Source organism: Heloderma suspectum, chromosome 11 (assembly GCF_057233095.1).
Source record: "Heloderma suspectum isolate Gila_16-S chromosome 11, 16-S_ref, whole genome shotgun sequence".
Classification (NCBI taxonomy): domain Eukaryota; kingdom Metazoa; phylum Chordata; class Lepidosauria; order Squamata; family Helodermatidae; genus Heloderma; species Heloderma suspectum.
The window spans coordinates 33,528,239-34,104,954 of record NC_139468.1 but is presented as its reverse complement, the minus strand read 5'-3'; the positions used below and the strand labels follow the sequence as shown (position 1 = coordinate 34,104,954).

General features: G+C 44.7%; 5 protein-coding genes and 1 pseudogene across 24 annotated transcripts; 2 read left to right on the top strand and 4 right to left on the bottom strand.

Moving 5' to 3' along the window:
• Nucleotides 1-45,218: 45,218 nt before the first annotated feature.
• On the bottom strand, nucleotides 45,219-45,337 carry LOC146337240 (5S ribosomal RNA; annotated as a pseudogene).
• A 123,051-nt stretch (nucleotides 45,338-168,388) lies between these two features.
• Nucleotides 168,389-237,707, bottom strand: LOC146337239 (protein FAM169B-like). 4 transcript variants are annotated; one of them, XM_084817402.1, is made up of 9 exons: nucleotides 237,635-237,707; nucleotides 225,158-229,541; nucleotides 222,252-222,402; nucleotides 221,953-222,086; nucleotides 216,744-216,843; nucleotides 189,049-189,231; nucleotides 185,320-185,448; nucleotides 180,220-180,278; nucleotides 168,389-178,447 (listed from the first exon to the last, which is right to left on the bottom strand). In XM_084817402.1, the coding sequence occupies exons 3-9, from the start codon at nucleotides 222,355-222,357 to the stop codon at nucleotides 178,232-178,234; spliced, it is 927 nt and encodes a 308-aa protein (XP_084673528.1). In that variant the 5' UTR covers nucleotides 222,358-222,402; nucleotides 225,158-229,541; nucleotides 237,635-237,707; the 3' UTR covers nucleotides 168,389-178,231. The 4 variants fall into 4 exon arrangements, with proteins under 4 accessions (XP_084673528.1, XP_084673529.1, XP_084673527.1 ...); XM_084817403.1 differs by having other exon boundaries at nucleotides 225,158-225,362; XM_084817401.1 differs by lacking the exons at nucleotides 222,252-222,402; nucleotides 225,158-229,541 and adding exons at nucleotides 203,360-203,534; nucleotides 206,477-206,562.
• On the top strand, nucleotides 237,229-265,367 carry PGPEP1L (pyroglutamyl-peptidase I like). Of its 13 annotated transcripts, none has more exons than XR_014785407.1 (8): nucleotides 237,229-237,833; nucleotides 242,869-243,033; nucleotides 248,917-249,136; nucleotides 250,184-250,236; nucleotides 252,677-252,793; nucleotides 253,773-254,002; nucleotides 261,291-261,538; nucleotides 264,790-265,367. XR_014785407.1 is itself a non-coding variant. In XM_084817408.1 (8 exons), the coding sequence occupies exons 3-8, from the start codon at nucleotides 249,097-249,099 to the stop codon at nucleotides 261,322-261,324; spliced, it is 558 nt and encodes a 185-aa protein (XP_084673534.1). In that variant the 5' UTR covers nucleotides 237,229-237,833; nucleotides 242,869-243,033; nucleotides 248,917-249,096; the 3' UTR covers nucleotides 261,325-261,644. The 13 variants fall into 13 exon arrangements, 11 of the variants coding, with proteins under 11 accessions (XP_084673534.1, XP_084673536.1, XP_084673542.1 ...); XM_084817408.1 differs by lacking the exon at nucleotides 264,790-265,367 and adding an exon at nucleotides 258,051-258,134 and having other exon boundaries at nucleotides 261,291-261,644; XR_014785408.1 differs by lacking the exon at nucleotides 248,917-249,136 and having other exon boundaries at nucleotides 261,294-261,538.
• On the bottom strand, nucleotides 263,025-514,831 carry IGF1R (insulin like growth factor 1 receptor). Its single transcript, XM_084817400.1, has 21 exons — nucleotides 513,918-514,831; nucleotides 481,794-482,339; nucleotides 319,251-319,563; nucleotides 313,316-313,461; nucleotides 309,049-309,193; nucleotides 305,410-305,624; nucleotides 302,437-302,563; nucleotides 298,552-298,790; nucleotides 295,288-295,455; nucleotides 292,686-292,890; nucleotides 289,393-289,679; nucleotides 287,695-287,831; nucleotides 286,685-286,844; nucleotides 286,001-286,106; nucleotides 283,165-283,235; nucleotides 281,598-281,827; nucleotides 277,421-277,531; nucleotides 275,634-275,793; nucleotides 274,907-275,036; nucleotides 271,647-271,781; nucleotides 263,025-268,248 (listed from the first exon to the last, which is right to left on the bottom strand). The coding sequence occupies exons 1-21, from the start codon at nucleotides 514,009-514,011 to the stop codon at nucleotides 267,882-267,884; spliced, it is 4,092 nt and encodes a 1,363-aa protein (XP_084673526.1). The 5' UTR covers nucleotides 514,012-514,831; the 3' UTR covers nucleotides 263,025-267,881.
• LOC146337237 (uncharacterized) lies at nucleotides 350,036-369,378 on the top strand. Of its 5 annotated transcripts, XM_084817420.1 has the most exons (7): nucleotides 350,884-350,900; nucleotides 351,525-351,544; nucleotides 353,270-355,250; nucleotides 357,181-357,344; nucleotides 358,705-358,804; nucleotides 360,063-360,125; nucleotides 363,687-369,378. In XM_084817420.1, exons 3-7 carry the CDS (start codon nucleotides 355,203-355,205, stop codon nucleotides 363,792-363,794), a joined length of 483 nt encoding a protein of 160 aa, XP_084673546.1. In that variant the 5' UTR covers nucleotides 350,884-350,900; nucleotides 351,525-351,544; nucleotides 353,270-355,202; the 3' UTR covers nucleotides 363,795-369,378. The 5 variants fall into 5 exon arrangements, 4 of the variants coding, with proteins under 4 accessions (XP_084673545.1, XP_084673544.1, XP_084673547.1 ...); XM_084817419.1 differs by having other exon boundaries at nucleotides 350,036-353,621; nucleotides 355,034-355,250; XM_084817418.1 differs by having other exon boundaries at nucleotides 350,036-355,250.
• Nucleotides 488,461-489,688, bottom strand: LOC146337236 (uncharacterized). Its single transcript, XM_084817502.1, has one exon. The coding sequence runs from the start codon at nucleotides 489,686-489,688 to the stop codon at nucleotides 488,669-488,671; it is 1,020 nt and encodes a 339-aa protein (XP_084673628.1). The 3' UTR covers nucleotides 488,461-488,668.
• Nucleotides 514,832-576,716: the final 61,885 nt, after the last annotated feature.

The following is a 576,716-nucleotide window of genomic DNA, read 5'->3' as shown; positions in this document are numbered from 1 at the left end:
CATCATCATCACAGCTACCTCTTGCTTGTCTGACAGGCAGAGAGCCAGGGAGCAAGCAGGCCGTGGCGTCTTCTGCTCCTCCTTCTCACCACCACTGTTGCCTGGGCCAGAGCAAGAGGCAGGTGAACAAGCAGGTTGCAATGGTGAAGAGGAGGAGCAAAGTCCAGGGGACTCTTGTCAGAGGGCCCCTGCTGGGATGCGGGCCCTCAGCAGGTGCCAGACCATGCCTACTTTTGACACCAGCTCTGTCTCCAAAGTTTCAGAGGGATCCTTCCCAACCCTGCTCTTTGAGATCCCTTTAACAAAAGATGCTGGGTGTTAAACCCAAGACTGTCTCCATCCAAAGCATATGCCACTAAGGCTTACCTATGTATGCTTCTTTTACATATGCATACATTTTATCTTTTATTCTCTCTCTCTCTCTCTCTCTCTCTGTCTCTGTGTGTATGTGTGTGTGTGTGTGTGTGTGTGCCAATACAAAACTTGGCACATGGATTAAGTTCAGGCACTCATCACATGCCTGGGGATGGATATTTTTCTCAATTTTGGTTTCTCTCAGTTTCTCATTTTCCCAATCTTAAATTCAGTTCATTCTGAACTTTGAGAATTTTTTTTAAGGTTGCATGAAAATGTGTATGCATTTTGTGCACATTTCTCCAAATGTGCACATTTCCATGCACCATTTTGCCTAATCTACATAAAGCAATCTTGCAGAAAAAAAATGTATTTTAATGCTTTTTTCACACATATATGGATTTTTGTGTATGCTTTCCCCTAATAGACACATGTTGTATACATTTTTAAAATTCAATTTTAATTAATTAAATTAACATTTAATTTTAATTTTGAAGCCATGCAAATTTTGAAGAATGACTGAGTTTTGGTTCTCGTGTTGGTTCGAAAGTGCAAAATTAGGCAAGTTTGCAATTAAAATGAGAAACAAACAGATTTCTCCCCCATCCCTACCCCTTCCCCACCTCATCCAGTCAGTGATAGCAAGTGCTGATCAAGTGTAGAGTGTACTTTAAACATGCAAGACCTGAGTACAACCTGAAATGACAATGAACATGTAAAAACCTTGGTTCCTAAGGGTTTTTTTATTGTTTGCTATGTTTTTATTCATTATAGTTTTCATTTTTTGAGCATTTGTAAACCACCTTGGTTGGCTTCAGAAAGGCAGTAGAGAAATATAATAAATAACCTGGTGATGAGCTACCATCTTTAAAAGACTGGAGTTGTTGTTTTTTTAAGCTGCACCGTTCATTTTTTGAAGGGCACAAGAGGGACAAGACAAAGGTTAAAAAGGAACCTGTGACCAGGGCAGCCAAAAGTTTACAGGACTGGAAATCTGGATGCTGCTCAGGCACAGAGAGCTGGACAGAAGGGACGGTAGACCCAGGGGCCAAGTAAAGATTCATTCATTCATTCATTCATTCACATCATTTCTATACTGCCCAATAGCCAAGGTCTCTAATATAGACATGGCACTCCAAGCCATGATAAACTGATTTGGGTTCAGTTGCTTTTACCGTATAAACAGTGAGAGACAAATTGCTTTGACTCAGAGAAAATCTACAGTTGACATAAAATGTTTTCTTAAAATGAAGTTTCTGCTCAGGAGAAACATCTGATAAATGTTCTGGGAAGCAAACAAACAAAATCATTCAAGGAGACCACTGACATTTCTCAGATGGGTTCCACGTATCCTTTTTTATCAAAGGTGGCCTCAAAACCTCCATCCCCCCCCAACACAGACACCTTTTTTCTTTCTATTTTTGCCTCTCTATCTATGTATTTATATCTGCTCACATATCCCTTGCCTCCTAGGAAGATCATGGCAAGGGGCGACCAAGCAAGACCGTCCGTTGGCTAGGGTGGGAGCAGCTGCTCCAGTGATTGCCTTTTCCTTCGCCTTGCTTCTTCTTCCTTTTGTAACATGACTATTAGATTGTGAGTTGTGACCCTGTAGGCAGGAGGTGTCTCATCTTTTAATATCTATATAGTGCTTAGAAAACATCAGGTGCTTTATAAGACGATAGAGATAGATGATGATAGATGATAGATGATAGATAGATAGATAGATAGATAGATAGATAGATAGATAGATAGATAGATAGATGATAGATAGACAGACCCACTGAGGATAAAATTTTGTGCATTTGATGAAATGGACTCCAGTCTTTGCAAGTTTATGCCACAATAAGGCTGCAATCCTAAACACACTTATTTGGGAGTAAGCCCCAGCCAAAATAATAGGACTTGGTTCTGAGTAGACATGGATAGGATTGCTCTGTAAATCTGTAGGCCTTTAAGATGCCACGAGACAAGATGTTGTTTTTGCTGCAACAGGCTAACATGGCTACCCCTGTAGAACTCCCATCTGTTATCTATTGATTGATCAATCTTTATTCATAACAGTTTAGTAGCTGACAAATAGATAGATAGACAGACAGACAGACAGACACACAAAGACTATATATTATATATATAAACAAAGACTTTTAAAGCAAGGAATGCAGGTCTACTCAGATGTAAGCCCCATTGAATTTAGTGGGGATTACTCCTAAATATGTGAGTACAAAATTACAGCCTAACTGTACAATCTTAGGCATGTCTACTCAGAAGTCAGCCTCACTGAGTTAAATGGGACTTAATCCCAGGTTAAGTGACAATGGGATTGTAGCCTAAAAGATCTAAAAGGCCTAAGCAAACAAAAGGCTGGCACAAAAATGACATTGGACTGGGTGCCAGTCAAGCCACTTGGGGGAGAACAGTCAAGAGCCAGAGTGCCAAAACAGAAAACCACTCATCAGCCACGTCACTTTCATTGGCCATGCTGGCTGAGGATATGGGGGCTTGCAGTCCAACATACCTGGAGAGCACCAGCTTGGGGAAAGCTGTTCAGACAGATTGATGCAAGAGATGGAAACTTCAGGGGACAGGAAGGGATTGTTGAAGCTATGGGACATAGGCTAGTGCTGTGCTGAAAAGTTTTTTTCAATCATTCCCATTCAATTTGATAGAAATGAAATTGCTTTCAGAAAAACTTTCACAGAAGAAGAAGATTTTGAAGGAATTCTCATGGGAGAGGGTTCTGGTTCTTGTGCTTACCTTACTCACAAGGAGTCTGAGGAGTGTGTGCGAGTATCCTATCTTTCATTGTACAATCCTCTCTCCAGCAGCCTGCAGCCTCTCTGGCTTCCCCCATTTTAATTAAAGTCAAGGGACAGGCATCATAAAGTAACTCCTCCGACATGGAGCTTTTTCAGATCAGGAAATCTGGACAGCCAAGCAGGCTTCAGAGTGATGGAGAGATGTGTAACAGAAAGAAACAACAACACACAGCACCATTGGCCACCTCACAATGATAAGGTAAGCTTAAAAACACCACCAAAATGGTGGCAGTGCAAAAATTTCTCTGCCCACAAAAAGGGTAGAGAATTTTGAGTGGCCATTTGTGCACACCTATGGGATAGTCACCTCTCTGTTCACAACACCAGTACAGTATAATTCTATGAAACCATTTTGTGTGCAAGCTAGTCAGTTACTTTTCAATGCCTTTGGCCTCTTCCATTCTCCCCACCACTACCCCTTTTCACATTCTCTGAATATATCTGCACTTTAATCAGTTTTGTCATGCAGCCTACAGTGCTACATTCAATGTGTTGCAAAGTTTCTCCATGCCCTTTACCAGGTGATCCTTCTGCATCAGTCGTGGATAGGTGGTCAGAACTGAGAGGTTGGCAGTGCTGGCCTTAATCAAGCCCAAATGGCTCTTCCAGCACTACCCCTGGTTTGGGTCAACTCTTTAAAAAGACTTGCTGCACTATTCAAGTACAAAATCCTACCTTCATCTATCCCCACCTTCCCCCCTGTGGTGCTAGCTGAAGTAGGTCACTTCACCCAGCTGCATGGTAGGACTGGCTCTCCTGGTTGGCCATGACAAGAAGAGCTGAGCTGAAATTTCTTCGAAGATTTTTCTGAGATGTTTTTTCTTGTTGTTGTTGTTGTTGTTATTTACCCCACTAGAAAAAGAACCCACTTTGAAGAAGTCCACTTTGCAGAATTTCCTCCAAATATTCGACATCACTTTTTTTTTATGCTGCTGGCCAACATTTCTCCCACAATGCCCCAGAATGACAGTAGGTCTGGGACACTGTAGAAGATGCAAAATGGTGGTCAGACTGCCCCCCACACACAGAGATACACGCTAATGTGAATGGTGAGCCCCAGCCCTGAGAAACCGTTAGAGAATTTCTCTCCCCCTGGAGAAATCCAGTAAAAATGGTTCTCCCAACTTCTCTGCACATAAGTGGGGTGGAGAATTTGGAGAGCCGTTTCAAGCAGGTTGAAGATCTCCTTGCACACTGACTGTACTGTAAATTGATCATGAAGGAAAGCCCAAAGGCTGAATAAAGACACCACTACTCACAGGCACAACCCAAACCTGTTAAACCAAGTGTGCCTTTTCTATAATTAATGCAATTGTTTAGCATTTATCTGGCATTTCTGAGCATCACGTTCTTCACATACATTATCTCAATAGTCCTTACCAGCACCATGTCAAGGAGGTCCATGTTATTATTCCCCCGTGCTGCAGAGGAGGGGTCTGAGGCTGAGAGAGAAGGGGTTGCCTCAAGCCACCTGTTGCATTCATGCTAGTGGTAAGTTCTGGTCGGCTGGTTGTAATAGAAAATGAACCTTTTCCCCAAGAACTGGGCTTGGTTTGTGAAACATCTTCCTGAAACTGTATGCTTGAGGTGGTGGGTCCGCACATGCATGTTTCATCACTTGATGTGCTTGTTGCAGCCGAATGTGAGAACGGATTCCTTGGAAAGCAACAGGTATTGAGGAGATGTGAGGTGAGATGGACAGCCTTATCTCTGGCATTTGGTTCATGGAGCCACACAAATGACTACCTGATGTTGGAGTTACTGAGAGAATAACACGCACGTGTGCAAACCAGCTCAGTATGTGTACAGTTTTGTGTACCATTTTCCCAGACTGGATGCACAGTTGCTTCTTACATGCACTGTTTGCAAACCGTACTGAGGAAAGTGAAAAAGAATGGACCACTGAGAAGTGGGGGAAAGAGACTTTGCCGTCACTGTATTACATATTGTATTGCATTGTTTACTGTTCATTTTGTAAGCTGTCTTGGGAGGAAAAGCAAGAGCAAGAGGAAGAAAAAGAAGCTATATAGTATGTGAATAATCAGATAAATGGGAGGCAATTGATATGAAGCTACCAGTAGGAGAGACACCGAATTTAAAGGGTTGAAACATTTAATAGAATCAAGCATTCTTGTGTAAATAATTAACTGATTCATCCAGTGTAAGCTGATGAAGGGCCGTGACAGCAGAATCTTTGCATATCCATCCCCTCTGTTTTATTTTCCTATTCTCATTTCAAGAAGCAAAAGACCTTAACATTTCACCACAACCTTTAAGAATGCAGCAGCTACAGCCATTCCATATGGCTCTACCACCATCTACTGATAAAGCAAAGCTATTTCTCTGAGGATTAGCAGGCTTGGTAGACTAAGCAATATTTCAAGCCAATGAGGGTTAGCAAATGAGCATTAACTGCAGCTTTAAGCACCCTCAACCTCTGCGCTCTTTGAGTCAATGTGTCTGCCTGTATTCAGAGTTATCATGAGTCTTCCAGACCACTGGATGATAGTAAATTATTGTTTTCTTTCTTTCAAGCCAACAGAACAAAGTAAAAGGTAACAATGTCTTTAAGCAAATTGGGAATGTTTGTTGTTGTTTTTTTAAATGACATTGTCAAGATAATGGTGCAGCAACATTCCATTTCATGCCCCATCCACTCGGAAAGGGGACATTTCATGCTCCTTGTTTTGAGGGAGAGGTGTGTAGATGTTCGGCTTTTAGATGTTTCTAGTGGTCAAGGTCTCTTCAACTATTAGCATGTGTGTACGAACTTTTGGTTTTCTAGGATATGCAAAAACACATTAACTTTTTCAATACAGTTGTGAAACACTCCATCAACCTCAAAGGTCTTTACTTTAGTAAATCGGCTAATGAATAGAAAAAGTGTAGGAACTTCAGAAGTGCTGTGCTGGATCAGACCAAAGGCCTATCTAAATCAGCATCCTGTTTCCCGCAGTGACCAAATGGATACCTCTGGGAAGACCACCAGCAGGACGTGAGTACAATAGCCCTCTCCTGCTGCTGTTCCTCTGCTATTTAAAAGTAGCCTATAGCCATCATGGCTACTAGCCACTAATGTGGCTACATGTCCTATTTTACAGAGTTCATTGTACAGTCTATTTGAAGGGCTGCCAGAGGACAGTCCTCTATTTAGACGGCATCCTCTGAAGAGCTGTCCAGTCCAGGTCCAGCTTAAAGAGCCATAAGAAGGAAGACATGAAGTTGCCCAGTTAGTAGGAAGCAGGCAGACATGTCACCTGATCACAGACTTCCCCACTATGTTGAGATGTATTGTGTTTCTATTCAAATCAGAGTCATTACTTCTAAATCTGCATCTCTATACATCTAAATTGGCACATGTAAATTGTATGCAAATCTGTGTCCTCTTTTAGGTTGATATGCAAGGGGCTATCCTTGTAGCCACTGATAGCTTTACCCTCCATGAATTTGTCTCATCCCCTTTTAAAGCTATCTAAGGTGGTGGCCACCACCACATCTTAACAGCTGCAACGTCCATAGTTTAACTATGGACTGAGTGAAGCAATACTTCCTTCTGTCTGTTCCAAACCTCCTGCCAATCAGCTTCATTGGATGGCATGCCTCTGGCTTCTAGTGTAAGAAAGGAGGGAGGAAAAGGTCTGTCTACTTTCTCCACACCATACATAGCTTTATAAACCCTACTATATAGGGGCAGTCCAGAGACAATATAGTCACATTGTCAGGTGGTCATCACAGAACTGATCCTTTTGGCTCAGATAACCCCGATTATGCCCTTAGACCATGCTCTTGCACCCACCATACCATTATGGCACAAGCTGCATTCTGCAAATTGAATAATTGCACATGGGAATGATCGCAAAGTAATGTCGGGCTCAGCCAGGGCTTGAGCCGGGAAATTCCTGATCTGCACAATAGCTCCCCTTGCAGTAAGCTATTGCCACTGCAGGCTGCAGAGTTTTGGGGAAAATGGCAGTACTTTTCAGATTCCAGAATGGCTCTGCCCCCAGATAGTTCTTCTTGGACTGACCTTTCTATTCATGCATTCATCTTAGGCCTTGCTTGTCTATTTGTGGAATGCGTTCACAGAGAGGCCTGCCTGGCACCTACTTTAATATCTTTTTGGTGTCAGGCATAGACTCCCACGGCCCCCGAGCCTTTTAAATAATGTGAGGGTTCTTATTGTTTTAACTCTGTGGTGTGTGTTTTTCTTTTGCTCCCTGCCTTTAATTGGTCCCCTTTGCTCTTAACTGGTATGTTGTATTTGCTGCATGTTGTTGCATTACATTATAATGCAGATTTGTTTGTTTGTTTGTTTGTTTGTTTTTTAAAAAATGATTTACTCTGTAAGCTGCCCAGAAAACTTCCTGTTATGGGGTGGCCTGTAAACAAGCAAATAAATAAATTCACATGACCCACCAGTGCCAGGATGAGCCAACCGGCCTCCACCACTCTACCTTCTTTCATGATCCACACCATCCAGCAACTCAGCCAACTCATGCATTGCTAAAATATCATTTGTAGGAGCAGGGCAGGTAGCGAATCAGACAAAACCTTTCTGGGTAGCTGGGACAACACACCTGGGCTGGACCAGCCAATCACAGAATCTCAAGCATCCCGTTCTCCATATTTAATTGACCCAAATGCACATTGACTTGTTGCTGCTGCTGTTGTTGTTGCCATCCTTAAGATGGAAGTTGGCTTGAATTGAGAGCAGGGTGGGGGATTTCCCTTAAGATGGCCATTCAGTTTCTGGTGCATACTATGAAAGAAGTTGGTAGGGATAAGAATTTAACACATGGGTTTAAACAGACACTTAGCATTAACTACTGCCAAACTGAGGCTCGCAATGCCCAGCCTGGTGATATACTCAAGTCCAAAACTCAAAGAAGAAAGAAATAAAAAAACTGCCCAAGTATGTACCATCAGGCAGTGTGAAGTCAGTCCTATAAAAACACTTAAGTATAGTGTGATATTCCTGTCTCCAGGTTATTCTCCCTCCCATTTCCCCACCCTCGAAACTGAAAAATAACCCCAGGACATCTGCCTCCACTTTGGCTAGTTATCCTCACTGAATCACTTGTGTCAAGGAGACACCCATTAGATTAACTGGTTTCCTTTAAGCGATATATTAACTGGTTTCCTTTAAGCGAGTCGTGACAGGAAAATAGATTTTTCTAATGTGGTAGCATTACCAAATCAAGCTGACATGGGGAATTATATAAATAAAACAAATAATGTTTTATTATTTACAAGAATGTTTATAAAGGTTATTATTTAATCATCTTATACCTATTATTTAATCATCCTTACCTACCTACCCCCCTAAACCTATCACCCAATCCAATCTCACGAGATGTACATTAACTGGATCCCCAAACTCTATTTGACTGTTAAACTGTCAAGTCTCTCTTTTTGGAAACCCCTTACAATTCCCCTCACACACAATCCCCTCCCTCCTTTCATTCACACTCCAACATTCCCTTAACTCTAACTTACCTGGATAACATCCTACAAAGACACAAACATTTACATTCCCATGCATATGTTACATCATGTAGCAACATCTAAGCCAAGGGTGGGCAACTTGTGACCCTCCAGATGTTTTGGCCTACAACTTCCATGATCCTTCACCATTGGCTATGCTGGTGAGGGATGATGGGAGTTGTAGCCCAAAATATCTGGAGGGCCACAAGTGATTTGTGGAAGAGCTGATTTAAAGGGATCTGGGGAAATACCTCGCTAGGAATTTTCCATGGTTTTGATGTGCTGCGGACAGGGAGCCTTGGCGTTTGTGTTTCAGCCTTGATCTGTAAGTTTTATTCCTCTTTTGTTACATTCGCTTTAACTTACTCTGACATTTTTTTCCCTTTCCTCTCCTCACCTTTTGTCTGGTGCCTTTTCAGGAAGCTTCCCCAACTGCAACATTTCGGGTTCTGGAAGAACTATTTATGACAGAGAGGGACAAGGCAGAGGACCAGGCTTTTTTACAGCTGCAAGGATTGGATCTGTACGGCTGCAACTCTGAAGCTCTCATCAGGTCACTTCAACTGCATTTACTTCATTTGGCACAAATCAGAGGCAAGAAGGGAGCTACAGAAGCTGCTTTAAGGGATGGTTCACACATGGGCATGCTTGCAATACTTGGGGCTGCCCCATGTGTAAAACAATGCTGGACTCCGCAGACTGGATTCTGCAACAAAGGACTGTGGGAAGCTGCTTATATTGAGTCAGAGCAGTGGTGTCCACCTAGCCCAGTATTGCTGATGGCAGCAGTTTTCCAGGGTTTTGGTCAAAAGCCTTTTTCAGCCCTACCTGGAGACTGAACCTGGGACCTTTTGCATGCAAAACACATCTCTGGCCCTTCCTCAAAGGAGTTATATTTAGGGCCAAAGAGAGCAGCAACTTATACATCACCCCAAGAAAGAGGAAATGTGTCACCAAAAAAGCGGACAAAAGAGGATAAAGGTTTGCATAAAATCTTCATATGGTAATGTATAGGTATATTATAATAATTTAAATAGAAATATAATGCAACTCACAATAGTGAGGTCACCAAGTGCGAACTGTGGAAGAGCAACTTCAATATCCCTGAACTCCCTTCTTAGAGTTTAAACTGGACTTGGACAAGACTTCCCTTTGAACAGAGAACTCCTTAAAACAGAGGACTGTCCTCAGACAGCACTTCAAATAGAGGGCTGTCCTCTATAAAGTGGGACACATGGCCGCGCTACGGCCAAATAGCACATTATAATGAAAGCATCATCTAGGTTTTAATACTAGGAGGGGGGACTGCAGGGAGGGGAGCAGGGGAGTATGGTGGATCCAACTGCAATGGGGTGGCGATTCCATCCTGGGTTTTATTTACAACCAGCCAGGAGTCTAAAGGAGCTATCCAAGGTGCTGGACCCTTTGGGGGGGATAAGGACCAGCACCTTGGATAGCTTCTTTAGACTCCTGGCTGGTTGTAAGTAAAACCCAGGATGGCATCTCTGCCCCACTGAAATTGGATCCACCAGCCTCCCCTGGAGCCTTTCCTCTCCAGCTGTGGTCCAGATGACCCCCTTTGCACTGCAATCAGCCCTATCAAATGAAAGCTCCAGCTCGCAAAGTCTTACTGCACGCAAAGCCACCAGCTGATGGCTCCTGCAAAACTATACGAACGAGTTCGAGCATTGCTCGATTTCACCCAGTAATGTTCACTTTGAAGGGCAGCAGCTCCCCATGCCTCAAAGAAAGAGGTCTTCCTTTGCCAGCCTTGCTGCCTGGAATTCATTTAACAGTAATGGGGGACAGAACCTCTTTCAGCCTGAGGGCCAAATTCCATTTCATAGAAGCTCTCGGTCGCATTCTAGGGATGCCCGCTGCCAGGAAATCCAGCCCCTTTTGGGTTCACTGGATTCCCGCAACGCCCCTGACTCAGCTTGCATTTCTGAGACAAGCTGTGGGTTTTTCCCCAAATCTGGGAATTTTTCTCGTTTCTTTAATATATTTGAGTAAATAAAAATGTGCACAATTTGTGGCCATGATTTGCGCAAATTACGCAAATTGCACCTGCGATTTGTGCAAATTTCTATTCACACATTTCTTTATTTATTAAGAGAAATCCGCAAACAGCCCAACTCAATGTAGAACGAGTTGGGCAGCTCAAGGGGAATGAGCCAAAGTCTGGGGGGGCCAAGCTAATGCAAGCTCAGCAACTTCCACCTGCCCCCCCCGAAGGATTCCTCCGACATCCCTACCGCATTCCAGTGGTGAACGAGGCTGAAGGCGAAAGGAATGAGGGGCCCAAACCCCAAATACCAGCATTTTTTAAGCTTAAATTTCTTACTGCCAGTAACAAACCCTTAGGAGAAGCATTTCAATCTTTTAAATTTGGGGGGAAATTCACAAAAGCCAAGAAACTTACAAGTGATTGGAGGTCATGGGAAAGGGGATGGGACCAGGGGAAGGGGGCATAACTTTGGGGGAACCCCAGAAGGCCAGATTTGAACTGCTGGAAGGCTGGTTTTGGCCCTGGGACCTAAGGTTCTGCACCCCTGTTTTAACCGGGACCTTCTGCATGCAAGAACAGCACTACCATTTGAGCCAAAGCTGATTTGAAACTCAACATTACAAAAACTAAGATCATGGCATCTGGCCCCATCACTTCCTGGCATATAGAAGGGGAAGAAATGGAAGCAGTGACAGATTTTACTTTCTTGGGCTCCAAGATCACAGCAGACGGTGACTGTAGCCATGAAATTAAAAGATGCTTGCTCCTTGGGAGGAAAGCTATGGCACACCTAGACAGCATAGTAAGAAGCAGAGACATCACCTTGAACTTCACAGTTCGAAAGCATCAATTCGCCAAAGAATTGATGCTTTCGAACTGTGGTGCTGGAGAAGACCCTTACGAGTCCCCTGGACTGCAAGGAGGTCAAATCAGTCCATCCTAAAGGAAATCAACCCTGAGTGCTCATTGGAAGGACAGATACTGAAGCTGAAGCTCAAATATTTTGGCCACCTAATGCGAAGAGAAAAGTCACTGGAAAAGACCCTGATGCTGGGAAAGATTGAAGGCAAAAGGAGAAGGGGACAGCAGAGGATGAGATGGCTGGATAGCATCACCAATGCAATGGATATGGACTTGAGCACACTCCGGGAGAGAGCGGAGGACAGGAAGGCCTGGTGTGCTATGGTCCATGGGCTCACGAAGAGTTGGACACGACTGAACAACAACAACGTCTCCAAAGTTACAGCTATCCTATCTACCTCAGCTTGGCTTGCCTGTTTTTAAATTATTTATTTATTTATTACATTTCTATACCGCCCCATAGCCGACACTCTCTGGGCAGTTTACAGAAGTTAAAACATTAAATGCAATATAAAAAGTTTAAAAGCCATTTACATAAAAGCACACAGACAATATACCCAAACAACATATAACTAAAAACAACTTTGAACTGTCAGTCATAACTAAAGACACATCCAGGACCGATTAAAACTCATCACATGCTGCCAAATGCCTGGGGAAAGAGATAGGTCTTAACCTGGCACAGAAAGGATAATGTTGGCGCCAGGCAGACCTCATCGGGGAGTTCGTTCCACAGATGGGGAGCCACCACTGAGAAGACCTCTCCCTCGTTGCCGCCTTCCGAGCTTCCCTTGAAGGAGGCACTCGGAGGAGGACCTTAGATGCTGAACATAGCCTACAGGCAGGTTCATTTCAGGAGAGGCGTGCCATCAGGTATTGTGGTCCCAAGCCATCCAAAATTAGGCTATTATTACAGTATGTTTTACCAACCTACATATAACTGCACAAACCATCTTTGCCCCCCCCAAAAAAACACATGCATGCACTCTCCCACCAAAATACAACGTTCATAAAAATAAAAACAATGTGTAATAAACACTTTTACAAGGCAAGGGGGGTGTTTTAGCTCGTGAGCTGTCGGTCAGGTAAATAACCAAGCTCTGGCTGTTGGGGAGAGTGGAAGGCAGCAGACTCAGAGTTAAGCCACAATTTCTTATCATGACTGACCCGAACTTGCCCAGTTAAATTGCAACAGCAGGGGGTGGGATGCAACGGTTCCATAACGACCTAATTGTTAGTGTTGTGCTTCTTCTTCTCCTTTTTTTAATTTAACTGAAGCTTGACCTCTGGTTTGGAATGAAGTGTGGAGCTGCTGACATCCCAGCTCAAATTAGTAGGTAAGTAAGCACCCAATTAACGATTATGCTAGTGAGCTTTCATTTCACTCTGACCACACTGCAATGCTAAGCAGTTTCCCAGAGCCTTTCGCCTTCCCCATGACTAATAAGCCTTTCCCATCCTTCTTATGCCTCCAACCACCTTGTTATCCTCCTAAAGGACTGCAGCCTCCAATGATTCTTGCAGGAAGATGGAATTTCTCTGCCAGATTTTGTTGTTGATGATGATGTTAGCCCAGTCAGCAAAAAGATTAAAGATTGGGAGGATGGACTTGCCCACATTCAAAGCACACAAAGGAAGCTGTGTCAGACCATTGGTCCATCTAGCCCAATATTGTCGACTCTGACTGGCAGTGGCTGTCCAGAGTTTCAGGCCAAATTCTTTCCCAGCCCTACCTGGAGATGCCGGGGATTGAACCTGGGACCTACTGCATGCAAAGCGGGTGCTCTACCACTGAGCCACGCCCCCTTCCCATCTTTCAATATTATAATTATATTATAATCTTTTAAATTATATAAATTATATAAACAGGGCTTTGATAACACAAAACAAGCATAGAACATGGCACTGGACATATAATTAAGCTTCCTGAGAATCTCAGGGTTTCTTTTTTTTAAGCATGTTTCTAGTCCTTATGAGTGCAGATAGGCTCAAAAAAGTGTAAATGATGCCAGCTGAAATCTCAAAAGCCAAAGGAAAATAAGAAATGTCTTACTTTTCTTTGTTTTTAATTGGTCAGGAAATTATTTCTCCTGTTTGACTTCAGGTGTAAAAGCCAGCATTTAAATTTCTCGATCTAGGGCAGGGTAGCCGCTTATGAATCGCCAAAAAAAACAGAAGGGAAATGCATTACCCAAAAGAAGGACAAAAGAAGACAGCAATTTGCATAAAATATGCATTTGCTATTTGAGGGAGAGGTGCAAATGTAGACATTATTATTATGATAGAAATAGATGTGCATAGAAATACACCGCACGATAGTGCAGGTGCCTGTGACCAGGTGAGCTGTGTACCTGCCTGTTCAGTCTGCTGTTCAGGTGCTAACACTTGATGGGCAACAGGTATCGTGGCTCTTTATCTTTAATCTGGTCTTGGACCAGACATCCCTTCAAATAGATGATGCATTCAAATGGGGATGGGTTTCTGGCAGCGCTTCAAACAGAAGAGTGTCCTCGATAAAAGAGGACACAGGACAACCTTGCCAAGGTATTGTGGTGAATTAAAAAGACCTTGCCAGTCACAGTGCTTGGAGCACTGAGCCAGGAAACGGAATAAAGGCGGGACAGGGCAGATGTTGGCAAGAAGGACCTGTTGGGGCCCCAAATGCTGCCTGCAGATGCCAGATCCTAATGCCAGCTGTGATAGCAAGTAGGGTGGGGAGGGGAGGGTGGAGACGAAATAGCAGTCTGTGGGAGAGGACGTCCCAAGGAGAGCATCTAGAACAGAGTTCTTGATGCTCCTAGACACCTTTCCTGGTGCCCACCAAGGTGCCCTACCCCTCCTATTTAAAAAAACAAACACATTTTCTTACTGGCTGCTGGGATTGCTGTGAAATTGGTTTCTGCTGGTGCTGAAAACCTGTGGGTTCAAAGGAGTTGTTTAGTGTGTTGGGGCTCTGCCTTGTACTCAGTCTCTTGGGCAAGGTTACTTGTCCTCTGCCACACCTCCCATGGCAGCCATTTTGTGGTGGTGCCCAGGACGGTTTCTCAAATTGCCAAATGTTCCCCCATGGTCCAAACAGGTTGCCTACCCCTGATCTAGAAAGACAAGGGAAAGCCCAAAGGAGATTTTTAAATGGAATTAGCATAGACCTCCTCAGCCAGCCAGTCAGGAGACTGCAACGCCACCAGCACTCCCCACACCACTGACAACACCACCACCACCACGACGAAGGAACAAAACCTGTGAACTTTACACCGGCATGCTGAACCTGACCACACCCAGGTCTGTGTGTTCTTTCCATGTTAATAACAATTAAAGTTACGTACTGAAAAAAGCTAACGTCTACAGCCTATATAGATTAGCCAGTGTGGTGGGGTGGTGAGAGTGTTGGACTGGGAGCTGGGAGATCCGGGTTCTAGTCCCCACTCGGCCATGGAAGCTCACTGGGTGACTTTGGGCCCATCACAGACTCTCAGCCCAACCTACCTTACAGGGTTGTTGTTGTGAGGATAAAATGGAGAGGAGGAGGATAATGTAAGCCGCCTTGGGTTCCTTAAAGAGGAAAAAAGGTGGGATATAAATGTAATAAATAAATAAATAAATAAATATTAGGCAAATTGGGGGCAATCTGCATAATGTGTTCTGCATTTTTCCTATTAGAGTCATTGGTTCTCATTTTGCCAGACACTGGGGTTTGGCGTGGAACAGGGGCATCTCAATCCATTCGAAGCCTTCTTCAGCCACTTCTTGGGTTTCTAAGGTTTCAAGAGATGTTCCCTATGCACATGCAAGCATATCTTCACAGTCAAAGGAGCTGGGGAATTGTGTTTTTGTTGTGGAAGATGGACTTTCCAGCTGCCACCATATGTTGTGCTTTTCCTGTGCACCTGTGGATTTTGCACACACAGCTGTGACCACAACCCGCCTAGGCTCATTAGTGGGACGATCCGAGACATTTTGGACACTACACAGATCCAAGAACCTCAAAATCTGTACAAAAGACAATAAGCTACTGATTAAACATACTGTATGTGTCACATAATGCGATGTTTCCCTTGATCTGGAAGAGTCTTCTTACCTTTTCTTCTGCATCAACAAAAGTTTTGTGTCACCGACAATATACCTCCCCAATTCATTGTGGGGATTTCTTGTTTTGTTTTTTCACAGAGAGATATGTGAGGGTTTAAAGTCTAAGTTTCCGTAATCAACCTTGCTCTTGAGTGAATCAACAGGGAGGCGCAGCACCAGACTAATTGGGAATCATTGTGCCTTCTGCTTTCACTCTGAGCTCGCCAGGGGAGACTTGGGTAGGTTTTAAATAATTGATGAAGAAAGGAAACCCATCTCTAAGATCGCCGTTGGCAAGTTTTTAATATGCCAGAGTTCAGCTCTGCAAAAGAAAAAGGGAGGGAAATCATGCACACATACACACACCCTGATTTTCTCTCCCTCGCGCTGGCATAAAGATTGAATTTCTGAACGTATATCTATTTTATTTATTTATTAATTACATCTCTATGCCACCCAGTAATCAAAGCTTGTGTGTGTGTGTGTGTGTGTGTGTGTGTGTGTAGAGAGAGAGAGAGAGAGAGAATCTGTCCAGTTCAGAAGGGTGAGAATTTTGCTTTAGTTGTGTGAATTGGCAAAACTTTATCTTGCTGAAGTTTTCCAGATTCCATCTTGAAACTCATTCTGACTCGAGTCTGTATCAGATTTCAAACTTTATTTTTCTTGTCGCGTGAAAATCCGTACATAATTTCCTGTGCATTCTTCCAAATGTACACATCAGTTGTGCGCACCTTTGAAATGTACGCATTCTTCTCCCATTGAGTAAAGTGTATTTGTGCACATTTTTTAAAAAATGTACGCAGGCTGTCAAATGCATTCGTTTGGTCTGTAAATCTAGAGATGTACGAAAGTCACTTACCTTTCGCGGATTATGTTGATGGTGGGGGGGGGAGGTGCTCCATTCCTCCCCCCGGAATCCTCCACGGCCGGCTGTGCTCCGCGGCAGCTCCACGGAGCAGCCGGCCAGGCCCAGCCAGGCCAGAGCCATCCGCAGCCGGATTTCCAGCTGCGGAGGGCTCTGGGTAAAAAACAAAACAAAACACTGCATATGGAAATGGTGGCGGCTATGGCCGCCGCCATTTGCGTTCCTTATTTTTGCCCTCTTAATCTAAGTAAATATTTATGTAGACTATGACAGCGAAAATCAAGGGGAACGCAAATAGCGTAGCGGGCGCTATTTGCGTCCCTTTTTGATTCGCTGTTTTAGCCTACGTAAATATTTATGTAGGCTAAAACGGTGAATCAAAAAGGGATGCAAATAGCGCCCGCTATGCTATTTGTGTTCTCCTTGATTTTTGCCGTCATAGTCTACGTAAATATTTACGTAGATTAAGACGGCAAAAATAAGGAATGCAAATGGCGGCGGCCATAGCCACCGCCATTTGCGTACGCGGTTTTTTGTTTTTTTAAAACCCACCCAACCATGATAGGCTACATAAAGATTTACGTAGCCTATCACGTCGTGTTTTTTTTTTTTTAAACCTAGCCATGATAGGCTACGTAAATCTCTATGTAGCCTATCACATCTTTTTTTTTTTTTTACAAGCCTGGAAAAGGCAGCGGCGGCAGCCAGTCGGAAGACCAGCCGCCACTGCCGAAGCCACCGCTGGAGCCGCTGCCACCCGGAAGATCTGCCACAGGTAAGTCTCGTCCCAGGGGGGATCCGCGGGGGGGCAGGGGGGGACAGGCCATTCTGCCACAGAGTTCAGGGGGGCAAATGCACTGGCATTCGGCCTCACCAAGATCCATGGCAGAATTCTCTGACATCCCTATGTAAATCACATTGCAAGCCCAGAAATGTATGGACATCGACTGCAGATTGCATTAAGTCCATGTTTAGTCTGGAAGGTGTGAACTAGGTAAATCTGGATCAAAAATGAACTGAAACGAATTTCTCATACACCTTAGTTTCACTCTGTTTTTAGTAAGAATTTACCAAAATTTTGTCATAAATTTTGTAATAAATACCAAAAATAAAGTTTTGCTAGAGCCTTGTGTGGCGCAGAGTGGTAGGCGGTAGTATTACAGCTGAAACTCTCCCCACGACCTGAGTTTGATCCCAGCGGAAGCCGGGTCCCAGGTAGCTGGCTCAGGTTGACCCAGCCTTCCATCTTTCCAAGGTCGGTAAAATGAGTACCTAGCTTGCTGGGGGAAAGGTAGTCATGACTGGGGATGGCAATGGCAAACCACCCCGCTATAGTCTGCCATGAAAACGCCAGCATAAGCAGGCGTCCCTCTAGGGGTCAGTTATGACCCGGTGCTTGCACAGGAGGAACCTTTCCTCTTTTTTTTCCTACGAAAATTCAGATACTTGGGAGAGAAAGAAATTGAGATTTTAAAAACCCTCAAATGTGGAGAAAGCAAAACTGACAGATTCACCCGGTATATTGATTAGGCTTGGGGTGGGGGGGAATGTGGCACGGTGCCCCAAACAAAAGGGAACTGAGGGCACTTGAAGAATTTATCATTTTTGGATTCTGATAAGAACTGCCCTGTTCCACACCTCCCAGGCTAATGTGTGAATCAGAATGTAGCTACCCATCAGATTTTGCACTTCTCCAAATGTTGTGATGCCGGTCAGCTAAAAAAAAAAAAAAGTGTCAAAATGTGTTTTAAAATGTATATTTTGAAATAAAATACATTTGGGGTGCAATCCCGTGCCTTTTGAAAGTGCACTCTGATGTCTGAGTGCTCCGAAAATCCAATGCTCTGCTGTCAGATGCCCAGCAGCACAGAAGGAATGACGGAGGCGATTTTCACCTCTCTGTCCTCCTCATTCTTGTTGTTGCTTTCCACTAGACGGGCTTCTTCTGAGTTGCACTGCTGGGGCAAGGCTGGATTGGCCACAGGATATTGCATAGCCTGGTCTCTCCTCTCCCCTCCCACCCAACCGAAACACCCCCTTGTTCTCCTCCCTGAAGTCACTTATATGACCTTTGGGAACAAACATCATGGTCCTTTCTGCGCAGCTGCACAGGGGCAGAGGAGGGGGTAGGCGTAGGGATTGGAACTCAGAGTCCCCCTCCCAACGTCAAAGAAGCATCTATGGTAGGGATGGGTAAACTCACCTCATCCCGCCTTGCACACCACTCAACAGAACCCCACTAGCCAGCCGACCCTGCTCGCCATGTGCAGCAAGCCACTGGGCGGTCCACAGGCGCCCGTTGAGCAGCACTCAGCCTTCCACTCCCTCAATGAGCCACCATTTTACGTAAAAATGATGACTCGGACTTTTATGGAAAGGCCAATTTTGCACAATTTTGGTGGCTGTAAAGAGGCCCATTTATGCAAAACTACAGGTATAAAAGGTCTAAATATACCATTTAGATCTGTAATTTTGTGTAAATGGGCTCTTTATGGCCACCATCTGCACAAAATTGACCTTTCCTAAAAGGCTGAACTGCCATTTTTATGTAAAGTGTGGGGATGTGGGGCAAGCACAGGGATGTCCAGGGGACCAAACTGGTGAGCCATCACTGAGCTTCAAGCCCCAACCAGACACCTGTGACATCCCTAGTCTACAACCTCAAAAGGGGTACTCTCCCAGGGACCATAGGTTTGCTCCCTTAGAAATACATATTTGGAGATAAATATATTTAGAATGGTGTCTTTTAAGAGAAAATACATTCAAAAATACTTATTTAGATAGCTTTTTAAATGTAAATTTCCCTACGGATTTTTTTTAAAAAATGCAAATTAAAACAGAAACAGGATGGAAGGGACTTATGAGTGAACACATGTGAAAGTGACATGGACTGGAACTTGAGATATCCATCCCTAATGCGGACTAGGAAAAAAGTCACATATAATCCAGAGATGAGAATACTTGCCCCGTCCCCACAAACAAGACAAGAAGCTTAGGAAGCTAGGACATGAGCAGAGGCAGAAGTTGACACACTCATTTGAAATAAGTGGTCCAATCTTTGGTCTCTAGTAAAAAAAAATCCAGTTCCCTAATGACAGATGCCTCCCCTGCTTGAGGGGTAAGGGAGCAATCTTTTCTCCAACTGGTTTTACAAGAGCTGACTGCCAAACAAAGCATGTTTCTTCAGCTGCGTGGAGCGTGGGGTATTCATTAATCCACTACCCCCCATTAGTGAATATTAAACTAAAAAGATGGATTTGGGGCAAAGAACCCATCCTTCTTGCCTTCTCTAATTTTCCATTCTTGAAAGAATTTAATATTCCATGATCTAAAGGGGATAAAGTTACTGCAAGAAGATGTGTACACAGTCAGATCTAGCTGTGGTGAAGTGTGTGTGTGTGTTTAAATATTATTCCTTTGCCACTGGCGGGGTTATTATTAGACCTGGCAGAATAATTCATAATGAATAATTGGATACCTCTCTTTCTCTTTCACATATCATCCAAGAGTCGATAACAATTTTCTCTCAGATTTATCTGCTTCGTTATCTGTCAGTAACTCCAAAAAAGACGCGACTGGTTTGATTTTAACATACGCTTAAGATGGTCTCAATGTAGTTTCCACCAAAATTTTGTGTATACTGAAATTTGAAGTGAATTTGGAGGTTGCTTTTCAGTCAAAACATTTATTTTATTACATGTATAGCTCACCATTCTACATTCATGGAACTCAAGGTAGCATACATGGTCTACTATCCAGTCACTAACTTAGCCTGAGCAAGGTGGCTACATGACCAGCCCTACCATTAGGCAGAGTGAGGTGATTGCCACAGGTAGCAGATGCTGGGAAGCAGCAGTAAGTGTTGGAGGAAGAAGCTGTGTGCTTTGAGGCCTGCCCGGTGCTCCCGAAGGTAGCCAGATGCCTTCAAATGTGGCCGAGGATGCACCAGTGTTGAAGAAACTTCTTCAGCATTGCCAGTTCAATTGCCAGTTGAGTCAGTTTCGTATATAGAATTGGAGCGGGCGCCATATTGTTCTTTGCCTCAGGTAGCAAAATGCCTTGGGCTGGCCCTGGCTGGCTGCATCATGTAATTTTGTACCTTGCCCTAGGACCATCTATTTTATTTTTCTTTTTTTATTTAAAACATTTATATCCCGTCCTATATCATTAAAATCTCAGGGTGGCATACAGTTAAAATCAATTTAAACAGTATAAAACAATAAATAATGTAAACAGCTAAAAACATATTAAGCCATTAGGCAAGCTAATACCAATTTAAAAATCTAAAACAATACAACCGTTAAAACAGCGTGCAACTTTAGGGAATTCAATTAGCCCTCAAAGGCTTTGGTAAACAGCCATGTTTTTACTGGCTGTTTACCAGCATTTTTACAAATGTTAGTTGTGGGCTTCACAACTGAAGTAACAAACTTGGCCATCCAGAGGAAGCAGTGGTGGGAGGCATAAAATCAGCCTCCCCTCCTAACTGCTTTGGAATGTTTGTCGCATCTGTACTTGTGTCAAAAATAGGCCTCATCTATTTATGGCAGATATATACTGAGCTGCGCCTGGGGAATCCTTTGGGATATCCATAAACAATATGCTTTAACACACACAACCACTGTAGCTCCCCCCACCCCGGCTTTCCATTCCCATCAGCTCTGCTTTCAGCAAGAGAGAGAGAGAAGGAAAAAACCTTCTGTACAGATGAGCCCTCAAATTAGTAGTAAGAAGCGAGACTACTTCACCAGCGCTGGCTGATAAAAAGACAGGCTGGTGCACAGAGCCTGGCCAGTCGTCCTGCCAGGGCATTCATCAAATTAAGTACCCAGAGAAACAACACCTCTGATACCTCTTCATTTGGGGCTGCAGTGAATGAGGCACTAGATTAGGCCTGACAGTGGTCTAATGCAGGCTGAGCTTTCCTAGGCGTAATTAATTGGAACCTCGCCAGCTTGACAAATTGGAATGATGAATCTATCTTGTATGAATAGTAGGAGGGAAGGGGAGAGAAGAGGGGGGAAATGCATAATCAGTCAAAGATTTAGTTAAGACAGGTTCTGCCTGAGTTCTGGTCATAGCCAAATCCATTAAGGGAAGGAAACATCACTTTAAGAAGAGACACTGCTCTCCATATGTTCAATTTATAACTTCTTTTTTTGTTCCCTGAATTTAATAGACACTTGACTTTGGAAGGGTGAACAGAGAAGAGAAAGGTTGTTGCATTTTATCTTTACAGAACGGCAACAACAAACCCTTCTAGTTTTTCCCCTGCCCACTCAAATGCAGACCTTCTCATCCACATCTGAATATTAAAGTCGGTTTATGTGGATTTTTCTTTTGTTATGTTAAATGGAGAGAGAGATCTAATAGACTTGACCCACATACTTTGCGGCTGGCGAGACAAGTCGGTGATGAAATTCGCTTGTCAACTTTTCCCCCCACTAACTTGTTTAATTGCTGGTAACATTTAGGCCCTGTAAGGTGTGATGGATTGACTGTGTGGCAAAGGATGCTTTTTGCTCTCCCCCCGCCCCCATCCTCTGTAATTACCACCCTGTTCTAAAGGCCTTTGCCTGACACATTTAATGGAGCAGAAGAGTGAAATAGTGTTGCTTACTATTAAGAGATGTTTGGATCTTAGTTATTTTCCTTTTGAATGTTTGTTTTTCATATATATACGTCTGTCGACTGGGACTGCAAGCTTCATTCAATTTATTAATTAGATTAATCAGTTAAAATCATTTGTGCAATCAGAATGCCACCCAGGCAGCACATTTTTAGATGTCTATCAAAGATTTTTAACCTTCATGTAGAACTCATAAAAAATATACACAAATACTATCCCAAGCCATTTTCCTATGTATCCTGAGGTGGTAAATGTGCCACCATGTGTCTGTGGAGTCAGAAGAAGGATGTTTTAAACTCAAAATATTAGAAAAATATCAGAAACTGTCAAGGTAACATGTTAGGTAGAACTTTATTATTACTAAGAATTAAGGCTTTTGGTCTTGTGAGGTGTTTTTCTAGCTACATAACAAATCCATCTCCAGTGAGGTAAATGTTCCCCAATGAAATCCTATGGTTTGTGCCAATCTACTGGTACCAAATCCTAAAGGAAATCAACCCTGAGTGCTCATTGGAAGGACAGATACTGAAGCTGAAGCTCAAATATTTTGGCCACCTAATGCAAAGAGAAAACTCCCTGGAAAAGACCCTGATGCTGGGAAAGATTGAAGGCAAAAGGAGAAGGGGACGGCAGAGGATGAGATGGCTAGATAGCATCACTGATGCCATGAATATGGACTTGAGCATGCTCCGGGAGAGAGCGCAGGACAGGAAGGCCTGGCGTGCTGTGGTCCATGGGGTCACGAAGAGTTGGACACAACTGAACAACTGAACAACAACTGGTGCCCAAAGTACCTAAGCCCTGCATCCTTAGCCCAGTTTTGTTTCTGAAAAACCCACGGGGACATTTTATACCCCAAAATGTTGCTTGGTCTGTGGGACATAAAGACACCCCAGTGGCAAAAATCAATAGATTCTAGGGCTATTGTATGCTCCAGATGTGTTTTTCCCCCATAAAGAAAACAGTAAGTGGCAAAAGGCTCAAATTTCGTAACATTATGCAGGTAGCAGTAGGCAAGAATGGGTAGTTTCCAATGTTAGTCCTATGCAGAGTAGACCCATTAAAATGAATGAGACTTAAGTTAGTCATGCCTCACCTATGTCTCATTCATTTCAATAGGTCTACTCTAAGTAGGACTAACATATGACACTACCCAAAGTCATGGGAGGACTGTGTTGTAGGTCTACTTCTGTGCAAATTCTGAAACTTAAAGTTCATTTGGGGTACCTCTGTAACCTTCACCTTATTGGAACAAGTGAATACAAGAACATGCCAAACCCAAGGATGTCTAGTGCCAGCTTAAAAGAGACATCCAACCCTTTTCTCACACACAGGGCAGAATGCCTCTTCTAGATTGGTCACCGGTGTCTGCTACAGCACAGGTGTACATCATCTGAAAAGAAAAGAAAAAAAGTTGCTTACTTCCATAGAATAGAATAGAATAGAATAGAATAGAATAGAATAGTTCTTTAGAATTAATGCTGCACTTGTATGTATTTATAGTATGCAAATGTATGATGTTTCAATCAAGTAATTGATGTAAGTGCCTGTGATTAACTAACTATGATTATTTTTAATACCTTTAAAATACAAGCAACAAAAAAGAATACACATGCAACAATATGAGATCACTAAAAAGATTAAGAAACTCACTGATTATAATCCTTTGTATTTCATCGATATGATTAGTTTATCAGCAATTATAATCCTAGAGTAAAACAGCCTAAAGAAAAGCTTATTATCTAATAAAAGATTGATTATATATGTTCTATAGCATATATGGGAGGATGAGATGGCTAGATAGCATCACCGATGCAATGAATATGAACTTGAGCACACTCCGGGAGAGAACGCAGGACAGGAAGGCCTGGCATGCTATGGTCCATGGGGTCACGAAGAGTCGGACACGACTTAACGACTGAACAACAACAACAACAATAGCATGCATGGGGGGGGGGGTCATACTTGTTTATCATAACCAGAAAAAGGTATCTCTACTTGATTGGAATTTCACCAGAACAGCTTCCACACAGGAAATAAATGGAAACCATGGTGCCACAATACTATTAATTAAAAAAAAAAAAAACAGCTGAATTGAATCCCGACTTAGTCATACGATTTTTCAAGTACAGCCCTGGCAGATTTTGTTCCATTTCCCCCTGCTAGTGAGTCAATCCCATACATGGATTCCATTTTTTTTACATGGCAGCATTTTGTGCAAACTGGATCTTTTGGGGGATGGGAATCTTGAAATTTGTGCAAATGGAGTTATACATGGAGTTATATAAAAATATAGAAAAAATGTTTCTATATTTATTAAAAATTGGCAATCTTGTGCAAGTGTGCATGATTGCAAATCTGCCTGTCTGCTATGTAGCCCTGCAAAGGCATATTCTCCTTGTGTAAATATCCTTGTCAGTTTCATCCTCTCCACACATTACTTCATTTCAGTAAAGCCATATCCCATACTTCTCGAAGAACTTGTCAATTCTGCCCCCCACCCTCAACTTCACTTGGGAAGCACCTAAGTGGAGGATGAAATTCACAAGTTCTTTGACAAGTACATATGGCTCTGCTAGAGAGAAGGAGCAATCCTATGTCCCCTAGACAGCATCTGGGGGACATAGGATATTTCATTTTCCTGGTTTCATGCTCAAAGACAGAGCTCAGGGCCAGGAAACTGCACTCCCTGCCCCTCCCCCTCATAGCCGGCACGGAGAACATGCCCCGGCTGCCAGTAAACAGAGTGCAGAGTTGGGGGAAAGGGGCATTCTTGTGGGAGGGGAGGAGAGGAGGCTGCGATGGCTGGCTTACACCTTTTCTGATCATCACCCCAGCCTCCTTCCTTCCCCCTCCCCAAAGCCTCCACTAGACAGGCAAAATCACCCTTCTAACTAAAATGCAGAGAGGGAGATGTGAGGTGCCTCCCTCTCTGCATAGGGTAGTTGTAAGCTTCTGAGTTCAGAGACTTATGAGTACCCATGAGAGCCAGTGTAGTGTAGTGGTGAGAGTGACGGACTGGGAGCCGGGAGATCCGGGTTCTAGTCCCCACTTGGCCATGGAAGCTCACTGGGTGACTTTGGGCCAGTCACAGACTCTCAGCCCAACCTACCTCACAGGGTTGTTGTTGTGAGGATACAACGGTGAAGAGGAGGATAATGTAAGCCGCCTTGAGTTCCTTGCGAGAGGGAGAAAGGCGGGGTATAAATGCAATAAATAAATAAAATAAATACCCTGGGATTGCACCCTAAATAAAGTAGTTTGTGGACAGGCGGACTTGCGATCATGCGCACTTGCACAATATCACCAATTTTTAAAATATTTTTTTAAAAATCACAACCCCATTTGTGCAAGTTTCAAGATCCCCCCACCCCCAAAGATCCAAATCGCAGAAAAAATCCACTATAATCCGCCACCGCTTATTGGAACAGAAGGACTGAGAAATCCTATTAAGCTTAAATGGAACGGAATTCCCGGCATCACACATCCCTACATCATGACCAGTTCTATGCTTTCCAATAGAGTCAAGTTACGCATTTAAGGCACAATCCTATGGGGACAGGTGGCCGCCTCTGAACTCGGAGGTGACCTCCTATCCAATGCAGGGCAGGAGAAGCACGGAGGGAATCTGTCTAGCTGCGAGAAGGTGGAGCGGGGGAGGAGGCTGCCAGACGACACATAGGATGTGTCGTACCATCCTTTCCGCCTTCCCTGCCCTGGAACGCCTGCCGGAAAGCCCCATTTTGACCGCTCTGCACTCCTCTTCCAAGCGGGGGCTGTTCCATGCTGCCTGCGAGGCAGCACAGGAGTGGAGAAAGGTTGGTTCTCCGGGAACCGACCTCGGAGCTCGGGCTCCAAGGTCAGTTTCCAGAAAACCACATATCCTATGGCCATCTAGCCACTGACTAGCGGCCATAGGATTGCTTCCTTAGTCACCAGTCATCAAATATGCAGAGATCACGTGATACACGTAGATGCATATCCCATTGATAAACCCACTTATACAATCAAATGTCAGCACATTCAATGCCAGGGCATTCCCTTGCTCATCAGAACATTTTGAAATCAAATTTGATTTCAAATGCAAGATGGGGGTGTTTGGTTTTGGAATTTTATTTCAACTTTCCACAGAAGAGCAGATGCCATGATTTAGCATGCAAAGCCAAGTTCACCATCACATTTGGCCTCCACGTACAAATTTCAAAGTTGGGGACATAGATCTATAACCTAACCTATCTGCCTCTGAATCAACATATACAATGCCTGTCCCTCTGGAATGGATGAGGGATTTGGTTTTTAATCACCCTTTCTAATGCAAAAAAAAATGATCAATTACATAGTCTCTCCACAGTCATGTTCCTATTAGAGAAGACCTTACCTTTGCAAATGATTAGTATGTGGGGAATGCATTAAAATGAATTATACTAGCAATCCAATCCTCGATCCCTTGGCAGAACCTTTCCATCACAAGAGACAGGCTGACTCCCCTGGGCTTAGAGGAGAGAGAAAGAGATCAAAAACCATTCCAATAACTTTGCCAGAGCCTGATAGAATATTCAGAGTGTTCAGCCCTCAAATTGGCCTTGATTTAAAAGAAATATACATGAACAGTAGTTTAACACACATTTGTCTGTGTGTCTTTTCTGCCAAGCCTACGTAAGGAGACAAAAATGTAATTCACATGGCAAAGTGGTGGTGGGAAATGCCCCCCATGTCACAAAATTGCAAGTGATCACTGGCCAGGAAGGAAAAAAAAGAAATACAAAAATGTTTTTCAGGAGAATGTTGCTTGCAGGGGCCCTTTCATAAAACTATTTTACTATGAGAATACCAAGGAAGAAAATTATAAGAGCATCACACATGCCTTCAACGTGGTACTTTGAGTTGGCCCTTAGATAAATCTTTCCATTATATCATGTGATTAGTTGCATGTAGAGCTGAAGTGAATTTGCCCGGAGTTCTCAAAATTTTCCTCATCAAGTAATATAAGAGTGTTCTCTGTACAAACGTATTCCCTGTAAATTTATAGAATATTTCCTTTATAGCATTAGCATTTGACATCCAAAGAATTTGCAGTAACAACGAGCATTTAACAAATATTTAACAGGTGACATGCAATTTCAGTCAGTATTTTGACAATATCTGACATGCAGCAGTCAACATTTGACAGTATCTGACAACAGACAGACATACAGTAGCAATCAGCACTTGTCAATATTTGACTGCTGATATGAAAAGTCATTCCACCCTTAAAAGCAGCCTAGAAATCATTTTTGTTAAAGTAGAGATTGTTATAGAATCTGCATTCTTTCTTGGTTTTTGCAGTTCTATATTTCCTGCATGGTTTCCGGGTCAGAACATGGCAGGATGGAATCAGGGTCAGATTCTGAATGAGTAGTTTTGGTATCTTTCCAGGGGAAAAGTAATCTGTGATGATTGATTGATTGATTGATTGATTGATTTACAGTATTTCTATACTCCTTCACATCCAAAGACCTCGGAACAGTGAACAGCAGACAGGATAAAAAATAAAAACAACATGTTAAAATAAGGTTGTTTTTTTTTAAGGGACAGAGTTCTGATATATTTATTTACAGTGTTTGAATTTAGAAGAAGTGTTTGCTTTCTTTTAAAAAAATGTGAAATGATGAAATGGTGCAATAGCATAAATGAAATCAAGACCGAAAGTGAAAGAAGCTACAGACGTAAAAATATGTTTTGGGCAATCAAAGACAACATCTTGTCATGGCATATTCAATGGTGCATTTGTATTTTTATTTTATTTTTGTTCATCACAAGGTATTATCAGGCTGCAGCTGCTTTCAATTTCCCAACTGATTTCCAGTTGGATCCAGAGTTAGCAATACTTAGAGCTGACCCATTCAGATGAATGGGACTTAAGTTAGCTGGCTAGGGAGGGTAGTCTGAAACATCTGGAGTCCAAACATCTGGGGGGCACCAGGTCAGGGAAGGCTGCTCCAGCCACCACATCACAGTGGCTCCCACTTTTTTTCATTTAAAATTAACTTTCTTCCTTGATCCAATCAAAGCAGGCTAATTCTGACTCAGAAATTCACACACCAAATGTTAAGGTCAACTTTCAACATCAGAATTAGACTTTCCAAATCTGAAAACATATGAAGTTACAGAGATTTTGCAAAAAAAAAAAGAAAAGAAAAGTCAGTACTACTTTGGAACTTCCATGTAACCACAGCTGTATATTTTATGGCTTGGCCACTGGAAATAAAATTAGTGGGTGACCTCGAAAGCTTATACATAAAATCCTTTTTAGTCATCAAGATGGCTTTCAATTATGCCATGTAAACTTATTAACCTTCTTACTGCTGAGAGCTGATTTATGAAACTTCTCCAGTAGTATTAACTTTGCCAGAGCCAGGCGCATACTCAAAAATGCAGCTGTCATCAGAGGTTTAAATGGGATACTGACCTACTGTAAATTGTTTGCCACTCCTTGCCTCCTCACCCAGAGCTATTGAAATACCTGGGTCCATAAAAAATCAGGGGATGCTGTTTCCTATTCTGGCTCTTTCCCCCCTCTGGCCCTTGATTTTAAGACACAGGGCCCGTTTTCATGATCAAGCAGCCATCACGGCTTATTTAAGCCACAGTGGGCTGCGGCATGGGTGGGTGGCCATTCTGAATATTCAAGCCGTGACTGAGGCTTGTCGTGTCATCTGAACCTGGCGAGGGGTGGGTTGTTGGCATGGTTAACACATCACCCGCAACCCTAAAACATCCCACGGGTTCTGGGTGGTTTGTTAACAATGCCAACAACCCACCTTTGCTGGATTCAGACAACATGAGAAGTCACAGTAGCGGCTTAAATATTCAAAAGCCACTGGGCACATACCAGGGCGCACTGCAACCCACCATGGCTTAAAGCCATGGGGGGGCTGCAGTGATCATGTGAACCTGGTCACTGACTTGGAAAAAGGAGCTATGTGAGTAAGCAGCAGCACCTACAGGACCACCAGATCTGGGCCCTGATCACATCCAGCAACCAGGGACCATCAAAACATGAGAGCCCTGAGACAGGACCACCACCCCCAGTGGGTGAGGCATAAAACTATTCCATGTTTTATACCTCATATGTTGCAAATTGTATCTCCCAAGAATTCCCATGCCAGCTTTCTTCAGTGTGCTAATACGAACAGGGGTGACATGAATGAGTGGCGTGCTTTCAGAAGCGTGCAATCTGAAGCCATGAGAAATCCAATCAGTGGTCCTACCTAATTGAGCCAGTGCCCATCTTGCTCACAAATATCCACTTCTCCTCCAGGGGGGAAATACAAACTTAATAGAAATAATACTGAAAAGGCATAATGTTAATGTCAGGTCCTGACTTCCCGGAGACAAGGCCCAATTCACAGTGAAGCCTTTTATTGCCATAATTCCAGTCAATAGGTTTAAGCCTTTTCAGCCTCAATAAAGATCCACAGATTACAGCTCACAACAAAAGACTTAGACCGGGTTCAGGTCACGAGCACCAAAACAAACCCCGACGCAGCCCTGGATCAAGCTGGCAGAATAAATCTCAATAGGTTCAGAGAGTCCAAGACAAAGTAGGGAAGCTTTGCAGGTATTCCACCCATTGTTTCTAGCAAAGTCTAAAGGCTCTGACTTCAGTAGAGGGGAACGGCCACTAAAGATCTGTATTGGACATTTGATCCTGGCAGGTAAACCTGCCTCTTAGCCAATTGCTGTGTCTCACAGGATGCCTCTGCCCCACCCTCTTTAATTGACAGTGCAGTAAAGGAGACACCGCTGAACCACCTTCTTCCAGAGAGACCTCTTCCTTTTGCCCTGTTCTCATGGAAGGCTCTACCGGATGAAACGCAGGGGCCTCCACCAACTGTGAAGGTACATAGGCCTTATCAGCATCCTGTGTCTCCCTCCTCCCAGCTGACAAGCCAGTGAGAGTCCTGGTAGAACGGAGTTCTCGGGCTCCTGGCTCCCCATGGCTGGGCCTGATTCTGCAGCATCCCCTTCTGACTCACAATCCATGTCAGAGGCTATAGCTCCCCACAAACTGGGTCAAGGCCTCACAGCCAATGACAAAGACTTTGCAGCATGAGTTTGCTATACATCCATGCTGTTGAAAGCCCCGTGTCCCCATTGCATTTCTGTGAAATGCTCTTCCCAGGAAAGCTTGCCTGGCCCCCACATTGCTATCATTTTGATTCCAGCCCACGAGGTTTCTGTTCCCCCAGGCATGTAAAGCATTTTAGCATTGCTTCTTATTTAAGATCTACTAGTTTAGTCCCTGTGCCCTGATTTTAGCTCTTACGCTTGATAATGGTTTTCATTTTTGTTTCTGTGTCATATTTTATCACGCTGTGCTAGATTTTATTGTTTTATTGCGGTTTTGTTGTATTTTTTATTATATCATTTTCGTGCAATGATTATTATGTTTTAAAAATTGCTTGCCCAACGGCTAGAGGTATCTCTTTTACAAGGCACTTAATAAAAGCTATAAATAATGGTAAGAATTTCACATTGGAAATGTGAATGGGCAACATTTTTTTATGCTCAGCTCATACAACATTAATTTGAAGGACATATTGCAAGACTGATAAAAGAAACAACCTCCATCTCAAAGGAACATCTCACTGTGGTTCCAGTTACTATGAATCTTATGCCTGCTTCTGTAGTACCATCTAGCCTATGGGGTGGTTCGCCTAACCCTGTTGAACCTCTGGCTTCATCACATATGGTACTGTCCACATAAGGGAAGAGGAACAAAGCATTCAACACAACCAGGCAACTTTGAGACCTGGCCATGCCAGTGCATGGCAAGGTCAGTTTGTTCCTAGAGCCTTTCATTGTTTGAAGAGCCTTACAGTTTCTCTCTGTTTGTCATTTTTCCAATCTAGTTCAGTTCATCCTGAACTTCTGAGGATTTTTCCTAATCTTAAATTCAGATAATTCCGAACTTTGAGAGTTATTTAAAAAAAAAAAAAAGCTTTGCATAAAAATTCATATGCATTTTTATGTGAATTTTTCCTAATACATGTATTGTTATATGTAATTTTGCCTAAAATACACATTTTCGCAAGAAAAAAAATTGCAATTTTCCTAATATAATGCATTTTAACGCATTAATTTAATGCATTATATTCACTAATATATGCATTTTGTGCACAGTTTCCCCTGCAATACAAATACTTGTATTCATTGTTTGATCAGAGAACCCCATTGTAAAATTCAGAGACATGCCGATTTTGAAGGATAACTTCGGTTCACGTACTGTTTCAAAAGTACAAAATTAGGTAAGTTCATATTAAAATTAGTTAAATTTCATTTCATTTGTTTTATTTCTACATTGCCCAATAGCCAAAGCTCTCTGTGCAATTCACAAAAATGATAACCCCCAAATAAAAATATATAATAAAAACAACCCCCCCAAAAAAAATTGTTGACATAACATTTTTTAAAACAATTAAAAACAGCTAAAAAAAACCCAGTTACAATAAGATAACGGGACCTGATAAAACTACTAACATTAAAAGCCACATCATATGCCATCAAATTCATGGGAATAGAGGAAAGTCTTAACCTGGCTCTGAAAAGATGAGAATGTTGGCAGCAGGTGGGCCTTAGTGGGGAGAGCATTCCACAGAATTGGGGGCTACCACAGAGAAAGCCCTCTCCCATCTTGCCATTCTCTGAGCCTCCATCTAAGGAGGATCTTAGATGCTGATTGTAGGTTCATATTGGGAGAGGCCCTCTGTCAGGTATTGTGGTCCCCAGCCACATAAGGTGTTACAACTTACAGGTTAAAACCCGCACCTTGAATTGGGCTAGGAACAGGGATGTTGGAAAAAACCACTGTGGACTCAAATGAGGACGGATTCCAAAGAATGCAACCTCCAGACTCCACAACAGACTCACTGCACTCATCTCCACATCCTCAAGAGTTCCTGTGGGGCAGCTCTCCAGTTTTCTAAAAAATGTGATATGCTAATGGTGGCTGCCATTAGCTTATCACAGGAAATTACAGCCATAAATGGTGTATTGTACACCATTTGTGGCCTTAAAGCACTTACTTTTACATAAATACAGCCATAAACAGCTGCAATATATGTAAAAGTAAGTGCTTTACTGGTGCAAATGGCATAAAAATGCCATTTGCGGCTCTAATTTTCCCACGATAAGCTAATGGCAGCCGCCATTAGCCTATCACACCTTTTAGAAAGCTGGAGAGCTGCTCTGCCAACTCCAGTGGATGCAGCAGGGCTCCAGAGAAATCCGCAGGGCCCCAAGCAGCCTGAATTGCTCCATGGCGGACACCCCCCCCCCCGGACCGGACGTTAGGGGATTCGCCCATCCCTAGCTCAGAAACATACAGGCAGCCAGTGCAAGCAGGCCAGAAATGGCATTTTAATCTCAGACCTTTTGGGCCCTCCTATAAATCTGGCTGCTGCATTTTGCACAAGTTGTACCTCCTGGTCTTCAAGAGCAGCCTCATGTAGTAGTGCATGTTGCAGTAACCTAACTTGGAGGTTACCAGAGCATAGACTACTGAAGCCAGGTTATCCCTGTCCAGATAGGGACACAGCTGTGCCACAGGTGAAGCTTGTAGAAGGCTCTCCATGCCACTGAGGGCACCTGAGTACCATCTCAATCTTGTTTTGATTGAGCTTCAGTGTATTAGCCCTCATCCAGGCCCTTATCGCAGCCAAGCACTGATTTAGCACATCCACATCCTCACCTGTTGGAGATGAAAAGGAGAAGCAGAGCTGTGTGTCATCAGCATACTGGTGGCAACACAGTCCCAACTCCTGGTTACCCTACTCAACAGTTTCATGTAGTTGTTAAACAGAACGCAGGACAAAACCAACCCCCATACTGGAGAATCCATGGGGCCAAGCAATATCCTCCAAGCACCGCCTTGATGCTGAAACCACTGCAATGCAGTACGCCCTACTCCCAGCTCAGGCAGTCACCCCAGAAGGATACCACAGTCGATGGTACTGAAAGCTGCTGAGAGATCAAGGGCCACGCTCACCCTGTATCTCTCCGGTCATAGGACATCATACAGGGCAACTAAGGCTGCTTCTGTGCTAAAAACTAGCCTGAACCCCAAGTGAAATGGATCCAGATAACTGGTCTCATCCAAGAGTGTCTGGAGCTGTTTGGTCACCATGCACTCAAAGACCTTACCCAGGAAAGGAACATTTGCCACCAACCTAAAGTTGTTAAGATCTTCCAGGTCCAAGGAGGATTTATTTCAAAGTGGTCTCACCATTGCTTCTTTGAGGTGGCCCAGGACCACTTCCTCTCACAAGGAGGCACTAATCACCTCCCTGGCCCAGTCAGCTGTTCCCTCCCTGCCAGATTTAACAAGCTGTGAGGGGGAAGGATCCAATATGGAAGTGGTCGCACAAAGCTGTCCAAGTATTTTATCAATGTCCTCAAGCTCTACCAACTAATACTCATCCAACAAAACTGGACAAGACTGCACTATGGGTACTTCTCTTGATTCATCTGCTATAGCAATGGAGTATATGGCCAAGAGATTTTATTCTGAAAGTGCCTTGCAAAGCTGTCAAAACAGGCATCAGATGGTTCCATGACCTCCTTAGGGCCAGCATATAATAATCCCCAGCCAACCTTATCAAGCTCCGCTGGATGACATACAGAGGATGCAATAGAGGCGGAGATGTAATGTTTCTTTGCCATCTTCAAAATAAACTTGGACATGGGCAAACACCAGTGTTTGATTGCATCTGTTGCGTGTTCTCTTCCAAGTATTCTCAAGCCATCTTGGAGGCCATGAAATCCTGATCTGACCCAGACAAGGTTCCCTTGGCATAAATGTTGATGTCCCCCAAAACCAGAATTCTGAGGGACCTCAGCATTACATCCAAGACCACCTCTGGAAGTCTAGGTAGGGAGACTATTGGGCAGTGGTGGTACACCAGGAGAATCCCCAATCTATCCCACTGGCTCAGCACAAGATGCAAATGCTCCCAACTAGTAGTCAGAAGAAGAAGAAGAAGAAGAAGAAGAAGAAGAAGAAGAAAGAGAGAGAGAGAGAGAGAGAGAGAGAGAATGAATTCCCATAGACCACTCCTATAGGGTGTCACTAGACTTCCCTTGTCCAGGGGCCACAAAAATCAGGACCTCAACCAGAAGAGGGGGCTGGTTTAAATGATTCTCTGACATGCCCATAAACCTCAGATGGATGCCATAATTTAAATTGAATCAAAGTCTTCCACCAGTTCATAGCAGCTTGTGCAAATGGCGCGCGCACACACACACACACACACACATTTTGCTGAACCTTTTGGATCAGAACCACACTATCGAGAGCATGGTTTCAACCTCTGTGTGCCTCACTTTCTCAGCCTCTCAAAGTGCAAGAACATTATCCATTTCTGCAAAGGCACCAGATGTCAAAGGACCAGAGGTGCTCAGTGAGTACCAAGTATATTAATATCAGGTCAGACATTTCAGTATGACTCTTCAAGAGGAAGCTCGTCAAGAAAAAAATGGATGCAGCTCAAAAGCAAGCTACATCCTAATTGGATAGTGAAAATAAAAGAGTGAAGCTAACATCTCTCTCTATATCCATCTTGCTGAAATAAACTGAGGTGGGGTGGAGTTGGGGGGGGAATTCATTATCTGAAGGACACATTATCCTTTCCTCTTCCTATGATTCAGCATGGTAAGTAGTCATTCCTAATTGGCTTAGAGCTTAGTATGATATATTAGAATGCTGAAGGATGTGATGACACAGCCAAATTCCTGTGGGAGGCCCATAAGACTGATCTGAGAGCAAAGAAAATTCAGGTTGGTGGAAGAATCATGGAACTTCAGAACTAATGGTTGATTTTGCAGCAGCACCCCTCTCTTCACAGATGGGAAGATTTGAAGTTCCACTATCTTTGTAATGAAAACAGAAGGATTCTTTTGAATGATTCCTGAGTGGATGAGATCATCTGCCCTAGAGCTTTGGGTCTGGGGCAGTATAGAAATACTACAATAAATGACATGAATGACATGAAAATGAAAATGGAGCAGCAAAGAATACAGTGATGCCAAATAGGATTTTTAAAAAGAAGAATTGATTCTCATAATCAGGTATGTTGCGCGAGAAGATGTCGGCCTTAATCAAATTTGCTAAGTGCTACCCCAAACCTGAAACTGCAATAGATGCCAAAGGGGTGACATCGTATTATATGACCAGGGGGGTGTCTTCACCAATGATTTACTCTGAGATGGCTGCATGTTGAGGTCGTTAGGGATACATGACATCGTGGCCATCCAGCAGCCACCGCGGAGCTTATCAGGGGAAAAACGGATTTCCTGAGACTGCTTAAAGTCTGGTTCTTTTCCTGAAGTCAGGTCCTCCCTGGTATTGTTGTGTGCATTGACCTCAGATATGCTAGCTCTGCCCAGGGGTCTGCCTTTCACCGTGACCCTGGTCAAGGGGTGTTTCCTGTGTGTTTCCCATCCCTGCACAAACCAGTTAGTGTCTACTCAGAAGTAACTCCTATTGTGCTCAGTGAGGCTTGTCCCCTGAATGTCCACATCAACATTTACAGAGATCCCCCTCAATTGAAATGGTACAGTTTAAAGCACATTCCCTAAAAGCTCTGAAGCGCGATCTCGAGGCTCTGATTCTCCATGGCTTGGTTTATTGCCTTAGGAAGTAACTACTTCACACCTTCCTTATAGAGATCCTGCACTGAGAAAAGGGGCTGGTTTCCCATCCCTGTTTGTCCCCCCCCCTTTCCCAGAACAAGCATATGTGTGTCTACTCGGAAGTAACTCCCACTGTGGTCAATGAGGCTTGCTCCTGAAATGCAGGTACATCTGGACCTTCAGGGGAAAGAAAAAAGGGGGAGGGGGAGCAGCCCCTGCCAGTCAGATGACATTCACTCCAACACCCACCCCCACCAGGAAGTCTGTGAAGTGATTTTTACTGATGTGGAGCACTCCCTCGTGGAGCTCTGCATGAACCAAATCACAGCAAAGCTGATTCCTTTTTTAAAAAATCCAGTACTTGTCCATTTGCTTCTCTTTCCGTTACTGTGGAGACACGGGCTGAATCTAGACATAGCATTTATACCATTATCATACAATTATCATAACTATTGGTACACATGGTACCAATGGGCACCAATAGTTATGAAAACGGTATGATAACGGTCTAACTGCTATGTGTAGATTCAGCCACGGTCCAGGAATACTCAAATATCTTTCTTCCTGGTTCAGGATGGGAAGGCAGTTGAGAGGGTTGTGTGAATGGTCTTACAATTGTGTTGACTGCAGCTTGCTACCTCCTGGGGAAAGTCAGGCAATGGTAAGCTGTGAGCCGGTCATGAATTGCTATCTGACCACTTGCCAGTGGCATGTTAAGATTATTGCCAGAAAGAATTATCAGGGTGTTGTTGTTGTTTTTTTTAAAAAAAACAAAACATAGAGGCCTCAGGGTATGGGTGTCACATGTTTGCATTCTGTACCATAACAGCAACAAAAACCCTGCACATAGAACACTAGGATGTCAGGGATACTCTTCTCCCTGACTATCTAGTGTTCTATACAAGTTCCTTTTAATATGAAGAAGCATATCATCCCATGCTTTTGTAGTAGGACAGGTCCAGGAACAGTTCTATCCCATGGTCTGCTATGGTTGTAGACTAGGGCCCGATTTCTTGAATTCCCCAAGCTGGGGCCCACCAATTGGCCAGGCTGGCTGGAGATGATGGGATTTGTAATCCAGTGCATCTTGAGAGCACCAGCTTGTGGAAGGCTTTTCAAGATGATACCTTTTGTCCTGTCCAGGTCCAGTAGTGTCTCTGCAGTTGCAGTGTATTGAAAGGGTAGAGTGAAGAGCTGTATCTACGTCTGCTCCAGGCATAGTGGATCCAAAGGTGTGTAAGTTCATTATCTCTTCCTTGTTCCTTTTCACAAAGGTATGACTGTGTGTGTGTGTGTGTGTGTGTGTACATACATGTGTGTTTAATGCCTTCGGCTAGATCTACACTACTACTTTATAGCTGTATTGAAGTGCACTGATAACTGTTGGGGCACGTTACAGATTTGATATACTGCTTTTGTAGTGTTATTTCCTGCTTTTTATTCCACATTATCCAATATACCGCAACAAATGTCATTGTGTGTCCGGTGAGGTATAAATGCGAAAGAGGGCTATAGCGTTACCAGGATGGGATCATAATAATATGACACAAGGTGTAGATCTGGCCTTTGTATCCCAAGGACACATGAGAACTGGGGAGATTGCTTTTGGTCTTCCAGCCATGTTGCGTGCCTTCTCCAGGAGGTTCCACATCCTTTAGCCACCCAAAGAAAAGCATGCCCTTTTCAAAGATTTAGAAATAACAAAATAATATTTTAGATCTATATGTCCACAGGCTACAACTTCATGACTGGCATTCAACTGCGTAATACTTCTTAACCTCTCTGTGTCGGGATCCTAAGGTTCTCCTGCTGGGAAGTCACATAGAAAGATGGCTTTACGCTGCTCTGTGGTACAAGACCGATACTGAGGTTTTCATGGGGACTTCTGTAGGTTCGCCTTTAAGGGGTCACTACACATGAAGTTTCATCTGTAATCACAAAGGGGTCTATGAGTTTATAGCCGCAGAGAGCAGGGTGCAATTAATTTTGATTGAAAGGACTTTGCCAGCTAGATAAAACATCCTAACTGTGCCCATTATAATCATTTAAATGAGAGGCACTAAATGCCACGATGTTGGCATGTCAGACTTGTAGCACCTGGAAGGTGGACACATTTACCCCAGCCATGTGTTATCATCATGTGAGGTGCTCAGTAGGTTAAGAGCTTGGGAGAGAGAGAGGGTTCCCAAGAGCCGATGGGGCTGGAAGATGGAAAACAGGAGAGGCAGAGGAGGAGGATGGAGCTAGTAGCCCAGAAAGGAGGATAAAGCCAGTATTATGGCTTGAGAGGTTTTATGGTTTTGGAGTGCTGGACTGATGCTGAGCTGGGACATCCAACACTCTCCAGGTTTTACTGCATGCCTTTGTGCTTGCCCAGTCTGTAAATATAAATTACACAGATTGTTGGGAAAGGCTCCAACTATCAGAAATCCCAAATCAGCCTAAAGAGGCATAAATTGGCTTGTCCTGTATCCACCACCATCATAAAGGCTGAGCAAAAAGTACTCACTGTATTTTATAAAATAGGTAGCATCAAAAAGCATCCCCTCTTTTCATTACCTGCAAAAAGGTTCACCTATTCATTTGCATTGCCCTATCTTGTCAACTGGCTTCACTTGTCCTCACTGACATCACCATGTAGCCAAATCTGATTGGCTACAAAGCATCATGAAGTCATTCTGTTCATGATGTTATTCCCACTTGGCTGAGGCCACCCCCATGACTAATCGAAGAAGCATTGTCGTCACTCTTGCTTGACTTTGTCTGCACTTACTTACATCATCACACAGCTAAAGTTGATTGGCTACAAGCATCATGATGTCATCCAATTCACTACATGATCCTTGATTGGCTAGAATCCCCCATGTCACTAAGTCATGAAGAAAGAAGCAATAACTAGAAGAAGAAAAATTGTGCTGCAGGAGAAACAAGTGAACAGCATTAGGAAAAGGTAAATATTCTCACAGTTATGGGTTTGAGGGGAAATATTTCTTCCCACCCAAATGCTGGCATAAACATCAGAACAAGTGAATATTTGGTGCAGCAGTTACCTAACCCTCAAGAAAGAAAGAAGAAAGAAAGAAAGAAAGAAAGAAAGAAAGGCGGACGGGATACAAAATGTATGGATCCCGTCACAGAAAGGGATACTAATATAGACGAAGAGCTTTAACCCCCATGATTTGGGGGCCACAGATCTTTTTTCTCCATATGATCCCACCTTAAGATCATCTTCAGAGGATGTCTTGTGGGTGCCCCCACCCACCCACAGGTATGGCAGGTGGTGACTAGGGGAATTTTCTGTGATGGCACCCCAATGATGGAATAATTGTTCCTGGGATGGTTCTCCTGACACCTGCCTTGATATCATTTGAGCAGCAGGCAAATACCTTTTTAATTTTCCTAGCCATTTCAATCATGTGCCTTAATATGGTCTCATATGGCCTCAATATGGATGTCTTTGCAAGTGGTTTATTTATACCTTAAAAACAGGGGGTTAAATTCAGATTTAGTCATTTAGTCATACCCATTGAGTATGGACACATTGAAATCAATTGGTCTTAAGACAGTCATGACCAACATATATCCCATTGATTTCAATGGGTCTACTCTACGTATGACTAAATCTGAACCCAACCCAGTCTCCGAAGAAGGTAGTCTGAAGAAGGTAGCCTGAATCACTAGTGAATATATACTTTCAGCTGCAACCAGCGTGACCATCACAGCTTAGCAAAATCTCCAGTGTACCATTGAAACTACATTCTGAATAACCACTAGCCCAGCAGGATGATCTGATCAAATGTACCCCTCCATGAATGAAAGAAAGGTTAAGCGTGCAATCAATGTAACCATTTTTCAGTGGAAGAACAAATCCACATTTGCCACTTTGCCTGTGACATTCCTCTAATTGCTGTTTCCCTCTGTGTTCAAAATCCACAATTTAATTTTTATCGCCTGAACGTCACATGGAATCAGATCAGTGGAGGGTCGGGGAGGGGGGAGGGAGGGAATTGTTTGAATCTCTTTTTTTTTTTCTTTTTTTTCCTGGCCCAGCCCTTTAATCACCTGGCTTCATCCTCAGGGTAGTGATGGGGAGGGGAAAGCTAGAATTCTCTAGTACTGTTTTGTTTACTTATTTGTGTTAAACAAATCCCAGAAGCATGGAGAAGTGTTTTTATTCTATTTTATTTCATTTTATTTGTAAAAAAAAAAAATGTGGCAGGTAGATAGGATAGCTCAAAAGACTGACCATTTCATAAATTAATCAGCATCTCCAACTGCATTGCTTGACCCTTTAGACTCTGTAAAATTAATATAAGTAGACATGGCAAGTGCACAGACCCCCTCCCAAAGAGCCTCAGAAGTTCACTTAAGCAATCCAAGTTTCCTTAAAGTTTTATAAGCCAGCTTTTAGAGCAAGTCCTTTGTACTTATTACTGGTGACAGTGAGCATTACAGCAGCCATTGAACCTTGCCTGACTTCTAACCCCAATAAGGTAGAGCGTGGTTATCAAGGGAAATATCAGAATCAGAGCTTGTATATTACAGTGAGGTCCTGCCTCCTGAAAGAGCCCCCTGTAGACCCTTCAAAAGGACGTCAGCAAAATAAACAGCTAATATCATAAGACGTCCACTTACGAGGCCATGGTATTATTATTTGCTTAACTGCTTTCGGCAGGGTAACCCTCAGGTGTTTGTTTGTTTGTTTAGAAGGAAGGAAGGAAGGAAGGAAGGAAGGAAGGATGAAAGAAAGAAAGAAAGAAAGAAAGAAAGAAAGAAAGAAAGAAAGAAAGAAAGAAAGGAGTTGCTTACGGTGGAAGACCTAAGTGGCTCTGGATCTTCTGCAGCTACCCATTCTCCAGACTCTTTATTTAGGCAGGGTTGGAAAAGCACACATACATTCACCCATTGATACAGCAGTAGCAAGTCAAGCGGCACTGTCTTCCCCTTAGAGCGATTAATGGCTTTCAATTATTCATAGGAAGCCAAGGGTGCGTGCAGCAGAATAAAAAGGGCTTCTCCAAGATGGCAGTCCTCAATGCACTTCCTCTGGAACATCTTGGTGATCTTGAAAAACAGGACTGCTTTGGGAGAGGCGGTTTGAGGACTGACGGCCAAGTAATCTACTACAGGGCAACTGAGATTGCATCTCGCAATGAGGACCCATCCACACTCCCCTCCTTTTGCCATTAATCATGCAACACTTGTAACACTTGAGCTAAAGTCTTAGGGAAAAAGGAAAAAAAAGAAATCAGATTTCTCACCCTTTACTAGTTGATTATAATTTCCATAACGTAAAAGGTTCCTACTGAATTATTAAAGTTTTTTTTTTTTTCACTCACCGCTGTTGCTGCTGCTTCTTTTTAAGGCTTTTCACAGAGAGGCCAGGAAGAGCAAAGCTAACATTCAATACAGCCCAGCATTATTAATTAACAAGAGTGATAATTCATGTTGCAAATCTAGGAGGTGGCATATATACACTAAAGCTTCAATCCTACGTGCACTTTCCTGGGCGTAAGCCCCATGGAACACAGTGGGGCTCACTTCTGTGTCAACATGCCTAGGACCGCACTGTTACCTTGAAGAGCAAAATTAGGAGAGCTGGTGAAGGACACCTATTTGGTGCCCACCAAGCTCACTCTCCCTTTTATTTTTTATCCTTTAATGAAAAAGGTTAACTGGGTGGCTGGCATGCTACGGTGAAGCGTCAGCCTCCAGCATCAGCCTTATATCCAAGACTGCCTCGGAGCCTCAAGTTTCAGAGCCTCAGCTGTTTGTTTTCTGTGCTAGGGATGTCAGAGAAATCCTCCACGGACCCCAATGAGGCCAGATTCTATTGGACCCGGCCCCCCGAAGTCCGTGGAGGATCGGATCTCCTATCTCACGAAGTCCTCGCCGGCCGGATCCTGCCTGCTGCTGGCTCCGAAGCCCCAGCAATACAGCTGGCTTTGCCGTATCACTGGCTGGACTGACGGACTGCGGACGCAAATGGCGTCCACTATGCCATTTGCGTCCCTGCTCTTTGACATGATAGGCTACGTAAATCTTTATGTAGCGTATTTGAGTCCCTGTTCCTTCGCGCGATAGGCTATGTAAAGATTTACGTAGCCTATCACGTCAAAGAGCAGGGACGCAAATGGCATAGCAGATGCCATTTGCGTCCACAGTCCATCAGTCCAGCCAGCGATACGGCAGTGGTGGCCATATCGCTGGGGCTCCGGAGCCGGCTGGCGGCTCTGCGGAGTCAACACAGAGTGGAGCTGGCCGGCGAGGATTCCGGGGTGGGGGAACAGATCGCCTCCCCACCCCTGGCAGAACCCCTGCGGACAGCAAGGTAAGGGATTCGTACATCCCTAGAAATGACTGCGAGAGCAGTGGTTTTGGAGCTCAGACCCTACCTCTGCCTTGTACTTGGGCATGTTTGGGGGCAAGTTCCTTTTCTTTTAGTCTCACCAGTTTTGCTTCTGAGAAAAGAGTGTTTGTAACAAGCCACGCCCACCATGGCAGCCATTTTATGCATGGGCAAGCCCCATGGCAGCCATTTCATGAGAGTGCCCATGCCGCTCAACCTTCCAGGTGTGCCCACTGACCTAAAAAGGTTGGAGATCCACGTGCTAGCATGTTTCACAGAGGCACTCTGGGTAGGAAAGGGAGTTGTGGCAGGACCCAGGGCCCCGCCACTAATGTCACCAACAAAACTGGTAGCTCTAAAAAGTATGAAAGAAAGAAAGAAAGAAAGAAAGAAAGAAAGAAAGCTAAGAAGCCGCCACCACCCCCGGTCAGCATTGTAAGCCCCTTCCCCGCCATCCAAAATGACACAGATTATGAAAGAAAGAAAGAAAGAAAGAAAGAAAGAAAGAAAGAAAGAAAGAAAGAAAGAAAGAAAGAAAGCTAAGAAGCCGCCACCACCCCCGGTCAGCATTGTAAGCCCCTTCCCCGCCATCCAAAATGACACAGATTATTTTCTGCTGCACCTTGGCACTGCCTCTTTCATTTGGTTGTGGGTTTCCACACACACACACACAAACACACACACCTGAGCAAAATACGAAAAGACAATGACATCATAATATGTTCCCCTTTACCCTAGGAAGGTGACTAGGAAGGGGAGATCAGCAAAAAACGATCACAAAGGTGTTAGTTTCCTTTAGGAATGTAGGAAGCTGCCTTATACTGACTGAGTAGACCATCTATCCATCCAGCCCAGTATTCCCTACACTAACTAGCAGCAATGGCTGTCCAGGGTTTCAGGCAGGAATCCTTCCTTAGCCCTAGCTGGAGATGCTGGGGATTGAACCTGGGATCTCCTGCATGCAAAGCAGGTTTTCTACCACTGAGCTACAGCCCTTCCCTTACTTTGTTAATATAAAATTGCATATTATCTCAGTAAGCCTTGCAACAACCCTGTAAGGTAGGCAATTATCACCCCCAAATTGCAGATGGGGGCTGTGGCTGAGAGAAAGGATTGTCTAAAGCCCAAATCTAGTGAAGTATAATCCAGTGGTCTTTATTTCCTGCACAGCCACCACTTTCTTTCCCTCATCTCAGTTTTCCCCCTTTTTAAATAATTTTCTTCTCTGTTCCTCAAGTGTGAAGAGAGTGCTCTGTTCTCTAATATGTTTTTTTCTTTTTCTTTTATTCTCCAAGTGCTTTGGTCCCCCTCCATAACACTCCCTAATATGCTCCTCCATTTGATTTTATGTGCACTGCTGGAAAATGCTCTCCATCTAATTACCTTCCCCGGTTTCTTCCTCTTGCCTCCCTCGAGACGTCTCAATTAGTATACCTTTTTCCCTGCTGCCTGTCACCTTTGGCGCAGCAAGGTGGGTCTACTCTACCTCCAACTTAAGCCATGCAGAAAATAAATGAGGAACCCATTCCTGGCTCTTCAGAACACAAGGCAATGTTCCTTTACAAACCAGCACACCTTTAATAGATGATAAATCGACGGAAAAGAGTGGCCTTGTTAATGTCACAGCCCTTGAGTTAGTTGGCACGCGGCGTCCTTTCATTACTCAAAGATAACAGCAGAGACCAGTTATCCTAAATCCGGGGTGACGTATTTCCATACAGAGAGAGCAAACGGTGGCTGATTAACATAGCACTGGACAATGACTGAAATTAACTCTTGTCTTGGAAGATTGGAACAAAAACTGCCATTTGTCTTTCTCATTACATTTATAGGCAATTAGGAGAGTAACAGCATACAGAATGAATCTTGGCGAGAATTTTTTTCTCCATGTAACTCTTCTGGCTCTATGGCAGACTGAGGTAGGTGGAGGAGAGCAAAGGGACAGAGCCAGTACAGTTCTTTGATTAAAACTAAATTGCAGTTCACAAAGAATGCCCCCCCCCCCCAGCTTAGTAGCATATTTTTCTTCTGTGCAGTCGTACAATGGAAAAATAGAGTTTTTCACCACATGGGCCTGACCTTGAAAATACTTAAGGATGCTTTTAGGGTTTGGAAGCCAGTCCACTGACCAATCAATTATTATCAGTTGAATGGAGCATTATTATTTGACACTGACAATATGTTAAAAACAACAACAACAACAACAACAACACCTGACTCCTACCAAGGGATGTCAGAGAAATCTACAATGGAATCAAATGAGTTCAAATTTCTATGAATCCAACCCATGGATTCCACAGCGGACCACCTTTTCCTGAGTCTCACTGATTCTGCAGACTTGCAAACCAGTTTTTGTTTTTGTTTTACTTTCTGGAATTTTATGCAAATTTAGCCATAGAAAAATATGTAAAAAAAAAAATTAAAACCCACTGGCTGAAAATCCATATTTCCCTCATAGGCTAACATATGAAAATGTGCATTTGGGGAAGATTTGTAGAGGGGGGGGGGATTTGCACATTTTCCAAAATGCACATTTGCGCAAATTTGGGAAACTGGAAAAAATCCACTTCTCTTGATGAGTGGACAATTGAACAAAAGGCACCTGATGATCCATGAACACACAGATGGAATGGATTTTTCAAAATCCATACATCCCTACTCTTCCCTATAAATAGCCCAAGAGTGCCACAGTGCTACCATTGTTGTCTCAGCTGCAGTGGGATGTTCACAAACATTCTAACCACCAGAACCAGCATCAAAGGTTGGCATCGTTAGGTACCCAACAAGGTTCACACCCTAATGGGGGCCCACTGCCAGTCCCTGGAGCTTCCTTTCTCTGCTGATCCTCCTCCTGCTGCTGTTTGTTCATCTGCCCTCTCCAAGCAAGCAAGCAGTGACAGGAGCAAGGAGAAGGAACATAGGAAATTGTCTTATACTGAGTAGACCATTGGCCCATCTAGCCCTGTATTGTCTATACTGACTGGCAGTGGCTCTCCAGGGTTTCAGGGAGAAGCTTTTCCTGTTCTACCTGGAGATGTCATGGATCGAGCCTGGGACATTCTGCATGCAAGGGAGGTGCTTTATCACCGAGCTTCAAATCCCTCCAGCTCAGCCTACAGCACCCAGTATTCCCAGGCAGTCTCCCATCCAAGTATTAACCAGGCCTGATCCTGCTTAGCTTCCAAGATAAGATGGGATCGAGCGTGCACAGGGTAGCATGGCCGTAGACGAAAGAAGAAACAATAAACTCGGCATGCCGTATCCTCTCATTCACTTGGAGGTGGTGCCGACTAGGCCCAGAAGGAGAGGCAAGCAAATGGGCAGCAGCAACAGAAGCAAGGAAGAGGAGGTGGGCCCACTTGGGGAGACAGGGCCACTGAGAGCATCTTACCCAGTGCCCCCAAATCCTGGAACCAGCTTGGCTAACCACTCAGGATACGGTAAGGTTGCCAGGTCCTCAGCCATGAAAGCCATTGCAGGTTGTGTAGGAAAATGGCTGTAGGGTCCAGTGGAAGAATGAAGCGACAGAAATTTAACCAGTGAAACATTTCCCAATAAGAGGACCCAGTGATGGGCCGGAGTCAAGGGTAGGAATGGTCGGGCCCCTGCCAAGGGCCAATGCCCCAGAAGGAGCCCTCTGACAAGATCCCCTGAACTTGCTCCTCCTCCTCACCATTGCTTGTTTTACCCCAGAGAATGGAGGTGGAAAGAAGGAGGGGAGGTAGATGCCACAGCCTACTTGCTCCCTGGCTCTCTGTCTGTCAAACAAGCAAGTGGCAGCAATGAGGAGAAAGTGGAGGAGGAAGAGAAGCTGGCAACAACGGCGGTGAGAAGGGAGACTCGCTGAGGGAGGGGGCCACTGAGGGTGTCTTGCCCAAGGGCCCTCAAAACCTGGGAGCCAGCACGGCTGATGGAGAAAGCTTTACCTGTTAAATTTCTGCCTGTCACATTCCTGTTGGACACGGAGGCCTGATTTGGAGGGGGGGCATTGGCAACCCTATTTATGTATTTCCACATGCACAGATCCAATTGTGGGTGGGGGGGTTGCATATGACACAGCAAAACCCAGATTGGCCACCAACTGTAGTGTATACTCAACAGGGAGCTGGAGCCAATGTTGTTTCCCTCTACCTGAGTCCACCCAAGAGACGTAGAGCGTGAAGAATCCCACAAAAGGTCACCTTGTTTTGATGTGTAAAAATGCTTGTGGGGGGGGCACCTGCTCTTTGCATCAGCCATTGCTTCCCTACCATTTTGGGCGGGTGTTGGCTAGGCATGTACGTAACTCACTTACCTTTGCTCCGTCCCTCCACGCAGAATACTCGACGGGGGGGGAGGCGATCTGGCCCTCTCCCCCGGAATCCTCGATGGCCAGGGCTGTCGCAGCCAGATTTCCAGCCGCGGATGGCCTGGTGCGGACGCAATTTCGGCCGCCATAGCAGCCGCTATTGCCGTCCTTGCAGCCAGCCATGATAGGCTACGTAAGAATTTACATAGCCTACCACGGCTAACGGGGGGAAAAAAACACGCAGCGTTAGGGATCGACAGAACACTTACCTTCCGTTCCATTCTGCTTCTTCTGCGGGGGGGGAGGCGCTCCATCCCTCCCCCCGGAATCTTCGACGGAGGGGAGGCAATCTGGTCCTCCTCCCCAGAATCCTGCCTGGCCGGCTCTGCTCCACGGCCAAGCCGCGGAGCCACCAGCCAGCTCCAGCCGCCTGCAGCCGGACATCCGGCTGCTGGACAGCCCTGCAGGGACGCAAATGGTGGCTGTCATAGCCACTGCCATTTGCGTCCCTGTATTTAGCTGTGATAGGCTATGTAAATATTTATGTAGCCTATCACGGCGGGGGGGGGAAACCAGCGTATGCAAATGGCGGTAGCCACCGCCATTTGCGTACGCTGGGTTTTTTTCCCCCTGCCGTGATAGGCTACGTATTTACGTGATAGGCTACGTAAGCTTCCTCTTCATAGCCATGATAGGCTACGTAAATACTTATGTAGCCTATCATGGCTAACACAGGGACGCCATTTGCGGCCCTGCGGAGGCCATGATAGGCTATGTAAGTATTTATGTAGCCTATCATGGCTATGAAGAGGAAGCGAATGGTGGCTGCAGGACGGCCACCATTCACAAAGCAGCGCGGACGGGAGCAGGTAAGTGCTGAGTTTCACGCGCCTTTTGTGGGTTGGGGGTGGTGGGGACTTTGCCCCACATGCCTTTTGTGGGTTGGGGGGGGCGGAGGGCTTCGTTCCACGATGAATTTCGGAGGGCTGAATGCATTGACATTCGGCCTCACCGAAATCCGTTGTGGAATTCTCTGACATCCATACACAGCGTACGCAAATGGCAGCGGCTACGGCGGCCACCATTTGCGTGGCCTATTTTTCGTAGGGATGGACGAAAGTCACTTACCTGGTCCCGCAGCTTGCTTTGCGGTGGGGGGGAGGCGCTCTGTCCCTCCCCCCGAAATTCTGGGTGGGGGGGGAGGCACCCTGTCCCTCCCTGCCAAAATTCTGGCCGGGGGGGAGGCGCCCCATCCCTCCCTGCCAAAATTCTGGCCGGGGGGGAGCGCCCCGTCTCTCCGGCCGCAAACGTTCTTCTCCTGCCGGGATGCAAATGGCCGCCGCCGTTTGCGTCCCTGGCCTGCAGTCAGCCGTGATAGGCTACGTAAATCTTTACGTAGCCTATCAGGGCTGACTTTGGGGGGGAAAAAAAAAGCACATACGCAAATGGCGGCGCCCATGGGCGCCGCCATTTGCATTCCTTATTTTGGCCTGGGTAGTCTACGTAAATATTTACGTAGACTACTCGGGCCAAAATAAGGAACGCAAATGGCGGCGCCCATGGCTGCCACCATTTGCGTACGCACTTTTTTTTCCCCCAAAGTCAGCCATGATAGGCTATGTAAAGATTTACGTAGCCTATCACGGTGTTTTTTGAAAATCTAGCCATGATAGGCTACATAAATCTTTACACTTTGTGGAACTCCCTCCCTAGGGAACTCCGTCATGCCCCCTCTTTAATGAGCTTCCGTCGTGCATTAAAAACGTGGTTGTTCAGGCAGGCATTTGGGGTGGGCTAGGGTATTTTAAAAAAAAAAATTATGGTAAAATTTTATTGTTTTATATTGTTTTATGGTGGGTTGTACATCGCCCAGAGTGGCTGGGTGACCAGTCAGATGGGCGATCAATAAATTTAATAAATAAATAAATACATTTAATAAAAAATAAAATACATAGCCTATCACATTTGTTGTTGTTGTTGTTTTACTTGGAAATGGTGGCGGTGGCGGCCGGTTGGAAGACCGGCCGCCGCCGCCGCCACTGCTGAACTGCCGCTGAACCGCCGCTGGGAGCCGCCACCGCCAGGGACATTCGCCAAAGGTAAGTCCCATCCCAGAGGGGGGGGACCAATGCATTCGGCCCCCCGAAATTGGTGGGGAAATTCTCCGCCACCCCCCCGCCACGCCCCGGGATGGGACTTACCTCTGTCAAATGTCCCTCTCGGCGGCGGGTCCCAGCGGCATTTCGGTGGCGTTTCGGCGGGGGCGGGGGCGGCGGCCAGTCTTCCGACCGGCTGCCACCGCCGCCATTTCCCCATAAAGTAAAAAAAAAAACGTGATAGGCTACGTAACGATTTACGTAGCCTATCACAGCTAGATTTTCAAAGTCAGCCGAGATAGGCTATGTAAATCTTTACGTAGCCTATCACGGCTGACTTTGGGGGGGGGGAAAGCGCGTACGCAAATGGCGGCGCCCATGGGCACTGCCATTTGCGTACACGCTTTTTTTTTTTCAAAGTCAGCCGTGATGGGCTACGTAAAGATTTACGTAGCCTATCACGGCTGACTTTGAAAATCTAGCTGTGATAGGCTACGTAAATCATTACATAGCCTATCACAATTTTTTTTCAATTTACTTTTTTATTTCGCGGCCAGGGAGACGGGGCGCTCCCCCCCGGCCTGAATTTCAGCTGGGAGGTGCGGGGCGCCTCCCCCCCACCAAGAATTTCGGGGGGAGAAACAGAGCGCCTCCCCCCCCACCGAAAACAGCTGTGGGACCAGGTAAGGGACTTTCGTCCATCCTTACCACCACCGCCGAATCCGCCGCTGCCGCCGCTGAATCCACCCAGGTAAGTGCCGTCCTGGGGGTAGGGGTGAACGAAAGTCACTTACCTTTTCTCGCAGCTTTTTCACGGTGGGGGGGAGCGCTTCGCTGCTCCCCCCGCAAAGTTCAGGCCGGGGGGGAGGCTTCCCGCCTCGCCCGGCCGAAATTCAGGCCGGGGAGGAGGCTTCCCGCCTCGCCCGGCCGCGAACACGAAAGTAAAAAAAAAAAAAAAAACGTCCCCTGATAGGCTACGTGACGATTCACGTAGCCTATCACGGCTAGATCTGGAAAGTCAGCCGTGATAGGCTACGTGAATCGTCACGTAGCCTATCACGGGTGACTTTAAAAAAAAAAAAAAAGCGCGTACGCGAATGGCGGCCCCCATAGGGAGCCGCCATTCGCGTTCCTTATTTAGTTGCTGTAGTCTACGTCAATGTTTACGTAGACTACGGCGAAAATAAGGGCAACGCAAATAGCGTTGCCCTTATTTTCGCCGTAGTCTATGTAAACATTGACGTAGACTACAGCGACCAAATAAGGAAGGGGAATGGCGGCTCCCTATGGGGGCCGCCATTATCCGTACACACTTTTTTTTTTTTTTTAAGTCACCCGTGATAGGCTACGTGACGATTCACGTAGCCTGTCACGGCTGACTTTGCAAATCTTGCCATGATAGGCTACGTGAATCGTCACGTAGCCTATCAGGGGACGTTTTTTTTTTTTCTTTCATTGCAATGGCGGGGGCGGCAGCCGGTCGAAAGACCGGCTGCCGCTCCCGCCCCGCTCGAACACCGGACGAACCGCCAGCCGGACCCGCCGCCGGGAGGGACATTCAGGGAAGGTAAGTCCCGTCCCGGGGGGGGGGCGGGGGGCGGAGGATTTCTCCCCGAAACTTGTTCGGGGGGCCGAACACGTTGGCGCTCGGCCCCCCGAAGTTTCGGGGAGAAATTCTCCGCCATCCCTACCTGGGGGGATTCTGGGGGGGGGCGGGGGGGGCGGGAGGCTGTTCCGCCACAGATTCCAGGGGATTCTTTAGAATCCAGCCTCACTGGAATCCATGGCAGAATTCTCCACCATTCCTAGTGGTGGCAAGCCGTGGCAGCAAGCCGCAGCCTCCACTAGCCCTCTGTCCGGAGCGGATAAGAACTACCCACTGCAGCAGCGGCAGTGAACCAGGAAGGCAGCGAGGGCTACTGGATGGCATCTCAAGTGGGTCGCTGCCATGTTTTCTTTTTCTGCGGCACCATTTCAGCTGGGTTCTTCTTCTAACCAGCTGCCACCATGTTTCCGGTGTTTGCAACCTCTAAAGTAGCCTTTTCCAACCTGGTGCTTTCCAGATGTTTTGGACCACAACTCCCAGGATTCTTCTTGACCACTGGCCATGCTGGTGGGGCTGATGGGAACTTGAAATCCAACATCAACTGGAAGGCACCAGGCTGGTCACGAAACACTCGTTACTACAGAATCCGACAGGAGTTATGTAAAAGTGAGAAGTAAGAATTGATGCCAGGGTTTGCTTGTTCTCCTTTTCCCTCTACATCCTTTTTTTCCTTGTGTGTCAGGTCTTTTTACGTTGTAACCCTAATGGAAGGGACTCTCTGCCTTAGGAGCCTTTCCAGCTGAAGAGTAGGGCAGAAATTATTTAAATGAATAAATAAATGCAAACAAGTGCTTTAAATAAATAAGAAATAAAAAATGTGTGCTTTCATCTCATTATCTGTGGCCCTCCTGCTCTGTCTCTATGCTGTTGCCCGAAGTCACTTCCTGGTAGCTGTTCCCTCACTCTTTGCCTTCCCCCTGTGTCACTGAGTTACTCTTCCTGTGTGCTGCCCCAACTCTCCTACCTAGTTCCACGTACATTGATACAGATGGCATCTTGCCTGGCCCCCTGCCCCAAACTTCAAACTGGCTGTGAAGGGTGGCAAAGAGAAGATCTAGTTACCAAGCAAAGGAGGGACAGGCAACTAAATATAAACGGATACTGCCAGAGCTTCAAGAAGCATCACAGCATGCAGTGCACAATGTTGCCACCAGCTAGAGTCCATGTCTAAATACCCTGAAGCCTAAAACAAAACAAACACACACACACACACCCTGCAAGACGGACATCTTGAGCACAAAAGGGGGCACTGTTAATAACTGCCCTCTCCTGTGTTTCTCATGAAATGAAAAGAGAATGAAATGGATCCTGTGAACAGCCGATTAATTTTGTCATCTACACATGACCTGCAGTTTATGAGGAGGGGCCCAGCCCACTGGAATGCTAATCGATGTGATTGATCTCTTTTTTATTAAATAAAACCCTGCTTTCTTAATAGAGCTTCTCCTAAAGGCCATCCCTTACTCTGCGCCATATATGTGCGCATACACAGAGCTCTGCGCGTGTGCACACGTGCACACTTTCTCTGTCCTATGAAGTGTGGGGAGGGAAGGGTGGATTGTGGAAAGCAGAACACCATTCTGATCTTTTAATTTTCAACCCAAACTCAAGGAGATCCACTCGGTGACTAAAAGACCGAGGAAAGCATTTCGCTCACAAGAACCATGGGTAGATTTAAGCCCATCCCTGGTCAGGCAGCAAGGTATCCGACTGGCTCCTATTTTAAGAGCTTTTTCAGCCAGTGTTAGCAACAGTCAGCTCATTTCTCTGAGCAAGAGGGAGTCATGGCCAGGTCAGCTCAGGCTATCGGGAAACGAGCTGTTGATCATTCAAATTACGGGGTGTGCTTGATTCAAATTCAACAAGGCTGTTAACTGATCTGCCTCAGATCAACGCACCATTAAGCGAGGAACTGGAAGTCAGCGGCTTGGGGGCTGCTGGAGATATGTGGCCATAGCGGGCTTTAAAAAATTATTTCTTTGATTCCGCCCCACCCTATTGTCTCCCTTGCAAGAACTGGAAAGCTTTTCAGTGTGAGTGTGCATGTGTGTGTGGAGATGATAGATAGATAGATAGACAGACAGACAGACAGACAGACAGACGGACAGATGCCACTATTATATAGATCCATTAATATACATGGGTTGCAAACTGAACTTTGATAATGGGGGAGATAACGAAAAGAGGGAAGAGTATGCAAAGGCTACACTGCAATGCACAGGTGCTATGCACAGGGGTGGGGGGATTATGCCCCTCTGAACACAGTAGGGCTTACTTCTGTGCATAGAATTGCACTGTAAGTGTGTAAGTGTAAGAAGTATCTCCCCTCAGCAGAACCCATTCCTATTCTTCAAATTTGAAGGGGCCATTGACAAATTGCCTTCTGCTGGGACCCCTCCTATTTTGATGGGCGACTTCCTGCTTCCATGCCCTAGAGCGATGTTGCATTCGAGGCACTGTGGCCAATTTACAAGGTGACTCCCAGACTCAGCCACTTTTTCGAAGAGGGGGCCAGGATAGGCATCCGCAGTGAGCCTAGCCAGAACACGAGGACCCTAGAAGTTGCCCAAGGATGTCATGTGCCTGATGCTGGGCCTGCGTGCGCTTCTGATGAGTCAAGCCGCCTGAGCAGAAGAGAACACACCCAGAGCAGTCACTCAGGCAGAGGTGAAATGGGCATTCTTCCCTCAAGGCAGATAGCAAATCTTCTGCACCTCCGCAATGGGAGCGATTGAGTGCTCTGATCATACACCCAATGAAGAGGAATGACCCAGGAGGCTGATTGGAAGGAGGTAAGGCCAGACCAGAGCAGTGACTCATACAGAGAGAGAACAGGCAGGCTCCTCTGTGTGGATAGACGGTACTTGGGATTCACTGGAGCCTTTAATTATGGCACATTGAGCATTTCTCTCACAGCACTGGATTCATCTAAGCATGAACCATTTGATTATCATGGCTCCACCCCACAGACACCCTCCAAAGAATTCTAGGAACAGTTCTTTGCTAAGGATTTGCTATCGCTAAGCCTCTCTCACAGGACTACAGTTCCCATATTTATGTCAGGGGTATAGATTCGCCTGAAATGACCCAATGTCCGTAAGAGTCTGGTTTCCAACTTTGGGGAGGAGGAGCCGGTGGGGGGAGAGCATCTTGGCAGGCTGAGCCAAGACAGAACTGGGGCCAAGGAGATGGAGCCTAAATACATCTGGTGAGTCAGGATCAAAGGCAGGACAGAACAAGGTGGGTCAGAGGGAAGTTCAGAACAGTCGGCAGGCGCTCTCGGGCAACTGCTGGAGTCCAAGCAATCAGGCCAGGAGCAGTGGCCCTGGCATCACTGCCTGTTGATCCCTCCCAACCACTTATCTAAGTAGCTGGGTCTGAGAAGTCCAGAGCAGGGCACTGTGGGAAGTTAAATATGGTGGGTGGCTTCCCAGTCCAAGCCATTGGCACAAGGTACGCTCACGACCAAGGAGGCCTGACAACAGAAGGGACACTGACAATCACCTTACCAGGAGAGCCCTCAAACGTGAAATCAGGTGGGTCAGCACCAGTCCCTGGCAGCATCTGGCCTTGACTTTTCAGACCTCAAAGACCAGGCCAGATGTGATTTTGCTGATTAGGTCAGTAAAAGACACAGGGTTGTATCCAGGATCTGCCTTCCGCAAGAGGAAAGAATCCACTGGCAGAAGGATCATCCTTTCCTCCCACCCCCAGGTCACCCCATTCACCAGGTCCTCCTGACTCTTTGTGTAGCATTTACAGAGGGCTGGAGGGGCTGTCATGGGAAGGAGGGGCCAGAGAAGTTCACCTTTGCTAATACCATTGATCCAGCTTAATCCTGGATCCAACCTCAGCTGTTTGGCTACTCTTATTAGTGCCCAAGGTTTCATCATCTGAAATTGCTTCCTTTGGGGCTCCTAACTCCTGCATGTGCCCTCTTGTATACTCCAAAAAAGACCAGAGGTCTTGCCCCATCTCACTCCACACACACATACATACACACACACACCATTTCATTCATTCATTCATTTATTACATTTCTATACTGCCAATAGCCAAAGCTCTCTGGACAACAAATGTGATGTCATACCACATTCGAGGTACAACAGAGAGGTACAAGAAAGACGGGGACTTTTTGGTCATGGCACCATAGTCTCAGAAAACACCCTCCATAGGAAGCCCCACCTGTTCCTACCATAGCCAGCGTTAATTGTCATCACTTTGATTTGGGGTTAGTAGCATAGGGCGTGGTTGCCATGTTGTGGAACGCTGAGAAGTGTGGGGAGTGTGGGGTGTAAATTTGCTACCTCAAGACAAAAGTAGGTTACAGGCTTCTTTCTGCACCAGAAAGCAGCTATCCAAAAAGAAAGAGAGTGTGCCTGAAATTCTACAATCTGTAGCACTGACGTGCAGAAAATTTCTTCCACATTTTTTGTTTTTATATTCCCATTCAATTTGATGGAAAAGAAATTGCTTTCGAAAAGAAATTCAAAGGAGAAGAAAATTTTGGTGAAATTCTCCTACACTGGTTTCGGGGTTCTTGGGTGCACTTTACAAGGTGGCCAAGGAATGTGCACGAGAGTCCTGTCTTTCATTGTACAATCATCTCTCAGGGTTCAGGGAAAGAATCATAAGGTAATTCCTCCCATAGCATTTTTTGAGATAATGAAGTGCAGGCAGCTTGGGAGGCTGCAGAGCAATGGAAAGATGTGTGATAGAAAGGGGGGGATACAGCACCATCGGCCAATTTGCAGTCGTTACATAAACTCAAAAGCACCACCGAAATAAATTATAAAATGCTGTGAGAATGAGGCAGAAAAATGGAAGCCTTTTTCGTGGGGGAAGAAAACCTTCTGGAATTAGAATCACCTCTTGCCAACCCTCACACCTGCTACAGGGCTTTCAGATAAGTAATGGTGTTGTAAGCATCTGCATTAGAGATAAAATATATCCACAGTCACCCCTCAGAAATTTAATGTTTGGAAGACCCTGGGGAAGATGCTGAATCCTGAAGTATGACCATTACAGCTGAACCAAAATTTCTCAGAAGACATTTTTCTCAGAAAAGTTCTGAGATTTTTCTTTTCTTACTACCACCCCACCACCCAGAAACAAAAGGCCACTTTGCAGAATTTTCTCTCAATTTCCTTTACCATTTTTATTTTTGGGGTGGTCGCTTCCCTCTTCCCCTCACCCCATCCCACAATGCCCTGAAATGGTGCCAGGCATGGGGTATTGTGGAGGGTGCAAAATGCGGCTTAGGGCTACCAACATAGTTGCTACTGTTGCTACTTGCAGGGGCAGCACAGAAAACAAAAACCCCTTAGGAAAAAAGGAAGACGTTACAGCCACTGTCAACAGTGAGCCCTACCTGTGGGAAACTGCGGGAGAATTTCTCCTTCCCCTGGAGAAATTTGGTGAAATGGTCCTCCTAATTTCTCTGCTCACCAGTAGGGTGGAGAATTTCAAGAGGCCATTTGCACACAGTTCTAGTCTGAAGTGTCAGAAAGAAAGAGGGATTACGGAGTGGAGGAAGCGGGGAGGAAACGCTCTCTCCATAGCTGGCGATTACAGCCCATCGCTGCAGTCTCCTGGCTGTGCTAAATCCACTTTCACCTAGGTTTTGTCAAATAGTAAGCACTGTATTAAATCCTCAACAGGGATAGATACCAGACAGGTGCCAGCCTGTGAGACAGACAGAAGGCCCAGTCCCTTCCGGTGGAAATAGGCTTGTGCCAGCACAGTGAGACACAGTGAGGTCAAGGCCGTAGATTGTCAGGAGCTCCCTTGCTGCCTTCTGAAATCCTCAAGTAGCCAGAATCAACACAGAGATGATAGGGCTCTTTTCCACAGCTTTATTTCCATTCAACCTAATGATGTTTACAGATGCTAATTGCCTGAGCCTAGTGAGGGAAATTTAAGAGAGCTGCCTATCCGGGGTTTCTAGCCTTAGGAAATCAGTTGGTCTCCGTTTGGAGGGAAAAGCGGGAAGCCTCTGAAGTTAAGGGCTACGAGGTGAAAGTCCACCCCTTTCCCATGGGGCATCGGGGCGCAGCTGTTGACGTCACGCCAAGCGGGCTGAGCACCACCTCTCAGCGGCCTCCATCTCCCGCTTGTCCCTGCACTGGCGCCTAGCATCTCAAAGCTCCAGTTGTCCCTCCCCCTGCCTGCCAGCATCGCTACCACTGTCACGAATGTGATCAGGGAGCAGCAGCACCTCTGTTGTGCACGGGTTCCTCTCCCACGGTTTCTGTCTCTTCCTCAGAATCAGAACTGCTTTGGGGCTCTATGGGCCTGACATAGATATAACCGGCTTATGTCAAATGCTGCATGAATAGTGATAAAGATAAAGAATCCCATGCCATCTTAAATATTAAAGCAATGCACATGATACTATGCAGCATAAGGAAAGGGAAAAGAGAGGTAGGTCTCTGCTTCCCAGGAGCTTCCAATCTGAGCAGCCAGGGAAAGCAAAGACATAGGAGAAGCATGGGGCGGATGTTCCGGGTGGCAGAGGCTTCGGCGGCTGGTCTTCCAACTGGCTGCCGCCGCCACCGCCATTTGCAGTCTGGAGGTTTGGGTTTGTTTGTTTTTTACAGAGACATGATAGGCTACGTAAAGACTTACGTAGCCTATCACATCCTGGTTAAAAAAAAATGCGTACGCAAATGGCGGCGGCTACAGCCGCCGCCATTTGCGTTCCTTATTTTTCACCATCTTAGTCTACGTAAATATTTACATAGACTAAGACGAAGACAAGAAAGGGGAATGCAAATAGTGTAGTGGGCACTATTTGCGTCCCTTTTTGATTTGCCGTTTTAGCCTACGTAAATATTTACGTAGGCTAAAACGGCAAATCAAAAAGGGATGCAAATAGCGCACACTACGCTATTTGTGTTCCCCTTTATTTTTGCCATAATAGTCTACGTAAATATTTACGTAGACTAAGACAGCGAAAAATAAGGAATGCAAATGGCGGTGGCCGCAGCCGCCGTCATTTGTGTACGTGTTTGTTTTTGTTTTTGTTTTTTTACCCAGAGCCCTCCGCGGCCGGAAATCCAGCTGCAGACAGCCCTGGCCTGGGCCTGGTCGGCTGCTCCGCGGAGCAGCCACGGAGCACAGCCAGCCGTCGAGGATTCCGGGAGGGAGGACCGGATCGCCTCCCCCCCCGTCGAGGATTCCAGGGGGAAGGACGGAACGCCTCCCCCCCCACCATGAACAGAATCCGCGGAAAGGTAAGTGACTTTCGTACATCCCTACTATAATTTAACCTGGTCCCAAGCCAGGCTCCATAAAGTTCCTTATGGCTTGGGGATAAAGACTGGGAGAGAGGGTTACCTGCAGACTTCATAGAGAAGGGAAGGGAAGGAGGACAGAAGGGACATCCTTCAGGTGTCCTGCAAGTAAAATCCAGGTGGGCAGCAAGGGCAAATGAGAAGAGTTGCTTAAGAAAGTAATTGTATTTATTTTTATTTTATTTAAAACATTTGTATCCCATCCTATATCATTAAGATCTCAGTAATGTGGTGCAAGCCTTCATAGGCAAGAGCCTACATCGTAGCGGTAGATGATGGCGGCCAGATACTCATACAGCAGAGGTGTTGAACCTCTTTCAGCCTGAGGGCTGGATCCCATTTCAGAGAATCTCTCAGGGGCCGCATTCTAGTGGGGGGGGGGATTCCAGAAATGCCAGCATATTTTAGTTTTTACTGCCAGTAACGAAGCCTCTGGAGAGGCATTTCAACCTTTTAGAATGGGGGGAAATGTGCAAAACCTGGGAAAGGACCAAATGGTCCACGATCAAAGGGGAAGGGGGTAGGACCAAGACAACAGGCGTGGCCTTCTGCAAACCACAGAAGGCCAGATTGGTACCCCAGGTTGGGACTTGGCCTGCAGGCTTGAGATTCAACTCCCCTGTTATACAAGAAGGCCAGCCCCACCCTGCTTCCTTTTGTGTGCACGCGCTCAATTCCATCACCTTCTCAGTTCATAGGAAGCTGCCTTAGAACTGGCCACTGTGAGCCATCAGTCCATGAAATGGTGCTCATCCTCTAAAATCTGGAGCACAATAAACCAGTGAGGGTTGCATCCCGCTTTACCAATTTTTCAGAGCAGGGGTGGGCAACTTGTGGCCAGTGGAGGCTGGTGGCTCTGATATCAGTGGGCTGTAAATCCATTCTGGGTTTCATTCAGAACCAGCCAGAACTCAGAGGGAGCAATCCTATGGCCGCTAGTCAGCAGCTAGATGGCCATAGGATATGTGGGCTTCCGGGAACTGAACTCGGAGCCCGTGCTCCGAGAAAGAGTTGGTTCTCTGGGTTCTTCCCAGAGAACCAACCTTCCCCTCCTTCTGTGCTGCCTCGCAGGCAGCACGGAACAGCCCCACGCTTCACACTCAGAAGAGGAGCATGGAGCAGCCAAAGGAGCGTTCCAGGAAGCATTTGGGGGCGGGAAGGCGGAAATGCCAGTATGACACATCCTATGTGTCGTCAGGTAGCCTCCTCCCCAACTCTGCCTTCCTGCAACTAGACAGCCGAAATTGCCTGTCTAGCCACAAATGCAGGGCAGGAGAAGCACGGAGGGAACGATCCCCTCCGTGCTTCTCCTGGCCTGCATTGGATAGGCAGTCGCCTCCGAGTCCCATAGGATTGCACCCTAAATGAGTTATCCAAGATGCTGAACTCTATCCCCAAAGTAGGTTCTGCAGCTTGGATAGCTCCTTTAGAGTCCTGGCTGGTTCTGACTGAAACCCAGAGTGAATTCACAGCCCCACCGAAATCTGAGCCATCAGCCTCCACTGCTTGTGGCCTGCCCGATGTTTTGGCTTGCAACTCCATCAGCCCTAGCCAGCATTGCCCAGGGTGAGGAGCGTTGTCGGCCAAATCGTCTGGAGGCCCACAAGTTGCTCACCGTGTTTCAAAAGCCCACCTTGGATGTTTAAAGCACATGCCTAGCAATGAAACAATTGAATGTGACAAATGTGTATTTCCAAACCCTGGATCATACAAGTATACTCATCGGGGAGTCACAGTTGAATGCAGCTTGATGGCAAACTCAGATCTCCTTCTCTACAATGTGTGAAGTGGCCCTTTAGAGTACAGAACTCTGCCTCTTTTCGGAAACACTGAAGCAGCCGCTCTTCTGCAATTTGTCTTTGTGTCTGGTATTCGTTTTGCTCGCCCAGGGGGAATTGTTTGGAAACAAAGTTTTGACTGGCACAAAACACATCAAAGTACCATTGTGAAGTACAAACTTTCTGCTCGCTTGTGGATTAACTGCTGCTGACCTCCTAGGAACCCAGTGGTGGCAACCTCTAATGTGTGATCATACAGTGACCTCTGGTGTTATAAAAGGGCTAGAATTGGTGTGCTTTGCAATCCATTGCAGTGTCCCAGAAAAGGGGGGGGGGAGAGAGAGAGAGAGAGAGAGAGAGAGAAAGCAAGCAAGCAAGCAAGCACTGAATCCACTCTGATCCCTTGTAATGCTGCAGGCTAGGATCTTATGCAAATGTGACAGCTATTGTCGGCATTTTTTCGATGTGAAATTTTTCCCAGCGTAGAGATCCTGATCAAAGCTCTCAAACTGATGAAAGAGATGGGGAGCTGCAGGGACTGAGAGGTAAGGAGAGCATTTGGGAGGTTAGAGCCTGCAGAAGCAATTCTCACACAGACAACAGTTGTGATTTTGGCCTTCTGGCCCCAAAGCCAGAAAATGAACACGGGGCTGTTCACATAACAAGCTAACTCACACTCAGTGGTTGAGTGTGAGTTGTTCTGAACCGTGCGTTTTGTTGAACCCTGGGTTAGCCTGTTGTCTGAACACAGCCAAGGTGGCTTGTTAACCATGCAGTGCAGCTTATTTTTTCTCAAAGAAGCCACCTTGGGAACCCAGAATTTGTTGTTCGGTTGTTCAGGATGGGATAACAAGCCGCACTGCATGGTTAACAAGCCATGGCTGCATTCAGACAACACGATAACCCACCCTGTGAAAAACGTGCTGCGTTCAGACAACACGATAACCCACGGTCCCACAAACAACCCACAGTCCAAAACAACCCACACTCAACCAGTGGGTGTGGGTGAGTGTGTTGTGTGAACAGCCCCTGTGACTTCGTGTGGGCCGAGATGCTGTCCTCCAGTCCATGTTTTCTTTACCATCATGCTCCATTCTAGGTTTGGCTGCCTGCCATGCCATGCAGTACGGGTAGCAGAGGTGGCCCTATATGTGGGGCGAATGGGGCAGTGACCCTCTGCCTCTTCCCCACCCACTTGTGCCAAAGGAATCCCTCCACATGCAGATACATTTTCTCCAATGCATGACATGCAGCTGCCATTGCCCTTCTCCGAGCCAGTCCTCTGCCCCACCAGCCTTGATGGGCGCCAGCCGCCACTGACTGGTCACAGAGCCAGACCTTGCTGGGATGGAGCCCTGGCACGTTTCGATGAGCAGGGATGCTGATGTCAATTGCATCCCCCTCAGAATGCCCTGTCCCCTCTGAGCGTAGCTGCCATCCTCACAGTAGCTGGAGGGAAATGTATTTTCCCTGCAACAATATGTTGCTCCCTGTTGCAATGCCAAACGTTTTGGGATGGCCTGGTCTTGAAGGGGCAATCAAGACCCAACAGCTTTTTAAAGAAGACAAAAGGACCTGCTCCTGGTGGAGATAAAGACTGATGGACAGTGGAGGCTGGTAGCTCTGATGTCAGTGAATCTGCTCTGGGTTTCAGTCAGAATGAGTCAGAGCTCTAAAGGAGCTCTCCACAGTGCTGAACCTATTTTGGGGTTAGGGCTCTGCACCTTGTATAGCTCCTTTAGAGTTCTGGCTGGTCCTGACTGAAGCCCAGAGCGGATTCAATGGCCCACTGACATGGGAGCCACCAGCCTCCTCTGCTGATAGAACTGGCTTGTTGATATGGGTCACACAGTTGCCTGCATTGTTGGCCTCTCCATGGGGGCGTGGCCATGGGGACTGTGGTGATCAGCGCCTGCACTTCAGATCTCACCACCACACCACTGGTACTGGAGGCCCACGTTCATCCTTGAACCCTGTGCCTCCAGGCTGTAGCTCAGTGGTGGAGGGCACAGCTTCTATGCTTTATATGCAGATGGTCCCAAGTTCAGTCTTCAGCATCTCCAAGTAGGGTGGATAAGAGCCCTGTTTGAAACCCTAGAGAGCCGCTGCCAGTCAGTGCAGGCCATACTAAGCTAGATGGACCAATGGACTGACTAAATAGAACACAGCTTCCTCACCAAGTCTCTGAGCCATTACACTCACTCTCAAGCCTGACACTGTTGGTTTCATGTTGGGGTCATGACTGCAGCTGCAGCTGGTGCAGAACACGGCAGCACGCCTGATTCAAAGCAGCCACCGGCGTGATCACATCACTCCAGCGTAGGAATGTATGAAAGTTTATACATTCACTTACCTGTTCGCAGATTATGTTGATGGTGGGGGGGGCATTCCGTCTGTCCCCCCGGAATCCTCGCTGGGGGGGAGGCGCTCCGTTCCTCCCCCCCAGAATCCTCTCTGGCTGGCTGTGCTCCGCGGCAGCTCCGCAGAGCAGCCGGCCAGGCCCGGCCAGGCCAGAGCTGTCCGCAGCCGGATTTCCGGCCGCTGAGGGCTCTGGGTAAAAAAAACCACCGTGTACACAAATGGCGGCGGCTACAGCCACCGCCATTTGCGTTCCTTATTTTTGCCCTCTTAATCTACGTAAATATTTACATAGACCATAACGGCAAAAATCAAGGGGAACGCAAATAGCGTAGCGGGCGCTATTTGCGTCCCTTTTTGATTCCCTGTTTTAGCTTACGTAAATATTTATTTAGGCTAAAATGGGGAATCAAAAAGGGACGCAAATAGCGCCCGCTACGCTATTTGCATTCCCCTTGATTTTCGCCATCATAGTCTACATAAATATTTACATAGATAGAGGGCAAAAATAAGGAACACAAATGGCGGTGGCTGTAGCCGCCGCCATTTGCGTACGCAGTTTTGTTTTGTTTTTTAACCCACCCAGCCATGATGGGCTACGTAAAGATTTACATAGCCTATCACATCTTTTTTTAAAAAAACCTAGTCACGATAGGCTATGTAAATCTTTACGTAGCCTATCACGTCTTTCTTTTTCTTTCTTTCTCTCTTTCTTTTTTTACCAGGAGTGAAAATGGCGGCGGCGGCAGCCAGTCAGAAGACCGGCCGCCGCAGCCGCCATCGGAGGTGCCGTCGCCCGGAGGATCCACCCCAGGTAAGTCTCGTCCCGGGGGGGATCAGCGGGGGGGCAGGGGGGGCAGGCCGTTCCACCACGGAGTTCAGGGGGCCGAATGCACTGGCATTCGGCCTCACCGAGATCCGTGGCAGAATTCTCTGACATCCCTACTCCAGTGCTGAAGGAGTTGCACTGATTACCAGTTGTTTTCCAAGCCAAATTCAAGGTGTTGGCTTTGACCTTTAAAACCCTATGAGGTTCCAGCCCAGCCTATCTCAAGCAGCCCCTCCAGCAACACCAGACAGGCCACTTAACAAGATCAGCCTCGGATGGCCTTCTCTCTGTCCCATCAGCCAGGACAGCTAGGCTGGTGAGGACGAGGGAGAGGGACGTCCTTGTGGTGGCCCCCACTCTGTGGAACTCCCTCCCTAGTGAACTCCGCCATGCCCCCTCTTTAATGAGCTTCTGCCACGCACTGAAAACTTGGTTATTCAGGCAGGCATTTGGGGTGGGTTAAGGTATTTTTAAATAATGTTTTAATGTATAATTTTACTGTTTTAAATTGTAGCATTGTGCATCGCCCAGAGTGGCCGGGTGGCCGGCCAGATGGGCAAGTAAGAAATTTAAATAAATAAATAAATAAATAAATGGTGTTTTTTTCTGATTGTGGCTCTTCCTTGCACAGCGGTGCCCCAGAAACTGACCCCTGAAGTGGCAAAGACAGGATGGGCTGGCTTGTATCTGTGGCTCAACACAGCAGGCTATGTGATTGGTGCATAAACGTGTATCAGTGTGTTCTGCAACAAAATGTTGTAGCATATCATCCCTCCAAAAAGGAGTGCTCCTTTTCAAGATTTCAGGCAGCCTTTCCCTCCAAGCAAGGCATTCCACTCCTCTGCTCCCCACCCCCATTCCATGTTTTTCTGTCTTTCCTTACTGCCGTCTTGTGGCTACTGGGGATACACCATCCTCATTGGCCTGTTTTGGGAGGGGTCCCCTTTAGGGATTGGGTTTTTTTATTGTACTATTGCAAAAATCTCAGTGTTCCTCCCTCTTTTTTCTCTGTGGCCCCATTTTGGCTACGATCCTGTTCGCACTCACCACTTGAGTTGAGTATTAGAGGGAGTGATATAGTTGCTTTATAAAAAATATTGGCTAGGGCTGAGTAGTACTCAGCTAATAGTCTACAACATGGGGCTATCTATATTGACTGTCTCGGTCTCAGGACCATTCTGCTTCTGCTACTCAAGGAGATCCTGTAAGTGGAGATTGATAGAACTGGATCTGGACTTTTAAGCTAGCAAATCCTGCATTCTTCCACTGAGCTCTGACCCCAGCCATCTGCCTTGGGGCCATTGTACCCTATCCCAAATACATCCTTGCTGACACAGCAGGGTCACCGCTTCAATTAACATTGACAAAACTACTTTGAAAACAGAGTTCAGGGGAGTGGAGGCCAACAGACCAAATCCACACGCCAGTAGAAGTTATGGCTGCCAATCCCCTCTTTAAAACACCTAGCAATTGAGCCAACAAAGAGGGTTACAAAAGGGCAGTCAAAAACCTCGCCCAGATGGTGATGTTTTGCAAAATACATACCACAGATTGCAGCGTGCTTCACTTATTCGTGATTACATGAGCCAAAGAGGGGCAATATAATTAAAATGTACACACTGGGCCATACTCATCACATTCTCTCTCACACACACACGCTCACACAGAGACAGGTAAGTGTCTCCGATTGGAGTCAATCAAGTTAAACTATCTTATGAAAGCCCTCCATTTGGCGTTCTCTCTGCGAACATCTTCACTGGCAGTCATGCCAACAGCACTAGAAATGGGTGTATGGAAGGAAGGAAGGAAGGAAGGAAGGAAGGAAGGAAGGAAGGAAGGAAGGAATGGGTGTATGGAAGGAAGGAAGGAAGGAAGGAAGGAAGGAAGGAAGGAAGGAAGGAAGGAAGGAAGGAAAGAAGGCTCAGAAAATTTATTTTTTCAAGTTAGGTACAAATGAGAGAGTTTATTATTTGTTGCGACTAAGATGTCCACCAAATGGTATCCATCAGGATGAGCGACAGTTCATGTGTATAGTGAGCAAGCTCCCCTCTTTGGCTGAATGTGCCCCATCTGTCTTCTTGCCCTTAACCCCTGCTCCCCTTAGAACGCTTGACACTGCCTGTCTATGCCGTTGGAGGTAGGGAAAGAAGAGTGTCTCAAATTGGAACTTCCAGCAGTCAGCCTGCCAGCATTCTGGTTCCACTGGAAGCTTAGGAATGGCTGTCGCTGTGAAATCCAGTTCTTTCTTGGCTCAACAGAGTTCTGCGGCATGTACAACTTACTTTATGTCTGTAAGCCAAGCTGCAGGCTGGTCCCCGAACTCTGGGAACTGTTTTGCACATTTATTTTATTTTTTTGAAGTAGAATTTCAGAAGGAAAGTGGGCGAGGAAGAAGGTTTTGAAAGAACCTCCCAGAGAGCCACAATCCCATCTGAATCTGGGCTGCATGCACTTGGACTGGAGTACTGAAACCTATCACACATAGGTTTACCATGTTTGATTAGAAGAATGCTTAATTTGGCTCCAGAGTTCGAGGAACTTGTCTCTAGTGTGAAGCCTCTGCCTAAGCATTGGCTACATTTCTCCTGATACCTTGTACAAGCTGAAACTTAGGCTTTCTTCACATGGAACTTTTATCCTGAGATTGAGAGTGCTCCTTCATGGAAGTTTGCAGGCTCTTTACATGACGCCATGACCCTCCAGGGTGTCTCCTGCACTAAATGCCCTTTGTTCTGTTTTTAAATAGATCACAGACAATGAGCTATCAAATTACCCCCTTGTGTTCCGCTTGAGTTCCCTCTGTGAAAAGAGGAAAAGCAGCAAGAAGAGGAGTGAGATCAATGGGAGATAATGGGAGACTCAGATACGGGGAGAAGGAGGGGGAGGGAGGAGGGGGGAAAGGAAGCACGCGAAAAAGGGAGTCGTTGTGATCCTGCATTTAAAATGGAAGCAGAAAGTCCCATTTTAAATGCAGGATTTTAGGCTGGTGTAGAGATGCCCTTAATCCAGACAAGATGGAGGTACTGTGGGCTGGGAAACCAGCTACTTCGGATGGAGGTTTACAACTAGTCTTAGATGGGGCTGCACTCCCCCTGGAAGACCAAGTGTGCAATCTGGGAGTTCTCCTGGACTCTGAGCTAACTGGGGAAGCCCAGATGGCTGTGGTGTCCAGGAGTGCTTTTTATCAGCATAGGCTGGTACTCCAGCGGCGGCCCTATCTGGAGAGGAGGGACTTTGCCTCAGTTATCCATGCACTAGTGACATCCGGGCTGGACTACTGTAATGTGCTATACATGGAGCTGACTTTGAAGACAGTTCAGAAACTCCAGCTTGTGCAGAATGTGGCCACCCAGGTGTTGGTGCTGGCAAGGCAATTTGATCACATAATGCCTACACTGCACCAGCTGCACTGGTTACTGGTGTGTTTCCGAGCCCAATCCAAAGTGCTGTTTTTGACCTTTAAAGCCTTAAATGGTTTGAGACCAAGTTACTTGAAGGACCGCCTTCACCCATATCAGCCTGCCCTCTCTTTAAGATCAGAAAGAGAGGCCCTACTCATTTGCCTACCCATTCTTTACAGCAGGGTGGGCAACCTTTTTTCTGTCAAGGTGGCATTCCCCCATGGGTTGTTGGGGGCCACGTGTCAGTGGTGGGCAGGAGTGAATTCAGCAATGGATTGGGACAATGCCAAAAGTGACCTCTTTTTTCTGCCACCCCCTTTTCTCGCTTACTGCCATCCCCTTTTCGCTCTCTCTGCCACCCCCTTTTCTCTCTGCTGCCTTTTTTTTCTCACTGTTTCTCTTCCTTCCCACACAGCAGGCTGTCAAGAAAGGAACAGATTGCTCTTGCCAGCAGTCTGAACTGATGGCATGTAGAGGGCTTTTGAAATTAGGTTGAGGGCCACAAGTTGCCCATCTCTGCATTATAGGGCCAAATTAGACAAGCATGTATTTATTAAACACATCCCCAGTGGCTCTGTATAAAGCTGGACTTAAAATTTAAATCTAAAAGTAGCACACACAAAATGGGAACCAAACCTGCTTCCTTCCTGAACCTTACCACCCTGTGCTCTGCTGCTGTAAGACGTCATCATCACCACCTCCAGAGGGGGGTCAGGGATGTCTTAAAGCAGGAGAGAGTGCAGGGAGATGAGGCAGGGGAAAGGAGCAGAGTTCACTCCCATCTTCCATATGCATTTTTTAATGTTAAACGTTAATCCCCCACAGACACACTACGAAGCCGAAAGGGTGAGCGGCTGTTTAATAAACACACACACAACCTAGATTTGGGTCACTGAGGATCCAAGCACCTTTCCCCAATTCTAATATTTCTAGGGAAGCAAAATCACCCAGGCAAAGAGAGAATCCTCTTCCTTAAGCCCAGGTAGGGACTGCCCCAGGTAGGGATGCAGAACCTCTTCCAGCCTGAGACCTGAACACCATTTCAGAGGCGGTGGTGTGTCAGGACATGTGTGAACCCACCCCATCCAGGTTCTCTGGGCACCTGTCCAGCCCTTGCCCCTGCTCCCCAGTCCCCAGACCGCGGTCGAGCCCTTCCCGCACCTGGCGAGCAGCCCACACTCACCCCAGTGGCCTCGTCGAGCTCCGCAGTTGCCATTTGTTGAAAAACAAAATGCCGAGGGCATAAATGCACCTATTTACGTATGTGCGAAATGCTCACTTTTGCAAAAATGCACATTTCGGAAATATGCACATTCGCAAAATGTGCATTTTCGCCCATACGCAAATATGCATATTTTTGCTATTGTCATTTTATTTTTCAAAAAATTGAGACTGCGGAGCTTGACGCCTGGGTGAGTGTAGGCCGCTCATCAAGTGCAGGCAGGGGGCAAGTGGGGGCAGGGGCATGGCGAGCTGGGCTCGGGGGTGTGGGCGGGTGGGTGGGGTTCTGCTGGATTTTCGGACAGAATCAGGCACCCACACCATCCCTAGTGTTGGGCCGAAAGCAGAGGGGGTGGGGCTGAAAGCCAAAAGAGTGGGCCCAAAAAACCAAAAACACCAGCCCATTTTAGCTTAAAGCTCTTACTATCAGGAACTAAGCCTTAGGAGAGGCATTTCAACTTTTGAGAATTGCGGGGGTGGGGAGGAAAAGTGTGCAAAAGCCAGGAGACCATAAAATGATTGGTGGCTGGGGGGTAATGGGAGGGGCCAGGAGAAGGGGGCGTGGTCATCAGGGGGACCAGGGAGGTCTGGATTTGTCCTCCAGGCCTGAGGTTCTACAACCCTGCTCACCAAGCAATGTTAAAATGAAGCAATTCTAAAAATAACATCTCTGACATTTTCCTGATGTTCTTTGCAACAAAACATTGCATTATTTAACACCAACATGAACAAGCGAGTCTCTGGTTTAAAATGTGGGAGAGGTGTTGCAATTTTAATAATAATAAGAGGAGGAGGAGGAGGAATAATAATAACAATAATAGTGATCATGATGACGAAAGCACCACCAATACCTGTATCTGAGCAAATCAGAATTTCATGTTCAACTGCTCACAAAAAAAAAGTTTATGCCCCTGGTTTGACCTTACCCAGAGCTGCAATCTCTATTCCCCCCTCATCTTGCAGGGTGACAAGACTATGTTGAAACATACATCTGAATTCCCTGACAGCAGTTTGACCCTTGCTTTAGCTAAACTAACTGTGATATCCAAAGACAACAATAGTTTCTTATGTGGTAATGCAGGGGGACAACTGCGAGAGGGATGTCACAACACAGGGTGCTGTGGACTGGAAAAAAGAGGCTCCTTGATAGGGTGCTCTGGTATGCCCCTGGTAAAATGATCTAAGTGGTTCTTGCCCCATGCCACAATCCCCTTTATTGCAGCTGTAATGCACAAGGAAATGTATAACAGCATTATGAACATGTCACTGGCATTGTTAACAGGCACAAGCCAAAACCTCATTCATGTGCTACTCACTGGGTAGGAAGAAGGGAAGATAATCCCTTTAATTATTGAGCATAAGTGAGCTCTCCTTGGTCCCCAAAAAGCCAGTAGGAACTGGACTGTAGCCTTCAGGTTGCTCGTGCATCATCTGACTCATTTGTACAGTTGCATTTCTTCCATCTCTTTCATTTTTCTTCAATGTATTTACACCAGAATTGTCCACCTTGTGAACCAGGGACAGTGAACACGTAAGTTGAGATGTCTGTGGAGCTGACAGCCTCCCAAATTGCTTACTCTTCAGTCAAAACTGAGAGGTGGCCGTGGTAAGAGCAAAGGACTCACCTGGACAACACAGTTCAGCTTTTCCAATACCCATGGAGTGGTCATGCAGGCTATTTCAGTCTTCCCCAGTTCTCCATCCTGCTGCTCAAACCTAGAACAAGAAGGATCACCACTAGGCCAAGACAGATCACTGCTGATAGTACAGGAACAATCAGCGACCATCGTGGGACACCCTGCCCCCTCCCTGATGCCTGGAATGACGACTTCCAGTTTAGCAGGTAGTGAAAGCAACCCATCGCATACAGCCACAGCCTCTACAGCTGTCAGGATGCATCATGGGATATGTACAAAATGGTACCTGGTAGTGGTGTTACCTCACATGGAGATGCTGTTTAGGTGGGCAACCAGTGGGGGCCCTTGGCCCCATTTCAAAAGCCCTCCACATACAGGGCAGGAAGGAAGAGGGGGAGAGAGAAAAGGGGTGACCCACCCAGTTTTGACTCTGGTCCTGCCTACCTGCTTCAGCCCCACCCACCACTGACATGAGGCCCCCAACATATTATTCGTGAGGGAATGCAGCCCTTGAAAGGAAAAAAAGGTTGCCCACTCCTGATTTGGGTGAAGTCGTACTCTATGAGCAACCACCCCAATTCCCACAGTGACAATGTTCCACCCCTAATGGTCATGTCACAAGCGTGCAAACCTCAAAGCAGTAACGACTAAGCTACTTTTGCTTCCTCATAGTGCTGTGCTGAATCCTGCCCCTATTTTGGGGAACTTTTTCTCTCCTTATGAAAAAGGCATTGTTTTTTCTGCCTCTTTCATAAGGAAGGAGAGAATTTCCACAAACTTTCTCCTTGGGGAGAGGGACAGGGTTTCCATGTACTTTTTTTTTTAAGTGTAGGAGATTCCTGAGGGGTCTTCTTTCTATCTTTTTTATATAAAAACAAAACACTCCCTGCACTTGCAGGAGCTGAGGACTCTTTTCCAGCCTGGCAGTTCTTCCTAAATGCTATTAGAGAGGGAGAGGTCACATGGTCTCCTGGGAGTTCAGAAAGAACTGCTGGGCCGGAGAAGAGTCCTGGGCTCCTGCAAGTGCAGGGGGTGTTTTTAAAAAAATAAAAGAAGAAAGAAGACCACACACACACAAGAACTGCCTACACTTAAAAAGGGTATGTGGAAACCCTGTCCCCTCCCAAAGGAGAAAATTTGAGGAAATTCCCCGTCTCTCAGTCTCTTTTGCCAGAGTTTTTGTTTTGTTCCCAACCCCCATGAAACGGTGAAAATAGAAGAATCAAAATTTTTGGCACAGCACTACTTCCACATCAACCTGCCCCTGCACTGGGATCACCTTTAGAGGCCCTTCTCCAGGCACTGTCACCATCTAAGGTGAGGCAGATGGCAACTGGAAAGAAGGCCTTCTTGGACAATAGCCATGCAGGCTGAGGAATGCTGGGAGTTGTAGTCTTAACACATGTGGAGGGCACCAGGTGGGGGAAGACTGCTCTAGCCACAAGTCTTGAAGGACAACAGATGGCTTTTAAAGCAGAGGTGTTGAACCTCAGGCCCAGGGGCCAAATCTGGCCTACCTGCGAGTCCCAGTCCAGCCTTTGCATATTCCCCAGACGGCCACACCCCCTTCCCTTAGTCCCACCACATTACCCCCAACCCCCAATCATTTGGAGGTGTATTGACTTTTGCACAGTTTTCTCCCCAATCTAAAAGGCTGAAATGCCTCTCCTAAGGCTTAGTTACTGGTGCAAGAGCTTTAAGCTGAAATATGCTGGGATTTTTGGCCCTGCCCCTTTTGCCTTTAGCCCCACCTACCCCTGGAATGCAGCCCCTGAAATGGAATTTGGCCCTTGGGCTGAAAGAGATACTACACCACTATACTAACAGTACCATTCGCACACAACAGGAAGGTATCAGGAGGCTTGGGGGTAAAGCCAGCATCAAGGGTAGGCATGGTCGGGCACATGCCAAGGGTCCACACCCCAGCAGGGGCCCACTGACAAGAGCCCCCCGCAGTTGCTCCTCCTCTTCACCATTGCAGCCTACTTGTTTCTTTGCCTCCTGCTCTGACCCAGACAACGGTGGTGGTGAGAAGGAGGAGCAGGAGATGCTGCAGCCTACTTGTTCACCAGCTCTCTGCCTGTCAAGCAAGCAAGTGGTAGAGGGAGGAGGAGACTCATTGCCCAAGAGCCCTCAAAAAAATGGAGCTGGCACAGCTTCGGGAAATCCCAAAGGTTTGCAGAAGTACAAAGAACCTGAGGAAAGGGGGGGGGGGCAAACAGGTTAATTTGGCATGCTCCATGGGCATGAAATGATGATTGACTGTTGTGTGGAGGGACAGAAAAGGTGGAGCTGGACAGAAAGTAATGTCTGCAGAGAAGCATTCAACACTGCAACAGTTTGTTGCAGAGTCCACTTGTGATTCTGCTGTTACTGTAAACCACCGTAGTGACCTTTGCATAAAAGTAGAAATCTAAATGATACAGAAATCTAAATAATACTGATGATCTCATCATCTTATGTCTTTTTAAAAAAGTTTTTAAATGAGGAAGAGTTATGCCATTCCCAAACGTCATGCCATGAGGAATCAATTAAATAATTCAAGGCTCCTGTCGCTCCAGAGAGCGGGCTACCAGCTGTGTTTCTGCACTACACATTGCTCTGGGCTCCCCATCAGCCTCTGCTGAGGGTGGGCCATTCTGCCACAGCCCTGCCTCAGGGCTGATTGGGACATTCAGGTGCTCCCTCATGAGCCTTTTATTGCGAAGTCATCCTGCCTTATCCACAGAACGTTATGCCTTACTCAGCAGGCTCGGATGTTGTCATTGGCTTTTGTAGCCCTCCCACGTTTTCCCACCACTCTTTCCATTTTTTTTCTTCCCAGAGAACATACACTAAAGGAGGCCAAGATGGAACAGATGCACGGTGTCTTTGTTCTAGGATGCTCCCTCTGTCCAGACGCACCCTTTGTCACTCCTGATAGGGACACAGCAGCAGGGCTGGCTTCAGAGATCGGCATGGTTGGGCACATTCCAAGGGCCCACACTCCAGCAGGGGCCCACTGACAAGAGCCCCCTGGAGTTGTTCTTCCTCGTCATCACTGCAACCTGCTTAGTCACCTGCCTCTCACTTGGTACTGGCATCTACTGCTCCTCCTCACCACCTCCATTGTCTGGGTGATGGTGAGGAGGATGAGGAGGAGATGCCATGACCTCCTTGCTCCCTGGCTCTCTGCCTGTCAAGCAAGCAAGCAGCAGCAATGATGAGAAAGAGGATGAGGGGGCAAGAGCCGCTGGTGATGACGGTGGTGAGAAGGTAGGTTCACAGGGGGAGGGGCCCCACTGAGGCTGTCTTGCCCAAGAGCCCTCAAAAACCTGGAGCTGGCACTGCACAGCAGAACATTTAACCACTCTCAGAGGAGGCTGTCTGTTGCATCCATGCATGAGTCACTGTTCTGGCTGTGCCTTCTTCCAGGCAGGAGGCACAGCCATGACTTTGACTCACTCAGGCTGCAATCATAGTATGCACACTTCCCTGGGAGTTAGTCCCATTAAACTCAGGAAGTCCCATTAAACTTCTTAGACAGGATTGCACTGTCAAAAGACCAAGAGCTGGATTCCTATTGTCAGGGTTGGATCTGAGGCCATAGAGTCCCAAAGCAGCTCTGATTCTGAGGAAGAGATACAATCCGTGGGACAGGAACCAACTCACTTTTCAGAGGCACAGCTGGAGGGAGAGCCTCCCCCCCGCCGCTCACATTCCTGGGAGCGATAGTGACCCTGGCATGGAGAGGGAGAGACAACTTGAGCTTCTAGACACGAGGCGCAGGCGCAGAGACAAGCGGGAGGGTGCGGGCGCCGAGAGGAGGCACTCAGCCTGACTGGCACAATGACAACAGCTGTGCCCCAAGGCCCCACGGGATGGGGGGGACTCTCCCCTCCTACTCCTTAAGTTCAGAGACTTGCTGCACTTTTCTCCAAATGGAGACCAACTGATGTTCCTAATGCTTAGAATCCCCTGGTAGGCTGCTCCTTTGAGTTTTCCACTTAGTCTCAGGCAATTAGCATCTGTAAGCATCATTAGGTTGAATGGAAATAAAGCCTTGGAAAAGAGCCCTTTTGTCTGTGTGTGTTGATTCTGGCTACTTGAGGATTTCAGAAGGCAACAGGGGCATTCCTGACACCTATACACTTGCGCGCTCTAAAAGTAAACCATTATGGTGATCAGAGTAACATGTGCCTTCAGTTTTAAATGAGATAGGGGGCCGGGGGGGGGGGGATATGTCCCTCAGCTATCATCTTGTAAGGGAACAATTAAAAACAGTTTTAAATCCCTTTCTATTGCCTTTGGATCTAAAACAGAACCTAGCCTGGGACCAAGTAGAATGCTGAATCTCGCCCAGTGCTGGAACTTCAGAGAATGTACAATTAAAGGTGACATTTTTCATGTAGAAAAAAATTAAGCCAGGGCAGGATCTGTATCTCCCATGCTTCTCCAAGGAGACATTCCAGATGTACCGAGCGTTTAAAAAAAAAAATTAAGGGGACAACCTCCTTTTGCAACATTCTCCCACACACTAAAACTACTTTGGATGCACCCAGGTTTCAAGCATACTGCAGCATGTAAAACAGTTGGCTGTTGTCAACCTCGAAAACATTTTTAGGCCACGCTGTGGGGCACAGTCTGATTTTCTTATTAGCCGTGACTCTGAGAAGCCACACCAGAAGTTACTTCTTGACACAACTTTTTGCAAATTCACATCTTGAGATCTGGGCCAGTGTCATATTTGAATGATGGTATTTATTTAAAACAGTTTTATCTCACTTTTCCAAAAGGCTCAAGGACTTTTTTAACAATCCAAGTCTAAAAGCAGATGCCTAGAGAAAATAAACAGATTTAGAAAATGAGATGTGCCAATTTTAATAAACTGAATAATAATAAACTGAAGGCCAATAAAGTGAAGCTAAATCCTGATAAGACAGAGACCCTATGGGTTGGCAGTTCCCCAGGTCCAGGAATTGGCATGTTAGCCTGTTCTGGATGGGGTTGCACTCCCTCTAAAGGAGCACGTCCGTAGCCTGCAGATGCTCCTGGATCCATCTTTGTCACTGGAGGCCCAGGTGGCCTCAGTGGCTCGGGGTGCCCACTACCATCTTCAGTTGGTACGCCAACTATGGCCGTTTCTGGATAGGGATAGCCTAGCTACAGTGACCCATGCGCTGGTAACCTCACGATTAGACTACTGCAATGCTCTCAATTTTGTGCTTTTAATGTTGTGCTTTTAATGTTGTGCTTTTAATAGTGTATGTGCACATATTTTAATATTTATGGTGAACCTCTCAGGGATTTTATTATATTCAGTGGTATACAAATGTCACAAACAAACAAATAAATAAAGTTTATGTGCTTCCCCCTCCCAAGATGCCAGGGAATGATTTATTTCATTTACATATATGCCCAGTACCAGGGCACAGTCTGATGGAAGAAGTGAGGCATATAAATGTATTAAATAAATAGATCCATATCCTGCCCTTCCACTGAAGATCTCCAGACAGCACTGTGTTAATCTGGAGGCCTGGTCCTGCCAGGTCCCAGTCAGAATAGATTCTTTGGATTACCAAAATGAAACTAGACCACTTATGCAGAAAGATGACAGTTTATTGATAGAAAACGGAGGCAGAATAAAAATACAAAAAAGCTTACACATCTCTTCAGCCCACAGAGCTGGCAACTCCCACACAGCTGACCTGTCCCGGGGCCCCAAGCAACAGCATACTAGAGATCATTCCTCTAGCCCACAGTTCTCCAGGTAGGTGTGCACATTCACCCTGAAGCAAAGCCACATTGCTTAGGCCTCAGCTCCATCATGTCTACCCTTTTCTGACATTTTAGGATGTGCCCCAAAGCATCTCAGGCAGGTAATCGGTTACCTTTCCCTATGCCTCAGAAGTTCCAACATTCCAACACAGGGGGAAGAAATCCTCCTCATTTCCTTAGATGGTAAAGCAAAGCCAACAGCTAAAGAAATTAGTAGGGGTGTACAAAACCCCGCTTACCTGGCTCTGCCAGTTTCCACAGGTGGGGGGAGGCACCCCGTCCCTCCCCCCGGAAACCTCGCCGGGGGGAGAGGCGCTCCGTGCCTCCCCCCAGAATCCTGGCCGGCTGGCTCCGCTCCGCGGCCAAGCCGCGGAGCCGCTAGCCAGCTCCGGCCGCCCACAGCTGGACATCCGGCCGCTGGGCAGCCCTGCAGGGACGCAAATGGCAGCTGTCGTAGCCGCCGTCATTTGCGTCCTTGTAGTGAGCCGTGATCACGGCAGGGGGAAAACCCCAGCATATGCAAATGGTGGTAGCCGCCGCCATTTGCTTACGCTGGGGTTTCCCCCTCCCTGCTGTGAAAGGCTACGTAAATATTTACATAGCCTATCACAGCAGGGGGGAAAAAACCCCAGCGTACGCAAATGGCAGTGGCTACCGCCATTTGCATACACTGGGGTTTCCCCCCCACCGCCGTGATAGGCTATGTAAATACTTACGTAGCCTATCACAGCCTCCACAGGGACGCAAATGGCATCCCTGCATTAGCCATGATAGGCTACGTAAGTATTTACGTAGCCTATCACGGCTGAAGAAGGAGGAAGCAAATGGCGGCTGCAGGATGGCCGCCATTCGCACAGCAGCGTGGACGGGAGCAGGTAAGTGCTCCGTTTCGCGCACCTTTCGTGGGGTGGGGGCGGCGGGCACTTCGTCCCGCGCGCCTTTCCTGGGGTGGGGGGGGTGGGGGCTTCGTTCCGTGATGGTTTTCGGGGGGCCGAATGCACTGGCATTCGGCCTCACCGAGATCCGTTGTGGAATTCTCTGACATCCCCAGAAATTAGGCAGCTGCGTAACTGTTGACCTGAGGATTACATCTTTTCCAGCATCAGACAGCTAGCAACTGTTAGCATGTTGACTGGTGTCTGTTTGCTTGGTACCAATCTCTATAAGAAGCCTACAGAAGATGGCCTACTCTAAGAAACAGGAAAACTGCCCTAAACAGGCCTATATATATTTAGTAAACAGCATATAAACAGCATTTGGGACGCTTGTGTAAGTTCAATGCTTGACGTGACTCCTCACCATTTCAAACTCAATAGAAGCATCCATGGTTCTTTCCCCCACCTCTTTATATGACCCTTACAGCTGTCATTCTAATGAAAGCTATGTTAACCATCACATGTGACTTAGGGTTTAAGCTCAGACATCTTTGGTTCAAGTCTCACCTTGGTCATGAGCTTGCTAGGTGGCCTTTCTGGCAAGCCACTCGCCACCTCAGTAGCTCCATCTGCACTATGGGGGTAATAACAACCCTGATTTACCTTATGTCTGGATTCCTTTTGCCCCCACTTAACTTCAAACGCCAAAGCAAACACAGACAAGAGGCTTCAATCTACAGCTTTTAATCCATTACTTCATAGGGTCATACAGATGCAAATTCTCAGTGACTCTCAGCCTGCAAGGAAATGACTTCAGGGGGTTCAAAAGGTAGTTACGAAAGTTGCCCGTCATTTGAAGAGGAAGGTAGTCTCACTAGCCTAACTTAAGTGTGGGGGAGCTCTCTCTCTCTCTCTCTCTCTCATGAGGCTTCTAAGCACAGCTGTTCACACAAGGCCAATCGGGTAGACCATCTAAGTTCCACCCCAGCCTTCTCTCTTTTTGCTCTGCATCTGCGCCTGGCATCTATTAAATTAGACTCCCCAAACCCCGCCTCCTCCTATTCACTGTCTCTCATGGGAGGGGGGGTGAAGAGGGACCCTGATCCTCCACCAGCTGGACCTCTGAAATCTGAGGAGACTGCCTAGTCATGTCTGGACTAGCCTGGGAAAATACCTCCCCCAGGTCTGGTGGTTCTTCTTCAGAATCTGAACTACTAGCCCACTCCCTGCACTCAGAAACACCCCTGATACCTTCTCAGTCCTCCAACTATTGTATAAAGCTACCCAGTGGCTTTTTTGTTCTGTTTTACCTAGTACGCCATCTGAAATGATATCCACCTGTATCTCTCTATTTCTGTTTTTTACCTACCAAGGCAACTGTGTGTTGTGCCTAAGGATGGAAACAGCTCTGACTAACTGCTGGATTTTATGTTTTCAAAAATGAGAAAGCCACCCATTGTTTTTTTCTTCATCCCATCCTATGGGCAGTCTGAGGTGCAACCGTCACATCACCTGGTATTACTTGTTTGATTTGTACCCCACCTTTCTACCAAGACAAATGGCCATAGAGACTTAATTTGAATATCTGCTACTTCCTCACACCTTTTATCTAAAGAATCTGACCATGCAGATGTCATGATTCACCATTGTAGGAAAGGGTTCAAATGTTGTTTTTGCATTAAATAAGTCGCAAATGCTTTTGAGCAGTGACTGAGCTGAGACAGGATGTGGAAACAAATGTCTAAGGTACTTTGTGGTAAGAAACTTAAAATGAAGTTAGAAGTGTGGTTAGCTAAGCAAAGTAGAAACCACATTAGAAAATTAGATTAAAAAAACAGAGTTAGGACACGTGGTTATTATAGAACTGTGCGTGCTTAAAGAGCTCATGAATATTATGTTACACACCCTGTATAGCTAATAAGGTCATTATAATGTACATGCGATGTATGTAAAGGGAGGGGGAACATGTCAAGGAGATAATGTGAATAGGCGGATCGGAAAGTTGTGAACCTTGGAGTACCTAGCCAATGGGGAAACAAGGAAGGGACTCAGCGGCAGGGGAAAGGGAATAAAAACTGTGTGCTTTGATTGTCAGGTGTGCCTACTCAGCTAGGACACCCACCTTTGCAAACGTGCGTAATAAACATAGAGTGCTGCTTGAACGTGTGTCACGAAGTTATTTTACAAGTCATGGTTGGACAAACGAGTTTCTAACAAATTTAGGGGCTCGTCCGGGATCCAGGCTCATTGCTCAGGGGCCACTGATGCCGAACACTGGGGAGACGCGTCCCGTTGAATTTAACAGCTCTGGAGTTCGTCATCAGGGGCTTCCCTGATGTGCAGTCAGAAGGGTCCCGAAGCGTGACACAGTGAAGCAGACAGGGTGATCGTAGGCACTGGCTAACCGTGGCAACCAGGCAACTCCGTGCACGGACCAAGGTAGGAAAATTGGACTGTTAAGTACTGCCTTGGTGGTTGGGTATCAAGACTGATTGTGGAGTGTGTGAGACGTGTCAAGGGACACGAAGTGAGTGTGGAGTCCTAATCTGCAGTTCCGTTACATCCACGAGGAGTACGGCTAGAGCCGGATGAAGCGATAAAGGGGAAGGTTGAAAGGTCTCGATGGGGAACAATGGTTCCAAGGGTGGGTCAGGAAAGACCCGGGAAGAAAAAGTGCCTAGGGAAAAGGACAACATTCCGCCAAATAGTCCCTTAGGGCGGATGTTAAAATTTTGGAAGGACATTCCATGTACCAGAACAAAGGACAAGAAAAAGATTATTAAATTTTGTTGTTTTGTTTGGACTCGGGAAAGTATCAAACCACCTGCTATTTTCTGGCCCAAATTTGGAGCAGAAGAAGCATGGTTGTGTCAGACTTTAAATCTCTATGTGCATGATAAAAGACCATTTTCACAAAGAGGAGTCCAATTATGCTAGATGTTGGATGGGGAATGAAGTATTTATTTATTTATTTATTTATTTATTTATTGCATTTATACCCCGCCTTTCTCCCTCTCGCAAGGAACTCAAGGCGGCTTACATTATCCTCCTCCTCACCGTTGTATCCTCACAACAACAACCCTGTGAGGTAGGTTGGGCTGAGAGTCTGTGACTGGCCCAAAGTCACCCAGTGAGCTTCCATGGCCAAGTGGGGACTAGAACCCGGATCTCCCGGCTCCCAGTCGTGACACTGTGTCCCCAGAAGACAGGGGAAAGTAGGAAGGAAGGAAATCCCCCTGAGAAACCCAGAGTCATGGGTTTCTCAGTCACGAGAAACCCAGAGTCATGGGATCCCCTGTCCCACCTCTCACCCCCTTATGTTCCTATGGCACAAGAGCCAAATATTCCTCTTTTGGTGGAGGAAGAAGAAGACAGGGAAAGGGGAAAGGGGACTCAGACAACGACATCATCAAGGCCCAGTGAAATGTATGGGGGATTGGGAAGAGAATTAGACCAACTAAAGAGAGATGTAGTGAATTTCCCTATCCCTCAGGGTGCCCGAAGAAAGGTCAGTAGTACACCAAAAGGAACTGACAGTGATTCTGAGGTAAACCAAGAATATCCTTCACCAAATGTGACACTTGAAGGAGCAAAGATGTACCCCTTACAAGAAGTCCCAATAAGGCAGGGACAAGTGGGATTTGTAAATGCCCCACTCAATAGTTCAGAAATACAAAACTTTAAGAAGGAGATGAAGTCTTTAATGGGAGACCTTGTAGGATTGGGGGAGCAATTTGATCAATTTCTGGGACCTAATATATATACATGGGGAGAATTAATGTCTATTCTAGCCATCCTGTTCTCGAGAGAAGAAAGGGCCATGGTTAGGAGGACAGCAATGGCTGAATGGGAAAAAGAACATCCCCATGGGCAGGGAGTGGTCCCGGCTGATCAAAAATATCCTACCCGAGATCCGGGCTGAAACCACCAAGAAGACCAACACCAGATTAATATGCAAGACCTCAGGGTGTTGATAATCAAAGGAATCAAACTTGCAGTACCCAGGTCCCAGAACTTGACCAAAGCCTTTGAAATTCAGCAAGGCAAGGAGGAACCACCATCTGATTTCCTCCAATGACTAAAGGATCGGATGAGAAAATATTCTGGCATTAATATTAAAGATCCAGTAAGTCAGTCACTATTGAAGGTTAATTTTGTAACAAAATCATGGCCAGATATTAAAAAGAAGCTAGAAAAGTTAGAAAACTGGAGTGATAAAACCATAGAAGAATTGTTGAGAGAGGCACAGAAGGTTTATGTTAAGAGAGAGGATGAGAAGCAAAAACAAACTGTCAAGATGATGGTCAATACAGTAGACCAGGTTGTGGAGAAAAAGATGGGATCTACTGATTCAAAAGGATGGCATCACCACAGAGAGAGTAGAGTCAGGAAGGCTACCTAATAATTGGTCAGCCCAGATGTGTGAACTATATGCTTTAAATCAGGCCCTCCAGCTGCTAAAGAAACAGGACAGAACAATGTGTATGGGGGTGGTTCACACATTTGGGAAAATATGGCATAAAAGAGGGTTAATAAACAGTAGAGGAAAGGAATTAGTACATAGCGAACTCGTACAACAGGTGTTGAAAAGCTTACTCTTACCTAGAGAAATAGCTGTAGTCCACGTGGATGGACACCAGAACAGTACATCACTTGAAGCATGGGGAAGCATGCCCTGGCAGATAAGGCAGCACGAGAAGCTGCAATAGGAGAAGAAATCATGAGGATGTGCACCATAACCCCCAGGTTGCCACAAATACCAGAGAAACCGGTATAGACAGAGAAGGAAATGTTAAAACTACAAGAATTAGGAGCAGTGGAGGTAGAAGAAGGGAAGTGGATACTTCCAGATGGCAAAGAGATGGTCAACAAACCAATTATGAGGGAAATTATGGCTATTTTACATCAGAGAAGTCATTGGGGGGGTTCAAGCAATGTGTGATCTAGTGCTTAGAAAATATGGGTGTGTAGGAATGTACACAGCGGCCAAACAAATGTGTGAAAGATGTCTAATTTGTAAAAAAAATAATAAGAAGGTATTGAGAAAACAGCCCCAAGGAGGGCGTAGGCCAAGCTTGCATCCCTTCCAAAGTATTCAGGTTGACTTTACAGAACTCCCTCTGGTGGGTCAATTAAAGTATATTTTGGTTTTAGTAAACCATTTGACACACTGGATAGAGGCATACCCAATGTCAACCGCCATGGCTGTAGGAGTAAGTAGAGTAATCCTGGAACACATTGTGCCCAGATATAGAATTGTAGAGTACATAGATTCCGATCAGGGAAGTATTTCACTTCCAAGGTGTTACAGGGAATAATGAGAGGACTTGGTATTGCGTGGGAATACCATACTCCATGGCATCCTCCGTCTTCAGGAAGAGTTGAGAGAATGAATCAAACCTTGAAAAGTACATTAAGTAAATTAATTCTAGAAACCAGGCTGCCATGGACTAGGTGTTTACCCACAGAATTGTTGAGAATACAGACGGCCCCACGGAAAGATGTAGGAATATATACTTGGGCTGTCGTCTTCTCTATCTCTCCTCAGGGAAAAAGGATTGTTGGCACAAATACCACCCCTGGAGTTCATGGTCCATAATATCCAGCCAGGAGAGTGGGTGTTGATAAAATCGTGGAAAGAAACCAAACTTCAACCAAGTTAGGAAGGACCCTTCCAAGTGCTGTTGACAACAGAAACTGCTGTCCGAACTGCTGAGAAGGGTTGGACCCACCACACCCATGTGAAAGGACCTGTCAAACAACCCCAGAAGGATGATTCCTGGGCAGTAACCAAAACAGACTCTCCCACTAGATTGGTTTTGAAAAGAACTTAAGTTAAATGGACATTGCTGCATCCATTCCGGGGTGGGATGCTGGGCCGGAGGACAATCCTTCCTGGACCCCAGAGGAGCGATTTTGCAGGTTAGTCCACCCTCTGGTGGACAGCTGGACTACAGGTCCAGGCTCATCTGTGGTCTGGGAGGGACCCCTGTACTCCTATTGGGATTTGAGGGTAGAAAAAGGAGATATAGCACTCCCAAAGTTAGGGGGGACAGGAGAATTGGTATGGTTCTGAGTCTTACAGGGCCGTCGAGTGGGGAGACAGGAGTGGCATTCCTGGTATTTCCTGGGGGGAAAAAAAATGGGAATAGAGTAACCAAGGGGTACAAATTGCAAGAAAAACAGGCGGAGAATGATTAAACTCCAGAAAAGCCCACTGTGATGCCTGAAGTGAAACCCTTCAAACCACATAATGATCCAAAGGTAGTAGAGATTATAGATGTTCAGGACCTTAGGCAGACTTTCGAAATAGAAACAGGATATGGAGACACAAATGCCTGGCTGGAATGGATGAAATATACTGTTAAAAGTTTAAATAAAAGCAATTGCTATGTGTGTGCCTCTGGGCGACCAGTAGCCCAGATTGTCCCTTTTCCTGTTGGATGGGAGAAAGATGCCTCTGGAATGCAATGCATGTTCGCATTATACCAAGATACCACAGCATGGGGTAACAAGACCTGCAAGTCCCTGTCTCTTCTGTTCCCACCATTAAAGAACGAAGATATACAGGTACCTCCAGTGTTCTCCGTTGCTATAGGAAACCATACTGCTTGTCTCTCACGAAAGGGAGGAAATGGTGCCAAAGAGCTGGGAGAATTGAAAACCTGTACAATGGTGTTAAATGTAACTGATGAGATGGGAGACAATTATACCTCGCTGAACATCCCTAGAGCGGATTTATGGTGGTATTGCGGAGGTAAGATCCTAAGACCCACTCTACCTAGAAATTGGGGAGGCAACTACCCCAAAGAAGCAGAGTCGACGAAACAGGTCACTTGGGGTCTCCTTTGATGAAAGAATTTATATAGATTCAATAAGAGTCCCTAGAGGAGTTCCAGATGAATTTAAAGCAAGGAACCAGGTAGCAGCAGGGTTTGAGTCATTTCTCTTTTAGTGGGCCACAATAAATAAGAATGTTGTTGTTGTTGTTGTTCAGTCATTCAGTCGTGTCCGACTCTTCGTGACCCCATGGACCATAGCACGCCAGGCCTTCCTGTCCTGCGCTCTCTCCCGGAGCATGCTCAAGTTAATATTCATTGCATCTGTGATGCTATCTAGCCATCTCATCGTCTGCCGTCCCCTTCTCCTTTTACCTTCAGTCTTTCCCAGCATCAGGGTCTTTTCCAGGGAGTTTTCTCTTCGCATTAGGTGGCCAAAATATTGGAGCTTCAGCTTCATTATCTGTCCTTCCAATGAGCACTCAGGGTTGATTTCCTTTAGGATGGACTGATTTGACCTCCTTGCAGTCCAGGGCACTCGTAAGAGTCTTCTCCAGCACCACAGTTCGAAAGCATCAATTCTTCGGCGCTCAGCCTTCCTTATAGTCCAGCTCTCACAGCCATACATTACTACTGGGAAAACCATAGCTTTGATAAGACGGACCTTTGTCGGCAAGGTGATGTCTCTGCTTCTTACTATGCTGTCTAGGTTGGCCATAGCTTTCCTCCCCAGGAGCAAGCGTCTTTTAATTTCATGGCTACAATCACCGTCTGCGGTGATCTTGGAGCCCAAGAAAGTAAAATCTGTCACTGCTTCCATTTCTTCCCCTTCTATATGCCAGGAAGTGATGGGGCCAGATGCCATGATCTTCGTTTTTTTAATGTTGAGTTTCAAACCAGCTTTTGCACTCTCCTCTTTCACCCTCAACAAGAGGCTCTTTAGATCCTCTTCGCTTTCTGCCATTAGGGTGGTATCGTCTGCATATCGGAGGTTGTTGATAATTCTCCCAGCAATCTTAATTCCGACCTGTGATTCATCCAACCCGGCATTTCTCATGATGTACTCTGCATATAAGTTAAATAAGCAGGGTGACAATATGCAGCCTTGTCGTACTCCTTTCCCAATTTTGAACCAATCGGTTGTTCCATGTCTGGTTCTTACTGTTGCTTCTTGACCCTCGTACAGGTTTCTCAGGAGACAGGTAAGGTGGTCTGGTACTCCCATCACTTTAAGAATTTGCCACAGTTTGTTGTGATCCACACAATCAAAGGCTTTAGCGTAGTCAATGAAGCAGAAATAGACGTTTTTCTGGAATTCTCTTGCTTTCTCCATGATGCAGCGAATGTTGGCGATTTGATCTCTAGTTCCTCTGCCTCTTCGAAACCCAGCTTGTACTTCCGGTAGTTCTCGGTTCGCATACTGCTGAAGCCTAGCTTGTAGGATTTTGAGCATCACCTTGCTGGCATGTGAAATGAGCGCAATTGTGCGGTAGTTTGAACACTCTTTGGCGTTGCCCTTCTTTGGAATTGGAATGTAAACTGACCTTTTCCAGTCTTGTGGCCACTGTTGAGTGTTCCAGATTTGTTGACATATTGAATGCAGCACTTTAACAGCATCACCTTTTAGGATTTTAAATAGCTCGGCTGGAATACTGTCATCTCCGCTAGCTTTGTTGTTACTAATGCTTCCTAAGGCCCACTTGACTTCACTCTCTAGGATGTCCGGCTCAAGTTCAGTGACCACACTATCATGGCTATCAGGGACATTCAGATCTTTCCTGTATAGTTCTTTTGTGTATTCTTGCCACCTCTTCTTAATCTCATCTGCTTCTGTTAGGTCCCTGCCTTCTTTGTCCTTTATCATGCCCATCTTTGCACAAAACGTTCCCTTGAGATCTCCAATTTTCTTGAAGAGATCTCTAGTCTTTCCCATTCTGTTGTTTTCCTCAATTTCTTTGCATTGTTCATTTAAGAAGGCCTTCTTGTCTCTCCTTGCTATTCTCTGGAACTCTGCGTTCAGTTGGGTACATCTTCCCCTTTCTCCCTTGCTTTTCGCTTCCCTTCTTTCGTGAGCTACTTGTAAAGCCTCATCAGACAGCCACTTTGCTTTCTTGCATTTCTTTTTCTTTGGGATGGATTTCGTTGCTGCCTCCTGAACAATGTTACGGACCTCCGTCCATAGTTCCTCAGGCACTGTGTGTATCAGGTCTAATCCCTGAAATCTATTCCTCACCTCCACTGTATATTCATCAGGGATATGATTTAGGTCATACCTGAATGGTTTAGTGGTTTTCCCGACATTCTTCAATTTAAGCCGAAATTTTGCAAGAAGCAGCTCATGATCTGAGCCACAGTCAGCTCCAGGTCTTGTTTTTACTGACTGTATGGAGCTTCTCCATCTTTCGCTGCAAAGGACATAATCAATCTGATTTCGATATTGACCATCTGGTGACGTCCATGTGTAGAGTCGCCTCTTGTGCTGTTGGAAAAGAGTGTTTGCTATGATCAGCATGTTCTCTTGGCAAAACTCTATTAGCTTTTGTCCTGCTTCATTTTGTACACCAAGGCCATGCCTGCCTGTTATCCCGGTGATTTCTTGATTTCCTACTTTAGCATTCCAATCCCCTATGATGAAGAGGACATCTTTTTTTGATGTTAGTTCTAGAAGGTGTTGTAGGTCTTCATAGAACCGATCAACCTCAGCTTCTTCGGCCTCAGTGGTTGGGGCATAGACTTGAATTACTGTGATGTTGAATGGTTTGCCTTGGATTTGTACTGAGATCATTCTATCATTTTTAAGATTGTACCCCAGTACTGCTTTTCCCACCCTTTTGTTGACTATGAGTGCTACTCCATTTCTTCTAAGGGATTCTTGCCCACAATAGTAGATATGATGGTCACCTGAATTAAATTCGCCCATGCCTGTCCATTTTAGTTCGCTGATTCCCAAGATGTTGATGTTCAATCTTGCCATCTCATGTTTGACCACCTCCAGCTTACCTTGATTCATTGATCTGACATTCCAGGTTCCTAAACAATATTGTTCTTTACAGCATCGGATGTTCTTTTCACCACCAGACACATCCACAGCTGAGTGTCCTTTCGGCTTTGGCCCAGCCGCTTCACTCTTTCTGGCGCTACTTGGAAATACCCTCTGCTCTTCCCCAGTAGCATATTGGACACCTTCCGACCTGAGGGGCTCATCTTCCGGTGTCATATCTTTTAGCCTTGTGATATGTTCCATCGGGTTTTCTTGGCAAGAATACTGGAGTGGGTTGCCATTTCCTTCTCCAGTGGACCACATTTTGTCAGAACTCTCTGCCATGACCTGTCCATCTTGGGTGGCCCTGCACGGCATAGCTTATGGCTTCACTGAGTTACGCAAGCCCCTTCGCCACAACAAGGCAGTGATCCATGAAGGGAAAATAAGAATGTACATTGGATTAATTATATATATTATAACCAACAGAGATTTATAAACTATACCAGAGATGCACTCAAAGGAATTGCCGAACAGTTAGAAGCCACTAGCAGAATGGCTTGGGAAAATCGGATGGTCCTAGATATATGACATTAGCAGAGAAAGGTGGTGTGTGTGTAATCTTAGGAGGTAAATGCTGCACCTTCATCCCTAATAACACTGCCCCAGATGGTACAATCTCCAAGGCTCTTCAAGGACTCACAACCCTAACTGAAGAGATGGCAGAAAATCCGGGGTAGTCATAGTGGCAAGAGTACTCACTGCTCTGGGGTGTTGCATCATTCCCTGCATAAGAAGCTTAGCACAGAGATTAATAGAGATGGCGATTTCAAAGTAGATGCCCTTAGAACCTCCACCATACAGGGACAATATGATGCTAATGAATGAAGTTAATTCTGAAGACAAACAACACCAGGGAGGGGGGGTGAAAGCTAGGGATGTCAGAGAATTCTGCCACGGATCTCAGGGAGGCCGAATGCCGGCGCATTCGGGCCCCTGAAATCGGTGGCGGAACGGTCTGCCCCCCCGGGACAAGACTTACCTGGGGCGGATCTTCCTGGTGGCGGCGGCTCTGAAGGCGGTTCAGCGGCGGCGGCGGCCGGTCTTCCGACTGGCTGCCGCTGCAGCCATTTCCAGTTAAAAAAAAAAAATGTGATAGGCTACGTAAAGATTTACATAGCCTATCATGGCTAGGTTTAAAAAAAAAAACGTGATAGGCTACATAAATGTTTACATAGCCTATCACAGCTGACTTAAAAAAAAAAAAAACAACGCGCGTATGCAAATGGCGATGGCCACGGCCGCCGCCATTTGTGTTCCTTATTTTGGCACGTCTTAGTCTGCGTCAAGATGGCTGCCGCCATTTGCATGGCCGCCGCCATTTGTGTACGCTTGTTGTTGTTGTTGTTTTTAAATCAGCCGTGATAGGCTACATAAACATTTATGTAGCCTATCACGGCTGACTGCAGGGACGCAAACGGCAGTGGCTATGGATGCCGCCATTTGCGTCCCTGCTAGCCAGTGGCCGGATGTCCGGCTGCTGGCGGAGCCGGCCGGCGGCTCCGCAGAATCCCTGTGGTGCGGAGCCGGCCAGCCAGGCTTCCGGGGGGGGGGGGAACGGAGCACCTCCCCCCTATCCAGGATTCCGGGGGGAGGGACGGAGCACCTCCCCCCCCACCATCAACATAATCCGCGAAAGGTAAGTGACTTTCGTACATCCCTAGTGAAAGCGTGATAGCAAGATTTGAAGCTTCATTGAGTTAGATGTGCAAAAAGCAACAAAATGGTGTAGAAGAAAAAGGGGGGGTGTAGGAAAGGGTTCAAATGTTGCTTTTGCATTAAATAAGTCGCAAATGCTTTTGAGCAAAGACTGAGCTGAGACAGGATGTGAAAACAAGTGTCTAAGGTACTTTGTGGTAAGAAACTTAAAATGAGGTTAGAAGTGTGGTTAGCTAAGCAAAGTAGAAACCACATTAGAAAATTAGATTAAAAAAACCAGAGTTAGGACATGCGGTTATTATAGAACTGTGCGTGCTTAAAGAGCTCATGGATATTATGTTACACACCCTGTATAGCTAATAAGGTCATTATAATGTACATGCAATGTATGTAAAGGGAGGGGGAACATGTCAAGGAGATATCGTGAGTAGGCGGTTCGGAAAGTTGTGAACCTTGGAGGACCTAGCCAATGGGGAAACAAGGGAGGGACTCAGCTGCCGGGGAAAGGGAATAAAAACTGTGTGCTTTGATTGTCAGGTGTGCCTACTCAGCTAGGACACCCACCTTTGCAAACGTGCTTAATAAACATAGAGTGTTGCTTGAACGAGTGTCACGAAGTTATTTTACAGGTCATGGTTGGATAAACGAGTTTCTAACACCATCAAGTCAGATTTTTCTCTCTCCCTTATTCTGCCCCCCCACACCTGCTTTTTGTAACATCTTTCCTGACGAAGAGATCTGGAGTTCTCAAAGGCTTGAACATTGATGGTAACCTTTGAATTTGCGTAATAAAAGTATTACCCTGATACAAATTTTGAGATAATATGTGATGCATTTTGAACACTCAAAAGCATTCAATAAATATTTATTATATTACCCCACAACATAACCTCAATGCAACCCTTTGATGTCAGTTGGGAAGAGAGAAAGAGCAAGCAACTGTCTCAAGTGACCTTCATGACAGAATAGGAATTTGAACCCAGATCTCCCTGATCCAAGTTCAACACTATCCACTTTAATAAAAAAAAAATAACCTCATCTCCTGGTTTTTCTGAAATGATATCTGGAAAAGAATGTTGTGAAAGGCATGCATTCTTGTTGTCCTTGTATCTTGCAAAGGACCTCAGGGCAGCATACACAGGATTATTCCTTTTTTATCCTGGCAACAACCCTGTGAGGTAGGTCAGACTGATAGACAGTGGCTGACTATTCAAAAGTTACACTGAGTCATGCTGACATTATTCTTAAGATCCACATTGACATGATGTATAAAGTAATAACTATAACAGTGCAATCCCATGTACGTCTACTGGGAAGTAAGTCCCATGGAATTCAGTGGGATTTATTCCTGGCTATGTGTGTGTAGGTTTGCAGCCTAAGCCAATTATCATTTATTATTTATTTACAGCATTTTGACCCCGTTCTCCAGCTAAAAAATGCACTCACAGTGGCTTACACAAATCTTATATATATAATTCAAAGTCGGGAGTTAGCTGGTCATCCCTTTTTGACTGCTCTCCCGTTGACTGATTCTCAGGAAATACTTCACTGGCAAGCTCTTGACATGCAGATTCCATGAATAACAATGGTTTTCCACTATAATTCAAAGTCAGGAGAGCCAGTGTAGTGTAGTGGTGAGAGTGACGGACTGGGAGCCGGGAGATCCGGGTTCTAGTCCCCACTTGGCCATGGAAGCTCACTGGGTGACTTTGGGCCAGTCACAGACTCTCAGCCCAACCTACCTCACAGGGTTGTTGTTGTGAGGATACAACGCTGAGGAGGAGGATAATGTAAGCCGCCTTGAGTTCCTTGCGAGAGGGAGAAAGGCAGGGTATAAATGCAATAAATAAATAAATAAATAAATTATGTCCATAAAGCTTTTAGTGAGGCAGCTGTACATGCTAATGCAGGCATTAAAATCCTGTGTCCCAAGAATGAGCATTGTGACATCAACCAGATGGTATTGGACAGAATGGAAGGCGAAGAAAGAACTTACTTGAGTGCAGATGAAGTCACTGCCGATGATGCCAGGCATGATGTGCAATACCCTTTGGAGTTCTTAAACACTCTCAACCCAAGTGGTTTGCAGCCAAGCAAGTTGACTCTTAAGAAGGGTGCTGTGGTCATCCTCCAAAGGGACCTGGACATGACTCAGGGTCTCATCAATGGCACAAGATTCATTGTGCTTTCCATGCACAACAACTGTCTGCACCAGGAAGCCCTCATTGGACAGGCTAAGGGCAAGCAGATCTTCCTGCCTTGCATCTTCCGGCTCATCTCTCCCCTTCCAATTCAAGCATCGCCAGTTCCCCATTCATCTGGCCTTTGCCATTAGCATAAACAGCCTGGGACAGACTGTGGACCAAGTTGGTATCTATGTGCCTACACCTGTCTTCTGCCAAGGACAACTCTACGTTGCCATGTGTGCTCATTGGCAAAACTCAAGATTCAAGTCATCAATGGATCAGAACAATGACGCTGGCCACCCTGGAGTTTACACCGAGAACATTGTATTTAAGGAAGTGTTGTAAAAATTTAAAATGTAACACTCTGAAAGTTTCAATAAATGCAGTTAGTTAAATTAAACCTTTCGTCTGATTTGACCTTTCTCCCTGAACTGTGTTTGTAACTGATAGGTTAATAATAAGACAGTCCCTGCTCTTAGTCTTACAATTTAAAAGACACAACACAGTGGTTCCGGTCCTACCTACGGGGCTGATTTCAGAGAGTAACATTGGGTGACTATTCCTCAGCTCCTTGGCAATTGAGCTATGGGGTCCCGCAGGGTACCAGCTTGTCCCCAATGTTGTTAAACATCTATATGGAGCCACTGGGAGCGGTCATTAGGGGATTTGGAGCTAAATGCCATCGGTATGCTGATGACACGCATCTCTATGTCCCTGTGACATCTGAATCAGGAGAGGCTGTGCAAGTCCTGAAGCAGTGCCTAGACTCAGTAATGGGCTGGATGAGGGCCAATAAACTGAAGCTGAATCCTGGCAAGACGGAAGCCCTGTGGGTGAGTGGTTCCCGATTCCAGGAGGTAGGCACATCGCCTGTTCTGGATGGGCTTGTGCTCCCTCTGAAAGATCAGGTTCGTAGTCTGGTGGTACTCCTAGATCCATCATTGTCGTTGGAGGCCCAAGTGGCAGCTGAGGCTCAGAGTGCCTTTTACCAGCTTCGGCTGGTTTGCCAGCTATGGCCTCTCCTGGACAGGGATAGCTTGGCCACAGCGGTACAGGCATTAGTAACCTCAAGACTGGATTATTGCAATGCGCTCTATGTGGGGCTGCCCGGAAGCTGGAGCTAGTGCAGAACGCAGCAGCTCAGCTGTTGTCGGGAGCTGCCCCTTTTCAGCATGAAACCCCTTTGCTGAGGGAACTGCACTGGCTGCCTATTCACTACCAGGCCAGGTTTAAGGTATTAGTACTAGTGTACAAAGCTCTAAACAACTTGGGACCAGGATACCTGAAAGAGCTCCTTCTCCCATGCCAACCTGCCCAGTCACTGAGGTCATCAGAGGGCATGGTCCTGGTGGTTCCACATGGACCTATGGCCCGGTTGGAGTCCACCAGGAAGAGAGTCTTCAGCGTAGTGGCCCCCTTCCTGTGGAATTCCCTGCCTTTGGAGGTCAGGCAGGTGCCAACGTTGGGTTGCTTTCAGCGCCTCCTGAAGACGTTGCTATTTTGAGAGGCTTTCCCTGAGGGGCCAGCTGCAGTTTATTATGTTCAGGATCTGTTCTTTTAAAATGTTTTAATTGTTTTAATTATGGGGTTTTATTCTTTTATCTTGCTGTTCACCACACCAAAATCTTTGATGTGGAGCGGTATATAAATATGGTAAATAAATACAATAATAAAAGGAAAGGAAAAGGGATTGGAAGGGGGGGAGTGAAACTCAGGCACCAGTTCTTAGTTTCAAAGTTCTTATTGGTGTTCTTTCTGGCAGGGAGGGGGTGAAAACGAGCTCCCTGCTGCTATTCCTTCTCTGACTGATATATGGGACCAAGCTGGTCTCCCCTTTGCTGTAATGTTCCTCCTAAGAGGCAGAGGGTGTGGCCTCCCAGTGGCCCTTGGCTCTCTGGCCAATGGATGACAGATTACTGTATGAACACAGAAAACACAAGGCCAAAGCAAGAAGAAGTGAAGAAATATGACTGCCTCCAAATTGCCACTGAAACTCACTGACCACAAGAAGACAGTTGAAATGCTCTTTCTTCTTAATATTGTTTCTCCCCTGCCCTACCCAAAGAAAATGCATAGCAGAAAGGAAGGGGGGGGGTTGTTTTGCTTGTACTGTTTTATTGTTAGTCTGTAGGAGACAGTTTGTTTTTGTGACATCTAGCACATACACAAAAGAAGGAAGGAAGGAAGGAAGGAAGGAAGGAAGGAAGGAAGGAAAGGAGGGAGGGAGGGAGGAAGGAAGGAAGGAAGGAAGGAAGGAAGGAAGGAAGGAAGGAAGGAACCATGTTTACAGCCGGTTAATTTTAAAATAACAACCCTAAGACATGAATGTCTTTCTGATGCATATCACTGAAGCCTATGAATTATATATCTGGGGTGAAAAATCCTAAATTGAAAAGGACATGAGGGAAGAAGGAAGGAAGGGAGAGAGAAAACATGACCAATAGAAGGTGAGTGAACACAAAAGATCAGAGAAGCTATGAGGGGCATGAGGCAAATAGCTGTTTTTCAAACCCAATGAGTTGAATATTCTGTATCAACAAGTTGGTGATTGGAGACTCGTGGATGGGGGGGCTGCGTTTTTCCTTTCCCCAAAGGAATAATTGTGGGGAGGAAAGTAATGGTGAGAGGACAAGGCAGGCAGCCCCCTATCTGAATGGTACAGCATTTCCTCCCCCCACCCCCACCCTAACAATAAAAATCGGGAGTTAGGTTCAGAAAGAAACCAGGAGCCAGGAGCAGTTATGTCACAGACAGCAGTCAGAAGGGATCCAGGAGTAAGGGGCAAAGAATAAAGACAGGAGTCAGGGACAAAAACCACACCGAAACACTCCAGACCAGGAAGACTTGGCTTAGCTTGGGAAAAAGGTGGGTAAAGGGAGACATGATAGAGGTCTACAAAATTATGCATGGTGTGGAGAATGTGGATAGGGAGACATTTTTCTCCCTCTCTCAAAATACTAAAACCCAGTGGGGTCATCCCATGAAACTGATTGGTGGGAGATTCAGGACAGAGAAAAGGAAGGACTTCTCCACACAGTGCGTAGTTAAACTATGGAATTTTCTACCATAGAATGTAGTAATGGCCACCAATTTGGATGGCTTTAAAAGGGGGTTGGACAAATTCCTGGAGGAAAAGGCTATCAATGGCTACTAGTCCTGGTGGCTATGTGCTGCCTCCAGTACCAGAGGCAGTGAGCCTATGTACACCAGTTGCTGGGGAACATGGGTGGGAGGGTGCTGTTGCGCTCATGTCTTGCTTGTGGGTTGGCCGCTGGTTAGCCACTGTGTGAACAGTATGCTGGACTAGATAGACCCTTGGTCTGATCCAGCATGGCTCTTCTTATGTTTGTATGTTCTTATGACTGTTGTTGCTCAAACAATATCCCACCCAATAGGAAGTCCTTAGGATCATAGGAAACTCACTTACACTGAGTCAAACCCTTGGTCCATGTAGCCCAGTATTGTCGGCACTCCCTCTCCAGTGTTTCAGGCAGCAGTTTTTCCCACCCTACCTGGAGATGCCAGAAACTGAACCTGTGACCTTCTGCATGCAAATCATGTGCTCTGCCACTGAGCTACGGCCAGCCCCCCATGTCCTGGATAGCCCTTCCTGTCTAGGAGAACCCAATGGGCAACCTGGATGGGCAAGGCTAATCCACAGCCTGAAAATATTTTGCTGTCCAGGACGTCGGCCAAATCTGCAGTTCTGGTGGTTCCCCACATGGGGCAGCTGCAACTAGAGCAGAGAGTTCCCAGTCTAGGGATGGGTGAGAAATGTGTTTGGTTCACATTTCAATGCAAGCCTACCACAACCCCGAAGGCAGTTAGATGTCGAAACCCACACTTTTCTGAAGTTTGCAGTGGAGTTCACAAATGAAGTGCACACCCAGAAATGCATGTGTTTGAAAAAGTGCATACAAAAAAAAAATGGGTATATTTTGGGAAATGTGCATGGAAATACATACAGATGTTTGTGCAGACTTTGAAAACGCCATTCTCAATCCAATGCAGAAATGAGGTGGAATGGAAAAATGAGGACCTGAGCAAAATTGAGCTTGACAGAGTCATCCATCCTTACTTCACACCCGTAGAGCCCCCTCCTCCACTTCTTGGGCTGCTGCTCATAGGGACACGGAAACTCAACGCACGATGATGTCACCTTATCACATTGTATGCTTTCATTTACTGGACATCACAGGGAAGGAGAGAGAAAGATGTGGCTCTGCTGATTTCAATGGCAGCCACACGCGTCTCTAATACGGTCCAGTTCCAGCCTCAGCACCCAAAACGAGTTAATGGAGGAGGGACACCACGCACGATGCTGTCACCGACCCGTGTTCTGGACACCTTCACTCAAGCTGGAGGAATCCTTGTAGTTTCTGGATATGGGGTAGATAATAGCAAGTGCAGGTTCCCTGTAGAGAAGAGAAGGGCCTAGCGTGGCCACTGACCTATTGGCTAAAAAGAGGAAATGCATCACCAAAAAAGAGGGCAAAAGCAGGCCCTGATTTGCATGGACTTAGCATACGCTCATATACACCTATAGGTGCAAGTTCAGAAGTACTTGCTATAATTTAAGTAGAAATACAGTCCATCCCACCCTAGTGAGGAAGACTGTGACCAGGAGACCTGTGTCCCTGCTCAGTCTGCTGTCCAGGTGCTGTTGATGGGCAACACCAAAGCTTTCCTTTCTTAGAGTTCTTTATCTTTAAACCGGACTTGGATTGGTCAGTCCTCCAAACTGAGGACTGTCCTCTATAAAGTAGGACACATGACTACCTTAGAAGGACCTCACACTTCCCAGGGCGTTTTCTTCCCCTGTTTCTGCCTCAGCTTTGTAAGGGAAGTCCTTGCTTGGCTCCAAAGTGTTTGCCTTCTCTCTGTTCTGTGCTTCGGAGTCGGAGCATTCGCTGAGATAACAAGCCAGGCCTGAAGGGAAAGGCCTTAAACCGCTCCCTAGTAGCTGGACTTCATTTTATCTTCACAGGTTGACAGCTGCGCACAGGCGCATGAAAAAGGTTAGCTAACTTGCTTTCTTGTTTGTTTGTTTGTTTCTTTTCTTTGTGAGGAATATTTAGGTTCAGTCATGGTACATTAGATGAAAGGAGAGGATGAGGGCAGACGCTGTCCTGCCCCTGCACAAGTCACAATTAGTGTCAGCTTTCCCCACGCTAACAACCTTTCAACACAAAGCCTGGGGATTCACCCTGCACTTTGTTGTTGCTGTTTTACTCAGGGCCATTTCAGAAAACATTGGACTCGTCCCTGAGCCACAGAGGGAGCTGTGTCCTTCAAAGGCAGCATGCCAGGTGTGAAATGCGCCTTTGGTGTTTAAAGGCCTACTTCCCAGCCGAGAGGGACTCTTAATGGTTCAAAGGTTGCGTTTGCATGAGCTCTAAATGTTCGACATTCTCAGCTCAAGCCAGCCCGTATAAAGTGTCACACCATCAACCATCTAGACTTGTTTCAGAGAAGTAGCAGTGTTAGTGTGTTGTGGCAATAATAACAACAACAACAACAATAACAATGCAGAGTCTTGTGGCAACTTAAAAACTAACAAATTTATAGTAGTATAAGCTGTTTTTATCAGTAATTGAATTAAAGTTTTTTCCCTACCACCACCCCCTCCAAAAAACCCTATCTGTTTCTCTGATTTAAACGGAAAGAAATCCCCTTCCAAAATATACAAAGGGCTTCAAAACTGCACAACGGCCTTCCCTTTTCTACTACAAAGTAGTATACAGCAATGTCAGTTAATGTAATTTGAAGGCGCAATCCTATGCATGTTTAGACAGAAAAAAGGCCTACAACTCCCAGCATGTCCAGACGGTCAAGCTGGTTGGGGGATGCTGGGAGTTGTAGGCCTTTTTTCTGTCTAAACATGCATAGGATTGCGCCTTAAGTATACTAACATTCTTCCAGTCATATTTGCTATAATAAGTGACTGCATCATTCAAGCTGAGGTGTTAATGAAACCAAGGAATTCTTTTTCTTTTGTGTTTGAACGTTTCTATCCTTTAACCTCCCCTTCATGGATCACTGCCTTGTTGTGGCAAAGGGGCTTTCATAACTCAGTGAAGCCATAAGCTATGCCATTCAGGGCCACCCAAGATGGACAGGTCATGGCGGAGAGTTCTGACAAAATGTGGTCCACTGGAGAAGGAAATGGCAACCCACTCCAGTATTCTTGCCAAGAAAACCCCATGGAATGTATCACAAGGCTAAAAGATATGACACCAGAAGATGAACCCCTCAGGTCGGAAGGTGTCCAATATACTACTGGGGAAGAGCAGAGGGAATTTCCAAGTAGCGCCAGAAAGAGTGAAGTGGCTGGGCCAAAGCCGAAAGGACACTCAGCTGTGGATGTGTCTGGTGGTGAAAAGAAAGTTCGATGCTGTAAAGAACAATATTGTTTAGGAACCTGGAATGTCAGATCAATGAATCAAGGTAAGCTGGAGGTGGTCTAACATGAGATGGCAAGATTGAACATCGACATCTTGGGAATCAGCAAACTAAAATGAACAGGCATGGGCGAATTTAATTCAGGTGACCATTATATCTACTACTTTGGGCAAGAATCCCTTAGAAGAAATGGAGTAGCACTCATAGTCAATAAAAGGGTGGGAAAAGCAGTACTGGGGTACAATCTCAAAAATGATAGAATGATCTCAGTACGAATCCAAGGCAAACCATTCAACATCACAGTAATTCCAGTCTACGCCCCAACCACGGAGGCCGAAGAAGCTGAGGTTGATTGGTTCAACCTACAACACCTTCTAGAACTAACACCAAAAAAAGATGTCCTTTTCATCATAGGGGATTGGAATGCTAAAGTAGGAAGTCAAGAAATCACTGGGATAACAGGCAGGCATGGCCTTGGTGTACAAAATGAAGCAGGACAAAGGCTAATAGAGTTTTGCCAAGAGAACACACTGATCATAGCAAACACTCTTTTCCAACAGCACAAGAGGCGACTCTACACATGGACATCACCAGATGGTCAGTATCAAAATCAGATTGATTATGTCCTTTGCAGCCAAAGATGGAGAAGCTCTATACAGTCAGTAAAAACAAGACCTGGAGCTGACTGTGGCTCAGATCATGAGCTTCTTGTTGCAAAATTTCAGCTTAAATTGAAGAACGTAGGGAAAACTACTAAATCATGACCTATGACCTAAATCATATCCCTTATGAATATACAGTGGAGATAAGGAATAGATTTAAGGGATTAGACCTGATAGACAGAGTGCCTGAGGAACTATGGACGGAGGTCCGTGACATTGTTCAGGAGGCAGCAACTCAATCCATCCCAAAGAAAAAGAAATGCAAGAAAGCCAAGTGGCTGTCTGATGAGGCTTTACAAGTAGCTGAGGAAAGAAGGGAAATGAAAAGCAAGGGAGAAAGGGGACAATATATCCAACTGAATGCAGAGTTCCAGAGAATAGCAAGGAGAGACAAGAAGGCCTTCTTAAATGAACAATGCAAAGAAACTGAGGGAAACAATAGAATGGGAAAGACTAGAGATCTTTTCAAGAAAATTGGAGATCTCAAAGGAACGTTTTGTGCAAAGACGGGCATGATAAAGGACAAAGAAGGCAGGGACCTAACAGAAGCAGATGAGATTAAGAAGAGGTGGCAAGAATACACGGAAGAACTATACAGGAAAGATCCTAATGTCCCTGATAGCCATGATACTGAACTTGAGCCAGATGTCCTAGAGAGTGAAGTCAAGTTGGCCTTAGGAAGCATTATTAAAAACAAAGCTAGTGGAGATGACAGTATTCCAGCTGACCTATTTAAAATCCTAAAAGATGATGCTGTTAAAGTGCTGCGCTCAATATGCCAACAAATTTGGAACACTCAACAGTGGCCACAAGACTGGAAAAGGTCAGTTTACATTCCAATTCCAAAGAAGGACAGTGCCAAAGAGTGTTCAAACTACCACACAATTGCGCTCATTTCACATGCCAGCAAGGTGATGCTCAAAATCCTACCAGCTAGGCTTCAGCAGTATGTGAACAAAGAACTACTGGAAGTACAAGCTGGGTTTCAAAGAGACAGACAAATCGCCAACATTCGCTGGATCATGGAGAAAGCAAGAGAATTCCAGAAAAATGTCTATTTCTGCTTCATTGACTATGCTAAAGCCTTTGATTGTGTGGATCACAACAAACTGTGGCAAATTCTGAAAGAGATGGGAGTACCAGACCACCTTACCTGTCTCCTGAGAAACCTGTACGAGGGTCAAGAAGCAACAGTAAGAACCAGACATGGAACAACCGATTGGTTCAAAATTGGGAAAGGAGTACGACAAGGCTGTATATTGTTGCCCTGCTTATTTAACTTATATGCAGAGTACATCATGAGAAACGCCGGGTTGGATGAATGACAGGTCGGAATTAAGATTGCCGGGAGAATTATCAACAACCTCAGATATGCAGATGATACCACCCTAATGGCAGAAAACGAAGAGGATCTAAAGCGCCTCTTGTTGAGGGTGAAAGTGGAGAGTGCAAAAGCTGGTTTGAAACTCAACATTAAAAAAAACTAAGATCACGGCATCTGGACCCATCACTTCCTGGCATATAGAAGAGGAAGAAATGGCAGCAGTGACAGGAAGGTTGAGTGCCGAAGAATTGATGCTTTCAAACTGTGGTGCTGGAGAAGACTCTTACGAGTCCCCTGGACTACAAGGAGGTCAGATCAGTCAATCCTAAAGGAAATCAACCCTGAGTGCTCATTGGAAGGACAGATACTGAAGCTGAAGCTCAAATATTTTGGCCACCTAATGCAAAGAGAAAACTCCCTGGAAAAGACCCTGATGCTGGGAAAGACTGAAGGCAAAAGGAGAAGGGGACAGGAGAGGATGAGATGGCTAGATAGCATCACAGATGCAATGAATATGAACTTGAACACACTCCGGGAGAGAGCGGAGGACAGGAAGGCCTGGCGTGCTATGGTCCATGGGGTCACGAAGAGCCGGACACGACTTAACGACTGAACAACAACAATCCTTTTACCTGGTTTCTCCTTACATCTCACACCAGCCTACTCCAGCATGATGCTTGCCAGATGATTTGGACTACAATTCCCACCAGAACCACCCAACATGGGCAATGGTTGAGGTGATGGGACATGTAGTCCATAACCTCTGGAGAGCACCAAGTTGGGAACAGCTGTCTCACATGATGGATAAATCCAGACAATCATTTTCCAGGCAGCAACATATCACAGCAGACACCTAATCATCCAGGAAAGTTGGGTGCCACGGGGCCAACCCTACTATTAGGCAGAGTGAGGTGGCAGCCTTAGGCAGCAGAAGATGGGAGGGCAGGATGATTATGGTTACACATACACACCCCACAGCCATTCTCATCTTCCTGAGCTGGTGCCTTGGCTTGCTTGTTGCTGACCTGGGCTGGATGGCTTCTCACCTAGTCACCTTCTCCTAACTTGGCACAGACAGCACAACTGGGAAAGGCCCATGAACAAGCAAGCAGGCAGACAGGGAGGCAAGCCTTACCAAGACCTCCAGCAGGCATTGTACAAGTGGATGGCAGCACCATTGGGGCCACCACTGAGCAGATGCCGGAGAGCAGGTGCCAGGCAGAATGGGACACATGACAAGCTGTTAGAAGGCAGAGGTCTCTATACTACAGGGCGTGATCTACACCACCTAAGCTCACCAGGTGCTCTCAGGTGCAGTGAGGATGCTGTCCCAACCACTGTTGAAGTAAGGTTCAGCTGTCATTCTGGTTGTCTTTGATACCTGGAATTGGGAGGAGGGAGCATCCACAGCAAATATTATGGGCTGACCCAGCTAGTTGGTGGACACAGATGGCCTGCATCTGATGTGTGGCAAAATCCTCCTTTCCACATGGCAGAATGAGACACCCTGAGCTATTTGATTCACTTGTACGAACACAGTCCATTGTCCTGCCAAGTGGTCAGGATGATTTTACCACCCTACCACAATGAATTAGGAGTGAAGACAGATGAATGATTTGGATTACCAAGAGCTATCTTTCCACAGTGTAACCACTAAGTAAGCCAGTCACCTGTATTACCTCACCAAGGACAAGGAGAATTTGGCTAGTGCCTTGGATGTCTGATTTCACCCAAAGAGCAGGCTAATGGCTTGTCTGGGGGCAGGCAGAGCTCACAGATGGCTAGGAGGCAGGGGGTTCAGTTGGCAATGTAGGAGAAACGGGATCAAGGCTTCAGACAGACAGACACAGACACAGGATACTGACTGACATATGTCCAGAGCAAGATGATGCTCTCCTGATGTGCTGGACTACAAGTGGAATCATTGCCAGCCAGATATGTTGGAAACAAGGCTTGCAGGACCACAGATAGATCACTGGGATTGAGAAACGTGTCCCAACACAATCCCAGCTCCAGCTTAGCCCTTATAACTCTCCTGGTCCTGAATAATACCCGCAAACTCCATCCCTTGCCAAGAGTTAAGATCCTGAAAGGGGCAGTCTCCAGGACTGGAGTCAAGCACCCTATTACCTCTCCATCACAGCCTTCCTGGTGCACTTTCTGTGCTGGTAAGCACTAGCAACAGACAGTAGGAGATACCTGGCAGTGGGGGGCTCAGCCCCTCAGGGGAGAAAGGCTGAGGAGAAATGGACCTCAGTGTCGAGACCTGGTTCATAGAATCATAGAATAGTAGGGTTGGAAGGGGCCTACAAGACCATCGTGTCCAACCCCCTGCTCAATGCAGAAATCCAAGTCAGAGCATCCCTGACAGATGTCCAGCCTCATCTTGAATGCCTCCAGTGTGGGAGAGCCCACCACCTCCCTAGGTCATAGATTCCATTGTCTTATTGCTCTAACAGTCAGGACGTTTTTCCTGATGTTCAGATGGAATCTGGCTTCGAACTTGAGCCCATTATTCTGTGTCCTGCATTCTGGGATGATCTGGCCTTCCTCTCTGTGACAACCTTTCAAGGACTTGAAGAGTGCTATCCTATCTCCCCTCAGTCTTCTCTTCTCAAGGCTAAACATGCCCAATTCTTTCAGTCTCTCCTCATAGGGCCTTGTTTCCAGTCCCCTGATCATCTTTGTTGCCCTCCTCTGAACCCTCTCCAGCTTATCTGCATCCTTCTTAAAGTGCGGTGCCCAGAACTGGACACAGTACTCCAGATGAGGCCTAACCAGTGCTGAGTAGAGGGGAACTAGTACTTCCCGGGATTTGGAAGCTATGCTTCTATTAATGCAGCCCAAAAGAGCATTGGCCTTTTTTGCAGCCACATCACATGGTTGGCTCATATTCAGCTTGTGGTCTACAAAAATTCCAAGATCCTTCTCGCTTGTAGTGTTGTTGAGCCAAGTATCCCCCATCTTGTAACAGTGCAGTTGGTTTCTTTTTCCTAGGTGCAGAACTTGCCATTTATCCCTGTTAAATGTCATTCTGTTGTTTTCTGCCCAGTCTATCAAGATCACTTCGAGTTTTGTTTCTGTCTTCCAAGGTATTAGCTATCCCACCCAATTTTGTGTCATCTGCAAATTTGATCAGCATTCCCTGCACCTCCTCCTCCTCCAAGTCATTAATACAAATGTTGAAGAGCACTGGGCCCAGAACTGAGCCCTGCGGTAACCCGCTCATTACCTCTCCCCAGTTTGAGAAGGTCCCATTGATAAGCACTCTTTGAGTCCGATTCTGTAGCCAGCTGTGGATCCACCTGAACATTGTTTCATCTAGGCCACTTTGAGCTAGTTTGCTCATCATGGGGCACTTTGTCAAAAGCTTTGCTGAAGTCGAGGTATATTATGTCCACAGCATTCCCACAGTCCACAAGGGAGGTTGCCTGATCAAAAAAATGAGATCAGATTTGTCTGGCAGGATTTGTTCTTGACAAATCCATGTTGGCTTTGAGTAATCACTGCATTGTTTTCAAGGTGCTTACAGATGGATTGCTTTATCATCTGCTCCAGAATTTTCCCAGGGATTGATGTCAGACTGACTGGTCTAAAGACCTGGATCTGACCAGCAATTCCCCTTAGCTATTTAGTAGGCAGAGTCTTCCAAGATATGCCTTTTTCTCACAGCAGGAACAACCAGGGTATCCAGTTATAAACACTACGGATGTCAAGAAATCCACAACAGATTCAAATGAGTTCAAATTTCTATGAATCCAACATGCAAATTCCGCTGCAGACCAGCTTTTTCTGAGTCCTATGGATTCTGCAGGTTTGCAGACCAATTTTTTTACTTTCCAGAACTATATGCAAATTCTGCTGTATAAAAATACCCCCCCACACACCAAATTTAAAACAAAAACCACTGACCAAAAACACGAATTTTCCCACATAGGATAAAGCATAAAAATGCAGGGGGGGGGATTCGCACATTTGCACAAATGCGTGTTTTTGGAAGTGCACATTTGCGCAAGTGTGCACTTTCCAACATGAAAACAAGTTTGGGAAATTGAGAAAAATCCAGTTCCATCAATGAGAGGACAATGGATCAAAAGACACCTGAAAATCCACAAAACACAAGATGGAACACATTTAACAAAAATTCCTACATCACTAGTAAACACACATAACCTAAGATAGCCTTCCTCAACCTGGTGGCCTCTATATGTTTGGGACTGCAACTCCTATCATCCCTGTCTATTGGCCATGCTGGCTTGAGCTGATGGGAGCTGTAGTCCAAAATATCTGGACGGCACCTGGTTGGGGACATTGTCCAAAGAGCATATATTCTGCATATTCTCATGGCAGAGTGGATATCTTGTTCATGATTAAAATCACAAGGCATGCTACTGTATATCACTACTGGAGTCATGTTAGGTTCCCTGAGACTTAGTGCAATTCACTAAATAATAGAGACTGTGCTGAACTTGGGGCAAAAGGATCTTGTGGTCATGGAAGGATAACTTGTAGATGATCATGATAATTTAGTGAACTTACACGGGGAGATGACATTAGACACAGAGATGTGCTAAATAACAAGATTTCTAATATTCCAAATGTTTACATTTTAGTAGGTTCTTAGAAGAACAGTTTGTTGGGGTGGGGGGGAGATAGTAATAACAAGAGTAATGAGCTTATAGTTCAGATGGCTCTTATTAATCACAGGAGCAAGGAGGCAGCCTTTGTGTTCTTTGTGCCCCTCTGAGTCGAACACACTCTACTGCACAATCTATCCTGGGAATGTGGACAGGTTTTCTCATACAGCACCACAGTTGACCGCAAAGTCATTTCAGTGGATCTAAAAAACTGTATTATTTAAGGTGGCAAGAGTGCTGGGTGACATACAGAAAGGGTGTGGGAGCCAGAACACAAAATTGAGCATTTGGGTTCTATGCTCGGGCAGGGGGTGGCGTACAATTTTTGGATCTTGGCTCTGGTAGGCAACAATGCCTGATGTTTCAGAACAAAGCCAACAAAAATGAAAATCTGTAACAGAGCGAGCCAACTGTTCACTGCTGTTGTTTGACGCAGTTTAGGAGCAGATCTTAGAAGCAAGGTCTCCATGGAGAACCACAGATCAGATGTCTTCACAGTTCAGGGATCTTTGAATGTGTGACTATGTGTGCAGTATAGATAGACCAGCTGAGAAATGTGGGTCTCTAATTCTCCAGAAGCTGGGAGGAAAAGACCAATTTGTGTCACAGGGCCAATTTCTAGTATCTTGGCTCTTTGAGTCATTGACATTTTGATACTTTCAAACTGCTGAAAAAGTACAAGGTGACGCTGACAACAACACTATATTTAATCTGATAGGACCATGGTCACTGTTTCCGATTGGTTCAAACAAGATTTACAGTACATCTCCTACTAGGTCCTGTGCAACACCACTTAGGATAAAAGCCAGGGTCACCTCCCCTTTGGTCAGTTCCATGACCAACTGTTCTAGGACATAGTCATTTAGGGCATTGAGACATTTAACCTCTTTGTCATGAGTGGAACAGGCATTTAGCCAGTCAACGTGGAGGTAATTGAAGTCACCCATTATTACAATGCTTTCTCGTTTGGATGTGTCCTTGATTTCATTTTCTGTCTCAAGATCACTCTGAGCATTCTGATCTGGGGGATGATAGCATGTTCCTAATACACAATTACTTTTGGAGCCCGGTATTGTCATCCACAGTGCTTCTGTGGAACAGCCTACCCCTTTTAGGTGTTCTAGTCCACTCGACATTATGCCCTCTTTGATGTACAGAGCAACACCTCCTCCAGTGCGCCCTTCCCTGTCCTTCCTATGGAGTTTATATTTAGAGATGACCGTATCCCACTAGTTCTCTCCGTTCCACCAGGTTTCTCCTATGCCCACTGTATCTAGGTTCTCCTTTAGAACCAGGCACTCCAACGCCCCCTTTTTTGCTCAGAGGCTATCTGGCATTAGCATAGGAACACCTATACACAGTGTGTCCCTCTCCAGGTGTCTCTGGCATGAGCATCTTCCGCTATGGTATTTAGGCCTCTTCAGCTCGGTATCATGTTTCACCATATGCTCATGGCCTGTTTCCTTCCCATCTCCATTTGGGAAATCAGAAACATTTTCATCTTCTAGTCCCCACTCGGCCATGGAAGCTCACTGAGGGGCTTTGGGCCAGTCACAGACTCTCAACCCAACCTACCTCACAGGGTTGTTGTGAGGATAGAATGGAGAGGAGGAGGAGGATTATCTACGCTGCTTTGGGTTCCTTGCAAGAGGAAAAAAGGTGGGATATAAATGCAATAAATAAATAAATAACTAGATGGCCCTGAGCATGGAACAGGTAGCATTTCAGAGAAAAGCCACCTTGGTGCTCCTGGATTTCAACTTCCTGCCTACCAACCAAAACTTGGCTTCCAGGACCTCACAGCTACATTTCCCTCCTGTCATTGGTACCAACAGGACCATGACCACTGACTCCACCCCAGCACTATCTGCAAAGCTATCTAGGTGGCAGGTGATACCTGTAACCTCGGCACCAGGCAGGCAATTTTCAATACAGTCTACACGCCCATCACAAACCCAACTATCTATGTGTCTAATGATCGAATCTGCCACTACCACAAACACCCCCAGAGAAACATCATTGGCACAAGAGAATATTTGCTTGTCTTCCAAGGAATTGGCCCCTTCTAAGGGATCATTTCCCTCTTCTTCAACCCTATAAATAGAGAAGACCTGGACACCCCACTTAGAACCCTGCTAAGAATCTTGCACCGAACACACATGCATGCCTACACTTGAACATTTGGAAAGGCAGCCCTGCCAAGGACACACTGGCACATTTTTTAAAAAGAAAATGAAGTATGCTCATTCACTGTGACCACGTGTTGAGTCCAATGCACCACAGATGGCTACATACACATACTTGGATAGGGATGTCAGAGAAATCCGCCGCAGACTCAAATGAGGCCAGATGCTTTGGAATCCAGAATCCGCAGTGGAACAGCTCCACTTACCTCCACTCCAGGAGGATTCTGGCCAGAAGAGCACTCCCACTCCAGAGCGCTGGTGATACAGTAATGGCAGCTGCCATTACCATATCGCTGGGAAGAATATGGCTGCAAATGGTGTAGTGGATGCCACTTGTGGCTGTCAAGCGCTGAGTTTAACCTAAATGCAGCCGTAAATGTCTGCAATTAGGTTAACCTGAGGGTCCAATACACCATTTGCATCTGTGTTTTTTCCCGCGATATGGTAATGGCGGCTGCCATTTGCCAGCGCTCTGGAGCCGGAATGCCATTCTGGCCTGAATCCTCCTGGAGCGGAGGTAAGTGGAGCGGTACAGAGCCGGGGTGCAGCTCCACGGAATCCTCAAGGAGCAGAGCCTCTCCACAGGATTCCAGGGGGGAGGAATGGATCGCCTCTCCCCCAGGCGGATTACCCAACAGAATGGAAGTTGGGGAATCCATACATCCCTAGCTATGAGTAGGGATGTATGAAAGTTACTTTCCTGTTCGCGGATTCTGTTCACGGGGCGGGGTGCTCCGTCCCTCCCCCAGACTCCTCAGCGTAGGCTAGAACGGCGAAAAATAGAGAACACAAATGGCAGCCGCTGTAGCTGCCACCATTTGCGTACGCTGGGTTTTTTTTGAGGGGGTAGCTGTGATAGGCTACGTAAATTCTTAGGTAGCCTATCACAGCTTGAAGAACGGCAATGGTGGCCACAGCAGCCCAGCCGCGGCTGGCCAGGAGACCAGCCGCTGCTGCTGCTGGAGCTGCCGCCGGAACCGCTGCCGCCGCCGCCGCCGAATCCACTGCATCCACTCCAGGTAAGTTTCATCCTGGGGGATTCTGCAGGGGGGCGGGGGGACAGGAGGCCGTTCCGCCACAGATTCCGGGGGGGTGGATTCTTTAGAATCCGGCCTCACTGGAATCCGTGGCGGAATTCTCTGCCATCCCTAGCTATGAGGCACGTTGTTTCTTGTGGCTCAGGTGGCAGATTGCAGTTAGAGGCAGAGCAAGGTTCGATATAGCCATCCTGGACTGAGGACTTAATAACGCTTTCAACATTTGAATGGGTGGTATATCGGCCCCACTCGCAAATGGATACATATATGGATATTTGGTCTGCCATTGTTGAAGTTTATGTATAATTTCTTTTTTTAGGAAGCTGTATTTCCTAAATACATGTGGAAGCTGTATTTCCTAAATACACATCTGGGTGTGTGGGCGTATATACACATATACATTTCACGTATATTAACTGAAATTGAGCATTCAATCATTTCGACATACCTTTTTTCCTTTCCTTTTATTGTTTTGTTTTGCTTTGTTCTGTTAAGATTTACAATAAAAAATTAATAATAATAATAATTACAAAAACATGGACGAAAGCCATTGGCAGACCTCTTAACCCCCATCAATTTGTCTAATTGTCTTTTAAAACTATCTAAGGGCGAGTAGATATGACATCAGGAGATCTGTGACTGGATATCCTATGAGGGTTTTAAAGTTTAATAATATATGGACTGTAGCCCTTTGCCCCCCCTACTGTTTTCCAGTTGAAAATTGCCCCCCAAAATTGTCATGGGGGGGAGCTTAACCCTTCCTACAGTGCTGGGATCCTGATCAGATCACACACATATACACCGTAGTTATTAAACTTTTAATGAAGAGCAGGATATCCAAGCATGGGTCTCTGCTATCACGCCTAGCTGTAGTTGACCCAAAGCTAGAAGCCATCTTCACATCTTGTGGTAGTGAATTCCTTACTTGAATTACACATTGTCTGAGGGACAGTCAGAAAGGGAAAGAATGCAAGTGGGGAGACGGAGAGGATTTGATCCTCTGGAATGCGTTACTTCCCCCACAGTGGCTAAACACTTCTTCAGGTTAACTGCTACCTGACGTAAAGTTAAAAGAGGTGCTGCGATTTCCCAGTCACTCATTACTGAAGGTAGCCAAGGTGTTCTCCTCTCTCTCTCTCTCTCTCTCTCTCTCTCTCTCAGTCTCTCTCTCCCCACTTGCAGTTTGCCTGCCTGCAGAGCTGGCCCAAGACATTTTACTGCCTGAGGCTAAAAACAAGATGGCACCCCCTTCCTATTCCATGTACAAAAGCTGACTGGACTGGCAGATGAATCTTTCTTCAACACTGGTGATGGGACAGCATCCTCCACTGCACCTGAAGGCAGCAGACCAGCTTAGGGGGCAGAGGAGAGGCTACATGATGCACCACTCTCTCCTCCAACATCTCGCTGCCACCTCCCGACATCAGCCTCCTGAGATGACTGCTTCGCTTTGCCTAACCATGGGGCTGGCCCTGCCTGCCTGCCTGCCTGCCATTTACCACCTCTGTTCCATGTGCTTCCTGCCTCTGAAGCATACCGGTGGGTGATGCCCCTTTCCAGCCCTTGGTCCTAGGACCTGACAGCATCCAGCGGAAGAAGTCTGTTCCTCTGTGCCTCTTGCTAGCATGCGGCTTTGTGTTTACACTGCACCATTCCCACTCGGCCATGGAAGCTCACTGGGTGACTTTGGGCCAGTCACACACTCTCAGCCCAACCTACCTCACAGGGTTGTTGTTGTGAGGATAAAATGGAGAGGAGGATGATAATGTAAGCCGCCTTGGGTTCCTTGCAAGAGGAAAAAAGGCGGGATATAAATGCAATAAATAAATACATAAATAAATCTCAGCCTTGCAAACAAACGCCTCTGCAGAAAGATGGCTGTTGAATGGCATTTTTAAAAAGCGAGAACCTAGGTGATTAAATTGGTGGATTTATTCATTTATTTATTACATTTCTATACCACCCAATAGCCAAAGCTCTCTGAGTGGTTCACGACAATGAAATCTATAAAACACAGCGCAATAAAACATTCTTTTAAAGTTTAAGAACTAAAATGCCTGGGGAAAGGTGCTGAAAAAAATACAACATAGGTGCCAGGCGAGCCTCTCTGGATTACTCCTCCAGATGGACATCCAAAGTGCATTTAAGTTAAGCCAGACAATAAAAGCCCTGCTCAGGCATCCTTGTTACCAGTTTCACTGAACGTGTGAGGAGAGGACTGCTCCAGAGCCTCCTCCTTCTGTTGTCGCATCCGTCACCCTGTATGCATGGAGGGAGGGTGACGATCTGAACAGGAGATCCTCCTGTACCTGTGGAGGCTCCCCATGCAATCCAGGATCCCAGTTTTCCAGGGTTCTTAACCATGTGGAGTGCCTCCACAGATACAGGAGGCACTCATCTTTAGACTCACCCTCCACATGTACAAGGCGAAGGAAACCCTAAGATCAACTTCAGCAGTCCTTCTCTGGGAGCCCCTGCCAAAGGAAGTGAAGTGGGAAGCTACTAAGAAGAGGCCTTTTCTGCTGTAGCACCCCGGTTGTGTCAGGAGCTTCCCAGAGAGGTTCGCCTGGCACCTACATTGTACTTGTTTCAGTGCTGGGTGAAGACCTTTTCATTCTCCCAGGCATTTTAGTTTTCTAGTTTCTTTTATACCTGGTGTTGTATTTTCAATTTTGCATTGCTGCTAGTTTCTCTTTGGTCATTTTTTTGTTTGTTTTTTTATTGTAGTTTTAAACTTTCAAACATTTGTATTGTATTTTATCATCTGTATTTTCTTGTCTTGCATTTTATGGTTTTAATTGTTGTGAACTGCCTAGAGAGCTTCGGCTATTGGGTGGTATAAAAATGTAATAAGTGAGTAAATGAGTAAATGAGTAAATGTGTGGGGGGAGGGAGTGAGGCTGGAGTGCTCTTCTCCTTGTGGGTTCAGTGAAAGCGGTAACAAGTATGCCTGAACAGGGCTATTATCTACAAAGCAAGATACTATTGCCAACCACTGTCTTCATATATTGTGGCTGGCTTCTTCTTTTTTTAACTTATTGCTTGAAGAGACAGCACACATCAAATTTGACTTAATCTGTTTTTTTCCTCATATGCACAAAAGTAATTCCTAGAAAACGCAGCCTAAGAAACAGATACACGAAATGTACTCGCTCCTACATTCGCAAACAGCAGCAGTTTAGTCTGACTTCAGTAGTAAAGTACAGAAAGTACTTCACTTCTATAATGTTTCCATAGTCATCCCAGAGGGATTTGGCTATGGATGCTCCTTTTTGCCCTTCTGCTTAGAAAACAAATAGTCTCTTTGCAATCAGAACCGAAACAAATGACACGCAAGAGACCCTTGATCCACTCTCCTAAAATATCTGTTTTAGTTAGAAGCAACCACTGAAGGGTCTTCTTTGAGTAGACTTGACACCCTCCAGATGTGTTGGATGACCATTGTTCATGATTGCTTAGAACGATGGGAGTTGTAGTCCAACACATCTGAAGGGCACCAGGTTAGGGAAGCCTGTTTTAGACCTTCAAAAACCTATACAACGAGTTTGACCAAATGCTATAATACCACTAGGGATGTGCACATCAGCAAAACCGAAACAAATGACATGCAAGAGACCCTTGATCCACTCTCCTAAAATATCTGTTTTAGTTAGAAGCAGCGACTGAAGGGAGCAGACTTGACTGGGGCAGAGGTGCTGGGGAACTGGGGTTTTGTCCAGATTTAATTCCCTCTTCCAGCTGCTATTAGTCCCATGTGGGGAATTATGGATCTCTTATGTCTCATGTGTTTTGGCCCTGAGCAGAGGAGGATAACAGGTACTTCCATAGTTCTATACTTTTAACGCCTGTATGCTTTTGTTGCTGCTGTCTTTAGCAACATCAGAATAAAGACAGGCTTTGAGAACAGCAGGTGTGATCCAAAAGCAGCCTCATTGTGTTCGGTGCAAATGAGCGTTTCCTATCTTGGAGCCTGTTCTGAAGACAACTGTGATGGGTGCCTACTGGACAGTGCCCATGTCATCATCAAACACACCTTCACTTCCTACCCCTGAAACAGTTTTACAACTGTTTTGTTATTTTGTTGATAATGTAAAGGATGAAAGTCTTGGAACGTAAGGGTTGTTGTTGTTTTTAAAAGAGCCTGCAGCATAAGGGATGAGGCAAAACTGATGGCTGAACCACTACCCAATTTGCTGATATTTAACTGGTTATAGCAAACTGCAAAAGCTGGATCACACTGCCTGTGAAGGATCCAGTATAACCACTCGTAAAATATTAGATTCGCCCTAAACTTAGCTAAAGTGAAATGGAGAAGCGACATCTTTGATTCCCTCCAACCATTCCTCCCCTGTCCTCTGATTATTCTGTCCAGCATGTTCAAAAATAATCTCATTGTCTGGCCAAAAGCATCAGCCTGTGTCATTATTTGTCAAATTGTCTCCCTCCCCAGACACAATGCAATGCCAACCACAAGTATTATGTAGCCTTCAGTGATGTGAAACATACAGAAGCTCTGAGGAATTCGGTTTGGCTGAAGACTCCAGATGGTCATTTTACCGTAGTGTGGAAAACATTAAAGACCTCAGATGCCCTGCTGAGCACAGAATTCGAGAGACAGCTTTCCTTGAACTTATCTGGCAACCCTAAATCAACTGGCAAAATACCCTTTGCACTTCTATGTTGTAAAAGTATTTTTCCCCCTCTCTGCACAATAATATCAGATGAGATTGGCTGGGGGGAGGAGGTGAATTTTATTTTGCTCTTGTTCAGAACACACAAACAACACCACACACACACACACACACACATACACACTATCAACTTTCAGTTGAAGGTGGCTGTAGCATACCATTAATGTCAGTATAGCTGGAAGAGAGGATCTTTTTTTGTGAATTGAATGTGGTATGATAAAAGGCATGATTGCCCCTATGTTCATTCCACCGCCATATGTCGTTCGTGGCTTTTTCAGGGTCTTTTTTGAGTAGACTTGACACCCTCCAGATGTGTTGGATGAGCATTGTTCATGATTGCTTAGAATGATGGGAGTTGTAGTCCAACACATCTGAAGGGCACCAGGTTAGGGAAGCCTGTTTTAGACCTTCAAAAACCTATACAACAACTTTGACCAAATGCTATAATACCACTAGGGATGTGCAAATCAGCAAAACACGAGCTCGACGAAGTTCTCCGAATTCCATCTCAAAGCTTGTTCTGACTTGAGTCCATAGCAGATTGCAAGCTTTGGGGTTTTTTTTCTTTTCACATGAAAATCTGTGCATATTTTTCCAAATATATGTATCAGTTGTGTGATACAGATATGTATCATCTTTGAAATGTACATATGCTTCTCCCAAGCGTATTTGTGCACATTTTTCAAATGTATGCATTTTTTCATGTGCATTTTTCAAATGTACATATTCCGTTGAACACATTTTTTTGGTCTGTGAATCACATTGCAAAGGAAGGGGGTCACTTTCTTCACCTTCTCAGGATTATCCCCATTTATCCTGACAGCAACCCTGTGAAATAGGCTAGGGTGGCTGATGGTGATTTGCCCAAAGTCACCCAGAGAGTATCAGGACTGAGTGGAGATCTCAGTCCACGTCTTCCTGGCCCAAGCCCAGTGTTCTATATATTTATTTTGCCACGTGTATATATCTTTTCCCCCATGAAGAGAAAAGCAGCCAAGGGGGCTATGATGAGCAAACAACTGGCAGGAAGGGAAAGCATTCAGGAGTTGCCATCATTCCCTCCCCCATTTCTCTGCTCAAACTCACAGCCAAACACTGCTGCTTAGGGCGGGGGGGACACAATGAGGGAAAGAGACATGCTGTTCCAATTTTGACTGCTGTTCCAACAAACTGCCACTGTAATATTGGGGTTTTATCATTATTGTTGTTGTTAGGAATGGTGAGTGTGACATATGAACTTAAATGCTTATGATGTTTTCCGTTTTGTCGAGTTCCTTTTTGGACATAGAGCACCAAGTATCATTTTTAAAATAAAAAATAAGCTGCACATCACATTTAGTTTGGCCTGTAGGTTCTTGGCCAGTGGGAATATTGTGTTACTGAGGCAGATAACTAGAGTGCTGGTCTCTGGCTCAGGGGATCAGAGTTCAGATCCTCCAGCCATGAAGCTCACTAGACTGCTTTGTCCAGTGACTCTCTCTTAGCCTGGTTTTAATCTTTTGTGAACCGCCCAGAGAGCTTTGCCTATCGGGTGGTATAGAAATGTAGCAAATAAATAATGATACTTCACAGTCTAGGGGGAGAACCATGTATGTCACCTTGAACTCCTTGGCAATAATACTATTTTATACTTATATAGCACTTTAGAGTGTTCAAAATGCCTCACATGATTACCTCAGGAATCCTTACAACACTGGGGCACTAAGTCATAGGGATGTGTGAACTCAGCCCCGTTCAGCTTCTCTGGATGCCTGCCCAGCCCCTGCCCCTGCTCACCACTACCTGGAATGTACTGAAGCCCCTCCCATGCTCGGCGACCAGCCCAGACTCACCCTAGTGACCTCATCGAGCTCTGCAGTCACAATTTTTTTGAAAAATAAAATGGCAATCGCAAAAATGTGCATGTTTTTGTATGTGCGAAAATGCACGTTTTGTGAATGTGCATATTCTCATGTGTGAAATGCACATATTTTGCGAAGGCACACATTTGTGTGTGTGAAAAAATTCACATTTTTGAAAAATGCACATTTTCACACATACACAAATACGCACGTTCGCAAAAATGTGCATTTTCACATACACTAATATGCACATTCGCAAAAATGTGCATTTTCACATGTGCGCAAATATACGCATTTTTGCGATGACCATTTGATTTCTCAAACAATGGCAACCACGGAGCTCGACAAGGCCTCTGGGGTGAGTGCAGGCCATTTGCTGAGCACAGGCAGGGGGCGAGCAGGGGCTCAATGAGCAGGGCTCGGGGGTCCGGGCAGGGGCAATTCCGCTGGATTCCCGGATTGAATCGGGCGCCCGCACTATCCCTACTAAGTCAGCATTATTCTGCAGATGGTGGGGTGGGGCACTGAGGTCGAAAGAGAGTGGCTGGCTGGCTTAATACAATCTAGTAAACCTGCAGGGAAGGAGAAGCTGTCCATCCCACCACCACTATGAACAGGGCCGGCCTAAGACATTTTGCTGCCTGAGTTGAAGAACAAGATGGTGCCCCCTCCCATTCCACATAGACAAGTCGACTGGACTGGCAGTTGGATCTTTTTTCAGCAACAGCGATGGGACAGCATCCTCCACCGCACCTCAAGGCAACAGGCTAGCTTAGGAGGCGCAGGGCAGGCTGTGTGGCACAGAACTCTCTCCTCCAACACCTTGCTGCCACCTCCCAGCATCTGCCGCCTGAGGCAACCACTTCACTCTGTCTAATGGCAGGGCTGGCCCTGACCACAGCCAACATCCAAAGGAGCTGGCAAGGAAAAGGAGACCAAAAGAAGGGCTGACTCACAACTACCTTCTCCCTTCCCTGTAAAGCCAAAAGCCGGAGGAGAAGAAGCAGCAGAGGTGTGAGGATTGTGGAGGAGGAGGAGGAGGAGGAGGAGGAGGAGGAGAAGAAGAAGAAGAAGAAGAAGAAGAAGAAGAAGAAGAAGAAGAAGAAGATATCCTAACCATCCTCCAAGGAGTCACCCCAGCTCCTCTCTCTTGACCAGCCAGATTCTTCCAGGCGACAACCCCACTAGTTCTTAGATGGGACTGGCCTGCCCATCCATCCAGTATTTGCTGGCAACCCTTAGGGAGGCTGGCTCATGAACGAGGTGGATGGCACAGAGGAGCACAAAACCAGAGCTGGAGTGCTGAGGGCCCACACCCCAGCAGGGGCCCACCAGCAAGATCCCCCTGGACTTGCTCCTCCTCTTCACCATTGCCCCCTGCTTAATCGCCTGCCTCTCACTCAGGACTGGCATCGACTACCACTCTTCTTGCTCTGGTCCAGACAATGTCTGGTCCAGACAATGGTGGTGGTGAGAAGGAGGAGGAGCAGATGCCGCGGCCTCCTTGCTCCCTGGCTCTCTCCGCCAGTCAAGCAAGCAAGTGGGAGCGATGATGAGAAAGAGGGTGAGGAGCAATAGCAGCTGGTCACGACGATGGTGAGAAGGGAGACTCCCTGAGGGTGTCTTGCCCAAGGGCCTTCAAAAACCTGGAGCCGGCCCTGCGAAGAAGTCTGATCTTCTCCAAGAGCCCAGATTTCTCAAAAAAAAAATAAATGGGTAGTTGGGGTGGAGGGAATGGCTGAGCAAAGACTGGATCTCACACACACAGCAGAACACCCCGTCTGTTAGCAGCACCCTGGCTCCTGCTGGGAGAGGGAGAGTGACTCTCAAGCAATACGCGCGTGCGCGCACGCACATGCACACACACACACCACATTACAAAAAGTAGGTTTTGTGCCAGCCTCATCAGTGTGGCAGGGTAATAAGGTCAATGTGAAAACAACTGGAAGGCACATTCCCCAGTAAACATGCGCTGAGTGAAAACAGCCCGACCTTATGTTGTAGAATCCAAACCCATCGAGTCAATTGCCAGAAAACATGACATGACCTTTCAGATTCAGTGAGCATCAGCTCCGGGAGCAGGCTGCCGTGCTCTTTTCCATTTCATTGCTGCCCCCGAGGGCCTCCAGTCACCGGAAATAATAGCTCAGGCCTCTAAATCTGCACTCCTTTAATGAAAAAAAATATATATACACATGGCATCCAGTTTGACCCTGGTGGCAGATACTTTTTCCTGTGTGCTTAGCTCAATTTCTTTAAACTTAACAACCTTCTTGCTTTATTTATTTATTTAATGCGCGCGCGCGCATGCGCGCACACACACACACACACACACTTGCTTTTCCTGGTATATTTTCTATATGTTTCAGGAGGTCTTTATTCCCCCGCCCCTATGATTCTTATACACAGAGAGAGCTTTAAACAAAATTAAGTTCAAATGTGACAAAGACGTAAGGCAGTTTCTTATGGTGAATGAAGAGCATGGGTAAGGTCAGGGGTGAAATGCAGGTGCAGGGCCAGCGTCAAGGGTAGGACTGGTCAGGCACCTGCCACGGGCTCCCACGCCAGGAGGGGCCCGCTGACAGGGGCCCACCTGCCAAGCACCCTTGAGTTCCTTCTCCTCCTCCCCTGCCTTGTTCCCCTGCCTCTTGTTCTGGCCCAGACAACAGTGGTGGCGGTGAGGAGGAGGAGCGGGAGGTGCCACGGCCTCCTCGCTCCCTGGCTCTCTGCCTGTCAAGCAAGCGAGTGGCAGCAATGATGAGAAAGGGGAGGAGAGCAAGAGCAGCTGGCGACCCTGGCGGCGAGAAGGGAGACTCCCTGCGGGAGCGGGGCCATGGAGGGTGTCTTGCCCAAGGGCCCCCAAAGACCTGGAGCCAACACTGGCGGCATATTAATGTACGAAGCTGCCTAATACGCTGTTAGATCCTTGGTCCACCTGGATCAGTGTTGCCTGTTCTGACTGACAGCCTCTCTCCGAGATCTTGGGCAGAGAGGGGTCCTTCCAAGAACTGCTCTTTGAGATCTTTTTCATCAGAGATGCCAGCTAGGGCATGGGGAAACCTCCTTCTGTTGAGGGCCACATTCCCTCAGGGGGAACTTGCTGGGGGCTGATGATGGGGGGGCAAAAACAGTGGTGGATGAGAACTGAGCCAAAATTGTGTGGTGCACTCCTTCTCTCTCTTTCTGCCACCCCTTCTCACCCACCCTCTTCCTTCCTTCCTTCCTTCCCTCCCTCCCTCCCTCCCTCCTTCCTTCCTTCCTTCTCTTTCTTTCTTTCTTTCTTTCTTTCTGCCACCTGCTTTTCTCTCTCTCTTTCTGCCACCCCTTCTCACCCACCCTCTTCTTTGCTTCCCTCCTTCCTTCCTTCCTTCCTTCCTTCCTTCCTTCCTTCTCTTTCTTTCTTTCTTTCTTTCTTTCTGCCACCTGCTTTTCTCTCTTTCTGCCACCCCTTCTCACCCACCCTCTTCCTTCCTTCCTTCCTTCCTTCCTTCCTTCCTTCCTTCCTTCCTTCTCTTTCTTTCTTTCTTTCTTTCTTTCTTTCTGCCACCTGCTTTTCTCTCTCTCTTTCTGCCACCCCTTCTCACCCACCCTCTTCCTTCCCTCCCTCCTTCCTTCCTTCCTTCCTTTTCTTTCTTTCTTTCTTTCTTTCTTTCTTTCTTTCTGCCACCTGCTTTTCTCTCTCTCTTTCTGACATCCCTTCTCACCCACCCTCTCTTTCTCTTTGCCATCCCCTTTTCTCTCCCTCTCTCTCTTTCTGCCACCTCCTTTTCTATCTCTTTCTGCCACTCCTTCTCACCCTTCCTCTCTCTGTCTGCCACCCCTTTTGTCTCTCTTTCTGCCACCCCTTCTCACCCACTCTCTCTCACACACTTTGTTTCTTTCTGCCACCCTTTTCTCTCTCTCTTTCTGCCACCCCTTCTCACCCACCCTCTTTCTTTCTTTCTTTCTTTCTTTCTTTCTGCCACCCCCTTTTCTTTTTCTCTTTCTGCCACCCCTTCTCACCTACCCTTCCTTCCTTCCTTCCTTCCTTCCTCCCTTTCTTTCTTTCTTTCTGCCACCCCCTTTTCTCTGTCTCTTTCTGCCACCCTTTCTCATCCTTTCTTTCTTTCTTTCTTTCACTCCTTCTCACCCTCTTTCTTTCTTTCTTTCTTTCTTTCTTTCTTTCTGCTACCCCCTTTTCGATCTCTCTTTTTCTGCCACCCCTTCTCACCCACCCTCCCCTTCTTTCTGCAACCTGTCTCCCTCTTTCTGCCCCTCCCCACCCAGCGGGCTCATGGAAGTGGAACAGATCATTCTTGCCAGATGTCCGAACTGTTCCTTTGCAAGGGGCTTTTGACATTAGGCTAAGCGCTGCATGTGGCTCTAGGGCTGCAGGTTGCCCACCCCTGTGCTCGGGATGAAACCTGGGGTCATGGGCATGCAGAACTTAGGGCAGGGCTAGGTTATAGTTTCCTTTTAAGCCACCTTTCATCCAAAAAGGTGTTGGCCAGATCTTACCTAGAGAGTGACCTGAATGGTAGATGACACATTATTTTTTTCTACTAGCACAAAGGGAAAGGGCTACCCTGGTTCCAGTTCCCTGCTGGAACTGGGGGTGATCCCAGACAGAATTCCTAGTGCTGTCTACTGGGCAGCTATTCCATCTTTTTCTCCTTAACGCAATTTCTTCCTCATTCTAAACGGTTAAAACGCGTCTCCGAAGGCCTCATTTCTGGCAATAAGAGCTTTAACCTAAAATACGCTGGTCTTTTCGGTATTTTGGCCCTGCCCCTTTTGCCTTTGCCCCCCCTACCACTAGAATTTGACCCTTCCCTTCCCCCCACCTCACCCTTCTCTAAAACTGAATTCAGCCCTTGGGCCAGTGGAGGCTGGTGGCTCCGATTTCGGTGGGGTCATGAATCCATTCTGGGTTTCACTCAGGACCAGCCAGAACTCTGAAGGAGCTATCCAAGGTGCCCTTCCCTATCCTCAAAGTAGGCTCATCAACTTGTACTGCTTCTTTAGAGTTCCTGCTGGTTCTGACTGAAACCCAGAATGGATTCACAGCCCCGCCGAAATCGGAGCCACCAGCCTCCACTGCCTTAGGCTGAAAGATGTTCAGCTCCCCTGCTTTAAAGAAGGGGTGTGGCAAGGTGTGGTGCTAAAGGAGTGTGGCCGAATGAGGGCTACAAGACTCAGAGTAGCTATGGAGAACTGCAGACACCACGGATGAAGAGGAGTAAAATCTGGCTGATCAGGTTCGGAAATGCATGAAGTTATGCGATTGGAGGGGGGGCTTCAACTAGCAACAGCAGGCATGGTGATGGGGACCTGCACAGGGAGGGAATAAAGCTCCCTTATTCCCAGGCTGCAATCCCAACGAAAAGTGCCTCTCCAAAGTCGCTAGTAGACTTTGGTGTCAACAGCAGCTTCTTGGCCAAGTGAAAAGGCAGTTTCAGGGAGGCGATTCTCGCCAAAGGGTGCTTCCAGATGGAGGGCTCCAAGTGCTAACAATCAGAAGGCATCGTACAGCTATTCAGTCTTTTTCTTTTCTTAATGGCTTTACCACTGATAGAAAAATGGTCCATTTCCTTAATGGATTTTTCCACCGACGGAGGGCTGGATCCATTACAGCTAGATCAATTGCAATGACAGAACTGAAATCCCCTGCCTTCTCCTTCCCATGGTAGCCTCTTGGACCCCCTGAAAATTCTACATTAAAAGTCAGGAGACCCTGCTGAATAGGGATGTATGAATCCCTTATCTTCCCATCTGCGGGGGGTCCACTGGGGGGGAGGCGATCCGTTCCTCCCCTCCCGGAATCCTCACCGGCCAGCTCCGCTCTACAGCGATTCTGCAGAGCCGCCGGCCAGCTCCGAAGCCCCACCGATACGACCGCCATTGCCATATCGCTGGCTGGACTGACTAACTGCGGACGCAAATGGCATCCACAATAGCCAAATACACCATTTGCGTCCCTGCTCTTTGACGTGACAGGCTACATAAATCTTTATGTAGCGTATTTCCGTCCCTGTTCCTTCACGTGATAGGCTACATAAAGATTTACATAGCCTATCACAGCAAAGAGCAGGGACGCAAATGGCGTATTTGGCTACGCTGGCCACCATTTGCATCCACAGTTAGTCAGTCCAGCAATGGCGGCCATATCGCTGGGGCTTTGGAGCCTGAGGCAGGCAGGATCCGCCAGTGAAGACTTCGCAATAGAGGAGGAGGTAGGAGATCTGATCCGCCACAGACTTCGGGGGGGGGGGATTCAATAGATTCTGGCCTCATTGGGGTCCATGGAGGATTTTTCCAACATCCCTATGGACTGAGCTGTGGTGTAGGGGAGAGGGGATCCCCCAAAATTAGGCAACCAGACCTTCCATGAGTGCAGCCCTTTCTCTTGAGGAAGTTCCCTTTCTCTTGTGGAAGGCAGATCCTGGATCCAGCTTGGAAAAAGCAGTGCAAGAAAGGCATGGTAAACATGAGGGAGAGACAATGTTTTCATGTAGCTGTCTATGCCCACTTCTGTCATAGGAACATAGGAAGCTGCGTTATACTGAGTGAGACCATTGGTCCACCTAACCCAGTATTGTCTGCACTACGGATTAGGGATGGCGGAGAATTCCACCACGGATTCCAGTGAGGCTGGATTCTGTAGAATCCAGCCTCCTGGAATCCGTGGCGGAATGGCCTCCTGCCCCCCCCCGCGGAATCCCCCAGGACGGCACTTACCTGGGGTGGATGTGGCAGATTCTGCGGCGGCTCCAGCAGCTGCGGTGGCAGGGGCGGCGGGGGCGGCAGCGGCGGCAGCGGGGGCGGCGGCAGGTACAGCGGCGGTGGCTAGTCTCCTGGCCGGCCATGGCTGGTCACAGCGTAAAAAGCCCCGTAAATATTTACATAGGCTAGAACGGCGAAAAATAGCGAACGCAAATGGCGGCCGCCGTAGCCGCCGCCATTTGCGTACACTTTTTTTTTTACTTTGCCGTGATAAGCTACGTAAATATTTACGTACCCTATCACGGTAAAGTACAGGGACACAAATTTGCGTCCCTGCTGCCCAGCAGCTGGATGTCCGGCTGCGGGCAGAGTCGGCCGGCGGCTCCGCAGAATCCCCGCAAAGCAGACCCGGCCGGGCAGGACTCTGGGGGGAGGGATGGAGCGCCTCCCCCCCATTGAGGATTCTGGGGGGAGGGACGGAGCACCTCCCTCCCCCACCATGAAGCAGATCCACAAAACGGTAAGTGACTTTCGTACATCCCTAGTAGGGATGTTAGAGACACTAACAATAGAATCAAATGAGTTCAGATTTCTATGAGTCTGACACACAGATTTCACAGCAGTCTGGCTTTTCTCAAGTTACATGGATTCCACAGACTTGCAGACTGTTTTTTTACTTTCCAGAATTTTATGCACATTTATTCATAGAAAAATACATATAATTTTAAAAAACACCAGCTGAAAATGCACATTTCCCCCCATAGGCTAAAGCTTGAAGTGCGTATTTGGGGGGGGATTTGCGCATTTGGGGGGGATTTGTGCATTTTTGCAAGTGCAAATTTGTGCAAATGCTAATTTGCACAAATTCAGGAACCTGGGGGGGGGGGAATCTGATTCTGCCAATGAGCGGACGATGGAACTAAAGGTGCCTGACAATCTGCAAAAAGGAGACAGAATTGATTTTAGAAAATCTGAACATCCCTAGTCCTCACTGAGTGGCAGCATCTCTTCAGGGTTTTGGGCAGGAGTTTTTTCCTGCATTACCTGGAGATGCCGGGGATTGAACCAGGGACCCTCTGCATGCAAAACAGGGGCTCTGCCACTGAGCCACAGCCGCTCCCTTATTGCCACCAGATGAGAAATGGTAGCTTAGGACCCCAGAAGAGGGTACTCCAGAATACAGCTCAGCAGAGATACGTTTTGTCGTTTAACCCACAGCTAGGGATGGACGAAAGTCACTTACCTGATCCTGAAGCTTGCTTCGCGGTGGGGGGGAGGCGATCTGTTTCTCCCCCCGAAATTCTGGCTGGGGGGGAGGTGCCCCATCCCTCCCTGCCGAAATTCTGGCCGGGGGGGAGAGCCCCGTCTCTCTGGCCTCGAATCGCCCCATAGCCGTCTCTCCGGCCGGGGGGGAGCGCCCCGTAGCCACCGCCGTTTGCGTCCCTGGCCTGCAGTCAGCTGTGATAGGCTACGTAAATCCTTAGGTAGCCTATCACGGCTGACTTTGGGCGGGGGGAAGTGCATATGCAAATGGCGGCGCCCATGGGTGCTGCCATTTGCATACGCGCTTTCCCCCCCCCAAGTCAGCCGTGATAGGCTACGTAAGGATTTATGTAGCCTGTCACAGTGTTTTTTGAAAATCTAGCCGTGATAGGCTATGTAAATCTTTACGTAGCCTATAACGTTTGTTTGTTTGTTTGTTTTACACTTGGAAATGGCGGTGGCAGCAGCCGGTCAGAAGACCAGCCACCGCCGCCGCCGCCGCCGCCACCCCCGCACCGCCGCCTGGAGCCGCCACTGGGAGGGACATTCGCCAAAGGTAAGTCCCATCCCGGGGGGGGGGCAGACCGTTTCTCCACCAATTTCGGGGGGCCGAATGCACTGGCATTCGGCCTCCCAGAGGTTTGTGGAGAAATTCTCTGACATCCCTACCCACAGCTAACATGTTGTGTCGGCTGGTAATATACAAGTCAGCATTTGGAGGGGGGGTGTTGAGTTTGCGGAACATGGGAGGTTGTTAGGTATTTTTTATTCCATGTGAAAATTATGTTTACTTTGCTTTCAGCCTTGCCAGTGTGCTGGATACAAATGCATTGTCAAAAACCACCTGCCGTCTGTGTGTACTATAGAGAATCGTCAGCATCCGATGGCCAGTTAAACGCATGTTAATTGCCGGGACGTATCACATTCCTCAGATAACTAAATGCACTGCAGGGAGTTTCCTTCTTGGAATCCATTCTGGTTATTTGTGCGTGCGTGCGTGCGTGCGTATGGGGGGGGGATCAGATTCTTTAAATCACACGCACACATAACCTAGCCACTCTCTCTTTTTGTAGAAGAGCCAGATGTGTCTATGCAAAGCGAGGGAAGTTGCAGGAGAATAATAGAGATTTAATTTTTAAGAATTGAAGTGGAAGAGAAAGAGAAAACCTGCCATATACAGTAATCCAGCATTGAAAGATTGATCAGGGAACCCTTGTTTCTCTTCCAAAACTTTCGAGGACGATCTGTTATATTTGAGATGGATAGGGCTTTGTGGCCTTAAAATAGCCTTGGATAGAGGCTGCAATATTTATGGTACAATCTTAGGCATGTTTAGATGGAAAAAAGTCCTACAACTCCCAGCATTCCCCAGCCAGCTATGCTGGGATCAGTCACTGGATTAACATTTATTTATTTGTTTGTTTGTTTGTTTTATTAAATTCATTAAATGCCTCATAAAATAAATTCCTCTAAGCATTTTGCAATAATTATTTAAAAAAATACAAATTAAATCACAATAAAATCAACAATAGAAAACTAATAAACAGGGCAACGCAGCATAAAATACAGTAACATATTGCAGGGACTAGGATAATAAACCACATTCCTGGGACTAAGATAATAGAACACAAAATACTAAAATATTTAAGAATACTTTGAAAGGCTGGGAGAACAGAAAGTCTTAGCTCAGCACTAGGAAGATAGCAATATAGGTGCCAAGTGAGCTTCCCTTGGGAGAGTATTCCAGAGCTGAGGGGCCACCACCAAAAATGCCCTCTCTCTTGTTGCCACTCTCCGAGTCTCAGAACAAGGGGGCATTTGAAGAAGGGCTTGTGTGGGTGATGTGAAAGTACAGGCAGATTTATATGAGAGGAGGTGTTCCATCAGGTACTGAATTCCCAAGCAGTGTAGAGTTTTACCAGCCAAAACCAGCACTTTGAATTGGCCCAGAAATGAACTGAGAGCCGGGGCAGGTGACAGAGGACCAGTGTAATATGATCGGAGTGCCTGGTCTCAGTTAGAATTGTGGATCTCCCTCTCCACCTGCAGAAAGCAAAGTCTGGAGATTGAAAAGGAGGTCTGCTTCTGGAAGCGGAAAGCTCCACCACCCTTTCTCCTACACTGTAGCTGCTCTAATGGTGGTAGGGGGTGAAAAGGAGCATGTTGGGGCAACCCAGGGGACATAAGAAAGATTGGATCTCCCCCTCCCAGGAGGAAGACAGAGTTTTGGCCTTGGATCCCCCTGCGGAAAGATTGGAGCCCCTCACCCTTCCGACATTGGAGCTCCCATGGCAGGAGTGGGGCACCTCAGGCCTGGGGGCCAAATCTGGCCCTTAAGGGTTCCCCAGATGGCCTTGCCCCCTTCCCTGGCCTCCCCCCTCTCCCCCCCCAAAAAGCCAGAGTTCTTTTTTCCTGGCTTTTGTGCAGTTTTTCCCCTAAAAGGCTGAAATGCCTCTCCTAAGGTTTCGTTACAGGGAGCTTTAAGCTTCAATATTCTGCTCGTTTAGCCACACCCCTTTTGCCTTTGGCTCCGCCCATCACTGGAATGCCGCCCCCAAGAGAGTCTCTGAAACGGAATTTAGGCTGAAAAACATTCCACACCCCTACCCCATGGAGAGGGGGGAAAGGGGGAATATTGCGATCATGCTGTGGGTGGGGCAGATAGATATGTGGGGAATATTTAGGGCCAAAACAGACTTTACTTTAAATCTGTATCTGGCAGCTATGTCTTGTTTTTGTTTTGTTTTTTACTCTAGAGTAGGCCCAATCCAAATTGGGACCCTAGCATGGAGGATCGGGATGCTTTAAAAGCCCATATCAGACTGCCCTCTAGATGGGACAGACTGCAACTGCCATCATCCCCATTCCCATGCTGGCTGGGAATGATGGGAGTTGCAGTCCAACACATCTGTAGGGCACCTGGTTGGAGAAGCCTGGCACAGACTGTGCAAACGTATGAAATCAGGGTGAAAATTGAGCATCTCAAGAAGTAACAAGAAAGCTAAATAACAAAGAGCGTAATGCAACTGACTTGGCGTGCTCCAGGGGTTTCTAAACCAACGAAGAAGCCTGACCTGGAAACTCTGAATCAGAGAGGCAATTTCCTTACTCCTGATTTTTCCAGCTCCAAAAACAAGGGCTCGGCGGAAGGCCCATGCTACGGCGCTGTTCGAATTGCTGCACCAGTGAGCCAAAGGTTTTGCCCCAAGGCTGACACCAGCTGGTGTGTTGTACGGTATTCCAGTTAACTGGAGGAATTAAAAGTAGACAGTGCCGTGTTTCCTATTATGCAATACTTCCCATGGAAATCTGGGGGCAGGCATTTGTGGTTGCCCCTCATTAAGACCTTGTCCAGAGCATCCAAGTTCCATAAAAGTACAGTGCTGGGAATTTAAAAAAGAAGAAAAGAACTCTCGCCGGGGATTAAACTGCATTGTGCAAGAGATGGTTTGGCAAATTCACCTAGGATGAATGAAAGAGGGCTGGGGGAGGGGGTTGCTCAGCATGGGGAGAACTAAAAACTGGATCAAAACAGATGTCAGCCTTGCATATTTTTCTACCACCAGCCGACTTCAGTGTTCTGCGAGTAGAAGTCAGCCAAAATTAAGTTTACACAGATGAGCTTTCGCAGTCCGCCGAACAACACTTAACTAGGAGACAAGCTTGTTAAAATTGCAATGCCATTTAGCAGTAGCCAAAACACATGGTATAGCTCTTTGTGGAGGCTCCATTACTGTCCTCAAACTCTGAGAACTCAGGCCATGAAGAGATTAGTATACCACAACCGCTCCCACGTTGCCACAACCTGAGGATGCTAAAATAGCCCAGGCCCCTTTAAGGGCTAAAGCCTCAGTAAAGGTATAGGCAGAGCTAACCAGCCTAAAGGCAGATAACCTCCTGTTTAAGCCTCAGGCTTGCTCTCATCTTTGTTGGAGCAACATACAATCCTTCCCAGCCTCCAATCCCGGTACCTTTTGGAGCTTTCTGTGTTACTGATCTCTTTCCACCTTGATTCCTAAGAAACCTGACCCAAATTGATCCCTGCTTCAGATTTGATCCCTAGCAGAACCCTGCAACCCAAACTACATCACAGAGCATCATCGGAACTCACGACCTGAAATGGTACACAGTGAAACCATCAAATCAGTGCGAAAAAGACAAATAGTATGCTGGGGATTATTAGGAAAGGGGTTGAAAATAACACAGCCAGTACCATTATGGTTTTATATAAATTCACAGTGCAGCCTCATTTGGAAGACGATGCATAGTTCTGGTTGCTCAAAAACATACACAGTGATACATATGAATTTCTGCATGGAGGTGGGGTGGAGAGAGAGAGAGAATTTCTCTGGGGAAGGAGAAATTCTCCAACAGTTTTTTTTTTGGGGGGGCTTCCCATTAGCAGTAGAAGTAGCACAGATTGGGTCCTTTGTCCTAAGGTTTTTGTGGTTGTGGTTGTTCACTGCCTCCTCTCATGTGGCAGCAGCAGCAACTGTGTCGGCATCCTGGCAGCCATTTTGGATCCTCCACAATGACTGGTCTTTCTGGGGCGTTGTGTGGGGGGGTGGGGGGGATGATGCCTGCAATTAAAAAAAATGGAATATTTGGAGAAAATTATGGAGAGTGGCTTTATTGGGGGGGGAGTAAAAATCTACACAACTAATCAATACAAATAATAATAAATCAGGGTGTCCTCTCATCCTTCACCTCAGGCAGCAAAATGTCTCGGGCTGGCCCTACATGTGGTCTGCCATTGAATTACAGCGCTTCCCTTTGCTTTGGGAAATGGCCTGACTGGTACCTCGAATCCTGATTTGGATACTGCTGGAGTCTCTGCACAGAGCCACAGACAGTCGTGTCTCAGGGACGCGGTGCAGGCACTTTGTTATGAGCAGGGACACTGAGGCCATCTGCCACCCCCCTCAGAATTCCCTGTTACCTCTGAGCTTAGCTGCGATCATCACAGTAGCTGGGGCAGGCAGCGCGGGTGGTTTTTCCCAAAAACAATATCATGTCCGCTGTTGTAAGGTAAAGTATTCTGGGGTGGCTTGTCTCAAATGGGCAATTAAGACCCATTTGTTTTATAAAAGGCCTGCTCCTACCAGATGAAAACTCCTAGGACTGGTTTGTTGATATGGATCAACACCACTGCGTGAACGATTGGACGCTCCTTGGGAGCATGACTATTGGAAGCATTTCATGAGAAGTGCCTGCACTTTTAAATTTACCATCATACCACTGCCCACAGGTTGTGATTCCTTGTGGCTCACCTTCTCCTTCTGCCAGTGTGCAGCTGCTCCAGTCTCTTCCTTTCCAGGATCTCACAGTTCAGGTGAGGTGAGACACAGCGTTTTTGACCGTGGCTCCTCTTAATGTCCCCTGCTGCACATGCTTTGCTACTTCGTGTGGCCTATCCCTTAAGAGACAGAGGATGGGCTTGATATCCAGCTCTTCCTTTGAAGAAAAACCTCTCCTCTCTGAAGCAAAGAGTTCAAGTGAGGATAATGTGCCTTTGTTTTAGTAAATAATATCGTAGGTGCGCTCGCTCCAGTGTGCGCTTCTCGCACTTCTTCTTCGAGATCTCAAACATGGCTGAGTTGTTTAGTATTCCAATTAGGATGTCAAGGCATACAGAGCACTGAGGAGGCCTTCGCGGAGGGAACCAAAGATACAACTGCCGTATCAAAGGCAGTGCAAAGGAAGGAATATGAGTTATCTGACCTTCCTATGCGTTCGTTTAAACGTGAAAGGCATTTCCATAAATTGGGGTTTCTATGGACCACTGTTAAAGGAGAGGGAGGTTAAGTCTGATTGATAAGCATTAACCCAACTCCACTTCATACACAGCTAATGTTTGTGAGTTTCGACATAATTGCTGATTTCCGCTGCAGATTTCAAACCTAGCGCTGTCTTTGCATTAATCCAATTTCACGCCCAGAAACTGAGCAGAGCACAACAGAACATCTTCCTTAACCTTGCGATATCATTAATTATTGCCTCACATTGGGACTTTCAGCATGGAACAAACAGGTTTTTAAATAGAAATCATTTGTCTCTCAGCAGGGGAACTCGATGGTTTTATTCCCTACAAATCTCCCCCAAAGCCGTAGTCAAGTAATCTGTTTTCGTGGCCATCTTTCCCCATGACCCCAAGATTCAATGGGGAAATTCTTAGCTATGTTGTCTTGTCTCTTCACTAGTCCTGCCTGCCACCTGTGGCAGGAGGTGGCTATTCCCTCCCTTAATTGCAAAAGAAAGGTTCCACATACTTTCACACCATTTATTCATCCCCAAGCTTTGGGCATTGGTCCGGTTTCCTGGTGGTTTTCTGCAAAAGGAAATCCCTTAACTCATTAAAAAAATAGATTAATTGACCAGTTCGGTAACAAGGTGCCCCAGGACCCAATAAACTTTACAAAGGGTACATTCCAATTACCACTGGGCTCAGCAGGAACTTGATAAGTAAGCCAGCATAATCTTTTCCTAGCATTAAGGAACTTTTGTATTTCAACAAAATATTCCAGAGAGAGAGAGAGCCCTTCCTGACATCACACTAACACTTAGTTAACTCTTTCCCAGCACATTTCAGTGTTAAATACTTAGCATTTCCGGCAAGTTCTGTGACTGGGTACAAGGTAAACGTTATGGTCCTCAAGACTGAAAACAATCAGGGCTCTATGCTGTCGGATCTGAGAGAAGGTTTGATTCTTCTAGATCAGGAATAGGCAACCTGTGGCCCACCAGATGTTTTGGCCTACATTTTGGTTGGCTGTGCTGGCTAGGTCTGATGGGAGTTGTAGGCCAAAACAGCTGAAGGGCCACAAGTTGCCCACACCTGTTCTAGATCAAGGCTTAATTTGAGCCAACTGGATACCTGAGACAGCACCTTCTTCTTTGCCAAGCTGCCTGGTCACTGAGGTCATCAGAGGGTATGTCCCTGGTGGTTCCACATGGACCTATGGCCCGACTGGAGTCCACCAGGAAAAGAGCCTTCAGGGTGGTGGCCCCCTTCCTGTGGAATTCCCTGCCCTTGGAGGTCAGGCAGGTGCCAACACTGTGTTGCTTTCGGCACCTCCTGAAGACATTGTTATTTCAAGAGGCCTTCCTTGAGTGACCAGCTGCGGTTTATTAAATTCAGAATTTGTTTCAAGATGTTTTAATTGTTTTAATATGGTGTTTTCTTCCTTTAACTTTGTTGTTCACCGCTCTGAAATCTTTTGATGTGGAGAAGTACATAAATATTGTAAATAAATGAATAAAATTTAGCTATTGTGTCATGTGGCTGTATGCAACCAGTGGCCACAGCAGCAGCCAGGAAGAGAACACCCCCACACAGCTGTCTCTGGAGCACAGCACCACCTGCATGGAGTTCATGGCTCTTTCTTTTCCCAGGCACCCCCTGCATTCATCCGTGGCATGGCATTGGCCATTCCACCACCTTCCACCCTTTCAGGCTGCCACCAGTGCCATGCGTTGCTTAGTGCTGGAAGTATTTCATTTTCCCCCCATTTTATTAGGAAATTAGTCTTGTGGCACAGGGCTGAGAACTTGAGAACTGCCAGTATGGTTACAATTTTCATTCGTAGCGGTGCAACGGCAGGCATGCCTGTAACCAAAGTCATCCATGTTGATTTGATTAACAGTTGGTTGCAACTGTAAACTAATACTGGTAAATATTCCAAATTTGCCCAAGTTTCCAGTTTCATCATTCGAATGTTCAATGCCAAATTTCATATTTGAAACTCAGCATTTGGATTTTTACCTTAAAATGTGACATTTAGGTGCTTCAGACTTGTTGTTGGCATTCTTTATTTTAATCTGGCAGACATCAAATTTCATAAGCTGCCGACTGTCAGACATGAAATAACATCTTTGGTAGCTCCATTTCAGCTATTAAATATTGTCAAATATCAAATGCTATTGACAACTTTCAAATGCTGTCAAATATCAAAGATGGATTTCAGTATTTGACTCAGATCTGTTCTTTGATTTAAAATAACAGGTGTCAAATAAAGTTATCAAATATTCAATGAATGTTCAGCAAATATTAAAATATTCAGAGATATCCAATGAATATTTGATGTGCATTTTAAAAACAAAACAAAACACCAAAGTCTTGTGGTACCTTAAAACCTAACAGAGCAATCCTAAGCCCCAGATTTGCTGGCTGGATAGCGTGTCATGTGCCCTAATTTCCAGTGCTCTACTAGGGAACACTGGCAGAGGAAATTTTAAATTTTAATTTTAAATTTTAATTTTAAAAAAGAAAATTCTCAAGGCACAATTACAAACAATTCCAACAAGAAAAAAAGGTAGAAGACATCAGAAGAAGCCAATGTGGCTTCACAAAAAGCTTAGAGATGACCTGAAAACACAAAAGGACACATATAGGAAGTGGGAGGAAGGACAAGCTACAAAGGAAGAGTGCAGGCAGGTAGCACAGAACTGCAGGGATGGTGTCAGGAAGGCTAAAGCTGAGAACGAGCTGAGGTTAGTGAGGGATGCTAAAAGCAACAAAAAGGCTTTCTTCAGCTATGTGCATAGTAAAAGACAGAGGAAAGAAATGGTGGTTCAGCTATTAAACTGTTGTTGTTTATTTGGTCAGTTGCTTCCAACCCTTCGTGACTTCATGGACAAGCCCACGCCAGAGCTTCCTGTCAGCCGTCACCACCCCCAGCTCCCCCAAGGTCGAGTCTGCCACCTCCAGAATATCATCCATCCATCTTGCCCTTGGTCGGCCCCTCTTCCTTTTGCCTTCCACTTTCCCTAGCATCAGCATCTTCTCCAGGGTATCCTGTCTTCTCATTATGTGGCCAAAGTACTTCAGTTTTGCCTTTAATCAGCTAATAAATAAGGATGGCAAAACGATAACAGAGGACAAAGAAAAGGCAGAGGTGTTCAATTCCTACTTTGGCTCAGTCTTCTCCCAAAAGAGGGTCTATGACCCCCCTGGCAAAGGCAAAGTACAGGGTGAAGGGGCAGGATTGCAGCTTGAGATCGATAGGCATATGGTCAAGGAACACCTAATTACTTTGAATGAGTTTAAATCTCCAGGGCCAGATGAACTGCACCCTAGAGTAATAAAGGAACTGGCAGAAGAACTCTCAGAACCGCTGTCTATTCTCTTTGAGAAATCATGAAGGACGGGTGAAGTGCCAGATGACTGGAGGAGGGCTAACGTTGTCCCTATCTTCAAAAAGGGTAAAAAGGAGGAACCTGGGAACTACAGACCAGTCAGTCTGACATCAATCCCTGGGAAAATTCTGGAGCAGATGATAACCTCCCTTGTGGACCATGGGAATGCTGTGGACATAATATACCTTGACTTCAGCAAAGCTTTTGACAAAGTGCCCCGTGATCTCCTGATGAGCAAACTAGCTCAAAGTGGGCTAGATGAAACAACGATCTGGTGGAACCACAGTTGGCTACAGAATCGGACTCAAAGAGTGCTTATCAATGGGACCTTCTCAAACTGGGGAGAGGTAACGAGTGGGGTACCGCAGGGCTCAGTCCTGGGCCCAGTGCTCTTCAACATTTGTATTAATGACTTGGAGGAGGAGGTGCAGGGAATGCTGATCAAATTTGCAGATGACACAAAATGGGGCGGGATAGCTAATACTTTGGAAGACAGAAACAAAATTCAAAGTGATCTTGATAGGCTGGAGTGCTGGGCAGAAAACAATAGAATGACATTTCATAGGGATAAATGCCAAGTTCTTCACCTAGGAAAAAGAAACCAACTGCACTGTTACAAGATGGGGGATATGTGGCTCAACAACACTACAAGCGAGAAGGATTTTGGAATTGTTGTGGATCACAAGCTGAATATGAGCCAACCATGTGATGTGGCTTCAAAAAAGGCCAATGCTCTTTTGGGCTGCATTAATAGAAGCATAGCTTCCAAATCCCGGGAAGTACTAGTTCCCCTCTACTCAGCACTGGTTAGGCCTCATCTGGAGTACTGTGTCCAGTTCTGGGCACCGCACTTTAAGAAGGATGCAGACAAACTGGAGAGGGTTCAGAGGAGGGCAACAAAGATGATCAGGGGACTGGAAACAAAGCCCTATGTAGAGAGACTGAAAGAACTGGGGATGTTTAGCCTTGAGAAGAGAAGACTGAAGGGAGATAGGATAGCGCTTTTCAAGTCCTTGAAAGGTTGTCACAGAGAGGAAGGCCAGGATCTCTTCTCGATCATCCCAGAGCGCAGGACACAGAATAATGGGCTCAAGTGACAGGAAGCCAGATTCCGGCTGAACATCAGGAAAAACATCCTGACTGTTAGAGCAATGCGACAATGGAACCAATGACCCAGGGAGGTGGTGGGCTCTCCCACACTGGAGGCATTCAAGACGGGGCTGGACAGCCATCTGTCAGGGATGCTCTGACTTGGATTCCTGCACTGAGCAGGGGGTTGGACTCGATGGCCTTGTAGGCCCCTTCCAACCCTACTATTCTATGATTCTAGGATTCTAGGATTCTAGGATTCTAGGACAGCCCTCTATTTGAAGGCATCCTCTGTTGAAAACGCTGTCCAGTACAAGTCCAGTTTAAAGATAAAGAACAATGAGAAGTCAAAGGAAGGTCTGGCTAGGAATGTGCCTATTAACAGTTAGTACCCAGACATAAGATGGTGCAGGCACAGGGGTCACCTGGTTGCAGTCTTCCGCACTATAGCAAGATGTATTTTATGTCTACTTAAAATTATAGTCATTATTTCTAAATTTGCAGCTCTACAATAAATTAGCATGTGAAAAAATTGTGCAAATCTGTGTTGCAGATATTTGTTCCTCTTGTTCCACCATCCACACATCAATGTAATCAGATTTTTCCAAATGCACATTTGCGCAAATTTGCACATGCAAAAATGCACAATTTTGCCCCAAATGCACATTTTCACACTTTAGCCTATGGGGGAAATGTGTATTTTTGGCCAGGTTTTTTATTTTGCATATTTTTCTACGACTAAATTTGCACAAAATTCAGGAAAGTTAGAAAAACTGGTCCGCAAGTCCACGGAATCCGCCCAACAGAGAGAAGTTGGTCTACTGCAGAATCCCCGAGTTGGATTCATGAAAATCCAAACTCATTTGGTTCCATTGCGGATTTCTCCGACACCTCTAGGCTGGAATATTCTCCCATAAGGAGCTGTTGTCCCAGCAAAGGGCTGCGATCAACTAAGGCCTTGAGAAGGCTGGCAAGGCCTGGTCTTTCAGTGGCTGGATGCTGCCGTAGTTCTTAAAAGGCCAGCGTCTGTTTCTGCAGTCTTACGCTCCTGCATGGCTGAGGGACAGGAGAAGCTGTAACGGATTCATCGTCAAGAGACAGATGAGGGAGAGCAACGTCATCTGACCAGGAATGTATAGAAGGGGGGTACTGAGGGTTTCCTGTGAAGTGGGATGACCAGTGAATGAGAACCCTCCTTGGCACAATGTAGAGGGTAGTGAACCAGGGGATATGACACCTGGCTGACCTTGAGTACTACGGCTATACATCTTGACTTTGGGGTAGGGATACTAGAGAAATTTGAGACAGACTAAAATGATCTTGGATTTCTAAGAATCTAACCTGCAGAATCCGCTGCAGAGTGACGCCCTCAGGCCGCATGGATTCCGTGGACTTCCAGGTGTTTTTTGTTTTTGTTTCTTACTTTCCTGAAATTAACACATAATTATTCATAGGAAAATATAAACGTTTCTGCTGAGGAAAAGTGGAATGGAATGGGGGACACAATGCTAAATCTTACGTACTGAGGTAAATTATGTAAGTTGTTACGAAAGCTCTTATGTAATTATTTGAGTATTTTTCTGCATGATGAAAAAAATTCACATCCATTTGTGTCCAGTTCTGGGCACCACACTTTAAGAAGAATGCAGACAAACTGGAGAGGGTTCAGAGGAGGGCAATGAATATGATCAGGGGACTGGAAACAAAGCCCGCTGAGGAGAGATTGAAAGAACTGGGCATGTTTAGCCTTGAGAAGAGAAGACTGAGGGGACATTTGATAGCACTCTTCCAGTACTTAAAAGGTTGTCACAGAGAAGAAGGCCAGGATCTCTTCCTGATCATCCCAGAGTGCAGGACATGGAATAATGGGTTCAAATTATAGGAAGCCAGATTCCAGCTTAACTTCAGGGAAAACTTCCTGTCTGTTAAAGCAATATGAAAATGGAAACAGTTATGTAGAGAGGTGGTGGGCTCTCCCACACTGGAGGCATTCAAGAGGAAGCTGAACAGCCATTTGTCGGGGATGCTCTGACTTGGATTCCTGCATTGAGCAGGGGGTTGGACTTGATAGTCTTGTAGGCCCCTTCCAACCCTACTATTCTATGATTCTATAATCTAGCATGGCTCTTTTTTATGTTCACAGCCCAGCCCAGCCCTCTCCCCCCATGACCACATCAGGGAAGCAGAAGTGGACTCCATTTTATTCCTGTAAGTCATGATAGCACTATGATTTAAGAAAGGGCATGGCACAGACTTGCTTTAAAACATAAGAACATCTGCTGGACCAGATCAAGGGTCCATACGGTCCATCAAGGGTCCCTATGAGGAGAGACTGAAAGAACTGGGCATGTTTAGCCTTGATAAGAGAAGACTGAGGGGAGATAGGATAGCGTTCTTCCAGTACTTGAAAGGTTGTCACAGAGAGAAAGGCCAGGATCTCTTCTCGATCATCCCAGAGTGCAGGACACGGAATACTGTGCTCCAGTTACAGGAAGCCAGATTCTGGATGAACATCAGGAAGAACGTCCTGACTGTTAGAGTAATATGACAATGGAACCAGTTACGTAGGGAGGTGGTGGACTCTCCCACACTGGAGACATTCAAGATGAGCCACCTGTCAGGGATGTTCTGACTTGGATTCCTGCCCTGAGCAGGGGGTTGGACTCAATGGTCTTATAGGCCCCTTCCAACCCTACTCTTCTATGATTCTATGATTCTGTTCTGTGAGCAGGCGATGGAACAAAGGGAGCCGCACAAGCTGTGAAACACAGATGGAGTGGATTTTTCACAGTCTGTACGTCCCTACTTCGGGGGGAGGGGGCCATTTGCCATTCTCCCTCAGGTAGCAAAATGTCTTGGACCAGCTCTGATTTAATACCAAGAACGATACCTCATATTTGCGCAAATTCAGGTCCAACATAGGGCACGATCCACCAGGAACCTCCATAGTGCTTGTCCGACCTATACCCTCTGGAACTGCATGGGAACATAGTTGATTGCTCACTTCAGCTAGCAGGGCCTGATGCCTGCCATGGGAGGGGGGCTTAAAAAACACCTCTGGTCTGGCACTCTGGGCAATGCTAGGCAGCTGGGCCTACTTGCCCTTTTAATTTCCTGCAATATGCCCAACATAGTGTGGTTCCGGGGTATTGTGGGAAATTTAAAGGCTTGAAGCCCTCCAATGACAGCCAGGTAAGGCCACCAAGACCTACTGGCAGAAGAGGGGGCTGTTGTATATGTGAGAGCAAGGGTGTGCACCAGGCTTCTTTCAAAAACTCAACTATTATTACAATTGACTAGGAAAACCCAGGGAAGAAAAATGTGGAATGAAAGAAGAAGAGGGGGGTGAGAAAATAAACTGAAAATTGTCCTATGTTACTGGTCCATCTATGATTGTTCTGGCCTCTGACATTATGCAGGCCCGACCACTCATACAGGCGTCTTGCTGCAAAAGTGAAACTGTTTCTTCCAGATCACTCACACAGGCTACTCATGCTGAGCCCACTGGCTTGTCCTTTAGAAAGACAGAACACACCAGCAGATACTTTGCCCAGAGCCCCCTCAAAGCTAGAGCTGGCCCTCTGAACTAACTTTGGGCAAAAAAAAAGTCTGCCAACAACAACAACAACAACAACAACAACAATAATGGCTATATATCTTCAATAGCTGCAGTATTGGCAGAAATTAAACAGGCGCATGAAGACTGAGTGATGGGGAAAATTAAATTAAACTTTGGGCAAAAAAAAAGTCTGCCACCAATAATAACAATAACAATAACAATAACAATAACAATAACAATAACAATAACAATAACAATAACAATAATAATGGCTATATATCTTCAATAGCTGCAGTACTGGCAGAAATCAAACAGGCGCATGAAGACTGAGTGATGGGGAAATCAACAGCTTCTGGATTTATGTCTCTCGGGCAGTTGTTAAAAGTAGAGGATTTCTGTCTGGAAGGCAGACCATCCTTTGCGCAAGAGGCATTCTTATGCAAGAGATTTCCATGGGCAGCGCATGAGGTTCTGGTGTTTGGGCCAAACATAGGATGGTGACTTAGGAATCACCCCCCCAAAAAAAGAGGAGAGCAATGTGCATAACATTTGCATATGGTAATTTATACATATAGATGGAAATGTAGAAATAATTCTAAAAGAAATATAGCACATGTCGCCATCGTGCAGAAGATGGTGTCCACATGACCTGGTCACTGGGCTGGCTTGTTCAGTCTGTTCTGCATGTGCTCATTGTTGGTGGGCAGCAGTTCTTCTGGTTCTTTATCTCTAAACTGGAATTGGGCCAGACAGCCCTTCAAACAGAGGGTGCCTTCACACACTAGACAGTCCTCTTGCAGCCCTTCGAATAGAGAAGTGTCCTGTGTAAAAGAGGACATGTGGCCAACTTAGTTGAAAGAGACAGAGCAGTGGAAGCCATGTTTATTGCTCATGTGCCTGCCTCGTTCGCATATGAAGTGGGAAATTTTCATAGATCCCGTGCCCTTGAGCGATGACAGGAGAATCCTCCCGCACCTTACAGGTGAGGTGAATAAGGTGGGAGAACTCTAACATAGGAACATAAAAATCTCTCCAGGGATTCAGACAGTTTTTCCTCACCCTACCTGGAGATTGAACCTGGGACCGCCTTCTGCATGCGAAGCATGTGCTCTACCATGCAGGTAGAGAACTGCATGAGGTACAGTTATACCTGTCGCTGTTCAGTGTGGAAAGGATGGGGCAAGAAAGCTCTTTGCCTTGAGCTGCATGGTGGGAAGCAGTTACAGTGTATAATAAAGTCATGCATAATCAGGTGCATAATAGGTATCACATTTGGGGTTATGCTGATGGCCAGTTGCAAAAGAAGTCCCTGAGGGCCAGATCGCCAATGGTCATGGCAGCTGGGGATGATAGGATTTATAGTCCAACACCTCTGAAAGGCACCAGGTTGGGGAAGGCTGTCCTACCGTAACACAAACATATGAACATACGATGTGTATCTTATGGATTCTTTGGCATGAAGTCACGCTTTCTTCCTCAGAATAACCATGGCCCTCTGTTAGTAAATGAATCAGATTTATAGATACCTGTCAGTTTCCCCATTGCTTTCTTAATCAGATGTCACCCAAAGGCGCCAATCTAATTAGGGATGAGATATGGCATTTGGGGGGCGGGGGAGAAGAAAATGTCACAACCCCTCACTCATCATCATAATGCCTTGCTCTGTGATCACCGGTAAAGGAAGCCATTCTTCTTGTAGCATGACATTTGCTAAAAACAAAACCGTCTTCATAACTCTCTGCAGTCCCATATAGAGCACCGCCATGATAGTACGACAAAAGGCCATATTTATCCCCAGGGATGCCAAGCTGTATTAATATGACATTTTGTCACCAATTAATCTTAAGGAGGGGTAATATCTTTGACTCAGAAGATGAAGATGGTACAGAAAGGTGGCTCAGGTGGTTAAACTGCCAACAATCTCTCTGCTAGATGGAGCCAATGTGCATGTCCAGACCTACCACCTTGGTGAGGAGGGGCTACAGTCTGCTGTCTGCTAGAAGGAGTTCACCACTAACAGTGGATGGACCTGTCAATTTCGATTTCACTCAGTTTCTCCTTTTTAGATCTGTCAATTTCAATTTCATTCAATTTCTCCTTTTCAGTTCTGTCAATTTCAGTTTTGCTCAATTTCTCATTTTCCCAGCCTTAAGTTCATTTCATATTGTTTCCACGTCAGTTTGTTAATTTCCCCCCAGTCTGCATGAAAATGCATATGCAGTCTCTTGTGCATTTCCTAAGATAATGCATTTTTATGTGTATTTTTGCCAAATATAAACATTTTTGCAAGCCATTTTTCCTAATATAATGTGTTATTTCCACAAATGTATGCGTTCTTATATGCGTCTTTTGACTGGAGAACTGCATTGCAGCATTCAGAAATGGACAAATATTGAAGTATAACTGTGTGTTGGTTCATGTGTTAGTCCAGGAACTGCAAATTAGGTAAATTGGCATCAAAATGCAAACTGAACACATTTCTCCTATATCCATATTCACTACGTGGGAGCTGCTTCCCTGCTGGAACTCCCACCCACCTTCCCATCCCAGGGCTCATGCAAGGTCTTGTGTGTGTAAAATAGGGTTGGATGAACCTGTCAATTTTGGTTGCGCCATTTCTCACTTTTCCAGTTTTAAGTCTGATTCATCTCAAAATCTGAGAATTTGTTTCCAGTTTTAAAAGTTTGCATGAAAATTTAGAAGCATTTTTGTGCACATTTCTCCTAATACAGGCATTTGGGGATGTATTTTTGCCTAATATAAATATTGTTTGCAAGCCATGTTTCCTAATATAATGCATAGTTTAACGTTATTTTCTCTAATATACGCACTTTTTTCCATGCACTTGTTGATTGGAGAACTCCATTGCAAACTTTGGAAAAGTGTGAATATCAAAGGATAACTGGGCATTGGCATTCAAATGTGAAGTGAATGAGTCTCTCCCCCATCCCTAGTGATGATGCCTTTTGCATCATCACAGAAGGTTCTGGATCACATCCTCTGTTCACATGGCCATGCCAGAAGCCCAGACGTTTAGATTGCACCCTTAGAGTTGTTATTGTATTAAGCCAGGGGTGAGCAACTTATGGCTTTCCAGATGTTATTGGACCACAACTCCCATCAGCCCTAGCCAGCATAGCCAATGGTGAAGGATGATAGGAGTTGTAGTCCAACAACACCTGGAGGGCCGTACATTGCCCCTGCCCCATATTAAGCAGTAAATACATATTATTAATAAGTAAACAATGATAATAATAAGCAACAAGCAGCAATAAACTGCCACCACAAACAGACCGTTCATTGTGAGAAAAGATGACTGAACGTGATGGCTCCTCTGCACCACATTGCCCCTGCCATGCCTACTTTTCTTTTAAAAACTGGGGAGAAGATGGAAAAAATTATTATAGAACTATGGACTTCACTGCCACAGGATGTAGTGATGGCCACCAACTTGGGTAGCTTTAAAAGAGGGTTAGACAAATTCCTGGAGGAAAAGGCTATCAATGGCTACTAGGCTTGATGGCTATGTGGTACCTCCAGTACCAGAGGCAATGAGCCTGTGTATACCAGTTGCTGGGGAACATGGGCAGGAGAGTGCTGGTGCGTTCATGTCCTGCTTGTGGGTTCCCGTTCGACAGCTGGTTGGCCACTGTGTGAACAGAATGCTGGACTAGATGGGCCCTTGGTCTGATCCAGCAGGGCTCTTCTGATGTTCTTATGTTCTTATGATTTGCCACCAACATTTGATGGCAAACTGCTACAGAGGCTTAGAGCGGACATATTTAGGTTGTTTTCAAGCTAAATTTGTCCATTCTAAGCCTCTGTAGCAACTATGGATGCTTAAAATGGGGGGGTAGCTTGTGGTATGTGGGTTTTTTTAACTCTCCCCTCTTTCCCCCCCAATATTTGGCAGTGCAGCAGGAGTGTGGCCCATAGAAGGTCCAATGAGGGGGGAAACTGGCACACAGACAGCCCAAAGTTGCCCACAGCTGGGCTAGATGGGCCAGAGGTCTCTCCCCAGTAGAAGGCAACTCCATGGGTAGTACAGCATATGCAGCAGAGATGGCTGGGAGATTCTGGGAGTTGTAGTCCAACACATCTGGGCAACACCAGGTTAGGGAAGGCTGAAGTAGGGAAATTTTAGTCTGGATATCAGGAAGAAATATATATTTCTGAACTGCAATAGCAGATATGATGAGCATCTTTTTGGTGATGGTTAAAGAGACATTGCCATTGTACAAGGTTTGGCTAGACACTTCTTTCTAATTCTGTGACTCCAAACAGCACAGGTGTGAAAGAATGACATAATGTCATGTGTTCTGAGCTAATACGCTGCTTTTAGAAATGATGTCAAATTTCGGTCCTGACCCCTGTTAAATTTTTCACAGCATCTCTTCTTTTTTTGCTAGAGGAGTGGGTATTATGAATTTCAGGAGCCTGGCTCCATTCCACTTGGGGTAATTGCTTTCTGCCTCACTAAAATGCCCCCTGTAGTTTCAACCAGAGAACTTACATACTTCACTTCCTCTCCCAACAACTAAAGCGTGTTACCACGGCCAAACTACCAACACGTTTCACCTGAGAGGTGGCTGTGTTTCAGGGGCAAGTTAACTGACCCTGAAGAATATACATTTATTTCATAATCGGTGCTTTGGGATCCATTAAACAAGGGAATACAACATGCCATTAAAAAAAAAAAAGAAAAACTCCGAGGCCGCAGCTGCATTGTAACGCACCGTGCACTACTGATTACTGGCAAGATCTTATGGACTGTGGGAGCAATCGAAAATAAATGCCCATTAATCTGTTAAATAGAACTATTGCAGTTTGTGTGAATGTTTTACCACCTGCTCACCTCTGAGTCCGAATGCCATAGAGAGCAGCAGGATTTATTTATTTATTTATTTATTTATTTATTGCATTTATACCCCGCCTTTCTCCCTCTCGCAAGGAACTCAAGGCGGCTTACATTATCCTCCTCCTCACCGTTGTATCCTCACAACAACAACCCTGTGAGGTAGGTTGGGCTGAGAGTCTGTGACTGGCCCAAAGTCACCCAGTGAGCTTCCATGGCCAAGTGGGGACTAGAACCCGGATCTCCCAGCTCCCAGTCCGTCACTCTCACCACCACACTACACTGGCTCTCCATGCAGAGAGGATGCAGAAGACACTGAAATGTGGTCTGCAGCATTTCAAGATAGCCAGGTTGGTTTCAAGTTTCTAGTCCAGATGGCCTTAGGGGTGTGCACAAGCACATTCGCATTGGACCCCTACATGCAGATGCATGTGTAAGCTATGCCCCACCCACACTCAGTCAACACATGATCACGTCTAGGGTTCCATCCACAAGGACAAGAACCCTGGTGCATCATCTGTTCATCCCGCAAAGCAGCGAAGAGAGGTTTCCCCAGCATTGGGTTTGCTCACAATTCACGAAGGAAGGAACGCAGGTCTCGGGCATAGGGAATTGCTAGTTTTTATGTTGGTAGGTGCATGCATAAAACTGGCAATGAAGTGGAAGGCTGAGCAAGAACCATCCTTACGCAGCTGGAGTTTGAAACTAGGGCATGGACCCCCCGATCCGACTCGGAGGCTGCTTCAGGGCTTCCGAGGCAGGCCCAATTCAGCTCGGGCTGATTCGTGGGAGGCCCAACTTGCTTTGGCCTATGAAGCCGAAGCAGGATTAGGACATCTGAATCCCACTTCAGACCCCCCACAACACACCACCCAGCCCCCAACTCCTTACCTGGGCCCTTGTTCCGGGGGGGGGGAGCCGCTGCTGCCGCCAGTGCTGTTGGGGGACCGCCACCACTGCCGCCACCAGGGGAGCCTTTACCAGCACTGCTGCGAGAGACAATGCTGGTGCCAGGGGAGCTGCCATTGCCGGTGCTACTGAGGGCACCGCTGCTGCTGCCCACTCCTAGGCCCTCTGGACGCATGCCGGCAGCTGTCTTGCTCCAGGGGATGGAGGGAGCCATTCTTAAAATGGTGATGCCTTGAATTTCCAGAAATACAGGGAGTTGCCATTTTAAAAATCCCCCCCCCCAACAATAAAACAGCTGCCAGCATGCATCCACAAGACCCAGGTAAGGAGCTGGGGGCTGGGCAGTGGCCGTGGCGGCGGCGTGGCGGCTGGGCTTCTGGATAGCGCCAAAGTGCACCGATGCACTTCAGAGAGACCCACTTTGCTTCGGGATGCTTCAGGCCCCCACTGCCTCACCTTGGAGGTGGCCCGAAGCAGCCCGCTTCGACTCAGAGCTCAGGCTTCAGGCCAAAGTGGTGCCAGCCCTATTTGAAACTCTGGGACGTTGCTTTAATGGAAAAGTTTACGAAGGACATTTGGGCCCAACGTACAGCACAGACAACGTTTAGACTGTCTGGTTTCCATTGAATATGCAGCACAAAACAAACTGGGTCTAATTCCTCCAACCACTCATGGTGGTTTGCGAAAAGATCTATTGGGGTAAACTGTTCTATAATCTGCCTTTTCTTCGACAACAATGTACCTTTTATATATCCAGAAATCACGCTTTACTGACAGTTTTGTTGTTAGGTATGGGAGGGGGATTTAAATAATCTGTACACATGCATGTCCCCCTTCAGAACGATGCTGCATGCATGTTGACCATGAAGGGTGGCTCATATCTAGGGGGCAGCGCTAGCTGATGCATTCTGGGAAGCCTCTTCACATGTTCACTACCCAAGGGTACCGAATTCCTGAAGGTGTTAGTGCTCACAAGTCCAACACAGACTATGAGTCACCTAAGTCCATGGTTGCCAGCGCATTAAGTCCAGTTCTCTCATGGCTGGTGGCTATAAAGAACCATGTTTTTCATGTAAATCCCCTTAATCTAAGTATACATACACACACACAGTTGATATTTAATTTCATTTAATTGAATACCCTGTGTGACCGACACTCGTATCTGTACAGAATGTACAAGGGGTGTGTGTGTGTGTGTGTGTATATGTATGTATGTATGTGTATATGTATATGTATATATATATATATATCTCAACCAAAATACCATCCCAATGAGAAATTAATTGCTAAGAATGGTTAATATGACAGGAGAGTACATAAAATCCTATTATATTTCTTCACAATTCTATTCTGTAGTGTATACTACTGCTATACTCAAAGGCCAGGGCAATCTCCCAGGGTAAATTGCTACATTAGTTTGACATTTCTGGCTCCAATTAACCTTACATTTGAGCTATTTTCTGAGGGGGGGGGGGTTGCCTGAATTTGTGAGAAGGTTATTTTTTCTCTCTCTCTCCCTCTATTGGAGTTTCCATTGCTGATATACGCAGCTAGTTCAGGCTATAGATATCTTCCTGTACTTGCCTCAGGTAATGGTGTTCAATCTTGTATCTTGTGTGAATGAGGCTGCGTGGATCTATTATACTATTTGCAGGGTTGCTGCTGAAAACGGCAGCCATGTGTTTTGTCCCACCCACTTTAAATTTCTTTGAGATTGAGCACAATTTTTTTTGAAAATGGGTCGCATACAGTGATGTCACAATGCTAGCACTAATGACGTTAGTATAAAGCAAAGGGAAATTGCTGTTTTTTTCCTTTGCCTAGCAAGTGCTAATGACATTGATTTATGCTAGTGCTGTGTCAGCACTGGGTACTGCCCAACAATTTAACATAAAGTTAATTTCATTCTTTAACATTTATTTCCTGCCTTTCACCACAGAAACAAAAGAGGCAAACAAAACAGGAATATGTAAGTTAAAACAGCAACACACAGCAAAGCAGTCAGCAGGAAGTGGTATCACGGCATCAGGGCCGCAGAAAGAATAATCAAAAGGCAACAGTCAGTAACCAGCAGTCAGCTTCCCCCAAAAGGTCTCCTGAAAGCTCCATGTTCTGGCCCGCAGCAAGAAACACACAAGAATAGGGCCACAGGGGCTTCAGGGAAGGGGAGATTCCAGTTCGTTGGTGCCACAATTGAGAAGGCCCTGTCTCTTGGGGACACACCCCACACTTATTCCGCCAGTTCATTCAACCAGCACCCCTTCTTTATCCCTTCTGGGGGGTCATTAGTCCATGCAGGGCCCAAGCATCATTTAGGAGCCCAGTGCAAACTTGTATCATGCCTCGCCCAACAAACATAATACAATCCCATCCCCATACATGTCATCTCATGAAGCATGAAAGAAAAGTTCCTTTCTTAATTCTGAAATTACATTTTCTGCATTTCTGGAATTACACTGATGGGCCACACTGAGGCTTTCCTACCATACCCCATCACACACATCCATTTTTTGATATTTTTGTTTAACATAACGTCCAGCCTGAAGAAGAGTCCTATAAAGCTTGCTGTCTATTTTGCAAAGTTTTATTGGTTTTATTAAAGGTATTATCCTGTTGATGTTTTTATTGCTCCGTTGGAATAAGACAGTGCAGTTGCAAACATTTTATCAATAGAATGATTCAACTTAAAGCTCTATTTCTCTGGCTGTTTTCATTACAAAATCAGAAATTATCTCCCCAAAGTCAATTTCTCCTGCAAGTTCACATTCAACAGACAAATTAGCTAGATGGCATAACCATCCTTGGCCCATAGCAGAATGCCTGTAGTTTTTGATGAGTGCTGAAATGTCTTTCAGCTTCTGCCATAGTCACTGACAGTGTGCAAAAAAATCTGTAGTGCTATGCACACTACACTGAAAATTTGTTGCAGCTGGGTTCCCCCCGCCTCACCCTTAAATCTCATTTAATAAGATAAGTGGGAGGCAGTTCATATTATTTTCAAAAAGCAAACTTGAAGATTTTTTTTCAGATGCAATATTTCACATGGAAAATCTCAGAAAGTTCCATAAAATATTTGTGCACTAGATATCAACTTACATCTATTTTGAGCCTGTAAATCTTACCAGCAGCATTCCCACTGTCTCTGGGATCAACATCCCCAATTATGATGGTGTGATGTTCCTCCCACCAGCCATCCCTCCCTTCTGCCTATGCACAAAGAACTCTGGGAATGGTTGTTCTTGGGAGAGCATTTCACATAGGGAAATACTTCCTCTGAAACTACAAGGACTAGTTTAACTGCACAAGTACAGTTCAGGAGATGGGCCTGGGCCAGCTACTGACTGTTCAGAATGTTGCTGGTTTGCTCTAACACTGCTTCTAATGAGTCCACTGCAGACATTCGTTGTGCTCATGTGAGAGGACTAAAAAGGTAGTGAGCATGATGGCATGCATGCAAGCTCCACCCCCAACACTGCCATCTCTTCCCACTCAGTCTCCAACCTTCCAGCCTTGACAGGAAAGGTCTGGAGGTGTTTCCCCTCACATTTACTTGAATCCAAGTAGAAGTCTCTGTGCGATCAAGAATCCAGGGTTCCTGGTCACACGAAGGCTTCTACATGTACCGTTGAACACCTGCATAGGGGTTATTGGCTTCAGCAAATCTCACAACGTCTGGACAACGGATACAGGGAAATACGTTTTCATAGATATCCTCAAGCGTGATCTGCAACAGGGGTGGGGAACCTCTTCCAGCCCGAGGGCGAGATTCCATTGTGGAAAATCTCTTGGGGGCCATGGTCCAGTGGTGGGTGGGGCCTGAAGGCAAAAGGGGCAGATCCAAGTCAAAAGGGGAGGGCCAAAAATACAACAACAAAAATACTAGCATATTTTAGCTTAAAGTTCTTACTGTCAGTAACTCAGCCTTACGAGAGGCATTTCAACCTTTGAGAATGGGGAAAGAACTGCAAGAAAGCCGACAAACCGACAAACGATCAGTGCTTGGGAGAAAGGGGGCTGGGCCAGGGAAAGGGGGCAGAGACATTTGGGGAACTCCAGAGGGCAGATTGGGACCCCAGGATGGCCAGATTTGGACCCTGGACCTGAAGTTCCCCACCCCAATCTACAATGTTGCCTCAATTTTTTTTCTTCATGGTAATGGCATTGCAGCCTCTCTCTGCCCCACATTCGAGTGCTAAGCCCGTGGGGCTAGCTTAAATCCCCTGTACACTCTGAGGCACCCTTTAGCACACCAAACCAAACTAAACCAAAACAGTTTATTGTATCTTAACAATTTGCCATTATACACAGTTATGGGGGGGAGGGGAGATAATTATACAATTTCAAACTCTACTAATAAACCCTCAAAAATTGAGTAATTTTTCTCACAGCCTTTGTTGTAACATGTATCTGTAAAACATAGACAAGAAATTTAGATGTTCTGAAGGATACATATTTGTCAGCACCATTTAACACACCATATCATAGCCATTGAACCGTGGATGAGTTTGTTTGTAAGATTAAGGTTCGGAGTCAATCCATCCCTTGTATTTCTCTTTCCCAGTCCAATATACCTACAATGAGCACTTATGTAACCTTCCTGCACAGCAGACTTGGCTTGTGGTTCCCCACATTCTCTCCATGTATCCGGCGTTCACCACCCTATGATTTGTTTATTGGGCTGCCTAAAAATTACCTTTAGAACTAAAAATGCAAATCTGACTGTAAAAAACAAAAAAGAAAGGAAGGAAAAGAAGGAAAAGAAGCTGTGATTTACAAGAACAGGGGCCAAGGCTCAGAGAAAAGGGCTCTACACTCATGTATACAAAATAAAGTGTTCTATTTTTCAGCAGCTGAAGATCAAGGATGTCTTTTTACATAATTAAGGGTGCAATCCTATCCAGATAGGCGGCCGCCTCCAAACTCAGAGGCAACCGCCTATCCAAAGCAGGGCAGGAGAAGCATGGAGGGGATCATTCCCTCCGTGCTTCTCCTGCCCTGCCTTTTGGGCTAGACAGCCGATTGCGGCTGTCTAGCCGTGGGAGGACGGAGCGAGGAAGGAGGCTGCTGTACGATGCATAAGATGTGTTGTACAGACATTTCCACCCTCCCTGCCCCGGAACACCCCCAGCTGTGCCCCTTTTTGGCCACTCCATGCTCCTTTTGCGAGCACAGAGGACAGGACTGTGAGGGGAGGTTGGTTCTCCAGGAACCAACCTCGGAGCGCGGGCTCCAAGGTCGGTTCCCAGATAACATGATATCCTATTGCCACATAGCCGCTGTCTAGCAGCCATAGGTTTGCTCCCTAAAACTCTGAAATTTTAATCGTATCTTCCCAGCACAAGACTGTAGGGGAAAAGAAAAGGAGGAGGGGGAAAAACAGGAGGCAACACATACTGTATCTATGAACATTAATTGCCTGCAATAATCCAGTGCTTGTTACATACAAGCTATCAAAACTTTGATGTCTAAAACTGATTGCTGTGTTGTTCTTCAGAGCCATTTTGCAGAGCTGATATTTGCCTCTCCTTTCCGCCTAGGTTCATTCACAGGGCAAAATGTCTAAGCATCCAAGCTTTTGACCCTACTAGCAAATATTTAATGTATGAATTAAACTGGACAGGGCTTTGCCAGAAGCTCTTCGTGTTTTATTTCTGAAGCTATTTTTACCAACATTTAATTGCTTAAATGTAAGGGTATAAAGACATCTCCGACAAACAACGTTTATGGAGCTAAATGCCATCAAGGGGAAGCCCATGAATTTAATAACAAGTTCCATTGCACTTTAAGTAGATGCTGAGAAGTGGAACAAAACATTGGTAGAAGCCAAGACGATAGTAATGGGTTAGCACTGAGTAAATGCCCATGCTAAAAGACACAGAAGGGAAATGGATACAAGGAAAGGGGTGTATGCTATGGGGGAGAATTTTGTTCAGTTCACATTTTGATAAGAACTTCCCAAGTTCTCATTTCCTGAATCAATATGTGAACCAGAACATAATTACCTTTCAGTATTCGCACTTCTCAGAATTTTGCCATGCAGTTTGGTGAACAAAAGATACAAACAAAAATGTGTATATCAGGGAAATGTGCATAGAAAAATGTGTATTAGTGTGTGGGGGGGAATACACAAAATATCATTAAGGAAAAACACATTATACAAAATAGCATATGAAATCTGTATATTAGAGAAAATGCACAGGAAAATGCATACGATGTATTTATTTTTAAATTGCAAACTGATGCAGAAACAGAATGGAACAAATGGAGCACTGGAAAAATAAGAAACTGAAGCCTTCTTCAGGCCTTCTACTTACCATCTTGAAAGAACACAGGAAGAGAGGAATGCTCCAGTCTCGGCGCTTTCCGTTGTCACATATGTCACCCTATATGCATGAAGGGCCACTTTCTGGACAGGAGAGCCTTGCGTATTCGTGGGGGCACTCCATGCAATTCAGATACAGGAGGCCCTCCTCTTTAGACCATCACCTGACAGGCACACCAGGGAGCAGATGCAACGAAGGAAGGGGGGCAGGATGGGGTCGCTCATCTCTTCATGCATCCTTTCAACATGGTAGGTAGAATGCCTGAAGAGGGCTTGAGAGAAACCGAGAATGACACATTTGTCCATCCCTGCTATACGCAAATGGGAATGAGCTCATTCTAATAGGATGATGAGAAAATCGTGATACGCATTGGCGTGGTTTCTTGTTCTTTTCCTCACAACTAGTTCCAAAATGAACACATTTCACCCGTACAAGAATCTATGTTCTTTCTCCCAGGAGAATGACAAGGCTAACCTGTGTCACAGAAATAACAAGTCTGTGGCCAGGTAACTCCACTGTCAGTAGGGCAGCACATCTGCTCTGGGTTTCACTCAGAACCAGTAAGTCCGCTAAGGGAGCTCTCCAAGGTGCTGGACCTATTGGGAGGGATTCAGCATCTTGGAGAGCTCCTTTAGAGTTCTGACTGGTTCTGACTGAAACCCGGAGCAGATTCTCCACCCCCTTGATATCAGAGCCACCAGCATCTACTGAGAGCAACCCTTGATCAGAGCATATAACCAAGCACCATATTTCTTCTTCTTTGCCTTCACTGCCCTCAGCCTCATTTGCCCTCACTGCCATTAAATCTGATTTGGCTGAGGGAACCCATTTGATTTTGTTTACAGCATGTCCATGGCAGATGCAGAATCAACATAAATCACATGGGTTGCCAGAGTGCAATCTGATTAAAGCCAATAGTTTGGCAAATGAGGAAAAGAAGTGAAATAATACCAAAAATAAATGGGAGCTCCCCTCAGCCACTGTGGAAAGCCCCATGGCCACCCCCTTCCCCAAGGTCAAATATCCAACCATGGGGAAGACGGGAAGAGGAAGAGACAGGGGCATGCCAGTGGGTGAGTAAGAAAGAGACAGGCCATGGATCTGCTAGGTCCAGTGGCCTCTCAGCCCCTGTCCCCACCTCCAGCAGCGTGAGTCAGTAAAATACTGCAGAGGAGGACTGTCATAATACTAGAACCCGGAGGGGTTATCCCATGAAGCGGATTGATGGGAGATTCAAGAGAGATAAAAGGAAAGACTTCTTCACACAGTGCATAGTTAAACTATGGAACTCACTACCACAAGACATAGTGATGGCCACCAACTTGAATGGCTTTAAATGCGGGTTAGACAAATTCATGGAGGAGAAGGCTATCAATGGCTACTAGTCCTGATGGGTCTATGCTACCTCCAGTATGAGAGGCACTATGCCTATGTCCACTAGTTGCTGGGGAACATGGGCAAGAGGGTGCTGTTGCACTCAACCAAAACTCTCCCCACGACCTGAGTTCGATCCCAGCAGAAGCTGGGTCCTGGGTAGGTCGACTCAGGTCGACTCAGCCTTCCATCCTTCCGAGGTCGGTAAAATGAGTACCCAGCTTGCTGGGGGGAAAGGTAGTCATGACTGGGGAAGGCAATGGCAAACCACCCCGCTATAATCTGCCATGAAAATGCCAGCGGAAGTGGCGTCCCTCTAGGAATTCAGCAATGACTTGGTGCTTGCACAGGAGGAACCTTTCCTTTTTCCCATGGGCATCTGGTTGGCCACTGTGCAAACAGCATGCTGGACTAGATGGACCCTTGCTCTGATCCAGCAGGGCTCTTCTGATGTTCTTATATTAGAGGTTTAAAAAGCTTCCATCACTTCTCTTGTTCTGCCAGCAGGGCATAGGATAATTGGAAGCCTCTGATCTCAGAAGCTTCTATTGTTTGGGTGTCAATCCCATAGATTTGCACCCTAAAAACTTAAACATACTTCAAAAGCCTGAGAGAACAGAAACGTCTTATTTTGTAGCCCAAAGGATAACCATGAGGGTGCCAGGTGAGCTTCCCTTGAGAGAGCATTCCAAACCCAGAGGGGGGGGGGACCAAAAATCCCTTTCTCTTATAGTCACCCCCTCAGCCTCAGAATGAGGGAGCATTTGAAGGATTTATTGTTTTATTTATTTGTTATGTTTATATCCCGCCTTTCCTCCAAGGAGCTCAAGGTGGTGAACATGTTCCACCTCCTCTCCACTTTTCTTCACAACAACCCAGTGAGGTAGGTTAGGCTGAGAGTCACTGACTGGCCTAAAGTCATCCAGTGGGCTTCATGGTCAAGTGGGGTCTCAAATCCAGGTCCCTTGAGTCCCAGTCCAACACTCTAACCACAACACCAAACTGACCCCAGGCATGACCTTAAGGTAGGTACGTACTGTACAGGAAGAGGTGTTCCATCAGCTATCATAATCCCAAGCCATGTAGAGTTTTAGATGTCATAACCAGCACTTTGAAACATCAAGGGCAATTAGCCATTATACACCCACCCCTTCATGCAGGCTTTCCCTGAAGGGTCACCCAGCCAGTATGCTTATAAGCCAACATGGGTGCCATTTTTCTTGGTAGAAAAGTGGGATACAAATCAAATAGATAAATAATCAACCAGCAGTCATTTCATTATACCTTTATTGTTATATTTTATGCTTTTATCATTTCTGTTAACCACTTGGCTCATTTTCTGGAAAGGGGCATATACATTTATGTAATTAATAAATGCATAAATAAATACATTTTAAAAAATGAAAACTCCATGTTCAGTGTGTCTCTGAACACCATGTTGTTGGGGGGTAAAGATCAGAGGAGGATTGTAGGCTTCATGCCCTACTTATTTATTTATTTATTATTTATTTATTAAATTTATTAATCGCCCATCTGGCTGATCACCCAGCCACTCTGGGCGATGTATAACATATAATAAAACAGTCTGAAACAATAAAATTCTACAATAAAAACATTTTCTAAAATACCCTAACCCACCCCAAATGCCTGCCTAAACAACCACGTTTTTAATGCATGGCAGAAGCTCATTAAAGAGGGGGCATGATGGAGTTCCTTAGGGAGAGAGTTCCACAGAGTGGGGGCCACCACAGAAAAGGCCCTCTCCCTCGTCCCCACCAGTCTAGCTGTCCTGGCTGATGGGACAGAGAGAAGGCCATCTAAGGCTGACCTTGTTAAGTGGCCTGTCTGGTGTTGCTGGAGGCGCTCCTTAAGATAGGCTGGGCCAGAACCATATAGGGTTTTAAAGGTCAAAACCAACACCTTGAATTTGGCATGGAAAACAACTGGTAACCAGTGCAACTCCTTCAGCACTGGAGTGATGTGATCTCGCTGGCGGCTGCCTTTAATCAGGCGAGCCGCCGCGTTCTGTACCAGCTGCAGCTTCCGAACCGTCTTCAAGGGTAACCCCATGTTAGCAGGCTCCTACTTATAGGCATAAGTAGGTTATAAGCATCTTATTATCCACTGTAGAGAACAGGATGGAAAGCCAGGTAGCCTTTGCTCTGGCCCAACAGGGCTCTTCTTACGATCTTACAATTATGTTCACGGGTGTCAAAAATAGCTGAAGGCAGAAAACAATTTTCAGCATTCACGAAACTAGGTAAGTAAATATACAGGGCTGAGTACTGTCATGCCTTTGAAAAACAGATTCCTAGTGTGACCCCTGGCTCAATTGAGACTTGCTATCCAAGTCTCACACACACGCACGTGCACACACACACACACACACACACACTTCCTGAAACCAGCTCCCTTTCATATACCATGCCAAAAGGCAAGTTATGTGCTCAAATCAGAAAAAGCAAGACCAAAGGCTGGCATTAAGCACATTTTCAAGGATGAGTTGGAGTTAATTGAGTTTAACTGTACCACAGCTGTACAAATTAGTCACTCCTAAGTCTGGTCATCCTTAGAATTGTGTTTTCAAAAGGGGGCATTTCCTAACCTGCGTGGATTAAGCGAGAACAAGCTGCATCCACAGGTCTGGGGAGGAAGGAGGTTTGCAGGAGGAGAGGCAGGACGGCGCGCATAGCACACTGGCTAAATGCACTAACTGCTTTAGTGCAGTGACCTCTCCCTGTTCGCAGGAGAGCAATGAGCAAAGAGAGCAATAGCTGGGGAACTTCTCCCACAGAGTAAATGCAGCAGCAAGTTTCCGGCTGGCAGTCCTGCAGACACCATGGCATGTCTCGTGGACATGAGACAGGCGGACGGTTGGTGCCTCAGGGGAAAAGAAAACTGCTGCGATCTTCCACATCAGTGAAGACAGGTTTGCTACGCTGACTCCAAAATGGGCAAGGCCAAGCCAGAGAAGGGGGTGAGGGGCGTGGGGGTGGCAAGTCTTGACATAATGCACCCACATATTTGTGCAAGACATAGAAATGCTGTCGACCTGGTTGGCACATTTAAGTCTCCCCCGTGGAAGGTGATGTCTCTGATTTCGGCGGGGCTATGAATCCATTCCGGGTTTCAGTCAGAACCAGCCACAACTCTAAAGAATTAGAGTTCTGTCCAAGGTGCTGAACCCAATCCCCAAAAGTAGGTTGTGCAGCTTGGATAGCTCCATTAGCGTTCTGGAAGGTTATGACTGCAACCTGGAATGAATTCATGGCACCACCAAAATCAGAACCACCAGCCTCCACTGTGTCTCACCCTTCTTCCAATGGACTCAGGACAGAGTATGGGGGGCTACCTCCACTTTATCCTCACAACAACCCTGAGCAGTAGGTTAAGCTGAGAAAGAGAGTGGCCTGGCTCAAGGCCTTAGGCCACTTAGCAAGCTTAATGGCTGAGCAGACATTTAAAATCCAGGTATCTCCGGTCCAAGACCAGAGCTCTTGTCACTATGCTGTGCAGTTTCTCTCAGAGTCAGAAGGAACTGTCATGAGAACAGCCTTTTCTAACTCATTAGGTATCCCTTCCCCACCCAGCACTCTCCAAATGTGCTGGACTACAACCCCCATCATCCCCAGCCAACCTGGGGTGTCATCTCAAGTAACATTCCACAACTGAAAGTAAAGAGCCCCAAGAAAGAACATGCAGGACTATATTAGGAAGTATACTGATGTATGATATTTTCAGCAGTGAACCTGCGTTTCGGCACCCATACCACCTTTTTCCCTGGAATGGACTCAGAGAAAGCTTTGATCTGCTTTGAGCATAATGTTTTTGTGGGAAATGGGGTATACAAATAAACTGACTATGGCAGCCTTCTTGAACCTGTGCTCTCCACGTGTTGGACTGCAATATCCAACATTTCCAGGTAGCATGAGCAGCACAACTGGAAGGTGGCAAGTTGGGGAATGATGGACTACAGCCATGATGATAAGGGTGACCAATGGGCCACCCATGGGCAGACTGGAGTCCTCAAAGCCATTTTTATCTGGCCTATGCTGGCTCTATCGAATTTGAATCAAGGTGTATGGTTACACAGTTTGCTCACAGTTTCACTCATAAGAAGAAGGGGGGGAAATGGAAGTAATACATAAGTTTACACCTTATGCCTAAGAAAAATGATATGCATACTATGTAGAAGACAGTCAGAACTTAAAGAGGAGAGCAATTTTATCAAACCCTGTTCATGAAGATCCCATCCTACAACAAACCCTGTTTTTGATGATCCCATCCTACAACAATCCCTGCTCTTGAAGGTCCCATCCTGATCCTATCCTACAACATGGACAGGATCAGGATGCACAAGCAATTCCTCATGGGTAAATGGAGAAAAGGGGTGGGGGCAAAGCATGCATATACCTTTAGGTTGTACTGTACCTTATAACAAATATTTCTCTCTGACTCTTCCTCCGTTCTCTGGGGTTGGGGAAAGGGATATCTTCTGCCCTGTGGGAAGAAGAGGCAAGCGGAACAGAAGGGAGGATTAGGTTTGTTCGATCTACTGATCTGAAACGCAGCATTGCTTTAAAGCCAATTCTGTGCACATTCAGGGGTACGATCCGCCTTGACTGGGGGAAGGTGCCAGTTGCTGCTGTACTTCAGGCCGCAAAATGAATTTGGTATTGCCTGCACTGGCCTGCAGTGGCTCTGTGGGAATATTGGGGATAGTTTGATAAATTTGCAGACAGCAGTCACAATAAATGGTCTGTTAAGACTTACAGTCATGGTGAAAAAGAAGAAGGATTTTTTTAAAAAAAATCCTTATTCAAAGTAAAAAGGAAACATAAGGGCTGGATGAAGTGATCTTGCAAGCGAAGCAGGGTCAGCCCCGGTTAGTACTTGGATGGGAGACCGCCTGGGAATCAGGCTTCCTGCATTGAGCAGCGGGTTGGACTCGATGGTCTTGCAGGCCCCTTCCAACCCTTTGATTCTATGACGTCGAGCAAAGGGCTGGATGTGCCTGATCTCGTCTGATCTCGGAAGCTAAGCAGGGTCAGCCCCAGTTAGTACTTGGATGGGAGACCGCCTGGAAATCAGGCTTCCTGCATTGAGCAGCGGGTTGGACTCGATGGTCTTGCAGGCCCCTTCCAACCCTGTGATACTATGATCTATGATCTCAGCTGCCAGAAAATAAAATGGCACCTCATTGCAGAGGGAGGAGAAAAAAAGGAGGAGGAGACAAGACAAGACAAGACAAGACAAGACAAGAAGAAAAGCGGTCAAGAGACAGGAGCAGAAAAGGGGCAATTAAAGAAAGGTTAAGCAAGTTAACCCAGAGAGCTGGTGAACCTCCCAGAGAGCTTCGGGTATTGGGCCGTATAGAAATAAATAAATAAATAAATAACCCCTTATTTACCAGAGAGGATTAGTCAGCAAGGATAGAAAGATTATCACAACTATCACCTCCCACTGGCCTAAACAATTAACTAACAAGCATTGTTGCCCATTTCTAACAGGCTCTTCAGGGTTTCAGGCCTGAGTCTTTCCCAGCCATACCCGGAGGTGCCGGGGATCGAATCTGGGACGTTGGCATGCAAAGCAGGTCCTCTACCACTGAGCTACTGAGAGACATCCCTGCCAGTGGAGGCTGGTGGCTCTGATTTCAGGCTGTGAATCCCTATCCATTTGGGAGATAGGGTTCAGCACTTCGGATGGCTCCTTTGGAGTTCTGACGGCTTCTGTCTGAAACACAGAGCAGATTCACAACCCACCGGAATCGGAGCCACCAGCCTTTGCTGATCCCTGCACATAGAATATTTAGGTACATAAGATGCTGCCCTATAGCTGGTGAGATCATTGTCTAGTTCAGTACTGTCTACATCAGGAATAGATAACATGGTGTCCATGGAGACCAATATGCCCCCGGACACCTTTCTTGGCTCCTACCAAGGTGCCCTACCCCTCCCACTTAAATATATTTAACCCATTTTCTTACTGGCAGCTGGGATCACTAAGGGTGCAATCCTAGGCATGTTTAGACAGAGAAAAGGCCTACAACTCCCAGTTGTAGGCCTTTTCTCTGTCTAAACATGCCTAGGATTGCACCTTAAGTGAGATAAGTGAGGGCTTCCAGTTAAGTGAGGGCTTCCATCTTAAGTGGGCTTAAGTGGGCTTCCATCTTAAGTGGGCTTAAATGGGCTTAAGTGGGCATCCATTTGAGGGAGGGCTTCCATCTTCCAGTTAAGTGAGGGCTGCCATCCAGCTGGGACTTTGCTCTCCTCACAAAGAGATCCTTGCTCTTGAGCCGACCCATCCTCCAAGAGGCAGTGTGGTGTAGTGGTTAGAGAGTTGGACTGGGACTAGTCCCCACCTGGCCATAAAGCTCCCTGGGTGACTTCGGGCCAGTCACTGACTCTCAGCCTGACCTACAGGGTTGTTGTGAAGATAAAATGGGGAGGAGGAGCCACCTTGGGTTCCATGCAATTGGTTCTCAACTCCCATTGAGCGTCCTTGCTCAGGACACAGAGATGCTGCAGCTGCGTCCTGCTTTGCAGAGCCTGCATTGACCAGGGGATTGGACTACATGATCTCTCAAGTCCCTTCCAACTTTGCGATTCGATGCCTGGGATTGAACTTGAAGCCTTCTGTGTATGCAATGCAAATGCTCTCCCACCAGTGGAGGCTGGATTTCGGTGGGGCTGTGAGTCCATTCTGGGTTTTGGTCAGAACCAGCCATAGGTTCAGCACTTTGGACAGCTCCTTTAGAGTTCTGGCTGGTTCCGACTGAAACCCAGAATGAATTCACACTCCCAAGCCACCAGCCTCCACTGTCTCCCACTGAGCTCCAATCCTGTTCCCAATCTCCCAGTCACATCTAGCTGGTCCCCAAGTGTTCAGTGTGAATGTAAAACTTGCCCTGGCTCCATGCGTGAGATTTCTCTTCGGCATTGATGTGGCACAAGTAGCAAGAGGCTCCAAAGGTGCGCTGAAGCTTCACATGTGAGAATAATGACTTGAGTGCTAAGGGACATCTTTTCCCCAGCATTAAAAACTTGGGGGGCATTTATAGCATCATCATCCCATCTGTACACTTAAACACATGCACGCACACACACACACTAACCCATTATTTAATGGTATTATTTATTTATTTATTATTTATTCAATGGTATATGTACAGCTATAGCCGTAACAACTTTAATGACAATGCTTCTAAAACCAGCAACAACATGAAAAGAATGCGCATGAATAATTAAAAGTTTGCCTTGTTCCTGAAAGGGAGCAGAGCAGTCATGTGCTTTCTTTGCTTTGCTTTTTTGCTTTCTTTTGCTGTAGTTCTCCTCCCAGGAAAAAGGGTGAACCGCCAGTAGCTGAATGACAGCCAAGTGAGAAGAGACTTATAAATCACTGTCATCATAAACAGAGCTGCAGCAGCATTTGCATAAATTTCAAAGAACATCGCAAGTAGGAGGCAGGGGGGAAAACTGCCCGCAGTTTCACAGAAGTGAGGGACACAGAAACAACTATGAACGGATTAGGACTCGGGGATATTGCCTTGCCGGGTCAAATTTGCAAGGGATACAAAGCTAAAGCACACTGGAAAGACAAGATTTAGATCAGGGGTGCTGAACCTCTTTTAGCCCAAGGGAAGCTCTCGGGGCCCATGTTACAGTGGTGGGTGGAGTCAAAGTCAAAAGGGGCAGGGTCAAAATGCCAGCATATTTTAGCTTAAAGTGCCTACTGTCAGCAACTAAGGTGTAGGAAAGGCATTTCAGCCCTTTGGGATGGGGAGTGGGTGAAAGGGTGCAAAAGCTGGGAAAATGCCAAAAGATCAGTGGTAGGGGAAAGGGGGCAGGGGCGGGGGTGGAGAAAGGGGGCATGGCCATCTGGGGAAATCTAGCAGGGCAGATTTGGCCCACAGGTGTGAGTTCCACACCCTGATTTAGATAGAGATTCAAAATGCTCTTTGACTGTTTGGAACACTGGACTGAAAGAAAAAGAAGGAAGTTGCATTTTTACCGAATGTACCAAATGCAAAATGAAGAATACCTGGTTAATTGTTAGGATTCTTGAGAGGGAACATAGGAGTTACGCTGATCAGAATCTTCAGAAGTATCCATTACCTTCCATTAGAATACGCTTATCCTTTCTATTTCTTCACCTGCATTTCTTTCTTCATTATTTCTTTCTATTTTAACCTTGGTTGTGCTTTGAAGTTGCCTTACTGGGCTAATGACAGAAATGGGCTAGTGATAGAAATATCAAGGCATTTTTTCATTAAAAAAAAAAACTTGGTTCATGCGCATGTTCATCTCTGGTTGCTTCAAAACGCTCAAAATTCTAAAAAAAAAAGACAGTGAAAGATGTGGTTCTTCAGATGGTTTAGCAAATCCTGCCTATTTTTCTACCGGTTAGTGTTATTGATCACTGACACCAACGGGCCTGACACATAATCAATAGGCCTTTGTGACCTGCACCATTTGTGCCATGATCTGTAGGAGCTCTAGAAACAAGAACCGAAAGAAAAAAGAAAATAATAAATGGAGCTCTCCTTGAAGTTTTCCATACTGTTTCCACTGAGACGACTATTTTGAATGACACAGGCTGATACCAACAGTTTGGGTTATGTCCGTTCCTTACCACCAGGGCTGGTGCCAAGGGTAGGCATGGTTGGGCACCTGCCAAGGGCCCACACCCAAGCAGGGGCCCACTGGCAACAGGCAAGGGTGGAAGTGAGAAGGAGGAGTAGGAGATGCCACGGCCTGCTTGCTCGCTGGCTCTCTGACGGCCAAGCAAGTGAGTGGTAGCAATGATGAGAAAGCGGAGAAGGAGCAAGAGCCGCTGGTGAGATGTTAGAGTCGATGAGGGTGTCTTGCCCAAGACCCCTCAAAGACCTGGAGTCAGCACTGACTACCACCCATGCAAGCAGAGATCCAACACGCTGAAAAGCTTGGGGAGGTTTTCATTATAATCTGGCTGTACTAGGAATCGTAATGAAAGGTGGTGAAGTTAGATATAACAGTAGCTGCATAGTGTGTTTGAACACAGATCTGCCTTTTTCACAAAGAGAGAGGAAGAGGATGGTTTCAATTATTATTACTACTACCACTACTACTATTTTAACAGAAAGGAGGGATCACAGATGAGGAGTGCAGAATTCTCTGTCCTGTCCATACATGATGCCATGCAGGCAGAAACAAGGCACAAGGGCCTTCTCAGTGGTGGTGCCACACGTGCGGAATTCTCCCCTGCTAGAGATTCACCAGGCTCCCCTCTCTTCTTGGTTTTTCTCCAGCAGGTGAAACATCTCCTTAAACATGGGCTTTAAGAAGCATTCTGTGCTTTTATTTTGTTCTGCTGTCTATTCTGCTGTGTAAGCTTCTTTGATCATTTTTTAATGGAAAAGAAGACAGAAATTTTAACTAAACTTAAACTAAACCTTCCATGCAGCCCACCCAGCGGCTTTTGGACTTCCCATGGGCACCCGCTTGGCCACTGTGTGAACAGAATGCAAGTCCAGATAGTCCTTCAGCCTGATCCGGCTTGGCTTTTCTTATTTTATGTGTGTATTTATTTGATTTGTACCCCACCTTTCTACCCTGAAAATGGCAGCTTGCGATCATAGAAACGAAAACATGGTGGGGGTTTTAAAAAAAAAAACTTAGTTAAAACAATAATAAAACATGTACATTAAAAATACAACTAAAAACACAACAATGATGGAATTAAAACAGCACCCAACCCAACAGGCCAGCTTAAATGGCAAAGGCCTGCTTAAATAAGAACATCTTTGTCTCCCAGCACAGCAAAGAGGGAGTCAAACTTGGCAGGGAGTTCCGCAGCCTTGGGGCAGCCCTCAAGAAGGCCCTGTCTTGCGTCACCACCAAATGCTCCTTTTCTTATGTTCAGCCTTTTCCTCTGGAGGCTGTTCTTCTTCACCATGTTCTGATACTAGATGTGAATCCAGTGGGAGAAGCATGCTTGGAGAGACGGGTGGCAAGTGAATTGGGGGGGGGGTGCTTCTCCTTCACAAGTCTCCTTTGCTGGTAAAAGTGGACTCATGTATCTAACTATCTATTTTTCAGATTAATGAAAAAGTTCACTTTTCTACCAAGGAACTGGTGCTCAAGGCAGCTCACAATAATAAGAACTAACATTTAAAATAAACATAAAAATAAGGATGTAGTTAAAACAATGATAAAACAAACACATTACAAACACGATTTTAAAAACCCAACAGTGAACAACTAAAAACAGCACTCAACCCAATAGACCATCTTACAAGCCAAAGGCCTGCTTGAATAAAAATATATTTGCCAGCCAGCAAAAGCATAGCAGAGCTGGATCCCATTTAGCCTCCTTTGTCTGGGAGTTCCAAACCCTGGGAGTGGCCCCCGAGAAGGCCCTTCCTGCACAGCTGGGGACAGATCATATTGCTTCAACACATGGATCTACACGTCCTGCCTAGTTTGACCCTTTGATGCTCAAAGGGCATCAAAAGAAAATGAGTCTGGAGTAGGGATGTCCATCGTTTGAAAATCCGGCCCTTTGGGGGCCCAGTGGATTCCCCCTGCCTGCCCAGCTTGGCTTGCATTCATGAGATGAGCCATGGGTTTTCCCCCAAATCCGGGAACTTTTCCAGGTTTTTTTCTTGTAAATAGAAAGTTACACAAATTCCATCTGTCATTTGCACACATTGACGCAAACCACGGCCAGAATTTGCATAAATTACGCAAACTGCAGCTGCAATTTGCACTTCTTATTTACAAGAAGGAAAAATACCCATTAAATCCATGAGGTGGCCCAACTGGATACAGACCAAGTCAGGCCAGCTTGCGGGGAAACGAGCCAAAGTCTGGTTGGTGATGATGAAAAGCTCAGCAAACTCTACCCCCCAGATTGATTCCTCCAACATCCCTAGTCTGGAGAGAGCAACTTCTTCCATGAGACCACAGCCACATAATGTGGGACCTAATGGGCCAAATGCAATCCACTAACTGGCAGCCTGCTGGGTTGCTCAGTAAAATGCCTAGGGCTGCAAAAACAGAAAGGTGGGAAGCTGCCAAGCACGAGTGAGCTCACAATACATGGCGGTCAGGCTGTGTTGGGAACAGCAGCTCAGAAGTGACGATGGTGAAGAGACTGAAAGCCTTTTGCCTGGGGCCACCTACTGATGGTCCATGGCTATTACCCATGGTGGCTGTTTGGACCTCCAAATTGAGAGCTACACAGGAACATCGGAAGCGGCATTAAACTGAGCCAGACCCTTGGTCCATCTAGCCCAGTGTTGTCGTCATTGATTGGCAGCAATGGCTCTCCAGGGTTTCAAGAAGGAATCCTTCCTTAGCCCTACCTGGAGATGCTGGGGATTGAACCTGGGATCTCCTGCGTGCAAAGCAGGTGCTGTACCACTGAGCTACGGTCCTCTCCTCTTCTCTGGCTCCGTATCTGATCCAAAGAACCCTGGGTCCCAGGTGGGCACATTCTTGATCTCCAGCCCAGGAATGAGCAGGAGAAGGTTGGGGAAGACATCCAACTCATATGGCCATCAGGAACTCCACAGGAAAGGGCTGGATTCTCTCTCACTGGGCTGGAGGCCCTGCTGCAGTGCTCAAACCACAGGGGGCTCGGGCAGGGTTTTTTCTGAGCCCCCTTAGCTGGAGATGCCAGGGATCGAACCGGGGACCTTCCGCATACCAAGCAGGTGCTCCACCACCGAGCTGAAATGCAGGAAGCCGCAGTTTACCGAGTGAGGCCGTTGGTCTATCCAGCTCAGTACTGTCTGCTACACTGACTGGCGGTGACTCTCCAGGGTTTCAGACCTGAGTCTTTCCCAGCTCCGCCTGCAGACAGCAGGGATCAAACCTGGGTCCCTCCGCATGCAAAGCAGGTGCTCTACGACTGAGCTACAGCTCCTCCCCACGTTGGAAGCTGTGCCATTAAATATCACTCTCTGGGGAGCCACAGCAGAAGAAGAGTTCTTGTCCTGCTTAGGGACTTCCTGGAGGCATCTGGGGTGATGCCCATGAGAAAGAGGAAACCAGAGTAGTTGAACTTTTTGACTGATACAGCAGGGCTTTTATGAGAACAATGGCATAAATGTTTTACCATCTTTATGGGATGCGTCCTCACCACAGCCTTGTGAGGTAAGGCCTTGTTACTCCCATTTCACAGAGAGGGAATTGATGCTGAGGAGGGATGATCCATGCAAAGCCCTGTTATGGCAGTAGCAGGATTTGAACTCGCATCACGCAGCCCCGAGTCTCGCTTCCTTTCCGAGGATCCATCTCTACAGAGAAAGCATCCGTCTCCACAGATGGCCAGTTAGACACTGCAATCCACAAGGCAATGAGGGGCACTGTGGGCTCGCACCAAAGAGCGGCCGCTTCCTCTTTTTAATTTCCCCATGAAAAACAGATGTCATTTTCGTCTTGCCATCTTTGTCCACCTGCTTGGCCCTAAAGCACACGAGATCAAGGCTCATTCCCCACACATAAATTACCGTGCAACACACACACACACTACCTTTCACGATGGTAAAGCATCGTTTATGTAGACGTTTCCCCAGTCCTGTGCTAACTGTGGCAATGAAAAAGGATGAGCTAACAGAGTCCTTCAGGCTCACTTTATGAAATGATGCTGGTGAGAGCAGATGTGGCCCGCTTACATGCTTTGAAGGAAAACAGGATGTGGAAAATACAAAATACATAACCCGAATGTGTGCTTCCTGCTTCGGGGAATGGGCTTGCTTGGTTCCGTTAAACCTGGTTCCAGTGGAGGCTGATGGCTCCGATGTCAGTGAGAAGGTGAATCCGCTCCGGATTTCAGTCAGAACTCTAAAGGAGCTGTCCAAGGTGCTTCTGCTTCTGCACCTTGGACAGCTCCTTTAGAGCTCTGACTGGTTCTGACTGAAGCCCGGAGTGGATTCACCATCCCACTGATATCGGACCCAACAGCCTCTTCTGCCTGGTTCTGTTGCACCGGGGGCCAAGGTGGAGGAGGAAAGCCAAAGCAGGACAAAGGCAAAGGCAAGGCTTTGGGAGGGCTCCTGCCCTGAAAGGCGGCCAACAAATATTTTAAATAAATATAATAAAAATAAATATGAACACATTGGGGTGGATCCAGGATCTGCCTTGTGTGAAAGGAAGAGCTTCACTCACCAAAGGTCCCTTCAGCCAATTTGGGGGGATCCCCCTTCCCCTCAACCACAGCTCACATTTTCTTACTGGCATCTGTTTGTGCTGAAAACTGTGGATTCAAAGGAGCCATTCAGTACGTTGGGGCTCAGACCCTACCTCTGCCTTGTACTCTGTCTTGGGGGCAATTTACTTGTCCTTTGCCACACCTCCCATGACAGCCATTTTGTGGTGGTGCCCGGGAGAGTATCTCAAATTGGCAGGTGTGCCCACAGCCCAAAGAGGCTGCCTTCCCCTGGCAGAGATGATGAAAACAGCAATCACATTCCTTAGGTGGCAGTAGATCCGCTGTCCCACCTCAGATCCTCAGAGAGTGACACCCAGTCCGACAAGATGCTTTCAGTCCTTAGCTAACTCGCTGACCTGGTTCTGATGTAAGGAGAAGCCACCATGGGTGAATTTCCTCACAGGTGAATTTCCTCTTGTCACACAGCCACCATTTTGAAAATTCAGGGTGCGGCGGGGGCACGCTGTAGCTTCTCGTTATGTGTGAACCTGGCAAGAGTGGGTTCTTGGGGTGCCTGACAAGGGCTGTTTTAAGGTTGTGGGTGGCTTGTCAACCACCCCAACAACCCACCCTATGTACAGTGCACCCCCACCGCACCCTGAATTTTCAAAATGGCAGCTGGTGCCAAAATGAGAAGCCCTCCAGGGAGATTCACCCACAGTGACTTCTTGTTACATGAGAACCAGGCCTCTGTCTCTCTCTGTTCCAAACTCCTTCTGTTGTTCACACACACAAAAACACACACACCTATCCTGTCTGTTTAGCTCTGGGTGAAAAACCCATGCCCCCCTCCCATATGATGTTAGACTCCAACTCCCATCAGCCCAATCCAGCATAGCCAATGGGCAGCAATGATGGGAGTCATAGCCAAGCAACATCTCAAAGGGGGACACGGGTTCCCCACTCCTGCTTTAGCTGGAAGGCATTTCTCCTTCCCCAGACTGACAGCTTTTCCCATTCAGGACATTTCAGAGACAACTCAGCTATTTCCTAACCATTCTCTCCCATTAAGGAAACATCTACCAGCCATCCTGAGCCATTAGCCAGATGTCTGCTTAACAGAATGTATGGTGAGGCCACATTCATAACAATACATAGCTGATCCATGCCAAGCCAAAACTGGAGAGGGTTCAGAGGAGGGCAACAAAGATGATCAGGGGACTGGAAACAAAGCCCTATGAGGAGAGACTGAAAGAACTGGGCATGTTTAGCCTTGAGAAGAGAAGACTGAGGGGAGATAGGATAGAGCTCTTCAAGTACTTGAAGGGCTGTCAGAGAGAGGAAGGACAGGATCTCTTCTCGATCATCCCAGAATGCACATCACGGAATCATGGGCTCAAGTGACAGGAAGCCAGATTCCGGCTGAACATCAGGAAAAACTTCCTGACTGTTAGAGGAATAGGGCAATGGAACGAATGACCTAGGAGGTAGTGGGCTCTCCCACACTGGAGGCATTCAAGATGAGGCTGGACAGCCATCTGTCAGGGATGCTCTGAATTGGATACCTGCATTGAGCAGGGGGTTGGACGCGATGGTCTTGTAGGCCCCTTCCAACCCTCCTCTTCCATCCATCAAGCCTAGTGCTGGCAGTGGCAGTCCAAGGTTTCAGGTGTGTCTCAGCCATGCTGCCCTAGACAGTGTTGTAGGGGCAAATTTGGCAGTGCAGCTGTTCATCATGAGAGTCCTGCAACCATGTCTGCAAGGAGAGTCCAAACATTCAGACAGTTGTGTTGATCCATATCAATAAACCAGTTCTAGCAATGTTCATCTCTCCCAGGAGCGGATCTTTTGTAAAGCCAATGGCTCTTAATTGCCTATTCAAGTCTAAGCCAGCCCTAAATATTTTGCAATAAAACGGGGAACAATGTAGTATAGCTTGGGAAATTCATTTCCCCCCAGCTACTGTGAGCATCTCTACACCAGCCTAAGATCCCGCTTTTAAAAGGGGGCTTTCTGCTTCCCTTTTAGATGCAGTATAACAATGGACTCCCTTTACACACACGTCCTTTTCCCTCCTTCTCCCCCTTATCTGAGTTTTCCATATGTTTCATTGGTCAAGTTCCTCTTCTTGTGGCTTTTCCTTCTTCATGGAGGGAACTCAAGTGGAACACAAGCAGGGTAATTTAATAGCTCATTATTTCCCATCTATTTAAAAATGGGAAAAGGTCATTTAGTGCAGGAGACACCCTGGAGGTTCACGACATCATCTAAAGGGCTTGCAAACTTCCCTGAGTGAGCAATCTCAATAGTAGGATAAAAGCTCCATGTGAAGAAGCCCTGTGAGGGTTGCAGCTAAGCTCAGAGGAACAAGCAAGTCGGTGGGGCGGGGAGGATGGCAGGTGACATCCGCGTCCCCACTAATAAAACATTGCCTGTGCTGCATTTCTATGAACTCTGGCGTCACAACTCATGCCACCGCTGCCTCTAGAACCACTAAACTGGAGATGCTGGGGGTTGAACCTGCAACTTTCTGTGTGCACGTGTTCTGCTACTGGTGTGGAGGAAGTGGATGGGGAGAGGGATTTCTCCCTCTCTCATAATACTAGAACCCAAATGGGTCATCCCATGAAGCTGATTAGTGGGAGATTCAGGAGAGATGAAAGGAAGGATTTCACACAGCGCATAGGTAAACTGTGGAATTTGCTACCACAAGATGTAGTGATGGCCACCAACTTGGATGGCTTTAAAAGGGGTTGGACAAATTCCTGGAGGAGAAGGCTATCAATGGCTACTAGTCCTGATGGCTATATGCTACCTCCAGTATCAGAGGCTGTTGTGTAGATAGATGATAGATAGATAGATAGATAGATAGATAGATAGATAGATAGATAGATGACAGATGGATGGATGGACAGAATCAGTTGCTGGGAACATGGGCGGGAGGGTGCTGTTGCACTCATGTCCTGCTTGTGGGTTTCCCCTGGGCAGCTGGTTGGCCACTGTGTGAACAGAATGCTGGACGAGATGCACCCTTGCTGTGATCCAGCAGGGCTTTTCTTATGTTCTTATGTACTGAGCCCTTCCCCAAATAAAGATATATGTACATCTTAATTCTACAATGACTTGCATACATTTGATTTGCTTTATGTTTGTCATACCTTTGGCCTTTCTAGTATTACATAGACTCAAGAGTCACAAGAATAAAACATGCTTATTTTCTTTCTTTCTTTCTTTCTTTCTTTCTTTCTTTCTTTCAACACCCAGTTGTGGGCAACATAATTCCAAAAGTTCCCATAACTTATATTTCATTTCTTTACTGAACTGCGTATATGCTGTCTTTTTGGACCAGTTCCACCCAACAGAGTAAACAAATGAAAACATCATGAAAGATACAGTATTTTCAAATGGTGCCACACATAGTGGTAGGAAGCTGCCTCATACTGAATTAGACCATTGGTCCTTCCAGCTTGGTATCATCTCCACTGACTGCGGCAGCAACTCCAGCAGGCTGTAGTGAGGGAGATAAGGGGGGAAACTGGGCCATTCCACCAGCCCTGCTGAAAGACTTAAACTCCCCCCCTCCCCGTTCCGTTTTCCTTGTGTCTTTTTAAAGTGTACGCCTGTGGAGAGGGATTATCTTCTTTTACGGAATATATCTTAGCCACCACAGGAGACATTTGGGCTGAGAAGCAGGATAAAAAAAATACTTTCAATAAATAACATTAAATAAACTCTCCATGGCTTCAGGCAATGGTTTTACCCAGTGGAGGCTGGTGGCTCCGATTTCAATCTATTCTGGGTTTCAGTCAGAACCAGCCAGAACTCTAAAGGAGCTATCCAACGTGCTGAACCTATTTGGGGAATACAGTTCAGTGCCTTGGATAGCTCCTTGGAGAATTTCAGCTGGTTCTGACTGAAACCCAAAAAGGATACATAGCCCCACCAAAATCGGAGCCAGCCGCCTTCACCCAGCCCTACCTGGCGATGCCAAGGATCGAACCAAGAACCGTTTGCATGCAATGTGAGTGCTCTACCACGGAGGTACGGCCCTTCCCATCTAGGCTACCGAGTTATGGGCTCACCCATAAAGATCCATAGCAAGAACGTCTGAACAACAGCCGCTACCATCGTAACAGTTTCTCCTTATTGCTCAGATCAGAGCATAAACCTGACCTGGGAGCTTTTATAGGCTGTTAGGTTTTACCAAGAGCCTCATGTGGCGCAGAGTGGTAGGCGGCAGTATTGCAACCGAAACTCTCCCCACGACCTGCGTTCAATCCCAGCAGAAGCTGGGTCTCGGGTAGCCGGCTCAGGTCAACTCAGCCCTCCATCCTTCCGTGGTCGGTAAAATGAGTACCCAGCTTGCTGGGGGAAAGGTAGTCACGACTGGGGAGGGCAATGGCAAACCACCCCGCTATAGTCTGCCATGAAAACGCCAGCGAAAGCAGCATCCCTCTAGGGGTCAGTAATGACTCGGTGCTTGCACAGGAGGAACCTTTCCTTTCCTTTCCTTTCCTTTCCTTTCCTTTCCTTTCCTTTCCTTTCCTAGGTTTAACCACATGATCTGCTCCACCCTATTACTCCCCAAGATACTTCTTTTTTCATCTGGCTGGCTCCTAGGTGGTATAGAAATGTAATACAATAAGTCAGTCAGTCAGTCAGTCAGTAAATCCTGCAATCGTCTGCTTTGGTCAGGGTTTGTTGGTGGCTCCCCGTCCAAATCCCCCACCTTGCTACCTTCACGCTCTGTGCGGCCTCAGGCCCTGCCACATCCTACCACATAGGCAAAATTGGTAAAATCCAAACACCACTCTGATGTTTTCAGAGTCTTCAGCACAAGACAAGGCCTCCTCCTGGTTGTGGTGGCCGCATCTGAACATCAGGCCCCGTTGCACCAGCTTTCATGGAGAATGATGTTTCCATTTATTACACTTAAGAAATGTTTGATACACGGTGTGCGCGGGGGGCGGGGGGGGACTCTTGGTAGTGAAGGGGAGACGTTCACAGCCTCCGTTTAAGGTGAATTTTTGAAAAACAGTGGCTGGCGTGGCTTTGGTGTCCAAGGGAAAAGCAACACCACCACCTTGTGTTCAAACAAAGAATTGTTTCCTCCTCATCCAACACATTTCAGGACATGGGAGATCAATGTCTCGGGACAAGGAATCTTTTCCAGATAATGAATGCGTGATCCTGGCTAATCCAAGGTCACATTAAATTCATGCAGTCTTCAAAGCTTTTTGCAGTGATACCATTAATGATTTGCCAGCATACCATTCAAAGATCTAATGACCAAAAAATCTTAAGGCCTTTGACCTATTTAGTTATGTTTTTCAAAATAGTCTCAAAGCAAATCTGTCCTTTTTTCCCCCTGTCCCAGTTCTGCCCTCTTAATTTATGCAATCCCCAGTTCAGAATTCTTAGATGGGCTTTTGTACCCCCGAATTTTCCTATTTTAATCAACATTTAGAAGTTTGTGTTGAGTCTATCACTCCTTTGCCAATTAACAGGCCCTGCCTCTTAATCGGCAAAGGCAGAGTAGATCTGACTTATCCATTAGCAAAGAGAAAATAAGATCCTTAATTAGGAAGGGCCTACTACATCGGGCTTCAGACACACTTGCATTCTTTTTTGAGATTCACAGAAGGTTATGGGAGCGTAAAACTTACTAATCCACTCCCCTCTGTCCCCCAAATCTGGGATGCTTATTCTTTTCTTCACCTACAAGCTATTCAAAGGTCAACTGGATCTTTGCTAACAATCAGGAAGGCTTAAAAGGCTAATAAAGTCTTTGGTGAGTCCAAGACTTGCTTCTGTCTACGATTATCAAATTCTTTCAGCGCAAGTGACCCATCCGTTGATCCTAAATTACATTTGTTAATTGGGGAGAGCCAGGCAGGAGAGGAGAAAGTTGATGTTACAGATTGGGTACAACAGCCTTTCAAAGCCCACTGATTTCGGACAATCTCTCCTGTTTAAAAATTAGGCCAAATATTTGGGGGCTTGATCTCCGGAGCCTGTTGTCCACCTAAGATCAAGGCAGTACAGCTTCAATTAAGATGTTCAATTAAGAACAATAGGATGTTCAAGGAACATCCAAACCACTCGGATATCAACAGGTGTGCTACACACAAAAGGACTGTGAGCAGAACTATGCAGAGTTCTGGTACTAAGCTCATTGATAGAACAAAGTCTACATAACAGATAATTTTGCTGCTCCCATAAGAACCTGTTGGGTCACTGAGATCTTTGTCAAAGGTCCTTCTCCTGGTGCCTCCTAAATCTCCAGGCCAGCAATTCTGGCTTCAAAGAACGAACTTGTTCCCTGAAAGCCATGATCGCATTACACCGACCATACACCAACAACTTCTGTCAGCTGATAGTCATACATGTGCAATAAATTGGATAGCCCCAACACCCCTCTTGGCTTTCTACATTCATAGCCATTTCTTTTGTTATTATTACTGGGTTTGTTTACCTGGAAACCTAATTCATTTACTAGAAGGCAGGGAACGGTCAACTGCCCTGGCTTCCTCGCCCTGCTATTCACATGGGTGCTTAACCCACATGTGTGCTTAACTTCTTTTTACCCTGAGACTTTCTCCCTCTCTCATAATACTAGAACCCAAGGTCATCCCATGAAGCTGATTGGTGAAAGGTTCAAGACAGATGAAAGGAGATATTTTTTCACACAGTGCATCGTTAAATGATGGAATTCTCTGCCCCAAGATGTAGTGATGGCCATCAATCTGGATAGCTTTCAAAGAGGATTAGACAAATTCATGGGGGAGAAGGCTATCAATGGCTGTTAGTCATTATGGCCATATGCTTCCTCCAGTATCAGAGGCGGTACGGCTCTGTATACCAGGTGCTGGGAAACAGAACCGGGAGAATGTTATTACATGCATGCCCTGCTTGTGGCTTTCCCACAGGCATCTGGTTGTCCACTGTGTGAGTAGAATGCCGGACTAGATGGACCCTTGGTCTGATCCAGCAGGGCTGAGTCCCCTTCTCTGTGCCTCTCTCAGCTTGGAGGAAGGATGTTAGTGGCTGTGGCCATATCCACTGGCATCATCCAGCAATGGAAGGCCTGGTGGGGTAATCCATGCCATTCTGGTTCAATGGCCTTGGTCTACACTGACTGGCTGTCTTTCCTAGCCCTATCTGAAGATACCAGGATTTGGTATCAGCGGACCCCCACATGTGGTTTATAGCATACAATGGAATGAAGGATTAAATGAGGAGTCAATGTAGGAAAAAAGAACCTGGAGCATCTCTACACCAGCCTAAAATCCCGCATTTAAACTGGGCTTTCTGCTCCTATTTTAAATGCAAGATCACGATGGACCCCCTTTACACGTGCTTCCTTCCCCCCTCCTTTCCACCCTTATCTGAGTCTTAAATATGTTTCATTATACAGCAGCTAGATGGCACTGTGGTCTAGCTCTTCTTATTGCAGGTTTTCCTTTTTCACGAGGGAACTCAAGCAGAACTCAAATGCTGTAATTTGACAGCTCATTGTCACCAATCTTTTAAAAAATGGAGTAAAGGTCATTTAGTGTGGGAGATGCCCTGGAGGTTGACGACATCATCTAAACGACCTGCAAACTTCCGTGAGTCACCAATCTCAATAGCAGAATAAAGGCTCCATGTGAAGAAGCCCTTTCTCTCCCCCACCCATGCCAGCTAACACATCATATACGTCAGCGATGAGGCATGTGGCATTGCAAACCATAGGGGTAAGGATGATCATCTACATACTCTCAAGAAACAATATTAATATAACACAGATGAATTCATCAACATCTAGTAATGTGGTATTAGCAAAAATGGCGACAGGCCATAGCTCAGTGGTAGAGCATATGTGGTTTCCCCCACCCCATTCTAGTTGCTAGCAGTGAGAGCTTTAAGTCAAAATATGCTGGTATTTCTGCTTTTTTGGCCCCACCTATCCATGGAATGTGTCCCCTGAGAGAAACAGAATCCAGCCCTCAGAGTTGAAAGAGATTCGACAGCACTGTTGTAAGGTAAATCAGTCGAGAGCCAGCATAAGAAGAGCCCTGCTGGATCAGACCAAGGGTCCACCTAGTCCAGCATTCTGTTCACACAGTGGCCAACCAGCTGCCCACAGGAAACCCACAAGCAGGACACGAGTGCAACAGCACCCTTCTATCTGTGTTCCCCAGCAACTGGTGTACATAGGTGACATGATGTGGTGGCCAGAGTAACCAATTAGGACCAGGGACACCCAGGTTCAAATCTTCTCTTGGCCAAGAAGCTCCCTAGCTGACCTTCAGCCAGTCACCATCTCAGCTTAATTGACCTACCTCACAGGTTTGTTACGGGGATAAAAATGGTGGAAACACACACGCACACACACCATAATCGCTTCCCTGAGATCTTTGGAGAAAGAACGGGGGGGAGGGAATGAAGTAAATTAATAGCCCCATATTGCATGTGACTGAGGCCGTGTGTGGTTTGCCCAAGACAGTGGAAGGGAACCTTGGTCCTCCAGAGGTTGGACTACAGCTCTCATCATCCCTGCCCATAGGCCATGCTGGCTAGGGGTGATGGGAGTTGTATCCAATGATGTCTAGAGCAGTCTTTCCCAGCCTGGTGCCCTCCAGATGAATGGGACGACAACTCCCAGCCTACCTGATCATTGACTATGCTGGCTAGGGCTGGTGGAAGTTGATGTCCAAAACATCTAGAGGGCATCAGGTTGGAGAAGGGTGGTCTAGAGGGTCAAGGCCACCTAGTAAATTCCTGGAAATAGGCATGATTCCAAATAGAAACATCTTGATATATAGTAGCACAACCTCTTTGGTGAAGAGGCTGCACTGCTTGGCAAAGGCTTGTCCAGTGTGTGTGGGGGGGGGGCCTACAGTTCATGGTCAACACTGGGGCGCTTATCATGGTGGGGGCGATGGCTCCCCTTGCAAAGTCTCAGACATTGAGTCAACTTCCATGCTTCCGTGTTTTTGTGGCAGCACCCATTTTTCTCCCAGAATGCCCTGGAAATTAGCTCACCTTCTAAGGTGGTGGTAGTGGTGACCGTTGCTTGGAAATGACCGTTGCTTGGAGCTGGTAGGAACATGTGTATTTTTTTAACGAGAAGTCATCAGTAGTGAGCCAAGCCAGGGTAGTGAGGTCCCAGCAGCTGCTTGAGGATGAGGCCTGCTGGGCTTACTGGCATATGCTTTGCACACAAAAGGTCCCCGGTTCAGTACTGGGCTAAATGGGCCATGGTCTGACTCCATATAAGGCAGGTTTCTATGTTCATAATGTATGCCAGTTCACGATAACTGATGGCTGTCTTCTTACACGTTTGCCGTGCAGTTGCTGAATATGTATGTATCACAGCCGGAGTTCCAGGAAGGTCCTTTATTGCCATCAATCACAGCACCATTGAAAAAGTTATTTCCGTGTTCTATTGGATGCTCGGAAGACATCAAGATAGTAACATAACAAGAGAAAAATGGCTGGGAGAAAAATGCTTCCTAACTTGTGTAGTTGTGCATCATCACCATTACTATTATTAATAATAATTTTGTATTATTTTGCCTGAAGCTCAACTGCAGCAAAATACACGATGACACATTTGGTAAATCAATGGCTCCTTCTTGTCGGATGTTAAAGGTTTCTGACCTGCTCGAAACAAGAGGCTGGCTGGCATCCTTGCCCTCTGTTTAGATAGACTGACCTGATGTTAACAGCATTAGTTCCACGCTGCCTTTGGAAAATACAGATGCATGACATGTCCATAAACCTCCCTGTATGGAGACTATAATCCCCTCCCAAGCTTTAAACTACCTCTGCAAAAAGTAGGGGGCAGCTAACCCCCCTCCCCTTAAAAGATAAAGCCTCCTCCTAACAGGATTATTTAGACTGGCTAATTTACCATTTAGAAATTCTGCATGGCGTATCCTTTTTTGCTTTTGAAACTTTTTGGTTGAATTGCTTAACCAAGATTGAATCTGAAGCTATCGACCCCTGTCCCAAATTGCACAATATGGAGAGAGGGTTCTCTGGAATCTCAAACCATCTCCAGATTCCAGGGCTGGCTCAATCTCCTTTTTTCCTCCAAGCTCTTTATTTTCTTGTGCTGCCTTCCAAGCCCATCTGCTGCAAGCCCATTTGAAATGCTTCTTTTATTCTAACTATGCCAATATCACGGGTTGGGGGGATCTGTGGGACTGCAAGCCATGCATTGTCCTGGCGGGACCGGTGTCAGAAGCACAAATATCTTTATTTTAATGCTTTGCTTGGAGGGGAGCCAAAGCCCTTTGCCACAAGGTGCATCTGTGAGTTCAACCTCCTGCAGGGCCATGAAATGATGGGGAGGGGAGTATCAGAAAAATGCCGAACAAAATACAGCCAAGCAGCAAGAGAAAAGGTCAGGAAGGAATCCCTCTCCCTGTAGACATCAGAAGGGTATTTAAGATGGTATTTAGCATGGCCTGGCCTTCGTGGTTGAGGCATCAAAGACAATCGCAGCAGCTAGAGGAAAGCAAGGTTTTCCTGGTCAGTCAAATGCAACATTTTGAAGGCTGACTGAGAAGCCTTATGGGCTGTCGGAGGATTTGTTGCTGTTTACAGAAGGGTGAGAGGTGTAGCCAGTGAGGTTTGCAACCTTCTGGCAAAAAAAAAAGGGGGGGGGTAATGCATCTGATATATGGTCAACATTAAATTCATACTGTAATTATTTCAATTCTGGGTCAGTGGAGACAATTCAGGTGATTAGGCAGATGCCTTATAACAAGTTAAGACCATTGATCCATGTAGCTCAGTATTGTCTACAACAGGGATGGAGAACATCTTGCCCGTGGGCCTAATGTGGCCCATGGAGGTTCTGCATGTGGCCTGCGGAGCCTCCTTGGTTTCCTCCTGGGGGTGGGGCTTGGCTCCCATGGGAATGGCCCACACTGCACAAAGCCAGGGACTTGGCCAGCACTGGGAGGAAGTTCAAGGCTATTGTAAGGATTACAACAAAATCATGCTTGTGAAGTGTTCTGAACATTCCACAGCACTATATAAAGAAACATCATCATCATACAATGGGTAAACAAGCAGATGAACATTCAGCCTCCCAAAAGATGCACAAGGAAAATCAGTTGAACTGGTCCTCCCTCTGAAGAAATACATGATGGGATCTTTCAGCAGAATGAGATGTCTGCTGCCAAGGTCAGCAAACCAGCCTTCCCATAAGACAAATGGGACATTTATTCCAGTTATCTTTATAGAGCCACTGTGGTGTAGTGGTTAAAGAGTTGGGCTGGGACTCCGGAGACCTGGGTTCTAGTCCCTACTCAGCCGTGAAGCTCACTGGGTGACCTTGGGCCCATCACTGACTCTCAGCCTAATCTACCTCACAGGGCTGTTGTGAGGATAAAATGGAGAGGAGGAGGAACATGTATACCACCTTGGGCTCCTTGGAAGAAAGGTGGTATGTAAATGTAATAAAGAAATAAAAAAGGAAACAGTCTTATTCTAAGTCAGCCCATTGGTCCATTTATTTCAGTATTGCTTACAACGGAGTGGGAGCAGCTCTCCAGAGTTTCAGACAGGGATTGAACCTGGGACACGTGAAGCATGTGCTGTGCAACTGAGCTATGGTCCTTTCCAAGGCTAGTTTCTCTTCTACGTAGAAGAGAGTTTTCTCCATTGATGCCTTAGAACCACAGAACAATCTCCCTTGGAAGGCCACCCATTGCTTGCGCTCGTTTCTGACTTTGGTTGAAGGCCTTTCCATTCCAATCGGTCGTTTGAGAATAGATTTCAGTTAAATGCTCCCTTTTGTTTTATTTTGCTGCTATCACATTTGATTTCTTTTACTCTTTCATATTTAGTTTAATTTTGCAACTTAATCCATATTGTTTTTGTAAACTGATCTGAATATTTCATATTGAAAGAACACATTATATTATTGCCATAAATGAATGAATGAATGAATGAATGAAGGCTGCATATCTAGTTACTAACCCTCTACACCTTCTATTTTTACTCTTTTAGGCTTCAGTCCCATGCTAGAGTCGGACATGACTGGTTGGGGACACCTTTTACCCATGCATGTTTAGACAGAAAAAAGGCCTACAACTCCCTGCATGTCCCAGCCAGCCATGGCTGGCTGGGACGTGCTGGGAGTTGAAGGCCTTGTTCTCATCTAAACATGCATAGGATTGTGTCTTTAGTCCCCAAGTATAAAAATGAAGCTAATTTCTTCTTTCTCTGCTATTGAATGTGATTCTCTCAGACATACAGGAGTACGTGTTATGCTAAGGATCCATGTTAGGGATATCCCGTTAAAATATGAGCACTAGCATCTGGAAAAGCCATGGCAGAAGATGAAAACTTGTCTAAAGTTCTGTTAAAGGACTTCCATTTAAAGGAAGGACTTTAAAGGACTTTTAGAGAACTCTTGGAAATCTCTCATAGTTTTCTTTTCATTCCCAAGAGTTCATAATTGAATCATGGTCTTGGTTGCACTGTATTAGTTTGGCGTAAAATTTCATTTTTTTCTGCAACTCTTGGATGCTAAAAATTTAGCTCAAGCAAGCTAAGCAAACAGCCCCAAGGAGATTGTTAAGGTCCCGGAGGGACCTGTGCATTTGAGGTGAGTGTTAGAATTCTGGACCAGGAAATGCAAAACTTGGTGACATCTCTATTGCTAATGCACACATGTCCCCATTTTGCGGGTTGTGGCACTGAAAGCCAGGGGTTTTTTTTGGGGGGGGGGTCCTCAAATTAATACCCTGCAAGGAAACCTAAAGTAAATAATAAAAATGTAAAAACTGAACACCTGTGGTTGGGAGATCTCAGAAATCTGTGTAGATAGCTGGCATGAAAGCCCTTTAGCCTGTTTTCTGTCTGTACATCACTTCCACGCATTTTGAATGCAGGACACATCTGCAATTTCACCTTAAGTTCCCAAAGTACAAGCCCTTTGGTAGTCAAAGCCTCGTGGAAGTTAACTGAATGTGATTAGTAAATATCAGAGACAAGCTTTCCTTATATTTTTCTTAATTTTTTTGGAGAGATAATAAAGTGCATGCTTGAACCTTTTGCACTCCAATCTCTAAGGCACTGCTGCCGTTGTTAAGCTGTGTGGTGGCACCATCTTGTGGTGGCAGGAAAACATAACCACATACACATACACACACAAATGAACATCATGCAAGACGGACCAAAGTAGCATATAGAAATCACCTGCAAACAGATCAGTGTAACACCAAATGACTCCTCCTTTTCCTAAAAAAGACATTTCAAAGCATAACATTAATGCAAACATACACAAAATGAAACTCATGCAACATGAACAAGCGTAGCATAGAGATCTCAACTGCAGACAGATCAGTGGAAACATTTCAAAATTTAGAAGAGGCATAACTCTCCTTGAGGCAAGAAAAGGAATGCCATACTTATTTCTTTATTTACAGTATTTACATTCTGCTTGCATACTGAAGTTCTCAAAATAGCTTACATAATGAAATAGCAACTGAAACTGAAAACCAGCTTCAACACACACTCACACACACACAAAAACGAACATACAGATACCACCACTTGCAAAACACAGAAATAAATAAATAAATATGCAGCTCCTGAAACTGTGGTCGAATGATTTCACTTGCTTTCAAAAAAAAAAAAAAAAAGCAAGAGGAGATGATAAATGGGCCTCCCAAGGGAAAGTACTCCATAATCCTGGGACCACTACAGAGAAGGCCCTGCTCCTGATAGCTGAATCACCCCAAAAAGGACAAGCAGGCACTGACAATGCAGGACCAAGACATAGAAACCCACCCAGCTCGCAATAATATTAATAATCCTGGCACTGGAATGACAACCGCAAATTCAGTTCAGATGTTTCAAAGGGGGGACAAAGCAGTCTGTCCCATTCTAAATAATGCCACATGCTTTTTCTTTCAGAACATAGAATGCTTACAAAAATCTTTATATACCAGTGTGATTCCCCACTTCCAGTTACAACTTTATGTTTAGCACAGAATCCATTACAACTGTGTATGAAGAAAGGAATAAACTAGGTTCATCTACTACTAAATGCCCTGAACATTATCAGGTATATAGAAGGGCAAGCTTTCCTGAAAAAGAATCAACATGGCCTCTACAAATGCAAGTCCCATCTCAGTAACTTTGTAGAGTTTTTTGAGAACGTCAACAAGCATGTAGATAGGCGTGATATAGTAGACATAATTATGTCTATATAAGTACACATAATGTACTTGGACTTTGACAACGTTCCTCACCAAAGACTTCTGAGCAAACATAGCAGCCATGGGATAAGAGGAGAGGTTCTCTTATGGATCAGTAAATGGTTAAAGAATAAAAAGCAGAGAGTAGGAACACATGGTCAGTTCTTACAATGGAGGGATCTCCAAGAATCTGTATTGAGACGAGGGATGTCAGAGAAATCCACAACGGATTAAAATGAGTTTGAATTTCTATGAATACAACCTGCAGATTCCACAGCAAACTGGCTTCTTCCGAGTCATGCAGGTTCCACAAACTTGCAGACCAGTTCTCACTTTAGGAAGGAGACGATTTGCACTAATGCCCATTAGCACTAAGGCACACTTGCACAAATGCCCTCATCTACATCAGACAATGTGCAGTAGCGCTAATTCGCATTAGTGCTAATGCGTATTCACTCAAGTGGAATGAAATTCTGCTTTAAAAAAAAACTGATTCCATCAATGAACGGATGATGGAACAAAAGACACCTGACAATCTGTGAAATACAAACAGAACAGATTTAACAAAATCCATACATCTCTAACTGGGACTCTAATTGCTTTTTAACTTTTTCATGAATGATCTGAAGTGAGGTGGCCATGTTTCCTGACAACACCCAATTATTAAGTGTTTAAAGAAAAACGAACAGTGAAGAGCTCCAAAGGGCTCTCTCCAAACTGGGGCGATGGGCATCAAAATGGCAAGTTGAGTTCAGTGAAAGTGACTGTAAAGTGATGTGCATTGGGGCAAAAAGTCCCAACTTCACATATATGCTGATGGAATCTGAGCAGGCAGTGACTGACTAGGAAAGGGATTCTGGAGTTGTGGTAGATAGATCGATGAAAACCTTGATGCAGTTTGCACTGGCTGTGAAACAGGCAAAGTCCATGCTGGGATCATTAGGAAAGGAATAAAAAATAAAAACTGCCTAATGGTGCAACCACACTTGAAATACTGTGTACAGTTCTAGTCACTGCACCTCAAAGAGGATATTGTAGAGCTGTAAAGGTTTAGAAAAGGGCAACCGAAATGATCAAGAGGATGGAGCAACTCCCCTAAGGTTACAGTTGGGGATGTTTAGCTTAGAAAAAACAGCGAATAAAAGGGGACAATATGGAGGTGTACAAACAAAGTTATGCATGGTGTGGAGAAAATGGATAGGGAGAATGTTTTCTCCCTCGCTCATAATACTAGAAACTGGGGAGAGAGGGCCATCTATTATAAAATACTGAGAAGGAATTCATTGCCATAAGATGCAGTGACGGCCACCAATTTGGATGGCTTTAAAAGGGGGTTAGACAACTTCATAGATGATAAGGCTATCCATGGCTTCTAATCATGCTGGCTATATATTACCAGCAGTATGCCTCTCAATACCACTTGCTGGGGAACACAGGTAGCAAGGTACTATTTGCACTCATGTCCGACTTGTGGGCTTTCCATAGCCATCTAATTGGCCGCTGTGTGAACAGCATGCTGAACTAGACAGGCCTTTGGTCTAATCCAGCATGACTCTTCTTATGTTCTTACTGAATGCTTTTGGAAGTTAAAAGGATAATTAGCAAAAGAAGATATTCCAGGTCACAGGAAGCAATAATTCCACTCTATTCTGCATTAGTCAGGCCACAGCAGAATACTATGTCCGGTTCTGGGTACCACATTTTAAGATGGGCATTGACAAACTGGAACATGTCCAGAGAAGTGTGACCAAGATGGTGAGGGGCCTGGAAACCAAGTCCTGTGAGGAATGGTTGACAGAGCTAGGTATGTTTAGCCTGGAGAAGACTGCAGGGAGACAAGATAGCAGCGTTCAAATATCTGAAGGGTTGTCATGCACAAGTTGTTCTCTGTTGCTCCATGGGGCAGCAACCACTGGTTGCAAATTTCAGGGAAGGAAGATTTCAGCTAAACATTAGGAGAAACCTGCTAACAGTGAGGGTGTTCCACAGAGGTGGTGGGTTCTCCTTTGCCAGAGGTATTTCAGCTGATACTGGATGGCCATCTCTCAAGGATGCTGCAGCTGCATCCTGCATTGCACAGCCTCCATTGAGCAACGGGTTGGGCAGTGATCTCCAAGAGTCCTTCCAACTCTATGATTCTATGATTTAAAATATCCAGAAAGACAAATAATCTGTCCTCTAGAATTTCACAGGAACAGAGGAAGAGAACTTCATTTACAAGCATGTTTGACAGTAACAGTTTATTTTATGAATCATCGTGACCATCATTCTCAGAAGAAGCAGGGGGCATATCTATAGCAAAGTGCTATAGTGTACATCATATGAAGTGTCCAAAGTGCTCAGTATTTTTTACTAGTGATGTAAAATGTCCAGAAATGTGTAAGCCATGGGGGAAAAAAAACCCTTTTTTCCTGTTTTTTGGGGGGGGAAATGGAAAATTGGGGGGAAATTGAAAAATAAGCAATACTTATTTTTAAGCACTCTTTGCAGATCTAAAGTCACTCTGTTGCTTTAGGATAGCCTTGCCCAACCTGGTGCCCTCCAGATATTTTGGACTTCAGCTCCCATCAGCCCCAGGCAGGATGGCCAATGGTCAGGAATGCTGGCAGTCATAGTCTAAAACATCTGTAGGGCGCCAGGTTGAGCAAGGCTGCTTTAGAAACATAAAGCAGTCTGTATGTTCCTAAAATTACATTATGTATAACTTGGTTTGCTCATAAAATTATCATTATATTTGAACACTTTAAAAAGTGAACTCAGTAAATTTGTAATCATTGTCTGAATAAACTATACTTTTAAAATGTAATATTTGTTGTTGTTGTTCAGTCGTGTCCGACTCTTCGTGACCCCATGGACCATAGCACGCCAGGCCTTCCTGTCCTCCGCTCTTTCCCGGAGCGTGCTCAAGTCCATATTCATTGCATCAGTGATGCTATCTAGCCATCTCATCCTCTGCCGTCCCCTCCTCCTTTTGCCTTCAGTCTTTCCCAGCATCAGGGTCTTTTCCAGGGAGTTTTCTCTTCGCATTAGGTGGCCAAAATATTTGAGCTTCAGCTTCAGTATCTGTCCTTCCAATGAGCACTCAGGGTTGATTTCCTTTAGGACTGACTGATTTGTCCTCCTTGCAGTCCAGGGGACTCAAACATGATTAATTGTATGAGCAAACCAAGTTATACTTAACATATTTTAGGTTCCTAGTTTATGTCTGACCAGAGGGAACTTCTGCAAGTAATCCCTGAAACATCTGAATCATCCTAGAAGCCAGAAGCAAGAAGAACTGGAGGCAGGGGAAGACAAGTCCAGAAACACAGGACCTGTAGAACAAAACCCAAACTGTCAAGAATGTACATTTTCTTCCATATTATGATATGGTGACTTTATTCACATGTTGGGAAATTGAGCATGACTTGGAGCATCCCAAAATGTCTATCAGTAAAAGATACATTGGATCAATAATTTTAATAAGAAATGGAAGAAATAACTATGCTGAGAGTCTTATAAAAAATTTTTTTTCCCCATGGCTTCATTTTTTCCAGACATTTTACATCTCTAGTGTTTCTATAAGTCTTCTTTTTACATCATTTTTAGAAATCACTGGGGGGTGGCTTGGTAATACGTTGTGCTAAATTCTAAAAGAAAATGTTTCATAATCCAAAGCTGTTCAATTTTTCCAATTTTGGGGGAAAAAACAAAAACAGTCCTCGGATAAAAACAGAAAAAAAACCTGTTTTTTCCTAATTTTTCCCGTTTTTTTCCCCAGGCCTTCACATTTCTCATTCTTACACCAGGCTTGTAAAGCACACCATTGTTATGATGCCCACACTACAGACGCAAGGCTGAGAGAAGAGAAGAGACCATCTCAGTGAGACAATGGCTGTGGGAAGATTTGAACCAGGGACATTCTAGCTTGCTGTTCAATAGTCAAAGCTCTTATGCCATATCAGTTCACATCTGGGTCTTGTTTTGCTACTCTTATGCCCTAGAGTTAGGACATTGCTCTAACATGCTTAGGAACTCTGCCTTCAGCTGGTTCCTCTCTGCTGGCTCTTTTCTTTGATTCCCTATGTTGCTGTTCTTCAGCTTTATGTTGAACACCATGTTCTTCGCCATGAGGCCATAGGTCAAAAGCCTCAGCTGGGTCATCATGTAATACCTCTGATTCATCTGGTGATGCCTTAGTATCAGGAACGTGGCCAACTCTCTGAAATAAAACAGACGCAAATCCCTACATTACAGATAGTGCATAGTCCTGATGAAGAATTTCCGGTTTGTGGCCAGTTTACACACTTTGAACAACCCAGTCCATGGTCTGAGGGCACAGGACAAAGCCACCATGCTAAAGCTAAGCAGGTTTGGATCTGGTCTGTGCCTTTATGGGAGACCACTTGGGAATTCCATGTATGCCACCTTGAGTTCAGTCATGGAGAAAAGGTGGGATACCATTCCTCTAGACACATAAATAATAAACACAGCAGAGAATGAGAGGTTGCCAGGACATCTGAAGCCTGAATGCACACGCAGCCCAAGATTTTGCTAGCTGTAGGTCAGGCAGTCGAAGCTGGTGGGTCCAATGTCAGGTGGGTGGTGAAGCCACTCCAAGTTTCAGCCAGAACCAGTCAGAAGACAGCTAGAGTTCTGGCTGAAACCCAGAGTGGACTCACCACCCCACTGACATCGGAGCCACCAGCCTCAACTGCCTGACCTATGGCTAGCAAAAGGGAGCTATGTTGGGCTGTGTGTGCATTCAGATGTGGGGAACCTCCAGCCTGCAGGGCTTCCTTGGGTTCCTGCAGGGGTGGGGCTTTGCCTCTAAGCCCCGCCCCCGGAAGAATCCCCACTGTTATCTCCATTCAACAGGGATGCAGGTGGGCTGCAGGGGAGCGGCTTCCCACAGCGTGCAGCACCCCCATGGATGCAACCAGCTCTGGGAGGAGCAGCCTGATAGGGACAGCAAGAGATGTGTGGAGGTGCCCAACTCAGATGTCTCTGGGAGGAGCAGCCCTTCCCAGCACTGGCTGAGTATCCTTCACATGTCTCTCACCACCCCAGGCATGCGAAGGAGGCACCCAACTCAGCCAGCGCTGGAAGAAATCACTTCTTCCAATGCCAGCTGAGCTACTTTCTCTGTGCCTGTTCTCTGAGAAACTCCCTTCCTCTCCCAGCATGGAAAGGCCCAGGAGTGTGGATGCTGATGTCAGCAGGCATGGCCATGCACACTAAAAGCATCTGCAGAGGGCACAGTGGGGCACAAATGGGCCCTCCACTTTTATACAGTTCTTCACCCTGCTATAGGTACATGGCTCAAACCATAGGTACCCCCCACACTCAGGTAACAAAGTTATCATACCTATGTCAAGGCGTACTGAGTCTATTACATGAAAACTGTATCTCACGCTGTATCTTTTAGATTTTATCCTACACAGGTAAAACAATAGGAGCTCACTTTGAAATGACTGCTATTATATGCCCTTAGAGAATGGGATGGTAAAATAGAAAGGGATGCAAGTGACAGCTGCAGTTTAGAGATCTAATAATCATTTGCTAGAGACTCCTGGCTTCTGCAGAGAATTACAGCTCCCAAGGTTCCTTGATAGAGAACTTCCTTTGCCATCAAGCAAAGCACTGCAGGAATACAGACAGTCTCTTCCTTTGCTCTGAAAGTGCTATGCAAACCACAAACAGAGTCCTAGCATTTAATTAATAGTGGAGGAAAATCAGCATCATGGTACTTCACAGAACCATGATCAATATTCACCTATTGTTCATGTGTCTCAATAAAAAAAAAACACAGGTTTTTAATTATAATAGTCCAATTATAACTGTCCTTAATCACCCAAGTTTTTACTAATTAGTCATACAAATCCGCTCTGATGGTTGGCAACAACTTTCTCTGTTCAGACCTCCTGCTCAAATAATCAGGACCACCGTGGTTAGGGAAAATGAGATTATAAAGCGACTAATGCATCTGTGTACCTTATTCATCTCCTCTTCATCACCTTGAATATTCTCCACTTGGCAGCTCAAATTCACCTCTAGAGTAGTATAATACATTTCCCAAGAGAAAAATCATAAATGAAAGAATGTCAGTAGCTCTTCCATGGCAATGGGTATTTTATTTTTTTAAAAGACACACTGCATGCTGCTCACATGCAATGACAATCCTATCCCATCACCCAGTTCTGATGATCCAGCCATTTTGTTACATGTAGGACTGCCAATAAGTTAAACATTCTCAGTTAAGCACCTTTCAAGCAATTTATTGCAGCTTTAAAGCAAATGTATTGAGTGGGAAAAGGACACCATTCACGGAGCTAGCTTTGACCTTTAAAGCCCCAAATGGCTTGGAGCTGGGTGACGCAGATGACTACCTTCGCCCATAGGAACCTTCCTGATCTTTAAGATCTGCCTCAAAAGTCTTTCTCTGCTTGCCTATGTCTTCAGGCAAGGTGGGTGATGACTGGCGGGAGAGGGAGCAATACCCTCCCCAGAGAGATTCATTTAAGATCAACATGGTTGTCTTAAGATGTTAGGTTGGGGAAGGGCTGGAGCTCAGTGGAAGGGCACATGGCTTGCATGCAAAAGATCCCAGGTTCAATCCCTGGCATCTCCAGGTAGGGCTGGGAAAGACCCTTGTCCAAAGCCCCTTGCCTAAAGCCCTGTCAGTCAATTTAGACAATATTGAGCTAGGTAGGCCAATGGTCTGACTCGGTATAAGGCAGCTTCCTGTGTTCCTAAGTTATGTCTTTTTTTATTTTCTAAGATAATACCCGAACTGTGCTTCTGCTGTTTTTACGCCATTTTCTGGTTGTTTTTATTGACTGCTACTTATGTTTATCACTTCCTCTGTTAGCAATATTCGGGGGCGGGGAGGCTGAGTGGCGATCCTTATGTAGCCAAAACTGCAACAGCCATGCACAGCGGGCTCAGGGGGACCCCAAGGTTTGCAGAAAAGCCTAAGGCAAGAAAGAAGGGAGAAAACAGCCCAAAGACTGAGCAATCTCAGTGACTACAGAATGCTGACTGTCTGTTGGGGGGGGGGGGGGGAGGTACAGAAAACCGGAAGAAGGGGAATGGAGCAGAAGACTGTGGAAGTGGTCATGGCTGGCTGGCTAGGACCGTGAACAGGTTTGGAAGCACTTACTGAGGCTGGTCGGGCAAAGTGACCCACGATCCATGTCTATAAATACTTGTTATTGGTGAATAAATATGATATACAGGGTTTTAAGCAGGAATGGAATAGGGAATTCGATTGTCCCATTTTGTCTAATCACTGGACTGCCGCTTTTGCATCTACCTGTCACATCTGTGTATCTTAGGCTGCATCTTGTTCAGCAAAAACTTTTGTTTCGGGACTACTGGACCCTACAATGTCTCTTTAATAAAGGATTGATTAATTCGGCTAAATGCAATACAGCTAATGCTTCTTTTAAATATATGTTTTGGCAATCTCCAGTAATTGCATCTTTGGGGGAGGAGGTTATTATATGGATAAACTTTGTACTGGAACAGTCTTTAATATTTGCTGATGTACGCACTCTTTTAAATTATTTACCTGCTTCATGAAAATTAATGAATGGTCAGTGTAAATGGGTTCTCCACACCCTTCTGATAGCTAAAAGACTGATATTACAGCATTGGAAGGATAAACACTCATCTCCTATAATGCAATGGATTGAGGACCTTACAATGCTTTCAGTATTTAAGTGAATGGCATTTGGACACCACCTTCAAATGGATACTTATTTGGATATCTGATCCATTTTTGTTGAAGCTTATATATAATTGCAATTATGTATAATTGCTTGTATTTTCATATATATGCATTTCATGTGGATAAATTGCTATTGATTTGTACAAATCCATGCACATATATTTATTTTAAAAACACTGAAAAAAAGAACACGAAAGAAAGAACCATGAACAAGAGTACTACAGGAGCCAGTCCCACTTCTTTGTTTCATATCTTTATTACTTTTAATTGGATTGATATTGTAGCTGGTTGATGTTTTTACTGTAGCTCACTTTGGATATTTGTTTTTGAAGTAGAAAAGCAGCAAATACCTGCTTAAAATAAGTCAAAATAAATGAACCCCTTAAAATAAACATTACATTTATCTCAAAAGGCCATTATATTCACAAACTGATCCTATCTACACTTGCTTGGCAACAGCTAAAGTGCTCTCTGCTGTAAATTAAGAGGGTCAGGTTAATCTCCAGGTGCTTTTCAAAATAAATGCATTCAGAGATTCATTTCATATTTATACTGCCCAGTAGCGAAAGCTCTCTCGGCATTCACAAAGATTACAACACAATATAGAACATAATAAGAATATAATATACAATCTTTAACATCTTTAAAGAACCTATTCTGCTGTTCCAAGTAGCAGCTAAAGTTTAATTTGGAAAACTAATTGCTAGTGCCCCTGAGAACAACTCTACGTGGTGATGTAGGGCCATCTCCTGAGACATTCCTGGAGGGAAAAAAGATGCTGGGAAACACAGCTCCAGTGCTGACTGGGCTGAGCGGTGGGGAGGGAAGGGAACAGTGACTGGCCCTACTTCACACCATTTACCAATATATCTATAAATCCGCCACCAGGATAAGCTGCTGCATTTTAAAAATACGATAGCACAAACTGGACTTTGAAGAAAATGTCACTGTATATCCTCACTTCCTAACAGGAATGCTCCTGTTCAGGGTTCCAGCTAGCCTGCCTCCAGGATACTATTTTAGCATGTGTGCTTGCCAGGGATAGTCATCTGAAAAAAGGTAGTTACTACTTTGATTTTAGTTCTGAATGGTTTTTTATCCATTCCAGTCGTTCAATTTCACTTGTCTTGATTTATTCATTATGTGACTAATTACTTTTATAAAACTGCTTTTCTAAAAAGCAGATCTTCCGCAGAAAAAACACAGCTGTGGAAAATGTTCCTCCACCCCACATCACTGAATAGTAGTAACCCTTTTTCACTGGGATTGCATGAAAAGGAATAATAATTCTATTTTCTGCAAGCAGAAAGAAATTTAAAGTAGAGGTAATATTAACTGTGTATTATTGTATTGTATAACCATTGTATAACATTGTATAGCTGTGCATTATGGAATAAGCAGTCGATCATAACCCCAGGCTAGCCCATTCTTGTGCATAAGGCTGCAATCCTATGCACATTTACCAGGGAGCAATCCTTATTCCGTACAGAGGGCCTTATTCTAAGTAAACTTGATTAGGATTGCACTGTAAGACTAACACTCTCCATATTATTTCTAGCATGTAATTCTAGAAGTTTGACACTAGGTGCAGCTAGAGCTGCAACATGCAAAACTACATTTAAGTTTGCAGAGATGGGGGAGGGTTTGGGGGGCATAACATTTACACTGGAGTCCCTATAACGTGACATAAAGAATATAACTTGGTCCTCAATCAAGTTGTGAGTTTTTGATCACAGTAGTTGTAGCACTGGTCTCATCAGAGTCCCATCCCACAAGGAGAATGTAATGTTTTCACTGCACTACACAACTTCGGAGAGATGTCCAGGTAAGATCCAGCCCTGCTCAACATTATTTTTAGTCCCTTTGGAGTGGCTGGGTGCAAATACTGCCTTGCCTCCAGCAAGACACGAGAATTTTGGATTGTTTTATTGTTTTAACTACAACCAATTCTGTTAGCCGCCTGAAGACAAATGAAATAAGCGAGCAGGATCTAGATCCCCCCAAAAAATAACATATTAAGCACAAGGCATCCCACACTTGTCTTTTTGACACTGTGCGGTGTCTGCATACAGGTCTGAAATTGCTTCAAAAATCGCAGGAAACATAGTGTGGAGGGAGATGATCCATTAACTGCCCACTTCAGAAATACAAGCCTAATGGGCTGAAATATATTACCTGAACTGTCTCCCTCATGCTGAAAACAGGAAAGAAAAAGAAAAATTCTGCCTTGATACAGCCTCTGCATTTATTTATTTAATGATGGTGATGATAGTGATGATGATGCAGAAGCTGCAACTGATGAGGCTGATGATAATGATATAGGGACTACATCCAGATAGAGGTTTTCCAGAGTGCTGGCTGTGCCATTTACCACTACAGTGGAAATACTGGAAGTAATGGTGACAAGGAAGAAGTACACGTCTGCATAAGATTCGAGGCCAAAGCCCTCCCTGACGCATTATTTGTGCCAGCTGTGCTGACTACGCTACTCCCCTAGTTTGTAGTTTGAGACGAGAAAGATCATAAAAAAGACTGGCACATTCTATGCTTGATTATGGGTGGTCCCTTAATAAAATCCACAACCCTGTCCCTGACTCGCCCAGTTTTAACTATATTACCTCTCCCGCCCCTGGGCAGCCTTCTAAAAACAGAAACTACTAAGGCTGCAATCCTATGCACGCCTACCTGGGAGTAAACTCCACTAGATTCAATGGGACATGCTTCTGAGTAGCGATACATAGGATTGTGCTGTAAGGGAGCCTGCAGGTCTGAAGAGCTCCTGTTGGTCTCCCTGTAATTCAAGGACTGGGCACAGTCCCTCTGTTAGGGCCAAATGACACGCAATACCATTCGTGCAACGAGCAACTTTGCTTTTGGTTTGTTTTTCTTTTAGAGTAAACAGCAGGCATGGGAAGCCCAATTCAGATCAGGCTCTCCATCCCTGCTCTTTACTTAAACAAATGATGATGATGATGATGATATTGCTAATTGCAGAGGTAGTATTATGTCTAGTGTCGCCCTTACCCATATAACTACAGGGCTCTGGACCCAATGGCATCAGGAAAAGTCTCACAGGAACAAGGAGTGAAGGGGTGAAACTGGACATCAGGATCCCAAGTTAGATGAGGCAGTGATTCCAGGCCAGGGTCAATTTATTATCTGTGCTCTGGACAAGATCAGTGCCCTGAACAGGGGACAGCATAATATTGAGGTCTTATGGTACAGAAAACAGCTTCTAATTTCCAGAAGCTGGCACACCTCTTAAACACCACCCAGAAGACCCTCCTCCATTTCACGTTCGACTGCTAAGCTTACAGTGAATGGATACAACAGTGCGTAGTCATCACTGCTGTTCAACTCACTTTTTGGAAGATTTCGTTCCAGCTGAATCTTTAGCCAGATACTAGCACGCTGGCTCCAGTCCCCTGGTGCCTCTGCTTCCCACAGTCGAGACTGCTCCTCAGGATGGGTCTCCAAGAATCTTTGACAAACTAAATACAAAAGGCAAGCAGTGCAAGATGAAACCATGTAGAGATGCAATCAGACTTTGCTATCAAGAATGCCTACTCTCTCAAGATTCCCTCCAGTAACTATAGGCACCGTACAAGTTAAAAACAACAGCATATATTAAAGGCTATTGCGTTAAACCCACTGTGTCCACAATACATTTTGCAAAATGCATGAGGTTGGTTGTGAGACTTGAACACTTTAAATAAGGAATGGATAACCCACTCGTTACTACAGTCCTCCAAACTGCTACTGAATCCAAGCTAGTGGTGCAGATCGGTCATTTTAGATTCTGGACTCATTGGTTTATGGGAGGTGAGGTAGTTCTTTAAATGGTCACGTGAATGACTTCACTTCCTTCAAAATATAGTAAGCCAGTCTTGCTGCATTTATGGCGCCTCTCAAGAGTCTTAAACTTCTCTCCCAAAGTCTTGCCCTAATGGTGCTGATCTTAGCATGGGGCAGTTGCTAGGAGAAGATCCTAAAGACATTTCAAAACTGCACTTACGATTGTACATCAAGTAAATTAAGGAAATTCTGCCTTCTCTTGAGAAGCGCAAAATACCAAGGCAGGGTCAAGAGATAACCAAATCAGGCAGGTCCTGGGCATGGATTTACAGGGCAGGGGTGGGGAATCTTCCACTTTATTTATGTAATGGGTTCCTTACACAACAACGTGAGCATTTTATTTTATATGTATTAATGTATTTGTAGCAGCCTGGAAGAATATCGTGTGATGAAGATTTGTCTGGGACTTCTAAAGTTGCTTGCATAACAATTTGTTCTATAACAACATTTGGAAAGCGGTGAAGAACCCTGTAAAAAGAAAAAAAAAAAGCTGATTTATGTCTTCCGTTCAACACTGAGGGGTTTTTTTACAACAGTGTCTGGGGCCTTAAAAAAAATTAACGGTTTGCCTAAGTAGACACTGCACAGCTGTTTATAATGAGAAGTCACTCAATAGGCTTGGCCTCACATCACACCGATTTCAACAAGGACAAGTTAAGAAAGATTGTAATGGTTTGATTAAAGATAACACCATAGAGATTAAAGCCCGGGAACAACCAACACCACCTTATTTATGTATTTATTTCACACTTAAACATACACTAAGAGCCTCCAGTCATCCAAGTTTCATTGCAAGATTCCTCTCTTTCAGTTTGTGCCAAGTGGCACATTTCTGAAGCTTGGTCCACCGGCCACAGTCAGCTGAAGTACTTTAAAGACAGCTCTTTAGACTCTTTTGCACCAGAAAATTAATGTTTTGGATAGGACATAAATACATGCGGCCTGATGCACAATCTACTTTGTTGTGGCAGCCTTGAAAGGAACATAATTTAAGCACAAATGTTAAGTAAGGGTCAAGGTACTAGATAAGGAAACACAGAACCTCTGTGTTTTTATCGCTCAGCCTTAAAGAAATTATGGAATGTTCCTCCAAAGGAAGGTAGATTCCATTTGCGCTTGGAAAAACGGAACAACGCCTGAAGTGTTGTGCTAAGAATACACCAGACATAACACTGGCCCCACCTCTCTAAGCCACTAAAGGCCTTTCGCAGGAACAAACCCAGCTCCTAAATTGCATAAATTCCATCCACCTTTCCGAAGAACCTCTTGCTTTTTTTCCTCTTCTCTCCCCATCCCATTCCATCCTCCTTTTGTGTTGTGTCTTGTTACACTGTAAGCTTGCGAGCAGGAACTGTCTTGTTTTTATTGATTATATATAAGCCACCCAGGAGCCTTTCTGGCTGAAGAGCAGGATAAAAATACTTCATATAAATAAATAACAAATATAAGTGACTGGGCAATGAAGCTTAACAAAGAAGCCACCCCTCACCCACTGCCACTGTCTTTTAAGCCATACATAAGTTACATAAATATGGGTGGGCAGTCCAGTTAGTAAACATGTTCCTGGGTTAGCAACTTTTGTGGATTTATTGAATTATCTTTATTGCTAAAAGCGATAAGCCATTGCAATTTGATATATTTAAAACAAAATAAAACCCAAATAGAAAAATAAGCTAAGATGGAATACCATAAAAATAGTAAGATAAAATGCAGTAAAACTGGTAAACAGAAATACAAGCATAAAGAGAGTATAAAAATGCGGGATCACCTTGACAAGGCTCAAAAGCTCCCCGACGGGATACTAGGCTGACACAAGTAAAGGAGAACGAATTTTATACAGGCCCCACACTGGGATGCTGGTTATATTAATTAAATTATTTAATTAATTTTATTAAATTTATTAATCACCCATCCGGCCGGTCACCCAGCCACTCTGGGCGATGTACAACAATAAAAACAGTTTATACAATAAAATTCAACATTAAAAACATCACATTTCTAAAATTACCCTAGCCTACCCCAAATGCCTGCCTGAACAACCATGTTTTTAATGCATGGCGGAAGCTCATTAAAGCTACCTCTTAACTTACTTGCAGCCATAGCAAAGTCAGCCAACAAAATACAAATTTCATCAAGGGGAGTTCAATTAGACAAAGAGCGGATAATGTATTCAAGGAATTTTTGTCTAGAGTTGTTTGTGGATTTCTTGACAAGGCTGCATCAAATGTATTCTCAACAGGGAGCCATGGCCCACTCAGTTCTCCAACAATTGTCACATTCACCTGTTTACATTTTTATGTATACACTTAAAGCAGCCTTCCCCAACCTGGAGCCGTCTAGATGCCATGCTGGCTGGGAATTATGGGAGTTGCAGTCTAATGCCTTTGGAGGGCCCAAGGTTGGGGAAGGCTGACCAAAAGAACGTCATTTGTGAGGACATTCATTATCCCACATCTGAACCTAACTGCTAATTCTATTTCATCATGCTCATTCCCAGCACATCTGCTCACTATGCTTGTCCCACCATATCTGCTCAGTTGAAGGTTTTGAGCAACAGAACTGATTCCCCCTTCCTTCTACACATTTCGAAACTGCAGGAGTGAAGCATAGCTACCTGTGGCAGTCAACAGCAGTGAGGGTACACAGCCTCTGGTATGCAGCATTCCCTGAAATGCTGGTGACCTAAGAAAAACGCTGCATTTGTACTTGGCAGCCCTGACCAGATTCGTCCAGCCAAAGAAGCCTGTGCCAATACCTTTAAGAGCCTAGGGAGCTGCCTTATACTGAGTCAGACCGCTGGCCTATCCAGCTCAGTATTGCCGACACTGACTGGCAGTGGCTCTCCAGGGTTTCAGGCAGGATTCTTTCCTAGCCCTACCGGAAGATGCCAGGAATTGAACCTGAGACCTTCCACATGTGATGCATACTCTCCGCCACTGAGCTATGGCCATTACTTGTAAGCATTCATGATCTTTTAAACAAGGGGATCAAACCTCTTTCAGCCAGAGGGCCTAAATTCAATTTTGGAGGCACTCTTGGGGGCCACATTCCAGTAGATGGTGGGGTCAAAGGAAAAACTGGTGGAGGCAAAATACCAGCCTATTTTAGTTTAAAACTAAACGGTTTATGGGGCAGAAGCATTTGGGGAACCCTGAGGGGTGGGCTGAATTTGGCCTGTGGGCCTGATGTTCAACATCCCTGTTTTAAACTTAGTATTTCTAAAACAACTCCTTTACCTTGGTACATGTCAGCAGAAACAGGACAGCTGAGTCCCAAGGCATCTTCAGTGGCAAAGGTCTGACAAAAATCATGAAGCATTTTCATTCCAAGTCCACGTCTTCTGAATTTTTTCCGGACAAACATTGTATCCAAAACTGGGAGCAAGTAGCTTTGGCTGGTGTGTCCATCACACAAGCTTCCTGGAAGCAGAACACAAAATTGCCTGTAATTATACTGAATTCTAAACAGAGCTCATGAATGAGTTTATTAAAATCAGTATGGAGCTCTAGACAGGAGGCTGGATTTGGAAGCTAGCAGCCTGGGTTTAAATAGCCCACTCAACTATGGAGCCCTTTGGATGGTCAAGAAGTTATCTTACCCCTATGCGAGTTTGGAGGGTTATTGTGGGAATAAGTGGGGTACTACTTCGTACATTGAAACGTGCTGTAGAAATAATTCAGCCAATGCAAACCACTCCAGAAATAGTCATGAGAGCCAGTGCTGGCTCCAGTTTTTGGAGGGCCCTTGGCCAAGACACTCATAGTTGGGCCCCCTCCCTCAGTGAGTCTACCTTCCTACCAGCATTGTCACCAGCTCCTCCTCCTCTTCCCCATCAATGCTGCTTGCCAGCCAGAGAGCCAATGAGCAAATCGGCAGTGGCATCTACTGCTCTCCTTCACTGCACCACTGTAGCCTGGGCTAGAGTGAGAGGCGGGTGAACAGACACATTGAAATAGTGAAGAGGAGAAGCAGGTCCCAGGGGGGCCCTGCAGGTGCCCAACCATGCCTATCCTTGATGCCATCCCTGAACAGAGTAGATCTACCCTTTCACAAATCCGGAAGACTGGCATCTGAATACTGAGGACTCCAAGGCAAGTAACCACCAGCAAAAGGTGGAGGGTGAGCAAACGAGGAGCACACCCAAGAGTCCTCTGCCAGATGACTGATGCAAGCAAGCCAAGACACATGGTGAATTCTTCTTTTAAAAAGTCTCCTTCCAAATTGCAGTGATGTAATAAATAGCACCCTTTCCATACTCCGTAGTTACACAGGCCTAGTTAAGGCTTAGGGAAAGTAAAGACCATGCGATCCGTGTTGTGATGAAGCCAGGGCTTGCCGGAACGCAGCGCCAGATTAGCAGATTAGCCTCCAGGTCCGAGCAACTGCCCCGATGTGCCACCCGCTGGAGCCAGCCCTAAGTAGGCCATTCTTATTCCCACATTTAAACAGGAGGAACTACAGCTGAGAGGCATAAGAAAGAAAGAGTCCCTGGCTTATCTGGAACTTGAGACCAAAACCCATGCATATAAAACTATGGTTCTCAAGTTATTAATTGATTCTTTCAAATCTATCAGCCTCTTCTGGGGAACCAAGGGTCTAAAAAAAACCCAATACAATTCTTCAGTTGTACAATACACCCAGACAAGAACTGGCGAGGGACAGCACAGGTGTGCCAGCTTTCTCTGCCTCTGTGCCCGCCAGGCAATTGGAACTCCACCTATCCGGCAGGTGCAGAAGCAGAGAAAGCACCTTCAGCAGACACTTCCCTTCCTCATTCCCTAAATCCTGAGGAAAGCGGGGGGTGGGGGGAGAGACATGTGCGTTCTTGGCCACATTCTCATGCACCTTCCCAAATGAGCACAGAGAGCCTTCAGGCAATAGCACCCATGCTCCTGCCCCACCCAGTTCCTCCTGAGAGAAAGTCCAGGTAGGGCAGTGGGGGAGCATGCGCTGCTGCCCAAAGGTGCACCATGCACCTTTGGGAGGCAGCATTCAACACTCCCCACCCTCCGCGTTTTCTGCTACAAAACAGGAAAAGCCAGCAGGGGGAGAGGGGATCCACTTGCCATGCTCGCCAGAGGACAGCGCACACTCGCCATGGCGAGCGTATGTGTTGAGGCCTAGCTCCAACTAACGAGAAGAGATCAATATTGCTATATTAAGTACATTATTATTGTTGTTGTTATTGTTATTGTTACTGTTATTATTATTATATTTATATCCCGCCTTTTTCCCAATACTAGATCTCAAGGCAGCTTTACAACATTAAAAACTTGTACAGTTTAAACATATAAATAGAAATATACAAAAGTTAAAAATATAATTAAATCATTAATAATATTAAAATTGTATAAAATCATTTTTTTAAAAAACAACAACAATATAAACCATAGTATCAACCCATCATATTCTCACAGATCCTGACTATCTATCCCCAAAGGCCTGTCGGAACACAAAGGTTTTTGCCTCCCTGTGGAAACATACCAAGGAGGATGCCACTCTTGCCTCCCTGGGAAGGGAGTTCCAGAGCCTTGGGGCAGCCACCAAGAAGGCCCTCTCCCATATTCCCACCAGGCGTGCCTGTGATGGTGGTGGGACCACGAGAAAGCCCTCCCCTGAAGACCTCAGTGTCACAAATCCCTTCGGCCCCTCTTTCCTTAAGCACTCACACACAAAATGAGAGGCTTCAGCCTCACGCCTTTAATTCATTATAACAGGTTCATTACAGATGCAAATCCTTGAAGACTTTCTGGCTACAAAGGAATGCCTCCAGTGGATTCAAATGGGGTCACCTAAAGTTGTCCACAGTTTGAAAGGAAGGCTATCTGGCTAGGCTACCTTAGGGAGGGAGGTCCCACCCCTCGTGTGATGCTTCTCTGCGTAGCCTCTCACGCCTTGCTAACCGGTTCGACCGTCTGAGTTCCGCCCCTGACGTTGCCCTCTGATCTCTGCGCCGCTGCCTGGCGTCTCTTAGGTCACAGTGCTCAAGCCCCTCCTCCTGCTGCTCGGTGCTTCTCACAGACGGGGGTAAGGAGGATGCTTCAGGCGCTGCCATCTGGGAGTTGGTAACCTGAGAAGCACACCTACCCATATCTGAACTGGCTTGTGAAAATGCCTCCCCCAGTTCTGGCTGCTCCTCTTCTGAATCTGAGCTGCTAACTATCTCCCTGCACGCAGAATCAATCCTGACACTCAGGGCACGAGCAGGCTCATAAGGGAGTATATGGTCTTTCAGATAACCTGGACTCGAGCCGTACAGGGCTTTATAGGTCATGGCCAGCACTTTCAATTGTGCCCAGAAACAGACTGGAAGCCAGTGAAAATGTTTTAGCAGGGGAGTTCTATGCTCCCTGTAGCCAGCCCCAGTCAACAGTCTGGCAGCAGCTCTTTAAACCAGCTGAAGTTTCTGAGCACTCTTCAGAGGCAGCCCCACATAGAGCTTACAGTAATCCAAATGGGATGTAACTAAGGCATGTGTCACTGTGGCCAAGTCAGACATCTCAAGGACCGTGCGCAGCTGGCGCACAAGCTTTAACTGTGCAAATGCACTTCTGGCCACCGCTGAAACTTGGGCATCTAGGCTCAGGGCTGAATCCAGAAGTACACCCAAGCTGCAAACCTGTGTCTTCAGGGGGAGCATAACCCCAACCAGCACAAGCTGAATCCCTATTCCCTGATCTACCTTTCGACTGACCAGGAGCACCTCTGTCTTGTCTGGATTAAGCTTTAATTTGTTTGCCCTCATCCAGTCCACTACTGCTGACAGACACCGGTTTAACACCACAACAGCTTCCTTGGAATTAGATTCCAAGTACTGGTAACACAGAACCCCAAAACTTCAGACAACCTCTCCTAATGGTTTCATATATACGTTAAATAGCACAGGGGACAAAACAGTACATCATAGCAACATTTTTCCTGTGATGTACTTAATATAGCAATATCGGATTTTTTTTAAGGTGTTCTTGTAGTATATGATATGCATTCTTCTGCAAGAAAATAGACTGATTCTTCTCCCTCCTGCCACTTTTGGGAAGATGTTTCACCCTCACATACACAGAATTGACCCTTTCAATCCTATTAAAAGACCTACACAACTGATGACCCTCCAAGCCCACTCACAGCCTACTAGCCAAATATTATGGCCAATTGTGGGCTCAATAACCCTCCTGTTTTTGCTGCCCCCTGCAAAAACAAGGGGGTAATAAAACACCTGGCAGATCACAAAACATGGCTTGTGAACTCTGTTGAGCTTGGTGGGTCTCATTTGAGCTCTCATTTCACAGATAGGTCCCTGTGGCCTCAAAGAAGCAAGTTCTTGTTTCTTTCCCTGATCTCACAGGCAAGTTAACTGGTAACTGGCAACCGTGTTGTCACTCAGTGCCCAGCTGTGAATAACGTCTCCTCTTCTCTGTTTCATTTACAAGGGCAGTCCAGTTATCCAAATGTCCAAGATTTCTACAGTGTAAAGGCACCCTTTGGGTAGGACTTACTGCCCTCCGATTACTCACATACGGACACAGCTAAGAAAAGCATTAGGCCCCCATGTGAGCCAAGAAACCCAGCACATCCCGGACTGGCTGGCAGCCCAACTGAGATGTCAGATTCTGGCAGCAGGACACCATTCATTTTGGGAAGCTAACAGAGTTTTTGCTACAATGTCCGCAATAGCCTTAAAAGGGGATTGTACAATTATTTATTTTATTTATATCCCACATTTCTACCAGGAAATGGTGCTCTAGGCAGCTAGCAACAATAAAAGGCAACATTTAAAATAAAAACATTAGTAAAGCAATCCTAAACAATTACATTTGTTTAAATGTAAACAATTAAAACACACACACACAACAATAAAAGAATAAAAACAGCACCCAGCCCAACAAACCAGCTTTCATGCCAAAGGCCTGCTTGGATAAAAATGTCTTTGCCTGTCGGTGGAAAGATAGCAAAGAGAGCCAGCCTAGCATCTCTCAGCAGGGAGTTCCAAAGGCAGGAAGCAGCCACTGAGAAGGCCCCTCTCATCCCCTACCAAATGAACCTCTACTGGTGGCAATACTGTAAGAAGGGTTTCCCCTGATGATCTTAAAACCCAGCAGGCTCATAAAGGAGAAGGCAGTCTTTCACAACAGCCATCACACTCCCTCACTGTATCATCGTTATTGCATGGAGCCTCTTCCCATTTTGCCTGTTCATGTGATACAGCCTTGCAAAAACCTGACATAAGGTTGGAAAGTTAAAGGGCCAATACCGACAGCTAAACATAGCTGTTTATGACAGCTGTCATAGAACAATGGGCACAATTAAACACCTGATAATCTCGCTTTAGAAAGACAGAGGTGTGCATAGTCTAATGAACTCATAAACAGGACACACTTTTCTACATCTGTAAGCAAATTACTATGCAAATCTCTAACAACCAAGTTTCTTCGATTAAATATAGCAATCCAAATTCAAGCCATATCAACCAGAAGAAACCATCTGGAAACATAGCAAAAGCAGGCAGACAATCCCTTTGTGAAAAAACAACAACACCCCACCAAAATGGCGAGACAACTGAACATTTGACTGATAGATGGTTACGCTTTGCATATGAGAGCCAGTGCGGTGTAGTGGTTAGAATGTTGGACTACGACTCAGGTTGTAATCCCCACTCAGCCATGAAGTTTGTTGGATGACTTTGGGCCAGTCACTGACTCTCAGCCTAACCTACCTCATAGGGGTGTTGTGAGGATAAAATGGAGAGGAGGAAGACCATGAAAGCTGCCTTGGGTTCCTTGCAAGAGGGAAAAAGGGTGAAAATGTAATAAAAAATAAAAATAGGATTTAAAGGGATAAACTGTCACTTAACACAATGCACTTTGAGAGTAAATCAAGATTGTTGTTTGTTGTTGTTTATTCGGTCAGTCGCTTCCGACTCTTCGTGACTTCATGGACCAGCCGATGCCAGAGCTTCCTGTCGGCCATCGCCACCCCCAGCTCCCCCAAGTTTGAGTCCGTCACCTCCAGAATATCATAACATAATCAAGATTATGTTCACCATATTTAACTGGCTTGAAGTTTACATCACCATGTGTTATTTTATCAAAGTATTAATTATTAAGGGCGCAATCCTATGGGATCCACCCTAGATACTCATAAGCCTCTTCCCCTCCCACCCCCATGAACACCCCCTTTCCCCCATCTCCGCACTCTGTTTTCTGAGCACAGAGAGGCAGCCGGCACAGTTCTCTCTGTGCCAGCTACGAGGGGGAGGGAGCACGGTTTTCTGGCTCCAAAGTCGGTGCCCTGTTTCTGACCTCGGAGCCAGGAAACAAAAATATCCTATGTCCCCCAGATGCTGTCTAGGGGACATAGGATTGCTCTGTAGAGCAATGAATAATAGTATAGAGCGGGGATGTTGAACATCAGGCCCATGGGCCCAATCCAACCCACCTGGAGTCCCAATCCAACACTCCAGGGTTCATCAGCTGACCACGCCTCTTCCCCCAGCTCATTTCCCCCAATCATTTCATGGTTTGTGGGACGCCCCTACCTCATGCTAAACATTGAAGTGTCTCTCCTAAGGCTTAGTTACTGGCAATAAGAGTAGGAGTGGGAGAACAAGCCATGTTAGAGATCGCTAGGATCTTCAGAACATCTCATGCCCAATTTCCTTCGCAATCGCTGCTTGCTTTGCGCGAATGGGAGATGCGTGCAAATCTCCTGAAATTTGTGCAAATGTCTTCCATGGACTTACGTGGGGCTAATTCAGTCGACTGAGGGAATTCGTGCAAATTAGGAAATTTGATCAAAGCCAACTAGGAATCAGGAATGAGATGAATGCGAGCACATGTTCAACCATTTGCAAAAATTTTCAGCAGACACGTGCTCCCGCCCACACTCACATTCGGGGCTTCAAATGGGGCATGCTTGCATATTTGGCAAGCAAAAAAGAAATTCTCATACATCCCCAAATAAGAGCTTTAAGCTAAAATATGCTGGCATTTTTGGAATTATGGCCCTTCCCCTTTGGCCCCGCCCACCACTGGAATACAGCCCCCAAGAGCTTCTCTGAAACTGAATTCGACCCTTGGGTTGAAAGAAGTTCAACACCCCTGATAAAGATCACAGAAAAATACTTAGTTATTGATCCAACTTGCTCTTTATTGACTGGCAGCATCTTCCAGGGTTTCAGGCAAGGGTTATTCCCCACCCTACAAAGAAATGCTGGGGATTGAACCTAGGGCTACCTGTATGCAAGGCATGTGCTCTAGCAATGAGCTATGGCCCTTCCTAGTAACCAGAGCTTGAAAAAAAATCTTAGGTACCACATCTGAGCACCTAGAAGTTTGCTACAGGCACCTAGACATTTTTTTAAAAGAATGGTCAGCCAGTTATAAGAAAGATCATCTTCAGTAATCTCCTATACTCCTGACTGGTTGATTTCCTGTTTTTGCACGCTTACCCTATTGGGATTGGTAGAAAGAGCTTTTTAGCCAATAAGGGATAGGACTGAAAAAGCTCACCAATCACAGAAGAGCAGGCAAATAAGGTTTTTCCAATACAGAGGAAAGGTGACGGCATCTTGAATATATACTGTGGGGCCCTTGTGAGAGACAGCTTTCTACATAAGAAGCTTCCCATATGATCAAACTGTCTTTGAGACTTGGGGGGTGCTCATAAATATAGATCTGGTCAAGTTAGGTGGAAAAAAACCTTAAAAATCCAGCCATTGTAGGACATTTCTGCCCCTTCACTTGGGAGAGAGTGACTAATAAGCAGCACACTTATTCCACAAGCATTCTTATCGTGTGGGGTCATTTCACTAGTAATAATAATGCCTTATTCCATTAGGGTGTTCACTCACCCTCCCCATGCAGTCAGTGAATGCATGAGGGGGAAGCAGGATCATGCCCACTGGCCACCCACACCCAGCAGTCACATGCTCAGCATTAGTGACAAAGGGCTATATGTGCATAAGGTTCTTCCTTGAGATCAGGAACCCAGATTGACCCAGGAAGAACCGTATGTATGTACGGCCCTCTCTCACTAATGCAGAAGATGCAGCCACCAGGGGCACACCCGCATCAGGAGTTGTGGACACGGGGCACAAGGCAATCCTGCTCTACCCTCTCATGCATTCATTGAACGGGTGGAGGGAGTTGTTGTTTGAAGACCCCTATTGTTCCTTTGGTATAAACACTGAGCGTTATGGGTGAAGGAAAAGACAAGGGAAGTAAACGGATGTCATTGGAGAAGGAAGCCTTTATGCAGTCTACTCTCTCAGAGCCTTTAATCTGTTTGGTTAGGTCACACATGCTAAATGACTAACCTGTGAGCCAGCAGAATGGTAAACAGCAATTACAAGGGTAGAGAAAGGAGACAGCCATTAATGCTCTCAAACATCCAAAAACCCAGGAAAAGCCCAACCCCATCCCGCCCCACATCTAAAAGACCCAAACCAAACAAAATTGCACATTCCAGCTCGTTCCCTGATTAACAAGCTGGCTTGGCAGACGTTTGTCCAGAGAGACCTTCTGCAGACAGAGCCCTTGTGTAACAGCAGAAAATGTTTCTGCTGAATGGTGCCCAAAGTCAACCCATTGTGTGATTTGTGTATATACACACAAACACGCCTACACAAAATCCAAGAAACAAGCAAAATCTCTAGCTTCAAATAAAATTCAACGAAGGCATGGCCCATAGTATGTGTTCAGTTAATTCTATTATATTCCAAGTTTTCTAGCTAGTGCAAAAAAAAAAAAATGTGTGCTTTAGAAGAAGGAAGAGATTCTGACAGAAATACAAGGCTACATTTGGAATATGATGGGACCCCAGGAGTCACCTAGGCCAAGCCCCCTACCCTAAGACAGGGCATTTTATACATCCCTGATAAAATATCCCCAACCTTGTCTTTTTCTTACAAATTACAAACAGTGATTCCTCCGGCTCCTTGAAGGTCATCATCCTATATATGAACAGCAAATGCATTTTCTGAGTGCCTATTCTTAGGTAGCCAAAACAGTTAGCCAAACCAGTGGGCTATGGCAGGAGTCATAGCTTAGCGTGATAGAGCACATGCTTTGCATGCAGAAGGCCCCAGGTTTGATCCCTGGCTTCTCCAGGTAGCATGAGGAAAGAATCCTGCCTGAAACCCTTGGGAGCCACTGCCAGTCAGTGTCAACAATACTGGGCTAGATGGGCCAATGGTCTGATTCAGTATAAGGCAGATTCCTACGTCCCTAAGTACAAGAAGGAAGTATCAGGAGGCTCATGGGAACTCTAAGGTTTGCAGAAATGCAAAAACCTTTTAGGGGACGGGGGAAATGAGGAGGGATGGGGGCTGGAAAAAAACAGTCTAAGGCAGGTGTCAGCAAACCTTTTGGGCCATGGGCATATTTGACAATTCAGAAACTATCCTGGGCACCACCACAAAATGGCTGCCATGAGTGCCTTGGAAAAGGACAAGTAACCGACCCAGAAGACCGAGTACAAGGCAGAGGTTGGGTCTGAGCCCCAACATGCTAAACAACTCCTTTGAACCCACAGTTTTCAGCGCCAACAGAAACCTATTTCACAGTAATCCTAGCTGCTGGTAAGAAAACGTGTTAACTTTTAAAAAGTAGGAGGGGTCAGGCACCTTGATGGGCACAAAGAAAGATGTCTGGGGGCACATTGGTGCCTGCTGACACCACGTTGCCAACCCTATACTGGGCATGTTCATGCTCAATGGTCACAGAATGCTGTATGCTGGGGCAAAGGGAGACGGAAAAATGTGGGAGTGGAGGAGAACAGACGAGATTATCCTGGAAAAGGACATGGTTGATTGCCTGGAACCCTGAACTGGAGCACTCCACACTGTAGCATTTTGTTCCAGCCCCCCCCCCCCTTGCTTTGATGTATTCCTGAAGGGCTTTTAGGGTCAAGCAGCTTCTCCTAATTCATCCCACTGAAACTTCACTGGAAACATCTCAGAATCTGAAGGATTCCTGATTAACTGTATAATTGACTGCATCCAATTTAGCAAATATTGTAAAATGCTTGCCTCAATTGTGAAAAACTTGAGCAAGTCCTTGAAAAAAAGGTATTTGTATTTAAGCAAACTTAAATTGTTATGGTAACAGTGCAGTTTAGGGATACTTTGTGCCACCACCACCACCACCCACCACCCCATGATTTAGAACACATGATATTTTCTATATTTCTGGGCAACTAGTTCAACATCTCTAAGTGGTTATTGTTACAAACAATGAAACATACCTTTGTACTAGATATTCATGCCAAAAACACAAATTCCTTTGCCTAAAATGGGAAGTGACTACATGACCAGTGTGGATAATTTATTCAGATTTAGATTTAGATTTAGTTCATTAGTTATAAGCAATTTTTCCAGGCAAGCCCTTTCAAGGCAATGTACAGTAAACATTAAAGAATAAAAGTGCAGATCTTGAGTGTTTGTACTTTGTGTTGGGTACCCGGGACAGATTAGGGATTCTGTTGGTGTACCGCCCACCCCGCTGCCCATCAGACTCCCTGCCTGAGCTGACGGAGGTGGTCTCGGACTTGGTGTTGAGGACCCCTAGGATGATGGTCCTGGGGGATCTCAACTTCCATGCCGAGGCCGCTGTATCCAGGGCGGCTCAGGACTTCATGGCCGCCATGACAACCATGGGGCTGTCCCAACATGTTATTGGCCCAACGCATATAAAAGGACACATGCTTGATCTGGTTTTCTCGACTGGGCAGGAGGATGGTGATCTGAAAGTGGAGGAATTAACATCTGTCCCTTTGTCATGGTCAGATCACTTCCTGCTGAGGTTTAGACTTCTGGCGGCCTTTCCCCTCTGCAAGGGTGGGGGACCTATTAAAATGGTCTGCCCCTGGAGATTAATGGATTCCGATGGATTCCAGAGGGCTCTGGGGGATTTTCCTGCTGGTATGGCTGGTGCTCCTGTCGAAGCCCAGTTCGCTCTGTGGAATGCAGAGATGACTCGGGCGGTTGACACGATCGTGCCCAAGCACCCTCTCCCTCTGAGCGGAGCCCGGCCAGCTCCTTGGTATACACCTGAGCTGAGGGCAATGAAGCAAGAAGGGAGACGGCTAGAATGCAGGTGGAGGAAAACTCGTGCTGAGTCTGACCGAACACAGGTAAGAGCCCACTATCGAGCCTAATCTGTGGCGGTGAGGGTGGCAAAGAGACAGTTCTTTTCCACCAGCATTGCATCTTCTCAGTGTCGTCCAGTGGCGCTTTTCCGAGTGGTTCGCGGCCTGTTACATTCTGGGCCAGGGAGAGAGATGGTGGAACCCTCGGTAGCACGCTGTGACAAGTCTGCACAGCACTTTGAGGATAAAGTCGCTCAGATTCGTCATGAATTGGACACCACCATTAATGCAGTTCCATTGGTAGAGGCGTTCAGAGCACCGTCTGGTCCAGTTTTACTGGATGAGTTTCAGTTACTGAGGCCTGAGGATGTGGACAAGGTGCTTGGTCAAGTCCGATCGACCACTTGTGTGCTTGACCCTTGACCTTCATGGCTTATTAAATCAAACAAGGAGGGGTTGTCCGGCTGGGTCCAGGAGGTTGTAAATTCCTCCTTGAGAGAGGGAGTGGTGCCTGCCGCTTTAAAAGAGGCAGTAATTAGACCACTCCTGAAAAAGCCTAACCTGGACCCAGAGGATATTAACAATTATAGGCCAGTGGCCAACATCCCCTTCCTGGGCAAGGTGCTTGAGCGGGTGGTTGCAGGACAGCTCCAGGCACTCTTGAATGAAACGGATTATCTAGATCCATTTCAATCGGGCTTCAGGCCTGGTTTTGGAATGGAAACTGCCTTGGTTGCCCTGTGGGATGACCTCTGCCGGGAGAGGGACAGGGGGAGTGCGACCCTGTTGATTCTCCTGGACCTCTCAGCGGCTTTCGATACCATCGACCATGGTATCCTTCTGGATAGGTTGTCTGGGTTAGGAGTTGGAGGCACTGCACTACAGTGGTTCCGCTCCTACTTGGATGGATGATTCCAGAAGGTGGTGCTGGGGGATTATTGCTCTGAGCCATGGCAATTGTGCCATGGCGTTCCACAGGGCTCTATTTTATCCCCCATGCTGTTTAACATCTACATGAAACCGCTGGGGGAGGTTATCCGGAGGTGTGGGCTGAGGTGCCATCAATATGCAGATGACACCCAGCTCTACCTCTCTTTTTCATCAAAACCAGGTGAGGCAGTGGCTGTTCCGAATCAGTGCCTGGGCACGGTAATGGACTGGATGAGGGCCAGTAAACTGAAACTCAATCCAAACAAGACGGAGGTACTGTTAGTGGGTGGTTCGTCTGCCCGGCTAGGTGATATTCAACCTGTTCTGGAGGGGGTTGCACTCCCCCTAAAGGATCAGGTTCGTAGTTTGGGGGTGCTCTTGGATCCAGAACTGTCACTTGAGGCACAGGTGAACTCAGTGGCACGGAGCACTTTTTATCAGCTTAGGCTGGTATACCAACTACGCCCTTATCTGGACAGAGATAGCCTAGCTACAGTGATCCATGCTCTGATAACCTCTCATCTGGATTACTGCAATGCGTTATACGTGGGGCTGTCTTTGAAAATGGTCCGGAAACTTCAGCTGGTCCAAAATAGGGCAGCAAGATCGTTAACAGGGACTGGCCTGCGAGCTCATATTACGCCAGTACTTTTCCAGCTGCACTGGCTGCCAGTCCATTTCCGGGCCCGATTCAAAGTGCTGGTATTAACATTTAAAGCCCTTAACGGCTTGGGGCCAGGTTACCTGAAGGATCGCCTCCTCCCATATGTGCCTGCCCGGACCTTAAGATCATCATCAGCAGCCCTTCTCCGTGAGCCTCTGCCAAAGGAAGTGAGGCGGGTGGCTACTAGGAGGAAGGCTTTTTCTGCTGTGGCACCCCAGCTCTGGAATGAGCTCCCTAGTGAGGTTCGCCTGGCGCCTACATTGTATTCCTTTCGGCGCCAGGTGAAGACCTTTTTATTTTCCCAGGCATTTTAGCTTTCTAAATTTTTATCTTTGCTGTTTTAAATCTGTATTTTAAACTCCTGCAGTGCTGCTAGATTTTATTGTGGTTGTATTGTTATATTGTGGTTTTAATGTTCTATATATTTTAAATTGTTTTATTGTGTGTTTGGTTTTAATTTTTGTGAACCGCCCAGAGAGCTTCGGCTATTGGGCGGTATAGAAATGAAATAAATAAATAAATAAATAAATAAAATACAACGAAATCACACTATAGTATTGCTATGGCTATGTTGATCACTTCACACTTCCCCAAGCAGCAGAGAAATTCCAGGGGAGAAGAACTACCCAGGTTTGATTTGCTTTGGAGGAGAAAGCTCTTGAGAGTTAAGGCATTTTTTGCTTCACTTACAAATATACCAGCGGATCATAAGTGGAGGCAAACAGCAGGCATTCCTACAAGGCAGTCTATCAGCTACCCTGTATCAGATTCTCAGATAGAGATACCTGTATCCACATGATGCTCTCAGCTCACTGCACTCTCTGTCTCTGTCTCTTTCTCCCATGACAAAACTGCTGTTTCTTTGATGACACACACACCTTATATCAACTCCTTCTATTAGCTGGGGGAGGTGGGAGCCATCTTCCCCAAGCTCTGATTCCTATCATAGAACCTTAGAATTTTAGACATGGAAAGGACCTTGGAGTTCATATAGTGCAACTCCTGTTCAATGCAGGATGCAACTACAGCACCCTTGACAGATGGCCATCCAGCTTCTGCTTAAATACCTCCAGCAAAGGTATTTAAAGCACATAATTTATTCTTACTTATTGATTTGCTATATTCCTATCCTTCCTTTCCTCCAAGGAGAAAAGGCAGCATACTTGATTCTCCTCATTTTATCCTCCTAACAACCCTGTGAGGTAGGTTAGGCTGAGAGTCAGTGCCTGGCACAAAGTCACCCAGTGTGCTTCATAGCCAAGTGAGGACTAGATCCTGGGTTTCCCAATTCCCAGTCCAACACTCTAATCATTACACCACATTTCTGTATCAAGAATCCATCTTCTAACAATTAGCGCACATAGAGACAGCCCAGCCAGTAGCAACAATATCACCTATTAAAAAAAACAACAGGGAAAACATCACAATAAATGTTCTTAAAATACAGACGGCAGGGGGATATTGAATTTTAATCATGAATATATCAAAGACCAAACCTTTACAGTTGCAGAGACTAGCTGTGTTTGGACAATCATATCTCACCTTATTAAACTGCTCCCTTCACAGCATGCAGCAATCAAACCCAGAAATCTCTAGTTAACCATAGTTTCCTATCTCATCCAAACTGGGAAACCGTGGTTACAGAGTTCAAAAGAAGCCAGGATTTTAAACCATAGTTTGATTGCTGTGTGCTCTGAGAGGAGGACAAAAAGGGTTGCATGCACAGGCAAAAGATTCATGCATATCTCAGCTTGTTAAATTGAGATATGATCATCGATACAGGGCCACTGCCTTCTGTCCCTTCTGAAATGGTGCCTCTGGTTTTGGTAAACATGCTTACTGATAGGAAAGTGTGCTCAAAACAACTGCACCTTTCGCTTTGACTGTGTAGAAAGCAGCAGCATCTCCACTCCTCCAGAATATTTTGGCACACTCCTTCTTGGAATGAGGCACAAAGAGCGCATCGTGAGTCAAATTCCTCTCTAGCATTCCAAAAATGATGCAGTTAAGCATAAAGAGGACAATTCTTTCTGCAAATGTCTGGACCTTACAAGACAAATTGCCGGGGTGGGGGAGAGAGAAAATAAGAGAGATGTAACATTCTGACATCCAATAAAGAATTTTGTGGGTTTTTAAGTAATATATATTGGATACAAATACCTGAGTTCACTGATGATAAAATGAATATACATATGCCCAAACATGTGTGATTTGCACAGAAGATATTTCCAGCAGATCATACTTTGTTTAATTAATATGATTGCAAAACAAGTACAATTATTATAGGAAAAACAGGAAGCATTCAACTGCTAGAGAAGGTAAAAGGAAGAACCAACACACAATGCAAACTAATCTGCCCTATAGTTATGTGATTCCTACATAGTTTACAGTGTCTGATCAGTTGGGGAATTTGTAAAATAAAGAGATAGGCACACACCCTTATCAAACGTCTAACAGCATCAAAATTAAGATAGCACGGGACAAATTTTAAATCAGAGAAATCCCTTAAAGCCTGAAGAACTCAATAAAACAAATGCAATATATGTTTAAATGATCCAAGACAGAAGGCATTTTTAAAGGGATGTGTAAGTAAGACACTGTGCCAAAGGGTAATAAGACTGGCTCTTCCCAACAGATGGCCAAACAGCTCTAACAGTGTGAGACTATTATTGCTAATGGAATAACTCCGTTATCTGATTGCTTCTTCTACTACCTGACAAAGGGGGCAAAGTGGACAGAAATGGAAAAGGAGAAATGAAACAGGGCTGAGGAACATTACTGGCTTTTATAACCTTTGGAAAGTGGAGGTGTAGATAGTAGGGAACAAAGTGGGAGCACCCCTGGAGAAACATTGAGCAACGTGCACCCTAACAGAGTATGATGTCAAGAGAACTGTACCTATGTTGTTGCTTTTAATTATATATTATATTTAAACCCCAATCTTCCTCCTTGGTCAGACCAAGCTACATGTGATGTGGGACATTCATGGTCAGACCTCCTGACATCTTTTTTGTAGCCTTAAAAACAGCTGCAGGGATCCCCAGTTTGGATTAGGTCCATGGAACTGAAGGAAAGGGAGAGTAATCCTTTCCTCAACTTAAATCCTCCCCCACCAAAACTGCTATTAGCTGTGGAGGGGGGAAAGGCAAGTACAATAGGGGTCCTTTTCCCCCTCTGTGGTTTATGGCAACTTCCAGGAGGACAATTTAAAATGGGGAAATGGTGCAGCTGAAAGAGTCAAACTCCCCGCTCTTTCAGTGCCCCAGATGCGAACTACATCATACACAATTCTTTTAAGGCTAAAAATTATGTCAGGGGATCTAGGATCTGCTGTATCACCTACCCTTTCACACTCGCATCTGTTTCCCATTCAGGCGCAGCCCATGGCCAGTTCTGTTTAGCTTTAAGAGTTACAGCATCATTCAGACCATTTTTTGAACCATGAGTTGAATGCGATACTGTCGTATCATGAGATACTGTATGGAGTCAGAGATCATTTTAAAATAAAAGTTTGCTTGTCCTCACACTAAAGAGCAAAATAATGAAAATTATATCTGCAAGTTTTAATCAGTAGTAGTAGATTAATCAACTTTACTCAATAGGGCTGTGAGTTAAGGGCATACTATTTATTTTTCTGAAGTCATTTTCTCTCTGGCATGTTACTATACTAGAAAAGAAAATGAAAATATTAAAGGTGGCCTTTCCTTCAATAAAATGTTGGTAGCTTCTGTTTCTTCAACTCTAATTTACCTTATCTAATTTACCTTCAGTATCTCAAAAAGGCGTCTATTATGGATCCAGCTCACTACTGACAAGCACATTTGAGTGCTCAGCACGGTCTCAAGAAGAGTCCCTCCTGACCTTCCCCCCAAGCCTAGAAAAAGGCAGGGATTCTCCCTAAACCCACTCAGGACCAAAAAGACATGATCAGGGAGATCCATAAACAGCCACAGAGGGATCCAATTTTGAGCAGAGCGATAACTCTGGGAGAGGGTTTGTTTGCTCTTTCCCTCCACCCACATCATTTTCCCAGTCTAAATCCTCCCCTCTTTGCTGGAGGAGGGGGAGTCACAAAACTCATGCCTGTGCTTTTTCTCCAGCATGACTAATAGCCCGTGCTGGTAGAGAAGGTTAAACACATGCTACCCCAGGCACTACATGCTCTGATAAAACCAGTCACATGACGCTCCAAAGTTAAAAGCAAATGTTCCACATACCAGTAGGGGTGTTGCTAAGCATGGACCCATGGAGCCCTATCCCTAAATCTGTTCCCCAGGCCCGCACATCTATTCCAGAAAGCTCTGAGTATCCACTGTGCCAACAGATGGTGATTTCTCAGCCTAATTGCCATACCGGGGGTAAATTTCAAGGGAGATTGCAACTGGGAATGGAAAAGTAAACTCTTCTCTTCCCACATGCTGCAACACTGCCCCCACCCCCAAATTTCTCCTACATGACAATTAAGCTGAGAGAACAACTGTGTCCATTGTTTTGGGATGGTCTAGGTCAGAGTATAAATTATTTGAATAATTGTTTTATTGGAGGTTATGTGGATGAGAAATTAATTGGCTGGCTTTGACACCTGTGAAATTTAAAGACATCCTATATATGGATATATATTAGCATAGGCAGATTTGTGGCCCTGAATGTTTTAAGACCCTAGCAACACCAGTGTATACTGAAAACTCACAACAGTGATCCTTCAGTTAAGATTTCAGAGCTGAGAGCTTTTTCTTGTGCCTGCCACTACCCCTCCCTACTCTGTAATATTCCAAATTCTCTGAAAACCTAAATATTTTAAGTAAAAGCATTATGTAAATCAAGTAAAATATATGTTTATATTTTATATAATCCATTCCATGCATATATTTGCCGGGGCCTTTGTTTTCTTGGCACTAAGCATTACCAGTTCTATTTTTTTAAGACAGCATACAATAACTGAAGCGTAATTGCTGACAGAGATAAATAGCTTAAAGTAACATCTTCACCTGTATCAGACCCTCTCGGGAAGGATCAGCTGTTTTCACTGCATCTTCAACAAGCCACCAAGAGCTGTGCAAATAAATGGCTAAAACTAAAAAAGAATGAGATAAAGAACTTCTGTTTAAAACAGTGTGCCACAATGACATCAAGAGCTCATACAGATTCTCAGAGACATGTCTCTGCTATTGCCTTCTTGTCGTACGTTTTATACACACACACACACACATTTTGCATTTCTGTCACTAGCGAACTATTTTTTCCCCAGACTTTTCATGGGACAGTGGAGTTAACGAATCTCAAAGAGGCAGCCAAACTATCAACACACATGATCATGTTGGAACATCTCCTGATCTGCACACAGATGTACTCTTCGGCAAATCTAGTTCATTGAAACTGAGCTGCCAGGAAAATACAAAGGTTATGTGGAATTGTGTCCATGGTCCAGAAATATTACCCAATCTTTCTTTCTCTCTCTCTCTCTCTCTCTCTCTCTCTCTCTCTCTCTGTCTCTCACACACGCACGCGCACACAAATACAGAAATTGTATTTGTTTGTTTGTTTATTACATTTCTATACCGCCTAATAGACAAAGGTCTCTGGGGAGCTAAACTTACATGATAACAGCTAATTATTTTACCCTACACCTTCCTATTCCTGGCAACCACAAACACCAGTTTGAACAAAAACGTCTTAACACCATGTTTCTGGAAGACATATAGGCTTCAGTTTTAGCAAACATCCTGGGGAAGAGAATGTGAAGTTGAGCAGGGACCACTGAGAACACCTCTGGGTCATCTTGTGGACCTGATTTCATGCTAGACCAGCCTTCCCCAACCTAGGTGAATTGGATTACAACTCCCATAATCACTGTGCTGTGCTGGTTGGGGGTGATGGGGGTTGTAGACCAACATGTCTGTAGGGCATCAGGTTGGGAAGGCTGTGTTAGATTGTACAATTAAAATTCTGCTCCCAGGATCACAGCAGAACATAGGGATGGAGATGCTATACTGAGCTCAGAACATTTAGGGCAGGGGTGCTGAACCTCTTTCAGCCCGAGGGCTGAATTCCATTGCAAAGAAGCTCTCGGGCTGCTGCACTTCAGTGGGCAGGACCAAAGGCAACAGGGGCAGGAACAACAATACCGATATATTTTAGCTTAATGCTCATACTGCCAGTCATTAAGTCTTATGAGAGGCATTTCAACCTTTTAAAATGCGGGGAAAACTGCACAAATGCTGGGAAACCACCAACCAGTCAGGGGCTGGGGGAAAGGAGATGGGGCCAGGGAAAGGGGCATGACCATTTGGGAACCCCAGAAGGCTAGATGGGGGTCCAAGTAGGCCAGATTTGGCCTCCAGCCCTGAGATTGTACACCCCTGCTTTAGGGCTGATAGTGCATCACCAACACCTTGACATGAGCTCAGAAGGCAATAGGGAGACAATGCAGACGTCTCTGTGTGTGTGTGTGTGTGTGTGTGTGTGTGTGTTCTTTAGTGTCACTTCAAATCCAGTAATATTTCCACAAAGAAAACACAATTGCGTGCATCGAAAAAAGATCTATGCTACCACGAAAAATAATAGCTACACAACATTTAATGTGTGTGTGTTTGCAGAGGTGTGGTGGGAGAGGATTTATGTACCAGCAAGTGAAATGGAAGAGGTGGTGCATTACAAGCCACAGAAGTTTTAACGGGATTGTCATCAATTACCTAGCTTTAGCTCCAGGGTTCTACAAATGTTTCTATTGTGCACAGACAAGTTTCGTCTTTCTTCACTAGCTCCCACATGAGCTTGAAGGGTAATAGCTATTGCTTAGTTAACTTATATTTTAAATAAATTAAGGCATGTTCCAAAATGTGCTATATGCGCATTGTGAAAGAAAGCAGTAAGGGGAAGTTGCAGGTGCATGATTACAGCTATGCCTAATTCATTACATATTCCACACACCCTTGCATAGGGATTTCATGTTTTTTTATGATGCATGAGCTGCCTACAAAAACTCAATCTCCCCATGCTACTTTCAAGTGCAATTAGGCACTACTTCACTACACAGCCAAGAAATATACAATAAGCAAATGAGAACATGAACTAAACGTATGGGACAAAAGAAGCCCAACATCGATGGGAGAGGCTTCCATTTAATAGCAAGCTGGGTTTGGCAGTAAGTACACATGCGTTTTATACATACACACACACACGTGCATGAAAAGTCTGAAGAAACTCTGTGCAAAATACAGAGAATGACTTGACTTCTTTATGGCATCATTCTGTGCCATTCAATAATTTTAAGGCGCAGAGAGAAAGTAATTTAGTAAAGTTGACATAGCAACTATCACATCATATTACTTGGATTATCTTGCCTATACACATCCCTCCCTTAAAGAGGGGAGAAAGTCTTCTCCATATCCTGTATGAAGGTAATTCATTATTTAAATAATAGTTTCTACTGGCTTTTAAAGAGAACATGTTGAAAATATTCACCTGCATATTCATCCTTAGCTTATAACTAACTTTGTGGAAATCATTTTGAATGCAAAGACATCTTATGACTCAAGTGTGATGCTCAGTAGACTTATAACAGCAGCGTGGCCTTCATAAACCTCTGTATTACACAACTCCCAGACAAAGGGTTATGTGTAAGCTGTTATATATGTACATCTAATGATGTAAAACATGAATGAAGCAATCATCATACAGGTATACACAACAGCCAAGACTAGCAACAGACATACGAAGCAGCCATATATCAAATCAGACCATTGGCCCATCAGTTTAGGCTACATGCAGCTCTTGGAGGCCTTGGGTTTGGCTTGCCCAAGCCCCTGAATTTCCTCCACCACAAAGCTGTTTGGTGGGCTGGGGTGGGAACAGGATTATTATGGTAAAGAGGTGCACAGGAATGACCCCTCAAATGCACATTCCTCCCCATGTAAATCACGCTCTTGCCAGCCCACCAAACAGCTGATTGGTGGGTGGGGAGAGAGCAATTGCTATGGGGAGACAACAGGGAAGGGTGACCCTCCCCACACACCCCCTTCTTCATCACAATTGCACTCACTCAGCTGCCCCGTGGGAGAAGACAGTGTGGAGAGTCATCCCCACATGCCATCATTCCCATTTACATGGCGCACTTCCCCAGCCCGACTGGTTGGCATTGGGGGAAATGCCAATCAGCTGGGCAGTAGGGAGGTTGGGAGCTCAGCTTGCAGGCAGAAGAGCTTTAAACCTCCTCATCCCTGCACACTGAGATGGCGGGGGGGATATGTGTACTTGTGAGGGGGGTGAAGGGTCTCTGGTGTGTGTGTGAGACAGAAAATGCAGGGGGGCTGCCCTGGCCATGTCCACCAACACCTTTGGCCACACCCATTCCTAGCATGCGGCCCCTGACTCATGCAGCCCTCATGGGTAGAAAGGTTGCCCCCAGTTTGCGCTAACTCAGAGTGGTTCTTCAGGAGTTCAGATGGGTGTCTTTCCCAGGCCTAAGATCGAATCCAGGACATTTTGTACGAAAAGCATGTGCTCTACCACTGAGCTGAAGCCCTTCCACCGGTTAACTTCTGCTCAATGGCAAACCTAGGTTTGTTCGTACACATATTGGGCGGGTTTGCACAATCATTATTTAAGCCACCGTGGTCTGCAGCATGTGCCAGGTTCCATACCTCTGCTCACAGGTTGTTGTGTCAATCAAACCTGGCGAGGGTGGGTTGTTGGCATGGTTAACAACCCGCCCAGAACCCATGGGCTGTTTTAGGGTTGTGGGTGGTTTGTTAACAATGCCAACAAGCCACTCTTGCCAGGTTCGGATGACATGACAACCTACAAGCAGGGGTTGGGTTACGCAACAGGCACCCAGCATGTGCCGCAAATCATGGTAGCTTATTTAAGTGACCGTGGCTGAAAATGATTGTGCGAACCACATCATTGTGTGAAACTGGGGTCAGGATGTTAACCTCATTTTTTGTAATCCTTACGTACTACGAAGGACTAACCTCAAACCACCAAATTAACAAACAAATGTCAGCAACGATGAGGGCTCTTCACCTTCACCATGCTCCACAGTTTAGGTCAGTGGGTTTTCAGAACTGTTTCTTCTAGAAAGCTCCTATCCTGGGAACTGTCTGACACCATACTTTCCCAAGTTCCAGCCCTACAACAAATTCCTAACCTCATTAATTCTTTCTGATCTACACTGTAAGGCCCTGAAGGTACATTTGTCACCAAAACAGTTAGCTCAGTAGCACTGTGCAGACGTTTGACCTGTGTACAGATGTACATTTGCAGGGGTGGGACTGGGATCAAGCCTTCTGGACCTGCCTCCCAACCTCCACATGTCTGAGGTCCTGTTTGAGGTCCTCCAAATGCAGGGCCGACAGCAAGGGTCAGCATGGTCACGCTCCTCCCAAGGCCCTACATTTCAGCAGAGGGGCACTGATCAGAGCCCCCTGGAGTTGCTCCTCCTCCTCACCATTGCAACCTGCTTGTTCCCCTGCCTCTTGCTCTGGCCCAGACAACAGTGGTGGTGGTGAGGAGGAGCAGTAGATGCCATTGCCTACTTGCTCACTGCTCTCTGCCTGTCAAGCAAGCAAATAGTAGCATGATGAGAAAGAAGATGAGGAGCAATTGCAGCTGGTGGCCACAGCAATGAAAAGGTAGACTCACTGAGGGAGAGGGACCATTGAGGGTGTCTTGCCCAAGGGCCCTCAGAATCCAGGAGCTGGAACTGTCCACATGTTTGGGAACTATCATGTATATCCCAACACATGTAGACTCTGATTATGCAACATGTACCCCAAGTTTTTGCATGGTAGAGATCACATCACTGGAACCTATATGAATAGGGCCCTGTACAAACAGGACTTCCAAAGCATAGTGGCTAGGAGTGAGGGCAGTGGGTATGATTCTGACACCCAATTCCACACATACATCTGTATGCACTTTGACTGTCCCCAAAGATCTAGCATAAGGCAGCTTCATACGATCTTACAATACACCACGGGATGTTTCCTGGTGCAGAGAATGTGCCATTTCTGCTCCTGAAGTCTTGGTTACAGAAGATGGAGTTACGACCCACATTTGTAACCATGGTTTAGAACACGGGAGGCCAAATCACCACGAATAGCAGGGCTCTTTTTGTATAGCAGAGGCTTTCAAAGGCAGGTAGGCCCTTTCTTGGGGGGCGGAGGGGGATGAAATAGAAACAATTGTCCCAACCCTCACACATGGATGGATGGGGGGGGGGGGACAACACATCAACACTGACAAACAATACACTGACTGAGGGGGGCGGGGCTCAAATATACATTCTTATTGTTAAAAGGGTTCTAGAAGCAGGATGTGGTGTGGTGGAATAGGAGTGAGGTGAACTTTGTGTGGGCATGTGGGGGCATGTCTATGGAACACACTTGGACAGAAAATATTTGAGGGCTTAGAATGCATCTCAGGATATTGCTGCTGTATCTTATCTGGTCACCAACCCATGTCCAGTAGGTGAAGCATGGAAAGAGAAGGTGCAGTGGGAGAAAACACACACACACAGCAGGGATTTACGTAGTTTCTCACAGATCTTAGGACAGGCAGATCTTGCCTTTATTTCCCTACTGCAACCTTAGCCACAATGGCTTCAAAAGTAGCAAAAAAGACAAACTTCTCTTACCTATTAAATGGATTGCAAACTTTTACTCCTACTTTTATCATTCAGTGGAAAGCCATTATGACACATGGTGTTCCAGGGAACTACAAGAGAAGCTTTTTGTGACCAATGCTCATTAAAAAGTTGACTCTTCTTCATTACTACAGGTAGATGTCAGGTAACAGTGTGTTCTTTTGTTCCCCTCTACATCTTATCATGAACCATTACCATACTGCAATCATATTAAAGGAGGCTTACAGGAGATGTCAATCTTAAGGTTTCTAGACATGGTGATTATAAAATAAATGGAGGCTGTAACTTTGGCTCTCCATGTTCCTAGATTAACAAAGCTCACAAAATGGCAAACCACTAGATGGTTGAGAGAACGGTTAAGGAGTTCAGCAATGAAGAAGGCATTAAAATGGGCAGCAGTAGATTAACATTCAAAAGCACGTATAAAATAGAAAGATAAAACATGGGGAACATAATGTTCTCTTGGTTTTTACACTACATACACAAGAAGTTCTTATAAAATAAAATGTAAGTTATCTGGAGAAGCATTTGTGTGGGAAGGAAGTTTAATTTTTTTTTTTAATTGGTACAGAAATTTCACAAGGTTCATGAATATGTATTAGAATGCATTCATTATAACCCCACTACCGCCCAAGTTTTGGTGTAAATAGGAAACACATTTTTAAAGTATGTTGAGATGTATTGCCACATCTCCATATAATGAAAACTAGTGAGAGAAATTAAACCAAATTTTAATTCACTTTATTAACTTTTCATTTAAATATGGTAAGAGTCAGATAAAACAACTTATCAGAACAATCCACAAGGGCACTGGGTCTACCACCAAGTATTTGGGGGACATCAGGCAAGGGAACTTCACCTAACTTCTCCCAGAATCTTTTTTGCATCTCTTTGGTCAATCCCAGCGTGGCTGGGAAAGATTCATGTTTGAAGCCCTAGAAAGGTGCTATCAGGCCTGTGTCACTTTCACATGTTTTTACCCATAATTTTGTTCTGTTTCTACATTAATCAGTGATTTTTTTAAAAGAGAAAAGAATGCCTTTCATAATATACATTTAAATATTTTCTCTCAAAATTAATGTTTAAACATGTATTTTCTCTCAAAATACATGTTTAAACTTATAAAAACATGCATTTAAACTTCCAAGAACTGTGTTGCAACATTCAGAGAAGTGAAAAATCCAGTGGGTGCCTACGTTCCAATCTACACATCAGTCAGAGAGGAGTGGATCAAGTTGTTCTGTACAGGCACTTGTGAATACTGAATTCCTGAAGCACCCCTAGATGCCACCAATCAGGGTAGATGATACTGACCTAGATGGACCTATGGTCTGACTCAGTATACGGCACCTTCCTATGTTCCTATCCTCATTCAATTTCTGAGCCGAGTTATCAAACTTTTAGCACCACCCCAACCAATGCAAGAGCACGCAAATAGGGGTGCAGTCCTATACATGTTGGGACAGAAAAAAGTCCTACAACTCCCAACATTCCTCCAGCCAGCCATGCTGGCTAGGGCCAGCTGGGAATTGTAGCACTTTTTTTGGTCTAAATATGCATAATATTGCACCCTTAGCATCCTAAGAACAACAGGATATAGGAGCCAGCTGGGTGGGGAAGAAGCTATGCAGGGGTTGTAGGAGCTTAGCAGATAAACTCAATGAGGTTTATAGGTCAGCACCATGGTGTGTCCCCCCCCCCCCCAACAGTTTGGCAGGGCATACTAATATGCCATGAGTGGGGATGAAATGTGCCTTGGAAATAAAGGGCTCCTTCACACCAGGCTTTTATCCTGCGACTGAGATTGCTCTTTCACAGAAGTTTGCGGGCTCTTTACATGATGCCAAGACCCTGCCGTGACCGTCCTGCACTAAATGCCCTTTGTTCCATTTTTAAATAGATCGCAGATAATGAGCTATCAAATTACCCCGTTGTGTTCTGCTTCAGTTTCCTCCATGAAAAGAGTTTAAGCAGCAAGAAGAGGAGTGAGATCAATGAAAGATAATGGAAGACTCAGATACAGGGAGAAGGGGAGGGGGGAAAGGAAGCGCATGTAAAGGGAGTCAGTTGTGATCCTGCATTTAAAACGGAAGCAGAAAGCCCCGTTTTAAATGCAAGATTTTAGACTGGTGTAGAAATGCCCAAAGCCATCATGCTGGACAGATCCACCAAAGAGTAGGGAGGCATCAATTCTCGCTTCTTTCTGCTAATACAGACATGGGGAACCTCTTTCAGCCTGAGGGCTGAATTTGGTTTCAGAGAGGCTCTTAGAGGCTGCATCCCCAACATTTGGCAGGGCCAAAAGTAAAAGGGGTGGAAGCAAAAAAAACCCTAACACAGTTTATGATAAAGGTCTTGCTGCCAGTAACTAAGCATTAGGAGAGGCATTTCAGCCTTTTAGAATGGGGCGAAAAAACTGCACAAAAGCTAGGAAACCACACACAGATTGGTGACCAGGTGAAAGGCACATGGCCGTCTGGGAAACCCCAGAGGGCTGGAGGAGGACCTCAGGAAGGCCAGATTGGGTCCCTGGACCTGGGATTCCCCACCCCTGTGCTAATATATGCAGTAATATCATCCTTAGAGAGAGAGTAAAGATGCACCTAATGTAGCACATGCTATAATTTCCAGATGCAGGGGGAGCCGAGAAGAATCACCATTGCCCCAAGCCTACTAATACCTCCCTCTTGGCTGTGTGTGGTGCCATTTTGGCTACATAATGAGCAGCACTTGGTGAATTGAATTCGCTATTAGTATATATGACTGTGGTCCTGACTGCATCCTAAGTTTCAGCAGGAGCCATATGTTGAAGTTCGCTGCTCCTCTCTTCAGAATACCAAAAGGTGACCATATAAACCAAGGTTTCCCCAACTGGTGACCTCCAGATGTATTAGACTACAGCTCCCATGACCCCCAGCCAGCATGGCCAATGACCACTGCCAGCTTGCAATGAAGGCAGTTGTAGTCCAATATATCTGTAGGGCAGCAGATTGTGGAAGGCTGATTTAAACCCTTATATCATTCACCACATTCATCAGAACAATGGGTATTTTAAAGTTGGTTTTGAAGGAGGCTAAAGTGGCGGATTTGTGTCTATTGATATGAATTATCTGGCAAACACTATTGGAATGCCTGGGGGAAAAACTTACTAGTGTCCACTGCATGGGTATGGAAGTCATTATGGGAACATGTTGGAAACTACGGATATGTGAGGCGAGAGGGCAGGAAGAGTTTTCAGAATGAGGATCTGTACAAGGGTCTGATTGAAATGTGGCAAGGAAAAGAAACGAGGGAAACAACAGCCAGGGAAGTATATCTTAATCAAAGCAAGAAGTCAAAGAAAATGAGCTGAGCTATAAACCTGCTCTGAATTTCCTTCCAAAATATTTTTTGTTCAACTACTAGGGAAGTGCTCCACATTTAAAGTGCCACAGCAAGCCAATTCAGATATTAGGTTACACTCAAGAAACAAGACAATGCACTTCTGTTTACAGAAACATTATCTCTGCTTTTGCTCCACGTGTGGGTTTATTATCCAAAACGTTCTTAGGGCACAATCCTGTGGGGATAGGTGACTGCCTCTGAACTCGGAGGCGACTGCCTATCCAATGCAGGGCAGGAGAAGCAAGGAGGGGATCGTTCCCTCCGCACTTCTCCTGCCCTAAGTTTGCAGCTAGACAGCTAATTGTGGCTGTCTAGCCACAGGAAGGCAGAGCAGGGGAGGAGGCTGCCGGACGACACCCTCCCGCCCATGTTCCCCAGCAACTGGCATACATAGGCCGCTGAGACTGGAGGAAGCATATCGTTCATTGAGTCTCTGTTCTAAGTTATAATGGAAGCATCCTATACTAATAGTGAACTCATTCTCTGAGTGTAGATCCTTATGGAGTGAAAATAGTGCCTTCTGCACACAAGATGGAGGTACTAGCAGACTTAGGGGAACCCTAAAGTTTAGCAAAACTGCAAAAAAATGTCTAGGAAAAAATCCCTAAGGTGGGAAAAAGCCAAAACAGCCCAATGGGACACAGAATACTGACTGTTGTGCGGAACATAAAACCAGGGGGATGGAATGGAATATCCTGGAGCAGGTATTGTTGGCTGGCTGGAACCCATTTTGCTGCAGGTCCCATGTGTCTACTTTGTAATATACAGCTATGGTCCACTGAAAATATTATTCTAGGGAAAGAATAGGCAAGTTTTATGGAAGGTTATTCATTTCAGGGCATGGTCTGAAGGTACGTGAGGCAGCCACCTAGCTAATGTTAAGCAGGTCTCACTCTGGACAGTGCTTGGAGGGGTGACCGCCTGGGAATCCCATGTAGCCACCTTGAGTTCTACGATGGAAGAAAGGTGGGATATAAATGTAATAACAGCATGAATAATAAAATTCTATTTGTAAGTAGTAGCAGTAATTATATTAATATTCCACTCTTCTTCCAAGAAGATCAGAAGAGGTTACATGTAATTTCCATGTAGGCTCCCATCCAGGCACTTCCCACGGCCAGATTTCTTTCGCTTCAGGAACTGAATCGTATCATATGCCTGCAGACCCTTCTCTGAGCCATACTGAGAAGTGAAGGAGAACAGAAAGAGAAAACACACACACTAACCTGTATTCTCATCTTGTGGATCAATTAAAACCAGAAGCCTACGTTTACTGTCTTCTCTATACAGAGGAAGGAAGCTCATCAACGAAGCTTCAAGTTTAACCTATAATCAAAGACATTATTTACATTCATAATATACAGCACAGAGTGTGCTAGTGACAAGAAGGAGAGCAAGAAAATTATAATTAACAGCAATACTATTTTTAAAAATTTATTAACTACATTTTTATACCAACCATTAACAATCAGTTATCTGGGTGGTGTACTACAGCTTACAGTTTAAGGGAATGAGCCACTGAATTTGGGATTAGCCTATGGAAATTGATGCTAAGGGCATCTTTACACCAGCCTAAAATCCTACGTTTAAAACGGGGCTTTCCGCTTCCGTTTTAAATGCAGGATCACAACTGACTCCCTTTACATGTGCTTCCTCCCCCTCACCCCCCATAGCTGAGTCTTCCATTATCTTTCATTGAACTTGCTCCTCTTCTTGCTGCTTTAACTCTTTTGACACAATGGGGTAATTTTGATAGCTCATTATCTGAGATCTATTTAAAAACGGAACAAAGGGCATTTAGTGCAGGAGACGCCTTGGATTATCACTGTGTCATGTAAAGAGCCCTCAAACTTCCATGAAGGAGTGATCTCAATTGCAGGATAAAAGCTCCGTGTGAAGGAGCCCTAAGGTTCCAAGCTCTTGTGAAAGTGCATAATTGTTATAACAAACTAGGATCAAACTGCAATTTCAGATCCTGGTTTGTTAACTATGCTTTGAACAAACCAGATTCTTGTATACATACATAATGATAAATTATGATTTATTCCAATCTGCAACCTTTAAACTTCTGCCCCTCACACATGAAGGAAGGAAGGAAAAGTGAACAAATCCAAAGCTAACCACGAGTTCTCATAAAGAAAACCATGATTTCCTATTAGGTCTGAACTGGACCAATATGTGTGAAACACTTTGAATACCCTAAAATGCTATATAAATGCTCTGTATTATTATTACCACTATGGTACCTAAAGCAATCAATAGGACTAGCCTGTCAAAATATATCCCATGTGACATTTTTGGCGAGGGGGCTGGTATTAATTCCTAATACGGTATGGAAGCACTGCTCTGTGATTGTCAAGATGGCCAGCTATAACATACTGTATTATACATTGCTGTGTATTCTGGGTAACGGAGTTGACAAAAAAAAACTTTGGGGAAATAATTATATTGTCAACTTAGTGCCATTACTTGAATAGTTCTATTCCCTCTTCTTGAGAAAAAGACCACTGCTAATTTGTCTATTTCACTTCTTTTTAAGAATGCATGCAAGACTAAAAATGGTTCAAACACTGAGACTGTGTTTAAAAATAAACAACACCCCCATGAAACAGCCAGGGTAACACCCAGGCCAAGCCTGTTGAGGCGGCAGACTTGTATCTGAGACAGAATTTAAGCTTAAGGGGGAAAGTGACAGGGTTTTCAGTTACAGCACTTCATCTCAAGTCTAGGGTCTCAGTGTAATCTTCTGCTGTAGCATTAGACCCTTTTTTCTGCCCTTCAGATGAACTCCTATTTAATTTTTCAGGGCAGAACCTGGTTTGCATTCCGTCAAAATTCAAGTGCCTGTTATAAGCAGGAGGGGAAGGGGAAACAGCCAAAGGAACATGGTCCTTAATGCTGTATTGGTCTGGTGTCAATGTAGATTCACTCTCTTACCTCACTGACACCCACCCCAAATGCAGCAGAATAGTAAAACAATATTTACATCCTGACTGTAAACCACAGAAATACTTCAGAATCAAGGCCAAGGGTGCATCCTTGGCTCACCCTGTTGTGTCTCGCTATTGTAAGGATGCAGCGTCACTTAGCGTGCTAAGCTCCTCAGTCCCCCCTCCCCCCTCCACAACTGAGCACCAGATGGGATGCTAACACTGCATCCAGGCACGACAGGTTGAGCTAAGGACAGGACAACAGCCGTAACCCTCTTGTGTCCCCAGTCCCCCAGCCACCCACCAGGCACAGTTGTTTTATTTCGCCTTGGAAGCAGTTATGTTCTTGAGACACTAGAGGGCATTGAAAGAGTGTTTTAAGCCAGGCATTCTTGCATCTTCTCAGGCTCATCTACACTGGCTTTTTCCCTTCCCTTGGAAATGACTACAAACCATGTTCCAAAGTTGCATGAAGCAATTATTTCAGTTAGTGTTTCTATTGCTCCAGCTCAAGAAAGTAATGCAGTTACAGAGGCTTTTTCTTGTCTTGTGCAATTAAAAGAATTCTGCAAAGCAGTAACGCAGTGAATGCCAAAAGTAGTGAGGGATGGGAGAAAGATTTACCCATCCAGTCTACCTCCAGCTGGGAACAGCCTGCACTGCAGACTTAATCTGTAAGCATTTTTATCTAGTCTGCATCAACCCTTTTTTGTTCAAATTTTCCATGACAACCCAATGCATGTTAGGAAACGCAACTGTTAGAATCACAAACACCCTCTGGTACTGAAAGGAGATCAACTGTATCCAAGCAGTCACAGATTATGCAATAACAACTTTCAATCTACAATGTTAATGTCCTCCAAACTCAGACTATGGGGAAGAAACGTCCACAGCCAGGATCCAAAGAGGTACTTCAGGGGTTTGAGATATACTGACATTTTTCACTGAAGAGCAGATGAGTTCAAACTGCTTTGGAAAGCCCCTGCAGTTTCAAAAGAGGATTACCATATGGCGTGAGCAGCTCCTGTCTGAGCAACGTAAGTCAAAAGTCCCCTTGGGCACATCAAATAAATCACAGGCATCAGGGACTTGGGCATGAACCAGGCTGGCTCCAAATATGAAGAGGCTCTCAGTAAAGAGTCTTGTGGCAGACCTCACCCTATGTCAGTAGGCCCCTGGCAGTGGCCATTTTAATGTCCCACAATGCACCAGGGTGAGGCTATGTTGGAGGCATTGTAGGAAACTAAATGCTGCTGACACTGAGTAAACTCATAGCTAGGGTGCAGTATCTAGCAGCTGGTATCAGGCCCCCAGCTGACCCAAACCAAGGGGAGACCTCTCTGGAGGAAGATTGGGATTCCACAGCAAACCCCCACTCCCACAGCTGATGTGGGGCAACATGGGGAGCTCTATCACAGGGGTTCCTTATTTGATTTGTACCCCACCTTTCTACCAAAAAATGACACTCAAGGTAGCTTACTGGCACAATGAATATTGATTAAAAATATATTAAAATACAATAAAATCATAACAAGTACAGAATTAGAAAATAATTAAAAACAGCACCCAACCCAACAGACTCCCTTACAGACCAAAGGCCTTCTTGAATAAAGTGGTTCTTGCCCAACGGTAGAAGGACAACAAAGAAGGAGTGAACCTAGCTTCCCTCAGGAGGAAGTTCCACAGCCCAGGAGTGGCCACGGAAAAGGCCCTCTTGGGTCACCACCAAATGCACCTCTGAAGGCAGCGGTCTCAAAAGAAGGGCCTCTCCAGAAGATCTCAAGAACAGGGCAGGCTCATATGGGAGAAGGCGGTCATTCAGGAAGCCTGTTCCCAAGCCGTATAAGACTTCACAGGTCGTAACCAGCACTCTGAATTCTGCCTGTAAACAGACAGGTAGCCAGTGAAGCTGCTGTAACAAGGGAGTCATATGCCCCTGTAACCAGCCCCAGTCAACAGTCTGGCTGCAGTATTCTGGACCAGCTGAAGGGATGCCTCCCCTGAGGTCCTGAAGACCCCTTTGACCCCATTCTGAGCTCTGCCTTGGACCCTAACTTTCCTCCCTCATCCTGTGGCTCTCCAGAGCACCAACAGAGGATCAGGTGGGGGAGACAGAGTCATCATTAGAATGCCCACCTGGCTGCCAGAAGACCATTTACCCAGTCTAATAAGGAGCAAGGGTCTACTCAGGAGGAGGAGAAAGTCCCAGCTGCAGACAATGAGAAAGCAGTCCCAGCTGCAACTGCTGAACCTGGAAAAGAGGTAGGTAACAGCAGCCCTGTTCACACTAACGCAAAGCCATGATGGTTAGCGAATTTGTGCTAACCATGGTGGCTTAGCATGTTGTGTTTAGGGAGAAAAACTCACTAACCATGGTTCCAGAACCACTCTGGGTAACCACCCCCCTGCAGCAGGGTTAAGCAGCCCCAGAGTGGCTTATCATTACGTGTGGCAGACTCTTCAGTGGTTGGAATGGGTTCCTGGTAGGTTCTGGCCATGACCATAGAGACAGCGGCCTAGAGTGTCCCACACTTCCAGCAATGCTCTAGCCGACATAGATTTTCTTTATGGTCACTATCGCATAGTGACAGATGGAGCAGCCAGCACACGCATTTTTGTGGCATGAGGGCCGCTGGGATCACTGGTGGCAGGAGGATGGTTACGCTAACTATGGAGGGGGGTGGTTACAGGAACCACACTGTGCTGCATGGTTCCTGATCATGTGACAGGCGCACACATTGTGGTTTCGCTACCCACCCACCCCGTAGTTACCCTAACCACCCTCACCCCTTGCGTGTCTGAACAGGGCCAGTATCTATATAAGGCTTCCGTCTCCTCTCAGACCTTTGCCCTTTGAGCCTTTGCTCTACCTCCTTGCTCATGGACAGCTACTCAAGAGTTCCAACTGCTGATGTTTGGCCTGGGTTTAAGGCTAGGACTTAGTTAAGAGAGCGACAGTAGACCCTTGTGGGCTCTAGCCTCAGAACCCTTCTTAGAAACAGGAGAGAACAGCCATGGGCAACAATAGCCTCTGCAACTAGCAGACAAATTTGCAGCCTCTGGTCATGGCTGGTATAAATGATAGGAGCCTGGGCTTCTGCCTTTGCCAGGTCAACAGGATCAAGATCTTCCTACTACATTTCAAACTCCAGCTTCCAGCCACTGAATTCACGGACCTTCAATGGGAGAATATACTCTATAGCTCGTGATGGGTATGGCTGATCATGGTCTTTGCCTGGAGCACACTGTAGTTTTTCGTGGAGAGGAGGTGTTTTAATTCTGACACATATGTTTTAAGTTATCAAGCTGTGTTTCATTCACTTCTACTTTTGACACTCTCTCACTCTCATTTTCTTAAAAAGACTAAAAGGAAAATTATTTGGCTTTAACATGTAGCAATTTTTAACCCAGTGTGGTATTAGTTAAGCCAACTTTATGAAAAAATTCTGGTGAGTGGGGACTTCATTTTGCTAATATCTGGAAAGAAGTAACAAAACATACTCACATTCTCTCTTCCTGGAATAGGGAAAAGCTCAGCAGCAGATGAAGGTTCCTCTAAAAGTTTTGCATGGTACACCTGAGCTGCTGTTTCTATGGCTTCAAGTGTTACATCTTTAATGTCCACTGGGTAAAGATGACCTAAGAGAAAGGAAAATATTAACTATTGGCCTGTTAATTTGGATTGTTCAAGTTAGTACCACTGAGCGATAAAATGCAACATGAGCGTCTGATTCTGCTGTCGAGTATCATCATTGCCTTGTTGAGAAGAGGGAATTAATCCTTTTATCACAGAGGAGCACATACCTCTAAGACAGGGGTGGAGTGGCCCTCCAGATGTTGGAATACAAATCCCATCATCCCTGACCATTGGCCATGCTGGTTGGTGCTGATAGGAGTTAGAGGCAAACATAAGCTGGAAGGATACAGGTTCTCCACTCCAGCTCTAAAATTATGCCTGTTAAGACACACACATGCATCATAAAACTAAAACAGGAATGTGTTTTTTTGCTTCTGAACTATTGTTTTACTCATACTGAAGTTTAATTGAAACCAATCTATTAAAATCCATATTATTAATCATCCAAAATTTGTTTAACTGGGTGTGCGGCAGCCCCTACACCTCTCCACACTCAATCCCTGACCACAGCAGGGAGACCAAAAGTGGTGTACAACTTTTTGTACTTGAAATCATTCTGTGGCTCCCTTGGGAGGGCCAAGAAATGGAAATGAATGTATACAAAATGATAGCAAAAGCATGGAAATAATTTTTGCCCTTCCACAGTAGCCTGAACCACAAAATAGCTATAAAGTTTAAAAGCAACGCTAGAAAAATGTATGTACCTAGTTTCTAATGTTATAACAGAACCACAGGAATAACAACTAGCTCAAAATGGTCTCTTCTTGGATTTCTGCACAAGCAAAGACCTGAGAATTTCCAGTGCTTAAAGTGGCTAAACAAACCTGAGAGCAATTTCCTTCAAATACACTTACTATAAAATTTCTCCGTTGGTTTTCAAAGATTTCAGCCTTGCAACAAAGATGAAGAGCCACATAATGTATCCAGCACTGCAAATACCAACTGGAGACTGTCAACTTGGAATTAGTTGCCTTATTCTTTAGCTGTCAGTCACCACATTTTGCAGATCCGAATGGTCAGAGCCTGCATTGTGGAGTCCTCCTTTTGATTCCAGACAATTTCTAAAGAGAACGCCTGTTTATGCCCAAAATGCAGACTATACATAGCTCATATATTAAGCTTTGATTGCTTTTTGCCACTGTTCTTCACATTAATGCAGATAAAGAAAATCTCTCTGGTGCTGTGACATGCTGTTAGCTCAGGCTGGGGAACCTCTTTCAGCCCTGGGCAGTAGTGATGCTTTTGAGCTCCCCCTGCATCTGCAGACTATAGCATGGGCTACGCTAGGTGCATCTTTACTCCCTCTGTTGGGATGATGATACTGCACATATTAGCACAGGGGTGGGGAATCTCTTTCAGCCCAAGGGCTAAATTCAATTGCAGAGAAGCTCTTGTGAGCTGCAGTCCCCGCATTAGCAGAGCCAAAGGCAAAAGGGGTAAAGCCAAAAATACAAAAAATACCAGCATATAGTTGCTCAAAGCACTCACTGACAGTAACTAAGCTGTAGGAGAAGTGTTTCAGCCTTCTACAATGGGGAAAAAGTGCTCAAAAGTAAGGAAACCATGAAACTATTGGTAGTTGGGGAAAGGGGGATGGGCCCAGCAGAACCCCAGAGGGTCTGGTCGGGTTCCCCACCCTTCTAAACTCCATAGCTCTAGAGGCAAAACTACTTTAAGGCACAGTGGACTGTATATAAACTGTAGTAACACATACTAAAATGACACTGTCCTATACTTCGGATTTTACATCTGGCATATTTGACAAAAAGCTGTTCACTGCTAGGCTACCATTATACCCATTTACACAATGCCATGCAGAAGGATGGACTTCAAAATTAATTCCTGGCCTTCTTAAGCAGTGTTCCTAAGGCCTAAAACTTTCTAGCAATGTTGTGTAGCCAGAATGCTGGGCACTAAACCTGGAAATGAAGCTGTATCATAGAAACATGGGATAATGAGTCAGACTTATACTGAATCAGACTATCAGATGGTCCATCTAGCCCAGTACTGTCGACACTGATGGGCATCGGCTCTCCAGGGTTTCAGGCAGAAATTTCCCTAGCCCCCATATCAGTGGTTTCCATTACATTTGTGTTTGAAGGCCAAAACTGACATTAATTTACATTCATTTCTAGTAGCTACGTCTTTTTTTCATTTTTACTCTGGAATAGGTGCAGGGGCCCCAATCCAAAACTTAAAAGCCCCACCTCACCCACCTATGCTAGAGTACTGATCTAGACTGGGGGCCATGTACCTACTCTAGAGTAAAAAAAAAATTCAAAGATGTAGCTGCTAGATATGGATTTAAAGTATTGTCTCTTTTGGCTCTGAGAAGGAGAACAAACAGAACAACACAACATTATCTCGTTAGTTTCCACTACAGTGCACAAATCAGCACACTGCAGCAAAGAACTCTTGCTTAAAAAGATAGGGAGAGAATTGTACATGGGCCTTCCTAGAGGTATGTTGAACAACCATATAAGGTAAAGGGAATCTACTCTACATTAGGAACAAAATAAGACATCATTATTATTAAATGCGCTAATAAGATATTTTGGAATAGAGGAATGCCCTGCAGGATTAATAGCAATCTTATTTTTAAAGTCTTTATGCACATATTTCACTGGGTGTGTGCTTCCATAAACAGCAAGATATGTGGCGTTCCATATACGTAGCTGAAGAATATAGCACATAGCAACCTTGTATTCTATCCCAGTTATGCCTGAATTATAGATATGGCATTTTTTTCGTTCTCACTATTAAAGTGCTGCCACGTGAAAAGTGACCTTAAGATTGCAAAATCTTTTAGCAAGCGGGTATTCTTCCTAGTGGTTCATTCGAACTAGTGTGATGATAATCAATTTTAAAAATCCAGAAAATATTACATAACAAACTATTAAACAATCTCCCCCCACCCCTGCTAGCCAATATATTCAAAGTACAACTCCATGTATGAGTCAATTCCCCACCCCCCGCCACTCCCAAATGAACAAGAATTTCATTCATGTTCGGTTGAACCCAGCATTCTGTTACAAGGAAATATATTAGAATTAGTGGCAAAAGTTGAATTTACTTTCAAATCTGAGTATTCAGCTTTTCAGTGGAAGAACTGGTGCTGCATTTTCATTTCAATTTCGTGCGTCTCAGTTTCCCTAAATGTAAGAGGAGATGCTTCTAAAATATTTTCAGGTGCAAAAACAAAAAAAAATGTGCTTCCAGACAGAGGGCCCCTAGGGCATTGTGCAGCTATTCCGTCTTTTCCTCCTCAACAGATTTTTCTGTGGAAAGAAAAAAGGGGGAAACACAGGAGAGTTGACAGGAAAAGACAATGTCTGCTCCTCCAGAACATCTGCAAATGAGGCAGAGTGATTGCACAATAAAAGCCTCATCTGGAAGCATCCTAGATAATATGCTTGACATAAGCTGATGTATTCATAGCAAAACAACACGTGCTATTGCCTAACACAACGATAGGAGTTAAGGGTGGAAATCCTAGTGGTTTAAAAATTCTTTGTTAAAATTAGCTTATTTTCCTTTTCTATTTAGATACTGTTTTCTACAAATGCCTGGTTAGTGTTTAACGAATACTACACGGATTCTTTCAGCAGCTCAGTAACTGGAGATCCTAAAATTCCAAGGAGAACATTTTAGCCAATTTAAGTTGCTGGATTACATTTGAAACAGCTATTTCTCCACAGCTACATGTAAAAAGGATATTGTGCCAGAAACGTTGCAATAAACCAGTCCGAATTTATTTTAAAAGAACAAGCATATATGAAGGTTATCAACAAAGTGGGGGTGGGGGAGGACTAGAATTGTAAAATATGAGGGGTTCTCTGCAACCGCAGAAAAGGTACCGTGTAACCATCCAGAGAGTATATTTAGAACAAGAGGCCTCCTGCGTTTGAGAGATTCCAGACATTCTAGCCGTTGCATTTCTGCAGAGCTGAAAAGGACTGCCATCTTAAATAACCCAGGCTGGTAAACAAGGTCAGGACATCACATATGCTGATTCTACAGCAAAATGTCAAGGAAGGTCTTAACCAGTAGGTAGCAGCCTTGGGCCTTTTACATGTGGCAATTAGTTTCATTCACACCAGAGAGGAAAATATTTGTTAAATCAAAAGGAAATAGCATACATAGTTTGTCACTTTCTAGGATTTTTTTCTATTAATCTGGTAAACACCATTTAAGAAAGGGGATAGGAGGGCTACTTAAAACCAAAAAAGTGTGCTCACTCCCTTCAATTACAATTTACACAGAGAACCTAAATGCATTCAGACTCCTTTCTCAGATGTGTTACTTCTGGAGTTGTTCCGCCGACTGTAATTATCGCAAATTATTTTAACACCACTTAATACAGCAGTGGTTTTGAAGGCAAGCAGGACAGGGACAGCCCAGGACAATTTTGCTTCCTGAGGCGGAACAGAAATGCTCCCCCCAACCCACCCACGTCCCCAAGTTAAAATGCACAGTACCCAAGGACAGTTATTTTGACATTTGAGACATAAAATCCCTCAACACTTCTCCCGTCCCTGGCAGTAAAGATACAACAACAAGAAATTAAATAATTAAGAGATGACCAATGGGTACCTTTTCATATCTTTGAGTCTACCTGGTTTTCAGGGCTTTTACTTTCGAGGAACACATTTTGTCCCAGTTTTCTGCTTAGACACCCCTTAACGTCTGCCATATAACTCCTGAGCATTTTTCCTGGAAATTTTGAATTGGAAAATTTTCTTCTGCCCTAAATTGATTGATAACTGATACATCATGTTTATTTGATGTATTATTAAACAAAACTTTTTTAAATGCCATATTTAATTTTCTCTAAGGTTTTTCTAATACCCAAAAGTAGTTGAAGTGAAATATTTGATTAGGGGCAAAAATCTGTAAGGTGCACTTACTGTGTTTTAAATGTTGTATTCAAACAAATTCAGTGCTTTATTTGGAAATAACTGATTGGGATAGTTGTAAATATTTTAAGGCCTGACAGCTCAATAGCACATACTTTCCCTACATTAGTTTTTTTTTTTAATAAAAAGAATGGTACTGAAAATTATTAACATAGTATGCCTATGTACAGCAGTTGCTGGGGAACATGGGTGGGAGGGTGCTATTGCACTTGTCTCCTTCTTGTGGGTTCCTAGTTGACAGCTGGTTGGCCACTGTGTGAACAGAAAGCTGGACTAGATGGACCCTTGGTCTGATCCAGCAGGGCTCTTCTAATGTTCTTAAAATAGTAATTTTAGCATGCCTGAAAAGCTGTGCACATACATATCTCTGCTTTCTAGCAATAGTCACCTGAAAAAAAAAGTTAATTACAACTTTGATTTCAGATATGACAGGTAGTATGTCCACTCCAATCTCCCAATTTGACTTGTGTTCATTCGTTAGGTTAATGTTACGACGCAGTTAATTTCTAAACGTGGAGCTTTTTCCACAGGGAAAAAACATAGCAGTGGGGTATTGGCAAGACTTATTAGACCATATTACCACCTGAACACACTTCTTCAGTAGTGCTGGGCAAGTTAGCCGAGGGTCCACACTGCAGCAGGGCCCACACTGTCAAGAGCCCCCTGACGTTGCTCCTCCTCTTCATCACTGCAACCTGCTTTCCCCCTGCCTCTTGATCTGGCCCAGACGACAGTGGTGGTGAGGAGGAGGATGTCACTGCCTATTTGCTCACAGGTTCTCTCTGCCTGTCTAGCAAGTAAGCAAGTGGCAGAAATCATGAGAAAGACGATGAGGAGCAATAGCAGCTGTTTACAGTGGTGGTGAGAAGACAGACTGGTTGAGGGTGAGGGTGCACTGAGGGTGTCTTGCCCTCAAAAACCTGGGGCCACTTGCTTACTTGCTAGACTGATCAATCCCTAAGATACTTAGGACACGGACTGAAAACAACTGTGTTGCCAATCGTTATATTTCCCAGCATTCTCGTATTAACAGTCAACAAGAGTAACAAACTATCTAGGGACACAACCTATCAAATTGCAAGGGATTTTGTGAAATGGATATGACATGCCCCGAGTTAAACATGATGGCCACCAAACTCACTTCGCTTGGGATCCAAGACGGATGAGAATGCCAAAGGTTGACATGCTTGCTTAATCGGTGCGTGATGTAAATCCCACTGCAAAGCCACAGCTCTGGTCAACTGGAGAATGGTTATTTACTGTCTTGAACTAAAATTATGATCGTTTATACCCGCGGGCCCAGATCACCTCATTACTGATTCAGCATGGGCTGAAGCAAGCCAGAAATATTATTCCACAGCCAAAAGAATTTATCCTCCTCAGTACCAGAGTAAAACACATGCTGCATTGCTTTCATGTGAAATCCCACAAGGGAAATCAAAAAGGCCATGAAGCTGCCATATATATTTTAGGCAATTCAACCCTAGTCTGTCCCCATCCTCTCTGAGCAGGACAATTTCTTTGAAAAACTTACGATAGGTTATTGCACAAACTAAAGTTTATTTGTTTAAAATTGTCTTTGGTGGCATTTCAAGTTGCAGAAGCTACTAACTATACAAATTAAAGTGCTATTAAGCAACCCTTGAAAGTTCCTCCAGCCCCTTGTGGCTGATGTGGGAGACTGGGAAGGGCTACTCTTTCTTACAACAGGCAATCTCCCCCCTTGTGATTTGCATGGCACTTCCAAGGATTTATTTGTAATAGGAATTTCAAATCAGTTGTGCTGTAATCACAGAGAAATGTGGTTCCAGTCATTCTTTACACCCTCCTGACCTATGCAACCTTCAGTTGTTATATCAACATACAGCTAGCATCACTGCTGTTAAAATGATAAATAATCAAATTATTTCCACTCTGAGTATGTCCCATATAAACTAATAGCAAACTCACTCCCAAAGCGTGGATCCGTATGCAGTCAAAACATCACTGTCTTCCATGCACAGGAGAGAAATATCAGAAGGCTCAGGAAAATACCAAGTTTTGCAGAAATACAAAAAATCTTGAGAACATGAAACCAAAAGGGGGGGCAAAAACATTAAGGTCTGAGCATGGGCAAGAAATGCTGACTGCCTATTGTGTGTGTGGGTTGGGGGGTGGGGGGGATGGAATATCATGGAAGAAGGCATGGCCGGCTAGAACAATGAACAGGAACACTGCAACATTTTGTTGCAGGTCCCACTTTTTAATGATATAATTACCATCTTTTAAATAGTGATCATGTCTGTTCCCCAATAAAACCTGTATTTGTGCAACCAAACATTTTTAGGGAGGTTTAGCAAGTTATTAGTTAAACAACAATACTGCAAAGCAATATTCTGACATACTCGAATATACAGAATTCTAAGCTGTGGGAACTCTCAGCAAGGGATAAAAGAGGAAACCCACTTCTCATACATGATTCTGCTCTGTATAGACATGGGTCACAGGAATCCACTCCACAGTCTCACAGGCATAGTCAGTGTGAGCCAAGGCACAAAATTCCTGCATGGGAAAATAATCTTATTAAGGTTATAATCCAACTGCTTCAAGGAACAAGCAATATCCCATAACACTAAGCATGATCAAAGTGACTCCTACAACCAAGAGCTGGAGATGGGAGGCCTTCTGAAATATAGGGCCACTTCACACAATCAAGCAGCCCCCCGTGGCTTATTTAAACTATGGTTCAGGCAGCCATTTTGAATATTCCAGCCGCAACTGCAGCTTGTCGTGTCATCCAAACCCAGTGAAGATGGGTTGTTGGCATGGTAAGCAAACCACCCACAACTCTAAAACAGCCCATGGATTCTGGATGGTTTGTTAACCACACCAACAACCCACTATCACCAGGTTCAGACGGCAGACAAGCCGCAGTTGTGGCTTGAATATTCCAAAGCTGCTGCAACCAACCATGGCTTAAGTTTAAACCGAGTTTGCACGATCACCACAGCCCACTGTGGCTTAAATAAGTATCTAGCAATCAAATGGCCCATGAGAAGTTTTTGTTGTTGTTCTTTTATACTTGGCTGCTGAGAAACACGGTGTTTCATGCAAATCATGAATCACCAACTCCAAGAATAACAGTATGTAATAAAAGAAGCCGCAGACAAAGGTTTCTGGGGATTTAAAGTTTAACTGGAATTCACCCAGCATTGTAGATTTTACTAGAAGAATTCCAGAAGATTACAATCCCTTGCTTTCTATTCAAACTGGGGGGGGGTGTGTGTGTGTGTGTTAATACTACATTTCAAAACTAAATGCCACACACCCAGCCCATCTCGTGTAATGAAATAATTCCATTTTGGGAGAAGTATGCTGTATCACACAGAATGGAGCATCTGGATTGACAAGCTGTAAAAAGAATTACAAATCTGATGCAACTGAAAATGCTGAGTTTTGAAAAAAATGGAATGAAAAATAAAAACATTGACACACCATTAACTACAGAAAGGATGCCAGGTGCAGCTGTATCATACAAAGATTAGTCTCAACATTCGTTGCTTTCAAAGTAGAGACAGGATTAGGAGACAGTGCCATCAACAATTTCATTAGAAAAAGGGAAAGGACTGGAAAGGTGTTAATTTCATCTGCTAGAGTCCCACTCACACTTGAGTTATCCCAGGTATGGCCAAGTGGTAACCCACAGGACAGATCTGATCCAACGCAATTTTACCTGGCCACCTCTGATTTAGACAGCTATACCCAACATAGATAGAAAATGTAATTCCTTCAGGGTATATGAAGGGCCAGCTGACCGTATATGCATCTGCCTCATATGTTCACTGCAGGACCTTACATGAGTAGCAAACTTTTTGGTGGTCACTCCCTGGTTACGGAATGCTCTCCAGAGGAATACTCAGTCGGCACCTTCTCTCTTAGCTTTAAGGTACCAGGCAAATGTTCTCCTATTCTCCAGAGCTCTTAATTATATTTATTTTGCTGCCTTGACTGTTCTGTTTTACCTATGCTTTTGTGTTTGGATTGTTGATGTTTCCACTTTTTTCCTTTTTATTCCTTTTTACTGCTGTTTTGTTTTGATCGGACAAATTTTGTTGTTAATTTTTTGTTCTTGGCAGCTTTGGAAGCCTTTATACTGACAGGCAGGATATAAATTTCTTAAGTAAGATAACATTCTTGTCAAGCCTGGAGATGCAATGCTAGGTATTGTATGAGTCATGATATTACGATCAGAATTGCAAAGGTGCCAAGCTAAAAAAGAAAAGTTATATTTAAAATTTTACTTGTCTGTGTCAGGAAGAATCTGGGAAGTTGTACTGCTCTTTTTACAATGTCTAGTCTTATGGCCAAACTAGACATAACATGGGCAACTCTTTTTGTTGTTTACACGCCTCCTATGTTCACATATAAAGTGGGAATAGATACTCTATATTTTACATGCAAAGGGACACATGGGTTAGGGAAAACAATCCTTTCTCTCCTCCCTCACTTTTCCTTCCTATGTTTCATCACTTCAGGCATTTTTCTCTCAGACCACACCCATCCGGCCCTCTGGGGTTCCCAAGAGGGCCACCTACCCTTCCCCTTCGACCACCGATTGTTTGATGCTTTTGTGGCTTTTGTGCATTTTTTCCTAATTCTAAAAGGTTGAAATGCCTCTCCTAAGGCTTAGGTATTAGCAGTAAGAGCTTTAGGGAGCAATCCTATGGCCACTAGACACTGTCTAGAGGGCCATAAAATTTTTTGGTTTCTTGGAACTGAGGTCATAGCCAGGGCTCCCGTTCCCAGAAACCACATTCCCTGCCCCTTCTTCCTTGTCTGTGGGGCAGTTCTCTCTGCACCAGCTATGGTTCTGTGCTCAGAACTGGAGCACAGAGACAGGGAAAAGGGGGTGGTCCTGGGGGCGGGGAGGGGAGGAGACCACGTAAGCCACATTATGCAGCTTCCTATGCACCGTGCGGCCTCCTTCCCTCCCCCTCCCCAAAGCTAGACAGGCAAAATTGCCTGTATAGCTGCTGACTATCTCAGTAGGATTACACCCTAAATGCTGGTGTTGTTACCCAGCACTTTTGCCTTTGGCCCCATACACCAGTGGAATGCGGTCCCTGAGAGCTCTCCAAAATGGAATTTGGCCCACGAGCTGAAATAATTTCAATGTCCCTGCAATACAGGAAACAAGCCAGGCTGAGGGAAAAGTGCTTGCAGCAAGGTCTATGACAAAGAAAAGCAGGAGAGGGCACAGTTCAGCTCTCTTCATATGAACACCCCTCTTGGTATAAAAACTAGGCCTCACTGCCTGCTTTACATATGAATGGGGTACACATGAACAAACAAAACTGGGCTGCCCCCATCACATCTAGTTTGGCCTTTAATTAACATGCAGCTGACCTCTTGCAGTGTTTACCTTACTGATCTTCATTACCCTACAGAAGAGTTTTGGGCTGGTCTAGTGCACAGAACTTACGAAGTATGTGTATCCACTCTTGCAAGAAACTCTGGTCTGAGTTAACAACTTAGATCATGAAAAGTTTATGCACTCCTACAGATTTCTACTCAGAAGTAAATCCCACTGAGTTCAATGGAGCTTACTCCCAGGTCTTTTCATTCATCCAAATAATACTGACAGGCAGGTGTCTTTATTATTCTGATTTTACAGATAGGAAACTGAGGCTGAAAGATAGTATTTGATCATGGCCACTTCAGGAGCCCATCGCTAAAATCAGGTCTTAAACCATTTTGAATGCCATTCGGCAGAAAGGTGGCACACAACTGAACGAAAGAAAGAAAATAAAAATAGCAACAATATTATCAAGTAAAGCAAGCTGGAGTGTATACTAGCTTAATTCTATGCACCTAGCTTTAATTGTGAGGCTGTTGAAAATCTATTTTCTAATAATCTATCAAAGACTCATAAATTAACCATAATGGTTAAGGAGAAAGAAAGAAAGAAAGAGAAGGGGGCTTTTATTATAGGGGTTTGACATATCTCCAAAATATGACAAGTAGGAAATGGAGGTGGGGGGATTTATTAACAGTATGGATAAAAGAAGGGGGAATTAACAGCTTGATTTCAGAGCAGAAAATTGACTTAGGCTTTGCATCAACAATGCCATACCTTTAAGCCTTCTGACTGACATCCTGGCTTGGGAAATAGCATTCAGTCTGAAAGCAGAGCCTATTAAAAAGCATAATGTTTCTAAACAGCATCTGTTATGTACTAATAAGCATTACTTAAAGGACACAAACCTTTAATTGCTACCAAACGTGCACTTATTCAAAAAAGCCGCAAGGCAATCTTTACCAAAAACATCACATGACCCCATAGGAATCCCAACAATACAAGATGTTTTTAGTTTAATTTGGTTTGAAGTCACACAGTCGAACAACAGTATGGAGGCGCTTTCTGCAAATTCTATGGAAATGTTTGTGAAGCTTCAACAGAATGAATTACAAATAAGAATTACATCAGAGCTATTTGCCATCTGTTGTCAGCAATACCACAGTGCTAAGACTGGTCACCAGACTATAGTTTCATAACTTACAAATGCAACATTTTTAATGTGCAACTAAGCAGAACGTTTTGTACCTGCAGAGAGAGAGACAGAAGCCAGTGTGTCTGTGTGAGAGAGGAAGACACACACCTAAAAACCTGGAACCCATTTGGCAAGTTCATCACAAAGAATGATACGCACCCAGAAAAGAGTACCAGAACATCCTGGGAGTTTTCACAAGTAGCACTTTTTGAAGAAATTAGAATGCAGAAATTTATTTGTGTACTATAGAATGAAAATATTGATCTTAAAAATGGATGTCGTCCATGTACTTTTTCATTTCTATTAACAAAACCAAAAAATGCCGTTTTAATTAAAAAAAAAAAACACCCACCAATTTAAGCATTATATCTGAAAATATATGTTCTTATGTTCTTTGTAACACTTAAAGAATGTTGAAAATGCATAGGATCAAAGTCACGCCAGTAGCTCTCAAGCTATAGAATAAACCTCCTACAGAAGAGATGTTTTTGGTCAAAGTGAATCACATTTTCCTGAAGTACATTTCACATTTTCCTGAAACACAATTAACAACTAATGAATGTACCCATATGAATTGGTTGTGGGTCCCATGACTACTCTGTGGAACGAAGAGAAGCCAAATGAGGAAAGATGAGACAAGACAAGATGAAAAAGCCAGAACAGAAGGAGAGCAAGTCAGATAGAATGATTTAGCTAAAGACAGATATAGCAAAAGTAAAAATAATATAAAAGAAAAATTCAGAATGGTACACATGTTAAAGTTTGGAGTTAATCAATGGATTCTGGGTCTGGCCATACTGTAGGGAAGCCTTCAGGCTGTGAGCTCCCTCCCCACCCCCCATCGTACACAAATTCTGTTTAAATGTTAAAGCCCCTATTTGCCTATGAACTATATTACTGTAGGCTCTGTATGTGCGAGCACAGGGTCTTGACCAAGTAGGTCTACGATTATGAAGACTGTACATACACTGGCTCTTTTATACATTCCTCCAAATGCCCTATCCAAATCCCCCTTCTACGTCCATTCACACAAATGCCTGTACCCCATGTTTGATTGGCATATATATATGTGGGGGGGGGAGACGGGGAGAGTTGCCAAGTATCCTACTTTACAAAGACGAGTCTTCTATTTGAAAGGCTCTCAGAGGACAGTCTTCCATCTGATGGTGTCCTCTATTTGAAGGGATGAACAATTTAACAATAAAAGAACCATAAGAAGGGAAAGCAGGGACATTGTCTATCAACAGAGCTGGACAGCAAGCAGAGGAGGTACACACAACAGCTGGTCACAGTCTTCCACACTCTGATAAGATGCATTGTATTTCTATTTGGGTTATTTGAGCACATGCACATTTTATGTAAATCTGTGCCCTCTTTTGTCTTCTTATTTTGGTGATGTGTTTTCTCTCTTTTAGTAATGTACAAGGGGCCAACACTCGGGAGCAGGACCCATAGTTCTGCGAAGATAGCTTTCCTACTGATAGGTCAAAACTTATTGGGGGAGCACCCATTGAATGTATACTTATGGGGTCAAAACACTGGGGAAGGAACCCACCACAGTTCCTGCCGGGAGCAGTTGTATAGTTTGAAATACGAGAGGGACCCCACTGCCCCACACAACACACAAGCCTGGATCCATTGCTCTCACTGAAGATCCAGGTGACCTCTGTGGCTAGGAGTGCACGTTTAGGCTGGTATACCAACTGCTTTTGTTCCTGGGCAGGGATAGCCTGGCCACTGTGATCCACACATAGGTAACTCCGAGACTGGATTACTGTTACGTACTCTATGTGAGGCTGCCTTTGGGGCTGGTTCAGGAGTTGCAGCTAGTGCAGAATGCAGCAGCTGAATTACTAACTGGGGTGCCTTACCATGCAGAGATTATGCCAGTGCTAAAGGATCTGCACTGGCTGCCAATGTGCTACCGAGCTAAGTTTAAGGTGTTGGTATCAGTATACAAAGTGCCACACAACTCGGGACCAGGTTATCTCAAGGAACATCTCCCCTTATACTAACCTCCATGGCCTCTACAGTCTTCAGGGAAGGCCTCGTTGCCCATACCGCAACGCTATTCTGTGTTTCTGTGTTCTGTGTTTCGCAGAAATACAGAGACCAGGCTTCTGTGGAATAATCTCCCCTCTGAGGAACATCAGGCCTCAAAACTGGCATGTTTAGGTGTTTACTGAAAATGCATCTATCTTTAAACCAACCTCTAATGCAATACTCTGGTGGTGGTGGGGTGTCGGTATTCCTTTGTAAACTGCTTCGGGGTTTGTTCAATGAGAAATGATACATACGTATCGGTGATGATAGTAATATATTATAATAATATACTAATGATGGGTTTTTGTTTGTGTTTGTAAGTCACTTCAAAGCTAGTTTTTGCAGTGGGAAGAGATGCATAAATTTTAATAATAATAAAATAATAATAATAATAATAATACAGAAAGGGAGGGATGCATTCTGATGTCATAAAATCCTGCTCATGACATCGCGAAGCCACCGAAGAAGGGAGCAGGGGTGCCCCTAGATAATTGCAGACCCCGGACTTAATGATCTTATGAAGGGGCCCTTTAGACGGACACGTGCATTACTTCTGTTGTGAAGCACCCAACTAGCCTTCCTCCTCCCTCACCCAAACACCATTCCGTGTTTTACAACTGTTTCGGCGCCCCCCGTATGCTAAAAACATTTGCCGACCCCAGTTCGTCGTCCGTGTGCACGCGGCCTATGTTTTCGCGCGAACAGCTCCGCATTTAGCATAATGTATTTTGAACGGTTGTTCATCTTCGCAAGCCACCCAGAGAGCTTCGACTATGGGGCGGTATAGGGTACGAACGCAACCATTTAAAAAATAAAAAATAACTTTATTTTAAAAAAAAATTATTTTTTTTTTACAAAAACGCCGAGATTGCGCAATTTTGCGTTTTAAGCTTCACTGAAGGATCGCCTCCTCCCATATGTGCCTGCCCGGACCTTAAGATCACCATCAGCGGCCCTTCTCCGTGAGCCCCTGCCAAAGGAAGTGAGGCGGGTGGCTACTAGGAGGGCTTTTTCTGCTGTGGCACCCCGGCTCTGGAATGAGCTCCCTAGCGAGGTTCGCCTGGCGCCTACATTGTACTCCTTTCGGCGCCAGGTGAAGACCTTTTTATTTTCCCAGGCGTTTTAGCTTTCTAAATTTTTATCCTTGCTGTTTTAAATCTGTATTTTAAACTCCTGCAGTGCTGCTAGGTTTTATTGTGGTTGTATTGTTATATCGCGGTTTTAACGTTCCGTATATTTTAAATTGTTTTATTGTGTGTTGTTTGGTTTTAGTTTTTGTGAACCGCCCAGAGAGCTTCGGCTATTGGGCGGTATAGAAATGAAATGAAATGAAATAAATAAATAAATAAATAGCGCCATCGCGATCGCGGGGATAAAATGGGGGCTTGCTTCCCCTGCCCTGAGGCCCTCAAGCGGCACCTGCCCTCAGCGACCCACTCACGGGGTGGTCGCTGCAGAGGGGAGCCTGTGGGGGGGCGGGGCCTGGCCTTTGGCCCAAGGTCCAGCCCAGACGCATAGGGGGCGGAGCTCTTAGGCCCCTATGCGAGCTGAGGAGAAAACGCGGGGGAGGGGAGGGGCGTGCCTGGCGCGTGGCGGGAAACCGCGTTTCTGAGGGAATCGCGCGGGTGGCGTGAGGCGGGGCGGGGCGGGGCGGGGCGGGGCGGGGCGCGGCCTTCTCCGCGTTTAGGCAGAAGAAGTCCTACGACTCCCAGCATTCCCCAGCCAGCCGTGGCTGGCTGGGGAATGCTGGGAGTCGTAGGACTTCTTCTGCCTAAACGCGGAGAAGGCCGCGCCCCGCAAGGCCGGGGCGCGGCCTTGATTTGTGCGTGTGGGGAGAAAGAGCCGGGGAGGGGAGATGCCCTCCCCGAGGGCCGCCCCGCTCGCACCGCGACGCCGTCTGCGCCGTGCTTTAGTAAAGGCGACAGAAGCGCGTCCCTCCCCCCGGAACCGACGTCCCCGCCAGAGGAAAAAGGGGGCCCTGAGAGGAGCGAATCCCCGGCGGGGTCGCCGAGGGAGCGGCGGCGGCGGCGGCCCTTCTTCCCGTCGCCCCTCTCCTCTTACCCGCAGCTGAGGCCGCGCTTCCCGCTGGCTCCTGAGGCGCCGCCGCCGCCATTATCCCTTCCTCCGAGGCGGCTCCGAAGGCGTCTCTCCTCCTCCTCTTCCTTCCCTCTGGGCCGCCCCCGTCCCCCGCCTCGCCGCTGCGGCTGTCGCCTCCCTCAGGGCTGCTACACCCGCCGTGATCCCATCCACCGGAGCCTCGGTCAGCGTACTGAAAGAGGCGCTGACCCACCACTGGGCCCGGTTCCCACGATCGAAGCAAGCTTGTTGGAAGGGGGGCGGGGGCGATGGCCGGCCCAGGCGCAGCTTGCGGTGTTGCCCGAGCCCTGGGTGCCGCGGCTTGTTTGAGGGGGGAAACAACCCTGGTTGTTGTTGCTCAGTCGTTCAGTCGTGCCCGACTCTTCGTGACCCCGTGGACCATAGCACGCCAGGCCTTCCTGTCCTGCGCTCTCTCCCGGAGTGTGCTCAAGTCCATATCCATTGCATCCGTGATGCTGTCTAGCCATCTCATCCCCTGCCGTCCCCTTCTCCTTTTGCCTTCAGTCTTTCCCAGCATCAGGGTCCTTTCCAGGGAGTTTTCTCTTCGCATTAGGTGGCCAAAATATTTGAGCTTCAGCTTCAGTATCTGTCCTTCCAATGAGCACTCAGGGTTGATTTCCTTTAGGATGGACTGATTTGACCTCCTTGCAGTCCAGGGGACTCGTAAGAGTCTTCTCCAGCACCACAGTTCGAAAGCGTCAATTCTTCAGTGCTCAGCCTTCCTTATAGTCCAGCTCTCACAGCCATATGTTGCTACTGGGAAAACCATAGCTTTGATTAGACGGACCTTTGTCGGCAAGGTGATGTCTCTGCTTCTTACTATGCTGTCTAGGTTTGCCATAGCTTTCCTCCCAAGGAGCAAGCGTCTTTTAATTTCATGGCTACAGTCACTGTCTGCGGTGATCTTGGAGCCCAAGAAAGTAAAATCTGTCACTGCTTCCATTTCTTCCCCTTCTACATGCCAGGAAGTGATGGGGCCAGACGCCATGATCTTAGTTTTTTTAATGTTGAGTTTCAAACCAGCTTTTGCACTCTCCACTTTCACCCTCAACAAGAGGCTCTTTAGATCCTCTTCGCTTTCTGCCATTAGGGCGGTATCGTCTGCATATCAGAGGTTGTTGATAATTCTCCCGGCAATCTTAATTCCGACCTGTGATTCATCCAACCCGGTGTTTCTCATGATGTACTCTGCATATAAGTTAAATAAGCAGGGTGACAATATGCAGCCTTGTCGTACTCCTTTCCCAATTTTGAACCACTCAGTTGTTCCATGTCTGGTTCTTACTGTTGCTTCTTGACCCTCGTACAGGTTTCTCAGGAGACAGGTAAGGTGGTCTGGTACTCCCATCACTTTAAGAATTTGCCCATTTGTTGTGATCCACACAATCAAAGGCTTTAGCATAGTCAATGAAGCAGAAATAGACGTTTTTCTGGAATTCTCTTGCTTTCTCCATGATGCAGCGAATGTTGGCGATTTGATCTCTAGTTCCTCTGCCTCTTCTAAACCCAGCTTGTACTTCCGGTAGTTCTCGGTTCGCATACTGCTGAAGCCTAGCTTGTAGGATTTTGAGCATCACCTTGCTGGCATGTGAAATGAGCGCAATTGTGCGGTAGTTTGAACACTCTTTGGCGTTGCCCTTCTTTGGAATTGGAATGTAAACTGACCTTTTCCAGTCTTGCGGCCACTGTTGAGTGTTCCAAATTTGTTGGCATATTGAGTGCAGCACTTTAACAGCATCTTTTAGGATTTTAAATAGCTCAGCTGGAAGACTGTCATCTCTGCTAGCTTTGTTGTTACTAATGTTTCCTAAGGCCCACTTGACTTCAGTCTCTAGGATGTCCAGCTCAAGTTCAGTGACTGCACTATCATGGCTATCAGGGACATTCAGATCTTTCCTGTGTAGTTCTTTTGTGTATTCTTGTCACCTCTTCTTAATCTCATCTGCTTCTGTTAGGTCCCTGCCTTCACTGTCCTTTATCATGCCCGTCTTTGCACAAAACGTTCCCTTGAGATCTCCAATTTTCTTGAAGAGATCTCTAGTCTTTCCCATTCTGTTGTTTTCCTCGATTTCTTTGCACTGTTCATTTAAGAAGGCCTTCTTGTTTCTCCTTGCTATTCTCTGGAACTCTGCATTCAGTTGGCTACATCTTCCCCTTTCTCCCTTGCTTTTCGCTTCCCTTCTTTCCTCAGCTACTTGTAAAGCCTCATCAGACAGCCACTTGGCTTTCTTGCATTTCTTTTTCTTTGGGACGGATTTCGTTGCTGCCTCCTGAACAGTGTTACGGGCCTCCGTCCATAGTTCCTCAGGCACTGTGTCTATCAGGTCTAATCCCTGAAATCTATTCCTCACCTCCACTGTATATTCATCAGGGATATGATTTAGGTCATACCTGAATGGTTTAGTGGTTTTCCCTATGTTCTTCAATTTAAGCTGAAATTTTGCAACAAGCAGCTCATGATCTGAGCCACAGTCAGCTCCAGGTCTTGTTTTTACTGACTGTATAGAACTTCTCCATCTTTGGCTGCAAAGGACATAATCAATCTGATTTCTATATTGACCATTTCTATATTGACTTCGATAACCCTGGTTATCGAAGGGTTGTTTTCCCCTCAGACAAGCTGTGCCGCCCAGGTTTCCGGCGACACCACAAGCTGCGCCCGGACCAGGACCCTGGTTAATGGCGCCCTGCACGCAGCACCTGTTTAAACAAGGCGCGGTGGCTTATTTAGGCGGATTTAAACAAGCCAGGGTGGCTTGTTCAAAGTGGCAGCTTACGCCAGGCGGCATTTGCCTAATTACCTGCCTGGCTGGAGCTTACTGTGTTGTCCAACCCCTGTTTGATTGTGTGAACCATCCCATTGTCGAAGGGCACGGGCCTCGAAGGAGACAAAAGTCCTATTTGGCTTTTTACGCCTCCCCCCCACCCCCTAAAAGTGCTCTATAATGTAAATATCTGGTCTTTCCTAGGATAGTGAGTTTTATGGCATGCGGTTTTATTCTAGTTATCCCACAGCTAACATATCCATAATATACTAAGGGCGCAATCCTATGCTTGTTTAGACAGGAAAAGGCCTACATCTCTCTGGCTGGGGCATGCTGGGAGTTGTGGGCCTTTTCTGTGTCTAATCATGCATAGGATTTGCACCCTAAATGTTATTAGCAGTGAGTTTACTTCTAAGAATTGCTCTACTGATCCATGAGGGGGGTGGGGGGAGAATCCATAGTTGGGTACTATCTTTATTAGTACCAACCAAAATTCCACAGAAGCATGCAAGCTTTGGGGTTCTATAGAACTCTGCATCAGGCTAGGTGGTCCAAAAAGTAGGGGATGTGGGAAGAAACCATAAAGCCCAAAGATTTTGGCCAGATGTTGCAGACAGCCATGAGGTCTGCAGTTTTGGACCCAGTCTCAAAAGGGAGATTTGCAAACTGAATGAATTAGAGGTGTAGTGGAGCGCCACTCTCTTCTTCCAATCCATGCGATTAAAATCATAGGATAATGCCAGAATACAGCTACTGCATTGTTCTTGTCTGCAGATGCCAGGGAAACTTTTATCAGTGGGTTTCCTGGAAGGCGCAGCCCAATACATTTTGCTGCCTGAGGCAGAGCACCAAATCCATCCCCCGCTAAGTCAAGATACATACTATCTAAGGCCAGTCAAGTTATTTTGGCACCTGAAGCAGAAAATCCCACAGGTGCCTATCAGCCTCCCTGGCAGCAAAAATACAGTAATACATTAAATAACCAACAATTTGCTGCCTTTTCATGACACCCCAAACCATCTGGCTAACAGTAGGGCCGGTGCTGTTTCTTGGTAGTTTGCTAACTTAGCTCAGGCCTATGACTAATCAGACTGACTGGCCTAAATAGTGAACCCACCGAAAGGAGAGTAGCAGTTCTCTCTCAGTTAGTGACCTGAACACCTCTGCCTTCCATAGATCCAGGGCTGTGTGTGTATGTGTTACAGCTGTGCACAAATGGCTTCTCAAAATTCACCCAATTTGTGGGCAGAGAAATAGAGAGGAGAATTTTACCGAATTTCTTCAGGGGGAAGAGACATTCTCAATCGTTACTCACTAGTGAGGCTCACTATTGACAGATTCTTTTTTCGCAAGTGTTTTTTTTTTGTGCTGCCTTTGCAAGCGGAAACAGCAGCAACTGTGTTGGCAGGCTGGCCCCCATTTTTCACCCACACACTGCAGATATGAGGGCAGCAGCGTTGTGTCTAGCTCCAGGAAAGAGGCAGAGCTCGTGCTGAGCCAACATCTCTGTCCTCCAATTTCCTGAAAGTTTTCTTCCCATATGAAAGAAAACATGGTTGTTCTGCCTCGATCTCTGGGTGTTCTATAATTTATTTTTGTGATGTTTTGAGTTTACCTATTCCCTGTGTGGCGACTGAGGGTGCTGTTGTGTTTTTTCTTTCCATTACACATCTCTTAATTGCTCTGCAGCCTCCCAGGCTGCCTGCACTTTCCAATATGAAAAAGCCCTATGGGAGAAATTAACTGAGTTTTAATTGAAGTGTGGGAAGCTGAACAGGCTACAGGCTGCTGGAGAGAAGACTGTTCACAGGAAAGTGATTTGAGGCTAGCAGCATGTAGCAATGGCCAATGCAATGTAAATATGCTTGGACCCCTGTGCAACAGCTGACCTTTGCCACTCACTTCTACATCCACTTGAGCTCCTTGCCAGGGATCACTGGCAAGTAAATAATAATAATAATAATAGTTGTTGTTGTTGTTTTTGTAGTTGTAGTTGATTATGTAGGTGAAGGGAGGATTTTTTTTCACTCCTTCAAGTATGGAGGGATTTACCTCCTTGCAGAACCAGCTGGTCAGTCCCTCCCTACTTGATGTTATGAGCCAATAAATATTCTATGGGACCAAGTGGTAATTATAAATCCTAAATATAAAATAAATACATCGGTAAACTTACTTGGTAATTTAGTACTGCTGTGCAACAGAGACATACAAAAATAAAAAGGTTGGATTATTTCTAATCAGGTTTCAAAGTAAGTCTTGAAATCAACAGCTAAGATTATGTAGTTAAGTCATTCTGCTTAGTTGAGAGGTGGGAAAGCAAAAGGAGCTGTGTAACCGTCAATATTCCAGGGGCTTGTGTAATTAAAATTATCTCACATCATGTGAAACCAGAACAGTCCCTGTTTGGTGAAGTATTTCTCCACTGACCAATAGGAAGATGGACATTTTGGAACAGATGGTAAAAGAATATAATACCAGCAGCTGTGATGAAATGTGTTACCAATGAAGAGAGAGTTGATTATTGGTGTCGGACAATAAAAGATTACCTTCAGAATCCAAGTTAAATGGACGTTGGTTCCAACACCGTGGTTGTTACGGGTAAGACTATTACATACAAAAACATCCTCTTTTAACCATGGAATGCACATATGCTGGCTTGCTCTTTGTCAAACTCCTCTCGCCTTGGAGAGGGGAGTGGGTGGGAACACAGCAATTCGCAAATGGATATACCATTTCCAAATGGAAAATAACTCACTACTGCAATTTGCTGAAAAAATCAGATGATATGTCAATGGGGTAAAAAAAAAAGCGCTATTCTTTATTCAACAGAGTTTGCAGTTTATTCCTGGCACTTCTGAAAATATCTATTGACATCCTTTCCTTTCCAGACCATGTAGCCTCTAGGTAAAACTAGTTAAGCATTACCTAAAAAGAACCACAGAGTAAGACTGCTTCCCGATTCCAGATCAGGATCCAAAATTAGAGCAATCACATGAAAAAAAAATCAGTTTTTCTGTTTCAAAGCAAGGAAAGGAAACATCACAGTTTTATCACACCAAAACGTGTGTGTGTGTTAGTATATAAAATACGGTGTCAAAGGAGTGTGCCTGAATATACAAGTCCCTGGAGTCAGATATGGAGATTTTCTTGCCAGTTACACTTAATGCTGAATCATTGCAGACGTAACCAGCTAGAGAGAGATTGAGCTTTAAAAGGTTAAAACTCTTCTGGAATGCCTCCGCACACTGTTTGCTCTCTGTTATGCTACTGGCCGCTCTAAAGGCAATAATTACGTATAGGCTTGACATGTGAGTTACTGGATAGTTTTCCACTATAAGCCAGCTGAGGACACAGGACTAAAATTGAAGTGACATCAAAGAGAACCTGAATCTTGCCATTTTCAATTAACATGCAATTTTAGATTATATTAGCGTTTGTTAAAATATCCAAGACAGCCATGACTAGTTCAGATGTCTCCAAACATAACTTTGGCTGGGATGGGGAAGTGGAAGAGAGGCAGAGAAGTCACTTGGCCTTCTATAAGGCTAACAACCTGATCTTTACAATAATCGGTGACAGATTAATCACAGAACAACCTCTCATCTTCACCCCCACCCCACTTAACAGACATTTTAGGAAGTTAACAGGATCCCCGCCCCCCCTGAACTCAATGCAGATGATATACATTTATGTTTCCAGGTTCTAGAATCTAGATCTATCTTTCTTAGGGAGAGGTGAGGTGGTACCATATTTATACAGGCCTTTTAATTAGTTCGGCAAACTCTATTAATGTCTGTTTGCCAAACTAATTTGCCAAAGGTAGAACATGTAGGCCAGAATCCAGAGCGCTACACAATTAGTTCCACCCATCCCAAGGGCTTGCAGGTTGTGTTTCTCAGTCAGACCCCAACTCCATACAACATACCAAACCGCTTTTGAAACTGACAGAACTTGCAAAAGCAATTTATTACATTGTGTGGGGATCTGGGGTTCAAAGCAAATAGAAGAATTGCATTGTGCATATCCAACCCTGGATGCTGTGGGGGAAACAAAGCTGAGATAAAGGAACTGCCTAAGGCTGTGCAAATAGGACTTGGATCTAGGACCCCTAATCCAAGTCTAGCACTCCTTCACAGGACGATATCCACTCTCCCCACCATACCCCATGGCTATGAAATCTCTTTTTAAACTGTGGGTTTTTTCAGCCTTCACCAATCCAGTGCCTTCCAGACTTTTTGGACTACAGCTCCGATCAGCCTGAAATACCAATTGTCAGGGATAATACTTGTCAAAAAAAACCTCTGGAGGCACCAAGCTGGGGAAAGGTGGATCACATTATTACCACACACCCTTTTAAGTTGTATACTGGATTATCACATGTCTGCTCACTTGGACTAACATTGTGCATTGTGTTAAACGTGATTCAGTGGGGCATCTGCAAAAGCAAATACAGGAATGCAGGCTTGACACACGGATATTGGAACAAGTGTTTAGTGCTGGAAAATATCTGCATCTTAAAATTACTGACTAACTGACAACACTTTGTACTGCAATTGTTTCTAATTTTATCTACATAGGGTTTAATGCAGAAAAATGCTTATTTTATATTCTGATATTTCTTTCTATGAAACGGGTGTCTAAACAAGATTCCCTATTACTGCATAGGGCTTTTTGGATGCAGCTTTAAATGTGTTTAAAATAGTTCTCATGCAATAGTCTATATACCAACCTTCCCCAGATGTGTTGGGCTACAACTCCCATAATTTCTAGAGCATGCTGGCTGGGCCTGATGGGAACTATATTCCAACACATCTGGAGAGTGCTGGGTTGGGGAAGGCTGATATACACTAATAGTTGGGGAAGGTTCTTGTATACTGTATAGCCCAGAGTATGGATAAGTAGCCCATCTTATGGCCGGAGTGTGGATAAGTAGCCAAACCAGCATCATCCTGCACGAGAGGGAGGTATTAGTCATCAGGGAGCCTCAAGGTTTACAAAAGCACAAAAGTTTATGTAGAGAAAGCCCAACAGAGAGAAACAAAACATGAAACAGCCTAATGAGGACTGAGCATGCTCAGTAGGCATTGGGGGTAGGGGATTAAAACTGGTGGTGATGGTGGTGGAATGGAAAAGGACATGGCTGGTTGGCTGAACAGAAGCACTGCACTGCAACATTTTGCTACAGGACCCATTGTGTCTACTAGAGGTGCAAGTACAGTTTGCAGGGATTGCAGAGAGCCATTACTGAATGCCTCTGACAAATTTTCACCTGCTTGTAACAAAATAATTGGCATTCTTCCTGGTTGCAGTACCTAATATTATTGAATGAATTTAATTTCTGTTCTGGTTTGGATACTCCAGTACATAAAAACTTTCTCATGATGAAGTCACAGTTAACAGAACATAGCCCTCAGTGCAGTTTTTTTTTTTTAATGACTGCACTTGCAGCCTACACATTTCAGTGAGCCAGTTTGGGACTTGATGTTTACTTTGGGTTTTAAACTGTCCACCCTTGCAGGGGTAATTCCTACTCACTACCTTTCTTTCACTAAAACAGCAGTAAAGCAGATGTGAAATCATCTGGATTTCTCTCACATGTATTTGTTCTGTGGTAGAGTTCATAAATGGCCTCCAGTTGTTTTGGACTTCCACTCCCATCAGCCCCAGCCAGCAGGGGCAATTGTCGGGAATACTGGGAATTGTAGTTCAAAACATCTGGAGGACACCAGGTTGGGGACAGCCACAACAGAGTGTTGGACATGGATTGGGGAGACCTGGCTTCAAACACTTGCTCAACCATGGAACTCACTGAGTGGGCTTTAGTCTGTTTCTCACTCTCAGCTGTTACCTGATGGAACTGTTGACTAGCTAGAATGCAATAGCCCCACGCACACCACCCCAAGGAAAGGATGGAACACATTAAAAATTACTCTGTTTAACAAGATACATTGATGACCCTCTCTCCTGCAAGTGGTAAAGGTTGATTTAGCACTGGGCTCCCCACGAGCATGTGGAGCACTACAGGCAAGAGGTGGCCCCCTTCCAGTTGTGCTCCACTCCTGAGACAGATGGCTCTCCACACTGGGCTGGGCAGCTGATTATCTGAGTTACCACTCTATACCGTTTAGGTCAAACCTCACCTGGAGTACTGTGTCCAGTTCTGGTCAACACAGTTTGAGGAGGAGGAATCGACAAACTGGAATGTAGGTGAAGGAGCTGGGTATGTTTAGCTTGGAGACGAGACCATTAAGAGGTGATATGCTAGCCATCTTCAAATATCCGAAGGGCTGTCACATAAATGGAGCAAATTTGTTTTCTGCTGCTCCAGAGAGTAGGACCCAAACCAACAGGTTCAAATTACAAGAAAAAGGATTTAGACTAAACATTAAGAACTTCCTGAAGGAGCTGTTCAATAGTGGAGGCTGCTTTGGAAGGTGGTGGCCCTCCCCTTCAGTAGAGTTTTTGAAGCACATAGCCGACCAGCCTCAATAAAGGATGCTGTACGAGTCAATTTCCTGCATTGGCAGGAGGTTGAACTAGATGATCTTTGAGATATCTTCCAACTCTATGATTCTCTCTCACTGATAAAGGAATCTGGAAGGGTGCATAATGTAGGAAGGCAGAATAAACTGTTAGTGATTTTGTCAGGGCTATCACCTCATTAACAAGATTTTAAATTGGTTAGACTAAGTTCATGTATGAGTAAAAGTTACAGTTCTGAAGCAAGTAGCATATGCTGTCCTTAGGTGACATGCATGTGTCCTACCAGAAAAGTCATTCTTAGAAAAGGCTTTTCTTCTAGACTAGGGATGGGGAAACTGTAGCCTTCCAGATGGTGATCTCCACCTCCCATCAGTCCCAGCCAGCATGGCCAATGGTCAGGGATGACAGAGGTTGTGGTCAAACAACATCTGGAGGGCCACAGATTTCCTATCCCGTCCTAGAGAAAGATAAGTGGCAATGCCTCTTAAGATGGTGCTTGCCATATGCAGTTTTTATAAGTACTTGTATTAAGAAATCGTATTTTAAAAAACCTGCTGCCTAATTATTTGAGGGGACCTTTTTGTTGATTTAAAGTATTTAAAATCAATCTAACAATTTAGTCAATTAGAATCGTAGAATCAGAGAATAGTATTTATTTATTTCATTTCTACACCGCCCAATAGCCGAAGCTGTCTGGACAGTTCACAAAAATTGGAAGGGGCCTATAAGACCATTGAGTCCAACCCCCTGCTCAATGCAGGAATCCAAGTCAGAGCATCCCTGACAGATGTCCAGCCTCATCTTGAATGCCTCCAGGGTGCGAGAGTCCACCACCTCCCTAGGTCATTGGTTCCATTGTCGTATTGCTTTAACAGTCAGGAAGTTTCTCCTGATGTTCAGCTGGAATCTGGCTTCCTGTGACTTGAGCCCATTATTCTGTGTCCTGCACTCTGGGATGATCGGGAAGAGTTCCTGGCCTTCCTCTTCGTGACAACCTTTCAAGTACTCAAAGAGTACTATTGTATCTACCCTCAGTCTTCTCTTCTCAAAGCTAAACATGCCCAATTCTTTCAGTCTCTCCTTGTAGGGCTTTGTTTCCAGTCCCCTGATCATCTTCATTGCCCTCCTCTGAACCCTCTCGTTTGTCTGCATCCTTCTTAAATTGAGTTGCCCCGAACTGGATACAGTACTCAAGATGAGGCCTAACCAGTGCTGAGTAGAGGGGAACTAGTACTTCCTGGGATTTGGAAGCTATGCTTCTATTAATGCAGCCCAAATTAGCATTTGTCTTTTTTGCAGCCACATCACATTGTTGGCTCATATTCAGCTTGTGATCGACAACAATTCCAAGATCCTTCTCGCTTGTAGTATTGTTGAGCCAAGTATCTCCCATCTTGTAATTGTTCATTTGGTTTCTTTTTCCTAGGTGCAGAACTTGACATTTATTCCTATTAAATTTCATTCTGTTGTTTTCTGCCCAGCGCTCCAGTCTATCAAGATCATTTCGAATTTTGTTTCTGTCTTCCAGGGTATTAGCTATCCTGCCCAATTTGTGAAATCTGCTAATTTTATAAGCATTCCCTGCACATCCTCCTCCAGGTCATTAATAAAAATGTTGAAGAGCACTGGGCCCAGGACTGAGCCCTGCGGTACCCCACTCATTACCTCTCCCCAGTATGAGAAGATCCCATTGATAAGCACTTTTTGAGTCCGATTCTGTAGCCAACTGTGGATCCACCCGATAGTTGTTTCATCTAGCCACCTTTTAGTTAGTTTGCTAATCAGGATATCATGGGGCACTTTGTCGAAAGCTTTGCTGAAGTCGAGGTATATATGTCCACAGCATTCCAACAGTCCACAAGGAAGGTTACCTGATCAAAAAATTGAGATCAGATTAGTCTGGCAGGATTTGTTGTTGACAAATTCATGTTGGCTTCGAGTAATCACTGCATTGTTTTCAAGGTGCTTACATACTGATCGCTTTATAATCTGCTCCAGAATTTTCCCAGAGGTTGTCAGACTGACTGGTCTGCAGTTCCCCGGTTCCTCCTTTTTGAAGATAGGGACAACATTGGCCCTCCTCCAGTCATCTGGCACTTCACCTGTCCTCCATGATTTCTCAAAGAGTATAGACAGCGGTTCTGAGAGTTCTTCTGCCAGTTCCTTTATTACTCTAGGATGCAGTTCATCTGGCCCTGGAGATTTGAACTCATTCAAAGTAGGTGTTCCTTAACAATATGCCTATCAATCTCATGCTGCAATCCTGCCCCTTCAGTCTGTACTTCCCCATTGCCAGGAGGCTCATAGATCCTCTTTCGGGAGAAGACTGAGCTGAAGTAGGAACTGAGCATCTCTGCCTTCTCTTTGTCATCTGTTATCATTTTGCCATCCTTATTTAATGGTTGAACCACCATTTCTTTCCTCTGTCTTTTACTATGCACGTAGCTGAAGAAAGCCTTTTTGTTGCTTTTAGCATCCCTCCCTAACCTCAGCTCGTTCTCAGCTTTAGCCTTCGTGATGTTGTCCCTGCAATTCTGTGCTACCTGCCTGCACTCTTCCTTTGTAGCTTGTCCTTCCTCCCACTTCCTATATGTGTCCTTTTTTGTTTTCAGGTCATCTCTAAGCTTTTTGTGAAGCCACATTGGCTTCTTCTGTTGTCTTCTGCCTTTTTTTTCTTGTTGGAATTGTTTGTAATTGCGCCTTTAGAATTTCCTTTTTAAAAAATTCCTACCCATCTTGGACTTTTCTCATTAGAGTCACTTGCCATGGGACCTTACTTATTGTTCTGAGTTTGTTAAAACTGGCTTTCCTAAAATCCAGGGTACGTGTTTGGCTACACTTGGCTTTTGCTTCCTTTAGAACCATGTATAACATGGTCACTTTCTCCCAGAGTTCCCCGTAACTTTTATCCACTAAGTCATCCCTGTTAGGATCAAGTCAAGGATAGCTGATCCTCAAGTTCCTTCCTCCACTTTCTGTTAGAGGAAGTTATTCACAACACAAGTCAGGAATTTCTTGGAGGGGCCATGTTTTGCAGAATTTGTCTCCCAACAAATATTGGGGAAAGTGAAGTCCCTCATTACTACATCTTGCTTCCTTGAAATTAAATATTGCAACTTTAATTCTAATGCAATTTTGGGGAGTAGAGGAGGGAAAACTTTCAATAAAAAAATAGCCCCTTGAGCAAATTCCAAGGCAATATGAATCAAGAACTCAAGAGTTTTAAGAGGCTGTCAATGTAATCATACATTTTATTTGGATCCAGGCTTTGGTCCCTTCCGGCAGCATCTTGTTAACTCCAGCTGGGAAGCAACAAAGGTAAGGAAGCTCTTTATACTGACATCTAAAAGAGGACTGCTTGGGTGGGAAGGTTAAAATTTAATCAAGTATTAAACAAGCAGTTCAGAGTTCTATAATTATACATACGGATAATTACTAGGAGATGATAGGTACGTTGCAGAGGTGCATGCATAGTTATTCAAGACTTAAATGTATTTTAAGATGTAGTACAAAATCGTGATGGATAACATTCCCCACCCTTGAGAACCCAACTTGCCAGTAAACCTTCTCATTGTACAGTTGTTAGTCTCACAAAATTGCCTACTAACTCCTGTGTTTCAGAGAGCTACCTTAGGGGTTCTGTTTTGTAGAGTTGTTGGTTTGAGTTGATGTTATATTTTGTTTCGTAAATATGTTTCCAAGTGCTTTTAATTCTGGTCTATTGACTGCAATAAATTATTTAACTTACTAGTTAAGTAATGGGAGAAATAAATACTCCTAAGAAGTTGGTGTTCAGGACAGGAAAGGGAAGGATACTGAGAACAGAAAAGAAATTTGAAACAAGATAGATTCCTTTTTGCTCTCTCCTTTCTTTACAAACTAGATACATTCTTAATGCTTGTACAGGATTCTCCCTAACACAAAATTATACAAAACATGGATCTTATTAGGCACAGATGCTATACTGCTTGTACGAAGTGTCACTGTGTATAATTGACAAACCGGTTGCCCGGGCGAAATTTGAACATCACCACTGTCAAAAAAGGGAGGAGGGTAAAATTGTATTCTTGAGAGATTTGACCCTACTGAATTGGTTCTTCTAGCCAGAATAAACCACTGGTTAACTCTCCATCCCCTTGCAACAAGGATTCTCATCTTCAGTTATAGGCGAAGTATTTTAGTTTTGCAACTATGGTAGGAAAACAAAAAGGAAAGGGGTTTTAGTGTACTGCAGGACTTTGGTATGTTTACTTGTTGACTCTTTTAGCTCATGTTACATAATTTTCTGACACTGCAGGAGCCTGACAAAATTCTAGGAAAAAAACAGAACAAAACACCTTTTATTGCATTAGTTTTTGCTTTAGGCTGCTCTAACTTCCAATAAACTAAGCACTTTATTTCATCCAGGATAATATAACTTATATAGGAGCAACAGAAATTACAAGATAAGTGAAGCTATTGTTAATCAATTAACCTAGCACACCTATAAAGCTGGGATAAGTTGTTTTAGTAATGTGGGTTACCTACTGCCTCATGATTTCAGTAAGTGTAGAATACATTCTCTTCTGGTCAGATATTATCCACTCTTGTTCTCACTATAAGATGAATTCAGCTCAGCATGGACAGCCGAACAGTGGTTATTTTGCTATCCATTATTCTTGGCTCTGGTCTCCTGAATGGAAGGGTGTGGGGAGGTTATAGTTGGTCATCTGACCATTGCCTGACCAGTCACAGAAGAGTGTCTCACTAAACACAGAAAATAAAATGTGTGTGAGAAAATAAAATGCTAATTGTAAACTGGCATGGATTGTCCTTTTGAAAAAAAATGGACACACAACACTGCATTCTTATGCTAGATGATGCAATAGCCTTTCCAAGACCATTCATGCCACAGGAAAAACACAGCTGGCTGTATTCTCCTAATGTGTTTACTTCACTTGCAAGAGTTGTTTGCTTGTTTGTGTCAAACAGTTTATTGAGCACAGCTAATCAATGTTTCCGCTGACAAGGAAATTGTAACAGTTTACTCAGGAAGCCAACCTTCAAGCATAAGTTTGTCCCATTCACACACCAGTATCAGGGAAATCTTAGTCTGTGCACTAAGCACCTGTTCTGTGAAAGTTTGGGAACTTCCAGCTTGCAAAATCACCAGATCCTTCTAAACAAGGACCAATCTTGGGGAGCACATTCTGAGATGCATATTTAATCATCCAAACAGTGAGTACTCTAGGCAAGAGTTGTTCAGAGCTTGACACTAGTTTCAGTAGCTGAAAAAAAGAGGAAAGGCAGATGCTGGAGAAGAGGAAGGCAAAATAGTTGTAGCTTAATCATACACAAAGGCCATGTCCCTGTTTTATCTAGCTCAATAAAGTGGCTTTGGTGGTAAGTGTACTGGGTAAGGCTGGTGGTATAGGTTTCTCTCAAAATACAGGTTTGCAAAGTTTTGAACTCTCATCTCATTGGAAATAATGTACGTACTCAAGCTGCTTTGAATGCATTTTTTCGTAGAAAGGTGGGGTACAAATACAATTAATAAAAATAAATTATACAAACATGGTTTAGTCAACAGTCATCACTAGTCCTTAATGGTCACATGAACCAACTCCTTCCTCTGCAATCTGGTCCAGCAGTTCTAAGAACTAGGGTTTATGAAAAGTTGGGATACAAAGTCATTTGCTATATTACCATCTGTGCCAAATTCTGCAAGCTTCCTCTGAAACAAGTCCAATATTTTAATTCTCCCTGCTGCCCACCACAGGAGCTCTCCAAACTTGGCCTTGGTAATGATATAGACCTACACATCATCGAATTGCCAGTGGCTTACCAAAAAGCAAAAGAGATTATCTGTAAAGCATGGTCAAGCTTTCAGCCCCAAGTAAGTGACAAAACAAACTATAGGGTTTTATTTGGAATTAAGCTACACTGAACCAGAGGAAAAAGTTTAAAGGTGTACACTATACTTATGTTCAAGAATAAAAGCTGGTGAAATTCTTGGATAACTATAAGGCCTGGGCAGTTTACCTACTTGGAATCTGCTATAAGGGTATATTGTTTTCCTTCTATGTCCCCATTGCTGGAATTCATAAGAGGAAGAATTCTAAGTTATCAAATGGAATTGATGGGTTAACATTAAGAGTGCGGATATCTTTGCATTAGAAAATATCTTGTTCATTCTAAAGCATACATCCCCCCCACCCGCCGCCCCTAGGTTTCCCGGTGTACGTAAGAACTTAATGGGACTGCAAACAAGAAATGGACTCCCATTCCTTTCCAGCCCATACCTCTCTATCTCCCACAACTGAGGAAACCTAGAATAACCTCATATCATATAAGCATAGCATTTCAAAATGTGTGCATTTAAAATCAACACATTTAATTGAAATAAATTATTCTGAATTAGAGGGAGGAGCAGGAAGATTTTTATAAAACTTGAAAAAACAACAGTGGTGGAAATATCAACTCTTGTTCTTATGCACCCATGGCAAGAGGATCTTGGAAAGGGAGTCTTAAAAGTATGTGTTGAATATTTGCAAATTTGCGTTTTGCTTAGTTTTAACGTGAGCAATTGTATGCTGAGATTAACAAATCAGAGTATTCACTGTGGGTGATTAGCAATGTGCAAAGAGGTCTTGGAAGCTGTACTTGCTTAAAAGATCTTGTACACAGAGCTTCAGAAAGTTCACTGATGTGTCTAGATACACAAAAGCCCTCACAGTGGAACTTTTTTTTAGATTAGGTTCCTTACTGGGAAGCTCCTGTTTCACATGACAGTGGGGCACAGACACATTAGACAAAAAAATTTAAGCCAGATAGTCACTTATTTTTTGATACCTCTCTTATGGGTTATCCTACAGCTTATGATTCATGTTGGGCTGGCTTCTGCCTCAAAAGCAACCATAATTCTGGAGCAGTGTGGGAAGAACAAAGGCTATAAAGAAATGGATGTTTGTGGGTTTTGTCCAGAAGGTGGCTGTTGTCTCTTAGAGGGCCCGGAAAGAATCGAATCTACAATCAGTATGAAGAAAGTCTGGAAAAACATTCAGGTGGAAGGGATGGATGTCATTTTTTCCAGGGATGCAGGAAGGTATTTTTTTTTTTTTAATGAGAAGCCATGTCAATTGTGAGAGATGTAATACAAGTCAGGAAATTTTCTCTGAAGGAAGACACAACAAAATGTTCTCAAAAGTTGGAAAGGTCTGAGAAAGCTTTATTTTCTGATTAGATGGGCTGAAAGACTTAATATTATCTACGTTATCTAAACTGTAAGTTGAAGGACAGTTTGCTTACCTGTAACTGTGGTTCTATGGGTTATGTGCTTGTGCAGAAGTCATTTGGAACATTCTAGAGCTAAACAGAGTTTTAGGTGGGAGACTCGTCCACTTCCTCTGCACGTGCTCCAGGGGTGGTTCTTGCCTGCCTCTCAGTTCCAAGTCTGCCACAGCAGAGGAATAAAGGTGAGGCATCGAAGCAGGGAGGAACATGGGTTGCGAGTTCGTAGATGACCACTCAAAGCACAGTTAGAGCAACCTATCCTGCTTCTTTGTGGTCTCTATGACTCTGATATATGGGTGACTGAAAAGCAAGAGATTTCCTGGAGGAGGGAGATGTCATGACAGAAAAGAGCACTCTGCAGAAAGCCACACTGGTGTGAGCTCTGGTATCTAGGCGGTTATGTTTGATAAAGGTAGAGGGCTGAGCCCAGATTGCTGCACTACACAGCTGTGGAAGCAAAATACGTCTGAGGAAAGTGGCAGAGGATGTTATGGCTCTAGTTGTGTGGCCCCGTATTTGTAGAGGGGCCGGTAAGTATGCCAGTTGATAGGCAAGATGTATGGCTGAAACCACCCACTTGGCAAAGCATTAAGATGACACCAGGTCATAAGAACATAAGAACCATGCTGGATCAAACCAAGGATCCATCTAGTCCAGCATTCTGTTCACATAGTGGCCAACCAGCTGCTGACCAGGAAACCAGAAGCAGGACATGAGTGCAACAGCATCTTTGCGCCCATATTCCCCAGCAACTGGAGTACATAGGCATATTGCCTCTGGTACTGGAGGTAGCACACACCAATCAAGGCTAGTAGCTATTGATAGACTTCTCCAGGAACTTGTCTAACCACCTTTTAAAGCCACCCAAGTTGGTGTCCATCACTACATGTCACCCTTCTTGGGTCCCAAGCGGCAGATGAATAAATGGGTAGATTTCCTAAAAGATGGTGTTCTATGGACATAGAATGAAAGTGCCCTTCTGACACCTAGGGAATGAAGTTTGACCTCCATCAGGGAGGGTAGATTGAGGAAGGAAAGTTGGTAGTATGATATCCTGAGTTAGATGGAATTGTGAGACAACCTTTGGAAGGAAGGAAGGAAGGAAGGAAGGAAGGAAGGGAGGGAGGGAGGGAGGGAGCAGTCTGGGTGTAGTCATGATTAGCTGATATGGCTGCTAAGTAAACTTTGAAAGAAGACAGAGCTAAACCTCTAGATTTCAAAGAAAGAAGAAAGTCCAATATACTTGGTAGACTACAGGGGGAGACTTTAATCTCTAGTCCAAGGGATTCTGCCATTTTGTGGATTTGTTCTGATATGTCACGATGTCATTCAATAGAGAGAGAGGATTTTGATCCCCTATGGTGGCGTCCGCCTGGACAGAAATTGATGTGTGCAAGCAATAGTTATCCTGTGCCGAAGAGTTGTTGTTAGTGTTTATGTGTTAGAGGCCAGCATTGGTTCTGTAAGTTGTACTGCTGGCAGTGACTGAGTAGCGGCCAGTGGCTCCATGGTTTTTTCAGGACTATGTCCTGAATAAAGGTGCCCAGAAGAGCAGGATGGAGAGCAAGCTGCAAACTCATAAAGCTTGGTACCACAGTAGGTTCTGTAATTGAGTGTCAGTTGGTTTACACACCACGTGAGGTGTTGCACAGTTACAGGTTGCCTTATATCACCCTAGACAGTGAGGGGTATGAGAATGTTGGTGATGGGGATGATAACGCAGGTAATCTCTAATCCTCTATTCATAATTATGCTGTTTTGGTGGTGAATGATCCTCAAATAATGAGAAGACCTGTAGAAGCGGGGGCATCTATGGCTCTCCCACAGTGTATCGTATTGATGAAGAAAACCTCCCAAAGAGGCCAAGGACGCCAGTGAGGTTTGTTGGTACTGAGGGGATCTGTACTTCCTTCGAGAACAGTCTTGGCATAGGTGATAGTACAGTTCTGACAAGAAGTGTTCCCTGGATTCACCTTCTGATACAGAACCGGTGCACTGGATATTGTCTGGGGAGTTGTGGTCCCATGGGAGTTGTCGTTTCCCTAAGATTTAGTTTGAGGTGCTGTCTGCGCTGAGGTGGCTGATTTGGAGCCGGTATAGGTTCGGGTTCGATGTTGGACTCTATCCTGTGAGCCATCTTCTTTGTTTTTCAGTCCAGAAGCCCGGGGATTAGTGAAGCGTTTGTTTCAGGACTTGGTCTGCTTGACCTGTTTGGTCTCAACCATTGGTACCGAAGGGCTAGTTTCGAGCTGCTGGTCCAAGGGGACAGCTGAAACTGCCAGTACTGCAAGGCCCGGTACTCCCGATACTGGTGATGGTTGCCCTGAAGTGCTTTCCCTTACGTTATGTGCTTGAAGAAGCTAAGAACCAGAGGCGGTTTCTTGCAAATGGAAGCTGAGGGAGTATGCAGAGGCCAGTTCAGTGCAGTGGAATCTACTGCCTTGACAGCTTGTTCCCACAAAAGGCCATGGAGGTGTGCAATTGTTTCTCCTGAACTGCTTTACAAAGGCCCGGCAGGTGGTACAGGAGTACCCAAGGCAGAGAAGGCAGTTAGAGTGTCCATCAGCCAATGGTATCCTTCCACCACAGTGGGTACAATTTTTGAGGAAAGGCTTGGAGGCCGTGCACCCCAAAGGGGCAATGGAGAAAAAGAACCCTCAGAGAAGTTTGGAAAGTAAGAAAAAGGGGGAGAGAAAAGAACTATGTTTAGCACCTGAGGAGGGAATAGTATGATTTTTATGTGTGTGGGGGGGTTGTTTTGCTGTTAAGGTGAGAGAACCTTCCAATTGCTGTTAGTTGGACACAAGAAACTGAGAGGCAGGCAGGACCCATGCCCCAAGTGTGCGCAGAGGAGGTGGGCAGGGCTCCTGCTTGAAACTCTATTTAGCTCTAGAATGTGCCGAATGACTATTCTGCACAGGTTCACAATCCATATGAGTCACAGAGACTACAAAGAACTTCCATTCTTTGACCTTCAGATTAGCTGAACGTGTTTGATGCCTCAAAGACAACTGAGGTTGTACTGTAATATTTAGTTAAGATCAATGACATCTCTAAAGTTATACAAAAGCAAACAATACTGTGGCGAGATGTTTTCCCAGTCCCCCTCTGGTGTGGTGCAACACGTTCTGAAAGTTTTACTGTGAACATTTCTGACCTCCTCATGCCCATGCGGGAAGGAGGAAGCATGTGAGCCAGGGGCTCACTGTGGTTCATTCTTGTGACACAACCATGGTTAAGTGTTACATGTGACTTGGGCCATTCTGTGCACCCAAGACTTTGGAATTCTATCTCCGTGGAAGCAGAACGCCCCCAACAGAAGCTGCAATACAAACCACTCCTGAAATTGAGGCATAGACAATTTCTTCAGGGCATGCAAGTTCTTGGGCATCATTAAGATAGTTCTTGGGATCCCAACCATTATCTACAAATTTTATTTGATGTATCTGGCAGATCTCAAGGTAGTGCTTTGATCCAGACATGCACTGATGCTCACCAAGTTCCTGCTTCTACAGGCTGCTCCAGCAATGTCAGTGGTGGGAGCAGATTTGCATGCACAATGCATGTTTAGCTTTGCATCCTCCCATTAAAATGAAGGAGAAGCAGAGTTCCCATGAATTACGACATAATTGAATTGGGACTAGGATTATGAAACTATTTTGCCTACATAATTTCCCTGTGTAAAATAATCACAAGAATGTAAATATTCTGAAGTTATCCGATGTACTGAGATGCTTTTAAGCTTTTGGCAACCTTATTACTTTTGACACAATGTATTCAAGCAAATCATTAATATCAAGATGGAGCTAGCAGGTAGTTATATAATTATGCCTTAAATATACCTTTTTCCCACATTGTAGGTACATCTGCGATTATACCTATTACATTTCACTTTACTATGGTAATGGAAGAGCAGTGTTTATCCACGTGCCTCCGCTATCCAAGTGGGTGACAGCAGAATTTCTAGGAACAGCACTGCAAACAGTTATCTTAGAGATGTTAAAGCAATGCAAATAGAAAAATCTGTAAAAAAATAAAAGTGTTACATGTTCATTTTTGTCCAAACTCCATGGAAACATTACTACTTCTGCATCAAACCTTAGGTTTACATCTGCAGCAAACCTAAAAAACACTGCAACCCATTGTAGTTTGCTGCACAAAATGTGTCTGATGTACTGTGTAGTTCTGCATGCACTGAGGGACGGAATGGAAAAACACACTAGAGCAAAGGAGCTTGATGTGTACATTGGGGCCTTGTAACCACAATGGATACTAGAGGTAGTTTTGGCAGGTGGGGAACAAGCATTTAAATATACCTCTGTGTGTGATAGATAGAGTGTGCATGTGTATATACACGCAACTGCATATGGAAACAAAAACTTTTTATAAAGCAAGCGTTTCTGCAACACTAGTTTTGATGGGAAAATTTTAACACATTGCCTTAACAAAAGGATCTGCGATAAACAAAGAATGGTCCAAAAACAAGACAAGAACCCCCCTGGAAAAATATAGGAACTTGTTAATATTCTGACCCCAGTGTAACTTAGAAGTACTATACTGAATAAACAGCAACACACTAGGCACAAATGCATACAGAATCCTTTTTATTTAACTTAATCATGTAGTACTGTAACTACTAGAAAAAAGCAGAGTAAGAGAAACTAAAGGAGCCTTAGCTTCAGCCATTCAAAATAGACAAAGGTTCTTTTTTCATAATGTAAAGAATCCAGAGTATATCGCAACAGGAATAAATTCTTACAACAGAATATACAAAAACATTTTGAATTTTTTTTCATCATCTACTGATTCATTTTAATATAAACACAGGAATTTCTTTAGGAATAATTTATACACAGCAAGTCTTTATGTAATAAATTGGCCATGGTATTACTATTTTTTATTTTTTAAAAAAACTTTATATTTTAAACAAGGTAACTTGGAAAATGTTGTGTTTGCAAATGCATTCAGTTCCATAGCACTTTCTAGTTTTTGTGGTTTTTTTGTTTTAACTTTTTTTGTCCCAGAGGTAGAAGATCTCTGGCCAGTCCTTTCTTCTCAAACCTCACTGGTTTAGAAAACAGAAAAATGATTCTCAAAAAGGCAACAAAACCACCCAGAATCCTTCCAGTAAAGAGCAGAAAAATCATTTTTAATTTGGAGAAAGAAATAGGATCTTCGGTATTCTTATTTAAATAATTATAATAAATAGGGACCTTTGTTGGTCATTTAAAACAAAGCTTTAATGTTGCTAAATATCTACATAAATTGTATAGGCTGCATTCTAAACCACCTTTTAATAGACGCAACAAGGAATCCGTAAACATAGTTGTCTTTCATTCAGTGATAAGCATTGAAAATGGCCTTTCACCATGCCACCTATTATGCAGTCAAATCCTTCAATCAACCTAGGCAACAATAAAGCAGGTACTTAAATAATTCAAACATAATTACAGTCTCAGACACATTTTCTTAAAGTAAGCTCCATTGATTTCAGTGTCATTTACTTCCAAGGAAATGTGCTTAGGACTGTTGCTAAAGACTGCTTAGCAGCAATACTTGTTCTGTTTCCTTAACCAATGAGGTTTTCCCAACTTGCACCCACACAGTAAAACTGAAAAGACCAGTTGAAAATGATCCCACCCATCCAGAGGGCTCTGGAAGACCAGGTTACTGAAGATACAGAACATATTCTGGGTTTACTGTGTACTTGGGGCAACAAATGAGCCATGATTTAAGAGTTGGTACAGCATCCTTTTTTGGCATATTGTAAAGCTAACTTGTAAAACCACTACCCTAGAAAGAAAGAAAAAAGCCTTCGACACACATCCACACACACTAAAAAGTGCCCTTAAATTATCTTTAGGCATTTATAAGCTACAAACATTTTTATAAAAATTATTCTATGTACTTACAAAATGCAATGAAACATGTAATTAGTTTTGGTAAACCAGATCTTTGTCAACTGACTACCCGTAATCTACTGGACTTAAGAGCCCTATTGAAAATGCTAATAGATTGCTAGTCAACAAAAAAGGATACAAAATTAAATGATGACAACCATAAACAAGTACACACGCATTCCACATGCACAACATCTAATGACAGCCATCTGGAACTTGTGCAACACTTAATTATGGTCAGGTGACCCAGTCCAGCAATCCCTTCCAAATGCTCCAATACATACATAGAGCTCAGACTCCCCACCAAGGACTTCCCTGTTTACTCCAATGGAGCTGTTTTCCATTAAGGTGAATAGAGAAGGCTGTGTGTGCAGGGGTTCCATGTACATATGGGGCTCTGGATAAGGGGAAACATGTTATAAATGAGCCTATATGAAGTTCTACTTAGTGTACTTGACTCCACAGTAAAGACGCTGCGAGACTAGAGTTTAATTCTGCAAGTTGCAAATAATTAGTTGTGAATTCTGGGCATTAATGTTGCCATGCTTGTAAACTACCCTGAACTTCGGTCAAACCGTGTCTTCGTAGATCAGTACTCCTGCCCCACAACTGTTTTTGCACAGCATTGCATATTTCTTCCTTCAGTTTGGATGGACCTCTCTGTGGTTCTTAAAACCTATTAAATGAAATGTTAAGTGCCTCAACTCAGAACCAACTGGACTTCCAAACTGAGATGCCAACTAACAGCTTGTTGAGTATACCCCATGCGTTCTGTATCTTCAGCACCTCCAGCAAAAAGTGTTCAACCTATATGAACATGCTCTCTTGTTATTTTAGTTTGTGCCAACTATTTATTTATTCATTAAAAAAAAAAAGAATGGAGTCGCAGTATCTAGAGTTCATCACTGGGATACACAACCATGGGAGGAGTTGCAATTGATCCACTCCTTGTTAACCAGTGATGGAATACACAGTTGACAAAATTAAAAGAGAGTAACAAGAAAGTGTTACTGACTACTGGAATGGAAAGATTTTTTTTAAAAAATATAACTATATAGAACATTATACCAACAATAGGAGTGTCATTCATATAGCCATGGATTGTTCTAAACAATCCTCAGCAGTTCCCAGAGAACTAAACAGCAGTTCCATCTTGTGACCAGTCCTGGGATAACTGGTTTTTTGTTTTTGTATCAACAGGAGCATCAGTGCTAACAGACTTCAACCGTTTTAACTTTACTTGGAACCATGAGCAGAAGTGTTGAGCAGAGGAAGCAACTTGGCTGGAAACCAGCTTGGTCTCCTACTCTGCTTTTGTGTCTAGCTATTGTCAGAACAAGCCTGGTTACTAAATCCGATGTTCAGCGTGTAACACTTCTGCACTAATACAAGATCCCTCCCTCTGAAACCAAACCACCTTCTGCACACCACTGAAAGAACTCTGACAGGTACCTGTGCCTAAACCACTTTATTGGGGGAGGGGGGAAGAGCATCTGAAAAATCAAAGAGAAGAGATGTGACAAAGTTTTACGGCTGAATGATAAATTAGAAGTTAACAAATCACTGTATTCAGTCATCATATATATAAGGGTTCTTTAAAAGCTAAAAATGTGAAATTGCTCATCTTAATGAAAATATGCAAGTTATCACTAAAAATTAGCTTCCTTACTGAAGGGTTAGAAGGTAGCCAACCTACCAACAATTTTTAAAAAGGGAGCCAGGGGTATCTGGGAATTTACAGGCCCTGTAGACTAACATTTACCCGAGTAAAATTAGTGAAATGCATTAAAGAATGATTAAACAGAAGCAGCATAGAATGGCTTCTGCAATGAGATATCCAGCCTCACCAACATTTTAGAATTCTTTGAGAGTTTTAGCAACATGTAGTTGTGGATAACCTAGTAGATATTATATACTTAGAATTCCAAAAAGCTTTTGACAAAGTCCTTCAGAGGCTCCTGAGTAATCTTGGCAGTCGTGGAATAAGAGAACAGATGCTCTTACAGACTGGTAACACATTAAAGAACAGGAAGCAGAGGACAAGAATAAAGGGCAATTTTCTCAATGGAGGGATACAAGGAGTGAAGTCCCACCCATCCACCCTGGGTCTGTATAGGCGCTATTTAATGTATTCATCAATGATCTAGAGTTGGGATAAGTAGTGGGGGGGCAGGTTTGTTGAATGACATCAAGTTATTCAGGATGGTGAATACCCAAGCTGACTACAAAGAGCTCCCCCCACCCCATTTCTCCAAACCCAGAAGCAGATAACAAAATGGCAACTGCGATTCAACTGATGCACACTGTGGCAAAACCCCAAAATACAGATAAAAACTGATGGGATCTGAAGTGTCTGTGGTTTTCAAAATCAGATCTTGGGGGTTGCGGTGACTGGCCATGTGCAGTAGCTATGTAAGAGGCAAATTCAATACTTAGGATTATTAGGAAAGGGACTGTATATAAAATGGCAAATATACTGCTTTGTTATAAATCTATGGGGCAAATGCACTTGAAATATTGCATACAATTTTGGTCACCCCATCTCAACATGTATGCCACAGCCACTGAAAACGTGTAGAAAAAGGCAATCCAGATGATCAAGGAGTATCTTCCTTGCAAGGAAAAGCTAAAACATTCCGAGCCTTTTAGTTTAGAATAAAAACATGGAACAGGAGGGATGATAATAGAGGTTTTAAAAACATGCATGGCATGGAGAACATAGATTGAGCAAGTTCTCCATCTTCTAATCGTAGAACTCTGGGTCACCCTATGAAATTGACTGGTAGTAGATTCAGGACATGCACACACGCAAATACAGAATTCACCGACAAGAGGTGATGAAAGCCACGGGCTTACATGTCTTTGAAAGGGGATTAGACACATTTATGGCGGATAGTTACATCAATGGCTGTGGCCATGATACTTAAATGGAACCTCTTGCTTCAGATGCAGTGAATAACAGTTGCTCAGGGAGAATTAGGGATGGCTATTGTCTTTGTGGCAGACTTGTGGACTGACTGGCTAGAAGCATCTGCCTGGTTCCTGCTGGAAATAGGCAGCTTGGCTAGATAGATCTCTGATGTGTTCCAGCAGGGCTGTTCTTATGTTTCAACTAAACACACCAAGGAATTCAACTTTCTGCTCCCCTCAGTGAAGTCAATATATTTCTATGTTGGATAATTACATCTGGTGACTGATGGAGCCAAGCTCATCTGAGTTCACTATTAAGACCATGAGTAGGTATTTTTTATGACTTTAATTCAAACCCATCAAGATCTAAAAGAAATTGTCCATCCCATGCAAGACAGCAGCCTTGGAGAAAAAGGCAGCCTTGTGTCCAATATCAAGCCAACATTAATTCTTTGTTTGACATGCATGAACAATAAGGTTTACTATCATCACAAGGTCTGTATAAGAAAAGCCAGGTAGATAAAATCTGGGACATTCACACACAAAATTCCAATGCAAAAACGAGCTGTGGAAACCATAACGGATTTTTAGAAAAATGTTGTGAGTGCAGAACACAATGGTAGAATCAAGGTGGTTTGATTCAGATGGGCTGACTTATTTTATGTGCCCACTTTAGTCACATGACTGCCTTACACTTGAATGCTTCTGAAATGTGTGTTTAGATGGGCACTATAATGTTAGTGTTCTCTCCTAATATTTTTAAACCACCTACATACTATTAAAAAATAATAACTTGGACAGTTTTAAAACAAAACGCTCTTAGCCAGCTGAAAGATCTGAGGATCCCCACAGTTGTGGAGATTAATATGTGCAAGAGAGGAGAGGCCACCACCGCCACAACAAAAAGACCACCAAGAAGAAAGTCAAAATCACGGATATTAAGAATGGGGGAGCACTGCAAATAAGCAATCCCCTCTTCGTCCACCCACCCCCTGCCCCAAATCAAACACGGGAACTAGACAGTCATGCTCTCTCAAACTAGCCAAGTCACACTTTATTCAGATACCACAAGCGATACCTGCAGGAACAGCTGCCCAAATCAGGGAAGCAGAATGTACAATCCTAGTGGTGGATTAGTTCTGTTAGTACTTGAACTTGTAAAATAGTTACAGTTTTAACAACTGGCTCTACACCTTTCCAAAAAGCTTTTGACAAAGTCCTTTAAAGGCTCCAGTTCAAAACCTGGTTTGGAGGTGTGGGGAAAGGACTTCCAGACTATCGGCACATTAAATTATCAGTGCAGAATGAAACATGTATAGGTGTTCATACTAAACTGAAGCACCCCTCCCGGAGCCAATCCTGAAGTGCAAATTGAGTGGGTTCTTGCTTTGAGGATATCACATTTCATTATTTGATCTGGCCAAAGAACCAAAGCTACTACACTTCATCATTAAGCAGGTACCAGTTTATTCCAATATCCCTTTTAGTGTTGGGGGCATTTGAAGGACCCACATCTGCCTTGGCCCCTTCTCTATATTTAGCAGAGTGATCACCCAGATTTAGTATATGACTAGCGCATGACGAATGTGTTAACACTTGTCATTTTTTTAAAACCGAGAGAGCAGCTAGTTCACACCCCAGATGACCTGAGTCTGTCATACTTTTACTACCCCGTTTGTATAGAGATCACAGGCGTATTTCATTGAGATTTTCCCGTGCCCATTCATTTTAACAGGACATAGAGCAGCTTTTGATTTTAATTCAAATGACCACTGACAATTATTTTCAGTCCTCAGGACACCATCAAGAGAAAGCATACGTGTGGTATTTTAAAGCAGCAGCTACCGACTTTTTCAAGTGACCTTTTTGATTCAGCAGTGACCTCCCTTCTCCAAAACCTGTGGGATGTGGTTTGTACAATGAATGAGGTTACCAGTATTCAACAGTATATTGTCGGCTGCTGACAAATGTGAGATGTATATTTTTATATATACACACAAAATAAGAGTGAGGTAGATAAATGTTTGAAAAAAAATAATAATAAAAACTGTCCCCCTGTCATAACTCAAAAACCCTTATCTCAGCATTTAAAATTTATTATGGAGCATCTCTACAGTGATTTAAACTGATAGCACAAAAATAAATAAAAAATCCTACATAGAATACCTTTTTTTTTTCCTTTTTCTTTTTTTAAAAAGGGAAAAAATAACTAACTATGGGAGAGGTGAAAAGAAGTTGGTGGGACTGAAGCTACACAAGTGAGAGAAAAAAAAAGCACTACAAACATATCTTTATCTCCAGTCACATCTAGCAGTTATATTTTAATTCTTTGTTCTTACTCAAACACGCCCCCCCCCCGCCCCAACAACAACAACAACAAAATGAATAAATTCAACATTCCATCTCAGAACAACCGTTCTCTATTGCCAGGCTTTAGTTGGATCAGTGCTAATATAGAACTTCAGTGAAGTTAACTACAGGTGAATTAACAACAGTTAAGGCACCTTGATTTTGGAAACTGGGGGCTCTCTCTTTCGCAGCAAGACGCATGCAACTCAGCGAACAAGTTCCTAACAAGTTTTGTTTTGGGAAACTGGTCTGAACTGCTGGCATGAACTTATATGGAGTTGCCACAAGAGAACAGCCGGTTCACGCATGCGGTGGCCCCAAATGCTCAATGCCTTTTGCAGCCTGCTTCCATTTTGAACCGTCCACTTTTTTTTTTTTACAAAATCAACTATCAACTATCTTCTTTTCTAATTGGGTTACGGCCAGAGCGCATTAAAAATCAGTGAAGGGTTCATGACTTTGTAAAAGTTACCACTGGCTGAGAACTAAAGACACGTGTTGCTCGTAGGATGGAAGGGTTACAATGTTCAATTTCTTTTTTTAAAAAAATGACCCCAAGGCTTGGTATTTGCAGCTCAACAGCGTTGCACCCAATAGTTTAATACACATGTATGTATTTTATGTGTGCGGTGCTTTGCGAGACACAACCAGAACAAGAAGGCAATAGGAAAGCAGGGTGAGGCTATCACGCACCAATATGAACATGAACACTGAATAAGAATGTACTAAATAGTTAACTTTTTTCCCTGACCTGAGTTTCCATCATACCTTGCACTGTAACAGACATGGGTGCTGTATGGGCAAACGGTGAGGAAAAGGAGGGTATGGTTGATAAAGACAATGATACATACCCAGGCATCACATGAGTACACTGTCAGAAATGTATCTCCCTCCAGCCCCACAAAGAACGCTTTAACCCAAACAGCCTAGATACTGTTTAAAAAACTAGCGAGGGGGGGGAGGAAGGGGGGGAGGGAGGGGGGGAGGGAAGGGGGGAGGGAAGGAAGGAAAGAAGGAAGGCAGGCAGGCAGGCAGGCAGGCAGGCAGGAAGGAAGGAAGGAAGGAAGGAAGGAAGGAAGGAAGGAAGAAATGTATTTATAAAAGGCATTAAACAGCTGATGGCAAATCATGTTTCAGGTATCGCATCTTGGGAAAGTGGTGGTAGGTGAAGAATAGAAGTTACACATTATAGTACAAAGCATAAGAAATGTGTTGGGAATGGGGGGGGGGTGGCAAGGGGAAAAAAGGGTAGACCTGAAGATTTCTCATAGATTAAATCCACAAAGATAAAGAACAAAAAAATAGCAGCTTTTTTTCTGTACAGACATATAGATGAGTATCTGAACTGTAAAAAAGTTATAAAAGTGACACAAAAAGACAATGTGTATGCAAATGATCCATGGTCTAACATAGAACTGCAAGACCCTTTGAAGTCTTAATAACAGAGAGAAAAAAGGTCAACAAAGTGTTGGATGCTTGAATCCGTTTAATTGGCTATTCTTCTCCAATTTTTGTGTTTCTCTAAGTTTTTTCCCGTAAGCCTGCCAAGGACAGCAGGAGCAACTCATGGAAATCCCTTCTGGTTTTGTCTGTCTTTATTTCCTTTTTGGAGTGCTGTTGAAATTCTGCACAAGATATATCTTTTTCCCCCTCTGATTTGGCTCATCAGTGCCAGTTTTGTCCAGAATGTAAGGGCGGGGCCACTTATTCAACCTCTACGCCTTATGTTCTCAACCGCATAAAAAAAAAAAGCGTAACAGGTTTTTGTCCAGTCCAAAAAAATCCAAAATCTAGACAATTTGATCTTTTTTTGAATGCCAGTGTATGATTGGAGTGTATTGGTCTGTATTTCATTTAAATGGAGCATATGATTATTTTGCTCCTTCCATGCCTACAAATAATCCTAAAAGCAAGTTCTTTTTTGGCAAAATTTGGCAGCGTTGAAAACGGTTACAACCTTGGACAAATAATGGCCCTTCAATCTTTTATATGATCCTAAAAAGGTTAAGGAATAATATTAAAAATCCAGTCTTTTTTCTTTAAATCCTGTTTTGTTTTTTATAACAACCTACAGTGTTAGGCAGGTGCTTGCAAGGGGAACAGAGAGCCGCTTGGCCTGAAATTTTCTTTGATGTGATTTTAAAAAGTGCCATACAGTTGAACTTCGTACAGATATGTTTCCCATTATGAAGCAGAGAGAAAGGAGAGAAAGGGGAGACACACATCAGATTCTCAAGTTTTCTGTTGCTATTAAGTGTTAATGTTAACGTTTTAGAAGGCTGACCGTGTGCCCCGCATACAGAGTTATTTTGCTTGAAACAATCTTCTGCTTGCATATTGAAAAAAGAAAACGTTATTTCAACTTCTAACTGAAGAGAGGATTCTCCTGTGTGCAGCTATGACAGTTCTGAAGATCCACTGAGGTACAGTAGGCTTTTGAATAGATTGTTATTTTTTTCCTTGCTTGCTCTCTTTCCCCCACCCCACCCGCCCAATGCACGCACATGTGTTTGCAAAACCTGGTTCTAAAGGTCAGCAGGCCGAAGACTGGGGCAAAGGCAAGGCTCGTTCGTTCTTGCGTCCCCCGTTCATGTGCGCGTACGGCTGCCTCTCCTCAAAGCTGGCCCGTAGGACCACCATGCCGGGACCATTCTCAGCTTTGTGTCCTGAGTGTTTGTCGGAAGGTTGGAGGGTAGAGGAAGGATCTAAAGGAATGCTCTCCATGTTCTCGGTCTCCAAATCAAGCTCTTCGGTGTCGGGGGGCTTGTTCTCATCGCTGTAGAAGAAGGAGACCTCTTTAAAGGCTGGATCTAGCTCATCCTTAATGCTCCCTATGATTTCAAGGAAGGAGGGTCTCATCTTGGGGTTGTACTGCCAACACACGCGCATCAGTTCAAAACTGGGAAGAGAAGAGAGGAGGACAGATATTATCTAATTTGACTACAGTCCTGGTTTTCCAGCACTAAGACAATTTACTGGAGTTTCCAATACATAAGCTGGGGAAAATATTTCACTGGATGGGAAAAACCAGTTACAGAAATGCACCCTTTAAGTCAAAAGTATCATGACCCTTTAGTCAAAAGGTGATCGTTAAGTCAATCCCCGGAGGCAAAGTAGCCCTAGCCACAATACCAGCCCTTCACTGGATCAGAACGATGCAATATAGATGGCAGTTTTCCAGAATCAGGACAGCCACATCACCAGAAGTGCAGAGCCAACTGCTGTAAATGAACAGGCAAACCACAAAGCAGGCTGTCACAAAACCTTCCCGTGCATCCAGTTTGGTGGGCCAGAGATAAGGCCACCAGTGTGGGAACTGGAAAAAGCAGCCTGCTCTCTTCCTACTCATGACACCACAAATCTCTCTGGGAAGACTGTACAGCTAGCAGCGAGCACGTAACCCTCTTCATCTACAACAGGGCTGGGAAACTTGTGACCCTGCAAATGTTTTGGCCTACAACTCCCATGATCCCTCACCACGGGTTGTGCTAGCTAAAGCTGATGGATGTTGTAGGCCAAAACTTCTGCAGAAGGCCCACCCTAATTTACGGTATAGGCTGCGAGAAGGGTCCGAAAAGATAGACTACAGTGACTGGATGCTCTGAATATATCCATCTTAATCATCAAATATAAAGGATTTGACCATGTGCCTACAAGCCACACAGTGTGCTACACAGGAATGACCATTTTTCAGCTGAAAGGATCTTAACAATAACGTTAAAAAAATGCAGGCTTCAGTTGCAACAAACACGATAGCTGCAACTCAAATGTTGACTTTTACAACCAAAAATGCTGGCAGCAAGAACCCTGTGCCTGAAAAAGCATAGCAAGGGTGCAAATGTGGGGAATACTTTTATGAAAAGTCAGCCTAAAATCTAGCACCAAATCCACATCAAAATAAGAAGGTGAAATACTATCTGCCCATCACCTTCAAAAAAGAAAAGGAAAAAAACCCGATAAACCACGGTTTTTTAAACTTCCCTTATTTTGAAAGCAGCTAGCTGGTAGCAACTGTCGTTACTACCCTGCCTTCCCTCATGGCCTCACAATCAGGGAGAAAGCCTGTGACATAAATATCCAAGATCCATTTCTGTTACTTCATTGCCGTTCCTCCCCAGCTGACTATTCTGTCTCTGAATAAAAGCGCCAGCTGGGCCAAGAACAGGGGGTATCAGCTGGCTCTTTGCCCCGAAGCCCTGAGGGGCACTGCTGAGGAGATACCACAACGAGCAGAACGGCACACATGTGACATCAAGTGCCAGCAAACACGTGACATTTCCTTTAAGCCATTCCACCGCTTCCCATAAAAGGAAGTTTTCCTTACCCAGTGGATTGGAGGCCTTGTTTACTCCGTCTTGGAAACAGAATGCTCTTCCTGAGATGGAAGGAGAATCTGCAAGCTGATGGAGCCATGCTCTTACTCGCCATCATAAGGGAGCAAATAAAACAAAGTGCTAACAGCACCCTCTTTTCTATGGGGGATTCTGGACAGAGCTAATGGCTAAGCGGTCATCATATGGCTGCTGTCAAAAGCCTATGATGATGATGATGATTAAAATGTATGTACCACTTTCCACAGAGGTATCAAAGCGGTGAGCATAAACTACCATGGCATCAAAACAAAACAACAAAAACAACACAATACAAATTAATCAGCAATAAAACCTCTCACTCTACTGTGTGCTACAAACCATAGCTGTGGCACAGGCAGGAGTTCCACATTTATGCGGATGATGTATGGATTGTTTACCATGCCTCTTGGTTGCTAATTCATGGGCCTCAATGTCAGCAGCACCTAGGTGAGTGTGATGGTAGTTGTGGCAACATTCCACATGCAAGGCAATGGGTGTGGGCTCATCCTTGGAAATTTTAGAGAAAAAGTCAAATGCATCTTTTATTTTAGTCCTCTTTTCATTCACTGCTGAGATCTCTTCAGTTTGTGTATTGTGGTTTCAATGGGATGTTTGTATTTTTCTTATTCTGGTTTTTAATGACATTTTGTGCCCCACCTTGTACAAAATTTATAAATTGGTGGTATACAAAAAGGTGATATACAACATTTGTACACCACCTTGTACAATTATTTATAAACTGCCTTTCATAGTAGTTATGCCATGAAAGGCAGTTTATAAATAATTGAACAAATATAAGAAAAAATAAAAATAAGGGTAGAACAACATGGTTAAGTCACCCATATGTTTTAGCAGCAGCACAGAACTCCTGCTATACCAAGGTGGTTTTCAGTGGCAACTATGCCAATGTAATGTACATGTGGATCAAGCCTTAGTAACTACCGGGGGGGAGGGCGGGGGGGGACTGACGGTGGTGATGGAACTGAAACACCTGCTGTAATCAGTTCCTTTAAAAAATGGAGTTATTTATTCTATGAACAATTCCAAACAGTGATTACGTAAAGCTTGGCCAACCGTTGAAGGTAATTTGATAAGCCTATGAAATAAGTAATTCCTTCATCCAAGAAATTATGTCAACTTATACCTATTAGTAGCTCCATGTTAAACTGCAGTCGACATTCCCACCCAAGTTCCCAACTTTAAACAATTGCTAACTTCCTCAGAAATGCCCGAGTATCTTAAAAACATGATTTCACCCTCGACTCTGTGGGGAAAACTTCAGACTAGACGCAGAAAATTAGAAGGGGAAACTATTTCTGCCTCACAGTTTTCCAGCCCATCACACTCCTTCCCCTTGCCCGCCTTGTCAAATTATTCCCACAATGTCAGGCATAATTTCAAAGCCATCTGAGCCTGCTGGAGATTCCCATCCTAGAGGGGAAAGAATGTAAGGTGGGGAATCCAGTTCCATGGCAACCTCCAACAGTCTCTTCCTCTCGCCCAACCCCAGCCAGCCAGCAAGCAGCAAAACAGCACTGAATTGTCACCTGACACCAGCCCCAGCCTTCTGGCCAAATAAGCTCTTTTCCCAAGAATCCCAAGCAGCTGAGGCCCGTTAAGCTTTTGCATCCCTCATGCGGGCCTCCAACAAAAAACAGCAAGACGCGGCATTTCCTTCCAGAAAGCTACTTCGTGGAGAACTGAATCAAACCTGAGCCTAGTTAACATGAAAGCCCTGTTCAGGCATTTGGGAAGTGTGTAGGCTCTATACACATGAGAAAGGAGAGGGGGGATGAACATGCTAGCTCCATTCCCCCTCCGGTGCAGTTCCTCTCCACATGTAGAGGGCAGTGGTCTGAAGCAGAAAGCCTCCGCAATCCATGGTGGGATCTCTGGGATTTAGAACCCTGATGAAGATGGACGGGAAATGTCTGGAAATACATACAGCATATCAGGACAGTTGTCTGGCTTTTCCAGGAGTCCACCCTCCATCACAAAGCGAAGAACTTGCTCATTGGACATGCCTTGGTAAGGCTGCTCTGCTAATGTAGCTATCTCCCACAAGACGACACCAAAAGACCTACAACGAAAGTCTAAAAGTTAGGAAGCATTCAGGTCAAACCCAGTGAATTTCATTTAAACAGAATGGACTACTGTGTGCATTTTGCCAAGAGCAGTGCCCACTTGGGGCAATTACTGGACTGTTTTGTTGAGCGCTTCTGTGCCTAGACCGTGCATGAATCAGGGCGCAATTACTGAAAATGCAACGCCAGAGCATTGTTGCTAGTGCATGTGAAATTTGCACAAGCAACTCTTCCACTAAAATAATACCGTATCTATCTGTACGTATTGGATTTGATGAACAGCACTGCTACAGGAGTATAAATCATATTTATGTTCACTCCCCCTTTACATAAATTTTGTTTGATACGAAGTGCCACGCAGGAGTTATACAACAGAACGTAAGAAAATGAAACAGGAAATGGAGCTGTTAACAAACCATTCTGGAAGCTTTGTGTCTCCTCCCCACAAATGCAGAGGGAGAGAGAAGGGAAGGGGTGCACACAAGCCTGAGCCTTGTGCATTCTTTTAATGCTCAGTCATTGTTTAGCATTAAGTATGAATGTGGCGATTGCATGGGAAGTCCATCCTACTGAGTTTTAAATATTTCAAGATATGACAAGCATCTAATAGAAGTAATTTCCAAGTAAAGCTTTGAATGTAACACTCAAACCACATTAAGTCTGCTTTACTGACCCCCCTCCCCATCAAATATTTCAGTTCAAACTACTTTTGACTATTGAAAAAAGAAGGCCTATTTGAAATATTTATACAGCATGTAAAATTAACTTGGTGTTTTGTTTACTGAACGTAAGTCAAACACGCTAAATCAGATCCCAATTGATTTAGGGCACCTGATAATTTTCCAGAATTTTTTCCCGTTCAAAATTTTCCAAAAAACCTGTATCACTGCTATTTTCAACCCTTTTCCTATTGAGACCCAGCATGGAATTAGCTTTTTCCACTGCTGCCACTGAGTTGAGGTTTTCACTGAGCTATCCACCGAAGCGGTCTTCTTTTGCCCAGGGGAAAAAATGATGACACAAACATAGCCCAACATAGAAGGCCTGCAACAGGTTGCAGGCATTTGAGAGGGAACCAGCTATTTTACTCATATCATCATAATCAAATATAGAGTCTCTTCCTAACCCTGGACTCTCAACAGTAGGATAATAGCTCACCTCAAAAGGAGGGACAACAAGACAAAAGGGCAGAAAATCCAGAGGCATGTTAAATCAGGCATGACCAAAGGGAAATGGAGCAGTTCTCAAAGAAGAGATTTCATTATGAGGGATGTCCCTCATAATGAAAGGGATATATATATATATATATATATATATATATGCAGATAAAAAGTTCAAAGCATTCCAATTTGAAATTGCGTGGGATGCATTGTTGATCGTGGGCCATAAAGCAAGCCATGTGTGTTCACAGACATCCAACAACACATTGCCATCCCTTCTGTGAAATACTGAAGGTACAAGACTAATTTTTCTGCCTTGGAATATATGCACCAGAAACCTATGCATGTGGTGACATTCTGATGAGTGCGCCCAGACCTAATACACCACTCAGGAAGCCATTCACATATTATGGGGCATATGCCTTTTCTGATCTGCAAATAAATCTCCTGCATTGCAAAAAGCAACGAGTGGAGGAACTCTGAGGGAAGTGGCTGTTTGTTTTTAGCTGCTATGAATCTTTTGTGAAAGGGTGGTCCAGTTTCAATTTTTACGCATACACCTCCATGAAGGAGAAAAAATTATTACTCCATGATAAAATCCACTGCTGATTTGTAGAAAAAAGATCTACAAAGAAGAGACTAGGTTCCTGCCCTATTTTGTTCATGCAAAATTGACATGGTTTTTTCATTGCAAGTAATACTTTACAGTCTGTGTAATACGCCACAACACTGGAATCCCTCTGGATGCAACATCAATGGCATGAATGGCTCCCTTGTAGGTATTCAGATGTTGGAATCAACCCTAACAGAAATTCCCTTGTTAGTAACTAGGATCTCATTACCCTGGGGTCTGGATTCAAGTCATCCCACCCCCAAACATTATTTCTGCCTTGGATAGTAGTTTATTTTTACACTGTCAGTGGAATTTGAAATAAAAGCGACGTAGCTGAGCTCCAAAGTTAGCCTTTCCAGAAGAAAGGATTACAAGGGAGCAATGGGTTCTCCCTTCCCAAGAATTCTGCAATGAGAAGCCAAGTGGTTTCCAAAATACACTAGTCTATGTAAGGAGCATGACTGCCAAGCCTGGAGTTTCAAAATGCTTCTCTGGGGCTGTGGGAAAATAGTACAGAAACAAAATGACACAATTTTTAATTTTATAGCTTTAAGTCTGTTATGTCAAAGAATTTAATCCAAAGATGATTTTTTTAAGAGCTGCTGTTTTCCAGCTAGATCTTTGGTTCTTTCCTTTCTCTCTTTTGCAGCTGCTGCTGGTAAAAAGCCTTCCATAGATTTTACAGAATTGAGCCAGCCCTAAAAACTATACAGGTCATAGAATCATAGAATAGTAGGGTTGGAAGAGGCCTACAAGACCATCAAGTCCAACCCCCTGCTCAGTGCAGGAATCCAAGTCAGAGCATCCCCGACAGATGGCTGTCCAGCTTCATCTTGAATGCCTCCAATGTGGGAGAGCCCACCACCTTCCTAAATAACTGGTTCCATTGTCATAAAAGTCAGGACGATTTCCCTGAAGTTAAGCTGGAATCTGGCTTCCTGTCACTTGAGCCCATGATTCCGTGTCCTGCACTCTGGGATGATCGAGAAGAGATGCTGGCCGTCCTCTCTGTGACAACCTTTCAAGTACTTGAAGAGCGCTATCATCTCTCCCCTCCATCTTCTCTTCTCAAGGCTAAACATGCCCAGTTCTTTCAGTCTCTCCTCGTAGGTATTTGTTTAAACGCGCTTTTGGGGCTTTAGCATGACAGAAGTTCCAAGGAGGAGGATGTAACACCCTGAGAGCACATTACACTGAGCTTGCAGAAAGGATTCCGCAAACAGAATGGGAAACAGGAAAAACCAGAGTTGTCGAAAACGTGACATAAATGTTTTCTTTGAGCCATAATTAAGTCGCAGGGGCCCAGGGAAGAGGACTTCAATACTGTTAAGAACACTTTCATTATTACCAAACGTCCGAATGTGTTGTGAATACGCCGTCCTTCAGTGATTCTGGGGACATCCAGCGGACAGGCAGCAGTCCCTTCCCGCCTTTTCGGTAGTAATCGGTCTCGTAGATATCTCTTGTCATGCCAAAATCTACACAGTACAGAAGGGACATGTGCGCTCAACAAACCACAGTAAAAAATGAGTAAGAACACGAACTGGCTGAGGGACCCAACAACCTCCCTCTAAACAATTCAGGTTGAAAGCATCTCTCATTTGTCACTGTTGCTCCTCAATTGTGAGCTTGTATTTTGAGTTTCCCTGCATGCATGGGATACTGCATGCCATGACCCTCTTTTTCATCTCCAGTCACAGGGAGCGACAAGGAGACAGGCAAGGAATCAAAATTCTACCCCATGAAAAGAACGGGACATGTTGCCCCACCCACCTTTAGCTTCTGGAGATTTTGCAAAGCCCTACTCACAGGTTTACAAGCTTTTTCTATACAACCACAATAAATGGCCGTAAATTTGCTTCTGTTTGGTTTTTAGAAAGTTAAAACTGAGATCCTCAGGATACCGAGTTGTGCACTAGGCACCAACTTGCATGGTGTTGATCGCGGCATAAGAGACAGGCACAGCCCTAACACTAGTCCTAGGAAACCCTATGGTTGACACATTTCCATTTAGAGTTAAGCTCGTGCTTCCTTTGCACTTTACATGTGGGCAAAAAGAGAGAGGAAAAACTCACCGCCAATTTTGACAGTAAAGTCCTCGGCCACCATGCAGTTCCTTGCAGCAAGATCTCTATGGACAAACTTGTTGGCGTTGAGATAGGCCATGCCATCGGCAATTTCACCAGCCATCTGAATCATCTTCTTCAGGGCTGGAGGAGTCTGGGCCGGGTTATTCTAAACAAGGAGGAATGGGAGACAGCCACAACATGAGCTGAGAAAGCGGCTTCATTCTTCCTTGCCAAAATCCTCAAATTTGGCTCATCTGAATTTCCCTTGGGGGCAATTTGTCTCACTGGCAGGCCGCTGTTAATAAGGGATGCGGAATAGCGGACTAGGAGCCATTCTCCCTCAAGTCCACCCTCTGCTCTCCCCATCGTAAACAAAGTAGCAAGGGAGGGAAAAAGAATGGAGCAGGAGAGGGAGAGAAAGGAGGACAGCAATTCCAGGTATCCTGTCTCAGCTGTGTGATGCCTTCTTTCCCCAAGTCCACTTCTAAGGTTGTGTTTGAGTAGAGAGGATATTCCTCACGCCCACCCCTTTCAAGGAAGGAACATCATTTCCTTTATAATCAAATTTTAATCTCCTCCTCTCACAAAAGCCAGATGCTTCCACTGTGTCACTATCAATTATTTACATCTGAAACGGTCCACAGCGAAGCCAGGGAGAACCGAACACATACTGGCCCTAATTCCAGTTGTATTTAGTTCTTGGGGGTTTACTGCTTTTGCCGACCCTATGCGGACCTTACAAAACGCATGTGTCCGGTTCCAAAACCTTCTGTTGCCAGCATGAACATTAAATGTCGGGAGTGTGACTAAACACTAGTTTTCGCTGCAATACTCATTCATAATTCAGAGCAAACAGAAAGGGGAGCAGCATGTAGCATTTAAATCAAGAGCAATTTACATATCTGCGTCATACCAAATGACCATAATGGTTGAAGATATGATCTAGAGTCAGAGCAGGCACAGAAAGTTTAATTCAGACCTGAAAAACAGCCGATTTAGTAGTACAGGGATAGGAGAAAGGAAGCACAGAACTCCAAAGTTCAGCCAACTTGTGGGGGAAGAGACACTTTGGGTCCAAAGATGAGCAAAAAGGCCAAACAGCTGTAGTTTTAATTAATTAATTAAATCTGTACCCCACCTTTCTACCAAAAGTGGCACTCAAGGTGGCTTACAGAATCAATTTAAATAGACTAAAACAATACATTAAAATGAAATCAAAACATAACCATTACAGAAAAAATATATTATTAAAAACAGCACCAGGTCCACATACAAATTAAACGCCTACTTAAATAAAGCGGAGAGGGAGCAAAGCTAGCTTCCCTTCGGAGGGAGTTCCACAGCCTGAGAGCAGCCACCGAAAAGGCCCTCTCCAGTTGCCACCAAATGCAATTTACAAGTTCAAAGAGAAAAAACAGGGAGTTGACAGAAATTAAGAGAGCGCTTCTTGCTGGTCCAGTACAACCCAATTACATCTCTTCTTTATATCCCCTTACTTGCTCTCTAAAAACTGAACAGGGGATCCCTGTGATTCAAGACTGCAGCTTGACAAGATGTTATCTATGCATTACTGAAAGGCATCCACATAGGACGTTCTGTACGCTTGCTAATCAGTAAAGAGATGGCTACAGCTTACCGAAAGCAAAACATGGCATAGCTAGCTTATACAACGGCAACAACACAAGCAGCTCTCTTGACACCACAGCTGAGTGCCCTGAATTGGCAAAATTCAAGATGTTTTCAAGGACCGTCTTCTTTTGCAACAGAGGAATGCAAAAACCCACTGCACTCACCTCCGTGTCTGGCCGGAGGGACCGCAAATAGCTCTTCAGATCTCCGCGGGTCATGAGTTCCATGATGACCAGAGTGGGCTGGCCTTGAGAAACAACCCCCAGCAGTCGCACCTGACAGAGAAATGCTTGGATTATACACCCGAAGAGTCAGCATTTTAGTAAAGCGTGCGCACCACCATGTATTTTGCTTCACCATGTACACACCATTATACGCTGACCAATGGAGGCTGGTGGCTCTGAGGTCAGTGGGGCAATGAATCCGCTCTGGGTTTCAGTATTATTTTCTTTATTTAGAACATTTATATCCCACCCTATATCATTAGGATCTCAGGGTAGTGTACAGATAAAATCAATTTATTCAGTATAAAACCATAACTAATTTAAACAGCTAAAAACATATTACGCAAGCTAATACCAATTTAAAATCTAAAACAATTAAACAAAACAGGGTGCAAACTCAGGGAATCCAATTAGCCCTCAAAGGCTTTGATAAAAAGCCATATTTTAACTTGGCGCCGAAATGAAACCAGTGTCTGCGCCAGTTGGGGCTCCAAGGGGAGGGCAATCCACAACTGGGGTGCCACCGCAGAGAAGGCCCTCTCCCACGTCCCACCATAGTGTATGTCTCGCACTGGTGGGACACAGGGGAGGGCTCCTCCACAGATTGAGAGCTCCTCAATCCTCAGGCAGGCATATATAGGGGGAGGTGGTTCAGCAGAACCAGTCAGAACTCTAAAGGAGCTTCGCACCTTGGATAGCCCCTGTAGAGCTCTGACTGTTTCTACTGAAACCCAGCGCCTTCACCGCCCTGCTGACATCACAGCCACCAGCCTCCACTGACCCTCACTGTATGTTTACTAGAAACCAAGTCCTATTGGGTTCAACAGCACTTACTTCCATGTATCTGTGCATAGGATCATGAATTTCACCAGCCTTGTGCTGTCTCTAGGAGGACACAGGAGCATGCCATACCCCACTCCCGCATCCAAGAAACCTCAGCTGTTGTGGCTATATTCACAAAGTCCTTTCCCCAGAAACAGCACCTCTCAAAGTAATGGCTCCTACAGCAAATGACAAACGGCTTCTTTGCCAGGACAGCCATGATTGAGGACTGGACAGACTGATGGGGCGGGGGGAGCATATGCTGGCAGCCTCTGCTCCTTTTCCCAGCCAGAGAGAACACAAAGGAAGGGTGTCACAGCTCCCGATTTCTCCCAGTCTGCACTGCAAGGCAGCAAAGATAAATTTCGGCTACACTCCTAGTCACAGTTACCTTGGAGTAAACCTCACTGGGATATACTTCCAAGTAAATATGCACATAATCTGGTTGTTTAGGTGTGTTCTGCAAGCATTTGTTTACTCAGAAACACCCCCAAGACCCCGTAATATTTATTTATTTATTTATTTATTGCATTTATACCCCGCCTTTCTCCCTCTCGCAACGAACTCAAGGCGGCTTACATTATCCTCCTCCTCACCGTTGTATCCTCACAACAACAACCCTGTGAGGTAGGTTGGGCTGAGAGTCTGTGACTGGCCCAAAGTCACCCAGTGAGCTTCCATGGCCAAGTGGGGACTAGAACCCGGATCTCCCAGCTCCCAGTCCGTCACTCTCACCACTACACTACACTGGCTCTCATGGTAATACCCATGAAACTCTTTGGAAGACATCCTTCAGGTGTCACAGTGGAGGCTGGTGGCTTCGGGGTCAGGGGGCGGTGAATCCCCTCTGAGTTTCAGTGAGAACTGGTCAGAACTCTAAAGCAGGTATCCAGCACCTTGGATAGCTCCTTTAGAGTTCTGAATGAAACCTAGAGCGGATTCACCGCCCCACTGACCTTGGAGCCACCAGCCTCCACTGGGTGTCAAGCACAACTAGGGATGCTGGAGAAATTCGAGACGGGCTAAAATGAGTTCAGATTTCTAAGAATCTGACCTCCAGAATCTGCTGCAGACCGACCCCCTCAGGCCGCGCAGAGTTCGTGGACTTTCAGATTTTTTTTTACGTTCCTGAAATTTACGCAAATTTATTTGTAGGAAAATATGCAAGTTTCTGCTGAGACCATACGCTATCCTGGAAAATATACACCGGCCAAAGTTAAATGGAATGGGAGACAATACGCTCGATGTTACGTACTAACGTAAATTACGTAAATTGTTGTGAACCCTCTTACAGAATTATTTTCTGCGTAATGAAAAAACGTTTTGAATCCGGCCAGAAGAAACACCACACAATCCGCAAAACACACATGGGACGGATTTCACAAAATCCAGACATCCCTAAACACAACCAACACTATCACAGGTAAGAAAAAGGCCAGTGCCATAGCCACCAGGAAGCAGGACTGCAGAGACCTCCGCCAATGAGGAAAAGCCTGAAGTACCTTGCAAGGAGCGAATACCAATCAGAAAATGAATGGGATTTATTTCTCCCCCTCTGGAATGTGTCCATGGCACCATTACAGTTACCAGTCTTAACACCTCTGGATTCAAGCAAAGTTTATTTTTCTAACAAAAATGCTCTTTCTTTTTAGCAGAGAAAAGCTGGTATCTTAATGGGAGCACCAACATCTCATCTGTGTACACTTATTCTGACTGGGAGTGTCAGAAGTAACCATGTCAGTCCATTCGCTCTGCAAATGTTACTCGAGTGGTATGGAACGATGCCACAGCACTACAAGCTCACACTCCGCTTCAGCAACTGAAGTTTTTCTTTGCTCCACCAGGGAACACACAAAACCGCCTGTTTGGATTACGTATTGGTATGTGGGAAGTTGTAACATACGCATGTTATGTTAATGTACGTGTTTTCATTGTTAAACGGGGCCAAGGTAAGATAGGGTTAACTATCTGGTACTGAGTGAGTGAAAGGGGCTTGTACGTGTGTGAAGAATCTGAGGTTATAAAAGGAATGCACTTACAATTAATTAGTCAGATAAGGTCTTAGGGATCGTGGAAGCAACATCTAGTTAGTGGGGTTTGTGTATAGGATTTTAGAAGGGGTAGAGTAGGTAGGGAAGTTAGGACCAAGCATGAATGAATAATAATATTCAGAGAGCTTCGGCTATTGGGCGGTATAGAAATGAAATAAATAAATAAATAATATCACATAACCCTTTGTGTTACAAATACATCTTTTGTTTGTTTTTGTTTTTAAATACAGACTCCCGTGTTGTCAGGAGCGCCCTAGCTGCCTCTTGCAGTCCCCTCCAATAGCCAACTCAGGACACAGACGACAAGGATTCTTTCCAAGGCTTTATTCCTTTATGACTCTTAGATAGCAGAGTAGCCTAAGCTCCAGGTAAGGCAGTTGGTCCCCATTTGAAGGGGAACCACGGGAAGACCCTGAACTTATGGGCTAGGGAGAGATCCTCCCTCTTTCCCTTGTGTCCTCGGGACGCGACCGCTGTTTGAGTGCCAAACGAGCAGAGCACCTTCTTTCGGCGCCCTCCATTTGTCGCCACTCCCTGTGTCTGCACCGAGCGTCCAGCAAGCCCCCCTCCCGCGCTCTCTCACTGCCAGGGTCACTATCTATCCCAGGAATGCTGGCAGGAGGAATCTCTGCCGGCTGCTGTGCTTGTGAGAGATGAGCGAGCTCCTCTCCCACGGATTGCTGTTCCTCCTCAGAATCAGAAGTGCTTTGGGGCTCTATGGGCTCAGTTTCCACCCTGACAAGTGTGTTGATTGAACTGTTACTCTACCATTATTAAATCTATTTCCTGGTTACTTCTCCTCCAGTGGGTTGAGAGAACCAATTGAGCCTACTGAGTTTCTCTGAAACCCAGAGAGAGTAAAAGGCTAAAGCTTGGGTGTCAGTGGGAACAACTGATCCAGGTGAAAGCAGGCATTTCCTGAGGGCTTTGTTTCTCAGTTTCAGAGGTGGAGGCTGGGGAAAAGGTGGAACTGAGGCAGGAATGGCAGTGCATCTCAATTTTAGCAGCTTAATCTATCATTTATCAATAGATTTCTATTTCTAGAGAATCTCTCATTATCGTAGTCTATATCTATTCAGGTCCTATACCAAGACACAATGAAGGAAAAGAAGTGCTCTGGTTTTCCTGTGCAAAACAGTATTTTTCAGTGTTCTAATAAGAGGTGTGGGGGGGAGGAGAGGGGGGAAAGAGGACAGCAGTGCCCACACTGGCAATTTAGAGCTCTGCATGGTTTAGCAACTTACGACATGATGGCAGTTGAACTCCTTCATCACTGAAGCCTCGTTCAAAAACTCGATCCGTTCCCGCATGCTTGCTGACTCATTGACCGTCTTGATGGCCACCCTGGTTTCTGGCTCATCCTTAACCACACCTTTTGCTATCCCCTCGTACACCATTCCAAAAGAGCCCTGCCCCAATTCTCGGCACATGGTAATCTTTTCCCGGGGCACTTCCCATTCATCTGGCACGTACACTGCAAAAACACAAACAACCGTTTCACAAGCTGTTTTGAACTGCAGCCTCAGTAAAAGTGAATGGAATGAAAATAACTTCCTCTTCAATGCTAACATACTACAAAGCTCTGGATGTCATGCTCTGAAAATTATTTTGATCATTACATTAATGTTTTAATGATGGGTAATCTTTATGTTCCTCGGCCCTGCTGTATGTTGCTCGGCCCTGATGTTGCCCCAATTTTGCAAGATTGGGTACAGGGCCTGACACAAAACATCATGCCCAAGGATACATGAGTTCTAGGGTTGAAGTAGGCCATGAACCCATTGGGGGCGGGGGGAGGCAGACACAAAGTAATGTGGAGAATTAGCTGAATGCCCCGGGGAAAAGGGCACAAGGCCAATATTTTCAGCACTTGGCGTGGCAGGCAAAGTAGCATGGTATGATGCAGCCTTTCCCAGCCTGATACCCTCCAGCTTTTTTGGACTACAACTCCGATCACTCTCAACCATTGGTCAAGTTGGCTGGGGATAATGGGAGTTGAGGTCCAAAATATTTGCAAGGCAACAGGCTGGGAAGGTTGGTACAACGTAAAGGAAGCCTTAGGAAAGGAAAAGAACACTCCACTTAGTATCCGATATGCATGTTTTAAGTAGGGAATAATGTGGTTAAAAGCCACGTCTATTTTTCAGTCGTGATGTATGGGTGCTTTCAACAGCCAGAACTTAATTCACCATGAACCATATTCATTTACAGTCACCTGATCAGCACATTTCAGCTAGTCATCTGTCCTGCAGACACATTTTTTTAAAAGCAAGCGACACCACCACCACCACCCTGCGCGCACACACACACATTCCTGACTTCAAGAACACGATCAAGATTTCAACTCCAAAATGCACACGTTTTTATGTTCTTGGATACCAGTTGAACCGCTTGCCCCAAAATGAAATCCAAGTGTGTAACTTATAAATGCCCAGCTTACAGTTTGGAGGGTGCAACCTACATTACAGGTCAACAACAACCAAAAAGCCTGATATAAGTGCAAGAGAGGGAAACAGATGACAAAGAATAGAGGGAAATGGTTGTTGGCTGAAGACACAGGTGACCTTGCCTGAATTATAGCAAGGAAAAATGAGAAAGTGGGGCTTACCTCCGTTTGCTTTTCTCTACCACCTCTGGATAAAAGATCGCCTGAACCCCTAACAGAAGCAAGAGGCCTGGCTGCCACAGGGCAGCTCTATCATTTATTAGTTGAAAGCATTGTGCTTTGAAGAAAAAACTTGAATAGTTCAAGTATTATCTAACACACCTAGCCATTAAAAGAGATCATCAGAAGGTGAAGGACTGACTTACCATCTGAAGCGCTGAAATATTCGGGATTCACAGAAGCATAAAGTACTCCATTTCCAAGCCTGTCACTGTTCCTGTTAAAATACAAGAGGGTATTTCCTCACTTCAACACCCATCTCCAAAAACAGCAACATTTCGCTCTATTTTGGTTCTCTCACTTTGAGCTCTGTTCCGGGACTTGCTTTTAACACACGCACACGCACCCTAACAGCAGCATTTGGCAGGTTCTCTTGAAGGTGTTAGGTATCAGCTGAGTTACTTCCCACACGTACCTATGCTCAATGACAGATCCCTTAAACATTCACTGCGTATTCACTGAATGAATCCCAAAACGAAAAGGAAGACAAGAGAATAGCTGGGTCAGGTGGCAGCAGCAAAATGAACACAAAGGGGATTTGCCCTCCGCCACTTACTCAAGTGACTGACAGGAAAGTGCCAAATGAGTACAAGAAAAAAGACAGAATCATAGAATGGTAAGGTTGGAAGGGGCCTGTAAGACCATCGAGTCCAACCCCCTGCTCAATGCAGGAATCCAAGTTGGAGCATCCCTGACAGATGGCTGTCCAGCCTCGTCGTGAATGCCTCCAGTGTGGGAGAGCCCATCACCTCCCTAGGTCATTGGTTCCATTGTTGCATTGTTCTATCTGTCAGGAAGTTTTTCCTGATGTTCAGCTGGAATCTGGCTTCCTGTCACTTGAGCCCATTATTCTGTGACCTGCACTCTGGGATGATGGAGAAGAGATCCTGGAACTTCCTCTCTCTGACAACCTCTCAAGTACTTGAAGAGCACTATCCTATCTCCCCTCCGTCTTCTCTTCTCAAGGCTAAACATGCCCCGTTCTTTCAGCCTCTCCTCATAGGGCTTTGTTTCCAGTCCAGTTTCCAGTTCCAAAGACGATCACAATACACGTCAGAAAGCAATAATCAATTGGGAGGGGGCACTTTAATTCCTCATATGTATTGCAGCTAAGCTGTTCACAATTTTTTCAGCGCTGCTTATTATCTAAGACATTATCCAGGCACAAGATCTGAAACAACCCCCACCCATTTCTACTCAGGGAGTTCCACATTTTCCATATGTCCGAATATTAGAGTATTAATGACAGTACTATAAATATTAGAAAAAACATATGGGACAGGCAACAAAATGCTGCGGGGTGGAGAGCTCCTGTTCAGGGTGCCAGCTAGCCATACCTTCTTCTAGGATACTCCACCGCATGTAATCTCCTTCCCCTAGTTTCTGTCCACTCCCCCGCCAACAACTGTCAGTCAATATTCCATGAACTTGCTCCATCTTCATGCTAGGTTCTCCCCACCTTACAGTTTTCCCCCCACTAAAGAGTAGGGCTGAGTGGAGGATTTGAACTCGGTTCTCCACAGTACTACTCCGAAACTCAGCACTACACTGGTCTATCACAGCCAGGAAACTGTGCAAGACTTACTTAACAAATAATAGAAAAAACAGACGTTGATGGTGCCTAAAGATATTTTTTATCACCTGTAAGGCGTAATCCTATAGAGATCGTCAGTAGCCTCCAAAGTCAGAGGATGCAGAGTGCCCAATGCAGGGCGGCCAGAGAATCGCCTCTGTGTTCCAGCTGCCCTGCATTGCGGCACTACTGAGCAGGAGGGAAGGAGGCCAGGACGAGCATAGGAAGCTGCGTAACACAGCTTCCCTGGTCCCCTCCCCACCCCCGGGACCACCCCCTTTCCCCCATCTCTGTACTCTGCTTCTGAGCATGGAGGCGTAGCCAGAACCGAACTGGCTACGTGAGGGGGAGCGCAGTTTCTGGCCCCTGAGGTTGGAGCCCTGTTTTCGACCTCAGATCCCAGAAACCAAACAATCCTATGTCCCCCCACGTCAGGATTCCTTTAGCCCCCACTTTACTTCTAAGCCCAAACATACACAGACGAGAGGCTTCATTACTCCACAGGGTCATACAGATGCAAATTCTCAGTGACTCTCAGTCTACAAAGGAATGCCTTCAGGGGATTCAAAAGGAAGTTATGAGAGTTGCCCTCTGTTTGAAGAGGGAGGCGGTCTGACTAGCCTAACTTAAGGAGGGGAGATCCCTCTCTTCTCTGAGGCCTCTACACACAGCTTTTCACGCAAGGCCAATCGGGTAGACCGTCTAAGTTCCGCCCCAGCCTTCTCTCTCTTTGTTCTGCATCTGGCGTCTATTAGTTCATACTCCCCAGACCCCACCTCCTCCTGCTCATTGCCTCTCATGGTGTGCTGTCTAGGGGGCACAGGACTGCTCTTGTAGTGATGTTCTAAGAAAGCCATGACTTTGGGGTAACTGCATTCAATGCAAGTGAAAAAATGATAACTGTAAAAGATACCAGGAGACCCGAATCTGATGATTTAATTATGTGGAAGTAAGTGATGCCAGCAAGTTAACAAGAGAAATTCTATGTCACAGCAACAGCAAGGCTAATTTTTGCAACAGTGGAAAGCAGTAATGGCCCCAATTAAAAAGAATGGATGAGAAAAATCAGGGAGATCATTAGAAATGGTAAAATAGATAATATATAAAAGAAAAAAAGGGGCAGAAGGGACATACCACTTCTGTAATAACCTCTCTCTCTTTCTCTGTCTCTCTCTCTCTCTCACACACACACACACACACTTACTTAAATATCAGTGGTCATCTATATATGCATCTGCTTTTCTTTTTTGGGTCAGCAGTGTAATTTTGTTAAAACATCAAGTATTTTTTTAAATGCTCCGCCTTGTGATCCTGTCTATCAAAATCAACTTCAAATTGAGTTGAACCAGTAAGTCTGCACTGAATTCACCTCTGTTCCTAAGCAACAGCCCCCACGTATTAGGCCTCACCTCTTCTTGTTGCAGACATACAACATGATGAGAAGTCCTCCGACAATCAGCAGGACCGCGATGGGGAGAACAATGATTAAATGCAAGAAATTCCCGTAGTCTGGTGCTGCAGCAATCAAAAGAAGTAAATAAATTAAAAAGTGATTATTCATGTCCCTGTATCATTTGTACTGCCCAGTCAGACATCTCTCCAAAACAAATTGACATGCCAGATCAGACTTTTTAAAATAGTGGTAGGCAGCCTGGTGCAACTCCAGAGGTGTGGGACTACAACTCCCATAAACCTCAACCAGCCTGGCAGTGATAAGGGATTATGGAATCTGTAGTCCAAAACATCTGGAGGGTATCAGGTTGCCTACTGCTGTTTTCGAAGATCCACGTAACACAGCATTCTTCTTCTGATGGTGGTTACTCAGACACCCCCACCCCTGCAAAAAGCTCAAAAGCAGCAAAAGACAGACACAGCACTCTGCATCTGGCAATCAGAAACACACTGCTTCTAAACACAAAACGTTCTATTCCAAGCAATTCTGGCTAAATATCTAAGAAGAGACCCATCCTCCACGGTTGTACAGAACCCCAGTAAAAACCTTAAATCTAAGGAATACATCAAATGGGGGGGGGGGGGGAGATAACCAACTACGTTCCACTGCAACCACCTCCCCCCATGTAGAAAATTCTTACGTTTGGGTTGGACATAGAATGAGATTGGCTCAGTCCAGGATCCGTTCCCAGCCAGAGAAGTAGCTTGCACTCTAACAGAATAATTTCCAGGGTTCAGATGTGTCAGTTTCGCTCCTCCAAGTTTCTTGTATTCTTGCCTGGAAACACATTCCCGCTTTTCCTACAAAAGGGGGGGGGGAGGAGGGGTTAAACTAATAGTTATTCCTCCATCTTGTGTGTTCAGAGAATTCAAACCAGTGGCTCTGGTTTCTACTGAACCCTCTCCAGCTACCATGGCAAACATTTTTCTCTTAAACCTCTTATTATTGACATTTGTTTTCAAAAATACAAAGAACTGAGCAATCTTGCAAAGTATTGGCCATTATAGAAAAGAAAAAACAAACACATACTCACTTGTAATACAGAACGCTCACTTAAAAGCAAATCCAATACTCCATTAGACTATCCAGTTTAAAGTATACATCAGCAGTATGAGAGAGACAATGTTATCCAAATGTTCCTAAGCTTTGCTCCTTGGCCATGAGAAATCGAAACTTGTTTTTTCCCCACAAAGGTGTGTTTTCTTGCAGACTTCACAGGAATCTTAGGAAGCCGCTTTATACTGACTCAGACCATTGGTCCATCTAACTCAGTATTGTCTTCACCAGCCTTTCCATACCTGGATGCTTCCAGACATTTTGGACTACATCTCCCATAATCCCTGACCATCGGCTATGCTGGCTGGAGCTGATCAGAGTTGTAGGCGAAAAAAGCTGGAGGGATCCAGGTTGTGGAAGGCTGACAGGTTGCAGAAGGTTGGCAGTTGTTCAGCAGGGTTTCACACAGGAGTCTTACCCAGCCCTACTTGGAGATGCCAGGAATTAAATGTGGGATGTACTGCAAGCAAAGCTCTACCACTGAACTATGGTCTTTCTCCTAATTTTGTTTGCAGAAGAATTATAGCCATGAGCACACACAAGCACATGACGTCTGCAAAAGAGTCAAATGAAAAGGCTTGCAGTCCTCCTTACCTCTCCATTTTGCCCATATTTGATTTCATACATCAAAACCAACCCATTGGGGTTAACAGGTTCCGGCCACTTCAGGTATATCGTGTTTTCTTCCTTCCCTTCCCATGCTACTGCTCCTGGAATGTTATCAGCTCCTTCTGTGGAAAGATGTGCAAGAGCTCATGTAATTCAAGACAAGTGTGGAAGACCTCACTAAGCTTGCATACCTCCAAGCAGAGTTGGATCAAGTGTCACACCTTTACCCGCGCCCCCACCCCGGAAGGAAGGAAGGAAGGGAGAGACATGCTCTTGAATGGGTGTTGTAGTCTATGCAGCATGGCAGGGAACAACAGTACATCTTTTCCTAGGCACATTCCGCCCCCTCCCCCCTGGTGCTCACCACAAATAGCTAGCCACACACCCAGTGGTGAACTTTGAACTACAGGCACTCATCATGAGAATCCCCATATCTCTGCCCCAAGGATAGTCCAAAAACGCAGACAGTTGTATGATCCATAAGGAACTCCACCAGGAGCAGGTCTTTTGTCAAGCTAATGGGTCTTAATTGCCCCTTCAAGACCAGGCCACTCCAAAATACTCTTCATTACAGCAGGGGACAATATATTGTTGTTTGGTAAATTCATTTCTCCCCCAGCTACTGTGAGAATTGCAGCTAAGCTCAGAGAGAAAAGGGAATTCTGAGGGGGATGTAAATGACATCAGCATCCCTGCTAATAAAAAAGTGCCGATGCTGCATTCCTGTGAGCCCTGGCTCTGCTAGACTGCTGCCTGCACCAATACTACAATCAGGTACACTGCAGGAGCACGCGCAAAAGGAGTGCAACACACATGCATCCTTAGCAGAAAGCTCTTTATCCTGAAAATTGCTAGGGAGAGCCTGTTCAAGGTCCCTTTGCTTGGGGAAGTTAGGTCTACAGCACCGTTCCCCAAACCTGGTGCCCTCCAGATGTTTTGGGACTTCAACTCCCATCAAACCCTGCCAGCATGACCAGTGGTTGTGAATTCTGGGAATTATTATTCAAATCATCTGGAGGGCACCAGGTTTGGAAAGGTTGGCCTACGGGATGCTGGGAGCTGGGCCTTCTTGGTGGTGGCCTCCACATTGTGGAATAAAGTTCCTAACGAAACCTGAGAGTCAGAGATCCAGAGGTTTTGCCTAGCCTTGGTCACCAGCTGAAGTCTGTGTGACTCTGGCTGTCCTACGATTTGCAGGGGCGTCAGGTGCCACTCTTGAGTGCCTCTGCAGTTCAGCACACAGTCAAAGATAATTCCTCACTCCAGGTCCAGGCTCAGGAATGGGACAAAGGTTTGGTGCGATGCACTTTGGAGGCACTCAGAGATCCTCTGAAATACAGTGCGATTGTCGGGAAGGCACACGCACTCTCCAAGCCAACCGCAAGCTCTTGCAAGAGTGGAGAGGAACACCTGCCGTAGCAAGCGATTTTGTGGACCCCGTTACCAATGCTCAGCCATTCTACTGAAGCCCTTTCTAGTCTTTTGGATGTCCCCCATATCAAACTGGTGCCTTTCCCTGCCTGAACTACTTGTAAATTTATCACCTGATGATTATGATGCTGCATCAAGTTTTATGCGTAAGGTGCTTTCAGTGCAAAGAAAGGAAAAAATCCCACCCCCCTAAAAACATACCATTCATTTAAGGAAATGGGGCAGGATGCAAGTAAGGTTTGGAGACTGTACCTGCTGGCATGGTTCTGGCGAAGACGAAGTTAGAAGCGCTGCAGCCCAGCAGTGCTGCTTCATGATTACAGCTGTGGATGTCGATACGGTAAAGTGTGAAAGGCAGTAGGTGGGAGATGAGTGTCCGCTCCCTGCCTTCCACTCTGGCTTCTGAGAAGAGGAACTCAAAGTCGCTTTCCTCTGTGTCCGATGTGTTGGTGAACTCTTCTGGGCCTGTCATGGTCCTGTTCTTACTGGAAAAGGTTGTGTTTGCTATTCGGTACAAGTCCCTCCGCTTCCGGTCAGGCCTAAATAGGAAAACAAGAAAAGCCCATAGAAGTGGGATGTGTACAGGTTTAAGCACAGGGGTGGGAGTGGGAGTGGGGGTGTTTCAAAGTGCCAGAAGCTCAAGTTTGCAGCCAAAAGCCTCGATTTTTTCAGGGCAAGAGTAATAATAAAATATATTAATATGCTAAAGACAGATGTCCCAACCTCGTATATAACCCCCATGTCAAAATAACCCTGTGTTATAGGTAGTGTCACTCCTGAGTCAAATTACATATTGGTGACACATCCAGGCCTCATTAAGACATTTCATTGGAAAGAGAAACAGAAAGGAGACAGCTAGGTCAAACGGCAATGCAAATGTAACTGTGAGAAAGCAAAGTTACTTCAAACTTCAGGTGAAGTTCAGCAGCAGGACAAGCCATACAATAAGAGCTGGATCCCTTTCCATGAAAGAGACGGATGGTCAGAGATGTCCTAGCAATGCCTTAGGCAGAGGATAACCTATCTTCGATAGCTGGGACTAGATCACTAATCCTGTGATGTCTATCTTTCTCTCCCCCTTCCTCCGCGCCTCCTCCCTCTCTCTCTCTCTCTCTCTCTCACACACACACACGCACGCACGCAAAAGCTTTTATTTAGGAGTCTTTGCTGCTTTCACAATGCAGACTTTAGCAAAAGCCAGAAACACAAAACACCATCTAATGGGGGTTGTGTTGACACAAGAATTGTTCTATCCCTTGGGGGTGGAGGGGAAGCAATGGGGGGCGGGGGGGAGACAGACGTGTGCAAAAAGTTGCTAAAATGGATCCCATGGAGAAATCTCAACCAGGTCATAATCTCACATTTCTCTGACATTTGGGGTTCTTAACAGTCACTTTAACTGTTCAGCTTGTTACAAGCCATGAAGCTTAGCCACTACAGCTCTTACAGCACTGAAAAGAAAAATACACCAATTATGAACGCAAGCTGAGCAAAGAGGAGGAAATAAGCAGAGGCAGTCAAGACTCACATTAGCAAATCGTTCCCACTTATGCTTTCCCCTCTACAGAATGTCAAGATTGCTAATAACTTGCTACCGCTCCCCCTAGGGTCAAGCTGCTTACTGTGTTTGCTTACTCTCTCCTCCCCAATACATACTGGAGAAAGTAGCCTCACCCCATATACATACAGCTTCATAATTAAAAGATTTGCTGAACTATGAAATCTATATCGCAATGAGCAAAGGTATTCCATGGTGCATGAAAGCTTCTAACAACGATTGGCAGAACTGCCCTGATGTCAGTGATGAGCCAAGGCTGACTTTGTTCCTAAAATGCACAGCAGGGATAGGAAAGGGAGCAAACTGAGTGGCCCAGAACAATGAAAAGTAGAGGAGGAGACCAGAAAGGGAAGGAAAAGTGGGGGGAACCAGGAGAATGCACTTACGACCAAATCTACAAGGTGGTTTTCTCTGGGCCTGGGTTAAGGTAAGGCAAGGCGAATAGGCTTTTAAAAACATGGTTTTAGTTATCACGTTTTGCTACCCAACTCAGAAGCCTTAAAAACAAATATTTTCTGTAGCAATGTTAATTACTGTAGTGCTTTTCAAATCTCCCTAAAGCCAGGCAAAGTATTTGCTGAGTCATTTAGGCATCGGTTAAACTGTTCTGAAGAAAACAATGAGGAAATCCACAGGCTGCTAATCTGTGAAACTCGTAGGGATGAAAAATTGCTTAGGTTGTCATGGACTCTGCCAAGGGGCAATGGTCAGAAAGGTCCTAGAAGGTGCCTGGCAAAGGAGTGCGGGCTGGCAGGGGATCTTTCGCGCAAGAAGAAACAAAACTGCAAAACTTTTAACACCCCCTCTTTGGGGGCGGGGAGCATCAGAAACAGGCTTGGCTTGCAGAATTTTCATTCAGATTTTAGCCAGGTTCGACTCTTTGAAAGTGTACAGGCTCTACACATGAGGAGGGGGAGGGCGGACGAGCGCACCAACTCTGCCCCTCTTCAGTCCTTGTTCTCACCCCTGCCACCTAGGCTGACTGTCTGTCTAAAGCAGACTCTACCCACGGAGGCTCCAGAAAACGAAGGATTCGAACTTACAGGGAGCGTCCTATAGTTAGCGGCCCTCTGCACATGGAGAACGGTGACAGAAATGCTGGAAGGAAGGCAGAGCTAGCGTGTAGAGCTGATGCACTTTACAAATGGCTGAACTGCTCCTATTCTGCCAGTTTTAGCTGTGGTTAACTGGGTGCCTTTTCATTTCCAAGCCTAATTCAAAGTACTTGGTCCTTACCTTTAAAGACTTGGGACCCAAAGGCCAGATGGAGCACCTCCTCCTGAAGCAACCTGCCCATGCTGTAAGGCAATGCTTACATCCTTCTCTGAGTGACTCTTCCATCTGAGGTCATGAGACTGATGTCAACTATTGTTGTTCGTGTTCAGTCGTTCAGTCGTGTCCGACTCTTTGTGACCCTATGGACCATAGCACGCCAGGCCTTCCTGTCCTCCACTCTCTCCCAGAGTGTGCTCAGGTTCATATTCATGATGTCAACTATAGAGGGGGGGCCTTTTTGGTGGTGGCACCCCAATTGTGGAAAGACCTCCCACAACAGGCTGACCTGGCACCACCAATATCTTTTAAGCACCAGGCTAAAACATTAGTTTGCTCAGGCATTTGAAGTATTGTTTGATTTACACGTCATCTGCTGCTTGTTAATGACGTCATCACATATTAATTTATTGCCCATTTATTATCACCATTATCGTCATCACTATATTATTACCATTATTATTATTACTATTATTATTTAGATTTCTTAGATGCCTTTGTTAAAAAAAAAAGGCAACTTACATTTTTAAGTCTTTTTTTTAAATAAAAGATAGATAAATGTGTAAACGGCTCTGGAATCAGCTGCAATGAAGGCGGCGTATCAATTTTTAAAATACAAACAAAACAAAAAATGATTTCTGCACCTGGCAAAATAGCCACCACAGCCTTGGACCCCACTGGTTGCACAAGGGGTGCCGGAAAGCAACCACCTCACCTGGGCAAAAAGATGGCATTATGGAGAAAATTCTCAAAGACCTTCCGGTATTCTGCCTCCTCCTTCTCAGCTTGCTTCTCTGCCTCTGTTTTCGGGCAGCCACAGCAAGGTCCCTTCTCTCCCCCAGCACCCTCGGGCTTGGTGGGTTCAGTCGCTTCCTCAGTATCAATAGTCCCATCAGCATATCTCCTAATCGGGACTTTATCTTTAAAAGAAAAAAAGAGAGGTGTGCAAAATATTAGTGGTTGCAGAAGAATCTCCCTTATGACGCCCGTATCAAAGAGGCTCTGAATGTACGGCAAGCTGCTTCTCTACCACACAATGTGGTAGAAGCCATGCGTGGAAGGGAGTTTAAAGGAAGTAGGGGCAGAGAACAGGAAACCATGGGGTGTGTGGGCAGGCGGGAACGCATCCCACTCTGCCTTTTACAGCCAGGAAAGAAGAAACACTTTGGAACCAAGGAAGCTTCTGAGTAGGTGGAACGTCACTCCTCCAAGGCTTCACCCAACACATGCAAATTATAGTCAATATTGTTGGAAGGGGTGTGGTTATATTGGTTCACATTTTCATCTTTGGTGGGAAAGTTCTACAGTGCGGGAGTTTTGGAACATGGTTGCTGATTACTGTCAGGAATTTCTTCATGTTAGACCATTGGTAGCTCCTAAAGCAAGGCTGCGTCATCTTTTTGAACCTAAGGATCCTGGATTCCTGCATAAAGACCTTCTTGAGCAATTGTAGACAGCTGCAAAGTCATGTATAGCCTGTAACTGGAAGTCTCCAAAGCAACCAACTACAGAGCAATGGATTGATAAAATTTGGGAGATTATCAGTATGAATGAACCTACTCAGCAAGTGCTGCGAGCAAGGAATCCTACCTTGAAGAATGTATTATGGCACCATGGCTTCCATTCATTTCCTGTGTTGAAGCTCTTTAAATTTATGAAAAAATTCCAACCAAGTACAGTTGCTTATATTTTTTTGGATTAATACACATATACACAGAATGACATCCACTCGCACATGCTCTTTTAATATGTGCATAACTTGCATTTTTACTGTAGCTAGGTATTGTGCTCCTAATTAGGACGTTTTACTGTAGATGTTCCTCAAGCATATCAGTTATAGACTAAGATTTATAATTACTGAATTCCCTTGTTTCTTTGGTCATTTTGATTTCTTATTATGTATGTCCTTTTGTTCTTTTTGTTGCCTTTATTTTGTTAACTTTATTTCAAAATAACATTAAATTGGGGTGGGGGGGGGAGCTGCTTTATATGTGTCCATCTTGCTCAGTATTGTCTACACAGACTGGCAGCTCCTCCCCAGGGGTCTTTCCCAGCCCTACCTGGAGATGCAGGGGAGGTTGAGCCTAAGTCCTGTTGCCTGCAAAGTATATGCTCCAGTACCAAGTTACACCCCTGCGCTGCCGCTTCTCTGGCTACAAAGAGCAGCACGGGATTATCCAAATTGCGCCCAAATGTCCTGGCTTTAAAAGGCTGGACATCAATGTAGCTAGGACAGAGGTGGGATGGTGCAACAACTGCAACACCAACAGCCAAGGAGGGTGAAAAGAATCGCGCTCCAGGTCAACCTAGGAGAGCTCAGTCATAACCTTGTTAACCACCATGTGTTTTTTTCGCCTTCAGTGGCACCCATTTTATCACAATAAGCACATTACATGCACATTGCTTGTTATGACATGGCCACTGAAGACTGAGGCCTGGTCTTCAAACACAATGGAATGGGATAGTCAAGCCAAAGTAGTAGAACTGACTATACCACTTCGGCCTTCGGGTGGAAGAAATCACACTTCTGAATGCTCCCCTATGTAAAGAACTTCCTGCCAGCCCAAACTAGAATCTCTCCTTCTCTCATGGGCTAGGGCTTTTTTCTTTTCTTTTCTTTTTTTAACGTACACAGTGGTTTCTGTTTTGTTTTTTAAAATGGGGGAGTATTCAAATGCAGCATCCACCACCTGCAGAAAGGAGGGGTCCAGTCTACCACCTCATTGGGCTCCAGGTGTAAACCAAGCCTCAGTGACGTGGTTCGCATGACACAACAGCCCATCATGGGTTAATTTACCCTTGAGGAGCTGCGTCATGTGCCAGCTGCCGTTATGAATACTGTGTGCTTTTTGGTTTTAATTTTTGTGAACCGCCCAGAGAGCTTCAACTATTGGGCAGTATAGAAATGAAATGAAATGAAATAAATAAATAATATGCAACCTCCAATCGGGGGTTGTCATGTTGTCTGAATCTGGACAGTGTGGGTTATTGGAGGGTTAAACCCTACATAACCCTACAACAGACCATGGGCTATGTGAGGGTTGTTTAACCCTCAAATAACCCCTGCCGGCTGGGCTCGTAGCACACGACAACCCCTGATCGAAGGCTGCAGATTCATAATGGTGGCCAGGATGCGGCGTAGCTCCTCAAGGGTAAATTAACCCTCTGTGAGCTGTCATGTTGTGCAAACCGGCTCAGTAACTTGCAGTTGGAATTGTGAAAAGCTCCATCTTCTATGCAAATTTAGGAATTTGCAAGTGCTAAGGTGAGAAGGAGCCCTGTAAAAACACGCAAGTGCGTGTCAACGTCGGCCTCACCTTTGGAGCAGTAGTTGTGCCTATAAAGGTAACTGTCCTGAGGCTGCTGTTGCCATCTCACAATGTAGTAGGACAGGTTGCCGTTTGGGTGGGTGGGGGGATTCCATTTCACAATCAGCTGAGAGGAGGAGTTGGATGCTGAGATGACGTCCAGAGGAATGGAGGGTACTGAGAGGAAAGCATAAATAAAGAGAACTGTAAGCATTTCTCCAAATCACCCATAACCTGCCCAGAAACTAATTAAATCACATTTAGAGTTAAGAAAGCTACTGGTTCCATTGACGATAACCTTGCTCATACATCAGACTTAAGTTGCACCAAAAATTCAGCATCCTATAAAGCAGGGGTGGCGAATCTGTGGACCTCCAGATATTGGACTCCAGATCCCATCAGCCCTAGCCAGTTTGGCCAATGGTCAGGGGTGATGGATGCTGTAGTCCAACAAATCTGGATGGGCAAAGGTAACCCACCCCTGCCTTAAAGCAACATGGGATTGTATGCCTAGAAAGAACTTGAAGTCTTCCATTCTAATACACTGCTTTAAAGGCAGCGGACTGCAAACTGTGTTTTCAAGAACCCAAGGTTCTTTGGAAACTTAACAGGTATTCCTTAACACGACAACCAGTTGAGTTTCTATGGAAGTCAGTTTGCCCATTACAACTGTCTCCCCAGCAACATGTAACCACAGGGGAGTCTTTGTTGCTTTCTAGGATGATCTGCCTTCTCTTCACACTGAAGAATGGTCAGACCCAGAGACTTAGTCAGCATCCACATGAAGAAAGCATGCAACTTAGAAGACCCCCAGGAACCACAGAGATTCTTCGCAAACCAACGGACATGTTTGCTCCTGGCAGTTCCACATGGACCTATGTCTACCAGGAGAAGAGCCTTCAGTGTGGCGGCCCCTTTTCTTTGGAATTCCCTGCCCCTGGAGGTCAGGCAGGCAACAACACAGCATTGTTTCTGCTGCCTCCTGAAAACAGCACTGCTCCAGGAGTCCAGCATTCCTTAATTGGCCAGTTACGGTTTTTATCAGCGTTGTGTTTTTTAAACAAGCATAATTCTAATGTGGTGGTTTAATCTTTTCATTCTTTTACTGTTTTATCGTTTGTGTTCACTGCGCCAAAATCTGTTCTAGACATGGAGCAGTATATAAATATTGTAAGTAAGTAAGTAAATAAATAAATAGGCGAAGAGTTCCTTGAAGGAAGGAAGTTTCAGAACCATGGCGCCAAGGCATAACCAGCTAAGCAGGTTAGCCTAGTAAATTGTCTAGCATCCAGCGCTATAGAATTAGTGAGGCTCAGCAGCTGGACGGGAGACCACTGGGAGCACCATGTAACCACTCTCAGCTTTCCATGGAAGACTGGGATTCAAGAGATACTGAAGGATAATAAACAAGCAACTCGTGCTATCTTAATTATGGTCAGGGATATGCATAATCTGTGCTCAGTACACAACATTCTGTGCTAAAAGCAGCCCTGCTCTGCACCTTGGTTGTGCAAATCTGCATAATTTATTTAAGTCCCACTAGCCTAGATAGGATGGGATGGGGCAGGCTGGGGGGGGGGGGAATTAGTAGAAGAAATACTCAGACCCCCGAAGTATCACACCCTCTTATTTCAAGATTCCAGTAAAAATGTGACTTGTTATTTATCTGCATGCAGACTTTACACAGCCCTGTCTGCAGCACATCAGGGACTAATCCACCCTCCCTGGCTCAATACAGATGGAGGACTATCCATAAGCCCGCTACCGAATCAGATACTATTTCCACTCTCAATTAGAGAGACTTTGTTCAAGAAGATTAAATGCTGTTGGGTATTTCTCTGTGTTTGATGGGACAATTATCACCTCTCCACACAGCCCTTGCATTGGATGCAATTAGGTGGAGTGGCGCTGGACAGTTAAAGCAGGCTTTCCTAACCAGGTGTGAACTACAACTCCCATAATCGCCAGCCACCAGCCAAGTTGGGCAAGGCAGAGTTGAAGCCATCAGCAGTGTGTGGGAGCCTTCCGATACGCTAACAAGCAGATCCCAAAAAACAAAACAAGGAAGGGAAGCAATGCAGACTCGACATGCAGCCATACCATGCAGGTAGGCTTCAGTGGCAAGGGGTTTCAGTGGCCATACAGTTGCCGTCCCTTGCCACTGAAAACCTACCTGCATGGTGTGGCTGCATCCTGAGTCCTCATTCCTCTCCTTCAGCACCAAACCCTCCCCAAGTTCAGGGTAGCTAGCCCCACGGATCCAGGTTTTTCTATCACCTTGTCAATACAGGCCCTATTGTTTTGAATGGTCCCGCAAAGTGCTATTGAATCATCACCTGCCAATCATTCGGGAACCACGGGGGGCCACAGACATCTAAGAACCCAGTTCGTATGTCACTGATTGACAGCAGCACCAAGTGATGACCTAAATTCAGGAATCATTTCAATAGAAACAATTTAAATGTTCAAGAGAAGGACACCAAGTGATGAATGTGCAGGACTGGGGAGACGTGGGTTCTAGTCCCCACTTGGCCATGAAGTTCACTGGGTGACTCTGGGCCAGTCACTGGCTCGCAATCTAACCTACCTCACAGGGTTGTTGTAAGGATAAAATGGAAAGGGGGAGGATCATGTACAAGATGAAGCTGGACAGCCATCTGTCAGGGATGCTTTGACTTAAGATTCCTGCATTGAGCAGGGGGCTGGACTCGATGGTCTTATAGGCCCCTTCCAACCCTACTATTCTATGATTCTACATCGCCTTGTGCTCCTTGGAGGAAAGGGGGGATATAAATGTAACAAACAAATAAATAAATACTTTATTAACATGGTCCGTTTTAAAACCCAACACCATCTATTTTTGTTCCTCACTTTTGCATGTATATTATGTTTTCCCACTTAAAACCCTGGATCCGCAAGTTAAACAAAGCTTGGATGAGACTGCAAACTGCATGTTCTGGCTGTCTGCTGAAAAACCTGAGCAGAGGTCCCTATTCCAAAACAAATGGCCAAACTACAGGCTAACGGCACATTTACTCAGAAGGAAGTCCCATTGGGACTTGCTAGGAAAAAAACAGACTTGCATCCCAGTATCTATGTCTGTAGCCAAAACCCAACGAAGCCAAAACACTTAGATTTATTGCTAGCTTAAATTACACCGCAGACATCATGAATATCTTCCGAGCACATGGGCCTCTTTGCCAAATCAGTGCCAATCTAACGAAGACACAAAACCATTTCCCTTGACTGGGCGCCGCCATGACGTTTTCTTACCTGCAGCTTTAGTTCGGATGTAGACGATTTCACTCTTTGCTCCATGGGCATGGTAATTCTCCATCATGGTGAGCATAACAGCCTTGACATAAATAGCATACTGAGTCCACGGCTTAAGCGCCTGCAGTAAAATCCCTGGGTTGTCCTCTTTATTGGGAGGCAGATCCACATCCACCATGTTCCAGCTGTTAGACCCGCATGCATCTTGCCCATCATATTCCGTCACATTCTTGAAGGGTCTGAAACGGGCCACCCAAGAGGCTGTGAATTTTACTTCTAAGAAAACCGCTCTTAAAACTTTCAAGGGGGATCTCTCATGCTGGCCCAATGAAACTCATAATAATAAAACTTTGGCTTTTATAGATGGATAAAGACAGAGAATCCCAGCACTTAAAAGAGTTCTCGCTTCTCAAGTTCTATTGTATTTTCAGTGAGATTTAGGAGACGGAGCCTCTGCAGTTACTGAAATGACAAGGGAGCTCCAAAAGGGGCAGTCCATACTAGTTTTTCCTTCCTACGAACTGGAGATGTTTTTTTTAAACAAAAGCACAAGCAAACAGTTTGCTATTCCGCCACTCCCTGGCCAAAGCAGACGTAAAGCAAAGAAGGAGTTCCTTCCACTCTGTCTTCATCAATAAGATGTATACTAGCAGCCTGCACTCAAGGAATTGGATAATTAGTTCAAATCAATATATGGAATTCCGTTCTCGCTCTTACACACCACTTCTTGGGTCTGTGCTGCTCCCTTCAGATTGCCAGATCACAATGTGGAAATGACAGTAACCAACCAGAACTGGCGGGATTCCTTCTCTAGAGCAGCTCTGCCAAGGTCTACAGACCCTAAATCTAGCCCGATCTGATGCATTTTACTTGTGCTTTTATGTTTTAATTGTGTATCTGTTTTTTATTGGTATTTTATTATTGTTAGCTACCTTGAGTGCCATTTTTAGCAGGAACATGTGATATACATTCATTAAATTCTACAGCAGGGGTAGGCAACTTGGGCCCTCCAAATGTTTTGGACTACAATTCCCATAAGCTCCAGGCAGCATGGCCCAGGGTAGCAAATTATGGGAGTTATATAATTTATTCATTTACTTGTGATACTTCTATAACACTTAATATAATAAAATCCCTAAGTGGTTCACATATAAATATTAAAGCCACATTTAAAATACATTATTAAAAACAATTCCAATTACAATAATAGTACAAAGTAGGGATGTGTGAACTCAGCCCCGTCTGGGTTTTCCGGCTGCCCATCCAGCCCCTGCTCACCGGTCCCCAGACCACACTCAAGCCCCACCCATGCTCGGTGAGCAGCCCGCACTCACCCCAGCAGCCTCGTTGAGCTCCGCAGTTGCCATTATTTTAAAAAAACCCAACGGCGATTGAAAAAAGGCGCATTTTTGTGAACATGCATATTATCGAGTGCAAAATGCACATTTTTGCAAAGGTGCACATTAGTGTGTGTGTGAAAATGTGCATTTTTTGGAAAAGTGCACATTTTCGCAAGTGCACAAATATGCACATTGTTGTGACTGCCATTTGATTTCTCAAAAAATGATGACCGAGAAGCTCGATGAGGCCGCCAGGGTGAATGCAGACCATTCGCTGAGCAGAGACAGGGAGCAGGCAGGGGCAGGGGCTCAGCGGGTGGGGCTCGGGCAGGAGTGGGTCCACTGGATTCCCAGACTGAATTGGGCACCCGCCCCATCCCTAGTACAGAGCAATACTAGGAACAGTAAGATCAAGCAGCACGATTCATTACAAGGCGGTGAACAAGTGCATTTTCAGGAGGAGGTTGAAACATGCTACTTTTTCTGCCTCCCGAACTGCTTGGGGGAGGGTTTTCCAGAAGTTGGGTGCCACTACAGAGAAGGCCTGCGGTTGATGTATTACGTGGCGACATTCTGTTTGTTTTGGAATGACCAGCAAGGCCTCCTCTGACAATCTTAAAGGTCGGCTAGGTGTATAAAAAGGAAGGTGATCTGCTAGATATCCTAGCAATTGTTTAGGGCTTTGTATGACAACCATATGACTTTGTATGTGGCTCAGTAGCGAATAGGCAGCCAGTGCAGTTCTTTTAACATAGGTCTTATGTGAGCACAGCCGGGGTCTCCCAGTGAGCATCCCAGCTGCTTCATTCTGCAGTAGCTGTCTCTTCTGAACCAGGCAAGACGGCCCTCACACAGAGCGCACTGCAGAGTTTTTTAAATACAAGAAGTGACAAGGCCACCTAAAACATCAGTAAAGAGAATACTCCCCGCCTCCCAAGAACCAAGTGAAAAGATGATCAGCAGATGAATAACTCTTATGTTTATGAAGAGCAAACATTAAAGCAGACATGGGAGCACGAAAATAACAACAAATGATAAACAGGAGCCCAGAGAGTATGAATATATATAAGGATCGAAAATTAATGTCAAGGAAAAGAAAGCTAAGGGTGGAAAAAGAAGAGTAAAAGTGAGAAGCAAAAAAAACACACAACCCCGAGCAGCAGAGTAAAGGACAGGAAAAAAAAGATGGAAGATGGGAAACAGGAAGACCGCAAATAAGGGCATTACAGCAGCCAACACGGAAAAACTAAAGTGTGAACCACAGTTTTCATAGCAAAACATGGAAGAACACAATTTGAGAGAATAAAAGCTAAATCCGACAAGATTATGTACTTGAGTAGGTACGTTATATCAGAACCTAATGGAGGATGGAGGCATTCCAGAAGATGGAGGACAACACAAGAAGCTCAGTTTTGGAAACTGTTTAACTGTTTAAGTTTAACAGTTTAAGAAAGCAAGACAAGGAAACATCACCAAAAAGTTGAAATTTTGGAGCTGAAAAAAGATGGAAAGTTGTCCGTATAAAAAATAAAAGACCTTAAAATAGCCTTCCATGAACCTGGTGCCCTCCAGATGTGTCGGACTACAATTCCCACCATCCCCCACCACCACGTGGCCAGTGCTGGCAGGCAATAATGGGAGCTGTAGTCCAACACATCTGGACAGCACCAGGTTGAGGAAGGCTGTTTCAAAAGCTAAAGGAGGAAGACAAAAGAATTAAGAACTGAACCTTAGGGTACCCTTACATCAAAAGAGGAGCAGAAACCAGACACTGAGAAGGAGAAACCTGAGGGAAATTGAGAGCACACATTACAAAAAAGTGGATGAAAAAAGAAAAGAATGATCTACGGTAGCAATGCTGAGGATAATCTAAAAGAACAAAAAAAAAGAGACACAGATTTAGCAAGTAACAAAATCATTAGAAATACTATTATTTAGGGCAGATTTAGTAGTGATAGGTACAATAAACAGAATGAAACACATCAGAAAAGTGTATTGGCGGGGGATGGTGGGGACAGACTGAGAAAGTACCACATGCACCCAAGATTTTGGAAAGTGAAGCAAGTAAAGGAATAGGATGTGTGTTTATTTATTTGATTCCCACCCACCTTCCCCACACCTTTCTACCAAAAAATGGCACTCAAGTTAGAAAGATAGAAGAGTCTAGAGAAAGCTTCCTAAGGGTGCAATCCTATGCACGTTTAGACAGAAAATCCCTAAAATCCCCAGCATTTACACAACACAACGACCAACAATTCAACAACAACCCAACCATGGGTTGTTAAAACAGCCCACGAAGAGAACCCATGGTTTGCTGTTGGGTTGTGAATTGTGGGTTGTTTGGGGTTAACAACCCATGGTTTGTTAGCACAGCTGGGTTCACACAACAAGCCACAATCCAACAACAACCCATGGTTCAACCCATACTCAGGGCTGTCATGTTGTGTGAACTAGGCGAATGTCTGCCTTCCCCCACCCCACCCCACACACACACACACAGCCCCACCCTTCACATCAGTGGTTTCAGCTAAATGTGCATACTCACGCCTCTTTGTAATAAACAGTGAAGCTAATCAGATCTCTGTAGTCTTTAGGGCGATACTGCTCCCATGTTAGCTTGATCCGATTCTTCACTGTAGTGTTGGAAACGAATTTCAGAATGTGGCTTTCACCTACAAAACAGGACAGCAAGTTAGCTGGAAGAGCCACAAACACACAAATGCAAGGGTGCAACATTATGATTTCATTATAGGGCAGCTTACTGTTCTGCTTTTGGAACTGCACATGACTGGGAGACCTAAACCTAGGTTCTGCTCACAGTCAGGGGTGTAATGGATCGCCATATTTTGGGACTGAAATAAGTTCTTCCCCCAGTAAAACTGGCTAATGGCATGGGGTATGATATTTGCCTTCTCCTACAGAGTGGGGCTTGAGCCAGACCAACCAGGATCACGTAGCCACCTGAGGTGTGGCAAATAAACACTTATGTAACCTGACAAGACATACATACTTTTTTCCAACACCCACGTTCTACAGAGAAGAGGACCTTCTCTTTGGTGGTGCCCTGAATGCCCTTCGAAAGGAGATATGATTGGCACCAACTCTGGGTTTTTTTCAGCACCAAGTTAAAGTGTGTTGTTGTTTCTGTCCAGGCATTTTAACATTTGAATATTTTAGAATTCTAATATAAGTTTTAAATTTTAAAAATTCAATTCAATTACTGAATTGATTGTCTGGTTTGCAGGTTGAAGAGTTATTGTTGTATTATTTGCTTCTGAATGTGTGATTGCATGGTTTTTACATTGGATTTGCTGTTTGTTTTTGAAGTTGTGTACACCACCCTGGGATCTCATGGACAAAGGGCGGTTTATAAATGTGATAGATGATAGATAGATAGATAGATAGATAGATAGATAGATAGATAGATAGACAGACAGACAGACAGACAGACAGACAGACACCAGGAATGTGTGAATCAAATCCATGCAAAAACTAGTCAGCCAATCTGTGTCAAGCCTTCACAGCTTGCTTGGATCGATCCCAAGAAACAGCCCAGGGGAGAATGGCTCTCGCATTTCCCAAATTTCAAAAGCTACCCAATTTTTAACAAAACAAGGGAAAGGGGGTTGTCTTTAAAGAACCTTAATTCTTGGACTGAGAATCCAACATGCAAAATATGTCAGCCAAGGAAGGGGTTTGGGGGTGGCTTTTTTGTTTGGGGAGCGGGAGCTTGCAAATCCCCACAGAACAACAAGCGTTTCACACCCTCTGGTGTCCCAACAGACACAACACCAGCATTTCAAAGCCCATTTGGCTTATTTAAGAAGTCTCTGTTTTTTGCAGGGAAGGCAAGCAAGTCAGAAAGCTTCTTCTTTGTTTTGCTTTTTGATGCAGAGTTGTAAAGAAACAAGTGAATCCTGGAACGGGACTCAGTGGCAGTGGCAAAAAAAGGCACTCAATGGAAGCTCATGTTTTTCTTTATGCAGGCCCAGCAACATCTGTGTTTGCGCACCAGGCTAAGAGCACTACCCTCTGTAAATATAAATTCAAATGAAACAGAGGAAAACGTCTTCCTCTTTTTAAAGTAATGCTCTAGATGTGCATGTTTCTGCCGCCAAAGGTTGTTATGTGCTCAGGGCAAAGGGGAGGAAATCTGCTGACTCAGACTCTGCTCACACGAGTACTACAGTCACATCAGTGTGGCCCTGGGGCTCTGAATTTGAGTGTCTGCTTCCAAACTCAACGTAAGCCATGAATTCATTAGGCACCCATAGGCAAGCTACTCCTCTCAGCCTGAGCTTTCCCATCTAACTTACAAATAATATGTGTCTGCCTTACAAAGCTGTTGTAAAGAAGATTGAGAGTATTATTTATTTATTGGACATGCCAACTTTATGCCAAAAAACAGCACTCAATGTGGCTAACCATAACATACAAAAATAAAATAAAAAATAAAATCTTATTTAAAAAAGGAAAGGTTCCTCCTGTGCAAGCATCGAGTCATTGCTGACTCCTAGAGGGATGCCACTTTCGCTGGAGTTTTCATGGCAGACTGTAGCGGGGTGGTTTGCCATTGCCTTCCCCAGTCGTGACTACCTTTCCCCCAGCAAGCTGGGTACTCATTTTACCAACCTCAGAGGGATGGAAGGCTGAGTCGACCTGAGCCGGCTACCCGGGACCCAGCTTCCGCTGGGATCGAACTCAGGTCGTGGGGAGAGCTTCGGTTGCAATACTGCCGCCTACCACTCTGCGCCACACAAGGCTCTTATTTAAAACATACCATATAAATTAAAACACAACACTAAAAGAAAGAAATAGCACCCAGCCAATTAAAAACCCCTCCAGAAAAAGACCAGCTGATAAGCCAAAGGCCTGCCTGAATAAAAACGTATTTGTTTGTCAGTGGAAAGAAAACGGGGGCCTATTCGTATGTGGCGCTAGGCCACTGTGGATTAATTTCCCTGTGGGGCTTAGTGGAGCATGCCGGCCGTCATTTTGAATAAGTGAGCAGCGGTGACAGTACGCTCGTAGCTTGCCATGTCGTGTGAACCTGCTGTCATGGGTTGTTTGAGGGTAGATATAATCCATAGCTTGTTTTAGGGTAATTTGATGGCTGCCTACCCACTCAAACAACCCACAATGCTGGGTTCACATGACATGGCAAGCTACGGCAAGCAGAGGAGCCCATGAGTGCCCGGCACCACATGACAGATGCCACAGCTGAATTAAGCCATGGCGGGCTGTAGTGAGAACTGGGTCAGAGAGGCGGCCCACCTGGCCTCCCTTGGCAGGGCGTTTCAGAGTCTGGGAGCAGCCACTGAGAAGGCCCTCTCTCGCATCCCTTACCGAACGTGCCTCTGATGGTGAACACCTTTAAATCTTTATATTCATAAAAGGGGATTTCAACACTAAAAAGAAAAATCCATATATAAATGCATTTATTACTCTGCATTATTCTCCATTTGCTCTTATTACCAAGATTTATTCTACTAAACAAGCATCTAAATTTCTTACGTACAAGAGGCTCTCTCCCCGTTGTTCCTCGGGTTTACATCGCCTTTACTTTGTCGACCTTTGGTTCCGGTAACATCTTCCATATGGTAAATCTCAGAAACACATAGCCTGGGATTAAAAGCAAAGTACATTTTCCCCTCTTTGATGGTCAGGTTATGATGACTCCAGTCCCATAGTTGCTGCAGGTTTTGGTTGTCCAGAACATAAAATGAGTAATTCCTAAAAAGGGGATGTTTTGAAGCAAATCAGTCTATGAAAATAAATTCATACATTTTCTGTTTTGTTTGCACTCTCCATACAAATAATCAGAATTCATATTATGACAGTGAGCTCACAGAGCTGGAAAACTGCACAGAAAAAGGGGTGGAGGGAAGAGCTCAGTCTTTGTTCCTATGGAGAATCTCCCCCCCCCCCCCCCCAAGCTACAACAGCAGGTTAATGAACTTAATCCACTTGCCTGGGCACTGTACAATGCAGGCTTCCATGTTTTTTAATGCCACAGTGGTTCCTAACTGTGGGTCACCAGAGGCTTTTGGACTATAACTCTCATTATTCTTAGCCAACATGGCCAATGATCAGGAATGGTGGGAGTTATAGCCCAGTATCTGGGCACACAAGATTGAGAAGCAGTGGATTAAGAAACAGCCCACTAATTAACGTTGTGGCTCTTGCTTGCTTCTCTTGAACCAACAGAGGCATGATAGTGGCCAAACAGACCACTAGTTTGATCCAGTAATAACATTTTAATATGCTTGTTATACACTTGTAAACAAACACTCATCTAGTCACCTATGGAGAGTCAAGAATTGCCCCCAAGAGATCAGGCAGAAAAGTTGGTCTCCCCCCACCCTCCCACCCCCGGATCTCTTTTAGCTTACATAGGAACGCATGAGTGAATAAACCCATGTGGACAAGTAACTTTTGTGGGCCTGCTTACAAGGCTGACTTACAATTATGTTTTTTACATGGCCATATTATTAAATGTTGCCACACGCTGGTTCAAGGAAGGGGTGCCTTCTACAGTACTTATATTGCAGGGAATGAGAGCCTGTGGCCCTAACTTCATGAGGCCCTCTGCCTAATTTCGAAAGCTCGCTGCATGCAATCAGTTCAGACCTCTGACAAGAGCAATCTGTTCCTTCTGTGGCAGCTCGCTGTGTGGGAAGGAAGAGTAAGAGTGAGAAAAAAAGGCAGCAGAGAGAAAAGGCGGTGGCAGAGAGAGAACGAAAAGGGGGTGGCAGAGAGAGAAAGAAGAGAGGTGACCACCCGCTGTTGGGTCTGGCCCTATCCATTGCTGGTTTCACCCCCACCTACCACCGACAAGTGGCCCTCAACAGCTAACCCATGGGGGAATGCAGCCCTTGAAAGAAAAAAGATGGTACCAAAAAAACAATGCTGGTGACAACCGTATCCTGGGTATTGTTAACATTTGGTTGACAACCTCCTCTCTTTCCTACTGACATCTAACCTGGGAAGTCCTCAGCACAGCAACTGTAGACTGGGGCCTGGCTTAGTCAAGGCAGAAAGGCAGGTCCAGGAATTTGTAATTACCCTGGGGGGGACGGGGGACACACAACCTTGTTGGTGCCCTCAGTGCCACGGCAATGTAGTTCTTGAAAGAGACAGTGGGATTTTTCAAGTATGGAAGCAAGAGCTTCCCTTTAGAGCTTGTTCCATCACACTGTGGAATTTTAAGAATTTAAAGCTGACCAAAGCACAGCCTGAGAAAAAAGGGAGGTTTGCAAAGAAACCCTCATGCTGTAACATAATCCTTTCAGGCCAGATAAATCAGACACACACAGTGCCTTTCCCATGACCTTGCTACCACCTTGTTCAAACAATTTTCCCAAATTCTGGTTTATTAACTGCTGCCACAGCTTATATCTGAAAGGAATTGTTACACTTGGGGGTGGGGAGAAATGGGAGCGGGGGGGACGACAACAATTTCCCAAATCCCAAGGCCAAAAAGAGGTCCCACCTCAACAGGATTTCTCTTTCCTTCACTAAATCTTGCTTCATGATCATGGTACAAAGGTGGGTGTTATTCCTTGATTTGAGCCCACAAGGAACTGAATATGTGGCATCCGGATTTAAAGGAGCGTCTCAAACAGCCCACGTGGCTATCAACAAAACATTACCAAGTATCCTGCTCTGAACACCTCATATGCATGGCCATTATTCAAAGTAATATAAATACCACAATTATACACAAGCCCAGAAGAAGAAGAAAATACAGGATGCCATGGCAGTTGCAGAATTCAGTATCCTGAGAATGTCACCATGTTAAAACATCACGTTTCTAGCCCTCATGACTGTGGAGAAGTACTTGGAAATACCTGGCAAGATTTCAGAAGCCAAGGTGGCTGAATAAGATTTTTAGTAGTTTGTAGAAGGGACTCTGTGGTCCACAGAGCTCCTTGTTCTTCTAGTGGGAGGGCCATAGCTAACTGGCAGAATGCACTCTTTGCATGCTAAAGGGCACCAATCCAATTCCAGACGATCTCCAGTTTAAAAAGGTTTAGGTTCTCAGAAAGACCATTGTAAGGATTGCCTTGCAGGACCAAATCGAAATCCATTTACTCCAACATTCTGTTTTCCACATATGGGGCAGGGGGCAGAGAGAGAGAGATAGCGCGCACACCAGCAAACTACATGGAACAACAATTTTATTAGCATTTACCTGGCCAAAGACCACCACTTGAAGAGTAAGTCACTACAATAAAAATGTCTTTTGCAGACACGCTGAACTACTTCATATTAAATACCCTTACCACAAGGTTTAGAGATGCATTCATGGCTCTTTTTCAGTCTTCAACACTTTTTTCCTCTTTGTGTTTGTTAGTACAGAGCCTTTTCACACTGTACATGTGTAGATATACACTACAAAAGTACAATTCACAGACTGAGAAGTTTTAAGTGCATACCTAAAAATGTGAAGTGTGAATGCAATGAACATACACATGACACAGCTGGACGTGGCAGGAAACCTAGAGTACCTACAACTGCCCCTGGAGCGTACATGCTGTGTCAAATCTGGGTTCATCCTTCACACGTAACAGCAGCAAATCGTGGGTCAGTTAATCCAGGATTTGCCACAGGGCATGCAAGGCACACCCTGCCACCATTTTGCATATGCAAACTCCATCTGATCCACTGGGCTAAATAACCCAGTTACCCTACAACTAGTTGTTAGGATAACTATGGGTTATTTAACCCACGATTAACCAGTTCAGGTTCGGACATCCCGTAGCAATCTCTGATCAGCCTGATTTGATGCTGAATATGCAAAATGACAGTGGAATGTTAATTAACCCAGGATTTGCTGCTGTTATGTGCAAACAGGCTCAGTGCCTGAAAAGGTCCCACGTGCACCCAGATACCCAGTCATGCCCGTTGGCCATAAGCTTCCACAGGTAGCTTTCAGTCCCAGTTGGGAGACTTGTTGAACCATTTCTAAGACAAGAGCAAAAGGAAGTTCCTGGATCAAGCAAATCAGCACTTTTAATTTTTTTTTTTTTTAAACAGTGTAGTTCATCCTAAAAAACACCCCAAGAATATTTGCCAGAGGACCTCTCTCCAGTTTCACCATGTTCAGGGTAGACAGCGGAAAGACAATTTCATTACATAGCAATTAAACGTTTACCCTTCCAGTTGCTCCTCTCCATTAATATATCGCAGATTCTTCAAGAAAGAGAGGGACACCAGCGCATGTGAATGACGGATCTTCACATAGCCAGTCACTGTTTCTATCAAGCCCATAAAGTTCTCCAGTTCTGAGGCAATGTTGTCTGAAAGAAGAATTAAAGAGAAATACTAGCATAAAGGTTTTCCTTTACACACTATTAGCCTTCTCCGTTCAATACCGATTCCATGCTCAGCAACCCAACCTGTATGATCTACCTATTGAAATGCAAGGCAGACGGAATGCAAAACTAGATACCGCTACATTTTACACTGTTAACTTTTCGGTCAGTACGATAGCCTTCTCCCATGAATGCTCGCTACTAATGCCAGCGTTGAATTCTGAGCTTTCAACAGCCAGTGTTTTGGCAAGAGTCTCTTATGCAGTTGTAAATCTCAGCATACAGGAAGCTGCAAGTCCAGTTATGCTCTGTGACAGATGTAAAGTTTACCATATTAATGCTGATAGAAAATGCCCCACTGAGAACCATGGCCTCAAGTTATGCTGACCATGCTAGACAAATTAAGCATGCCTTTCTCTTCAAAATGGAAGGGTCATTAAGAACCGGCTCAAAACAAAGAACCATCTAGCGCAGTCAGATGCCTCTGATAGCTCAGAAGTACGGACATGGCAGTTAATATCCTTCTTGCTGTTTAGCCAATGACTTAATTATTCAGAGGTACCCTGTTCCTGAACATAGGGGACAATACCGAACGCTGCTGCTCTCCTGCTGTTTGTGGTACGCTAGTGGGACCCACAATTTGTGCAGGAACTAGTGGCTCCGACAGCAATTCCAGAAACGACTGAAAAGGGGCAGGTCAGCAGAGCTCCCTTCCGCAAGCTCCAATGTCCAGTTTCATAAACGAGTGTTTTGCTCGTTACCAATTGCCACAGGATATACTAGCTTCCTGTGGTGCTAGCAGTAAGCAGTGCTTCTTTTGATAGCAGGACCAGGACTGCCAAGTCTACTTAGCTTCATCGGGATACTAGAATTTCCACTGTCTCAATCCTTTTGATGAGGCATTGACAGACTCACAATCCTTCTAGTGTGAATAAAGTTTCACCTAGTCAACCATTCGCAGGGGCCGCCTTTAGGGTTGCAATCAAATTGGGATAACCAGAATAGTCCATGTGGGAATGTTTACAACAGAAAATTGGACGATGGAAATTCTCTACGGCTCTTAAGAAGATCACTCTCAGTTCCTCGAGGAAAATATTTCCTGCACATTTTGTTACAGCCCAACATAAAGAAAAATAAGTTGTTATTTCTAGGGCTGTCGAATGAGTCAAGCCAAAAGGAACATCTCTTTCCCCAATGTATCACAGCTTTTACCGAGGACCTTATCTCTGACATTTTGTCCTAGCAACTCCAGTTAAGACAAATTATGAGCAAACTTAGATGATTGAAGGCACAATGTAAAACTCTCCTTAAAAATTGTGAAACAAGTGATTGGAGTAAAATGAAGCCACAAACACACACAGAAAGGTGCCAACTTGGGTTCACTTCAGTGAAGTTGGCCTCTCCACTCAATGCAACAGACAAGCTTACACCGTTACCACTCTGGATCCTTCCCCCACCTCTATTTAAATAGAGGTGAAGCACGCATTTCAAGAAAGAAAAAGAGAGTAATGCTTTTTAAAGATTAGCGTCAGTTGGAATCTTCCCAGAGGATGAATCACCGCTCTGACAAATCGTTAACTAAACACTCATTTTCTGTTAAGACACGTACTAGACAAGGCCAAGACAGCACGGAGGAGTGCAGAGATGGGAGCTATGGCGCCAGTATTTAAAGAGGGCACCATGTACACTGCAGGAAAAACTTTGCCAGTGGCAAATACCTTAATCCACAGACGTGCCACCCAACGTCTGTGTGATAAGAGGTGCCAACTTCAAAATGCAGCCTTATAAAAAACCCTAAAATGGGAGCGGCGGCAGCAGCATCTCTGCCCTCTCCTTTCAAGGTTTGCATTTGAAGTCCTTATCTTAGGATCCACCTCCAAGGTTATATTGGGAATTTTATTTCCCTTATCTGAGAAGAGCCTCTAATTGTCACATGGAACAAAAGGTATTTTCCACACTAAAAAGGAGAACAGCCCTCCCAGGGAAACAGAGGCTTCATTTTTAGATTTTTATGGCAGTTCTTTAATCTTTATGTTTATCTATTCCTGTGCTGTTTGTTGTTTTGTAGTGTACTGTATTCTTTTAACTATTTGTAAGCCACCCAGAGAATGGTAGTTGTTAGGCAGACTAAAAGTTACAACAAATAAATAAATAAATAAATGTTGTGTACATTCTAATTCTACACTGACAAAATGAATCCAAAAATTCAACCACAGGAATGGTGTAGATTAAGTATATTTGTATACACCTGCTTCCCCTACCCCGTTTACATATTTCATTCTGTCTGAACTCTTCAGCTTCCAAATATACATTTGGGAGCGTGTATGGATGTGCGGGTGGAAGGGTGAATGTGGGGATAATAAATAAAAAAGTGGATAAAGTGAACCAGACTGATGTGTTTCCCAACTGTGCCACTCATTCATTTCCATATTTATATCCCACTTTCCCAGGCCAAGAACCTCCACAAAGCAGCTTACAGTATAACCAAAGTAGCAGAAACACATTTTAACACAGTATCATAAACAATCATAAAAGCAATTTCAAATATAAAACACATGTGAAATGCATTGAGCTTTAGCTCATTATCAGTAATTAAAAGGAGATTGGAATAAACAAGTATTTAAGGCCTGTTAAAAACCAACTAAAGCATGGGGAGAGGGGCAAGCACACTTCCCATGGGAGGGAGTTACACAAAGACAGGGCAACCACTGAAAAGGATCCGTCTCTTGTGCCCAACAATCTAATTGACCTTGATGTCAAGCCTGCAAGCAGAGCCTCTGCAGCTGATCTTAGGGCCCAGGCAATTCCATACAGGTGAGGTGGTCTTTTAAATAAAAATATAAGAGGAGTCATGCAGGATCAGACCAAAGGCCTATGAGTCCCTCATTCTGTTTACGCAATGGCCAGCCAGCAGCCTGTGGGAAACCCACCAGGAGGACATGACTGCAACAGCACCCTCCCACCCAAGTTCCCCAACAACGGGTATACAGAGGTATACTGCCTCTGAAACTGTAGGTAATATGCCAACCATGAGTAGTAGCTGTTGATGGCCTTATCCTTCATGAAACTGCATGGTCCAAACTGTTTAGGGCTGTAATGGTGATCACCAGTGCTTTAAACTGGGCCAGGAAAAGCATCTGCATTCAGTGTAGCTGTTACCAAGTGAGTATTATACACTCCAAGTCCTTGGCTTCCACAAGGGAGTTGCATTTTGCACTAGCTGTTGCTTTCAAAACTTCTTCAAAAGCAGTCCCCAAAAGCACACGTGACCGTAATCTAATCTGATCAGGATGTAGGCAAGGCACAAATGACGGAGGACTAGAATCTTGATTACAAGCAGAAGAGCTATCCCCTTAAGACAGCCAATAAACTTTGGATTCCCGCAACAATCCACATGGAAGTGTGTAACTCACACATCCCTGATCATGAACCGAGGCAATCCAGGTAAAGCAGAAGCTTCTCGTTTTCCTCCCTGACATAAAGAAAGAAGACGGGACATCCCTGTATATATATTTTTTAAAAACCCTCTGCTGGAGAGGCAGGAGATGATGCAGTTTGGACAAAAAGATGTTTTGGGCTGCAACTCCCATAATTCCCACCCAGCACAGCCATTGGCCAGGTCAGGGAATGCTGATCTACCTACTGTGAATAAAGGCCAAATGTTTCGTCTGCTTCCTGCCAATGTCTGGTTAAGCAAGTGTCATTCCCTCAAAGTGCCCCATATTCTCCCATAAATGTTCACAGAATCTGCAAGGTACCCAAAATGGAGATGGCGTTTCCCAAGCAACAAGAGCAGTGTAGACTGAACACAAAAATGCAACCAACCAGCCAACCAAAAATAAGAACTGGTTCTTCTAACTGGGGACTGAAAGGTGACCCTGACAGAGCTAGCAAACTCTTCCACTCCTCCATGGTCCCAGGGCATCGTCCGAAGGCACACGTGGCAGCCGCCTTGCTGAAGCTAAGCAGGTTTGGGTCTGGTGAGTGCTTGGCGGGGAGACTACCTGGGAACCACATGTAGCCACCCTGAGTTCTATGATGGAAGAAAGGTGGGATATAAATGTAATAAATATATAAAAATAAATAAATGGTGGAACATCTACTTACTGCCACGGCGGATATTGATAAGCAGGTTCCCTTTGATTTCTGTGCATCCTTCTAACAACTGTGCTGATGTGACGGAGTCGATGGTCATTGTCTTATCGTGCACACACACTTTGGGGCAGGGTCCTTCACAAGGGCTGCAGAATATGCTGGGTAAAAGAGAAGGGAGACCAAAATATCAGCAAAAACTTGCCATATCCGACAGAGCACTGTGCTTAAAAATGGAGGTGTGTTCCTAGCCTAAACTAAGCAGAGATCAAAAGATGGAAACAGAATTTAGTACACAACCCCCACCTTCCTTCCTTCCTTCCTTCCTTCCTTCCTTCCTTCCTTCCCTTCCTTTCTCTCTCTCTCTCTCTATATATATATATGAAGCAGTTTGTGGATGCGTTTGTGAATAAATATATATATTCATTCATTCATTCTGGGCGTGGGGGGGGGAGAGACAGAACCACACTCAAGCATGATGAGATGAACCTCCATATAAAACTCTCTTGCCTCTATCGAGAACTTCTGAGGGGAGTGCATGACTGTTGGTGGCACTCAAGATCACGTGATCTACCTCCCCAAATCCCTATGCCAGCTTCCCTCCTTTTCCGCATCCACAAACGGCTTCTCTTTACCTTTAAAACTCTCTATGGCCTCATCCCACTCTACCTTTCTGCCCTTATTTCTTGGCATAACCTTGCCCATGACCTCTCACACCCAAAGTTGCTCTTCTAAACAACTCTACCTCACTGTCTCTTATGTTCTTTGTCACCTTTTCTTCCCTTCCTTTGTAGACTAAGAGCACAATCTTATGCATAATTAATCAGCTGGGAATGCTGGGAGTTTTAGTTGCATAGGATTGCGCCCTAATACTGTCAAAACTTAGATTGGAAGTCCTTTGGGCAAGAACCCGCCTCTTTTTTTTTGCTTAGATTGGAAGTCCTTTGGGCAAGAACCCGCCTCTTTTTTTTTGCTTAGATTGGAAGTCCTTTGGGCAAGAACCCGCCTCTTTTTTTTTGCTTAGATTGGAAGTCCTTTGGGCAAGAACCCGCCTCTTTTTTTTTGCTTAGATTGGAAGTCCTTTGGGCAAGAACCCGCCTCTTTTTTTTTGCTTAGATTGGAAGTCCTTTGGGCAAGAACCCGCCTCTTTTTTTTTGCTTAGATTGGAAGTCCTTTGGGCAAGAACCCGCCTCTTTTTTTTTGCTTAGATTGGAAGTCCTTTGGGCAAGAACCCGCCTCTTTTTTTTTGCTTAGATTGGAAGTCCTTTGGGCAAGAACCCGCCTCTTTTTTTTTGCTTAGATTGGAAGTCCTTTGGGCAAGAACCCGCCTCTTTTTTTTTGCTTAGATTGGAAGTCCTTTGGGCAAGAACCCGCCTCTTTTTTTTTGCTTAGATTGGAAGTCCTTTGGGCAAGAACCCGCCTCTTTTTTTTTGCTTAGATTGGAAGTCCTTTGGGCAAGAACCCGCCTCTTTTTTTTTGCTTAGATTGGAAGTCCTTTGGGCAAGAACCCGCCTCTTTTTTTTTGCTTAGATTGGAAGTCCTTTGGGCAAGAACCCGCCTCTTTTTTTTTGCTTAGATTGGAAGTCCTTTGGGCAAGAACCCGCCTCTTTTTTTTTGCTTAGATTGGAAGTCCTTTGGGCAAGAACCCGCCTCTTTTTTTTTGCTTAGATTGGAAGTCCTTTGGGCAAGAACCCGCCTCTTTTTTTTTGCTTAGATTGGAAGTCCTTTGGGCAAGAACCCGCCTCTTTTTTTTTTCCTTTTGTCAGCTGACTCCACGGCTGAGTCACATGGCGATTCTGCAAGCCAGCTGCCCGCATGTGCCTTTACATGAATTAACAAGCTCGTATTTCAAACACTGCAGCACAAGGCACTGCTGATACATGCCAGAAACCATTCAAGAAAGCAAACCAAGAATTTTTAGTCCTTCACTTGTTCCATCACAGGACAGGAGAAGGAAAAACACAGCACACCTTTCACGGGCTTCTGATTTGCCACTCGCTGCCCATCTTTCCTATTAATGCACTGAAACTTGGATAAGATAAGCTATACTTCGCTTTTTATGAGTGTTTTTAATCGCTTGAAAACACAAGTGGTCAGATAGTGGTGAGGAAAAACATTTCCCAGTAAACATTTGGTTTCTAGCTAGGGGCAGAGATCACTGCTTTGCACCTGTATGTAAACTAGAAAATCTTAGGGGAAAGGGGAGGTTTGTTTGGACAGCTTTGCACGAAAGCAAGAAAAGCCAGGTGTCATCAGGAACGCAACTCATGGCCCACATAGAAGGCAAACAGTCCAAGGCTGTTTTTAAAAAATAAAATATAAACAAAATCACAGCTCTGTAGGGAGAATTTTGTGTGTTGTTTTTTTTTACATCAACTACTAATGAGAACACCAAAGTTTTCAGAGAGAACAATCTCATGGCCCCTAGACAGTATCTGGGGAGTGACAAGATGCTGCAGATCCCATCCACCGCACCCGTAGGTAGAGCTACGATCATGGTGGAGGAGAAGATCCAATCATGGAACTTCTTTCCCAGCTGTTGCAGAAAGCTTCTAAGGTCACAACCGCAACCTCGTAAGAGAAGTTGAAGAGGGAAGGGTGCTGGTAGTGGGAAGGATAGAGGGGAAGAGAGGCTGGGTTACGCAATATCCTATTACCTCTCCAATCCTCTCCCCGCCCACCAAAAGGTAAGTCGGCTAGACTGGCTCAGAGGCCCTTTTTGTATTTTAAATGGAGGAGTGGAGGTAAAATTGTCTCCATCCTGCTCTTACCTTGCCAGGCTCTGAACCTGGTTCCCTGTGACTATTGGGAATGCAACACATAAGATTGCGCCCTTAGCTGTGCATCTAACAAAGAGGATTCTGATGCACGAAAACTCCTGCCACTACCATAAGTTTGTGTCTCTGTTTTTGTTGCAACTGACTAACAGGGTCATCTCTCTGGAATTTGTCACCAAAGTCCTTCGGCCAAGGGTTTAAATGGAACACTTCAGAAAGCACAGAAAATGCTCTGATGCCAAAAAGAACTTAGGGGCAAGTTCGTTCACAAGCAACACTTTCATTCGTCATGTGCAACACCCAAGAACACAGAAACAAAAAACCCCAGCGGGTCAGCTCAAGAGAGAGAAAAAAACCTGTTCCTGGATTGTCCAACATAGTCTGTAAAAGCCGATTATCGCATGATTTAATACTCCTTATATCCTAAAAGTCTCTGCACATAAACATCAGCATAGCCTGTTCCTGGACATGTTAGTTTTCTATGTGGAGGAATTTTAATCATGAGAGTATTCAAACAGTATTTATTTAAAACCTCTTTGCCCTGCCCTTTAACCGAAAACGGTCCCAGAGCAGTTTACAAATGTCAGTACTAACACAGTCCCTGCTCTACGCTTTACTATCTAAAAGGGATGACATGAGGAAAAAGTGATGGGGAGGGAGAAGGGGGGGGGAACTATGGTACCAGTTACGGTACCAGTTATAACATGCAGCCCCCATCCCACCAATATGAAATCATATAATCCAGGAACCATAATCCAGGAACAACATAATCCAGGAACCACATGGTCTGCAAGAGGGACAACTGCAACAGACCAAATACCGGTGTGGGGGGGTGTCCCCTGAAATATACATTCTTTGTTTAATTTCAGTTGTTTTATAGCCATCCCACAACCAAAGGTTCAAGGCATATAAACATATCTTAAGTGACAAACCTGTCGCAAGGACTGAACTCAAGATTGAACTCAAAAAGAATCTTACTCAAATTTAAAATAAGACTCACATGTTCACCACTCATGTGTTGAAGCTGCAAATCACTGAACGACAACACCTCCAGTGAGCCAGCCTCAACAGGACCCAGTTTATACAATCAGCAAAACGAGACGGTAATTTGAAGGAGAGAAGGAGGCGAAGACGACCTCAAGGCCTGCTCCATCTGGACTTTCCTTCCCTCCTCCCCAACTTACCCCACAGGGCCGTCTACCATCAGCTGCCCTGCGGGAAGGCTCCCAGGAGAATGAGGGAGGCGAATGAGAGTAACACCAGACACCTGTGCCTGTTTCAGCTGGACTCTCTGTGACCCCCAGGACCCCCTTTGCCCTTTTATCCCCCCAAGAATTGTTAATACTGTTCATTGCAATTTTATTATTTTATGTTACTTGCTATGTTATGTTACTTGTAAGCCACCTTGGTAGGATTTGTATCTTGAAAGAATGCGTATCAATAATTTTAATAAATACTCCCCTCCCAAACACACACAGTACCATTTACTGTTCCAAGCGTGTGTGTGGGGGTAGGGCATCGTATGATTGAATGATGCTTCCCCAAATTAAAATATAAAAACACCCTTCCTGCATATTTATTTATGTATTACATTTCTATACCACCCAATAGCCAAAGGTCTCTGGGCAGTTCACATATAAAAAACTAGCAGAGTGAGGATTAAGGGTAGAAACCTGAAGTAACAAAGTCTGGGGGAAAGCCCTATCAACTCATTTTGCCGGCTCAAATTTATCATGCTATGACTTTAGAACGTAATAGCGGGAATAGATCGCGTAGAGATGCCTGCTGTATGCCTGGAGCTGCTGTGATCTGTGCCATATGGCACATCCTTTTCAAATTCCTACAGGTGATCAAATGGGGCCACCAAATGTCTGAACTGGGCTTCTACTTTCCATGCTAGCCCCATACCTTGGATCTTATGTAAAGCCAGACTTCAGAGCAGGGCCAGCGTCAAGAGCAGGCATGGTAAGGCACCCCAGGGGCCCGCTGACAAGTGCCCCTTGGATTTGCTTCACCGTTGCAACCTGCTTGTTCACCTGCCTCTCACTCTAGCCCCAATGGTGCTGGCTAGAGCTAGAGATGTAAAATTTCTGGAAATATTGAGGCCATGGGTTTTTCCGGGGGGGGGGGGGATTGAAAAATAAGCAATCATTTTTTTAGCACTCTTTACAGATCTAAAGTCACTTTGTTGCTTTAAGACAGCCTACTCCAACCTGGTGCCCTCCAGATGTTGTGGACTTCAGCTCCCATCAGCCTCAGGCAGCATGGCCAATGGTCAAGAATGCTGGGCACCGTAGTCCAAAACTTCCGGAGGACATCCAGGTCTGGGAGGGCAGCTTTAGAAACATAAAGCAGCCTTTCTGTTCCTAAAGTTATTTTAGTTTGCTCATAAAATTATCATTATATTTTAAAACTGTTAAAAGTAACCTCAGTTAGTAAATTTGTAATTCTTGTCTGAACAGATTGGAACTACATTACATGACTGCCACAGCACCAGAAACACAGGACACTATAGAACAAAACCCAAACTGTCAAGAATGCATATTTAGTGTCAAGAATGCACAACAGTGACTCTACTCACATGTACGGAAACTGAGCATAAATGTCTATCGGTAAAATATACTTTAGATCAATGATTTTAATAAGGAATGAAAGAAATAACTATGCTGGGAATCTTTCAGAGAGGATTTAAAAAATATTTTCCCCATGGCTTCATTATTTCCAGACATTTTACATCACTAATCTTTCTATAAAAGTGTTCTTATTACATAGTTTTTAGAAATCATGCTGGGGGGAGTAAAGGGTGGGTAACAATATATAAATATTTTGTCTTAAATTCTAAAAGAAAATATTTCATAAACATAATTTTTCCAACTGGGGGGGGAGGGGGCAAAAACGTTCCTCAGAAAGGAACCCCCCCCACAAAAAAAAAAAATTCTGAGTTTTTTCCGGGCCTTTACATCTCTAGCTAAGGCTGATGCAAATTGCAGTCCAACATTCCCTACCACTGGTATAACGCTTTTTTAAAGCAACAGCATAATATTTAAAAGCACGCACATATGGTTATGCTCAGAATTTAAAATTGTTCTCCCCCCCCACCCCCACCCCTCTTCTCAAACAACCCAGCAACCTGAATTCTTGTGTGTGTTTGTGTGTGCGTGCACGCGGGCTACCTTTGGGTATCGTTGCGCACAAATCCGGGAGGACAGTCCGCTACGCACTCGTCGTCGTGAATCACAAAGCTCTCGTACTCAATGACATCTGAGGACAGTGTCCTGGAGCAGTTCTCCTTTGTGATGCAGCGCCAGCCCTCAAACTTGTAGGTGTTGGGTGGGCAGGTGGGGACACAGTTTCCATCATGGTAGTAGTTGCGGCAAGCCACACACGCAGAGCTGTTGTTTGGTGCGGTGCAGCTTCCCAAGCACTCCGGGTGGCAACATTCGTTCTGGTCCGTGCAAGCGTATTTGCCACAAGAGCTGGGACACACTGGAAAGAGACCAGAGCAGCATAAGTGAAGTGTCACACTGCAAATGGTAAAGGCCACAGAAACACCATAGGTCCCTATTCATCTGTTTATATCTTGCATTATTAATTTATTTAATTACACTCTGCTCCTCTATTCCTACAGCATTCAGAGTGATTTCATAATATAAAATACTGTTTTCCCCCTTGCTTTTGTGGTTCCCTTTCCTGCTTCTTTTTTTGGCAAGAAATAAAATGAGTGCTTTAAAATGAAGAACAGCATTTTCAGGCACAATCCTATGTCCCCTAGACAGCGTCTAGGATCATTCAGTTTCTGGGATCTGAGGTCGGAACCAGGGCTTTGACCTCGGAGCCCAGAAACCGTACTCCCCGCCCCCATCCCTCCCCCTTGCTCTCTCTGTGCGGGCTACGTCTAGGGAAAATGCAGGCGAGGGTCGCCTCCACGCTCCAGCCACCCTGTATTGGATACTCAGCAGCCTCAAGATAGGATTACGTCTTTAAAGATTCAAAAACAAACCAGCCAGCAGTGAAATTAAACATTAAATGCCCATTGACAAAGAGAGTGTTTTCCAACTTCTGATGGAAGGAAATCTAAGAAGGAGCCGGATATATCACTGTCAAAGGAGTATTCCAGAGCTATGCTGCTACCACCGAGAAGGCCCATCTCTCATGAGCCCAATAGCCCAAGACAGTGGCAAAGAGAACACAGCTTCTGAAACTCATCCTAAAGCACAGAAAGGCCTGTGTGAGGAGGGACAGCTCCTAAGGTAACCAGGTCCTAGAGCACATGGGGCTTTAAAGGCCAGAAGTTGCAGTTTAAACTGAACCCAGAAACAAACAAACAATCAATGAAGTTGATACAAGACTGCCATTACAGGCTTCAATTGACAGGTGTCAGGCAATAGCCTGGCCGCTGCATTTTGTACCCATTAATGTTTCCAAACGGTTTTAAAAGGCAGCCCCACATATGAGAATTGTAGATGTCTAGCCTGTACACAACACATAGGTAAGCGATATTCAGGGGATACATTGCCTCTGCATACTGAAGTGCCATTATCTGCCATGCTTCGGTGTGGTTGATAGAGGTCACCATCATCCAGTTCTTAAGTGACATGGGAGAACTTGTGAACGTACAAGCTTGGATTCAGATTTAAGCTGGTTCAACTGTACTGGCAAAAGCGGACTTCCATGCCCCCTCCTTCCCATGGCAGCCCCTTGAAAATCATTACAGAGAGAGTCAGGAGACCCTGCCGAATGGGAGGAGGGGGATTCCCAAAAATCAAGCAGAGGGACCTTCCAGAAGCGGAGGCATTCCTCTCATGAAAAGTCCCTTCCTCTTGTGGCAGACAGATCCTGGATCCAATACAGTCTCTTACAGCCCACACTAAATCCCAGCTTCAAATCCCACCTCAGACATGCCCTCACAAGGTGCCTCAGCCTTTTGCACTTAGGCCTCCAAAGAGCAGGAGCTACTACAGCAATATTCTCTGTCCCTAGTATCCAAGGGAGGAGTTTCCCTAGCCAATCTGCCACAGGAAATTGCCTTATCCCAAGCGGAGGTGTCTCCCATCACCTGCTACCTCATTCTTTTTGTCAGGGATTGAACCTAGCAGTCTTGTGCATGCAAAGTTTTAGCCTTAGAGTTTTAGCCGGTTCTGACTGAAACCCAGAGCGGATTCACTACCCCACTACCTCCACTGGTCCCGACCCTTTCACTTAGCTCACAGGAGCTGCACAGTATACTGACATCCCTTTGCTGATACTTTACCCCCTCAAGAAGTTCGAATATTTGCAAACATTGCCATGGAAGGCAGCTAGTTTTCATTTTTTTATATCGAGCTAAAGATAACTAATGGCCATTCCCAGTATTGCTTTAAACAAGTGGCTGGAATAGTGAACTGGTGTTAACTCAACATTACAAGTGCTCGCTGCTCAGATGCCAAACTTGTTAGCCCACACTGAGCTGTGCCTGATCTCAATGTACGTAAATATTAGAAGTCTCCAAGGCTATTAAGGGATTTCTTTAGCAACTCCAGACAGCGCGTCTTGCAAGCAGATGGACTGCTGCTCTCCACAAGTGCCAAAACCTAAGATTTAGTATGGTAACAAGATTTCCCATTTACACAAGGATATCAAGTGAACACACACACATACACCGTGCCGCTAAAGAGCTCAGCTCAAGATACCGGAGAGCACTGTTCACCATGATGTGCGCTTATTAGGATAATCACTTTGCACACACACACAAAAGGACACTGCAGAAACACCATAGATCAATTGACTCCATCAATCCCAAACTAATCTGGCACCAATGACTTGCACAGCACAACACCTCGCAACTCAAAACACATTCTGTGTCTCTCATGTTTCAGAAAGCATTAAGGATACAACTGAATGGGAACTGGATGTTTCCAACACAAGTGACATTTATCACTGTTCTTGAAAATAATAAATTAATAAAAGCAAAGGGGCGGTTTAAGTCATAGGCAACCTTTCTTGTATTTCAAAGACAAAATTACGTCAACGGGAAGTCCTCTTAGTAAATTACAAACTTTAAAGAGGACATAGCAGCGGCATCTGTTGAAGAACAAACTTTTCCGGAATGTTTTTTTTTTTTTTTTTAAGGTTTCTCTGCACCTTTTTGAGGTCTGTCACACTTTGCTGGGTTTGCCTTACAGTTTGGACAGGCTAATTGTTCTTACCGCTTCCAAAACACCATGGCTTCAGCAAGGCTGAAACAGAACAATCAGGTGAATAAACAGTCAGTTGGAGGGAACGAAAAATGTAGCCAGCAGGGTAAGACTTCTGGCAAGCAAAGGCCACAGCCTCCGCCAAGGTGGGCACCTTGCCATTTGCACGCGGGCAGACACCATGTTGCCAAGTGTGGGATTTTTTCCCAATTTTTTTTTTAAAGATCCTTCCCTTTCTCGTAAAACGATATTCATGTCTTCCTCTCCCTACCCCTCCCCTCCCCAGAAAAAACATCCTCATCTAACCAAGGATTTCAACAAAAAATTTAGAGAATTCAGAAGGCAACAGCCAAGCTGTGTACATAAACTTTGTCTGATTTCAGTTATGAAAAGTAAAAGGGATTTGGGAATAGCAACTTGTGTAGCTCTTGGAAGACTCTTAAAAAAGAGAAGGAAAAAAAAAGAACAAGGTTTCTGTAACTGTTTGCACAACATCATACAGGAATTGACTTTGAAGCATGTTACTGTATTTATTCAGTGCATTTTAAAATGTTCTAAGTGCTTCATGTCTTAGTAATGCATTCAGACGCGCTGTTAGGTATGATTTCATGTATTACATTTTTATACCATCCAACAACCAACGTTCTCTGGGCGGTTTACAAAGATCCATAGTTCCAATATTACAGACTAGTGAACGGACCTGGCTTCGTACAGGTGGAATAGCCCGTAGCTTGATACAGAAAGGCCTTCAAGCAAACTTACACAGCTATCAGACTTGGACACACTGAGCCTGCCCATCTGAGTGAAGCCGTGCCCACTGGCACCCCTAGGCATGGCCCATGCCATGGTGCACTCCTTTAGCCACTTGAGGGAGGGGTCTGCCCACTCCATTCCCTGGAGCGGGCAGGTGCATATCTCTGTCCCTTGCCCTCTTAATCTCCCCGGCATCGAACTCCGCAAAGCTATGTGCTTGTGAGGGAAGTCTGCCCCTAATGGCTGAAGATGCTACTGCACACTTCAACCACATAGCACATTTATAATTAATTAAAATTATTTAATGCATTTCAAAAACAAAGTTACCCTGAGCAGCACAGCCCTAAGTATCTTCTTAATATACATGCCAGGTCTCACTGTCATGGAGTTATGGCACTGACAGACAGAAATACACATTCTCTTTTATTATTAACGGTGGCTGAGGGACTGTGACTTGTCTGAGGGGCCAAGTTAAGTTCCTGATAGACACAGAATTCGAACCAGGAACTTCTTGCATTCTCTTCTTCAACATGCTCCATTTAATTGCCCTTGCTGCCCTTTGAAAGGATTGGAACCCACAACTGTACACATGCAAAGTGGAGGAAAAAGCATCACAATGTGCAAGTCCTTTGCTGATGGAACTTTTCAGCATGCAACCCTTTTGCTGAGAAAACTGCACTGGCTGCCTATTCACTACCAGGCCAGCTTTAAGGTATTAGTATTAGTGTACGAAGTCCTAAACAACTTGGGACCAGGATACCGGAGAGAGCGCCTTCTCCCTTATCAACCTGCCTGGTCACTGAGGTCATTGGAGGGCTTGCTTCTGGTGGGTCAACATGGACCTACCGCCTGACTGGAGTCCATCTGGAGAAGAGCCTTCAGTGTGGCGGCCCCCTTTCTACAGAACTCCCTCCTTCTGGAGGTCAGGCAGGCGCCAACACTCTGTTGTTTCCCGCACCTCCTGAAAACTTCTTTATTTCAAGAAACTTTCCTTGATTGACCAGCCACAGTTTTAATTGGTACTCTGTTTTAGAAATAAAAATATCAATGTGGTGCTTCATTCTTTTTATCTTTTATTGTTCACTGCTTCAGAATCTGTCTAGATATGGAGCAGTATATAAATGTTGCATATAAATAAATACAAATAAATAGGTAGACTAGACCACTACAGCTCACAAGCAGAAGGATAACCATTTGCAGATAAACTTTGAAAAACACTGAAGACCTGCAGTGTTTTAAGCTTTTGTTCACATGCCAAAAAGGAGAGGGGAGGGCAACAATAAAGAGTAGAAACAGTTCCACCACCTCTCCAAAATAACCCATCTTTGAGCTTCCAGTAAGGTAGGCCAGTTGGAAATTGAATGCAGCCATGTGCAGGGCATTCAGACGCCAGGCAAATACAGTAGGGCACCACAGAGACACAGACAGGGTAGAGAAGTTCTATTCATGCTGTGCTCTTTTATCACCTTTGAGAACAAGCTACATCCTCTAACACACGGTAGGTAACTTGGTGCCTGCAGGCACCAATTCACCGCCAGACACCTTTCTTGGTGCCTACCAAGGCGCCCTACCCCTCCCACTTTTTAAAAACATATTTTTCTTCCAGGCAGCTGGGATTGCTGCAAAATAGGTTTCTGTTGGTGCTGAAAACTGTGGGAGGGACTCAGACCCCACCTCTGCCTTATTCTCAGCCTTTGGGGCAAGTTACTTGTCTTTTGCCACGACTCCCATGGCAGCTATTTTGTGGCAATGCCCAGGACAGTTTCTCAAATGGCCAAATGTGCCATGGCCCAAAAAGGGTGCCCACCCCTGCTCTAAGAAGAGCCAGTGTGGCGTAGTGGTTAGACTGTTGGACTAGGACAGGGGAAAGCCAGGTCCAAAATCCCCATCCAGCCATAAAGCTAATTGGGTCACCACGAGCCACTCTCCCTCTAAACCTTACCAACCTCGTAGGTTTATTGTGAGGAGAAAAGGAGGAGAAGACCTTGGAGGAAAGCTAGAATATAAATGTAATAAATAATAAGGTAAACAGGAAGCCAATCTTATGCCAGTTGCTTCCAAGGAACAGTAAAGCATGGTCAAGAAGGGTTTGCTTGGAATTATGGGAAGAAAGACATAGCAGAAGGAAATACTCAAGTGATGCTGCTGGCTACCCTCCGTGAACTGTGTATATATCCACGCCTCGTTGTACATAAAAGCTGTGGAGGCTGGTGACTCCGATGCCAGTGGGACAGTGAATCCACTCTGGCTTCCAGTCAGAACCAGTCAGAACTCTAAAAGAGCTATCCCAGGTGCAGCCACCAGCCTCCACTGCATAAAAGGGTGGAAGGCATGTGAAGAGATTACCTGTTCATAATTATCCTCATGCAAGTACCTGGGGCTATGCACCCTTTGCTGGCATGTTTGGAAACACACCCAAGACCATCCTGAAGCATCCTGCCCTTATGACACATTTAGATCTGAGCCGTCTTCCAAGAAGGGCAGGGCAGAGTGCACAGATTTAGCCCACCAGCACTTCCCAACAATCCTGCAAGGTTGATGTTGAGCAAGCCAGGTCTAAATTATTCAAGTCCAATTAGAGATCTGGTACAGGGCAGAGTGAGTGCAAGAACAACAGTGGAGCAACTGAGGAGAGAAGAAAGCAACCTGGGACCTCTCTCTAGCTCACACACACCCTTTTCTGATTATTCACAGCCAGAGTTGAAATGCAAATTAAGCTTGTGAAATTCTACATATTCATTTAAGTGCAAGTAGTAAGGTGTCCTTATACAAGAGCATTTCAAATACCCTTTCGTTCTTAAGTAGCTCTCTGAGAGCATCTTCCAGTGGCTCCCAGCAAGTAACTTCTCCTATTTCCCACCACTATCCAGCCTCATGGTAAATGCTCCACTTCTTCACCAAAACTACTTTTTAAAAAATATATTTTTATTTATTTTATCTTTATAAATGAAATAAACAATACCAAAATTACCAACAACCTGATCAATACTACAGTTTCCCAACAATACAATAATCTGATGAGGACACCACAATAACAAAAAGAGAAGGAAAAAGAAAAAAGGGAAAGGGAAAGGGAGGAGGAGGAGGAGGAAAGGAAGTGAAGAAAAACCAAAACAACTTAATAAAAAAATAGAGGCGGGGGGAGGAAGGCAGCCACTTATGTGGGGAGGAACCCAAGGGAAGGAAAAAGTGTCTACAGCGGGCATCAAAATACTGATGGCTTCCTTTTCTTCCTGATAATTCTTTTAAACTGTTGTGCTATTTATATCTTAACATTTTAATATGTGCCTGGGAGGACTATTGGGCAACTCAGGGGGTCGGGGAGGTGCCACTATAACTGTGGTCACGGGCAGGGGGAGGTATGGCGTTGGGGGATTAACAGGCCAGCTGAGGAGAAGAGGGGCTAGACACCTCACAGCTGTCCCCTCTTCTGGTTCTTCCCCCAACCTGATGGTTCCTGGCAGCCTTACCAGTCTGCCCTCGGGTCTGGTGGTGCTGCTGCTGAATGCCAGGTCGGCCCAAAATAAAATCTCCCTCATCCATGACTTGATTGTGGATGAGGGGGCTGACCTGGCATGTATTACTGAGACCTGGGTGGGGGAACTGGGAGGGGTCACTCTCTCCCAGCTGTATCCTCCTGGGTACTCGGTGCAGCACCAACACCGACTTGAGGGTCGGGGAGGGGGGGGTTCCGTGGTCTATAGGAATTCAATCTCCCTCTCCAGGCTTCCTGCTCATTCGAGTGCAGATCTTGAGTGCTGTACCTTGTGTTGGGTACCCGGGACAGATTGGGGATTCTGTTGGTGTACCGCCCACCCCGCTGCCCATCAGACTCCCTGCCTGAGCTGACGGAGGTGGTCTCGGACTTGGTGTTGAGGACCCCTAGGATGATGGTCCTGGAAGATCTCAACTTCCATGCCGAGGCCGCTGTATCCGGGGCGGCTCAGGACTTCATGGCCGCCATGACAACCATGGGGCTGTCCCAACATGTCATCGGCCCAATGCAGACAAAAGGACACACGCTTGATCTGGTTTTCTCGACTGGGCAGGAGGATGGTGATCTGAAAGTGGAGGAATTAACATCTGTCCTTTTGTCATGGTCAGATCACTTCCTGCTGAGGTTTAGACTCCTGGCGGCCTTTCCCCTCTGCAAGGGTGGGGGACCTATTAAAATGGTCCGCCCCTGGAGATTAATGGATTCCGATGGATGCCAGAGGGCTCTGGGGGATTTTCCTGCTGGTATGGCTGGTGCTCCTGTCGAAGCCCAGGTCACTCTGTGGAATGCAGAGATGACTCGGGCGGTTGACACGATCGCGCCCAAGCGCCCTCTCCCTCTGAGCAGAGCCCGGCCAGCTCCTTGGTATACACCTGAGCTGAGGGCAATGAAGCAAGAGGGGAGGCGGCTAGAACGCAGGTGGAGGAAAACTTGTGCTGAGTCTGAACGAACACAGGTAAGAGTCCACTATCGAGCCTACTCCATGGCGGTGAGGGTGGCAAAGAGATGGTTCTTTTCCACCAGCATTGCATCTTCTCAGTGTCGTCCAGTGGAGCTTTTCCGAGTGGTTCGCGGCCTGTTACATTCTGGGCCAGGGAGAGAGACGGTGGAACCCTCGGTAGCACGCTGTGACACGTCTGCACGGCACTTTGAGGATAAAGTCACTCAGATTCGTCATGAATTGGACACCACCATTAATGCAGTTCCATTGGTAGAGGCGTTCAGAGCACCGTCTGGTCCAGTTTTATTGGATGAGTTTCAGTTACTGAGGCCTGAGGATGTGGACAAGGTGCTTGGTCAAGTCCGATCGACCACTTGTGTGCTTGACCCTTGCCCTTCATGGCTTATTAAATCAAACAAGGAGGGGTTGTCCGGCTGGGTCCAGGAGGTTGTAAATTCCTCCCTGAGAGAGGGAGCGGTGCCTGCCGCTTTAAAAGAGGCGGTAATTAGACCACTCCTGAAAAAGCCTAACCTGGACCCAGAGGATATTAACAATTATAGGCCAGTGGCCAACATCCCCTTCCTGGGCAAGGTGCTTGAGCGGGTGGTTGTAGGACAGCTCCAGGCACTCTTGAATGAAACGGATTATCTAGATCCATTTCAATCGGGCTTCAGGCCTGGTTTTGGAATGGAAACTGCCTTGGTCGCCCTGTGGGATGACCTCTGCCGGGAGAGGGACAGGGGGAGTACAACCCTGTTGATTCTCCTGGACCTTTCAGTGGCTTTCGATACCATCAACCATGGTATCCTTCTGGATAGGTTGTCTGGGTTGGGAGTAGGAGGCACTGCACTACAGTGGTTCCGCTCCTACTTGGATGGCCGATTCCAGAAGGTGGTGCTGGGGGATTACTGCTCTGTGCCATGGCAATTGTGCCATGGAGCTCCACAGGGCTCTATTTTATCCCCCATGCTGTTTAACATCTACATGAAACTTCTGGGGGAGGTTATCCGGAGGTGTGGGCTGAGGTGCCATCAATATGCAGATGACACCCAGCTCTACCTCTCTTTTTCATCAAAACCAGGTGAGGCAGTGGCTGTTCCGAATCAGTGCCTGGGCACGGTAATGGACTGGATGAGGGCCAATAAACTGAAACTCAATCCAGACAAGATGGAGGTACTGTTAGTGGGTGGTTCGTCTGCCCGGCTAGGTGATATTCAACCTGTTCTGGAGGGGGTTGCACTCCCCCTAAAGGATCAGGTTCGTAGTTTGGGGGTGTTCTTGGATCTAGAACTGTCACTTGAGGCACAGGTGAACTCAGTGGCACGGAGCACTTTTTATCAGCTTAGGCTGGTATACCAACTACGCCCTTATCTGGACAGAGAGAGCCTTGCTACAGTTATCCATGCTCTGATAACTTCTCGTCTGGATTACTGCAATGTGTTTTACGTGGGGCTGTCTTTGAAAACGGTCCGGAAACTTCAGCTGGTCCAAAATAGGGCAGCAAGATTGTTAACAGGGACTGGCCTGCGAGCTCATATTACGCCAGTACTTTTCCAGCTGCACTGGCTGCCAGTCCATTTCCAGGCCTGATTCAAAGTGCTGGTGTTAACATTCAAAGCCCTTAACGGCTTGGGGCCAGGTTACCTGAAGGATCGCCTCCTCCCATATGTGCCTGCCCAGACCTTAAGATCATCATCAGCGGCCCTTCTCTGTGAGCCCCTGCCAAAGGAAGTGAGGCGGGTGGCTACTTAGGAGGAGGGCTTTTTCTGCTGTGGCACCCCGGCTCTGGAATGAGCTCCCTAGTGAGGTTCGCCTGGCACCTACATTGTATTCCTTTCGGCGCCAGGTGAAGACCTTCTTATTTTCCCAGGCATTTTAGCATTTTAGCTTTCTAAATTTTTATCTTTGCTGTTTTAAATCTGTATTTTAAACTCTTGCACTGCTGCTAGGTTTTATTGGGGTTGTATTGTTGTATTGTGGTTTTAATGTTCTGTATATTTTAAATTGTTTTATTGTGTTTTGTTTGGATTTAATTTTTGTGAACCGCCCAGAGAGCTTTAGCTATTGGGCGGTATAGAAATGAAATGAATGAATGAATGAATAAATAAATAAATCACAATTAAAAGCTTTCTGGTAGGATTTTTTTTAACCTGTTAAGGCCTTACTTAAAACTTTTTATTCACACTGCCATTCCCTGGTGCGAAGAATCCCAAGCAATTATCTCCCTTTGGTTTAAGCTCCACAGTTTGTATACAAGTGTCTCCACTTGCAAAGCATTTGGAAAGGTTCTGGCAAACTCAGAGGGCAGAGCAGCAAACCCAGGACACAGCCCAGAATTATATTTGACCCAAATTCATTTCAGGAACCACCATATGTTCCGTGTTTACATTCTACCTGAGTCGCTCTCATCCAGTAGACGTTTCCAAGCTATGCTGAGGATCTTCCAGGTTTCTGGTTCCTCCCCCCTTTGCTACCACTTAATGTTTCCAGAATTAACAACATCTGCTTAGCTTCTGTTGGCAGTGCTGTTCAGTGGTGGCGGCAGGGTTCCACTTTAGAGCATAATACTTATATAGGCCTTAATTGAATTATTTATTTACTGTTTATTTATTTGATTTGCGCCCTGCCTTTCTACGAAGCAAAAAGGCACTTAAGGCGGAATTAAGCTTTAAAGGACCTACCCTGAAACAGGGAAGGTAGAAGGTAGATCAGGATCTACTTGTATACCTCTGGCTGATTTGCGGTAGATCAGTAAGAAGCTCTGATTCCCAATGTTTTAACAGCAAAAAGGCCCCTTTCCCCTCCTAAATTAGGCTGCCAAAATCAAGAAAGCTTAAGGGGAAAATAGGAATCATTTGTGTACAGTTCTGATACTGAAAACAAATTCCCGGGCTAAATATGTGCTCAAAGACACCTTGTTGCTTAATTTAATGTCTACCTTCCTAAGGCACTATTTTGTACTTTGCTCCAGTTGCTGTCCCCTGTGTTCTAGTGGAAAATAAACCAGGCCTTCGTAAACTTAAAGTGTGCCCACCCCTGGGTTAAAATGCCAACTTACTGCAGTGCTCCAACAAGAACCCCCCCCCCCAAATATTTTAACCCAAGTCCTCGTAACTGGACACCACAGATGTCTTGCCAGCCCAGCAAAGAACTGCATCAGTAACCGCTATTATTAAACTGAACCAAAAAGCCTTAGAGATATGCTATTTCAGAATGTCACGTTGCTTCATTTTATAAGCCTAAAATGAACAGCTAACTTCGTTTATCTAAACACAAAATGATATCTTTCATTATTTTAAATTCAAGTTTAAATCTGCCAGTATAGTAAGATAATGTGTGTGTGTGTGTGGGGGGGGGGGGGTTGCATACTGTGATTTTTTTTATATGATTGTGTACTATAAAATGTGCTTTAGTTACGGATGCTGTTTAGCAATCTCTTATGAAAACATATACATGAATGAATGAACACATAAGTGAATTAATAAATACATACATAAATTAAAAATAGGCTGCTCCTAATCAAGTTAAGAAGCTAACATGAAGCAACACTTCAAAGACGATTTTAAAAAAAAGTGGTCACAATGTTTGCACAAAGTCCTCACATAGGGTTAAGTAATCTCATTCTGGATTTCAGCAAGCCACAGTTTTGCATATATATTGCTTAGCACAATGTTGCTGCTAAAAATAAAAATTCCATCAAAGTCTTAGAAGCAAAATTCATCTTTTGCTCTTAGCCAAGTGGCAGATGCTTGGAGCTCTTCGTCGGGGAGAAGCAGGGATAAATACAGGTGGACTGCTTAAAACTTTGAAAGCATAGACAATTTTCATCAAACAAAATCCAGAAACTAGTTTCTCCTTCCCCACCCCAATTAAAAATACATCACCAGCATGAATGAGTGCGAGCATAGGCTTCTATGTGGCTTAATTCATGCAAACAAACTATATAAGCATCCTTGCCACAAACCACATCAAGGTAACTCTTTTGTTTGGGGTGAAACTGAGGAAGCTGGAAGACCTCCAGGCTGCACTAAGAAATAGCAGGCAGAGTTTATTTCGCTGAGATGACCACAGCACCTGAGGACACTGGCTGGCATTTTGAGGAGGGGTTCAAAAGAGTCTGTTTCACAAAGTCCTATGTTAATGCTTTTCGGTATTGCGTTTTAAGCAGGCACAAGGGAGGGTAGTGCAATGGGGGTTTTCCTTCACTCACACTATCAAAATAAGCAATTCTTTTGGGAATGTTCTGTGGTGAATGCGGAGTTTTTCTTTGAGAAATTTTCTACACACACACACACGGCTATTTCCAAATTCTCTTTGTTGAGGGGCTGGGAGGAAGAGAGATTTCTGCCTGCTTGCTACATGGTCAACCTCTGATGAGAAAAATCCCACGTGGCAAATAAATACACGGAGAGCCAACGGACCTTGTCAATTCAAACACTCCCAAAACTCTTCTAGAGATGACAGATAAATGGTTCTCCATCTAATCAGAAGCCTTCACAGGAAACATCTGAGTATCAGTCACATGGCAAAGAGTTTTCTTTGTGGACCTTAAAATCCTCTCCCACCGTTAACAGGTTTCTCCGTTACCAAGGAATAGATACTGGGACCTTTTCTTATAGGATTTAACAAGGGAGACTGAAGAAGTTAAGGATAGCTGAGGTAAACTACTTGCAACACACAGGACAACTATTCTCCCAGGGGAATATGCTGTTCCTCCCTCAGCTGTTAGCAGCAGCTGCTACCAATCGAACAGGCTGTACAGAGGGAGATGAGAGTGGAAGCAGGGTGCTGAATGGCTACCTAATTTTTTCCTCTTCCCTTCCTGTACCTTTTTCCTTGCATGTCATGTCTTTTTAGGTTGCAAGCCTGCAGGCAGGTACTGTCTCGTTTTGCTGGTTGCATGTAAGCAAGGAGTGGAATAAAAAGACTTTAATTAAATAAACAAATAAAATTTAACATTGACACAGGGCTGGCATATCATTTGATCCAACTGAATATGCACAAAATTGTGGGCAAGCTTCAGAGATCTCCAAATCTCTTCATCAAGCAAGATTTTACAAGAAGTGGGGAGGGGAGGAGAGGTGGATGATGTCATTAAATTTGAATGCTCAGAATCTTCAGACGGAGTGGTGAAAGAGGCACAGCCTTAAGTGGGTTAGGGTCTAACTAGGTGTTATGTTATGCAGGTTTTAGGTTATTTTATTTATTTGAAGCATTTTTATGCTGCTCTTCAGCCAACAAGCCTTCCAGGGAGGCTTACGAAGATCTGTACGAAGGCAGCCCCTGCAGCTTACAATCCAAAAGACATGACACAAAAGGAAAAGGGATCTGGAGGGAGAAGGAAGACACTGAGGACGGCTGGAACCAACAAACATGTAATGGCTGACTCATCAAGTCAGCCTTGGGAGTCTTCTCTCTCCTCTCCCTCCCTCCACCTGCTTTTTGTAACATCTTGTTTGATCAAGAGATCTTGCCACAGTTTTATACATAATTTGTGCCCAATAAAGCAGGGGTGGGTGACTTCGAAGCCATTTTCACACACACCCCAGGGTGCACTTCATTGTGGCACGCGGGGGGGAGGGGGGCATTATTTTAATTTTAATTTTTTTTAACGTGAAGCTGGGGCAGGGGGGAGGAATCACTCATCAAACATATAAGACATAAACCACTAATCCATATTTCTCATGTTATCCTCCAAAAATATCCACGTGCATTTTTTAAAACGTTAAATCGCGTAAATTACTGTAAAAATTCTGAGCTATATAAATGTTCCTTATGCGTTTATTAACACCCCCCCCCCCATCCTTCCACAACTAATGAAAGTGGAATTCGGGGTGTTAAGTCGTTCAGTCGTTAAGTCGTGTCCGACTCTTCGTGACCCCATGGACCACAGCACGCCAGGCCTTCCTGTCCTCCGCTCTCTCCCGTGTATCCTATATTCGGGGTGTATCCTATAGTTAATCACTCATCGGAGCTGTTTGTACTGATAGCCCCATTTCCACACTTTGTTGCTGTGTACAGAGCTACGTGAGGTATTGTGGGCTGCTAAAGTTTGCCCATTTCCTAACAAGGCAGGTTTGTGTCCAGGAAAGAAACAAACCAGGGGCTGTTTTGTGCAAGTGGAAGCCAAATTCTGAGGTGGCGGCACTAAACTCAAATACACAAAGAAGCTTTTGGCAGTCTCTCTCAAACCTGGTACCAGAGACCATTTATGTGTAAATTTCATGCCTCATATGTAATTCCACATCAAAATGTCCGATACATAATTCCTTCACTTCTTTCTATATTCTCTCTCTCTCTCTCTCTCTCGCTCTCTATCTTGGTAACTTAAACTGTAAAATTTAGGTAGGATTTCTGATTTTTAATTTTCTGTACAGCACAAGGTTAAATAGGAGATTAACGAATAATATTGGTAGTAATTCCAAAACCAAATAATCAGGAATAGGCAACTGGAAGCCTGAGAGACTCAACCAGGCTACTAGGATCATCAATTTTTTTCAAAAAAAGATTATTTGTTTTACTTTTAAAAAATTACAGGGCAACTGGCATACTGCAAAGCAAAGTGCCCTCCAGCACCATCTTAATTTGGCTTCAAAAGAGTGGTTTTGCGTTTTGGAGCTCAGACCCCCATTTCTGCCTTGCACTTCAGTTCTTGGGCCTCTCTTTTGGTCTCACCAGTATGTCTTCTGGGAAATGAGTATTTTGGGACTGGCAATGCCCACCATGGTAGCCTTTTTATGAATGGGCAAGCCCCTCCATAGCAGCCATTTTGTGAGAGCACCCACAACAAACTCTTGAAATTCAAAATGTGCCTACTGACCTAAAAAATTGGGGACCACTGATTTCTAACAAAATCCGCAGCATTGCCCCCAATTTAAGGGGCTCCTATTAGGCTCCTCGGAATCTCTGTATGAAACCCAGCAGGAAGTGCTCTCTAAGCCCATCCTCTTTCCCAATGTGAATAGCGAGATCACAGCTACTGCCCTCTCCCACTTCCCTGCATCACAACTTGTTTGGGTCACTGAGTTCAGCCAATGCTGAAGGCACTTCAACCCTCCCTCAGCACAAAGCTGGTCCTGCTCCATTACTGCTTATCTGGAGGAGGGAGCAGGATTTGGAGCAATAATTTGCCCTATTTACTGCAGGACAGTCACATCGATCAGTTCTGCACGCTCATGCGACCATGTCAGTCGTGTGCCGGGGAGATGTGCATAATTACCCTCGTCAGCGCAGCTTGCCATGGTGTACGAACCCAGCAAAGGTGGCTTGTTGCCATGGTTAACAAGCCACCCAGAACCCATGGGCTGTATTGCAGTTCTGGGGTGGCTTGTTAACCATAGCAACAAGCCACCCTCACCAGGTCTGCATGACACAGCATGCCACGCCAGCAAGGGTAATTACGCAATTCCCCCTGCCCCGCCCTGCCCCGCGCAGCAGGGGAAATAATCCACGGTGGCTTATTTTCCCCTCAGCGATTGTGCAAACAGGGTCATTTTGTGTCGGTCCAGGGCGTGGTCTCAGGGCACATGACACAGCCACCCTGCTGGAGCAAAGCACGTCTGGGCCTCATCCATGCCTGGATCAGAGTCTGCCTGATGCTGCCTTGAAATCCATGATGAAAGCAGGCATTTTGAATGTGCAAGCTCCCTGGTTCCATTCCTGGCATCTCCAGGAAAAAGGATCAGGTAGCAGGTGGTCAGAAAGACCTTTATTTGCCCAAGACCATGGAGAGTCACTACCAGTCTGCATGGCTGTGCTGGCTGGGGATGGTGGGAGTTGCAGTCCAACTCATCGAGAGGGTGCTAGGTTCGGGAAGGCTGGAGAGGAAAATACTGTGGACTATACAGGCAACTTGTCTGATCCAGTAAGCAGTTTCTTCAGGCTAGATTAGGGGCTTCTTCACACGGAGCTTTTATTCCGGTATTGAGATTGGTTACTCATGGAAGTTTGCGGGTCCTTTAGATGACGTTGTCAACCTCCAGGGAGTCTCCCACACTACAAGACCTTTATTCCATTGTTAAAAAGATCAGAGATAATGAGCTATCCAAGTACAGTGCCCGAGTTCCTTTGAGTTCTCTCTTGAAAAGAGGGTAACCCACAATGAGAGGAGCTAGACCACAGCGCCATCTGTTGGCTGTATAATGAAACATGGAAGACTCGGATAAGGGGGAAAAGAAGAGGGAGGGGGGAAAGGAAGCACATGTGAAGTGCGTGAACTCGTGATCCTGCATTTAAAACGGAAGCAGAAAGCCCTGTTTTAAATGCAGGGTTTTAGGCTGGTGTAGAGATGCTCGAGGACTCTTCTTCCTGATATGTTAATTTCTACATGCAGGGAGTTGTTGTTGTTTTCTCCTTCATGTGTAAGCATCTTCAGTTATGCAGTCACCAGCCAGGAGATAACATGAATCACCTCATCCAGTGTCTGCATGAACTAGGCCTTGGTGCTTTTGAATATGTGCAGGCTGTTTCCCTTGCTGCTTGATTATAATGAACCCCCCACTCCCCGCACCCACACTTGCCTTCCAGACACCTGCCATTTCAAAGACAGCCAGGGTGGTGTAGTTGTCAGAGTACTGGACTAGGACTTGGGAGACCTGGGTTCTAGTCCCCACCTGGCCTTGACGTTTACTGGGTGACTTTGGGCCAGCCACTCTCTCAGCCTAACCTTCCTCACAGGGTTGTTTTACGGATAAAATGGAGAGGAGGCGGAGGACCATGTAAGCCATGCAGTCCTAGTACAGTTTACCACATCGTTTACCTCTTGGTTGTAGCCCCATCCATTCTCTGCCCCATCCACCCTAGCTCCGCCATGCCCTTTAATGCTCCCTTCTCCAAATCACAGAAGTCCCCATGGACATAGACCATACCAAGCAACAGAGTTCAAATGCACTCACATCTGTGAGTTTTGGAGGAAAGAACCCCTGACTCTACAACAGCTCAGCGCAAGTACTGGCAAGTGTCGCCAACCTCAGAACACGTTTGCAAACAATTAGGAGCCCCTGAAACAAAACAAAACAAACCACAGGCTGAAGTCATCACAGCGATAATTAGTGCTAAAGTCATACCAGTCCTATTTTGCTTGTAAATTCGGTTCCTATTAAAATGACGGAGATGAACACACCCAACCCACCCGCCCTTTCATCCCAGAATTAAGGCAATTGTTCCCAAGTAGGGATGAGTATTGTATTATAGATACTCATGCGTGAGGGCTGGGTGGTAACCAAGTAGCAGCACCCCTTGACAGGCAGAGGGCAGTGGTTGTACTGAAGGCAAAGGAAGAGGAAACTCAATAGGGCCCGATACACGCGCTCTTGCCTTGCTGGATCAAAACCAAGAGCAAAACATGCAACGGGATATAATTAAATGATTCCTGCTGGCAGTACAGGCAAAGTGTACAGAATTTAAAGCAGGTCATTTGAATGTACAGGAATGCATTGGATGAATTTACATGCTTATTTCACACACACACACACACACACACACACACACAACACCTTCCAAAGCCAGACCATACTTAACTCACCCAAAAAACTCTAAAACCCAGTGCCTGAAGTTAAAACCAAAAGCATGCACCTATCTTAATGTTGTATATATGCAATCCAGGTGAGAAGGATAGATCTCTTGATCCATGGAACACCCCTTCCAAAGAAGCAGGTACACCGCTCTCTTATAAATGAGAACTCACTGAACATTATACTGGCCATTTCTACAGATAATCTCTCCCACTGAGAAACAACAGTGGCTCATTCAAAGGAAAACCCAATACAATCCATTGGCACCTCACGGACAAGGGTACGCAAGGTGGCGCCCACAAGCCACCTTTCTTGGCACCCACAGAGGTGCGCTAACCCTCTCATCTTCTTTTTTTCAATTAACACATTTTCTTACTGGAAAGCAAAGCCCTGCAGCCGCTGACATCTTCATTTCCCATGAATGCCTCAAGGTCACACAGCGGCTGCTAGCCAATGCTTTTCTCTGCACTGTGCCCAGCCACCAAGAAAAAGGGTAAAAGAAGAAGGGACTCATAAGAACATGAGAAGAGCTGTAGAGGCCAAGGTCCATCTAGTCCAGCATTCTGTTCACAAAGTGGCCAACCAGCTGCCCACGGGAAACCAACGAGCAGGACGTGAGTGTAACAGTACCCTCCCACCCATGTTCCCCCACAACTGGTCTACATAGGCACACTGCTACTCAAATAAGTCTAAACTGTTAGGGAGACATGACTTACCTTTGCAGAAGCCATGCTGATTGTTTTTCAGCAGGGCTTATCCTTCTATATGCTTATTAATTTTATCTTTGATAAGCTTTCAACCAATTTACCTGAAACAGACATTAAGCTAACTGGCCTCTAATTTCCTGGATCCCTTTTTAAAAACTGGCATTACATTGGCTTTCTCCAGTCCTCTGGTACATACAGAGGCTGATCTTACGGACATGTTATATATTTTTGTTAGAAGAACAGCAATTTCACATGTGAGTTCTTTAAGAACTCTAGGATGGATACCATCTGGGCTGGGTGATTTATTAACTTTCCATTTGTCAGTAAGGTTAAGAACTTCATTTTTTTTGTCACCACTATTTGCTTCAGTTCCTCAGACTCCCTTCTAGAAAATGTCAGTTCCTCTTCTGCAGTGAGGAAAATAATTCACTCAGCTTCTCCCCAATTTCCTTATTCTCTTTTAGTACCCCTTTAACTCCGTTGCCATCCAGCGGTCCAACTGCCTCTGTAGCGGGTTTCCTGCTTCTAATATACTCAAAAGATTTTTTACTGTTGGCCTTCATGGTTTTTTGCATCTCTTACTGTCTTCTTGCATTTCCTTTGTGCAAGCTTGTGCTCCCTTTTGTTTTCCTCATTCGGGCAAAACTTCCATTTTCTGAATGAAGCCTTCTTTTCTTTAATAGCTTTGTTGACACTGCTCGTTAACCATGCTGGCAACCTCTTTGACTTGGTGCTCTCTCCTAACATGTGGCATACATTCTACCTGAGCTTCTTAATACTGTGGTTTTGAGTAACCACAAGCGTTTTGAAGGGATTTAGCCTTCCTTACACCCCCTTTCAACATCTTTTTTACTAGCTCCCTCATTTTAGAGAAGTTTCCTCTTTTGAAGTCAAATGTAACTGTGTTGGACTTCCTTGGCAATTTTCCACTTAAATATATATTAAATCCGATAGCACTGTGATCAGCTTCCAACTGGTTCAACAACATTTACCTCTCATACTAGGTCCTGGGCAACACCACTTAGGATGAAATCCAGGGACTCCTTCCCTCTGGTCAGTTCCATGACCAACTGTTCTAGAGCACAGTCATTTAGGGTGTCAAGAAATTGAGGGTGCAATTCTATTGACTGCACCCTCAATGATAGCAAGCCCCGCAACTTGGAAGCTTACGATCATCCTGTGCAGGATGGGAGGAGCAGTGAAGGTGACCACCACCCGCTCCTCCCGTCCTGCATTTTTCCACTAGATTGGAGGGGTTGCCCGGGGCGCTTCCGAGGGGGAGGGAAGGAGGCTGGAGAGGCCTCAAGATAGCTTGTATCCTGGTCTCTCCATTCTCCTCCTTTTCCCACCTACCGAAACACTGTGTTTTCCCCTCTCAGAGGTCAAATTCCCAACCTTGGAGGCCAGCCGACATGGTTCTTTCTGCACTGGCTGTGAGGGGAAGGGGGTTTGGATCTCTGACTCCCCTTTTCAAGGTTGCAGCATTGTCTCTGACCTCAGAGGGCAGACTATGAACAATCCTATGACCCCTCAGACAGTGTTATTACAACACTTTCACATTTGGTTGCCTCCCTGACTTCATTTTCCATCTCATGATTGTCCTGAGCGTTCTGGTCTGGAGACGATGGCATGTTCCTACTACTAAATTAGTTTTAGAGCCCGGAAGGAGCTCCTCCTTCTGTGTAGGAGTCTGCCCCTTTTAGGTTTTTTTAGTCTGCTTGACAATATGCCCTCTTTGACGAGAGAGCAACACCTCCTCCGGTGCGCCCTTCCCTGTCCTTCCTATGGAGTTTATATTTAGAGATGACCATATCCCACTGGTTCTCTCCATTCCACCAGGTTTCTCCTATGCCCACTATACCTAGGTTCTCCTTTAAAACCAGGCACTCCAACGCCCCCTTTTTTGCTCAGAGACTATCTAGCATTAGCATAGGAACACCTATACACAGTGTCCCTCTCCAGGTGTCTCTGGCATGTGCATCTTCCGCTATGGCACTTAGGCCTCTTCGACTGGGTATCATGTTTCACCATATGCTCATGGCCTATTTCCTTCCCGTCTCCATTTGGGAAATCAGAAACATTTTCATCTTCATCCCCTAGGAATGATTCAACCTGAACCGGATGCTTCCCAGCTCCTGTCGGCTTTCCCTCAGGGTTTGTTTTAAAAGCTGCTCTGCCATCTTTTTTATGTTAAGCGCCAGCAGTCTGGTTCCATTCTAGTTCAAGTGGAGCCTGTCCCTCTTTTACAGGCCCAGCTTGTCCCAAAATGTTCCCTAGTACCTAACAAATCTGAATCCCTCCTCTCTACACCACCGTCTAATCCATGCCGAGACACCTCAGCTTCGCTGATCTAGCTTGCCCTGCACATGAAACAGGTAGCATTTCAGTGAATGCCACCTTGGTGGCCCTGGATTTCAACCTCCTGCCTAGCAACCTAAATTTGGCTTCCAGGACCTAAGGACTACATTCCCCCTGTCATTGGTTCCAATATGGACCATGACCACTGACGGCACTCCAGCACTATCTGCACAGCTATCTAGACAGCGTGTGATATCTGCAAACTTCACACCAGACAGGCAATTTATTATGTGGTCTACACACCCATCACAAACCCAGCTGTCTAAGTGTCTAATGTTCGAATCTCTGACTACCCCACTCCCGCCACCCCACCCCACTCGAGGCACATCCACAATGTGAGAGCATATTTGTTTGTCTTCCAAGAAATGGGTCCCTTCTAAGGGATCATTTCCTTCTTCCTCAGAATGACACTCTCCTTTCCTGAGACCATTCTCTATGACAGCAGAGGAGCTGTCACCCAGGGATTGGGACACTGCTGTTAGGTCCCCAAAGGTCTTGTCTACCAACCTCTCTGCCTCTCTAGGTCAGAAACCTTGGTTTCAAGAGAAGAAACTTGTTCCCTGAGAGCCAGGAGCTCATTACACCAAGCACACACCCATGACTTCTGTCCAGCTGGCAGACAGTCATACATGTGGGACTCCATGAAATCCACTGGATAGCCCCCACACCCCTGGTGGGTTTTTTCTGTTATACTTAGCTTGGTTCACCTGGAAAACTAAGCTATTTATTAGGAGAAGGTGGTCAATTCATTTACTGCTATTTAGTTATAGTTACTCACAAGGGGTCTACAAAATTATGCATGGTGTGGAGAATGTGGATAGGGAGACATTTTTCTCCCTCTCTCAAAATACTAGAACCCAGTGCCATCCTATAAAGCTGATTGGTGGGAGATCCGGGACAGATAAAATGAAGTACTTTCTTCACACAGCGCATAGTTAAAATATGGAATTCGCTACCACAGGATGTCGTGATGGCCACCAACTTGGATGGCTTTAAAAGGGTGTGTGTGGACAAATTCCTGGAGGAAAAGGCTATCAGTGGCTACTAGGCCTGATGGCTATGTGCTACCTCCAGTACCAGGGGCAGTGAACCTATGTACACCAGTTGCTGGGGAACATGGGTGGGGGGGTGCTGTTGCGCTCATGCCCTGCTTGTAGGTTCCCAGTCAACAGCTGGTTGGCCACTGTGTGAAAAGAATGCTGGACTAGATGGACCTTTGGTCTCATCCAGCATGGCTCTTCTTATGTTCTTACTTACTAGGAGAAGGCAATGAAAGCATCACTTCAGTTTGTTGGGGGAGGGGCAGCCACTTTGTGGGGGAGCCCATGGCAGTTTCTCGAATTGCCAAATGTGCCCATGGGCCCAAAAAGGTTGCAGACCCCTAGGGCTCTGGTCTGCAAGTGCTCGACTGAAACCCCATCTCTAATATGTAATCAGTTCTGTACCATCAAACAAATAGCTATCCTTCAGGCTCAGTTCCCCATCTGTGAAATGGGAATAATTATGGAGCTCCTGCAACACAGACTCAAATGCAGCCAATAAACAGGGGGCAGCCATTAGCCGTTTACTGCTGTTATGTAAGCTTTCATGGACTGATGGTTGTTTTCACTTGCCACATTGGATAAGCCACCTCTGCATCCTGGCAAGCCTGTCTTCTTTCCAGCTTTGGATCTGTAGAGGCCCCCACAATTCATTTAACTTCTATCCTGCTAATATAGAATATATTATTCTATATTCTTCTAATATAGAATAATATATTCTATATTAACATCACACACATCCCAAGGGTGCTCAAGGCAGCTAACAATAAAATCCAGATTAAAAACAAAGTCTTAATTAAAACACAGCAGAACAACAAATAGAATTTTGTTGTGTGATGGTTCCCACCCCCACCCCTGCTCCAAAATGGAAAGGAAGTGGTTTGGCTGTTGTGTTGCCTTGGCAATAGAAACGGCTTGGCAGGGCCAAACAAGCAAGCCTCCCACCTCCCTTTCCTGAGCTGGGGGCAGGGGGCTTCTCTGGCCAAACCGGCCGAGGCAGGCAACTCAGGCCAGCCAAACACTGTAGACCCCTACTGATGAAAGCGGGCTCAAGTCCACAAAAGCTTATGACACAATAAAACTGTTTGTTAAGAAGAAAACACCTTTGTGTTTGCCAAAGATGTCTGTATCTCTTAGGAGTTTCAAAACAGAGCAAAGGAAAATGTTTTTGATTTCTAATGGATAGTGGGGAGTTGGTGCTCCCGTGGAATAAAATAGCATACACAGCCCTGGTTTTAATACGGTTTGTAGCACATCCAAGTTATTTTAGTTGTAACTGCTTTGCGATTGCTTTTGTTATCGTTTTCCCTCTTTTTGCTCACTGCTTTAAGTTCTTAGAAGGAAAAACACATAGAGTAACAACAGTAATGCAGGTGGTCATTGCAGGCAGGATGTTAAGAGGAAGGTCAGTCTCACACGCCTTGACTGTCGCAGAAGGGAGACCATGGTTTGCGTCAGTGATAAGAAAGACGAGGCAGGGGGTTGAGGGTAGGGCTGTGCCGTGTTTTCTTCCAGGAGTATCATCAAGGTGAGAAAAGAAAAGGTGGGGACAAAAATTCCCAAACCTCCTTTTTTGCTTTTTATCAGGCCAGTTTGCAGCCTTTATTCCAACAATCTGCTGCTGTCTCATATGCTATTTTTGGAACCTTTTTTTTTCCTTTCTGCTGCTTCACAATCAGGGAGCATGTTGTGAACATGGATTTCATTGTGACAAATAGCCACACCACCGTTGGCTACGTGACAATGCTTGCACGACTTTCCTTGCCTTATCGTTTTGCCTTCACTCTAAATGGGGGGGAAGAGGGTATGTGTTAACCCACCCCTCAAGATGAAGGCTTAAAAGCTGAATAAACAATGGGGGGATGGGATGATTTTCACAAAAGTGAAAGGAGACCAAGGTGTATCTGGCGCATTTGTGCTTGTGCTCAGTTCTCTGCAATTTCACAATTTCTACATCTCTACTTGTGTGTGTGCTTAAAATGGTCCCATTAGAGAGATGAAAGTAGGTGTATTAAAAAGAAACATAGGAAGTTACCAGCAGATGTTTTGAAACTCAACCATATGAGCCCTTTTCAAGCCTAATTTCTTTATCTGCATCATTAACGGTGCTTAAAGAAAGTCCTCCAGGTTGTAACAGCATGCAGGTAGAGTTACAAGTGGTATTGTGGCTTCCATATTTCACCAAGGGCTGACAAGAAATCAGACTGGGTATGGCCGAGTCCAACAGCTGGTACAAAGGTCTCTCGACTTCTGAAGACACCCCCTCCCCGCTCCCATGCTAGATAGATCAGATTACAAAAAAAGTGCAGACTGGTTGATAATTTTCTACTCAGTGTTTAAAACAAAAGAACCCTACGGTGCAAGGCTTTGCAGCTAAAAATACAGGGGCAAGAAATATGCATAATTGGAGAGGGGGGCTGCAGGGAAGACTTGGTTGCTGTGTTAGCGACCTGGCCCTACAACATGAACTTAAGCATCACTTTGATGGCTGAGAGAAGAGCCCAAAGGCGCAGCTTCGTATTCTTTTATGCTGACGCTTTGAAGGTCTGGACAGACCACATGACATGGTTGTTTATGAGTCTGGAGTAGGGTCACATGATACTCTGCCGCCACCTCCTCCACCCCTCCACTACACAAGGGCTTTACAGCTTTGCCAACACAAACAGCAATGACCTGCTTATAAGGAGACGGGTAAGAAATGCAGGGGCAATGGTGCTATCTCAACACATCCATCAGGAGGCATCGCTGGGCAGGGCCACTGAAAGCCAAGGTTAAAGAAATGAAGGCTTTTCACCTATTCTCTCCCGCTTCCTATTTTCTATCCCAGAAATGTGCATCATATCTGTATGTTTAAACAAAACCTTGAATCTTGGAATTTACTTCAAAAGGAGGAGGGAGAGAGGGAAGCACACACGTAAATGGTTTTGTCTATGTAGCTCACACCTTCTGTGAGAGCATTCCCAAACCTGTGTGCATAGCATTAGGTTTAAAATAACAAGGTACGTAATGCCCTTTTGCATGCACACATACATGCACATTCACACAAGGTACATATACATGTACCAATGTGTTACATACACCCAACAATGCACATGCACTGTATATATTTTTAAAAATGAAAGTGCAAGGAATATTCCATAAGGTGTTTGTACAAAGGTATCTAAGGGAGAGGGAAAGCAATTCTGCCTATTGCTGACAACAACTAGGATGACTCAGTTGGGGAAAAGAGAGAACATTTTGCACAAAGAAGTAAAACAAGGATGACAGTAGAAAAGCAGAACAGTGGATTAATTGGGGGGGGGGGCTCTTTAGTGGTTAGAAAGTATTTGGAAGGAAAAGATGGCTCCCTTTAAGCCTGCACAGCCTAGAAAAAAACTGCAAACATAATGGGAGCAATTTACCAACCAACAACTTCTTTTCATTCCAGTGAGGCTCCTCAGAAGCCCTGGAGGATGCACCTAGACCATGAACAATGAATTTACTAGTTTTAACTTTTTGAAATAAAACTGCTCCTTGCAATGTACAAAAAGAAAAACAAAAAAACTCCACCATTTTAATCCGCTCAGGGTTGTTCCTTTTGTCCATGAACATGTACAGACTCCTGCCTGTGATCAACAATAGACAAAACAGCCAGCTAATTAAGCTCAGCACAACTAATACTGAACAACAAAGGGCATAGAACATATAAACAATGCAGATGGATCCAAGTTGATTGACCAGGAGAACTGTTTGCACAGGAGTACTGATGATCGGAGAGAGGAGACAGATCATCGTAATTTGGCTGAGAAGGTATAGTGCTGCAGAAGATGGGTATTAAGCCAGTGCATCTAAAACTGGACTCAGATCGGGAAGACTTGGGTTCAAGTCCCATCTCTGCAGTACGCTCACTTCTGCAGCCTCGAGCAAACAGCTATCTTCCATTTCCCATCAGTGAAACAGGAACAGCATCAACCTCGTGTGCGTGATTTCTGTGACAGCACCAAAGACGACTGACGATTGATAAATAAGAGTCCACAGATCTGGTTGCCAAAAATTTAATTCTAGCCACCAACATGGAAATCCTCCAGTATACACGGCCATAGAGGGAACACATTCTTTTGCAACTATCAGCAAGCTAGGGAAGGAAAGTGCCCATCTTCCAAAACGGTGGCAGATTGAGCCTTCTACTGAGATTAGATTGAAGTTATGAAGGTTTAACAGACTCAGAGCCTGCCATTCTCCCCAATAGAACCACCTATCCAAGATGCTTTGTTTTCTGCTTATTTGTGCTTGTTATATTTTTTGAGTTTTATTTTTTCTGTATACCGCCCAAATATCCTATTGATAATGGGTGGCATAAACATGCAGTTAACAACAACAAAAATAAAGATGACACTAAAAGGAACACACCTAGTTTGTCCTTTTGGTGCAGGAAACAAGCATACAGAGCTATGCTCACTACTGGGATGAACAGTTATCTACCAAACCTGTGGATTCCTGTGGACAAAGCTTTGACTGTATGACTACATATGTAGCACAACTGCTAGATTTTTTTTATAAGCTTTCATAACTTGCATGTAGAGATATTAGTTAATCCACACGTTAAAAAATTATCTACTTATTACCAAGGGACTGTAATGAAACAGATTTTGCATTTCACAATGGGAAGCTGGCACGGCATACTAGCCAAGAGACTGCGCTACAAATCATCAAGTCCCCAGTTCAAATTACGCCTCTTCCACAAACTCGCTATGTGGCCTTAGGCAAGCCACGCCCTCTCAGCCTCAGTTTCCAATAAGGAAGATAATAAAGCCTTACAGGGTTGCTATAAGGATTACAATTTGGTAATTCATGTGAAGCAGTTTGAACCCTTGAAAGCAATAAACAAAACTAATACTAATACTCCAGCAACAAAACTGTTCTTGACATGCTTGTTCTACATCTTCGACTTTATAGATTAGAGCATTAGTGCTGAATTCATCAGCGGGTTCAATTCTATCACCCAAGGCTTGAATCAGGATAAAGGATTTTTATCACACTAGTACGTGCGTTAATTGGCTTACCTAGTGCCAGGATGTTTGTTATCAGCAGCAACTTTACTGTGAGTGACCACTGTTAATGATGTGATTGTCACTGTCAGTACATTCTTCATCTCATTTTCTTCTGACCTCACTGTTTACATTTCTCCCTCGCAGCCACCATATATACTGTATATAAACCTGAAACTCTCTGTAACACTCTATGCATCTGATGAAGTCCACAATGGCTTATACTAGAATAAATTTCTTAGTTTTAAGGTGCCACAAGACTCTTCGTTATTTTTAACTACTCATCCAAAGATCCGGCCTGCTTTTTTTCCAATTCATGATTGAGGGAAACCTTAGAGGGATATGAAAATAATTAAATGCCAAGCTATTTGTGGGGTTTGCAGGCACTGAGTTCTATTATTGCTGTAAAAATCCCAGCCACTCAGAAATGAATGCTGTATAGAAAGGAAATCCTTGCAGATTTTTGTATGCCTTCTTAATCCATTCAACACATATTGGACTCCGATTCCAAAAAGGTTATTTTCCAGCCAACATTCGTTTCATATTCATAAAAATTCTCAATGACAAGGAGCAGAACACAGCAGCAAAACCCATAAACAACCTTGAACTGCCTGGAACACACAGAAATACTGCAGTATTTTTTTCTCTCTCCTGCTATTGTTGCATGTGGTTATCAGACTGCTTTTTTAATCCACCGGATTTTCTTGCCTCGTTTATTGTCAACATTGTTCTTAAAAAGTCTAGACGGAACAAAAAGTTCCATTAGCTTGCTTTTGCCACGCACATCCCTACTGTAATGTCTGGTTAAAGCCAAACCTTGGAAGGGCGGGGTGGGAAGAGACTAGAAATAAAATGCAGATATGCAGCAAAACACTTTTTAAAGAAAACTAGGTGCGACTCAAAGTGGCCTTGCATTTGACTTTAAGGGTACATTCCTATGCATGTTTAGACAGAAAAAAGTCCTACAAATCCCAGCATAGCTGGCTGAAGGGATGATGGGAGTTGTAGGACTCTTGTCTGTTTAAACATGCATAGGATGGCACCCTAAGTAGCATTTTGCAATGTACTCAGTTGTAATTCAACCTATTTACTGATTAGTACTGAACATTCGTAATAGCTTATGTCAAGTGCCCACAGAGCTTCACATACTCAATAACCCTTGCAACAGCCCTGTAATATAGAGCAGTTCAGTATCAACACCTACATATTGCAAGAATACTGGCTTGCCAAAGGCCAACTTTAGATCACGCTCTTATATACCAGCTTTAAGAGGCTGGGTAGGGAAGAAAAGACAAGTTTCTTATGAAACGTTCCCTTCATTTAAAAAAAAAAAAAAATCATGAGCGCAATTGAGCCTCCCTAAAGAGGAGCAGGAAGAGAATGCTCTTCTGAGCATCCCAAAATATAACACTTTGCCTGCCACGTGGACGCTACAACACAGAGACTAGCACACACACAAACACACCCAACATAAAAGAATGAAAACAAAGCTAACTAATTTGCCCATTGCAATGAGGAAGGGAGGAGGCAGCAGGTCCACATTAAGTGCATTTCCACTGGAGGGGAAGGGGATGTCACTCTTCCTCTAGCTGCTAGCTTCTTCACCTCAGATACCAATGTATGGGAGGAAGTAAGCGGAGCTTGTGGGCTCTCCCAGCACTGGCGTCAAGGGTAGGCGGGAGCCCACTAGGGGGATGCCCCTAGAGCCGCTGCTCTGCTTTGCCATTGCAACCTGCTTGTTCACCTGCCTCTCGCTCTGACCCAGACAATGGTGACTTGCTCTCTGGCTTCCAAGAAAACAAGTGGTAGCAACAATAGCAAATAATAGGAAGAGCATTAGTAGCCGATGACAACGGCGGTCAGAAGGTAGACTCCCTGAGGGAGGGGGCCCACTGAGGACGCCTTGCCCAAGGGCCCTCAAAAACCTGGCGTCGGCACTGGGCTTTCCTCACAGTTTATCTCGAAGATCATTTCACACATTAAAAGCAGGTGCAGACCCAGGGATGCCACAAAATTCAATCTACCGTGACTTGCGGTCAAATCCTCGCTTCTCAATTGTGTACCCGTATGGTATACATGTTTTGCAAAGCCAGGTGAGTAACTTGACACTCAGGTATAGAGCGAATACTTTTTTCATGCTGAAACTTGAAAGGGTAGCATGAAGTAACCTTTAACTGTTTCTTCCACTCAGTTCATTTTTTTAAACAAAGTTAAGGAAGTCAGTGGCCATGGCCTCACCCCACTCTTGGGAGGATTATTATTAAAACAGGGTCTACCAAGGAGTAAGAACACCAAAGTTCCTTCCTAATAATGCTCACAAAAATCTTCAGGCTCTTAGTTCATCTACGATAAATCAGTTTATCACATTCCTTGCAAGCAGGCTAGTTGGTGTTTGATAGAACAGGCTAGAGTACATGAGGGGAAAAGATGCAACTGATCAGATCAGTAAATAGAAATTCAGGGCAAAAGCAAATACAAATAAGACTTTGTAGCTGGTAGCTACGTTTTTCTTTCATTTTTCTCTAACACAGGTGCAGGGACCCCAATGTGGATTAGAGGATTAGAAGGGGGGGGGGGGTTAACACACACACACACACACACACACACTCACTCACTCTAGGCCAGATTCTGATTGAAAGTCTGTGCCTGCCATTTCAATTGCAAGATAGTGAACCATTTCTTTTATGAAACACTATTATGCAATAGAAATTGCAGGAGTTGGGGGAGGTGATCCAGCTCATGCCCATAGTGGGAGGGGAATGGATTAAAGCCACGCAATGGTTCCTGATCCAGACAGACCTCCTATGTCTACTCTAGAATAAAAATGATAGAAAGATGTAGCTAGCAGCTAAAACTTTAAAGCAAGGTTTATTTTGGGCTTGAGCATCCTTCACAACAACCCAGTGAGGGAGGATAGTGGTATTAGCTTAAGGACTGAGGTTAAGACACATCGCAGTTTACCTATGTCCACCTGAAAGTTTCAAGCAGGGCTGAAATTTGATCTCCTGGGAGATCCTGCACCGCAGTTCCTACTATAACTGAACTGTTACAAATTTGTTTTATTACAGCTATGTTACGTTATTGAAAAGAAGAGCAATCTCAAGCATTCAACATTAAGAGTCTTATAAAACTGCAGACTTGGGGAGGAACTAGCCCACTCCCAGTTTTCTCTCCCCCATCCACCCACCCACTCTGTAGGGTTGAAGAATTCTGAAGAACTCACTATTTTGTGGTATTTTAGTTGGTCCTAATAGATTTGATAATTTTTTTTCTAGTGTGCTAACACAGCTGCCTATGCTTTTTAACGAAACAAGAATGATGCCACTTAAGCTACAGGAACAGGGCTGAATAGTCAAGCTCCAACTGTGGGTTGTCACGTCGTGCGAACCCAGCCAGTGAGAGTTAAACAACAATTGGTGCAAACCCAAGTCAATAAGGGAAATCCAGACCACTAGCGCCATGGTGGCTCTCGTTACTTCATTGATCTCCCACAGCGGATTAAAGCAATCCACCGATTTCTGTTATAAACACCTGATTCCAGCGTAAGGCATTTATTAGAGCCTCTCTGACTTCAACTCACACGTTTAATACAGCCAAGGAAGGACCCGAGAATCAACAACTCTGTTCTCCAGAATAAACCGAATTGAAACACAGCCTTGCACCGCACTTCCGTGAAAGAAAGAACAAATGCAACACACAGGCCAGCCACATAACACCGGAGCATTTTCGTTCTGCATGAAAACTCCATTCCACATGTTCCAGGCAGCCTTGTCACAAATAATTCATATCCACTACTTCGTTTGCCATGCTGAATACAGGCGCATTGTGTCGCCTAGAAATAGGAAACCTAATTCAGGTCACAGCAAAAGCTTTTTAAAACACACATGCACGCACCACAACATTGATTTGAACACAATACCACCTCCTACATTTCTACCACTGACTCCAAATGCAAAACAGTGTAGAGGAAAGCAGTGAAACCTAAAACTGGATTGGGGGAGGGAGTAATGCAAACAGCCCACTGCTTTGTTTTCCCCCAGCTGCCTCCAACCCAAAATGGTTCTATGCGCATTTTTAGCAGCCATGCTTGTTTTCAGTGCTTTTATTAATAACCAGATTAGACTTCTAGTCTATTCTCGGCAACTCCTCTCGTTAGCATTAGCTGGGAGGCAAACAGATAAAGGAGATGCAAATGAGAGCAACAAACAAGAACAAAAGCCTCCTTCCCGCCCCTATCCCCCTCCCCACCCTTTCCAAAATAAAACCTTTCAGTTAACCTGCACCATTTTCCACTGTAACAGCTCACATATCAATGAGAACACTGCGTTAAGAATTAAGGACAAAACATAACATAAAATTAGGCAGAGATGTGAAGTAGGCAACTACAACCTCCAAAACGCGTTTTGCAAATTGTTGTGCCATATTTCTTTTTAAATGTGTTTGCCGGAGGGTGGGCTGTGTGTGATCTCCTGGGTTGCGTTGGTTTAAGCCAAAATTGTATCTTTCCTCCCTGGAATCGTTCTTATTTTGCTGTATTGACTGATAACCTCCTTCTTTATGTGAAGGAATCATTTTATTCCACCCCAGCTTGTAGCAGGAGTCTCCCCCAATACTATTGCTGTGGCATGGCTGTGCGATGCCCGCTTGGACCATTTGCAGAAGTCCCACAAACCAGCCAGCTTTGTACAGCCCAGCCGTAAAGGTGGAATTTCCGAAGGAACCAATTGGATGGCACGGAGGGCGGTTCCAGATGACTGGCATGTTATTCAGAGTAGAAAGTAGTAAACAACCTCTCTCTTTGCTGGCTGGAGACGGAGGTAAGCACAAAAGACGCCGCCGTGATCCCCCCCTTTAACCTCTCCCTCTGAGTGGCGCACTACAAGACAAAAGAAAGGAAGCAAGAGCCGTTTGGAGGTGGAGCTGAAGTCACGAGAAAACAGAGGAGATGAGGAGCCGTAGTGTCACACAGCAAAAGGTTTTTAAGAACCATTTGGAAGTCATACCTTCTTCCCCTTTGCACGGCTTCAGAGGCTTTTTATAAGCTACGACCGACGTTTAAAAAACAACTGCTTCTGCATTATTGCCGATTTTCCCCCCCGGAACCATAAATCTTTGGGGGACGCTATAATTTCTACTCGAGTACAATATCCTTCCCTTCTCTCAATTTCATATTCTCTTATTTTCACACATTACTGCTCCTTATTTTATTTTTAAAATATATATATATATATATATATATATATATATAGTCAGCCATAACCTTTCTATACATGAAGTTGTTCAAAAAATGCGCACACACATTTTATCTTGTTGCTGATGAAATAAAAACATCCAACAATCCAGAAAACAGTTGAATCAGAAACAGCCTTTTGCAATAAAATTATTTTATAGCACTTCTCTCTCTCTCTCTCCCCCCCTCTCTCTCTCTCTCTCACACACAGGGGTATTATTCAAAGTAAAGGTAGGATTCTTTGTTAGGAACATAGGAATAACGAATGAATCTGCCTTATATAGAATCAGACCCTGATTGACCCTGCTCAGCATTGTCTATTCTACACACTGACTGGAGGTGGTCCTGCAGGGTTTCAGAAAGGTCTCTATCCCAACCCTACCTGGAGAGTCCAGGGACAGAACTGGGGACCTTTTGTACACAAAGCAGCTGCTTTGCTACTGACCTGTTTAGCCCTCAAAGAATATTCAGGAAAATCAGAAAAGGCTGGCAATGCCTGACGGATATGGACACACAAGTATGGGTAACGGATGCCCAACCTCTTGAAAACAAGGCTGCAATGAGGCAAGTACTGCAGGACCATGAGGGGAAGGTAGAGGTGGTGGCAACGGCTGGGGTGCACCTTGGATAGCTCCTGTAGAGATCCGACTGGTTCTGACTGAACCCCGGAGCAGCTTCACCGGCCCACTGACATCGGAGCCACCAGCCTCCACTGCCTGAACTGCTTTCTTCCCCTTGCCCAGCCATCAGAAATGGTTCTCTAAGCCCTTCTGCGTTCTCCGATACACCTCAGCTGTTGTTTCCCATCTACCTGTGACTTGCTTTGCTGTGTTCAAAATATCCCCCCACACACACATTTAAACATTAGCTGAGACCAGGGATCTAGATACAGAGCAAAACTAGGAGGGGGAAAAAGATAAGCAAAAACATTGTCACTGAAGCCCCATTTAGACTGCGGAGACTCAGCTTATTCCAAGAAATGGAACCGCGGCTAACACACACCTTGATCAGAATGATAAAATACACACTGAAACAATAGAAAAATAACCTAAGTGATACCTGGCTTATACCAGCTCATTTTGGGGACTGGGGAGAGAAGAACAAACGATTCTAACTGTCCCCCACCAACATTAAGCAAATAAATCAAACATGTTTGCTTGTATTCCAAAGGGACTGTGCTTATAGCCCCCCCCTGCCCCCCGCCGGACATCATGTTCTGTGTCCCACCATTTTATTGAAACCACAAGGCCGCATTTTCAAATACTAGAACCTAGGGTGCCTATGTTTCCTGTAGTTTTATTCACTCTGTATGGTTAATTTCTAATGCTTTTTATCTAGCCGATTCTCCATTCTTTGAAATGTCATTCCATGTTTGCATGTGATACCTCCCCCGCCCCCAAATTAGGTTAACAAGCTACAGAATATAAGCCATTTGGGGGCTGCCTTTAAAGCCGACTCAGAAGATTTAGGAGGATGGATTGATTTAAATCAAGGCGATTTCACTCACAGATTTAAAACAGGAAGAAAAAAGTTTGATTTAAATCACTGTTTTCAATCAAGTTTCCCATTCAAACTTTTTCATACATTTCTGGAACAGTGCTGCAAATCTGGCCACTACGTCATGTAAATTTACGAACAGGTAGACTATTCTTTACACTATTTAACTCTTACAAGCAGGCTTTGCACCACTTTGCCTCGCTGTATATAATTTGCATCCTTCCCTTTTTTACCTACAGAGAATGCTTTTAAAATATTCCCATATAGGGTCTTTCTTATGACAAGCACCAATGACAGTTTAAAGTTAACAGCACACTCCGGTACGTGTCTCCTCAGAAATATGTCCCACTGAGTTCAATGGGAATTACTCCCAGGCAAGTGGATATAGGATTGTAGTTTTAGATGAGAATACAGGAAAATGCACACTGGACAATTTTGTCTTCTCTTTTTTCTTTCTAGTGCTGCTCCTTTCTGTTTCACTCTTTCTTGTCCCAGCTTTGCCCTCCCACCCCTAAAGAAAGTAGCAAACAAAAATGAAATGTCCATGACTAACAAGTCAAAGCAGTGTTTGATTGTTGCTTGGCAGGAAAAACATCCAATTCATTTTTTTTAATCTGATGTTTGTATTTTTTAAAGCATCATTTTTTACATTTTAATCCACCCTGCTATACTGTCTTTCTGTCTTAACTAACTCCTCTGTCTTGAGAGAAACTGAAAGCCCCGAACATTCAAGAAGCAAGAGCTGGTAGTTAAGCTGGATGGAGCCATTTACATGAGCTGAAAAACTGAAATGAATGCCCATGTTTAACTGGTAGGTAACTTCATTTTTATGAGACTGTAAATGTAGGTTTAGCATATTTACGATGAGATTTAATTCTATTTTTTTTAATGAGAGATTTTTAGTATTTTGTTTTTTTAAAAGTGATTTAAATTTTAAAAAATACAATGTACATTAAAATTTTATTTTTTAAAAAAATATAAAAGACATTTAGTTATATCCATCCTGTGCAGAATGCAGTTGCCAGGTTGCTTGTGGGGTGCTTGGTGATCAGGACATAAAGCCCTGATTTTGTACCAGCTGCACTGGTTGCTAATGTTTTCCCTGGCCCAATTTAAAGCATTGGTGATCATCTTCAAAGCCCTAAATGGCTTGGGACCATGTTATCTGAAGGACTGCTTGCATCTGTAGGAACCCACTTGGGCCGTAAGATTGGCTTTACTCAGGAGTAAGATGTATTGGATTGGCAGACACCAGAGGTAGAGCCTTTTCTGTGAGTGCCTTTTCTGTGGTGGCCCCATCTTTATGGAAAGAAGTGCACCGGACTCCCTCCCTGACTGTTTTTTAATGCGCCTTAAAAGACCTGGATGTTCCAGTTAGTTTTTAAACAAATGGATGCTGGTGTTAAAGAAATAATTAGTTTTTACTGTCACCGTTATTTTAAGAAATATGTTATTTTGCTATTTTAGTTAAGCACACTTACCTTTTACCATTCTATAATTTTATCTTGTATACCTCCTTGAAGGGGCTTCTGCTTGAAAGGTGGCATAAAAATATTTTAAATAAGTTTAAGCCAGGGGTCAGCCCATGAGGCTGATTGGTGGGAGGCTCAGGACAGATAAAAGGAAGAACTTCTTCACATAGCACATAGTTAAAACGATGGAATTTGCTACCACAAGACATAGCGATGGCCACCAATTTGGATGGCTTTAAAAAGGGGTTAGACAAATTCATGGAGGATAAGACTATCAACGGCTACTAGTCCTGATGGCTACATGCTACCTCCAGTATCAGAGGCAGCAGGCCTACGTACAGCAGGTGCTGGGGAACATGGGCAGGAGGGTGCTGTTTCACTCATGTCCTGCTTGTGAGTTTCCCATGGGCAGGTGGTTGGTCACTGTGTGAACTGAACACTGGACTAGATGGAGCCTTGGTCTCATCCAGCATGGCTCTTCTTCTGTTCTTAAATACTGCTTCCCCAAATATCAGTATCTGTAGCACTACCATACGTAGCATTAATATGGCTCTTATTTTGTCTCCCATGCTTTTAAACATCTATGAAGGACCTGGGAAAGGTCATCCAGAGTTCTGAGGCTGGGTCTCATCAATATGGTAATGATAGCCAAGCTCTTATAGGAACATAGGAGGCTGCCTTCTGCTGAGTCGAACCCTGGGTCCATCTATCTCAGTAGTGTCGACACTGACTGGCAGCAACATTTCTCCAGTGTTTCAGGCAGGAATTCTTCCAGCCCTACCTGGAGATGCTGGAGATCGAAACTTCTGCATGCAAAGCATGAGCATTACCACTGAGCTACGCCCCCTCTCTCTTTTCCAACTGATGCCAAGTAAGCTGTGGAAGTCCTGGATTGTAATCTGGGTGCAGTCAGAGACTGGATGTGGATGAAACGGAGGCTCAATCCAGACAAGATGGAGGTCCTGCAGGTCAGGAGGCAAGCCAACCTGAGATTGGGAGTACAACCCGTTCTAGATGGGACTGCACTCCCTCGGAAGATATGCCGCCCAGGGGGTGCTCTTGGATTTAGCGCTGTTCATGGATGATCAGACAGTGGCCAGGAATGCCTTTGCCCAGGCTTACCTGATGGGCAGGCTGCATCCCTTCTTGGAGAAGAGACATTTGGCCACCATCACCCATGTCTTAATCACCTCACATTTAGATTACTTTAACAGGACTCCACATGGGGCTGCCCTTGAAAACTGTTTGGAAACTACAGCTAGTGAAAATGCAGCAACCAGGCTTTTGCCTTTAAAGACCACATAACACCAGTCTAAAAACAGCTACACTGGCTTCCTTCTTGTTTCTGAGCACAATTCAAACTGCTGTTTTCTTACCTATAACACCCTAAGCAGCTGGGGGCCCTGGTATCTGAGAGACTGCCGCCTCTCATATGCACCTGCCTACCTTCACCATCTGATGCCCTGTCATACATCCCACCGCCTAAGGAGGTGAGGTTGGTGGGGACCTGAGACAGGACCTTCTGTGTAGCAGCACCTCAGTAGCAGAACTCCCTCTCCAGGGAAGTTAGGTTGGCTCCTATGGCTTCCACACCTTGGGTAGCTCCTGCAGAGTTCTAACAGGTTCTGAATGAAACCCGGAGCAGATTCACTGCCCTAACCGACATCAGAGCCACCAGCCTTCACTGACTGGCTCTTTCCAACTATAATCCACCAAGCATTTAGTGATTAATCATACAGGCTGCACACAAACCCCTCGCACTCTCCTTGCCTGTGTTGGCACTGGGAAGGGAGCACGAGGTGTTTGCTTATGGTGGCGGCAGGGAGGGAGGGCTCCCTCCCCCTGCCATTGCTGCCCGTCAGCACCGCCATGCACAAACCCCTCATGATCCTCCTGCCGATACCAGCAAGTAGAGCATGAGGGGCTTGCATGCGGCAGCAGCAACTTCCCTCCTTTTGCGGAAGTGCGTTATTCCGCAAATTACACCAAACTTGTGCAAACCGAGGCCATAATTTGCAGCAAAACACACTTCTGCAAAAGGGGGAAGGTTCCTGCATTTCAGGGACAAGCCCCCAGCTCAGTTCACAAAGCCAAGCCAAGCCAGGGGCTCCATGGGAATTGGGCCCTAAAAGTGCCGGATTTAGCTGCAACGGACATCCCTAGAATTAGCTGAGAGCAAGTCATAAGAAAATTCAGCCCAATCAGCTAAACAAAACTCTCTGAACAAGTCAGGTCTTAGCCAAGTGGCTAAACATGTAAAATATAGGGTGAACCTCTCCAGTAAGGACATTCCACAGAGTTTTATTACGTTATCTTATGTTATTTATTATTACATTTATATAGTTTTTTTCCTCTTGCAAGGAGCCCAAGGCGGTTTACGTAGTCCTTCTCCTCCTCTCCATTTTATCCTCACTACAACCCTGTGAGGTAGCTTAAGGATGAGAGTCAGTGACCAGTCCAAAGTCACCAACATGAGCTTCATGGCCAAGTGAGGACTAGAACTCAGATCTCCTGAGTTATAGTCCAACTCTCTAATCACTACATGGCACGGGCTCTCAGTGCCACTCCTAAAAAAGCTATGGGTGTTAAGAGTTTGTGGGCCTTATCCTCCTAGGCCAAAAAATGTAGCATCACAGAGTATAGTTAGAATTTTCTCACATCTACAGGCGAGTAAGATCATCTTAAGTAAAGGAGAGTGCTCAGCTTGCAAGTTGCCAAAGTTATGAACTGATGTATTTGTATTTAGTCAGAGTACTTGTATTTAGTCAGAGTACTTGCCCTTCTGATCTAATATTGCCTTCTCTGACTGGCAGTAGCTCTCAAGGCAGAGCTATTCCCAGCCATACTACCATCTTGCTGTCACCTCTAATATGTTTCCTCCCTATCTGTCTTCTGCAGCAACACCATCTTTTTGCCAAGTCTCTCCTAGCAACAGTAAACAGACATTTTAAACTTGCATACAAGTCTACCGAGTGTTATGCTCTGAACAACTGGGTCAAAGACATCTCCCTGCCACACACTAGATATGTCCCTGCCTCTGCCAAAACATCAGGCAAAGAAAAGTAAGTATCTTAATCCCAAAGAACTCTGTTTAAAATGTTAAAAACTAAAAGATCTTCTGCTTTCCTGTGAACTAGGGTAGTATGCAAATTCAGTGGAAATTCATCTGCACCAAGCACTCCCCTCTCCCCATGATCTGGAAAAAGCTTATGAAATTACACTTGACTCTCCTGCTTACTAATCTTGGAAGGATAACGGGTTGGCTACTGCACAATGGCTACATGCCTTTTATCGCATTGCTCTGAGCGCTAAACCACAATCCACTTGAGAGTCTTTGCGTTGCCGTTATACATCCAAAATAAGAATCTATGACAACCCAGAGTGGTTTGGTAACTCCGTCCCATACGCGAAAAATATCAAACCAAGACCGTGATGTAAACACCCCTGCTCTTTCCAAGTATACTGCTGTCGCTGAACTTCAACATGAGAGCATTTTGTTTAGCATTCTTAAAGTGAACCAAGGAGCAACTCAGCCTCTCAAAAATAAATAAACCAAGCATTTCCCCACTTTCTACAACCAGGGAACTCCTTGCCACATGATTTGGATACTGAGGAAACTGCAGCATATCTGCCAGTTTCCGTAGAGGGAATCACACCACCGCCCTTCACACATTCACGAATGCGTGAGGAGGGAGGGGGGCCGTACCTGACAGCCACACGCCCTGCATACGTATGCACCAAAAACACCTGCCCTCCACTGGCCGTATGTCCCCTGCCATTGTGAAGGGGCCATTTGCACATACAGATTCTCAGAACTCCCCCTCACACAGAGGAGCTCTGTGTCCATACGGCCCCTTTATACTGGTGCTGAACAGCTAGCAGGCGCATGGCAGAGCAGGTGCGATCTCATCCTCCCTCACCCATTTGTGAATGTGTAGACCCCCTCCTGTATGCTGCAAAGGCTTCTGGGGGATGTTTTAGAAAGCATACAATTCACACTGGTCTACTAGAACGCCAGTAGGCACCCCACACACAAACACTCCCTCACGGCTATGCATTTTAGGTTGTGATTGGTGAGATTCTGAGGACCCGCCAAGTTCCTCAAAGCACGGCTTGAAAAAAAACTGCTGCCTTAAAATATTTTGGTTGGGTGGGTTCCCCATCACCTTCATGGGGTTATAGAAACGTCTACTGAAGAACCCACAGTCTAATCATTAAAAATAATTTTTAAGAAAGTCACACAGAAAAATCTCCAATGAATCTCATTAACCCAACACATTCTGAACTCTACAAAAATTCTCAATTTCTTCCTCCTTATACAGTCACCACACAGTTAAACCATTTCCTAACACCCTCCACCTTGCATTAAGACAACATTACATTACAACATCAACTTTTTAAAAAAGTTATTCTACCTCCCAGGACCCATTCAACTCAGTCTTATTTCCATACTGGCCATCGGTCACAGCAGAAGTGCAAGATACAATATGTGTATGAAACCCTATCTTACAACGGACAAAAAGTAAGTCAACCAAAACACATTCGTTATGAATGACGACTGCTTGCTTATCCACACTTGAGAAATGTTTTCTTATTTACAACAGATAAAAGGGAGAATTACCTGCTATCCACTTCCCACAGAGCCATAAATAGATTTTTTAAATTAATGTTTAACTAAAAACAAACAGACCCATGTGTGACAAAGAAAGAGGGCCACTTAGCATAGGGTGCACGGGAATTTCTTCATTGCTAGCTTTCTCTAACTATAGGTAATGGCCTATTATGACAGCACAGTACTGACAGAAGCACTTAACAGGACCAAGCATTCATTTCTTCAGGGCACCACTGCTTTAAAATGAGATTTGCTTTAAACAGATTCTAAATTATGGAAGAGTACAGTCTTAACTGAGGACTCCACGTTTCCAACAACCTTAATCTGATGCGTTAAGGTTAATGCCCTCTACTACACCAACACCAAGAAGATGTCACCCTGGAGCAGGGGTGCTTTCTTAGAGAAGAAACATCACTTACTAGGGGAATTGCACACGCTTCTCTCAGACTTATAAGCCATTCTAAGGGATTTTTTTAAAGTGTTTTGCTTGCTCCTCTTGAAGCCACAAAATTGCCAAGCTAGGTGTATTTATTTATTTAAAACATTTGTATCCCACCCTATATCATTTTTTTTATTTATTTTATTTTATTTATTTCTATACCGCCCAATAGCCGAAGATCATTAAGATCTCAGGGTGGCATACAGATAAAATCAATTTAAGCAGTATAAAACAATAAATAATTTAAACACTTTAAAACATATTAAACATTAAACAAGCTAATACTAATTAAAATCTAAAACAATAAAACAGTTAAAACAGCGTGCTACTTTAGGGAATGCATTTAGCCCTCAAAGGCTTTGGTGAAAAACCATGTTTTTACTTAGCGCCGAAATGAGACCAATGTCTGCGCCGATCAGGCCTCCAAGGAGTACATTCCACAACAATGGTGCCACAGCAGAGAAGGCCCTCTCTCACTTCCCACCATAGTATGTGTCTCACACTGGTGGGACGCAGCAGAAGGCCCCTCCAACAGATCTCAGTTCTCAGGCAGGCATATATAGGGGGAGGCGCTCCCTCAAATATTGAGGTCCCAAGCCACTTAGGGCTTTAATTTAAAGGTCATCACCAAAACCTTGAATTGTGACACTGAATGCACTGTGCTAAGAAATATTTTTCTGGGCATGTCATTTGTGGATTTGCAGAACTTCTATCTGATTACCCCTGCAGATACATCTTGAGAATGCATCGCTCTGGGTTTCACCCAATCCCAACCAATGGAGCACACAGAAGGTGGGTGTAATGTAATGGTTAAAAGTGTGATCAAAATGTTTCCGGTTCAAATCTCTTTGCAGTCATGAATGAAGTTCACTACGTGGGCTTTAGGCAAGCTATTTTTTCAATCCTAGTAATATGGTGATAATACTGGCCTCTCTTAAAGGGCTGAAATAATGTATGCATAATGTTTTGGATGTTTAGAGCAGCCTTCCCCAACCTGGTGCCCTCCGGGTGTTTTGGACTACAACTCCCAGCATGCCTAATTATTGGCCATGCTGGCTGGGCTGATGGGAGTTCAAGTCCAAACATCTGGAGCGCACCAGTTTACCACAGGTTGCTGAGAGTGTACACACCGTTTTCCTTCAAAACATAGTTTTAACTGCAACCTGAAAAACAAAACAGTATTTTGAATTATTTGATAGGTCAAAGCAGCTCTCAATAGTAGATGCCAAAGGTCTTCCTGAGTGAAACATTTCTTCCTCTAACTAAATGCATTTACCCAAGATGTCATTTCTCAATACCAAAAAGATGGGAAATTTCAAAAATTCTTTCTTGGTTCTTTATTAATAGCAGTAATTTAATTTTCATCCTGCCATTCTTCTGTGGAGCTGAAGGAGGCATATGTATAGTCCTACCCATTTTATGACCTACAAGCCTGTAAGGAAGTTAGACTGAGATGGAGAGACTGGCCCAAAATCACCCAGCAAGCTTTGCAGCTGAGCAGGGACATTAACCCAGGTTTCCTGGATCTAAGTCCACAAATTCTAGCCACTACACCACATTTTTCAGTTTGACTCACTAAAAGGGATTCTCAAAAATCTTACGTACCAAATTGCAAATGTCCAAATTGGGATGAAATCTTCACTCCCTCTTATTCTGGCCACTCTGTGTGTGTTTGTGTATTGATAAATTCATATTATTTCTGAAAAATTTGGAACGCTTTGGGCCTGGAGAAGGGATTCTGTGTGTGTGTGTGTGTTTGTTTGTTTGTTTCAAAAGCCAGCTTCTGTCTTGAAAAGCCAGAAGCAACTGTGGACCCACAAAAAAAGTAGAATCCAGCAAGTCTGTATATTGTTTAAGATGTGTGCAATATTTTTCCTTTGAATTTACATGACCACACACTGTTCTGCAGGTAAAGAAACGCTGTTTGGGGTGAAATCTAGTGTGCTTCTTTTGCTATGTAGTTACTTTTTAGCAACTGGAATCACAGCACAACAATAGCTCAATTGTTGTCTAAGGACTTGGCACCCACGGAAACAATGATTGTCTCTTTCCCTTCCTACCACCAGAAGTAAAACTAAAACAGTAAAGAGTCTCATTTCTTGCATTTCAAGGCCAAAACAAAATGCTTTCAGAAAGCTCCGTTCCTTCCACCTACCGTGAAGTTGGAGCATTCTCTGCCCAGAACAATTCCAGTTTAGTTTAGTTATTTTGGTTTTTTAAGACTACCCTGTGTGCACCCACATCTCCTCCCCTGCTGAGGAAGACACACACACACACACACACACACACACACAGAAAGTTACCAATTCTGAGAAATACACCATCAAATCAGGAACACGTCCTAGGACAGCCTGCCCCAACCTGGTGTCCTCCAGATGTTTTTAACTACAACTCTCAGCATTTCTTATCATTGGCCATGCTGGCTAGGGCTGATGGGAATGGAAGTCCAAAACATCTGGAGGGCACCATGTTGTGGAAGGCTTTGCTCGGGTAGGATGTTCACTCATATTTAAGATAAATACAGGGGTAGGTAGCCCACACTTATGCACAAAAGGTACAGCACGTCAAAGACAAAGGAATTACTTAAACCCACCACGATCCCCCAAATTCAATATTGTACGTATTTTAAAAAGGTTCCTCCTCTTGCTAGATCATCCAGGATTTGTTCTCGTCTATGCCAAAGCCAGTGTTTGCTACATTGCTCTCCGTAACTTCACTCTTCAAATAATGCTGCAATAGGGGCAAAACTAGTAAGTGGTTGCCATCTTGCTATACCTTCCCAACCAACAGTACCAAAGGCAGCAGAGATGGCTCAGAAGATGGGTGTGTGGATTCTACAATCACACCATGCAAATGCAAAAAACAGCCCCATCCCTCCCCCCAACAGTACTATCCAGCAACCCAAGCACTTCTGCTTTTTTTTTTTAAACCATTACATTTCAAGCACCTGAAATGACTGGAGTCTATGGACAGATTTCCCATGCACACACAGGATGCTTTATAGTCATCCATTTGCACCTTGCCTGGCATATGCATATTTATAGATATGAAGAGGGATTAAATTGATGTTGTTGTATTTCTGGACCACTTTCAGGACCATGCTATAATAAGTATATGAAAAGCAGTTCACAAAAATGATTTACACTCTTAGAAGACAGCACTGAAGAAGTAGGTCCTATTTAAAAGCCTGTACTGAAGAAGCAAGGTGCAATTAATGCCAAAGGAAGGCTTACAGGCAAGGGGCCACCGAGAAGGCCCTGTCCCTTATGCTAGACAACCTGGTAGATCTTGCCAGAGGGTAGATGAGTAGAGCCTCCAGTGCATATCTTAAGGCACAGGCAGGATATGGATAAAGGTGGTCTTTTAAGCTGGAGAGGAGAACACAGGATTACAAATGCGGTTGTTGTCACACCTCCTCATTAATGAATTTCTGGAAGCTGGTGAAAACCTTCATTTTTAGGAAGGCATTCAATGGCTGGGTTCAAACAATATGAAAACCCACACTCAAGGTTGAGCATGGGTTGACTACGGGTTGTTGTTGAACCATGGGTTGCTATGTTGTGTGAACCCAGCTGTGCTAACAAACCATGGTTTGCTAACCTCTAACAACCCACGGTTCACAACCCAACAATAAACCATGGATTCTCTTCATGGGTTGTTTATGGTTAACAAGCCATGGTTTGTTAGCGCAGCTGGGTTCACACAACACAACAACCCACAGTTCAACCACAACCCACACTCAACCATGAGTGTGGATTGTTATGCTGTGTGACGCCAGTCAGTATGATATTATAATTTGCTGTTCTAATCATTCTCTATTGTGACTGCTGTTGTGTTGTAGTTTTCTACTGCTGGCTTTGTGTTACGTTTTAAATTGGAAGGATGTCTTTAATCATTGAATTATTGGATTGTTGTACGTCACCTAGAAATCTTTGGAGATAAGGAAGAGTATAAACATCTTTTTAAATAAACAAATATAAACACATATGAACTCTCAATCTGTTCTCTATGAACTGTATTCTGCAGAGTTCAGAAATAAAAACACAAATTGCCAATTGTTTGATTTCAGGGAAAGTGGTATCACAAAAAATTATCACAAAACATTAAGTATACTTTTAAAAATAAATAACAATAAGAAATTTAAGTTCAAGAGGCATCGGGGCATGAAAGAAAAGGACAGTCATCTTCTGATGAGGAAAGGGGAGAAATACTGCACAAGGATTAAGTATTTTTGAAAGAACCATAACACCACTGTTGACATCCTCACTTCTGAGAGGACTGTTACCATTTCCTTGCCCTCCTTACATCTTCTTTCAGTTTACACTTACAGTATGTTGTTTTGTTTTCTTTAAGTCAAACAAGCACTCAAGCCAAGCTGATGAGGCCTCGCAAAGCTTCCCGGAGTTGATCGACGGAAGAGAGATTCCTCCTTCTGGCTGCCAAAGAGACGCTTCATGGTAAAGTTAGATAAACAGGACACCTCTGTAGGAATCCCAGCCTTGGTAAATTCGAAGAAAGCCAACCATTTCTATTTCCTTGATGCGGCATTCATGAGATGAAGTTGCCGTGCAGAAGCCCAGTATCGGCAACAGCTCATAAATAATCGGAAGTGTGATGTTTGTTTCTTCACACACGCTTAAAATCACTTTCCTAGCGTCTGTGGGTCCAAGATTAAACACCTCCAGACTTGCTTTGTGGAAGGACAGCATTCTCAAGGCTCAAAAATGCACGTTCAGCCCAGGTAGGAAGTTTTTAAAGATGGCATTTTCCTCGTGTGTATTGCCCCTTTCTTTGATTGCTAGACGTGCGGGTTCCGTTTCCACTATGCAGTTATGATGGAAGGAGTTATGGTCTTGTCTGCATAGAAACAGAATGCACCATCGTACTGATCTTAGCTTGAGCTTGGTTTTGGCAGAACAGGAACTGAACCCTAGCCTAAAAGTATATGCGGCCAGGTTCAGCATTCTCCCTCATGCCTTGGGCAAACTTTGACCCATGCTCTTCTCCAACATATCTGTTCCACATGTTCAGGGTTGTCCAGTTACTTCTTTCACTCAAGGGTGTGGTGCAACCACATACAGAAAGGGTACCAAGTGAGCCAGGAACTTATACAGAGGGCCAGGTTCAAAGGTAGGCAGGGACCCACTGAAAGAGCCCCTTGGCGTCGCTCTTCTACTTCACCACTGCAATCTGCTTGTTCACCTACCTCTTGCTCTGGCCCAGACAATGGGGTGAGAAGGGGAGAAGCAGATGCCACGGCCTATTTACTCACTGTCTAAACAAGCAAGTGAGAAAGAGGAGGAGGAACAATAGCAGCTGGTAAAAAATGGTGGTGAGAAGGTAGACTTCTCACTGCGGGATGGGGCCCACTGAGGGTCTTGCACAAGGGCCCTCAAAACCCTGGAGCCAGATTCAGCAACTCTTTCAAGCAGATCTTTAACTCGTAAAGCACCCTCCACCTTCCACAGCCTACAGTAGATGCACATAACCCAGGTTGTTGTTCCCCCCGCTCCTCCTGGAGCATATTTAAACTAGCATTATAAATTTCAAGCCATCCGCTACAGCAACCCATTCTTCACTCAGGTTCATTTAAGGACCCTCATTGTTTGTTTTGGCTGCAACCGGCCACCATGTTTATGAAAAACAGGTTACGTTTTTGGCACCAAGCTTTTTCTGCAGAACCTCAGCCTTTGAAATTGTGCCCTTTTTGGAAAATGTTTTTCTACCTTGAGGCACGGCATCTTCTCTTCTGAGGGGCACACCACAGCCACAGCGATCGGCCTTCACCAGCACCACACTTCTGATTGTGATGCTTTTATAATCAGAAAGGAACGGGAGAAATGGTCCTAAGCGATGTCCCAATAAGGGCATCTCTACAACAGCTTAAAATCCTGCATTTAAAACGGGGCTTTCTGCTTCCGTTTTAAATGCAGGATCACGACTCCCTTTTTCACCCGCTTCCTTTTCCCCCACCCCCTTTCCCCTTATCTGAGTCTTCTCTTCGCTTTCATTGATCTCGCTCCTCTTCTTGCCGCTTTTCCTCTTTTCACTTTTCCTCTTTTCACGAGGGAACTCAGCAGAACACAAGGGGGTAATTTGATAGCTCATTATCTGCGATCTATTTAAAAACAGAACAAAGGGCATTTAGCGCAGGAGACGCCCTGGAGGGTCATGGCGTCATGTAAAGAGCCTGCAAACTTCAGTGAAGGAGCCATCTCAATCACAGGATAAAAGCTCCATGTGAAGAAAGCCGAAGTGTGGGTTGATTAGGTAGCAGAAGCCCAATTTTAAGCAAGAAATTTTAAGGACAAATGAAATGTGGCATTGAAGAGACACATGAAGAAACACTCATTTCCACAGTTAGTTCCCTACTGTGTCCATTCAGAGGTTTGACAATCTGATAGGAATTGTCCTTTACAATTTTAAAATAAACAGAAAGGGAGTAGCAGCCGCCACCAGCCTTCCAAGACACCTTCTACATCTAAAGGACTTACCCAAGGTCACAAAGCAAACATGCCAAAGCTCAGTGTCTAAGATTATCAGATAGCTAATAGATACAATACTGAAAATGATCCTGATTTCGATCCTTTTTTATTTTGAAAATGATCCTGAAGGGCAAATGCAGAACACAAAGTGTATTCACTTAAACCTGGCCCAGAGAAACAGTACTTAAAGGCCTGTTCTAAAATGAAATTATCTTGTCTCATTAAGTTCACACTTAGCACTTTTTGACAAATACGACTTCTTCTGAAATGTTGTTCCAAGACTACCTCTTGCTTTATGTTGCTTATCCGTAAAGAATCCGGATGTAGGGTGGGGTCCCTTTTTAGGACCAGGAGTGTTTTCCAATATGCATGTTGGTAAAGTACTATATTTACAGATGGCACTCAGTAAAAGCCAGCTTCCACCATTCTGCAAGACTCTGGCTTGACCGAATGAAAAGAACCAAGCTTAGCGCTTTGAAGATCTGAGCAAGAAAAACAATGTATTATTTGCCAAAGAAGAGGGAGAGTATGTAATGGTCAGAACGCACAGGGAAAGGGAGTATGCATTGCCCCAACCTCATTATTGCCTCTCTCCAAGCACGCACCTTCATTTTCGACCATATAAGTGAATGGATCCCTTTATTTTCTCCCATACAGGTGAACTTTTCACTTATACAGGGGGTAAAAAAGAAAGCACTGCAGTTGACTTCAAGGCAAACACTTCTGTCGGGGATAAACCTGACTGCTAATCCCAACCATGTTCCTGCGGGGTGTGCACACAATTTGTCTCTATGCGCAAAGAACAAGGCAATGTATGGTACATCTCTTCTACCCCCAACCCCCAGGCAGGAGTCCTTGCAGTATACCAATCATTTCCAACCTGGCACCCTAGAGATGTGGCAAACTACAATTCCCATCATCCCCAGCCAGCATGGCCAAGCTGGCTGGAGTGCAATGGGAACTATAGTACAACACAACTGGAGGGCACCAGGTTGAAGGAAGGCTGTACCATACAAGATCTCCTGCATAACCCCATGCCCATTGCGACGATAGGAATTCTGTTAGTCAATTGTTAAAAAGTGGTAAGAGTCCCACATAAAGCGTGGGGGGGGGGGCGGTATCCACTCAGCCAAGGCAATCAATGGATACAGATTTTTAACTGAAATGGTTACTGCAAGGTTAAGACAACCTTTTTGGACCGTGGGCACATCTGGTAATTCCATAAACCATTCTGCTGGGTGCCACCACAAAATGGCTGCCCTGGGAGGTGAGGCAGAGGGCAAGTAACCTGCCCCAAAGACCAAATACAAGGAAGAGGTTGGGTCTGAGCCCCAACACACGAAACAACTCCTTTGAACCCACAGTTTTCTACACCAGCAGACACGTGTTTCACAGCAATCCCAGCTGCTGGTAAGAAAATTTGTTAATTTAAATTTTTTTATTTTTTAAGTGGGAGGGCTAGGATACTTTGCCAGGTGCCAAGGAATGTGTCAGGGGCACATTACCTACCGCTCAGTTACTGCCTCTTTTCACTCTTCCTTATCCACCACCCAGACTACTAGAATGAGAGTAGTTCAAAGTGCAGGGGCTACCCAGACATGCATGCATGCGTGTGTGAGCATGCACACACGCATGCACCCCTCAGCAAGAATAGTAACAGCAGAGCCTGAAAAGAAGGCATAGCAAGGGAGCAACAGCCAAATATGTCACTAGCCACTCTCAGTGTGAATTGGACATTCATGGATAGCTATCCTGGGCAATTGCTGTAAGCCACAGAATAGTTAACTGGCCCTAAAAAGTTTGGATGCTCTCCCCCCCCCCGCCCCGCCCCACCCCGCCCCCGAGCACTGAGAGCTCCAAGCAGCAGCTTCAAAATGCCTGATTTCCCACAACTGACTTGGTGGGCAAAAGCAAGGCAACTTTGCCTGTCTCTCTCTTCCAGGGCACGCAAAGCGTGTCTCGACAGGGAAGCTAATACTGGCCTTCCTGATTGGTTAGCTGTGACATCACTTTATTACTGAGCTGTCTCGTGTTTGCGTCTCAGGTCCCAGCCTTCCTGAGCTCCAAGACCTCACACAGCTCAATCCAGGCAGTTCAGAGTAGAAAAGGCGGCGGTTTCTCAGTTGGCAAAGCTATATTACACATAGGGGCTTCCCTCACCCGCTACATGGGGATCTTTTAAGTAAAAGTGAAATACAGGCAGCTGAAACTTGTATTTTTCCCACAACTAAAAGAAGATGAGAAGGTAAACATGCAGATCTGCAAAGCCCAAGACAGAAAGGGTTAAGGGGGGGAAATGGGAAGGACGCACAATTTAACCGTGGCAATCCCCATGACCAAATGCACTTCTGCAAACCACACACATCACTGTTGCACACATTTTCTTTACAGGAATATACACAGGCTAAGCTTATACAGGATAGTGCCCCAAGAAGGCCTGCATTCTTTCAACCCATACATCATGACGAATAACCAAGAATAGCTGTGTTTTTGTCGGGGAAGCTGAAAATAGATTCAGCATATGATCTTACAGTTTCTGCTGTTCCCCTTAAAGACTTTCCCTTGTTGTTCTAATACTGCCAGATGTTTCTCCTTTCCTAGTCACATGCTAAGCTATATATGCATATAAATTTTTTCTTCTCCCTTAAATCTGGGGGTTGGGCAATTTGTGGCTCTCCACCTGTTTTTGCCTACAACTCCCATCATGCCTCACCATTGCCATCTGGAGGGCCACAAGTTGCACAGTTCTGTCTTAAACTGCTTGCGTTTTTTCTTTTCTGTTTTTACTTTCTTCCACAGAAATGTACTGGGGAGAGTGGTGGGGGGAGATGGAAAAATAGCAGTTCCACCTATTCCACACATTCCCCATAAATATACGGCCATGGGTTCCAAACTGACACTCTTCCTGCAATGTCTCTTTCAATAGATGCTTTCCAGTGATCCAAGAGCTGAAAGGGCTGATGAGGCAGCACAGGTGAGGGAGTCATTTGCAAACCTGGCCCACAAAGCATGGAGAGGTTAGCCCTGACCAATTCTTAATGGCCCACCCACCCACATCTTCCTATGCCACTCATTTGTGGCCTGAAATGAAAAAAAGGCACCAATATTTGTACAACTTCCCTGCTTAGTCACCTGGAGGTGATACTTCCTTGCCAAAGGCGACCAGCCATGAAATTATTCACAGGGCTGTTGTGGGTGGTACCGCATTTGGAGACTACTACTTGCTGGACTTAGCGTGCCATACAATTGTTGGTAACACAGGAAGGAATGTGGCAGATTCGGCAACCAACCAAAATATCTTCTACATTTTAGATCCTAGATGAAGGCATTTTTATTCACCCACATCTTTTAACACAAACTCTCTGCTTTTATTTCTTGTTTGCCAACTTATTTGATGTTTCAACTGCTGTTTTACACTGCTTTCCTTCCATTTGAGGGAGTTGTTTTATCTGCTATTTTGTTATCTTATGTCACTTTTTCCTTTAATATTGTTATTTTGATTTTTTTTACAATGTATTTATACAAATATTAAATAATGCTTTGGGACAAAGAAAATTAAAGATTCAGTGTAGGTTTTATAATTGCATTACAAAAAATGATAGCACTTGCTTGTGTGAACACGTCCTTGGTTTAGGAAGCAAGTTCCCTTTCAGAAAGAGAGATGCCATTGCAGGGTGTTGAAATTCTACTCTCCCTCTTTTGGTGCCTCCACATTTGCAAGTCATTTCTCTACTAATGTGGAAGCAATATAAAAAAAGCATTCTACTTGGGACTGCCCTTGAAGGCTGCTCAAAAACTGCCATAGCATGTGCAAAAAAATGATGCCTGACTTCCAGATGAAGCGAGTTTGGCAGCAACATGTTACACTTAATGTTTCAGGATCTGCTTTTATGTTCCCTCTGGGCGCAATTCAGAGCATTATGCTTTGACTGACATGTGACCTCTGCCATACATACTGTGGGGTCAGCAACTACTCCTATACTGGGGTGGGCAAAAGGGGCCACTGGCCAATTTCTGGTGGCTACCTAGTGTGGGCATTCTTGCACAGATAGGTCGGCCTTCACCTGGTCTAGAAAGGCACTTTTTATGTTCCTAGCATGAGTGCAGACTCAGTATCTCTCATACATAGGGCCCATTTGCACATAATGATGGCAAATCATGGGTTAATTAACCCACAATTTGCTGTGCTGCGTGCTGGGCACGTTCCATGGCCATTTTGCATATTCAACCTATAATTGGCCCAATTGCTATGTGAAGTCTGAACCTGGACACTATAGGTTAATTGGAGGTCAACCAACCTACAGTTAACTGGGTTGTTTAACCCATGACCGACCTATAGTGTCTGGCTTTGGACATCACGTCGTAACTTCCAATCAGCTCAAATGGAGGCTGAATAGTCAAAATGGCCATGGAACACACCCTGCACACACAAATTAACCCAAAATCTGCCACCATTATGTGCAAACCGGGTGATACTGTGCGCATTGTAGCAGCAATGAGAAGTACTCCTCCATGGCTGAGCCCTGGCCCCAGAGATCTACCCAAACCAAACACTTTGGGCTGTCCACACATACATGTTCAATGCTTGATGAACATTTCAGTTACATGTCAGACCTAGTCCAGATAGCACAAGCCTTGCTTTACATCTAGACTAGATTACTGCTACGTGCTCTGCATGAGGCTACCTTTGAAGTGTCTGTGGAAACTGCCACTGGGCCAGAATGCAGAAGTGAGGAAACCAGTGGGTGCTTGCTTACACGATCCTATTACACCGTACTGCAAGGGTGGCACAGGTTACCAATTTATTTCCCAGAACAATTCAAAGTGTTGGCGATGACCTTTAAAGCCCTAAGTGGCTCAGATCCAGGTTACTTTAGAGACCACATCCTCTCATACCAGCCTGACCATGCTGTAACATCTGTTAGAGAGACCCTTCTCTATAGGTTGGAGGCTTGGCTGATGCGGATGAGATTGAAGACCTTCTCTGTGGCTCCACCCAAATTGTGGAACTCTATACCCTATGAGGTTTGGTTGCCCCCCCTCTCTCTTGGCATTTCACCATATGCCCAAAACCTCTGTGTTTTTGCCTCTGCTCTGACTGTACGTAAGCACTAGAAAGGCGGGATACAAAGCTTAAACAAACTAACAAACCTGCATGAGCAAACTAGTCACAGATTTAATGCCACCCACAGTACTTCTGCCGAGGCTTCAAACTACCATTCAAGGAAATCCGTTCACAAATTAATCTACTAGCCTTGTAGATTTTATCGTTTGGGTTTGATTTTTTTTTTTCCTTTCTAGTTTGCTCCCCGGCCAGAGCTCCTTTTGCAACTTTGCTCTCTAGCCAGAGCCAAAAAGCACAGACAGTAGAAAGCTAAGCTCTCGCGTCTGAAATATTTCACTAATGAGGAACGCGCCAGCAAACATCTCCTATTAGCTTATGGTGTTGCTTACAGGGCAAATGAAGTTTCAAACGTTACTGCAGAGTGAAAACAAAATAAGGTCGGTCACTGTGAACTGTAATGAACTCCTGCAAAAAGGGTGGGGAGGAGAGAGAACTGCAGAGTTCAAAAGGGACATTTGGAAGGGAAAACAGGAATTCAAGAGGGGCTGTGCTTTTGGTAGCAGCAGCAGTCGTGACAAAATGGGAAGACTACAAAAGCTCCCCCAAGTAGCATGGGGCAACACCCACTTTTCCCCGAACAGCACATACAAACAGCGTATCTTTCGGGCATTTCAAGCCCTTTAGAGGAAGAGCAACGAGTATTAAATACATATATACCTGGATAGAATAAAAAACACCAATGATGGCTAAACGTTTTTAAAGGCAATATGAAGCAGGCTTCAAAAGCCACCTGTCTAGTCCTGGATACAGATTGCCTCCAGTCAGGGAATCTTTTGAAAAGTTATTTCTGCCACAAATGACTTGCATGTATAGGCAAATTGAACAGCTAGTTAAACTTCCTCGATTCCTTTGCAAAAGAAAGGTAGGTGGAGGAGACAAGCCATTTTCAATAAGGGAGAAGGCTTTTATGGTGGTGGCCCCGCAATTGTGGAACACTCCCCCCAATGAAGTCCGCACAGTGCCAACATTGTCATCCTTTCAGCACCAGGTTAAGACTTTCCTCTACTCCCAGGCATTTGACACCATATGAAAAGGTTTTAACTGGTCCTGGGATTTTTATTGCTCATTGTTTTAAATTGTTTTTGTATGTAAATGTTTTTTATATTATGATACACACACACACACACACACACACAGTATTTTTAAGGTTTAATCTTTTGAGTACCACACAGAGAGCTTTGGTTATTGGGCAGTATAACAATAACTACTACTACTACTACTACATTTGAAGAAACACTTAGGCCTGGGAAGTGGAAAAGAAGAACCTGGAGACCTATTGCTATTCTTTTGCCCAGGATCAGTTAGATGGATTAGGAATGACAACTACATTGGAGAGGTTTCCAGATGCATTTGCCAAACAGAAAATATCCTAAGAGGCTTATTTGACTGGGAACCAGCCACACACAGAGAAAACATAAAGGAAGACCAGACAAGGTTGTACTGAAAAGATGTTTCTAGCATTGGAGCAAGTAAATCATTTCCTTGAGGAATAGAGATCAATCATGAACAGGTTTCTACTGTAAGCCGATTTGTATGAACCCTCTTGCCAGAACACAGAATACACTTTTTGGAATCTACCAGTCACACAGAGGACAATTGGAACAAAACATGGATTTCTAAGGCTTTTTACATTAATCCGTTCCTTTGGCAATTCCTTCTATCTGGGATCTGTCTTCATCCTGTTCCTGTTTCCACCTTTCATAAGATTGCCTAATGACTGAAAAATGTTTTAACTCCTCAAAAGAAAGAAAGAACAGCCATGCTGGATCACACTGACAGCTTATCGAGTACAGCATTCTGTTCCCACAGTGGCCAACTAGATGCATATGGGAAGCCCACAAACAGGGCTTGAGTGCAATAGCACTTTCCTCCTCATGTTCCCCAGCAACTGGTATTCAAAGGTATACTGCCTCCAATACTGGAGATAATATATACCTACCAGGACAAGTAGCCACCGATAGCTTCATCCTCCATGAATTTGTCTAATCCCCATCTAAAATATCCAAGTTGTGGTAGCAAAGTCCATGGTTTAAACATGCACTGCATAAAGTGGTACTTCCTTTTATCTGCCTTAATCTCCCATCTCCCTTCGGTGGATAAACCCCGGGTCCTAATATTATGAGAGAAAAACATCTCCCTATTCATTTTCTCCACAACATGCATAATTTATACACCTCTATCATGTCCCCCCTTACTTGCCTGTTTTCTAAGCTAAAGAGCCCCACCACCACCCTTAACTTTTCCTCATAGGGGAATTGCTCCCGTGCCTTGATCATTTTGGTCACCCTTTTCTGCACCTTTTCCAGTTCTAAAATATCCTTTTAGAGGTGCATTCCAAGATGAAGTCCACTCCAATGGGAAGTAAAGGTAAGTTGTTGCGCCAGCTCCTCCCAAAGCTCGTACTTTATCAAAACATCAAATGCATAATGTATCTGAGCAATTGCTGAAAAGAGCTAAGGATACACTGTGTATTAGAAGAGCAAAGTAAATTAACTCAAGCAAAGCTGAAGTCTTCAACCTCTACAAATCTGCATCTATTTGCTCACTTTGTATCGTTTGTCAGAAGCACAAATGAGATTAAAAGGCACTAATGCCACCCCACCCTGATTCCCTGCTCTGTACCCTTCCATGCCCAACTTCTGACATTTCTCCAAGTATTACACTTTCAAGCCTCTGCTTGTAACCTTAAGGACTAGGAACTTTGAATTTGCCTCACCCACCCCCCTAAAAAGGAAAGCTAAAATTCTCAGGATGCTTTGCTCACTATTATTGTTGTTACTGTTGTTGTTATTTACATTTCTATACTGCCCAACAGCTGGAGCTCTCTGGGCGGTTTACAAAGAGTAAAAATATTAAAAAATACAATATACAGAGATTAAAAACCATTTACATAAAAAACACATGAACACACAATATGCACAAAATAAACATATCTAAAACAACTTCAAACAAACAATCTCAAAAGCAACCAACCATAACCATAGGACATTCCAGGATCGATTAAACACTTATATACTGCTGAATGCCTGGGAGAAGAGAAAGATCTTAACCTGGCGCTGAAAAGATAACAACGTTGCCACCAGGCGGGCCTCGTCAGGGAGATCATTCCACAATTTGGGAGCCACCACTGAAAAGGCCCTCTCCCTTGTTGCTGTCTTCTGAGATTCCCTCAGTGTAGGCAGCTAGAGGAGGGCCTTAGATATTGAGTGTAGTATATGGGTAGGTTCATGTCAGGAGAGGCACTCCGTCAAGTATTGTGGCCCCAAGCAGTGTAAGGCTTTATAGGTTAAAACCAGCACCTTGAATCGGGCTCAGAAACATACAGGCAGCCAGTGCAAGTGGGCCAGAGTTGGTCTTGTATGTTCGGACCTTCGGGTCCCCGTTATCAATCTGGCCACTGCATTTTGCACGAGCTGCAGTTTCTGAACTGTCTTCAAGGACAGCCTCACATAGAATGCACTGCAGTAAGCTAACCTGGAGATTACCAGAGCACAGACAACTGAAGCCAGGTTATCGCTGTCCAGATAGGGGCATAGCTGGGCCACCAACTGAAGTTGGCAGAAGACAGTCTATGACATTTTCTAGTTGCATGGAGCACCACAGAACACACAGCCTTGATCACGGAAGCCCTGCAAGATGTACTGGGTGAGATAATGGACTAGAAGACTCTGAACTGCAAGATCCAGTGTCACATTCCCATCTATAAAATGGGGGAAATGAGAAACACCAAAAAGCACTTCCAGCCAGCAGAAGGAATTTTATCAGGATTGTAAATAGCTACTCAAGGGACAAGGAAATTCTAGGCCCCTACAGCCTTTTCACGCTATTGCTATTCCTAAATGGACTAACACAGCTATGCACTGGCAGGCTGGCTGATACCAGTTCTTCAATTTAGGGGTAATCTTTTGTATGAACTTGCTTGCGAGGCGCTCCTATATGAAAACAGCAGCTACGTTTAATGTAACTTCGGAATGGTATGGAAGTTCCTGTAGAATCCACAAGAGAGTATTTTATAAAGTGGTTTTTTTTAATGGATAAAAGGGACCTGGAGCTTTTCCCACCCTCACCCACCCCCTAGAAAAACATCAAATATTTTGTTCCATAAATAATTGCAATAGGATGCTGTAGCTTTTCCCAAACAAACAATAGCTCGATTGTATAATGTTTTGCCATGGGCAAAGCGGGTTGCGGGGGGGGGGGGGGGGAACACACACAAAGGGTTGCTTTGAGAACTGGGGCTTCTCACTAGTGAAATTTCCCCTCTCCAATCCCCTTCAAGACTACACTCCCCCTCCCCAATTCCAGCTGTAACTGTTTTTTCCTTCTCCAGAACAAGCAAAAGGAAGGTTCGCATAAGAACACTTTAAAAGAAATTGTTAGTTTTTAGTCCTCACACACATGACTTACTTAAAAAAAAAAAAAGGATTCACCAGAAGGTGGCTTTTTTCCCTCAGAAAACAAACCCAGAATTGCTTTGCCATTATTACTTCGTAGCTGATATTCTAACCACAGCACTTTCCCTCCCAACCACTACTCACAGTCCTGCTTTGCAATTAGATAAATTAATCACATTAAAAATGTTTTTAAACCGCCCTTCATCCTTGCGATGCCAGGATGGTGTACACAATTAGCCACACAAAATAAAAACAACATCGCAATGAAACAGCTGAGAGACAGCTAAAATGTTAGAACAGACTGACATTGAAATGCCTGAGCAAATAAAATAGTTTCAATCTGGCACTGAAAGGATTGCGTTGGCCCCAGGCGCAGCACCAGTGTCAGTCGTACCTTTATGGGAAATATATTCCACAATCAGGTCCCCACCCTAGAAAAGGCTTTCCCTCTTGTTTTCACATACTATACTTGCCCGGGGGGGGGGGGGGTAAACCCAACGAAGAGGATCTCAAGACATGGGCAGGTTGATATAGAGGAACTTTCCCCAACCTGGTGCCCTCTAAATGTGTTTGGATTACAACCCCCATCATCCCCAGGCAGCATGGTCAATAGTCATGTGTACAAAAGCTGCATTAAGCAGCAGCTAATTGTCAGAGCACAAGTCTAAGGATTGCCACCGCGCATCAAGATCTCAGAATGTCTCAGTTAGAAAGACTGAGAACAGATGACCCGCAACTGATGCCGGGAAACCCCTCCACAGCTATCCAGTACATGGCGGAGGATTTACAGTATGGTTTAGGGCAGTGTCTCTCAAATTGGTGCCCTCCAGAATACAACACCCATCAACCCCAATCAGCATTGCCAACAGCCCTTGGGAAAGGCTGCTTTAGGGCATGTGTCTTCAATGGGTAGGTGGCCAACTCACCCTGATGGTGTGTTACACCTACTGCATTACCGACACTTTGTGGTGGAAAAAACCCTTTTTTAAAAACAGGATGCAAATGACTAATGAACTACTTTAACAGCCCTGCAGAAAAGGAATTCTGGCCTGCGGTTTGTTACAAAAAGCCCTTGTCAAAATTCTCTCTTCAGAATGACCAATACAGCTACATTGGTCTGTAGCCCTCCTGTCCTCTCTTTAGCATTTTGTCACCCTAACCAGAAGAGAAAGATGGACATATAGACCCAGTTCACACATTGTCAACAACCCATTAACAAACTGTGGATTGTTGGAAATGCAGTGGGAGAAAGCCCACTCCCTGGGTTGGTAGGTCCAAACTGTGGGTTGTTTGCGCTCCAACAACCCAGAATTCCGAGTTTGGATGTCACAATAAACAACCCAGGGATGTCCATGGGTTGTTATTGCAGCAGGAGCAGGCGGGCAGGAACTCACTCGCTCCCTCCCACCTGTTCATGGCTACCTAGGGTTTGTTTAAAACCTGGGAAGCTGTGACATGCAAACTGGGCCACAGGGTGAAGAAAATGCAGGCCCCGCATTGCAGTTTGCAGTTAACATAAGGAGCTTGAGCCTGAAGAGGCTGGATGCAATTCTTTTAGGGTACACACACAATTCAGTGAGAGAAGCAGCCTGGCCACTATCCAAAAGTACACATCCGGTATCCCCCTCTGGCTCCACACAGCAGGGCAGGACTGGCAATAGTAGGGAAGCTTGACCACCCATTACTCATCATCCCATTTCCCAGAACACCGTTTGAAAAAACACTGCCTAGCACATTCTACGTTCCATCTAAGTATTGGGAGGAGGGCAGAGAAGCCAGCTCATGGGCAAAATCAGTGGGCTTTCATGATGATATTATGCTGGCGCTTCACTAGCCACACTGGCTCCTGGTCAATTTCCAAGCCCAATTTAAAATGCCGGTCTTGACAGGCCTTCATAACTTGGGAGCAGGGTACCTCAAGGACCACCAGTCTCCACATGTGCTTGTGGAGAAGGCTATCAATGGCTACTAGTCCTGATGGCTACATGCTACCTCCAGTACCAGAGGCAGCATGCCTATGTTCAGCAGTTGCTGGGGAGTATGGGTGGAAGGGTGCTATTGCACTCATGTCTTCCTTGTGGGTTTCCTGTGGGCAGCTGGTTGGCCACTGTGTGAACAGAAAGTTGGACTAGATGGACCCTTGGTCTGATCCAGCAGGGCTTTTATGTTCTTATGCCAGTATTGTGGGAGTGGGCAACATTTTTTCTGTCAAGGACCACATTCCTCAGGGGTAATTCGTTGGGAGTGACATGCTGGCAGTGGAAGGTAACAAAGACAATGGGACAGAGCCCAAAGCGGGAAGGGTCACACCTTTTCTCCCTCTCTCTACCATCCCCTTTTCTCTCCCGCTCCTTCCTCTCTCCCTAGCAGGCTGCTGCGGAAGGGACAGATCACTCTTGCTAGAACGGATCACTTGCAGAGGGCTTCTGAAATTAGGCCAATGTCTGCAGGAGGACGACTCTTGTTGTAAAGATAATCGCCAGAGGCTTTTCTCCAGGTTCTCCCCCCCCCCATCTGAAATACAGTGGACAGTTATCAGGTGAAATGGACTTTTCAGTGGTGGCCCCCTGGCTTTTGAGCACTCCCCCTGGAGAGCTTCGCCTTGTGCACACTTTGATGTCTTGCTGCAAACAAATGAAAACCTGTTTTCTGAGGGTTTTCAACTGCTGTTATTCTGTTTTATTCGGTGCCAAATTACTTTTACGCTGCTTTTATACATGTCCTGGTTTAACTTTAAGTTTAATGCATTCATTATTTTACTGTGTTTAATATCCTATTGTAAGGTGCCCTTATAACTTAGACTGAAGGGCAGGGCATAAATTATAAATAAAATAAATAAATGTCATTGTAGTTTACCCACTAAAAAGCAGAAGCAGCTAAAGCAAATCTATTTAAAAATGCAGTTACTAGGTAGTCTTATTGTGAGAACTCTGTCGCTCCCAGTTTCCAAATTTCAGTTTCTAGACTTAAAAGCTTTAGATAAGCAATACGAATGCTGAGATTCTTATCTGTAGTTGCTCTTCTGTTGCTTTCTTCCCTGACATTTCCTAAGCCTCCAAGACACATATTTGCTTACACTTTGCAATTCTCTATGCTATTTTACATGGCTGTTGCAATTAGACTTTCTCCTATGCTTGCATATTCTCACCGCTTATATCCAGGGTTTTTAAAGCATTTTCCCATCCACTGAAAGCTTAGAAAATCCATTCCCAGTGTAAGATGGTGTGGAATTCTAGAACCATTAACTATATAGTGATGCATGGAAAAAGATGGGAACCAATTGGCAGTGTTTGCACTGTGAGGATCAAGGGTGGTGAATATGTAAACAACCTATATAATCTGTTCTGCCTACCTAGCAGACATGCACGCTAGACAACAGCTAGCACCCCCCCCCCCGCAAGTGGGATCACAACCACACCAAATAACACTTCATCCCACTGCCCAGAGTCTAGAAGCTCACTCATTCCTCTTTGTGTGGGAGTTTCCAAGCTAGAAAACAAAAGAACTTTGCCCCATTTGTGCTTGCATTATGGTGGCTGAAACACCCTGGAAGAAGCAGCTAGATCCATCTGCTTGGAAAACTTCACCAATCCAGTGAAATTTCTGCCAAACCTGCATCACCCAGGCTGGGAGAAGACACCCATGGACACCTTCCACTCAAGAAGAACTGCTTAGTGAGGAACATCAAGGCAAAGTAGGCAACTCCTCAACTTCGGTTACTTCCACAAACAGTTGAGTGGTCAAGAAAAGAAAAAGGAAGAAGTAAAGAAAGTCTTCAAGACACACACCAGACAACTGGGGGGGGGGGGCACTCTTCTGTAGAGATGGCCAAGCCCCTACCTGTATTAGAAGTCAAAGAGCAGAGAAATCACAATACAGCCTCCCCAGGGAATGAGCTAACTAGTGGTTCCAAAAATAGTACCAGTGGTGCAATGACTATGAAATGCCCTCCCCAAGGAAGCACACCAGGTACCAACATTGCCTTTTTTTAGGCACCAGGCAAAATCCATTGTATTAGCCTAGACATTTTATTTTATTCTTATTGTGTGGCTGTCGGTGTTTTCATTTTAAAGCATTATTTTGTAAGCCACCCTGGAAGCAAATCTAATGAACGGCAGTACAGAAATGCACTAAAATAAATAAATCAAACACCCAGCCTATCCCATAAAGGTGTTCCAAGATGGGTCAATAATCAGAGTGTGTGTGTGGGGGGGGGGAGACACGGGGATGGGGAGAAAGTGTTATAATCAGGCTTGCTGGTGTTCTAGAGGAAGAGGGAACACTGACCTGGTTCACACAACACGGAGGGTTGTTGAAACCACATGAGCTGCGGAGGGTGCCGAGCATGTGCGGGCAACATTTTGAATGTGCAACCCCCGCTCATGGGTTGTCATGTTGTGCAAATCTGGCCAACAAGGATCATTTGAGGGTTAAACAACCCTCGCATAACCCTCATGTTGTTGTGGGGCTATGCGAGGGGTTTTTTGCCCTCAAATAACCCTTGGTGGCCGGGTTCACAAGATATGGCAACCCCCACTTGGGGCTGCATATTCAAAATGTAGCCCGGCACTCACCATGGCTCATCGTAGGTTAAATAACCCACGGTGAGCCAGCCACGTTGTGTGTCTTCAGTGCAGAATCCTGTATTCTGATATTTTCAGCTCCTTTTTCCCCTCCCTCTCCATTCTTTAAAAAAAGTCTCTAGGCCTTATTGCTGCTAATACCGTTTTTTTTTTTTTTTAAGTGTATAGAAAATAGCTGGACAAATACCCTAAGCCAGGAATTCTGTAGCACTGGGAATTCAGACTTCTAAATTGCACATTAAACCAGCTTTCCATGGCACGCGCACGCACACACACTCCCTAATATCTCAATAACAGTGTTCCTTTGCCCCCGGAGTTAACTAGTGTGTATGAGGATTTGCAGCTTCAGAGACTAGAGAGAAAATAAGCAGATTGCACCTAAGGGAAGAAAACATATTCACGCTTGATACAGTACATTCAGCACTATTTTCTGAAAAGAAACCTGGGGGTGGGGGAGAGGGAGATGACAAAATATGGCTGCATGCTTGCTTCCCACTTTTTCCACCAATATTATAGCCTCCACACAGCCTACTCCTTCTGAGTATCAATTTCCTTGGTAACATGTGTCCCCTCCACCACAAACAAGGCCATATACTCAAAATGGCTGGGCCTTTGACAAGCTTCAGGCTTCTCTGACAGTGGCAAAGCTTCATGCCCCTTTGCATTTGACCCGGTCCAGGAGATAGGATGAAGCTCCTCAACCATCTCAGGATTATCTAAACACCGGTTAAGGAGACCAGGCTCTTCTGCTGCCTCAGTAGCACAAGAACTGCAGGAGCAGTGCTACCACTCCTTTACGTTACTCCTTGGAGGCCTCTCTCAGTCTAATCCAGTAGCCAAGTCCAGACACAGACAAAGGGGTTCTTTTCAAAGCTTTATTCCTCTTTTACAACTTAACAACTCTACTGTTAGCAACTAGATCTGAGCAGCACAGTACCTATGCCCTATGTTGGAACAGTTGGTCCCCGTTTGAAAGGGAATTACTGGCAGACCCCTGAACTTAAGGACTAGGGAGAGTCCCTCCCCTTTTCCCTTGGATCCTCTGGGTGCAGCCGTTGTTTGCGCGCCAACTGGGCACTACGCCTCCTTTCCGCGCCCTCCATTTTGCGCTGCTCTCTGCGTCAGCGTCGCGCGTCCATCAAGTCTGCTTCCCGCGCTCAGTCAGTCCCTGGACTGCTATCTAAGCTAGGAATGCTGGTGGGAGGAATCTCCGTCAGCTGCTGGCCCTGGGAAAGAGGAGCGCGCTCCTCTCCCAGGAGCGACTCCTCTTCCTCAGAATCAGAACTACCCTGGGATTCTATGGGCTCAGTGTCCACCCTGGCACCCTGGCAGTGTAAGAGAAGCCCACAACCACGAAAAGTAACCTATGGGACGGAACCCACCCACCCTATCCTAACATCAACTCTTCGGGGGAGAAATGGGTTAATGCTGATATAGGAAGGAGTCACACTGTGAGCTCCCCCTACAATAGTTCCACAGTTCTCATGTTACCCTGGCATGGTGGGAACGATGGGCACCTCCAGAGCTCCCAGAACGCTGAAAAAACCCTAAGGACACAGTCTAATACTCTGGCTTAGTTAAACCAGAAAGCAAAACAGAAGCCCAGTTTGCATGTAACAACAACCCATGGGTTGATTAAACCACGGTTTGTGATGGAACGAATGCGAAGACTCCTGGGCACTCTTCTGTTTTGAATCGGCTTTAATCAACCACCCAGGAATACCCCATTCCTGGGTCATTTGGTGCGACGTCCAAACCTGGCGCTCTGGGTTGCTTAGGGTTATAAACAACCCACAATGCTGGGCTTGAATGTCACATCAAACAACCCAAGAACATACCTGGGTTGTTGATTAAAGTTGATTAAAAGCGGAAATGATGAGCAAGCAGGGAGCATTTCACTCGCTTCCTCGCTCCCATTCACGTGTTAAACAACCTGTGAATTGGCATTACGTGCGAAGCAGGTCATAAAGTGGGAATGGAGCAGCTGCTTAAGGGCCGGAGAGCCTGCTGGGCCTAGTCCAGGGTACTATATCTAGCAAAGTAAACAGCACCACACATTTATTTACAAACCACCCCCACCCCCATATAGAGTGTGCTACACAGACATATGGTCACATTCCTGTCCAGAAGGCTAACGGATCTACAGTATCTTCACAAATATGCTGGCATTTCCATGCCCAGAGGGACTTTTCTAGAAAGTGGGTCTTCCCAAAACAAACACGCACTAAAATGAAAGAGAAGCAAACTGCTCATAAAACATTTGACAATTCGCAGCAGACTCCAATTACTGTCTTGAATGCATGCATGGATGGTCATTTCCACAACTTTAAAGCTAGCTCTCTTAAATTCTAGTTTCCTGCCACACATATCAGCCTACTTATTCAGCAGCTTCCAGGGTCATTATTTACCATTTTGCCCTAATGGCCGCCTTTATCAAGGCACTGCCACTTCAAGACATTTTTCTCCCTCCAACACACACTCCATTTTTATGGTTTTATTATTTCCTAGAACGTGCATCCACTTGGAAACTAAAACAGCTGCAGAGCAGGAGGGCCTCATACAAGCTATTCCCTTCACCAGGCCCCCCTGACGAGCAGGGCCATCTGAACAGAAGCCATTTACAAGCTTTGCCTTGGGAGCCTCTTGGGTTCCTCTGCAAACAGCGTGTTTATTGCACTGGATGGGGGGACAGGTTTAACCCCTTCTCCTCCCCCAAATGCCCTATAAACATCCCCCCAGTCTACCAGCACTGAGGAATGAACAGTGATTACAGCAAATATTGGGTTCCTGTGGGTTTGGTTGTTGTTGTTTTTAAATCATACATTATGGAATGTGTTCTATGGGTGGTAGTACACATGATGAATGGATGCCCCTAGAAATAACAGCAAGAACACTTGCCCGCAGTTTCACACATTGTAAATAGGAGTACACACAAACACAGGGAAATGCAGCCAATCTGTTTCCAACAAGCGTACCAGTATGGATGTAACTGTTTATAGCATTCTCATTTTGTGTAAATAGCTGGGCATCATCCAAAGCCTACAAACTTGAACCCACTTGCAAATAGCAGAGAGGTACAGACCATTTTCTCTCTCATATTTAAGATAACAGGACGGTCACTCTTGGATACAAGTAAATGGATATTAGTTGAAACTTTAAAACTCAAATGCAGGTTGGAGGGTATGGAGAAGAGATATATGTCTCTCTCTCTCTCTCTCTCACACACACACACACACACTCACACACACACACTTCGAACATCAAAGCTGGAGAAGAATAACTGATTTGAAGAAAAGAAAAAACATGAAAGTTCCCTTAATGGTCACATACCAGCCAAAAAATAGCACAAAGTTAGCACTCCCCAAACATTTGGGAAGCATTCAAATGAGCAGCTTCCCTTAGAGCTCAGAATAAACTGCAGCACCCCAAAGTAGACAGGTGAAGAGTTAAATGAGCAGAGTATAGAACAGTGCTGGATTGTCAATCCCAGACCTGTGTTCTCCATTTCTAACAAGAGTTTCCAGACCATGATTTCCATAATTTCACCTAAGCCCATCATTTTCAAACCCTGGAAGGCTTTCAAAGTATTTACAGGGTTACCTGAACAAATCTCTCCATATGATTAAAATGCCCGTCCTAAAACATTTTCATTCACTCAGGTTTTGGGGAGGGGGGGAAGAAATACTACGTTTAAACAGTACCTATTTCACCATCTCTCTCTCTCTCTCTCCCTCCCTCCCCCCCTCACCAATTGCTCATCCCCGCCTGCAGTCTCAACAGTATCTTTCACATCCTGCAGTGAGGCCAGGAATGCTCTATTCTAGATCATCCAAAAACAGGTGCAAAGGAGTGAACTGTGAAGTCATCAGCATATCCCAAGGATGACTTCAGTACAGGCAGTGAGTGCATCTAGGGCTGGTTGGCTTCAAACAGGAACCTTTCTCCATTAGATCACAGCATCTCTTTTACAGGAAGAATGCTTCTGACCCCAAACATTCAGCTATTCAACATGGTACTTCACCAACCATACCTATGAACTGCCGTTAACAGATCTTCTACTCTCCTCCTTACGGGCTGCCACTCTCCAACTCAGTTACAGCCAGCCTTTTTGGCAAAACTAGCCAACTCAACTTTAAACATACGAGACAGTGATCAATGCATATGCAACCCCGCCCCCAACTCCCCAGTTTGAAGCAATTTGGTTTTTAACTTACAGAGCCTGATTACGAGTCACCCCCAGGTCCCACAGAGCAACACGGGTTTTGACAGCAATGCCAGCCATGCCAACTGGAAATACCAATGATGCTTAGCGAGTGACCCATCCGCCTCCGACTGTTTACCCTCCCTAACAGCTCCATCACTCCTACAACGGGGAACTTCCTCAGCGGCCCTTCACTGTGAGCCCCTGCCAAAGGAAGTGAGGCGAGTGGCTACTAGGAGGAGGGCCTTTTCTGCTGTGGCACTCTGGCTGTGGAATGAGCTCCCGAGTGAGGTTCGCCTGGCACCTACATTGTATTCCTTCTGGGGCAAGGTGAAGACCTTTTAATTTTCCCAGGCATTTTAACTTTCTAGACTTTTAGCTTCGCTGTTTTAAATCTGTGTTTTAAAGCCCTGGATTGCTGCTAGGTTTTATTCTGGTTTTATTCTGGTTGTATTGTTATACTGTGGCCTTAATGTTTTTTATCTTTTATATGTTTTACTGTATACTTTTTGGTTTTAATTTTTGTGAATCACCCGGACAGCTTCGGCTATTGGGCAGTATTGAAATAAATAAATAAATAAATAAATAAATAAGAACATGAACAGCAAGGGTCTAAGGGTGCAATCCTATGCACGTTTAGTTATAAAAAAGTTATAAAACTCCCAGCTTTCCCCAGCTAGCATGACTGACTGGGGAATGCTGGAAGTTGTAGGACATTTTCCCATCTAAACATGCATAGGATTGCATCGTAAACCACACAGGAAGTGGTCTGACCACAGTAAGTTGCAAAGAAACCTCCCATCCTCAAATCAACATCCCACTGCCTGTTAACCCTGTTCAGCCATTCAACTTTAGAATTTAAAGAACACGCAAAGAGTAAAAGAGAGGGTGAGAACCAGGGTTCTGTGTTGTGCAGGGAGCACAACACGATGATCAGTGGACTGGAAACAAAGCCCTACAAGGACAGACTGAAAGAACTGGGCATGTTTAGCCTTGAGAAGAGAAGACTGAGCGGAGATAGGATAGCGCTCTTCAAGTACGTGAAAGGTTGCCACAGAGAGGACGGCCAGCATCTCTTCTCGATCATCCCAGAGTGCAGGACACGGAATCATGGGCTCAAGTGACAGGGAGCCAGATTCCGGCTGAACATCAGGAAAAACTTCCTGACGGTTAGAGCAATGCAACAGTAGAACCAATTAGCTAGGGAGATGGTGGGCTCTCCCACGCCGGAGGCATTCAAGATGAAGCTGGATAGCCATCTGTCAGGGATGCTTTGACTTGGATTCCTGCATTGAGCAGGGGGTTGGACTCGATGGTCTTATAGGCCCCTTCCAACCCTAGTATTCTATGATTCCATGAGGGCAGTGGAGGGGTGGTTCTATAATGCTCATCTTTGTAATTCTCCCTACAAAAACATGTCTTAAACCCTCAAGCTGAACACCTGAATAGGGCTTCTGATATAAAAGCTCAAAAGACTTTAACTGGACATGAAACCTGGAGTAGGAAAAAAGCCAGACAGACAGACCAACCACTTTGGTCCTGGTGCCACACCAAGCAAACGCACAGACACAAATCTGAGAAATCACCTCATCTTTGTTCACTTGGCCACTCCCATCATGGTGATATATGCTGCTCAGCTCCCACATACAAGGTCAACTCCCAGAGAAATCGCCGCCTGGTTACAGACTGACCTGGCATTTAGTAGTAGCATCACAAGCAAAATTTCCTAGCAAACATATTGTTACTCATTCCGAGCCATGGGATGGAAAGGGCTATACAGGAAGTAAAAAAAAGACTATTAAGCAAGGACTATACATGGGTAAAATCCTCAGCTTCCCTTATCAGATCTTTTCCCTACTCTGGCTCTTTAAGAAGCTGGTTACAACAGCTCAGTGTCAACCCAAAACTAAAACAAAGCGATCAAATGTCCATTACGGCTGAAGAGATAACACAACTGTATGCAACCTGTGTCAACCGCTGGAAAAGCTTTGTAGTAAGACAAAACAATGTTGCAAGGAACAGGGTGAAAATCAGATAAATTCTAACTTGCACTCAAAATATAAACTCAACAAGCCTTAAGAGGATGAAAACAAGGAATGCAAGCTAGAAACCATTACAAACAGCCCAGTAAAGGACAGTACTATCCCCTTACATGCATACTACAGGTAGGCAGGCTAATGAAACAGATGCTTGCCTAAGACCACCAAGGAAATTCATGGCTGAGGTGAGGTCACACTAGGGACTTCATTATACTAGAGATGTCAGCAAAGTTTTGGCAGAACCGGGCTGAGAAGCAAACTTTGGGGCATGGGATGGGGAATGTGAGGCCCTCCAGATGTTATGCCCTACAACTCCCATCATCGCTTACCATTGGCTATGCTGGCTAGGGTAGCTGCAGTACACCAAAATTTGGAAGGCTACACATTTTCCTACCCCTGATTGAGGGGCTTGTTAAAGCTGATCTCAATGGAATCAATTGAGATCTTTCTTTCTTTCTTTCTTTCTTTCTTTCTTTCTTTCTTTCCCCCCTCCCCCCTTTTAAGTAAGGATGGAATTTCAGGATGGATAAAAGCTTAAATAGCCTCCCTCCTATTGGACTGCCATGGTCCCAGTCTGAATTGGGGTTGTGTGTGCTTACACTGAAGTAAATAATCTAGTTACACATAGCTCTGCTATGCAAGATTTGACAAACATTTAGTTCGGCCCTCAGGTGAGATTTGGCCAGCTGCAGCTGTTCTCCAGCTCAGATTCTGATCCACCTGCTCTGAGGAGGGGAGGACAGGAACCAAAGGGGCAGACTGATGGTGACAGCAGAGGAGATGGGGCTGGGCTTTATACCTCAACCCTCAGAGTTTGTCCCTGTAGCCCAGTTGTACCCCCACCCCACCACAAATAACCTAATGGAGCACAGATTTCCTTCCTTTGAGGAGGTGGGAATAGTGAGTCTCGCTCACAGTGGAGAACCCGTAGCCCTCTGAATACTGGACTACACCTCCCACCATCCCTGACCACTGGCCATGCTAGCGTTGATAGGGGTTGGAGTTCAACATCTGGTTGCCCAACGCTGGTCTAGCGGATCCCCAGAATTTGCCTCAGCAGCCCCATCCTTCCCCTATTTGTAGGAAAAACCCACATGCCTGTCATGGCTAAGGGTTCCCATTCCAGCCTGCAAAGATGTGGGATAGGGTGACATTGGCCAGGGCCTTCAGACCAGAAACTCATGCATGTTCTCCTTCTGATTTTGGGTGAGCAGGAGCGTGGGTCATTTCAGACCCAATCCATGCAGAGAGCTGAGGAGAGCTCACCCATTCCTAACTGATACTTGGTAAAAGCCAAGCCTTCCTATTGGGTCTGAAGTAATGCTTGATCAAAACCAAGCTTCAGCCAAGCCTAAATTGCCACAATTCCTTCTTTTCATTCAAGGGAATGAGGATGAGAAATGGACTTGCCCAATACCACAAAAGGAAGTCCATGGCAGAGACTGAACTTGAATACCAGTTTCCCAACATGGAACAATGCTGCTATTCCTCAGGACTCACATTCACCCAGAAGGCCACTGAAAGAATGACAAGAGGCTAAAACGACAGGGTGTGGGGAGTTTTTGGGTCACAAACTGGGGACAATATTCAGCTCTATTCAGGTACTACATACCTGAACTGGGGTATTCCTATTCCCTAAAATTAGTGGAGGCAACCCAATATTTTTGCTATGTCATGAAAGCAAACAAATCAGAGAATCATATAATAGTAGGGTTGGAAGGGACCTATAAGACCAATGAGTCCAACCCCCTGCTCAATGCAGGAATCCAAGTCAGAGCATCCCTGACAGATGGCTGTCCAGCCTCGTCTTGAATGCCTCCAGTTTGGGAGAGCCCACTACCTCCCTAGGAAATTGGTTCCACTGTCGTGTTGCTCTAGCAGTCAGGAAGTTTTTCCTGATGTTCAGCCAGAATCTGGCTTCCTGTCACTTGAGCCCATGATTCCATGTCCTGCACTCTGGGATGCTGGAGAAGAGATGCTGGCCTTCCTCTCTGTGACAACCTTTCAAGGACTTGAAGAGTGCTATCCTATCTCCCCTCAGTCTTCTCTTCTCAAGGCTAAACATGCCCAGTTCTTTCAGTCTCTCCTCACAGGGCTTTGTTTCCGGTCCCCTGATCATCTTTGTTGCCCTCCTCTGAACCCTCTCCAGTTTGTCTGCATCCTTCTTGAAGTGTGATGCCCAGAACTGGACACAGTACTCCAGATGAGGCCTAACCAGTGCTGAGTAGAGGGGAACTAGTACTTCACGGGATTTGGAAGCTATACTTCGGTTAATGCAGCCCAAAAGAGCATTTGCCTTTTTTGCAGCCACATCACATTGTTGGCTCATATTCAGCTTATGATCTACAACAATTCCAAGATCCTTCTCGCTTGTAGTGTCGTTGAGCCAAGTATCCCCCATCTTGTAACTGTGCATTTGGTTTCTTTTCCCTAGGTGCAGAATTTGGCATTTATCCCTATTGAATTTCATTCTGTTGTTTTCTCCCCAGTGCTCCAGCCTATCAAGATCACTTTGAATTTTGTCTCTGTCTTCCAGGGTATTAGCTATCCCTGTATTTTGTGTCATCTGCAAATTTGATAAGCATTCCCTGGACCACATCATCGTGGAAATATTTCTACAATGATGTGGGTGTGCATGCCTCTCCCTCTCAGTGGTTGCCATGCAGGTCCTTATCTATAAAGGGGATACAGCACGAGCTTCAAAGAGTTTATTGTTGGTAATTAGGTTTCTCGCCCTATGCAGTCACCACTGTTAGGAGGCTCAAACAACCAGCTTTAAACTGGGCTGTCCATCTCTTTGTTTTTTTGTTTCGATAGAGGGTCTATTATGCCCAGGAACAATGGCTGGTCTCTTCATTCCCCCACTGAATAGGAAGACGAGGGTGCCATTGTCAGGGAAAGCTTCAATTCAGTTGTGAACAACGGAAGGGGCTGAAGTACCACAAACAACTGGCTTCCCAAAGTTGCTGGTAAGAAGGAGAGGGCTGGAGAAGAGGAACTCCAGCCAGTGGGCCTCAGGACCATTCCCCTTTTAGACAATCCCTCATCATCTGTGGGGAGCCCAAGCTAAAAGGCAACATAGGATCATAGGAAGCTGCCTTATACTGAGTAAGACCCTTGGTCCATCTAGCCCAGAGATGTCAACACTGACTGGCAGCAGCTCTACAAGGTTTTGGGAAAGAATCCTTCCTTACCCTACCTGGAGAGGTTGGAGATCGAACCTGGAACCTTCTGCATGCAAAGCATGTGCTCTAGCACTGAGCTACAGTCCTTGCCTTCTCCTCTAGGAAAGGTTCCTCCTGTGCAAGCACCGAGTCATTGCTGACTCCTAGACGGACGCCACTTTCGCTGGCGCTTTCATGGCAGACTACAGTGGGGTGGTTTGCCATTGCCTTCCCCAGTCGTGACCACCTTTCCCCCCAGCAAGCTGGGTACTCATTTTACCGACCTCGGAGGGATGGAAGGCTGAGTCGACCTGAGCCGGCTACCTGGGACCCAGCTTCCGCTGGGATCGAACTCAGGTCGTGGGGAGAGTTTCAGTTGCAATACCATAAGTTTAAAAAAAAACCTGGACAGTCCAAATACCTGTATGAATTTAGCAAATGGATGACATGTGCTTCGCCTATTCTCAGTTTGCTTGGGGAGGAGGAAGAGTGTTAAACGGAGCTATTCAAGGCACTTATGTCCTATCCCCAACCAGCAGAAATAAAATTCAGCCACCTCGCTGGCCATCACACCCTTTCAAGAATATCTCTGCAGCCAAAGTATGGGGGAAACCAGTACTGTGCTTTTGAGCAGGGGGCAGCTTTGGCAGGGAGAAGCAAGGAAGCCAACACGGGGCAAACATTTTCCTCAACCTAAAAACACACACACACACACACACACACACTGTAACTCTGGATAAAGAGAAATTTGGGGAAGGGCAGGAAGACGGTACAATTTACCTCTGAAGGGGCACTCAGGTTTAACTGCAGCATCGGGAAATCAATTAAAAAACAAAATAAAAACAGCCGTTCATTCTCCGATTTACAAACCAGTGAATGAGAGCGAGCGCGAGGCTGTTATTGTATCAGAAATTCCCTTCCTCCTCTTATTGGTGCCTCATTCATAAATGGCTGCTTTGGAGATTCAGCTGCAGAAACCAAGAGGTAAAGAGAGAGGGAGAGAGAAAGGCAGGGAAAGCACAGCAGAAACTGGAGTGTGTGTATGAGTTTCTCTTTAAGAAAGCAAAACAGATTTGCTAAGAGGGAAGAGGAACTTTATCCTCCAACACTGCCCCACCACAAGGCGAGTCAAAAATCTGCAGCTTTTGTTATTCAACTTGGACATTTCAGGAAAGCTGAGCATTTGACTTAAATCAGAGAGGGGCATCAGGCGGGTAAGAGGGCTAACTAAGAGGGCTAACGCTACAGTTTGAGGTGCTTGTATGTCATTTGAGAGGAATTCTGGAGGGGTGGTTTATACACAGTACTTCCTATACTGCTTTTTTTAAAAACAACAACAACAACAACAACAACAACAGAACTTGTCAACAGCAATTGCCTAAAGTCTTCGTGAAATATTGTACATGACCGTACAAAAGCAACAAGGACAACATTAAGATTTTAAAAGATAAATGAAAACATCTCAAAAGTGATTTGCTCCAAGAGGAAGTAGAAAGAGGAGGTTAAAAGCTACCACTACAAGAAAATCACAATATTAAGAAAATCACATCCCTGCACAGAAGCAGCAAGAGCTGGTGCCTGGAGGAGAAAAAAAGGATCCAGCAGAATCTATTGCCGAGGAAGGAACAGGCCCTCCCACAACACACAACACACAATCCCAAGCACCGCTGCTTGTCAAGAAAGAGAGAGGACACAACCTGACTACAAGTGAAAAGGCCCTGTTCCTGTGGCCCTCAGACAATGTATGTGTAAAATTGTAAAGCCTGTATATATGCCATCTGCTCTGTTGTTTTTATTATGATGTTGTTTTACTCCTATTAAATCATGTTTGCAGAGTATTTTAGTATTTGCATGACTCTTGTATACTGCCCCTGGTATCCATTAGGTTGAAGGGTGGTTAAAAAAATACTTTAAGGCTGCAATCCTATGCACGTTTACACAGAAATAGCCGTGAAATGCTGGGAGATGTGGGACATCTTTCTGTCTAAACATGCATGGGGTTGTGTTCTAAATGAACCAACAAATAATACGTAAGAGGAGTGCTGGGTATGGATGCTTTTCACCGACTTCCCAGATGGGCAGGCAGACTGGCAGTTGCTAGCCAGGGCAATTTCTCTCTGGTAGGCAAGATGTGGAAGGAGACCAACTGCAGTGGCCCTATTCAAGCGAGTTTCACCTTGGCCTCAATTCTACACCTCGTCACCTGCACGCACTTTACACACTTGCCATAGACAGACAGCCACATGCTCAATTACAAGGCTGATTCAACTGCATGCTACGGACCCCAGTACACAAATGGGTGAAGACACACTCGTGCATATCCACTTGCCTAGTCAATTGTGGCAACTACATCTTGGCATCCAGAGAGAGAAAAGATGGTAAAAGTGGTGGTCCTGTTCTGTTTAAGGCCAAAATTTACTAACTCGAGTATAAATCAGGGGTGTTGGACCTCATTTAGGATGATTCCATTTCAGAGAAGCTCTCACAAGCTGCATTCCAGTGGTGAGAGGAGCTGAAGACAAAAGAAGCAGGGCCATAATTCCCCAAACAGCATATTTTAGCTTAAAGCTTTACTGCCAGCAACGAAGCCTTGGGAGAGGCATTTCAAACATTCAGAATGAGGAAAAACTGCACAAAAGCCAGAAAACCGCTTGACTAACAATAGGCAAGAAAATGGGGGCCTAGCCATCTAGGGGGGCAGATTAGGAACTCAGGAGGGCCAGATTTAGGGCCCCCCAGGGTCTGAGGCTCTGCACCCTGGTACACCCCACTTTTCAGCCCAAACCAGCTCTCATTACAGCTTGAACGCTTAAAAAAATCAATGTACCATAGAAGGTGATGAATACATGGGTGGTTATCCCTACTCACTAAGTGTGGGTAGGTTGGCTGCTTATTTTTTAAAAACTGCAGTGCCAGAAAAGGCTCAGAAAATCATGAGATTTGACCCTCACAGAACGAAGACTCTTTTTTACTCTGGAAAGCCCCGCAAAAGCAAACTGATACTTTTATTTCATTATCAGGAAGCAAGAGAAATGTCTGCAGTCTGATGGGAGAAGCTCCCCAGATGTGGCATAAAATGCTTTTTCAGCCAAATCCCAATCTACATGCCCCAAGCATGCTGGTGTTAAAGAAAAGGGAGGGAAAGAACTAATACGGCAAAAGGAAGGAGGAACAATTTATCAAGTTGGCAGAGAGTACTTTGAATTCCTTGAACGATTAAATGCATGTACATTTTAAATTGTGTCACCAAAAATTCTTACATGATCAACGGGTATTAACACTGAAATGAAAAGAATGGTCTGTCTGAGTTCGCTACGTTGATTTGGTCTTCTCCTTACTTTGCCCCCAACCTTACAGCTTCTTTCATAAATACAAGGCCTGTGTAATATACACACACCAAGGAACGCTTCAATATGGAAAACCCAAGGTTCTAAATTCAGCTGCTTATCGATGAACCAGACTCAACGGAGACATGGATTTTTTTCCTTTCAAATAAATCAACATGTTTGTTGGGGAAAATTTCCACTTAGCAGCAGTGGCCGGGAGGTTGACAAATCTCGTATCTGGGCTTGCGTTCCTAGGTTCGATCTCCTTGAAATATTCTACTGATGACGTTTCCCCCCCTAAATACAAACATATCCTTTTCTTTATGCAGTTTCAGTACAACAGGCAAACAATTTCTAAAGCACTCGCTTTCTATGGGAGGAAGGAAAAAGTGGGAAGGGATGGAACCATGGCTTGTATTCTCTTCCTCCACTCCCCACAAACAACTTAACAGCATACACAATGGGAGTCCAGTTTTTAACCTTGCTAAGGGATGGAGGGAAATCTGATCTCAGTCATGGTTAGGAGTCTGAGAGCTGGCTACAGGTTTCCTCTCCCAGAGATTCACCCTTCCTTCACCTTTCAGAGCTAACTGTAGTTCAAAGTTGCATTGAAGTTCATCAACCATGGTTAGCTTTAATCTGTTCCAGGTTCCAATGCCATGGTGAAACTGGCTTCAGGATTGTACCTTCTCATATGCTCCAACTGCCTCCCTCACTTCATGGTAATCAGTTTGTAGTGAAGCCGAAATCAGACAAAACTATAATCTGCATCCAAACCAGAATGAGAAACCCTGAATTGAAGGCAAGCTATGGTTTGAAATAACCATGGTTTGCCTAATTCAGACATCAGGGCAAATTATGGTTATCATGAACAAGTGACAGAAGGAGGAAGGAGGTGGTGAGAACATGTGAGCACACAACCTGTTCTTGATGGCTAAACTATAGTTTGGTCTGACCTAGACCACTTTGTGCTTGACCAGTTCAAACTATGGTTTCAAGCTAATCATGGTTAGCGTTAATAGTGGTGCAGATGCGATAGTGCATCATAGGTAGCTCCAAAGGAGCTGAAGAATTTACATATGAGGAGAGCAGGGAACAAGCTAGTTCATGACTTGTTTTTCCATCTCTTTACCATATTTAGAAGGATCAGGAACACAGCGCTTTATCAGGTCTGACAAAGAGTTAAGAAACCACATTTACCTTCAGGATAAAGGGTCCTAGGAAACCACAAAGTCAGTAAGACACTGAGGAGTAACACAGATCAATGCTACAAACTTGTGGTACTACGTAAATACACAAAGCCCAAACCTAACCACGTCTAAGTCCCATTGATTCTTGACATATAGAAATGCAACACAGTGTGGTGTAATGGTCACGAGCGTGACTAGGTCAGGGGAGACCCAGTTTTAAATCCCACCTTAGCCATGAAGCTTCACTGGCGACCTTGGAACAGTCATGATCTCTCAGCCTAACCTACATCACAAGATGGTTGCGAGGATAAAGGGGGGAGGGGAGAGAACCATGTACATCTACGCCACCTGAGCCCTGGGGGACAGGTGGGATATAAATGGAAAAATAAATAGGAACTCCATTTTCCTTACCAGATTTAGATGTAAAAATTCTCTTCAAATCAAGCCTTTTCTCCAACAACAACGATTCAAATGCACACGGCCAACAGAATTATGGACAGTCAACACTAGAAACACATCCTTTGCTACTCACAAAATGGGACATTCACTTCTTTCTCCTCACTAGGGACACAAAACATGGAGGGGGGGGGATTGTGAACAGAAATATTTTTCATCCCTAGCAGAGTGGTTACACACAGGCAAAGTACTAGGTCAGTGAAGTTACTGCGGGCTACTGCTCTGTTAAGTAGCAAGTACACTCTGCCCGTTACAGCAATTTACAACACATACGGCAACGGAGGAGGAGAACTGGCTCTTTTTGCTTTCTAATGAAGGGGAGTGTGGGGAGAAAGATCAGCAACGGAGAGGAACTATTAAGCATGCCCTGCCGCTGCCTGCTTCCTTCCTTCCCTCCCTCCCTCCCTCCAGTTTCACAGACAAGAGCATACACAGTTCATGAATGGAGCCACTGGTACCAAATGGTCACGACAGATTTCAACGTTGAAAACAGGGTTGGGATATGAGGGGAATACTCAGAGAAACCGAGCGTTCGAGCAAATGGATTTCAGCTTCCCGGGCAGCTTGAAATGAAGAGCCCTCCCCTTCTTCCCCAATACACAAAGGGCGGAAACAGACCACCCCTCGTTTCACCACCACCACCCCTTTCGAGGTGCCTCACCGATGCCCAACCCTTCCAGTGCCTGGAGCAGCCTGAACAAGCAGAGGGCCTCAGCAAAGGGGTGGCGGGGCGGGGGGAGAGGCACCCGCTTTACCATCCCAGATCGCAGCTCCTCGGAACACGCACCTCCGGCCTTCTCAGCTGCTTTCCTGCTTAAGCATTTTACGAAGGTCCCATTTTGCTTCTTTTCTTTTTTTACATCCAGGGGACGAGTCAGCACAAGTAGGAACTGCTCTAAAAATGGAGCAATCGCACACTGATTTTAAGTTGATTGTACTTAAATTAGTACGACATTACAGAGCGGCATGAAGGATCCCGTCAGTCATGTTACAAACAAGAATTTGACACTTGTATTTAAAATATATACATCAATATCAAATCCTTCTTCCCCCTGTTTCTTTTTCATTATTTTCTTAATGGTGCTATAAATGATTATTGTGTATGGCTATGTTTTATGTCACATTCTTTCTCTCTTTCCTTCTTTCTTTCTTTCTTTCTTTCTTTCTTTCTTTCTTTCGTGGCTCCCCCCGCCCATCTTCCTTTTTTTGTTCTTGTTATAATTGCAAAGGCCACGTCCCACAGTTATTTTCAGTACTAGGGCCTGGTTCAGGAGCAACTGGAATACTAAACAGAAAGACTTCTGAGCATATACAGAGTACCAGCCCATTCTCATGGAATATCCTCAGTTTGCTCCCCGACACATGCAGTTGGAGTTATGAAAAAAGAATGGCAAGTCCAATGGAGCCGTATCTAGAGCAGGATTCCAGCCTGAAACCTCTCACATCATATAATACATTCACCACCAGTTGAAGAGTCCTGTCATAGCTGAAAAAATAATGCAAATGTAAGGTGTTTCACCAACCTGCCTCCCAAACACTGATTCATTGGATGGCGATTGCCACAGCTACCTGATCAGTGTGTAACCACAACAGACCATGCACTCAAGACATACTTTGGGCAGTATCCAACACTGTCATTTCGCAAACTCAAATAACGCTAGCAGAGCTCAGCTGAATATTTCCGTTGCACAAGCGGTTGCCCATTACGCTTGCGCAACTGGTTGTGCAAGCAGTTGCACAACTGGCTGCACAAGTATAATTTACAACCGCTTGTGCCTATGTAACTTTAGTTGGATTCTCCTTTTGCGCAGAGTTCAGAACCTAGTTTCTGCTAGCACAATGTCATTTGCACTAACGGTATGAGAGCGCAGGACAGGAAGTCCAGGCGTGCTATGATCCATGGGGTCACGAAGAGTCGGACACGACTGAACGACTGAACAACAACAACAACAACAACAAATGACAAAGTTTGTTACTGCCCTCTGGATTTTACAGAAATACACCGTTTTCTACTTAGAAATTAGACAGAATGCAGATTCTTCAATCATCTTGTTAAGAGCTCAAAATATTTATACTTTTGGCTTCAGGGGAAGGGGGAGGGTAATAAGTTGCGCTGTTAAATTCAGAGGTAATTACTACAGTCATTTCACCCCCCAGATCTAGCAAGATTTTTAAGCATAAAAAAACTAAAGAACTCTGCAGTCATAGGCACTTGAAAACAAGTTGGTCTAAAAAACTTATTCTTCAAGGTGGGAACCAATGCACTAAGTTTTTTAAAAAAAACAATATGACATGGGCCATCAAAGGACTGGCTAGGTAAGCACACAGAGATTTTAAGCCACAGCACATCTAACTATCTTGGAACAGTGTCAGGATCCATGAGACTAACATGCGACTTTTGTGCTAACTGACCCCCACCCATTAAAAAAGCACATGGTACAGCCCTCTCTGGACTTCAAAACACAGGGTATTGCATGGGGCAGGGGGGGAGATAGAGAGAGAAAACAAGGAAGCATAATCAAGGCTCGCGCTGTAGTGCCCCATCTCTCTTCAGACATTATACAAAACGGATGCATGGCCCTTCCAAAAGACCAAAGTCAGGTGAGTCAGGTGATGAAAGGCAGCAAGGTAAGTCTCCAAGCACTAGCAGCTTATGGCTCCTGCTTTTGACATATGTGTTACATGGCATCCTGGCACACCAAGTAAAAAGCATGAGTGCCATTCACAGGCACTGGAGAAGGCCCTGTGCTGCCGTGCAAGTATTTAAAGGGAACAACCTTCAACATGCTCCAACACAACCATGAGGGATGCATTATCCAGCAAAATCATTTTGCAACACAGTAAAGGTTGCAAACTCAAAGCCAAATACCACTGGTGGCTTTTTTTTTAATTTGACCACGCAATGCAGTCCAGTGATCCAATACAGCTTAAGCGGGCAGGAGCTAAGGTCTCCAAGAGGGACATGATGGCCTATTTCATCATTGAGAGCCAGTGTAGTGTAGTGGTGAGAGTGACGGACTGGGAGCCGGGAGATCCGGGTTCTAGTCCCCACTTGGCCATGGAAGCTCACTGGGTGACTTTGGGCCAGTCACAGACTCTCAGCCCAACCTACCTCACAGGGTTGTTGTTGTGAGGATACAACGGTGAGGAGGAGAATAATGTAAGCCGCCTTGAGTTCCTTGCGAGAGGGAGAAAGGCAGGGTATAAATGCAATCAATCAATCAATCAATCAATCAATAAATTTCCCGGTTCAGCAACAACAAGAAGAAACAGAGGGCCACTTCGAACTTGCCAGGTTTGGGAGTTAATCTAATCTGCATGTTATTTAAGACAGACTATTATTTTTATTATTTCTTTATTGTTTAGCAATTTATTTAAAATATTTCTATACCACTTAGCACAATGAAATCTCTAAGCAGTTCACACTAAAATCTCATATAATACAATATCAAAAACAATATAGAATAATAAATAATTAGAACTATTACAGCAAAGACAACAATAAAACAGAACAGTGTCGTAATCCCCTACAGGGCAGGGAAGTATGTTTTTATGGAGCATTGGAAGCTTGCCACAGTTTTTGGCTCTCGAACCACGTGTGGGAGAGTGTTCTAGAGGGTGACACTACTGAGAAGGCCCCCTTATGTGCTATTACCTGGCAACGTTCTGTTGGTTGTGGAACAGCCTAATCTACACTAACCATCAGTGGTTCCCCAATGTCTTAGCAGGAGGCCTGCTTCCAAGATCCTTTTGTTATTCATTGATTATTGAAAGGGGAGGTTAGATTATTTTTTAAAGAATAAAAGGAACCCCTTCCCTCCTTCCCAATTATACAGTTGACCATACAAGACATATAACCATAAACCTCTGTTTTTACACGTTTCCCTCCCTGCCAGCCTTCCCTTTACTGACAAGCATTAAGTTCTGTATCTTACATATTAAACCATTTATAATTATCACTTTTACAGCCGTAATGTGTCTGTTATAGTGTTATATTAATACAATACCACTGGAAACAAACGAATGGGGATAGGGAGAGTTTAACAAGAAAATTAAGATGAGAAACAATAAAAGACCATCCTTTTAACTAGGTAGATGGGACTTCATGCATTCAATGCACATGCTACATCACCAGGCAGCTACCATCTTTGTTTTTGACAAGTGTCAACGTCTGGGGACATTGTGTGGCGACACCAAGGTAACCTCCCCAGCCCATAAATCATTGCCCTACTAAACAGCACTTTGCTGAAGGCCTCTTCAACCCTGTCTACCACATGCATTGCTTTCTTTGCTGTTAATAAAAATTGTGAGACAACATAACTATAGTTTCCTTTCCTCTTTCTTTCTTTCTTGCTCTTTCTTTCTTACAAAGTAAGAGCCAATTCTCATTTTACAAGTAGCTCGCCCAAGGCCACACAATGATTCCACAATGAAGGCAGATTCTGAATGGAGGTCTCCCAGATCCAAGGCATCTCTTCGAGAGACCACACCAAAAGACATGCACACACAAGAACACCAGGCAGACTCTTTCTTACGCCAGCCTGCAAATGCTACCCCACCTTTGCCAAATTTCAGCTTACGAGAATGTGGGGTAGAGAACTGTTTCCATGCATTAAGCCTTACTTTCTCACACACAAGGAGGTTTCTTTTTGCAAAGACCAGGAGTCCCTATGATTCACCTCCACTCCGGGTGGCTTTAAGAGGCTCTTAAAAATAAACAGTAATTATAAAACATAGACGAGTTGATGAACAGGGGATGTGGAATGCAACTGTGCATGGCTCATCGTGGGCAGGGTACAGCAAACTCAGTGGCTATTCTAATGAAAGTTCTTTCATTGCCCCTTTCTAGAAAGTTAAAGCAAAAAAAATACAACCAATGTAAGCTAACAGCATGCTTAGAAGACATATAATTAGCTTAATTTAAATACTAAAAAAAAATTCACGTCGATCCAGTTATGCTTCGGAGGTGAGCATGCCGATGAAAATATTTTTACGCACAACTTTCAGATTTTGCCTTCTAATGAACAATCTTTAGAAGGGGAAATGGCAAGGGGCTGGGGGGAGAAGAAGAGAACAACACCTTGCTTTTTAGGGTACACGCTGCATCACTCAATGTGGATCACTTACACCTTAACATCTTTTTAACCATCCAGGCACACTCACAAATTTTAGGGTTGCACTGCTATGCATGCTTTGACAAAAAAAAGTCCTACAACCCTCACTGTTCCCCAGTCACTCTAATCTTACATAGGATTGCACCCTTAGTTAAAAAGAGTACTTTTCACCTTTAAAAATGCATGCTCCAGAGATTCCTAAATCTGCAATAGTAACAGCAGATACAGAACTAAAGTGTGTGTGTATGTGTTTTGTCTAGGGAAAGAGTATGCAACCTGGTAGCCACCAGATGTTTGGGATTACAACTCCCATCAGCCCCAGCTAGCACACTCCATGGTCAGGATTACGGGAGTTGTCGTCCAAAATATCTGGAGGGCCTGTTCCTGGTTTGATCTAGGAACTTCCGAGGGCCAATGTTGGGGCTGTATGCACTGAGAGCTCAGCAACCTTTCCAGGCACAGAACAGAATAAAAAGATACATCACACTAACAACTTGTGATTATCAGGCATTTAACTGCTGGACGGCCAGAGTGGTGTACTGGTATTCAAGAGTATTTGAATAGGATCCAGGAGACTGGGGTTCAAATCCCCTGTTAGCCATGAAGCCTACTGAATTAGCTTGGCCAGTCACACGCCATCTCAGCCTCACAGGGTTGTTGTGAGGACGAAATGGGGGGGAGGGGATCTTCCTGGAGGAAGATGGGATAAAAGCTTATAAGCTGCTGAAAAAACTCAACTACCAACCACAGTAAGATTACGAAGGTGGGGAAGTATTTTATCTCAAAATATTTACTATAAAACCTTATTCCACACAAGTCATTGGAGGTTTGCACTTCAAGGCAACAAGACTATTCAGGATGGACTTCAACTTCCAGTTTCATAGGCTCACAAGATGTTTAAAAAAAAAAAGTTTGGGTGCATAAAAACACATTCTTTTTGAAATGAAAACCTTTGTTTGAATGCAAATATTATTCCTTCTGCAAGAAAACAAAAAAGGTCTTTTAGAGAATTTTCACAAGACAAAACCCACTATATATATAATTTTGGCGGGGAGGGGTGAACACAGTGACTGGGTTTAGATGAGACACCACAGTTTGTCATGGGTAACCATGACGCAGTACCCATGGGCACCAAATTGCATATGTAACCCTCACTCAGAGGGTTGTCATTTCATGTGGACCTGGCGCGCGTGGGTTATACAAGGCTTAAACAACCCTCACATAACCCATAGTCTGTTTTAGGGTTATGTTTAACTCTAGCATACACATTATGCGAACAACCCCAGTATGATCTCCTGTCTTAACTGCAGACACAGCAAAGTCCATCCCAAATAAAAAAGTTCGTATTTCTTCTTAGGAAAAATAAGGCAACAGCTCTGTTTATGAAGACAGAATGTCTCCGAAGTCAGACTGCAAATTTATGACTAAAGCATATTTCAAAAGCCGCAATATCCCTTTAACCTGTCACAGAAAACAGCTTCCTAATACTCTATGATATGCAGCTCCTACTGAGAATGGCAAAGCAAGATTTTATCTGGATAAAAGGATAAACTGCATCTGAGTTATCGAAACCTACCTCAGGATGCGGACAAGGTTCTTGGACAAATGCAACCTATCGCTGTGTGCTTGGCTCACCTGGCTGGGTCTGAGAGGAGATAAATTCCCCCTTCCGAGGACAAGTGGCCCTGGCCACCCTGCAGGACAATCCTGGAAAAGTCCTCCCTAGACCAAGATGACTGTGCTAATTATTAAGCACCCACTAGTGTTCCCTTCCTGGGTAAGGTGCTGGAGTGGGTTGTTGCTGTGCAAGTCCAAGATCTCTCAGATAAAACCCATTATCTGGCTCCTCTTCAATCAAGCTTTAGCTCCCAATTTGGCAATGAAATTTCCTTTGTCACCCCGATGGATTATCTAAGCTGTGAGACAGACAGGGGGAGCATGACCTTGCTTATTCTCCATGGATCACTCAGCAGCTTTCGATGTCATCAATGATTACATGGGTGGGGAGAAGGTAGATCTGGATCTACTGGTAGATCTCAGGGTGATTTGCAATAGATCACTATGGGCTTCTGACTCCGAATTGTTTAGCAGGAACAAAAAAGGCTTTCTCCTCCCATCCGTTCTAAATTAAGCTGCTGAGATAGACGAAAGCTTGGAGCGAAACACAGAAGTGAGTACAGTGTGCTCTGTTTTGGTACACTGAACATCCTTAATTCTAACACCCTCCCCCAAGCCACTGTTTTGCACCACTGCCTGCCAGCCCCTGAACTATGGCATCCATCAGAATAGGCTATTTGGGCTGGGAATGGGAGGCACTGTTTTACGGTATTTCTATTCCTACAAGGAAGGCCAATTCCAGAAGGTGGTGCTGGGGGACTACTCCTCAGCTGCGTGACATTTATGCTGTGGCATACTGCAAGGGTCCACCTTGTTCCCCATACTTCTTAAGATCTACAAGAAACCCCTGAATGAGAAGATCATCTAGGGATCTGGAGTATGCCGACACAGAGGTCTCTCTCCTTCGCTTACAATTCAGTTCAGAGAACTGTCTGGCTCCTGTAATAGATTAAGGAAAGGTTCCTCCTGTGCAAGCACCGGGTCATTACTGACCCCTAGAGGGACGCCGCTTTCACTGGCGTTTTCATGGCAGACTGTAGCGGGGTGGTTTGCCATTGCCTTCCCCAGTCGTGACCACCTTTCCCCCAACAAGCTGGGTACTCATTTTACCGACCTCAGAAGGATGGAAGGCTGAGTCGACCTGAGCCGGCTACCCGAGACCCGGCTTCCGCTGGGATCGAACTCAGGTCGTGGGGAGAGCTTCGGTTGCAATACCGCCGCCTACCACTCTGCGCCACACGAGGCTCTCCTGTAATAGATTAGGTGAGGATTAATAAACCAAAGCTCAATCCAGACAAAATGGAGGTGATGCTGATGCTTCAGTGGTGAATGGTGGCATTCAACCAATCAGTTTTTGTGTTAACTGAAGTTTAATTTTGCTGTTTAATCATGTGGATTGTTTGATGTGGACTGTGTGTAAGCTGCCCTGGGAAATTTTATTTGAAGAGCAGGATGTAAATTTATGAATATATAAATGATCCACAAAAAAGAGAAATCTAATCATTTTTTCTGGGTGATTTTTTTTTTGGTTTAGTTCTTTTAACATCTGAAATAACGTTGCAGATATTAAAATGTGCATGTTAAAATAATCTGAGCAACTTGCATTTGTTAAGACGGGAAATATTCCTGTTTTACAACAATGGGGGTTGGCACAAGGCATCTGTGAGGCCTTTGTTGAATGTGGTACAACAGCACAATGAAAGTTTACAGCAGCGAGTATATTTAATACACAAACACACAAATATTCCTTGTATTAAGACACACCGAAACATCCAATAACTTTGGTTTAACTTTTGTTATATGAACAGATTGCAAAGTGTTGTGGCTGCAGCGGTTTTGCGTAAGTATGCAATACGTCGGGAGAATTTTAACCCCCCAAAATGTTATTTTCTCCGTATCTCCAAGTTTTAGCCATTACAGAAATAGAAGCATAGAGAATGGAGAAGGTAAGACACAAGCTCATAGGAAAAGGGGAAAAGCCAGGAAGGCTGACTCTTGTTCCCAATTCTCCCGAAGACAATTTGACCTTGAAACAAACCACTTAATAACTGTTGAACATCATTTATAAGAAATCACTTGCACAGAGATCTTCTGCCAGAGGTATTGCTGATGTGCAAAAGTATCATGGAGCCAGGAGTTGAATTGTAATGAACTTCCAAACAGGGGCATTACTAGGCACTTCAAAGAGTCGGGTGGCCCGGGGGACACAAATCCACATGAAATCTGCATGTGCTAATTTATATCTATATGTGCAAATTTAGAAATAAGTACTAGGATTTATTAAAATTCCACAGGAGGCAAAGCCAATTCATTTCTCATCCAAATCATCTCAAATAAAATGAATTCTTCAATTAATTTCAATCATGACCCAGATCACCCAAACCAATGGGAAAAGTTATTTTCCTAAGTTTAATTGCCATGCAAAGGGATATGGGGGGGGAGAATGTTGCAGCATGTGGGAAGGGAAGAGTTAACCCTTCCCTCCCTGGCTGCAATCATCCCCCTTGAAAATTGTCCCCTGTATGGCAATTAAGGTGAGGCTAAAACTTTCCATTGACACAAATGGATGTGTGGTGCTCTGGGAATAGATCCAGGGCCACGGGAAATAGATTTGGGGCTAGGATTCCATTGGTGCAGGCCTACCTAACAACGCCCCTGACTCATGAAGATACTGTGGATTTCTTTTTCAGATATCTCAACTTGAGCCCTATCAAGTGGCACATCAAGGGATTGTTTCTAGAAGGGAGAGGTGTTGTAGATCAAGCCTGCCTACAAAGTGCACCTCTTGAACTACAAGATGACCAGTTGTGCAAGGGCAGCTGTATTCACTCAGTGGTAAGGGAAAAGACACACTGCACATGGTCAGATGAATCCCAACTGCTTCACAATAGCATTCTAGATAATTTCCACAGCTGAGGGCTGAGCACACCTGAAACAGCAATTAACTTTTTCATAATACATCTAACAAACTGTGGCATGTTTTGTGGATTGGAGGCGGCAAAACCTGTTCCATTTCTGGCTTTTAAACAGTTTCTTGACAGTTCAAAGCAGTAATGGGTGAAGTGTCTCCACTTCTTATGTGTTAAGGCTAGCCATCGCTGAAAAAGCAACGTGTGCCGTTCGACTTTTATATGGCACTCTAAATCTTCACACAGCTGGATTTTGACTGTAGTAAACGTTTGTTTTATACCCAGTGTAATTCACTCTTATCGGGAGAGTCTAATATTGCAGAACTCTACAATCAGTGGTTACTGGCAACTGTGATAAAGGTACAACGGAATGCCTGCAGAGATAGTCACATACCGCTGGTAGCATGGCAAAGGCAGCATAATATTAAGTATCTGTTCCAGGTTTGGGGAGGGGATTGGGGCAAGATATCCTCAGGGAACCCGCTTCCAGAACTGTCCCACTGCCCTTCAGCTTGCCCTCTGACTCTTGCCACAATCTGAATCACTGCCTAGATGGGGGGAATGTCGAGTCTTCCTCTTGCGGCTGCTTAATGGCTTGGAGAGGGACGTAAATAGGCAGCGACAGTAAGGAGGTGCTCTGAGGTTGATAAGAGGGCCCCTGTACAGCCGGTGTTCTATTTTTCCATGGGATTTTTTCTGTTTCCTAAGTTCGTTAATAAAAATGAACATATGCCAACTGCAAATACAATATTCAGCACGGTTGGCAGTTTCAAAGTTGTAATTAATTTTTTTCAGGTGATGATCCTTAGCAATAGATGAGAAAATACATCTACGTCATTGAATACATAAATATCTCAGAATGAAATGGAACAACTAAATAGTGACAGCAAAACCAAAGGTGCTCGACAACCTGAGTGGAAGAGAGCTGAACTCTGTTGAAACAGATGCGCGATTGTCAGTGTAACATGCACATTTCCTGGGGTTGGTAAAGTTCATTAGTGTGTCAACAGTTTTCAGTTGCTTAGTTTTTCCCCTTAAATTTAAACCATGTACAGGTATTACACAACACTATTTTTAAATTTTTACAGGAATAGAACATTTAAATCACACTGAATGTGCATTAAGTTTTTTCTTCAAATATTTCAGGTCAAATACTTGCGGTATATTGGGACCCAAAAGTTAACACGGGTACTTTTTTTAACTTTGCATACTAAATGCAAGAAACATAAACATGCTAAATTAAACCTCTCTAGGACAGAGGTGGGCAAGTTATAGCCCTCCAGATGTTTTGGCCTATAACTCTCATCAGCCCTAACCAGCATAGCCAACAGTGAGGTATCATTTTGTAAACCAAAACATCTGGAGGGTCACAAGATGCCCATCCCTGTGCTCGGGCATCACAACATTTTCCCATCCAAACTGAAATTTTGGTATGCCAATGACCCTGTGCAAATTAACCAAACTTGCACTGGAAATTTTTCCAATTCAAGATTTTCCAGAAAACCCACATCACTGGCTACAGCACAAGCCTTGGAAGATGCCCAACGATGCCACCCTCTCCTGACACCATCTATATTACTTAGCATTCAGACATTTTATTTCAAAGTTTATGGAACATTAATTCTTACACAGCAGTCGTATTAAAAGGTTGAACGGTATTTTCACCCCCATACTGCATGCTTGGAGACTGAAAGGATTGCTCGCCTAACATCACCAAGTGAAACAGTGGCCAAAAAACTGGGCCACTTCCCAACTCACACTTGGATATACCTTGCTACAGCCGAGGCCAGCCCAACACTTTCTGCTCCCTGAGGCGAAGAACAAGATGGCGCCCTCTCCCATCCTATGTACAGAAGCCACCAGGACTGTTTCGTCAATATTGGCAATGGAACAGTATTGTATCCACTGCACCTGAAGGCAGGCCTAGCTAGCTTAGGGGGCACGGGGCAGGCCACTTGGCATCTCTCTTCTAATGCCGTTCAGGCTCTTGCTCTAAAATGAACAGTAATACTTTTCTCTGAATGCTTGCACATGCTACTCCTAAATCATATCACTCTCACATCACATGAGAGCAATATGCTTTAGAAGTAGCATGTGCAAGCATTCAGAGGAAACAATTACTGTTCACTTTAGAGCAAGAGACTGAATGGCTTTAAACAGCTCCTGAAGAAGGAGCCATTTCTGAAACGCCTAGAGCACAATAAATTTTCCTTTTTTCGGGCACCAGAGCCTGCCTCCCCCTTCTTTGTCCACAGTGCTTCTTCCGCCTTCACTCCTGCATTTCTCCTGTAACACCTTTCTGCCACCTGCTTCATTCTGCCTAATGGTTGAGCTGGCCCTGGCTACACCAGGACTCAGCACACAACACTGTAACCCAGTGTGCCCATGACCAGCTCTTCTCTTCATGCCACCATCCCTCTGGAACAGCAGACACAGCCAGGGGGCAGGGGAGGGAGAGAGAAGAGACATATTTCCAGTAGCTAGTTCAATGATGCTGTATGCAAATGGGAATGTACTGGGGTCAGCAGAGAACACATCTTGTTTGGGGTGCCTGAGGAAAGCATGGGAGCAGCCTGTATAGTTCTGATGTCACAAGCAACTGTTGTTCTATACGGCTTGGGACCAGGCTACCTGAAAAACTGCGTTCTCCTATATGAGCCTGACCAGGTGTTACAATCTTCTGGAGAGACCTTTCTTTCAAGACAGCCACTATCACAGATGTGTTTGATGGTGACCCAAGAGAGGGCCTTCCCAGTGGCTGCTCCCAGCCTGCGGAACTCCCTGCCGCAGGGGAGGCTGGTTTTGCTCCCTCTCTGCTATCCTTCCGTTGGCAGGCAAAGACTGCTTTATTCAAGGAGCCCTTTGGCCTGTAAGTGGGTCTGCAGGTTGGATGCTGTTTTTATTATGTAATTGTAATGTTTGTATTGTATTTTGTGCTTTACTGTTTGAATCTATTTTGAATTTTTTGTAAGCCGCCTTGAGTGCCATTTTTGGGTAGAAAGGCAGGGTATAAATCAAGTAAATAGTCAATTCTATTTGTGTTTTCATTAGGTTGTTGTTTTGCAGTGATTTATATTTCTGCAGTGATTTATATTTTTATTCCTAAACTGCTTTGGATTTGATTTTGTCATAGAGCTGAGGTGCATAACTATCAAAACAGCAAACTACCTACCATTGGACATATACTCCGTATGACCAAAGAGCAGGCTGCTCCAGAGATCCTCCAACACAAGTGCTCTCCCAAACTTATTTCATTCATTCTCGTAGCATGTGTGACATAGGACCGTTCCTTCCCATTTTACAGCTGGGAAAGTGGAGGCTGAGAGTAATGAGCTACAGATTTGTTTTTATTTTTTGCACCAAGGTGAGATTTAAATGAAAGTCTCTAAGTCCCAAACAAAACAGACAGTACATTTCCAAGAATTGTGCACAAATATTGCCAAACAGGTCAACACTGGACCCTTTTCCAGAGCCCACAATTCATAAAGTTCATGATCCAGAACGAGTGCTTGCCTTACATTCTGAGTGAAAGACCATTACCAAATTAATTTAAATCACTGCTTCATAAAAAAAGGGGGGGAGAAATAAAAATAAAATAAACCATGTCTGTTTGAACCTCGCATGCACACCAGGAATGCAAAGCAGAGCAAACAGGGCTTGGCCACAAAAAAAAACACCCATAATTTGAAAAATAAACCCTACAGATTTAATAAATGAGGAGGTGAAGGGGCAGATCAAAAATCCTAAACAGCTCAGTTTTTTCCCCCTTTACAGCTTGTGCTCCTGCCTCTCACTGTGGATCAACACCTTCATGGCTCATAGTAGGAGTTACAGCAGCCGTCAGTATCTCTTAGCTCCTGCTTTTTGCTCCTTCTGTCCATCCTGTAATTCCAGTTCTCCAGGTGTTCTGCTAAGCAGGTGAGGAAGGAGGCACAAAGGCCAAGACTGCTGGGTATATGAGTACAGGCCAACTGATGGCAATGAATCTAAGTCCAGTCCTCCAACGGATGTTTATGCCAGCAATAAAGAGGCGGAGGCATGTGGATGCACTGATGAGCGGGCATACAAAAGGCAGCCTGCTTCTGCATGGTCTTTTGGGATGCAGCCGCTAGGAGGGCTTTTTCCTAGCAGTTGTTTTTCCAGTTCCTTTTCTTGCCCCTCGCAGGATTCAACCCTTGCTCTCATGGTAGCTGGAAGGCTGGGGATATTTCAACAAGTGAAGGATGCTGAGCTAGCCTTTATATTTTTGCACCAGGAGGGGGACCCAGTAAGAGTGGATGGTCTCCTTTTGCAATAAGACTCACTTTTTTCAAGTTATACTGACACAAAGAAATAAAGCAAAAAGAGCAGGTGGCATCATCAAACAAGCCTCTATGCCTGGATGGTTCCATCATGACTGAACAAGGACCTAGACAATGGAGCTGTATGCACAACGTGACAGCCCATCATGGGTGACTTTTTTAACCACGGGTTATTTTGAATATTTTTAACCATTTTGAATATGCAACCCCCACTCGGGGGTTGTCGTATCATGTGAACCCAGCAAGAGTGGGTTATGCAAAAGTTAAACAACCCTCGCATAACCCATAGTCTGTTTTAGGGTTATGTTTAACTCTAGCATACCCCACGCTCAATGCATCAATGGAACACCAAAGCTCATCATGGGTTAATGAGTTGTGGCCTGTCATCGAAACCCTTTCAATTACTGCAGCACAAAGCAGTAGTAACTAGGGTCAGGAAGATCTGTCTAATTTGATCTAGTCAAGGTTTTAACTTTTCCCCTAAGTTAGAACCTTGTTCTGCCCTGGTTCTGTATGAGTTTGTGTTTTTCCCTGCACAGAAACTCATGCGTAGGTTTGTGCACATTTGGCAACTGTATGCATTTTTGTGCGCACTGTTCAAATGTTCACAACTTTCATTGAACATTTTTCAAATGGGTGCATGTTAATTAATTTTTTAATTCTATTTTGTTTTTGCAGAACAGATCACAAGCTCAGAAAATGACAAATTTCCAACTGCAAATTATGTTTGAGTCTGCATTCAGTTCTGGGAGGTACAAATTGGATAAATCCATTTTTTAAAAAACTTAGAGCAAATTTCTCACCCATCCCTAGTGTGAAATTTGTGCCTCCCATTTCTCTTTTCCTCTGCTGAAGGCGGAAAGAACATGGCTGGAGATGGGACAATTGTTTTCAGAGAGTTGACAATAGTTGTCAGAGAGTTGAAGCAAAGGTGATTTGAAAAGGGAGCAATTGCTGTTTGTGGTGCGTATGCTCTCTTCACTTCTAGTATAGAGGTCTGCCAGGTTTTTATATTGTTTCAAGATCCTGCCAAACCTGTTTAGCCCCAGAAGCAGCTGTGGAACATTAGTGTGTACAGTACACTGTGACAAGCAAAGCCTGTTTGTCTTGAGACACTAAAGTGAGATGTCTCTGTTGACTGGGCTAGAAGAAGACGCTGGAGACAGTTCGCCCCTTCCTTTTAACATGGGCAGTAGTCGTCCGTGATGGGCAGAAACACAGAAATGATTTGCTGTTTCAAAAACACCCCAGCCTATGCAAACTGCAAGTAAATCAAGTGTAACTCATTTCATTGCCAACATAATGATGTTTTTGTTTTTATGCTGGCTGCCAACACTGAAAAATGTGAAGGAAGTTTTGTTTGAAATCAGGAATCCTATATGTTTTAAAAAACTGGACCACCTCTTTGAAGCGTAATCACAAAACGGCAAAAAAAGGCTACAGAACTTCCTACAGGTACCATATTTTACCACTTGGCTTTGATCACAACAAGTAGGATGGTGCCTTTTTCCCCCCCAAGAAAGGGGTGCTAATACATGAGGAAGGTTCACTGGCAATCACTACACAAAGCTCCCTTATTTACAAAATTTGCATGGCAGGGCAGCTTCTCTCTTGGATTATTTTCTATTTACAGGTAGCAAAGCTGTCCCTGAACAAACGGCGCTATTTCGTGACTATCTATAGTGCATACTAGGTGGCAATTAATTTAATCCTCAATCCTCTTCCTCTTTCATTATCTCCAAACCAACAATGGTGTTTTGGAGGGGGAGGGAGGGATATGTACACTCCAAAGCCTGGATTTTTAAAAACCTGATTTTACACACGCAGGCTGAAAACTGCCCCCTGACTGTAAGAAGCCCTAAATGCAGCCATTCTTTTGGCTCCAAAGAGTGACTAGGCACTGACTTCACAATTTTAATCACCTCTACAAATATAAAACCTAGAAAATGGTTGTTGTTTAATTTAAAGTGCAGATGCTTAAAGCTGAACCCTATATCCAGTGCTATATATTCTTTGCTTCCTAAGCTTCCCCAGAATTATGCTCATGCATGCCCACCCTACCTGGATGATACCAAATGCCACAGTGTGTCCTATGAACAAAAATCCAGCATATCCATTTCAAATTATCTGGCTCCCAATTTCGATTTTCATCTTGCTAATAAACACTGCTCCTTCTAAATGTTCCTGGGGAAATGGCTGGATGACGTTGCAATTTAAAAGGCAAAACAGCTTCTGCCTAGTTCATCGTTTTTGCGTGGTGTTTTTTTTTTGGTATTTATTTGCCAGTTTTCAAGCTCTCTATATTACCCTACCAGCTCTTCATCAGCTAGCCAGAAGGTAAGGTAATTGGGGGAATTAAAAGGAGCCAAGGTTGAGGAATTCCTGGAATCTCTGTCCCTGACAACGTTCTTAATCCCCCCTAAAACCCTCCCACAACTATGGTTAGGCACAAGCGGGGGCAAGCCACTTAAACAGCTTCACAGGACTGATCCCCTCAATGTGCGCTCAAAGGTACTGAATACAAACAGCTTAAAAGGCCACCCCATTTCAAAGATGACCCCCAAATGAAAGCAAGAGGAGAAGGCAGCTTTTTAGGCAATTTAAAAAGACATCCAGAAATGGATTTGAATTTCAGTGGGCAGTCCACAGGACTGGAGTGACAACATATCCTGGTCACTGTATATGGAACAAGCTAAGTAAGGACTGAAATAAATCTATTGCAGAATAAGGTGGGAGTCTGAGGCTTTGGGAAATTTCCACTGAGAAAGAAAGGCAAAACGTAAAACAAAGGGAGGGAAATACAGAGCAAACTCTTAAGTTTAAAAGAATCCTTTGGTTACTGCTGTTACTGACTCAAGAGTCCCATTTTTTGCTCACAGGAAGCTAATTAAGCCAGGTGAAATTAAAGATAACTATGATTTTCCTTCCTGTTACTTCAATTATGGATTGCAGCCCTGAACAACATACCATGGGCTGACTTGGGGTTGTTTAACCCACGAACAATCCCTAGTGCCTCTGTTTGGACATCACGGAAGCAACCTACAAATGCTGCATTCGTAGGTTTTTTCAGGAAACTGAAAGTGGCCCATGAATTGTCCCCTGACAACGCCATTATGTCTGAAAAGGGTCAGGATCTGCACCGAGGACTCCAACTTGCACGTGCAAAAGGGACTAAGATACAAAACCAACCACTGCATCAGTATGCTGAGCTTTATGCTTGGCCTGGGAACAGTTTTCTACCCAAAAACATGGTGCAGAGGACAGAGCAGGAGTCCATTAGACTGGCCAAGAGCAAACTTTTTTTTTAAAAAAAGTCATATATACAAGGACAGTGGCTATCAGCTCTTCCATGATGCTATGAAAAGGTTACCAAAGCATAAGGTAATATTATGGTAATGAAGCATCCATATTTTGGATGCCAAACATGTTTGTTTTGTTACAACAACAAAAGCAATTCCAACTATGTACTTTAACCACTACTACTAGAGACTTCATGGAGGAGTGAAGTTGTCCAAGTGTCTTAATTTTTCTGTTCTTACAAACTGACTGGCTGCCAGTTCTCAACAAAAGAACATAATGCTCAACCCACTCCCTTTCTTCCTTTGGAGCTTTTTTTATATGGTTATGCACTTAACCCACATTAGCCTCCAGTTTATTTAATAAAGTGAATGAAACGAGTCATCACAGACAGATCAGAGGCTTCTGATCTGCCTTCTTTTCAGCTAGGGTGAGCTGCCATTGCATCGTGGGTATGATCCTTCAAGCACACGCTCCGGCTTTCTGACACAGGACACCTCCAATCAGTGAGACTTTTGTACTGCAGCAAATCCCATGTTAAAAACTTAAATATTTTCACTCTTCAGAAATCAAATAGCTGGTGGTAATTAGCTATAAGATCTATGTAATTCCAGAACAGTCAAAAGCTAGTAACTATAACTGTGTCAGAGATCCATACAACTTAGTTTTCCTGTTGCAATCTCTGTGGCTCAGAATACAGGGAAAGGGGCTCCAAAGATTCCTGGCATAATCCATCCCAGGTAATCCAAGACGAGGATTGTAGAAAAGGCCTAAACATACACACCCTCGTATTCTGACCTCCCCACACCCACATCCAGATATGCAAAGAAAGGGAAAACACCAAGTTCCAGATTCATGTACAGCTATGAAAACGATAGGATGGGGCTGCACATGTCAAAGCGCGCTGGCCTGTACCATGAAAAGCCCTAGTGTACAACGCCCTAAACAACTTGGGACAAGCATTCCTGAGAGAGCGCCTTCTCCCTTATCAACCTGCCCGGTCACTGAGGTCATCAGAAGGCTTGCTTCTGGTGGTTCCACATGGACCTATGGCCCAACTGGAGTCCACCAGAAGAAGAGCCTTCAGTGTGGTGGCCCCCTTTCTTTGAAACTCCCTACCCCTGGAGGTCAGGCAAACACCAACACTGTGTCGTTTCTGGCACCTCCTGAAAACAGCACTCTTCCATTCCTTAAATTGGCCAGTCACTGTGTCTACTGGCATTCATGATTTCAAGGTGGTTTTTAATCTTTTTATTCTTTTACGGTTTTATATTTTGTGTTCACTGCTCTGATATCTGTTTTAGATGTGGAGTGGTATACAAATATTGTAAATAAATAAATAATAAAGCAGGGCCCTGTCTTCTTTGCGACTCCATAATGCTTTCGGCTCTCCTCATGTGGATGTCACTATGTTGTGCATTGCCTCTCAGTGTACCCCTAGCAGTCAGTTAGGTAAACCAGACTTGTGTCATAATAGCTAATGTCATGCTAGGACGTAACTCAGACATCATACCAAACGATGGCTATCGAAATGTTGACCTCTGAGTTGACAAACCATAGTTTGAAGTCAGCTACCAAACCAGACTCCAAAACCATGGTTTCAGGGGATTTGCAAGCCATGGTTTGGCACACTGGCACAATTTGGACTTAACTATCTTTGTCTGAAAAAACATGCTTTATTGGTTCCTTTTTTCTCCTGTGCCTCAATGCAATAATTTGATTGGGGGCCCCTATGAGCCAAAAACCAATATATAAACAAATTTTAACCACCACCAGGATTCATTAAACAAGTTTCCAGTTAGGAATGTACCACCAACTGTGTTTTAAGCTCCAGCTACAAGCCAGGATTGCAACCCACATTTTAAACCTGGTTAGCAAGCCAGGAATATGCTCCAAGTTTAAGCCACAGTTTGCCATTTCGGACGTAAATGGAAACTGATTTAATGAACCCGAGAAGTACTGCATTGAAGAGAGGGAGGTTTGAATGGGCAGTAATACTTGTTCTCAGCCCTATAAACCAGTGTTTATAGGACCAAGATCATTACATCTGAACGAGGCCAAACTCCAATTTAAAAAAAAATTACAGCTGTTGCTCTGGTTCCAGAGGCCCCTATGCCACAGAAATGGGAATGACAAGCAGACAGAAAATGAGGGCACACAACCAGCTCCAGACCAGGCTTTGCTGATGTTATTTTATTTACTTTAGAATGTTTATATACCACTTCCTATTTTAAAAACCCTGAAGCTGCTCACAACAAATTATAAAACAACACATCATTATAAAAGCACTACCTTTAGACAAGTTAATGGTTGAGAAAAGCCAGGGAAAACAAGTAGTTTTTTAACAACAGTCGAAAGCACATCATCAGCAGGGCCTGATGTATCAAAAAGGGGCGGGAACTTCGGAGGTAAGGAGCCACCACAGAGTAGGCCCGTTGCCATGTTGCTCCCGGATGGGACTCTGCAGGAAGTGGCACAGAGAACAAGGCCTCCCCTGAAGATCGTAGGGGTCTAACAACGTAGCGGATACATTGAGAAGCTCAAAGGGAGGGGGCTGTGGCTCAGTGGTAGAGCACCTGCTTTGCATGCAGACAGTCCCCGGTTCGATCCCCAGCATCTCCAGGTAGGACAGGACAAACTCCTGTCTGAAACCCTGGAGAGATGTTGCTCCCAGTCAGTGTTGACAATACTGGGCTAGATGGACAAATGGTCTGACTCAGTATAAGGCAGATTCCTATATTCCTATGTAACAGGACACTGATCTGATACAAGCAACATGGGTCAACGGAAGTATTACTGCAGAGGCTACTGAAACGAGTAGCTACTGTGCTCTTGGGCAGATCATTTGTAACTTGGGAGTGTGTGCCGGATTTGGGGGGGGGGGGTGCCATCCAGACCTTCTACCTCAGGCACCAAAAAATGTCTTGGGCTAAGCCTTGCCTGGTGTGTTTATTTTAAACAGGAGAGTCCAACACATGAATAAGAACTGTAATTCCAGTGCTCTAAAATTAGGGAAAATAATAATTTTCCTATGATACATCTCTACTTGGGCGGTGATATCTTCCCTCGTTCATATGCCGGGGGGGGGTGGGGGGAGAAGAGTTAGCATCCCCATAATAAAAGCCATATTTAATTAGAAGCTTCTTAACTAAAAGAAGCTTATCATCGCGCACTGGAAAAGGTGTAGGCAGGAGGGCAGGTGCTACATATGCAAATCAAATATCTATTCATTCCAAACACCGCAGGAGCAATTTGTCATGTGGGAACAGTTGGAGGACATTTAATTCCAAGGAAAGAAGGAAGGAAGGAAGGAAGGAAGGAAGGAAGGAAGGTAGGTTCCAGTTGGTATATTGTAGGCTTCTAGTAAAGTAGATCCTTAAAGCCCTCAGGGTGGTCCGCCCACCCCTGTAGATAATATTGAGCTCTCCAGCCCATTTTGCCAGCCTTCAGAGCAGCTCCACTTCCGGGATGCTCTTGGAGGTCGTATCTGGCCCAGGGCAGACAACAGCACACACAAGCCAGGGATAACGCATGGTTCTGGGTTCAAGCATCACAACAAGCCATAGTTTAAACAAACCAACAAAGCATTCTATTGGTAGGTTGTAGCTCATTAAGAAGCCATGGTTTGTTTGTGGAGATGGGTTCAGACCAGGGTTGATTTGATTTAAATCGAATTGTTTTAAACGGATTGAAATCATTATTCAAATCACAATTTAAATCGCTTCTCGAAGGACTCAATTTTAATGATTTAAATCACAGTACAAATCACTTGTGCGGAAGATTCTACGTAATCATCATTTTTTAGCAGAGGTACATTATTGTTTAATATAACCTTAATACATATTCAGATCCCCTTCATGGATCACTGCCTTGCTGTGGCGAAGGAAGGGGCTTGCATAATTCAGTGAAGCCATAAGCTATGCCGTGCAGGGCCACCCAAGACAGACAGGTCATGGCGGAGAGTTCTGACAAAATGTGGTCCGCTAGAGAAGGAAATGGCAACCCACTCCAGTATTCTTGCCGAGAAAACCCCATGGAACGGATCACAAGGCTAAAAGAGATGATGCCGGAAGATGAGACCCTCAGGTCAGAAGGTGTCCAATATACTACGGGGGAAGAGCAGAGGGAATTTCCAAGGAGCGCCAGAAAGAGTGAAGCGGCTGGGCCAAACCCGAAAGGACACTCAGCTGTGGATGTGTCTGGTGGTGAAAAGAAAGTCCGATCCTGTAAAGAACAATATTGTTTAGGAACCTGGAATGTAAGATCAATGAACCAAGGTAAGCTGGAGGTGGTCAAACATGAGATGGCAAGATTGAACATCGACATCTTGGGAATCAGCGAACTAAAATGGACAAGCATGGGCGAATTTAATTCCGGTGACCATCATATCTACTATTGTGGGCAAGAATCCCTCAGAAGAAATGGAGTAGCACTCATAGTCAACAAAAGGGTGGGAAAAGCAGTACTGGGATACAATCTCAAAAACGACAGAATGATCTCAGTACGAATCCAAGGCAAACCATTCAATATCACAGTAATTCAAGTCTACGCCCAAACCACTGATGCTGAAGAAGCTGAGGTTGATCGGTTCTATGAAGACCTACAACACCTTCTAGAACTAACACCCAAAAAAGATGTCCTCTTCATCACAGGGGATTGGAATACTAAAGTGGGAAGTCAAGAAATCACCAGGATAACAGGCAAGCATGGCCTTGGTGTACAAAATGAAGCAGGACAAAGACTAATAGAGTTTTGCCAAGAAAACACGCTGATCATAGCAAACACGCTTTTCCAACAGCACAAGAGGCGACTCTGCACATGGACATCACCAGGTGGTCAATATCGAAATCAGATTGATTATGTCCTTTGCAGCCAAAGATGGAGAAGCTCCATACAGTCAGTCAAAACAAGACCTGGAGCTGACTGTGGCTCAGATCATGAGCTGCTTCTTGCAAAATTTCGGCTTAAATTGAAGAACGTAGGGAAAACCACTAAACCATTCAGGTATGACCTAAATCATATCCCTTATGAATATACAGTGGTGGTGACGAATAGATTTCAGGGATTAGACCTGATAGACAGAGTGCCTGAGGAACTATGGACAGAGGTCCGTAACATTGTTCAGGAGGCGGCAACTAAAACCATCCCAAAGAAAAATTAATGCAAGAAAGCAAAGGGGCTGTATGATGAGGCTTTACAAGTAGCTGAGGAAAGAAGGGAAGCGAAAAGCAAGGGAGAAAGAAGAAGATATATCCAACTGAATGCAGAGTTCCAGAGAATAGCAAGGAGAGACAAGAAGGCCTTCTTAAACGAACAATGCAAAGAAATCAAAGAAAACAATAGACTGGGAAAGACTAGAGATCTCTTCAAGAAAATCGGAGATATCAAGGGAACGTTTTGTGCAAAGATGGGCATGATAAAGGACAAAGAAGGCAGGGACCTAACAGAAGCAGATGAGATTCAGAAGAGGTGGAAAGAATACAAAGAAGAACTATACAGGGAAGATCTGAATGTCCTTGATAGCCATGATAGTGCGGTCACTGAGCTTGAGCCGGACATCCTAGAGAGTGAAGTCAAGTGGGCCTTAGGAAGCATTACTAACAACAAAGCTAGCGGAGATGACAGTCTTCCAGCTGAGCTATTTAAAATCCTAAAAGATGATGCTGTTAAAGTGCTGCACTCAATATGCCAACAAATTTGGAACACTCAACAGTGGCCACAAGACTGGAAAAGGTCAGTTTACATTCCAATTCCAAAGAAGGGCAACACCAAAGAGTGTTCAAACTACCGCACAATTGCGCTCATTTCACATGCCAGCAAGGTGATGCTCAAAATCCTACAAGCTAGGCTTCAGCAGTATGCGAACCGAGAACTACCGGAAGTACAACCTGGGTTTCAAAGAGGCAGAGGAACTAGAGATCAAATCGCCAACATTCGCTGCATCATGGAGAAAGCAAGAGAATTCCAGAAAAACGTCTATTTCTGCTTCACTGACTACGCTAAAGCCTTTGATTGTGTGGATCACAACAAACTCTGGCAAATTCTTAAAGAGATGAGAGTACCAGACCACCTTACCTGTCTCCTGAGAAACCTGTACGAGGGTCAAGAAGCAACAGTAAGAACCACACATGGAACAACTGACTGGTTCAAGGCTGCATACTGTCGCCCTGCTTATTTAACTTATATGCAGAGTCCGTCATGAGAAACACCGGGTTGGATGAATCACAGGTCGGAATTCAGATTGCCGGGAGAATTATCAACAACCTCAGATACGCAGACGATACCACCCTAATGGCAGAAAGCAAAGAGGATCTAAAGAGCCTCTTGTTGAGGGTGAAAGAGGAGAGTGCAAAAGCTGGTTTGAAACTCAACATTAAAAAAACTCAGATTATGGCATCTGGCCCCATCACTTCCTGGCATATAGAAGGGGAAGAAATGGAAGCAGTGACAGATTATACTTTCTTGGGCTCCAAGATCACCGCAGACGGTGACTGTAGCCATGAAATTAAAAGACGCTTGCTCCTTGGGAGGAAAGCTATGGCAAATCTAGACAGCATAGTAAGAAGCAGAGATATCACCTTGCCGACAAAGGTCCGCATAATCAAAGCTATGGTTTTCCCAGTAGTAACATATGGATGAGAGAGCTGGACTATAAGGAAGGCTGAGCGCCGAAGAATCGATGCTTTCGAACTGTGGTGCTGGAGAAGACTCTCACGAGTCCCCTGGACTGCAAGGAGGTCCAATCAGTCCATCCTAAAGGAAATCAACCCTGAGTGCTCATTGGAAGGACAGATACTGAAGCTCAAATATTTCAGCCACCTAATGCAAAGAGAAAACTCCCTGGAAAAGACCCTGATGCTTGGAAAGATTGAAGGCAAAAGGAGAAGGGGACGGCAGAGGATGAGATGGCTAGAGAGCATCACCGATGCAATGAATATGGACTTGAGCACACTCCGGGAGAGAGCGGAGGACAGGAAGGCCTGGCATGCTATGGTCCATGGGGTCACGAAGAGTCGAACATGACTGAATGACTGAACAAGAACAACATATTCAGATATGTAGGTTTTATTAGAAGGTAGGTACACAGTGGTGGATACATACAGAAGTTTCCTCAGGAATCAGGACTGCATGAATATGTTCCGTTCACTTTTGATTTCTATTCCCCTCGCCTATCCCTTGCACTTATATCCAGACTCCTCCTCATTCAGATCTACTCCACCTCCCCAAATTCTCTGTTCATTGACCTTGTCTATCTTTACACTTAGAGAGAGCATGTACTTTCGTACACCACCTGCAGTGCAGAACAGGACTGATCAGGTTATCTTCCATCTCCATAAACTGCTGTTAATATATTCATGTAATATAATTACAAGTTGTATAATTAGTATTCATGATGGTATCTTTGACTTAGGCTCTTTTCTTTTACTGTTTTAAAAAACTCAAAATCTGATTTAAATTTAAAAATCTGATTTAAATTTTTAACAATCCGATTTGTCTGATTTAAAAAAAAGTCATGGGTTTTATCAACCCTGGTTCAGACACAATGACAAGCCTGATTTCAATAAACTACACCATGGCTTAAGTATTATATGTAAACCAAGCCACTGTTATGCACCTGAGCTGCACGCTCTTATGCACAAACCAAGACTGTACCAAATGGAACTAAGCAGCTGTGGTACCTAAAGGATGGGCTCATCCAAAGCATTTTGTGGTGTTCACACTGGAAGGAGGAGCTCAGGAGTCCATTGCCTTTTTCAATGCTTATGTGCCAGCAAGTCAGTTAATACTTCTTTTATTCATATGTTTTAGAAATGCCCAATAGTTGCCTCCGTTTGGGAGGAAGTTACCATACAGATAAACTTTGTATTGGAAAGCTCTTTAGTATTTACTGATGTACATGTTCTCTTAAACTATTTACCTGCTCTTTGGAAAGGAAACACGGTCAGTGTAAATGGATCTTTCGCACCCTCTTGACTGCTAAAAGGCTCATATTGGAAGGATATAAGCTCACCGCCTCTAATGCAATGGGACTGACGACTTACCAACACTACCAACATTTGTAAGAGTGGTATATAGGCATCACTTGTGAATGGACTTATATTTGGATATCTAGTCTGCTTTTCCTGAAATTTATGTGTAATCTGTCCCCATCCCCCGCACTGCCCCAAATGTTGTTATATTTGAAACTGAGGACTTTAGAGTAAGTATGTTGTTATATTTTCAAATTTTTGGTTTTGTTATATGTTTGTTTTGTTGACTCACAATAAAAAAATTGATTTTAAAAAGTACCAGCAAGTCCAATTTGCAGAAATCACTTCCCAGCCTTGGTTCATAATATAGCACCTGTTAAGAATTAGATCAGGACACTGGCCGCTGCCATCTACCAACAAGACACAAAAGTTGTAGAACGGCTGCAAACCAAGGTAGAAGTGTGCACCCAAAATCAGAAGAAAGCTCACTAATCCCCCAACAACAACCTTCACCCTGCCCAGACCAATCAAGAACTTAATATGAATCACGTACAATAATCTAACACCAGGGGCAGCACAAAACATTCCAAGGCTTGAAGCCAAAACCTAAGATGGCCAACACCTCCCACCAACTAAAGGGCTCAATCTGCCCAGAAGTTCACCTGTGCAAGAATGACAGAAACAAAGAGCTTCCAAGTGGATCGTCATAGGTCAGGTGGGTTGCCTTCCATTCCAATCCGCCATCCTTACCATAAGGTAAAACATGATGCCCACCTCCACCAAGGCCTTTACATACTTTCCCACAACACCTGACGTTCCTAAGGAGTTATAAGCTATAACCCTATATGCACTTCCAAGAGAGCAAATCCCACAGAACTCCATGGGGAAGAGAGAGTGAGCCATTTATAACTGCTACGTACACAAACTGTCAAGCGATGGGTGTTCCCTGGTAAATAAAGAGCATTATTTATTACACACAGAGCTGAAAAAGAAAAATCTGGAACACTTATGAAAGACCATTATGATGCCATAAGAACATTTTCACGTTTGGTGCCTGTGTGTTTGTGTGTGTGTTTCAGAGCTAATTTGGGCAGAGCCTCAGCTCCAGTCATTATATTTATAATTTATACTACGTAAACTAACCTTAATGCTTCATTAATATAGAAAAAAATTAAAATGTCAGAAAGGGGACCTACCACTGTACTGCTCTACCAAGCATCTTCACCCAAAAGCTTTGACAACTAACCCACAAATCTACTTGCTTAATAAAGAAGGCGCAATTCTAACCTTCATAATCTCATAACAAACACAAAGATGGCTGGCATTCCCTTTATATCCACAACTCCTGGAACATGAAACTGCCACAGCTAAATTCTAGTTAGCTTAGTTTGCTAAATCAAAGCCCACAACAATTACAGTCTACTCTTCTACTAAATGTACTCAGAGAGGCATACACCATAAATAGCCATCTAATAATCAATGAAAGTACAACTGCAACTAAAACAATTTCTACAGGCAATATACACTTAAAAACAAAACACAAAAACCTAACTGGAAGGGTAAAAAATATTGCATGCTAAAACTGGCAGCAATAAAACTAGGTGTTACAGATTAAAAGTCTGTTGAAATAGAAGTACCTTCAATTTTTGGCAAAACAGAAACAAACGTTTCTCTGGTTTCTTTTGTTCCTTTGTTTACCATCCTGCTCCGTCACTTCTTCACTCAACAGGAAATATGCAGGATTTTATTTTATTTTATTTACAACACTGTTATAACACTTAAAATATTAAAATCCCTACATGGTTTACATTTTTTAAAAAATAACTGTATAGAAACAAGACGAAATAATAAAAACATTACAAAACACAATTAAGAACCTTTAAAAACATTGCATTATGATAATAATAAAACAGGGTGATAATAAGGTCTCCCTGGTCAAGGAAAACCTTGTAAACTGGTGTGTTTTCAAGAGGCATTTAAAACCTACCACTGTTTCTGCCACTCGGATCACATGTGGGAGAGTGTTCCAAAGGGTGGGTGCCACCACTGAGAAGGCTACCAGGTGGTATTTCATTGGCCACGGATTGACCGGTTAGGGCTCCTCAGAGCATCTCAGAAGTTGATGGGTATACACCATTGTTATTATTAATATTAATATTTTTATACCACTCCATAGCCGAAGCTCTCTGGGCAGTTTACAAAGATTAAAAACCATTCAAAATACATTATGGAAAGTCTAAAGCCATTTAGATAAATATATATAAACAAACAGCACACAGCACTGATCATTCCACGGCCCATGGATTATCACCTGGTAGCAGTATGTAAGCGAGCTTTCCCAGTGGTGGCACCCACCCTGTGGAACACTCTCCCACATGTGATCCCAAGTCGAAATGTGCCCCAAGTCCAGTCCAGAGTATTAGAGAGTTGATCCTAGTACATACAGTCAGGGCCAGAAATATTGGAGCAAGGATAACTGTTTTGGCAGTTGGCCTCTGTACACCACCACACTGAAGTTGAAAGGAAACACACCCAGATGGGAGTGAAGTCAGGCCTTTCAGCTGTAATTCAAGGAGCTTGACAAAAGCGGGGCACTAACCATTCAGGAAGTACAGCCAGTGGCAGACACACACACACCCATCATTGGTGGCTCATAAGTAATGGAACGAATGGCTGACAAGCAGCTGCATGGCCAGGTGTGGCCTGTTTCCTGGGTACCCCATGACCAATCAAGCAGAAAAAAGGCCTGGAGCTGGTTCTCAGTGTTACATCTGCATTTGGTAGCTGTTCACTGGAACTCCCAACATGAGGTCCAAAGAGGTGTCCATGCGAGTGAAGGAGGCCATCATGAGGCTGAGGAAACAACATAAACCCATCAGAGAGATAGCAAAAACAGTGGGAGTGGCCAATACAACAGTCTGGAACATCCTGAAAAAGAAGGAATCAACTGGCAAGCTCAGCAACAGCAAAAGGCCTGGCAGACCACAGAAGACAACTGAAGTGGATGACCGCAGAATTCTGCTCATGGTGAAGAGGAACCCTTTCACAACATCTAGACAGGTCAAGAACGCTCTTGAGGAGGTAGGCGTGCCATTGTCCACATCTACAGTCAAGAGACGGCTTTATGAATGTAAATACAGAGACTTCACAACAAGGTGCAAACCACTGGTAACGCTCAAGAACAGAAAGGCCAGATTAGCCTTTGCCAGCCAACACCTAAAAAAGCCTGCCCAGTTCTGGAATAACATTCTTTGGACTGATGAAAGCAAGATTAACTTGTATCAGAATGATGGGAAGAGAAAAGTATGGAGAAGGAAAGGAACAGCTCATGATCCAAAGCATGCCACATCATCTGTCAAACATGGTGGAGGCAGTGTTATGGCATGGGCATGTCTGGCTGCCAATGGAGCCGGGTCACTGGTTTATTCATGACCTGACTGCTGATAAAAGCAGCAGGATGAATTCTGAAGTGTATAGGGCTATACTTTCTGCTCAGATTCAGCCGAATGATGCCAAACTGATAGGACGCTGCTTCGTATCGCAGATGGGATAATAACCCAAAACATACAGCAAAAGCTACCCAAGAGTTTCTCAAGGAAAAGAAGTGGGATGTTCTTCAATGGCCAAGTCAGTCACCTGATCTCCACCCAACAGAGCATGCTTCTCACTTACTGAAGACAAGACTGAAGGCAGAAAGACACACAAACAAGCAGCAGCTGAAGCCAGCTGCACTAAAGGCCTGGCAAAGGGAGGACACCCAGCATATGGTTATGTCCATGGGTTCCAGACTTCAGGCAGTCATTGACTGCAAAGGATTTTCATCCAGGTATTAAAGGCGATCCTTCAGTTTGAAATGGTGTTGGTTCGTTCCATTACTTATGAGCCACCAACGATGGGTGTGTGTGTATGCCACTGGCTGTCCTTCCTGAATGGTTAGTGCCCCACTTCTGTCAAGCTCCTTGAATTACAGCTGACAGTCCTGACTTCGCTCCCATCTGGGTGTGTTTCCTTTCAACTTCAATGTAGTGGTGTACAGAGGCCAACTGCCAAAACAGTTATCCTTGTTCCAGTATTTCTGGCCCTGACTGTATGCAGACTATTGCTGTCCACCTCTACCCCAACCCCCAAAACACCCACACACTTAGAGAGAAACTAGAGGCAAAATTATTGAGCCAAGGAATAAATGCAGTGCAGTGCTAGAAAGGATGGCAGATGTCGGGCCAACCAGGCTTAATGGGATGCCAGACAATTCCCATAAACAAATATGCAGGAGCTGAAATGCTGGAATCCTTTCCCCTCATGTCCAGCACAAGCCAACAAGTCGGAAGTGGAGGGATGTTTATGGTAAAGCACTCAGCCCCAACCAGGTGCCCTCCTGATGTGTTGAGGTGCAACTCACATCTTTCATAGCCAGCAAGATGGGCCTTGTAGTTCAAGCCTCTGGAGGGCACCAGGCTGGGGATGGCTGTGGGTTAAGGCATTTGAGGAGGGATTCCACCCAAGCCCAATTCTAAAAGGGAGGAAGGCATCCACAGGTTGAGAGAGAGTTGAAGTTACACATTAACAGCAAGCAAGAATGCGTTATCTGCAAGAGGTCATTCAAAGGAAGGGGGATGTGGGGAGGGAGGTTATTATACACTGACAAAAAGGACCACTCCCCATTATCAGAGATGGAAAGGCAAGTGCAAACTTCAACACAGGGTAACACACACACACACACATACACACACACCTCCCTTTTAAATGCCTGGAGCTGGTGGAGAGGGGCCACTCTTCAAATGGAAGAAGGAAAAGCTTTCTTATGAAAAGGAAAACAAGATGGAAGAAATGAGTCTTTAGCCAGAAGAGGCCAAGCTAAAGAAAAGAGACCTACACAAAGAAAACTAGTGACATTTCATGCTTACAAGCTAGGAGCCAGTGCCCTTTTCAGCAAGAGGATACCATTAGCATCTTTTACCAACTCCCTAAAAAAAGTTTATTTTAAAATTCCATTATTTTGTTGTGCAGGCATAACAATAAATATTCTGAGCATGATCTCAGTGTTTTGAAGGACCTCATTTTTCCATATTGACACTCCATGCTTCTAGCCCTCAAGAAGGTGTGAAGACCAGTTTAATGCCTGGAGAATCCCCAAGCAGCAAGGATTTCTAGGTTGTCAGAAGGCGCACCATTACTATCCTGCATACAGCTTTAGCCCTCCCCACTTGGGGTTTAAAAAAGAAAGAAGATACACAGAATAATTTATATTTTGCAAGTTTGCCCATGTCCTACAAGTCGTAGAATTCCACTCTAGAGGATTATAATTCAGACTAGCTTGATGCTACATGGGGGGGGGGGGAGAGAAGCTTGCAGCATAGCGAAGGGTTAGATGGTGAGCCTGAGGACTATCTGACAGTTGATTCTTCTAAGCTGCCCTGACAGTCTTTTCACTGAAGACTGGGATAGAAATGCTTTGAATAAATAAATTAGGGTGCAACCCTGTCAAGATTCCCATCAGCCTCTGAACTCAGAGATCTGGACCGCCTTAGCTGAGGCTCTGCAGAGTGGGAGGGAAGGAGGCTGGGGTGGCCAGAGGGCTCTTCATATGCCAGCTGACCCAGTATCCTCTCCTCCCTACCCATGGAACCGCCCCCATCCCTCCTCTCCGAGCTCATGCTTGCAAGCTTGTAGAGGCAGCTGGAGCAGTTCTCTCTGTCCCAGATGAAAGGGGGAGGGGCCGGTGAGTTCGGACTCCTGCGTCCGAGGTCAGAGTGCTGTCTCCAGCCTCAAATCCAGGGATCCAAAGTATCCGATGTCCCCGCAGACTCTGTCTAGGGACCAAAAGACTGCTCCCTTAATTAAGTAATATAACCACGCCTGTCTCATTTTCACAATACAATACCCGAGTATCTGTTAAAGAGGACATCATTAAGGTGGTAGCATTTTCTTTGAAGCCAATGGATTCTTGCACTTATGACAGGATGGGTAAGACACAAAAATGCAGTGACAGCAGTCTTCAAATATCTCAAGGGCTGTCAGGCAGAAGATGGGACAGGTTTCTTCTCTGCTGCTCCAGAGGGCAGGATCAGGGTGGAAATTGCAGGGCTCAGCTGGACATTAGGACTCGACCGAATAAACTCTCTACCTTCAAAAGCTGTTCAACAGTGAAACAATCTGTGGTGGGATCTCCTTCAATGGAGATATTCAAGCAGAGGCAGAATGGTCCTCTGTCAAGGATGCTACATATATGCATCCTGCATTGAGCAAGGATGGACGAGATGACCTCCAACAGTCCTTTGAACTCCATGATTCTTATGAATACACGCAGAGATGCTGCTATAATCTTAGAACGTAATTTCACATGTGAGCACCTTTACACAAAAAAGGCAACACTCTCTTTAAAAAACCGAGAAGATTCCCTGTCAGAATAGAGTGACCCAGTTAACCTGCATCACAAACAGAAGAACTGTGAGGGTTTTGATTATTGCACTCTTAAGAGGGAAAGAAGCTGGTTTAAACCCCTCCTAAGCTTTGTGCTCCTGAACACTCTGCATCAGAGAATGTTATGGCCGCTGCTGTTTGCTCAAGAGAAATGGCAGAGTGACCTGAAATTACATTAAGCTTTGCTCTGAACTCATGAGCACATCACCTCTCTGTTTACTGCCATCAGCCAGGCTATCGCTGCGCCTTTGTTTGGGTGTCTGGCTACTGATGGCGGTGCAGCTGTGCCATAGAGCGTATGCACACACCCAGCACATGCTTGCACACAAAATACTGCAGTCAGGCAGCAAGCTGAGCATGTATTGAACAAAGGCAGCAAAATACGGAGGGGGGGGGGACGACATGCAATCCCTCAATAACCATGGTGATTTGTTGTAAACTGCCTCAAAATAAGATGAATTCACAGAAAGGTCAGCAAGCAGGATAATTAAGCATCCCAACCGTCTTTTCCCCAGGATGGTGGTGGCATTTAGCCCCTGATTGCCCCATGGGGAGCTATTAAGGAAGTAATTCCCAAACTGAGAGCCAGGTTTCTCTTGCTGGTTTCTCTTTTCTCTTGCATGCCACAAGAGAAAAGCTAGCATGCCAGAGAAATAAATTAAACAAACAGAAGCTGCGCACTTACAGAAGGGGGGCTGCTGTTGTCTCTCTGCATGATTCACTGCTCTGGCCTAGGCTCCTTTTGACCCACCTCCACCGGGAAGCAGGTAATACGGCCATGCTTCCACATGAGATTGACTGGAGCTTTCAATGAAGAGATGCTGCAAAAACACTCTCAACGGGGAATGGTGGTAGCCTGTTGACTCCTATGATCAGAAGCCTCACTCAGAACAAGCGACACAGAGACACACTGGGGGTCAGGGGAGGAGGGTGGCCTTCCGAGGCTGGGAAGTTCTTATTGTTATTCACTTCTCTAATATTAATTAAAATGCTGAAAAGTAGCCCACCTTCACTATCAGATTGCCACTGGTCGAGATGCTTTGCAGTCTCACGTTGGGGCAGAGGAAAAAGAGCAGGGAGATTGAATGGCAGCATGCAGATCCTTAGCACAACTGCTAGAAGAGAGTTAACACAACTACAACCCAAATACATAAATGCTGAGGGGAGGTGGGATGGAGGGACGCAGAGAGAAGTGCCGTATTAAAAGCAACAGAAAAGCAGCAGCTAAAAATAACGAAGTTAGTGGAACTTTTGCATCACTAACTACATTCGAGTGGAGGTCTTTGTAAATTCAACAAGCAAAACCATAGCTGGTTATATTGTACTACTATCACATTGCTTTTCCGAATATTTTCTAGAGGTATTTCTGCCCAGCAGTGGGCAAGAGATCACGAGAAGGGAGGAACGGAGAGTACTATTCAGAAACAGGCAGCCAAAAAGGTCGTGGGGAATGACTGCAGATCAGACAGGTAACTGACCAAGTAATGACCCCCTATCAAGTGACAAGCAGGTGCCCTCCAACCTATTAAGATTCTCAGTCTTTCAACAACTCTAAATAGCACGGCATTCCACCCTGAGCTAATAGACCCTCCGTTAAGGCACCATGCCTTTTTCCGCAGCGTTCCACCATGTGCCAGAAAGGAATGTGCCACCACAGGGACCCTGTGACTTTAGGTGCTGACAACTATGAGTCTGAGATTATACTGTGTGTTGAAACAACCTTCCTATAAATCCAGAGCAAGTTTTCAACAAAAACAAAGATCAACCAGATAAGCTTCTCATTTTAGAATGCCACTGCATAATACCAAAGAAATATTTATCAAACCCTTTCACTCCCCAGGCAACTGCAGGGCATCCTGTCCTCCTATCCCACAGGAAAAGCAGCTAAGAGAAAGGCTGCAAGTTCTAGCGAACAGAAGGAAGCCCCCACCTGTGATCCCTTAAGCTCAACAGGGTGACCAAGGCTGGTCCAAACAACTGATAACCCACGTTCAGGGCCTATCCATCAAAGTACAAAAGTTTGGCACAGGGACAGGCAAGTTGTGGCCCTCCAGATGTTGTTGCAACTTGCACTGCAACGCCCAATTACCCTCACCGCTAGCTCTGTTGGCTAGGGCCAAAGCAAGGTGCAGTTCAACAACATCTGGGCCACCCCTGCTCTACCGGCTTTTCGCTGTGGCGGCACTTTGGAGGCCAACAAAGGTGGGAGAAAGAAGGGAGCCTGGCCTGGAGAAGGGAACTTAACATGTCCAGAAGCTCCGGATGAGTTGAGACATGCCAGACAGCAGCTCAGCAACTAGGTGCAAAGAAGGCCATCTCCTGTGAGGCAGTTAAGTCCTGGCTCTGTCTGACCCATGTGCTCTACCACTGAGCTACAGCCCCATGAGGGTGAGGGGCTGTGGCTCAGTGGTAGAGCACATGCTTTGAATGCGGAAGGTCCCAGGTTCGATCCCCGACATCTCCAGGTAGGGCTGGAAAAGAGCCTGGAGAGCCACTGCCAGTCAACGTCGGCCAAGGGTCTGACACAGTATAAGGCAGCTTCCTAGGTTCCTATCTTCCACCTGGCTGAGTGCGGGACAAGCACCCTGGCAGAGTCCAGCTACATAAAGTTTGCTCTTCAGTAGATGCTATCCACTGGTTTGTTATGCAATGGCCTTCATAGATCATTTTGGGAGTTACACCTTGATGAACTGGTTAATTGATTATTATTTAAATATCTTTTTATTAATGTATAATGTTCTCTCATTGTTGAAGCAAAATACACGTAAGGAAACTTTGGAGAATGAAATATATAACAGTAGATGCACAAAAAGGAAAGGAAAAAACCACCACTCCCTCCTGCATCCAAAGGAGATAGGCTGCTTCTGTCTCGAGCGGCTGTATACCATACCACAAAAATGGCACGCGCAGAGTACAGCAGTTCGGCTGTTGTCAGGAGCTGCCCCTTTACAGCGTGTGACTCCTTTGCTGAGGGAACTGCACTGGCTGCCTATTTGCTACCAGGCCAGGTTTAAGGTATTAGTATTAGTGTACAAAGCCCTAAACAACTTGGGACCAGGATACCTGAGAGAGCACCTTTTCCTTTGCCAACCTGCCCAGTTACTGAGGTCATCAGAGGGCATGTTTCTGGTGGCTCCACACAGACCCATGGCCCGGCTGGAGTCTACCAGGAAGAGAGTCTTCAGTGTGGTGGCCCCCTTCCTGTGGAACTCCCTACCTTCGGAGGTCAGGCAGGCACCAACGCTGTGTTCCTTCCGCTGCCTCCTGAAGACATTCTTATTTCAAGAGACCTTCCTTGAGTGACAAGCCGTCATTTATTAATTTGGCCTTATCGTAACTTGTCTCTTTAAAAATGTTTTAACATGGTGATTTATTCTTTTATCCTTGCTGTTCACTGCTCTGAAATCTTTCGATGTGGAGCGGTATAGAGATATTTTATATATATATATTCGTGTGTGTGTGTGTGTGTGTGTGTGAGAGAGAGAGAGAGAGACAGAGAGAGAGACAGAGAGAGAGAGAGACATAAGCAGGACTGTTGTTTCAAGACGGTTTTTATAATCCTAATACAGCAGCCATCCTACAAAACGTTGGAAGCAATGCATCACACGCTTTCCTTCCCTTTTTGTGCATCTAGATATTAACTTCAAGATGAGGAATATAAAATCTGCATGGTTAAGTCTCACTGGTTCCATTTAGAAAATCCAATCTTATGAAACAATTGTTGTAATAAGGGCTATAATTACTGCTTACATATTTTCTTCCCACTGATGAAGGTCAAAACGCATTTGGGTTTTGGATATTATACATTAGTATAGGCTTTTTTGTGGAAGCCAGCATTATTACTATGTATGTATAAAAATCACTGGACTGCTAATTCATTAATTAATTGTTGTTTTTTAAGTACACTTTGTATAATGTATTAGCTATTGTTTTAAAATTTATGATATTATTGTTACATATTTTTATTCTCCAAATTTTCCATACACCAATTTTGCTTCGCTGATTTGAATGTGGTGGAAGACAGAACCATTTTTGGACATTGTTACTCTGTTTACTGCATTGTTCCTTATTAAGGTATTGTGAATTAACTGTTGTTGATTTTTGTCTTAATTGTTATGTATCTCATGGGCCTAATTTTTGACCTTTTCTGTTTCTTCCCCCATCCCCTATCTCTGATACCACCTAGCCTGACAAAGGGTTCTGCTGAACTCAGAAGTTTGCACAATCTTTTGAGGCATTTTGGGTGGTTCTTATAAAGGTGCTGCTTAACTGTGGATTTTGGACATCTTTTTTTTCCTCCTGGATTTCGGATCTTTTACTCATGGATCAGTACGGCTATCTTTGCTTTTTGTTATATACCTTGTCATTTTTTTAAAACCACCGTGAACGTTATGTATCAAAAAACAGTATGTAACTGTTAATAACAGTAACAGACAATTGCAGAAATTGTTGTAGGATATCCACACTTCAGTGGGAGGTTCGTCTTACATGATTTAATACACAGGAAAGATCACAGAGAGAAAAGGCACCTGAGTTGGGTCTGTGCACCATCCCTTTCAACCCATGGGATAGGTTCAGAAGCTTCAAGTTACTCTGGACCTGACTAGTGCAAGGAAGGTTTATTTATTTACTGGCAAACTGACCTGGCTTCACACAGGCGGGAATAGCCCATATTTGGACACAGTGAAGGCTGCAAGCGAACTGATAGGGCTGTCAGAGTTGGACGCATTGTTCCCACCATATCTGAGTTAAGCCACACCTGCTGGCGCCCCTAGGCAGCCCCCTGCCATGATACATCCTCTAACCAGCTGACGGAGAGGCCTTCGCCTCCGTTCCCCTGAGGGGGTGCTGCCTCACAGCAGAGGGGAGCGGGCAGGCATGTGGTTCTACCCCTTGGCGTTCTAATCTTCCCTGGCTTCAAACTGTATGGACTGCAAAGCTATGTGCTGGTTACGGAAATCTGCCCCTATTGCAGGCTTCAATTGCATGGACACATTTATATTAATTTAAATCACTTAGTGCATGTAAAAAACAAAAGAAGGCTAGGCGGACATCCCTAGGGTCTCCTTAGTATGCGTCATGATCTTGGCGCTATGGTGCTGGCAGATGGACAGACAGACATCCTCTTTTATCATTATACATTTAGAACATTTTTGGATCACCCCTACACTCAGTCAGTGCTCAAGGCGATCTACAATAAAAATACAAAGATTAAAACACATAAAAACACTGAAATCTAAAACATACTTTAAAAGCAGGGATTAATGATAAAAACAGAGTGGCATTAACTATTAAAAGCTTGAACTTTTAATACTTTAACAGCCATCTAAAGGACACTAAGGAGGAGGCTAGCCTACCCTCCCTGGAGAGCACACTCGACACCTGGGGTGCTGCTACACAAAAGGCCCTGCTCCGAGTACCCACCAATTTCTCCCCTCTAGGAGATTAAGCACACACCAAGGTCTTGGAAGACAAGTGCAAAATTTGGGCAGCTTACACAGGAGGAGGCATATCATCCAACTGATGGTTATCCATCAATGGATGGATAATCCATCGACAATGGAACCAATTCCCTAGGGAGGCGGTGGGCTCTCCCACACTGGAGGCATTCAAGATGAGGCTGGACAGCCGTCTGTCAGGGATGCTCTGACTTGGATTCCTGCATTGAGCAGGGGGTTGGACAGGATAAGCCTTGTAGGCCCCTTCCAACCCTCCTATTCTATGACTATGACTCTATTCTATCCTTTTTCAGCCCCCAAACCTACCCAATTCTCATTCAGGGGCCTAAATACTGACTATTACTCATATGTATCGACTTACGTTTCAACTCCTGGAACATTCAGTATATCTATTTCCAGGTTGATTTAAAAGCAATTTCTGGTATACAAATACAAATTCTCCCCTCCTGCCCCCTGCCCCCAATACCTTGGATAGTTTTGCAACTTGGTCAACCTATCTTTTGATCCAATCCCCTCTGTTATAAGCATGCAGACTCAAATAAATAAACAAATAAATAATACTGAAGAGAAACTACATCTTGCCAAAGATTTGTTCACTGCAGGAGTAATCTTATAGTTTCCTTCCCCCCAGCCAGCTGAAGATGTTCAAGCAAAGTTGCCATTGGCTCTTTAAATTGTATTTAAAAAGCTCACAAGCCACAATCAAATTAAAGGTTTATGAATTAAGATGGGAACCAAGTCTGTAGTAGACTGTTGGCTCCTGCTAACACTTCACATGAGAAGTGCATTTAGAGAGCCTTGTTCTTTTAAAACTATGTTTTGAAATCTAGGCAGTTTACAAAAAAAAATGACTTAACCAGGGGAGGATATTTCAAACATTATTAAACATTGCTCCTTTGAGCTCTTAGCCTTTAGAACTTTTCTTGGACAGAGAACAGACTTTTGTAAAGTGCATTTCCAAGATACTATATTAAAAGTCTCTGAAGTGGGAGGAAGGGGAGAGAAACTTTCTGGCTTATGGAAGGCAGCTCTATAAAACTGTACACTTCCCTTAAAATTGAGAGAGGGGGGTTGGAGGGGGAGAGAAAAGCGGTTTATAAATCTGTCATCTTATACCACATCAGGAAGCAGGACACTCTAAAGTGTTTTTATGTCTGCATGCCAAGCTTCCCTGAAAACAGGGCTATTCTACAGTTCACACAGCTTGCAGCCTACAAAAGGATGTGAATCACACCTAGTAGTGCAAACTTTTATTTCAGCTACTCAAGTCAGCCGAGCCCCATTAGTAACATCACGTCCCATAATCCTTAGAGTGGCAAGGATTACAGAGGATTTCTCCTCCCCAACCCGCAAAACCTTCAACTATCGTCAGCATTGCATTGCTTCAGAATGAAGATCCCCATCTCAGACTCAAGAGCCATTCACTTTTATAAACTCCAAGACAGATCATTGTGGTTTTTCAGGCCAAGTGCAGGTTGGCTAGTCATTTGAATTTCTTTGCCGAGCTGAGACATCACCTAGCCCAGCTTTCTGCTTTGAAACATTGGCTAGACCAGTGGTGTTGAACCTCTTTCCACCTGAGAGCCAAATTCCATTTTGGAGAAGTTCCCAGGGGCCGTATTCCAGTGGTGGGCGGGCTGAAGGCCAAAGGGGCAGGACCAAAAGTGCCAGCATATTTTAGCTTAAAGCACTTACTGCCAATAGAACTGCACAAAAGACAAGAGGCCACTAAACCATCAGCGGTCAGGGAAAGGGGTTGGGACCAGGGGGAAGGGAACGTGGCCACCTGGGAAACCCCAGAGGGCTGGACAGCGACTGCAGGAGGGTTCGATTTGGCCCTTGGGCCTAAGGTTTTGCAACCTTGGGACAGGCAAATGCCTTTAAGGAACTCACAAGCTGACCCTGACTGTAGTAGCCATCTCCGGCTTGTCCTCAAGCATCTGTTCATCTATACTGCCTCTGAACACAGGGAATCCATTTTGCTGTTATGCCAAAGAGCCATCGACAGACCTGCCCTGCATGCAACAAAACTAAGGCACACACCTAACTCTTTAGGTATTTCTCTTCCTATTTAACACCAAAAGAGCAAGAGGCTGTTTTTATCTGATTTGGGCGTATTTTGTACGTTTATTGTGTCATCCTGCTTTTAAGAAATGTCTACAAGCTAACTTGGGAGAGCTTTTGCCCTGAAAGGCTGGGCATAAATCTATTTAATGAATAAAATGAACTGCCCTTATACAGAACCCAACCATTGTTCCTTCAAGCACAGTATTTACTATGCTGACTTGCAGCAGCTCTCCAGGGTTTCAGACCTGAGTCTTTCCCACCCTACCTGGAGATGCCAGGAATTGAACCTGGGACTTTCTGCATGCAAAACATGTGCCCTAACACTGAACTATGGTCATTCCCTTAGAACAAGCTACATTCCCCTGGAAATCTGGCAGATGGGACAGGCACACGCTGTTAGAGCAGATAGGAACAGACAGATTTTGGACTGCATGGAGAAATGTGTAATCCACTTTCATCACTGGATAGAGAGAGCATAATAGATTTCTACATGCACCTACGTATCTCGGTGGGGGGCGGAGGAATACTTCAAATTCCACAGCTCTGGAATAAAAAAATATTTAAGTCAGTATCCCATCCAGCACTGTGGAAGGAAAGAGAAAAACCTGTCAAGACTTCAAGTGGCCCAGGATCTCAGATGTCTAGGATTCTTCCAGCTCTGCCCATGCCCTAGGCTTTAGTGGATGAGGTCTGCCTAGTTGGATGGGAAAAGAGCCCACTCTGCTACTCTCCATTACTTGAGAGTTCAGACAGGCCAAGAATAAGCCACTCGCCTAAGGCAAGTGAAAATTCCTCATAGGCAAATCAGGTCACCAGAGAGCGAGCTCAAGCTACTATGTGACTCACCAGGTTACGTGCCAACATGTAAGTGAGTCTTTTGGTGGGCTGGTAGGCTTTTCATACCTATTTAGGACTCCAAAGCAACCCAAGGATTATATGGTGTATTCACATTCCTCAGGATAAGGTGTGTTACAAATCTCAACAAAGAAGTAATCATCAAACAAAAGGGAACACCTTTAACATGAGTTTAGGAGTGACTGTTGCATCATTACTAAGCTATGGCCCCTCCCAGACTTGGCAATAGAGCACTCATGCATCGCACACAGAAGGTCCTTGGATCAATCCCCAGCCTCTCCGAGTAAAAAAAAGGATCTTTACTAGCGGGGCTGGACAGAAGCAACACCCTAAAAAGCCACTGCCAGATTGGATTGGACTAGATAGATCAATAGTGTATAGGTCCTGTGAGAGACCTAGTTAAAGAATATGCAGAGAAGATGACAATGGAAGAGTCTGGTACTTGCCTTAAGGAATCTAGGGCATGCACAGGATTGCACCCTCAGATTTGTAAGCAGCATTCTACCCTCTCCCCTTCAAAAGAACGACGAACAGTCTCTAAAATGGGATCAAAAGTAACCTTGGGGGAAATTCAGCTTAATAATCAAGTGGAACCAATTACTCAACTCGGAGATAGTATAAATGATTTTGATTGCAATTGGGGCAGAAGTTGACACAGACACATAGTGGGCATATGGAAATACATCTAATGGGTACTGACACTCCCCACTGAGAACTTTATGTACACCTGATTGACATTTTGACAATGAAGCAGCAAAGAGGGGCAAGAAGCAGAACAAGATGCAAGCTGTGTCACCGTACCAGTGTGGCCTAACTTTCAGGATGGCAAGAGTTTTCTCCACTCAACTCTGATCACATAGGAGTGACCACTCAGTAGAACAGCTCAATACAGTATCTCCAGCATACTTTGCTATGATTATGCAGCAATTTGGTATAGAATTCAGCCTTCTTTTTTTGGTGCTGGTGAAAAAAGAAAGCATGGAGGAAAGAGTAATTTTACCAGCTGAAGAAAATTTGAAGTTCACCTTTACTGCCATTTCATAAACCTTCTGAGCATTTTAGAAACATCATGAAACTTTCTCTGTTCTATATCTATTCTACCTTCCAGGACCCCAGCTAGCCACCTATCTGACGCAAGTGTGAATGGGTCCTCTGGAGGAGTTGTTTTCGTCTCCGAATCTCTGGATCAGGTTAAATGGATAATATTTTAGGAAGACTGTCATCTCTGACACTACCACTTCCCTGAGAAGTAAAAAAGCCGCTGACATGGTTATTCTGTTCTTTGGGACAACACCTAAGAAATAAGCCAGGGTAAGCCGACAAAGGTTTGTATAATCAAAGCTATGGTTTTCTCAGTAGTAATGTATGGCTGTGAGAGCTGGACTATAAGGAAGGCTGAGTGCCGAAGAATTGATGCTTTCGAACTGTGGTCGAAGAAGACTCTTACGAGTCCCCTGGACTGCAAGGAGGTCCAATCAGTCCATCCTAAACGAAATCAACCCTGAGTGCTCATTGGAGGGACAGATACTGAAGCTGAAGCTCAAATATTTTGGCCACCTAATGCGAAGAGAAGACTCACTGGAAAAGACCTTGATGCTGGGAAAGATTGAAGGCAAAAGGAGAAGGGGACAGCAGAGGATGAGATGGCTAGATAGCATCACCGATGCATTGAATATGAACTTGAGCACACTCTGGGAGAGAGCGGAGGACAGGAAGGCCTGGCGTGCTATGGTGCATGGGGTCACGAAGAGTCGGACACTACTGAACGACTGAACAACAAGAAGCCAGGGACAGCGAACGTGTGGCCCTCCGGGTGTTGCTGGACTTTAACTCCTATAACCCACTGCTGCTGGCTAGTGCTGATGGGAGTTGCAATCCAACAACATCTGACAGAAATGTGTTCCCCATCTCTGAAAAAAGCAGTTACTTCTGCAAGCAGAAATGGAGGAGAAAGCAAGAGCACCTCTACCTTCACAGCTGCTGCCCATCTAGGAACCTATCACTCCTAGTCACCCAGCCAGGGCAGTACCCAGTGAGGCCTTACCCAGTTTTCCAAGGTAAATCTTCCAACCGTACATGTTCTTCTTGGGAAGCTTTTCTGGGTGAAAGGGATGGACTCCTTCACAGACTAGTTACACCCCATTGGCTTCTAGTTGCTTCCCCCAGCCAGAAACCTCACTTATTTCCAGTGGTGTAGTGGAGCCAGGCTCACAGAGACGGAGCACCAGCACTTTTTTATTAGCAGGGACACTGATGTCATCTGCCACCCCACTCACCCCTCAGACTGCCTTGTTCCCTCTGAGCTGAGCTGCAATTCTCAGAGTAGCTCAGGCAAAATTATTTTTCCCAGAAACAATATAGGGTCCCCTGTTGTAATGCAAACTATGTTGGGGTAGCTTGGTCTTGAATGGACAATTAAGCCCCATTCGCTTCACAAAAGGCCTCCTCCTGGTGGAGATGAAAACCGCAAGAACTGGTTTGTTGAGAGGGATCAACATGGCTGCTTGAATTTTTGGAATCTCCTGGGGAGGGGGTGTGGCTATCGGGACTGTCATGAGGAGTGCCTGCACTTCCAAATTTAGCACCACACCACTGCTTGTTTCAATCCCAAACTGGAAACCACCCAACATAGCAAGCAATTATCTTGGTCCAATCAGACTTTGCCAATTCCAGCTCTAAGAATGGCCCAAGCATCTCTGGCGATATCGCATAGAACAACCCAAGAATGGGGCATTCCTGATGGTTTACAAAAGCAGATGCAAAGCAGAAGTGGCGAGCTGGCGGAAGGCAGAGTGCTCACTTGCTCCTGCATAGCCCTGACAATTCATGGGTTAAACAACCCATTAATTGCCACTGCGTCCAAACTAGATCAATATGTCTGTGGTTAAAGCTTCAATGGAGTGTAACCAGTGACACAGTACCAATATAGTATGTTAAGTGGTCAGACACCTCAAGGCAAGGATGCCAGGTTACAGCAACTGATACATCTGTGCTTGTATCTTTGCAAAAGATAGAGAGAATTCTCCCACTTTCTGGGTCCAAGCATGAAAAAAAAAAAGGAAGTTTGAGATGGATGGGTGCAAGGCACATGAATTTCACCCCTCTGAAGTTGTTTTTATGCATACTGAATGCCCATGTTTGCTTCGTTTAATCTGCAAAATATTATTCCTGTCCACAGCAAGCAATTTTCCTCAACTCTGTTTCATGCACAAATAAGTTCTTGGCTTTAAAAAAAAAAAAAAAAGCATGAAGCATTTTACAGAAAATAAAGCAAGCACAGGCCACCTTTGATTTTCAGCATTGCAGAGCTCAGCCAAATAAATTCAGGGGAAATTCAAAGAAATGCTCTGTATGAGCACAGCTTTGACATGATCCCCATGTAGAAACTATCCTCCGTCCTTTTAAATTATAATGTTTCCCCTGCAATGGAGGTAATATTTTCTACTTGCAAAGCTATCATTATTCTCTGACTAATTTATACTTTCATAACAGGCACTCCGGAGCAGGGCTCAAATACTTAATAGACTTGCTGTCTGATCAGGGCAATAATAATACCTTGCATTCATAAAATTCTTTTATCTCACAAGATCCCAACATGCCTTACAAAACTACTTAAAAATCTAGCTTGCTTCAACCACTCCTGGGAAGAACAGCCATCTTGCACATACACTGTGCGCGCACGCGCGCTCTCTCTCTCACACACACACACACACACACACAGAAAAAATCAAGGTAGGCAGTAACGAAAAGCAACACAAACCTAAACTGGATCAAGCTTTAAAATGGGTAGATCAGCCAACTGGACTTTGTTTGACTACACAGGAGACCCCCTTGCCTTCTCAGATGACCCATAAGTACTGCCATGCTTTGCATGGTGCAATTTTTAACTTAGAAGAAAGGCAAGAATCTGGGGGACATGACAGAGGTGTATAAAATCCATATATTAAAATGGAGCATGGATTTTTGGTTGCGCTGTTCCAACCCCTAAATATTACCCGACTGAGTTCAGCGCAGTCTCAAATTAAAGTTGCCGATGCCTAGATTTGCAGAAAAATAATCACACCCCTGAAAATACAGAGACAGCTTCACAATTAATTGTTAAATTGTATAACAATTTGTACTGCGGAGCCAAACAAGTACGCAATACAATTTTAATACAAATTTAATATGAAGTTGTGAAATCTCGAGATTGGGTAAAACAGCTGATTAAAGAAGTTACTAAATCATAGTTACACACACATGGTTGCGAAATTTTTTGCAACAGGTACAGCTAGTTATGAATAATGTGAAGACAGTAGATAGGGAGAAGATTCTCTCTCTCTCTCTCTTTCTCTCAATCTTGTATACATAATACTAGAAACCAAGGTCAGTTGAGTGGTGGGAGATGCAGGACAAATAAAGGGAAATACTTCTTCACACACACAGCAAATAGTGAATGACCACCAACTTGAACAGCTGTAAATGGGGATTACTCAAATTCATTAAGGTTGAAGCTGTCAATGGCTACTAGTAATGATAGCTATACATGACCTTCATTATCAGAAGCAATACCAGTTGCTGGTGAACACAAACAGGAAGGTGTTGTGCTCATGCCCGATTGCAGGCTTCCCATAAGCATCTGTGGCAACTTTGGGAAGAGAACTGGACTAGACAGGCCTTCGATCTGATCCACACAGCTCTCCTTCTGTTATCCAAAGGCAACACGAGAATTCAGTTTGTATCCCAATGGCTCCAAAAAACGTTCCAAGAGGGCACAATTTTAATTGGTGTGAGCCTCATGTTGAGGGAATCCTTATTTTCTCAGACTACACCAATACTATTTACTTCCTACAATAGCAAATGAAAACACTGGAAATGGCCCTTCAGTATTAGCTTTTGTTGATAGCACTTGCATTTCATTTAGCATCTCAAAAAAGCATCTTTACCAAGGTTGACTAATCCAAGCCTATTTAAAATTTAAGAAAATGAATCAACTGATTAGTTGGAAGGCAGACAATACAGTTCTTTAAAACTGGTTTGCAGCACTTCCAATAGAGTGCAGCTTAAACTGAGCTTTAGTGAAAGTTAGAATCTTGCATCGTTCAGAGGTTGTTCCAATTATTCCAATCTTCGCTGTGGCTCATACTGATGACCACAGACCCAAGTTCTCATCCATGTGCTCTGCATTAATTAACCCAGATGGGAAGGCCTTTTTTGCCTCTGGATCAGCATTGATTAAAACCCTTATCTCAAAACCCACTGAAAGGGAGGGACAGAGGAATCCACCCACTGGACACCTTTACTGTGTGTATACACAGAACAGCATGTAAAATGCACATCTGTTATCCTATAACACATTCTAGAGTTACTTTGACTCTTTACCCTGAAGCCAGGAACAATGACCCCAGGCTTCTGCACCTAGGCGGGGGGGGGGGGGGAGGGGGGAGAAGAGATGGCTAGCCAAGCCCATTTGCAGGAGGACAAAATCCTAGACCGTGAATGAACACTCAACTAAATTTTCTCTCCTGTATGGGCAGGAGGCTCAAGGAAGTGGCCAACCAAATAGGCAAAGCCAATTTTTTAAAAGAGAAATGTAGCAATCACATTCTCCTTCTTGTCTGCTGAGCATGCAGCATTGGTGCACTGTTTCACCATCTGCTAGCTGAAGTGAAAAACAAAGATGCATAATACAGTTGTTGTTCAGTCGTTCAGTCGTGTCCGACTCTTCGTGACCCCATGGACCATAGCACGCCAGGCCTTCCTGTCCTGCGCTCTCTCCCGGAGCGTGCTCAAGTTCATATTCATTGCATCCGTGATGCTATCTAGCCATCTCATCCTCTGCCGTCCCCTTCTCCTTTTGCCTTCAATCTTTCCCAGCACCACAGTTCGAAAGCATCGATTCTTTGGTGCTCAGCCTTCCTTATAGTCCAGCTCTCACAGCCATACATTACTACTGGGAAAACCGTAGCTTTGATTAGACGGACCTTTGTCAGCAAGGTGATGTCTCTGCTTCTTACTATGCTGTCTAGGTTTGCCACAGCTTTCCTCCCAAGGAGCAAGCGTCTTTTAATTTCATGGCTACAGTCACTGTCTGCAGTGATCTTGGAGCCCAAGAAAATAAAATCTGTCACTGCTTCCATTTCTTCCCCTTCTATATGCCAGGAAGTGATGGGGCCAGATGCCATGATCTTAGTTTTTTTAATGTTGAGTTTCAAACCAGCTTTTGCACTCTCCTCTTTCACCCTCAACATGAGGCTCTTTAGATCCTCTTCGCTTTCTGCCATAAGGGTGGTATCATCTGCATATCTGAAGTTGTTGATAATTCTCCCGGCAATCTTAATTCCGACCTGTGATTCATCCAACCCGGCGTTTCTCATGATGTACTCTGCATATAAGTTAAATAAACAGGGCGGCAATATGCAGCCTTGTCGTACTACTTCCCCAATTTTGAACCAATCGGTTGTTCCATGTCTGGTTCTTACTGTTGCTTCTTGACCCTCATACAGGTTTCTCAGGAGACAGGTAAGGTGGTCTGGTACTCCCATCTCTTTCAGAATTTGCCAGAGTTTGTTGTGATCCACACAATCAAAGGCTTTAGCGTAGTCAATGAAGCAGAAAGAGACTTTTTCTGGAATTCTCTTGCTTTCTCCATGATCCAGCGAAAGTTGGCGATTTGATCTAAAGTTCTTCTGCCTCTTCGAAACCCAGCTTGTACTTCCGGTAGTTCTCGGTTCACATACTGCTGAAGCCTAGCTTGTAGGATTTTGAGCATCACCTTGCTGGCATGTGAAATGAGCGCAGTTGTACGGTAGTCTGAACACTCTTTGGCGTTGCCCTTCTTTGGAAATGGAATGTAAACTGACCTTTTCCAGTCTTGTGGCCACTGTTGAGTGTTCCAAATTTGTTGGCATATTGAGTGCAGCACTTTAACAGCATCATCTTTTAGGATTTTAAATAGCTCAGCTGGAATACTGTCATCTCTGCTAGCTTTGTTGTTACTAATGCTTCCTAAGGCCCACTTGACTTCACTCTCTAGGATGTCTGGCTCAAGTTCAGTGACCGCACTATCACGGCTATCAGGGACATTAAGATCTTTCCTGTATATTTTATTTTATTTATTTATTTATTCATTTATTCATTCATTCATTTCATTTCTATACCGCCGAAGCTCTCTGGGCGGGTCACAAAAATTAAAACCAAACAGCACACAATAAAACAATTTAAAATATATAGAACATTAAAACCACAATATAACAATACAACCACAATAAAACCTAGCAGCAGTGCAGGAGTTTAAAATACAGATTTAAAACAGCACAGCAAAGCTAAAAATTTAGAAAGCTAAAATGCCTGGGAAAATAAAAAGGTCTTCACCTGGCGCCGAAAGGAATACAATGTAGGTGCCAGGCGAACCTCACTAGGGAGCTCATTCTAGAGCCAGGGTGCCACAGCAGAAAAAGCCCATCTATAGAACTATAAAGAAGTATAGTTCTTCTGTGTATTCTTGGCACCTCTTCTTAATCTCATCTGCTTCTGTTAGGTCCCTGCCTTCTTTGTCCTTTGTCATGCCCGTCTTTGCATAAAACGTTCCCTTGAGATCTCCAATTTTCTTGAAGAGATCTCTAGTCTTTCCCATTCTGTTGTTTTCCTCGATTTCTTTGCATTGTTCATTTAAGAAGGCCTTCTTGTCTCTCCTTGCTATTCTCTGGAACTCTGCATTCAGTTGGATATATCGTCCCCTTTCTCCCTTGCTTTTCTCTTCCCTTCTTTCGTTAGCTACTTGTAAAGCCTCATCAGACAGCCACTTGGCTTTCTTGCATTTCTTTTTCTTTGGGATGGATTTCGTTGCTGCCTCCTGAACAATGTTACGGGCCTCCGTCCATAGTTCCTCAGGCACTCTGTCTATCAGGTCTAATCCCTGAAATCTATTCCTCACCTCCACTGTATATTCATAAGGGATATGATTTAGGTCATACCTGAATGGTTTCATGGTTTTCTCTATGTTCTTCAATTTCAGCTGAAATTTTGCAACAAGAAGCTCATGATCTGAGCCACAGTCAGCTCCAGGTCTTGTTTTTACTGGCTGTATAGTGCTTCTGTACAAGGGTCAAGAAGCAACAGTAAGAACCAGACATGGAACAACCGATTGGTTCAAAATTGGGAAAGGAGTACGACAAGGCTGCATATTGTCACCCTGCTTGTTTAACTTATATGCAGAGTACATCATGAGAAATGCCGGGTTGGATGAATCAGAGGTCGGAATTAAGATTGCCGGGAGAATTATCAACAACCTCCGATATGCAGACGATACCACCCTAACGGCAGAAAGCGAAGAGGATCTCAAGAGCCTCTTGTTGAGGGTGAAAGAGGAGAGTGCAAAAGCTGGTTTGAAACTCAACATTAAAAAAACTAAGATCATGGCATCTGGCCCTATCACTTCCTGGCATATAGAAGGGGAAGAAATGGAAGCAGTGACAGATTTTACTTTCTTGGGCTCCAAGATCACCGCAGACGGTGACTGTAGCCATGAAATTAAAAGACGCTTGCTCCTTGGGAGGAAAGCTATGGCAAACCTAGACAGCATAGTAAGAAGCAGAGACATCACCTTGCCGACAAAGGTCCGTCTAATCAAAGCTATGGTTTTCCCAGTAGTAATGTATGGCTGTGAGAGCTGGACTATAAGGAAGGCTGAGCGCCGAAGAATTGATGCTTTCGAACTGTGGTGCTGGAGAAGACTCTTACGAGTCCCCTGGACTGCAAGGAGGTCAAATCAGTCCATCCTAAAGGAAATCAACCCTGAGTGCTCATTGGAAGGACAGATAATGAAGCTGAAGCTCCAATATTTTGGCCACCTAATGCGAAGAGAAAACTCTCTGGAAAAGACCCTGATGCTGGGAAAGACTGAAGGCAAAAGGAGAAGGGGACGGCAGAGGATGAGATGGCTAGATAGCATCACGGATGCAATGAATATGAACTTGAGCACGCTCCGGGAGAGAGCGCAGGACAGGAAGGCCTGGCGTGCTATGGTCCATGGGGTCACGAAGAGTCGGACACGACTGAACGACTGAACAACAACAACAATAGTGCTTCTCCATCTTTGGCTGCAAAGGACATAATCAATCTGATTTCGATATTGACCATCCGGTAATGTCCATGTGTAGAGTCGCCTCTTGTGCTGTTGGAAAAGCGTGTTTGCTGTGATCAGCGTGTTCTCTTGGCAAAACTCTATTAGCCTCTGTCCTGCTTCATTTTGTACACCAAGGCCATGCCTGCCTGTTATCCCGGTGATTTCTTGACTTCCCACTTTAGCATTCCAATCCCCTATGATGAAGGGGACATCTTTTTGGGGTGTTAGTTCTAGAAGGTGTTGTAGGTCTTCATAGGACCGATCAACCTCAGCTTCTTCGGTATCGACTTGAATTACTGTGATATTGAATGGTTTGCCTTGGATTCGTACTGAGATCATTCTGTCGTTCTTGAGATTGTGCCCCAGTACTGCTTTTCCCACCCTTTTGTTGACTATGAGTGCTACTCCATTTCTTCTAAGGGATTCTTGCCCACAGTAGTAGATATAATGGTCACCTGAATTAAATTCGCCCATGCTTGTCCATTTTAGTTCGCTGATTCCCAAGATGTCGATGTTCAGTCTTGCCATCTCATGTTTGACCACCTCCAGCTTACCTTGATTCATTGATCTTACATTCCAGGTTCCTAAACAATATTGTTCTTTACAGGATCGGATTTTCTTTTCACCACCAGGCATATCCACAGCTGAGTGTCCTTTCGGCTTTGGTCCAGCCGCTTCACTCTTTCTGGCGCTACTTGGAAATTCCCTCTGCTCTTCCCCCGTAGTATATTGGACACCTTCCGACCTGAGGGGCTCATCTTCCGGCGTCATCTCTTTTAGCCTTGTATACGTTCCATGGGGTTTTCTTGGCAAGAATACTGGAGTGGGTTGCCATTTCCTTCTCCAGAGGACCACATTTTGTCAGAACTCTCCGCCATGACCTGTCTGTCTTGGGTGGCCCTGCACGGCATAGCTTATGGCTTCACTGAGTTACGCAAGCCCCTTCGCCACAACAAGGCAGTGATCTACGAAGGGGGCATAATACAGAGCCCCCAATTATTCCAAGGCTTTAAACTCATTTCTACCTCTGAATTGCCTTGGCTGTATAAACTGGTTTTAAGACTGAGGTGTCGGGTGAAGTGACCAAGCTCTCAACCATACCTCCACACTGCCGTTTCAGTACAGTGACTGAATAAAGCATGCGTACCCATTTCCACTGATGCGCCACTAGCACTAAGATGTAGGTGCATTCTCTGCGTAGCAATAACTGGAGAAATTTGTCATCTAGGAGTGAACAGATCTATCCTTTGCTCCTCCTGTACACCCAGAGGCTGTCTGCAGGACACAACAACCCCACCACTGGTTATTTAACCCATGCAGCCTCTATTTTGAATATGCAACCCCCACTCGGGGGTTGTTGTGCCGTGCGAACCCAGCAAGTGTGGGTTATGCAAGGGTTAAACAACATGGTCAGTTTTAGGGTTATACAAGGCTTGTTTAACCCTTGCATTGCATACCCCACGCTCATCTGGTTCAGACGACATGACAACCCCGAGCGGGTGTTGTATATTTAATATGACGCCCGCAGGCAATGCAGCTTGGCAGGGGTTATTTAACCTATGGGCTACACCATGTCATCCAAACCCGATCAACGACTAGTAGACAATATCTAAGCATTCCACTTCTCAAGGAAAAACGATGCTTCTCTAAGCTGTATTTATTTTATTTATTATTACATTTATATCCTGCCTTCTTTCCTCTTTAAGGAACCCAAGCCTCCTCCTCTCCATTTTATCCTCTCAACGAAAACCCTGTGAGGTAGGTGGGGCTGAGAGGCAGTGACAGGCCCATAGTCACCCAGTGAGCTTCCATGGCCAAGTGGGGACTAGAACCCGGAGTCCCATCATGGGAATTCCATACATACTTTCTCCTCAAAGTAAATAGTCACAGATGGTTGTTACTTTTCAGTCCACCCGTTTTAAACAGAAAACAAGAGAAAAGGGGAATACAATATACGTACTGAAGGATCAAAGAAGTGGATGTGGAATGTTATTCCCTCTCCTCCCATCCACCAAAAATAGCATTTAGGTTTGAATACATGATCTAGCTTATAGGCTAGATTCTAAAATGCCTGCCTGCTAAAGCATGGCATACAAAATGCTACTATATAAAATTCCTATAACTAATTTATAAATGATTTTAAAAAGGAAATGTTATTATCAATTTCTTTGGACATTCAGGTTCCACGTGTGCAGCGTTCCATTCATGCAGCTAAGCTGATAATACTAACCTCTCCTGCTGAGATGCTTTAAAAAAGAAACTGATTTCACAGAGTAAATGCAATTAGTTCACATTAGTTACTTAGTCGGCAGTAGTGAGTGAGCAATTTGAAATAACAGGATATGGATTAATGTAGTTAGAATATTATCTAAATGAAGCAAGTCTCCTGTATGCCCAATGCTACTCACGCTCTTGCCTGTCTAGCAGTTTTGCCGTTCCTCCACTTGAACTAACATAGAGACCATGAGACATCTGATGGCCAGCACTCCCTCAAATACATTGTTTAATTAGCCATTACATGATGGAATTTTGGGAAAGTGAAAATCAGTATTTTCATGAAGGTGCTGCAAGGCTCTAGTTTGAACTGAATTTATACGGAAGAAAACTATCATCCATCCCAAAATGAACTAAGCTGGTTAGTTCATGAGGACTGAGTGTTAATAGAAGGGTAATAGGCAAGGATCGAGGTATTTATGGAATTCTCTCTCTCTCTAGAAATATGAGTGGCCCCCTCTTTGGAAATTTTAAGGAAAAAAGCCTCAACATCTTTAAGTCTGCTTTTTATCTATTGCTGTTGCTTTTATCAATTGCTATTAAGGTTACTGCTACTGCTCAGTTTAAGTGAGGTGCAATTTGGTTTTAATTAGACAATTATTTTGTAATTATTACTGTATTTTTAATGAAATCTTGTACACTGCCTTGAAGGGGCAAGTGTAATGTAAAGTAAAAAGTATATATATTTGATGTTCGGTTTGACTTCACCAATCCAGACAATTTCTAAATGCAAGAGTTCTTTTGTGTTATTGTTCTGGTAAATGGGAGTAAGACTATGGAGTTTCAAAAAGACAAACGGTAGCCGTGTTGATTGTTAGACAAATCCCAAAATCCACATTAGTGTAGACCAACGAAAAGATGACCAAAAAATGTGGAAGCTTTCAAGATCTCCAGAACTCTTTATTAGACATTACAATGAGCAGGTTTGACCAAGGGTGGGGGAAGGAAATGGGGAGGAAAAAACTGGATTTGATGGTGCCATCACAGTGGTTGCATGTTCAGAGCCCCAAGATGAAGTGCGGGGAGCAGGGGGTTTGCAGATATGCAAATTAGACTCTGCCGGTCATGTGACAGTTACAGTGTTAGACCTGGAGTTTGAGACTTTTCCTAATTAGATTTCTCCTCCTTCACATTTAAAAAGACAAGTTCTGTTTCCCCAAAGACATTGTTTTTTAAGGGAGTAAACCACAACCTTTTCAACCCCAAGGAAAAGAAGTGACAGCTTGAAGCTTCACACACTTTCTACAATCATCCACTGAATAATCAAACTGGTGACCTTTCTTCACTACCTCATTTCGGGCAACAAGTCCTAATCTCTCTCAATACAATGGCTCACTAAAGGATTTCTCTAAACAAAGGGGAAACAAAAATACATGGACAAAGCATGGTGATATTCTCAATAACCTAACAGATTTCAGTCAACTTATCCTATCAAAATGGAAAATTTGACCCACCTGATTAAAACATGCAGACAAGGACAAAATAAAACTGTTTTTAGGGTGGGGCGTTTCGCAGACTCCCTGTCCATGAAAAGCCAAGCCTTCCCCAGCTGGTATCCTCCAGCTGTTTTGGACTACAACTTCCATCATCCCTGACCACTGGCCATGCTGGCTGGGACAAGAGGTAAAGTCCAAAATATTTGGAAGGGACCAGACTGGGTTAGTATGTCAGAAAAGGCTGGTCTAAAACTGTCTCCATAACACGCTAGCTTCCCATTAACAATGAATAATCATATAACATGGTGGAGCCTTCAACGGGGAAAGCTCCCACCTGAAGTTCAAAGTATCCAAATTCAGGAAAGAGAAGACCAAGTACTTTCCCCACATCTTTGAATCAGCTCTTAGAATCAAGGCAATGCCTGTAAAAATTCCCTTTATATGTATAAGAGTGTTTCTGGAAAATGCTGGAAATGTGAAGACCAAGATGGAATGTTTTATCATCTATGCTGGACTTGTAAAAAAGCTAAAACATTTTGGAAATGAATACAGTCTCTAGTTCAAAGAATATTAAAGACTACTATAGAATTAAAGCCAGAGACTTTTTTACTGGGACTAATGGACAAACACGTAAAAGAGAAGGGGGGAACCCTCTTTCTCTATATGATAACGGCTGCAAGGTTATTGTACACACAAAAGTGGAAGAATGAAACAATACCAACTGCAAATGAGTGGATCACGAAAATGATGGAGCTGGCAGAGATGGCAAAACTTACTATTCTAATTAAAAAAGGATTAATAATTAAATTTATGTCAGAATGGAAACCTTTTTTAGAATTTGTACAAGAAATAGAGAAAAATGATATTTATGTATGTGGATTCTGATCTCTGATATAGTCAACTCTTTTTTCTTTGTTAAAAACTAGGAGAGAAATGAGATAATGTCTGTTAACTCAATTTATGATATACAACTAAGATAAGAAGTAGAGAACAATAATAAGCATTTGTTGTGTACGGGGAGCTGAAGGTAGATACTTTATAATCTTAGATATATTTTAGTGTATCCCTGTGTGTGTTGTTGTAACGATGTGTACTGTGTGTTTATGTTGTTTCCCCCTTTAAAAAACAAAAAAACTATTAATAAAAAACAATTCCCTTTACAAAGGTGCTGAAAACTGTGTGTTAAGTATCCCCAGCCTCTTAACTCAACTGCAATTCCCAAGAGTGCTTCGTAGGGAAGCCAATCTTACCATGGTAGGAAACCCGTAAGCTCAAGGCAGGATCAAGGGAGCCCGTTTGATTAATCCAACGGGGCTTTCGGCTTGCATTTCTCCCATAGCAGTCCACCCTATAAACCAGGAGTGGGCAACTTTGGGTTGCCTGGGGGCCAATCCCTCCTCCCACCCCCAGACATGCCATGGACCACACTCCCCCCCATGCCGTAAAAGGGGGGAAGTGGAAAAACAAGCTACATTTGTCCATCCTAAGCCTCTGCAGCGCTTTGCTGCCAAATTTCAGAAGCAAACCGAGACTTAAAATGTATTGGCCCCAGGAGTGTAGCCAGGTCATTTGTAGTGTTAGAGAGGCCTAAAGATCCATAATGCTTGCTTAAGCTCATTATTGGTGCAATCCCCATGCTAGTAAGCCTCTGAGCATGTGCAGATGAGTCAAAAGGCCGATAACAGCCTTCTCAGAACATTCCTTGCTAATGAGGAGAATGTCTTAGCACTGATGTGCCTGAGAAGCAGAGTTTGTTTACCTTAAAGCTACAGGTGGCTGTGCTGAGAACCAAGTGCTGTTAGTCCATGCTGGGAATGCACGCTAGGGGGAGCTTGCTGCTGTTATGCTGCTTATCGCTAACATGTATTGTATAAAACCCACTGTACCCCATGGCTCTTGGTTCAGAGAAGCTGTCTGATCCAACCACTGGGTATGCCTGTGTGCTGTAAATTACCCAATAAAGTCTCCTTGTAAGTAAATCTTTGAATCTGATGTATCACTATCTTGGCACCTCTAACCTAGGAGTTCAGCGCCCACTGCAGGGGCGACACAGGGGGGACGACACATCAGAACATCCACATGTGGCCCATGTGTTGCCTACCCCTGCTATAAACGTGACGGTATAATGCTATAAACTTTTCAAAAACTGAGGGGGAACTCAGTTTGCCGTGGCTCTTGATGCTTGCAAACTCCAGTATGCCACTTAGGTGCCTGTTGAGGCCTCAGGCAAATTGCTGTGGCTGCCAGCTCCTGCTTTCAGCATACTACCCATTTACAAAGTACAGGGGAAAGACAGACAGAAAAAGACAACAGGCACCTTCCATTTATTATTTCTGCAAAAGCAATGCAGATTTGCTATAAAACTGCAGGCAGGGAAGCCCTGAACTGAACAATTCAGGATGGGGAAGTTGTAAACAACCCCCCACAATGGACTGACTTAATACATCAAGTTCCTCCATGCACAATGTAAAGCAAGGTCATCTGGCTGAGTGACTCACATGTTTGCCATAGGATGGCTGTTCTCTTGCATGTTGTTGCTACAGACCAGCTGAAATGCAAGCAACTATAAAGCTATTGCAAGAAACTGAGCAATGAGAAATAAAGACTCTCCCATCCACTGGTAGCCCCAAGTGGTAGTCTGACAAACCCCAAGGTACATGTGTATGCACATACACAGCTGCTATCCAAAAGGGCAGGATAACCCAGAAGTCACAAAAAGAAATGAGTTACTCCTAACCAAACCCATCAGGGTTACCAGAGTTTGCATCCATCCTGTGGAGTTCTGAGATTTCTTCAAAACTGGCTTGCTTAACAGGAGCACTCAGTCTCTGTTTAACTGGTTCCCAGTTTGTCTCTGGGATTAGCCAGATAGCTCACACATTCTGCAGAGCCAGAAGCCAAGAGTTATAGCTGGTTCCTCCAATTACTCCATAAATCATTCTAGATCAGCAATATAGGGAAACACAAAGTGCATTTATGCCACTGGATGCTGAGATGGGTAGGCAGAAAATGACACCCATTTTTACAAGTGGGGAAGCGGACTTGGGAGCTGGAAAATCCTTAAATATGAGGTACTTTTATTTAATTTTTTTTAAGGATTGAAGTGGGAGAACACCTTGACACTGGCTTCCATGAAGGAGCCCCAGCGTGAGGCACAGTGGCGAAGGATGTGAACAAACAGGAAGCCTCGAGTCCCCAGTTCAAATCTCATCTTGGGCAAGTCTTGTTTGTCCTGCACACAACTGGCGTTCCCAAACTTATTGGTTTATACAACAGCAGCATAAGCCCAAAACGTAGTACCAACATCAGTATTAAACATCCTCAAATGAGCATATCTACAAATAGTGCTTCCTAGTTGCACTGGTAGGAGGGTGAGAGTCAACTATGTGGCAGCTAGTGCAGGGGGACAAACCCTGAGAAATACAAGGTATTTTGTACCATGTAACGTTCTCATACATAACAGCTACTTGGTGCTGCAATCTTATGATATTTATCCAGAACACAACTGAAATCAAATGTAATTCCTTCCCCTGCCCCAGTCCATTTAATGGCTGTATTTACACATAACAATAAACCACAATTGCTGGTTTATGCTGGTTTACTGTCAATGAACACGCTGGTGCATACTGGTCATTCACTCCTGCTTTGGTCCTCGCTTTGCGTGAGAGGGTAAAACAAACCGGAAATTAGGAGCTTCACGAGACACCTGAGCATGGGCTCCTGGTTTGTCTTTCCCCCAACAAGCCAGGCTTGTTAAGTCAAGAATAAACCAAGGTTTGTGGCCAACTTATAAATCCTGGCGTGTTTGTGAGAGGCAATGCAGGAGGCTGGGTTCAGATGTCACATGAAACCTCCCATTTCTGGTTTGTTCTACCTGCTCATGCAAAGCAAGGCGCAAACTAGATGCATGTAACAGTACATTACTCATCCACAGTAAACCAATATAAGCCAGCAATTCTGGTTTATGTACAAATGCTCCCTATGTTGGTTTCTACATCTTTACTACCTGCCAAACTTTAGTTCGCCAGTCTTTATTTTGATCCTTTACTGTCCAATATTTATCACCCACACACACAAAATCTTGCCCTTACCAATATATCCTATCACTTCAGTAATTCTGTCTAGAATGCCTAATAAAATCTTGGGTATTTCCTATATTAGCATATTTTATACCTTCTGATCGCTCTGGGAAAATCCCAACACAGAAGAAAAAAAAAAAAGCACTCACATTTCCAGCAGCAATATATATTTTACCTTGTATATTAATTTTCTTGGCATCAAAATACCATGCATTAAATTTATTTTTAGGCTGCCTTCGAATGTACTGTATGACATTTCTTGTAAGCACAATCACATCGCCTCGGAAAACAGCTATCTATTCTCTAACCTAATGCTCTGTGCCGCTGTTCTTTAAATCTGTCCTCCTGATTTTGATTCATTTCCAATAGAGCTTGATACAATCATGCGATAATCCTTCCTTGTTCTGCCTCTGTTAATATTTTTCTCTTTGTCATTTCCCTAGGCCCAATTATTCTGGCACATTATTAATAAGCTATCATACTTTAAATATTGAAAGTATTGAAGCCTCTGGACTAGACTTTTTTTTTTAGCAAGTTAGTCCTGTGAAATGATATTTCATTACAAGTACAGTCCCTGTACATTCGCAGTTCTTAAAGTGAACCAAACTGATACCCCAGGTTGAATGCACTATGGTGTAGCACCTATTCCAGTGGTAATATACTGGACTAATAAACCTATTATATTTCTTATCTTTCTATAATTTCACTTAATCTTGCATTAATAAAGGGGAGTCTCAACTGCAAGATTTGGCTCCTCCAATTTATGCGAGCTTCCTAGGCCAGAAAAATATTTGGTGCCAACAGGACACCATCTTGCTCTTTCGGATTACTGGATCGTCCCTAACAAAATAATTTCTCTTCTGACAGCCTTTTTAGATCTGTTTAGTAACCAAAACTAGAATACAATTAAGCAACTGTCAGTATGTTCATTTCATTTAACTGAGTTCATATTCATTTTAAACCATGGATATCCACCCAACATATGACAATTAATGCATCCCATCGTTCCATATCTTCAGTGCCCTTAATTGCTGGCTCGTAATCTGTATAGCCTACTCAGGTTTCCTCATAAAAATATTCCTAAAATTTAACTGGCTTTTTGCAGTCTCTAATATCAGACTCATTTTAGTCATCACTGAAGTGGAGCCTCATCCATTCAGACTTTTGCATACTTACCTTGTACCTTGGAAGTTTACTGCGTTTCAGTCATTTTCAGTAAACTTCAAAAGGCACATTCTAGCAACATAGGAAGCTGCGTTATAGTGGGGCAGTTCACATGACACGAGAGCCCATTGTTTAATTAAGACACAGTGGGTGAAGCCACAAGAGATGAATGTAAGAGTGGAGATGGCAAGAACAGCATTTGTTAAACAATTATTATGTAATCGGGACCAAAATCTTGCAGTAAGGATTCGGATGGTAAAATTTGGTAAAGACCATCATAAGAAGAAAATTACAATACCTCATATTACCTGAGGCGAAAAATACACCATACTCCAACTCATTATACAGGGGGAAACGGAAGGGAAAAGATTAATAGGAAGGAGACGGACATCATGGTTAAAGAATCTGAGGGAATGGTTCAGCTGTACTTCTATACAACTATTCAGAGCAGCAGCATCAAAAACAAAAATAGCTGTAATGATAGCTAATCTCCGATAGATGGCACCTTAAGAAGGGTTGTTTTTACCCATAGCTAAGCCACAGTACCATCACCAGACGATCGAGCATTGCGTGGCTTGTTTTCACAGGTTGTGGGTTGTTTCCCTCTGCCCTCCTGGCTTGCTCCCAGCATGCCTCCCTGGAGCCTTTGCAGCATGGAAGGGCAGACAACTGCTGGCAAGGCTTCCCTACGTCAGCAGCCTCTTCGCCATTGGTCCGCTCTTGTCAGGGCTTGTTTTAATCTTCAGTTGCTCCCAGGAATGCTTGTACTCTCCCAATGAAACCCTTCCCTGGAAACCTTGTTTTAGTCTAACAGCATCCAATGGGAAGCTGTTCACTTCCCACTGGAGTCTTGTGTGAGCAGTACAACATCCTTGCCGCCCTCGGTTGGTGCTGGAAGCAGCCATGGGACTCGATTGCTGTGCCCTCCTCCACACCATCACTCTACCTTCCTGCTTGCAGGGCTGTGCTGGCCTTCAGCTCACCTGGCAACCCTCCTCCTGCTGTGCTACTTCCTTCTAACCTCCGTGCCTCCCCCACCCATCCCTCTGGCACATCAAAGCACCCACTGCTCCGTTACTTCCCAATCATCCAGCTCCCCCATCCCGCCCCGCGCTTCAGAGATTGGTGAAGTGGGGATGAGGTGCAGGAAGCTGCAGTATTTTCTGTCACCCTTCAGATGGCACTGGAATAGCTACCACTCCCAACTGCACTCACTGCTGTCTTCAAGCTATGCCCCCCTCACCCCCATCTGTCCAATTTCTTTACCATTCCAAAGCACTTGCAGGTTCTTTTCATATAGGGTTAGACAAAGAAAAACGAAACTGTCGCGGATTACAAAAGACAGTTTACTAAAAGGTCGCTCAGGGTATATATAGGAAGCAGGTAAGCGTTTCATTTGGTTGGGGTGGGGAAGCGTCTAACGGCCATGCACAAGAACACGTTGTACTTAGGCACGGATACCATGTGGACAGCGGTCCCACATAAAGTCAGCTAGAGCGGCTCGTGATGCTCATGCTTTCCGGTCTGATGCTGCTTCTAAGTAAAGATTCAGAGGGTGCTGGGATCAATGGGGACGGCAATGTTCTCAGCCCCAGGAACACAAAGGTGGGGTTTTTCCTCAAGCCGCAGGTCACCCCTCAATTTGCAGATGTTGTGAAGAATGCAGTAGGCAACGATAAGAACTGCCACTTTAGTCGCCCAAATGTTCTCTCCACTGGCAGTCTTGCTCTGCTGTGATAGTAGTAGACGTTTTTTCCTTTGGACATCCTGAGATTGCGGTGGGTGCCATGAGCCAAGGATGAGAGGGTGCATAGAGCCCCGTTAAGGGCTGGTGAAGAATGTGCCTGTGGCTAGCTTATCAGCCACAAGTGAATTCCAACAGACAGCTCAGTTATGACTTCTTCCAGAAACACCTGCATACACATCCATGAATCTGCCCTCTGCATCTACAAGTGCCTGCTCTCAGCAGGAATCCGGTAAAGGCAGGGTCGCTCTGTTCAGCAAACAGACCCACCAAATCCTGTTACAGTGGTGACATTTTGCCGCCTCATGCCCCCACCCCCTTCAGCCAACTCCGGGTGAACTGTGTTTTTCAGTACAAGCCCTGAGTACACGGAAGGAGCCTCCTCGAAGACTGTTGTACAATTGGGCGTACTCTGGTAACGGTGCATTGCACCGGCTAATCCTCCTACCACCTGATCGAAGTGCAGCTTGGCGGTGTGGCGGTGGCTACATTTTGGTGGAGCGGAGTTTGGTCTGGACACGACAAGACGACGAGTACAAGCCCCTCCTCAGGTGGAGGGGGGCCCATACGAGCGACAGAGCACATCACAAGCTCATGCACTGCTTCTACTCTTCTGGGGACGGTTGCCTCAGGAGAATGCCGGGACCGGGCATGCCGGACCCGCAAGCATCCACTGGAGCATCCCCGGGCATGTCAATAGCGCTGTCCTTAGAAAGGTGCTCCAGACTGCTTCACAGCTGGTATTCTCCACATTCTGTGCTGATGTGCTGATCACAACATTTTGACTAGTTGTGGCTGCGTTTCCCTACACCAGTCTAAACCCACATGCACCGCTTGTACTGGAGAAGTAAGTGGGGCTGCCGGTCCCTGAAGCAGAAGTGGTAGTTTGTAACACTAGCAACGGGCTCCCAGAGCGGACAACATGCTCTCTGGGTGTCTTTACCAAGAACTTTCAACCAAAGAAGTGGGAGGCCATTCTGTGACAGGTTCCACAGGAAGCATTTTTTTCCAGGGGAGGGGTGGCAGTGTAGCATCCAGCAGTCGTGAGACTTCTACCGATGGAATGCAACACTGCTTCGGTGTTCTTGCCTCAGGTGGACACACCACAGAAGGGCCCTTCCCCAGAGTAACCTCCCTCCATGAAGCATGCACTTTCCTTGACAGCCCTGGTATTGGTGAGGAGGAACCCCGGGGAATGAAATGCTAGGCTGGGATGGGGGATGATGTCTAACTTTCGACTGGTGCAACAAGGGGTGCCACTGCCAGTGGTATAACCAGGTATCGGACCCCTCCTGTCTGACAGAACTGTCGCCCACTTGTCATTAAATGGCAAGGAGTATGGCTCAATCTCCTGAGCACTTGTCGTAGGTCATTACTCCCTGAAACCTCTTCTTCAGCCCATGTAGCTTTTCCTTGGGCTGCTCAGGGCTATGTTCAAAGCCTCGCAGCCTCATCTGCGTAGAAAACCATGGGAACAGAGCGTAGTCTCTGGTGCTCTGTAGAGCCTCCTGTGCCCCCAAGACTGACCCAGAGGTCGATAAATATGCTTAGTTCAGCATCAGTCTAGCACCTGGCACATATTCTTTGGCTTTGGCCTTTTGGGGAAGACGGCACCTGAGAAGGTGCCTGCATTTACTCGTAATATTTGTGAGAGCAGCTCTACAGCAGGTGAGAATAGCGAGGCTGAGCAGCCCTCCTTCACCTCCTCCATTTGGGACTCTGGTGAGCGTGGGGTTTTCCTAGCCATCATGGTTCTTGGCAGATCCAACAGCAGGCAGTACTCCTAAAGTGCCTACAGAGTGGACATGTTTGGAGGCAGCTGTGAACCCACCAGTTCCCATGCCCAGAGAAGCAGGAGGCGTTGGGCTCCTCCTTAGATTACTGCTACTGTTCTGTTTACTAAGGCAAGATGGTAGCACAAGGCTTCTCTGAGCATGGGACACTAGGGATAGGTGTGCCATGGGTAAAGAAGTGGGGTTGGTTTCGGACAATTTTGGATGCAGACACAGCTAAACTCTGAGGCATAGCCACCTTCCTCCAAGGTCTCTCAGCACAGATAAGAACACATGCAAAGAACATCCTGCCGCTATCATGGGACCCCATGCAAAAAAACATCCTGCCGCTATCATGGGAAGCAGTTTCCCGGAAAGCACCAAAGTGCAAGAGGGAACAAGGAGGCGGGATGAACCCTCTCACAGCATAGCCACCATCTTCCAAGGTTGCTCAGTGCAGATAAGTGCACAAGCAAAAAACATCCTGCCGCTATCATGGGAAGCGGCTTCCTGGAAAGCGACAAAGTGCAAAAGGCAGCAGGGAGGTGGGCTGTACCCATGGGTTGTTCGTGATTACCAACACTCATTTAAGCCATTGTGCTGGGTTTACACAAGACAACAACCAACCGTGACTTTTTTTTTTTTTTGTGGGTTGTCATGTCAGCAAAGCAGGTCAGTGAGTTAGATCATTGGCCCATCTGGGCCAGTACTGCAGACACTGACTGGCAATGGCTCTCCGGTGTTTCAAGAAGAATTTTTTTCAGCCCTACCTGGAGATGCTGGGGATCGAACCTGGGACCTTTTGCAAGCAATGGATGCGCTCTACCTCTGAGCCATGGTCCTGTCCTACTGCTAATGGCACAACAGTTCACATTGCCTGCATGTAGTGAAATCTTCTTTTCCTATGTTCTCCTAATATAGCTAGAAGGTTGTATTTTTGAACCAAAGACAATGCTTAGAAGGGTGCCCCATCTTGTACCACAATGTTCCATTTCTGATTATGGCTTCGCAATTAACCCACCCCCATAATATAGCTTAGTAACCAGTTTCAGTTACTCAACTCTATTCTGGTGGTGGACTGAAGTTCCATATGACCTGCCTGGTTCGCCCCACTCTTGCAGCACAGACCCCCTCGTACAGCTGTGTGTGTTTGCATGCTTCAAGGATCCAACAGAGCCTAAATCTTAAGGTGCGCTGCAGGGAACTGATTTTGGCTAAAATTCCACCTCAACATCTGACTCCCCCCCCCCCCCGCCCCATCCATCTCCAATAAGCTCGCCACACCCATACCCTGGATCTATGTGAACCATGCTGAAAGCCCTAACTGGGACGACTGTTTCACGACAAGCAACTTCCATTTTAGTGAAACAATCCATCTGGCTCCATGTGACTCAGAGCCATGCTCTAAGAATGCATCGCTGTTCAGGCCAACGGTTGCAGCCGCGCGTACAGCGTGTTTTGTTCACATGCATTCCTTAGGGATGACACATCTCTATCCAAGGCCGTCTAACGGTTGGGGCTTGTGGCTTCTCTCCCCCCCCCCCTTTCATCCACCCAGTACTAGAATGACTAAGCTGACAAAAATTCATAGCCAATTATAAACCCACTTAAAGGGACAGGCAACCCCCACCTCCACCCCAACACACACACCCTACAAATCCTTTGCCCTCCTATACTGGAAGTTTCTATTCATAGAGATAAGGCGGTGGGGAGTCCATCTCCGCCTCCAAGATCTTGCCCGCACAGTGGATATGCAATGCCTTTTTCTCCGCGCATGTTACAACACTTTGAGGATGCATCCTTTCTCTAGAACCCAATTCATTGTTTTTGTTTTTTAAAAATCCTTTGTATTTTATTTACTTCACTAGGAAAGGCAAGGAACATCAGCCCCTTAATGTAAAGCAGCAAATCAAAACTGAGTTCTGTTAGCAACGGAAACAGAAATAAAGATGCTCCACCAAAGTGGAAAAGATGCAGGCCTTTAACAAAGCCATAGCAAAATTTGATCAAAAAGGAGAAATATCTCTGGCTGCCCCTGAAAACCTTGTGCAAATTAAATATTCTGCACTGAGTAGGGGCAGTGGAGAATGGCTCAGACTGAAAAGGTCATTTCTTAGGTAAAGGTTTGCTCAAGCTTTCTGCAAAAGGACAAAGTACCTGAAAAGTACGTATTGAACTTTAAGAGGGACACCATTGTAAGCCACCAAGAACTCTCCAGGGGGGAGAAACCCACACTCTAAGTCCATTTTTACTAGAAGGTCAAAGCCTTCTAATGGGGGGGGGGAAAGAGATTTGTTCAGGACATCTAAATACAGAGCTACTTTACACAAGAGCAACATAACTTCTAAAAGTACCACACTGGGCTACACAGAGAGGTTTGCAGAGTTGAATGCTCTACAATGCCACAAATGCCCTGTCTGTTGAAAGCTAGCACATATATGACAAGAGGTCTAAGTCTAGTCTTCTCCTTGACAAGCTAGTTTTCTATGTGCAGGGAAATTTTACCCTATCCCTTACAGGGTAGCTTTCAAACGTACAAGCCTCCACTTGCAGCAAGAAGCAACACAGACGAGTTACCTGCCTATAACTAGTGTTCTTCAAGTGGCCATGTTCCCCCTTGCAGAGCTAGGTTTGGAAGATTTTAAAGGTTTCACTGGGGAACATTAGGGCTGGGGGCCAAATCCAGCACTCCTGGGGTCCCCAGATGGTCACGTCCCCTTCCCCAGCCCTGACCCCTTCCCCAGCTTTTGCACAGCCCTCACCCATTCTAAAACTCCAAACAAAAACTCAGAAATGAATTTCTCCCCGTTCTAAAACTCTGAAATGCCTCTCCTAAGGTTGGGCTGCTGGAAGCAGGAGCTTTAACTTAAAATATCCTGGTGCTTTTTGTATTTTGGCCCCGACCCCTCTGCCTTTGGTCCTGCCCACCACTGGAATGCAGCCCCTGAGAGATTCTCCAGAACTGAATTCGGCCCTTGTGCTGAAAGAGGTTCAACGCCCTGTCCTAAAGGGCTGGGCAGGAATTTCCCCATGCAATTCCAGTTCCGTTTCACCATCGCCAGTAGCCACCAAAGAGATGGCCTGACACCAGCAGAGAGAAAAGGAGGGGGTTTAGCACTCAGTTGTTTATAGTTAAGCAACCGGTCTTTGGCCATATGGATTGTAAGCCCTAAACCGGCCTTCTCCAACTTGGTGCCCTCCAGATGTTTTGAACTAATTGAGAATAAAACTGCCAATATCATACTGCCCTTATATAAATCTATGGTGCAACCACACTTGGAATATTGTGTACAGTTCTGGTCACCACACCTAAAAAAGGATATTGTAGAACAGGAAAAAGTGCAACTAAAATGATCAAGGGGCTGGAGCAACTCCCCTATGAGGGAAGGTTACAACAGCTGGGATTGTTTAGCTTGGAAAATAGAAGAGTAAGGGAAGACATGACAGAGGCCTACAAAATTATGCATGGTGTGCAGATTTTTTTCCCTCCCTCAAAATAGTAGAACCCGAAGTCATCCCGTGAAGCTGATTGGTGGGAGATTCAGGATAGGTCAAAGGTTCACGCCGTGCATAGTTAAACTGTGGAATTTGCTACCACAAGATGCAGTGATGGCCACCAACTTGGATGGCTTTGGGTTGGAGAAATTCCTGGAGGAGAAGGCTATCAATGACTACTAGTCCTGATGGCTATGTGCTACCCCCAGTATCAGAGGCGCTATGCCTATGTACACCAGTTGCTGGGGAACATGGGGGGGGGGTGCTGTTGCACTCATGTCCTGCTTGTGGTTTCCTGGTCTACAGCTGGTTGGCCACTGTGTGAACAGAATGCTGGACTAGATGGACCCTTGGTCTGATCCAGCAGGGCTCTTCTGATGTTCCTAACTAGTGGAAAGGGCTGCTCTCAACCATTTGGGACCAGGGTATTTTACAGCAGGGGTGGGCAGAAGTTAGATTTAGATCTACTGGTGGATCTACTGGTAGAGCTCCGGGGTGTCTGCAATAGATCAGCAAGGATTTCTCACTCCCTTTTGTTTATGGAATAGCATCAGAAAAATGACTTCCCAGAAAAATGTCCTAAATAATACTGCTAAAATTAAGGAAGCTTGGGGGATGAGATAAGCAGGTGTGTGAAATGGTCAGGAGCTCCATTTAGTTCTGGTATTAAGTATCAATAACAAAAGCAACCCAAATTCCTGGCATCGGAATTCTTTAATTCTAAATGTGTGTCTTTTACTCCTGGCTGTGGTTGATGGATCTTCCTACATGATCTGTCTGCTGGCCGAGGTCATCACCAGCAGCTTGCTCCATGTCCCACAAGAATAAAAGGTACAGGTGGCAGGAAAGCAGAAGATGCACACCCAAGGTCTGGGACTCCCTCCCTTGGGGAAAGGATATCTAGCCCCTTCCTCATTGCCCTGTCAATGCTTGGCATGGAAACAGTATTATTTTGGAAAGCGTTTGATATGACTTGGATGTCATCCGGCCCCTCCCGCTACCCCAATATGTGTAATGCGTTAGCACTGCTATCTGGTTCTGTTGCTGGTTGTTATTTTGCCTGAGCTGCTCAATTTCTTATTTTTAATTGCTTCATTTTTACAAAGCAAAAAAGTCATAACTGTGGAACTTTTAAGTCCGTTATTGTATACCACTTGGATGGTCCTTTTGGGCAGAAAACAGCTTATAAATTATAGCATGGTAAAATAAGTAAACAATGCTGCCAATTTTGTAAACTGGTCCTTCTTCGATTTTTCTCCTAAACTCCTATAAAACTAGCTGTCATGAGACCCACACCCACACCCACCCCAAGGTGACAGAAATAAGTTGCAGACATGTTAAGGGAGGGGTGAAGTTGGAAAAGGAAGGTAGAAAATGAACATGTCTCTTTTCTAACTTCAAAATGCATTCTTGCAGCTGTGCTTTTCCACAGAATGGACTCTCCAGAGCTGGTGGACCTTCTCCTATCATCAAGGGTAGCGTTTTTGAAATATAACAAGCATTAGAATGTGCTTGTCCTTCACAGAGTACAGCTATTTAGTCCAAACATTAAAGAGTGTTAAAATATGAGCATTTGATATGCACTGTCTGAGGTCAGCTGTACTTAGAACAAAACTGAAACAGAGCCCCACGGCCAGGGAGGTATTTACAGGAAGAGTAGTTAGCAAAAATTAGGAGCTACTGTGGGCCAAATCAGGAGGTTGCTCCTTACATCAGTTCTATCTGCAGTCTCCATATGCAGAATCCATGCGCCATGGTCCATGCATTCCCCATACTTTTAAGCATCACATTCTGAAACAGGCTTCAAACCTGCCTGCCCACCTGTAGTTAAGAACTACCTCCATGCAAACCCAGTCCCAGGCATTTGTGTCCCTTGAAAGGAGGTTGGGGAGAGATTGTTTTTAGTCTTCTAATGTGCTAAGAAGCCAACAGTTGTACGTGAGCACACAGGCTAGTTAATAAGTGGGCACAGCTTATGGGCTAGTTAACTTCTTCAGATTTGAAAGCCTGTACTGAAATAATGCAAGGTTGACCTCAAAACTTGCTCTCTAAGAGGAGGTAAGTTGCTGCATTCCTAACTCCAAGACAGGCAAAAGACTACTGGAATTATTTGTACTGCCCCATTGATAACCCAGACATAGGAAGCCATTCCAAAACATTTGCAAGCACAGCAAGACACCACCACCATTTTACTATTGAAGCAGACCGCGTCTGCAGATGTATTTCCACACAGGATGGAAACTTCAGCCATCTCCATTAGTGGACTCTTACCGGAACATCTATCCATTACAAGATGATTCCCACAGCCATCAACAAAAGACTCAAAGAGGAAGTTTCATTATTAGTTGAACTGTAATACAAGGAGGGTTGTGTGTGTGTGTTTTTAAATTTTGTTTTTAAAGCGACTGAACGTTATATGAAGCCTGTTGTGAACCATGGGGAAACAGAAGGGCCCAAACTGTCTCTTAATATACTACCAAAAAAGATTAAAAACAAAATCGTAGAGAACACGGATTCCTTCCAAAGCAGAATTTTCAAATACTTTTAACAGATTCTTGTTTTTAAAAATGCTAATCCTAAACTGAGCTTTTGTCACCCAGACATTTGTAAGACGTAGCATTCATGTGGCTTTACACTTGACATTTCTCTGACATTTTTTCCTTCTATCCACCCTCCCGCCGCCTTGCTGAAAGCCATTTCTCACATTCCCAACTCTTATTGCCAAGTCTACCATGAAGTCAAAAACCCCACAACAGGGATAGGCAAAAAGGAGCCCGGGGCCAAGAATACCCCCTCCCTATTATATACCTCAGGTGCTTTTTCCCCATCATGACCCAAGATAGTAATCACTCCTCCTCAGTGCCTAAAAAAATTGCCAAATTAGCACAGGGGATCAAATAACCACAATCATAATTATCCAGGGAACAAAATAAAATTTTAGGTAGGATAACAATTTCAGGCTATGACATGGTCAATAATGTCACCCCGTTTACCTTCTGAAATTCTGCATTGTAAATCTTATCCTTCCGCGTGCGCCCCTCCCAAAACAGGAAGCATCAGAAATATCCCAGGAACCCAAAGGCTGAGTCATATGATTAGCAGAATCCCATCCCGGAGCAGCTCTTGCTGGGCCTTATGACTACGGATTTCAGGAGAAGGGGAGACAGCTCATCCAATTAGCAACCTCATGTGGAGGATCACACTCATGCTAGCTTTCTATGGGCAAGACGTTGTTTTAATAAAGGGGACCAAACACGCCGTTCTTCTTGCCTGAGCTGCACCATATGCTAGCTAGCTATTTATTTCATTTATATCCCATCTACCTTCCACTGTGGAATTCAAGGACACTACACAGGATTCCCACAAGGTCTCCCCCCCAGCACTGACCAGATCCAGATCTGCTTGGCTTCAACACAGTAGCTGCCTTATGTGTCTTCAGACACAAGGAACTTGTGTAGCGCAAACCAAAACTTACAATTATCTTTAAAGACTAAAACCTGCCTCAAGAAGGGGGGGGGGGCGTTATTTCCCTACCCTCAAGGAGTTTTCCTAAGGGCAGAAGAAAAGGGAGGATGGCAGCACAAGGCTTCTCTGAGCATGGGACACTGGGGAGAGGTGTGATATGGGTAAGGAAGTGGGGTTGTTTGGGGACAGTTTTAGATGCAGACACAGCTAACCTTCGATGCAAAGCCACCTTCCTCCGAGGTCGCTCAGTGCAGATAAGAGCGCATGCAAAAAACATCCTGCCACTATCATGGGAAGCAGTTTCCTGGGAAGCACCAAAGTGCTAGCTAGCTATGCTAGCTAGCTATTTATTTCATTTATATCCCATCTACCTTCCACTGTGGAATTCAAGGACACTACACAGGATTCCCACAAGGTCTCCCCCCCAGCACTGACCAGATCCAGATCTGCTTGGCTTCAACACAGTAGCTGCCTTATGTGTCTTCAGACACAAGGAACTTGTGTAGCGCAAACCAAAACTTACAATTATCTTTAAAGACTAAAACCTGCCTCAAGAAGGGGGGGGGGCGTTATTTCCCTACCCTCAAGGAGTTTTCCTAAGGGCAGAAGAAAAGGGAGGATGGCAGCACAAGGCTTCTCTGAGCATGGGACACTGGGGAGAGGTGTGATATGGGTAAGGAAGTGGGGTTGTTTGGGGACAGTTTTAGATGCAGACACAGCTAACCTTCGATGCAAAGCCACCTTCCTCCGAGGTCGCTCAGTGCAGATAAGAGCGCATGCAAAAAACATCCTGCCACTATCATGGGAAGCAGTTTCCTGGGAAGCACCAAAGTGCTAGCTAGCTATGCTAGCTAGCTATTTATTTCATTTATATCCCATCTACCTTCCACTGTGGAATTCAAGGACACTACACAGGATTCCCACAAGGTCTCCCCCCCAGCACTGACCAGATCCAGATCTGCTTGGCTTCAACACAGTAGCTGCCTTATGTGTCTTCAGACACAAGGAACTTGTGTAGCGCAAACCAAAACTTACAATTATCTTTAAAGACTAAAACCTGCCTCAAGAAGGGGGGGGGGCGTTATTTCCCTACCCTCAAGGAGTTTTCCTAAGGGCAGAAGAAAAGGGAGGATGGCAGCACAAGGCTTCTCTGAGCATGGGACACTGGGGAGAGGTGTGATATGGGTAAGGAAGTGGGGTTGTTTGGGGACAGTTTTAGATGCAGACACAGCTAACCTTGGATGCAAAGCCACCTTCCTCCGAGGTCGCTCAGTGCAGATAAGAGCGCATGCAAAAAACATCCTGCCACTATCATGGGAAGCAGTTTCCTGGGAAGCACCAAAGTGCAAGAGGCAGGGAGGCAGGATAAATCCTATACAGCATAGCCACCTTCCTCCAAGGTCGCTCAGTGCAGATAAGAGTGCATGCAAAAAAACATCCTGCCGCTGTCATGGGACCCCATGCAAAAAACATCCTGCCACTATCATGGGAAGCAGTTTTCTGGGAAGCACCAAAGTGCAAGAGGGAGAGGGAGGGGGGATGAACCCTCTCACAGTTGTTGCCAGGCAAACTTTGACAGCTGGGAAAAGGCTAACTTTTTTGCCGCTCTTGCCAAACAGTTGTGTAGCCTTTTGGAACAAGCCAAGCACAACCCATGGTCCCGGGTTCACACGACACGACAGTCCACGGCTTAAACAAGCCACAGCTAACAGCCCAACAAGAAGCCATGCGTTCTCAGCATGGCTTGTTCATGGCTAGCAACACCCATTTCAGCCATTGCACTGGGTTCACACAACACAAGGAGTTTTCCTAAGCATCTGACTGGAGAAGGGGGAAAAAGTGTGTGTTTCACCACTGAATTTATTCATTTTAAAAAATAATAATTCCCAAGGCTAAGGCCTCATAATGAAGCACAGACATGGTATTGATCTAAAGCAAGGGAAGGCAACGTGGCGCCCGTGGACACCAACATCCGCCTGGACACCTTCCTCGGTGCCCACTGAGACACCCCACACCTCCCAATTTTTATTTTAAAAATATTTTAACATTTTCTTACTGGCAGCTGAGATTGCTGCAAAGAGAAGTGGGGCCCTGTTGCTGCTGCCAAATTGATTTCCCACAAATGCCTCCGGGCAGGTTACTTGTCCTTTCTGCCTAACCATGCCCAACCATGGTGCTATTTTATAGTTGTCTGCAGGGCAGTGTCTGAAATTTCCAAATGTGCCCACAGGCTCAAAAAGTTGCCTACCCCCGATCTAAAGGCTTCCAATGCACAATCACTAGCCTACTGGCTCCAGACCTTACTTTGCATTATGCGTCTGTTTTTTCACCATATACGCTACAAGCTTCTGCTTTTTTTCTTTTTTTTCTTTTACTAAAAAGCAAGGGAAAACCCATTTAGCCATTTACGGATTGTCTTGTTACAAGGGAAGATCCATTGCAGAGCAGACCAGTCTCCTTTGTTCAAGGCTCTCACCGTTATGTGTACACCAGGTGCCAGTCATGACCTCTGTGCATGTTACACCTAAATTAAAATGGTAACTCTGAAAAACAGGCAAGCTACTGTGCCTTTACAATGACGGATTGCTTACTCTGGGCCTTCAACCAACAGGACCAGAACTATGTACCCTACACTGTGAAATGATTAAATTCATCCCCCAGGCAGTCCAAACTCTACACCCAGTACATTTCATGCAAATTGAGTAATTTGGCCAAATTCTCTTATTTTGCATAACTTATTCTGGCTCTGCTAGATCTGGGAGAGGCAAGGGGCTATGCCAGGAATGGAAACCCCATCCCCAGGAGCTCTTATTTATCCACCCCACTACTAGGCCATTTCAGGGGGCGCTACCACGACAACGCAACTGCCCTGCTGGAGGAAACCAGCGGTTCATCTAGTCCAGGATCTTGATAATGCAGATGTCTCTGGGAAGCAGCATAAGGACAACAGCCCTCTCTTCAGTCCCTGGACTTCAGCGGGATATAGCATGTGCTTTGCATAGAGAAGGTCTGAAGTTCACTCAGTGCATCGCCAGTTACAAGGCTGGCCCAAGACGTCCTGCTGCCTGAGGTGAAGAACAAGGTGATGCCCTCTCCTGTCCTATGTACCAAAGCCAACTAGACTGTTTCTTCAATAACGGCAATGGAACAGCACTCTCCACTGCAGCTGAAGGCAAGCTAGCTAGCTTAGGGGGCACTGGGCAGGCCACTTGGTATGCAGGTCACTCTTCTAACACTGTGCTGCTGCCTCCCCGCATCTGCCACCTAAGGCAATGGCTTCACTCAGCCCAATGGTTGGGCCAGCTCTGGCCAGGTTGAGGTGGCAGGCAGTGGGAAAGACCTCTGCCTGAGACTCTGGAGCACCGCAGCCAGACAGCACTGACAATACTGAGCCAACATGGACGAATCGTTTGGGCTAGTACAAGGCAGCTACTTATACTCCGAGAGGCAGACTGCCCATGAACCTAGAAAGTTCAGTACATATCTTCATTAGTAGCCATCTATAGACTTATCCATAGGAGTTGCTAGGACCTTACAGGATTTGGGGCCCAGTCTTTCCACTGGTATCAATGCACTTTTTTCTGCCTAAGTTCAACTGCTATGCGGGGGAGGGATTTTGGGAGGCCACAGTGGACAGGGAAGAAAAGGTTAACCTTTCTCTCCCCAGCCATGATCCTCTTAGAAATCCCCAACCCCACCCCAGCATGGAGCTACGCTTAAGGAAAATCTCACTAGCACCAGTGGAAAGAGGGTTTTCCCCAAAACTTAAAGACCCCAAGGTTAACTCCTCTTTCCCCAGCTGCAATTCCCCTTTGAAAATTGCCCCCCCCAAATAAGGAAATTAAGCAGAGAGAAAAAACCTCCCATTGGCATCAGTAGACGTGCAAGGGCTCTGGGGAATACATCCAGGGCCATGGGAAATAGATTCAGAGCCAAGGCTCCATGGGCCCAGGGCTATCAACACCCCAGGGCTTCTCCTACACGTATAGGTTGTTGAGCATGACGTGCATGCAAACCCAGGGTGCTGGGTTGTTTACGGGCTGAACAACCCAGCGATTAACCCATGGTTTGTTGCTGGGTTACCCACTGGGTTGTCTAGTATGGCCCCAGCACTCTGGATGCGCATGTCATAGAATCATAGAATAGTAGGGTTGGAAGAGGCCTATAAGACCATCGAGTCCAACCCCCTGCTCAGTGCAGGAATCCAAGTCAGAGCATCCCTGACAGATGGCTGTCCAGCTTCATCTTGAATGTCTCCAGTGTGGGAGAGCCCACCACCTCCCTAGGGAATTGGTCCCATTGTCGTATTGCTCTAACAGTCAGCAAGTTTTTCCTGATGTTCAACTGGAATCTGGCTTCCTGTAACTTGAGCCCATGATTCCGTGTCCTGCACTCTGGGATGATCAAGACGAGATCCTGGCCTTCCTCTCTGTGACAACCTTTCAAGTACTCAAAAAGCACTACCCTAGCTCCCCTCAGTCTTCTCTTCTCAAGGCTAAACATGCCCAGTTCTTTCAGTCTCTCCTCATAGGGTTTTGTTTCCAGTCCCCTGATCATCTTTGTTGCCCTCCTCTGAACCCTCTCCAGTTTGTCTGCATCCTTCTTAAAGTGTGGCACCCAAAACTGGACACAGTAAATGCTCAGCAAGCTATGATCTGGCCAATCGTACGTTGTTGATTAAAAGGGGAAGAGAACATCGCGCTCGCTCACTCCCACTTGAGCACAGCAAATATTGAGTTAATTAACGCATGATTTGCTGTTACTTGCAAACTGCCTCAGTGCCTATCACAACTTGTGGCAATGAATCCCGGAAAATTAAATACATGGCAGGAAAGTGGCTGTTTCTTCTAAACCTCCTACTCATCTGCTTCAGTGGATAACCCAAGTTCTGCCCACGCATTTTCTTCAAAGCCATGAGGGCTAGAAGCTTGCGTCATCTTCTCTACAGCCCTGCCTATGGTTTCATCCCTCGACCGTGGTCTATCACTTTTCCCTCCCTGCCCCTCACTTCCTTGAAAGAAAACTGGAATTGCAGAAAGAAAAACACAGGGCAGAAGGAGAAAGGGAGAAACACACGAGTGGTAGGCTGCCCACAAGCAGTTGCTTTTAAAATCTGTTTTAAGTATTTTTCTCCTTTGCAAAGTTCCAGTTTGATGGGGGCAGAGGAAGGCAATCAAGGTGGCCAAGTAGATTTAATGTAGTTAAACAACATGTGACCTATTAAATGCATCTCCTCTCATGCACTGTAATTTTCCTAGCTCTAGATGGAAAAATCAAACACCTTGAACTAGGGAAGACCACAATAAGTCAGCCTGCAGTTTATCATTGCCTTGGCTGGTTAAGGTAAGGAAGAATCTTGGGGCGTCAAGCTAAATCCCATGAAGGCAGGAATATAACATCATGTAATAAAGGCACCTAGAGCAGGGACTAACCCATCAACTGCAACAGGTTCAGAACTCTTATAGGGAAGGGTGGGTCCCAGAAAGTGCTGAGAGCCAGTGTGGTGTAACGATTTGAGTGCTGGACTGGGGCTTAGGCGACCCAGGTTCTAGTCCCCACTTGGCCCTGGAAGCTCACCGGGTGACTCTGGGCCAGTCACAGACTCTCAGCCCAACCTACCTCACAGGCTTGTTGTTGTGAGGATAAAATGGAGAGGCAGATTATGTACGCTGCTCTGGGTTACTTGGAGGAAAAAAGGTGGGATATAAATGCAATAAATAAATAAATATACAAACAAACTTGAATCTGGTCCAGGAGCAGAGCAACAACCAGCGTGGTACAGAATTGGTCAAACCTCTCTCTCTCCCTCTCCCTCTCCCTCCCCCTCCCCCTCTCCCACCCTCACCCTCACCCACTCTCCCCCTCCCCCTCACCCATTCTCACCCTCACCCTCACCCTCACCCTCACCCTCACCCTCACCCTCACCCACTCTCACCCTCACCCACTCTCACCCTCACCCACTCTCACCCTCACCCACCCTCTCTCACCCACCCTCTCTCACCCACCCTCTCTCTCTCTCTCTCTCTCTCTCTCTCTCACTCACACACACACACACCCCTACCAGCCAGAAGGCAAGCAATGGCATTTTGTGCCAGCTGTAACTTTGAAGCAGAGAATGTTACAATATTCAGTCTTAGAGGCTGCAAGTATATTGGGCAGTATGAGCGGTCCCTCGATTCTAGAAGGAAAAAAACACTCTTAAAAAGATGCTGTTGGGGGAAAAAGTAGTTTTGCTCACTGCCACCATCTGCTGATCAAAGAACAAGGCAGGTTCCAGGAGCAGCCTAAGCACCACTCTTGGTCAAAATGGGCACACACTGACCCAGGGGTAGGCAACCTTGTTAGGCCGTGGGCACATTTGGCCATTTGAGAAACTCTGCTTGGCACCACCCCAAAATAGCTGCCATGGGAGGTGTGGTAAAGGACAGGTAACCTGCTCAAAAGACCAAGTACAAGGCAGATATGGGGTCTGAGCCCCAACATACTGAACAACTCCTTTGAACCCAGTTTTCAGCACCAACAGAAACCTATTCCACAGCCATTCCAGATGCCAGTAAGAAAATGTATTTTTTTAAAGTGGGAGGGATAGGGGCACTTTGGTGGGCATCAAGAATAGAGTCCAGGAGTGTGCTACACCCTTCTTTCAGAGCAGATGAACCTCCCTCCAATTCACGTTCACCCTGGTGGGATTCACCTTCAGCTTAATACCTGGACAGTGTTTTCGAACTAAGCAGCAGCTCCTGGTTACCACCTTAATGAAAAGCAGAGCTGGGTGTTCCATTTGAAGAGATCATCCAGATGTTTAAAAGTATCTGGAACAAAACTGATCCCCCAAAGTACATCACAAAGCAATCCCAAGGGGCTGGATTACCACACTCTGGAACCAGCGCATTACAAACCCAGACTTCCCAGCCAGATGTTGCAACAGTTTCAGGAGGAATTTGTGGTCCAAAGCATTAAAAAAAGGAACTTGCCAAGATATAACAAGAAGGTCTTCCTCCAGCAAAGTCAACCTCCAGATGATTTCCCACTATGTCCTCCACCAAAACTCAGCTGTATACCCAGGCTGGAACCTCAACTGAAGAACACAGAGGATAGAAGGGCATTTCATGCCGATGTGCCAGAAGTTGCTGAATTGTCATGGAATCAGTGAATTAGAGGAACCTCAAACGTCATCTAGTCCAACTCTGTACCAAAGTGGGAAAATCTGCTGCTACAGCATCCCCATATGTGGTCATCCAAACTCCACTTAAAAACCTCTAACACAGCGTAGTCCACCGCCTTCCAAGGTAGTCTGTTCCCCTGTCAAACAGCTGTTTGTTCCACCAGGAAGTTCTTCTTGGTGTTTAGTTGAGATCCCCTTTCTTGTAATTTAAACCTGTTGGTTCATTTCCTACCCTCTGGAGCAACAGAAAATGTATCTGTGATAGCTCTTCAGTTATCTGAAGATGGCTACCATATCACCTCTTAAGAATAAGCATACCAAACTCCTTCTACCCAATCTTTTCCCATAGGGCTTGAAAGGGAACATTAGAAATTGGATACATCTATGTAACTTTCTAAGACAGGCATATGTTGAAACTCTTGCAGCCCGAGGAGGACCAAATTCAGTTTCAGAGAAGCTCTTGGGAGATGCCCCTGCCAAAGGGACAGGACCAACATTCCCCGAACTCCAGCATGTTTTAGCTTGCAGCTCTTACAGCCAGTAGATAAGCTTAGGGGATGAATTTCAACCTTTTAGAACGGGGGGAAACACTGCACAAAAGCCAGGAAACGATCAAACAACTGGCCACTGGTGTAAGGAGGGGGAGGCCAGGGGAAGAGGGACTGGCCATCTGGGGAAATGTTCTGCTGCCTGAGGCAAAGAACAAGATGGCAACCAGGCTCATTCTATGTACAGAAACCACCAGGAATGTTTCTTCAATACTGGCAATGGAACAGCATCTTCCACTGCACCTGAAGGCAAGCTAGCTAGCTTAGGCGGCACTGGGCAGGCCACCCGGCATACAGGTCACTCTTTTAACACTGTGGGTGCCGCCTCCCAGCATCTGCTGCCTGAGGGATGGCCGGATTGGGACCCCAGGCAGACCAGAACTGGCCCACACGCCTGAGGTTTGACACCCCAATTTTAAGGAGAGACTGGCTAACTGCCTCCTGCAACCATCTTAGCTATCAGCTCCACCAAGCTCAGCCTGACTGGCCTTCACCAGGCAGGAGAAGCCAAGGAGGCCTAGAACACGTAGAAGCCCTCACAACCCCACTTTACGGAGTTGTTGTAAGGATTACTTGATAACGTATGTGAGGCATTTTCAAACACTCCAAAGAACTATCAAAAGGCTAAGCAGCTTTCATTCAGGACCATGTAATCAATGACAAATGCTAATGAAGTGTCCAGGAGGGGGAACACAGGCTCTTTCAAGTTCAGATTTTGAAACTTCTTTCCCACACTTGTTCAAAGAGGCATTTTGCTTCGAGAGAAACTAAAAGCGAAGAGAGTCGCTCTTTTGCAACCTGCTCTCCACCACACTGTTGAGGCACCTTTAATGGAGGGGTTTACCCAGAAAGCAGATAGCCCAGTTGAGCAACAATCCACATGCTCTCAATATGGGTTGATCAGCAAATTTTAATAAAAATTACTGGCTTGCAAGCCCATCCTGACACTGCATGCATTCTGTTTTCTGGAATGCAACTTTAATAGCATCTCATTTAAAACAAGGTCCTTTTTATGAAACAAAGTAGAAAAATGGATATGATGGTGGGTGACATATGTGGAGCAGGGATATTTAACCTCAGGCCTGTAGGCCAAACATGGCCTTCTGGGGTTCCCCAGAAAGCCACACACTGCCAGGAACTGGATCGTCCCTCCCCTTCGTAATCAACATCACAAAGAGAAAACACCTCAAGTTGATACGACTTTTTTTCCTACAGACTAGCCTTTCTACAAATGCAGGTTCAAGGAAGCTCTCAGACTGCCTCAGGCCCTACACAACTAATCTGCAGTTTCTAATTAGGGAAGACTAAGGGTAACTGTTGGAAGTTGCCAACAGTTTGCCCGTGATCCTCATGGCCAAACTTCCTTCACAGTGATGCCCCTCCCTTACGGTGGCTCCCTCCTACGTCGGCTTCTAAGAGTGGCTACCCTGGCGGAGCATTTGACCCCCGTCCATAACTTTTCCCACTTTGCATTGTGATGTGCCCTAGCATCTCTCAAGTCACGCCCCTCTTCCTCCACAAGAACTTGAATTCTGATAATGGAGGTAGAAGACAGCGACTCAGCCTGGGCCATCTGTTTGTCAAGGCCTTCCGAGGAATCTCTCCTAGCACGTTGGGGCTCTAGGGGAGGTCCCTCCCCCAGGCTCTGATCTAGCTGTTCCAATTCTGATTCAGAATCAGAGCTGTCAGACAACTCAAGGGGCCTGGACTCATCCCTGACACAAACCCTTCTCCTGGCCTCACCACCTTTCCCCCAACTGTCAATATTTTGGTGTTTTCCCAGCTTTTGCATGTTCCCCCCCTTCATTCTAAAATGTTGACATGCCACTCCTAAACCTTAGTTACTGGTAGTGAGAGCATTAAGCTATAATATGCTGGTCTTTTTGGAAAGAAGGGTCTTTCCTCTTTCTTTCTTTATTCCATTTATATCCTGCCTTTTTTCCTCCTTAAGGCGAAATACATTATCCTCCTCCATTTTATCCTCGCAACAACAACCCTGTGAGGTAGGTTGGGCTGAGAGTCTGTGATGGGCTCAAAGTCATCTAGTGAGCTTCCATGGCCAAGTGGGGTCTAGAACCCGGATCTCCCAACTCCCAATCCAACAGTCTAGCCACTACACTTTTGGCACCGTCTTTCCCTAGAATGCAGTCCCCGAGGGCTTCTCTAAAACTGAATTCCAACCTTGGGGCAGGGGCAGCCCAAGGCATTTTGCTGTCTGAGGCAAAGGACAAGATGGCACCCCCTCCCATTCCATGTACAAAAGCCGACTGGACTGGCAGTTGAATCTTCCTTCAACACTGGTGATGGGACAGCATCCTGTGCCTGACCTTAAGAAGCACGCAGCAGTCTGCTAGGCACACAGGTCTTTCCTCCAACACCTTGCTGCTGCCTCCCAGCTTCTGCTGCCTAAGGCAACTGCTTCACTCTGCCTAATGGTAGGGCCGGCCCTGCCTCAGGCCGAAAGAGGTTCTCCACCCCTGTCCTAGAGAAAGTAAAATGTCCACCCATCCACCACAAAGAAGCCTCCAATGAGAGCCCAGTTAGAGAGGGCCAGAACACCCAGTACACAGGGAGAAAAGATTTTCCTCTTCCCACCAGTGTCCAGCGCTATACCATTCCTCCACAGGAATGAATGGAACCTCTCATTTATATGGGAGAATTGTAAGAGGGTGCACTCTAGTAGTGCTCCACTGCAGTCATGTCCTTAGCCTGTCCAGATGCTGGAAGTCCAACCTGCATTTGTGTATAGCCCCAGCCTGGTTTCTGGTTCTTATTAACAGTGACAGACTACAACTGTTTATATTTATGTATATATGGCCATCACTATGTATGGTGCTTTACTGATTACAGGAGAACAGGCCCCTGCCCAGAGGAGCTTACAATCCAACATTTTATACCAGGAAAACAGAGGAAAGGATAAACAGGGATGTTGGGAACTGACTTTGATATACTGATGCACTTTAAGTTGCTCCTTTTATGGTTCTTCTACGGGTTTCTGCAGCATTCCACAGGGCCAAAGACATATGCAAGATGCAGCTTATAAATAAAACCGAAGGAACAATTCAGGAGCAAAGACTCCCTTCCCTTTTCTAGTCATGCCTGCATACTCTACATAGATTCAATATTTTCTAAGGGACAAAGAACATGCTCTGACAGCCGAAAGAGAAGGAGGAAACCAGGGACTGGAGGAGCCTCGTGGCTCACTCTGCTGTCCTGCGAAGCACAAGGCTTTCTACTGATGTAAATTTCTACCACACTGCTGACTTCAAAATAAGGCCCACTCGACTGAGCTACAAACCAGCAGAGACTGGGTCATCTAATTTCTTCGCCCGTTTTGTTTGGTGCTCCTCTACGTAACTCCCAAGAGCAAAAGCAGCTACTGACCACGTCGGCAGAAAAGACGTTGCTCCCCCAAGAGGCAAAATCATAAAAGGTGTAACCACAGAGAGAAAATTCTGTTTCAGGTGCCTCTTTTTAAAGACACTCAGGAGTGGACAAAAGTTTAAAATTCTTGCTATGTCAACCTGGGTTCAAATACTACTTCTGCCACAGATTCACTGTGTGGCCTTGGGCAGGTTACTCTCTCCCTTAGCTTCCCATTTGAAACATAACAGAGTGCATGGGCCCCCAACCTTTGCAGGCCAATGGACACATCTGGCATTGAGACTGTTGTGACCACTTTCACAAAATGGCTGCCACCCCATTCATAAAGTGGCTACCGTGCTCACCAAATCTTTATTTTCCCAGAAAGCAAACTGGTGAGACTAAAAGAATGGAAATTTACCCAAGAACCTAAGTGCAGGGCAAAGGTCGGGTCTGTGCTCTGGAACACAAAAACACTCTTTTGAAAGATGGTGCTGGAGGGCAGCAGTTCGCTTTGCACTATAGCAGCCTCCTAGAGCTATTTTTTTGAAATCTTAAATAAAATAAAACTCAGGAGGTGCAGGTAACTTGGCAGCTACCAACTGAGATGCCTATGGGCACCACCCTGGAGAATTGAGAGATCACAGAACTGGGAACGTTTAGCCTTGAGAAGAGAAGACTGAGCGGAGACAGGATAGAGCTCTTCAAGTACTTGAAAGGTTGTCAGAGAGAGGAAGGCCAGGATCACTTCTCGATCAGCCCAGAGTGCAGGACACGGAATACTGGGCTCAAGTGTCAGGGAGCCAGATTCCGGCTGAACATCAGGAGAAACCTCCTGACTGTTGGAGAAATACGACAGTGGAACCAATTACCTAGGAAGGTGGTGGGCTCTCCCACACTGGAGGCATTCAAGGCAAGGCTGGACAGCCATCTGTCAGGGATGCTCTGACCTGGATTCCTGCACTGAGCAGGGGGTTGGACTCGATGGCATTGTAGGCCCCTTCCAACCCTACTATTCTATGATTCTATGATAGTACATACTCGCTCAACAACTAGCAATAGGTAAATATTGGTAATCCAAGGAGCACATGAAAAACTAAGAGACATTTCCAGCAAGGTTTAAGACTATTGCTTCTTCTAAACATCTGCTATTGTCTCTGGGGTTGGCAACTGAGAGAGGTTTCAGCACAGTTTGTGTTTATTATTAAAATGCATACCCCACCCTTCAATCCAGTTATTGGGGCAGGGTTTTTTGTTCTTTTTTTAAAAACAGTAATTTTAAAAAGCAGCAACGTGTTATCAGACTATATCAGGTGTGGGCAATATGTAGCCCTCCAGGTGTTTTGGCCTACAGCGCCAATGATCCCTCCCCACCAGCTAGGCTGCTGGGGCTGATCGGAGTTGTAGAACTACAAGTTGCCCTTCCCTGAACTAAATCGATCAAGTCAATACAAGGAGTACAAAAATATAAGGCACAAACCAGATTAAAACGGATCAGCAAGACCCTGGGAAAATAAAGAGGTCTTAGTTTGTTGCCGGGGACCACATAAAGAGACCACTAAAGGGCCTAATGAACCCCCAGATTATATCTGACACTTATTCTTTAAGAGGCCCTATCTAGCCCAAACAGCACCAGCTGCACTTCTGAAAATGCGCAAATCCTGGCAAGATGCACATTTTCACACTTTGGCCTATGGGGGAAAGTGCGCATTTTCAGTTGGTGCTTTTAATTTTTAAAAAAGTTTTCAACCACTACATTTGTGTAAAATTCCGGAAAATAAAAAAAAAGATTCATAGGAATCCGAACCCATTCAATTCTGTTGCGGATTTCTCCGACACCCTTAATCCTTACAGTGGCAAAGGAATCCTCAAGGACTAGAATTGTGTAAATAAAGTCTGGATGGTTTTTTAAAAGATGGGGGAGTGGGGTGGGGGAGAACTCTCAAGCACTACACAGGCTTATTGTTGTTTTTCAAAGAAGGTCCCATTAACATTTTAACTCAACATTGCAACATGAAAGTCGAATACTTGCTCTCCAGGAGAATTTACTCTGGTTCCAACTTTCCTACAAAACGTTGTCCTAATTTTTCTTTTAAAAAAAAAAAAAGTTAGGGGAGAAACAAACTACGCATCCCAGCAGCTGCTGGCAACAATCCAAACACTTTGCTTTTCCGGAAATCCGGAATCGCAACATCATTCTCCAATTCTACTGCCAAAAGGAGATGTAAGCGGAACGCACTTGGCATCCTCCCTGAAGCCCCAGAAGAAAGCAAAGAGTAAATATTGCAGGATCAACTCTACAAATGCCTGTGGGAACTGACTCAAATTCAAGGACCAAAACCCTTAAAGGAAAGGGGTGGGAAAAGGCAGCAGGAGACACCCAATTTGTTGTTGTTGTTAACTGAAACAAGAAAAAAGTTTCACTTTTCCATCTAGTTTATTTATTGTTCCCAAAGCCTCACAAAGTGTCGCTTGGCTGCTGGAAGCTGCCCGCTTCCGACATTGTTTCCATGAGAGAGTTATCCTGAAGGAAGCAAAGGCTTTCTCCTTTGTTTGCGATAACCAGCTTCTGCTCAGTGACAAAATTAAACAAGCCAGCTTGCTCAAAAAGAACTAAGTGTTCCCAACGCAGCTTTTTACCCACCCACTTGATATCCTTTAATGGACGGCCTCAACAAGGACAAAGGGATTCGAATACAGGCTTCCCGGGGGAGGAGGCCCACCCCCATCAAGCCAACCAGTAGAAAGCATAAAAAAGTAATCCACCCGAAGAACTTAAAGAGCTGTGCTGGATGCGACCAGAGCCCCATGTCATCCAGCATGCTGTTGCCACAGTGCCAAGCCAGCCAGCCCAATAGGAAGTCCACAAGCAGGACAAGAGCGCAAGCCATTCTTTCAAAAATTACACAAACATACTTATTCATATACCGTCACCTACAGTGTTTTAAAGAGTTTAATATAAGCAATAACAGAGGAACAGGTCCCTGGCCCCATGGAGCTTCAAATTAAAACTTCGACAGCAGGGAAAACAGAGGGTGGTCGGGGAAGAATCAGAAGTAAATATTCTCTGCAGATGTACATAAATAAATTCTGTAAATAAATTATCTGTGCAAAGGAACAGAGCTAACATCACACAGGCAGACTGGAAGAATCTCATGCATAAAAGGCAACAAGGGCAAAAAGGCCAGAATCATTTAAGGCAGGGCTGCAGAAGCTCAGCCTCAGAGGAAAAATCTGGCCCTCCGGATCTGGCCCATTCCCAGATGACCACATCCCTTTCCCCACAACCAGCCATCACCTGCAGATTTCCCAGCTTTCGTGCAGGTTTTTCCCCCAATTCTAGAAGGTGAAGTTACTGGCAGTTGGAGATTTAAGCTAAACTATACTGGTATTTTTGACCCCACCCCTTTCGCCTTCAGCCCTGCCCACCGCTGGAATGTGGCCCGAGAACTTCTCCAAAATGGAATTGGGTGCTCAAGCTGAAGGGGGTTGTGCACCCCTTTAAGGGGACAGGCAGCTTTGGGGTGGCTGGTAGTGGTAAGATGGGGGCATGGAAGGTCACAGACGCAAACCTAAGTAGTGGCGGATAGGGCAAAGCACTAGGAAACTAAAAACGTTTCTTTACATAGGATGCATTTTGGAACATTATGCTAAGCTTTGTTCCCCTTTCAGAAGGAAGGCAAGGCAAGCCCAGGAGCCAACTATCCCAGGTGCACACATTTATTAAACGTACAGTCTGGAAAATAAAGGGTTCAAATCCTATCCTCCACCCCATCCCCTGCAGCAACTCTGAGAGCTTCAGTACTGGACCCGTCTCTCAGCATCTGCATTAACTGAAATGGCCCACAATTTGTTACTAATACAGAAGGAAGAACACGGTAAAAAGTACCAGCTCAACATAGTGCTAGGCCAACTAATCCTACAGATTGGTGCAACCTTCCCATGTCATTCATCCACAGGATCTAAAATAAAGGGGTATACTGCCTCTGACCAGGTAGGCTCCGTTATCCATCCGAGTCTAACCTAGCCCCACCCCTATATAATCCATGTGCAGGAAGGAGGAGATGAGCCTTGCATTGTATTTTTGCTCCACCACCAGGACCTCAGTGCCTGATACGGTACATCACTTCCTTCCAACAAAACCATTTAGCTGGCCTTGCAAAAATGTTGCACTGGTTCCACTGGACTGAGATGCTGAAGTGGAGTGTGAAGGCTCCAAGTTAATTACTACCCCCAAAAAACCAGGCATTCGTTTTCTGCCCCCTCCTTCTGCTGTGCGCCTGTTGTGTTCCTTGTTCCTCCTCTGCTAATGTGCTCAAACAACCAAGCAGAGTAAACAGGAAGCTCCCTTTTAAACAATTGAACATTTATACTTCCCTTGTTTTCCCTGCGAAAGGGCAATGGTTCCCCTCCAAGCACACTGCTGGCAAAGACCAAGCTTCCCTTCTTGCAGTCCAAGCTCATTACCATCAGCCCTTTTAATAACATGGATCTAAAGATTATTCTGGGGGAACTTCAGTAACGAAATACGTAGAAAGTTGATGCATGTTGCTGTGATATTTCCTGCTCCTCTGCCCATTGCACCATAATACCTTACATCTTATCCTCCATCATGACCTATAACTTTTAACCATTTCATTATTGGATTGCCATTTTGCTGTTCCAGTCAGAAAAAAAAAAAATCCCTACCTGGTTTTATTTTTAATGTTTCTAGTCCTCATGTACATAGGAATCTTGACAAATGCGCAGTCTTTGCTGTAGTTCGGGGAACATGTTTGGTGTCCTATACAGCCCTCTGCCCTTCTCAACAAGCCCTTGCTGCCACTGCTGCCCTTCCTCCTTTGCCAACGTCTTTGTACTGTAGTGAAGTCTTACCACAAGAAAGACATGTGTCACAGGAGCGGGAAAGACTCTGAAATCTCATTGTAACATAGGAGTGCGTCCCACCTTCCAGGGTAACTCTCGCTATCCAGCCTGTGGCAAACAGACACCTAGTCTTGTTGCTCTGGAATAACTCCATCTGATTCACTTGGGCAGCCTCACCTTCAGCTCAGGCTGAGTGTCCATCCCCACAAACAAAGACAGAAGGGGATGACAAAGAGAGGTGAACTGCCCAGTGATTGGGGTGAGTGTTTTGGAATTTATCAGCCCATATGTTGGCCACAGGCCTCTAGAATGCCCAAAGCACACGTACTTCAGCAAGTCCTTCAACAAAAACGAACCCGGAAAAAAGTTGTTGTGCCTTGCATTACTTCATGAAGGCAGAATTTGCATTTTCTTGATGCAAACAACTGTACTCAACCACAAATATTGCCATCTTTTTTCCAGTATTGTATTTTATTAAGCACTGGAACACCTTGGACTTCATAGCCGACTTCTTCCTAGTGCTTGAAACTCGACAGACAACAACACGAGTACTTTCCAAACTACAGATGGCATGTAATCAAGTAATTTGCATTCTCAGACCTCTTCAGTCAGACTCAACCAGGTAGGAGCAGACTCCAACATCCTGGAAATGTTAATGAACCAACTGGACTAAACTAGGTTTTGGACCAAGGGGTCTCCTTCAAACCACAACCATCATACGAGGAAGGAGATACCAAGAGGGCAGGGAGATACCATGTTCAGACAAACATTGATGTAGTATACTGGCTAGGAATCAGCTGGGAATTCTCCAGTCCAATCACTTCAGCCAAGAACCCATTTGATAGCCTTTGGCAAGCTACACAGCTTCAGCTCCCATCATCAACAATTCAGGGTTACGTTTGGTCTACCTCACAGAGCAGTTGGGAAGATTACTGACTGATGTAGAAGGCTTTCAACACTTGGAATGCGCTATATTAAACAAATGAACTACTACCCAATTCACTGAAATCTCTCTCCAGAAGAGAAGGGAACCTGTCCATGTCTGTGAAGTTGGGAATTCACTACAGACACCTGGAAGGCCCAAAAGCCTAGATGTCTCACTACTGCCAATAACTTATATGTATCAAGCTTCTTCTCATGTTTGGTGCTGTCCACCAAAACTAGTTAGATTTCCAGTCCAAAATGGAAGCTGCTGCTCCAAAATGTTAGCTTGCAGTGCTTCTAACACGCTACTATAACAATTTTCTCAATGCCATTGGATGAATACCTGAATGGATGTGATACCCATTATCCAAGTGACAGCTTGTTTGCCCAATTTCCACCCCACCACCACCATCACCACCCAAACAAAAAAAGCAGGAAGGCCCAGCCTAATAGTTTGTTTTGTTTTTATCGAAGACAAACTCTGCCACAGGTAAGAACAAAACTGCAAACAGTAGCAAGAAGCAGAACTTCACTGCAAGTTTCACCTGTGCATTTGGTTGTAATGGTTATGTAAACACCACGAAGTATGTTACAAACACCAGTCATCATATTGACTCAACATGCCTCCATCCACAGCTGCTCTGATAGACAAGTGAAATATCATTTTAATAGAGGGAAACATGGGCAAGAGGGGAAAGAGCATTACAGTTTAAAGACAGAACACTGGAGTCAGCATGGGGACGCTTGCCTGAACACGATGGAGAAGTCATTTCTGCAAGGAGAGTCCCTTATACAGCTGTACCCTTCTAAGAAAGCAAAGGTGTGACACAGCAGGCCTCATATTCTCTTCCTACTTCAAATTTCAGGTAATTTCATAGCTACCACAGGCACCCGGATGCCTCTATGACATCATACTACCCACAAAGTCAATCCAAGGAAAGCAGGAGTGATGACATTCAGGATGCAATAACACCAGTAACACTGTCCAGGCAAGATAACCCTTGTTCCACAACGTTCAACGGCCACAGTACAAAGACCTCCTTCACACATGCTAAAGTACCTACGGCTAGTTTTGCCAGAATAACCTTAAGGTTATGCTTTTCCTGGATCATACCACTTGAGACAGCTGTCTGAGGGAGAGGTTGCATGCTTGCATATTTCTCCCCCCATGAAGAAAGAACAGCCTGCACGTGGAAAACGAGCCTAAAAAGAGGGAAAGGGTTCTGCCTGACTCCCCGCCCCCCAATGGCATGCTATTCTTTTCGTGGCGCATTCCAGCATACAATCTCCGATCTGCAGCCCAAAATAATGCGAAGCTCCAAAGGCACATGGTAACAGCCACCTGCTGTACTAAGCAGGTAAAGATAAGATACTGCGTGGGGACTCTACATACCCCAGGCTGAGTTCCACAACAGAAGAAAGGCGGGATATAAATGCAATAAAATAGAAGCAAGCTATTCTCTGTCCTTCCGTAAAATTTCTGTTTCAATTAGAGGACACAGACATAAAATCTCTTGTAGTCAAGAACATTTCGGCCCTTACTATAATAAGCTCAACTGTGCTTGTGTCCTTGATGAACACTAGCATATTGGGAATGCATGTTATTGAAGGGCAAGGACAGAGGTGTACTAGAATTTCGTTTGTTCGCAAAACATCCAAAATTACCCCATTCCAACCCTGAATGCAAGCAGGAGCGCCTTTTTCAAAAGATGTTCGCATATTTCCAAATTTGCGATTGTGCTAAAAATACTAATTGTATTTTTTGAAAAAGTAGCACTTTGAAATGCTAATTTTAAAAAAATATATACATTCTTGCACTTTAGACAATGGAAGGAATACACACTTTTGAAAAATACTCATAGAAATGCATACTTTTCCTGTTCAAATGAACTGATAAACAGGTCACAAATTAAAATGGAAACAAGCCAAACCAAACGTCAAAGTGAACCTCAGAATTTTGGCGAGCTCGAACAGCCCCATTTCTTTCATCCCTAAGTGAAGAGTTTTGCTTCTAAAAAATATCTTCATCTATAAGAAACAAGCTGAATTAAAACAGGGACAGAATTTAACAATCCATCAATTCTTACTTTTCTGGCAGTGGTTGGAAGTCCAGCAGCGGTAACTGTATTCATTGTTAATGGAAGTCTTCTCACACAGCGGCTTTTCCTCTGCTGTCCCTGGACACAAGTCCCCACATTCCTTCGGCGGTTTATTCCCTACAATGTAGTTGTTGGAGACGGCATCCAAGATCAGTGACCAGTCTATCGTGGAGAGGTAACACAGGTCAGAATTCTTCTCAATCCGGATGGCCCCCCGGGTGATGTTCCTCAAGTTGTGCAGCCCAAGTTCTTTGAGGTTTGTCATCTCAAAGACGACCAACGCATAGTTGTAGAAAAGGCTCTTGCCACGGATTACTGTAAGGTTGGGGAAAAGGTCACTCAGGGTCTCCAGGCCTGCCACACGGAACAGCAGCAGATAGCCCGTAATCATCGTGAGTTTTGGATAGCGGAAGTTGCCGAAGTCTTCTCCTTGGGGAATCAACAAAATCTGGAGAAACCCTTCAACCACCGTGCAACCTTCCAGCTGCTTCAGTTGATCCACACTGTTGCGAATGTCGATGTTTGGCCCACACACTGGATAAAGGGGGGGGGAGGCAAAAGAACATATGATTTTTTTTTAAGTAAAGGATTACAGAACTATCAACAGAAACTCTGCTTTCTTTGCAAATGTACATTAAACAAAACATTCTCTTGGTCCAGACACACTCTGAGTAGGTGTTAACACTGGTACAATACCCACTCTCCCTACCTTCAGGAAGTGGTTAAAACGCATCGTTTTGATTTGGTTTTTAAATTGTTGTGTTTTGTAAGGTTGTTATTAATGTTTTACTATGTTTGTATTAGTTTATCTTTCTTGTTTTCTTAATTTTTGTAAACCATCTTTCTTGGTTCCAGAAAGGTGGTACAGAAATGCAAATAAATAAATAAAATAAAATCTAATACGAGGCATTAGAAATCTTTCTTCTTGTAGACAACTAGTCCGGACACCATCTAATACTCTTTGCCATGTGCTCCCAACTGCCAACTGACAGCCAATGTGGTGTAATGGTTAGAGTGCTGGACAGGAACTTGGGAGATATGGGTTCTAGTCCCCACTCAGCCATGAAGCTCACTAGTGTCACTGACTCTCAGCCTAACTTACCTCACAGGGTTGTTGTGAGGATAAAGCAGAGAGGAGGAGGACCATATAAACCTCCTTAGTTCCTTGCAAGAGGAAACAAGGCAGATATAAATATAATAAGTAACATACATAAATACTCTCACCCTCCCATATTACAGAGGACTAAAAGAGGCCCCAAGGGTAGGGGCCACTCAATCTTCCTCTTTTCTAGAGTCTCAAATAATTCTTCAAGGTCCCAAAGCACACAGAGAGGAGGCACACAAAGACAACACGGACAGAATCCTGCTCCCCGCACCAGCCAGCCAATTCACTTCCAACCATGGGTCAATCCACTACTAATTGCCCTCTAACTGATAAGCACCCTGGATGAATTGTTGTATTTCGGTATTATGGTGGCTATTACTGTATTTTGTAAGCCTCCTTGGAAGCGACTGTATCCTTAAAGGCAAAATATAAATTGTAATAAATTGAAATCTCTCTACCCTAGCATAAATTTTTCACAACAGTAAACACAGCCTTAGCAGGGTCACACCCGTAATTTCTATCATACTCCACTTAGTTAAATGATGGCTCCAAAACCTGAACGTACTAAAAACCTTATCAACCTTAGTACTGACGAATTCAAGGGGCCAGGCAACCCCTGACGGATTCTAACGGAGTCTATTTTGCCAGCAACAACAAGAAGGGGTGTACCATGCTTATTCGGGGGGGGGGGGATAGAACCACAAAAACAAGTGGCTTTGTCCTCCCTTACAAATAACACCACAAGCATGCAAACGTTTGTTTGTTTGTTTTAACTAGGCTAGGCCTAGTTTAATTATAGCAGGCTGGGAACTAGCAGAGAATTCCATCTTTCCTGCAGCAGCCTGCTCCAGTTTCATGTTGGCAACAGAGGAGGGGGGCTTTCTTTCTCTGCTGTGCACAGAAGAAGGCGGAGCTCACCCACTCATCTACATACAATTCCTTATGTAATTAATTAGTTTATTTGTGGCATTTATATACCACCGAACATCACAAAATCTCTCTGCAGTGCCACCTATGGCTACCAGGTGAGTGCAGAAATACAAGGCTAGTTTTTCCAGAGATGTTACCCAAACCAACAAGGGGAAATAGAAGTTGTAATACCACGCAAAAAGGGCTGTGTTCATCTCAAAAACCCATATAGGACAACTAATACCAAGCCTACCAAAACAATACCCTTAAACTTTAGGATAAGTAAGGCATGAGGTGGATGGTACTTCCTGCTTTTAATGGAGCAGTTGCTGAAAGCAACTGTGGGTTGTTGAGAGTGGGATGCTGGTTCCCCCATGTGTGCCCACCCTCACTTAAATCAAGAATCCAGGGACGCTTCATTCCAAGGTTGCTTATCCTGACATCAGAACCTGGAACTCTAGTTTGTTAGGGAAACCAACAACGCAGAGCTTGTACCCATGGTTTGTTAACCATGGATTGTTACAACATGCAAACCAGGTCAATAGCTGTGTTCAGACACTGCTAAATGGAGGGAGCGGGTCTGGGTAAGACTCCGCTGGCATTTTCCTACCCACCCCCTCCCCCTCTGACACAGCCACAAGGACAGGGAGACTGGAAATGTTTGAACTTGTTTTCAACTAACTGCAGTTACTGGAGATCATCTGAACCTGAGTAATTGTGTTCAATGTTAACTACGGTTAGAGCAACAAGCCAGGATTATAAACAATAGTTTCAAGTTGGCTTGTTTCCCTAAATGAGGTGAGGGCAGGAGGCAGATTAGAACCTACTGATAGATCTCTAGGTGACCTGCACTACATCAGCAAGAGTTTGACTCCCAGTTCTCTAACAGCAGCAGCAACTAAAAGGCTTTCCCACAAACACTAAATTAGGCTGCTGAAACAGAAAGCCTGGGAGGAAACCAGAAGTCAATTATTGTCCTGCGTTAAGCAGGTGCTCAGAGGTACCCTGTCCTTAATTCTTACCGTATGTCCACCCTCCTGAGCCACTATTTTGTTGCTGGCTCTAGTTGGTGGACCTCAGGGTTCTAGTAAAAAAATAAAGTAGATCCCACAAGCCTAAAGTTATCCCAACCCTGCAGTAAACCGCAGTAGACACTAACTATGGTTTGTCTGGTTTTGGACATAAATAAATAACTGCAGTTAATTGAAACTGGTGGCATAAGCTTTACATGTCCTGCTCACATTCACACCAGAGGAAAGTGTATGAACCTTGAATCTTTGTGCTATGGTTTAGCGTTATATACAAGCCAGGCCAAGTGGTGGCCACCAACAGGCCAACCTCTATCTACGTATCCCCACTTGGGTTCTGTTTCTTGGACGTGCTACAGTGTGACAGTGTTGGGAGAGTGAGAGAGGATATACCCAGGAAAATAATCATTTGTTTTTACAGCAGTTTAATAAGCCTTCAGTATCCGGTCCCCTGAAGGAAAGCTTAAACTCACAATGCATCAGGAATTTTGAGGTTTTAAAAGAAATTCATATGAGGGTTTAGTAAGATTTGAATATTTTTACAATAAATCACATTTAGCTTTTGTCTCTTTTTGCACCTGGGTTTGCCCTTTTGTCCCATCTTGTTTTTCCTTTTAGAAAATTCATCTATTCAACAATAGCTAATGACTGCATAACACGTCGGTTCTTATTTTCGTTCATTTTGCCCTGAAATTAATGTATTTAAAAAGACAAACTAATCCCAGTTCAAAGAGTACTAACGTTTCTTTTTGGCTGCCGTGTGTTTTCTCTGGACCATATTTTACGCACATACAGAGAAGAGGGTGTGCGTATGTGTACCATGATGTGCCTTTCAAAGTACAAAACCAAACACAATGCCCGTCATTCACCATTTCATGCGAACACCCTGTAGTTTCCTTCTTACCACTACGTAATTCAGATGATATTAAACATAATTTATGTAACTAAGCCTTTCTTCTGACGCAATGCTACAGCACCCAGTGAAAATGAAGATTTCCTGAAGTGCTCCAAACACACTTTTGTATCTCTGACACATTCTCCTTGTCCAGGTGGACGCAGAAGTGTCCAAAAAAGGGGGTATTTGATATGTCATGATTGTGAGAAAGAGGCTCCCAAGGTCAGAGTAGCACAAGGTCACAGATAACTTGAATTATCAACCTTCACTGCTCTGGGCAGGGCAATTCAACCATCACAACTAACAGCACAACCTGTCCAGCATCAATACAATTCGCAAGTGCATACTATAACAATCATTTGTGCTATGTCCAATTCATGAGCCTGAAATTACACCCGAGACTGCTCTGTTAATACAGCCATCTACATTCCCAGTTCAAACCTTAATGCATATTTTTGTTAAATTTCTCCATATTTAAATATCTGTGCCCTTGAGATTCACCAGAGCCCAAAATGAACTATTTCAAATGCAGTTCATTTCTTTTTTAATCTGGGAAAAAAACTGGTGGCAAAAAAATGGAAAGGGGGGTTATTTAATATGTATTATGTTGTTATTTATAATTAGTGTATTGTTATTTATTTTATTTTATTATTTTATTTATTTCATTTCTATACCGCCCAATAGCCGAAGCTCTCTGGGCGGTTCACAAAAATTAAAACCAAACAACACACAATAAAACAATTTAAAATATATAGAACATTAAAACCACAGTATAACAATACAACCAGAATAAAACCTAGCAGCAGTGCAGGGATTTAAAATACAGATTTAAAACAGCAAAGCTAAAAGTCTAGAAAGCTAAAATGCTAAAATGCCTGGGAAAATAAAAAGGTCTTCACCTGGTGCCAGAAAGAATACAGTGTAGGTGCCAGGCGAACCTCACTAGGGAGCTCATTCCAGAGCCGGGGTGCCACAGCAGAAAAAGCCCTCCTCCTAGTAGCCACCTGCCTCACTTCCATTGGCAGGGGCTCATGGAGAAGGGCCGCTGAGAATGATCTTAAGGTCCAGGCAGGCACATATAGGAAGAGGCGATCCTTCAGATAACCTGGCCCCAAGCCGTTAAGGGCTTTGAACGTTAATACCAGCACTTTGAATCGGGCCCAGAAATGGACTGGAAGCCAGTGCAGCTGGAAAAGTACTGGCGTAATATGAGCTCGCTGGCCAGTCCCTGTTAACAATCTTGCTGCCTTATTTTGGACCAGCTGAAGTTTCCGGACCATTTTCAAAGGCAGTCCCATGTATAACACATTATAGTAATCCAGAGAAGTTATCAGAGCATGGATAACTGTAGCTATGCTACCTCTGTCCACATAAGGGCATAGTTGGTATACCAGCCTAAGCTGATAAAAAGTGCTCCGTGCCACTGAGTTCACCTGTGCCTCAAGTGACAGTTCTGGATCCAAGAGCACCCCCAAACTACGAACATGATCCTTTAGGGAGAGTGCAACCCCCTCCAGAACAGGTTGAATGTCACCTAGCCGGGCAGACGAACCACCCACTAACAGTACCTCCGTCTTGTCTGGATTGAGTTTCAGTTTATTGGCCCTCATCCAGTCCATTACCGTGCCCAGGCACTGATTCGGAACAGCCACTGCCTCACCTGGTTTTGATGAGAAAGAGAGGTAGAGCTGGATGTTGTCCGCATATTGATGGCACTTCAGCCCACACCTCCGGATAACCTCCCCCAGCCGTTTCATGCAGATGTTAAACAGCATGGGATATAAAACAGAGCCCTGTGGAACTCCATGGCACAATTGCCATGGCACAGAGCAGTAATGCCCCAGCACCACCTTCTGGAATCATCATTCTGGAATCAGCTGGTTGGTATACCAGCTTAGGCTGGTATACCAACTATGCCCTTATGTGGACAGAGGTAGCATAGCTACAGTTATCCATGCTCTGATAACTTCTCTGGATTACTATAATGTGTTATACATGGGACTGCCTTTGAAAATGGTCCAGAAACTTCAGCTGGTCCAAAATAAAGCAGCAAGATTGTTAACAGGGACTGGCCAGCGAGCTCATATAAGTAGGAGCGGAACCACTGCAGTGCAGGGCCTCCAACTCCCACCCCAGACAACCTATCCAGAAGGATACCATGGTCGATGGTATCGAAAGCCACTGAGAGGTCCAGGAGAATCAACAGGGTTGTACTCCTCCTATCTCTCTCCCGGCAGAAGTCATCCCACAGGGCGACCAAGGCAGTTTTTGTTCCAAAACCAGGCCTGAAGCCCGATTGAAATGGACCTAGATAATCTGTTTCATTCAAGAGTGCCTGGAGCTGTCCTGTAACCACCCGCTCAAGCACCTTGCCCAGGAAGGGGATGTTGGCCACTGGCCTATAATTCTTAACATCCTCTGGGTCCAGGTTAGGCTTTTTCAGACGTGGTCTAATTACCGTCTCTTTTAAAGCGGCAGGCACCACTCCCTCTCTCAAGGAGGAATTTATAACCTCCTGGACCCAGCCGGACATCCCCTCCTTGTTTGATTTAATAAACCATGAAGGGCAAGAGTCAAGCACACAAGTGGTCGATCGGACTTGACCAAGAACCTTGTCCACATCCTCAGGCCTCAATAACTAAACTCATCCAATAAAACTGGACCAGATGGTGCTCTGAACACCTCTACCAATGGAACTGCATTAATCATGGCGTCCAATTCATGACGAATCTGAGCGACTTTATCTTCAAAGTGCCATGCAGACTCGTCACAGCATGCAACCGAGAGTTTCACAGTTCTCTCTCCCTGGCCCAGAATGTAACAGGCCACAAACCACTCGGAAAAGCGCCACTGGACGACACTGAGAAGATGCAATGCTGGTGGAAAAGAACCGTCTCTTTGCCACCCTCACCGCCACGGAGTAGGCTCAATAGTGAGCTCTTACCTGTGTTCGGTCAGACTCAGCACAAGTTTTCCTCCACCTGTGTTCTAGCCGTCTCCCCTCTTGCTTCATTGCCCTCAGCTCAGGTGTATACCAAGGAGCTGGCCGGGCTCTGCTCAGAGGGAGAGGGCGCTTGGGCGCAATCGTGTCAACCGCCCGAGTCATCTCTGCATTCCACAGAGCGACCTGGGCTTCGACAGGAGCACCAGCCATACCAGCAGGAAAATCCCCCAGAGCCCTCTGGAATCCAGCAGAATCCATTAGCCTCCAGGGGCGGACCATTTTAATAGGTCCCCCACCCTTGCAGAGGGGGAAGGCTGCCAAGAGTCTAAACCTCAACAGGAAGTGATCTGACCATGACAAAGGGACAGATGTTAATTCCTCCACTTTCAGATCACCGTCCTCCTGCCCAGTCGAGAAAACCAGATCAAGCGTGTGTCCTTTTATATGTGTTGGGCTGATGACATGTTGGGACAGCCCCATGGTTGTCATGGCGGCCATAAAGTCCTGAGCCACCCCGGATACAGCGGCCTCAGCATGGAAGTTGAGATCCCCCAGGACCATCATCCTAGGGGTCCTCAACACCAAGTCCGAGACCACCTCCGTCAGCTCAGGCAGGGAGTCTGATGGGCAGCGGGGTGGGCGGTATACCAACAGAATCCCTAATCTGTCCCGGGTACCCAACACAAGGTACAAGCACTCAAGATCTGCACTCGAATGAGCAGGAAGCCTAGAGAGAGGGAATGAATTCCTATAGATCACGGCAACCCCTCTTCCCTGACTCTTGAGTCGGTGCTGGTGCTGCACGGAATACCCAGGAGGGCACAGCTGGGAGAGAGTGACCCCTCCCAGTTCCCCCACCCAGGTCTCAGTAGCACATGCCAGGTCAGCCCCCTCATCCACAATCAAATCATGAATGAGGGAGATTTTATTTTGGATAGACGTGGCATTCAGCAGCAGCAGCACCAGACCCAAGGGCAGACTGGTAAGGCCGCCAGGAACCATCAGGTTGGGGGAAGAACCAGAAGAGGGGATAGCAATAAGGTGTCTAGTGCCCAACCATTGCCCATTTCTTGCATTTTAGCCCATCTTTCTTCTATTTGGTGAACCCAAAGTTACAGAGTAACACGAGCATTAACGAGTAACACGAGCATTAACAAGTAACATGGTCTGAAGGCACATGAGACAGCTACCTTGCGGAAGATAAGCAGGTCTGGGTCTAGTCAGTGCTTGGAGGGGAGGCCACCTGGGAACCACATGTCTCCATGCAAAGAATGTGTTCTACCACTGAGTTATAGCCCTTAGGATTGAAGTGGTAAAGTTTGAGGAGTCAGGGGAAGGAGGTACAACAGTGATTCAGCTCATTCAAGAACCACAGAGATGCTTAGCTTCCCCCCACCCAACAATTCTCCTTTAACAATACACAAGATACAGTTGCACAACATTCAGCTCTTGCCCAAGGAAAACAAAACAACTCTACTTGGCCTTCTATGGTAATGTTTCGTTAGAACAAATTGAACTCCAGCTCCTATTAACCACAAACCTTCACTAGGCAGGCACATTAATAGACTAAGTTCACAAAACATTAACAGTGGTTCTATCTACACAAGGGGAGGGAGGAGAGAAGCTAAGTGGTATTTCTTTGACAGGGCAAGTTTTGGAATCACAAGATAGGAACACCAGCTAGGTGAGTTCCAATCAGTCTGAGAAAACCGTCTGCAAAAGTTACCGGCCCTCACACCTAGTGCATCTCTATAAATGTTGGCTTAATAGAAAAACACACATAGGCCATGTTCACCCCTAACGGCAAGCCAGGATTCCTGGCTTATCAATGAGCTGCATGCCCATGGGCACAGGCTGTCCTCCTCTGCTTTGCTCCTCCCACCTGCCCAGGCAGGCAAACAATCAGAAATTGAGACTTTTATGCTACACCCAAACTCAGGATCCTGACCGGCTGCTCCAGGACAAACCATTATTTATAAGCCAACAGCAAACGCTGGGTTGTGATGCTGTCTTGTTTACAAGCAACAAACCATGGCTCCAGGTTCAGACTAAATGCTCAATTTCTGTGTTCTTTAACCGCTCATGTGTGCAAGAGAAAAAAGGCAGGAGTGAACATGCCGAACACAAATACAACCACACCCATGTACAACTTTTAATAGAACCCCTTTCTTATCCACTGCAGGAGAACAGGTTAGGGATTATTTTCAAGTTTGATTTAAGTACTTTTACCCCCAATATTCTCCATGTAATCCCTCTTGAAAGGACCAGAGATTTGTTTTGTTTATTTACTCACTCCATGTATTAGTTGCCCAATAACAAAAGCGCTCTAGAAACAAATTAAAACGAATTAAAGTCGCAGCTCCAATAAAACAACGAATAAAACAGCACAAAACCACTATAAAATAAGCAGCCTATCAAAACAAGAGAGTAACACCACATCCATTGCCATCACATTCTACAGAGAACCACAACATACTCTTTGCGGAGGAAGAACAACCATGCCATCATGCAGAGATTAGGGTATTAAAATAATTTTAAGAGGCCAGAGAATAAGAAGGTCTTTGCCTGGCACCATAAATACAGAGAGGAAGGCACCAGGCGATCTCTCTAGGAAGGCCACCACTGAAAAGTCTCTTTCCCTTGCACCTATGTCTCAGATTGAGAGGGCGCTCTCACAGACATGCTTTGCACGCAGAAGGTTTCAGGTTCAAACCTTTGCATCATTGGTTTAGACTTTCCACTAAAGATACTTTATAAACAGCTCACAGAGCAGCAGCCACACACACTCCACCGCCAAAATCACCACCACCGAATTTTGGCAGCATGGCAGCAGCAGCAAAGAAACCACTTTTCCCTTTAAAACAAGGCACACAGTAAGCAAATCATGCTCCCAGAAGACCCCAAAGAGTGTGATTTGCCATTAAAAGGAGGCACACCTTGTTTTAAAGGGGAAATGCTTTTTTCTGCCAGTGCACCACCAAAATGTGGCGCCAATTCAGCAGCAGCACTTTGAGAGGTAGCAGGGGGCGCAAAACAGCCCAAGGGGCTACATGCGGCCCACGTGCTGCTCACCCCTGCTTCAGAGTGTGGTGGGGAAGAGTGGCACACTGGCATCTGTGAACTAACCCTTTTCCCATGAAACTGAACAAACCATTCTTGCAGAGAGATAAACTGGACACATAAAATGCATCACTGAAATTCTGTTCTTGCACATAAGCAGTGCTCTGTGGAAAAAAGATGATCCTTTTCCCTCAGTATATTGTTTTGATCTCAGTCTCTCTCATATAGACAGAATCTCAAGATCAGCAGGCAAATATCCAGGGAAATACTAAATTATTTCTCTGCTTCTTATCTTGTCACTATTTGGGGGGTTGGGCAGAAACCCAGCATACAAGAAAACTTTAATAATTCCAGCACCTATTTAACTCCGACACAGACCTGAACCTACATTGTTCGATTTATTTTCTGATATTCCTCTCGTATGTTTTGTCCATTATGACTATTTGCCTTTTTATTTGACAAAGCAAAAGTTGGAAATATTGACGACCTGTACCAATAGGAAGGGTAATAATCCATGGTGGTTGTGAGATTTTTAAAAACTCCATCAGGGAGAGAGGAAAAGGGATATGCAGAACCCGATTTACTAGTTTACTACATGCAGTGAACTTTTTCTAAATCTTTGAGTTGCAGTAGCTCAGCTTCTTTCTTTTTCCCCTTAAGGTTCCGAGGCATTGTGGGGCAAACACAGTGGAGAAAATTCTGCAAAGTCACCTTTTTCTCGGGTGGGTAAGAAAAAAAATATCTCAGATGTTTTCTCAGGAGGAAAAAATGCCTTCTGAGAAATGTTAGTTCAGCTCTATGGTATACACGAGGTTCAAAAACGCCCCTCTCCATCTGCAATCTTAAGTGGTACAGTCCAACCCACCCATTGCATCTACAGCTTTATTCTCTGTGCATGTGACGAACAGTTTTCAAGAGGAAGGGAGAGACTCCCTTACAAATTCCCTCCCAAACGGCACAAAACAAGTGACTAAACTTCCAAGATCTGTTCCCTTTGTAGCCTCAAGCCACAGCGACAGGAAGCACAGCTTTCCCCCTCTTCAAAGGCCGCCTTTCAATAGGAAAGAAAAGAGAAACAATCAGCCTTGGACCCCCTATAAATCTTGGAAGCGGCAAGTCAGGAAGTAGAGGGGAGGGAGGTCTAAGGGGTGCAAAAGGGAGCCTCCCATGAATAAACCAGCTCCTTCATCCAGCAAAGTAGTAGGGTCAGGAATTTCAGACATTCAAAGCATTTTGCATTTTTCCCCCTGGAAACCAAAGCAAGCTGCAGAGTGGAGTTTTGACTTAACCCTTATGCTTCCAGGGGGGCTTTTTCTCAAGAAGGATAATTTTATGACCTTACAAAGAATATATACACATAAAAACATACACGCATGCACACACACACACACACACACACACACACACACAGCCTGCTCCTCAGGGAGTGGTCTGTACATTTTACAAGAGTTATCAAAAACAGGAACTTCCATCAACAAGATTACACCATCGCAGCCTATTCCAGTTATGCACAAATTTAAAATATTCCATTCCTTATTGGAATCCCATTGTTGCCGGGAGGGAGGGAGGGAGGGAAAGACAGAGGAGGAAAGGCATGAACAGAGGACAGCTCAGAAAATATGTGGCACCTTATGAAGAATTACTTCTTTGTAAGGAGGGGACCTTATTCTAGATATATACAGAACCCTCCCGTACCCAAAGTATCATAAGTAGAATATAAAAGGTCTGACCCGCTATGGTAAAACTGGACACAAAAAATCAAAAGCAAGAACATTGGGGAATTTTGTTATAGTTAGTGTTTGTATCACACTTTAGACTTTTCAAAGCACATATATCGTTCCAATAATTCTCACAGCTATCCTATATACAGGGGTATACAATGTGATCCCCACTGGCACCAATTCACCACCCGGACAACTTCTTGGCACTCTCCCCCTCCCACGTAAAAAAAATTAACACGTTTTCCTACTAGCAGCTGGGATTGAAGTGAAATAGGTTTCTGTTGGTGCTCAAAAGTGTGTGTTCAAAGGAATTGTTTAGAGTGCTGGGGCTCAGATTCTACCTCTGCCCTGTACTCAATCTTTTGAGCAGGTTGCTTGTCCTCTGCCACACCTCCCATGGCAGCCATTTTGTGCTGGTGCCCAAGACAGTTTCTCAAATTGCCAAAGGCCTAACAAAGGTTTCTACCCCTGCTATAAAGGTAGGCCAATATTATGAGTAAGGAGTGGGAGGGGGAGGAAAAGAAGATGGAGGTTGGGAAAGAAGGTTCTCCAGGCTACCTAAGGAATCTTGAACAATTGTTCCAGTCTCACAATTCACAGTGAGCCATTAAGCTATACATGCTCCATATTGGCCAAAGACTGTCAATACGACGCAACTCTCTCTCTTAGAAGCAGATCTGGAGTTTTATGTGCAGCTTTCTTCACAGATTGGTATATAAACGTTAACACAGTAGCAGGAACGTCTTCTTGGCATGTCATTTTCACATATTTCAAGTCACAGGCCTGAAACCCAGAAGAGCACATCTGTGCCCAAACAGCTATGTTGTTGATTGGAACAGGCCTCAGTCTACACATATAAAAAATAGTTCACTGGCATTTTAGTATCAGGAGTTGCTTCCCAAATTGAATGGGAGGTCAAACAGATGTGAAGTTATACCTAACACCACTGTGTTCTAGAACACTTACATGAGCCATACAATTCAACTCCAAAATCCACTATCAGTCAATATCAAGCACACTGTCCCAAAATAGAGCAAGCTTTTGAGTTCCCTAGAACTCTTCATTAGACTGTATGTTAAGCAAACCAGGAGTAAAGGTAAAGCTACCTTGATGTTGTAGCCACATTGGTCACAGTCCTAAGATGGCATGCAGGAGGAGACAGCATACTTAAGGCTCCACTAGGTATAATGCAGGTTTCAGGTTGCACCTAGGACTGCTGGGATGCACAGACACAATGGCCTGGTTCACACATAATGCTAAGACACGGTATCGGTTGCCGCATTCTGGGTTGTCATGATGTGTGAACATGACCATGCTAACCAATCATGGCTTGTTAACCACCCAGAAAGAGAACCCATGGTTTATTGTTGGGTTGTGAACTCTGGGTTGTTTAAATCATGGGTTAGAGTTACATGTGAACTCAGAACCATGAGTTACTTGTGGGTTGTTTCTCCAGGCTATACAGAAGATGGGCAACAGCAGTAAAACAGCTGTTCTACATACCTGTACAACACCACTGCAAAGACATTTAAGATAACAGGGAGACAGGAGGAGGAACACAAAGCATGGTTTGTTCAATCATCTACCAGACAAACCCTAGATAGGACAACAAACCATGGGTTAAATAAATGATGGATTAAGGTTATGTGCAAACCAGCCCAATGGGTGATCTCCCAATTTTTGGATGTATAAAATTCAGCTGTTACCCAGACCTGTATCTTGCCATAACAGAAACACACAGCTTCTTGTTAGGGAGAGAACAGATGTAAATAGAGATGTAGCAGTTTTTATATTATCAAATTTGGAGATTTTTAAACAGTGAACTAGGTTTTAAAAAAGTAAATGGAAACCAAATTGGGTAGCATCGGCCAGTAGTTGGAGGGAATACAATCCTCAAAAAATAAAGTCAGATCTTCAGGTGGTGTATCCAAGCAATACATTATGCTGATCATGTAGTGCGCAGCTGAAAATTATCTCTTTTACTCTCACATAAACATGAGCCCAACTTGGATTGGGGCCACTATACTCCACCACCCCACCCACATTTTCTCCCAAAAGCCTCCACTGGTGACCACTCCCCCGACTGAAATGTAAGCCGCCTTGAGAGCCATTTTTCTTGGTAGAAAGGCAGGGTACAAATCAAATAAATGTGAGCAGACAGGGCTCCAATTCACTTCACCAAACACCTGCAAATTCATTCATGCCAAAGCGACCTTGCATCTCCCAGGATAACTCAGTTCCACTTCTGTTTGTCTGCAAATATAAGGGAAAAATAGTGGAAACAAATTGACAGACTAGACAACTTTGGACAGACAAGACAACTCTGGGCAAGATCAGTGCATTCCCTTTCAGCCTGGTAAACACCTTGAGCAATTCAGGTAGGTGGAGTTGCTTACACTTCTGTAGGCAAAGAGCTGCACAGCTACACACACCCTGGAACTCCTTGTCCATATAAATAAGGTAGCTATCCTGAGATAATGACCTGCAGATTCCCTGACTGCATAAACTACCCTTTGCCAACTATTCTATTAAGAAATAAGGACACTTGGGTCAGCAGAGATGGGCAACATATGACCTGCAATCTGCATGTAGCCCGTTGACCCAATTTTTTTAATTTTTTTTTTTTAAAAACAACTTGGGCAGAGGGGGAGAATGGCTCTCTGTACAGGCTACGAACCACCCCAAACAGCCACATTTAGCTTGTTAGCACTGTTAACCACTGTTTCGCTCTGTAGCACTACAGATCGGTTTGCGGCCGAATTTTGGAAGCAAACCAGCGATTTCGGGCCTTTTGTGTGGGCACCACTGCCACCCCCCAGACCACACAGCTGCCCGAAGCAGGAGCCACGTGGGCAAAACCGGCCCCTGGACCTCTGGACGTTGCTCACCCCTGGGAGCTGTAAAGCAGCCAAAGAAAGCCCCTGTGCACTGAAGTCAGCGAGGCTCCGGATGGATCAGAATAGCGAGGCCCCGGATGGAAGGATGGAAGAGAACTCCCCCACCTTGTGCCTCAGTAGGGGCAGCTTCATCTGCCCTGCACCTCCCCCAGTGGGAAAGACGAGGGGCAGGCAGAGTACCTAGCACGCCACTTGCTGAGTTAGCCACTCCTAACTCAAGAGAGTGAGCAGCATGCCAAGTAAAGGTGTTCCCAGCTGTTACGTCCCATTACATATCCGCAATTAACACTGGGGATTCCTCCCCTTGCCTCTTCTCCAAGCCCCTGGTTGCTTCTGGGGTGGGGCCTCACCTGAAGGGCCAAATTGTGCCGAAAATTCCCCATCAGAAGCACTATACTACAACCGTATGGAAGGAAACTCATTCGCTTCACTTTTAAAGGGATCAGCACATGATTTTAGGACATTGCATTTTGACGGAGTTGCTGCCCTGTTCGCTGTTGGCACGCATCTGAGCAGTGACTGGATGGGGAACTACCGTGAGCCCTATGTTAAGTTTTGCAAGCTGAAAAGCAGAGCATCCTAGTAACAAAAATATGCAGCTGTAAATGGTTACCAGCCTTGGAAGTCTACTTTGCACGCATTCCTAACAACTGAAAAAGGGAACTCCATTCAAACCCACAGATGCAACACTTTTAATACCAAGGATGCTTAAAGCTTATTTACACTAGGACACCAACGGTACTACCGCTACATTTCCCAACCGGGGTTATGACATGCACTTTTGCAACACTACAAGCTATTCCAAGAAACTAGAGAAGTAGTGACAGACAGGTCTACAAGACTCCTGAAAATAGTGGTTGCTATTGAAAAGCCTGTTTATTCATGCTTTCTGCAACAGCTGTCATGAGGCAGGATGGTGTTATACATCGAACCAGAGTACTGAAAGATAAGGCATCCATTCCACCTAATGCCTCAAGACAAAAGCCTCCATACTCGGGTGTCTCCAAGAATCCGTTTTCGGGACTTACATTTGCATGTTGGGTTGAGCAAGTTTCATGAAGACCTTGTGATGTGACATAACAGGGACACAACTGCTTCAGCATGCAACCAGCTTGCAACTACATGCATATTTGTTACACCACTGGTCAAACCTTTGTGCTGGCACAGTAAAGTGTGGGTTGTGATTTGGCTCAGTTCGCTGCAAAGCAACTTCATGGCTACACTGCAGTAGTCAGTACCGACCAAGTCATATTTCAAACCCCCCATTACGTTTCCTGCTCATTCCAAGTGAACAGATAGATGTGAACCCAAATTACAAATGACATATCGCTTCCAGAACAGGCTGCCATTTTGTGAGTTAAAAAAAACAGGCTGGGTGCCTTGGATCATGCAGGAAAATCCTCCACCAGAAGAAAAGCGAGGTTCTCTTCCCACTCCAATACAGAAAGTGACAAAACACTCTTGTGCATATATCAGGTGCATGACCTTTGTAAAGAGAGGCTCCCTTGGCCACCTGCAGAGCCCCTTATCTGGTACTGCACCCACATCCCTGCCATCTGGGCACACAGCATATTCAAAAGGTGCCATGCTGAACAAGAGCCATTTCAGAACCTTATCAAGAGGCGCTGCCTCAGACAGGCCTGCTGACATGCCCCAGCACTGTCAGATGAGAAACCAACTCACAGGTGCCGTCTTCTCAATATGCTCTATAAAGCAAGCTGTACGTAGCTAGTCAGAGCCTCATGTGGTGCGGAGTGGTAGGCAGCAGTATTGCAACCGAAACTCTCCCCACAACCTGAGTTCGATCCCAGCGGAAGACGGGTCCCAGGTAGCTGGCTCAGGTCGACCCATCCTTCCGAGGTCAGTAAAATGAGTACCCAGCTTGCTGGGGGAAAGGTAATCACGACTGGGGAAGGCAATGGCAAACCACCCCGCTATAGTCTGCCATGAAAACTCCAGGGAAAGCGGCATCCCTCTAGGGGTCAGTAATGACCCGGTGCTTGCACAGGAGGAACCTTTCCTTTCCAAGTAGCTAGTCACCTATGGCAAATAATACATGCCTCCAGGCAACCAGGCAGGAAAGCTTTCCTTAAGTGAGTTATTTCACTCATTTAAGCCTCTAATGACCTAGCACAGGTGTGCAGTGCCCAGCAATGTCTGTGGACTTACAGGCAAAGCTGCAACCAACTCATGCTATGAGTATCTCCCAGAGAAACATGAACACGCTCTCAATCCACGCTGCACTCCAGATGCAGCCGCCATGCTGAGCATAAAGATGCAAAGACCCAGGCCTTCACATCTCTAGGCATGCATCATCATCCAACGGCAAGAACAGCTCAGATTAAACTGATTCTGGTTTTGCTTCTCTCATCTTGGGAGCTGGCCTGGGAAATAAAGTTCTGAAGTACTGGTAACCGGGAAAGAAACTCAGGCTGTGAACGATATTCAGAAAGCCAGAACTCTGAAAGATCTTTAGTTTATAAAGTATTATATTCAATAATTGAATATAAAGTATTATATTCAATAAAGGAATTAGAATACAGTCCAATAGCCAAAGAACAGCCACTAAAGAGTGGGTTTATAAACTAAACTATTATTTGAACATAGCAAAACATGGGGCTGGAAAGATATCAGGTTCTAGACAGCCAAGCTCCTGAATATCTGGTGCTATTACCAAGGATAGGGGGTTAGCAACCAGCGGCCCTTGGACAAAAATCCAGCCTTCAATGCAGCATCTTCTCCCCAAATTGCCAAAATAGACACAAAACAGACACCAGACAGAAAAGGATTGAATCGATGGCCTTGTAGGCCCCTTCCAACCTTACTATTCTATCCCCCCCGCTCAGTGAGTCTACTCCTCACCTCCACTGTCACCGCTCACTATGGCTCACTATGGCTCATCCTCCTTCTCATTACGGCTACCACTTGCCTGCTTGGCAGGCAGAAAACCAATGGCATCTATTGCTTCTCCTTTGCACTACCACCATTGTCTGGGCCAGAGCAAACGGCAGAGGAACAAACAGGTTGCACCGGTGAAGCGGAGGGACAACTCCAGGGGGCTCTTGTCCGTGAGCCCCTGTTGCAGTTTGGGCTCTTGGCAGGTACCCAACCATGCCGACCCTTGAAGCTGGCCCTGCATTTCAATAGCTACTATCTCTGCTGCCTTAACTTCAGCCCAAGATGAAATAGAAGTTACCCTAAATGTAACTTCTAGAACAAGCACTGTATCTATTAAGATCTTGTTCGTTCTCTCTCTCTCTCACTCACTCACTCACACACCCCGCCTCGGAGGCGCACTGCACTTTAGTCGAGCCAAACAAACGTAAATTGCTTTTGATGTTCCGACAGTGACCCACCCTACGCTCTCCTCCCACCTGTTGCATCTTGCAACACTTTCTCAGCACTGTTTGGAGAACTAGAGTATTACACAGCCTGATTATCACCAGTTGTTTGGAACTAAAGGTCTGCATGTTTGCGGGGGGGAGGGGAGGAATCCTGCATTTTGGGGGTGAGGGGGAAAAGGATAAGATATAGAATATGAATGCATGTTCAATGCAAAGGTCACCTACACAACGTTGTTTTAACAACCTTTCCACCAATATAGCCAGCCGACAACAAGGGTTCCCCAATTATGGAAAATCCTTCTTTAGTGAGATTTCACACATTAAAACAGTGACATGTTTATTTTTTATGGCATGTATAATACTGTAATATCAGCACTACACAAGGGATGGCTTGTCTATACTACTACTGCCTTCACATGTGTATAGGGGGGTTGGAGAGAGAAGGTTTCGTGTTTACAGATGAGGTACTTGTTATGTCAGCCTTTCCTCTTAGGAGGAGGCCAAAGTGGTCTACATGGGGTTCCTCCTCCTCCTCCTCCATTTTATCTTAACTACCACCACATCAGGGAAGTTAAGCTGAGATTGTACAACTAGCCCAAAGTTACCCAGGGAGCAAATGAAGATTTGCACTTGGATCTCCTTACTCCAATCACTATACCACACTGTTTTTGTGGCACATCTAATGTGTGAAGGAGGCCCTCAAGAGTTCGTACACACATGGCCCCATCATGTAGGTCATATACACACCTGGGCATATGAACAGACCTTGAGTTGTAATTCCTCAACCCCACCAAGGTACAAAGCCGTGATCATGAATGATTGCTTGCTAGTCACTTGTGTGTGAGTTTATATGGCTTGCTTATGCGTTCCATCCACCATGAAAAGGGGGGTTAACTGATTCATGTATTCTACATATTTCACTCCTCCTCTTGTTCGCATTAGGGCAGCCTTCCCCAACCTGGTGCCTTTCAGATGAGTTGGGAGTTGCAATCCAACACATCTGGAGAGCACCAGGTTGGGTTCTACGCCTGGAGGAGGAAGACACAGAAGCTCAAGTCTCATCCCATGCCCCACTGCATGTACATCCTAGAGCTCGGTACAAACAGACCCTTGCCTGCCACTGCATAAGAATGCTGTAATAATTCTTCGTACTGCCACAGCACCATTTTCTACTCTATGCTGGAAATATTACAGCCAGGAGGGGTGGGCAGAAATTAGATCTCCAGATCTTTTGGACTTCAACCTCCACGATTCCTGACCACTGGCCATGCTTGCAAGGGCTTCTGGGAGCTGAAGTGCAAAACATCTGGAGGTTTACCTTCTGCCCAACCCTGGTCTAAACCACTGTGCAGCTTGTCATACAGAGCCAACAGGCTTTGGGCTTCTGCTATATCAGACAGCAGCCCCCTCCAAGTACAATTTTGCAACTGCATTGGGGATGTCAATAACAGTTTCCAGGAAAGCCCTGAAACTTACCCATCTGCTCATGTCCACAGAAGGGAGATGTACAAGATACCACTTCTGTTAACAAAAAGGTGGTTCACATCTCTTCCCCATTCTACTCAACTAATAGGTGCTTCCCTCCATCTGTAAACACACTTTGGCGCTCCGGTTTCTTTGTAACCCTCAAATTACCACTGTACAAGAAAACCTTAACAGATGCATAATCAGGCCTGGACAACAATCCAATCTGCTTGGTCGCCAGCGAGTCTAGAAATATGGCAAAATGTTTATTCAACCCTGTACAAGACCAGTGGCTAAGCATTTTATGCTAGTTCTTAGAACTGCTGCCCAAGAACTTGAATTTTCCCCCCAACCCTGGTAAAGATAACATGAATATATTTTCCTGGTACATTAAGTAGAGCAATACTGTAGAAAACTAGTACACCATTATGTTCCAAGAGAATACAGTTAAGCCTGTATTCCAATTCTCCGGTTCTGCCTTCCCTTCTTGGCCATAAATAACTACCATTCATCACAAACTAAGCAGCCTTCCCCAGCAACACCCATTATCCCCAGCCAGCCAGCAGTCATGCTGGCTGGTGTTGGCAGGACTTGTAGTCCACACACATGGAGGGCACCACGTTGCAAAAGGCTAAGCAAAGGTTAACAGTACACTGCAACTTCATGAAAATTTAGTTTCCCTAAAAAAACAGGAACAGAGAAAACTCAGTCTGAGAACATCCTTTATTAGTGAATAAATACTTTCAAAATGTTCTCCCAACCATTATACATTTGTGTTGAATTTCTGCAGTCTGAATGTCTGAAGTTCAACTCTGAAAACAAAATGCATCACTCAAGAACTCAACCAAGGAACATTCGCTTTATCGGGCTTCTGTTTTAGAGCCATCACTTATGCACAATTCAACCTCATGCATTAGAAAATCGATCTGTGCACAATCTGGCTTTCAAACCCAAATGGAAGGTACAGTACATTGGATTCATACAGAGTGCCCTGATCCAACTTTGATACAGAACCTCAAGCAGTCACTCGATTTTTGTAAGGCTCACACACACACACACACACACACACACAAACAAACATCCTTGAATGCCAAAAAAGACTTGCCCCCTGCGACGCACACTTTGGAAGCCAAACTAGACATGGCATTAACTGCATGACTGCAATTTTCATGCCTAGCTTTTAAAAGAAAGCTTTCGATTTAAGTCACATTTAAATGTCAGCTGGGGGAGGAACACCATGATAAGAACTGTGGGGTGCAGGAAGGAGGGCGTTAGTCCTTCATCCATGCCACAACCCCAATGGATCCCACCCGCCACATGGTGCATCAGCTAAGCTTCCATTGACACCAGCAGAAACTTCTGCCCTGGGGTCGAAGAGCAGCTTTGCGGAGGGGAAATTAGAGGGCTGCTGCTTCAATTCTGAGAAACAGACATGTTAATTGGAATCATGCAGTTGTCATGTCTACTTTAGTCCTTGCCCAGTCCAAACTGGCTGCATCTCAACCAGTTATGAAATTGGGCTGTGGGGTCAGATGCTCCCTCCCTTCCCACCTAGCTATGGTTAAGGGACACAGGCACCAAAGCCACTGAAGATGCAATCCTACACATATTTAGACATTAGCCAGTGTGGTGTAGTGGCAAGAGTGTTGGACTAGGAGCTGGGAGATCCGGGTTCTAGTCCCCACTCAGCCATGGAAGCTCACTGGGTGACTTTGGGCCAGTCACAGACTCTCAGCCCAACCCACCTCACAGGGTTGTTGTTGTGAGGATAAAATGGAGAGGAGGAGGATAATGTAAGCCGCCTTGGGTTCCTTGCAAGAGGAAAAAAGGCGGGGTATAAATGCAATAAATAAATAAATTAGCCCTACAACAAGGACTTCTTCACACAGCACATAGTTAAACTATGGAATTCGCTACCACAGCATGTCCTGATGGCCACCAATTGGGATGGCTTTAAAAAGAGGTTGGACAAATTCCCAGAGGAAAAGGCTATCAATGGCTATTAGTCTTGATGGCTACGTGCTACCTCCAGTACCAGAGACAGTGAGCCTATGTGCACCAGTTGCTGGGGAACATGGGAAGGAGGGTACCGTTGCGCTCATGTCCTGCTTGTAGGGTCCTGATCAACAGCTGGTTGGCCACTGTATGAACAGCTGGGTTCTTCTTAAGTTCTGCTCCTGATGTCATAAGGACATAAGAACTGTATTCTCTTTTTCCCTGTAAACCCACCCTAGAGCACTTTCCCAACTCCCACCTTAGCCTCAGTTAAGGGATCAGGCCCATTACACTTCCATCAGCCCAATGTTACTGCAGCCCTTACTACACCCTCCCCCAACCCGGTGCCCTCCAGATGTGTTGTAGCTGGACTACAACTCCCATCATCCCTGAGCCTGCCCAACACATGTGGAGGGCACCAGGTTGGGGAAAAGTTGTCTTACGACAATAGAGCCATTCCTCAGAAGCAGAAGACATGCTTGTATGCGGAAGGTCCCACTCCCAGGTTCAGCCCCCAACCCCGGCATCTCTGGGTCAAGCAGCTTACATAGTAGGACTAGGAAGTCTTTTAGAAGCAGCTCCCCAGGATTTCTGGCAACTGGAGCACAGGTCACTGGGCTACATCAACTGGCTGCCATGGCTATAAAAGAGTTCCTTTATATCTAGGAAGCTTAAAAAGCTAGATTATCACTGCTTTGTGTTTTGTTTTAATAGCAGGATTGTTTAAATAGTGAAGATAGGAAGGAGTCAAGAAGGTCAGTGGTCTATTTGCCGAAGCACAGTAGCCATCACCTCGAGCGGCATCACTTCTCCGCATCTTGCGCCAGAAGCGCTGCATCGTGCTACACAAGCATGGCACTTCACTTGATCTTCCTTACCAAAAATGGTTCCCCCCACCATCCCCGCAACAAATAGCAAACTTCAAAGCGTGGCAGATGTAGGTGAAGCCAGCTGGGCCACAAACTCAGTTCGCACTTCTATGTAAACAGGGATATCACATGCCAGTGAGCTGTGGCATCAGCAATAGGTTTGCACACGACAACCTTTTTCCCCAGCTGCTTAACGTAACTTTTTCTGAACATGCTTTGTTGACATCACATCAGAGACGAAGCCGCTGGTTTCAACTACTCATCCCCTCAAAATGGAGTCGTGTAACTCAAGCTGCTACTACTAGCATTCATTCCTGAACCATTAGGAAAAACAACAACACCTTAATCCTAAAGGCATGCACTCAGAAATAAATGCCAATTGACAGGATTTTCCGTCAAGTATGCTTAGGATCCCAGACGACGACCAGTAGAAGTTTCTTTCTATCAGATCTCAAGGCAAAGTAAAGCACTGGAAAAACAAACCCAGAACACACACATTTAAAAAACAGATTTTATTTTCTTGTAAGAGAAAATTAATTTAACATCGGTAAGCAGCATTATCCAACTCTGTGCTCAGTTCAGTCAAGAGGCCTCCCTAGTGGACGCCCATTCAAGAGCATCCCCAACATTCCATCAGGTTCAGGTGAGAAAGCACTGGGAAGCAGGGCTATCCCGCTGGCTCCAAGAGTCCAGGAATGTTCAGCTCCTCCTCTCCTTAAAACGTTTTTATTCCAGCTGGTCGTTATAAGAACTTTGTAACTAAGAACTAGTGCCCAAGTTTGCTTTTCCCCTCCCTTCCCTCCCAATCGCTTTTCCTTTGGTGTCATGTCTTTAGAGTTTAAACATGAGGGCAGGGTCTGTCTTTTGACTGATCTTTTTGCGGGACTCTAGGAGCCCTTTCCAGCTAAAAAATGGGATAAAATCCTTCAAATAAATCAAACAAGCTTTGTTTTCAAGCTTGGTATTCTTGGAACAGGTCATCTAAGAGGGTGGTTCTCAATCATCAGGGACTACTTGAGAAACCAACCTACTTTGTAGTACATTTTAAGCATCTTGGCTAAAATCCCCAAACCAGGATCCACAGAGCTATTCCTTTAAGATAACCAGTTTAAGAAAGGTTTTAGTTGTTTTTGCCTTGCCTCACCATGACAGGTATGCATTCCTTCTGTCTCTATTGTTTTTACTGTTGCTGTTTTTAATTGCTTTTATCCACAGCTTGCCACTTGCTAGTCTAGCTGGTTTTGCTTCTATTTTGTTGTTTTGTATTATATGTTGTAATTTCTAACTAGCCTTCTTGAACTGGACAAGGAAAGGCAGGACTAAGTATTGACTTGTGTTTCGTTTATAGAAACGGGTATTCATCCCCTTAAGTTTTAGCACTGGAATCATGTACGCACACTTTAATAATTAAAAATCCAAGGCGGCTTACAAAATAAAAACTACAGAAAGCACCCAACGATTAAGAATTAACACTAAACTGCCACAGCAAAATATTTTAGAAGTGCATTTTCTATTTGATGAAAATTCCAGCAATATGAGATGCTGCACTCCCAAGCCTACACAACTTGCAAGGCATCCACGAGGCCAACTGCAGCTCAACAGCCATGTGGGCCCATCAGTTGCTCAACAAGCCCCCATTTTGCAATCCAAGGCAGGCAGACTGAATGACACAGGAGAAGGCTTGACTCCCTGATGTACCTGGCTGGTGAGGTAAAGGTTGTTCAGACTTACCGTACCATGTGCTGTTCGGACATCCAGCACTCCAGTCTCAGTTGTTGGTTTAAGAAAAAGGAGTAATCTAAACTATACTATTCCTTTCAATGATGACCTCTCTGCAGTTCAGCACAAGCTATTTAACGGCATGTTTTCCCCCAAGCTATTTTAGTTAGAATACTTCGATTTACACCTGCTATACAACGTAAGTATGCCATTATTTTTTTTTTTTTAAATGAACTACCCAATGACATTTTACAGTCAGGGCCAGAAATACTGGAACAAGGATAACTGTTTTGGCAGTTGGCCTCTGTACACCACCACATTGAAGTTGAAAGGACACACACCCAGATAGGAGCGAAGTCAGGACTTTCAGCTGTAATTCAAGGGGGTTGACAAAAGTGGGGCACTAACCATTCAGGAAGGACAGCCAGTGGCATACACACACACCCATCGTTGGTGGCTCATAAGCAATGGAACAAACCAACATCATTTCAAACTGAAGGATCGCCTTTAATACCTGGATGAAAATCCTTTGCAGTCAATGACTGCCTGAAGTCTGGAACCCATGGACATGACCAAATGCTGAGTTTCCTCCCTCGAGATGCTTTGCCAGGCCTTGACTGCAGCTGCCTTCAGCTGCTGCTTGTTTGTGTGCCTTTCTGCCTTCAGTCTTGTCTTCAGTAAGAGACAAGCATGCTCTATTGGGTGGAGATCAGGTGACTGACTTGGCCATTGAAGAACATCCCACTTCTTTGCCTGGAGAAACTCTGGGGTAGCTTTTTCTGTATGTTTTGGGTCATTATCCATGGGCAATATGAAGCAGCATCCTATCAGTTTGGCATCATTCGGCTGAATCTGAGCAGAAAGTATAGCTCTCTGCACTTCAGAATTCACCCTGCTGCTTTTATCAGCAGTCAGGTCATCAATAAACACCAGTGACCCGGTTCCATTGGCAGCCAGACATGCCCATGCCATAACACTGCCTCCACCATGTTTGACAGATGACGTGGCATGCTTTGGATCATGAGCTGTTCCTATCCTTCTCCATACTTTTCTCTTCCCATCATTCTGGTACAAGTTAATCTTGGTCTCATCAGTCCAAAGAATCTTATTCCAGAACTGGGCAGTTTGCTGCCCAAAGTGTTTGCTGGCAAAGTTCTTGAGCACTACCAGTGGTTTGCACCTCGTTGTGAAGCCTCTGTATGTATATTCATAAAGCCGTCTCTTGACTGTAGATGTGGACAATAACATCCCTACCTCCTCAAGAGCGTTCTTGACCTGGCTAGATGTTGTGAAAGGGTTCCTCTTCACCATGAGCAGAATTCTGCAGTCATCCACTTAGTTGTCTTCTGTGGTCTGCCAGGCCTTTTGCTGTTGCTGAGCTTGCCAGTTGATTCCTTCTTTTTCAGGATGTTCCAGACTGTTGTATTGGCCACTCCCACTGTTTTTGCTATCTCTCTGATGGGTTTATTTTGTTTCCTCAGCCTCATGATGGCCTCCTTCACTTGCATGGACACCTCTTTGGACCGCGTGTTGGGAGTTCCAATGAACAGCTACCAAATGCAGATATAACACTCAGAACCACCTCCAGGCCTTTTATCTGCTTGATTGGTCATGGGGTACCCAGGAAACAGGCCACACCTGGCCATGCAGCTGCTTGTCAGCTATTCATTCCATTACTTATGAGCCACCAATGATGGGTGTGTGTGTGTATGCCACTGGCTATACTTCCTGAATGGTTAGTGCCCCACTTTTGTCAACCCCCTTGAATTACAGCTGAAAGTCCTGACTTCGTTCCCATCTGGGTGTTTCCTTTCAACTTCAATGTGGTGTTGTACAGAGGCCAACTGCCAAAACAGTTATACTTGTTCCAATATTTCTGGCCCTGACTGTATATGTGATCAGTTTATCACATATACATTCAGTTCCTGTGAAGTTGAATTAAACAACTCGTAAGAGACTGCTTGGATATGGGGAAACCCAATCCTCTATAAGGAACACACTTCCCGAATGAGAGAGTAAAAAGGTTCAAAAGTTGCCATGAACTTAACAGGCGGCCTTAAGCAAGCCACCATCTCTCAGGCTCACTCACTCTGCCCCCAAATCTGCAACACAGACATTCTACCCAACTTTCCAGGTTCTGGTTAAGATTATAACGTGAGGCACTCTGAACCCTTAAGAACAGCTACACAAATGTTAAAGGGGGAAGGGGGAGATACTGTCTTTCCTAAAGGCCTTTAATCTATTTTAGTATTTCTTACCACGTTCTATCCAATGTTTAGAGTACACTAATCATATTAGCAAAATTGGTCTCTGTAGATTTTGTAAACAGAAAATGCTATCTTTTATCTGTGTCCAGAATCACTAAGAGAATGAATTCAGTTTGAGTTTTCCGATAACATCCACAGTAGTCGTTCTTAAAAAAAAAAAAAACAACCCAGTACCTCTGCAAAAACATGCAGAGCTTGCTAAAGTTGTTGCTCTTCTAATCTTATTGAAATAAGGCTTCAATCCTATGCACAGATTCCTTCTGAGACAACATACACAGGACTGGGCTCTAAAAAGCAGCTCCCAACCACCCATCCACATTCAAAACTTCACAACCAACACTCCACCTATGCAAGATAGACTAAGCAACCTTACACAAGAGCAGATCTGCAAGCTTGGGACACCATCTCCACCCTTCAAAATGACCGTGCCATTGTTCTTTGAAATTAACTTGAAAGTTCCCTTATTACTCAACCATAAGAAAACCTCATCAACTTCCCACTTTTGTTAGGATGTCATACAGCATACTGAAGGCAACTGGCAACTTTAAAAGCAGGTTTTAAATTATACCCAAAAGTGCTTGTGAGGTTTTGGTAGGAGTTACCAAGTACGTTTTCTAGATAATGGACACCAGAAGTTAAGTGATATTGCTCATTTTTTAAAATACACAGTTTAGCACACTTACTAATAAGTAAGCCAGAAATCACACGCACATTTTAAAGCTCTTTAAATGGCACAAGCACAAATCATTGCGGTCCCACTGAAGAGAGAGAGATGTACTTCCCACCGCTCTCTGCTCTGCTGCTGGCTAAGATGACAAAATGCTTCCAAGTAAAGTTTTAGTGCAGATCTTTCTGTAAGAAATATTACCTCAAAAACCATAACCACAAGAATGTTTTGAGCAGGCTGCAATACTACTGTTCTTTTAAAGAAGTGTCTTCATATGGGGAAATAGGGAAGGGCATTCAAGCTTTGAATATTTAAGATCTCAATGATGAAATCTATTCTAGTTTAAAGGAACAGATGGAGGAACCAAATTCAAACCAGTATTCTTTGTTCTCTGTTTAGCCAAAGCACTTGTGATAGATTTGGTATGTGTGAGTTTTACAGTAATTTTTGCTAAACTTCTTAGGAAATATGATTACTCATGCTGGGTTAACTAAGCAGATAAAGAGAAAATATTCCCCCTAAAGAATCATTATAAGGTTCCAGTGTCCAGATTAATAGAAGTACTCCCTCCATCTCTTATCTAGTAAGAATGTCCAAATGGATCAGTGCTCTACTGGACACCTATTTTGATCCTAGGCGCCTAATTAAAAGGCAGTCCAACAAATGCCTCCATTGAGCATTTAGGAAGAGGTAGTGCGGAGGTTATTTCAGCCTTGCCACAACATTACGCCTCCGTCAACAAAACTTGGAATCTATCAGGTACACTTTTCCTTTAGAATAGTCCTGGGCTTACAAGAAAAGATTCTCTGTTCAAACATCATAACCAAAACATTGGTTTGATGAAAAAGGGAGTCTTGATCATAGAGTTCTGCAGGTACAGAAAGCCTTTTAATCAGAGCACGATGGTTGTTTCCTTCAAGATATCAATTTCAAATCAATTTAAAAGCTACTCCACAGAATAAAAATGTTCTCAATTAGTACAGTACAGAAAGCGGATCCATGTATTTAACATGACCGGTTGTTTTGCTGTTTTAAGCTATCTGATCCACAACACAGGTAAGTGGACGAGCTAAGCCTACAAATGCACCAATCCTTCATACTCTGAAGATGTTCTACTCCTATCAGTGCAAGCTTGTAAACAGATGTCTACCTGGTCACCTGTGGTGGGAACTGCCTCTAGATGATCACATTAAAAAGCTTCACAGAAGCATTTTACCCTCTTGCAAAAAACATGTTTCCCCTATAGAGCATGAACATCTAATAAAGGAATATGTGGGTTGCCAATTTCTCCCTAGCTTAACTTTTGTGAACTTATTTTCAAGGCTCTTCCAGTGTAACATCTAGGTACACACAACACATTTAGGATCAGATCAGAAGGTTTCTCCACTTTAGGGCAACTAAACTCACTTAAATCCACATGTTGAGCTATCCCACCAATTCTAAAAATGTGTTTATTCAGAAGCTAGCCCTGTTTATTTCAATTAAACATATCCAAGTAGATGCACTTAAGGTTTCATCCTTGGAGATGTAATACTGCATCTTCTCACTTATTAGCTCCCATTAAAAATTTGCTTTCGGTGCCATAACATCCAGAGCCAAATCTTATTGCTGTACGTCTGGACAAAGCCTTTGACCCATGAATACCCTGTTGACAGTACTTGCTCCTGCAATTCAACTACTACCATCCTCAATCCCCAATTTCATAGGAAGCATCCACTGTCTACTAGAAAACTACACAGTCATCACAGCATCTAATAATTTATGCAATCCTTTGCTAGGGTACCAAAACATTTTGCAGCATCCACAACTCGATTAAATGAAAACAGACTGGTTTGCAGAGCAGGCAGTCTGCAAGAACTGAAGGGAGCAGGACGAATTCAGAGCACTGAGTTCATTGACATAATGCCTTACTGATGGAGGGGTAGAATATTTCTTTGCAAACCATCACCTAGGATCCCGACCGGCACATTCCCTTAGTGGTGAAACCATTTTACACTCCAGTATCTAAATTACGCAGGGAATTACCCGATACGGTCACTCAAGCTAACCATATTTGCTTTATCTGCGAGTACTTTAAGAAATATTGATGTTGATACTATACACATGAGTAATTACAGGTATAAGGGGTTTACTCTAAGTATCCTGAGATAGAGATCTCTCTGAACCGAGCTGAAACATGCTCTATTAAATAACACAGTTTCAGAGCAGAAAACACAGGCCACAACTGGGATAATTTCCCCATCCAACCGCACTCCCAGTCACACAGATCAATGAGAAATGGAGGAGGCTGTTTTGATTACAAACCAGTCTATTGTCAACACGAATAGCAGGGTTGAATGGACCTTCAGCTCTCTCTACAGCAGCAGCCTAACAAGCAGGTGAGAATTTAAGTTTAGGGTCCATGTAAAACCTACCTCAAGCTTAAGAAGCCCCCCATCTGCTTGGAAAAATCTTACGTGCAATTTGTACCATCACACAAACACCTGCACTCAAACGTGTTGTTGCTACATCAAGAGACATCTCAGCAAAAAGGACTTTTTCTTTAAGGGTCGACACTAGATCCTTCCTTCCCAATTTGTATTCTAATTATTTTGCCTACCAATCCCATTACAGCAACTTCAGAAGTTTATTAATTGAACATTGCACAAACCACACACACTGCCGTCCTACATTATCTTGGTTCCAACGTTTGTGTATTCCTATTTAGGAATGCATGGCTTTTTATGACCGAAAATGGAAGAGCCGACTATGACACATTCTATGTAAAAAAAAAAAATCACATAAAAATTAAGACTAGATGTTCCTTCACTACTATGGGGAGGAGAAATAATACAGTGTGGAGAGAAAAAATCTACTTAAGAAACCATTTTTCTTAACACAAGCAACAACAAAAAAACACAAAAGAGGAAGAGGGTGGGTATCTTCTTTACTATCTGTAACACTCAGCTTAAGGACTATTCCATCTAAAAATTATTCTTTTTTTAATTTAATTGCCAAAAGGATTCATTTTAATAGGAATCCAAACTAATCTAAAGAGAAGGGGGGGGGAGGTCTGGCTACTAATACTATTAAGAAAAGAGTTGCAAAATGGGACAGTAAAAGTTTGCGTTTTATACCAACATCTTACAAATGACACCTGGCGCAAAATTGTTTTTTAGATGTTATGGCTGCATTTACCTGGGAGTGTGTTCTATCGAACTCAATGGGGCTTACTTCCAAGTAGGTGTTTATAGTATTGGACTGCACACACACTTGTTTACCTGCCTGCTGCTCAATTCCACCCCACTGTTAAAGACAGAGAAAACGGTTTTAACATTTCATTATTTCTTCCCCTCCAAAACAAGGTGTTCTGGGCTCTCACCCACTGGTCTTTGGGGAGGAGGGGGAAAGAAGGTCAAACAAAACCATTTCAAAAATCGATCTATTTTCACCTCATGGTCAAAAAAGAAAGCAACATATACATAGTAACACTGCCTCCCTCAAGCTTTGCAGTAACCGATTCAAGGCTCCTTATGTCCAAGAAGGAAATCTCTCTCCATATTATTATTTCCAAATAATAATAATAATAATAAAAAAATCTCCCTTTGGGATGAGAAATGTTTAAGACAAAGGAGGCCCTTTCCCTTTATACAAGGGCATTTTATCACCAAGTTGAAGGATCAACAAGAAAACCAACCGTTAGCTTTGATTTGTGTGTGTATTTTTCTTAGTTTTTATGGATTTGCAAACTGTAGGGTGAAAAAATATTATCTCTTGCTCACACAGTGCCCACACTCACACAGTGCCCAAGCATTAGGAGACAGAGGTGGGCAAAGCACAGAGTTAAAATGGTTGCACTGAAGAAGCCCACTCAGCACCCCCCACTCCCCTGAAGGGAGTGGACTGAATAAACCAAATTTTTGGTGGTGAGGGACCCTTTACTAAGTAAAGAAGACTCTCCTCTCTCAGATTTTGGGTATTCAGACCGGCAAACCACAGTGGATAGCTGCAGAGTTAGATTTTAACTGCAAGCTGTACATATTCATTTATGTGCATTTAGACTCAGCCCCCCACAAATTTCTTTTAGGACCCAAGTGTTTGAGGTTTGAGGCAAAGGTTTGAGGAATCCAAATTAAGCCTTAATCAGACTTTTCAAAATTCCCCCAAAGCAGCCAAGGCAGACGCTGATCCTGAAAAGAAAATTTTAAAAAGAGATACCAAGACAGACACACACACATACACACACACACACACACCTTTGTCCACACTACGGAGACTTAACCATTAGCAGAGCGTTGCGCACCAGCAGGGCGCGCACACAATGAACCACGTTTTCGCAGGAACTTAAGACACGTTTAGACACAAAAGAAAAACAAAACGCAGGCTGCGGAGGGAAGCGCCCTCGGCCAGCTCTCCCGGCTGTGTTTACAGTTTCATCTCCCGATCTTCTCGATTGCTCAAATACTGTCGGGACTCGCGTTTCCAGACATCAATGCATCCACAAGCCACCATCTCTTTCCCCCAACCCCCGCCCCACAAAACACCCTTAAGCCTGCATTGTTGTTTACGCAACATCCTTCTCAGAAACCATTCGCCTTTCCACCACCACCCCTTCGGGCAACTCCAAACAGCCTTCATTCAAAATGAAATCTCATCTAAATCCGTTTCATTTTTCGTGATGATTTATAGGTTATAGTTCTTTTCGTTATTTAAAGCCCTCCTCCTCCGGAATAACACGGCTACCACAGTGTTAGGAGGACACCACTGTCTCCCCTGTTCAGCCTTTAAAATGTTTCCTACGCAGTACGGAATTTTCGGGAGGTTACATATCAGGTTGAGAGGAAACCATTTTTTAAAAATTATTGTGTGTGTGTGTGCGTGTGCGCGTGTGTGTATACGTGTGCGTGTGTGAGATATACCAGGATTGAATAGTCCTGGAATGCATGTCAACAAATGATTTATACCGAGTTCCTTTTTTCTAAAAAGGTTCAAAAATTGATTGTGCATTTAATTAATTGGAAACCACCAGCAAAAAAAATACGCGAATCGAGAACCCATTTCAAAATACGCGTTATCGAGAACCCATTTCAACAAGTCAAACAAACACGCGCGTCTGAAGTCACCCCCTTCGCCTCTCCTTGCCACCCGCAACGCGAGGACCAGAGACGCACGCCCACCCGAACGACCACCCCCCTGGGTCCCATTAAAGTAGGAAATCCCCCCACCACCGCCAAACCCACAATACTCACTTCTTCCATTTGCTGGCCACAGGCAAAACGTGGTCAAGATCACCAGAAGCCCCCCAAATAAGGTCAGGGACCCTCCTCCGGCGCCAGACTTCATTCCTCTTTTTGGATATTTTTAATTTGGAAACAAAACTGCCTTTGCAAAAGAAATTAAAAAAAAAATCCAACAGTTATGTCCTCAAGACTTCTCCCCTCCCCAGAAAATAAAAATAATTATAATAATAATGAGGAGAAATCCAAGCTTCCCTCAAACAGCTCAGAAGGAGGGGGAAAGAGATTGGAAAGAGGGGAAATGTTTGGGAGTAAAAAAATAGGTTGATTTCCCCCCCGCTCTTTAGGAGGCGAATTTCTCTGTGCCCCTCTGGATGAATCCGGGAGGGGGGAGGGGGAGTCAAAGCCTGTTTTGGTGCTTGCAAAATAACAGCCTCCCCCCCCTCTTCTCCTGAGCCGCCGCCGCCACCACCTCCTCCTCCTCCAACTACCACGAGAGGCTGGAGAAAGGTCGGAGTAGCTGCGTTCAGCGCTGCTTGCAGTCATCCAGAAGTGGCAAACATGAGGCACGTCGGAGCAGGCAGTCCGCATCTTCGACCTCCATCTTCCCTTTGCTTTCCCCTACCCGCCCCCACCCCTCTCTAAATAAAAACGCAGAGGCAGGGTGGGGGGGAGCGACGTGCGCGCGTTTTTCCCTGTCAACAAAAAGGAGAGTTCCACGGATCGAAGGCGCAAGGAGCGGAGCGCGGGTTTCGGCGCCAAAAAAATTACGCGGTTTTCACGAGATCCAAAATTGCCGAGAGCGGAAACCAGGTTTCCCAAAAAGCCAGGTTCAATTTATTTCCTCTCTGATTTTTTCCGCAAGGAATCCGAGGCTGCCTTAAAGGGCTCTCCCGATATCGCCACCCCTTCTTGCTTCCTTGGTTGCTTCTTTTTTTTTGCTTGGGAGCTGGAGACAAAATGCGGAATCAAAATGAATGGAGAGAGAGAAGAGAGGCTTCCCCCACTCCTCTCTCCCCCTCCCCTTTTCCCAGGCTCCTTCCAAAAGGGAAGGAAGGGAATTAAAAAGAGAGAGGTCCCGACACACGAATGCGAGGAGGGGCCCGAGACGGATTCTCAGCAGGGCTGCCCCTTGCTCACCATCCTTGGAAGGCGCCGGTTTGCCATTTGCAACGAGGACGGGAGAGGGGGGGGGGGGAACACACGCAAATGAAATCCACAAAAGGGCCTTCTTTCTTTCTTTCTTTCTTGCAAAATGCCTGCTGGTCGCCGGTTCCACCCAAAAACGGAGCAGGAGACGAAGCCGCCTCTCGCGCTTTCTTCCCTTCACTCCGTCCCCCGCTGCCCTGTCTCTCTCCGGCCAAGCCCCAAGGCAACGCTCCCGACTGCGAAGGAGCGCGCGCGAGCGAGCGAAGAGGAGGCTGTTGTCAGGCGCGCGCGAGGAAAGGCGCCGGCCGCGCCGGTGCCCGCTCGGGGGAGAGCGCGTGGATGGATCCGGTCGCTGAAGGTCAAAGCTTCGGAGCGAGCAAGCAAGCAAGCAAGCAAACGCCACCGACTCGCTTCTGGAGCGCCTTCCCCGGGCCTGGCAAAAATAAGGGGGGGGGGCGAGAGCGCGCTTTCTTCCTCCGCAGGAATCCTCCGCCTTTTTCTCCACCTCCTCGTTGCAGAGGCTGGCCCTTCGCACGGGATCTCCTCCTCCTCCTGCTGCTGCTGCGGGGGCAGCCGTGCCCGCTGGGTCTTTCCTTCCCCGGCCTCGCTTTTGGGGGATGTTCCCCAGCCCCCGTTCCCCGGTTCACATTAATAGGAACGCTTAAATAGCCAGGTTTGCGTTAATTATCGAGATTGCTCCTGTGCGCAAAGGCCGAGCGCGTTTGCAAAACGCTGCCGGCTCAGCCAGGATTCGCCAGTCCACCGCCGCTCCGGCGGTTGTTTGTGATTATGGCACAAGGACCATAACGGGGGGGGGGGTCTCCAGCCGCGCGCGCGCCCACACACACACACACACAGCCTGACAACACGGTGGAGAACCGGGGTGGGAGGAGGGGATCGCGAGAGAACCACGCAGACGCGCTCCCAGGGTCGCAAGGAACCACAGCCCAGGGGGAGAAAGAGGAGGTGGAGATTTGCAGCAACAGCAACGAGAGAGAAAGGGAAGGAGAGGAGCAACCCGGCGGCGCGCGCGCAAGAGGACAGGCAGTCACCGCGTTTGCAGGGCCCGGGCAGGCGCGTGGTAAGAGCAGGAGTCTCCGGATCCGGGACTGGAGCCTTCGGCTGGGTGGAAAGGAGGAGCTGTTTGCGGACAAAACCGGCGGATGCGCTTTCTTGCAAGCAAGCAGAAATAATAATAAATAAATGGTAACTTAGAGAACACCAGCGCTAAAGGCAACAGCAATTCTCGCGCGCCCGCCCGCCCGCCAAAGCTATATAAGCCTGCGCAGGGGCTGCGCGCAAGCGCTAAAAGCCACGGTTGCGTTAAAACGCGCGCACAGCGCTCTAGGGAGTGCGCACGATCGTCACGCGCGTGGAGTTCGGGAGCGGCCGTGCGGCGACTTGTCTGGATGCAACGCAGAGGGCTCCCGCTGATTGCAGCAGGGTGGCTTGCGACGCAGGAGCTGTAGGTAGGGCTGTCGCTGCAAAGGCGCCATCCTGTGCATGGTTACTCAGATATAAATGCCGCTGCGTTTAAGGCGGCGTGTTTTGTTTACTTGGAAGCGTGTGCGTGCGCGCGCCCTGTTGCTTTCAACGGCTTACTAAATGGCCAGCCATTATGCGATGGATAGTAGCTGATCCTGTGTGTTGTAACTTGGAAGTAAAACCCCCTGAGATTTATCTGGCGGTAACAACACACACTGGGTTCCACGGGACTTACCCAAGAAATAATGCATAGGTTCGATGAGCCCTTCCCCGCCCAGGTGCTCTGTAAATAATTTTGCCCTTCAGCTCCCATCAGCCCCAACCAGCATGGCCAGTGGTCAGAAACGCTGGGAGTTGTAGTCCCAAACATGTGGAGGGCACCAGAGGGGAAGGCTTCACTAGACGGATGCTTTATGACTTGGCCTACAACTCCTTTTTTTAAAAGATTGTATTAATTTTCCAAAACAAAATTAAACCAACAGTTAGAGAAAACAAAACTACACATTGGCTTTCAATCTAATTATTGACAGAAGATAATATATTTTTTTATATATATGTTTATTTTTGCTTTACCTTACAAACCAAGATATAGGTGGAACCCATAGGCTGCTTCAAGGGTTTCTTTATGATTCTTTACCATAACAGATTATATTTAGTCTGCCTACAGCTCCCATTACCCCCTGTTGGCTCTGCTGACTAGGGCTGATGAACGTTGTAGCTAATACATCTGGAAGGCCAAAAGTTGCACACCCCTGATCTGTGAGGTACCTTCCCATTCTATGATTCTAAAAAAGCTTTGCCTGCTCGATTTCTGTGTGCCAGGCTGTTAACAGCATAGCAGCACAGTCCCTTTTTTTTTAATGACAACCTTAATCACATCTGCATATGCAAGCTTCTCTGGACCTGCCCATATTCCTTTGTCCCCCACAATTAAGGCAGTAATTCTGCAGAAACTTACTTGTGAGGAAGTCTCATATAAAATTATTTATTTTAAATAAATTTTGTTTATTTTAGTTTAGCTCATTTATATCTTGCCTTTCTTCCATCATGGACCTCCAAGCGGCATATATGGGGTTCCCAGGCAGTCCTTCACCCAGGCACAATCCAGACCTGCTGAGCTTCAGCAGGTAACTGTATCGTGTGCCCTCAGGTCATGCTGTGGGAGGATTCTGTTGTAAAGGTACAGCAGCACTGTTGTCTTTTGCATCTGGTTAGGTTACATATCTGGGGGTCTCTCTTACCTTGCTCTGAAAGGCAGCCCAGTTTTACCTGAGACAGAGAAATTTATCTGAGAAACATAAATGCAAACCACAGATGCAGTAGAACCCCCACTCCACTGCGTTATTTGGCTTATATTGTTATATTTTACCAATAACTGAACAAGTGGGAGGGGGCAGAGTGCAAGTTCCCTCCTCCGAGGTTGGAGCACTATCTTTGACCTCAGATCTGTGTATCTCAGACGCTGTCTAGAGGCCATTGGATTGCTCTCTGAGCCATGTTAAAAAGCAGGACCAGTTGTAACAACTAAGAATAAAGGAAGCTCAGTCACTGTGACAATATTATATTGCATTTTATCATTTGTCATCTTCTGCCACATGGTGTGAAAAGAAGCAGGGGGGAAGTTCTCACAGCAACCTATAACACGTACAATCAACAAAAGAGACAAATATCAGTGAAATGATGCAAATACATTTACTTATTTTTTTAACAGCCAACAGTATTATTGGCCTCTGAAGCACAAAAAATTCTGGTTATGCTCTTCAACAGTGCTTTTTTCTTTTGCTATCCAAGGTTAGGTTGCTATTAGGTCATGCATCATGGCAGATGTAAAGGGTCTAGGGCAGGGGACCCCAACCTCTTTAGGACAGTGGGTATATTTGGAATATTGAGGAGTGTCATGGGCACTCTCCCAAAATGGCTGCCATTGGGGGTGCCCATTCATAAAATGGCTGCCATGGTGGGCATGGCCAGTCGCAAAACTAATTTCCCAGAAGGCAACTGGTAATACTAAAAGAAAACAAACTTGCCCAAGAACCTAAGTATGAGGCAGTAATGGGGGCTGAGATCCAAAATACAAAACCACTCTTTTGAACCCAGAAAGACGCTGAACTGCAGACCGGAAGGTCGGCAGGACAGCAGTTCGAGACCCGAGTGCTGCGTGACGGAGTGAGCTCCCGTCTTCAGTCCCAGCTCCTGCCAACCTAGCAGTTCGAAAGCAAGAAATTGCAAGTAGATAAATAGGTACTGCTTCGGCAGGAAAGGGAACAGCGTTCCGTGCACCTCGGTGTTCAGTCATGCCGGCCACATGACCACGGAAGCGTCTTCGGACAGCGCTGGCTCTTCGGCTTAGAAATGGAGATGAGCACCACTCCCTACAGTCGGACACAACTGGTTGGGGACACCTTTACCTTTACTTTAAAAATAGAAGGGGCAGGGATCCTGGTGGGCACCGAGAGGTGTCCATAGGCACCACATTGGAGACTCCATGTCTAGTCCCTAGGGTGGCCATGCATCCTACTTTACAGAGGACAGCCCTCTGTTTGAAGGCTTATTAGAGGTCAGTCTTTTTTCTTTTGAAGGCATCCTCTATTGGAAGGGTTGTCCATTCCAAGTCTGGTTTAGAGATAAAGAACCATAGGAAGGGAGAACAGGCATTTTGAAGATGTCCATCAAGTTAGCAGCATCTGGACAGCAGATTGAGCCAGTACACAGCTCACTTGGTCACGATCTTCTGACTATGGTGAAATGTATTGTACTTCTGTTTAAATCATAGTAATTATTTCTAACTTTGCATTCATACAGATACATTAGCATATGCAAAATATACATTTTATGCATTTCCTCTTTTTTGGCAGTCATAAGTGGCCATTCTAAAAGGTTCAGGAAATGAGCAGTACAGGAATCAAAAGTCAGTTTATTTTCTATGTATTTAGACTCCTTCTCTCTCCCTGCCACAAGCTTCGAAACACTCAACACAAGATTTTGACCTAACATATAGGTTTCAGGAAAACATAGGTTTACATAATTTGGCTCTCATTTTGGGCTTAGTAATATTATATCCATAGCAACTGCAGCCAGTTAGTAGCTGGAGCATGTATTTTATACCATATAAAAAGACGCACACAATCACTTAAACACCACTTACATTAATCTGGAAAGACACCTATTTCCTAGACCTCTGCTAAAAAGGATATTAGAATCACCATAACTATATGCTGAAAGGGCAGGGAAAGTCTAGCATTTTTACCACTCAATATTTCAGTAGGACAGAAGTGGCTGAAGGCACAATCCTATGATCTTTAGACCGAAAAAGTTCTTACACCTCCCAGCCATTCCAAATGCTGGGAGTTGCATGACTTCTTTTCTGTCTAAATGCACTGAAAGGTGTTAGTTAAGGGTAACCAACCCTGAGAGGGCTGACATTTTGCTGAATGGCCCTGTTCTTCCTGTGCCTTTAATAGCAGCCTGGCATGCAGAAATTTAGTACTGGAACCTTTTGCAGTTATTTCCATATCCATCACTGGAAATGACAGGAAAAGTTTCACCTTAATTTATGTGTGCCAGGTTACGTTTTAAGGGCGAGCAGAGCCAGTGAAAAAGGTGGCAATCCAAGGAATCCATGCTGAGTGATCTTGAGCCTGTGCTTTCAGGGATGCTTTGCTGTTGTTTGTGCACAGCCTCTGAAACCGAAGAGATAGACTGCATCTGGATATGGAACCCCATTATGAACCAGTTTATGTGTTTATGTCCTGCCTTTCTTCCAAAGAGCTCAAGGGTGCATATGGCCAGACCAGTTTTATCCTCATAATAATCCTGTGGAGAAGGCTAGAGTGAAAGATAGTGGCAGGCTCCAAGTCATCCAGCAAGCTGCATGGCCAAGCAAGAATTTGCACCTGGACTTCCCAGTCTTTGTCCAGCACTAATCTAACCACTACACCACACTGTCTTTTAACAAATAAGAGCACAATCCTATGCATGTTTAGACAGAAGAAAAGTCCTACAATTCAGCTCAGTTATCTCAATATTTGTGTTGCAGTTCTTCCTGGTAAACATTTACTGTCATGTACAGGGCTTTTTTAAAATGTGCATTTATCTAGCACAGTGTTTGCAGATGTCCTCCATTCTCAACAGCTGCGCATTTTGCTAACTTACTTGGTTTGCAGTGTTTGGAATTGTCCTGCAGTTCTTGAAGACTTCCATCTTGTTGTCCACATGATTTCAGAGAAACAAAAGCAAAAAGCAAAGGAGGCTGTGTTTGAAAGCTTGCTCATATTGTGACATATTGTTTGGTCCTAAAAAATGCATTGCCCAACTGTAGATGAAGATGACGTGAGTATCTCTCAGATTTTTAGATTGTTATTTTGTGGACCCACTTTCAGGCATATTGAGGAGTAGTGAGAGCACTATTATTCCTAACAGAAGATGGAAGCAGAAACCTATATGCTCCAATTCCCTCTGTTTATTGGGTCCAGTCCCTATTTTGTGATCCCAGTTTTGCTCCTATTTTTGCTTTTTGTGAGTGTCATGCCTTCTTAAAATTTTGTTAGTGTGAGTAGCGAAGAGTGTCATTCTTTAGAGCATCAACTCCTTTCTTGGGGGTCTTTACGTCTCAGAGTGCATGACTAGATAAATCTCATCTCTAGAGCACATTTATATAAATGCATGCATATGGAACTAAATGGATGTGCCTGAACATACAAAGCACCACTCCGTGCACAGTCAGCCATTTCATGCTCTTCAGCTGCCATGGTATGCTTTGAGCAGCTGATAACATATTGTAGGACAATTGCAATATCTTGATTTTTAAATGTGTAAAGAACAGGGTTATTGCAGAATAAAATGCAGCAAAGAGCAGGAGTTGAAAAGCCTTCAGCAGCATGCAGGCAGGGGGTTACAAAATGCGTAAAAATTTTAATCTATGAAAAGTTGGAAGATATGAAAACGCTGGATCCAAAACAGACATGTTTAACCCTCTCCATCAGTAGAATCAAGGGGATTTAAAGGAAATGAACTTTAGTTGGACCATGCACTTAAGTAAATATATTAAACCAGGGTGCACAACTTGTGATCCACAAAGGGCTCTTGGGTGTTTTTCTGCCTGCCTGGAACTGCAAAAACGGGTTGGATGACAAGCAACTGGTAAGCCACAATGTATATTTGGTGAGCAGCATTTGGCTTGGTGGGTCAGAAGTTGTGCAGACCTGCATTTAGCAGCAACAACAAAATGGAAGCTGCCATGTTTAGTTGATCAACTGCATATGTCTACTCAGCAGTAAGGCCCAATGATTTCAGTGGGGCTGTCTCTCAGGTAGGTGAATATAGGATTGCAGCCTAAATCAGTTACATTAATAAATTAAAAACAAAAATGTTTCCCCCAATTAATTAGCCAGCAAACATTCTACATTTTAGAATTACCTTTAATATAGGTGTTTATAAAAGAAGCATCTTGGAAGAGGTGTTGCCATTGGTGTGTGAGAGAGAATAAGAAATGTGTCTTCTGAGATAATGCCTGGTGCAGTAAAAACAATGCAAGCGTGTTTTTTCCTGAAGAACTATTGTTTTCTCATATGAGAATGTATGCAGACTGAATCAATTGATTAATCAACTACAATTCATACAGTTTCTCAACTACAATTTTTTTAATCTACTGACAGTCCTAAAAAGACAAAAAAATGGTTCAACTAACAATATAAGTAGCAACATTCAAAAGAAAACAATCAAGTGCACTATAAATTGCAATGCAGAAAACAGTTCAAGTTAATTCTCTATGACCTGAGTAAATATCAGTTGTTGACTCGAATGAAAGACAGATAGTGACTGAAAGGTACATAATAGTAAAATTTGGACTGAAAGTTCCTTGCCTCTTCTATGGGCAGCCAGACATGCTTCAAACGTGAGGCCAGCAAATGTTGTACATCCGCTGCTGGTTTGCAGTGTTCACTAATACATCCTAAACAAACCAAAAACACACCAGAAATCTACAATGCAAGTGGCAAAATGGGCTCACAATTTCACTTCATATAAAGAGGTAAAATATGCCATGCTGAGTTAAAAACAGAGCAGTTGGGAGGCCGGCTCAAAACAGACCAAGTGATGTCCAGTTTTAAAAAGAATGTATATGATGTCTATATTCTGATTCTTTGTGGATGGATAGCTATAATATAGCTTTACATGGTGTTTACTATACCGTCTTAGCTGATTTCCATTTGCGGTGGGAACTGGGCAAATATTAGCACGTTGTGAAGGAGCTAGCTTTGCAAAGCACTTCAGAGTTGATAGTCATCAAGGTGACATCAGGTTTTCCCTGCATAGTTCCGTGTATGCATGTTTTGTGTGTGTTCTGGATGACTACATCTTTGAGAAATGGATTACTCATATAGGTGCAACTCCAGCCAGATGGAATATTGGTCCCAACATAGAAGGGAAGGGAAGAAGACTGGTCATTGTAAGTGGCTCAAGAACAGTAAATTAAGATCATGCTGGACAAGAAACTGAGCAAAGAGCTTTGGACTTTTTCAAACTGATAAAGCATTCATTAAGATGGGAAGCCACTTAGAAAAGTGGCCCATAAAGTACTATTTTAAAAGGAAGGTGCATCCCAGTCCAGGAAGGATGTATAATGTTAGATTCGTTTAGGGCGCAATCCTATGCGTGTTTAGACAGAAAAAAGCCCTACAACTCTCAGCATGCCCCAGCCAGCCATGCTGGGATTTCTAGGACTTTTTTCTGTCTAAACATGCATAGCATTGCAACCTTAGTTGATTCATCACCTGCTTTTTAAACAATTAATTGTTTAATTGATTGATTCAATTTAAATTCACTTGCACATCACCAAAACCTTGGTATAACTGCCTTTTTGAGATACCAAAGAAAATTTACAATGTTATGAACAAAACAACAAAAGTCATTTTTTAATATATTGCTTTTTATTTTTTTATTGTAAGAAACAGCAAGACCAAAAGTAGCCTTAAAAAATTAACTGGAAAACTCTTAACTCTCATACCTAATGATTAATGTTTGTTTGAATATTTAATACCTTGCTCTATAATCTAGTGATTCTCACTGTGGCTCACAATAAGGATTAAGAACCATAACAATAAAATGAAAAAGCAAAAATAATACATTTTTTAAAAACGAAAGAAAACAGCATAATTGATATTTTTTGTTAATTAGCGTCCCAGCTAAATCTAGCAGACCTGTATACAAACTGACTGACTTTCCTAAAATTCTTCTAGTGCAAACTGTTTAAAGAACCAGTGTATATTTTTCTGAATTTCTCCTAAATTATACAATATAACGATGATGTATAAGAAATTTATTGTATGCATGTTGAAGATGGGAGACAGAGATACTGCGCTTCTGAGGATTCATAATGAAGAAAGAAAGTGAGCACCGTTACCCTCAAAAGTTCTAGAGTTTAGTTCTGATGTAGCAGTCATTGGGCGTGCATATCATAGTTTGTATAAAATAGTTAATGAGTTGGATCCAGACGCATTGAAAACCATGGGACTTAAGTGGATCCCATCGTTTTCTCCCATCTTTTTTCTCACTAGAAAAAAACAGTTAAGGAAGAAATGACTGAACAGCTACGCAATGTTTTTTTTATTGTTAGTGCTAGGAGCCCTCTCTATGGAAACACCTTAGGTCTGGATCCAACCCCATATGTCCAAATCTAAATCCCAGATCTTTCTAAATGACAATTTCATAGTGGGCTCCCCAAATTAATCTGTCCATGCATTTACGCAGTCATGGATATTATAGGTGATCAAATCACCATCTGAATGGTTCTGTGTTAGCTCTGTCATCCAAGGCAGTCAAGATTCAGTGGCTAGTGTGGCCTTCTTAAATCACCCATGATGTTATTGCACACTTTCCTATGCAAAGCAAACCATTCTGGGGGTTGATCCAAGTTCATACCAAAACGTATTTATGTATACCGAATAACAATACATGCCAGTTGGGGTTAGACCACCTAGCACTATTTATTTACTTATTTACTTACAATATTTGTATACCGCTCTATATCTAGAACAGCTTTCAGAGTGGTGAACACAAGAGATAAAACAGTGAAGGGATAAAAAGATTAAAAGACCAGATTAAAATATTGCTATTTTTAAAAACAGAATACCAATAAAAATCCCGACCGGTCAGTTAAGGAATGCCTCCTGTAACAGTGCTGTTTTCAGGAGGCACCAGAATCGCCACAGTGTTGCTGCCTGCCTAATCTCCAGGGGCAGGGAATTCCAAAGAAAGGGGGCCACCACACTGAAGGCTCTTCTCCAGGTGGACCCCAATCGGGCCATAGGTCCATGTGGAACCAGCAGGAGCAGGGGCATCATTACAAGAAGTCCACCTGGGCACAGGCCCTGGATCTTTTTGAGCTGTGCCCCAGATCTTTTGAGCTATCCGAATTGCCATTTTTTTTACACTTTCCCATTGACTTGCATTGGAAAACAGAAATGGACTTTTTTTTTTTAGTTTGTATGATAAATACATGAAATTTGGAGACTTGGTAGCCCCCATGGAGCTGATTTAATCAGCTCAATTTCAGGCAGTTAGGTCCAGTGGCTTTCGTGCTAGTCACAGGTAAAATGTGCTATTTTCAAGAAAACCTGTCAAAGCAAAGAGCTATATTTTTGTTGTGCTACCACATACATACATGGAATTTGGGGACCTGGTAGCCCCTATGGAGATGACTGAGCCTGCCAAAGTTCAGACAGTTAGATCCAGTGGCTTTTGTGCTAGCCACACGTAAAGTTTCCTTTTCTCAAAGTCTAAAACAAAAAGTAAAAACTGTCAAGCCACCCAGGGGATTAGAGATCCTACTCAGAAAGTGTTTAAGGTGACCATTAGAAGGACACTATCCCTAATCTCCGTGGTAGGGTTTTTTTGAGGTGCAAAAAGCCTTTCTCCCCCTGCTTTTCTTCTCTTACACACCCTCTGTTGCGAGCTTGCCTGCAATGAAATTTGGAAGAGGGAGAAGGAAGGGAAGAAAGAGTTCCATGTAAAATACTAGTATTTCACACAGCCTCTGATTTTACCGCCCCAAACTGGAACCTTTGGCTTCTGCAGAAGTTTAGTAGCTTCAGTACAGCAAAGGATCCAATTAGCCTCCACAAATTTCTTTCTTCCCCTCCACTTTAATTTCTCCTATGTTACTGTAGGACTTAAACCCAGACGGTGGGTTAGGACTATGTGGCATCATGATAGAGAAACTGCTGGGGCTTTTAAATAGGTTATACAGTTTTTTAAACGCTAGAAAAAGCCCTCAGCCACCTCACCTCATAAAATTCATTTAAGTATGTGCCATCCTTACAAACCCTCCGCAGCGTCCTAAATTCCTCTGAAGTACTACCTCTCTGAAAGGAACCACTTGGCTTAAGGAATTCTATCTACCCCCCACCCCACACATTTCAAGTCACCATTCTTCTTTTCTTCTTCCCTCCCTTATCCTGTTCTTTCTTTCTCTTCTGAGAAAGGATCCTCCGGCGATACGGCAATGGCGGCCTCCATTGCCGTTTTGCTTTGAGAAAGACAGCTGTAAAGCCCTGAGTTTTATGTAAATAAAGCTGTAAACGGCTGCAAGGGCTTTACGGCCGCAAGTGGTGCTGTCTTTCTCAAAGAAGAACGGCAGTGGCAATTGCCATTGCCATATCGCCAGAAGCATGCCGGTCTGCAGAACCCAGTGGACAGGCTGATGCTGAAGAGGTTGCATGCTGAAAGGGGGTAGCTCCCTACAGGAGTGCAGCAGAATGTCAGGCCCACGGGTGAAAGCCAGCCCTCAGATGGTCACACACCCTTTTCCTCAGATAGCTACACCCCCTTTCCTCTGACCACCAAATGTCTGGAGTTTTCTTGGCTTTGTGCAGTTTTCCCCTCTTCTAAAAGGTTTCTGCCAATAACAGCTTTAAGATAAAATATGCTGGCATTTTGGCTCCTCCAAAATGGAATTCCGCCCTCGGGCAGAAAGAGGTTCAACACCTCTGGTCTATAACAACATCCAACATCCACCAGTTGTCCTGGGAAATTCACAAGCACAGCAGGATGCAGAAAACTGTCCCCAGCATCAAGGAATAGAAGTATGTTGCTTCTGAACAAGGTCAGTTTATTTCTAGATGCAGTGGCTAAGAGCCATTGAGAAACCTAACTGCTATGAACATATGTAACAGTTTTTAAAGAGCTGCTTAAACTAATAGTCGTCGCAATTTCCTGGACATTGAGTTATTGCCAATAAGGTTCAGCAGGTACCCACCAGTCCCAATTCTTTGAGAGACTGATTAATTTGGTTCCAGGAGCTCTCTAGGCTTCTGCCCACCACCGCCTCCTACGGCTATGTGTTCTGACTATGCTATTCCTTTTACATGTCATGAGCCTACTGCTGAGGAGTTTTAAATCCTTAAAGGTACAATCCTATGCATGTTTAGACAGAGAAAAGGCCTACAACTCCCAGCATTCCCCGGCTAGCATGGCTGGCTGGGGAATGCTGGGGGTTGTAGGACTTTTTCTACCTAAACATGCATAGGATTGTACCCTAAGGCTGCAATCCTATACACACTTGGGGTTAAGTCCCATTGAATTGCACGGAATTGAATTGTGTAGGATTGCACTGTAAGCCCCTTTCTTTATCAAGAAGGTGCTCTATGTCTCTGAGCAGAAACAAATAACTCTTCTTTAAAAAAGCGAAAGATGTTCCATAAACTTTCTCTGAAGCTGAAATCGCTCTACAGTACATCTGGACTCCTTTCCTGACCGTTCTCTCAGGTGAATACAGCGAATGAACGACAGCCTAGTAAAAGTCACTGAAGTGACCTAAGAAGGTATACCCTGTCTTGTTTGTTTTTTTAAAAAAAATGAATAATAAACTGTAGAGGGGGTGTGGGAAACATTGCTTAGGGATGACTTCTCGTGCAGATGTGCCTGAGAGTGAATTCTGGGAAGATTATTCTGCTACTGTGCTGTTGATTTCTGACCACCTATAAAGTAAGTGTGTGTGTGTGTGTGTGTTAGAGCTGTGTGCAAGCAGCCTCTTAAAATTCTCCAGCCTATTTGTCAGCAGAGAAATTGGGAGGACAATTTTACCAAACTTCTCCTGGGGGAGGAGAAATTCTCCAATCGTTTTCTCACAGAGAGGGCTCGCTTTTGGCAGGGGTTGTAGCACAGCTTCTTTCTTTTTTCCTCAGGGTTGTTGGTTTACTGAACTGCTTCTGTAGGTGGCAACAGCATCAACTGTGTTGGGGCTTCCACTTTTCTGAGGCAGAATTTTGAATTTCTTCTGGTGGTGTCTTTGAGCTTGCCCAATCCCTGTGAGGGGGCTGTGTGTGTTTTCTCTCTCTCTGTTACACATCTTTCCATTGCCCTGCAGCCTCCCAGGCCACCTGCACTTCCTGAAATGAAAAGGCCCCATGGGAGGAATTGCCTCACGATGTCTTCCTCACGATGGCTTTAACCGAATTGTGGGAAGCCGAGGAGGCTACAGGCTGCCACAGAGTTTATTGTGCAATGACAGACAGGTCACTCATGCACACTCACTCCTAAGCCACTTCACAAGTAAGGTAAGCACGAGAACCCCAAACCCAACCCATGAGAATGTCTCTGAAATTTCTCCTCCTTGGAATTTCGTTTTGAAAGCAATTTCTTTTCTATCCAATTGAATGAGAATGTTAAAAAAAAGAGAGAGAGAGAGACTTTTTCATCACAGCACAGTGTACCACTTCCTACATTCTGTCACCCTCCAGTTCTGATGGAACGCTGCGCTCTCCCTCTCTCCTATCTCCCATGTACATAGAGCATGTCAGGAAAGTCAATGTGGTATAATGGTTAGGCTGCTTTTCCCAGTATTGGATGCCCAGATATTGGACTGAAACAGCCGTCATTCCTGACTACTGCCAAACTAGCTGGGGATGGTGGGAGTTGCAGCATTTCAGGAGTAAAGAAGAACTTTCAGCCCAAGGTCAAATTCAGTTTCAGAGAATCTCTTGGGGGCCACATTACAGTGGTGGGGCCAACAGTAAAAGGGGCCAAAACACCAAAAATTCCAGCATATTTTAGCTTAATAGTTTTATTGTGAGTAACTCAGCCTTAAGAGAGGCATTTCGACCTTTTAGAATAGGGGGAAAACTGCACAAAAGCTGGGAAACCACCAACCAATCAGTGGTCAGGGGAAGGGGGTAGGGCCAGGGAAAGGGAACATGACCATCTGGGAAACTCCAGAGGGCCAAATTTGGCCCCTGGGCCTAAGGTTCTGCACCCCTGCTGTATCACATACTTCCACAGCAGATAGGCCTGTTAAGCCTAGGACCCTTTCTACACAAGGCATTTATTGTGCACTCATGAGTCCTCTTTTTTCTAAGGGGAAAGTGTGGTGTTATTTGTGAATGGCAGGATAAAGCCCAGTGTAATTGTACAATTCTGCTATACCACAGGGCCACCTATTGCTTGTGTAATGGAATGTAAGAAGAGAAAGAAAACGCCCAGAAAAAAAGACACGTAAAGGAGCCAATCTTAATCCTGCAAAGAATCTGGAAACACAAGCCATAGTAAAATGGCAGGTTCAAAGCCTCATGTCGAAAAGCCCTGAGAATGTTTAATCAGCATCCTTAACTTCTTATATCGCATGCTAAGCTGGGAAACCACCAAACAGTTGGAGGTCAGGTTTTAGACCTAAAACAGACCATGGGTTATGCGAAGGTTCTTTAACCCTCAAATAAGCCCCGCTGCCTGGGTTTGGACAACACAAGCCAGAGCAACCCCAGCCAGGGCTTACATATTAATAATGGCAGAACCAGGTCATTGTTGCCTGTTGTGAAGCAAAGTATGTTGGGATGGCTCGGTCTTGTATGGCCATTAGCTTTACAAAGGACCTGCTCCTGTTGAGGATGAAAACTGCTAGAACTGGTTTGTTGATCTGGATCAACATAGCAGCCTGGATTTTTGGACTCTCCTTGAGGGTGTGGATATCAGGATTGCCATGATGAGCGCCTGCAGTTCAAAAATTTACCACTACACCGCTGCTGGAGATGCAAAGCAGCACAGGTGTGAAGCAAAGCAAGAAAGGCTCTATAGGGACCTGTGCTTCTCTATTGTTTTGGGAGGTCAGCTGATAATAATCAGGTCGGCACTGCAGCCTAGAGAGTGCCCTTGACGCATGACAATCTGGTTGGACTGGCTGGTTGAAGGCATAGAGCCCTGGTGGCACAGGAGGTAAGGAGCCACAGTCTGGCCACTGAAGTGCACAGTCTCCCCGCCCCCCGATGCTTTACAGTAGAAGCCAGAGTGGAATTGTCAGAATTGGATCGTCCTTTCCCTTCGCAATCAACACCACAATAGACAAAAACTCAGGCTAATACGACTTTATTTTGCGAGAGCCTAGTCTCTCTACAAATGCAGATTCAAGGAAAATTCTCAGGTAGCCCCCAGGGTCAAAACAACTAATCAACAATCTCTAAGCAGTGTATACACATATAAATATATCTTTAGATATGATATTACTTAAAATATACAAATGATTTGTTCCTGTTTTTATCCTTTTCTTAAACTTCTTTCCCCCCCTTTTTATTAGTATTATTATTATTAATATCATTATGGGATTATTAGTACTACTATTCCTTGTTGGCTAAACCTTTAATATGCATTAACTGAATATGCATTAACTGAATTAATATGCATTAACTGAATGGTAATGTATGGCCAATGGAAATGGATTGTTTGCTTCTATTTCTGTGCTATAAGGCTATTTGGATATTTGGTTTGTTCTTATTGAAGATTAATATAATTCTGTTTTTTCTTTTTCGTTCTCTTCCTTTTGCTATCCTCCTTTTTTTCTTTTTCTTAGAATACTGTGTTGTTGGAAAATGAAGATGCTGATTATATTGTTGGTAGTGTTTATTTCATTTATAAAAATAAAATAACAAATAGAGGAGACGAACCAGAGGGAGAGAAAGTTGTCGGCAGTTTGAGGTATGAACCTCCCAGCCAAGTGATGCCATCTTTCACAGTGATGCCTCTCCCTTCGGGTGGCTCCCTCCTATGTTAGCTTCCAAGAGTGGCCAACCTGGCAGAGCATCTGAGTGTTGCCCCTAACCTTTTCCACTTTGCTTTGTGTAATGCCCTAGCATCTCTTGAGTCGCGCCCCTTTTCCTTCTCCCCCTCCGAAACTTTTATTCTCACTGTGGAGGGAGGGGGCAGGGACTTAGTCTGGGCCATCTGTTGGTCAAGGTCTTGGGAGGACTCTCTTCCAACCTTTGGGCTCACTAGGGAGGCCTATGATCTAGCTGCTGCTCCAACTCTGATTCAGAATTGGAGGTGTCAGACATCTCAAGGTGCTTAGACTCATCCCTGACAGGAATCAGGAAGGTTGTGGATAGAGCCACAGTGGAATCTGGCAGTTTAGGGGTGGAGCCAGGGTGCATTCCAGTGAATTGTGGGTAGTTTTTCAGATCTCAATCCTGGTTACCCATCCAGTTCTTGCTGCTTAGTAAAATACTGGCTAGTTGTTGTCACCCTTGATCCTTTAAACTACTATGTTCCCAACCCAGGTTTGTTGAGTTCATCCTTATTTATTTTATTTATCCATAAGGGAGTCAGCCTATTTTGTGCTGTTGTGATCACGCAAGAGCTTTATCCTGCTCCTGGTAGGCTTCCCCCTTGTAAAACATAATGCTCTCAAGAAGGCATAGTAAAATTGAGACAATAAAGATCTTAATGGGTTATATGCTTTTATGTGCTTACAAGCTTATGGTGCTATATAACATCTGAGCCCAAAAATACTGGAGGAGCTGCTCCCAAATCACACTATTAATATTGTATAATGAAAATCGTTGCTGCTGGCTGATTCCAGCATGGAAGAGGCATATATCTGGCCCCTTCTTGCACCTAGTAAAAAGATGTGCAAAAAATGGTGAATAGTTTCAGCTCACATTTTCAACAGTGCCTCCCATGGCTGGGTGTTGTTGTTCTTGCCACTTTGGGCACTGCTTGAAACAATGGTTGCTTAAAAAGAAAATTGCCCTCTTTTTTAATTGCCCTCCATGATGTCACCGTGCCACGCAATCTGATTGGTTGTGATCTTATTTGCTGACATCTGGTGATGTCATCACATAAGATGTAATGCATGATGTCATCCTGTTCACAATGTGATGCCTGATTGCCTGGCTCCCCCAAGCATGATACCTCCCTGTGGCCCCATTTTGGCTACATAGCCACCTGAGTTTGCTATTAGAGGGGTGTTGATTTCCTCTATACGTTTCCACCAGCAAATTAATGGAAAGATATCCTCTGAACTTCTTTCTGATCCTAAACGTGTTGATTTGGAAATCCACAAACATTAGATGTATCTTTTCTTTAAAAACTAAGCTCTTATATAAGCATTTAGAACAATTTTACAGTTCTCATGGAGCAAGTCCTATTTTGATGAATCTTTTTATTTCCAGAGTTCTGAATTGCTAACAGTGGGGAGGAAATGGCAAATATTATTTGGAACCTGACTTAGATGTAAAATAAAAAAGAACAGGAAAAGAAAAGGGAACTGAGAATCAGCTTAGTGAAACTGATTGGATGCTAGTAATTAAACCAATATGAGGATTCTAACCCCCTAATCATATTGCTCCCCACTCTTCCACTCCTTTATTAAGAACTCAGTTGTCACTTTAAAACTAACAATAGAATATTGTGTTTAAATCAAATTTCAGAACCCAAATAAAGCTAAATTCTTCACTCTTCACACACATTTCAACAATTTCTGAATTGTTATATATTTTTAAAAATATAACCTATTTGCATGCTTTATAATCTGTAGTGAATGGTACATGGGGTTTCTTGTTTGATACATAACTTTCTCTGCATACCTTTACTCATAAAACAATGTTAATAAAACGTTAAGAGAGGGACAGAAATGAATGAGGGGCATGGAGGAAGGAATATTAAGCAAATAAAGAAGGGGGAAAGGAGGGGAAACAGGGAGTGGTGGAAGAGAGAGGAGAAGAGGATAGAACTATTGAATATGGATTGACCCCATAAAATGGGAGACTGGAAAATGTAAACGTAGAAATTAGGGTTGTACATATATAAGCAATTTTTAAGGCTACAGTCCTATATCCACTTACCTGGGAGTAAGCCCTATTGAATTCAATGGGACTTACTTCTGAATAGACATGCATAGGCTTACACTGTTGATTAGTGATTTGCCTTTAGCCAATTAATGGATTAATCTGTTCAATTTAAATTAATTTGTCTATTTCCCAAACCTCAATGTAAGTACTTGGGGGGGCGGGGGGAAGGAACTTACAATTTAATAACGAAGAGGTACCACTAGCAATGGAAGAAATGTACATGTTGTCTTTTTCATTTCCCCTTGCAGTAGCATACCAGAGACACAACGGGTTGGATCCAGTCTTAGTCATACTTAGAGGAGGCTGACTAAAATCAAAGGGAGTTGATGACTCACTTAAGTCTCATTTATTTCATTGGATCTGCTCTAAGTATGAGTGAGCCTGAGTCCCACCCAATGATTTTTTTTAAAGTATGCCCTTTACTCTCAGCCCCACTAATGAAAAGGTGCTTCCACCAATTAAAACAAGCAGCTCTGCTAGAACTGATATCCATTAGAGAGAAGTAGCTGGTTAATGTAATTTGCTCCTCTGATTCCACAAAAAAAATCTTATTTATTTGTGGTGTTTCGGTATTTTTATGTGCTTTATCTTTTCCCAGGGCTCTTCTATAAGACAAGAAATGGCCAACCTCTGTATTCAGGGATCACTTTATTTTCTAAATAATAATCCATGAGGGTAGAAGTATATTTTGCCTCCTAAACCAGGCCCACATGAGTGGTTGGGATTCATTTAAAGTTGGCACCAACTTGCCAAAAAGGATTCCCAGTTATGGAATACATGTGCTTGGACACAGCAGTAGACACATTTAAATATGGTGCATCTGTCACATGCAAAATTCAAAAGAGAACTGTAACATTACATTGCGGGATGTCTCTATTTCTTACAACTTGATTCCTGACTCCCCACCCTTACAAGTGAATCCAGCTTGATTAAAAATTTAGTAAGGCTGGCATGAGCCAGGTAAAATAGGTTCAGTTGATTTAAGAAATGCTGCACAGAAAGATGAGATATTTACAGCCTGATCCCATGCAGGTTTGTTCAGATGTAAGTTCTAGTGAGTTCAACTGTTTGTAGAGTCCACTGAATTAACAATTTGTTAAAATGTGATCAGTTGTTAGCATTTTCTATAGGGACCAATTTGGTGTTATTTATTTCATTTTTATACCGCCCAATAGCTGAAGCTCTCTGGGTGGTTCACAAAATTAAAAACCACAAAAATACAACAGAAAACACAATATAAAATGTAATAGATTAAAACTACAGAATAAAAATACAACTGGAGTAAAACCTAGTAGCAATGCAGATATTTAAAACGCAATAGCAGATTTAAGACAGCAGAGCTAAAAAAAAAAACCCCTGGAATGCTAAAAATGCTTGGGAAAATAAAACGGTCTTCACCTGGTGCTAGAAAGAGTACAAAATAGGCACCAGAGGAACCTTCTAGGGAGTTCGTTCCACAACCGGAGTGCCACAGCAGCAGATGCCCTTTTCCTGGTAGCCACCTGCCTTTTTCAATAAATCCACAGTTTGAAAATAAATGCAATGATGCTATGTACAAATTCATCAAGCAATTATTTTTAGTCCTAGTAACAACATACACCTTTTTTGTTTTAAAAATTTATCAGAAGGCTTATAGACATTACCTAACTGTATCAGATATCCTACAAAACAACTGAAATGATTCCTTATTGAAATTCCTATATCAAGAGTAAAAATTAAAACGCCTAGAACTGGGTTCAGTTATATTTACATAGCTGTTTACATGCCAACATTCATTGTTTGTTCAGTCTCAGAAGATTACTTTACGTTTCTGTTTGATGAGTCAACAACCCAGAATGGACTTGTTTGACCACATGCAGAGAGCTGCTGATATATGAATGAGACGCACAGAAATAATTGTAGCATGAATCAGTGTGCTTTGACGATGCAGCTTTATTGAAATGAAATGCCTGAAATAGGAATTTGAGTTGCTGTTTTGCAGCTACCCAGCCCCAGGAAGGGGTATATAGCCCTGTTCTCAACATTTTTACTCAAAAGCATTCAATGGGATTCCCTCTTTAAGGCTGCAGTCCTAAACATACTACCTAGGGAGTAAACTCCAGTGACCATAGTGGGACTTAGTTTAAAGTCAACATGCATACATTTTGGCTGCAAGTATATTTTGGACTGTGCCCTTCATTCTAAATCTAGAACAAAGTAATGTATATTTCTCTCTCTCCCCACCCTTTTTTCTTTCGAAGACGTAACATAAAATAAGATCAACAAACATTTCACAGCAATAGTTGATAACTTGAAGAGCTTGATAATACTCAAACTTGAGAATAGCACCTCCTTATAATTTGTACAGAAGCTATCCATCTTTGCTCTGAGCATACAGTAGACACAATCTACAATGCACTGCTTGCTCTGAAGAAGTTCCTTGCGTGTTGCCACCATTCTCCTTCAGGGGTTTTCCTGTGCTTTTAACAGGTACAGGATGGATAGAAATTCAACAGATGACATTATTTCCATCTCGGCATCTCCGGGGGGGAGGCGAGGGCAAGGCGAGGTGAGCTGCAGCTGCTGTGTTTCTGCCCATCCATCAGATGTTTAATAGGCACAGGAGCCCTGTCACTATGAAAAAGGTGACAACCCTAGCTCCTGGAGAACTAGACCGCTGAAGTTAGGACTGCTCACATACAGGTATGCTTTGACTCTTGAGATTAATATTTATTTATTAATTACTTATAGTAGTTCTATTGGGCTCTTGAGCCAAAACAAAAAACCTCCCAGAGCTGTGTAAAAAGATTAATAATGAGACAGTAACCTTAATAATAGAATGTGTCCCTACATTTACCTCCAATGTTCTAGACTGAATTTGAAAACAGCAACACTGATATTTGAAACTACTACATTCTGGTAAAATTACAAAATCTCTCGTTTTTTTCTTTTTTTTTTACAAGGTACCTCTTATTAGGCCAGTTCAAAGGTCACAAAATATTGTGCAAGCTTTTGAGTTCTCCAGATCTCTTAAGCAAGCAAGATGTTAAACAAATCAAAAGGGTGGGGCGGATGAACAAAGTTAGATGATGATTAAACCATGTAGTCTGCATCTTGTTACAGTCTTAAGAGGGAGAGCTGCAGGGGGCTGCAGACCTTCAAATTAGATTCTACCAGGTGCTGTGATGGTGTCAGGTTGTACCTGGGACTCCCCTAAGGGAAGAAGAAAAAAAAAGTTTTTGAAAAAAAATAAAATCCAGCTGTTACTCAAAACCATCCCCGTCCTTAGGTGAAACACACAGGTCCCTTGATAGTGGAAAACAGATGTGGTGAGAAACTAGACAGCTTTCATATTAACAAAGCTGGAGATAATTTTAGATGGTGTACTGGGTAAAAGTAAAAACAAAAACAAATAGAAGCCACATTGAATAGTTTTACCTAGTTGCTGGATTCTGGTAGACAATAGTCTCCCTCTCCGAGTTCTCCCTCTGTCTCAAACCAACCAGGTGCCAGACCACCCCAATTACTTGAATTGATTGTACAACATCCAAACAAGAATAAGGAAGCAGTCTGTTCTATCAAACATCTGCTCTAACAATCTATGAATATTTGGTGGAAGGAGAGAATAAGGATCCCGATTCTGTCTGAGTGAAGCTCCACTCCAGTGTTTGTAGCTGCACATATTTTGGTTATGACATACTAGCCTCACTGTTCTGCACAAAACCCGGAGCAGATCTCCCTTCCGGAACCTGGCTTTTGATTGAAAACTCCCATTCATCCAGAGCAAACAGAGGAAAACAGAGCTACATAAAAGTCTACAGGCAGCCTGGGCTAGGCTATAAATAGGCACTGTTTATTTTACATGAATCTTGCTGGGTTGTGCCAGCAAGTCACGAAACAGATCCCCACCCACCCGTCTCATGTGTACATGTGTGTGTTATGTTGCCATAATCGAAATTAATGATAGTTTAATATACACAGCTCCATTTCTTTTGCTTTAATAAATACGACTACTGGCAGATAAAGCCACTGGAGCTCTGGACTGTCACAGCAGCAAAAGATGTAATCCAATAGCGATAGCATATAGAAATGCTAATTTCATATGAAGAAATACAGAGCAGAAGGGACTGTGGTGTGTGTATGTTCTCTTGTTTAAATTGGATATGGAGCATTTTTCTTCCAACATTTTGTAAAAATCTTAAGGCAAATAACATCACTTTAGAAAGTGTATTGAGACAACGTCGTATGCATTTCAGATATGCATACATTTACTGGCACCCACCAACATGTTGACTTCCAGTAAAAGTGTGTAAAATTCTGTGATGGATTTTCCAGCACTAAAAACTGGTGCGTCTGTCAATTAACGAAATAGCTACGAATGTCACCCGTAACCTTTTAAACAACATTTTAATGGTCTTTTAAAATTTGATCTGTTTTTTAAAAAGGTCAGCGCTTAAGAAACATCATGCATTTTACTATTTCCCATCCTCTTGCTTTGGAAAAAAATAATAATTAGAAAACAATCTGAGTTTTGAGCAAAATCTTGCACTGAGGGTCCAGAGAACATGGAAGTGACTGAGGGGAGGGGGACTCATGTGAAAACTGACTTTCATATTACTCATCAGTTGTTTATACAAGTGTATGTATATTTTAAGTGTCTGAATGCTCTCTTGCCATTTATAGCCCTGGGAATGGTGGAGGAGGGGTAACAAAGATGGGTAAACTTGCTGTGCTTGAAGAACATTGCTCCAGTGGTGAGTGTGGGCAGGAATGGATTAGTACAGAGTACTATTGATTTTTATTTCTCAGATTGATCAGTAAATTTAGTGTCAGAAATCCAGAGATCCCACATAAGCAGTGAAACAAAGGGCTCCCAGCCCTTCTGACACCCTGTTGTTCATTTTAATGTGCAACCAGACACAAAATACGCAGTTACAGGGAAAAATGTGCATTTCCAAAAGAATTTTTGTGCAGTTCAAAAATTCAAGTGCAAAAATTGAATTATGTTAGCTGGTATAAAAAGTGATGGATGACAATGTGACAAGTAAAGCGAGGAGTCCAGGCTCTTCTAGAACCCCAAAACCTGATCAAGCATATCTACTTGTGTGTACAACATAATACCTGCATTTGATGGACATGCACATGTCCAATTTTTTTTAAAAAATGGGAGGAAGGATCATGGCAAGCAGGTGGTAGGTGTGTCTACCCAGTGCAGGCATTACTTTGTATGTACAGTGGCAGTTGTGCCCACGCAATTATACCCAAACACTCACATGCTATTTCCATATAGATGAGTGTATTAATGAGCCAGGTGCATAGCTACATTGAAATTTTACGTCGCTGTTATACTACTTAAACTGTTATGGCCTACCCCAAAGGATCTTGGGGATACTAGTGATGTGAGGTGATGACAGGAAGGCATAGAACAAGCCTACAAAAACATACCAGCAAAACATGGAATGTATGGGCAGAAATGCATATGAGAAATCTGGGAAGTTATGTATTTTTCTGGGGGACCTTTTCAAATTTCTATGTGGGCAGGAAGCAAATGCATTTTAGTAAAGGAATCAGCAAGGTCCAAATCTCTGATCTTTGAGGCATTCCAGATTAAATTGTAAAACAGTGTAAAAGGCATATCTCTATCACAAAGATATAGAATTTTTATGCCAGTATAACACTGAAGATTTCCACAGAAATCACAGTTGACTGATAAGGTTCACTGTATAAAATCCATAGCCTTCCCCTCAGAACCACAATTCTCAATCTCGTCCCGCTTTCTACCTCTCCACTCCCAACTGAAGCAGTCCCACAGGGATCTGCACTGGGACCGGTGCTTTTTAACTTTTTCATAAATGATCTGGAATTAGGAGTGAGCAATGAGGTGGCTAAGTTTTCTGATGACACCAAATTATTTAGGGTGGTTAAAACAAAAATGGATTGTGAAGAGCTCCGAAAAGATCTCTTCAAGCTGGGAGAGAATGGACATTAAAATGGCAAATGTGGTTCAGCGTAAGCAAGTCTAATGTTATGCACATTGGGGCAAAACGTCCCAACTGCACATATATGCTGATGGGCTCTGAGCTAGCGGTGACTGACCAAGAAAGAGATCTTGGGGTTGTGATGGACAGCTTGATGAAAAAGTCAACCTAGTGTGTGGCTGCTGTGAAACAAGAACATTCCATGTTGGACATAGTTAGGAAAGGAATTGAAAATAAAACTGCTAATGTCCTAGTGCCGTTATACAAAGCCAGTGTGTGACCACACACTCTAAGCATTCAGCCTTTATCAGGATGCACAGTTCTTTAGCAGTCCTGTGAGCTTATTCAATTATTCTGTTATTAGTAACGTATGGCTGTGAGAGCTGGACTATAAGGAAGGCTGAGCGCCGAAGAATTGATGCTTTCGAACTGTGGTGCTGGAGAAGATTCTTACGAGTCCCCTGGACTGCAAGGAGGTCAAATCAGTCCATCCTAAAGGAAATCAACCCTGACTGCTCATTGGAAGGACAGATAGTGAAGCTGAAGCTCAAATATTTTGGCCACCTAATGCGAAGAGAAAACTCCCTGGAAAAGACCCTGATGCTGGAAAAGACTGAAAGCAAAAGGAGAAGGGGACGGCAGAGGATGAGATGGCTGGATAGCATCACTGATGCAATGAATATGGACTTGCTCACGCTCCGGGAGAGAGCTCAGGACAGGAAGGCCTGGCGTGCTATGGTCCATGGGGTCACGAAGAGTCGGACAGAACTGAACAACAGAGCTTATTCAGCTCTTGCAAACTACACACCACCACTCTGTGCTCCAATCCTGCAGAGAAGGATGGCACAGCCCAAGCATGGACAGGAGGAAGATACACTTTACCAGGACCTGGAAATCAGACTGCAGCACTATTATCCTGAGCAGAAAAAATGAGCATGAATTGTAGATCATGCTTTAGAATATTTGTGGCAGTTCATTTCCCTGTCTCTGTGTACCTGTTGTCTAGCTCTTATGAGATTTGTTGGAGACAATCAGAAGGGCTGTAAGAGCAGAACAAGCAAACAACATTCTGAACAGTGAGCTGATGGGGAGTGTGCTAGAACCGAGAGTGGGTATGCTTGTAGGAGTTGTAGTCTGAGAAGCAGAGGGACCTGTGCTTCCTATGTGACATGCTCTCCTGAGAACAACTAGTCCCAGGCCCTGTTTCCACAACAATGGAAGGAGAAGCTAATGGAAGAGTACCAGATTTTTTTTAATGGAATCAGCTCTGCTGTGATATGGTCCATGCTGGGCTCCATGAGCAGGTTCTCCGGAGCAGTAAAAATCACTTCACAGAATGTACTTCCTGGTGTGGGTGGGGGTCGGAGTGAACATCCTCTGACTGGCAGGGGCTGCTTAACCGATAATAGAGGCTTATCTCAGGCTTATCTCCCCGCCTTTCTCCTTTCCCCTGAAAGTCCAGATGCACCTGCATTTCAGGAGCAAGCCTCATTGACTGCAATGGGAGTTACTTCTGAGTAGACACTAATGGCTTTGTTGTGGGAAAGACAGCAGTAAACACAAAGGGCATCTTTATACCAGCCTAAAATCCTGCATTTAAAACAGGGCTTTCTACTTCCGTTTTAAATGCAGGATTACAATTACTCCCTTTTTCACCTGCTTCCTCCCCCCCCCCCCAATCTGAGTCTCCCATTCTCTTTCATGGATCTCACTCCTCTTCTGGCCACTTTTCCTCTTTTCACCAGGAAACTCAAGCAAACACAAGGGGGTAATTTGATAGCTCATTATCTGCGATCTATTTAAAAATGGAACCAAGGGCATTTAGTCCAGGAGATGCCCTGGAGGGACACCGCATCATATCAAGAGCCCTCAAACATGAAGGAGCTGCCTCAATTACAGGATAAAAGCTTAAAGACAGAAACCAGCCCCCGTTTTAACCCCTTAGGATCTCTATAACAAAGGGCCGAAGTTGCTTCCTAAGGCAGTAAAGCAAACAAAGGAGAATCAGAGCCTCGGGATCGCGCTGTGCCTCGTCAATTGAGGGGGTTCTCTTTTAAGTTCTGTGGGCATTAAGAGGGCAAGCCTCATTCAGCACAATCGGAGGAAACACCCCTTGACTGGGGTCATGGTGAAAGGAACAGCCCTGGGTAGGGCTAGCATACCTGAGGTCAAGGCGGGGGTTGGGGCGCACAGCAACTATACTGGGGAGAACCCAGCTCAAGGAAAAGAATTGGGCTTTTAAGCAGTCTCAGGCAATCCAGGTTTTCCCTGATGAACTCCAGGGTGGCTGCTGGATGGCCACTACCTCAAGTATCCCTAAGGACCTCAACACGCAGCCAGCTCGGAGTAAATCACTGGTGGCAACACACGAGTTCCTTGTGCATAGGTAGAAGGGAGAAGCAGGTGGTAGGAGGGACAGCACACCATAATAATCCGGGACATTGACAATGGATAGTATCCAATGCTAGTAGACCCATTGAAATGAATGGGACTTAAGTTTGTTGTAACTAAGTCCCATTCATTTCAATAGGTCTACTCTAAGTAAGGCTAACATTGGATACTATCCAATGGGAGCCAGTGCTGCTGGTAGGATTTATAAGCCCAAAGGTAAATTTCCAGTTCACAAGTATCCTACAAATTTAATTGAGAATTTTCCTTGTGTAAAGCTCTGCTTTCGAAAAACGGTGTAAACTACTCCCATTTATCATGTGTAAATAAGATTTACCAAAAACAAAAAACAACCCCTGCAAGCAACAGCTGTTAAGATCTGCAGGGGAGGCTTTTCACAAAGGTGCCTTCTTCTCACTGTATGACAACCAGAGAAAGAGCCTTCTCTGCTGTGGCACCCCATTTGTGGAATTCCCCTCCTCGTGGAGATGCGACTGATGCTGACTTTGTCATCATTTCAGTGCCAGCTTGAAACTTTGCTGTTGCCTGATCATTTTAAGCTGATCAGTCGGTCTTACTGGTTGTTATTTCACTGCCTTTTAGTACTGTTTTATTGCATTTTCTGGTTGCACAACCTTTTTTATTTTATTTATTGTTCACCACCCTGATATCTTTTGATAAAAGATTTATAAATATGCAAACAAAAACTAATTTTCAGTGAAGTATGCACGGCCCTACGTATTTTTTTGCACACTGCCAGTGACTTTGGCAGAAGCTGAAAGAAGTTTCAGCACTCATTGAGCTTTTCTACACAAGGCTGTTAATCCACTGTATCTGCTTTCGGTTTTGTTGCAGAATTGAGAGCCAAGCTCTAAACAATGATCTTTCCCTTTCCTGCTTTTCTGTTACATAACCTCTAGGTGGCACCGTGCTATAGCAGAATAACACAATAATACAAGTAGGAAAAAACATTTTCTTTCACTTCCAGAAATAATACTCCTTTTTCCTGCTCTAAAACCCCTCGTGCAAGTGCTCTTTAAAAACAGAAGCAAAACTGGAGGGTCACAACATCATCTAAAGAACCCATAAACAACCATGAGTAAGGCATAATGAGGGCCCAATAAATGCCTTGTGCAGAAAATCTCATTATAAACTGCAGGCATTTTACTACAGGGCAAGAGTGGTTACACCATCTAGCTATTTTGTCTGACGAGTGTGAACATGTAAGAGAAATTGAGTTTGGGAAGATAAGCCGGTGTGGTATAGTGGCTAGAGTGTTGGACTGGGAGTCAGGAGATCCGGGTTCTAGTCCCCACTAGGCCATGGAAGCTCAGTGAGGGACTTTGAGCCAGACACAAGACTCTCAGCCCAACCTACCTCACACGATTGTTGTTGTGAGGATAAAATGGAGAGGAGGAGGTGTTACCACCTTAGGTTCCTTAAGGAGGAAAAAAGGCAGGATATAAATGTAATAAAATAAATACATGACCCCACAATGAAAAAAGACAGAAAAGTGAAGCTTTAAAGTGAATCGATCTATTTATAACATTTTGTAGCAAGTTGGTCCATGAGAATAGAACAAACAAAATATCAACAAGATCACAACTATAACAGGCTGAAAGAAAAAGTTACAAAATAGTCAGCAAGCTTTGTAGGACTCTTCAGGCTGAATGTTATGTTAAACAAAAATAGCAACAACAAAAAGTGTGTGTGTGATGCTAGGAAAGCCCCAGTGTGGGCTATGGTATAATTTCAGAAAGGAAAAAAAAATGTAATTTCAGAATTTAAATGGAAATGTTTCTTTCGTGGCTCATAAGTTTGTAGGAATGGGATGGGATCATGGCGTGTGTGTGTGTGTGGAATGGAGGCAGTGTTTCAGGTTTGTGCTGGGCCTCCAAAAATTATGCTATAGACATGATATTTTAGACATCTAAACTTTTTTTTTTAAGTTAGACAACTTCAGCAGATAGCAAGTGACATTCCCCAGACCATCCTTCCTTAACCTGGTGCCCCCATATGTGTTGAACTAAAATTCCCATCATCCTGAGCCAGCATAACTCTTGGTGGATTCTTAAAGTGCTATTGTTATGCCCTTCAATATATGATAAGAGATGAGCTAATCTTTAATTTTTCTAGAGCAGGAAATTTTAAAAAACTTGGATCGGGCCTTAAGACAGACGTATCTTAAGCATTCATCCTGTTTAGGCCCATGGAGGTACTGAGGGGCGTTCCAATGTGCTGGGGACTTCACGTTGGTGGGTCTGTGCACTTATCCCCCAGTACTTTGCCAAAATAAGCAAACAACTGATTTAGCATAACATCATGGTGATAGACAAGGAAATGACTAAATACCACATTGTGCCACATTTTTTCGTAGAAACAGAACAACAGGACTGGACAAAAACAAGGGATCCCTGAAGCACTAGAAGTGGAATGGGGGATAAGATAGTTCATTGTATTAGCAATCAGCCATCATACAATTCCAGAAAGAAACCACAGTCAAGCTGTTGAAGTCCATTTGGCATAATAAAAACAAATTTTAGATAGCAATTAAAATAAGGATGCTACAACAAAAGCAATTAAAATAAGGATGCTACAACGAAAACAATCTAATTACATCTAGACAGTAAAGTACAGAGGGTAAGGTCCCCAGCTCATAGACAATACAGAGCTTTTCTTCACGAGCCTGTTAAATCAGCTGTTAATCCACAGTATCTGCTTTCAGTTTCGTCACAGAATTAAGCTCCAGGCAATACGCAAGGAGCTTTTCCTTTCCTGCTTTTCCTATGTAACCTCTAGGTGGCACTGTGGTATAGTGGCATAGCACAAATACACAAGAGGAAATTGCTCTTTCTTTTGCGTTCACAATTAAATGCCGCATTTTCTCTGCTCTAAAAAAACTCAGCGAAAGTGCCAATTAGCATCAGGTCCCTTGGTCCTCCCCCTTCACAATCAATACACTCCAAGATACCAGGCTTCAGGATCACTACTTTATTAGTTAACAACCAGGCTCTTTACAAATGCAAATCCTTGGAGACTCTCAGGCTACAAAGGAAAACGGCTACGCAACACAATTACGAATATCAAAAGAGAAGCCAAGTGGGAATTAGAGACATTGCTGGCAGTTTGAAACAAGAACTTGCCAGCCAGAATAACTTGGGGGGGGGATGCCCCTCCCTTACAGTTGTGCCCTCCTATGTAGGCTATCACACATAGCCAACTGGGTGGAACATCTGAGCTCCGCCTCTAACTTTTCCCACTTTGCTCTGCACAGGACTTTAGCATCCTTCAGGTCACACCCTGCACTCTCCTCCTCCTCGGAGACCTGAGTTCTCATGGAGGAGGAAAGGGGGGCCTTCGGGTCAAGCCATCTGTGTGCCAAGGTCCTGAGAAGAACGCCTATCCATATCTGAGCCCACCAGGGAGAAGCCTCCCCCGGCTCTGGGTGTTCCCATTCTGAGTCTGAGCTGCTAACTATCTCCACATGCTCAGAATCATTCCTGACAGTTAAGACATAGAAGCAAAACTGGAGGATCATGATGTCGTCTAAAGAACCTGTAAGGAACCATGTGTAGGGAATGATGAAAGCACGATAAATGCCTCAAGTAGAAAAAGCCATAGATACTATAGATTAAGACTTTCATCCAGTTACTTTTGGATGCACTTCCAAGGCAAGTATAATAAATGTTGCACTTCTGAATGTGGTATATCTGTCCTGGTTAGATAACAAACGTAGCAGTTTCTCATGGCTGGTTTTCTTTGTTTTCCCTGCCAGTCGTGGCTGTATATCCAGGTCTCTTAACATAGTAAATATTTTACACTCCAGTAAAAAAATGGGCAAGGCCCGCCTCCACCACTTTTGTGTTACTGTCAGGAGGTTGCCCCTGCTGCCTTCTGAAATCCTCAGGTAGCCAGAATCAACACACAGACAATAGGGCTCTTTTCCAAGGCTTTATTCCCATTCATCCTAATGATGCTTACAGATGCTAATTGCTTGATCCTACGAGTGAGACCTAAGAGAGCTGCCTACTCGGGGGTTCTAGCCTTAGGAATCAGTTGATCTCCATTTGGAGGGGAAGGCGGGAAACCTCTGAACGTAAGGGCTAGGAGGACAGAGTCCACCCCTTTCCCATGGGGCATTGGGGTGCTGCTGTTGCCGTCGCACCAAGCGGACTGAGCGCCTCCTCTCAGTGCCCGCCGTCTCCTGCTTGACGCTGCGCCGGCGCCTAGCATCCGGAAACTGCTGTTGCACCTCCCTCTCCCTGCCAGGGTCACTATCACTCTTAGGAATGTGTACTAGGAGGGGCTGTCCCCCTGGCTGCGCCTCTGAACAGCGCGTGGGTTCCTCTCCCATGCTTTCTATCTCTTCCTCAGAATCAGAACTGCTTTGGGGCTCTCCAGGCTCCGATCCAACCCTGACAGTTACATGAGCAGATTCTAAGATTCTTTGGAATTTTCTCCAGACACCCAGTATAATCTGCCAACAGAAGGATATTTAGCCAGGCTTGTGTGAAAGCAACCTGCAGTTCCCTCTTTGCTAGATGCTCAAAATAAAGTGGAACCTGAGCAGGTATACACATAATACTAGAGAATAAGGGATTTGGTTTACAAAGAAAAATGTCTGCACAATTACTTTGGAATCTGACATATTTCAAGCATTGCAACAAGGCTCCTTTAGCCTTCTCATACTAGATGATGAACAGAAAAGCCCAAATGTGAAACCATCTCACAGAGCTGCTGCTGCCAAGAACCCTTCCCCATCTCTCCGTCAACTTCAGCCACCAAGAGCTGCTGGAAAATGATTTTCAGCCAAAACAGCACTGCCAACCTTTGTGCCTGGTTTTCAGTCTGGGAAAGATCGAATTCTGCCCTTACTGTGGCCATCCTTGTTGATCTAGGTACTAACAAAAGTCTACATACAAATGTATTCTTTACCTTTTCTAATGGATCGAGCTTGACCAAGGCCCAAAAAGGGGCTCTGCGCAACAACTGGGGCACAATTCTGCATCTATATATTTATAGAGTTTGTTTAACCAAGTTGCCACCTTGGTTCTATGAAATCTTTAAGTTACTTTCAGTACTTGTGAAAGCCACCAACCTTGTGGGGTCTAGCTGTTCTGCAAAAAACATAGTTGTTAAATTGGTTGTAATTTATATTCAGATGTTCAGTTTGGTCATAGCAACTGAATCTTCTTAGCAATCTGTGTAGGCCAGTTTGCATCTGAGTAGTACTCATCCGCATATAACAGGTTACAGTATCAACTGCTTCTCACCTTTACAGGGAATAATTGGTCACCTTTTAAAAAGGCTACCACAGTATTCAGCAATGGTATTCCCCAAAGTAACCTATGGCTGTGAGAGCTGGACCATAAGGAAGGCTGAGCGAAGGAAGATAGATGCTTTTGAACTATGGTGCTGGAGGAAAATTCTGAGAGTGCCTTGGACTGCAAGAAGATCAAACCAGTCCATACTCCAGGAAATAAAGCCAGACTGCTCACTTGGGGGAATGATATGAAAGGCAAAACTGAAGTACTTTGGCCACATCATGAGAAGACAGGATACCCTGGAGAAGATGCTGATGCTAGGGAAAGTGGAAGGCAAAAGGAAGAGGGGCCGACCAAGGGCAAGGTGGATGGATGATATTCTGGAGGTGACAGACTCGATCTTGGGAGAGCTGGGGGTGGCGACAGCCGACAGGAAGCTCTGGCGTGGGCTGGTCCATGAAGTCATGAAGAGTCGGAAGCGACTGAATGAATAAGCAACAACATCCAGCAGGCTTATAGGCCTATACTTGGTGGAATCTGTCCTGAGGCCACTCTTACATATTGGTATAACTATGGCTGAATGCCAGGGAGGTGGAAAACAGCCAAACCTATCAATGTGTGAGAACAAAGCTACCAAAGCAGGTCAATAAAGACAGTAAAAAATTCACGTGAAAGATAATTCACCACTGGAGCCTAAAAGCATTTTTACCTCTTCCGTAGTAACTGGTGGCCAATGTAGAAGCTTCTACATTGCTAGTAGTCAGTTGTGGCTGTTCATTGAACAGATAACCAGACTAGGTTTCCAACTTTTCCACTGATATACAGGAGTCTGAAACAGAAGGCATCCTGCCCTCCAGTTTAGCCACCATCTCCCCCCCTGCCCCCCCCCCAAATGTGTATCCTTTTGAGCTAGGGCAAAGGCAAATTTATTCTGCTTGTCTCTCACATCTTGGTTTTTTTTAAAAATTAGGCTATTGGTTCTTTATGTGATCTATGTATATCATGGAAGGACTGTAGTATCTGGGGAATATTGTATTTTCTAATAATCTTCCGCAGTTCTCTCTTTAGTAACTCTTCAGTCTTTATCATACCAGCCATCAACTACTTGAGGGTGGAACCTTTGCTGTTGACATGTCTCAGAGGAACGGTTGGAGTTCCTTTGTTATGTGATGGAACATGTCTACTGCAACGTCAGGTTCAGTAGCTAACAGCAATTCCTCCAGCAATTCCTCCTTAAGCAATTCTTAAATCAGCTAATACTTGAGGGTTCCTTTTTATTCTTCAACTACCAGTTGATTAGCCTCTGCGTGGAATTTAGATGTTTCTTTGCCCCCTATGGACCATAAAATCTTAAATATAAGGGTCGCTTATTGGTGGTCGCTTAATGCCCTATTCTCAACTTGAAAATGTAGGATTTGTGAGAAAGACTATGCAGAGATTAAAATTTAATCACACTTGCCCCTGAAGAGCCAATAGAGGTACATTCTCCAAAAGAGTCATTGAAACCAGATCCATTTAAAGCAGTGAGATTCAATTTAAAAATTAAATTATTTAGAATCAGTCCTGCCTTATTAGTTCTGTTATCTTTTGAATTTCATTGTCTCATGTGCCGAGGTGACACAGCATCATATACTGCACCAAGCTCTGGTCACTCCATGCCAGTCCCTGTTCGACCATTAAAATCACCAAAGAAATAGCAGGATATGAATCCTCTAGATCAAACAAAAATTGTTCCAAATCTGCCCAACAGGCAACAGGAATCACGAAAGAGTGCTGAAGACTTGGGGGAATATAAACATTTATGAATATATATGCAGTACTACCTTTCTTAACCATAACTGCCAAGGCTCCAAGGTTTTAACTAATACGACCCTTCCAAATGATGGGAGTTATTTGATAATGATGCCTCCTGGTAAAAGGCAGTTAGCAGAGAAAAAACAAAGGGCAGAAGAGAATGAGCATTTACCAGTTCCACATGCACACAAGGCTAAAAAAAAAAAGACCTCACCCCTCTTTTAGTGAAGAAAAGGTAAAATGGTTAATCACAATCTCTTGCATAAAAATGCATGTACAGTGTATAGTTTCAAACAGATTATTCAGTCCATTTCTTTGTGTACTATAACACTGGCAGGAACAAGAGAGCAAGTCATATGATCCCAGCAATGAAGGAGGCCAGAGGAGGGGGAGGAGCAGGAAACCACACTGTAGCCTATAGAGATCCTAAGGCTAGCTATGCCCCAAATTCCCATGCATTAACTAGCTAACTGGCACACTGCCCCCTACCTAAAACTTGCAGATGAGATTCCAATATTCCCAACACCAAAGAGCTGGAGACAAAAATGGATGCCTCTCCACTGGGTCTTTCTCCTGTACTGTAGAGGGACGTAAAAAGTTTTGTACCCCTTCTGATCCTATTTCTTACTGAGCCATGATTCCTGAATACATAAGATATGAAAGCTGCATACATATTCCTAAAAAGTACTATCTTGCAATTTATTCACCTAAGCAGCCACGTTCCATGACAGACAGCGAAGGCCGATTTCCCTGTGTACTGCCTTTTGTCAGGAATCTGACAAAGCTTCGATCTTATCTGTCTGTTTCTAAGCCACAGCTCCAATTTTAAATGGTTTTACACCGACTCATGTTTGCTGGGAAGGCAGGTTTAAAGTTTCCATGAGTCTTACAGCCTCAGGAAACCCCATCTCTGCAGTCTCCAAAGCGCGGGGAGGAAAATGGGAAATGATGTCTCCGTAACCCCATTGTGACGTATCCAGATCAATTACATTTCTTTAGTATTTTTCCAACACCTTCAATGATTCTGCTGTCCAGATTTCTACACATTAGTTCTCCTGATTGCTGACCTACAAAATTTCTGGGCCAATAATCCAGGATGTGCCTGTGCAGAGTAAGGACTGATACACATGCACGCGCACACACACAAAACACAGGTGTTAATTAGCTTACCAACGACAGGATGCTGTTATTAATACTACTTTGTGAATCGGCAGTGTGCTTATTTATATATATTTAAGATAGGGGTGGCCACATGTAGCCCCATGGCCCCAGCTATCCCCCTCTTTTTTTAAGCAATTATCAAAAAATGCTACTCTGTAGTCTCTACAGAGCACAAAAATGGGGTGTAAAAACCCGATTGTAGTGCTCTGTAGTGCTACAGAGCAGTTTGTTGCCAAACAGCTATGACACTTAGCATGGATCTGGGGGCAAAAATGCCCCCTGAACCTCCAGAGGTTGCCCACTTCTGACTTCAAATTTAACTTAATTGCCACAGTCTGTACTTTTTGCTTTTCATTTCCCCCCATCTGCACCATTTACAATTCACACACACACACACACCCCTTCTGGAAGTTCACATTCCAAAGTGGTTTATAATCTACAAACCAATTTTTCAAAAATCAAGGCTAAAGATAAACCTAAAAAGGCTAAGCCTGTAGAAGCTACAGCAGGATGATCAGAACAGAATACCAGAATAAGCAAATCAACAGCAAAAATAACTTGCTGAATCTAATGGCCGACTGTTTGGTGAACAAGGTAGGCTTTCACATGCACTCCTATGAAGAGAGAGGACAGATTGTATCTGCCAAAGGTTCCAAAGAACAGGTGCCACCACAGGGAAAGCCCTGTTCTTTGTATTGTCCACAATTGATGGCACCAGGAACAGGGATCCCAGTGGCAGATTTTAATGTTTGGGGAAGTTCAAATGGGAGACATTATACATCGCAACTTTTAAAGAAACGCCACTAGCACGGTTGACTGGCAAAACTATATTGGCCCCTCAGTTTTTCTGCACCACATCCAATTGCCATTCAGTCAGTCCCTCCTAGGTTTATGGCAGGGATGGGGGACGTGTGGCCCTGTCGATCCTGTTGGACTGCAACTTCCATCACCTCTATCCTGGCTTCACCCAGGTTTGGCTCCAGCCACACCCACTTTAGCTCTGGCCCCAGCCATTCTTGGAATGCAGACCCGGGCACGTTTTGACCAAGCTAATGCAGTCCTCGACAGGAAAATGTTTCCCCGCCCCTGCTGAACAGCCTTGCTGCAGCTGCATGCTTGCTTCCTCATGACAGCAGCCGTGTCTTCCTGACCCCTGATGATAAGTGGCTTCCTTTGATCTTTTGCAGCCCTGCCCTTTCTGCTATAGCAATGGGGCAGAACACCAGCCCCAGGGGCAAATCTGGCTCTTGTGGGGTCCCAATCCAGCCCTCTGGAGTTCTCCAGCTGGCGAAGCCCCATTCTTTTGCTCCCGACCATTGGGTGGTTTCCTTGGATTTTGTGTAGTTTTTCCCCCATTCCGAAAGTTGAAATCCCTCTGCTAAGGCTTAGTTACTGACAGTAATAGCATTAAGCTGGAATATGCTGGGATTTTTGCCCCTGCCAGTTTTGCATTTGGCCCCACGCACCACTGGAATACGGCCCCCTGAAAGCTTCTCTGAAATGGAATTCAGCCCTCAGGCTGAAACAGATTCAACATCCCCATTTCTTTTTCCGTCTGCTTCTTGGATGCGTCTTCATCTTTCTCCGTTAGACCTATTCCTCCCAATGCTGCTGGAAAGCGCTCCGGTAGGCACAAGTCATTTTATCTCAGGGTTTGGAGCTAGTCAAGGATGCTGTTGATTTCTTTGTGTAGGTAATTTGGGGGTTCAGATAACAGGGACAGGAAAGTGAGGTGCAGTTGCCAGAGGGAGAGCTTGCACCAAAGGCCTTTCATATGTAGCCCACCTTTGCATGTCCTGCAAAAATGAGGTGAAGTCCATCTGAAAGGTCAAACGTTTCCACAGGATACTTTCTGTTTACAACGCAAGGAAAAAGGAAGGAGGCTTCGCAACCAGTTCTGTCCAGTTTCCATGTTGAGTTCATTTTTACTGGTTTAATCAGAAACAACTGGAGAAGTTGTAATTTTGTTTCTAAAGACCAAACATGCTACACCTGCCTTCCCTATTCTGGTGCCTTCCAGATGTGTTGGACTGCAATTCCCATAATTCCCAGCCAGTCCAACTTATAGAAGTCTGTGCTATATGACCTTATGGTGGTTTGCTGACCATTTCGTTTGCTAGGCAAATGGCTGGTTAACAGTCCGTCATGTTCGGCTGATGGCTAGCAGTTAGGAGATAGTTGGAAATCCCTCTGTGTTTGAATGAGATAGCCCTCAGAGTCTGGGGAAGTGACATGCACGCACGCACACAGCTAATAGAAGGGGCAGGTTTGTGTGTGAGAAAAACAGCAGTTTGTCATTTGGAAGAGAGGGAAGCAGAACAAACAAGCTGTAAGTCAGCTCAAGGGTTAAAAGCATCTGCTATGCCTCTCTCCAGGAGTACTGAATTTGCTGCCATGTAGAAGTGTCTCTTTGCATCACTACCTGTTCTTTGTAAATAAAGCAAATATTACAAAAAATGCCCTAACTCTCGAGAGTCCCCGCCACTGTCCAAAGGAAACCAAACCTGAGTTGGACTCCCTGTCCCTGGAACCCCTTGAGAACTGGGTACGGCGTAACAATAATAACCCCCTGAGCATCTAATGTACGCAGAGTTGAACTATAAACGATACCTAGCCAAATTCATGGGTTCTCCCAGTTCTACTTTGGGGACTCTCACTCTGGGGCTGTCTTTTTGCTTCTCTTTTAAGCTGAGTGCTTTTTCAAACGAAGTAAAATCATAGAATAGTATAGATTAGTAGGGTTGAAAGGGGCCTATAAGACCATCAAATCCAACCAAATGGGAACCTGCCTGTTCTCCCAGTTCTACTTTTGGGACTCTCACTCTGGGGCTGTCTTTTTGCTTCTCTTTTAAGCTGAGTGCTTTTTCAAACAAAGTAAAAGGAGAACTCTCCATGCTGGGATCTAGAGAGATAATCACCTGCTTAACCCTACAGCTTTTTGCCAAAACCTTTGGTGAAGCAGTGGTTGTTCTGGGAAAAGGCAGAAGAAAACTAGTTGCTAAAGGTGTCATGACTGGGCTGCTGCACAGGCTGTTGCTACAGAGGGAGAGAAAGCCATGCCAAACCAAAGTTCCTTTACCCAGAGTGCTAAATCTGAATGCCCGTGGCTCCATTGAAAAGGGAGGCTGTCATACTGGCCCCCAATCATCACATCCATCTGTCCCCGGCAGTCACCTATGGTAATATGGCCCTGAATGCATGCATAATGCAGTACACACCCTAATCCTTGTGTGAATGGGATTCCTATGAGGTATATACACAGTGGGTGGCTGGCATAGGAGCAAGGATGCACAACCAGCACATCAGAAAATACCTTGTCAGGCTTCTCACTAATGATGCTCAACTAATCCAAAAGAGGACTTGGACATGGCTTCCTTTGCAGCGCTCTGGCTAATGAAAAGGCCTTTTAATAATGCTCCAATCAATTTCATTGTGGCTGCTCAAGAAGTATAATTGGAGCCTATATTTAATAGGTGATTATGTCATCCACCATTCAGCCACAGACCCATGTGCGGGGAATATGGTTAAGAGTTAAGTCTCTCTGATGGTTTTTAACCTTGGAAATAGACCATGAATGAGCAAGGAACACCTCAGTTTGCAAATGGAGGCTTTAAAGAGGAGTGTTCTAGGTCCTCCACTGGATGCATTTAAAAAGAAAGACACTTGACAGTATTTCAAATAACATCATTTCTGATACATTTAGCATGCGATATAAGAAGTTAAGGATGCTGATTAAACATTCTCAGGGCTTTTCAACATGAGGCTTTGAACCCACCACTTTACTATGGCTTGTGTTTCCAGATCCTTCGCAGGATTAAGATTGGCTCCTTCACATATATTTTTTTCTGGAGGTTTTCTTTCTCTTCCCTTCCTTATGTTCCATTACACAAGCAATAGGTGGCCCTGTGGTATAGTGGAATTCTGCAAATACACTGGGCTTTATCCCACCATTCACAAATAACACCACATTTTCCTCTTAGAAAAAAGAGGACTCACGAGTGCACAATAAATGCCTTGTGTAGAAAGGGTCCTAGGCTTAACAGGCCTATCTGCTGCGGAAGTATGTGATACAGCAGGGGTGCAGAACCTTAGGCCCAGGGGCCAAATCTGGCCCTCGGGGGTTCCCCAGAAGGCCATACCCCCTTCCCTGGCCCCACCCCTTTTCCCTGACCACTGACTGGTTGGTGGTTTCCCAGCATTTGTGCAGTATTTTCCCTATTCTAAGAGGTTGAAATTAGGGCTGTGCACCACTTTGGCCCAAAGCCCGAGTTCTGAGTCGAAGCAGGGTGCTTTGGGCCACCTCTGAGTCGAGGTGGAGGGGGCATGAAGTGGCCTGAAGTGAACTGGGTCACTCAAAGTGTGTTAGTGTGCTTCGGAGGCCCAGCTGCCACATCAGTGCCCAGCCCCCAGCTGCTGTCTTATTGTTCCGGGGAATGGGGGAGCCATTTGTGAGGCTCCCCCCATTCCCTGGAACAATAAGACAGCTGCCGGCACGCATCCAGAGTGCCTAGGAGTTGGCAGTGGCAGTGGCTCCCCCAGCAGGACTGGCGGCAGCCCACTCATTGTGAGCTGCCACCGCTGGCCTCACTCAAGCCTTCACGGTCTCCACGCAAGCAAAGAACCCATGAAGGCGTGAGCAGGGGCAGGAGTCGTCCCCCAACCAGGCGCCCTCCCTCCTTGCAAGGTGTCACGTTTCCCTTGGGCAATGTACTCACACACACAAATATAGAGGCTTCAGTCTCAGGCTTTTAATTCATTATCAACGGGTTCAGTACAGATGTAAATCCTCGAAGACTCTCAGGCTACAGAGGAATGCCTCCAGGGGATTCAAATGGGAACACCGACATTGCCTGCAGTTTGAAAGGGTGGCTCTCTGGCTAGGATAACATAAGGAGGGAGGTCCCGCCCCACACGTAATGCTTCCCTGCGTAGCCTCTCACGCATCGCTAACCGGTTCAACCATCTGAGCTCCGACCCTGACGTTTCCCTCTTAGCTCTGTGCCGTAGTCTAGCATCTCTTAGGTCACAGCCCCCACTCTCCTCCTCCTCCTGGCTTCTCACAGAGGGGGGCGGGGGGGGCTTCAGGCCCAGCCATCTGGTAGTTAGTAATCTGAGAAGCATGCCTACCCATATCTGAACTGGCCTGGGAAAAGGCATCCCCCAGTTCTGGCTGTTCCTCTTCTGAATCTGAGCTGCTAACCATCTCCCTGTCCTCAGAATCAATCCTGACACAAGGAAGGGAGAGGGCACAGTTGGAGGACGATGCGTGCCCTCATGCCTGTCCAATCCGCATGGTCTCCTTCTGTGCAAGGAAGGAGGCCGTGCAGGCTTGACAGGCGGCCGGTGCCTCCCTCCAATCTCCTGTTCTTCCATCCTTGCAAAGACAGAAGAACAGGCAGGTGGCGAGCTGCGACTTCTAATGGCTTGGTTCTAATTTTTGTGAACTGTCCAGAGAGCTTTGGCTATTGGGCAGTATAGAAATGAAATTGAATGAATGAATAGTGTAATTGCACAATTCTTCTATACCACAGCACCACCTAGTGCTTGTGTAATTGAACATAAGGAAAGGAACAGAAAGAAAAACACGGGGGGGGGGGTCACGTGTAAAGGTGCCGATCTTAATCTTGCAAAGAATCCGGAAACAGAAGCCTCAGTAAAGCGGCGGGTTAAAAGCCTCCTGTAGAAAAGCCCTAAGAGGGGAAGAAATTGGGCATTTCCCTCTGGAGGTAGGGTGGCAATATGTCATCCTTTGCCTACAACTATGGTCTATTTGGAGGCATCTGCTATTGGAAAGGCTGTGCACTCCAATTCCAGTTTAAAGATGATTAACCCTAAGAACAGTTGACCATCACCACTTAGCACCAGAACAGTGAACTAAACAGGCAGACACACAGGTCACCTGGTCACAGTCTCTCCACTATGAGGAGATGTACTATATTTTGGTTTAAATTACAATAGTTATTTCTAAATTTGCACCTATGGATGAGCATATGTCAATTTTATGCAAACCACTGTCCTCCTTTTCTTTCTTTTTTTGGCGATTCTTAAGTGGCCACTGTATCTGGAGCGCATCTTGCTTCCTCCCCGCCCCCCATAACTTGGAACCTGCTGTGTTCAGGATGCACCTTGTAGCACCTCACTTCAGGCAGGGTTGGTGTCAAAGGTAGGTATTGTTGGTCACTTGCCAAGGGCTCACACCTCAGCTGAGGGCTACTAACAGGAGTTGCTCCTCCTCTTCACCTGCTGCTCATTCTGGCCCAGACAATGGTGGTGGACAGAAGGAAGAGTAGGAGGTGCCAGGGCATCCTTGCTCCCTGGCTCTCTGCCTGCCAAGCAAGCAAGGGGTAGCAATGATGAGAAAGAGGAAGAGCAATTGTAGCCAGTGATGATGGTGGTGAGAAGGGAGACTCACTGAGGGAGGGGCCCCGTTGAGGGTGTCTTGCCCAGGGGCCCTCCAAACCTGGAGCTGGCACTGACTTCTGGGACCCTTGGTTGAAGAACAAACATTCCAGGTCTAGTTGCCACCCAACCCCTTATTCAAGGGCTATGGGACTAGTGATAACACTGCATTGAAGTTCAGTCATCGAAACACTGTTTCCCCACTGGATGAAAAAGAAAATCAGTATTTTCCCCACAACAAAAAAGAAACTCTTTGTTCTTTGCGGTTGTTGCCCAGTCTTCAAGATGGGAAACACATGATTACCTGCCCAGAAACAAATCATCAGTGCCAGCTGGTATCATTAATGAAAGTTTCAAGGTCAGCCAAAGGTTATGAGCATGCAGGACAAGCTCAAAAGATGGAGCCAGCTGGACTTTGGATGCCATTATTTGTCTTAGCAAAATCTAAATAATTTTGCAGTTATGGCTGGAATCCTACTATGCAATGCCATCCTCATTACAGAGGGGTTTTGCTAAGGCCACCGTTGTCAGTAAGAACAGTCTAGCCTGTGCCTTTAAGAATTGCCTGGAAGGGAGTGAGAATTTCACCACTTCCCCCATCATAGTAACACCTTAATGGAGAAGCCTTGCATGCAAGAACCCTTCCTAGTACGCAACCCTGAAAGACACACCCATCCCTTATGAGAGCCAATGTGATATAGTGACTAGAATATCAGTCTTTGACTGGGGGGACCTGGATTCAAATCCCCATTCAATCATGCAGTGTATTGGGTGATCCTGATCACGAAGTTCTGTTGGACTGGATTAGATCAGGGGTGCACATCCTTTTTGGCTCTGTGTGTCTGCTGAATTTCTCAGCCACCACTAGCAGGGGGGAGAACCTTTTTGTACTCAGAGGTAAGCACGCCTGAATCACTCAGCATTAGTTTTAAATAGCATCCCAAATACCAAGCCTCTGCATGTCTACTCAGAAGTAAGCACTTCCCTATGGGAAGGGCCATAGCTCAGTGGTAGAGTTCCTGCTGCATGCAGAAGGTCTGAGGTTTGATCCCTGGCATCTCCAGGTAGGGCTAGGAAAGAATCCTGCCTAAAACTCCGGAGAGCCGCTGCCAGTCAGTGTCAATAGTACTGGGCTCGATAGACCAAGGGTTATACTGAGTTATACTGATGGAGGGAACAATCCTGTGCGGATTGATGGTCACCTCTGAGCCCAGGGGCAACTGCCTATCCAGTGCAGGGCAGGAGGAGTGGTGAGGAGCAGATCTCCTCCCCACTCCTGCCACCCTGCTTTCACGGCTAGACTGCTGATTTCGGCTGTCTAGCTGCGGGACCCCGGAGCGTGGGAAGGGGTGGCCGGATGACACATAGGATGTGTCGTACCAGCACTTCCAACCTCCCCACCCCAGCCCGCCCCCAGGAATGTCCCATTTCCCCTTCTCCGCGCTGCTCTTCCAAGCATGGGGCCGATCCGCACTGCCTACAAGGTGGTGTGGGAGGGGGTGGAGGTCAGTTCTCTGGGAACCTACCTATCCTATTGCTGTCTAGCCACTGGCTAGGGGCCATAGGATTGTGCCCTAACTCAGTAAGGCAACTTCCTATGCACAGTATGTCTTCTCACAAGTAAGCAGGGCAGCTTCGGCCTGTCTACTCACAAGTGAGCAGACACGCCTCAGAAGCAAGCAGGACTGAACCATTAGATGCTTGAAGAGAATCCATACAGACAGCTCTTATCTGAACTCCTCCCTGTCAACAGTCTCTGTGGCATCAAACATAGGATGGTGTCAGGGCTGGGCTGTGGCAGCAACTTGGAGCAAGTCAGGAGCTGGGAACCCAGCAGTCAGAACCAAAGAGGAAGCAGGATTGGAGGACAAACCAGAAGGCAGGACTAGAGAAGAAGCCAGGAGCCAGGAACAAGGTTTTAGCTCTACAAGGCGCCCACCTTCATCAGTTGGCTTTTGGGCATGAGACCTTTTGATATCCAGATCACTCCAGGTTGTTGGGGCCCGTTGGCAAGTCACCTTCAATGGACTCCCACAGGGAGTCTCCCTTCCTGCCACCATTGTCACCAGCTGCTCCTCATCCTCACTACCACTGGCTTGCTTGCCAGGCAGAGAGCCAGTGAGCAAGCAGGCCGTGGCATCAACTGCTCCCCCTTTTCACCACCACCATTTTCTGTTCCAAATGAGAGGCAGGCAAACAAGAAGGTTGCAAGGGTGAAGAAGAGGTGCAGCTGCGGTGGGCTCTTGTCAGTGGGCCCCTGCTTGGGTGTGAGCCCTGGGCAGGTGCCCAGCCATGCCTGCCCTTGATGCTGACCCTGATCAAGATCAACAGTAACTCTCAGAGGCTACCCCCCCCCAACACACACACACACACATCGTGTATGCCTATCAACCTTGCACATGCTTTAAGGGTCTACCTTCTGTGGTTTACAGCAGCCTCTGGCTACAGTGGTCTTCCAGAGTTAACACTTATCTCTATGTCCCTGCTGCTTTTCCCGTTTTAATATTTTTCAGGGCTGTGTTTAGGCTATGCTTCTCCATCTTCTCGACTGAGATAGAAACCCACAAGCGCGCACACACACACACACGCACACACACACAAATCAACCGTGCCTGGTGATGCTCCACATTCTTCAGTCGTAACAGGCTTTGCGAAAGAGTAGTGTTATGACTGTGTTAACGTAACTTTGATCTTTTAAAAGATTTGCATAGGTTATCTTGTCATATGTTTATGCGTCATGACATTTCCCCAACAGACAAACTGGCTCATCTAAGGCAGAGCTAAAACAAAACAAAAAACGTAAAAATGGGGAGTGGGGGGGGGAATCTAAAGCAAATTTTTAACATTCAAATTGCAGAAATTGGAATGTACATGTTCCTATCCCCCCCCCCAAAAAAAAACATTCCCAATATGTTGATGCTGTTGGATTTAAGGATTTTTTTAAAGGAAAAAAATAAGTGTGAAACTATTTAATCTGTCAACTTTATGCTTAATGTAACTGACTTCAAACTTTATTGGCAGAACCTGACATTTAAAGGCACAATGCAGCCCAAGTGAAACATTTAACTTAAATTGAGTTCAATAGGAGATTTCAAGCATAAGAGTAAATCTCTGCCATTGAAATAAATGGACTTTAAAAGTGCTTAAATTGGTCTGCATTGGGTTCTGAGTTTTCAAAAACTTCCTCAGACATCAAAACCTAAATTTGCAATTTCTAAAACATTGCCAATTTTTGAACGCGTGTGAAAGTTTGTCACAGCTCTAGTCTGTGGTAAACAGGCCAGGGGCCAAATATGGCTTTGGTTGCAGGCTGCAAACTATTTAGAATCAAAATGTTTTAGCATTTAAAAAGGGGGGGAAACAAGTTTCTGGTCCTCATGGCTGCTGGAATGAATTTGAAGTAATAATGTGGCCTGAATTATGTAGGTGAATGTTTGGAGGGCTCTGACATGAGGCAGAATGGGAGCTGGGGCAAATAGCCTTCTGATCCCATCTGATTATCTGATTCTAAAATGTGATTGGAACCAACTCCCATCAGCCCCAGCCAGCATGGGAGTTGCAGTTCAGCAACATCTAGAACATCTGGGTCACTGGTCGCCTAACCCTGATCTAAAAGCTTAGATAGATAAGCAAAAGGCAATCTTTTGTAAATTTCATGGTTGTTAAATTTTGGAGAAGCTTGGCCAATGTTTTTCCACATGTATGGTATCCATTTACAAAAAGAAAGTATAATAGAAGTTTCCTCTGTCATAAACATTGCAAAGTTAATACATTTTATTCAAACAAACCCTATTTATGCATTGCATTGCATTGCATTGCATTGCATTGCATTGCATTGATATCCCACCTTTTTTCCTCTTGGAAGGAACCCAAGGTGGCTTACGTTATCCTCCTCCTCCTCTCCATTTCATCCTCACAACAACAACCCTGTGAGGTAGGTTGGGCTGAGAGTCTGTGACTGGCCCAAAGTCACCCAGTGAGCTTCCATGGCCGAGTGGGGACTAGAACCCAGATCTCCCAGCTCCCAGTCCAACACTCTCACCACTGTACCACACTGGCTTATAATCCTCATTGCGTATCCTGTTCTGTAAAGTACATATTGATGCCTTTCTTGCTGAGCAGTATCTTATACCATCTTATGTAATAATGTCCCACATGTCTGTGAGTCTATGGGCGCTTCCAGACAAGGCTTTTATTGCACCATGATCCTGCCTCATTCATGAATTATTGTGGGGGGTTTCAGATGTCATCGTCTTCTACTTGTAACTCTCCCATCTTTCCTTACCGCTTTTTTTCCCCCTTAGTGCAGAAAATCTCGTAAGAAAGAAAAGATGGAGTCTTTCAGGGGTCCCCAAGCTTTTGGGGTCAGTGGGCGCATGTGGAATTTTGAGGGAGTGTCATGGGTACTCTCACAAAATGGCTGCCATGGGAAGGGACTTGCCCATTCACAAAATGCCTCTCATGGGGCAGGGGGCATAGGCGGTCACAAAACACTTATTCCCCATAAGGCAAATGGGTGAGATAAAAAAAAGAAAAAAAGCATGGGGAAAGTAACTTGCCCAAGAACTTAAGTACAAGGCAGAGGTGGGATCTGAGCTCCAAAACAAAACCATACTTTTGGTGCTGGAGAACAGCACTTTGCTTTGCAGTGTGCCATCTTCCTAGTGTAATTTTTTTTTAATCTTAAGAAATAAAATAAAGGGGAGAGGCAGGAAACCTGCTGGGCCCCAGGAGAGATGTCTGTGGGCACATTTGTGCTCGTGGGTACAATGTTGGAGACCAAACTGCGCAACACCTTCTGAGTGTTAGTGCTAGGATTGTTAGTGCTTCCATTTGGAAGCACCCTGAGTGTCAGATCTGTACTACCACTGCAGAACTGATCTCTTAGGCAGGGCTGGAGGAAGGAGAGTGTGCCCCTGGAATAACTCAGGTTTTCCAGTACTTTCATTGTTTCACCTGCAGCTGGTGTCAAATGCCAGCAGGCTGGGACATAAGAATGCAAGAAAAACCCTACGGATCAGACTAAATGACCATCTAGTCCAGCATCCTGTTTCCAGCTATTGCTACCCAGATGTTTCCAGGAAGCCCATGAGCTGGGCATGGATGTAACAACCTTTGCCTACTGGCTCCCTGCCTCCCAGAGCAGCTGGGAGTCAGAGAGCTTCTCTACACCAGGGTTTTATCCCGCACCTTTACCAGGGATTCTGCGTCCAGATTCTTTGCAGGATTAAGATCAGCCCCTTTACATGTGTGTGTGTGTGTGTGTGTGTGTTTTAGGATTTTCTTTATCTGCAAATTCTATATGTTTCATTATACAGCCACTAGATGGGGCTGTGGTATAGCACATTTGTGGAAGCACAGTAGGGATGGGGGAGAATTTCTCCCCGAAACTTCGGGGGGCCGAGTGCCAATGTGTTCGGCCCCCCGAAGTAGTTTCGGGGAGAAATTCTCCGCACCCCCACACACACCCCGCACCCCCCCCCCGGGACGGGACTTACCTTTTCCGAATGTCCCTCCCGGCGGAGGGTCCCGGCGGCAGTTTGTCGCCGCCGCCATTCCAATAAAAGTAAAAAAACAAAACAAAACGCCCCCGTGATAGGTTATGTGACGATTAACGTAGCCTATCACGGCTAGATTTGCAAAGTCAGCCGTGATAGGCTACGTAAATCGTCATGTAGCCTATCACGGGTGACTTTAAAAAAAAAAGCGCGTACGGCTAATGGCGGCCCCCATAGGGAACCGCCATTCACGTTCCTTATTTGGTCGCTGTAGTCTACGTAAAGATTACGTAGATGACAGCGAAAATAAGGGCAACGCTATTTGCGTTGCCCTTATTTTCGCCGTAGTCTACGTAAAGATTTACGTAGACTACAGCGACCAAATAAGGAACGCGAATGGCAGCTCCCTATGGGGGCCGCCATTTGCGTACGCGCTTTTTTTTTTTAAGTCACCCGTGATAGGCTACGTGACGATTAACGTAGCCTATCACGGCTGACTTTGCAGATCTAGCTGTGATAGGCTACGTTAATTGTCACGTAGCCTATCACGGGGGCGTGTTTTTTTTTTTTTACCTTTTTATTTCGCGGTGAGGCGAGGCGCCTCCTCCCCGGCCTGAATTTCGGCCGGGCGAGGCGGGAAGCCTCCCCCCCTGGCCTGAATTTCGGCCGGGCGAGGCAGGAAGCCTCCCCCCCTGGCCTGAATTTCGGCCGGGCGAGGCGGGAAGCCTCCCCCCCCCGGCCTGAACTTCGGGGGGAGCAGCGAAGCACCTCCCCCCCATCGCGAAGCAAGCTGCGAGACCAGGTAAGTGGCTTTCGTGCACTCCTAAGCACACGCAGCTGTTGCAGCGCTTCATCACACTTCTAGAAAAAATGCTGGACTTTCCCCAATCTTTAAAAAAAAAAAGGAGATAAAGGTTATCAAGCATGGGAGAGGCCCTGGAGGTCAATGATGTCCTGTAAAGGACCCGCAAATGTCCGTGAGTGAACAATCACGAGCACACAATAAAAGCCTCATGTAGAGGCTGTATTTAGCTATCATGAACAACAGCTTATGACAGACCTCTTATATCCTCCATGAACTATATGAAGAAGCACTTCTGTTTGTCAGTCTTGAAGGAACGCTGCATTCTGCATGTTCCTATCTGCACTTAAGGGCTGAAGCAGATTTGGCTTTAAATCCGTATCTAGCCATGATGTCTTTTTACTTAATTTTTTTTACTCTAAGAGTAGGTGCAAGGAGCCTGATCCAGATCTCAAAAGCTCCCCAATGCTCCATGCTAAGGTCCCAATCCAGATCAGGGGGCCCTGCGCCTACTCTAAAGTAAAAAATGGGGGGAAAGACATCACTGAAAAGGCACAGGGAAGGCCAAAGGGCACACCCAGCCCTGTCCTCCAACATCTTGCTGCTGATCTCTGCTGCCACCCAGCTTGTGCTGCCTGAGGCAGCTGATTCACTCTACCTAATGGTAGGGCCAGCCCAGAATGAATGAATGGAAAGTTCTCTGCATGAACTATAGAATATTTTGTTTGAAGCTGGCTATTGCCCAGTGTAGGAACTTGGAATAGGAAATGGCTGAAGCACAGTAATAATTTACAAGACTCTAGGGGCTTTACCACAGGAGGCTAAAATATCACACCCTTACTGCGGCTTCTGCTGCCAGGTTCTTTGTGGGATTAAGATCAGCTCCTTTACATGGGCTGACACAGCTGTTTTTTCGTGGTTTTCTTTCTTGGCAAGTTCTATATGTTTCATTTTACAGCCACTAGATAGTGCTGTGGTCCATAATGCAATTACTGAAGTACTCCCAGCCAGTAAAGTGCTTCATAGCACTTCCTAGAGAAAAATAACTTTCCCCGAGTTTTAAAAAGCTGGGGGAAAGGTCATAAAGCATGGGAGGGGCCCTTGAGTTTGACAACGTCATGTAAAGGACCCTCAAACTTCTGTGAGTAACCAAGCTTGATCGCAGGGTATAAGCCCCATGCAGAGAAGCCCTAGTACGGTTATTCCCACACAGTGTGTCGTGGCACACTAGTAGCCCGCAAAAAGGACTGAAGTTCATGGGGGGAATCTAAGCCAGCATATTGGATGCATCTACCACTCTGTACTCCTTAAACTGGGAAGTCCCCATGCGGTATTGACCTCACCACCACCGCCCTGCTAACAGATGGGCAATGATATCCCAAGCCAAAGGAATAAGGATACAATGGCTTGTGTTACAGTCAGTGGGGAGGAATCCCAGATGCATCACCATTGTCCAGAAGAGTCCCATTCCCAAGCCCTGACCAAGTGGGCAAAGGGGAGAGCAGGACAACCTGAAGCCAAGTCTGCGCTCCAAAGCACAAAGCCAGTCTTTTGAATCCAAATAAAGATGGCGCTGGAGGGCAATGCTTTACTTTGCAGCATACCAGGCTCTTGGTTTAAAAAAAAACACACAATTTTTTTTAAAAGCTTAAGAGATAAAATAAATATCAGGAGGAGCAGGGACCCTGGTGGGTACCAAGAGCGTTGTCTGTGGGTACATTGGGGCCCATACACTGTAGTTCCCGACAATACAGAAAAACACCCCGGAACAGGAGCTGAATTCCTCTTCAGCTCAAAGCACAAAATGATGCAGGACATTCCATAATTATCTCTTGCAAATAATGAAAATCCCATTGTGTTGTTTTCTCCCCCTCGGGAACATTGGTGAGTTTTCTCACAGATTTTTGTTCCTGTTGATACAAGGTTGTTTGACCAGCTTGACAGCACTGGAGAATAACAATACTACGTCATCAGCATTTTCCATCTCCACAGTAATGAACAAATCTTTTTGGTAATGGATGTTTGCAACACCACCCTGCATTGCTATTGTTATCTATTTGTGATTTAGAGGAGAGATGCTAGGGAGGTGAGGAAACTTGCCCAAGGGTATAGAAGGCGGTGAAAAACAGTGGCGGAGGCGAGATGAGAATTCTATCATTCTCTCACACCTACCTTTGGCATCCAGGCCTTTTGGAGAGAGGCTCCTTAATGTTCCACAAAATTTTGACTATCAGGATAGGCAGGAAGAGGCCATCTTCCGCCACCCTGGTGTTTCAGACCACTTGCAGTCTTTTCTCCGAGGCACCCTACCTTTGGCCAACTCACTGGCTGTGCAAACTGTGCCACTCTTCTGCACTTTGGCTCACTATTCCTGTCTTGAAGTTAACACTTCATGCATCTGAAGTGTTAATGTGTCCACGAAAGTTTGTGCTAGAATACATTTGTTTGTCTTTAAGGTGCCACAAAATACTTTGTCGCTTTTGCTGCAACAGACTAAGGGCTTCTCCACATTTAGTGAAAATCGCATAGCCTTACCAGAGCTTTGTCTTCCAGAATTGTCGCAGGTTTAGTGGTCAGCAAGATACACGTTCCCCACCCCGGTTTTTGCCAGTTTCCTCCCATTTCATTGATACCGCCAGCAGATACACGCACTGTTTTATCACGTGATTTAAGTTTATTTCCGCATTTTCGGGGGCTTCTAAAATGGTAGATTATCTCTTGAAAGCATCACAAGAGGCATCAGAGGTTGACGACAATATGAAAAGGACCCGTGAACTTCCGTGAGTGAACAATCACGAGTGCACGATAAATGCCTCTTGTAGAGATGTTCTAACACAGGTATTCGCCTGAAAATTATTTATTTCTTGCTAATTAATAGCCCAAAATAGTCAGCTTATGGGAGTGAATGGTTCAGAATCTCTCTGTGTTGAGAAGCCCATCCTAGGAAGCTGCCTTATACCATGCTGAGCTATTTGCCCATGCAGTTCCGTATCGTTGGCTCGGACTGACAGCTGCTCTCCAAGGTCATAGAATCATAGAGTTGGATGGGGCTTTTTAGGCCCATCAAGTTCCTGCTCAGTGCAGGAATCCTGTTTAAAGCATCCCTGACAGATGGCTGTCCAGTCTCTGCTTGAATACCTCCAATGACGGAGAGCCCACCACCTCCCTAAGTAGTTGGTTCCATCATCTGACCGCTGTGACCATTAGAAAGTTTTATCTTACGTTAGAAAATAAGAATAGAAAAAGAGCCATGCTGGATCAGACCAAGGGTCCATCTAGTCCAGCATTCTGTTCACACAGTGGCCGACCAGTTGCCCATGGGAAGCCCACAAGCAGGAGAGGAGTACAATAGCACCCTCCCGCCCACATTCCCCAGCAACTGATGTACAGAGGCATCCTGCCTCTGATATGGGAGGTAGCATAGAGCCATCAGGACTAGTAGCCACTGATAGCCTTAACCTCCATGAATTTGTCTAACCCCCTTTTAAACTCATCCAAATTTGTGGCCATCACTACATCTAAATCAGTGTCAAGGTGTTGTAATGGCTGGATGAGGGACAATAAACGGAGACTCAATCCAGTTATAAGAACATAAGAAGAGCCATGCTGGATCAGACCAAGGGTCTATCTAGTCCATTATTCTGGTCACACAGTGGCCAACCAGGTGCCTAGAGGAAACCCACAAGCAGGACATCAGTGCAACAGCACCCTTCCGCCCATGTTCCCTAGTAACTGGTGTACGTAGGCATAGTGCCTCTGATACTGGAGGTAGCATAGAGCCATCATGACTAGTAGCCATTGATAGCCTTCTCCTTCATGAATTTGTCTAGCCCCCTTTTAAAGCCATCCAAATTGGTGGCCATCACTATGTCTTGTGGTAGCGAATTCCATAGTTTAACTATGTGCTGTGTGAAGAAGTCATTCCTTTGATCTGTCCTGACGCTCCCACCAATCAGCTTCATGGGATGACCCCACTGGGATCTAGTATTATGAGAAAGAGAGAAAAATGTCTCCCTATTTACATTCTCCACACCATGCATAATTTTGTACACCTCCATCATGTCTCCCCTTACTTGCTGTTTTTTCCAAGCTAAACAATCCCAGCTGTCATAACCTATCCTCATAGGGGAATTGCTCCAGCTCCTTGATCATTTTAGGGTGCAATCCTATGCATGTTGAGACAGAAAACAGTGCTACAACTCCCAGCATTCCCCAGCCGAATGCTGGGAATTGTAGGACTTTTTTCTGTCTAAACATGCATAGGATTTTGCCCTTAGTTGCCCTTTTCCGCCCTTTTTCCAACTCTACAATATCTTTTTTTAGGTGTGGTGTTCAACCGATATCTGCCTTCCTGTAACTTAACCCAGCTGTTTTGTGTCCTACAGCCTTGGATGATAGAGAACAGGTTGTGGCCCTCTTCTGAGCGCTGTCATATCCCCCCTACAGTCTTCTCTTCTCAAGGCGAAGAGCTCAGGCCATGGGCATTTCGTGTCATCTGCTCCCGGATCATTTTGATTGCTGGGGATTGAACCTGGGGCCCTTCTGCATGCAAATCAGGTGCTCCGCCACAGAGCTGTGATCCCTCCCATTAAAGCTTGAGGAATCAGAGCTTGGGGATGATGATAACCCTACAGCAGAGGGGGACAGGTGGATGGAAGGGGTGTGTGTGTGTGTGTGTGTGAGAGAGAGAGAGAGAGAGAGAGAAAAGAAAGAAGAGATGTCAGTTTTGGAGAGTGGAGGCTGGTGTCTCTGATGCCAGTGGGGTAGTGAATCTGCTCCTGGGTTTCCATCAGAGCCAGTCAGACGTCTAAAGGAGCTATCCAAGGTGCTCCTGCAAAAATACTTCTGTACCTTGGATAGCTCCTTTAGACTTCTGACTGAAACCCAGAGCAGATTTACTGCCCCGCTGACATCGGAGCCACCAGCCTCCACTGGTTTTGGAATGGCAGGACAGATGGAGAAAAAGAGAGGGAGAGAGAGAGAGAGAAGGGGGCTTCAGCAAGTTCACTGGAGCCCCGTTGTACACAGAAGACCCCCTCTAGGGGTCAGATCTGCTGCTTTGTATGAATATTGGCCATTTGCCCCTGCTTAGGTTCTGCTAGTATATTTGTTCACAAAGCAAATATTACAGAATTCCTTAATTCTCCAGAGTAGTCTGGAAACGAAACAATAGGAAACTAAACTTACCTAGGAAAGTCTAGGCAACTAAACACGATAGTGCTGCCCCAGAACGTCTCACCGACCAGGGAAATAGGAAGAGCAGGAGCATAATAAAATGTTTGGTTTTAGTTTTTGTGAACCGCCCAGAGAGCTTCGGCTATTGGGCGGTATAGAAATGAAATAAATAAATAAATAAATAAATAAAATGAAATGGCTCTAGATGCTGGGTGTGCAGGCCCCTAGTCTCTTTGCTTTAAAAAATGGCAGTGGCAGGAGGATTGTTGGGCCTTAAACCTTGCTGAGAATTTTCCTCTTCCACCAGCAGCAGCATTGAAATCTGCAATGTTTCTTGGACACGCTGAAGTGTGATGATGACACGCTGCAGTGTGGCCCCCAAAGACCTATTGAAAAAAACCTTGGGAACTGGTTCTGAGTGGTCCTTGGAGGAATGGAAGTGCAAAAATAAAGACAATAAACAATACATGAATGTGTAGATCAGTATTCCACAAACTGGCACCCTCCAGATGTGTGGAACTAGAATTCCCATAATCCCTTAGCCAGCGTAGTTGCATGGGAGTTGTAGTCCCACACATCTGGCTTTATTTATTTATTTACACGGTTTAGAGGCCACTCTTCATCCAACAGGATTCCTGAGTGGCTTAACAATAAAAGAAGAAAACAGAATCAAAATGCCAAATTAAAATATTTAAAATCGGATTATAACAATAAAACCATGGTCAATCAGGGAAGGCTTGTTTAAATGAAAATGTCTTCATCAGGCACTAAAACCAAAACAATATTGGTGCCAGCCTGACATCGACAGGCAGTGAGTTCCACAGAGCGGGAGCCAGTACACTGAAGGCTCGACTCCGAGTGGAGTCTAAATGGACTGTCAATAACACATGAAGATGTAGATCTTAGAAAATTGTTGAACTGAAGCCCTTCAATAACACATGAACATGATAGTCCTCATTGATGCGGGTGTGGGAAGAAAAGGGAGGCAGCAGGATGAGAGAAAATGATCCAGAGTTAACGGTGACTGGAGTTTTGAATGTCTTCAGCTTGGCTTAGTCAAAACTTTAAACCATTTTTGCAAAGTATGGGAACATTGCAGGAGTCAATTCACACAGACTGTGGGACAACACTACTTAGTTGAATTATACCTTTTGCTTACCTCAGTTGTCCTCACTGGAGCCTCTCATATGCCAAAGTTGAAGGCCAGAAAGTCTGGTTATGCATGTGCTTATCATCATTTCTGGAGCCTGGGGAATAATAAATACTGCTCCAGAGTGGTGAGGTTGAGGCAGGGGCAGGGAGGTGCCTCCCTGCTGCCTTGGCATTCTGACTTAGTCAATTTTTTCAAAAAACAAAACCCTTCCTTTCTTTCATTAAGAGGAAGGCCAGGATGTGGCAGAGAGATAGCAGCAAAACAAAGTGATCCCTCTTATTTTCTGGGTAGGGAATTCCCCAGGGTTTGTTGTTTTTTTTGGAAGCCATTTTAAAATTTCCTCTAGGGTAGAAATAAGAGTTCGGTGGCCATGTGTCCTCTACTTGAAGGGCTATGAGAGGACAATTTGAAAGTGTCCTCTGTTGGAAGGGGTGCTCAGTCCAAATCTGGTTTAAAGAGCCTTAAGAAGCAAGAGCTTTGAATTTGCCCATCTACAGTTAGCTCCTAGAAGACTGAATAGGCAGTCTGAACAGGCAAGACATCTCCCTGAACGGGGAAATATATTGCATTTCTACTGAAATGAGAGCCTCGTGTGGCGCAGAGCGGTAGGCGGCAGTATTGCAACCGAAGCTCTCCCCACGACCCGAGTTCGATCCCAGTGGAAGCCGGGTCTCGGGTAGCTGGCTCAGGTCGACTCAGCCTTCCATCCTTCCGAGGTCGGTAAAATGAGTACCCAGCTTGCTGGGGGGAAAGGTGGTCACGACTGGGGAAGGCAATGGCCAACCACCCTGCTACATATCATTTCATATCACTGAAATGATAACAATAACTTTCAGATAGAGGACTGCCAAATAGAGTGGGAGTGAGCAGAAGGTGTTTTGGACTTCAGTTCCAGATGTTTTGGACTTCAACTCCAGGTGTTTGGGCCTCAACTCCAGGTGTTTTGGCCTCAACTCCAGATGTTTTGGGCTTCAACTCCCAGAAGCCCCCACCAACATGGCCAATGGTCAGGAACACTGCGAGTTGAAGTACAAAACATCTGGAGAACCACATTCTGCCCACCCCTGCTCTGCTTGAAAGCTGTCAAAGGACAGTTTTCTCTTTGAAGGTGCTGCCAAGGCCAAGTCTGGTGTAAAGCCAAAGAACCCTAAGGAGGGAAAGGCAGAGGCCTTGAAGCTGCCCATATACAGTTAATACCCAGACAGCAGACTTAACAGGCACACAGGTCACCAAATCAGACTTCCCCACTGTGGTGAGATATCTTCTATTTCTATTGAAATTATAGTTATTTCTAAATTTGCACCTATACATATACATTTAAATTTGCAAATGCATATTTGTGTCCTCTTCTGGCCTCTTTGGTGATGCATAAGTCACCATTCTACTAGATGAAGACAGTTTTATTTGCCCGTGTCATCTCATCTAGCTCGTTGACAAGTTATCGCAATTGTTGGTTTTTGTTGCATGCCTCATTTTTAAAGTATTTCTGCAGCTTTTATATTCTTTGTTATTGTAGGTCTTGTTTTTATGATCATGTCCATCACCCTAGTTGTTTTCAAACTAAAGGAGGACTCTATAATTTTTTTTAAAATTAGATACAATAGATATCGGGGAGAATCCTAGAATAAAACTCTTCTTCCTGAAAAGCTAGGTTTCTGCATGCCGGGAGATTATTTTTTATATTTGCTAGATCAGTCAATCCTGTGATCACCCACTCCTGCAGTCCAAAATGGTACAGTCCAGACACAATTTTACCACCTCATCTACTGTCAGTGTGAACTAGGCCTATTTCATTTTGTTGTTCTTGAACCTGATGCTAGTTTTCATTGTTTCTATCTGCCTATCTATCAATCAACGTATTTCTTTAGTGCCATCAGTGTGTGTGGAATTTTAAAGAATACAAGAGAACAGGTCTGTTACCCAAGGAACTCACAGTCTAAAATTTGATATGGGAAAAAGCAGTAGGAGGGAAAGTGGAGACAAAGATAAACAGGGAAAGAAAAGAATATTCAGTTCTTTCATATATATATATACTTAGATTGGGTTACAATCTTAGTCACTGAGGGAGTGGAGCAATTGTGGAGGAAAGGGTTAACACTGGAAGTAGCAAAAGAATACATATCATCCCATAAAAAATGTGACCACCCATGACTGCTAGTGTCTGAGTCCTTCCTTTTAACAAGCACTCCCCGTACTTTCATTAACCCGGGCCGACTTGAATAGCAGACTGTCTCTCCAAGTTCAGAGTGATTTTGTAAACCCTGTTCTCCGATGCGAAGAAGGAGGGGTGAGTGGGGAAAAAAAAAAAAAATATATATATATATATATATATATATATATATAAAAATTTAAAAAAATTCCGGGCCACCTACCACGACCTCCTCTTTCTCTCTGGGACTTGTTTCTTCAGCAGTGCTCAAGCATAAATAAACTTGTTTACCACCATCCGAATGTTAATGATAATGAAGCCTTATTTGTTTTGCCACAATGACAAGTAATTTGTGTCCTGCTGAACAAGAGGGAGGGAGAGAAAAGAGGGAATGTATTTATGGTTTATAGTTTCACATAGATGCCCTGTGCCAAGCCCCATGCTCTCACTGGACTCCTTTGCTTTTGCTGGCCTTTTGATTGCTTTCTGTGGAATAAATGTTGCAGCCTCACTCGATCCGGTGCCTCAGGAAGAGATGTTGATTAGTATTCTACAGCTGGTTCACTTGATGGCTGCTGTAACATCAGCTCTTGGGTGTGCGAAAGGGACACTGCAGGTATCATTTAACAGGGCGGAACGCTCAGTTTGCTGAAGGGCCTCAGCATTACCACCACTGCTGCGACAGTAATAATAATGCCACACCTAGAACTGTCATCTTGCTCGCACCGCTTTTACTGTGGAGTCGGTTTGCGGGTTCAGCTGCTGGTCATCAAGGGCAGGTTCACACATGAATGTTCGTCTCATCAGTGTGTGAAGAGGTTAGGGATGTATGGATTTTGTCTGTGTTTCTCAGATTGTCAGGCGTCTTTCGCTCAGTCCCCCGCTCCTTAATGGAGTCAGATTTTTTTTAGGAATGTAGAAGAATTTCGTTTCACTTGCGCTAATGCGCATTAGTGCATTAAAAACTCCGCCATGCCCCCTCTTTAATGAGCTTCCGTCGTGCATTAAAAACGTGGTTGTTCAGGCAGGCATTTGGGGTGGGTTAGGGTATTTTAGAAAATGTTTTTATTGTAGAATTTTATTGTTTTAAACTGTTTTATTGTACGCTGTACATCGCCCAGAGTGGCTGGGTGACCAGCCAGATGGGCGATTAATAAATTTAATAATAAATAAATAAATAAGTGCAAGTGCAAATTTGGTCAAATCACCCCAAAAGTAAAAAACCTGCCTGTTAAGTCCACAGAATCTGTGCAACTCAGAAAACGCCGGTCCACCCCAGAACCCGCAGGTCGGGGTCATAGAAATCCAAACTCATTTGAATCAGTTGCAGATTTCTTCGACATCCCTGGAAAAAGGAAGGTACAGAACCTCAGTTTTAAAAAATGGTAGCACATCATAATTGAAAATGCAGCACAATGCCATTTTTAGAAGGATTTTTTAAATAATGTGAGAGCTCTTTAATCCTGCCACTATGAAGAAGCCTTAAGGAAGTAGGTAACCAAAATTTGTAAAATAGTAAGTAGGCACAATGCTTGTTGTTCTCTTAATTTTGAAGGGGAACATTTGCAGAATCAAATTAAGAAGGAAAGAAATCTCTGCAGTCCAGAACCAAGACACAACACCTGGAAATTGGAAGAGGAACATGAGAGGACCTGGCAATTTGGGATCTTTGTGAGGAGAGAATTCTGCTAAATTACCCATTTGTCAGCATTACAGAGGCAAAAAAAGGAGGTCTGTGGCAGAGGCGCACGTCTTGCACATTGCAGCAATGTGAAGCGACAGGCCAGCTGGCTTCAAAATTGTTTTGACTGGTTAGCCCAAGACGTTCCAGAAGTGTGCAAGAACATGTACCTTGTAATATTGTAGGGACTTGTCAGACTGTGGTGTTTTTCAGGGAAAGGAACAAAGATTTATCCATTTAAGAATGCAGCGGGCACATTGGGACAGTAATTTGCATGGAATGCCTTAGATGAAAATGAGCTTTCTCTGGCTAAAAGCAACTGATTTAAATGGTTTTTGGCTGGAAATATTAAATCTGGGTTTAAAAAGAAGTGTCCATTAAGGCTGAAGAGTGCTGGGGGTGGGACCAGCTAGCCCACCACCCTACAAATATTCCCCTACAAATATAAAGTGCAACTAATACAGGTATCATACAAGTATGCCGGTCTGGGAGCCATAACTGGTTGTAGCTCCCAGGTGAGAGCATACCTGGTGGCAAAACCAGGTTTCCCTTGGGATAATATATATTCCATAATCTGAACAAGGCAGAGCTGTTTCTGGCCAGGAGATCCGCTGATCTGGAGAATAGGATGACAGCCTGTTCAGAACGGGGTTGCACTCCCTTGAAAGATCAGGTTTGTCATTTGGGAGGGCTCCTGGACCCATCTTTGCTCCTCAATACTCATGTAGCTCCTGTGACCAGATGTGCCTTTGTCACATGCATTTGTTACATGTAGGTTGGATTACTGCAATGTTCTCTATGCGGGGCTGCCCTTGAAGACTGTTTGCACATTTCATTCAGTGCAGAATGCTGCTGCTAAAATCTTAACCAGGACTATAGCTGGGCTCATTTTATTCCCTTGTTATATCCATTGCACTGGTCTACAGTTTGTTTCTGAGTGCAATTCAAGATCATTACTTTTCAAGTCCTGAGCAGCCTAGGAGGAGGCTCTTCCCATACAAGACTGTCTACCTTCTGAGATCATCTACTGAGGCCTTTGTGCACATGTCCCTGCCTTCTGAGGTGTGGCTGGGGATAATCACTGAGAAAGCCTGAGAAAGTAGTGGCATCCAACATGTGGAACTCTCTGCCCCAGGAAACCAAACTCTATCCTCTGCCATTTTTCCATCACTGTTTACAAACCTTTGTTCCCCCTGCAAAGCCTTTAATTATTCTGCTGTCTTGTTGTTATATTATTTGACTGGCTGTCTTTTAATAGTTATTATTTTTTCCTGGTTTTACTGCTACTTTGATTCTGGTTAATGATACACACACACACACACACACACACACTTATTAGAGGCCTTTCTGACTGGCCCACCAACATCTGAAGTACATCTGGCTGCCTGTTTGCTACCAGGCCAGGTTTAAGGTTTTGGTACTAGTGTATAAAGCCCTAAACAACTTGGGACCAGGATGCCTGAGAGAGCGCCTTCTCCCTTGCCACCTTCCCGATCACTGAAGTAATCAGAGTGCACACTCCAGGTGGACTCCAGTCGGGCCATAGGTCCTTGTGGAACCTATGGCCTGACTGGAGTCCACCTGGAGAAGAGTCTTCAACGTGTCGGCCCCCTTTCTATGGAACTCCTTGCCCCTGGAAGTCAGGCAGGTGCCAACACTGGGTTGTTTCTGGCACCTCCTGAAAACAGCACCATTCCAGGAAGCCTTCCTTGAATGACCAGCCACAGTTTTATTGGTACTCTGTTTCTAAATATAACAATTTTTAATATGAGTTTTATTTCTTTTATCTTTTTATCATGTTATCTTTTATTGTTCACTGTTCAGAATCTGCTCGATTTGGAGTGGTACATAAATGCTGTAAATAAGTAAATACATCTGGGAAAAATTCAAGACAGGGCCTTCTCTGTGGTTGCTCCAAGGTTCAGGCTGTGGAACTTCTTGCCAAGGGAAGCCTAGCTAGTTCCATCTCTGATTACCTTCTACCGGCAGGCAAAGATGCTTTTATTCAGACAACCCTTTGGCCCATAAGCTGACTTTTAAATATGTTGCAGTTGGTCATTTTAATTGATGTTACCAGCTTTGATTTTATGTTTTGTATTTTATTACTGTTTGATTGCATTTTATTATACTTTATTGTTCTTGTATTGTTGTCGTTAGTTGCCTTGGGCACTCTTTGATGGAAGGCAGGATATTAACGAACATACAAATGGACACAGTTGTTCGTTTACTGATTTATGAGTGGTTTAAACCACAATTTTTGGTTTAAATTTTAAACCAATTTGTGGTTTAAATTTAAATTAGTTTAGTTTAAATTTTAGTTTAAATTTAAATTTACTTTAAAAAGTTAAATTTAGTTTAATTTATATTTAAATTTAGTTTAATTTGAATTTAAATTTAGTTTAATTTAAATTTAAATTTAGTTTAAATTTAAATTAAATTTTTAGTATAAATTGTAGTTTAAATTAGTTTAGTTTAAATTTTAAACCACAATTTTTGGTTTAAACCACAATTTTGGTTTACTGATTTATGATTGCTCTTAGCAGCTTTGAGCACCCCCATTTTGAAGTGGAAAAGTGGGAAGTAAATTTTATTATCAGTCCATCAATCGATAAAATGGCCCTCAGAACTCAAACGAAGTTGTTAGGAACGCCTTAAAAACAACTCCCTTAAATATTAAATGTCGTCATTCTACCGCATCCTCACCTGCAAGGGTGCAACAATACCTTTCAATGACTGATTAACTGAAATGACATGGCTCCCTCAGCTTGTGCTTTCGGGAAGGGAGAAATGGAGTCTGAAAGACGGGAGCTTGTTATGCAGAGAGGAAGCCTGCTAGTATCTGTTTCCATGGAGACTCCTCATTGGGGGCCTTCCTGGCCAAAAGAACACCAGACACCTGGCCAAGCCACATGGAGATGCTCAGAAGCAACACCTCACAGCACTAGGAAAACCCGATGTCTTCCAGAACAAAATGAAGGGTGGGTTAGAGACACCAAAGGAAGGGAGGGGTCTGAAAATAAGTGGTGGCACAGGCTAAACCCATAATACGTGGTGACCCACTTCAAACTCTATGAAGTGATGCTTCAGAGCAGGTCACTTCGCTAGTCACAGTTAAGTCTTTACACCAGTCCTTTCATGGGAGGGACCCCACTTCCCCATGCCTGAGGGTTTCCAGGTAAGTTTCTCCTTCCACTCTTGAACTCCTGGAGGTCACTGGCATTCTCTTTTCTCCAGCTTCTACTTTAGGCTTTTCCTGGGAGAGTCTAGACTCCATGCCAGGGCCATTTCCTGGTTTCTGAGGACCCTGAGGCAAGGCACTCTCAATGGGTCCCCTCCTTCAGTGAGTTCACTTCTCACCGCCATTGTCACCAGCTGTTCTTGATCCTCCTTCTCATCACTGCTACCACTCGCTTGTTTGATAAGGCAGAGAGCCAGGGAGCAAGGAGGCAGGGGCATCTCCTGCTCCTCCTCACCACCACCACCATTGCCTGGGCCAGAGCAAGAGGCAGGTGAACAAGCAGGTGGCAATGGTGAAGAGGAGGAGCAACTCCAGGGGGCTCTTGTCAGTGGGTCCCTGCTGGGATGTGGGCCCTTAGCAAGTTCCAAACCATGCCTACCCTTGCCGCTGGCCTTGCTCCACTTAAGCTACTCAGGCTCAAGTACACCCAAGCTCTGATAGTAGCCTTACACTCGGGGGGAAACAGCAAATTAACTTTGCTAGTGCCTCCTTGTTAAGGAAGGCTAAATTCCTTTACCTAGGGAGGTGGTGGGCTCCCCCACACTGGAGGTATTCAAGACGAGGCTGGACAGCCATCTGTCGGGGATGCTCTGACTTGGATTCCTGCACTGAGCAGGGGGTTGGACTCCATTGCCTGGTAGGCCCCTTCCAGCCCTCCTCTTCTGTGATTCTATGAAATCAGGACTTCCCCCTGTGTGGTGGGGCAGGGGGATGCAGGAAAGGTTGTTTGTGCTCCAGGAAGAGCTGCCTGCTGAACTCCCAGGGGCTCAGACCTCTGCCAACCCAGCCACCAACTCACAATGCCACCTACAGCCATCCAGGGTCCAGCGTTGGGCAAAGAAAAGCCAGCAATCGTCTGGGACTAGAGACTGGGCGGCTGTTGCTGGTGCTCACTTTTTAAATGCCATTGGCTTGAACAGCAGCACTGGGTAGCAAGACTGGCGTTTTTGCTGCTGCTGCGTCTGCCTGCCGCCAGCAGAGGCTGGTGGCTCCGATTTCAGTGGGGCTGCGAATCCATCCTAGGTTTCAGTCAGAACCAGCCAGAACTCTAAAAAGAACTATCCAAGGTGCTGAACCCTAGCCCCAAAACAGGTTCAGAACCCAAGCCCCAAAATAGGTTTGGGGCTGAACCCTAACCCCAAAATAGATTCAGCACCTCGGATAGCTCCTTTAGAGTCCTGGCTGGTTTTGCCTGAAGCCCAGAATGGCCCCACAGCCCCACCAAAATCAGAGCCACCAGCCTCCACTGCCTGCTGCTCTTAAAGGTAAGTGGAGTGAGGGGGGCCACCAAGTGGAACACTGAGGGCCCCACCAGCCTGGCCCTGACCCTGGCCCTGACCCTGGCCTTGGCCCTGGCCAGCTCAGAATATTTGCCCATCAGTCCTGCTGCTGCCTACAGCAAGGGAGGATTT

Coding starts and splice junctions, on each gene's coding strand:
- LOC146337239 (XM_084817401.1), bottom strand. CDS start 237,686: ATGGCGGCGGCGGCGCCTCAGGAGCCAGCGGGAAGCGCGGCCTCAGCT. Junction 222,087..237,634: donor AAGCGCGGCCTCAGCTGCGG/GTAAGAGGAGAG, acceptor CCTTTCTCTTAG/GTCATCTTTACCCAGTGGAC. Junction 189,232..203,359: donor CTACACAGTCAAAGCGAAAG/GTGCAGTTGTTT, acceptor TTCTGCTTCCAG/GAAGCTTGTGTGATGGACAC.
- PGPEP1L (XM_084817406.1), top strand. CDS start 252,512: ATGAACCAACTCCTTCCTCTGCAATCTGGTCCAGCAGTTCTAAGAACT. Junction 252,794..253,772: donor GGTCAAGCTTTCAGCCCCAA/GTAAGTGACAAA, acceptor GTTATCCTACAG/CTTATGATTCATGTTGGGCT. Junction 258,135..261,290: donor CACGTGCCTCCGCTATCCAA/GTGGGTGACAGC, acceptor TTGTATCAACAG/GAGCATCAGTGCTAACAGAC.
- LOC146337237 (XM_084817419.1), top strand. CDS start 355,203: ATGTGGATGAAACGGAGGCTCAATCCAGACAAGATGGAGGTCCTGCAG. Junction 355,251..357,180: donor ACAAGATGGAGGTCCTGCAG/GTCAGGAGGCAA, acceptor TGTCTTCTGCAG/CAACACCATCTTTTTGCCAA. Junction 360,126..363,686: donor ACCAATGGAGCACACAGAAG/GTGGGTGTAATG, acceptor GTTTTCTTTAAG/TCAAACAAGCACTCAAGCCA.
- LOC146337236 (XM_084817502.1), bottom strand. CDS start 489,688: ATGGTTCCTGGCGGCCTTACCAGTCTGCCCTTGGGTCTGGTGCTGCTG.
- IGF1R (XM_084817400.1), bottom strand. CDS start 514,011: ATGAAGTCTGGCGCCGGAGGAGGGTCCCTGACCTTATTTGGGGGGCTT. Junction 286,107..286,684: donor ATTCTATGTCCAACCCAAAC/GTAAGAATTTTC, acceptor TGATTGCTGCAG/CACCAGACTACGGGAATTTC. Junction 283,236..286,000: donor TATGTCTGCAACAAGAAGAG/GTGAGGCCTAAT, acceptor GTATTTTAACAG/GAACAGTGACAGGCTTGGAA.